Raw genomic sequence first — 569,451 nt, forward strand, 5'->3', positions numbered from 1 at the left:
AGGATGGACCCCAGCTCGGGGATTTCTTCCACAGGAGATGCTTTTTCCCTCTCTCGGAGAGTTTGCCCAAGCAGCGGCCTCCGTGGCCAGGTCAGCAACCAGCTCTTGGGAAATGCAAACACCCCGCTGGGGCTGTGGCTGAAGATCCACACTGGATCTTCAAAAATCATCTGGGGGTGCTTTCGGCCTCTCTTGGTGGGCTAGGCCTTGGAGAAATGGCCTAATTTTGGAACTAGACAAACGTTGGTTTAAAACTCAGCTCCACTATGGGCTTTGTGACTCCAGACAAACTACTTGCCCTCGCTGTGCTCCAACTTCCTCATCTATAAAATGAGGATAATCATTCCTACCTTCTAGGTGGGAGCAGATCCAGGATCTGAGACTTGCATATTTTTAGAGACCCTTTTAAGGAAGAAGAACACAAAGCTTCAAACCCAAAATTAGGAGTGGGGCCTTGAAAGGGCCTTGTGCTAGTGAGGGGCCCCAAGGCTTACATTAAGCTCGCCTCTGCTTCCAGGGTGTCCTGAGGGTTATAGATAAAAGCGTGAAGCTCTAGACAGCCCTGGCTCCTACCGTGTGCTTTACAAGAGGTAAAGCTGTCTGGATGAGGAATCCAACATTTAAGTGTCTACTGAAAGGCACACAGATATTTTTGCAACCCACAGAAAAATGTATGGTAGGGTACATTCCATGGCAGGTCGCTAGCTGTTGCCTTAACATCCATTTTCATTTTCCCTTGTTGCCTCTCCCAACCCCCATGCATATGTTGAAGTCCTAATCCTTAGTATCTAAGAATATGACCTTATTTGGAAATAGGGTCCTTGCAGATGTATTTAATTAAGATAAGGTCATCGGGGGGAGGCATAATACAATATGACCGGTGTCCTTACAAAAAGAGAATATTTAAACACAGACACACAAGGCAGAGAATGTAGTGATGCTTTTACAAACCAAGGAACATCAAAGATTGCCAGCAAATTACCAGTAAAAAGGGGAGAGGCGTGGACTAGATTTTCCTTATATTTCTCAGAAAGACCCAACCCTGCTGACAACTTCAACTGCAGACTTTTGGCTTACAGAACTATGAGACAATAAATAAATTTCTGTTGTGTAAGCCACTCAGTTCGTGGCAGTTTGTTACAGCAGCCCTAGCAAACCCATACAGAAGAGATATGCCCCTCTTCACCAAGTTTCCATCCTGCTGCCTGGAAGGCAGAGAAGAGGGCTGGTCCTCCATTAGCCATCTTGGTCCACGAGGATGAGGTAGAGCAAAGAGCTAAATGGAGCCTGAGACCCTAAAACTTCACAGAACTGCCAGATTAGCCCTGGACTGCCTACCTTTGGGCTTGTTTTCCTGGAAAATAAGTATGCTTGAGTATTTTGTTATTGTTATTGTTTTGTTGGTTTTCTGAAACATAATCTTAACTGATACATAGTTTTGATAAATTAGCTATTCTTTGGGGAAGGATGAGGATTGGAATATCTGGAAAGGGAATTTTAGCTTTATCTGTAATGTTTCAATTTTGATAGCACAATGTATTCATGTATTCTTTTGTAATTAAAAATTTCTATTTTATAATAAATAAATTACAAAGAACAAAAAGAGGATGACAACCTGCCAATTATGAGAGACCTAAGAAATGTATCAACCAATTGCAATGTATGAACCTGATTTGGATCTTGACTTAAACAAAAAATTTTAAAAAATTTATGAGATAACCCAGGATATTTTAATATTAATTGGATAGTTGATATTATGGAATTATTAATTTTTATGCATGCTAATAATACTGTAGTTATATATTTAAAGTGCTCTTACCTTTTAGGCTCTAAAACATTGTTTTTCACCCTTAGCACTATTGACCCAAATTATTTTGGGTCAAATAATTTTTTTTTTTTTTTAGTATAGTTGACATCCAGTGTGACCTAAGTATCAGGTGTATAACAGGAACTGTCAGGTTTATACATCATGCTATGCTCACCACAGGAACAGGTACCATCTGTCACCATACAGTGCTATGCCAGGATTATCTTTTATCCCAGTGACTTATTCATCTCATAACTGGAAGCCTGTACCTCCCACTCGTCACCCATTTTGCCCATCCCCCACCCCCCTTCCTCTGGCCACCATCAGTTTGTTCTGGGCATTTATAGGTCTGATTCTGCTTTTTATTTATTCATGCTGTTGTTCTTGTTTAGATTCCACTTACGAGTGAAATCATATGGTGTTTGTCTTTCTCAGTCTGACTTATTTCACTTAGCATAATACTCACTAGGTCCATCCATGTTGTCTCAAATAATCCTTTGTTGTGGGAAGCTCTCCCACGCATTGTAGGATGTTCAGCCACATCCCTGGATTGTACTCACTACATGCTGAAAGCACACCCCTTCCCTAAGTTATGACAATCAGTAGGATCTCCAGACATAACCAAATGTCTCCTGGAGGCAAAATTGGTCTGGGTTTGGAACTACTGCTCTAAAATTTTGAGAAATTTTAGAGAAAGTTACTGGAATATTTATGGGTGAAATGATCTGATGTTTGGGTTTTGCTTCAAAATAATCCATGTGATGGGAGTGGGTAAAATGTTCCATAATGAAAAGTTTAAAATACATTTTAAAAAATTTGACTCTGTTTGTATTCTCTTTTTGTCAATATGGTGGACTCATTGTGAAATTTCTTCTTACTACAAAATCTGAATATACTGGATAAAAAAAGTAAATATTTACCTTGGTTGGTCCAAGATCTTGTCTCAAGTCTCCTACACTGCTCTTAACACCCAAGGCTCTGGGCCTTTCCAACTGAGGGCAGGGCAGGCCCTCCCTCCCTCATGACTCACTCAGCTCTGGTCTGGTCATTCCCTAGTCAGGGGCTCCACCGGGGCCTGAGGGGCCAGGTAACCTAACTCCTGAATGTCTCCCACCATTTCTCTATGGGCCTCCTTCCCCAGTCCCCAAGCTCCAGTCCAGAGGTGTGTGTGTTTAGAACCAGATTCCTTAGGGCCTTGCCTTGCCCGTCCCTCAAAGAGTCCAGCCCGTTGGCTTTCCGCTGACTGTTTGCAGAAACCTTATGCCCTCGGAGCACCAGGCCAGCCCACTCTGCTTAAACACACACCACACCTGTGCCCATCTCCTCCACCAGCTGCTTCACTTGACCACTTGCTGCCTCCCTCGGCCACCTGCTCAGGATTCTCCACGCCCCCCTGGGCCTCAAGCTTCCCTGGGTGTCTCTGCTGAGACTGACTTTCAGGCCCACCCGAGCCTCCCCAGGCCCCGGGGCCTTCTGCAGCTGGGTCAGGTCTCCCTCGTGACTGGGCTGTGTCATCACCCATGTCCGCCGGGGCCCAGTCGGAGTGTAGACCAGAGGAGGGGCCTCTGAACTGCGGGCGACGGCGGTTGAAAGTTTTGGGCAGAGGGGCCCCGCTGGGAGCGGGGTGGGCTGCAGGTGGGCTCCCGACACGAGGTGAGAGGCAGCCTGCTGGGCTCACGACGCGCCTCCCGGCAGAGCCCAGGGCGGCGGGGCCGCGGGGCAAGCGGCCAGGCCCATGGAGCCCCGCCGGCAGCGGCGGCCCGGACGGACCAGCGCGGAGCCCCGGCAGGCGCAAGGCCCGGCTACTTTTACACGGACGCCATTTGACCACAGCGGGCCGTTTGCAGAGGTGGGTGGTAGCTCTCTGCTGGAAGGATCTTTCAGGTGAGAGGGCGGCAGGAGGCCTGAGCAACCCCCACTTCCTCTGCCTTTCTGAGTGTACCTCATCGACCTCCAGCCCTGGTTCTCCTCCATTTTCTGCCCCTTGCAGAAGGAGGAGAGGTGAAGTTGGCCACCTTCTTGCCCGGGAGGCAGGCACGGCCCCTGGTGCGTTTCCAGTGCACCGAGAGCTGTGGATGGACTTACCCGAGGAGCCCTTCCTAGAAACGGAAAGATGTGTGAGTTCACAGCAGCACTCAGGAGTCGGAGGGCACTGGGTTCAAATCCCGCATCCTCCACTCACCTAGCTGTGGGAAGCCGCAGGCAAGGTGGTCGACCTCTTTGTACTTCACCTTTCCCCTGTGAGATGTGAATGTGCGGAATGAGAATAACCCTGCCTACTTCATAAAGTTATTGTGTGAGCACGAAATGAGATTATATATACATATATATGTAAATATAACACATATTGTGTAGCCATATAATGCAGAAGCAGGACAGGAACGAGTCCTGTGGCCTCTCTCAATTGTTTTCAGGCTCCTATTATTTTTTTTTTTAAGATTTTATTTATTTATTGGAGAGAGAAACAGCATGAGAAGGGAGAGGGTCAGAGGGAGAAGCAGACTCCCCGCTGAGCCAGGAGCCCGATGTGGGACTCGATCCCAGGACTCCGGGATCATGACCCGTTCAGGCTCCTATTATTAATGAACCCTCCTTTTATGTCAGTGAAGTGGGGGATTGTCCTCAGTCTACACGAGTGGCTCTTCCTTTCCCGCCAGCATCTCAGTAGATACCCACCTATGCTATTTTAGGGGTCAATAATCCTGCCTGTGTCTGTGGCTGTAGCTGTCTATAATAAAAGCTTCAGTTTATCAGAAGCTTGCTCATGGAGACGAAGACCTTTTCCCACCATCAGACCTTGTTGTCAAGCAAGTGAAGTAGACCTAGAGAAGGAAGAGACCAGCCTGGCAAGGGAGGGCAATGGGAGCTATTTAAGATGATGGAGCAAGAGCATCATTGAAATAATCAAATATAAACACAAGAGGATTAAAATTTTTTGAGGGTGGAGACTTATGACTACTCAGAGGCATTTGGGGTCAAGGATCCCCAACATGGTGCTCTTAGGCTTTGGCTGTGGACACGTGTTGTTTTCACTGACCCACCGTCCCTCCCCCACCCTCAGCACCAAATGGTCTTTGGGAACCACGCACCATTTACTCTCTTTCCATGTAGTCCAGGTGAGGATGACCTCACATTTCCCCACCTCCGGGTCCAGGGCGGGTCCGTGACCCAGGCTTGGCTCACCAGCCATCGTGATTGGTTGGGGAATAAGGCCTTTGTCCAGGGAGGGTCAGTGAGAGTCAGCACTGGGACTTTTGCTAAAAGAGATACTCTTTGTTCAGTGGAGCTGCGAAGCTGAGAAGGTGTAAGCCAAAAGCGGTGGTGGCCATCTTTCTCCCCACCTGGGCCGAGTCTGTCTGCCTGAGAACAAAGTCAACAGAGAGAAGCAGCAGATCCGAGAGGGGTCAGGCCTCCCTCGTGACTGGGCTGTGTCATCACCCACGTCATGTAGACGTGTAGATTTCCTGTTGCCCTTGCTGAGCATGCGGAACTAGCCATTCCTGAAGATGTAGAGCTTTACAGTAAGAGCTAATATTACCTTTTTATAGGCAGCTTGCATTGAGTTTCTGTTAATGGCAGCCAAAGGGGTTCTGACTAATTCATCTTTCTATTTATTTTTTTATTTTGATGAAAAATTTGGAATTTTTACATTGTGGAATAAAAACAGAACTCTGACATGTTTGACAACATATTTTTGACAGTTCTATTTCTGACAAAGACGTGCTGGGAAGTTGTGGGAACACATCCCCTGTGTCTGCCCCCCTCCTTTGATTCAGAGCGACATCAATGTATGCTAATTATCTTCTGATGACGACAACAGGACTGTGCTCCAAGAAGATTTCAGCAGTCAGGAGTCGGATTAGAGTAGGGAGAGGCAAGAGTAGAAAAGACTTCTCAGGAGGCCGATTTCATGATTCACGTGAGAAGTAATGAGGATCTTCACGAGGTGGGAGCCACAGAAATAGAAAGCGAAGACCCTGCAGGTAAAGGAGTAAAAAAATAAAGTGTTTTCATCTACAAGGTGCTACAGGACCTGACCCCCACTTCCTGCGTTGTTCCTGGTTTCTCTCTTACTACTCTCTCCCTTGCCAGTAAGCCCAGTGGCTCTGGCTTTTGAATTCACTGTGCCCTCTGCTTGGCAGACTCTTACTCCAGACAGTCCCTGGTTCATTTCTCACTTCCCTCAGGCCTCCAATGACATTGCATCAGAAAGGCTTCCCTGGGGGCGCCTGGGTGGCTCAGTCGGTTAAGTGGTTATGCGTCTGCTCTTGGTTGTGGCTCAGGTCATGAACTCATGGGTCTTGAGATGGAGCACATACACACACCCCCTCATCTGGCTCCGCACTTAGTGGGGAGTCTGCTTGAGCTACTTGAGGATTCTCTCCCTTTTCCCCTCTACCCGCCTACCCACATGCACAAGCGTGGGCTCTCTCTCTCTCTCACGTAAATAAATAAATCATTAAAAACAAAAAAAGAAAGAAAAGCTTCCCTGAAGTCCTGCCGAACGGGTCTGTTATTGTGGCCCCCATCCTCAGCATGCCTTACACCTGCGAATCTTTCTCCATAGTACATAACCCCACATTGACAAGGTGTCTATTTCCTTTCTTTCTCCCTTGACTAGGATGCGGGCTCCACGAAGGCCGTGACTTCTGTTCACTGCTGAGTCCCCAGAACCTAGGACAGAATCTGGCACAAAACAGGTACTCAATGAGTGGAAATAAATACATCTTGAACAACTGGGACAATGATGTGGTGCTGACAAGAACAGAAACAGTGAGAGATGAGTGGGGCCAGGGTGGGTGGAGTGGAGGAGTGAGGTAGTGAGTCAGTGCAGACCCCGTGGAACTTCAAGTTAGACATGCAAACAGCAATATCGGACTGGTGGTAGAAGTGCTGTTCTGGGGCTCAGGAGAAGCCAGAGGTGGGGATCTAGGGAGGAATTTTGCTTTGAAGCCTGGCGGATGCCATGGAGTCAGGGAAATCCCTGAGGAAGCCATGAAGAGAGAGATGAGACCTGGGGACAGATGAGGACCGAGGGGACCAAGTAGTCCTGGTTTGCCCAGGAGTTTCCTGTTTTAACAACTAAAAGTCTAGCTTGAGGACCCCCTCAGTCTCAGGCAAACTGCAGTAGTTGGTCACCCTAAGAAGGCCCTTCCATTAAGGTAGAAGGAGGGGAAGGACCAGTTGGAAAAGATAGAGGAAAAGCAGCCTGGAGCTTCCTCACAGAACTCAAGGAGGGGTGGGCTTTAGTAAGGACAAGTCTCCCCCCCACCCACTTCCTCCTCCCAGACCAGTTTGGTTCTACCCTTCTGAGCCCAGGAAGGCTGCATTACCTCTGAACTCCCCCTCACCGCACCCCACTTCTCGGCAGAATTTGATGGCTTCCTGGTAAGCTGGGAATTTGGTTTGGTTCCAGGGCTGGGGCCCCGGCTCCAAGCAACTGGAACAAGTATGACCCTTAAATTCTGGTGTCTGGGGGCTGAAGTGATGCCCTGGGTAAGTAGTTCTAAGTCAGTGATCATTTTCTGCTTGTGCCTGGAGGGAGTTGAAGAGGGTAAACAACTCTGCATTTGCCCAGCCACTGTGGCTAAGGAAACAGGATCCTGCCCTCCCTCTTGTAAACAACACCGGCCAAGATGAGTAGCACTTTAGGGTGCCGCTCTTAGCAGTGGGCACTGAATTGTGCCCAGAATGAACTTGCAAGTGAGGAAAATGGTTGCTGGGTACACAGAAACACAAAAGAACTCCTAAGGGGGCATTTTTAAACCTCTGTCTGAATTTGGTAGTAGAGTGAGCCCGGAACCAGGTGTTTGGAGCCTTGGTTATTCACAATAACCAGGAGCAAATGAGACAATAAATCAGAAAGTACCTTAATCTATGTAATTTAATTAAGCAATTAAAGTTGCATAATTATTTTAAATAATTACACAAATACAAGGTCTTATCACTGGGCCTGGCTTGAAATAAAGGAATCGTCCATAGAAAACATGGTCCCTGTCTTTAGAGAACTTTATGGCTTACCTGCAGAGGAAGAATATATACCAAAGGTATGATAAGAACTTAACTATATTTACGAAGCAGCATATAAGGAAGTGGAAATAAATGTTGCGTCAACTCCCTAACTCCCTCCCCCCTTCCTAGCTCTCTGACAACACACACCTCTACCTTCCTTATGAGCATGGAGAAAAGTGTCCTAGTTCATCCAGGCCAGAGAGAGCACAGTACTGTTTCCAGCCACCTTTCTTTAGCCACAGACCTGCTCTGGGAAGAAAGGGTCACCAATGTGGCAAGCCTGAGCTTAAACACATTGCCTAGAAAGTTAATTCAGTAACTATGTATCGGCCAACTATTGAGGCTAATGCTGCAGGAGGTTTTGTGGAGGTCTAAAAGAAGGCCCCTCCCCCCTTCACTGGCGTGAAAAAACTAAGAGGTCCCCCAAACAACGCTCCATGTTATTAAGTGTCAGTGTTAGTTATAAGTGCGATAAAATTCTAGAAAAGGGAAACATTAATATTTTAAGCAGACTGTATATTTCATGGAGGGTGGGCCATGAGCTGGACAGACCGTCAAGACGGAAGGAAACTTGTGAGTTAGGGTATAAGAGAATGAATGAGAGTGGTGTTTGGAAAAACAGGGGCAAGACTTCCTGCCGAGATACAGCTTCTGAAGGAAGGGGAAATGTTTTATTATGCCTTCAAAATATGGATTGCTTTCGGTAGTAGTAAAAAAAACAGCAACAACCACAAAACATGGTTCTTAGGAAGTTAAAGGACTTGAATGGAGAAACCGCCACACCCTAGGACTTGAATAGAGAACGTGGCGCTTAGGCATGGAAAACCCCAAGTCCTTCTGGACTAGGAAGGTCCACTGTGCTAGGAAGAAGGTAGCTAGGGGCACTGCCTTCTACCTGAAGCCAGTGATGTCACCACTGAGCTCACAGCGCTGAAGCCACCAAGGCTGCCTGTCCCTGAAGCTTCAGGGACTGTTGCCCGTGAGAGTGGTCTTGTGCTCTGCGCTCGGCCACCTCACTAGGCTGTTGCTTCCTAGGATGAGACTCCACCTGCTGAAGCTGCATCTGTGAGCCTAGTCGCCTTGGCTCTGCAAATGGAGTATTCCCTATCTACATTCGCTTCCGCTCCTCCCTGAAGTGCTGTCTGCGTACCCCCAATGTCTTAAGGAAATTTTGTGTGACTGTACCTGCTCAGCTCTTCGCCACCCCAGCCCCCTCTCCTTAGGCCTTGGTCACATCCGTGGGATGCCAGATGGGAACAATCTGGGAGACGTACACCAGCTGTTATGCAAAACCACTCCTTTCCCCAGAAGTCAAGGGCATTATCGTCCTTGGCAGCTTGTGTTCGCCAGTGTCTCCCTTAGAAAGAGACCTTCCTCACTGGCCCCTTGGTCCCTCATACACATAGGTTCCTGAGAGGCCTCCCCACTGGTTCTCTAGATAAGCCTGGACCCGTCTGAGCCCCAGCGTAGGGAAAAAATAGACAGTAAAAGTTAAAAGCAGCACTCTCTTGGGACCTTCAGAACTGAGCAACAGAAAATTAGTGCTCAGATGTCAATAGAAGAACCTCCTGGATGAACATTAGGAAAAAAAAATGGGGGGAGGACAGTGACTGAGAAGATTGGTTAAATGCAGAGGTAGAAAGCCTTAGCCTTTGAGAACAGATGGGCGAAACTGCCCCCAAACCAGTAACCCAAGGAGTTATCTGCAGAGCTGGCCTCTGTGATCTGTGAATGCTGAGCACTCGGGGGACCAGGAGGAGGCCCCCTCGGGGGCTGTTGGATCAAACAAGGGCAATCACAGCGCTAGGGCCCCTGCTGGGAACTTTTCAGTACACTAATCTTCAAACAACCCTGTGTTACTGGGAAAAAACAACCCGCCCACACCCACTCCCTCCCCTACTCAGGCACACAGGGCCTGGGAGCGAATGTAATCCGGGGACCTACAGAGCACAGCGGGCAGTTTTGTAGTGTGGATAGAGCTTGTTCACATGTTAAGGGAGAGTTAAGGCTCTTCCAAGGAGGGACTGGAGAGAGGTGAATTGGGTGCGTAAGATGATAGGAAGAAGCTGTGTCTCCTCTTGAAGGTGGGAGCAGAGAAGAAAGAGGGCAGAAGAGAAAGAAGAAGAGGTCTGTGAGACCAAAGTCAGAAGTGTGGAAGAAGCCTGGGGACCAAGAGACTTGGAGAAATGATATTCATTTTTGAGGACATTTGACGGGATGTAAATCCCTCCATGCTCTGTTCAATGGCCCTGGGTGAGTGAGTTTTTGTCAAATTAAGGGAAGGGCTGAACTCCCCTCCTGGATCCATGTGGCACAGGTCTGGGGCAGCGTTTGCAGCGCATGGTAAACATTTTCAGTGTCATTAGAGTCTCTTTAAAAACCACCTTTTAAAATTTATGTACAGTATGGGTGCTCCTTAATTTTCTTAACTCTATAAAATTGGGCATTCTGGGTGTTTCCAGCCTTGTTTTGCTTGTGCATACATTTTTTTACTGGGCAGCAGTTTAAACCAGCCCCAAATAATATCAGGTATTATTTATAGGATAACTAGGATTCTCAAATTCTTGAGAGACTGACCATGCAAATGAACAATGGCCAGACCATATGTCAAAACTGAACTCTGACCCCCAACTTCTCTAGCAACCAGCCCAGGAAGCTAAAACACAGCCTCTGTAGTAATCCACCGATCATCACCCACTTACCTAAACATTGCCTAAGCTTCCAACTGAGGACCAACCAGAGAAAGCCAAATGTACTCTCCGAACCAAACACACAATGTGCCCTGCTTCTAGAAGGTTAGCCCGCCTCCAGCTCCCCCACGCCAGCAGCCTCCAGCCAGAGCGCACCTGAAGCCTTCTCTTTCACTTGCAGCTTTCCCACTCCCCTACTTGTCTTTGAGCCTCTGCCAAAAGCAAGCGCTGGTGGCTGACCTCATTGCCATAGTGGGCTCTGCATAAATAGCCTCTGCTTGTCACATTTGGGGGGGCTTTGTGCCCACGCTCCTCTCAAGGCTTATGTCAGGCTAACCTGGTAGACACCGGACCCAGAGGAACGTCACAGGCAAAAATGTTCCATCAGAGCTTTTTCCGCCCTGAGCCCCTGGAAAATACCTGGCTATTTCTAGAAGGATGTCTAAGAGAAAAACCCCGCCTCCACACCCACACGTACCGATCAGACAGAGGGCCCCGGGGCCCTGTGTCTTCCTTGACTATGGGTGCCTGTGAGTACACAGCGGCATAAGCTGCCGTGGGAAGCCACAGAAAAGAAGCCAGCTGCTGGGGTCACATCGCTCCAGCCCGTCACACCTGCCACGTCACCGGGCCGTGGCGCCATGCCAATTACCACAGTGAGCACTGAAGTCACTTTTCAAAACGTGGTCAGACAGACTCCAGCAGGGCCAGCCAGGTGTTAAAACACTCAGACACGATTGTCAAAGCAAAGAACTGTGTGCCAGTAAATAGAAGTCTGGGCTCCAGTTAAGCAGTCGCCGGGATGACAGCCTGCAGATGAACCCTCTGCAGGCGGATGGGCCCACCACCACGTCCGTGAAACAGGGCTAAAGAGAGGGCAAGGTGGCATGGGGTGGAGGGCCCGGGGATGGGACTCAGACCGAAACCGGGGTGGTTTTCTGTACTGCCCCTCCCGGGCCACCACCACGGTGGGGGCTGTGAGCGATGCTGTCAACTGGCATTATGTGTAAGGCAAGTGTAGGTGTTTCACATTCTTTCTCGAGCCCTTGGGCAGTGTTCACACCGTCACCCAGAACGACTAGGAAACTGATAAAGGTTTCCTGACACCACCGCAGACGCTTACATTCTGGGCGCCCAGGGAAAATTCTGAAAAGCTCCTTTTTAGCCCAACATTCTGAGGAACGATGCGGCTAAAATTTGAATAGGCCTGTAAAGTCTATTAAGCACCACTTACAAAACCCACTTGGTTTGATCTCTGCAAACCTTCCAAGATGGTATTGTCATTATCATTATCCCTCTTCTGAGGCTCAGAGAGTTTAGCTGACTGGTCCAAGATCACACAGCTAGGAAGGTAGACAGCAAGAGCTCTTCTGACTCCAAGCTCCAAGATGAATACTTCGGCAGTGGGGTGGTGGTGGAATGTCCTGCTCTCACCAGAGCCCGAGCTGTAAGCTTCGTGATAGTGTAGAGGGTGGTGAGCTTGAGGCAGCCGTGGGGTGGGGTTTGCAAAGCTCACAAGGAGGCTCAGGCTGGAAAGAGCCCCAGATAGGGAGTGCCTAAGTGAAAGCACTCTTCTGGTATTTTAATGGAACAAAAAGGAAGAAATACAAGGAACTAGCTGGTTGCTGGAATGGCCCCTAACAGACACTTTAACTATAAGGAACTAGTCATTTCCTGGATGTAAAAGAAAGGTTTAAAAAGAAAAAAGTGACTGAGAAGGCTCCCACTCCCAGCCACCAGCCCAGCCAGCTGCAGAGAAGGAAGCAAATGAGTTTCTTTAGATGGAATCCTTTGTTTCAGTACAGGTTAATTGTGGCTACTCCGTAACCTGGGGCAGCCGGGCAGGGCCGGTGGGGGGGCGGGAGCGGCTCACACCTTGCTGCTGCTTCCCTCAGGGCAGTGCCTCTGGACTCTGGACGGAATCTCTTAGAAGAAAGGTCATAAATCTGGAGAAATTGGTGGATCAAGTCAGATGTTGTGAAGGTTAAGGAGCCTGTGAATCTAGGAAAGACAGGACGTTTTCCTGCAGAGTTTCCCCTCCTTATTCTCTTTTCCTGCCACATTTAGGTAACAAGACCAAGTGATGATAAATTCCACCCCCAGCTGAAGGAGGAACGGCCAGGGTCGCGGTGAGCCTGGGCCCAGTCTGTCCCGGCTGAGTGCAGAGGCGCCCAGGGAGGGGCAGGCCTGCTTCCCTGCTCCTCCTGATGCCAGAACCACTGTCCCCCACGGTGGTGAGTGAGTGCCTCCAGGGGGCTGGGAAGGTGGAGATCCTACCTAGTTCCTCCCTCACAGCCTCTGCACAACGGTCTCCCACCAGCTCCTCACACCGAGGGCGGCCTGTCCCACAAAGAGGTGCCAGCCGGGACAGCACATGCATTTGGATTGATTCCATACCTGCTTTCCTTCTGTCACCCAGAACACACTCCCTCAGGTACCAGCTTCCCTCCTTGCCTGGGAGTAAGAGAGAACAAGGAGCTGGAAGTGGAGCAAGGAATCCTTCTGCTTTTCTCATTCTCCAGTCCTATCCTCTCCTAGTACCCTGGCCAGACTATGCCCCATGAGTGGCACCTTCCTGCGGACCAGCTACCCTTTCTGTGACGCCAGCATAGGGCGCTGGGTGACCCAGGTCGGGGACGATCTCTCTGTGCCATCCTCACACGGCTGGACTATGTGCTTCACAGACTGCTTGGGATGCTTGCGCTGGGACTGAGTTTTGACCTGAAAACTTTTGAAATCTTTGTGAAGAGAATAGAAGACACATGGCAAATCAGCAGTAAACCCAGTTTAAAGAGTCCATACTCGATCCTTGGGTTTTGCAAGAGGCAAGACTCGGATAACGGCTTTAGGGCAGATGGTTACTTAGTTCTGGGAAAACCGATGAAATGGTCCATTTGATTATGCAAACGTAGAGATACAGTAGTTGTAAGGGAAAAATGCTCTGGGTGGTAAAGTGAATGAGTGTTTTATGTTGGCGTCTGATAGAGGTCTCTGTTATGCTTCTTTAGGAAAAACTGGATTTGTTGAGAAAAAACAACTTCCTCATCCAGGCTGATGCCCCAGTGAAGCTTGCCTATGTTTTTGTACAGCTCATCGTAGATGAAGGACCTGCTCTTCCCAGGGCTTTGTGAGTACCCCGGGGACAAGCAACACAGAATCAGGGAGGTTCTATGTGGGGCTTAGTGCCTCAGCCTGCTCTGGTATCCCCAGGGAGAGACCCTGTTGGTCAGGACGCTGGCATCTCATGATGGGCACCATGAGCAATGAGGCCCTTTGGAGGGGGTTCTCTAGAATCAAACATTGACTAGGTGGGGCATAGGAGTTTATCCTAACTTTATGGCCCTCTCAGAGGTCGTGATTAGAATTCAGAGACTTTATGTTTTTGAATGGAAAAAAACACTTTATTTTTACTACTTTTTAATTTTTTTTTTATTTTTACTGACTTCTAAATGAGTTTAGCATTTTCTTCACTAATGATGTAGGCAATCAACTGCAGTTATACTCAAAGAACTTCTGTCTTTGCCACCAGTAGAAATCGTAGATATTTCATACCACTTTACTGTTGTTGCTGTTACCTTGAATATTTCTTAGGCTCATTGCTGCTTCCAAATTACAGTAACTATTAGACCTGCCATTAGAACCTGGCAGGATTAAACTGACCTTCTAGTTCGGATCAGGTAATCAATCATTTGTAGGTGGCTTAAACTGGAGCAGACTGAATCTTGGCTTGGACCATCCCAAAGGGCGTAAGGTACTGAGCTGTTTGGGCAAAGGTGCAAGTGCTGACCCAGTATTCCCAGCCAATGCACCCACCTTGAACACAACTCATTTTGCCAGTGAGAACTAGTATGGAACATTTCATATGCAAATTAACAAGCCCTCTGGTGCTAATGTAGATAAAGATAGTTGAAGTTGTTGTGGAACCCTTTTCTTGTTAGAGTTTTTTGCTTTGAGTTCTGTTTAGAGTCTTTCATAGGTCTTCATCTCTGAAGAGTGAATCTCCTTTAGAGGACACCAAATGTTAATTACCTGTTCCTACGGTGCAGGTGACACATATACCATATTAACTCTACTGAGATTTTAAAGTAAATGATAGCAGTATAACACAAATCAAGGCTGACCCAGAAGTTTGGTAGAAATTGTAGGTTATCTGGCACCCAGTGAATATACGTGTTTCTCTTGGATAGCTAAACATCAAACTTTCCCATGAATTTATAGTTGAAACCACTTGGGGGACAGCACCAGGTACATGGGCTCCCATACTTACCTACTGAGTCCCCTGGTCATGGGTGGATTGCCTCCAGGTCAGGCTTAGCAAACTCTATAATGCCAGGTCACTAGAAAAAAAGTTTCCTGGGGCGCCTGGGTGGCTCGGTCAGTTAAGCATCTGCCTTCGGCTCAGGTCACGATCCCAGGATCCTGGGATCGAGTCCTGCATCGGTCTCCTAGCTCAGTGGGGAGCCTGCTTCTCCCTCTGCCTGCCGCTCCCCCGGCTTATGTTTGTTCTTCTCTCCCTCTCTCTGACAAATAATTAAATAAAATCTTAAAAAAAAAAAAAAGAGTCTCCTAAAAGCAGACAATCATTGCTGCATCCCCTTGCCCTTTCTTTGGAAAGAAGCAACGTATGTCACAGAAAGTCAGCAGGTAAGTGCAGAATGGCTACCTCACCCTGCTCTTAGCTCTGTATTGCAAGTGTCCCATTCCCACAGGTGCTAGATCTAGCTAAATATAGCCGAGGTACTGAATCCAAGAGCAGGGGATGCTAATCTTCATCACCCTTGGTATCATTTTCAAATGTGAAGAGGCTCAGTACCTTTTAGCAAATAGAGCTACAGGATTCAGTTTTCTCCCTTTCAAAATGGAACTACTCTTTGGCCAGAAAGAAAAAGTTATTTAAAGCCTTAGCATTATTAATGCAGGAAGGGACTGCAAAGAGCATTTGGTCCAAGTTCCTCCTTTAACAGATGAGGAAACAAAAGCCAAGAGAGACACCTTAATAGCCACATAGCTGGCATGCTGACCGGTCTGAGACACAAAGATCTAGTCCCTATTGAGATGAGACAGTGGGAGATGATGAAATGCAATCTTCAGAGTAAGCATGTAGTCTATATACTAGCAATAACAACTCCGAGAATGCACTGGGGAAAATATCTCACTTGTAGTAGCAGCAAAAATGATAAAATTCTCTAGGTAGATGTCTTCTTCACATCATCCACAAAAACAAATTCTGGATGGATTAAGGATCTAGACATAAAGAAACAAACAAAACCAACAGTAAGAACATCAAAACCCCCCAAAACAATAAAAGTGCTAGAAGAAAAGAAAGGAGAATATTTTCATGATCTTTGGGTCGGAATGAATCATCTTCCTAAGTAAGACACAGAACCCTAAATCGTAAATGGAAAGATCTATCGATATGACTGAATAAAATTAAAAACCACTGTAAACACTTGGTCAGATCCTGAGGTCTCCAGTTGCGCTCCATCAGGTGGCTCTAGCCCCGCCACACCACAGATCTGGGGCAAGGTGCATAGAACCGAGTATCAGCCGAACAACATCAAACGCAAGCACAAGCACTGCTCGATCTGGCGCTCGAGCCTGCTTTCCGGCATCCGGGGAACCCGCTTTCCGGCATCCGGGGAACCCGCTTTCCGGCATCCGGGGAACCCGCTTTCCGGCATCCGGGGAACCCGCTTTCCGGCATCGAGGGAGCCCCGCTTTCCGGCGTTCCTGGAGCAGCGCTTTCTGGCCTCCCGGGAGCACCAATTTCCGGCATCCGGGGAGCACTGCTTTCCGGAGTCCAGTCGGCCTTCACCGCGAGCATCAAGGCCGCCGGTCACTGAGCCATTGAGGAGTGCGAAGCTGCCAGTGGGACCCCCATTAAAGCATTTCTCCTGGGACCTCTCCTGCTGCTGTTTTTGTGGGGAGCAGGGATGACTCAGACATGAGTGCTCCTCAAATTGTGGGGTTGGCCCAGGGGGAGAAGTCTGGGGCTGGACTGACAGTGGGAGTAGGAAGTCAGGTCTTGCCTTATCCCTTCCTATGATTTTGGATTAGGAAGAATTTGGGACATCTTGCAGCAGTCCAGGGACTCGTACAGGGAACCCTGTGTACCCAATACTCAGCCCTGACCACCAAGTACCCACAACCCACCTGCCCCCTCCTGTGTTTTTTGTATTTCGTTTTGAAGCAAATCTCAGGCTTTGGATTATTTCTTCTGTATTTCAGAACGCATCTCTTCAAGAAAAGGGCTCTTTAAAACATAATCGCAAAACTTTTCACACCTAAAACAGTGGTTAACAATTCCTTAATATCATTAAGTGTCTAATAAGTGTACAAATTAAAAAAAAAAACACTATAAACAAAGGCAAACGAAAAGCAACAGATAAAGAGAAAATGTTCACAGCATACATAACAAGCAAAGGGTTGGTATCCACAATATATAAAAAATTTCGACGAATCAACACACAAGAATACAAATAAGTTAATAGAAAAGCAGACAAAAGATAGGAACTGAACTGGTCAATCACATAAGGAATATAAAACATCACTGAGCATATGAACAGATGGTTTTAGGGAAACAGATTTTAATTGGGTTTTCAGACCACACTCAGTTTCAGAACCGTTCAGACAAGAGTATTAAGTCATAGGCAAGGGATGGTCTTCAGGGAAATGGGCTTTCTAGAAAACTGAAAAGGTGTAGGCAGAGCTATTGTTCAGGTAGACCTGGCCTTGTTAAGTTTATTTCAAAAAACCAAGAAAGCCCATGATTGATATACCTTCCTTTAGACAGAAATATGGCTTGTGTGTATAAAGGTCATAAGAACCCTGATTATAGTAAGGTTAAGGCATAATAAGACTTGAATTTTTCCACATCTGACTTGACTGCCTTTGTAGGCATAGTGTGCCCCACTTCGAGGCCTGGGGGCCAGTTAAAGCTGTGCTGAGACATCCACCTTTGCTCAATGTGGCCACACCACCACTGCTAATATTTTGCATCATTGGCTAATGAAATCCAGGCCTTAATTTATCCTGCATTAGGTGTGTGTGTTTTGTGTGTGTTTTTTTCCCATCCACTGATAACTACTTGAAATGCTGCCATGTTTATCTTAATTTAAAAAACACAAATTAAAACATGATACATCTATTTTTGTCTAACTAATCAGAAAAAAATTAAAATACTTATTACACCCAGTTTGTCAAGAGGTGGGGTAAAGTATATGCCAACAAACGCTTGGTAAGGATATTATTATTATTATTATTTTTTTTTTTTTTAAAGATTTTATTTATTTATTTGAGAGAGAGAGAATGAGAGAGAGCACATGAGAGGGGGGAGGGTCAGAGGGAGAAGCAGACTCCCTGCCGAGCAGGGAGCCCGATGCGGGACTCGATCCAGGGACTCCAGGATCATGACCTGAGCCGAAGGCAGTCGCTTAACCAACTGAGCTACCCAGGTGCCCATGGTAAGGATATTATTAATAAAGCCATTTTGGGGGCCTGTTTAGCATTATCTCTTAAATACCAAAGGCGTGATTCCCTTTAACCTAGCAATTATAACTCAGGAATATGTGCACACGCTTAATCCACATGGATCAATATTCTATTGCAGTGTTATTTTTATTGAAAATCAGAAACAACTTAAATGGTCATTAATAAGAAAATGATTAAATAAACTAGAGCATATTCATGCTATCTTCGTTTATGTTCTTTTGGAAGCAGATCTTGTGACTAGGATTGAGTGCAAGATGTTTGGGAAGTGTAAGTAGAGAAATGGGGAAGTGATGCAGGGAAGCACAGAGAGCCAATAAAGGCTTTGTTGAGAAGCCAGCTATCCTGGGAGTGGCTAGAGTTTAACCTTTCAGGGAAAGTGAATAAACAGTGCAAAGCACATGCCTCCGAAATATTCTAGCCAAGGGGCCAAGGAACTGGGGTATTTATACTCCTACAACTCTTAGGCATTATTAAAGCCTGTTTCCCACAGGGACATTAATTCCCAAGTACTTGCAACCAACTGTCGGAGGGCAAATTGGTTTTCGTGGCCGGAGGGAGCTATCCAAGAAAAATGGAGGCACTGGCCATTGGAAGCCAGGCTCTTCTATGTGGAAGTGATAAGGGTTTCAGAGGGGATGTGAGTAAAGCATAGACAGTGTCTGCTACATATGCTGACAAAAGAAAGAGGGCATTAAAAGGAATAAGACAAATCAAGGAGCAAATAAATATTTATCGTATGCTCCCACTTTTGTAATAAAAACATATGTCACATTGTCCTCAGCGGTTACCTCTAAAGAGAGCAGAGAGGAGGAAGGGATGGATTTTAATTTTTTATTTTATATGTTTTTGCTTTTTGTTTGTTTTACAACAAGCCTATAGAGTACTTTTAAAATTAAAGGAAACAAGGAGAAAAAAATCAGGAAATTCATTCATGAGGAAACAAGAATAAAGCTGAAGAAACTGAAGAAGAGTATATAGGTAGGACCAAACAATACATTTTAATTCAGTCCCTCAACAAATTTTTATCAAATGCTATTAGATACGGGCTAAAGTGGCCAATAAATACTTTGCCAACTGATGTGCTAGACTCACTGATCTAAGTATCACCTGTCAGGAGTTCTTGACATTGGAGGATAATTTGTTACTTTTTTCTTGAAACATCCATGCCATTTCCAAAGCTTCTGAAGCTGAATATTTACGCTTTTGAGGGGTTTCTAGAGGTGGTCCATTTAAAAAAGGGGAAAACACAGAGCTTCAGAATACATGTGGATATGCTTTACAAAGTTAAAAGCACTAATACATAGTAAACTTATTTTTTTGTATGCATCCTGAACAGAGAGGAAGTGTTTATTGACAAACACACAGGGTAGTGGCTCTTTCACCCACCTGAGAATTTTAACTGTATTTCTCCGGTACATGACTCTTGTACTAGATAGTGACACTGTTGGAGTTAGAAACCTTTTTTTTGCAAAAAAGACTGTATCTCCTTTCCCCGAATCCTGAGATACCGACTCTATGGAAAAGAAGAATGTACGGAGAGAGCCAGGCAATCCCTTCCCCCTGAGCAGCAATGCAGGCCTGGGTACCTCTTTCTTCACAGTGGCCCCCTTCATTTCATCCTCCAAGTGAGGTACTGTCATCTCCCTTGTGGGTGACCAGAAAGCCCTCTGTGATCAACACATGTGACCGGGTAAGAGAAGAAACAAACCTTTTCTCATGCGATTTTCAGCTTAGTTGTTCAGAACCAACAAGATCAGAAAACTCTCCAATGTTTTAAGAACCACAGATCAAAGCCTTTGACATTTTCTCCAGGTCATCCTCCAATTATTTCTAAGTGTTTGTTCACACCTGGCAGGAGGGTAGGAGATGGGAGCATGAAAGCCATATATGGAGATTTGCAGCCTTCACTTTGATGACAAATCTTCCCCCTCTGAAGAGCTATTCAGCTATTTCAGGAGCAAGGACATAGATGTTACCTGGCTCAGCTCTGAGTCCCTGTCTAGAGTTCCCAACAATATTGAGAAGAAAGGGAAATAAAAGTCAAAAAGAAAATCTCTCAACGTAGTTCATGAACTTGCCAATGTTTGCTTAGCTTCTTTATAGATCTGCCGTCCACTTGGGGTAGGACAGCAAGGGTCTGGGGTTTGAAGGGACAGAGGATTTCGTTCTGGTCATAGCTTGGCCACATATTAGCTGGGTGACCTTGGGCAAGTCATTAATTCAGCAAGCATTTATTGAGGGCTTTATCCTTGGAAAGTACAAAGATGAAAGACACAGTTTCTGCCCTCAGGGAGCACACAGAACATTGAGTAGAAAATGATATATAAGTAAATAACTGTATCACAGTATAATAAATGTCAAGATAGAGGTCCCATGAGGGGAGCCTGGAGGAGGGGTACTTTGCTGAGCCTGGAGGGGGTGGTCTCCCAACCTCTCTAAGTTTCTGTCCTTCTGCTAGGAAATAGGGAGGTTTTATGTATTTGTGAGGGGAGCTGTTATGTCGGAGGCACCTTGCGTCCCAAGTGAAGCCCCTTTAGTGACCTGCACCTGTCTCTCTGTGTGAGCTGGGAAAGAATGCCCCACTCGTTCCACCAACCCTCACGAGAAAAGCTCTTGCCTCTCCCTGCTTCTGCCTCAGTTTCCCATGCACACTATGTCCTTTCTTGGCGATTCATATGTGACTGTCTGCAAATGTGCTAAATTGAGAGAGATGAGGTGTACTGGATTGGCAGAAACTGGAGCTGCTGAAGGAAAAGAAGTCAAAACTCAGCTGGGGCAAGACCAAGAACAAGGAGACGAGAGATTAGAAGGGAGGGAACCAGAAAAGCTGGAGGCAAATTAAACCAGTTTTCATAAGAATCCCAGGAGCCTGACCTGCGCCCAGACAAGAACAGAAGAAATGCCTTGATGGTTCTAGATGTTCAGGACTGTTTGACTTGTCACGAGGATGAAGAAAAGCCACCAGAACTGTCTCCTTTTAGCAGCCAGATTCGTTTAGCAAAAATTCTATCTTCTAAGAGGGTAAAATCAAGATGATATTAGGAATTGAACACACACTTCTTGTATAATTAGGGAATTTATGCCAGTGCTTGCAAGGGCATAGATGCTTTCCTTGAAAGGCCAATCTAAAACTCTGCATTTCTCATTCATTAATGTCCCCATCATTCATTCACTCGAGCTGGGCACTGAGGGGAATTCAGAATTGCAGAAGACTCAGTTCCTGCCATCAATCTTCTTCTAGCAAATGCTTATTGAGCATCCACTATATGTCAGGCATTGGACTCCATCTTAGAATTCAAAAATAGCACAATTTCTTACCTCAAGGAGCTTATGGTCTAGTTAATTTGGTAATAAAATGTCTTCCCATATTCTAAACATTGACTGGGACAGATATTATATATTTTTCTTTCCTGTGATTTTTAAAAAAGATTTTATTTCGTTATTTATTTGAGATAGCAAGAGTGAGAGAGAGAGAGAGAGGAAGAGAGAGAGAAAGAGCATGCACACACAAGCAGGGAGGAGGGGCAGAAGGAGAGGGAGAAGCAAGCTCTCCAGTGAGCAGGGAGCCCAACTTGGGGCTGGATCCCAGGACCTGAGCCGAAGGCAGATGCTTAACTGACTGAGCCACCCAGGCGCCCTCTTTCCTGTGACTCTGTCAGTTTTCTGGCCCTTCTTGGGAGAATAAATGCTCTGAATTTATTCTTGAAGCTTACCAGTTCAGCTCTGAGCTCACAGTGTTTATGACTGAGAGAGGAAAAAAAATGGTCTGCTTCCCTATCTCTCTCCTACAGGTTTAACAATGTACCTGGCTGGATCAGGAATATCCACTTTGTTCTCCAAATGAAGTGTTACACGCACTGAGTCATTTTTCTGGCTTTCTAAAAAGCTCAATTCAACCTTCCAATTTCCCACGTTTCTCTTCCACCTGCTTTGTTTAATAATTATGCTATTTAATAAATGCTTTTCATGAAGAGGAGGGGGGAGGAAGATAGTGATTGTTAGGGTTTACAAGTCCCTGGGGGAGGACAGCCGCTGCCTCTGCCAGTCATCACGTTCTGGGTTGTTCCCGTTGTTCCCGTTGTTCCCTGGACATTTTGCTGCGTGAAAAGGCCAGAGGCCTGTCCTGTTTCAGGGCCCAGGCTTGACTGACCTGGGGTCATTCTGTCTCCAACAGCCCTGCCAAGGAACCTGGTTTGGCTCCCGTCTCTTAGCCTCCTTGTTGTTCCTGCTCCTAATTTACCTTTCATCTTAGCTGGAGCTTTTACCAACAGCAGATAAACACTGCTTTTCAAGTACATACTGGGTTTGGAAAATCAAGATCAGATTAGTCTGGGAGCAGGTAAGAAACAACTCCAGGCCGGTCTGTGACAACATAGGTGAGTCAGGAGGCCCCACTGGAAAAGCACAGCTCAGTAGGAGGGCACTCCAGCCAGAGAAGTGCGGAGTGCCTCCCCGTAGACAAGAGAGAGGTGGAGGCAGAGAGAGCGGCACAGAGCCAGAGGTGGGGAAAGACAGTGGGGGGTGGGGGGGGTGTACATGGTCTTCGTACAGAGAGGCTACACAGCTTGGGGACAAGAACACTGGTTTTGGAATCATAGAGATGTGGGTTCAGGTTCCAACTCCACTTTATACTAGCTATATGATCTTAGGGCAAGTCACTTAGCCTTCTCTAGCTTCCATTTCCCCATCTATAAAATGGAGCTAATAATACTGTTCTTGCAGTCATTGTGAGAACTAGTAATAAAATCTCAAGTTACATGCTTACAACAGGCACTCAAGAAGTGGTAGCTGTAGTTATTTCTTGAGTGCCTTTTTTTTTTTTTTTTAAAGAGAAACAGTGCACACGCACAGGCAAAGGGGGGTTGGGAGAATCTTAAGCAGTCTCCACACTCAGCTTGGAGCCCGCCTCGGGCCTTGATCTCATGACCCTGACATCATGACCTGAGCAGAAATCAATGCTTAACCACCTAGGTGCCTATTGTGTACTTTTTATGTATTAGGTACTTAGGTAGGTTTGGGGGATATGGGTAGGAAGTATGCTGTGACAAGTAGGCTTGACCAGTGACTGGCCCCAGGGGCTTTCTCTGGGGTTGCCTGGCAATGGGCTAGCTCCCTCTTTCTCCAACAGGAGGGGCTAGCTGTACCCAACCTCAATTTCCTATGGGGCTAGGAGACCTCAAGGCCGTCTACGGCCATACCACCCTGAACGCGCCCGATCTCGTCTGATCTCGGAAGCTAAGCAGGGTCGGGCCTGGTTAGTACTTGGATGGGAGGAGACCTCAGGGCCTTTAGCTGGACATTTCACGTATTTCCCTAAGCAGTGGTTCCCTAAACTCATACTGCTTAGTATCTGAACCCTCAGATACTCCCTCCTCTTGCCCCCTACCCAGCAAAGCTCCTCTCAAGCTGACCTATAAAAAGGAAGAGCGGGGCGCCTGGGTGGCTCAGTTGGTTAAGCGACTGCCTTCGGCTCAGGTCATGATCCTGGAGTCCCGGGATCGAGTCCCGCATCGGGCTCCCTGCTCAGCAGGGAGTCTGCTTCTCCCTCTGACCCTCCCCCCTCTCATGTGCTCTCTGTCTCTCATTCTCTCTCTCTCAAATAAATAAATAAAATCTTTAAAAAAAAAAAAAAAGGAAGAGCAACAAGGGATTCTCCCAGGAGCAGTGCCATATGGTATGTCCAGCTGCACCCCATAGAGTCTCTCTGCCAGAACCAGGGAGAACAGAGACCTGCCTCCCCTTTCTTGAGTTTCACCCGTACCAGTGATGCTACTAGTACTGAGTCCTTTGCCAGAGCAGAAAGGCAGCCTCTTTCTAGAAAACAAAAACTCACATGCTGTGTGATGAGTACTATGGCAGAGTTATTTCACATGGCCTGATTGGGGTGCAGAGGAGAGGTATCTAATCGCCTTTTGGAGAAGGTGCTACTAGAGCTAACTTGGAAGGACTAGTTGGCTTGGCAGATGTTGGGCCATGGGGAGGGACATTCCATTCAAAAAGAATAGTATGTGCAAAGCATGGAGGCAAGAGAGGAAACTCTAAGTTCTGTTTGCTCAGAGTTGCATGAGAAGTGATATGATCGGAGATGATGCTGGGAAGGTAGACAAGTCTTTGAGTGTTGTGTTGAGAATTTGGAATTTATTTTGGAGGTGACAGAGAGTCACCAAAATACTTGAGGCAGATGTGCATTTTGGAAAGACCATTTTGCAGGCTACCTGTAGCCTGGTTTTGGGGAAGCAAGACTAGAGGCAGCTACCACAACCCAGGGAAGAGGTGTTGGTTGTACAAATGCAGGTGGAGTAATGGGAATCCAGGAGGGAACACTTGAGAGAGAGGATTCTAGACATAACGTGTCAAAACTATAACAGAATTTAGTCATCTTTAATTGTTTCTTTCACAGCTGAGGAAACTGAGGACCAAAGAGACTACACAATGTCTGCAAATTGAATCTCCTTGCACCCAACCCTCCTTTATTTTAAGGAATTTCCCAGATGGTTAGGAAGACTGTCTTGTTTTTCGGAGTCCACTCCTCTAGGTATGTTATTCTTGGTCTTTGGAGGTGTATGGGCTGGGGAGGGGCGGGGGACTTCTAGTGAAGATTACATTAGAAAAGGAAAGGGAGCCAACTGTAGGAGACTTTTTCCTTCATCTAGTGGTCCCTCAAAGCATCCTTCATTTTAGAGGGATGTGGGGTTTATTTGCAGAACCTCAACCTCTAGTGTGTTCATTTGTTTGCAGAAGAATTGATGAACACTGCTATTTCCTAGCAAAGAAAACACACCCAATTTATTCATACTTGCGGATGCCACAGGAGTGACCCTACAATGTACACAAAGAGACAGAAATTCAGTCAGATGCTGTGAACATGGGATACCAGCAAAGTCTGATTGGTCACCTGGTGTGCTTCTGAGCTCTGACAAGCAGCAACTCATCATTTCTATAGAGGGAAACTTGAGGTGTGTCCATGAAATAATCCTCTGATATAGGTATTATTGGTTGCATTGAACAGAGAGGGAATCTGAAGCCCAGAGAGCTTACGATCATGCCCGTGGACGCATGTAAATAAGGAGCAATGCTGCTGTCCAAATGCAAAAGGGCCAGACTCGAATACCCTCATCTTCCTGATAGCATTACCTCCCTGGAAATGGGCACAGGACTTGCCATCATTTTCTGTTTTGGCTCTAACATGTGAAAGCCCAAGGCTGTCTGCTAAGCTGGCCAGAGAAAACCTATGTAAAATCTGATGCTTTTGATCCTCTGACTTGGATGTGACTGGACCACCTGTGGGTGAGTTTGAGTTGTTGTCAGTGACAGAAGATATCTTTCTCGGACAACACAGCTCTCATGCTAGCTTAGCAAGCTTGGGTTTGTATAGGGCCAGGGGGACAAAACTACTGGAGTGGGGTCCTTGTCTTCCTGTCAGAGTCCTTCTCTCTTCTAAGGCCTGTCTTCCAAATACAGCACAACCTAGACCTTTACAACACAATAACCACCTTTCTTCCCTTGAGTGAGGGTGAGAAGAAGAAATGCTCACAGTAATTTGCTGTCTTGTTTCTTTTTTCACCCCAGATTATTTATCTATCTATTATTCTATTGACCTACCTACCTATTATTGAGGTATAATTGACATATAACATTATATTAGTTTCAGGTATATAATGTAATGATTTGATATTTGTATACATTGCGGAGTGATCACCACAATAAGCTTTTTTCTTAAATGTACCTTATTATAATGTTTAATTATAAAATATTATGTAAAATGAATATTATAAATATGTAATGAATAACATAAAAATAATGCCCCTTGTAAAATTGTACACAAACATTTGAATATACGTATGTATACATATAATTTGTGTATGTGAGTGTAGATACACAAATAAAGCTCTCTCTATACATATATAGCCATACCCATATTTTTTTTGCATAAACGGGTTCACACTACACAAACTCTCTTGTAATTTTTTTCAGTTACCAAATAAACTGATATTCTTCATAAGATAATACTGATGGGTTTCCTTGACTGCAAGTTCTGGAGAACTTCAGTACATCCACTGTTTTCTGATGGCTCGGGATAGTTGCTCACCTTGATAAGGCTTGTGTACAACCGGATCAAATAAGGTCACGTGTCTGAAAGTGTTTTATAAACTGTAGGGTGCTAATGTTAGTTATCAAAATATCATATGTGCTGAGGACTACATTTATACAGAAGTGGATTGGATGCTTCTCAGAATGTTCTGGCGCAATAGCTAAGGAGACATGTTTGCACTTTGGCTGGGGGAAGAGCAAACACCGTGGTTGACAACGTAGTCAGTCCTCCCTGCTGGCAAGAGCCCACCAAGGAAGGAGCCTGTAAAGCCTCTGGCTGCCTCTATCTGTCTCTGTCCCCCAACTACCGAGTTGATTAATCTGAGGAGATTTTCGAAGCATATCTGTTAAACCACAAGACCATAGTCACAACGGGAGCAGAGAATCCTCCCAGTCTCCCCTGGGTGCCCGGAATCTGAGAGCGGCCTTCACTGCCACACAAGGAGAGTTGACTTGGTGGAGAACATGGGAGCAAAGGTAGCATCTTCATAACTTCTTAAAACATCCCTCGAAAAACTCCAAATCTCCTTTAGGTTCAATTGAACATTTTACTTCTCTTGGCTTCCAGCTGACAGCTTGAAAAAAGCCAAATTGGTGGTTGGCTGGTTGGGTGTTTTTTTTTTTTTAACCTCATGACAAGCCTGGCTTGGAACTATTCAACCATTCTTCAGCCCCCAAAACTGTGTGTCTATAGATAAACAGGCATATATATTAACTACTTTCGTTTACTTCTCCCCAAATGGAAGTCCATTAATTTCCCAATATAGTTTACAGAATGACTTGCCTGTTGCCAGCACCAAGAGGATATATTAATCCTTAGTCCTGACATGTTTGAGTTAGAAAATAATGGGAAACAGAAGAAATAGAAGGACCAAGATGACTCATTTATCTCAGATGTTCACCCTAAACCACTTCGGAAATGCCAACAATGAATTAAAACTAGAATTCTAGAGGAATGACCTAAATCACACTTCACCAGAGAGTCTTTAGTTCCTTAGCAGAAATAGCACTTTGTGTCTAGGATGGAGGAGCTTGATGATGTCTTGAGTCAAGTAGCATGAACTTAGCTCCAACTGGTCTGGGGAATAAAGAATCTATATTGTCTCTCTCGGGGCAGAAACCTCTTTAGTAGATGACAAAAGGAAGCCACAGTCAAGTCTAAGATACTGACACCCTGTGATATGTTAGTGTGGAAGAGAGCTGGCCTGAAAAAAAGAGCAACATCTTTTTTTTTTCTTTTTTTAAGTAGACTCTACGCCCAATGTGGGGCTTGAACTCAAGAGCTGCATGGTCTGCTGATGGAACCAGCCAGGTGCCCCAAGATCTTTTCTTGCTCACTGAATCATAAACTAAATCTGCTCCTCTGCTTCTTCTGTGGTATCTTCCTGCTTTAATTTTCCCGAGGCACAAAGGAAGTGGCCCTACAGGGAGCAATCAACTCCCTTTTCTATAAGGTAACGTGAAGGCCGGGGGGTCCCAGTGTGCAATGGTTGGTAAAGGCTAGGGTTGTGATTGAGGCAAAAATCAGGGGAAAAATAAGACTCAGGTCAAGGAATAGAAAACATCTTTGTTGAAAGTTAATAAAATTTCATATGTAACTAGTTACTGCAGAGAAGCAGCTAATCTTATAACATAATAGATGCTGTTGATAATGTTAATTACCTCCTTAGATACCATCAAGAAGTGGCTTTCAACTTTACACATTTCTTGTCCAAGTTGTAAATTTGGTCTCGGAATGAACAGGTAGGTGATAAAAAGTGAAGAAAGAGAAGGATTTGAGTGAATAAGAGATTATGAGGTGAGAGTAGGACTAAGCCTAACTTTGGGCCAGTTACTCAAGAGGGCGCTCCATGGGCAGCATCATGTTGGTGAAGGTGGTCTTGGAGACAGCGTTGGTCCTCAGCCTTGTGCGTGCACGACCTCCATTTTATCCACCCCCCTAGCAGGAGGCTGACTCTAGTAAGGACAACAGAAAAAATACAGGGCACCCAGTTAAATTTGAATTTTAGAGAAACCATGAATAGGTTTTTTAGTATAAGTATGTCCCATACAATACTTATATTTTTATTTGCTAAATCTGGCAACCCTATCCAGGACACTTCCAGTAATTATCTCCCCAGAGACTTCATACATCAGAATACCAATGTGTGAATTACAGGGCCGGCCACATCTTTCCATGTATCAGAGCCCTTGCCTACTCTCTGTACCACTCTCTTTCAGTGTTTGGAAGACCAAGTTTGTCACTGTTCGGCGAATACCAAATTGTTGCAAAGCAAGTTGAGGAGGCTCTTGAGCTCCGTATCCAGGCTGCAGCAGAACCCGGGAAGCCAGGTGTCTGACGGCGAGGACACCACCTGGAACCTGGAATAACAGCCCGGTCAGACTCCATGTCTCTCCCCACAGACCGTGCGGCAGTGATGCTGGGGTTCAACTCTCTTCTTTCAATATTTAGTTTTCACAATTTTTTTAAGTAACCAAAAACTTATTCTTTATCATTGACGCGCTGCCATTTCCAAGATATCTGCTGATTGAGTCCATTTTAGATGGACTGTTGTGCTACTTTTTAGGGAGTCACAGTAGATATATTTCTGGGGTTTAGGAAACTCTCCAGTTTCCAAGAAATGTGTAAAGTTATCCTAATTAGTATATATTAGTTTTACGAGATAGTTTCAGGTGTGTATCTTGGATTTTCTAAAACAGAACATAATCTTTATCTCACACTCTCATTCTGTTTAATGCGGGAAAATCAATCTGGTAACTACCGGGGAGATGAATTCACACTTACACTTCTTCTCTTGCTCTCCTTTAGATGGAATCCCAGTGGTAGGGGACTGAGCGAGGGGGAACCATATTAACACCATGTGCTCTGAGTTGGTAGCTCCCAAGATGAATAACTGCCCCATCTTGTCTTTGGTCATGGGATCCATCCCCACTAGCCGCCAGAGTTCTCCTCAAAGGCAGCTGCGTGCCCATCTGGTTTGCTCAGCTTATCCATGGTTGTTCCTCCGCGGCGGGACTCCTTTGGGCTGCTGGCTGTCACTATCAGCTAACTAAGTTCTGAGCCCTTTCCAGGTTTTGAGGAGGGTCCAGTTATTCTCCCACACCTCTTTGGGGCCACCGGAAACAAGGCTATCATTTTGTTCATTTCTCCTGTCACCCGTACAACCATCTCTTCTCTGTCGACTCCACCTCACTGTGGCATAAGCACAGCTGTGGGGGTAACTACCCTCCCTAGATGGGAAGTAGACACTAACCTCTGCCTCTCTCAGTTTCCTCAAAGCTTATCTGGTGTTCTACCCCAACTACAGTCCTCTCACTTCTGAGGGGATCCCCCCTGGGGAGATGATGGGGCTATGGCCTTTCTGGGAAACCACACATCCCTACAGTCCAGGTAACACCACCATAGTGCCTGAGGGATGGTTACCTTGGATGGGGAAGGGGAAAGGAGTTCTTTTGGAGCAGTCTTATTTGTCTACTCGTTTGGGCCAAACAGTTGCTGGATGCTCAGAAATACTTTTCTCCCAAGTCTAGGTCTTGTGTTCAGTGATCTCAATTGAATCTTAAAATCTAAGCATCTGACTTTATTTTGCTTGGCATTGCAGCTGTATCCACCCCACTTTTCCCTGGGGCAGGGCATGTCTTGGACTGCAGGGTGGGAGAGGGCAGTGAAGTGTGTGATGTTGATGGTAACAGGGAAGACCCAGTTGAAGTCTCAAAATGTTCTTCTGCTCTACTGTCAATGGGCCGGTCACTGTGCTAAGTGCATTAGATCCATGTCATCCTCAGAACAATTCCCCAAAATACTACCATTCCCGTTTCCAGGTGAAGGAATGGAAGCTTAGAGAGAGGATAGGTAACTTGCTCAGAGATCCCAGTTATAAGTGGTGGAGAAAGAATGAAATCTAGGATCATTGAATTCCAAAGCCTTCATTTTACATCCCAACAGTGGTCTCATTACTTTGGTGAGCAACTGACTCTCCAGGGAGTTTGTTAAAAATAATTTTGATAAAGACCCACCTCAAGAGATCCTAATCCAACTGGTCTGTGATGGGGCCAGGTCATCTGTGTTTTGAAGAGTCTCTGGAGGTAATTTAGATGCCTCCCAAAGTTTGAGAGCCAACTCTGCCACTTGTTAATTGTATGATCTGGAACAGATGACAGTGCCCTGGTTCCTCATTTATTAAATGGGGGATGACGACAGTACCCACGGCATTGAGTTATTGTGGGAATTAAGTGGGTTTAAAATGAAAGCACTAGGAAGAGTACATGGCACATAATAAGTGCTTGATAAGCATTAAAGATGATTACTTTTGCTGCTTCTTAGCAGCAACTTACTTACGAAACATTTATTAGAAGCACTATTTCCTGGACAGATTACATAAAAGGGCAATTGCCTGCATTTACATAAATTTTTGATCGTCTGTGTCTCAGAGAGCAATATTTTTTTAGCCCTTTCCCCCCAATCTAGGTTTAAGCCTAATTTGGATCCTGTGGTCTCTTGTGGTCCTACAACCCCAAGGCCGTGTTATGAAGGTAAATCGAAATGAAGCTGGGGCTATAACACTAATTGCAGGCAAGAGAGAAGATCAATGATTCTCAACCTTGATTGTGCCTTAGAAATATCTGGAGAGCTTTAAACAATGCCCAAGTCACACCCGTATTGTTAATGTCAGAATCTTAGGAGATGAGGCCCAGCTAGCAGTGTATTTTAATTGCCAGGTGATTCCAATGTGTGACCATTAGCCCCTCCCAGGTCTACTGAATAGAAACTCTGGGGGTGGGACCCAGGAATCTGTGTCCTAACACGGTGCTTTCTACAAACTTCAGGACCCTTGGTGTGAACCATTCTGTATCCCCCGCCCCCCCACCATGTCCAGGCCTCTGTTTCTGCTTCTCTGCTCAGTGGGGTGTGATGTGAAGGCAAGAGAGATGTGGTAGCCCTTAGTTCACTTAAGAAGGTGCAAGTAGATCTGAAGTTAAATCAAACTGATACCTATTCCAGCCAGACTTGCCCTAGACTGGGGGAATGAGGATCTTCCAGCCTCAGTGCCTGTTTCTCCTGGGGGGTTGGGGGACGGGCAGATGAGCCAATTAAGAGAGGCCCCCCTCTCTCAGAATGGACACCTGTCAATATTTGCCTAAAATACCCCTTCTCTCCAGTCCTAACTCTGCCCTGGAAGCCTCACGAGGCCAGTCAAACGTAACAAGTTCCAAACCAACCCATCTGCTTTTCATTTCCTGCAGGATGCTAAATCGAGTCTTTCAAGGTTGCTTAAAATATGTGCCTCTCCTCCTGCCCCGCCCCGTGGGGCATTTGCTCTGCGGTGTCCTCAGACCACCTTGCCTCCTGCCTCCTCCACCTGGGGCCCTTCTGCACAGACTTGGCTTCAAACAATGCTCACAGTTATTCCGGGTGTTTGCTTTTTCGGCTTAGCGCACATCCAATGATATCTTTTTCTTCTTTAAAGCACTGTCTTCTGTCTCTTCATTTGTCCCTTTCTCCTTTGGCAAATGTAATGCTACCGACATTTGAAGGTGGTCTGGTTCCCTTGAGTCTGTCTGGTAATTAGCCTTGCTGCTCGAATGAGCGTGAGAGTGCTGGGTGCCGAAGTGAGAGCAGGGGCTAGTGGGACCTCCTCAGACGGCCCTCTTGGGACTTCCACAGTGTACTCGGGAGGTTGGAGTGCCTGGCCGCTCGGGGGTGAGACCTGGAGTAAGTCTGAGTTTCCTTCCTAAATTTGAGCAGTGATTCTAGGTGACCTTAAAGCTTAAACTCTAGGTGACCAGAACCACTCTTGGTTTTGCTCTGCTTCTGTTTAGCATCTGCTGAGTCGAGACCTTTGCCACCAATTAACAAGCGTGAGGCCCTATTCCGTTGCAAAGTACTTCGAGATTGTAAACAAACTTGGAAAGACCAGTTCCAGGGGAAGTCGTGGGGGTTAGGAAATACGCCCTTGTATTCTTCCTTCAGTATCAGAGAGATGCAGCAGCCCTCCTCTTCCTCAAGGAATTATTTGGACCATCTTCTAGGGCAGAATCCCAAGCTCCACACCCTGTCCTGAATGTGCTGCCCTGTCCCATATTTCATCTTTTCAGAGTCCTGCCAAGTACAGGGTAGGTAAAATGATAACAACTGTTATTGCCCTAAGGTGTGTTCCCTCTAAATCTGTCAACAACTGTAAACTTCTGAGCGCCCTCTTTATGCCAGGAATTGTGCAGTAAGACTCAGCTCTGGCCCTGAAGAAGCTGATGCTCCTGCTGAAGAGACAGGCTATGTACACACACGAAGGTATCGGCCTGAGACCACGCCAGAGGCACCAAACAGGTAACAGAGGCTAAAGGAGTGTGTGCGACTAGTACTGTACCCGTATGTTGAACACCTGTTACATGCTATGTTTTGTGGTAAGCACTGAGCCTAAACCGGTGAACAAAACAGATAAAACCCTTGGCTTCATGGATCTTAGGTTCTAATGAGACAAGACGGAGTGTAAATGAGTAAACATATAATTCATCAACTTGTGACAAGTGCTTTGAAGGAAGATGAAGCAGAGTGAGGTGATTTTGTTTTTTTTAGATAGGAGGTCAGGGAAGACCTCTCTGATAAGGTAGCTTTTGAGTCAAAATCTGTAGAAAAAGAAATAGCAAGTCATCCAAATGTCTGGGGGAATTTCCCAAGCAAGCTGAATAGCAAGTGCAAAGGCCATGTGTGCTTAGTGTGGTCTAAGAAGGACATGTGGGCCAGTGTGGCTGGAAGTCAGAGAACAAGAGGGCATGGATAGGCTATAAGGTTACAGAAGTGGTGGGTACGTCAGAGTGTCCTGCGGGCTGTGATGAGAACTTTGGATTTTATTCTGAAGCCCTTGGAGGGTTTTGAGCAGAGTGGTAACATGATCTGACTTATATATTGGAAGATCTCTTTGTGTGAGGACAGACTCTAGGGGTATATGTAGAGAAGCTTGGGGTCACTGAGCAGGCAATAATCCAGGGGTGAAATGATGGTGGCTTGGACCAGGGTAATAGGATTGGGGGTGGTGAGATAAGATTGGATTCAGATAAGAGAGCTAATGTATGGGGTTATGAATAAAGAGAGAAATTAGGAATGACTCCACAAAGTTTTTGGATTGAACCCAAGGTTTTACATTCATAGGAGAGAGTGTCTACTTCTGTTTAAGATAATCAGAGGATTAATGAAAGACCCAAGATTTGAGCTGTACTTTGGAAACCTAGTAGGGTTTTGTGGCTTGTAAACTCTCAGTGGTTTATTCTGAGACCATTTTGTCTTTCCGGACCCCATCCCCCTCACCCCAATCCCACTCTTTGTTGTCTTAACAGCCTCTACTCCAGGGGACCAGGAACTCACGAAGGGTAGCCCAAGGGAAGCTCATCTTGATTCTTTAGGCCCATCATGGACATTCCTAGCTCTTGCCAGTAATTCATTGAGAAGTGGGCTGGATTAGAAGTGAGCGGCATGTACTACAATTCTGGACAATGAAGTATAAAAGGGAACTCTGCAGAAGAGACTTCTGGGAAATCCTATAAGTCTGAGATGCTCTGGAATTGAGATGTACAAGGACATAGTGCTTGAGCTGCTGTCGCCATCTTGCAAACGTAAAGGGGAAGCTTAGGTCAATAGCTGGCATGGTAAGAGTGACAGATGGGAAAGGTTGGAGAGAGCATGGTTCCTTGAGGACATCATTAAGCCACTAAGTTAGGCAACTCTGGAATGGCACCACTTCTGGACTTATTATGTGTGATTAAAAAACCAAAAACCAAAAAACCTCCTAATCATCAAATGCTTTTGAGTCGTGTGGTTTATATTTGAAATGGAAAGTATGTCCTTTTAGATAATTAGAATAAAGATTCTAGATGGGAAGACACAGCAAAAGCAAAGACACTTTGAGGCAAGACGTTCTTTGAGAGAAGAAAACTCAAAGCATATCTGGGGAAGAGTAGGTGGAATAACTTGTCATTCACTCATAGACTCATCAACAAATATTCGTGGAGCCCCGACTATGCACCAGGCACTCTTCTGAGGTCTGGGATGCTGTGGTGAACAAGGTAGACAGGATCCTTCTTCTTATGAAGTTTATTATCTTATGGAGGAAAGATGACTGGTAATGAAGGAAACACAGCAAGAATCATTTCAGGAAGTTGTGAGTGGGATGAAGGAACTAGAATAACTGATGTGATAGAAAGTGACCAGAGGGGCCACTTCAGGTTTGGGAAATGGTATGTTGTGGAGGCTTAGAGAGAGAAAGAGGATGGCCAGACTGAGAAAGTGAAATGAGGCTGGTGTGGCTGGAATCTAGGGAGAGAGGAGAAAGAAGAGGACAGATAGAGAAGCAAGGTCAGGTCTTGTGGGCTTTGTGGCCAAGGCAGGCAGGAAGAAAGAAGAATCATTGGAGCATGGTAAGCAGGAATATGTTATAACCTGTTTACATTGTAGATCTGTGTGGTGGCATCATGGATGGACTCAAGTCGAAGACCCAGTCCTTATAGAGGACTGTAAGTCTGGGAAAGTCTGGGAAAGACTTACACTGCCGGGTAACTTCCTTTCATTTCAACAACCCACTAAACACTGTGGCTCATTTGAGAATTTTAGGCACGGGAATAAGGTCATTAGGACAATAATATTGGCAGAGGCACTTTCCTCTGCTGAGTCATCCACTTAGCCTTCCCTGCTCCTTCTTCTAGAAAAAAAAGCCAGCCTTGCTACAACACTAGATACAAAGAATAGTGTCGATTAGAAATAAGGTGATTCCCCAGGATGCTGGTCACATTAGATTAGGGCAATTCTAGGACAGAGCTGTCCAAAATAGATAGAATGTGAGCCACATAGGTAGTTTAAAATTTTCTAATAGCCACATTAAAAAAGTAAAAGAAAGTAAAAAGATCAAATTAACTTCAATAGCATATTTCATTTGAACCAATATATTCAAAATATTATCAATTCAATATGTAATCAATATAAAAATTATTAATGATCTATTTTTTCTTTTTTTCCTCCCTAAGTCTTTGAAATCTTTACATATATATTTAAAAATTTTTTTTTTCTTTAAGTAGGCTCAATGCCCAGCATGGAGCCCAACACAGGGCTTCAACTCAGGACCCTGAGATCATGACTCCAGCCGAAACCAAGAGTCAGACGCTTAACTGACTGAGCCACCCAGGCACCCCTGAACTAGGAAACTTTTAAGCGCTCAGTAGTCACATGTGCTTAGTGGCAACTATATTGGACAGCACAAGTATAGAAATATGGTCTGGGAAGGGGGGCCATATCAGGATGGAATGCTGGATTTTGCCAATGGCTTGGTGCTTCTGCTGATCTGCTATAGATCCATTCTCTAAAAGAGATATATTGGGGGTACCTGGCTGGGTCAGTTGGTAGAACATGTGACTCTTGATCTTGAGGTTGTGAGTTCTAGCCCTACATTGGGCATAGAACTTACGTAAATAAATAAATAAATAAATAAATAAATAAATAAGAGATGTATTGGTCACAGGGCATAAACATTTTGGGGACTCTTAATTATTTTCCTAATCGATTACATCCATTTATGATTTACTCACCATGAATAAAGATGCCGATATCACCAGCTCCAGATTTGGGAATTTGCATCTTAATTTTGGGGGGTTAATTTAGTAAGAGTTAATTTACTAGTGTTAATTTAGTTAACTTAGTGAAGGAAATACCATACTTCTTTTAACCTGCTTCTCTTTGATAACTAGTAACATTGAATACTTTTCCACATATTTACTAATATTTGTTTTTTTGTGGATTATTTTATTACAAGTCTTTGTTCCAATATTAGCTGAAGTCTTAATAAGATTCTTATCAACCTGGGTGCCTGGGTGGCTCAGTCGGTTAAGCGTCTGCCTTTGGCTCAGGTCATGATCCCAGGGTCCTGGGATAGAGTCCTGCATCAGGCTCCCTGCTCAGCGGGGAGTCTGCTTCTCCCTCTGTTCCCCCCTCCCCCAGCTCATGCTTGCTTTCTCTCTCTCTCTCAAAAATAAATAAAATCTTAAAAAAAGATTCTTATCAACTTGTGTAAATTCTTGTGATAACAATGTTATTAATCTTTTTTGGTCATACTTTTTGTAAATATATCTGCTAGTATGTTATTTGTCCTTTATTTTGGTGATTTTTTTTTAACATGCAAAATTTCTTTTCTGAAATCTTCATGTTGTCAAGTACTTCCATCTTTGCCCTATAGTAATCTTGTACTCATGAAGTTTATCATCTTGTGGAAGAAAGTTAGGTGACAATGAAGGAAACATAACACAAATAATTCCAGGAAGTTGTAAGTGTGATGAAGAAAATAAAATACATTAATGTGATAGAAGGGTCACCAGAAGGGCCTTCCCACTAGCACTATGATAAATATTTAATCCTATTTTTTCTGGACTTTATAGTTTTAAGCACACTTAAGCCTTTAAATAAAATGGAATTCAGGGCACCTGGCTGGCTCAGTCAGTGGAACATGTGACTCTTGCTCTCCAGGTTGTAAGTTCGAGCCCCACATTGGGTGTGGAGATTACTTAATAAATAAATAAAATGGAATTCATTTTGATGTACCATATAAAGGTAGATCTAAATTCTACCCTTCCTCCCAAATTGCTCATCAGTCTCCCTCCACCATTTATGGAAAAAAAAAATCATTGTATTGTGACATCTTCTTAATATACTAAAATTTCTATGAAAATAGGATTCATTGCTGATCTTTCTATTATATTCCAGGAATCTGTCTATTCTTACACCAAGACTTCACTATCTTACTTTTGTTGTTTTATAGGTTTTACTTTTGATAGTAATTCCTCCTTCACTCCCCTCCCCTAACACATTTTCTTTCTTGCCTGTTTAGAATTTTCCTTTCTTTCTGTCATATGTTTAAAAACATCCTTCTAGTTTTTTTTTTTTAAGATTTTATTTATTTATTTGACAGAGAGACACAGCAAGAGAGGGAACACTAGCAGAGGGAGTGGGAGAGGGAGAAGCAGGCTTCCCGCCGAGCAGGGAGCCCGATGAGGAGCTTGATCCCAGGACCCGGTGATCATGACTTGAGCTGAAGGCAGATGCTTAATGACTGAGCCACCCAGGTGCCCCTAGTTTTTTTTTTTTTTAAACAAGATTCTGCTAGATCTATAACTGAAGTTGTAGGAAACAGGTATTTATGTAATATTTTGGCTTCCTATCCAGGAACATCTATTTTTCCATTCATTCACAACTTTTCAGACCACGCAGAAGGTTTTGCAGCTTCCTTTGTAAAGAAATGTGTGTATATATGTAAGCATGTTTGCACACATATATAGTATCTTAGATTGGGTTTCGTAGAAACAGACTCTGAGATGGAGAATTGTCTCGGAAGATTTTCACAGAGAGCACATGTAGCAAACCAGCCTACAGTGCAGTGGCCACTGGGACTTTAGCTGGTTAGGGAGGGTGGGAGGGGAGGGGAGGGGACAGGGGGCCTGACAGAGACACTCCGGAACTGGAATGGGACATTGAAGTTTAGCAATTTACAAATAAAATACAATCTTTGAATGGATCAGGGTGCTCAAGTCAGCCTGACCAATACATTGTCTCTCCTTAGATGGGCCTCAGGGGTGGCCAGATTGTCAGGTGAGGGTTAGTATTACCTAATTGCCTTCCGTAGATGTATACCATGCATAATCCTCTTAAAACCAAAGGTGTGCTTGTTTCCCCTTGACAATATTGGATATTATCAAGCTTTGGGCTCTTTGTCAATATGGCGATGAAAAATGGCATCTCATTTTAGTTTTGAAGTGCATTTCTCTTTAAGAATGAGGTTGAGTTTTGCAGATGTTCAATAGTTATTTGTATCTCATTTTGAAGCTGAAGCTTGTAGGACAGTATGATCTGGACTTTGTATCCAATTGTTGCCTTGCAGAACCCAGAACATGCCTTTTATATCTCCATAGCTTTTGTATCCCTTTAGGTTCATTTTGACTGCCAGTAAGTAACATAAACTCCTGACTCAACTGACTTTAGCAATGAGGAAAATCTTTTACCTTACATGACATCATGTCCTGGGATAGAGTGGTTCTAGAGTTGGCTAATACAGCTACTCACCAAGGCCATTGAGGTCCCTGGTCTTCCTATCTTTTTGATTGACATCCTCTGACTAGATTACCTCCTGCTCACAAGATGGCTGCATCACAGCCAGGCATCCCATCGAGGTAATGCAAGATCCAGTGGAAGAACCACTGTTTCTTACCATGAGCCTCTTTTTAAGAACACGGAAACTTGTCTTGAAGTCCCCTCCTAGAAGATGTGCCCTTGAATCTCATTAGTCAGACTTGGGTTTTATGCCTGTTCCTAAACTAATAACAGGCAAGGAGCCTGGGACCATCATACGTGGCTCATGTTAATCAGGATCTTCCCTTGAATGATAATGAGTAGGAGTGGGCACTCCCTTGCCCCACCCCCACTTCCCAAATAATTAGGGCACTGCTGACAGGAAATGTGGATTTGTTGTAAGGGGACAACCAACTGTGAGTGTCACAAGTTTCCATAATCATATGGAAATATTCTCTTTGCCTGATATAACCCTCCTCTACTTATCCTCCCATCTAACCACCATTCATCTTTCAAGTATAGGCTGGGGTGGCTCGGAGGAAACGTGTTTTGTCTCCTCTAGGGTCTCCAGGGTCTCTAGGGTGGGTGGGGAACTCCCCTCCACTCCCGTGGCAGCCTGTACCACCCTCATCACACACACAGCTGTAATTCTGGCTTCACTTCTCAATTTCCTGCTCCTTGAGGGCAGGGACTGGGTCTGGTTTGTTTCTGTATCTCTAGCCCCTAGGACAGTGCACAGTACAGAACCCTTAACTCATGCTTGTTGAATGAAATCCATTTACTAGTATTTTCGTTTAGAGTGTCAAGTCTAGATTCACAACAGAGACCAATTTATAGTTTTGTGTTTGGGAATGACTTGTCCATTGAGATTTGGAATTAGGATTATCTTTTTCACATAAAGCCAACTGAAGAGTTTCCATAACAAATTATTTAATTTGTGGATTATCAATTCCTTAAAAGTCCAGATGTTCAACAAGTATTTCCTGAACACATATTATGTGTCAGGCACCATCCTACTTGGCTCTTTATACAAGAGTGATATGAGAGCTTGTCTCTGAATCTGGAGTTTATGCTCTAAGGAAGCATTTTTCAAACTGCAGGTCAAGATCTGTCATGGGTAGTGAAATCAATCCTGTGAGTCAAAAACCATCATTAAAAGGGGAAAGAAAAGGGATGCCTGGGTGGCTCAGTCTGTTGGGCGTCTGCCTTCGGCTCGGGTTATGGTCTCAGAGTCCTGGGATGGAGCCCCAGCATTGGGCTCCCTGCTCGGGGCAGGAGCCTGCTTCTCCCTCTCCCTCTGCTGCTCTCCCTGCTTGCGCTCTCTCTCTCTCTGACAAATAAATGAGTAAAATCTTAAAAAAAAAAAACAAAAACAAATAAACAAATAAAAGGGGAAAAAATACAATAGAGTAGAACAAAATGTATCCGAGTGCATCACTCTTGGTAAAACTTTATATGCATATATATATATAATTTGTTTCTATAATGTCCTGGGTCAAGATATAAACTGTGTTCTTTACTCTGGGGGACAAAGCAGTTTAAAGCCAGTGCTCCAAGGGCCAGTATGTTTTCTTCCCTATTTCTCTTTGCAGTATGTGTTTTCTGCTCCTCCTACAGGGCTCCCTGACAGGAGGGAAAGACAAGGCGTAGAGGTTCTGCTTCCCAGCGTGCCCTCCCACCCCAAGCCAGCCCTCCAGCCTTAGATTTGGGTAGCCTGCCACAGACTGGAGAGCCAGGGGCAGAAGGTCAGTCCGATCTGAGCAGCCATGGGCAAGTCACTGCACCTTTCAGAACATCTGCTTCTCTTTTGTGAGGGGAAGATAACAACAGTACTTGCTCCACAGCCAGTTAAGAGGATCGCGCGTGAGTTGTGTGCTGTTAAGGGAACCCCCTTCAGTTCCTCAGGGGAGAAAAGCAGACTTAGCCCGTGGGTTGAAAAATTCTTTCTCCTGAGAAAGGAGGAAAGACATCAAAGAATGGCCCCACAGAAAGTAAGGAGGGGCTCCCAACACCCAGGGTCTGCAGATATTAAGTCAAAAAAGGGGGGAAATCAATGGGAAAAGATCAGGCTCTCCCACTTCTCTAATGAGCAGTCATTTTTTAAAAAAGATTTATTTATTTATTTGAGAGAGAGAGAGAGAGACAGCATGAGGGGGAGGGATACGGAGAGGGAGAGAGAGAATCCCAAGCAGACTCCGCGCTGAGCACGGAGCACAATGCAAGGCTCGATCCCAGGACCCTGAGATCTTGACCAGAACCGAAACCCAGTCCGTCGCTCGATGGACTGTGCCACCCAGGCACCCTGAGTGGCAATATTTTTATTTCTTCATGGAGCACACTGTCAGGGGGTGTCTGGAGGGGCTGAGAGTGTGCTACTATATTCCCTTTTCATAAACATCAGAGAAAGGGCAGTGGACTCTGTCTTCCCTTCACTCCTCGCAGGAGGTGTGCTGGGGCCTGCCCAGCCTGAACATCACTCAGGTTGGGAGGTGTGGTTGGCGGGTGGGGGGGTGGGGGGGTGCAGGGGTGGGGAGGTGGGATGAGGTAAGGATAGGGTGAGGAGGGGGCTCAAAGGCGAGGAAGCCAATTGGAGTGTTTGTTGTATCTTCAGGGTCCTTTCTCACACATCTGAAATTCTCTCTTCTGTGACTGTCTTTGAGCAACTGTCACAGTGGACAAGTTGGGCGCAGGCTGTCCTTCTTGCTCATTTTCTCCAGCTATAAGCGATCCACCTCCCTGGAAAACTCTCTGCAGGCTTCACAGCCCAGTTCTTCTGCTGTCAGCTGTGTGAACAGGAAGCCATAGATGTGCTTCCTTAAATATAAAGTTATTTTTACTTGTTTGTTGTTACTCCTGAACTGTTGAGACTTGGGAGAAAGATTCTGTAGGGGATCGTGCTCCCCCACACCCTAAAATATACACACATAAACACACACACACCCTTGAGAGAAGATAAGCAAGATGGGAAGTTGGTTTGCCTTGGCTGGCTGCTGGGGAAGTAGAAGCTGATACCCTGGCTGGGATTTGTCTTTAACTATCCCAGGGCGATGCAAACAAGAGGAAATGGAATTCCAAGAGTTTTAGGTAAAGACGGGGAATCCCCAAGAACACAGTGGTTCTTTGCTTGTTTGTTTGGTTGGTTTTTTTCCAGTGACTCCATCTTTACGGAGTCCCTTCTAGGATTGGGGCCCATCATTCCCTGTTCTCTGACACATTTCAAACCAGCCTTGGCCCTGAGGGTGCCAGGGTTCACCAGCATGCCCAGTGGAAGGAGGCGAGGAAGCAGGCAGGGGCTGTCATACCCGCTGCCAATTCCAGGGAAGGAGAAAGACCTCAGCATCTGTGAAGAGTTAGAGCTCGCTCCATCTCCCCAGCACCTGGGTGTGTCCATTTGCCCACATTTGTCTCTACTTGTACTTTCAGGAAGGTCACCCATGACCTTGAAGTAACCAAGTTCAGTGGCTTTTTCTCAAGCCTCATCTTCCACCTGACAGCCCCTCTTTCTTAAATGCTCACCGTAGTGAGCTAGTTCTCCCCCTACTTCTTTGATGATTCTTTCCGTTTCTTTTTCTTTTTTTCCTGCATTGCAAATTTATGACTCCCCCAAACCTGTTTTTAACCCTTTTCTTTCTTTACTCTCCCCCTCTCTGGGCAAACTTTGGTTTCTTTTGCGACCAACCAAGTATTACTTTGCTGAGACATGCTTTCTTTCAAGAATAGTAACTAACTTAGGCAAAGGGAAGGTTTACATGATAAAGCGTCTACAAAGCCAAGTGCAGACATGAGTCCTGTCAGGGCTGAACCCAGGACTTAGTAGGCTCCGAGAAAGCCAGGCAGAGTTGGCTGAGGCCCTGGTTTCTGCCTCTCTCCTGTCTGCTCACGTTCTGCTTCCTGGATATCTCTCATCTCTCCCCTCCTCTCCTTTCTTGGGCTATCATCTTACCTGAGGCCTTCATGACCTCTTTAGTGATTTCCTTGCAGCTAGTAATATCCTCCATCCAAATTATTTTATTTCAACAGTATCCCCTCTGCCTTGGGTCCCATGCTTTAGGACGCACCCCCCTCCCCCATCCTGGCCCACTTTAGCTGTATTTCTCCACAGGGTAAGGAATCCACAGGCCAATGAGATGTTCCCACCTAAAGTCCCTGTTCCCCTTCTAGAGCCTATTGGCTGGGCCTGGGCCAGCCTTTTCTCCAGGTACATTGTTCTGAGGACAGACTACACCACTATTGTACTTGCTTCTAGGCCCGAAAGTTGCCCGAGGGATAGTTGTTTATTGGAGAGGGGTAAGATGAAGTGGGAGTGGGAAGGTAGGTGGAGCTTGAACATGGCCATTTAATATGCTCAAGGTCCCTTGCCGTATGGGACAGAGCTTGAACTGAGAATGGGCCAGGGCCCAGTGACCAGCTTTCCCCCTTTCTACCCAACATGGAACTCGGAGAAATTCAATAATTCTATATTTGAGCCTGGCCTTTCATGCTGTAAGGTTTATTTTTAGGTATGGGGGATCGAATGTATTTTATTTAGTACTTTGTTTAATTTATAACTTTTTGACACGTGGCATGTGGGCCTCCATTTGTACTCATACCCTGGGCCCCACAGACCCTAGGGGCAAGTCTGAATTTCATTATGGCCAGTTAAAAAAAAAAAAAATTCCCTAAACAAAGCTCTGATTAAATCATCACCTGCCTCAAAACTTTTGATAATGACTTCTACTGTTTACTAGGGAGTAAATGGTTGTGGTTGTTCATTGTTTTGGGTCAGATGAAGCAGGTAGGCCCTGCCTATCATCAGAAGAATGCTCAGGCCAGGCTCGAGTTGGCAAGCTTGCTGCTCAGAGCTCGCTGGGAAGGCTTAGAGGACAGAAGCCAGGGAAGCCTGACAACTAGCGTTTGGAGTCTCTAGCAGAGATGGTGTAAGTTCATGCAGATAAAGTTTGGAAAATCACAGGCAATTCTAAGGTAAGCTGTTAAGAAGTGGCCAGTGTGAAGTTGTTGAGGAGGGCAGGGAACACACACAGATAAAGGGGATTTGATTCCCAAGGTCACTTTTTGCCTCTGTTCCAGATTTTTCTATAGTTCCCATGTACTAGAACTTGTCCTAGTTTAATCCGTGTACGATGCTTCTAGGAGGTGGGTGTGGACAATAGGAACAAAGCTTAATATTTAGCAGTACTCTGCAATAGTTTCTTCTTTTTTTCTTAAATCTTTATTTTTTTTAAGTGATCTCTACGCCCAGCATGGGGCTTGAACACACCACCCTGAGACCAAGAGTCACATGCTCTACTGACTGAGCCAGCCGGGGGCCCTTCGGCAAGAGCTTCTAATGAGGAACTCAAAACAATTATGAGCACACTCCGTTTATAATCAATCTCCTATTGAATATCTTTAAAGCGATTGAATTTGGGAGACAGTCCCTTTAGACTGGGAGAGGGTAAGTGGGTAGGACTGGAGTCGGGGGAGGCAGACTAGGATGATGTCCTACAACCTTCTCTGCACTTCTGAAGCTGAGTCAGGTGCTTGTGCTGGGAAAGAAGATACGGGACTGAATCCAGGCTAAGGCTTCTGTTGGGCCCAGGACCATCTGCCAAAGCAGTGTAACTTGCGGTATTCTCATTCCAGATGTACAAGGATCAAGAGCTTCACAGAGGAGCTGTTGCTGAGCTTGGGAGAAAATAGGTAATTTTAAAAATAGGGAATATGGAGGAATGTATATTTTAGAAAAAGCCTCGAGTTTAAGACTTAAAAAAAAAAAAAATGTATGCACAGCTTTCCTGGACTTCAAAAACAGGCATTGAGGATAGACTCTCCGAAATCCGTAGACCAGGCTGTACTTTCACAGAGAATTGTTTTATCTCAAACTCATTACTATGGTCCTAATGGAGGGATATCCTTGCACTTCGGAAGGGATACCTTAGTTGTGAGGAGCTTGAAGGGCCCACTTGCCCAATGCTTCTTAAACCAGCATATGCCTCAGAACCACCTGACAGGGCTTGTACAAAATGCATAGTTTATAAGATTCTTTGCCCATTTACCCAGAATTCTCTCTTGAAGGCAACGGTAGTAAGGATCTTCCTTTTCCCAACCAACCACAAATTATTTTCTACATTTAAAAATTCAAATAGGCTACTTTAGCTTTACTAAAGGAAAATTTTACAAAGGGAAAATAAAACCCCACTGGCAGAAGCTTAGGTAAGGGCAAAATTAAGTTAAAATTTTCTCCATATTAATTTAGAAATAGCAATAAAAGCCAAATGTTCTAAAGGTTACATCAGTCAGGGTCCTGGCAGCAGATAGCCTTGGAGTGAGTCATTTGAGAAAAGTGTAATAAAGGCACTATTTACTAAGCATAGGCTGGGCTTAGACAAAGGAAAGGGGATGGTGCCTTTCTCTTGGTTTGGTAAGTGCAGGAAACATTAACACCACAAGGTCTGAAAGGGCAACAGGGGCAGAACCAGGTAAGGGAAACCAGAAAGAAAGCTGATGGGGAGGGCAGGCTCACAGGAAGGAACCAGAGAAATAAATATGCCAACCTCATCAGCCTATCCTCCCAGAGGCTGGAGGGCAAAGGGAGCCCATCAATGCAAGTCCCTGTGGCTCAGCCTCTTGGGACAAAGAGCAGGTGGAGAAGGGTGAAGAGTGGATCTTGAGGGGCAAATGAAGAAAATCCAGCATCCATCAGAGGCAGCTAAGGAACTGAAGTGGCCCTTGTGTATTTTCACTAGGACCGGAGAAAACAGTAAAGCGATTTGCTCTCCTACCATCTTGTTTATATTTCCCTGTAATGTTTATAAGAAACATATTGTCATTAAATATTATGCTCTTGTATCAGGGGAGGGGAACAGGATCCTATGTCCCACACCTACGCCTACAGAATCAAGTCTCACTCCAGAAGGGACCCAGAAATGTGAGCTTTAAGCAAACACTCCAAATGACGCACATCTGGCTTTCAGAAGCATGGAACTACAAAATGAAACGGTGAGCGGTAGCAGTTATCTGGTAAGGAAAGTGGACCACTTATCTGTGCTGAGAAAACAGCTCTACACCAAGTATGGTCGCATGTAGACAAGGAAAGGGCGGGGGGAACAGACAAATGAGAACAATTGATTGGTGGGGTGTTCTGAGTTCTAGAACTTTTTTTTTTTTTTGCTATGAAAATGTTCACATCAGGGCTTATTAAATTCAAAACACTTCTAAGAGAAATTGGAACAGGTAAAACATTAGGTCACTACATGGTCTGACCCGAGTCCTGAGGAGTCCCTGGAACTTAATCACGGGATCTAAATTCTCTTCGCCCCAGTCAGGGCTGCTCAGAATCCCAGAGTCTCCCAAGCCAACTTAGTCCTCAGCAGACATCCAGAGGGAACCTCTGTGGCTTGAAAGGTCAGACCCTGACCTGGCTTCACAGGACCCCACAAGAAGTACAAATGGGCAGGCAGCCACCATTGACGAGGCTTCGCCTTCTCCCTCTCCTGGGCTGAGTAGCTGAACCTTTGGGACTTGGGATGAGAAGGCCCCTTCTATTGGTTTCCTTGTCAGCAGTTCCCAGACAGTGAAAGTTACCTGCCCAAGGTAACCTTATGCTGCAACAGAAATAACCCTTGGGGCTAGACGCCACAATGTTGTACTGGAAGTTTCCAAGGCAGCACAGTGCTTGTCTCTATGGAGACCTGAGTCTGGGCCCTCTGCCTCTCTTTGAAGTCTTCTTTTTTGACCGGTCTTCCAGTGACCTGTAAAGCTCAGGACAGGGTTGGGGGGGGGGTTGTGGAAAGGGGGGCAGTGCAGGGTTAGCCTGGCTTCCCCACTGAGGCCGGTGAGTTGCCTGCAAAAAGGAAGTTCAGTGCGTAGGCCTTGGGATAGGGAGAGAGGCCCTCTCTAACTCCAGAAGTCAGGAAATTCTCATTATATTCTGTGTGAAGAGACCCCCAGTGTTTTCTGGGCTGACATAGAGAAGGACTATTTATTTCTCAGTGATGCTTGTCTGAATTGGCAAGCTTGGGCTGGAGCAGGGAAAAGCAGATCCAAGACAATCATGTGATGGAATTATACCTGCTGAGAGAAAGAACAGTGCTGCTCCCCAAGCAAACATTCTTGCAGACTCTGCATTGCAAACTCTGGCTCAGGAGGCTCTGGGCTAATTTGTCTTTCACCAACTAACGGCAACGGAGGAGGGCAGAGCCTGGCAGCTTTTCCAGACGCCTGGTGACTTGAGGATCACTCAAACCACCCCCCGTCCCCACTGCTGCCTTCCCACTGATGCCTAAATTACAAGTATGAATTTGCTCCACTTCATCAAGGAGCAAATTCTTCTTTTTCCAAATCAACTGAAATCAAGCTCTGAGCCCCACCTTAGCCTGGTTGGTGGGATCCTCGATATTAATTATTATTGAAATTCCCTCTTCCTCTCCCCTGGGCAGTACTAAAACCTAGAGGCCTTCTTGGTAGCAGAAGAATGCAAAAAGGGTCTGAGATAGTAAAACAGCCACCCTTATTAACATTTCTTCTTTTGTTACGAGATGCAACTCTTGGACTAAAAGGTTTCCAATATTAGCGTCTACTCTGCCTGCACACTCTGCCATAGGCCCTTGCCCGTGTTTTCAAGGTCGTATAATTAGAGACTGTCCTTGAGGCATTAGTTATGGGCCAAGCCTGGGATGGGGGGAGGGTGGAAGGAGCTTAGAGAAAACTTTAGAGCTTCCCCAAATAATCTGGGTCAGTGTCTTCCATTCTTCACTATAGATAATTAATATTTGCTATGGATAGAGCCACATAAACAGAACAGCCTCCTCCTCTCCCCAGATTGCTGCCACTAAGACCCTCCTGCAGAGACATTTTGGAGGCCCGACGGCCAGGCACCAACGGCGGCCCCAGGGCCCGGAACCTCCAGAGAATGCACAAGGGGCACGGATGTCCACCATTTGAGGACGCCGCCCCTTTAATGTCCTTCCAGGCTTGCAGAATTCAACTCTGTCCCTCATCCAGGAAGCCTCAGCTTCTCTCCACCCCATCCTCTCAGGCACCTCCATCTGAATTCCTTTTTGGGCTTGGCCCTCGAATTGGAGAAAAGCTATTCGATAACTGCTGCCACCAGCCAAGACAAACCCCGGGGCCGAGATCTCTGAACGCAAAGCCTTGGCTGATTTGTCAGGCTAGATGGCCAGTGAAGAGGAACAGACATTGTTTTTTTCTTTTTAAATCTTTTTTCCTATGGCAGAAAGGAAACTAAGCCTCATTTGATTGTCATGCCTGAAATTGTGCCACCAAAGAGTTACTCCTTTGGGTGGGATATTGTTGTCGGCACGGGATCCTAAGATGTGTCCTCAGGAGAGGTAGCTAGTAGCTTATCGTATGGAGGGGTTCGTTGGACACTGCCGGACAGCGGCAGGTGGGAGAATATAGGAGGTGGGGCCGGGAGAGGGGCAGGCCTAGCTCTGTCCTACTTTGCAGTCGCGTCCAGTGGCTGGCTTTGTGGTTGGTTAGATCAGGTGACGCTGACCAGAAAACCTTCTCTTCTTTCTGTTGAAGATAAGCATGCAAGTTTCCTGTGGTTTGTTAGGGGCGGGGCCCCCACATCCTAGGCAGGTAGCAAGGTGGGGTGATCCGCTCAGATATCAAACCACCTAGGAGTTACTGCTGTTTTGTAAGAAACAAAGACCTTCAAGGCCAAGTTCAGAACGAGGTGGGAATCAGAACACAGGTTCACATAACCGGCAGAGACCTCAACTCACATGGTCAAGGGGCAAGCACTGAGACAAAATTCTCTCCAGGACTGCCGAGAACCACTAGGCGACTCTCGGGTCTCATCGGGATTAACAGAAGCTATGAGCAGACTCTGGATGGAATCAGGTTCCTTTACTTAACAGTCTATGTGACCTTGGGCACTTATGTTCTGTGCCTCAGTTTCTTATCCCCTAAAATGGGGATAATAGCATACCTATTGCACAGGGCTGTTGTGGGGATTTGTTAGTATATTTAGGCACTTAGGAGAGTGCCTGGCACATAGCAAGTATTAGATAAACTTTAACTATTGTAGTTATTGTTGTTGTTAAAGGCCAGGTGGGTCTCAGAGCCAGGAACTTGAGGCAAGCCTCTGCAGCTGCAACTAGAGAGAATTAATTATACCTGCTCCCAGTTCACCTCGGCCTACAGGTGAGATAACAGCTGTCAAACACCCAGAGTTTCCTTGATTGGGGGGGTGGGGGGACAGGGGTGCAAAATACCTAGATTCATCACTAGAACCCGGGTACGGAGGCTTTTACCTTGGGGCATTGAAGCCCAAGTAGACCCGACTCCTCCCTGGTTGAAGTACACCCTTGGGAGCGCCCCGCTGGCTCAGCCAGTGGAGAATGCAACTCTTGATCAAGCCCCATGTTAGGTCTAGAGCTTACCTAAAAAAAAAAAAAAAAAAAAAAAAAGAAGAAGAAGAAGAAGAAAAGAAAGAAATATACCCTTAACGGCCATCGTTTGAGGGGCTTTGAAACGCTTTCTGGTCCCGACACATCTCCATCATGGGCTTGCCTCAATGCCTACAATTGTCTCCAGTACTTGCAGGAGTTCTAAAGTGGTTACTCTGTCTGCAGCCAGACTGACTGCAAATCCTGCCTGTACTCACGAGCTGAGAGTCTTGGAGAAGTTACATCATCTGTGTACCTCAGCTTGCTCATCTGTAAAAGTGAGACTATGAAAGTACCCTCTCTATAGAGTGAGAATTACATGAAATAATGTGTAAAGGGTTAGCAAAGTGCCTGGTACACCCCCAACACTCAGTAACTGGCAGTGTTGGTGGATTTGACCAGAGAAGTTATCCATTAGTGATTTTGTACTTATTAATCCACGAATGCTCAATGTTTACACGTTTTATAATAAATATTATTAAGTATACAAAAATGTTGAAAAAATGATGTAGTGAGCACCTGTATATACACCATTTAGATTCAATAATTGTTTTATTCATGGGCGCCTGGGTGGCTCAGTCGGTTGGGCGACTGCCTTCGGCTCAGGTCATGATCCTGGAGTCCCGGGATCGAGTCCCGCATCGGGCTCCCTGCTCGGCAGGGAGTCTGCTTCTCCCTCTGACCCTCCCCCCTCTCACGTGCTCTCTCTCTCATTCTCTCTCTCTCAAATAAATGGATAAAATCTTAAAAAAAAAAAAAAAAAAAAAAATAATTGTTTTATTCATGACTGCCATTTTTGCTGTTATTTGGGTTTTGTACAGTTCCTTTGCTGTTGTGTGTGTATGTATCTTTTCCCTCAATCATTTGAAAATTGCAAACGTCATGACACTTCACTGCTACTTATTTCAGCATGTAGCTCCTCCAAATGAAGAGATTCTCCTACGTAACCCCGATACCATTACTACGTCTAGAACAATTGACAATAATTTTCAAATATTACCTAATACTGAGTCAATATTTACACCTTTTCTGTTGTTCCCCAAATGACTTTTAGAGTTGGTGTTTCTTTCCAACTAGGAACCAATCATAGCGCATGCATGCATTGTGTTTGATTATGTCTCTTTCAATTTAGAATAACTTCCCCTTCATTCCTTTTTAGGGACACTGACTTTTGAAGAGGCCAGACTGTCTTATATAATGTCCCACATTCTGGATTTGTCTTATTGTTTGCTTGTGGTGCTGTGTTCAGTGAACATTTTGGAAAGGGGTGAAAAAAACCTGGAGCTTGAACTGGAATCCCCAGGCTGTCCCAAGGACACACAACCCTATTGCCCTTGGGAAATGAGGGAAGAAACAAAAAAAACAAGGCACACTCATTCTTTTGTTTGAAACTCGAAACTTGTTGAACACTAACTCCCCATTCTCCCCTTCTCACAGTGCCTAGCGACCACCATTCTACTTTTGGTCTGTATGAATTTCACTACCTAAGAACCTCATCTACCATCGTACGGTATTTGTCCTTTTGTGACGGGCTTATTTCACTGAGCATAGTGTCTTCAGGGTTTATCCATGTTGTAACATGTCAAAATTCCCTTCCTTTTAACAGGCACAGATTATTCCATTGTATGTACGGATACAGCACACGTTGCTTATTCAGTCATCTGCTGATGGACGCTTGGGTTGCTTCCATCTTTTGGCTATTGAATAATGCTACTATGAGCATGGGCGTACGCACACCTGTTCACATCCCTGCAAAGCACACTCGTTTTTACCTTTTGTCCTGGGGCTAGCCCTCATGCGGCTAGTAACTGGTAATTTTAGAAACCATGTTTTGAATCCATTTTCCTTTCTATCATTCTCTTGCTGTTACCAGCATCTAACATAACACGACTTCTGCAGTTTTGCTATTGTCTGGAGCTTATAACCATCTACACCAACAGGAGAAATCTGGACATCACTCAGAGCAAGTATTTCTGTACTGCTTACTGTGGCAAGTATGTTGATTATAATATCAAGGTGTGAGAAGCCAAAAGCTCCGAGCTTTTAAAGCCGCTAAATGTAAAAGGCCAGAGATGCCCTTTCAAATCTCTGTAATGACTTTTTAATCTGCTAGGCTCCCATACTTCAGGGAGTCCCCTTTTTAAAGGTATTTATTCCAAGGCTCCAAATTAACATGGGTGATTTATATCTAGCTACCCATAAACTATGAGAGGAAGCAAGGCAGAGAGGACCAAATGAACTCTGACCTGGCTGATGAGGAGGTGGGATCCAGTATCTGAGCCCTATTGATAACCATGCGACCTGGGACAAAGACTCAATTGTACTTTAAGTGCCTCAGTTTTCTCATCTGCCAAATGGGAGGTTGGCTTATAGCCCTCACCTGCTATGACTGCCTGAGCTACATTTTATTTATTTGCAGAAATCAATAATAAGGGGGCGGGTGCGGAGAAGAGAACGCTCCGAAGTGGAGTCCTGGCTTCTCCACAAATGAGTGGGGAGCCCTTCCGTAGATCCCTTCATTTTATAAGCCTAAACTTTCTCACTTGCAAAACAGGGATGATGACTATAGCAGAGCAGGGGTGAAGATTACAATTAGTGAAGGAGAGTGGCAGGGCTTTGTATTTTTAAGGTACTGTAGGGTCACGTGAGCGTGGTTATATGGAGGATTTTAAGCCATCAAGAGTGCTGCAAATGTAAGGGGTTACTATAGAGTTAAGGACACTGTTCTTAGCGACTCACTTCTACTTCTACAGACTCACGGTATGTTACACTAAAAAATAGATTATGATTCTTGCCATCCCCCTGTGCACAAGAATCCATTCTCCATCGGCCCTGGGTATTTCCTTCAACCATTCTGGATGTTGTGGCAGATCCTCCCCCATCCTTACTTAGAAACTTCCAACAGCTGTTTGAGAAACGCTTTCTTTGTTTTGCTCTGGAACTTGTCGCAGCGTATCTCGTTTCCACAGTCCCAAGCCTGCCCATGGAGCTTCGGGCCAGCCAGTTGCAATGACTCCGAAGCTCTTTGTCAATTCTCTTCAGTCCTGGAACACTTGATCGGCGAGTTGGGTTGCATGTCGCTTTAACCACTGAAGAGCAGGTTCCCAGGCTCTGCTGTGTCTTACAGCCTGCAATTTAATTATGATTGTTTCAACAAGTGTTCTTCACCAGAGCTTCAAACAGGCCTTACCAACGTTCGTTCATGCTTCCCTTTACAACCACCTGATCCTCTCTTCTAAGAAACTCCTTGGGCTTCCAGTTCAAAGGAGACTATTTGAGAAAAAGAATACAGGAATAGATGTGCTCAGAATTGAGCTAATGGCTCAATGGATTGCACACTGGTTTAGAATTATGGATGGTACGTGGGGCTAAATAATTAGTAGGCATAAGAATCGCCTGGAATTCATAATAAAAATGCAGACTTCTGGACTTTGACCCCAGAGCTCTTCTGATTAAGGATTTCTGGGGTGGGTCATTTTAAAGGTGCTCCTCAGTGATTCTGATGCAGGGGTTCCACATTTTAGAAACCTGGTGGAAAGAGAGCACCATTCCCCTACTGTTTTAAGCAAGTTGACTCTAGATAAGCTGCAAACTTACCGAGCTCCGTCTCCCTGCTCATAGATGGCCATGAATACAGGAACTGCCCTTCCAGCCCCACAGGTTTGAAATGAGAGTAAAATAAGATAATGGACCCAAAACCCCTTTGAAAGTAAAGAGCTCACACCAGTGCAAGGCAGTCTCCTCCTCAGCATTCTCTTGCCTCAACAGAGCAGACCCCAGCTGGCCCCACCCCACTAGGCACTTGCACGGATGCACTTGAAGGGAGGGAATCCCCCGACCTACGTTTGTCTACTTGGTTTAGACAGGCTCACCTAGGTTTATGCCCTTCCTAATAGAGTGCTGTAAGGCCCACACACATTTCTGTCTGAAATCTTGCCAAAAAGGCATCTGGGATGACCCTCCTATAGGCCTAAGTGCTCCTTGAAATCTAGGTACATCTGCATCACTAATGATTCCATTAACCTATTTTCTACCATATCACATCAGTCCTGGGCCACACAGGTCTTCTCTGCACCAAGGCTTGCCCCTGAGGGTATGCGGTCCACACCCACCCCTCGTGCTTTGGCCATGTTCCCAGGTACAGTATGTACCTTTTGAAGTTTAGAGTGATCCACTTCACATTAATCTTTTCTTCTTCCCTGTCTTCTAATCCTTTTGGCAAGTACCTTTCCAGGGGACTCGCCCCTTTTTGGCCATACTCAGCTTGGAATAAAGTAATGGGAGTATCATTTCCAGTTGAAGTGCTCTACCCTTCTCTTTCAGATATATGGGGCAGGGCAGCATACCTACAAGGCCCTCAACCACTGTGGCTTTGTTAACTTATTTAGCACGTTCTGAGAATTTGCAGGTACCCTGGCTCCCTACAGAGCAAAGAGGGGCATGACGCCCCTCCTAAGGCCAAATTCTTCCCCCTGGCTCACTCTTGCTCATTACCTCACTTGTTCATTCAAGAGATGATCATTGAGCACCCAGTACGTGCCACACATCAAAGAGATGGCATAAGACAGACAATATTCCTACTCTTCGGGAGTTTATATTCTAGTGAAGTTTATGATTTTTTTTTTTTAAAGATTTTGTTTATTTATTTGACAGAGAGAGACACAGCGAGAGAGGGAACACAAGCAGGGGGAGTGGGAGAGGGAGAAGCAGGCTTCCTGCTGAGCAGGGAGCCTGAGATGCGGGGCTCGATCCTGGGGGTCATGACCTGAGCCCAAGGCAGATGCTTCACAACTGAGCCACCCAGGCGCCCCCGGAGTTTATGTTCTAACATTCTCAGAGTTAATATGAGCAAGAACATTGAAGGCAGTGGTAAACATGACGACAGTCCCCATTGCAGTGTTTACGCAGGGCAAATGGGGCCTGAGAATTGCTACCGGCTACCGTAGACAAGGTAGTCAGGAAGGGCCTCTCTGAGGGAGTGATTTTTGAAGAGAGACTTGAACGAACTGGCCTTAGAAAGATCAGGCCCCAGAAAGCACGAATTTTTCCCCTGATGGTTTTCTGTGTTATTTTGTAGAGAAAAGAAATGCTTAGAAAGTCTTTTCCTCTGATCATGATGACATTATAAAGATTACTGCTAGTATACACTCAACCAGAATGAGAATTCAGGATATGACCTGCCACAGCTCTGTGCCCCTTTGCAAAGGAGCACCCCGGTCGGTGGTGGCAGATAAGCCAAGGGATCCCTCAGAGCGGACTCCTGAAAAGGCCTGCTTTAGCCAGTTAAATTAAGCAGTTTACTAAAGTGTGAAGCTTTTAGAGCCCCGGGAGAGGCTCCTACCCTTCAAAATACCCTGGACTTTCCAACTACGTCCTGGAGACTGTAAGTCTTTCTAACCAGAGGTTCATTCTATAGCCAGTTGAAAGACTTCTGTGCAATGCCCTCTGGAGAAGGAGCAAACTGGCCCCGCCTACACGCTAGGGTTGAAAGAGGATCCAGACTCTTTCTGTAAGGGGAAGAGGGAGAGGAAGAAGCGAGTGCTGGAGAGAGCTAGAAAAGGAAAGTTGGGGGAAAGGGTAGAACTGAAGGAAGGGGAAATCAAATGGAGTAAGGGCTATGTGCCCTTGAGCCATTTATTGGAAGAACTGCAGCTTCTCTAGGCTTCTCCAGAGCTTGAGGAATTTGGACGCACTTGGAATTGGTCAGAGCGGTTGGCTACGGCTGCTGTCTGTTCCTTCCCCTGCCCCTGTCCTGAGGACTTGTTCCTACATTTCAGAAGGTGGATTTCCCCAGGGGAGGGAGCCGTGTGTGTCCGAGACCATTTGCCTCAGAGGAAGTGTAAAGGGAAGGTGTGAATAATTAATGGATGAGGATGGTAGGGAAGTGACATCTCATTAAGCAAATGATTTTTCATCTTTAAGAACAAGCCTAGTGGGTAAGAAAGCCTTAATGGGATGAGACTTCCATTAGAATGTGACCACTGGCACCTGTCAATCCCACAGTACTGCTGTGTGAGGTCTAACAAAGCAAGAGATGGGGTCAGGTGAGGTAGGGGTGGGACTGTAGACGGGTCCTTCCAGCAATGAGCAAGCCACCCTCATGTTACCCCGGGCCCCAGTTGGAAGGGTGGAAAGAATGGGGAAAAGGGATGGGAAAAAAAAAAGTCCTAAAGACTTTTGTGGACTAATTCGATGAATATTTAGAATAATAAAGTAACCCGAATAAATCCTGAGGTTCTCAGGAGGCTCAGTTTCCCACAATCAAAATCAAAGAAGGTAATCCCAGAGCCAAGAAGAAATGAAACCTGCATTCTAATCTTCAGAGCTGCAAATCTCTCAAAGAACGCTAAAGGGAATCTGATTTATAACCCAAAGGACACTTCTTAAATTCCCTTTTCTCTCTTCCTCAATCTGCATCTGATGGAGACTTTTACCATCAAATTGCCCAAACTGTCCTCAATGCCCAGGCCATGTGTTTATGTCCCCTCTTCATTCACCTCTTCTCTTTCCACCCACCTCTCCAACCCCATTTCTCTTCATCTCCCAGCTCTGCACAACAAAAGCGTACAAACTGATTTGGAAAAGACAGGACTGTTCCTTAGAGCAGTGCTGTGCACTGGAAATATAATGTGAGCCACATACATAACTGAAGATTTTCTAGTAGCCGCATTTAAAAGGTAAAAAGAAACAAGTGAAATTAATTTTAATAATATGTTTAACCCAGTATGTCCAAAATATTATTTCAACATGTAAACAATATACAAATTATTGTATATTGAAATCCAGTGTGTATTTTATACTTACGTTTACACTTCATTTAAAAACTATGTCAAGTACTTAATAGGCACACGTGGCTAATGGCCATATTGGACAGTACAGCCTAATAGGTGAGGTCAATGGGCAGGAGAAGGGGAGAGACTGGGCCTCAAATACAGGGACATGGTCTGGTTCATGAAGACATTTTCACAAGTGGGTACAGTAGCAAAATAGCAAGAATAAGAGCAGTGTGCCGAGTTTTCCTTAGAGGCAAATGTATTCGATTTTTAAGTTTTGAGATTGTGTCCCTGCCAAAGTGAGATCAGAAATGATCAATTATGAAATGATAGTAGTAATTGACGGTAGTCTTATTCTTCCTCATGTCATTCTGTGGCTAAATAAAAAGGTGGTGACTATAGTGTTCCCCCTATTAAAAACAGGTTTTACTGGACCACAAAACCCAAATGTCAGGAAACCACTGTTTTATAACACACATTGTCTTTTATATACACTAGCCTGTTTAATTATCCCAACAGCTGCATGATGCATTTATTTTTTTGTTTTGAAATAATCACACACTTTCAGAAAAGTTGCAAGTACAGTGTATAGAACGCTTTCCCCTGGAACCATTGAGAGTGAATTGTTGATTTGATGCTCTGTCATTCTCCAGATTTTATTGTGTATTTCCTACAAACATAGACATAGCCTACAAATCCATAATACAGTCACGAACATCAGGAAGTTATGTTCCTATTGCCTGACACTTAGATCGCATTCAAGTTTGAACAGTTGTTTCAATCATGTTTTCAGTCTGCTTCAGTCTAGAGGAGGTCCTCAGTCTGATTCACACCATCTTGGCACACTGGGAAAGAACAGGCCAGTTATTTCATAATTAATAAGTAGTTAGTGGGGAGTTAATTGAAAACTATACAAATATCCCTTTTCTCATCAAACTTCTAATTTATCACTATGTATTTTGATGCTGCAATTGTCCCCAGTTTCGGCAGTGGGAGTCCCTACAAGTTGTCTTCCGTGTCCTTTTGACACATGCCCATCATTCTTGAGAGCACTTTCTTGCTTTCCAACACAACGTATTGTCCAGGTTCATCTTGTACTTGTCCTGCCTTATGCTGGGGTATCTCCCCTTGGATACCTTCCTCATCTGACACCCCATGCCAGGACTCCTTTATTTATCTTCCAACTCTTACAGTAAATTTTTAATTTCAAAAATCATATTTTCAATTTCCAAGCGTTCTTTCATTTTCTGAACTTTCTTTCTTCTTCACTCCCTTCCTTTCTTCTTTCCTTTTTTAATAGATGGCTGTTCCTGTTTCATGGAAGCGATTTTTCTCTTATCTCTCTGATGGCATTCATTCCCGTTCATTTAGTTCTCTCCTTTTCCTTCATTGTTTCTGTTTCTTCCAGGTGTCCTTGTTGGTTTTGGCCTCTCTGTCTCTCCTGTTGGGGGCCTTTCTCACACATCTGATGGTCCTGAGCCTGTGTTTCTGTATAAGAATGAGGCACTGAGAAATCAACTGGAATTTGGGGTCGGGGACAGAGATGCCAGATAAAATACAGGATGCCCAGTTCAGTTTGGATTTCGGGTACAAAATAAATAACTTTTTAATATAAGCATGCCCCAAATGTTGTATGGGACATAGTTATATGGAGGAATTATCTGTCATTTATCTAAAATTCCAATGTACTTGCGCATTCTGTATTTTTTATTTGTTAAATCTGGTCACCCTAGCTAGGATCTGAGTCAACTAATGGGACCTCAGTTTTTCTTGGGCTGTCCATTTTCTCAGAGAAAGATCCTTCAGTTTGCCCTTTGGGGCTATGAGCCCAGCTGCTGACATGCTATGAGCCAGGTGTGGAAAGCAGGCATGTGTACAGACTATCTTTAGGGCCACCATCCAGCCCTCTTCAAAGTGTCTGGTGTCCCTCTTCTGAACAGAATCCTGGAGGAGTGGGGGAGGGTGGGGAACTAGAAGTGATCTAAATGGGTTTTATTTCAATATTCAACCAATCCCTCTGTTTTCAGGCCTGCCCAGAACTCTGACCCTTGGAGGTATCTGTCATCCCCAGTATCTGAGTCTTTGGGATTCTGCGACTCTGATTTGTTTCTCCAGCTTGTTTAGGTTTCAACTTTCTCTGAATATCCTTTCTTTCTTTCATTTGCTGTGTGTTTGTCTAGTGCTCTTTTAGTCTTTGTGGGTTTATGTCATTAAAAAAAATTTTTGTTTTGCTGAATTTGTTTTGTGAGAATAGAGATAAATGTGAGTGTTCAATCTGCCATGTGTAATTTGGCAACAATTATTTTTTTCATTTATTTTATTGGTCAATATACCTGGAGGAGAAATTGGTTGTGATGTGTTGCATACTCATTTGTCCTGGGAAAAAAGGTATTTGGATAAACTCAGAATTTTTTCTTCTCCCTTTCCTCCCCTGCCCCCCAGTGAAAGACCAAAGGTGACCTTTATGTAGGTTTTTTGGCCTTCTAGACTTTGTACTTTGGCATTGTTGGCTTCCCAAGGAGAGCTGGACTGGCGTGCCTATAAATCTTCAATCTTAACCAACTGTGAGTTTTAAACCTAACTGTTCCCTGCAGGTCTGTGGCTTAGAGCAATGAATTTAGATAAGGGCAAGGTTTATTGTTGTTTGCTTTACAATAAGTGCTGTTTGCTCATGGTAATTGGTTTACAAAAGCGCTTCAGTCGCTAATAAATAAACACCCAGGGTCATTTGTTAAGTTGGAAGGTGAGAGGTCCCAAGGCTCAAAAACTGAGAACCCTGGTCTTTGCCCATTTTCTTGGAAACAACCTCTGAAATGAGCCCAGGAAATTTCAAAAGTAGCCCAATTACTTCCAAAAATGATTTTCTATCAACTACTATCATAATTAAACTAGTTGCTACATGCTGTAAATATGATAGGCAGTAAAGTTCAGGCTGCTAATCACAAGGGCCGGAAGTGAATAGCAAGGATGGGGCAGGAGTGCCAACAACTCTCACTAGACTTGGCCCCATTTTACAGATGATGAAATAGGCTGAGAGAGCCTTGTGGCAAGTAAGTGGTGCCAGTGGATTTAAATTCATGCTTGTCACACACTGACTTGTAGAGAAGGATTTCGGCCCTCTTCGATTTTAAGAATCTGAAAGGGCCTGTGTTCATTCTGGGAAAGCAAAGGGTAAAACCAAAGAACTCTCTGCAAACAGAAATTTCCCATTCCATTTGCCAAACATGGTTTTACACAATGAATCATTTTTCTAGCAGATATTGTAGGGCAGTGGAATTGGGAGGACGGTTGTCAGGAAGGCTTCTGTATTGGTTGTGATATTAGCCAAACCAAATCGGAAAAAATATATGGTGGCAAGAGGCAAGAATGGGAAATCTTTCTTGGTTGAGTCCACAGTTAAAGAACACTGATTTTCTTTTATAGCGGACAAGCTCATCTTCAGGAAAACAAAGAGACCTCTTCCCTCTGACAAGCAAAAAAAGTAACTCCAACCTTGATGGGACTCAGACACGGGCCCATCTGTCACCTCTACGTAGGGAGGTATTAGAGAGAAACATGAGTTCCTGTGAAGAGTTTCATGTGGTGGGGGGGCATGGAGGGAGGAGATGAATTATGTCAGTTATTCTCAGTATTCCAGAAGAATCTGACAATGTTGGATTTTTATGTTCATTTTAATTGTTTTGATGTCTTAACCTAGTAATAAATTGTTAATCACTTTTCTGCGATAATAAAAGATACATAAAATGATAAAATGGTTAGTGCCACATCCTGCTCAGGGTCCCCTCCCGAGCATGGAGTGTTATTGAGATATATTTTATTCAGGTGAGTTGGCAATTTTATCAGAGCATAGAAGAGACTGACAATTACCCCTCATGCTGCAGCAGACAATTTAAAAAAGCCTTCAAGTCCTAATTCGGTTTGGCCACAAGAACGTATCTTACAGAGGGAGCAGCTATGGTGGCCTGGAGAGTTTGGTCACCAGGTCACATTATTTTGATTGTAGAAAAGGCCCATATTCCTGCTTCAGAACTTAGAAGCTGGGGGTCAGTACGTAGGGAGATAAGTGATTAATAAATGTGTTAAAAATGGGTATTCTGTGTTAAATCTAAGTTGCATGAGTTTTTAGATCAAGTTCATATAAGAAGGAATTCATTCTTGAATTCTTTCCAATTACCAGCGAGGTCAGAGTGTCCATGGAAAGCTATCCTGTGCAGACACTGGAAAAACAGTCATTCCCAATATCTGCCATGTGACCCCATATTACCTTGCTGATGTGTTTGAGTTTTAGTCCCTTGGTTTAAGTGGAGAGGAGAACCCCCCTTAGAAGGTTACCATGTAGAAGAGCCTTTGCCAACCTTGATTTTGCAAAAAGCAAGAGCCTTTCTGAAGTTGTTGCAGATTCTCAAGGTATTTCAATTCATTCTGATATGCCCTTCCCACCAAGTGGATGCCATCAGGAGAAGCAGCTGTGAAATTAAATGATGGTGGGGTGATGTAACTCCAAAAAGGTTGGAAATTCTTGATATAATAAGGTCGTAAAGCTAAGAGTCAAGGAAGAAGTGACTTGACTTTATGATGACTAATATGACCATCTCAGCACATCATCTGGTTGCTGTTGCTAAAGGAGGAGGGAGGAGGAAGAAAAGACAGGAAGATGAGGGGCGGAGGGAGAGTTGCCTCAGTTGTGACAGTTTGACTAGACTATAAATTAAGCTAATTATTAGTATCAGCTGTTACTTATTTAATTCAGTAGCTGCACTCTGTAATTCTACAACTGGTAAGTTGGCACAGCATTTTGTAATGGAGCTGTATGAAAGATCCTATATAAAATTAAGTTTATTATTCTTGTTATTATAGTTTAGGAGTCACCTTACCAAGCTGGCATGGTCATGAATTAGGAAGATGAACTGCTAAGGAAGAGGCTGAGAGGAAGCCGATGTTTGGATAAAGGTTAAGTAGGATGAAATCTGCAATGGAGCCAAAGGTGTGGGTTCTATTTCTGATTTTGTCATCATTTTGACCTTTTAGAATGGAAACGAAATGAAAATGTTTGTCTTGTATCTACCCGCCCGGGATGTAATAGAGAACTCTGGGAGACTCTAGGAGAGAAATGGAAACTCCGCTAAAGAAATGCATTAGGTAAATGTCAGGTGATACAACTCTTGATGGTCTTCCAGCTACAACACTTTGAAAAGCTATTTATTCAGGAGAGAGAGGACAGAAAGCCCTGGAGTTTCAGATTAATACTTCTGCAGTGCACCTATGTTAGAACACTTCCAGGACTATAGGTAAAAGAAGTCCATGGGAGTGTTAGGCAAATGTCTTTGTGTCTACATAGTGATTCTTCCTTATAGAAACAAAATTTTTCTTAGACTATTCCATGTAAAGAATTATGAAAAAGTATAGTAGTGCCTTTAAAAAACACTTTACAAGGAAGTTTTTTACAAATAAAAATAATATGTAGAAACACAAGAAAGCAGGATCATATGCGCAAAATTCAAACATTCAATAAATATCTAGTGAGGGCCAACTACCTTATGTGCCAGGCACTGTGCTTAGATCTAAGATCGTAGTGGTGAGTGATGTACACTGGGATCCAGTTTCCATGGAACTTAAAAGTTGCATACTTTCTGGATTTAAGAGAGGGAGGCCTGATCATCCAAAACTTGTTTTTTAAGTAGGCTAGACGTAAGTAATAAATGAGAAACAATTTATAGTGGCTCGGTACTCAAGCTTTGGAGAGCCAAGTAGGGGTGCTACCCTGAGTTCATCCCAGCCCTCTTCAGCCTTATCTCCACCTCTACTCTCACTGGATTTTTGGCAGCTGAAGGATCAGCTGGGGTTCCCCAAGGCTCATTCAGGCAGGTTAGTCAAGTTTCCTGCCTTTCTTTGCAGCTATGCACATTCCCCACCTTGGTTCACTGGGGTATCAAGGAAGGAAACCCTTGGCAGCTACTTCTGAATTTACTGATCCCAATATTGGAAAGTGTTTCTGAGAGAAAAGGACCCCCAACGTCATGAGTTTCCTATCTCGAGGCTCCATCTGCTTCTGGAAAATTGGAAGCCATTTAGCTTACTGGCCTGCTTGCCTGTGCCGTATGGCATGGAGAATAATGCGGGGAGGGGGGGTCTGGCAATGTGGGATGACTCAGTCCTGCGTTGATATCCCCTGAGTGCACACAGTTGCCCAGGCATTCCAGCTAGAGGTGACACAGTCTTAGCCCTTGATGGATTTGTAATCTAAAGTTAACAGTTTTTACATTTAAAAGGAGAACTTAAAAATATACAGGTTAATTCCACTTCCTAAATATTTATTGATTGCCATTAGCTTGGGCCATTAAACACTATCTTTTTAAAGCCCCGTCTTTCTTTGCCCTCGCTAATGGAGCGTTCTCAATAATAGGCTTTTTCTCTTTCTTTAAAATGTTCTTCTACGGCTCTTCTCTTTAAACTAAACTAAGGAAATATTATCATAGCTGAAATCTTTCCCTATTCAGCTAGAAATGAGCATTTAACTTAAAACAGATTGCAGGGTAAGCTTTAAAGGGCCATTAATTAGTAATGATACCACAGGAGCAAGGTGACTGGATGGCTGAAATTGGGCAGAACAGGCCTAATTTTTGCTCTTATGTCATGTGACATTTGTCCTTCAGAAGTACATTAAAAATTACTGGATGAGGTAACTTGGTAGAATTTCAGCATGGTGCCGTGCACGTGGAGAGTTCTCAGTAACTGTTCTCTGCCTTTTCCCCTCTCCTATCCACCTCCCTTGCTCTCACTAGTCACCCATGCCTTCCACCGCATTATGAAAACAATGCCTCAAACTCCCTCAACCTTTCTCAATTTAGAGCTTATCTCTTTGGTATCCCTTGCTTGGTTGACTCTCCTGATAATCTCTGGGCCACCCCCAGCTTTCCCTGTGGCCCTGCTCTTCCAGTCACCCATCCTCCACTGTGTATCTTCTTTCTCTTCCTCTCTGATGTTTCCTTACTTTAGTCAGCTAACATGCTCTATCGTAAAGTCCAACAAAACTTTCTCTCCATCCTTTTCTTCTTAAGTTACTGGCTCTTTTCTCCTACCTACTGGACCAAGCTTATTGGAAAGAGTAGTCTATGCTCCCTCTGGTTCCTCATCTAAAATCTGCTCTTTGCTTCTTGCAATCTGGCTTCTGTAGTTACTGAAATTGCTTTCCCAGAGATCAGTAATAACCTATTTACCAGATGTAGTGACCTCTTCTCATTCCTCTTCCACCTGTCCATGGCATGTGATGTGTTTATCCACTCTCCTGATTAAAATTTTTCTTACTGTTTTTATCTCTATCTGTCACTCTTTATCATGGGTGCTCTTTAACATCTCCCATGGCAGCATCCATTCTTAGCTGCTTCTGTTTTGCTCTTGATTTGGATGCAATAAGAATTAGCTAGGGAGCTGTCAAAAATCCAAACCCAGATTAAATCCAGTGAAATCTGATTAAATATACACCAATTAACTCTGATTTCTGATCCCACCCAGAAATCAGATTTAATTGATCTGGGGGTTGGATCCATTATAAATGCTCCTCAGCCTATTCTCAAGGACCGCTAGGACTAAGAACCATAGCTCTACAATATCTACTTTTATCTCCAGTTCTTACATTATTCCTGTTACATAGACCCAATTTTTTAGCTCTTTGCTGAGCTTTTCAGCCTTAATGCTCCACGGCACTTCACTTTCTAGGTGGTCCAAATCAAACTCATGTTCCCAAGTCTAAGAACCTCTTCCTCTATGTTTATAGGGCTACCATTCTCTCAAGCTGGAGACCTAAAAGCCACCCTTAAAAATTCCCTTGGCTTTCCCCACTCAACTCACTTATTTGCCATGCCCTATAGATTTTATTGGTTTTAATCTATTAAAAAAGACCACTTTTAAATCTGTTCTCACTACCATCATGCAGTGCCCCATTTTAGGACCTTATTGCAATAACTCCTTACCTGGCTTCTCTGCTTTTCAGTCTTGTCCCTCTTCATTCCATCCTCCACCTGCTAGTGGATAGATCTGATTGTATCCACTCAATAACTACTACTGGATTTCTCTTACCCAAGAATAAAGTCCAAATTCCTTACTGAGGCCCTCACAATCTAGCCCCAGTTCTCTAAAACTACTCTCCTCTACCCTAGATTCCCACTCCATGATGTTCCCCATAATGCAGTCATAGTTCCTCAATCATGACATGTGTTCCTTCTTGCCTTTGCTTATACTACTCTAAGACTGGATTCAACTTAGATGGTCCAAATGAAGAGACTATTTAAGAGACACAGTCAAGGCAAAGGGAAACCACAAGAGTGTTTAAGACATCCAGACACTAGCAGAGTGGGAAGCTCTTACCTTCTACAGGCCCAAAGGGCCAAGGGGATGAAATACTGTCACCACAGTCTAGGGAGAGCTGGGGCCATGGGAAAGGGGGCCATGAGTAGGAGCTGTAGGCTGGGAAGGTTGCAGCCACTGCCAAACCACAGTGCTGAACCAGGGAGGGGACAGTGAATAAACACCCCAACCTCTCTCTCCTCCTGCCCTCTAATCTCTGGCATGTGTCTTTGATTGGCCAAACTCAACTAAAAGCCAGCCAACCACCAAGGATGGTCAGATGGTGTGGTCTCTAGATTATAAAGCAGGGCAGAGAGAGGCAGAGAAATGAATGGTGGTGTGTGGGAGGGGGAAATTAAATGGAGAAATTAATGGAATGGAAGTAAATGGAATTAAATGGGAGATTAAATGAACCGCAGAATTCCCCTTTCTATAGAGTAAAATCCCCTGTATCTTACAGGACATGGTTCAAATGTTGCCTTTTATGTCGTCTTCCCTCATTTTCCAACCCCAAGATCCAGTTATTATTTCGTTCCTCTATGCTCCCTTAGCTGTTATGTCTACGTTACTGCAGCTATCAGTCTGACTTAAGATAAAATTATTTATGTGTCTGCATCCATCTTTTGCATCATATTTCATGCTGCTGGAGGAAGGGGATGGTGCTTCATTCGGCACAGTGTCTTGCAGGTAACAGCACTCAATGACTGTTGGTTGAATTTAATTGCATTTTCATGTTATCGCCTTCTCCACCTCTGTCAGGGAGATTCATACATACTTGTAAACCGCGGTCCTCACATTTTTTTTTTTTTTTTTTAAGATTTTATTTATTTATTTGACAGAGAGAGACACAGCGAGAGAGGGAACACAAGCAGGGGGAGTGGGAGAAGGAGAAGCAGGCTTCCCGTGGAGCAGAGAGCCCGATGCGGGGCTCGATCCCAGGACGCTGGGATCACGACCTGAGCCCAAGGCAGACGCTTAACGACTGAGCCACCCAGGCGCCCCTGTCACATTTTTTACATTCCCACTCTTCTTAAGAGCTCCTTTTGGTCTTCTTCAGCTTCTTGCTTAATTTTCTCCTTCTTCTTACCCCATTTCTTAAGTTAGATACTTCAAACCTCAGCTCACCCTCAAACTGGGAATACTGCTGTCACTGACCCTGGCAAGAGTCTCTAGCTTTAGTCCGTCTTAAGTGGCTCATATAAAATGTTTTTTTCTCTAATTGATGCATGCACCAAGCTTAAAAATGAAGTTGCAGAACCCAATTTTTTATTCTTCATTGGACTTGAAACTCTTCTGAATAGAAGTTATGCTTGGCTTCACATGTTTTGCATACAGAAAAGGCTGTGTGCTGCTTCTATTCTTTATAAATACCAATAGCAAGTGCAGCTAACATAGTTTTACTATGCAAACACTATTCCGCATTGATAGTTTTAATGCATATTCGTATGTGGTTTTGAGATTTCTATATGAAAAGGAGTATTTTTAGACCCAATGAAAATATTATTTTATATTTGTGACATTGCTAATGATAGAAATAATGGCAAAAATTATAATTGCATAGAAGTTCTGAGTTTTCATCTCAAATACTGTGTTTTTCATGTTAAGAAGTTCAACTTTGCTCTTTTTTTTTAAACTTGCTTTTTCTTTCCTTAATATGCTCACTCCCACTTTCTTGAACACATGGAACATAGTTATTACAGCTGTTTCAATGTCTTTGTCTACTAATTTTATCACCTGTGTCATATCCTTTTCTTCTTTTTTTTAGGGAGACAATTCTGTTTATTGTTAACCAAGAAACAAAGTGTGGAGGTGCTCTATACGAGTGGTGATAAGATATAAAAGAGAGGTGGGGTGGAGACCCCATAATACACAGCATTATTCTGAGCGAGCTCCAGCTCTTCATTTTAACACTTGAACCAAGGACAGCCATCCTTTTCCACTAAGGCTGCAGAAGAATGGAAACCCAGACTCAGTTTATCAGCTCCTACAGGGCAGGCAGAGCAAGAGGCTATTTTAAGCTGATGGAAGAGGCCACTTGTGGTCTGTTGGGAGCCCCCACACCAGGCACAGAATGGATGATGAAGGTGGTCCACAGCTGCCAATGGGGGCCAGTCTCTGCTCCCTAGTACTCAGCTTCTCTTGATTCTCAATGATAAGCTTGTCAATCAAATACAGTTGGCCTGTGTGGACCTGTCGATGATTTATTCCAAGCTCTCTTTTGGCTTTATTCACTAGGGTTTGAATTTCTACAGGATCCTTTATTATTATCCTCCTGACATCATAAGTTCTTTAATTGTAGGTGCTGAAACGCTTGCTCTCTCTCAGCATTGCCTGTTACAGATCTAACATTTGTGTACTGCTGGAGGTTGCTATTCTGGAAAGAATAAATGAATGACTGAATGAATGAATGAATGAATGGGTCCTCTTCGAGGAGGTCCCAACTTTAACCTAACCCACAAAACTTCAGCCTGTGTAAAACCACAAAAGAAATAAAATAAAGTGCAATCTTGTTAGAGGGGCTCAGTCTTGCTAGAGGGCTGGGCCTCGGTCTCGGAGAGCCCACCTGTGTCAGATCTGTTTCTGTTGATTGACTGATTTGTTTTCCCCATTATGGGTTGTATTTCCTGCTTCAATTTGCATGCCTGGTAAAAAAAAAAAGTATCAATAAAAATATTGGATTCCAGGCATTATGAATTTCACATTATTGGCTGCTTGATTCTTTCTTTCTTTCTTTCGGTATTCCTTTAATATTTTTGAGTTATGTTCTGGGACACAGGTAAGTTACTTCGAAACAGTTTGATCCTTTTGAGGCTTGCCTTTAAATTCTCATAAGAGCAGACCAACCTTTAGAACTAAGGGCTCATTTGGCCTACTAAAGAGGCAATACCTTTCTGATACTCAAGCCAATGCCCAATGTGTTAGAAAGGTTTTCCATTTAGGCTCTTGGGAATGTGAAGTATTTCTAGCCCTGTGTGAATGCCAGTAATTGCTCCTTTCAGGTATTTTTTTTTTTTTTCCTTGGCCTCGGGTAGTTTCCATATACATGTATGTTAATTAAAGACTCAAGGGGGAGCCCCTGCAGATCTCCAGTATTTTCTCTGTATGCAGCTTTCTCCTCTCTGGTCATCTACCCTACAAATTCTAGCTGCCTTAGCCAATCTGAATTCTCACTTCTGTCTCTTCAACTCCGGGAAATTGCCAGGCTTTGTTGGGGTTCCCTTGCCTGTGCCGTAACCTGGAATCTCTCTAGGCAGTAAGCTGGGGGTAATCGTAGGTTCACTTCATTTGTTTCTCTTCTTTCAAAGATCACTGTCCTCTGCTGCATGTTGTCCAATATTTGAAAAGTACTGTTAATAGTTAACTCAATTGTTAACCCAAACCATTGAAATGGTTTTCATTTGTTTAAGGTAAAGGGTAAATCAGATCCCTGTTATTCTATCATGGCCACAAGTGAAAGTTACAGATTTGACTTTTAAATGGGGGATGGAGAGGTATATTGAACCAATTTTGTATCTGAAAAATAAGCTAGAGTATGACCATGGCTCAGTCATTTAACCTCTTCTTAGCTTTACTTTCCTCATCTGTAAAGTGAAGAGGTTGGTCTATATGATCATTAGGTTCTTCCCTGGTTCTTAAATTCTGTAATTATATAATTAAGCATAGGTTTACCTTTGCAGAGAAAATTGATATATCGTCTTCAAAGTGATAGTTTAAAGATCCAGATCTATGAAACTTACTTTGCCATGGTAAAGTAAACTTAGAGGAGAAGATTTGTTTTTAATGGATGAAGAAGGAATCTGGAGTTACAGACTTGGGAGGGACAATACAAATCCTATAGCACACACCTATGAAATGACTAAACAATTTGAAGAGGGTGAAATGTATAAGAATATTCTTAGTTTCATTATTGTTTACAGGGCCTAGATATCATGTATTGGACATAGTGAGTGGTCAATCAATATCTGTTGAATATCTCAGCTGATATTTGGATATATTTTCCTAACAAGGACAAGTAACTGAAAAAGCAATATATAGCAAAAGTTGGAAACAGACAAAAAACCCATCAACTTTGGGATTGATTAATGGTATATCCATATAATAGAATATTATACAATAATAACGATACTGAGGCACAGTGGTATGCATTAATATGGAATGCTTTCAAAAATATGTTGTTAAATAAAAATATGAGATCACTATCTGAATTTTTATACCCTTACTTATATATTTCCCAATAAAAATATTTAAAAAGGAATTGAAAAAGCAATGTGTATAATAGTATATTATTTTATATAATCTATATTATGTATAAATAAAATCTGTTTAAGGGCTATATAATTATACACTCAGAGAATACATCTAGAAAGTATAGAATTGGTGTCACTAGTGCCTTAGGGAAGGAGGACTAGGGGACAGGGTGGAAGAGAGACTCATTTTTCCCTTTATGCCCTTTCATACACCCTTTGCATTTTTTATCATGTGCATATGTTATCTCATTTTAAAAACTGCTGCTACTTGATATGTACATATGTACATATATATTTTCTTTTCTTTTTCTTTTCCAGTAAAGTAACCAAAGTTCTCCAAAAGGGTTAGATTTCCATAAAGCAGTCTGGGAAATATCCCCCATCTCTAGATTACTTGCTTAAAGGAGCCAGGCCATACCCATTCTTTCTATTACTCCAGGGCACCTCCATGGCGTAATTAATTTCTTATTCCTTATAAAAAGAATCATCATGGTAGATACCTAAGTGACTGGCATCTGGAGCATCGTTCTTGTTTGAATATGGGAGAGAAAGCACAAGGCCATTTGTTTCCATGATTCTATATAGTATCTACAGTATTTAATTAACTTTTATACTCTAACCTACCCTTCTTTCTGGCTTCCAGAGGCGCTACCAAAAAAGCACAGGATGTAGGAGCTGAACAGTGAGGCTGTGTGATTCACAAGATGTTAACTTGTGGCCAAGTTGCTCCTTTCCAGTACTGCAGGTAACGTGCAAATAGGTTTGTAAGAGTGGAATGACACCCACAAAGTGGGGATGCTACCTAGTATGTTTTAGGAAGAGGGTTACACTTCTGGAAAGCTATCTTAAAAGAAATACTTTTAGCCATAACCTTTGTGTTCCTACAAGTGTCTGAGGCACCTCACGTAAAACCCAAGTATTTCCTGGAAGACACTGGAAGATATTTGGAAACATATGTGCAAGTCCCAAAGCAAAAATCCAAGGCTGATGCAAGTCAGAAAAAGTGCTAGGGCTTGCTATTATACATGCCTAAGGCATTTTCTTCTGACTGTTATCTGCTTTAGAATCTCTGGCGCTGTTGCTAGTTTTGAATTCTTGAAATGCCAATGTAGCAAGTAGATAGTTAATGCCAGAAAGATGCCTCCTAGATCTCACTAGCCAATGAAAGAATATGAAGAATAAGATTCCTGACTTCAAGAGGCTTATTTTTGTCATATGGAAGATATTATTGTGTAGAAATATTGTGTAAAAATGATTATAATATGTGAATAATAGGAAGGAAAACATTGTTATTGAAGGGGGAAATGTTATTTTGATACAAATATACAATACCGTATGTACATATATATATATGTACAGTGTTTTTGGTGGATTATACATTGGCAGGAAGAGTCCCGCTTTCCTCCCCAACCTAAGCCAAAGATCAAGAATTTAACAAAAGGGAGGACACTACTTATGGTGCCAGATCTAGCAAATAAAAATGCAGGATGCTCAGTTAAATTTGAGTTTCAGATAAACAACAGGTAATTTCTTAGCATAAATACGTCTTATGCAATATTTGGGACATACTTATACTAAAAAATGATTTGTTGTTTATCTGAAAGTCAAATTTAGTTGGATATCCTGTATTTTATCTGCCAATCCTAGATGCTCATAGAGTAGGAGTAGATGCATTTTTTGTTGTTTTTCCCTCACCTCTTGGTTCCCTCATGGTAAGATGAGTTGCTATTGACACCTTCCAAGAATTGGGTGAGAATACAGCTGAATTCTTGCTATGCTGCAGAGCCAGAATGGAGGAACAGGCTATAGATTGACTTGCGTCAAGAACAACTGTGAGACAGCCTCCTCCTCCCCCACAAATAAACCAGATGGAGGTGACTTTATCATGTATAGGATGGAAGTTGAGCTTTTTAATTTGGATATTAAAGGAAAAGGTGACTCCTAAAGGCTGGAGGACTTGAAGAAATTCCATACCATAGAAATTTGTGGAGGGAGTGAGGATGGAGATTTTGTAAGCTGGGTCAGTGAACGCTGGCTATGAGCTGGGGTGCACCTGCTATGTGGAGTCAGGCTGAGGGAGCTCCTGGTTTCATGTCACACTAGCTTCCAGAGATGGAGAACACAGGAGTGAGAAGACAAAAGTAGTGATTGGGACGCATAGGTGGGTTTGTTCAATGAATTGTGGAGGGTCTTGGAGACCACGTTAAAGATTTTGGGCTTAGTCACAAAGCAGTGGGACTCCTCTGGAGGTTTCTGAGCAGGAAATGTCATGATCAGGGTTATGCCTTAGGAATATTAGTCTTGCAGCTCTTTATAGAGGGATTGTGAAGGGGTGAAGGAGTGGAGACCGGGTGATCAATTGAGAGGGGATATGGTCAAGGCTACTGATAGTCCGTATGGCATCTATATGTGAATTACAAAAGGTACACCTCCCCTGAGGGGATGCAGACCAGGGCACTCATTTTGGCAAAAGACTGCCAAGCCACATGGTTTGGTTCTAAACCAGGGGCTAGATTTCAGCCCCCATTATCCTCTCAGTCACCATCATAGTTGGTTAATTAACACTAGTGGCTTAATGCAATGAAGATTTATTCCTTGCTCGTGTCACAGTCTGCTGCTTGTAGGGTGGCTCTTCTCCTAGTGGACACTCAGGCATCCTTGCAACCTACCTCTATCTTATAGTGAGTCCATCTGAAATATCTAGCCTCCAAGATCACCAAGGCAGGGGAAGAAAGAGCTGGAGGTTCTTACAGAGGCACTTAAAACCAGAGTAGGAAGTAACAATATCATTTCTGTCTGCAACCCATTGGCTAGAACATGGTTCCAACTTGACTAGCAAGGAGGCTGGGAAATATGAAGGATGAGAGTAAGTTGTGCTGCTCTGAGTCTAGAAAACATTGGAAGATGATTCTAAGGATATTAGGGGAAATCCGATGTACTTTATTCAACTTTCATTTCAACTATAATAAAAAAAGCAATATGCTTTTTCTTGTACAAGCAATTTATGTACAAGCAATTTTCTTGTACAAGCATAGATGTACAAGCATCTATGTCTAGCAGTTTGGTTTTTCTAGAACTGTGTTTGTGGGAAATTATGAGTCATAAATACAGGAAGTATCTCCAGATATCATATGGTTCATGCTACTCTGTCAGAGTATGACTGACTTAAACCTAAAACCATTAAATATATATATACACACCCAAGTTAGTTTGTGTCTGTAAAAATTTGTCTTACTTCATCCACATGTGATACTGGAGTCTAGATTTGTTGTAATGATTGTAAAATTTATCCCACGTGCTTTGATGAGCAAAGTGGTAAGTGGTAATTGGGAGACAATGAAGAAGGATTAAAAACTCTCTTACACAGAATCAAAATGATCTGTGTGCAACCCTTGTTTACCAGAGCTTCAGTTAGCCTCCCTATTGCTAAGTTAAGCTCACAGAAGACAAAGGTACTCTTCGAATATTCAAAATACTATTGCATGATCTCAGACAATCAAAATAGACCCCTGAACAATCAGAATTTTGTCATATTGGTGAATATCAGCCCTGATATACAACCAAGGACACTTTAAGTACAAGGTCATGAGGAATCATGCAGAGTTTAAATAAATATTTCAGACTCATCCCTGTGGTGTCTATGTGTCTTAGACTTCCAGGAAAATTCAGATATTAAGTACTAGATTTAGTTGTTAGATTTAGTTTCATTCCATTTGGTGAATAAAATATGATCACCACAGTCACATCTATCTGGGAGGAGTCAGTAAATGCTTTCATTGTAAGTTGGAGGGGAGAACTAATTAAGCACATTTTGTCTTAAAGGCACACAGAATATTAAAAGTAAAAGGGCTGCATACGTTCTTTTATTAGGCCCTTATTCTAAAAATGAAAAATACTCCTATAAAAGGAAAGACAAAGTTAATTGGATTTCTTCTATTATTTAGGAATGTGGACATAAGTATGTGGAAGGTTTCTTAGGATACTCTAAAAATAGCTATTAAAAGGTGTTACAACTTCCTTGGAAACCATTTGCAGGATCTAACAACATGTAAAGACAATTTTTTTTAGTCAAATCCTTTCCGTTGACATAAAGTCACTTTCTTCATGCATTCATTCACTCATCCATTCACTTAATGTTCACTGAGCATCTCCCATAGACCAAGCACTATTCTAGACACTGGGGACACCATCTAATTCAATGATCCTTTGCTAGGATTTTGCTTTTTTGTAAATGAAATATTGAGCCTGACAGAATATTGGATTAGGATCAGAAGACCTGAATTCTAAATGTGATTATACTGAACTATGACTTATATTAATGGTATCAAATAAGTAGTCCCCCAAGCCCAAAATCTTATTCATCTTTAGTACTTTTCCACCTAATCCATTATCACGTCCTTCACGATTTCTGAAATTCACCTCCTGCTGTCCATTTCATCTTCTGGTTATCTCATGTTTAAATTACTTTATCCAGAGCTGTGCCACATGGGATTGTGTCAGTCATCTACTGCATGTGGTGGAGATATCAGTGCCCACCAAACATCCATGCGCTCCTTTGTATTTCCCAGTCCCCCTTGTTGTTAATTCAGAGCTATAGGACTTCTTCTTTTTTTAAAAAGATTTATTTATTTTTAGAGGAGGGGTAAGGGGCAGAGGGAGAGAATCTTCACGCAGACTCCCTACCGAGTGTGGAGCCCAACCCGGGGCTGGATCTCACCAACCATGAGATCATGACCTGAGCTGAAACCAAGAGTCAGATGCTTAACCAACTGAGCCACCCAGGTGCCCCAGAGCTATATGCTATTTATATATTAGATATTCATAAACTCTTTATTTCAACACCTGACAGAATTAGCTTTTAATGAAACTTGTCTGTAGATTAGCTTTTAAAATGTCTATCTCTCCTATGTGAAGACAGTTTTGTTCCATTATCATAGGGCTTTCACCTTTTCACTGATTTTAAAAGGAGCCATGAGTGTTGCCTTTATGTAATTCATGATTTCTTCTGAGCTCACTTTGTGACAGCATAAGGGGGGGCTGAGTCATTTTGTTGGTGGTCCGTGTGGAGACAAACTCCAACAGAGTCCACCTGACTTCATAAACTAAACATTTACTGGAAACAATGCATCAGAGAATTTGCAAAGACCAATAGGAAGGCTGAGCTTGAGTCGAATTGCTAAGTACTGGGGACCGAAGGACAGAATGGTAAGATCTATATGTGAATATTAGAAAGATGAGGAGAGTTGTCAAAAGCCAAAGGGGAAATGAGGGAAAGGACTACAGCAGGGGGTCAGGGATGTCAATCCCTGTGTGTAGCCACCTCCTACCTCTGCCACAGGGTTTGCCATGCTCAGGCCCACAGTCCCTGCTGAAGGGGCAGCCACCGCCACCTTGACACAGTAGTTTGGACTGTGAATGAATACCTGACTGAAGGCCGGAACACCCGTGACTTAGTAGAGAAAGATATGAAGACCCGACAAGATTTCCCTCTCTGGAGAATGTGAATCAAGAAACCGAGAAAGTTAAGGTTGTGTCTTATACTATGAAAAAGATAAAATTATACGGGAACAAAAATCATGAGCCCCAGAAACCAAAAGGTAGAATAAAAACCAGAAGTCAGTCGGTACTGAGAGAAGAGCAGGAGAGCGGAGAATGAGTTGGGGAACGTGAGAGGGTTGGAGATGTGGATCAGATCTCCAGTTGCCTTGGTATCTGATGGTGCTTCAGCCATAGGGTCAGTTTCAGTTCATGTATTTTGAACTGAAAACAGTTCAAATCCCCCTTTCCTTGGAGTAACCCAAGTTATCTGGTTTCTTGCACCTTAAAGAGCTCAGGTAAGCTGGATGAGCTTCTCAGCCATTTGGCAGAAGTGCCCAGAAGACAGGGAGTGTATTTTAAACTAAATGATCAGCCTTGAAAGAAATATAAGTTAGCTCCCCTTGACCCAATCTCCCCTTGACCCAAGTAGACTTGTAAACTGTGCCAGCACAGTTTATAGGGGGTTGTTTTTAGAACCTTTACTCTTTGTTTTAAATACCAACACTTGTATTGTAGCATGTACTGCAGAACCGAAATGACATCCAGCCTTCAGTTCAGGAAATCTTGCCAATCACCTATTTCTTTTCTTCCTGAGATTCTGTTTTCATGTTATCTTGACTTTGGACGTAGGTCAGATAATAATAATAGTGTCCACAAACGCTTGCTTTAGCTCAGGGTTTTTGTAGGGCTCTATAAATGGCTAACATTTGTTATGTGCTAAATCTGTGCCAGGTGCTGTTCTCAAGAGCCTTACATGTAATAACTCATTTTACAGTCATGACAACCCAATGAGGTAGATAATATCATCCTTCCCATTTTACATGAATGAACAAAATGACACACAGTTTTAAAAAAGTTTCCCAAGGTTCTCATCGCTAATAAGTGGCAGTGCTTGGATTCAAAGATAGTGAAAATCTACTTTCTGGACCATGACTCCATACTGCCTTGTTCCCATGGAAACTGTAGAAGATCCTGACTAACCAGAGGTTATGAGTTTCTTGATCCCCCTGGCAGGTATGTCGCAATGAAAATTAATTAACTCATTCAGCAAATATGATACATAGTGGTGATCAAGACAGAGAGGCAGGGGCTCTGCCCTCAAGGGACCTTCTGGACTTTCAGACTTTTGTCAGTTTGGTTAGAGTTAGGTTTTCCCCTCAGAATCTAATTTTCCCTCCAGTGAACTCATAAGATAGACTTTTGCCCCTGCAAAGCAGAACCTTAGAACTTTGGTGACTTCAGCAAGGCCCATTCTTACTGGAGCAAATATTTATAACATAGTGACACTGGTAATTTTTTGTCTTTTTTGGCTGGAATTTTTCTTTCTGATTTTTTTTTTTTCTCTTGCACCTATTCCATCCTTCCCCAGGCTGTATCTTTGTTTTTGGTTTAAAATTTTTCAATATAGTAATATGTACTTGTCTTTGTTATATCTCTTTCAAATCTTTTTGGATTTCTCTTTTTATGGAGCATTAAGGATCCAACTTAACAATTTATCAGACCACTATGGCATTGTATCAGGATTAGGTTCAGTGGCATGTAACAGAAAAACCTAGAAAATGGTGGCTTAAATAAGAAAGAAGCTTATTTATTTATTTATTTATTGTTTATTTGTTTGTTTATTCACATGAAAGAATTTCAGAGGTAGCAGCCCAGGACTGGCATGGAGGTGCCACAAAGTTGTCAGGGAGCCAGCTCCTTCCTCGCTATTATGCTATGCCCAGGGTTTGGCTATCTTCCCCATGGTCCAAAATGGCTAAAAGGGCTCCAGTCATCATATTATGGCCCAGGTAATAGGATGCAGAGAATGGATAAGAAGGGTATATTCCCTTTCTTTTTATGACTTTTTTTTTTTTTTAAATAGATGTCCCACACAACATTTCTACTTAGATCTCAACAGCCAGAATTTAGTCATGTGGCCACACCTATGCAATAATGGAGACTGGAAAATACTGGGTTTTAGCTGAGTGGCAATATGACCATCTAAAAATTGGGGGTTGGTTGTTGTGGAAGAATGAAAGAACAGATATAGGGAGGTAATTTGAAGTCTCTGCTTACAGGTACTTTACATATAGTGGATAAAGATTTATTGGTTCATTTTTATAAACTTGATCATATTCTTAGAACTATCATTGAAGTTGTTAATAAAGATAATTAATTTAAGGATTTTCCCTCTTAATTTTTTACTTTATGATAATATAACATACCATTGCATTAATCACAGCTAAAATAAACCCACCTGAAATTAGTTTATGCAAAATAAGGAATATATTAGAAGAATATGGGGGGAAACCTTGGAAGAGGCAACCCAAAGCAGAAGGAAAGGCAGAGATTCTGTCAATAGTCAAGAAAACCTAGAACTGAGATCTCCAGTATAACAAAGACACTTTGTTCACCTCTTCTCCTCCCTTTGTCCATTGACTTTATTCTCTCAATGCAGAATGTGTTTCTCTACTTGGCAAAAACAAAACAAAACAAAAACATGTCCAATGACATCTTTCAGATCATATATCTAGCTGAGACTTGAGATGACCTCCCTTCCAAAGTCTAAAAATCTTGGAGGAATGGCTTCATTGGCTCATCTTGGGTCAGGTGTCCACCTCTTGACCAATTAGCTGTGGCCAATGGCCAATCAGTAGTAACAAGTCTTTTCTTGCTGCCATCACATGGCAGATGTGTGGAAACAGGAGGAACAGTTCCTATAGGAAAGGCAGTCCTGGCTAGGCAATCATATAGGCTACACTATAATTATACATGATGGAAAAACACAGGTCAGTGGTCTGAATTAAATGAAAGATAAAGGAGAAACAGATTTATCCTAATGCAAAAAAATTGATTTAGCTATGAATAAACACCATTTTATAGGTCTGCAATACACAGAATGTTTATTACGTCAGGCATTGTGTTGAGTGCTTTTTACAAGTTGAGTCATTTATTCCTCAACCCTGTGAGCTAGGGATTATTATTCTCTCTTACAGATGGAAAACCAGAGCTCAGGGAGGTTAAGTAACTTGTCCAAGAACATATAGCTAGTAAGTGACATTTGTCTTAACTTCAAAGTTTTTAACTACCACGATAATATACCATCTCATTGCTTCTCTATTTTCAGTTGGAAGCTATGGTCATTTTTGATGAAGCAATTATTAGTTTTTTTTTTCCTTAGTTCTGCCATAACAAAGCTATGTGAATTTGATAAATCTTGAAATGTATCTGGGTCTTAATCCCTTTATCTGTAAAAAAGATTGGGTTGTATTAAATGTTAATGTATTACCTTGTTAACTCAGGTAATATTTTGTTTCTGAAGGCAAGAGCATGAGCTATTATATTTTAAAAAATTTTAATTCACCCAATATTTTTGAGTGCTTCTAGAGCTATATCTGTATTAAGAACTGTGATGAAATTAAAGATATACAAGATGTAATTTCTGCTTATGGTGTTATGGAGAAAAGACCCAGAATTGTTATTTTGCAGTATTGCAAGTCCAGAGAAGAGTAGCCTTCAGGAGTGATATAACCACCAGCTCAAACATATCTTCAAGGGTTTTTCTCTTTGTTTGCCATCTTCAGTGTGTTGACTTCATTTTAAGGTTCATTCTTCTTGAATGGGGTGCCTGGGTGGCTCAGTCGTTAAGCATCTGCCTTCGGCTCAGGTCATGATCCTAGGGTCCTGGGATCGAGCCCCGCATCGGGCTCCCTGCTCAGTGGGAAGCCTGCTTCTCCCCCTGCCCCTCCCCCTGCTTGTGTTCCCTCTCTCGCTGTCTCTCTCTGTCAAATAAATAAATGTCTTAAAAAAAAATTAAAAAAAAAAAAAAGGTTCATTCTTCTTGCGGTTGTTAGATTCCTGTCAGTGGTAATCTCTGTTATGGGCTGACCATTCATAACTGGTAGGAAAGAGAGAATCCTCTCCCCTAAATATGGACTAAAAATCCTTCCCTTCAGCTGGATTGGACCAGTATACCCCAGGACTATAATGGTTTTCAGGTATATTAGACTATACCTAAATTAGAATAGTCTAAGACCTAGCATAACCTAGATTCCAAGTCATACTGCAGTAAAAAACAACCCCAAATCTCAGTGGCTTAAACGATAAAGGTGTATTTTTTTTTTAAGATTTTATTTATTTATTTGACAGAGAGAGACACAGCGAAAGAGGGAACACAAGCAGGGGGAGTGGCAGAGGGAGAGGGAGAGGGAGAAGCAGACTCCCTGCTGAGCAGGGAGCCCAATGTGGGACTCGATCCAGGACCCTGGGATCATGACCTGAGCCGAAGGCAGTTGCTTAATGACTGAGCCACCTGGGTGCCCCTAAAGGTGTATTTTTTATTCATATATCCATCCTGACCTGATGAGGGTGGGAGGTGGGGTGTTCCACATTTTCCTCTTTTAGGGACCTAGGCTAACAAAGACTCTATCATCTTCAATAACACTGGTTTTGAGACTGGAGAAGGGTAAACACTGTGAGAACTTATACTTGCAATTAAATTTTATACCTGGAAGTGACACATAATCACTTCTACCCACAACCCACTATAGACTAGTGGCTATAACTAGTCACGTGGTTCAGCTCAACTGCAAGTGTGGGGTTGAGTGGCAGGGATGTATGCATGAAAATATAATCTCTTTATATGCAAGGAAAGAGAGGGTAAGCAAGTCTCTACCATACTAGGGAATTAATTTACTGATTGATTTAGGCTAACTGAATTGCTCTTCTATAGCTGGAGGTTGGATGGGAGGTTGGATGGTTACCTAAAAAACAAACAGACACACACACACACACAGAGTGAGAGGGAGAGAGAGAGAGAGAGAGAGAACTCTATTAATGAGGAAGGAATAGGAGTGGATGTGAACAGTGTAAACTATATGATGCTTTATCCCAATGAAGAAGACAGAAATTTCAGCCGTGGAGGCAAGTCATAGAAAGGGATAGTTTGGCTAGTTTCATAAGTCTTTAAATCAATCATTTCATTTACTCTTCTAATTGGAAAGATTGGCTCTGCTCTTTGATAAGTGGGTGTAGACTGAATTTCTATTTAAGGAGTTGGCTCAAAAGTGACTTAAAAACATTTACTGGATTTCAAAGTATAGACTGTTTTTCCATATTTCATTGTTGTGGTTGCTGGCAATGGTGTGTCAAGCTGGCTAGATTTGTAGTTTTAGAACTGGCAAACAACTAAAATTTCTCCAGACCATCCCCTTTATTTTACTGATAAGAAAACTAAGGACCAAATGGGTAAAATGATTATCTCAAGGTCACACCGTTTTGCATGTAACAATAACAGTGCTGTCTTCTGAATGATTTCCTGCAAGATGTAATCCCCTAAGTAAATGTACCTAGAGCAATACTTAGAAAATAAGGTCAATTAAAAATTATTAAGAATGTTTTCAGGACTTCTCATAGTACTAACTGTTGAGATTTTGCCACTCTAGTTACATGAGTCGTGCACGTGAAAGGCAGAATGCAGTTCAGTTTTTTAATAAAGTGTTTATTGTTAAAAAAAAAAAAAAAGAATGTTTTCAGGACTGACATTCAGTTGGTCCACTCTGGTAGAAATGGAAACATTTCTAAACTATTTGGTAAGTAGCTGCTGCTGAGAGCCTCTTTAGCTCCTCTCTGTGACCTCTTGGATCCCCCTATTATAACAGGATCCACCTCAAAGGGTTGCTTTGAGAATTAAATGATGGAGGTAAGAGTTTATCATGGTGCCTGGCACTCAGCAATATTACACCTAGGCTATTATTTTTATTTTAGTCATTAATAAAATGGTAGTAGTAAACTTCAAACTAGTCTCTGCATGAATGTTCACAACTTTGGAAATGTGATAATATTTAAGTTCATTAACTTTGATCTAGCTAATCTCTCAATAAAATGGCTACTAGTGTATTCACTTTAACTTTCATTTTCATCTCTTCCATTGTGTAATGGTTGACTCCACCTTGCTCCACCCACAAGACCCCACAGCTCTGGTTGATGACTAAGAATCTGACGTAGGCTGTGCCGAAGAATATAATGTACTGACAAGGTTCTATCAGTTCTTGGTATAATATGACAAAAGAATGTTCTGTACCATCTCTTGCTGAGCAGAACTTATCTGCAAGTTTTCAGATAAGCAAAGATGGGTCTAAAACCTAGTTGGTGAGGGAAGGGTGGAGGAAGTGGTGGAGCACTTCTACTTGCTTAAGCAAATATCAGAAACTAGGAGTGATGAGAGACAGAGGCAGGCAGCTGGGGTGAGAAGAGAGAGTGAGAGGGCCCCAGGAACAGCAGTGGGTGGTGGTGGTGGGGAAGCTAGAACTTGTGGAGAAAACATCGTTTGACAGATATCTTCTGGTGACTAGTAATGTTTAGAACCTTTTGGAGATTTTTTCCTGCTCAGAAACTTAACCTAGCAAGAGAAAGGCAGAGTTTTAGCAACATTCCTCTCTGGAGAGAGTAAAAGAAATGTTTTTTAAAAGCTGGAACTGTTGTGAATTTTTTGGAAATTCATTACTGATCTGGAACTCAGTGTGTAAAGATTTGTTCCCAAAGTCAGTTGTATAACTGATACTTCCAGTTCTGAGGTGACAGCTGAATCCTGGGCATGTCCTGGAAGGGGCCTTGATAACAGTGTTCTGTCACAGGCCGAGAAGCACATTGACTCAACAGAGCAGAGTCGCTAGAGAACTAATTTCTAGAGACACCCAAGTTATTTGGTATTTTAATATGTAATATAATAGCCTATCAAAATGCTAAATTTTGGGCAAATATTCCTAGGACAGATTTTTTTTTTTTTAAAGCAGAAGGAAGTAGAGAAGATGTATTTTATTTAATTTTTTAAAAAGATTTTAAGTAATCCCTGCACCCAACTTAGGGCTCAAACTCACAACCCTGAGATCAAGAATCACATGCTCTACCAACTGAGCCAGCCAGGCACCCCTGAGAAGATATGTATTTTAATTCCTACATTTTTGGAAAGGAAAAATCAAGGCCAGATGGAAAATTGGATGTTTTGAGGCAAAAGTAAAGTAAAGCTTTGAACTTGGAGATCTTAAAGTATTATATAAGGTAAGCTTTAAAGTTAAACATGCTTGCTAAAAAAAATTTTTTTTATGTGCCATACTCTTTAATTTTATTCAAAATCTTACTTAGCTAGTAACTACTCTTGAGAATCACAATCATGTTCTGGAGAATAGGTTAACATTGTAATCACAAAATCTATAACTTAACTCCCAAAACTCAATGACAAAGGTTATATACACAGATCTAACAAGTTGAAGTCTAGAATTTATACAAAATTGGTACAATGTATTGAATAAAGCAAAATGATTTCAAGGAGAGTATTTATCTATCCTATATTCCTCTGATTTACCAATGTAAAAGCTTCAGTGAACAAATTCAGAAGTCTGTTTTTTTTCCCAACAAGAGGACACCTAGACAATCTGTCCTTAAATCAAGGTCAAAGTTGATTGACAATGTTGCTAAAATATTTTTTAAATTTCTGTTTAAACTAAAAAGTAAATATCCATCTCACTTCTGACTTCTAAAAATGATCTAGAGTATGATAAGACGTTAGCCTTTACTTCATCTTATGATGGCATAAACCTAAAATTTCCATTCATTTCCAACAATCAAAGCTTGTGGCCCTTATAGAATTATGTTGTTTGTAAGCTTTGTACAGGAACTTCTTCAGTGGAGGATGGCAACCACGCATTAAATAAATCATTGTTTTATGATGATATACAAGCTCTCCGAGCTAGAACATAATTCTCGCTCTGCCAGTATCTTTTTTGTGTAACTTTAGACAGGTCACTCTACCTTTCCCTCAATTTTCTCCTCTTACAGGGAGATAACAGTCATAAAAACGACTGGAAACTACTTTGCTGAGAGCTTTTTCTTTAAAGGACTGACAATAAATACCAGAGTCACAAGGTCCAGCAAACCTAAGAAGAAGCTGAGCTTCTTGAAGACAGGGAACTTTTTTTCTTCTTTGAGTCATCAGTTATCTTATTTGTTTTTCTGTAATACAGTTCCTTGCCTATAAAAAGGCCTCAATAAATACTGTAAATTTATGAATGTTATTAGGCAGATTGCAGTCTTGGCAGGCCAGTGCCTTGTAAATCTCTTTGCTGTGATCCTTTTCATACTCAGCATCTAAAACGCCGCCGCTATTTGCTCTGGGATAAGTACCCAAGGCATTTATTTAAAAATATCCAAGTCTAGAGAACTAATTTTTCTGTCTTTGGGGCACCATCTCGCTTTCTGCGGTACTGCGCTCCAGGCTTGGGATCTGGGTCCCGAGGCTACAGGGAAGAGTTGGGTCCGGGAAGCTCATCCTCCGGCCGTCGGATTGGTCGGCTCGCACTCCACTCACACGGCTCGAGTCTCTGATTGGCCACCGTGGCACCCCCTCCCTCGGTCCGCGACTACTTTGTGTGCCGAGGCGGCGCGCTTAGGTCCTCCGGCTCAGCTCACGGTGGGGGCCGGTCACAGCTAACTCTTCGGCCCACTGCTCTGCATCGCGGGCGCCAGGAATTTCCCGAGTGCAAGCGGGTAGGAAGCATCCTAGGGAACCCCTCTCCCGCACCCCCAAAGTTTTCTTTGCCGTACTGAATAAACTTCCGCCTCAAAGGGGCTGTCGCAGCCGCGGGTCGGGGGAGAGGCTAGGCATCAAACTCAGGCCCTTGTGGGAGGGCTTTCTGTCGGGGCAAATGTGGAAACAGCTCTCACAAGATAAAACAGGGCTTCGCTAGTTGCATGTGGGTGCGATGCCCAAGCTGCAGCCGAACGGCCAGACCTGGGCTGCAGGGGCTGAGCAGCAGCGATCCCCTCTGAAAAGTAGCAAGGAGCCTGCTTCAAATCTCCAGTACCACTGCTCCTTAGGGCCGCGGAATGAACTGGCTCGGGCCAGTCCGTTCCCCGGCTGTCGAGAATACGACATTCCCTGGAGATGGCGCTCCCGGGAGTGGGGAGTTCGGCTCGAGTCACGCCGCCGTCAGCCTCCGGCCTGCAGGCGGTAGGGGGCGGCCTACGCTCGTGTAGGAAGCAGGCGCCCAAGCGCAGCTGCTGCCCTGCTGGAAGTCTCCCGGTCCCTCTGTGGCCCGCGGCTCTGCCTGGCAGCGGATGCTGCAGTTACGCTATCCACCGGCGCAGCGAGAAGGGGGCGGGAAGCAGCCGTGGCACATGCCAGGGTCGCCGTAGGTGGCAGCGGCCGGCGCATGCGCGCCCTCTCCCAGAAGCCTGTAACGCTGAGGGGCGCGCGCCCCCAGCCGCGCGCGCACGCTTGCGCTAGCCAAGGCTTCCCCGCCTGCGCTCGTTGTCAGAGCCGCTCCGGCGCGTGCGCGCGTTATCTCCGGCCGACCAGAGTAGCCGTGTTCCCTCAGCTCCAGGCCCCCGCCCCACACCGCCCCTTCCCAGCCCCCAGCCAACCGGTCCCCTTCCTCTCCTGGCGGAATGGGGCCGGTGCTGCTCGGGGTCGCGCGCCCGGGACCCGGCTCGCGCTCGGTCTCGCGCTGTCAGCGACTGCCCCGCTCGCGCCGCCTCGCGCTCTCGCTCAGTCAGTGGCGCCGAAGGCTCCGTTAAGCGGCGGCGGCGGCGGCGGCGGCGGTTCCTGTTTCCGTTTCTTCCTCTCCCTTCAGTCGGGAGTAGCATCCTCCACCCAGCCACCCCTCCCACTCCCCAACGGGGCAGCTGCGGCTGAGGGCTGTGGCGGCGGCGGTGGCGGCGGCAACTGGGGACGGCGGAGATCGCCTCTGCTCCCGCCTCGGGTAAGGGGGCGTTTGGGAGCCGGGCCCCGCGCCCCTCGGGGTCTGGGGCTGGGCTAGTGCGGGATTCGTGGAGGCGCCGGGGATGTGATTGGGGGCTGTCGCCGCTCTTTTCCCCCAGGCGTTCCCCGGGCCTGTTGCTGCAACTGCTGCTGCTTACCCAGGGGCTCCGGGAAAAGTGGGGAAGAAGCCCCCGGGACGCTCTGGCGCGGCCCGGGGGCGCGGGCTGGGGGTGAGGGGCGCCTGCAGCCGCGGCTGTCCTCGGCGTCGCGCATCCTTGCTTCGGGCAGGGGCCGAAGCCAAGGAGAGAAGGGATGGGGGCGGGGGTGGGAGGTGTCCCTCTTTTCCCTTCTCCACCTATCTGCCCTTTCGCCAGCAACTCGGTCCCTGTAATCACGGACTGTGGGGAGGAGGATGCTTGTACGTTACGGGCTTTTGTGAGGGGTTCTTGGGCCAGAAATCGGGGGGGTGGTGGACCCGTACAAAGATCCGCTCCCGGCGAGGGGCCAATGCCTGGGCAGTTAAAGGCGTGAGTGCCGCTGCACCCTCCAGCTGATGTGGGAATGATCAGCTGGCGGCTTTTGAGTATCTAAACTTATTTGGGAAGGTTAAACGAGTCCTTATTAATTAGTTAAAGGAGATTTTTTCCTGCAAGAGTGAGTGGGTTGTCGGGTGCAGCACCTGTTCTTTTACTGTGGGCATTGCAATCTTCAGGCACACACAACGTCAGAGACGCAGTGTATATCTTAAGTTAAATGGCAGTGTCTTGGTTAGGGTTTATCCCTGGTGAGCTTTTAGCGTTTTGCCGTGTATTATTAGCCTTTTGATTGAGGCCTTGGAGAAAGGCAGAGAGAGGTATTGTTTCTTCTTTCCATGTTTGAATTAATTTACAGTGGACTTAAGCCAACTCTAGAAGGTGAACCTAGGAAAGGCAGAATCTCCAGTAGATAACCCCAAACTTCAAGGTAACGCAGAACAGATTTCAACAAGTTTTCAGTCAGTTTCGAATTAAGCTCATCAAGGGTAACTGACTGAGCTTTGACTTGGCTCTCTTTAGAAATTGTAGGCAAGGTTTCATTATAGTTTTTTTCCTTCTTGTTACTCCTAGGGTTAAGTGTACATTTACTTTATTAAATTTAAATTTCATGTTTTTATACATAGATCTTTTAAAGGGTGCATTATATATATGAAAACATTTTAGGAGAGAAATTAAGCATAACAGCACTATACTGAAACAATGGAGCAAGTTGTGTTTTCCCTTCTTTAAAATAACCTAAAAAGCAACCTAAAATCCTATGCCAAATGATAAGATCTTGTACATTGCCAGCTTTGTGAAATATACCATAAAATGTGTATAGAAAGTGGCAATTACTTGATTTATAAATACTACAGTAGTAAGGATAAGGTGGGCATTCAAACATTTGTATTTGTGAATTTACAGTTTAGTATATAGAAATGTAGGGAGTTAGAAACGAATAGGCTATAAGGACCATTGAAAGGTGATTTGGGGCATGGATTTTCCTTTTGCTGCTTTTATAAATTGAGAATTGTACTTGAAGAGCTGAACAGCTGGAATGAAACTTGTATAGATTGCAGAAACGTGCAAAAGTGTATCTTTGATCAAGTAGTGAGTTAACATGAGGAGTATACTGTGGTTTATTAGGATAGTGAATCAAAATGATTTCCATAAAATATAGCACCATATAGATCATTTAGGATGTTCTTAATTTAAAGAGTCGCTTGAAGTTGTTTTCCTACAAGTCATCCTATTTGAGATGTATGGAATTGAAAAAAAACAATAATTCTGATTACATTATGCAGTGTTTGGTTTCAATTTTAATTATTTATTTTTAAAGTACTGGAATGTCCTTAAAAGTGGTGAATTTTGAAATTTGCTAGTGGCTTGGAAAAACTTGTGTTGTTTATTTTTTTAAGTGCAGTTATATTAGTAGGTTGGTCTGGAGGGGGAGCTAGTGCCAAAGCAAAGCATAGCTTAATATGTGTTTGAACTTTTAAAATGCCCAAACCCAGGTTTTTATGACCGGAAGGAACATAAATTTTTAATTAAAAGAGTAAGGGAATTGATATGGGCATATATCTGAACATAGTTATTTTTGGAATATATATATATATATATATACGTATATATATATATGTTGTATATTACAAATAACTTAAAAATCTTTTCATGATCTGGAATAATGGAAAGTATATGCTTAAGGCTTATTGAATTTCTCATTTACAATCTCAGAAAAATATGCCCCATAATGTAGAGTGTGTGATAGTAGTTTCTTAACTTTCTTGTGCATTGCATCACAAGGGAAGTAGTCTTAATCCTTTGTGCATGTTGTATGTTCTTAAATTTTTTCTTTATAATAACCTATAGTCCTAAAATTTCAAAAATCAAGTAGAGTCTTATATGGGCAAAGATACTGACTGGGTAGTAAGCTAAGTATTTATCAAGAGTAGAGATACTTTCATTAAGAAATGGACCCTTCAGACATCTGGAAAGCAGGATGCCAAGGTCACTTCTTAACCTCTGTCTCCTGTAATGTAATGCAGTGAGTCTAGCCTGTTTACTAAATTGAACTTGGGCCTTTGAATATAAAGCAATTATTTTTTGGTTTATGGCACTTTAGGTTAGATTTCTCAACTGTAATTAGGTATGCGAATTTACTTCTCACAGTTCATATATTCTTTAAATTCAAGGCTAGAAATTGATAATGTATATATTAAAATAATTAGAATATTTTGTTTTCTGAAGATAGTGGTTGGGCTGTTTGTTCTCTCTTGCTCTCCATTATGTAAACAGAATCTCAGTGCTGATAAAATAAAAAATAGATTCTTTGAAAAGAATGACAATACCTGTGAGATAAAGAGTAGTGAGGTGTTCACCATTTTTAAGGGGTTTATGCTATAAATTAAACAATGTTTTATAAGACATGCCAGAATATTTTTATGTATCTTTTTCAATTTCTTAAATGGTTATTTTTGATTTACTATAAACTGCATTACTAAATCTCTTGTTTTAATTAAACGGTAAATATACCCACTTCATATTATAGGACACTTATAAGAGTTACCATTTTATAATCATAAGAGTAAATATAAACAAAATGTAATTTTTTTTTAACTATAAAACACAACTGGGGCACCTGGCTGGCTCAGTTGGTACAGCATGCGACTCAATCTCAAGGTTGTGAGTTCGAGCCCCGTGTTGGGCGTGGAGGCTACTTAAAAAACAAAACACAGCTAAGATTCTAAACAATGCTGAAGCTAAAAGTATTAGTATTGTAGTACTTTTATACCCTTCGTCAATACTAGTCCTGTTGGTACTACTCAGATGAGGTACCAACTTCCAGGCTTCTGTAGTGAGCAGTAGTGTAGTAGGTGTGACATTTAGAGGACAGTTCAGTTTTTTCTTTGGTTTCCTTCTTAATGAGTCTGTGGCTTATATTTCTGTACTATTTGGTATACGGCTTCTTTTTGGCAGTTGGAATTGTTATTAAATTGTAGTTTGCTATAATGAGACAAATGTTTAAAAGTAAAAGATATTTACAATCAGTTTTTAAAAAAACATTTTAAAATTCCCAACAGAAGATTATTATATAGGGATGTATATGCATTTAAGATATATTTTTTAAGAGATTAGTCTTATGTCTGAACCTTCTTTTCTCTCTACGTTCTGCTCTCCAGCCTACTCTTCTTCAACTTCCCTCCATATCCACAATTTTCTCTTTGGAATAATTAGGGATCAAACCAATAAAATGAACGATATCACTCACCTGGCATAGGTTTTTCTTCCTTGATTAAATAAATGACCTTATTATCAGTCTCTACAATATTCTAAACATATAACCCATATACACTTTATATGATACTATACATTTTACTTTTAATGGAAGAAGAACTTATAGGGCCTATGGGATTATGCTGTGTATTTCAATATTAGTTACTCATATTTGTTACAGAAAGCAGAGCTATATGGTTAATTTCATTTAAGTTTTCTTTTAAAAAGACTTTAATATTTACCAGAACCTAATAGCTCACTCACCTATTACTTTTTAAAAATATCTTTTTGTGATAATTTGTTTTGTTTTTTGTTTTTTTTGTTTTTTGGTCATCAGAAAATGACACGTGAAGAGGGAATATGTTTCGAGTTTTTTAAAAAAACTGTACTGATGTGGCTCAGACTTGCTTTTGCTATTGGTTCTATAGTATAACCTCTTCATTTGAAGCACTGGAATAAACCTTTAAAGATCACTATTGAAATGCTCCCTATTTTTGTTGTATCCTAGAACTTGAGTTTTTCACATTTATTTTAACAGTGGGATAAACTGAAAAAATATGACAGCATACTGATGTTTCGGTTGGATTTAACAGTTCTACTTGTCACAGTCTTGATGACTGGTTAATGTAAATAAAGTTCACATTATAAAATATGTAATAAAATGTTGATATTAATCATATATGTAAATGAGAAATTAAACTACTGTTTATCTTAGAATCTGAGTTATGAGAAATATTACATGATATGAACTTTAAATGCTATAACTTTCTGATTATAAATGAACAAAAGTAACATAAAAATAGGAGATTCTTCAATTTAATTTACTGCAAACCTTTAACTAAAATGAAAATGAACCTGTTTTGTGTTTATGTACATCTTTTTATTCAGTTGACTGTTAATGAACCATGAATGAGTTTCAAATTTTTAATAATTTTGTGGCTGGATTATATCCCTTAAATGAGATATGAAATTCCATTAATACCTAGAGCAAGAATAAATTTGCATGTGGTAAAAACAATATTTCCAAACCATCAAACTATAAAAGCACAGCAATGTTATTAAATGACTTAAGTTATTGTTCCATAAGCTAGTTTTAAAAATAATTTTTATAATTTTAAAAATATAATTGATCATAATATCTTGATTGGTGGTAAAGGCGGGAAAAATATAATTTGTAGCTTCTATATTATATCCATTGTTTTAGACTTCACCAATGTTTGGGGCAGTCAGTGAAGGGAAGGAGATTGAGAGAGGCAGAGGATCTTACTGGTTGATGAGCCTGCTTTGTTTGGAGGTGAGGGAGAGTTCTTTAGTTTTTCTTTGTCCCTCCATTTCTTTCTTTTCCCTGTTTGTCATCCTTACTCTCCCAATTGTAGGAAATGTGGCAGTTGACAATATCCTTATAGGATTTTTTTTCTTAGAGTTCATAGAACATTTCCTGGTAAAACATTAGCTTTTATGTTACAATAGGTTTATTATAATGATTTCATTTCCTCTGAGGCAGTAGGCAAGAGACTAGAAGAACTTCAATTGGGGTAGAGTTTATTATTATTTATTAAAAAATGATTTTTTGTAACCATGTAAAAAGGGATATGGGGTTGTTGGTTCATTAATTGTTAAGGGCGCTGCATCAGTATGCTTAATATTTAATATATCATAATCCCCTCTTCCAATTTCCTGGAATGCATTATCATGTCTCCTTTGTTATTTCTGTCTTCATCTATGGAGTTTCTGTGTAAAAGGAATTGGTTTTTAGAACATCACTTCGCCTTCTTTGTGTACCACATTGCAGTAAGAAAAATGTAAAAAAAAAACAAACCCCAAAACCATACTGTGTCCCTTGAAAAGAACAAACTAAAATGAGCAGCAGTGTTCTCCTTTCGTGGGAATACTGTTAGCAAGTTTAAGCCAGTTATTGTGAAAAGGTCACAAGGAGAAAGTGTATGTTTGATAATTAGGGCCCTAATCATTTGGGATCTGACTGATTCAGTTTCTCTAACACATGGAATTGTACCTGAAAGAGAAATATATTCAGCTGAGATTGTGTTCTATTTTTCCTGTCTTGAATTCTTTGAATAACTGCTTAATTCATTCAGTTACCAAATGTCAAAAGATCGTAATTTTGAGAAACCTACTCTTTAAAATTAGAGTTTAAGCTAGGATAAACATTTCGCTTTCTTTTTATAAGTTTCAGATTTTTCTTTCTCTTTTAGGAAGTTTGGTGAAACTCTGGGGCTTTAGGAAGGTGGTAATTGAAATTTTTGAGGCCAAAAGTTCTTTCGTTAGCCTTGGTAAACTGAGCCTCAGCAGCATGGGAAATGTAGGTTTACTAAGTAATCCTGACTGCTTCCTCTGACATAATTACAGATATCTAGGCCTCCATTAATTAAAACTCTGTTTATTTTTAAGGTTCAAACAGTGGTATTTCTCATAGATGTAAAACATTAACTGTTATGAGAGAGATATAAGTTACTCTTAATTTGTAAGTAAACAAAGAATAGGCTGTCAACGCTGAGTAAACTGAAGAGATGTATACCTAATAAGGATGCACAAACAATAAACTGAAGAAACTTGCTAATATGCAATTAAGAATGGTTCCTCTTAATAAAAAGACTATTAGTGTTTAAATTATAGTGGCACAAAGGTGTCATGAAAATGAAATCACTAAAGAATTCTGTTTTGGAACAGTTTGTCAGACCAGATAACAGATAAAGGAGCACATCCTCTATTCTTTTTTTTTTTTTAAAGATTTTATTTATTTATTGGTCAGAGAGAGAGAGGGCACAAGCAGGGGGAGCTGAAGGCAGAGGGAGAAGCAGGCCCTCCGTTGAGCAAGGAGCCCAATGTGGGACTTGATCCTAGAACCCTGGGATCATGACCTGAGTCGAAGGCAGACACTTAACTGACTGAGCCACCTAGGCATCTGCACCTCCTCTATTCTAAACTGTCTGCAGAGGCTTAGAGCAGTGCAGATCCTATCTAAAAGGAAATAATGATCAATAACCAAAGTGTTTTCAGAGGAATTATGCACATTTCCTATGTGTATATTTGTGCACTTCCTGTTACTTTCTGTATCCATGGAAAATGTAAGGGTGGAAAATAAAGTACCTAACTTTTGGAAATTCTGAAGGGAAAAGGATCTGAAGTTTGCAAAAAAAGCTGTTTTTTTTTTGTGTGTGTGTGTTTTAGTGATACTTTTTTTTAAAGATTTTTAAAAATTATTAGAGAGCTCGAGCAGGGGGTATGGGGGGTTGCAGAGGGAGAGGGAGAAGCAGACTCCCTGCTGAGCAGGGAGACCCACACGGGTCTTGATCCTAGGACCCTGAGATCATGACCTGAGCTGAAGGCAGACGCTTAAAGGACTGAGCCACCCAGGCGCCCCTGGTGATACTTTTTGACATATAATTCCCCAACAGCTTTATGGACTTAAAGACAAAATCTGAGTTCCTTCTTAGTCATTTTTTGAATAGCTTTATTGAAGTATAAATTATATCTCATAAAGTTTGCAGCTTAACTTTTATTTATTTTTTTAAAGACTTATTTATTTTAGAAAGAGCGCACACGGTGGGGAGGGGCAGGGGAGAGGGTAAGAAAGTCTTAAGCAGGGGCGCCTGGGTGGTTCAGTCGGTTAAGTGTCCGCCTTTGGCTCAGGTCATGATCCCAGGGTCCTGGGATCGAGCCCTGCATCGGGCTCCCTGCTCGGCGGGAAGCCTGCTTCTCCCTCTCCCACTCCCCTGCTTGTGTTCCCTCTCTCCCTGTGTCTCTCGCTGCCAAATAAATAAAATCTTAAAAAAAAAAAAAAGGTCTGAAGCAGACTCCCTGTTATGAGCATAACACGGGGCTTGATCTCATGACCCTGAGATCAAGACCGGAGCCGAAACCAAGAGTCAGACTCTTAACCTACTGCACCACTCAGATGCCCCCACAGCTTAAGTTTTAATAAACTTATATATTGTTGTGCAGCCATTATCACAATTTAATTTTAGAAATCTTTAATTCTCCAAAAAGTTCTGTCTTGCCCACTTTCCCAATCCCTGCTCCAACTCCCAGCCCTAGGCAACCACTGATCTCCTTTTTGTTTCTGTAGTTTTGCCATTTCTAGAAATTTGACATTAAGAGAATCATACAATATGTATTCTTTTGTGTCTGGCTCCTTTCATTTAGTATCATCCTGTTTAGTCATTTGAATGAATGGTTAAAGTAGAAAAGCTTTAAACCTGGAATCAGGAGATTGGATACTAGTGTTAGCTTTGCTACCAAGTGTATAAACTTGGGTAAGCCACTTGTTCCCCCTGGGCCTTTGCTTTTTTTCCATAAAATGAATTATTTGGATTTTCTTCTATTCCAGTTTTTACAGCTGTGTAGATATTCACTGACCTTTTCCTAGAATGTATCTTAACTCTTCCCCTTAAATGTAGTCACTTTACTATTATTTTTTGAATCAGAAATGAGGCTTATGGTCTAATTTTTTTTTTTAAGATTTATTTATTTATTTGAGAAAGAGAGGGAGCATGTGTGAGCTTGTGGCGGGGAGGGGCAGAGGGAGAGGGAGAGAGTCTTAAGCAGACTTGACGTCCGACTTGGGGTTTGATTTCACGACCCTGAGATCACTGTCTGAGCTGAAACCAAGAGTCAGGTGCTTAACCGACTGCGCCACCCAGGTGCCCAAAAACGAGGCTTATAGTCTAGTACGTGAGTCAGCTGTGGACAAATATGGGACTGTCTTGAAGAAACAAGATGGTTGATTAAACTTTTTCTTGAACATTTCTTAGTTCGTGTGTATGACTTTGAGAATAGGGACAATCATAAAAGCTGAGTTAATGATTTTTAAAGAGAAGAAAGGCAAAGTTTAATAATTCTCAGAGGTAGAGCTTTAAAAGTGATTGAAGCTTCTTACAAATGTAAGACAAAGACTATGCTTTTAGTTATTTTTTTGTTTTCAGAGTAGAATATGGCATGGAGAGATTTTAGTTAAGTTTAAACCAAGTTGGGTTCAAGGCAGTCGAGTGAGATTAGACTGTTTTTCAAAGAAGAACCAAAGACAATGTATAACTACCATTGGGAAGACTGTCCTAGGGCTCATGTAGAGGCAAAGCTGATAGGTAACATTCAGGTGTCAAACTAAGGAAAATAGACACATATAGGGAGTTAAAAAATAGTGCTGTACATATGTAAATGAATGTGTTTGTAACAGGAGTAGACAACTGTCTGTGTAGGCTGGTATCAGATATGCCAAAGGGTTAATGTGCATTTTCAGTATAGTATAAAAAAAGATAGAGCACTGAATAACAACTAGCTAAATTTAAAAATGAGAGTGCTGTAACTACTTTCAAATATTCAATAATTTGACTCTTAGAAACCATCAGAGCTTCTTACATTGCCTATAATAGTAGGAAGTATGGTATAAGATGATTGAATTTTTATTTTTACCCAACATACTAGAATGTATGAGTGGTAACCCACAGATCAGACACTGTGGAGGAGGGGAATATAGCCATAAATATATTTTAATGATGGAGTCATTATAGCAGCATAAGAAAATTTGTTTCATGCTTTATAGTCCTATTTTTTGTTCTCAAGTGGTATTTCTAATTTAGGTAAACCGCCTTATGATAACCAGAAATTTCCCCAAATGTGAAACCTATATTTAATCAATGAAGATTTGTCACTTTGACAATAATATAATGATTATGTTAAGACTCTAAAGGAGTTCTAAAAGTTGAATCTCATAGCTTTTTATGCAATGGCAGCATTCTAGGAATAAGTATGAGAACTTTCTAAGGTGACTATTTTATGGCAACCATATTCTTTTAAATATATGCCATGCCATATTTATTTTTAAATGTCTCACAGAATTTGTAATACATATATAAAGTATCTAAATATGAATTATGTAATTGGAAAAATTTCAGTGTAAAGGAAAAGAGATACTTTGAAGCTTCAAAATATTAAAGATCTTATTTTCCCAGCGAATTTTTATTTTTAAACATAATAATGGGTACCTGGGTGGCTCAGTTGGTTCAGCGTCTGCCTTCGGCTCAGGTCATGATCCCAGGGTCCTGGGATCGAGCCCTACGTCAGGCTCCTGCTTGGCAGGAAGTTTGCTTCTCCCTCTCCTTCTGCTACTCCCCCTGCTTATACCCTCTCCCTCTCTCTCTCCTGTCAAATAAATAAATAAAATCTTGAAAATTAAAAAAAACCTAATAAGTGAGCAGCTGTCAAAAGATACAGCCATTTTTAAAAAAGATTTTATTTATTTATTTGAGAGTGGGAGAGAGAGCAAGCAAGCATGAGCAGGGGTAGAGGCAGAGGGAGACGGAGAAGCAGACTCCCCACTGAGCAGGGAACCCGACGTGGGGCTGTATTCCAGGGCTCCAAGATCATGACCTGAACCGAAGGCAGATGCTTAACCGACTGAGCCACTTAGGCGCCCCTCCAAAGATACAGCCATTTTTAAGTTTAGAATTCCTATTCTCTGTATAGTTCTCTCACATACTTGACTTTAAGAAAATAGACATTAAGGATTTCTTGAATAATCAAATATACTACTTGGATATTTAAGCAAAGCATCAGAGCAAGACACATTAATGCAGTAAAAATGATTAAAAGTTTTATAACATAGTAAAGAAAAAATGCAGTAATATACAATGGAAAAGAAGACTTACAGAAGGAACATCATTACCTCAAATCAGATATAGGAGGCTGTTTTTATAAAACAATAACAGTCAAATCAAATAGGCTAAAGAATTTGTGCCGTTCTACTAGATAAGTGAAAATGAGATTAATAATTATAAAGAGTGCTCCAAAATACTCACTCACACTGGTTGGCAATTCTTTTGTAATTGATTTCCTGCAGGGGCTATTTCTGACCTTTTCTACTCCCTAGCCCCTGATTCCTGTATACTGTTCCCAGACTTTGTAGGTTTTTTTCAATTACTTTTTTTTTTTTTTTAAGAGTAAGAAGGTTAAGGCCATCAAACAGACATGTCTTCAGCGTTGCTTTTCTTTATCTCTAAATTGTTTAATTTCCCTTCCTCTCTACTATTTGGTGTTAGGGATGTATCATTTTAGGCTTACATGACTATTTCATGGCTGCTACTTTTATCCCTTCTGTTAGACTATATGGGCTTGTTAGTTAACTCTTTTATTATTTTTATTTAAATCTCCCCGAACATCTTCAATGGCCTAAAAAAAAATCCACCCAAAAAACACCTTTTCTTATTCTTTTTTCCTTCTTTCCCCTCCTTTTTTTTTTGTATTATCCAATAGCCCAAAGGAAAAAGCAACGTGTATATTGTTTAAATTTTGCTATCTTCTTTTTCACTAAAGCTATTTTCTCTGTTGTTACCAGTGACCTGAATTGCCAAATAGAGACTTTTTTCAGTTTTAATTCTTGCTTTTAAATTATCCAGATTTGACACAGTGAACCCCTTTTCCTCCTCCCTTCTTATAAGGGAGCTTATAAGCTCTCTCGTATATTCTAGCCACTCTTCGTTCACAAGGTCAACTTGTTTCTTAAGTATTTGCCTTATAGATTTTTCTTAATCTAGCTGCTTTTCCTTGGAGTGTTACCTGGTCCTTTGGCTTCAGTGAGTACCTCTTTCAGATGACTCTTACACTGTAAGTGCCCAAACCTCAGTTTTTAGCTGGAGAGCTCCACCTGTTTGTCATGCCATTAAGTTCAACATGCTCAATTTGAATTTTCTTTCATTTTCTTTCTCCTAAAATGTATTCTTCTTTCTAACTTTCCTTTCTCTATTATTGGCTTATTCCTCCCATTACCCAAACTTGAACTCTGAGTCATCTTTGAATTCCCCATCAAATCTATTCAGTTGTTAAACTGGAAATTCTGTTACTACAGCGTTTCTCTGTTTCATCAGCTCTTTTCTGTTTCATTATTTTTTAAAGATTTTATTTATTTGACAGATTGAGAGAGAGAGAGAGAGAGAGCACAAGCAGGGGGAGCAGCAGAGGGAGAGGGAGAAGCAGGCTCCCCGCTGAGCATGGAGCCCGATGCAGGGCACTATCCCAGGACCTTGGGATCATGACCTGAGCCGAAGGCAGGTGCTTAACCGACTGAGCCACCCAGGTGCCCCTTCTGTTTAATTTATTACTACAGAAATTTTTACAACAGAAATTTTTACTACAGAAGGTTCTCATTACCACTAACATATAAATAATTGTAATTTGGCAATTGCTATGGTAGAGAGGAGGCAGAGAGAGGCAGCAGTACTATTAGGGTCTGATAAGTGGAGAAGGCTGTGTTGAAAGGAGGTGATGTGTAAGCTTAGCATCAAAGAATAAGTAGGGGCATTCCAGGCAGACAAGCTGAAGAAAGACTTATTGGAAGTTTATTATATGTTGTCAATTTATACGACTTTTGCTTTAATCCTTACTGCATGTGTGTGTTTTTTTATATTGGCATATGTAATTGCCTTTCTTCAGATATTGATGAAGATGAGTGAATGAACAAGGTAAAGCCAGAGTGACACAAAGTAGTAATGTATCTTCATTACCTAGGCTTGAATGAGTAGAATGGTAAAATGTCAAGTGGTGAAAAGTGAGCACTACCTGCATTGAAGACTTAAAATCTTAAAATTTACGTTAAAAGCTGTCTTTAAGGTTCCTGGCACTTGGAATGTAAATCTAGTGGACAGCTGTTTTCAGTCTACTTTCTATGGCTTTATCTTTTATTTCTCTTTATACACATATGTTTGCCCTACAGCAGGGCTAGGTAATATCTATATATTAATAACCAGTAATATTGGGAATAAGTTAACTGAAGGCCACAGCAAGTGAAGAGATAATTTACTGTTTTTGCTCCCTTAGAGAAACAATGTTTTGTGCTTTTAAAATGGGAAGCATTAAAACCAACAGTTCCAAATTGGCTTAAAAAGATGACTTACTGTTTTTGTAAATGGGAAGAGCAGAGGTGGAGCAGTCCAGGAGCAAAGAGATCCAGGAATTTAAATGATGTCTTTAGGATACTTTTCACTTCCTGACTGTACTTCTTTCTGTATGTTAGTCTTATTGTCTGCTTACGTTAGAAGTCTTTCATGACAGAGATGCACAGCCTCAGATTGCTGAGAGCTTACAGTGAAGAACTGAGAACTTTCTGAAGGAAGGCCTCTAATGAGGCCCATCCTTCGGCTAATCACTGTGGGGAATTGTCATTGGATTGTCATCAGAACCACATAAAACTGGGGAAGGTCAGTTCCCCAAAGGATGGGAATACTATTAACTAGAGAAGTGGGGGAAGGAATGTGAAGTAGGCGAAAGCAATCTGTAGTCATTGCAGAGGAGGAGGAAAATAAAAGTTGTAGCCACAGGGAAAGAGAAATGTGTACATAGGTGAGAGAAGTGAGTAAAGGGAAGGGGACTAGTGTCAGTTGAGAATGTGGTAAGCCTTGTCTTAAGCATTTTATATTTTATCTCTATGGCTTACTAGAGGCAGCTATATTATCTACAGAGGATAACCATTTCTAGGTATAGTAATTTTTAAAAACCTTTTCTGATTCTTTCATTCTTTTTTTTTTAATTTGGCATATTTTTATTTTTTTATGAATTAAATTTTCTTTTAATTTTTAAATTTACATGCAGTAAAATACATTGTCATATACTATTCTGTGTGTTTTGACAAATGTATAAGACTGTGTATACACTCCCATTAATTATCAAGACATAGAGCTCCTGTTGCCTCTTTGTAATTAGCCTCTCCGCCTCATCTCCAATTCAATGGTAAACACTGACCTGTTCTCCATGGCTATTGTTTTGCTTTTACCAGGATTTATGTAAATGGAATTATAGTTGTGTAGATTTTTGGGTCAGCTTCTTTCACTTCGAAAATGCCTTTGAAATTCATTCATGTTGTTGTGCGTATTAATAGTTTATTCCTTTTCATTGGTAAGTAGTAATCCATAGTATGGATGGACCAGTTTGTTTATTCATTCATCTGTTGAGAGACATTTGGGTTATTTCTAGTTTTTGGCAACTACAGGTAAAACTGCTATAAACATTTGAGAATAGTTTTTTTTATGAATGTAAATTTTCATTTCACTTGGGTAAATACCTAGCAATTATATGGTATGTGTATGTTTGATTTTGTAGGTAACTGCAAAACTTTTCCAAAGTTGCTATACCATTTTGCATTCCCACCAACAATATATGAGAATTCCAGTTGCTCTTCATCCTTGTTAGCACTTGGTATTGTCAGGTTTTTTTGTTTTGTTTTGTTTTTTGTTGTGATTTTAGCTCTTTTAGTAGGTGTATATCACTGTGCTTTTAAATTATACTTTCCTGATGGCTAATGATGCTGGGTATATTTTCATGTGCTTTAAAATACCTTTCTTTAACATTTTGAGAATACTTTTCTGCTTTTTAAAAAATGATTGCAGGGACGCCTGGGTGGCTCAGTCAGTTAAGTGTCTGCCTCCTGCTCTGGTCATGATCCCAGGGCCCTGGGATTGAGTCCCGCATCCAGCTCCTTGCTCAGCGGGGAGGGGGGGGGCTGCTTCTCCTTCTGTCTGCCACCCCCGCTGCTTGTGTGCTCTCTCTGACAAATAAATCGAATCTTTAAAAAAATGATTGCAGTTTTTTTTTGAAAACAGAACAATGGCCTTGACAAGGGTTTTGATAAGCATTTGGGTTATAGCTGGTGCATTGCAAAATCCAGAGGACACCATTCACATTAAAAAAAAAAAAGGGCTCTCTGGAGTTGTGCAATGCAGCAGTGTTGGCTGTATATTTACAGCCATTATCTAGAATTATCGGTGATTAAGTTCCATGGAAAATTTGAGTACTATCAAATGATGCGTTTAAAAATCATTTTGCAGTGTTTCTCTGAAATGAAATTTTGTTCAGGAGCAGATTCTAAAGAAGTGCCCTATAGGCAGTATGTCTAATGGATCAGTCTTGGGAGATAGAAAGGCCTATTTCAGATATTCAACTCCGCCATTTACTGCATGAGTGACCTTGGGCATCTTATCTAGCTTTTTTGAGCCATTTCTTTATCAGCAAAACAGGGTTGATAGAATCTCCGTTTTGTGGCTGTGGTAAGAATTATCAATAATGCATGTAAAATACCTGACACAGAATGGACCTCTTCAAGTTGCAACTGCTTTTACTTCCATTTCTTACTGCTACTTAGTGCTGATTACCCAAAAGCCATACCCAACAAAGGCTTTAGGGTACCAGCAAAGCAGAGGAAAAAGAATTTGAAAAAAGATTGAAAGCACTTAATATTTAAAAAAATTTTATGAAGAAGTAATCTGGAAAGAATTTTATTGTATTAACTTAATCTTTGTGTAGCATTTAATAGGGTAGAGTAGAGGATTATACTATTATATTTTCTGTACTTGGGGCTTCTAAAGGTCTTAATTTGGTCTTACCACCATCACCCACCACAGCTACCCCTGTATCATGCCTGTGGTAAAGAAAGACTCTGAAATGTATCATCTAATGTTTAGGGTCTTAGAAATGCAGTTTCCTTGTTTGAGACAAGATGATATGAATGACTACTAGTTAAGACATCATTAGTTCTGTCCAGTAAAGTGAGAATATTTGAGGTTCCAGGGAATTATTTTTTAAGATTTTCTTAAACTTTATAATTTCTTCACGATTAGTGTTTTAAAAAATTTATTTAAATTCCAGTTAATTTAACGTAATATGAGTTTCAGGTGTACAATTCAATGATTCCATACTTACACACAACACCCGGTGCTCATCACAAGAAGTGCCTTCCTTAATCCCCATCACCCATTTAACCAATCCCCTCACCCACCTGTCCTCATCATGATTATTCTTGTGATTCCAGGTAATTATAGTAAAAGCCTAAAATAGCAAGGAAGGAGAACTAGGAAGATTAGATGTGCTTTATGAATATAAGGAAGAGGTTTACCAAGTAATGGAGTGGGTATGGAGAGGAGTTAGGCTGAATTTCTGGACCTGGAAGTAACTTAACTCTTAACTGAAGAAGAGTGATAGTAGGATTTTGTTTCTTTGTTTGGTTTTAAACTATCTCTCTCTACCTTGGTATTTTCTGTTTGTTAGACACATTGGTTTTATACCTTTGTGTAGTGAAGCGGTTTTGCAACTTTGAACCAAATTAGTTTGATTCACACTTTTATTTCTCAAATGGACTTTTTAAAGGTAATCATATGGAGCAGAGTAAGAAATATTCTAAGAAGTAGAATTAAAGGTCCTTTTCTTTTTTTTGTTAAGTTTTTATTTTAATTCCAGTTGGTTAACATACAGTGTTAATATTTAGTTTCAGGTGTAGAATTTAGTGATTCCACACTTCCATACAACACCCAGTGCTCATTACCACAAGTGTACTTCACCCATTCCCCTATCCTCCTCCCCTCTGGTAATCATCAGTTGTTCTCTATAGTTAATCAAGAGTCTAAAGGTCCTTCTCTTCTTCCATTTCTTCTGTCTCCGGTAAGTAATAATATCAAAAACATTTCATTTTTGCCATTTTGTAGCTTCGGACTAGAGAAAGGAAAGTTTGCATTCACATCTCCTATCTTCATCTAACTTTGTTGCCTTTGACCAACTGTGGCATATTCTCTGTTTTCCTCAAATGAACAAAACCTAGATTTTTAGTGGGCACTGTCTGCGCTTGCTGAAAGACTAAATTTCTGAGGTTCTCTTGCAGTTAGGTATAACCTTGTGAAGAAGTTCTGGTCAATGATATGTAAGTGGAAGTGGGTGATACTTCCAAAATTCTATTTAAAGGGAGAGTTGTATCCTTTTAATCTTTTTCTCTAGCTGCCAACTTAGACCATGAGGATAGGGGCTATATTCCAAAGATAGTGGATTGGAGAGTGGGAGGATACTCTATGTTGATGACATGGTAGAACAGTCCTGGACTGCCTGTTTTCAGATTATTTTATGTCAGAGAGAAGTAAACTTCTATTTTGTTTAAGCTACAGTTAATTTGGGTTTTTCTCTTATCTATAGTTGAATCCACTTACCACCCCCCCCCCCCCCCCACATTCTAGGGCAGCTTCCCTTCTCTTGCTCTGTGGTTGAACTCTTGGTACCATTCACTTTTCCACTTTTTATTTTTTATTCCCTTTTTTGAGGTTTTATTTATTTATTTTTTTAAAGATTTTATTTATTTATTTGAGACAGAATGAGAGAGAGAGAGAGCACATGAGAGGGGTGAGGGTCATAGGGAGAAGCAGGCTCCCTGCCGAGCAGGGAGCCCGATGCGGGACTCCATCCAGGGACTCCAGGATCATGACCTGAGCCGAAGGCAGTCGCTTAACCAACTGAGCCACCCAGGCGCCCTGAGGTTTTATTTTTTTTAAGTAATCTCTACATGTAATGTGGGGTCAAAGTCATGATCCCAAGATCAAGAGTCACATGTTGCACCGACTGAGCCAGTCAGGTGCCCCCACTTTTTCACTTCTAAATCCCTGAAATCTCTGCTCTCAATATTTTCTACAATATTTGTTCATAGGTACAGCATTGTAATTAGAAGCTGCTGTAAGTGCTAGTTACATAGTTTCTGAAATTTTAATAACTTTGAAGAAACTTTTTAGCCAAGAATATAAAAGAATGTGTAAGTGCAGTTACAGATACTTTATTTCATAATAAAAAATATATAATTTCTTTTTGAAAAATATTTATTTGAGAGAAAGTGGGCACACGTGGGAGCCAGGGGAGGGGCAGAGGGACAAGTAGACTCCCCACTGAGCAGGGAGCCTGACTGTGGCTCCATTCCAGGACCCTGAGATCATAATCTGAGCCAAAGTCAGAGGCTTAACCGACTGAGCCACCCAGGCGCCCTGAAAAAGATACAGTTTCTAAAAAATAATGTATAGTTATATAGTTGCTCCCCAGCCCAACCACCCCCACTCCTCAGTGGTGATAGACATAGATTGGTTTGGTTAATTGGCTACCAACAACTCCTCCAGTGATTTGTCTAGATCACTATTAACCCTCTTGTTACCTGCCTCTTTTGGAGCATTCATATTACCCCTACTCTTGTCACAGGGAAATACAATAATATGGGGAAGCTTCCACATCACTTATTGGTGCAAAAATGGTTATGTGAGATGAATAAATACTAGCTCTGTTCTGGGTTTTTTGGAACTGTACGTAGCAGGGAAAGAGATCATCCTCTCTAGTTTTGAGACTGTAAAGATGTGGAAAAACTGGGTTTAGGAGAATCCTACTAATACCCAGAGAGAATCAGAAATAGAGATGGAAGGATACAATCCAGTCTTTTCTTTGGAAAATGGACGTTGTACCTCATCCGGGCTAATTTAGAATCTCTTTTCTAGTAACTTTTGATAATTTGTGATTCAGACATAATTTCAAGTCAGACTGGGTTGGGCACTTGAATTGGAGGGTCAAATGAAGGGACAGAAGTTTCTTTAAAGCCATACTCCTAAATATAAATAAATATAAATAAAAAAATTAAAGGGTGGTAGAAATTATATTCTTTGTTACTTTGAAGGAAGTTCGTATTGGTTTATTAATTTACTAATGTAAGATGTTAATAATAGAGGAAGCTGGGAGAGTGGTATATGGGAACTCTGTACTATCTTCTGAATTTTCCTTAAATGTAAAACTTCTAAAAGAGAAAGCCTATTTTAAGAAAAAGTTAATTTTTAAAAATTCTGAATAATATAAATTGCTTGAGGACAGGGTCATTTGACTTGTTAATATTTGCATACTTAAGGTCTAGTGTGTAGTGCCTAGCACAAAATAAGTAAATGTTGAGGAACATCGTTACACTTAGGTTATTTTGTAGGAGTTTCTGGAAAGATAAAGTTGGAAAAGAAGCTATTAAATTTTCTCAGTTTTTATTAAAAAGCTACGAAAATTCAGTTTAATCAAGTTGAATTTATTTGACTACATTTCCTACTCAGTGCATTGCATAAACTTTCTATGATTGCTTGTGAAGCTAATTTTAAATCCTCAGTGTTGTAAATGATTTTTTTTTTTTAAAGATTTTATTTATTTATTTGACAGAGAGAGACACAGCGAGAGAGGGAACACAAGCAGGGGGAGTGGCAGAGGGAGAAGCAGGCTTCCCGCTTGATCCCAGGACCCTGGGATCATGACCTGAGCTGAAGGCAGACGCTAATGACTGAGCCACCCAGGTGCCCCAGTGTTGTAAATGATTTTGAAAAGACATCAAGCTTAGTTTAGTTGATAAAACTATATCATTTCATTAACGGGTTGAGTGCTGAAATATTAAACAGTCCTTTAATAAGTAGACTTAAATGTAATATTTAAAAAAAAACCTGAGTATATCGATGTCATTAGCGTTAGGGAAATGCAGATTAAAACTACAAAGAGATACCATTACATACCTATTAGAATAGCACAAAATCAAACATTCTGACAGTACCAAACTGGCAAGGATGTGGAGCAACTGGAACTCTTACACATTGCTGATAGCAATGCGAAATTGTCCAGCCACTTTAGATAAATTTTTCAGTTTCTTGTAAAGTTAAACATACACTTAGCCCATGACAGAAATCCTGTGCCTAGGTATTTTCCCAAGAGAAATGAAACTATGTTCTCTCAAAGACTGGTATATGAGTGTTTATAGCAGCTCTGTTCATAATTGTTAGAAACTGGACATGACCCAGATGTCAGTGTGTGAATGGATACACCATGCAGTGGAACACCACTCAGTAATAAAAGGAACCAACTTGGATGAATCTTAAAGCATTACACTGAGTGAAAGCAACTTGTTTCGTGATTCCATTTATATGACCTTGTTAAAAATGCAAAACTATAGTGATGGAAAATAGCGCTGGTTATCGGGTTATGTTACTTATGACTACGTATAACTTAGGACTATAAAGAAAGAATATGGAGTTTTTGTTTGTTTTTTTAAAGATTTTTATTTATTTGACAGAGAGAAAGACAGCCAGAGAGGGAACACAAGCAGGAGGAGTGGGCAGAGGGAGAAGCAGGCTTCCCGTGGAGCAGGGAGCCCGATGCTGGGCTCACGGGGCTCGATCCCAGGACCCTGGGATCATGACCTGAGCTGAAGGCAGACGCTTAACGACTGAGCCACCCAGGCGCCCCCAGTATGAAGTTTTTGGGTGTAATGGAACTGTTATGTATCTGCGTATCGGTGGTGGTTTATATGTTAACATTCATGGAGCTGTATTCCCCTGAAAAAGTCAATTTTACTGTATGTTAATTTAAATAGGAAAACAGAAGACATACAAACCGAATATATGTCTGCTTTATAAAGCTTTTGTAAATAAGCTTAAATAAATAAGCTTATGTAATTACTGTTTGCTGTTTTCTCTATTAGATTTTTTTTAACTTTCAAGAATTTGTATAAGGTAACTGGTATCAGAAAATCTTTTATGTTAAAAGAATTAGTACTGTAATCATTCTGTACAAAGAATTTGGGTGGTCACATTTTTGGATAGGCAATAACTCGTTTATTGAAATAATACTGGTTAGTTATCACTTTGCGGAACATTTTAAACTATATTTTGCTCATAATCATGGCTAAATATTATTTTTCCTATTTTACACATGAGGAAACTGAAGTGTAGGGTATTAGATGTTTTGCCCTAGATCACTCAGTAAGAATGTGATAAAGCTGGAATTTCAGCTGTTACTGTTGTTACTGTGTTTATGTATTTTCAACTAATTATCTAATTATATTTTACTTAATATCAAGGTAAAACCAACTACAATGTGTATATATACTAATTGGTGGGTCAAAGCAGCCCAACAACAGTCTGGGTAACAAAAATTAACTAACTTGGCAGTATAGATTTCCTTTTGCAAATGAATGTAGAGGTAATAGTTGCATGTATTAATAATTTAAACCATAATGTTTGCCAAATTGGCCATTAAGCATTATATTTATAGTTTTTATACACCTCAACTAGAAATAGACAAAAAGGAAAATAAAAATGTGTTTGCTACAGTATGCCAAATTAACTTGTAATACAGTTTGTCTTTGACTTACAAATACTTTAAATTTAAGTCCTCTATAGAATAGAAATTGCCTGGGAAGTGACTGATCTCTATGTAGAGGAACGCTGTCTCTTACCTGATTGTTCATATTTTCCAGCAGGCACCATTAATTAATTTTCTCTTTAACTTTGAGTCTGTTGGTGAACCCCTGCCTCTCTGTAAAGCTGCCATGCTATCATGGGTGTCACGGACATTTCTGGTCTCACTGACAAACAGGGAGGCAATTGAATTCCTGAGATCACAGTTTAGAACTCAGAATATTAATACATCCACCCTCCTCCCCACATACACCTAGACACATGCATGTATATTTTGCTGTATTTATAAATGGTAGCTACATATTGTTGTTAAGTTACAATTTAAATATTGGGTGGCCTGGGAATAGAATGACCATTTTTATTTTATTTTATTTATTTTTTAAAGATTATTTGAGAGAGAGAGTAAGTGAGCACGAGCTGGGAGGAGGGGCAGTGGGTGAGGGAGAAGCAGACTCCCCGCTGAGCAGGGAGCCTGATGAGGGCTGGAAACCAGGACCCTGAGAGCATGACCTGAGCCGAAGGCAGACGCTTACCCAACTGATCCACCCAGGCGCCCCTATTTTATTTTTTAAAGGTTTTATTTATTTTAGAGAGAGAGCAGGGAGGTAGGGGAGAGGGAGAGAGAATCTGAAGCCAACTCCGTGCTGAGTGGGGAGCCCCATGCGGGGCTCGATCTCACGCCTGCAAGATCATGACCTGAGCTGAAACCAAGAGTCAGACACTTAACCGACTGAACCACCCACGCGCCCCTAGAATGAACATTTTTAGCATTGTTTTCATATACAAGGAAAGTGCCTTTTAAATTCTGAATAAGTTTTGGAATAGCATGTTCATTCATGGCAGCCTGCCTGCTTTTAATACATGAGGACCTCATTGCTTGTCAATGCCATGCATGAAATATTTGGTACATTTACTAGCTTATAATCATCAAGGATTATATATCTGAGTTTGGGATTAAACAGTGTACTGCAGGTAATTTACATTGTTGTGTAATTGAGACTGATAGTACTACTGGTATTTTGTTAATGAGTGATAGAAGACTATAAATTTTATTATTTTTTTTAATTTTAATTTTTTTTAAAGATTTTATTTATTTGACAGAGAGAGACACAGTGAGAGAGGGAACACAAGCAGGGGGAGTGGGAGAGAGAGAAGCAGGCTTCCCGCTGAGCAGGGAGCCCGATGCGGGCCTCGATCCCAGGACTCTGCGATCATGACCTGAGCCGAAGGCAGATGCTTAATGACTGAGCCACCCAGATGCTCCAGAAGACTATAAATTTTAATCTCTGTAATTTGGTGGAGTGGAAAAAGCTATGGTTTTGGGGTCAGATCTGAGTTCAAATTCTAACCCTACCATTTACTAACTGAATTTGTTTCTTCAACTGTAAAATGGAGATGGTAATTGCAGGGTGGTTATGAGATTTTAAATGATTTGGCAGTACCCTGTGTAAAGTGCTTATTTAGTCAAGGCATTTGGTACACATTAAACACTCAATAGCATACTATTAGATCTTTAATTCCTTGAAGTTAGTTCTTTAGTAACTTGACATGCATAAAAGTGAGCATTTCACTGAGCTGCAGCATAGAATTATGTTTTAAAAGGTGTAATAGTAAGTAGGTGTGATAGCATATGTTGATATCTCTTTGGCTATGTTAAATATAAGGTGGCTTATTTTAATTTTTCACATTTTAGTAATGCTCATAAAAAGCACTTATTTTAAGTACTTATCTATTAATGAAAGCTCAAGTAGCAAGTAAAAATGAATAAAATAATGCGCTATTTGTTTTTCAAATTATTATTTTGTATAGTAATATTTGCTTTAGCAGGAAGTCTTATTTTATGGAGATATTGGCTCAATTTTTATTTCCCATTATGAAATAGTAAACTTTTGAAATGCATATGTACTTCTGAAATTCAGAGTAGGTTATCAGTGGCCAGTACTGACCTTCAAAGCTATTTCAATGAAAGTGAAGTAGAAACCTTAGAATGTAAATGAATTTGGTAATTGTTCTTATATGAACCTGATGGTAGGAGTATGGAAGTTGAACTAGTGTAATATGTTTGTAGTCTAGTTTCAAGTTAATAAGCTAAGCACAATTAAACAAAAATAATGTTCCTGGCCTTGAACACTCAAAATGGTTTGTGAGGAAGTTTCAGTTAACAAATACTTCATTTAAGCAATGCTGTTTGGCTAGGCCATGGTAAATATCAGATGCCTAGAGAAAATTCGTTGATGAGTATCATGTACTTAAAATGTCTGGCCAGCTTTGTGGAAGGTCTACTTAGGAAGTTATTTACTCTTCTTTGGCTTTTCATCTCCCTTTATTTCCCATTTTCTCACTGCTTTCTCCTTACTTCTTCTCACCTCCTCTTTTTTCCCTCCTTTTTCTTTCCCTTCCTCCCTTTTCCTCCCCTGTTCTTTTCCCATTTCCTTTATTCCAGTAGTCTCTACTGAGATTTTTTTAAGACTAAGAAACATTTCAGACGTATTAAAAAGTACAGTAAATCATATAGCAGACATTATCAACCAGTGAAATTAAGCAGATGTCAACTTTTTTGCAGTCTTTAGTTCAACTCTTATTTTTTTTAAAAGGGCAGGCAGAAGAGCAGGATTCTTGACTCTTGTTTTTTGCAGTATCTTCAGCACTTTGAATAATGCCTGAGTCTTAGTAGCTGTCCAACAGATACTTGTTAAAAAGACCAGCAAATGTATATTCAGAAAAGAACAACAAAAAATCAAGCGTCAAGGCAGGAGTGTTTGAAAGAGAGTCATCCACAATGTCAGAGACAATGAGAGAATTTCAGTAAAAATTGAAAGCAGTCCATTATCATTGATAACCTGGGTAGTCACTGAAAGCATTAGTTTTCACCTTAGCATTTGTCATGAGAGAGGCAGTGTGATATAGTAGTCATTTAAGTTCCAGGTTTTGGAGAAAGAATGCCTGAGTTCAAATCCCATTTTTCCATGTAGCTTTCTTTCTGTGTCACTGGGCAAGTCATGTTTCAGTTTCTTCTATAAAGTAGAGATGAACTTACAGGGTTGTGAAAAGTAACTCATGTAAAGAAAAATGCACTTAGAATAATGCCTGGTACACAGTAAATGCTAAAAAAAAAAAAATTGTGGCCTTTCAATAATTACTACCAAATAACCCAAACACTGTATATCCGGCTCCTCAAATCTTCTGTAGACTCTGTCTCAGTTTGGCAAAAACAAAGCCCCTTCTTCTACACATCCACAATATCTGCTGGTATGAAGTCTCTTCCAATCTCTATAACTAAGCATGTAAACAATCTCATTATTTGTCTTTTTTATCTCAGTTCAGATAGTACTTTAAAATTTCTCTTAGTATTTTACTTGGTAGGCAGTAATTACAATATCCATGAAAATTAAGCAGTGTGAATTTTTTTTTAAAGACAAAAGTGTGTTTTTGATGGTATTTTATTTACATAGCTTCTTATCCTGAAAATCTGATAAACTTTGTTCGCTCATCATAGCTTTATGAACTTTGTTCACTTGTCATAGCTTTATGAGGATCTGAAAGGATGATCTTAACAGCTGCTAAGTAAATGGTTTTGAATTTTAGAATTATTTCTATTCTCAGCAGTACTAATTAGTAATACTGTATGCATTGAATGTCAGTATAAGCAGGGAAAGCTGACTATTTTATTTTCTTCTTTGAGCTTTTAAATGTATTCCATTCCATCCAAAATCATTGGTTTTTCAACATTAATGATACATTGGGAATAGAGAAATTCACAACAAGAAAATACTTAGAAGTTCTAAAATTTCCTTCTGTTATTTGAAAAAAAGTAAGTTTGGTTATTTACTGAGGGAAAATAATATTTTAAGATAAATAGAGGTGTTTAGTTAGTTGTATTTTAAGAACATTTGTTTTACCTGTACTGAATTGAATGGAGCTATGCTGTAATAATGACAATTTTTTCTTCTTATTTTCTAGCAGTTAGAGGAAGTTTTCTGACAAATCAGTCGGTTCTGTAGTAGTGCTTCTCAAACTTGAGTTCTTTAGACCCATTTTACATTCTTAAAATTTATTGAGAGGGACTGTGAGAAACTTGACTTTTTAGATCATATTGATATTTACCACATTAGAAATTAAAACCAGGAAATTTAACATAATTCATTTAAAAATAGCAATAATAAACCCATTATGTTTATGTAAATAGCATTTTTTAATAAATAATTTCCCAAACAAAAAAAGGTAATGAGAAGAATGGCATTGTTTTACATTTTTGTAAATTTCTTTAATGTCTGGCTCAACAGAAGATGTCTGGAATTTTACTTCTGCTCTTGCATTCAGTGTATCGTGATACGTTGTTCCGGTTGAAGTATATGAAGAAAATATGGCCTCACATACATATATATTTGGAAGAGGGGTAATTTTAGCTTTTTAGATGATTGTGGATATCCTATTTGATACTACATCAAAACTTGACACATGGTAGTCTTCTAAATTGTGAAATCTGAAACTATATCAGTTAAATCTAATTTTACTAGTTACATTATTACATTAAAATCCATGGCTATGCTGTGTACATTGATTGGATCTTTAATCCACGCATGATTTTGTAACATTAAGCTTGGGTCATTTGGAAAATATTGGTTCACTGAGTTACGCAGATCTTCCAAATGTTGACATGACACATTTCATTACACAGTATAAAAAAATCACTTGTTAATAGCACCACCAATCTTATTAGAAAGGTAAGATGTTAAGCTCATGACGAATACATATTTCCTCAACTTGAAAGTTTGAATATTATCATTGGAAGCTGTCACTTTAGAAGATTGGCTTACTGGATGCCACAGGAGGACAGGGTGCTGGGTTGACTGTGACGGTGTGCACCGCCTTGCCTCCATCGTCTGCGCTCCAGGCTAGCCAGTGGTGGCTGGGACACGGATTCCCGAGGTCGCTCCGGAGCTCAGTGAGGGGGGGTAGGTCGCACAGCAGGCCAGTGGCTACCTGTGAGCCTCCACGTGACACAGACACCCTCAGGAGGAATGGCCACCACGGGCTGCCTGCTTGGAGCACACGCCCACGGTGTGCAGGAAGGCCAAGTGTCTGCTGCCCTCAGAAGCCAGCTGGACTCCAGGTGTCTTGGTCTGCTTTAGCTGCCCTAACACAATGTCACAGCCTGCTGTGGCAGCACATGTTAGTGGGGCCTGCCCCCTGCATGTTGCCACCTGTGCAGGTCCTCCTGGCAGGCTGACTGCAACAGAGCCTTGCTCATACGTGTGTACCAACAAGCCTACGCACACCTCTGCCAGGTGCTCCTCCACCATCCACATCCCCTATTGGGAGCCACGATGAATGCTTGAGATGCCAGTGCACCCGGATGCCCTGTTCCCACAGGAGAGGTGGGCCTGCTTCCTGAAATGTGAGGCCCAACGCAGAGACACAAAGGAGGAACCAGAGCTCTGTGACAACTTTGAGGTGGAGCAGTACAAGGTGTTTTGGATTAAAAAGTGACCATGCCAGGAAGCTGCCCTGGTGGGGTTCGCTGCAGGCAGGGAGTGTATGTCTTTAAATGGTACGTTCACACACATACACACAAAAAGATAGACTTTGTTCATTTTCAAGAAAATGTCTGCCAAATACCCAAGTCTGGAGAACCGGAGTTCTTTCAAGTAAAAACAGTATCCCATGGAAAGAGGCTCTTTCAGCTTGTAGCTCAAACAGTCCTACAAGTGGTTTTCCTCAAGACAATTATTATTTTTTGGTACACACAGAAATGCTTTATGCATACTTCCATTTCAGTACACAGACTATTAAAAAGATGCATTCTCGGGCACCTGGGTGGCTCAGTCGGTTAAGCGTCTGCCTTCCGCTCAGGTCATGATCCCAGGGTCCTGGGATCGAGACCCACATTGGGCTCCCGGCTCCTCAGGACGTTTGCTTCTCCCTCTGCCTGCCGCTCCCTCTGCTTGTGCTCTCTCTGTCAAATGAATAAATAAAATCTTTTAAAAAGATGCATTCTCAAAGGGTGAGAATTTAAAAAATAAAAATTAAAAAAAAATTTTTTTTATTGTTAATCACCATACATTACATCATTAGTTTTTGATTAGTGTTCCATGATTCATTGTTTGTGCATAACACCCAGTGCTCCATGCAGAACATGCCCTCTTTAATACCCATCACCAGGCTAACCCATCCTCCTACCCCCCTCCCCTCTAGAACCCTCAGTTTGTTTTTCAGAGTCCATCGTCTCTCATGGTTCGTTTCCCCCTCCGATTTCCCCCCCTTCATTCTTCCGCTCCTGCTATCTTCTTTTTTTTTTTTTCCTTAACATATATTGCATTATTTGTTTCAGAGGTACAGGTCTGTGATTCATCAGTCTTACACAATTCACAGCGCTCACCATAGCACATACCCTCCCCAGTGTCCATCACCCAGTCACCCCATCCCTCCCACCCCACCCCCCACTCCAGCAACCCTCAGTTTGTTTCCTGAGATTAAGAATTCCTCATATCAGTGAGGTCATATGATACATGTCTTTCTCTGATTGACTTATTTTGCTCAGCATAACACCCTCCAGTTCCATCCACGTCATTGCAAATGGCAAGCTTTCATTCCTTTTGATGGCTGCATAATATTCCATTGTATATATATACCACATCTTCTTTATCCATTCATCTGTTGATGGACATCTTGGCTCTTTCCACAGTTTGGCTATTGTGGACATTGCTGCTATAAACATCGGGGTGCACGTACCCCTTCAGATCCCTACATTTGTATCTTTGGGGTAAATACCCAGTAGTGCAATTGCTGGATCGTCTGGGAGCTCTATTTTCAACTAAAAAATAAAAATTTTTAAGTTAAACTAGCTCCCCTTTACTGTCCCCCCCTCCCCATTGTGTGTCATTGAAGCATATAATGACTAGTAATATAGTTTGGTGCCAGTGCCTTGATTCATTCTAAGGCACAAGCAGTTTTATCCACCTTTGCATGCAATTGTTAACTGTGAAAAGGCAAATATCATCTGTGTTGTTATGAAAATAGTTTTGGCCTTGCGGATCCCTGAAGGGATTTTTGGATATCCCAGTGGACTTGTACATCATACTTTATATGCAGTAGGCCAGTTTGTGGATATATCTTTTAGTTATTGGGGAGGATTATTATTTACTGATAATTTTTTTGTAAAGATTTTTAATTTATTTATTTGACAGAGAGAGACACAGCGAGAGAGGGAATACAAGCAGGGGGAGTGGGAGAGGGAGAAGCAGGCTTCCCACAGAGCAGGGAGCCCGATGTGGGGCTTGATCCCAGGACCCTGAGATCATGATGAGCCGAAGGCAGACGCTTAACGACTGAGCCACCCAGGTACCCCAATTTACTGATGATTTTTTTTTAAATCTGGATTTTCCTGTTCAACTTCTTGTTTTGAGATAAATTTCTTAACTTTAAGCTGTTGTGTGTTTTAATGGAATCCAGGTAGTTGAAGGTTCGTGAGAAGAACCAATTTTGGATATTGATTATTTAACAGTTCCTAAGGCTTAGAACAGTGAAAAGGAAATAATTTTACCTTGGAGTTGAGTGATTCTTTGGAGCAAGGTTTAGAAAAAGCAAGGAAAAATTTGTATAAGTGGAGGCTGGTATTAGAGCTTCGAAATAAGACTATCTTTCTATCTTTAAATTATCTTCTCAGAAAAAAAATTACCTTCTCAGAGCTTTTGAATCTTAAAAAATTGTTGTTGGAGTCTTGATGCTGGGTGAAGAGAAGTTGAGGGGTTCCAAATCTTCATCAAATCCACATTAAAACTAGAGTGACTTCACTTTGTTTTCCTGCATTGAGGTTCTGTTTAAGATTTTAGTAGAGGAAAAGATTCTGCTGCTAAAATATGTGTAGAAACTTAATTTTTATCTTTAGGACTTATTTCTAAACATCTCAGTTCATTTTCTCATGCAGATTATCATTGTTGGTTGTTATTTATATATTCATCCACTTAACACATGTTTGTTGAGTATGCCTGGTGTGGGAGACACTGGCTGGAACTGGGATTGAGTAAGACCCAAGGCAGACATAGACAGACATGTTTCCAGTCCCTACCCTGCTATACCATACAGTTTTGGACCTTAGAATGTCACAGAATCTTTTCCACCCTTCAGCTGGTCCTGGGTCAGTTCCTTGGAATCTATTTTCAAATCTCAAAATTATTACTCTAGTGACCTTTAAGGTTTTTTCAAGTTTTGTATTTTTAAAATAATTTCAGACTTGCAAAAATGAATGGTATAAGAATAGTATAAAGAATTCTTCTATATCTTTTTTTTTTTTTAAAGATTTTATTTATTTATTTGACAGAGAAAGAGACAGTGAGAGAGGGAGCACAAGCAGGGGGAGTGGGAGAGGGAGAAGCAGGCCCCCCGCTGAGCAGGGAGCCTGATGCAGGGTTCGATCCCAGGACTCCGGGATTATGACCTGAGCCGAAGGCAGACGCTTAACGACTGAGCCACCCAGGTGCCACGAATTCTTCTATATCTTCATCTTGTTCCCCAAGTGTTAATATTTTACAAATTTTGTTAATTTTCTTTTTATTATATATATATTATTTTTTCTGAACTGTTTGAAAGTTGCAGACATGATCCTCTGAAAACTCAGTATATATTTTATGAAATTTCAGGGCAGTTTCCTGAAGTAATTAAGGACATTCTGTATAAACCTTATTCATTTGCTATCTCTATATTTATTAAATATTTAGTCTATGAATTTAAGTTTCACTAATTGACCAAATAATATAGCAAAAGAAAAACATTTCCTCCAGTCCAGGATCAAATTCTGGATGATGAATTGCTTTTAGTTCTCACTTTCTCTCATTTTCTTTATTTGGAAAACGTTTGTGTCTTTCTTTTAAAGATTTATTTATTTATTTATTTACTTATATATTTATTTGAGAGAGAGCGCACACACAAGAGTGGGTGAGGGGCCGAGGGAGAAGCAGGCTGCCTGCTGAGCAGGGAGCCTGATGCGGGGCTCGATCCCATGACTCCAGGATCGTGACCTGAGCTGAAGCCAGACTGAGCCACCCAGGAGCCCTTGTCTTTCTTTTGTAACAATGACTTTTTTGAAGAGTGTAGCCCAATTATTTTGTAGAATGTCCCTCAATTTGTCTAATATTTCATCTTCGTAAATCACATTATGAATTTTTTGCAGGGCTACCGAGTAGTGATGTTGTGTCCTTCTCAGGGTGTTCTACTGGAGATGCACGATGTTGATTTGCCCCATTACTAGTGATGTTAACTTTGATCACTTGCCAGTTTTCTTCACTGTCACAGTCACTATTTTTTTTCCCTTTGCAATTAGTAAGTATATTGTGAGGAAATACTTGAGACTATGTAAATATTTTGTTTCTCATCAGACTTTCTTTCACTACTTTGACATCCCTTTGAGGAGTTTTGATTGAATCAGTATTATTAATATGGTGGTTGCCAAATGGTGATTTCTCCTTTAATTAGTTGACATTCTAACATGTACATACACATAGCTTCTTATTTTTACTTAATGCTATCAAATTACTATCATTTATTTTGATTCTCAGATTGTCATAGATCTGGTCCCTTTAGACCAACTCATGTGTTCTTAAGGCATATTTCCATGATTCTTTGAGCATTTCCTTAGTTTCTGGCACAAGATATTCTGGCCCAGAATATCTATCCCAGCTGCTGAGGTGAAATCAGCAATTTTCCCAAGAAGTCTCAATCCTCTTAGTGGAGAAGAGTATTTAGATAAAAGGTCTGGGTGTTAGTTATTGTGCTCATTGTCACTGGGGTGTCATTGCTTCCAGGCCCTCTAGATAGAGTAAGGAAAATATACATGCTGACACATTCATATCCATTTATATTTCTATATATGTACATTTATAACTGAACTCAAGTTGATAGCTCCATTTTCAATCCAGTACCCCAGGATTCATTCCAAACTTAATTTTTCAAGTATTTCTAATTCCCTTTGCTGACAGCGAGACACCTGCCTCTAATTATTTACGATACATTTGCTTATTCAATTAATCTTAGAATGCATAAAAGATAGCCTTAAAATTGATAACCCATTCCAGTGGTAAAACACACTAATGTTAGTTTTGTTTTCAGCTTGAGAGTATAGACAAAATACCATGCTCAAAAGTTACTTCAGGGAACACCTGGGTGGCTCAGTTGGTTAAGTGTCTGCCTTTGGCTCAGGTCATGCTCAGGGTCCTGGTATTGAGCCCCGAATCAGGCTCCTTACTCGGCAGGGAGCCTGCTTCTCCCTTTACCTGCCACTCCCCCTGCTTGTACTCTCTCTCTCTGACAAATAAATAAATAAAATCTTTAAAAAAAAAAAAAGTCACTTCAGTTCTCTCCAGTGGCCCTATTTTTCTTTCAGTGGTGATGTGTTAATTATTTGAAATACTTTAGGTCTGGTTCCTTCTGTTTATATACTACTTTAAGGGCTAGCCCTTTTCTATACTTGTTGATTTTATGTATTTTTTGGGGTATGTGAAACACTCATATGGTCGAGAACTATAAGAGTTCATTAACGGGAGTCCAGAACTCTATAAAAAAGTATTCCCAAATGTCATTCCCCCATCTCTTCCACTCCATTTTCATACACCCTCTGAAAAATGACCTCCTAAAAGACATGCATGAGACATGCATACACTAATCTCTGGAACCTGTGAATGTTATCTTGTATGAAAACAGGGTCTTTGTAGATGTGATTAAAGTGAGGTAAGGTTTTTGAGATGGAGACATTACCCTGGGTAGGTCCTACATACAGTCACATATATTCTTATAAGAGAAAAGCAGAGGGAGACTTGACATAGAAGAAGAGAAGGCAGTATGATCATAGAGGTAGAGATTATAATGATGTAGGTACAAGCCAAGGAATGTGGGCAGGCACCAGAGGCTGGAAGAGACAAGGAACAGATTCCTTCCTAGAGACTCCTAAGGGAGTGAGGCCCTTTTAAACCTTACTTTCGGCTCAGTGAAACTGATTGTGGATTTCTGGCCTTCAGAACTGTTGAGAGTAAATTTGTTTTAGGCTGCCAGGTTTGTGGTAATTTGTTACAGCAGCCACAGATACTGATATACATTCCTTGCTAGTGACCAGTCTTACAGTTTTCTTGTTTAATCTTTAATTTATTTTATCCTGATCCATGGATATTTTCTTAATTCCCCTTCATACTCAAAAGTTTACATACAATAAATATTCTTTGCTCTTTACTTTTTTTTCTTAATATATCCTGGTAGTCACATATCTTCCTCATCTATCTATAGTTGCATAGTACTTGATTGTATGGATGTAATAGTTTACTCAGCCATGCTCCAATTTAGGATTTTTCGCATTTAAGGTTTCTATTAATTTGATTAAAAGCAATGCTGCAATGAATAACTTTGTGCATATATGCTTGTATACTTTTGGGGGTTTTTTGTAGGGTAAATTTCTAGAAGTGAAATTGCTAAGTCAGAAGTTAAATACCCTATAAGTTTTATAAGATGTTGCTAAATTTTTCTCCATTAGCATTGTACTAGTTTACCTTATCACCAGCAATTTATGAGAGTACCTGTTTTCCTGTAGTTTTGGCAGCAGAATATTATATTTAAAATTTTGGGGGATAGGTAAAAAGTGGCATATCAATGTAATGAGTGAGGTTGAACATTTTTTGTATGTTTAAGGGCAGTTTTAGGGTGTTTTATTATCTGAATTATCTGTTGCCAATTTCTCTATCAGGTTTTGGGTTTCATTTTCTCTCAGCTTTTAAGAATTCTTTCTATGCTAGGGATATTAGATTTTTATCTGTAATGTATGTTGTATATATTTTCTGTCAATTTTTCACCTGTCTTTTGATTTTGCTTATAGCGTCTTTTAAAAAAATATTTAATCTTTTTTGGAGAACTTTTAAGTTTACAGAAAAATTTATCAGAAAGTACAGAGTTCTCTAATTATACCCACTGCTCCCCTGTTCCCTCCATGTTATTTACATCTTAGAGTGACACATTTGTTATAATTGATGAACCAATATTAATGCATTATTACTAACTAAAGTCCATAGTTACATTAGAGTTCATTCTTTGTGTCGTATATTTTATGAAATTTGACAAATTTATAATAACATTTGTCTGCTATTATTCTGTCATACAAAACAGCTTTTCTATATTAAGCATCTTCTCTGACCACATGGTATGAAACTAGAAATCCATTACAAAAAGAAAACTGGAAGATTCAGGTGATGAAATAACATACTACTGAACAACCAGTCAAATAAAAAATTACCTTGAGACAAATGCAAATGGAAATACAGCATACCAAAACCTAAGAGATACAGTAAAAACAGTTCTAAGAGGAAAGTTCATAGCAAGAAACACCACCCTCATTAAGTAAAAAGAGCTCAGGGGCACCTGGGTGGCTCAGTCGTTAAGCGTCTGCCTTCGGCTCAGGGCATGATCCCCAGGGTCCTGGGATTGAGCCCCGCATCGGGCTCCCTGCTCGGCGGGAAGCCTGCTTCTCCCTCTCCCACTCCCCCTGCTTGTGTTCCCTCTTTCGCTGTGTCTCTCTCTGTCACATAAATAAAATCTTAAAAAAAAAAAAAAAAAGAATCGTTTCTCTAATTTCTCTTTCTACAGTTGCATTGTTAGTGTATAAGAAAGCAACTGATTTCTGTGCATTGATTTTGTATCCTGCCACATTACTGAATTGCTGTATGAGTTCTAGTAATTTGGGGGTGGAGTCTTTTGGGTTTTCCACGTAAAGTATCATGTCATCTGTGAAAAGAGAGAGTTTGACTTCTTCTTTGCCAATTTGAATACCTTTTATTTCTTTTTGTTGTCTGATTGCTGTTGCTAGGACTTCTAATACTATGTTGAACAATAGTGGCGAGAGTGGGCATCCTTGACGTGTTCCTGATCTTAAGGGAAAGGCTCTCAGCTTCTCCCCATTGAGGATGATATTCGCTGTGGGTTTTTCATAGATGGATTTTATGAACTTGAGGAATGTTCCCTCTATCCCTATACTCTGAAGAGTTTTAATCAGGAAAGGATGTTGTATTTTGTCAAATGCTTTTTCTGCATCAATTGAGAGGACCATATGGTTCTTCTCCCTCCTCTTATTAATGTGTTCTATCACATTGATTGATTTGCGAATGTTGAACCATCCTTGCATCCCAGGGATAAATCCCGCTTGGTCGAGGTGGATGATCCTTTTAACGTATTGTTGGATCCTATTAGCTAGGATTTTGTTGAGGATTTTGGAATCCATATTCATCAGGGATATTGGTCTGAAATTCTCCTTTTTGATGGGGTCTTTGCCTAGTTTGGGGATTAAGGTAATGCTAGCCTCATAGAATGAGTTTGGAAGTTTTCCTTCTGTTTCTATTTTTTGACACAGCTTCAGTAGAATAGGTATTATTTCTTCTTTGAATGTTTGGTAGAATTCCCCAGGGAATCCATCAGGCCCTGGACTCTTGTTTTTTGGGAGGTTTTTGATCACTGCTTCAATCTCGTTACTGGTTATTGGCCTATTCAGGTTGTCAGTTTCTTCCTGTTTCAGTCTTGGCAGCTTATAGGTTTCCAGGAAGGCCTCCATTTCATCCAGATTGCTCAATTTATTGGCATATAGTTGTTGATAATAATTTCTAATAATTGTTTCTATTTCTTTGGTGTTAGTCGTGATCTCTCCCCTTTCATTCATAATTTTATTAATTTGGGTCCTTTCTCTTCTCTTTTGGGTAAGTCTGGCCAGTGGTTTATCGATCTTATTAATTCTTTCAAAGAACCAACTTCTAGTTTCGTTGATCTGATCTACTGTGTTTCTGGTTTCTAATTCATTGATCTCTGCTCTAATCTTAATTATTTCTCTTCTAATGTGTGGCTTAGGCATCGTTTCTTGCTTTTTCTCTAGTTCTTTAAGGTGTAGAGTTAGTTGGGGAATTAGGGATTTTTCTTTTTTTTTGAGTGAGGCTTGGATGGCTATGTATTTCCCCCTTAGGATGAGAAACAATTCCATTTACAATAAAACCAAAAACCATAAGATACCTCGGAATAAACCTAACCAAAGAGGTAAAGAATCTATACTCTAGGAACTACAAAACACTCATGAAAGAAATTGAAGAAGACACAAAAAGATGGAAAAATATTCCATGCTCATGGATCGGAAGAATAAACATTGTTAAAATGTCTATGCTACCCAGAGCAATCTATACCTTCAGTGCCATCCCAATCAAAATTCCAATGACATTTTTCAAAGTGCTGGAACAAACAATGCTAAAATTTGTATGGAATCAGAAAAGATCCCGAATCACCAAGGAAATGTTGAAAAAGAAAAACAAAGCTGGGGGCATCACGTTGCCTGATTTCAAGCTATATTACAAAGCTGTGATCACCAAGACAGCATGGTACTGGCACAAAAACAGACATATAGACCAATGGAACAGAATAGAGAACCCAGATATGGACCCTCAACTCTATGGTCAAATAATCTTTGACAAAGCAGGAAAAAACATGCAGTGGAAAAAAGACAGTCTCTTCAATAAAAGGTGCTGGGAAAATTGGACAGCCACATGCAGAAGAATGAAATTCGACCATTCTCTAACACCATTCACAAAGATGAACTCAAAGTGGATGAAAGACCTCAATGTGAGACAGGAATCCATCAAAATCCTAGAGGAGAACATAGGCAGTAACCTCTTTGACATCGGCCACAGCAACTTCTTTCGAGATACATCTCCAAAAGCTAGTGAAACAAAAGCAAAAATGAACTTTTGGGACTTCATCAAGATAAAAAGCTTCTGCACAGCAAAGGAAACAGTCAACAAAACAAAGAGGCAACCCACTGAATGGGAGAAAATATTTGCAAATGACACTACAGGTAAAGGGCTGGTATACAAGATCTATAAAGAACTTCTCAAACTCAACACCCAAAAAACAAATAATCAAGTCAAAAAGTGGGCAGAAGATATGAAAAGATACTTCTCTGAAGAAGACATACAAATGGCTAACAGACACATGAAAAAATGTTCATCATCATTAGCCATCAGGGAGATCCAAATCAAAACCACATTGAGATACCACCTTACACCAGTTAGAATGGCAAAAATGGACAGGGAAAGAAACAACAAATGTTGGAGAGGTTGTGGAGAAAGGGGAACCCTCTTACACTGTTGGTGGGAATGCAAGTTGGTACAGCCACTTTGGAAAACAGTGTGGAGGTTCCTCAAAAATTTAAAAATAGAGCTACCTTATGACCCAGCAATTGCACTCCTGGGTATTTACCCCAAAGACACAGATGTAGTGAAAAGAAGGGCCATATGCACCCCAGTGTTCATAGCAGCAATGTCCACAATAGCCAAACTGTGGAAAGAGCCGAGATGCCCTTCAACAGATGAATGGATAAAGAAGATGTGGTCCATATATACAATGGAATATTACTCAGCCATCAGAAAAGATGAATACCCGACTTTTACATCAACATGGATGGGACTGGAGGAGATTATGCTAAGTGAAATAAGTCAAGCAGAGAAAGTAAATTATCATATGGTTTCACTTATTTGTGGAACATAAGGAATAGCATGGAGGACATTAGGAGAAGGAAGGGAAAAATGGGGGGGGGGTAATTGGAGGGAGAGATGAACCATGAGAGACTATGGACTCTGAGAAACAAACAGGATTTTAGAGGGGAGGGGGGAGGGGGGATTGGTTAGCCCGGTGATGGGTATTAAGGAGGGCACGCACTGCATGGAGCACTGGGTGTTATACGAAAACAGTGGATCGTGGATCACCACATCAAAAACCAATGATGTATTGTATGGTGACTAACATAACAATAAAATTTAAAAAAAAGAAAAAAAAAGAAAAACTAATGATGTAATGTATGGTGACTAACATAATAAAATAACATTAAAAAAAAAAAAAAGCTCAAATAAATGACCTAACTTTATACCTCAAGGTACTAGAAAAAAGAAGAACAAACTGAATCCAAAGTTAATAGGGAGAAGGAAATTCTAAAGATCAGAGTAGAAATAAATGAAATAGAGACTAAAAAGACAATAGAAAAGATCAGTGAAACTAAGAACTGTTTTCTTTAAAAAGATAAAATAGACATACCCTTAGCTAGACTCACCAAGGAAAAAAGGGAGAGGATTCAAAATCAGAAATGAAAGAGAAGGTGTTATAACTGGTGCCATGGACATGCAAAGGATCATAAGATGGCTATGAACAATTATATGCCAACAAATCGGACGACTTAGAGAAATGGATAAATTCTCAGAAACATACAACTTACCAAGACTGAATCATGAAAATTGAAAATCTGAACAGACCAATTACTAGTAAGGAGATTTAATCAGTAATCAAAAACCTTTCAACAAATAAAACTCTAGTCCCAGATGGCTTTTCTGGTGAATTCTACCAGATGTTTAAAGAAGAGTTAATATCAATCTTTCTCAAACTCTATAAAAATTCTAAGAGGAAGAAATACTCCTGAACTCATATTGCAAGGCCAGTATTACCCTTATACCAAAGCCAGTCAGGGACAATATAAAGTAAAGAAACCTACACCAGTATTCCTGATGAACGTAGATGTAAAAATCTTTAACAAAATATTATCAAACCAAATTTCAACAATATATTCAAAGGATCATACACTATGATCAAGTGGAATTTACCCCTGGGATGCAAAGATGATTCAACATACACAAGTCAATAAATGTGATACACCAAGTTAATAGAATGAAAGATAAAGATCTTATCATCTCAATAGATGCATTAAAAGTATTTGACAAAACATAACATCCTTTTCATGATAAAAACTGTCAACAAATTGAGTGTAGAAGAAGGAACTTACCTCAACCATGGAATGGGAGAAAATATTTCCAAGTCATATATTTGATAAGGATTTAATATCCAAAATATATGAATAACTAAACTACTCAATCGCAAAAATTTTTTAATCCAGTTATAAAATAGGCAGAGGAACTTAATAGACATTTTTCCATAGAAGACCTACAAATGGCTTAGTTACATGAAAAGATGCTTGACATTACTAATCACTAGGGAAATACAAATCAAAACCACAATGAGATATAACCTCCACCTATTATAATGGCTGTTATCAAAAAGACAAGAGATAACAAGTGTTGGCAAGGCTGTGGAGAAAAGGGAACTCTTGTGAACTATTGGTGGGAATGTAAATTAGACACCCACCATGGAAAACAGTACGGAGTTTCCTCAGAAAGTTAAAAATAGGGCTACCATATGATCCAGCAATCCTACTTCTGGGTATATATCCAAGGAAGTGAAACTGGATCTTGAAGAGATACTTGCACTCCCATGTTCTTTGCAGCATTATTCACAATAGCCAAGATATCTGTTAGTGGACGAATGGATAAAGGGGATGTACATAATATATATACAATGGAATGTTCAGCTATGAGAAAGAAGGAAATCCTATCATTTGTGACAACATGGATGGACATTGAGGGCATTATATGCTAAGTGAAATAAGTCAGAGAGAGACAAGTAACTGTGTATCATACAGTATAGGTACTTGAATTGCATATGTGGAATCTGAAAAAGCTGAACTCCTAGAAACAGTGAAATGGTGGTTACCAGGGGCTGGGGGATGACGGAAATGAGATGTTGGCCAAAGGGTACACACTTCAGTTATAAAAGTTCTGAGAAAGTTGTTTTTATTGATCAAACTTTAGGTTCACTGACTCTTTCCTATATCATTTCCAGTGTGTGCTCCTTATTGTAGATACTCTTTTACTGTTCTAGAATTTCTATTTGGTTGTTTTTCTGTGGATTCTATTTCTTTATGAGCATATTTTCCTTTATTCATTGGGCATAATTGTAAAAGCTCTTTTAAAATCCTTGTTTATTGATACTAACATCTGATTCTATAAGGTTGGTATTTACGTATTTTTTTGTTGTTTGGTCTTATTTTCTTGACCTTTATATGTCAAATAAATTTGGATTGTAGTCTTTACGTTATGAATGTTATGGAATTCCATTATATTCCTCTATAAAAGGGCTGATGCAGGCAATTAATTTGGTTATACTCATACTACAAACTCTGTATGTTAGGAGGCAGTTAAGTTTGGCCATGCCTACTTTAAAAAATAGTTTTTGTTGAATATGTCAGTTAAAAATTGTATCTTTTGCTTTTGGATTTTGAATCACTGCTAGCTAGACTGACTTTTCTCATTCCCAGGTTATACTTGAAATCATTTATGTTTTCTTACAGGACTTTCATGGTTTCAATTTTTATATTTTGATCTCTAATCCATTTGGAATTTATCTTTATGTATTATACAATTTTGTTTTTTTCCATTTCATTCAAAAGTTGTTTAAGATAACAGTTTTTAACCTGCAGGAGTAAGGGCTTTTTGTTATTTTTCATATGTAGTTTTATTGCACTGTGATCAGAAAACATAATTTGTGGTATTTTTACTATTGTGAACTTACTGAGATTTTCTGTATGACCTTATATATGATCAGTTTTTGTGAATAGTCCATGTCCACACGAAAAGAGATTGTTTTCTCTATCAATATACAAAATTCAATATAGCAAGTTCAGTATGTTACAATAATGTACCTTACTGATTACATTGCTTTGGTCTTCTTTAGCTTCACCTACTATTACTCTGTTTTTATTAATTTTTTTGTACAGCTATTGTAGATTTTTGTTTTATAAAGCTTGTGACAGGGTTATTTGGTGCAAAAGTATTTGTAACTGATTTATCTTCCTCATTGTTAATTTGTCCTTTAACATAGAAAAAGCCCTATTTTGTCTTGCTAGGTGTTTTTTGGGCTTGAATTCTACCTTGTCAGTTATTAACATCATAACCTCTGTTTTCTTTTTGATTGTATTTGCCCATTATACCTTTGCTCATATCTTTTTCCTTTCAATGTTTCTTAATGACTTTGTTTTTAGGTGTTCCTTATATAATATACAATTGGATTTTACTTCATGAGCCAATCTAAAATTTTTTTTTCTTTTAGTAGAGGAGTTAAGCTCTTTGCATTTATTATTGACACTGATATGCTAGATTTTTAGCTCTGACAATTATTTATTATATTTACTGTGTGTATTCTGTTTCCTGTTTGGCTTTCATCATGTTGTATTATGTTTTCATTGCTCTTTTTAAGAGTTTGCTTTGAAATTTTTTTTGATATTTAGTATATTTATTTGAATAAAGTATGGAGTTTCATTAGTAATAATATATTAACATTTTTTTCATTAACTGTGACAAGTGTTCAGTAGTAATGCAAAATGTTAACCATAGGGGAATCTGGGTGTGCCGCGTATGGAAACTCTTTGTATGTTGCAACTTGTCTGTAATATAAAAAAAACTATTCTAAAATTTAAAAAAACATTTTTTTTTAAAAATTTATTTATTTGACAGAGAGAGAGACAGTGAGAGAGGGAACACAAGCAGGGGGAGTGGGAGAGGGAGAAGGAGGCTTCCCGCAGAGCAGGGAGGCTGATGCAGGGCTCGATCCCAGGACCCTGGGATCATGACCTGAGCTGAATGACTGAGCCTCCCAGGCGCCCTAAAAAAACATTTTTTTTATGTAGTGGGACTGAAGGTGTCCAAGACTGGTTTGGGAAAGTACATTTTATGTGAGTTTATTGCTGAATTTGGTGAATATAAGCTGTATTTTTCAGTTTCCAGTAAATCAGGGAGGTGTAATCACTGTATTTGATGGTAAAGTTAGAGGAAAACATCTCTGTTTTGTAATAATGAAAAAAAATCAGTTTTTGGACTGGAAAATTTTTAAGCAAAAGATTAAGGAAAACAGTTGCTTCTAGAACTGGTTACTCAAATCATATCTTGTCAAGATGAATTATTTAGAATGTTGTTGGGGAAGAGGGCTTGTTTAGTAGTAAGGCATAAAGATGAATTGGTATATAAACCCAAGAATTTTAATGGCTCCTACAAGGTATAGTTTAGGCTTTTACTCCCAGAATTTTAGAGCTGCAAGAGACTTTTAGAATTTTTTCCAGTTCTTTCATTTGTAGAAGAATAACTAGAAGTCTAGGCAAGTGATATGTTACATCCAAAATCATGTAGTAAATTGATATTCAGAGCTGGGACTAGATTCAAAGACTCTTCTTCATTTCTGTTTTAAGATTCTTTCCTCAATGCCAGAATGTATTCTTGAAAGTCACAATAATCTTGAAAGTCATGACATCCTGAGCTCCTCATATCCTACTTACCATGCAGCTAAGGCAAGGTTACATATTTATACTGGCATTTTAAAAAAAAGGCACAAGTGATTTTTTTATTCAACATTACAGAGATAATGTTAGGTCATAAGCCTCTGCCTTGTTGATTTTTTTCTCTGTATCTTATCCAGTAAGGGAAGGGCCTGGTTGAAGATTGTAGCAAAAAGGCCAGTCATTATGAACTATAGACTGGGAGCTAGAACTGGAGCTGGTGCTGGAAACCATAAAAAATGCCAGATGATGTGGGGGTTGGGATGCTGTTGGGATGATGACTAAGTGGACTCTAGAACCTGTAGAAAAGGGGACAGAGTAAAGGAGGCTGTGGAGCTACCATCAAACTCATGCTAATCATGAGGGCCAGTTCTGCTTTCGTTCCATGGAGCATTCTACTACTTGCCAGCTAAGATTTAGGATAGCCATAGATAATGAAATAAAATTCATCTGACATCTGCAAGACATTTTTATTTTGCAAAGTACTGTCACAAATATTACTCTGTTTGATCCTTGCAATATCCTTGTGAGATGGGTAAAAGGGATATTGGTGAGCAGAAAATGTTAAATACTAATGGGTGTCAAGACGGCAGTGTGTTAGAAACCACTAAAGGATATAAAAATGAATACACATGGTTTTGGCTCTCATGGTGTACACAATCTTGTGGAGATGGGGTAGGGAAAACAGCGAAAGGTAGTGTTAAGGCAAGTTGAAAAAGATTTAGAAATTCAAATTACCATGGGAATTTAAAAGGAATGATGGTATTATAACTGATGGAAATTTTAGTATTTTGCCTTCTGATTTCAGACTAGTTGAAAGAATAACAACTATAAAAGGATCTCTTTACTTTTTTTTTATTGTATGTTACTGTTCTGTTAAATAAGGCATAACATTTCATAAGGCTATTTTGGGACTACAGTCGGTGACCACACAATAGTGGTCCAACTCTCTAAATAACAATACTAGACAAACTGGACACCCTCTCACATATGGACAAATCTGCATGGAAAAGTACTCACGTTTTTGGTGTGGACTTGTGTACTTTAATTTATTTTCCCTTTCTCTAGTATATTAAGAAATGACTTGCACTTCAATTTGCCAAAAGCAATGCTTGCATTCTAGTGGCAACATTACTACTTCTGTTACATAGTACAGTGAATACCAGAACCACAAAGGCAGGAGGTTTAAGTAAATTTTATTAGGAAGGGAAGTTGTCAACTTAAATAGCAGCAAATGATTGAATAAGGAAACTTCTGTTGTGATAGACATACAAGACCTCCATCATATACAGGATACAGGAGGCATTTCTGTTTGTGATATCTGGCCCAGAAATGTCAAATGCTTTTCCATTTAATCTCATACTTCTGGATTCCTACCAAAAAGGAATACATTAAGAGCATGGAAAAGTTGCTTACTAAAAGGAAACCCTCGAAAAAAGTAAGAGAGGGAAAATAGAAATTAAGTTATGTAGAATACTCTTTAAGTGATAATGAACTACATTTTCATATCTTCACAGTAATACAAAACCCAATAACTTGCAGAACTAGTTCAGATTACTTAAATACCAGATACGTTTTTAGTCCTCTACATAAATGTTTAGAAGTTACTTACATTTATATGAAATGAAGCTATTAATACTTTTCTACAGCAGTAACTGCACACCAGGAAGGCCAAGGCAAACACAAATCAAGGAATGGAGTTTTCCCAAAGCTGCAGTGTGAAGAGACTATAAACATTTGATTCCATACACATGAATGGGTTTCTTTGCTATAGGAAATTCAAATGGAATAAGGAATGGAGATGTGTAAAAAGGTTTCTTAAGGGGGAGAAGGATGACAGCCTGTATGCACCTAAGTTTTCTGCCCCTTCTGCAGCATCATATTCTTCTCCTGCACTGTCTGATGTCCATAATGTTAGGTTGTCTCTAAGCAACTGCATGATGAAGGTGCTGTCTTTGGATGAGGCTTCATTCACTGTATCAGGTTCTGAAGTGGCCTCATCAAAAGCCATTTTAGCTAGTGTGTAGGCAAGCTTGGATTACTAAGGATCTTACAGTGAAACAGAAAAGTTAAGAGCCAGCCTCAGGCAGATTGGGTGTGTGGGTTGCATCTCTTTCTTGCTTATATCAAAAGCCTCTTGGTAAGCAACTTGGGAATTACCTATCATTTGTTTTTGATCTTGACCACCTGCAACTTCAGCAACGTGCTGTGGGTAATCTTTCCTCATTTTTAGGTAGAAGACCTTACTCTCTAGATTAATTGCATTGGCTGTTAAATATGCATCCAACAAATAGCTTTTTATTATTTTTGATTACTGGGTCCTGTTTGTTCTTTGTGCTCAGCTGGTCTTTGCCTATTTCACTTTCATGGTTACTGTTCTTTTCTACCACGTATTATGCATTTATTATATGCTTTAGGATAACTTATTAATGTATGAGTGGTGTTAATTGAATACATCTAATTTTTGGAAAATGTCAGCATTCGGTGCTGTCACAAAATTAATCTAGGTCGTAGCTCCCCTTCAAAATAATTAAAATAGTGCTTCCGTCCAAGTTGGACCAATAGGGATTAGTATCCTTCCACCCTAAAAAAACTAACTGGATTAAAGATATGAAACAACAGTTTCTAAGATATTTGCTATCAGGCAGCAAACGACTTTGATCCCTGAGCGACAGGAAATAAATTAAGTGAGACTTAAGAATGCTCTAGCCTGGAGAGAGTTTCTAGGCATGGAGCAGGTCAGTAGAACCCAGGAGGAATCAAGAAATCTTCCTGAGTGGAAGAGAAGGAGCTGGGAGGCTGTGGGGAGCCAAGGCAGCTGGAGTTCACAGGGCAGAATATCAGAGAAGAGAGAGCTGCAAGAGAATTTTCAAGAATTCAGTTGAGTACTAATCAGTGAGGTTCCTTTCAAGAATTCAGTTGAGTACTAATCAGTGCATGCCTGTGAGGAAACTACTTGAGGCTAGGAAGAGCCACTCAAAAGGAATTGAAGGAACAATACAATACTCATAGCTCACATACAATACCAGGAATAGAGCCCCGAATCTATCAGAGTAGAGAATCTTATTCACTGAGGTAAAGCATCTTCAGCATTCTAGTTGTCATTTTTAGATGTTTGGGTTGGGTCTTTTTTTCTGTCTTTACTGGAAATATAGTCAACCTTTTTTCTAGCTTCTAGAACATATGGGATTTATAACAACTTTTAATGTCCTGGTTTCCTAATCCTATCAACTGTGTCATGTCCAGGCTGGTTTTGATTGATATTTTTACTCATTATGGCTGTATTTTCTTTTTCTTAATCTTTTTTTTTTTTTTTTTTAAACCTGCTTGGAAATCAGTTGATGCTTGTCAGGCATGTAAAAGCAGACATTGTAAATTTACCTTGTTGGGTGCGGATATTTTTGTATTCCTATAAATATTCTTGAAACTTTTTCTGGAATGTATTGAAGTTACTTGGAAAGTATTTGATCCTGTAAGGTATTGCTTTTAATCTTTGTTAAGTGGGACCATTTAATCTAATTGCCCCACTACTGAGGCAGAACCTTTTTGAGTACTTTACCTGATGCCCTGTGAATAATGAGGTTTTCCATTTGGCTAATCATCTGGTTACAGATGTTAAATTGAGGATCTGGTTGTTCCTTCAAGGTTTGTTTTTAAGTTCTTTTGGGATCATTAGAGAGTAGTCTTTATTCTAGGACTGATTTTTAGCCATGCTGAGGTCTCTACTTATTGCCCAGAGTATACAAAGTCTTTCTGTACTCTGGTTGGATGGCACCTCCAATGTCTCCAGCTCTGTTTGAACCTTGCATTGTTTTTTTGTGTGTGTGTGTGTGTGGGGGGGGTTTGTTTTGTTTTTTTTAAGCTCCTCAGCAGTTGCTTTTTGCCTGGCCTTGTGGAATTTCACTCTAAGTGTATGTAGGTTAGTATTAAGTTAGAATCAAGTGGACCCCTACCTTGATGTCTAGAGCTTTTTTCTGCATAACCCCTCCTCTCTGGTACATTATTCCGGTAATTCCTGTCACCTATACCTTACTGAACTTATATCTTTGTCTTTTCAAGTTAAGTAGATTGCTGTGCCATCCTTTGAATCTCCCTGCCTACAGTGGTGTTTAGAACATGTCTCTTGGTAGAAAGTCAAGATGTTCATAGGGCTTATCTAGCTTGTTTTCTTCTCTCATGGAATGCAGATCTACACTAATTATTGTCCCATGTCCATAAACTGTTTGTCATATGTTTTGTCTAGTTTTGTAGTTGTTTACTGTCTGAGGGTAAATCTGGTACCAGTTACTCCATAATAGCTAGAAGCGTAAGTCCTAAGCTACTGGATTATTGCGGGAAGTTGGTAAAGACTTTTGGGTGAAGTTACAGGAAGGAATAACGAGCTTTGGCTGATTTTTATAGTTAATGGCCATTTAGGAATTGTTTACGGACCCTTGGAGTAGTTGACTTAGCAGTGGTTTGTCTTTTTCAACTAGATCTAGCAGATGGGATAATGTAAATAGTAAAGCACTATACAAATATGCTTACTATTTTTAGCTTAGAGTAATTTATTGAATGTTCTTATTAATAAGCTGTTCTGCCTCAGAATAGATTTTTTTTTTTGAATTTAAAGTGAAAATAGTTGGATTACCTTTAGGCTGCGGGAGTTGGAGTTGGTGATGATGCCTTCAGTATTATTTCTAATTACCAAAAATTGGTTTCAGTAGGCTTTGATGTCATTGGATAAAGACTGCTTCTCACAATTAGTAATAATGTCAATCCAAAATCTCACGTTGTAACAACAGTAAAGTTGTTGGCAGAAAGAGGTATTTCTGAAGATTGTATTGTGTTGCTATATTATTATTCTTGGGTTTTTGTACTTAGGAACTTGCACATATATATTCAGTGAACATTTGATGTGTGAATCTTTATTAAGACTATTCACGTGTCAACTTTCTATATGTCAAACATGGTAGTAGATACTAGGGAGGCAAAAGAAATAGTAGATAGGGTCCCTTATCAGAAGATCACATGAGATGGCACATGTATAAGGCAACAACATATTCTAGCAAAGATTAATGGAGTACAGAGTGATTATGTCAGCTCTTAGGGAGAAATGGAGGGGCTCGATTTTGAGAAAATTGATGGATATGTGTTGATTCACTAAGAGGATAAGGGAGAAAAAGTCCCTGTTCTAAAAACAAGGAAAGGTGTGTTGCAGGGTGACAGCTGAGAATGACAAAATTGTTCTGTGAAAAACAAGAAATTAAGTTGGCTTTAATGGAATTCTCTGTAGAAGATAGTCAGAAATTAGGTTGTAGAGCTGATTGTGGTGTGAGGGATGTAGAAGATTTTGAGCATTAGTCTGAAAAGAGAGAGAATTCTGATTGCCCCATGTGTTAAAAAGTAGACAAAACTAAAGAATTTTGTGTTCACAAAGTAAGTTTTATAGGTGCTGACTTATTTTAAGATAAACTATGAAGCAAATTAAGACACTAAGTGTTACTGTGTTTGATTACAATAAAGTAAAAACCCATTCTTTATTGGGATTTGAAAAACACTGCTTACAGAAGTGAATATGTAAAAGTTTTACATGGGGGCGCCTGGGTGGCTCAGTCGGTTAAGCATCTGCCTTCGGCTCAGGTCATGATCCCAGGGTCCTGGGAACAAGCCCTGTGTTGGGCTCCATGCCCAGTGGGGAGCTGACTTCTCCCTCTGCCCCTCCCCCTACTCTCTCTCTCTCAAATAAATAAATAAAATCTTTTTTAAAAAGTGAAAGTTTTACATGTTATGACATAAGGGGAAAAAAAGGAATTTTTTAAATGGTATAATAACTGAAGGTACTCTAACTGAACTTTGAGTGGGGCTGAATTTCATTTGTTTGTTTGTTTGTTGTTCCAGGTTGCTGCTTTTGCTAAGAGACCACTCATGACCCAGGTGGTATTTTCATTCAAGATAAAGTGTTCTATTGCCTTTATTGATTAACTGAACAAATTCAGGTTAGTATATTTTGTGGACAGCATTTCCCTGTTCTAATTATAAGTTAATATGTTGAGAAATGGATAATTTTGTGTTTAAAGCTATGTATGTACATGGCAGTGAATTAGAAAGACCAAGTCAGTCTAAACTCTATTGAATTATGTATCAGTTAACAGACATTTTTGCACTACCTACTATGTATAATCTGCAGTGCATAAAATAAAAAAAAATGTTTTACTCCTTGTTTAATAGCTTTGTACTTTAAGAGGCTGGATAAAAACAAGTTGTGGCTGAATATGGTACATTGTACTTTTGGCATTGTTTTGTGACATGTTTGGTGCTGAAAATAAACAACTCATCTTAGAGCTTTTGGACATTTTTGTAGCTGACTTTTAGAGGATTGATTGTTGTCCAGATTTTAGTCATACATTAAAATTATTATTTGTTTTTAGTGTTCAGTCTATGAGTTTTGATAAATATATATTCATCCCCATAATCTTCACTCATGTTGTCTCTTCGTAGTCAGCCTCTCTTTCCTCTCAACTCCTAGCAACCACTGATCTGTTTTTTGTCCCTATAGTCTACCTTTTCTGATATGTCATTTAAATAGAATAATTTAGTATGTAGCTTTTAAAATCTAGCTTCTTTCACTTAGCATAATGCATTTGGATTCATTCATGTTGTGTGTACTAGTAATTTGTTCTTTTTTTTTTTTTTAATTGCTGAGCTGTGTTCTACCATATGGAGATATACCATAGTTGTTTTATCCGTTCACCACTTTATGGACATTTCGGGAGTTTCCAGTTTTGGGTGATTATTTTAGTCATACTTTTTTTCTTTTTTTGGTGATAAAATACTTATATATAACATAATATTTATAACAAAATACATAACATAATATTTACCATCTTAGCCATTTCTTTAAAGAATTTATTTATGAGAGAGAGAGATTGAGAGAGAGCACCAGAGAGGGGAGGGTCAGAGGGAGAAGCAGATTCCCTGCTGAGCAGGGATCCTGACTTGGGGCTCTATCCCAGGACCCTGGGATCATGACCTGAGCCGAAGGCAGATGTTTAACCGACTGAGCCACCCAGGTGCCCCCCGCCCCATCTTAGCCATTTTTAAGTGTACAGTTCAGTGGTATTAAGTACATTCACTTTGCTATGCAGTCATCACACCATCCATTCCCATAACTCTTTTCATCTTGTAAAATTGAAACTATATACCTATTAAACAATAACTCCCCATTCTCTGTTCCCTCCAGCTCCTGGAAAGTGGTATTGTACTTTCTGTCTTTGTGAATTTGACTCTAAGTAATTCATATGAGGAGAGTCATATATAGCATTTGTCTTTTTGTGGCTGGCTTATTTCACTTAGCATAATGTCCTTGAGGTTCATCTGTGTTGTAGCATAGCACAGAATTTCTCTTCTTTTTAAAGCTGAATAATATTCCATTGTATGTATATACTTCATTTTGCTTACCTACTTATTGGTTGTTGGACATGGGTTGCTTCCACATTTTAGCTATTGTAAATAATGTGGCTATGAACATGAGTGTACAAATATTTCTTCAAGACCCTGTTTTTAGTTCTTTTGGGTATATATATATATTCAGAAATGGAATTGCTAGATCATATGGTAATTCTATTTTTATTTTATTTTTTTATTTTTATTTTTTTTAAAGATTTTATTTATTCATTTAATTGACAGGGAGAGAGAGAGAGAGACAGCGTGAGAGGGAACACAAGCAGGGGGAGTGGGAGAGGGAGAAGCAGGCTTCTGGCTGAGCAGAGAGCCCGATGCGGGGCTCGATCCCAGGACCCTGGGATCATGACCTGAGCTGAAGGCAGTCGCTTAACCAACTGAGCCACCCAGGCGCCCCTGTAATTCTATTTTTAATTTTTTGAGGAACCACCATACTTTTTTCTACAGCAGCTTTACCATTTTACATTCTAATCAGCAGTGCACAAAGGTTTTAGTTTCTCTACCTCCTTGCCAACAATTGTTATTTTCTGTTTTTTGATAGTAACCATCTTAATGGGTGTGAAATTGTAGGGTTTTTTTTGTGTGTGTGTATGGTTTTGATTTGCATTTCCCTAATGAACATCTTTTTATGGGCTGATTGGCCATTTGTATATCTTCTTTGGGACAATGTCTATTCATGTCTTTTTTCTAATTTTGAATTGGGTTGTTTGTTTTTTGTTGTTGAGGCTTAGGAGTTCTCTATATATTCTGGATAGTAATCCCTTATCAGATACAGGTTACAAGTATTTTCTCCAGCCTGTAGGTTGCCTTTTTACTTCATGGATGTTATCTTTTGATGCACAAAAGTTTTAGTTTTCTTGAAGTCCAGCTTGTCTATTTTTCCTTTCTTTCTTTCCCCCTATGCCTTTAGTGTCATATCCAAGAAATCATTGGTAAATTCAATATCATGAAGCTTTTGTCCTATGTTTTCTTCTAAGAGTTTTATTATTTTAGGTCCTACACTTAGGTACTTGATACATTTTGAGTTAATTTTTGTGTATATGTTAGGTAGGGGTCCAGCTTCATTCTTTTGCATGTGGATATTCAGTTTTCCCAGCACCATTTATTGAAAAGACTGTTCTTTTTCCCCCATTGACTGTTATTGGCACTCTTGTCAAAAATCATTTGACCATATATGTGAGGGTTTATTTCTAGGCTCTCTATTCCATTGGTCCATATGTCTGTTTTTGTGGCAGCACTATACTGTTTTTGTTGTTGTTGTTTTTTAAAGTTTTTATTCATTTATTTGAGAGAGAGAGAGAGAGAGAGAGAAAACACAAGCGGGGGGAGGGGCAGGGGGAGAGGGAGAAGCGGACTCCCAGCTGAGCAGGAAGCCCAACACAGGGCTGGATCCCAGGACCCTGGGATCATGACCTGAGCTGAAGGCAGATGCTTAACTGACTGAGCCACCCAGGTGCCCCAACACCACACTGTTTTGATTACTGTAGCTTTATAGTAAAATTTGAAATCAGGAAATGTGAGTCCTCCAGTTTTTCTGTTCTTTTTCAAGATTGTTTTGGCTCTTTGGGATCCCTTGAGATTTCATACGAATTTTAGTGTGGGTTTTTCTATATCAGAAAAAAATGTGATTGGGGTTTTGATCAGTGTTGCATGGAATCTGTTGATTTCTTTGGTTAGTGTGACATTTTAACAATATTAAGTCTTCAATGTTACTAACATGGGATGTGTTTCCATTTATGTCTTCTTTAATTTCTTTCATCAATGTTTTGTAGTTTTCATTGTACAAGTCTTTTGCCTCCTTGGTTAAGTTAATTCGTAAGTATTTTATTCTTTTTGATGCTGTTAATGGAATTCTTTTTGTAATTGTCTTTTCAGATGGTTCATAGTGTGTAGAAATGTTTGTTTTTGTATGTTGATTTTGTATCCTATTTTGATGAATTCATTTATTAGTTGTAAGAGCTTTTTTGTGGAGTCTTTAGGGTTTTTTTTTAACATATAAGATCATATTATCTGCAAATAAATAATTTTACTTTGTCCATTTCAATTTGGATGCCTTGAATTTTTTTTTTTTTTCTTGCCAAATTGCTCTGGCTAGAGCTACCAGTACTATATTGAATAGAAGTGGGGAAAGTGGACTTCCTTTTCCTTGTTCCTGATCTTAGAGGAATAGCTTTCAGTCTTTCAACATTGAGTATGATGATTGCTGTGGGTTTTTCATATATGGCTTATATTATGTTGAGGTAGTTTCCTTCTGTTGCTTTTTTCTTGAGTGTTTTCATCAGGAGAGGGTATTGAATTTTATCAAATGCTTTTTTTTTTTTTTTTTTTTACATCAATTGAGATGATCATGTGGGTTTTTCTTTCATTTTGTTGATGTAGCGTATTACATTGATCAATTTTCATATGTTGAACAATCCTTGCATTCCAGGAATAAATCCCACTTGGTGATGGTGTGTAAATCCTTTTAATATGAAGTTATACATTTTAAAAATAAAAATGTCATTGTATTAATAGAATGTTTATTAGTAGAATTATTAATAGAATGTTTTATTAATAGAATTTATTAATAGAATGTTATTTGTTGTTGTTAAAGAAACCATGATGATTTTACTATTGCTTTTTTTGGGCTGGGGTTGCATTTCTTTTAAAAAGCATTAAAGCATAACCAAATAATTTTTTTTTTAACAGATCTTGTGGGTAGGGGAAGAGACCTGCAATTTATGATTACTTTGAGTATATAAAGAGAGGGGATGCAAAATTGTTAGAAATGGGGTATATTGGATCTTGTGGTGTTTCTTGACTATTGAAAAATCATGTTGCTTTCTTAGATCAGAAATGTACAGATAGGCTTGTATAGTTAACCCTCATATAGGTTAGGTATAGGAGGGTAGCTCCGAAACCTATCTGTTTAGAAAAGTCAAGTAAATTTTAAGAATTTTCTTATATTAAAAATTGTACTTATTCTTTTTTTTTTTTTTAGATGGCAAAGGCTGGGCATGAAAAGTCAGTTTAAACTTTCTTGAATGAATATCTGGGTTGAAAGTGATGGAAACTGTCCTGCCTTGGGGAAATCAGTAATATAAAAATTAGCTATGGGATGATCTCAAAAGGGTTTTGATTATTTATAAGGATTATCTGGTTCATTATGTGCTACAGAAATAAAAATATCTTGAGCAAAATATTATGCTCTGACTCAGAATATTGCTTTAAATTCCAGCGCTCAGCCTGGAGATTAAGAGTCACTGCAACTTTGAACTGTTCTCTTGTTTCTGAATATTTTAGATAAATTATATGACTTGCATAGTGTCTCTATAGATAAAATAATATGTTATATTGTGTTCACAGGGAACATTTCCAAAATAGGTAAAACATTTTAGGCAGAGTCAGAGCATTATAGAGATGTTCCTGAGAGAGCAATTATTTGGTCATTGGGTAAATGTGACACAGAGTCAAAGACTATGCTCAGAAGTCATGATTTCTTCAGACTTGAGCTATTCTTTTCATGTCATGTTAATTATATAAGTTATCTGGCATAACTTTTTAATACAGCATCAAAGACATTATAACTGAAAGCCAAATATTAGGAAAGGGATGGACAACTAGCATGTAGGAACACAGATTCCATTTGTCAAAGAGCATAGTAAAAAAAAAATTTTAAGTTTTTTTCTCCTTTTCTTTCTTTCTTTCTTTTTTTTTTTTTTGAGAGAGAGAGAGAGAGTGCGTGCTTGCAAGCAGTGGGTATGGGGCAGAGGGAGAGGTAAAGAAAGAATCTTAAGCAGGCTTAGTGTGGAGCCCGACTCGGGGCTTGATCTCATGACCCTGAGATCATGACCTGAGCCAAAATCAAGAGTTGGACACTTAACTGACTGAGCCACCCAGGCACCCTGAGCATAGTATAAATTTTTAAGGCAAATACCATATATTTCCCAAAATTTATTAGGATTTTGGGTACATACATACCTTTGAGCTCTCAAATAGATGACTGAGCTTTTTTAAAAATATTTTTTAATTTTTAATTTAAATATAGTTGACATATTAATTTTAGGTGTAGAACATAGTGATTCAACAATTATATATGTTATGAAATGCTCACCTTTCACCATACAAATGTATTACAATATTATTGACTGCATTCCCCATCCTGTGACTTATTTATTTTATAACTGGAAGTTTGTACCTCTTAATCCCTTTCATCTATTTTGTCTATACCCCCACCTCTCTGGCAGCTATAAGTTTGTTCTCTGTGTTCATGAGTCTGTTTCTTTTGTTTGTTTTGTTTTTTAGATTCTATATCTAAATTAAATCATGCAGTGTTTGTCTTTTTCTGTCTGAATTATTTCACTTAGCATAGTACCCTGCATCCATGTTTCATGAATGTCAAAATTTCATTATTTTTTATGGCTGAGTAATATTCATTGCGTATATATATCCCGTCTTTATCCATTCATCTGTCAGCGGACACTTAACATTGCTTCCATATCTTGGCTATTGTAAATAATGCTGCAGTAAACATATGGGTGCATATATCTTTTTGAATTAGTGTGTTTGTTTTCTGTAGATAAATACCCAGAAGTGGAATTGCTGTGTTGTATGGTGTTTCTATTTTTAATTTTTTGAGAAACCTCCATATTGTTTCCCATAGTGGCTGCACTGGTTTACAATCCCACCAACAGTGTACAAGGTTCCCTTTCCTCCATATCCTCATCAACACCTGTTTTTTCTTGTTTTTTTGATACTAGCCATTCTGACTGCTATAAGGTGATATCTCACTGTGGTTTTGATTTGCATTTCTCTGATGACTAGTGATATTCATGTTTCTGTTGATTGTATATTTTCTTTCAGGTGGTCTGCCCATTTTTAATTGGATTGTTTGTTTTTTTTGGTGTTGAGTTGTATGAGTTCTTCATACATTTTGGATATTAGTCCCTTATTAGATTTATCATTTGCAAGTATCTGCTTCCATTCTGGCTTTTCATTTTGTTGATAGTTTTTTTTTTGTTTGTTTTTTTTGCTGTGCAAAAGTTTTTTGATTTGATGTAATCCCAATTGTTTATTTTCACTTTTGTTTTCCTTGCCTGGGGAGATATCCAGAAAAATATTGCTAAGGCCAATGTCCAAGAGATCATTGTCTGTTTTTTTTTTTTTTCTCTTAAGTTTTATGGTTTCAGGTATTACATTGAGACCTTTAATCCATTTTGAGTTTATTTTTGTATATGGTATAAGAAAGTGATACAGTTTCATTTTTTTGCATGCAGCTGTCTAGTTTTCCCAACACCACTTATTGAAGAGATTGTCTTTTCCCCATTGTGTAGTCTTGCCTCCTTTGTCATAGATTAATTGACCATTTAAGTGCGTGTTTATTTCTGGGCTCTCCATTCTTTTCCATTGATTGATGTATCTCTTTTTGGGCTGTTTGATTACTGTTTTGATTACTGCAGCTTTGTAGTACAGTTTGAAATCTGGGATTGTGATACCTCCAGCTTGCTTGCTTGCTTACTTTCTTTCTTTCTCTCTCTCTCTTTCTCTCTTTCTCTCTTTCCCTCCCTCCCTCCTCCCCCTCTCCTCCCCCCTTCCCCTCCCTCCTCTTCCTTCCCCTCCCTCCCTCCCTCCTTCTCTCTCTTTCTCCCTCCCTTCCTTCCTTTTTTATTTTTTTAAAGATTTTTTTATTTTTAAGTAATCTCTACACCCAACATGGGGCTCAAATTTACAACCCCCCAGATCAAGAGTCTCATGCTCCACCGACTGAGCCAGCCAGGCACCCTTCCTCTAGCTTTGTTCTTTCTCAAGATCATTTTGGGTTAGATGATTGAGCTTCTTGTCAGCAGTGATTGTTTTAGATTTTGGTGTTTTCTGAAGGAAGTATTCCTATAGCAAGTATTACTGAATGAATTAGTCTCACCCATCCATGGGCTACTTAGAGTTCATTAGAGTACCATGCATCTGTGGTGGATTCTCCAAGATCGACAGGGCAAGAAGTAGGAAGTGAGTTTTCTGAAAGCCTGAGAAAATGGAACCCAACAGAATGGTAAAAACTGGTACTTCTCACAGAATTTTTACACAAAATGGACCTTGAGGAACATTTAGTCCAATGCCTGTAGTTTTTTTGTAAATGGGAAAATGGAGCCCTGGAGAGATGGGGTGATATGCTTTTAGTCACATAGCTAGCTGGAGACTAGTAGTGTAGTTGCTCATTTTACTCATTACCCTGCCTTTCTTGATCCTGGGATTGTTACTTGACGTAAGGGTAGGGATAAAGTTAAATTGCTCAATTTAAAATTGTTTACAAAATTCAGTTTTAATTTTTTTCAGTTGACTTTAAGTTAGAACAGGTCACTATTGAAATGGTATGAGATACAATCTTAATTTCCAAACAGATGCAGAAAAATATGCTGATGTTCAGATATATCTAGAGAAATCTAACAAATTATTTTTAACTACCTCAAAACATTTTTATGTAGATTAATTTAAAAGTATAAAATTTAAATGACACCTCTATTTTCATAAATACTTTAGATAAATATGGACCTTAGATTTTTTTGGTTTTAACTTTAAGCATCTTAAAATAATGGGTTATACTCTGCTCTGGAGGATTTCACTAATAAACATGTTTACAGGTATAATTAGCAAAGTTCAGAACTACCAGTTTCCTTTTTCTCATGAGCACTACCAAGCCTAGAAAATTAGCAAAAAAAAACCCAAAACAAAACAAACAACAACAACAACAACAAAAAACTTGTTCAAGATACTATTTTAGAAATGGAACATTTTAAAATAAAGTAACATTTAAGTATTTATTTTTAGATATTTGATATATGGGCATATTAAGAGATTGTGACTCAGTTGAAGTGGTTTTAGTTATACAGAAAGTATACCTCTTTGCTCTAATTTTTTTCTCCTGTATCATCTTCTATTCATTATATTATACTAATTTCATTCTGATTTACTAAGAATTTCTAGCCCTTTAGAACAAAGGAGACACCTATTTGGAGACAATTCTGCATGAGTCTTTTGCATTTCTGCCCATATACTGAGCAGAAGCATTGACAGCTTTTGTTGGGGGCTGTCTTTTCAAGGAAATTTGTATAGCAAACATCCTAGAAAGATAGGAATAGTGTTTTCCGACAGGTTACAGATTTCTTTGCTGTCCAGGATAATCAAGATAATCCCTTTGGGGAAAAAATGGGGCACATTTGCTTGTAAACCCCTTGAAAGAGTGGGGTTTCATAAGCTCATCTTTCTTTTCCTGTAATGCAAACTACTGTGTGTGCAGGCATCATTGGCTCACCTTGTGTTGCCTTTTAAGAATTACGGCTTGGGGAACCAGTGCAAATGATGATACTCTGGCTACTGCTGCTGTTTTGAGTAGTAAGCTGTTCTTTGTCTCTGACCCAGGAGTGTCAGATCTTCTGCCAGGATTATCTGATGCTGAGTTGCCAAATATCATTAACACAACCTATTGATAAAATCAAGCTGAGTTTATTGCTTATTGCCGTGAAGGAGAATACCACCTTCAGAGAGCTTTAGTGATATCTTAGAGGGGCAAAGCCAAGGTCAAAATGTGACAATTTGAAGTTCAGTTTTAGTCTTTAGTGGTGGTGATGGGGCTTGATTAGGATTGAGTATCATAATAGTATAGAATCGGTAGAAACAGCAAGGAAAGGATTTGAAAATTGTTGATGCTTCTTATTGAAGAGATGATCGGTCTTTCCCGAAGCTTCTGTAATGAACAATCAAGTTATATTCATGCAAGAGTCTCCTGCAATACTAGAGTTATGCTAATGAGGACATTGGACTAATAAAGTCTCGTTAATATACACCGGAAGATGTGCATGTAGATATATTAACTTCTTAGGGCTGTTATAATAAATTACCACACACTTATGGCTTAAAACAATAGGCTCTAGGGAAGAATTCTTTGTCTTCTAACTCTTGGTATTTATAAGCAATCCTTAGTGTTTTTTGGTTTCTGGCACCATAACTCTAATCTTTACCCCCATCTTCACACGGTGGTCTTCCCTCTGTATCTGTATCCCAAGTTTCCCTCTTCTTAAAAGGACTCCAGTCACTGGATTAGGGCCCACCTTAATCCACTATAACCTCATGTTACCTTGATTGTATCTGCAAAGACCCTATTTCCAAATAAGGTCACATTGACAATGAATGAATTTTGCGGGGGGACACTGTTCAACCCAGTACAAAGATACAAGGGAGTATGTGGTTTCAGTCCTCAGTATCTAGTGTGGCTAGATGATTTTGTTTCTCAGTATCCATGACACTGTGGCAGGCTGACTGCTTAGCTTGCATGTAGGCTAAAATCTCAGACTCTTCAGAGTTCTTGACAACAGGATGATATAGTGGAAAGAATACCAGTATGGAAATTAAGTTGCTTTGGTTCTAGTTTGTACCCTGCTATAACTAGCTTGAGAAAGTTACTGTCTTCTCCAGCTATTAGTTTCTCAATGGGTAAAATGGGGAGGTCTGGAAGAAAAGAGGAATGGACCAAATGATCTGTATGGACCTTTGTAGGTCTCAGATTCTGAAGTTTGGTAATTGTTGAGTGTCTGCTATATACAATATTGATAGTAGTTTTGTTAGAGTGACAAAATTAAAAAAGGAAAATAGGGTATGATAGATTCTGACTTGTGAATGTGGCCTCATTTATGTTTTGTTTACTTGGGTGAAGATCATTCATGAAGATATTAGGTAAACATGGGGTTAGTCCTGATCTCTCTGACTTAACCATATTTTGTTTTTCAATTTGAATAGTATATTTGGAATGGAGACATTTTTGAAGTCAGTTAATTCACTTGAAGTTAGAAAAATGTGTTGTTGCTACACTATCTCAGCTGAGTTCAGAAAATGAAATAACCTTTTCTGAAGTGAGCATGAGAGTGTCGATCTCCCTTCATTGCCCACATTGCTCTATCATAATATTCCTGCAGTCAAGGGATCTGAGAAACATTCTTACTAGAGAATGTTTACTTACTAGAGAACAGTCTAGTGAGGTGGAGGCTGGTGCTGGAGTTCTAGGTGTAAGAGAGTCTTCTTCCATTGGATTTTTCTTACGTTTTGAATAGCTCACTGCAGTATTGTTTGAATTCTTTCTTTGAATAATGTTGAAAATACATAATAATTACTTCATTGACATATTGTGGATACTTAGGAAATTTTTTGGTAATACTAAAACCACCTGTGGTTGTGTCTGTGCTTGTTCTTTTCAAGGTACAAATTAATAATGTCTATGTATTGGTGGTAAGTATAAATACAGGTTGAACCAACATCTTTGGATTTGCATTAAAAGTGACTGAAGTGGAAGAAAATGGATTTTTGATTCATCCCATACAGTAGAATTTCAAACCCATCTTCCAGGAAACCCTGGAAATCTCTCAACACTTGAACTTCAAGGATCTTCCAGCATATGGCTCTTTAATTACCGACAAATTTTCCCAGGCCCCTGTTTTCAGGGTGGGTATTTGGATGATTCAGAGATGATCACCAGAGACTGCAACAATGGTGATTTCTTTTCTTTCTTTTTTTTTTTTTAAATTTTAGAAGACCTATTAGAATATAAAATTTGCAATAACACTGTAACAATACTTGAAATAAAATACGTTAAAAAAAAGGGTGCCTCAGTGGCTTAGTTGGTTAAGCATCTGATTCTTGATTTCAGCTCAGGTTATGATCTCAGGGTCTTGAAATCAAGGCAGCCTCCCTGCCTGCTGTTGGGCTCCATGCTCAGTAGGGAGTCTGCTTGAGATTCTCTCCCTCTCCCTCTGACCCACTCCCCTGCTTGCATACACACACGTGCTCTCTCTCTCAAATAAATAAATCTTTAAAAAATGTTAAAATGATCATAATGTAAAAACTAATATAAATAGATGCTATAATTATGGTAATAAAAATACATACCTTCTTAATCATATTTTCTGTTCACATTTCCATCCTTCAATGAAAACAGTAGGAGAATGTTGTTACTGTATTTTTTTTAATGTGCTGTCCACATCAGTGAAAATAACTTGACCTTTAAAAAGCCAAGATTTTTTTTGACTTGTGGGCCATTCTGATGAATCCTGGAAGGCTTTTTTGGGGCGGGGGGTGTGGGGTGGATATGGTGGATGATGATTCAGATTTGTATTAAACTCTGGTTGCAATTTTTCTTCCTCATTTTAGACCTTGAAGTTGGTCTACTAATATTTAACAAGATAAAGTTTCTTCTACTTGTAAGAAATACTTTCTAGTTTCAGAGAATTTTGAATTGGCAAAGATTAGAAAGTAGAGTATGGATATGTTTGATTTATTTTATGGTTTGGAATCTTCACTTTATATGTAGTGTTCATTTTTGTTGGATTCACATATGCTTGAGAAATTAGAGGAATCTCCTTCCCCCACCCCTCAACCAGCTACTTCTGCAGCTTCATAGGAAAAAAAAAAAAAAAGGAAGAAGGAAAATCATGATCATGTTAAATACAGTTTTCTTTTTTCTCTCCTTGAACACCTATTGTGAATTAATAGATTACTGTGCTAGCTGTTTGGTTGAAGGTTTTTTTATTGATTGATTGATTTGTCAGAGAGAGAGAGAGAGAGGGAGAGAGGAGAGCACAAGCAGGGGGAGCGGCAGGCAGAGGGAGAAGCAGGCTCCCCACTGAGCAAGGAGCCCGATGTGGGACTTGATCACAGGATCCCGGGATCATGACCTGAGGTAAAGGCAGATGCTTAACTAACTGAGCCACCCAGGCGTCCTTTTTTTTTTTTTTTTTTTTAATAGATTTTATTTTTTAGAGTAATTTTATCTTTAGAGAAAAATGCAACACAAAGTACAGAGTTCCCTTATATCCTGCAGTCTTTCTATAATTGCTTATTACTACCAGGGTTTTTTTCCCCTTATAGTTCCTTGGGGCTTTTTATGTAGATCATACCATCTGTGAACAAAGACAGTTATTTTTTCCTTCCTACTTTGTATATCATTTATATCCTTTTTTTTGTCTTACTGCATTAGTTAGGATGTCCAGTATGATATGAATAGGAATGGTGAGAGGGAAAGTCTTAGAGGGAAAGTATCTAGTTTCTTACTATTAAGAATGATATTTGCTGTGGGTTTTTTAGATTTTCTTTATCAGCTTGAGGAAGTTCCTTTGTACTCCTATTTTGCTGAGTTTTTATCATAAATGGGTGTTGGATTTTGTCAAATTCTTTTTCTGTGTGTATCAATATCACATGATTTTTCTTGTATAGCATGTTGATGTGTGATGGATTACATTAAAAATTTGATTTTCAAACATTGAACTTGATTTATATACTTGGAATAAATCCTATTTGGTTGTGGTGTATAATTTGACTTGCTGATATTTTTTGAGGATTTTTTGCGTCTCTCTCCATGAGAGATACTTGCTTGTAGTTTTCCTTTCTTGTAATGTTGTCTGGGTTTAGTATTAGGGTAATGCTGGACTCAGAACGATTTAATAAGTGCTTCCTCTTCTTTCTGGAACAGACTGCAGAGAATTGGTATTTCTTGTTTCTTAAATGTTTGATAGAATTCACCCAAGAAACTATCTGGGTATGGAGCTTTCTGCTTTGGAAGACTGGTAATTATTTACTCAATTTTTTTGATCAGTATAGACTTTTTGGGTGATCTGTTTCTTCCTTGTGTGAGCTTTGGTAGATTGTCTTTCAAAGAATTGTTCCATTTCATCTAAGTTGTCAAATGTATGGGCCTAGAATTATTTATAATATTCCTTTATTATCCTATCACTAGTGATGCGCCCTCTTTCATTTCTGATATTACTAATCTGTTTCTTCTCTCCTTTTTTCCTGACTAGGGGTTTATCCATTTTATTGATCTTTTCAAAAAACCAGCTTTTACTTTGTTGCCTTTTCTCTTTTGTTTACGTATTTTCAATTTCATTGATTTCTGCTCCAATTTTTATTCTTTTCTTGTATTTTATTTGCCTTTTTCTCACTTTCCTATGGCAGAAGCTTGGGTGATTAATTTTAGCTCCTTTTATTTTAATATATGACTCCAATGCTATAAAAATTTTCTCAGAAAGAGAAAATGCAGTAGTACATTTACTGCATTCCACAGATTCTTTTATTTTCATTTTTAAAGTATTTCTTGGGACTTTTTCTTTGACTCATGTTATTATTGTGTGTTGTTAATTTCCAAATATTTGGGTATTTTCTAATTATCTTTTTGTTACTAATTTTTAGTTTAATTCCATTGTAGTCTGAAAGCATACTTTGTATGATTAAGGTGTGTTTTCTGGGCCAGAATGTTGTTTATCTTGATAAATATTCTCTTTGAGCTTGAGAAGAATGTGTATACTGCAGTTGTTGGATAATATAGTCTATAAATGTCAATTAGATCCAGTTGATTGATGATGCTATTCAGTTTTACAATATTCTTACTGATTTTCTATGTACTGGTTCTGTCAATTACTGGTTAGAAGGACGTTGAAATATCCAAATATAATAGTGAATTCATGTGTTTCTCTTTGTAGTTCTACTAGTTTTTACATCATATATTTTGATGCACAGTTGTTAGGTGCATACATATAAGGGAAGTTACATCTTCTTGGAGAACTGACCCTCTGTCATTGTGTAATGCCCACCCCTTATCATAGGCTGGCAGTCTCTGTCTTTTAGTTGATGTATTTAGACCATTGATGTTTAAAGTAATTATTTGTATGCTTGGATTAGTATCTACCGTATTTTTAAACTGCTTTCTATTCCTTGCCCCTGCTGTTTCTTTTTTTGTCTTCTACTCTGTTTCTGCTTTCTCTTGTTTCATTTGAACATTTTATATGATTTTTTTATCATATCTTAGTATATCATTATACTTTATTTTATTTATTTATTTATTTTTTTGATGTAGTGTTCCATGATTCATTGTTTGTGTGTAACACCCAGTGCTCCATTCAGTACATGCCCTCTTTAATACCCATCACCAGGGTAACCCATCCCCCCAACCCCCCCCCAGAACCCTCAGTTTGTTTCTCAGAGTCCATAGTCTCTCATGGTTCGTCTCCCCCTCCGATTCCCCCCCTTCATTTTTCCCTTCTTGCTATCTTCTTCTTCTTTGTTTTTTTTTTTTTTTAACATATAATGTATTATTTGTTTCAGAGGTACAGGTCTGTGATTCGACAGTCTTACACAGTTCACAGTGCTCACCATAGCACATACCCTCCCCAATGTCTGTCACCCAGCCACCCCATCCCTCCCACCCCCCACCACTCCAGCAACCCTCAGTTTGTTTCCTCATGAAGAATTCCTCATATCAGTGAGATCATATGATACATGTCTTTCTCTGATTGACTTATTTCACTCAGCATAATACCCTCCAGTTCCATCCACGTTGTTGCAAATGGCAAGCTTTCATTCCTTTTGATGGCTGCATAATATTCCAGTCATTATACTTATTTTAAAATTTTTAGTGGTTGCCACAGAGTTTGTAATTATACATTTACAACTAATCTTGGTTCACTTTCAAATAATATACCACTTCATGGGTAGTGCAGGTACCTTATTATCATAGAGTATTCCCAGTTCCTTTCTCCCATCCCTTATAACATTGCTGTCATTCATTTCATTTATCTATAAGCTGTGATCACTGAATATATTGTGCTATTGTTATTTTTAACAAGTTGTTATTTGTTAGATCAATTAAGAATAAGAAAAATAAGATTTAATTTTATCTTTATTGCTTCTCTAAAGCTTTTCATTTTTTTAATGTAATCCACCTTTTCTGACCCTTTGTAATTTGTCCAAAATTACAATGCTTTGTAATTTTCCTTCCCTCTGAAGAACTTTTATTTTTATTATTTATTTATTTTTTAAAAGATTTTATTTGAGAAACAGAGAGAGATTGAGAGAGAGAGAGAGCATAAGCAGGGGGGAGGGGGAGAGGGAGAGGGAGAAGCAGAGTCCCCACGAGTAGGGAGCCCGAGATGTGGGGCTCAATCCCAGGACCCTGGGATCATGACCTAAGCCAAAGGCAGACACTTAACTGACTGAGCCACCCAGGCATCCCTGAAGAACACCTTTTAAGCATTTCTTGCAAGGAAGGTGAGTAGGCCTTCAGTTCCCTCAATTTTTGTTTGTCATATAAAGCCTTTACTTCCTTTTCACTTTTGAAAGATAATTTTGATAGGTACAGAATTCTGGATTGGTGGATTTTCTTTTAATACTTTAAATTTTTCACTCTGCTCACTTTGCTTGCATGGTTTCTGAAGAGGAAGTTTGATGGAATTCTTATTTTTCTCCTGTCTAGGTAAGGTTTTTTCTTCTTTTTTTTCCTCTTGATTCTGTCCAGATTTTCTCATCTGTTTTTCTGCAGTTTTATTATGATATGCCTAAGTGCAAATATTATAGTATTTATCCTGTGTGGTGTGTTCTGAGCTTCATGGATCTGGTTTATTGTTTATCACCAAAGACATACTTTTTCTGTTACAGTGTTGTTGATTTGTAGCATTTCCTTTTGATTTTTTTCTTATCCATATCTCTGCTTACACTACCCACCTGTTCTTGCATGTTGTTTACTTTTTCCACTAGTGCCATTAGTAAGTTTATCATAGCTCTTTTTAAACTCAGTGATAATTCTACAACCTCTGTTATACCTGAGTCCGGTTTTGAGGCTTGCTTTGTGTCTTCAGATAGTACTTTTTGCTTTTACAATGCTTTGTAATTTTTTGTTGATAGCTAGACATGTTATATTAGGTAAAACAAACTGAAGTAAATAGGCCTTTAGTGTGAGGTTTTATGTTTATTTGACCAGGAGTTAGGCTGTTTGCTATATTCCATAGCAGTGGTGTCAGAGGCTAAAATTTGTAGGGTTTTTGTTTTTGTCTGCCCTGTTGTTTTTGGGTTTTGTAGAGAATTCTTTAATAGGGTCTGAGGCTTGCAGTTCTTTTACTTACATATATATATTTATTTATTTATCTATCTATCTTAATTTTTTTTTTTGAGAGAGAGAGAGAGCATGAGCAGCGGGAGGGACAGAGGGAGAAACAGACTCCCTACTGAGCAGGGAGCCTGATGTGGGGCTCTGTCCCAGGACCCTGAGACCATGACCCGAGCCAAAGGCAGCTGCTTAACCAACTGGGCTACCCAGGTGCCCCTAAAATCAAGAGTTGGATGCTTAACTGACTGAGCCACCCAGTTGCCCCACAGTTCTTTTAGTTAGAATGATGTGGTGTGGTGGCAAGGGATGGCATTAGGTCCCAGTGTTTTAGTGAGCCTGATTTGGTTATCTTCGACCCCATGTTGAAGGATAGAGGGGTTGGAGTTGGATATTTCCTTTCCCCCAGGTTGGTTAGATTCTGTAAAACCCTGGTTGGTTAGGCTCTATAAAATTCTAGTTTGTTAGACTTCATTAAATAGTTTTCTTTTCAGGCAGGCCTTTTAAAGAGTAACAGAGCATTCTGGGCATATTTTTAAGATGGTTACTTTTCCCCTCCCCCTTTTGGAAACAAGAAATTTTTCTCAGATCCTCCCAGTGAGAACCTGATAGGGGTTCTTGGAGGTAAAAAGTCAGGAATGCATGGGGACCTTTCAAAGACTGGGTTCCCTCTCCATTTTTCACTTCAAGCTAGTCGACACAGAGCCTCCAGCAAATTGTCAATTATTGTTAAAATATTCCTATTGATCCTGGCTCCAACTGAGGGCTTATTATGTTCCTAGGCTTCTGCAGCTCCCACACTGTGATTTTCTGTATCTGCCTGTCTGTGTCTCTAGTTTTCAGGGTAGCAGATTGCCCTCGGAGTTCAATTCTCTGATGGATCTAAGAAGAATTGTTGATTTTCTTTTTTTTACCCCCAGGTTGGTCAGTTGGTCTTTCTTTTTCTTTCTTTCTTTCTTTCTTTCTTTCTTTTTTTCTTTCTTTCTTTCTTTCTTTCTTTCTTTCTTTCTTTCTTTCTTTCTTTCTTTCTTTCTTTCTTTCTTCATCTTTCTTTTCAGTAATGAGAACAGGAGTGATGAATTACAAGCTCTTTACATGTTGGACCTGATTGAAGATTATTTTTGATTCTTTTTGGCAATTTTGTATTGGTAAAACTTGGTATGATATCTTCTGTCTGATTTGGCAGTATTTTGGAAGTTTATTTCCTTCTGGCATTAGGTCTGCACAGTTTGAGGTAATGTATTCTAATTTGCAAGAATGAGTATAGAACTTTTTCAGAGGGAAATTGATCTTAGGACTGATTCTTGTTATTGGTGAAATGACTCATTCTTAGCCCAGTTACTGTTCTTCTGTTTGCAAGAGTAGTTTTGGGACAATGGCAACCTTTCCTTTGTTTCCTATGTTAATAGTCAGAGCTTCATTTTTATACTCTTGAACTAAACAAAAAATAAATTTTATTTTTACAGCCTTTTTGGGTGTAGGGTCATGTCAAGTTTCACTAATTTGCACTTATGGTAACTATACTGATGATTCTGGGAATGGTTATTAAAACCTTGTGCTGGGGTGCCTGGGTGGCTCAGTTGGTTAAGCATCTGCTTTCGGCTCAGGTCATGATACCAGGGTCCTGGGATCGAGTCCCGCATCGGCCTCCCTGCTCAGTGAGGAGCCTTCTTCTCCTCTCTCTCTCTGCTGTTCCCCCTACTTGTGCTTTCTCTCGCTCTCTCTCTCCTGCTCTCTGTCAAATAAATAAATAAAATCTTAAATTTATAAAAACAAAACAAAACCTTGTGCTGATGCTTTGGATATGGAATTAATTGGATGGCTAATTCAGACTGGGTGTCATAATTTAATTAGTACATTGTTCACTAATTATTTTTATGAGCAGAGAATAGAGTAATAATGTTAATCCTTATATTTTCTGTGATGTGGTAAAAAAAAAACCTTAATGTACATCATTAATTTAATGCTTAGATATCTTGAATTTAGTGCTTCAGTATCTTGGTGGAAGTATGAAAAGAGAAATTGGTTCTATATTATATGTAAAATGTAGTTTATTTTCTTTTGAAAAAAAGTTACATTAAAAAAATCACTTATGTTACAGGTATTTCAGGCAACTGTTTTATTAAAATAAGAGAATCATCCTTTATCCTGTAGTTTAACATGACAATAGTTACCATGTGTGAGTATATGGGTCTTTTAGTTCTTTTTCTTTTCTTTTTTTTAAAAAAAAATTTTATTTATTTGACAGAGAGAGAGATAGTGAGGGCAGGAACACAAGCAGGGGGAGTGGGAGAGGAAGAAGCAGGCTTCCTGCCGAGCAGGGAGCCCGATGTGGGGTTCGATCCCAGGACCCTGGGATCATGACCTGAGCCGAAGGTAGATGCTTAACGACTGAGCCACCCAGGCGCCCCAGTTCTTTTTCATATATAGATTTTTTTTACATAGTTGTGATCATAATTTCTTTTTAAATTTGTGCTTTTGGTAGTGTGTTTTCTCATTCTGTATCACTGTGTTTTTAATAGTAATGTTTTTTCATTGAGTGAGGTACTGTTAGGTTGGTCAGACTGACAGTTTATTCTCTTATCACTGTGATGAACCATGTGTGCATTTAGCTTTTCCATTTCTTTTGATTTAGCTTTTTTTAAAATTTTTAAAAATTTTATTATTTTTTTAAATTAGATAGGTTCTGTGCCCTGTGTGGGCTTGAACTCATGACCCTGAGATCAAAAGTTGAATGATTTACTGACTGAGTCAGCCAGGCGCCCCCTGATTTAGCTTTTCTATGTTTGTGCCATTTCCTTGCCTGGATTTTCACGTTTCAGTCTCTCTTTCTTTTAAGGGATATTTTATGTTTTCTTCCCCAAGGCTAATTAACTTTTATTGGATCTTGAAAATAAAATTTTTTTCTTAATATGATTAGAAAACAATGCTTTAGGACTTATATTGCCGCAGTGATTCACATTGTTCTTTTCTAAAAATTGAAATTTGTAACTAGGTGATAAAAATGATCTCCTAGACGTGTCAAACTTGGTATTCTAGACTCTCATACTTAGGTTATAAATTATCTATAAAATAATTTAATATTTTATGTTGTACTTACAAATTGAATTTTTCCTTACTGATTTATATTTGTGGGTTTAATTTGATGTCTTTGTCAGGATTCCTTATTAGATTTCTCAGCATTCTTCTGACTTTTCCTCTACCCTATCACTTGTGTTTAGGCCTGAATTGGGTCTAGCCTTTTGAGTGGAAAGTCAGTAGTAATAGAAACTTCTAGAAACATGTAGTGAGTCTGATGATCCTGAACCCACTTCCTCACCCATAAAAGCTAGCAAAGGTTTGTTTAGGACCTTCTATACTGCATATTCTCTTCTGGCTTTCTAAGTTGACATTTTATAAAGTATTTAGCTTTTTTTACTCTTGTCATCTTCAAGATATTTTACCATGATTAAAAAAAAAAAATCATGTTTCTACTGAGACATAGGTGAACCCAAGGGAAGGAAAAGATCATGCAGAATTGTTGGGTTCATTTCATTTAAAAGCAGTAAAATTCCATAATTGGAATTTGTTCTTATTCTTTGCAATTTTTTCAGGAAAGATAGGATTTAAAAAAATATGTATCACTTAGGAATATCTGTATTGGTGTGGGATTTAAAGTGATGTATACAAGGATGCTCATCATATTTCTTTCTGTCCTTACTCCTTTCTTTTTCCTAGTCTTGCCCTTTCTCCAACAAATTTAATGAACAACTACTATGATTTTGGGCACAAAATGATTAAGACCCTGCCTTTAGAAAGCTGATAATTTAATAGGTGAGCTGGAAATGTAAGTCAATAGTTGCAGTGTAGGAAGTCCCCTAATTTCCTATATAATAATATGTTCCCCAAAATGTGTTTGAAAATAAATATTCACATGGCAGAGAGGTGGGAGGTGTTTGGGTATTTCTATGGGGAGTTATTCCATGAAGCCAAAATGTGTCATTATAAAACATCTAATTCTAGGTGCACCTGGGTGGCTCAGTTGGTTAAGTATCCAACTCTTGATCTCAGCTCAGGTCTTGATCTCAGGGTCTTGAGTTTAAGCTCAGTGTGAAGCCTACATAAAACAAAAACAAAAACATCTAATTCTAGTTCCTGGGCATGTTATCTCCCTTGGGACCAGGAATCCTATCTGGTTCACAACATCAAATGTATCTGAGTGGGATTGCTAGCTGTGCTTGAGCTGAGCAAATAGATCTTGGGCCCAACCTTCTTGTAGAGAGGGGTGCAGCCTCTGGGATTTGAGCTCTGTTACTGGGATGGTAGGTATATGAAGCTGAGGGGAAGAGGATCCTTCTCACCCTGCTGTGACAATATGAGCTGGGTACATAAAGGATGTCTCCCACTTACATATTTGATTACCTGGGATATCTTTTTGCAACCCAGCAATACCTATCGCTCTGCACTGTCCGAAGGGAGAAATCAAGGACTGTTGGAGATAGGCCTGGGGAAGAGTTAGGCTGGACAAGAGGACACCTGTCCTGCAGGATTTTAAAATGATAGCTTCAGTCACCCCTTCATCCTTACCCATCCCAACTTTTGTGTATATGTGGCCAAGGCTTTGTCTGTAGAAGGACTGGGAAATGAGGTAGGAAGAGTTAATTGTTTTTTTCCATCATAGGCCAGGACAATAACAAATGTTTATTTCAATTTCAGGGAGGCCTGGCTTCACACTTCTTCCACTCCTTAGCATTGTGAGCTCTCAGAGCTTCATGCGTTACCTCATAATCATTAATAAGATGATGTCTAGGAGACTGAATTTGGTGTCCTAAAGGTAGTTTAAGGGTATCAGTCTGTAGTGTATGAAATGTGTTGAGTTGTGTGAAATTTAGGCCTGGTCTGCTTCGTGTGGTAAGTATAGTTGGTGTATCTGTAAAACTCAGTAGTAGCACATAGGGAGGAATAATAAATTGTGCCTAGAAGGTAATGAAAGGGCTTACATAGGAGGGAATACTCAGACTCTTTAGTAAATGGGTGGCTTTAAAAGAAGATCTAATACTGAAAATTTCTGCCTGATAATACTGGTAATCTTAAGACCTTACTCAAATCAGATGGGGCTGTGGTCCAGAATACATTATTTGGGACTGAGCTCTCTTGAATATCTTTATACCTTAATTCTTTATACACAAAATTCAGTAACTTCTAAGATGCCTTTAGTAAATTTTCACTGTGAATTATACATTAGATGATTAAATGTTTTTTTAAGTAGAACAGTTGTTCTATTTGAACTTTTATTATGATTCAGGTACTGTGTTGAATGCCTGAGACAGCTACAACATACGACATGAATTAAATCTTAAGAGGCAAAAGTCCAGAGCAAAGACAGAAATCTCTAAAATTGTGACAAATAGGGAATTGTGCTCTTACAAAATGTGCTTTGCAAGAGTAGGGAGGGAGTGATGATATTCTCAGAGTGGAGAATTAGAGAGTTTGAGAATGGTGCTTGATAGAGATGACAGTTGAGTTGATAGCAGAGATACTTTTAAAGCTAAACTTCCAGTACCTGGTCTCTAAGTTTTCTTTAACTCTAGACTTAATTGGTTAAGTTACAGTCTCCCATAGCATTTAGTTACATATGTGTACAAGGAGAATTACTGCTTTTAATAAGGACTGTCAGATTTTGCATGGTTTGGGATCAATAAAGCAAAATTATATTTTCCTTGGTATATTATATTTACTAGTAATATAACTAATAAATACTACTATACTACCACTACTGTTCCTGTAACTACTTGTATCAGTACTATGATTACTGTTATTAGTACAGTGTTCTAATGCTCTTACCCCTTCTCCTCCTCTTTCCACTCCTACTACTACACTACTACTACTGGGTAATGCTTGTTTTTACTAGGAACCACTTTTAAGTTCTTTTTTTAAAAAAATTATTTTTTATTTTAAATAATCTCTACATCTGATGTGGAGCTTGAACTCACAACCCTGAGATTAAGAGTCACATGCTTTACTGACTGAACTAGCCAGGACCACCTACTTTAAGTTCTTTATAGGTTTTCTTTTTTTTTAAGTTCTTTACAGTTTTAAGATGGGAGATTATATCAATTTTTAGAAGGGTTTTCAAGAGTATTAATTAAAAAAAAGTGACTATTTCACAGAAACTTAGTAAAATTATCCCCATTTTCAAAAAAGTATTCTGATAATTCAAGTTCTAGTTATGAGGGGTTAGCCTATGTTTTTCTTTGTTTCTTGATAAGTATTATTATATGTATGGTAGTATGATTGAATTTTTATGATTAGATTTATTCCAAATAAAAATTAATCCTAAATATAAAGCTTTTTTCTACGTAAGTATATGTTTTTTTGTTACTCTTGATATTTTTTCTGGACATTCAGGTCAATCAGCGTGTTTAGAATTTCTCTAAAGAGCATAAGCTATGGAGTAAGGCAGATGTGGTCTGATTCTTAACTTGGATACTAGCTGTGCTTGAGTAGTTAATTTTAGATACTAAATTTCTACATCTGTAAAATGGAAATAAATAATAAATGCGAAGTCTTTAGCACAGTGCCTGGCATAAAGTAATGGTTCAGTAAATGTTAACTACTACTGTTAACTGAGTTAGGAGTTAGGTCTCTGGCCTTAAATGTGGACCTTGGAGACTGGGAATACCTTGGGGCCACCTTGAGAGCCCCTAAGTGGAGAAGACTGCCTATAAGATGACCTATTCTGGACATGCCTTTCTGACCTGAAACTAATCAAATGCTTATGGGCTTTGCTGAAAAATTTTTAAAGAACTGTAATATTGCAAAAACTAAGAAGAAACTCTTAGTATACATCTAAATTTTGGCATAGGATGAGGCCACAGGTTGGCTAGGTTTCACTATGATGTAAGCGTAATCATGGAGCAAGAGTTGATGAGAGAACCTTTTTCACAGCCTCTGGTCTGGGTAAGTTTGGCTTACTGGGGATAAGGTAGAGGAATCTGAACTATAGAGTCAGTAGTGCCAAACAGTAGGGAGAGGTGTCCTTTTTTTTTTTTTTTTAAAGATTTTATTTATTTATTTGACAGAGAGAGACACAGCGAGAGAGGGAACACAAGCAGGGGGAGTGGGAGAGGGAGAAGCAGGCCTCCTGCGGAGCAGGGAGCCCGATGCGGGGCTCGATCCCAGGACCCTGAGATCATGACCCGAGCTGAAGGCAGACGCTTAACGACTGAGCCACCCAGGCGCCCCTCCTTTTTTTTTTTTTTAAGAAGTTCTAGATTTTTAAAAAAAAGCACCTTGTTTTAGATGTTATCAGGCATCAGAGGTAACTGATGAAGGTAGCAGAAAAGTCAGAGACAAGTGTAGCTAAATCTAGGTTGTAGCTCCTATAATCTTTTTAGTTAGAGAACCAGGTCTGTAAATTGTTGAGAACCCTCTAAGGGGACTCCATGATGGGTAAATACTTGAGAGCTCTGATTTTACCTTGTCTTTTTTTTTGGACGGTGGAGGTTAGAAGTGCATTCACAGTCATAGAAACCTTTGTATATATGGTTACCATTCTGAAAAGAGACATTCTGTCTTCCACTCCAGATAGTTATCTTAGATACTTAGATTTTTAGAACAATAATGTCACTATGGTTTAGGTTCTGAGTTAGTGGCTTGAGGAAATTTGATACAGGCCATTACAGAATAGAAGATAAATCTCATTTTAAAAATATTATTTACTGTGCCACCAGTTAGTAGTGCCTTGTAATATGGAAACATTCTTAAAAATCCTAGGAGAGTTGTACTTTCATGATAGTTTAATTTATTATGTGTACTTTGCATTTTGGGGGTTTAAAAAAAGTGCTACATGGGGAAGGGGATGGCTTAAAAACAAATTGGGTTCTTTTACACACCAGTAAGTTGACAGTTTGACTAATTGTAAATGAAAGTGGAGTTATTACTATTTATTTATTTTTTTAAATTAAGTAGGCTACACACCCAACGTGGGGCTTGAACTCCACAACCTGGAGATCAAGAGTCACATGCTCTACCAAATGAGCCAGCCATATGCCCCAAAAGTAGAATTTTTAATTGATTTAGTTCTAGATTCTAAAGGATGCTTTACAAAACACCTAGTCTATCAATCAGTAGGTTGGTATTTTTCATACATATTGTTAAGTTAAAAACTGGAATTTGTAGTGATAGTATTATACATGACACTTTATCAAAGAGATTAGTTGACAGCCTCATACAAACTCTTCCTGATCACTCAGTCTAAAATAAATATCTATTTTTTATCATTTCGTCTTATGTATGACACGATTGTGTGTGTGTGTGTGCATGTGTTTGTATTTGTTTATTGACTATTTTCTTACCAGAATGAAATTCCATGAGTTCTTTTTCTTTTTTCATCAAAACATTTATTAAATGGTTAACTGCATGTGGCCTGAGCTGTGACTAGGCTTTGTTAAAGACTTAAGTGCCTGGCTAAAACCAGGAAAACTGCTGCCTCCTTTTCATGTTCATAGAGCAGCTACTGCTCATACTTGGGCCAGTCCTGTGGCCTGCAAAGGAGGGGGATACATATACCAGAGCAGGATTCTGCTAAATGGAATGGGGCTAGGGGTAAGGACACTAAGCCAACCCGTCCAGCCAACCCTTCAGGAGATATCCTGAGCAACTAAAATAGTACGTGACACGAAGTAGGTGGTCAACGGATATTTGATGAATGGAGGATTTTCTCTTTTCTTTCTTCCTTTCTCTCTCTCTCTCTCTTTTTTTTTGAGGGGAGGAGTGTCAAGGTTCAGATTTGAATGACATATAAGTAACTTTAAGTTATTCATTTTCATAAAGATGATGCTGGGAAAGTATATTTGCATAATAAAGGGATACATTTCAACATTTAAAAAATGAAGAATTAAGAACTCATTAGTTTTAAGACTTGCTAGTGTTCATCATTGTAATCTGTTAAAGGAAAATATCAATTGTGATAATTAAATTGAAAATACAAGAGAAATTTTGATTGGTAAAGTGATAATGTTTGTAATAAAAATTATAAATATAGTTAAAATTTTAGAAAAGCTTGAATACCATGAGATCTCCAAAAGTTAAAAAGTCAAAGCAGAGTGACGCAATCCCTGGCAGAAGTCCCTCCATCTGCGGTGTTGTGCTGTGGGAAAGAGAGATGGATTTGTAAATCCCAGAGTGTGAGGTTCTGCCTACCCAAAGCCACTACTGTGCAGAGACCCTGGGTGAAGCCACCTTCATCATGTCTGACCAGGAGGCAAAACTGTCAACTGAGGACTTGGGGGTAAGAAGGCAGGAGAATATATTAAACTCAAAGTCATTGGACAGGATAGCATTGAGATTTGCTTCAAAGTGAAAATGACAACATATCTTAAGAAACTCAAAGAATTGTGCTGTCAAAGACAGGGAGTTCCAATGAATTCACTCAGGTTTCTTTCTGAAGGTCAGAGAATTGCTGATAATCACATTGCAAAAGAACTGGGAATGGAAGAAGATGTGATTGAAGTTTATCATGAATAAACAGGGGGTCATTCAACGATTTAGATACTCTTTTTATTTTCTTTACTCTTAATCCTTTTTTATTTTTAAAAATAGTTCTTTTGTAATGTGATGTTCAAAATGGAATTGAAAACCTGCACTCCATCTCTTTAAAACATCTGGTAATTTGAATTCTAGTGCCTGTTACTCATTATCACTTGTTTTCATTATGCTGAGTTTTAGTGATCAAACCTCAGCCCCCTTCATATTGCCCTCTCCCTTTAAAAAATTACATGTGTGCACAGAGAGGCCACCTTTTTCAGCATTGCTTTCACAGGCAATGTGAGTATTCATAATGACTTTCTAGTTGGCCCTAAAGTTCTAGCATATTATTGCTTCAGTCCTGGACTATGATTTTCAGTGGGAAATGGAGGTTTTTCAGAGAACTGAACTTGGAAAAATGACCTTTCCTTAACCTGAAGCTACTTTTAAAATTTGCGGGTCTGGACCAGAAGAAGAGAAGTATCAGGCTGGAGTCAAGATGACAGAGATGGTGAGAGTAATGACTGACTCCAAAGATGGCTTCACTGAGGAGAAAGCATATTAAGATAAAAGAAGTCTTGTCAGAAGATCCAGAGAAGTTCTAATTTTATTAGCAGTTAATAAAGTTATTCATGCAGTTGTGTATATAACAGAACACTGCTCTTTTTAATTTTGTTTGTACTTTTTGGCCTGGGATATGGGTTTTAAATGGACATTGTACCAGCTTCATTAAAATAAACAAAGTATTTGTAAAAACCATTAGAAAAAAAAAGTCAAAGCAGAATCTCTGAAGTAGATGTTTATTCTAGAATCTGAAAGAGAAAAAGAATAAAATTAGGTTATAAGTAGGCTAGGTATTGACAAAGCAGGCCAATCTGAGGCTAAATGTTGTCAGCCAAGAACAGATGTTAGATGGAGGAACCCAGAAGTACTACCTTCAACCTACTGTTGAATTAGACTACATTGGACCTATCATAGACTCTCTCCTTAAGAACAGTGATTAAGTTCACGTTGTTCAGGGCTATCCCCAGTGCTCAGTATAGTTCCTGGCAATTTGTATGCTCTGCATAAAATTTTTTCTTGAAAAAAAGTGAATTAATCTGTAGGTAGTAAATTCTGGAGCGCTGACTTCAGACATTTTTAGGGGTGTCGTTGCCATGGGTTTTCAGCCATAGCTGCTCCTGTATCATTTTTCTTCGAGTTTCTCTTAACCTTTTGGGGTGAAGGATCAGAATTTGTGCCTTTGGCCCTTGTTAATAATATGCTTTGAATTATTTTCTGCATTATTCTTATCTATAGCTGGACCCTTTTTTTCATAAAAGACAGGGCAAGCTTCTCTTAAGTTCTGGTAGCTGAAATTTGAGTCTATGTCCAGTGTACTAATAGAAAGTCTTGTATTTATTTTCTTTTTTTTTTAAAAGATTTTATTTATTTATTTGAGACAGAATGAGAGAGAGAGAGAGAGAGAGCACATGAGAGAGGGGAGGGTCAGAGGGAGAAGCAGGCTCCCCGCCGAGCAGGGAGCCCGATGCGGGACTCCATCCAGGGACTCCAGGATCATGACCTGAGCCGAAGGCAGTCGCTTAACCAACTGAGCCACCCAGGCGCCCTTGTATTTATTTTCTTAGTGAAGTTACTTTAAATAAAATTCCAAAGGGTTTAATTGTCCTGCTAAATAAATCTGTATTACTTAGTTATGTGAAGTTAATAATGATTGATTTAAGGGATTAGGAATGAGTCATCAATGCTTTTCTCTTGCAGTTAGTGATTTCAAACCTTTTTTGTGCTGATATCGATGAAAAATTACTTAGTCCTTGCTGGACATGAAGAAATTCAGAGTTGTTTTTGCTTGTATCTTCATGGAATGAAAGAGGTGGATTAAATTGCCCTTTTACTAATGTAAATATGAAAAGAACTTAGTCTAGATTTTCTTCTAGGCTTTTATTTCACTTACACTTTTTTTTCCCCCAAAGATACATTCCTCTCATTTTAATGCATGTTAAAATTGGATGAGTAAGCTTAAATATGTTAGTGTGCCTCCCCTTCAGTCTCACTAGCCCTATTTTAAGTGCTCTGTAGCCACATATGGCTGGTGGTTATTATATTGGGCAGTGTAGGTATAGAACATTTCCTTCTTGCAGATATACCTGATATAGACATTTTCTCTTATAGAGTCTAATGATCCAGGTAATTGTAATTTTTAAGGTGAGATTCTCAGTATTTTTGGTAAGACATTTGTATTATGAAATTTATTTTGATTATTCTGTTATATCATGGATACGCCACTAATTTTTATTACTCGGTTTTAAAATGTCATTTTTATCTAATTTTGAGACTAGCTTCCATTTTGTAATATAATATAATGGGAAATTTTGATATAGTAACTAGAAATTGCCCTTACAGGTAACACAGAACATTAATCTTGTTAAGTGAGGTAATGAATATAACTGCGTGAAAAATCCTTTTAAGGCTTTTACTGTCAGCATTTTAGGAATGTAGAGCTTCCAAAACAGGCCTTTGACTCCTAATGTGTTTTGGTTAAATATGATAATGATTTTGTCAGTATAGTGCTGGGCTTACAAAAGTTGCTGATTAGATGTTAGTTCTTTTAGTACATAGATTTCATTTTCTAGAGCATGGTTCCCCAAACCAGATGATCATAAGAATTCCCTGAGGAGGGGCACCTGGGTGGCTCATTCGGTTAAGCGCTTAAGCATATGCCTTAGGCTCAGGTCATGATCCCAGGGTTCTGGGATGGAGCCCCACATCCGGCTCCCTGCTCAGCGGGAAGCCTGCTTCTCCCTCTACCTCTGCCTGCTTCCCTGGCTTGTGCTTTCTCTCTCTCTGTCAAATAAATAAATAGAATCTTAAAAAAAAAATTCCCTGAGAAGCTTTTTAAAGATACAGATATCCAAAGCGGATGTATTATATAGCATATGTATTAATAAAAGCCTTTGTGTACATTCCTTAGTATTATAAACTCCTTGAGATAGAATTGTTGGCTCAAAAGATTGAACTATTTTTTGGATTTTTGATTTACAGGAACAAATTTCCTTCAGAAAGTTTGCACCAATTTATAAACTTTTCCTCACATTTTCTCTACACTGGGTATTATTGAACTTTTAATATTTCTCAGTTAATTAAAAAGATCTCTTATTTTAGCTTGTATTTCTTTAATTATGAGTGAGAGTCAGCATTTTTCAAAAAATTTTTTTTAAATTTTATTTTATTATGTTAATCACCATACATTACATCATTAGTTTTTGATATAGTGTTCCATGATTCATTGTTTGTGTATAACACCCAGTGCTCCATTCAATACGTGCCCTCTTTAATACTCATCACCAGGCTAACCCATCCCCCGAACCCCCTCCCCTCTAGAACCCTCAGTTTGTTTCTCAGAGTCCATAGTCTCTCATGGTTCATCTCCCTTCCGATTTCCCCCCCTTCATTATTCCCTTCCTGCTATCTTTTCTTTTTTTAATTTTTAATTTATTTATTTTTTAATTTTTAATTTTAATTTTTTAAAGATTTTATTTATTTATTTGACAGAGAGAGACACAGCGAGAGAGGGAACACAAGCAGGGGGTGTGGGAGAGGGAGAAGCAGGCTTTCCGTGGAGCAGGGAGCCCAATGCGGGGCTCAATCCCAGGATCCTGGGATCATGACCTGAGCCAAAGGCAGATGCTTAACCGACTGAGCCACCCAGGCGCCCCCCCCTCCTTTTTTAACATATAGTGTATTATTTGTTTCAGAGGTACAGGTCTGTGATTCATCGGTCTTACACAATTCTTTTGATAATGCATTTTTTTCTCCTCCCTCTTTTTCTTTCTTTCTTTCTTTCTTTCTTTCTTTCTTTCTTTCTTTCTTTCTTTCTTTCTTTCTTTCTTTCTTTTCTTTCTTTCTTTTCTTTCTTTTCTTTCTTTCCTTTCTTTCTTTCTTTTCTTTCTTTCTTTTCTTTCTTTTCTTTCTTTCAAATTGCCTGTTTTTGATATCTCTTCTTTCACATACCTAGGGTTCTTCATTTTTATTAGCAATAAGTTGAACGATAGGGCTAGAAGGCAATGACTAAAAACAAGAATTGGTGTTCAGAAGGGCGGGGTGATTTTGGTTATTGAGCCTGGTACAGATATGGGCAAAATGTTAAATCTATCACAGATCTGCAAGATTCTTTGTACATAATTTCCATCTATTCTCTCATAAATGGTATCTTTTAGGAATGGTCCTTTTCAGTTTTTGACAGTGGAGGAATTGGATTTAAAATTTTCTTATGAAGAAAGGAAGTATTTTGCTACTATCATTTGGAAACTGATCATTATATTTGGTTCTGGTTGTTATTGGAATCAGTTTGAAATAATGCCATTAATAATGCCATCTAACACAACTATTTATTTTTGATTTCTTGCCTATGTATAAATATGATAGAACAGAAATCCCTTAATTATGGGGACCTTTTATCTTTGTGTCTCTAGTGCTTTATAGTATCTGGCCCTGTAAAAGAAAGCTCATTTCCTGTACTCACAACACTTCTGACACCAGATGTGTGGGTTTTCCATACCAAGCAATTCTTTAATTCTCAGAGGATACCAACCGAATAGTTAGCATAGACCCCAGAGGTTAAGGCCCAGTCCTACAAGACTACCCTCCACTTCACATGTCAGTTGGGAGTAGTGGGTACCCAGGTTACCCAGCAGTAGGGGATCCCATGACTTCCTCCTCAGGTTTGATAATTAGCTATTATGGCTCACAGAACTCAGAAACACTTAACGTTTATCATCTTATTACAAAGGATATAATTAAAGATAATGATGAACAGCAAGATGAAGAGGTACATAGGATGAGGTCCAGAAGGATCCTGAGCACACAGAGTGGAGTGCGCCACTCTCCTGGCACATGGATGTGCTTATCAACTTGGATGGCCTCCAGGACCCATAGTTTAGGGATTTTTAACGGAGGCTGTATCACATAAGCATGATTGGTTATTAAGTCAATGTCCAACCCCTCTCTTGTCCCTGCAGGATAGGGCATGGGGCTGAAAGTTCCAATCTTATGATCTGGGTTTGGTCTTTCTGGTGACCAGCCCCTGTGTTGAAGCTATCCGGGAACCCACCAAGAGGAGCCTCATTAAAATGAAAGATGTTACTATCAAGAAATTCCAAGGGATTTAGGAACTCTGCATGAGGGATGTGTGCCCATCTGGGCCACAGACAACTGTGTTCAGTCTGAATGGGGGCTCACAGAGGGAGTGGGGGTGCTGGCACCAGCAAGAGTCCTTGAGAGTGTCTAGGGGCTCAGGTTTCCATGTGCAGAGGGAGTTGACAGCTTGTTACCAGGCTGAGGCTTTAAGGTTGCACAGGAGGATTGTGTTCTGTCTAAGTGACTGGGACAGCACTCCACTAGAAGTCCTCACCCACATGTCCAACACCACTTCCTACCAAGTCCCTACTGTAAACTGGTGGAGAGCCTCTTTCTACTTCAGTGTCCCTTGAGTGCCCTCTACTGAAAAAGCTTAGCATAGTGCTCATGTTAAATTAGAATAGTTAAAGGAATTTTGTTGTTTATCACAAAACATATATTGAAAGATTCCTTCAGAGATGGGGTCTCTGCATATGTGTCCATAACTGACACATATGGATAATACCTAAGTTTGTTAATCCAGTCACCTGTTGATGGACAGTTTTGGTTCTTTCTAGTTATTGGTTCCTACAAGTAAAGCTGCCATGAACATTAATATACAAGTTTTTGCATGGATATATATTTTGATTTCTCTTAGGTAAATACCTAAATGTGGAATAACTGGATCGTACATTAGTGTGTGTAAATTTTTAGGAAATTGCCAGATAGTTTTCCAAAGTGGCTATACCATTTTTTGTTCTTGCTGGCAGTTCCTCTATATCTTACTAATATTTGGTATGGGTTATTCCTTTTAATTTTAGCCATTCTAATAGGTGTATGGTATTATCTCCTTGTGTTTTAATTTCCATTTCTCTAATGACTAATGATATTGAGTATCATTTCTTGTGTTTATTTACCATTTGTATATTTTCTTTGGTAAAATGCTCAAATCTTTTACTTTTTTTTTAATTGGGTTGTTTTCTGATTATTGAGTTTTGGATGCCTTTTTTTTTTTTTTTTTTGAGTTTTGAATCCTCCTTCTATATTTTTGATTCCATACTTTGCCGAGTTTTTTTCCTGGATTGTGGCTTCTCTTTTCATTCTTTTAACAGTATCTTTTGAGGAATAATAATTTTTAATTTTGATGAAAGTTCAGGCTATCAATTTATTCTTATATCCATCATGTTTTTGTATCTAAGATATTTTTGCTTAATGCAAGGTGATAAAGGCTTTCTCCTAGGATAGCTTCTGGAAGTTTTATGGTTTTAGTTTTGTTTTGTTTTTTGTTTTGGAAAGTTTTTTTTTTTTTTTAAGATTTATTTATTTATTTTAGAGAGAGCACGAGCATGGGGAGGGGCAGAGAGAGACAAGCAGACTCCCTGCTGAGCAGGGAGCCTGACAAGGGGCTCAGTCCCCTGGATCCTGAGATCATGACCTGAGCCAAAATCAAGAGTCAGATGCTCAACCCACTGAGTCACCAAGGTGCCCCATAGTTTTAGGTTTTATGATTAGTACCATGTTGCATTTTTGGTTTTTTTGTTTGTTTTGTTTTTTAATTTATTTGTCAGAGAGAGAGAGCACAGCTGGGGGAGTGGGAGAGGGAGAAGCAGGCTTCCCGCTGAGCAGGGAGCCTGACTCAGGGCTCGATCCCAGGACCCTGAGATCATGACCTGAGCCGAAGGCAGACGCTTAACCAACTGAGCCACCCAGGCGCCCCTGAAGTATCACCTTTTATTTAGATTTTCAGTTTCTTTTTTTTAAGATTTTATTTATTTGTTTATTTGAGAGAGAGAGAGTGCTTTCATGCGTGGGAGGACAGGCAGAGGGGGAGCGAGAGGGAAAGAATCTTTGTTTTTTGTTTTGTTAAAGATTTTATTTATTTATTAGAGAGAGAGAGAGTGCACATAAGCATGGGGAGTGGCAGGCAGAGTGAGAAGCAGGCTCCCCACCCGGCAAGGAGCCCATTGGGGGACCCTATCCCAGGACCCTGGGATCATGACCTGAGCCGAAGGCAGATGCTTAACTGACTGAGCCACCCAGGCGTCCCGAGGGAAACTATCTTAGGCAGACTCCACGCTGAGAGTGGAGCCTGTTGTGGGCTTGATCTCATGACCCTGAGTTTATGACCTGAGCTGAAACCAAGAGTTGGACATTCAACCAACTGAGCCACCCAGTTGCCTCTAGAATTTCAGTCTCTTTTAGCAGTGTTATTTTTTTTTATGCAGATCTTTCCCAGATTTTGCCACATTTATCCCGAAGTGTGTTATATTTTTTATGCTCTTATAAATAGCATTATTTTTTTTAATTCCACTTTTCACTTGTTCATTGCTAATATATAAAAATGCAGTTGATTTTTATATCCTGTAATCTTGCTAAATTCACTTTTTAGTTCTGGTTGTTTTTTTTGGGGGGGTGTTTTTTGTGGGTTTTTTTTTTTTTTTTTGGTAGGTTCCACTGGATTTTCTACACAGTCATGTCTTCTGTGAATGAAGAGAGTTTTACTCCTTTCATTCCAATTTATGTTCCTTTTATTTCTTTTTCTTGCCTGACTTCTTTGGCTAGACCCTCTAGTATAATGTTGAATGGAAATGGTGAGAGAGGACATTCTAGTCTTGCTTCTAATTTTAGCGGGAAGGCATCCATTCTTTCATAATTAAGTATGATGTTAATTGTAGATTTTTCATAGATACCCTTTATTAGATTGATTAAATTCATTTCTATTTCTAGTTTGCAGAGATTTTTCAAATCAGGAATGGATATTGGATTTTGTCAAATGCTTTTGAGTGTGTGTCTATTGAGATGAGAGTTACTATTTATTTATGTTTTAGCTCTAGGTAATGCAAGTGTCTGTTGTTATGTACAATTTTGTTCGCCTTTTTTTTCCCCTGAAAATGACCTCCTCCCCTAAAAAAAAGTCAATTAATCTGCATGTATAATACCTGGGTTTTAAAAATATTTTATGTGCAGTATCATCTCTAATTGGTTAAAATATGAATTATAATAATGCTAATGGAGTCTAATTATTGAGCTGTGATGTGAAAAAATAGAGAAAAATCTGAGAATTATCCATAAAATACATATCTACTAAAGAAATTTTGATTGAGTACAATTGTTTTAACTCTAAATTTATATTTAGCATTACTGAAGGGAGACAGCTATAGGATACGGATACTTAATCGTCTTTGGTAAGTGTTTAGGAAGAAGTGAAAAGAGTAGATGAATTATGTGAAGAAAAATTTAAAGCATAGAGGCTTACTTAAAGATTGAAAAAAGCAAGTACACTTAACAGAAAACAAAGGAGTCAGAAAGAATGCAGTGTTTCTTATAGACAATAATTGGAGTTAAGGCAATGTAGCTGGTGGCTTTGGTGAAGTGGAAAGGATTGCCCTGGGATAATTGGGTTTAAATCCTGTATTTCCCACTTGCTAACTCAGTAAGTGTCTTAAACTAAGTTTCTGATTTCTCATCTATGGAATGAACATAAGAATATTTATCCCAAGGGTTGTAATGAAGATTAAATAGAATCAGTTACATAAAAGTGCATAGCAGTATAGTTAGGTGCTTAATAAATGTTTGTCTTTATTATTTTTTTTAAATGACCAATAGAAGCATTACTTTTCTGTTGCCTATTTCCCTGGTGATTATATATAGACACAGAAGTAGTGCCCACAGTTACCCTGAAACCCATTGAGAAAATAAAAACCGAAGCCAATTCCTGCTGTGTTGACGTCCTAGAACTTCTGATAGTTTGAAAGAAAATTAACCAGAGCACAGTGAGCATAAGATTATATTAGAAAATGTTCTGAAGGAGAGTTCTAACTTGAGGAAGGAGGGCAGAATTTATAGGGCATTAGCAAGAGGGGTTAGGCATAGTTCAACTAGTTTGGGGAATAGTTGGTCAAAGATGGCTCTCAGAGAATTGGTCTTGTAGATTAGTAGTCATTGGGCAGATTTTTTCAAGAATTTTGAGGAGAAGCAGCTGTGGGGGTCAGTCAAGGATATGAGAGGATCAATGCAAAATTCTCAGGTTTTTAGTGTCTGCACAGTAGATTTTTCAATCATTGGCTCTTCCAGTCTTTTCCTCCTGCACCCCCACCACTAGTATAAGGGCCCTTTATTCTGGTCATGATTTTAGACCTTTGAGGCTCTTGATCTCAGAGGTAATATCTTTATGAAATTATAAAGAACAAGGAATTAAGTATTTTGTAGAACTAGAAAGTTCTCTTAGTCTTTGCTTCCTGCCTTCTTTGTATTGTGTTTTGGATTCTATTATGTCGGTGCTCTGCAGTAGAGGAAATGGTAATGTATGATAACGAAAAGCTTCAAAGTAGACATATGGCTGGTAGGGAGATTCAAATAGGGTTTTACAGCAGCTATTTTAGATGATGACACATCTTCAGCTTAAATTGCAATTGATTTTTTTTTTTTTATTTTGCCTTATCTTTCTGTGATGATTCTAGTAGAAATCAAATGAAATTATTTTTGACAGCTGGTTTGTGAACATTGGTATTTGCAGCTAACCTTCCAAAGCCTACCTGTGCTTTCGGGGAGCTCAGCTTGTGACTAAATGGATCATCTCTTCTCTTTTATCTATTTAATGCCTTACTGGTTTCTAGCAGCTGGTACTTAGCATTGTTCTTTCTTGAGTTTGGTGTTTCAAGTGATTTCTTTGCCTTTATGAGGTACTTTCTGACTATAGGTGAATCCATTCTCCTGTAAATATAATCTGTGCTTTGAAATTAAATGATCCTTGTCCTCTTTGAATACATAAATCCTTTTATTATCTGATAGTTTGCCTCTTGATTTGTGGCTTCCTGTGTTCCTTTTGTAATGCTTACTTAGCTTTTAATTTAAATACAAGGTTGCCTTAGTTAGCATCCAAGGAAGACTTTGGCCTATTCAGACATTGAGAAAGTATGAATATTTGGCCACCATATTTAGGATTATTGGGGCATTTCATAGAAGGGGAGGCAAATTTCTTATTTTTTCCTAATCAGGCTCACCATAGACCTTGTACTTTTCAAAATAGCTTGAGTGGGAAAAAAATATATGAAGGATGGCATATCTGCTATTTCTACATGGATGTACTTACCATAACTGTGAAAAATATATTTGATTTACTGTGAAGCGCTCAGGGTAAATGTGTCAGATATAATCAATATTTTAGTATTGTCATGTATAGTTAAGCACTTTCCCGTAAATTATAAGAAAGTTATTTATGTTTTTTTGTTTGCAGAATATCACAAATATTTCCAAAATGTAGCTTTCTTTTTTTGATATTCAGAGGAAGTTAGAGATAAGATTTATCTACAACTAAATAGTAAGTCACTGGTGAGAATTTTTTCTACCTCGTATATTACTATGCTTCTTAAGTCTCATTCTTCTCCATTTTTAACATTTGGTGATATGATACAAATGTCACTGTCATAGCTTTCTTTAATTTCCTGGGAAGTATCTTTTATAGCCTTCATATCTTTCAATCTTAGGAACTCTGAAAGGCTTCTTTATCCTTTATTTCTTCTAAAGAAAATATCCTCATTTGCTCTTTAAAAAAAAAAAGTTTTTTTTTTTTATTTATTTGAGAGAGAGAGAGAGCACAAGCAGGAGGGGCAGAGGGAGAAGCAGACTCCCTGCCAAGCAGGGAGCCCAAAGCGGGGCTCCATCCCAGGACCCTGACATCATGACCTGAGCCAAAGTCAGAGGCTTAACAGACTGACCCACTCAGGTGCCCCTCTTTATTTTCTCTTGATGTTTTTGTAGAGATTCCTGCTACCCATGGAGAGAAATAAAAACATGCAATGTAAAATCTCAGTCATTTAGGACATTTTAAATATTAACAAATCAGTTATTTAAAAAGTTCCATGGATTTGTAATTTTTTTTTAGTTGTTTTCAGCTTTATTGAGATATAATAGACAAATATCATAAAATATTTAAAGTATACATAACTTCATATATTCTTTCTTAGTAATTATATAGTGCAGTGTTATCAACTATAGTAACCATGCTTTACATTAGATTCTCACACTTTGTACATCTGATAGCTGGAAGTCTATACTCCTTTATCAACTTCTCCCTATTTCCTGCACCACCCAGTCCCTGGCAGCCACTTTTCTACCTTCTGTTAGTATGAGTTGGAATTTTTTTTTTTTTTTTTGTAGATTCCACGTATAAGTGATACCATACAGTATTTTCTCTGTCTTATTTCACTTAGTATAATGCTCTTAAGATTTATTCATATTGTTGGAAATGGCAGGATTTCTTTTTTTCTCATGGCTGAATAATATTGCATATATACAAATATATATGTATATGCATACATACACACACATACACATACACACCCCACATCTTTATCCTTTCATCTCTGGGTGGATACTTAGGTTGTTTCCATATTTTGGCTATTGTGAATAATACTGCAGTAAACATGGGAGTGCACTGATCCTGTTTCCATTTCCTTAGGGTATATACTGAGAAGAGGGATGTCTGGATCATTTGGGTAATTCTGTTTTTGATTTTTTTGAGGAAACCTCCATACATTCTCCATAGTATGCTGCATCAGTTTACATTGCCACCAGCAGTGAACAAGGGTTCTCCTTTGTCCACATCCTCACCAACACTTGTTAAATTACATTTCTTTTTTTGTGATAGCCATTCTAACAGGTGTGAGGTGATATCTCATTGTAGTTTTGATTTGCATTTGGTGATGACTAGTGATGCTGAGCCACCTTCTCACATACCTGATAGCCATTTATAGGTCTTCTATGGAAAAATATTGTTTTTAAATCAGATTTATTTAACGATTGATTGATTGATTGCTATTCAGTAGTATGAGTTCTTTGTATATTTTGGATATTAACCCCTTATCAGGTATGTAGTTTGAAAATATTTTTTTCCCATTCTGTAGGTTTTCTCTTCATTTTGTTGATGATTTCCCTTGCTGTACAGAACCTTTTTTTTTTTTTGGCAAAATGGTGGTTTTATTGAAGGAAGAGCTGCTGCTGCTCCCTGCTGCCCAGAACCTTTTTTAGTTTGACATTGTCCCATTTATTTATTGTGTTTTTGTCACCTTTACTTTTTGTGTTTTGAAATTGAAAAAATCCTTGTCAAGACTGATGTCAAGGAGCTTACCTCCTATGTTATCTTCTAGAAGTTTTACAGTTTCAGGTCATTTTGAGGTGATTTTTGTCTGTGTTGTTTCATTCTTTTGGCTGTGGCTGTCCAGTTTTCCCAGCACCTTTTCTTGAAGAGACTATCCTTTTCCCATAGTATATTCTTGGCTTGTCAAATATTAATTGACCATATATGCAAGAGTTTATTAATTAACCATATATGCATGAGTTTATTTCTGAGCTTTCTGTTTTGTTTCATTGATTTGTGTATCTATTTTAATGCCAGTATTGTACTGTTTTGATTACCATATATAGTAATTTGTAGTATAATTTGAAATTAGGAAGTGTGAGGCCTCTAGCTTTGTTCTTTCTCGAGATTACTTTGGCTATTTGGAGTCTTTTGTGGTTCAATACAAATTTGAGTATTGTTGGTTCTAGTTCTGAGAAAAATGCCATTGGAATTTTGATAGGGATTGCATTGAATTTGTAGATTGCATTAGGGTGTTTGCACATTTTAACAATATTCTAATCTGTGAGCACAGATTTATTTGTGATTTCCATTTATTTGTGTCTTCTTCAGTTTCTTACATCAGTGTCTTATAGTTTTCATGTACAAATCTTTTACCTCCTTTGCTGAATTTATTCCTAAGTATTTTTTTGATGCAATTGTGAGTGGGATTTTCTTAATTATTCTTTCTGCTAGTTTGTTGTTAGTGTATATAAACACAACTGGTATTTGTGTATTGATTTTGTATCATGCATTTTTACTGAATCTGTTAATTGGTTCTACCAGTTTTTTGGTGGAGTCTTAGTATTTTCTTTATATAATATGTCATCTGCAAATAATGAGTTTTACTAACTCCTATCCAATTTAGATGTCTTATTTCTTTTTCTTGCCTAATGGCTCTGGCTAGGATTTCCAGTACTGTGTTGAATGACAGTGGTGAGAGTCAGCATCCTTGTCTTGTTCCTGATCTTAGAGGAAAAACTTCCAGCTTTTCACTGTTGAGTATGATGTTAGCTGTGGGCTTGTCATATGTGGCCTTTTTATGTTGAGGTATGTTCTCACTATATTCACTTTGTTGAGAGTTTTTAATCATGAAAGAATGTTGAATTTTGTTAAATGTTTTCTTCATCTGTTGAGATGATAATATGATTTTCTGGGGGGGAGGGCAGGATGGGGAGGGGCAGGGGGAGAGAGAGAATCTTACGTAGGCTTCATGCCTGGTGTAAGAGCTTGATGTGGGCTTGATCTCACAACCCTGAGATCATGACCTGAGCCAAAATCAGGAGTTGGATGCTCAACTGAGCACCCAGGTGCCCCAATATGACTTTCATCCGTTGTTTTGTGTGTGGTAATACATTTACAGATTTACCTGTATTGAACCATCCTTGCATCCCAGGGATAAAACCCATGGTGTATGATCCTTTTAATGTGTTGTTGAATTCTGCTTACTAATATTTTATTGAGAATTTTTGCATTCATATTCATCAGGGATATTGCCCTGGAGGCTTCCTTTTTGTAGTGTCCTTGTTTGGTTTTGATTATAAGGATAATGCTGGCTTCATAAAATGAATTTGGAAATGTTCCCTTCTCTTCAGGTTTTTGGAAGTTTGAAAAGGATTGATAATAATTCTTCTTTAAATGTTTGGTAGAATTTACCAGTGAAGCCATCTGGTCCTGTGGGAAGGTTTTTGATTACTGATTAAATCTTCTTACTAGTAATTGGTCTGTTGAGATTTTCTCTTTCTTCATAATTCAGTCTTGGTAGGTTCCTAGGTTTCTAGGAATTTGTCACTTTCTTAGGATGTCCAATTTGTTGTATGTAATTGTAGTAGTCTCTTATGATTCTTTATATATGTGTGATACCATTTGTAATGTCTCCTCATTCATTTATAATTTTGAGTTCTTTCACATTTTCTTGGTTAGTCTAGCTAAATGTTGTCTATTTTGTTTATCTTTTCAAAAAACCAGTTCTTAGTTTCATTATTTTTTCTATTGTCTTTTTAGTTTCTGTTTCATTTATTTCCGCTCTAATTTGTGGTCTTTTTTTTTTTTTTAAACTAACTTTGGGCTTAGTTTGTTATTATTTTTCTAGTTCTTTTTAAAATTCTTCTTTAGTTCCTTGATGAGTAAATTTAGGTTGTTTATTTGAGCTTTTCCTTTTTTTCTTAATGTGGGTATTTATTGCTATGAACTTACCTCTTAGAACTGCTTTTCCTGTAGCCCTTAACCTTTTATATTGTGTATTTCCACATTAATTTGCCCATAGATATTTTTTTATTTCTTCTTGGACCCATTTGTTAGCATTAGTAACATGTTGTTTAATCTTCATGTGTTTGTGAATTTTTCAGGTTTCTTCTTGTAACTGATTTCTAGTTTGATATTATAGAAAAGATGCTTGATATGATTTATTTTTCTTGAATTTATTAAGACTTGTTTTGTGGCCTAACATGATGTATCCTGGAGAGTGTTCCATGGGTAATTAAGTATTCTGCTGCTGTTGAGTGGAATGTTCTGTAAATTTCTCTTGAGGCCATACGGTCAAATGTGTAGTTTAAGTCCAGTGTTTCCATATTGATATTCTTTCTAGATGATCTATCCATTGTTGAAAGTGGGGTGTTGAAGTTTCTACAATTGTTGTGTTGCTTTCTATTTCTCCCTTCAGATCTATTATTATTTGCTTTATAATTTTAGGTGCTTCTGTGTTGGGTAGATAAATATTTAAAAATGTTACAACCACTTGTTGGATTGACCCCTTTATCCTTATATAATGACCTTCTTTGTCTCCTCCTGCAGCCTTTTGCTTTGAAGGCCATTTTGTCTGATATAAGTGTAACTGTTCTTGCTCCCTTTTGGTTTCCATTTGCCTAGAATATCTTTTTCCATTCCTTTACTTTCAGTCTGTATATATCCTTAAGATATATAAGAGAACTTAGTTCACTTAACATTTAAAGTAATTATTGATAGATGTGGATTTATTATTGTCATTTTGTTAATTGTTTTCTGGCTGTATTGTAATTCCTTTGTTCCTTTTATCTCTTTCTTTGTCATTTGATGATTTTCTGTAGTGGTATGCTTAGATTTCTTTATCTTTTGTGTATCTGTTACAGGTTTTTACTTTGTGGTTACCATGAGGCTTATATAAAAGATTTTATATTTGTAGCAGTCTATTTTAAGTTGGTAGCAACTTATGTCAAATGTATACTAATGCTCTCTATTTTTACTCTACCCCATTCATTTTGTTTTTGATGTCATAATTTACATCATTTTACCTTGTATATCCATTAACAAATTATGTATCCAATTATGTATACATTAACAAATTGTTATTTTTACTAGTTTTATCTTTGAGCTTTCATACTAGATTCACAAGTGATTTACCCACCTTCATTACAAATTACATTAATCTGAATTTAACTATGTATTTACTTTTACCAGGGAGATTTGTTGTTTAATTTGTTGTTGCTAATAAGCATCCTTTTGTTTGCAGCTTGAAGAAGTTGTCTTAACATTTATTATAAAGCTGGCCTAGTATCGATGAACTCCTTAAGCTTTTACTTTCCTGGAAAACTCTTTCTCTCTCCTACAACTCTGAAGGACAACTTTGCTGGGGAGAATATATTGGATTGGTAGTTTTTTCTTTCATGACTTTCATTCCACTTCCTTCTCACCTGCAAAAAATTTTCAGATTCTGCTGAAAAATTTCCTGATAATCTTATGGTGATTCCCTTTTATGTAACATAAGTTTTTCTTTTGCTACTTTTAAGATTCTGTCCTTGTCTTTAACTTTTGACAATTTAATTATAATGTGTGTTGGTTTAGATTTATCTTGTTTGAAATTTTGTAGGATGTTTGTTTCTTTTCCTGTGTTAGGCAAGTTTTCAGCCATTATTTATTCAAATAGGCTTTCAGCCCCTTTCTCTTTTGCTTTGCCTTCTGGGGCCACATAATACATATATTGGTATATTTGATGGCATCCCATAATTCTCTGAAGCTACGTTCACTCTTTTTCATTTTTTTTCCTCTTTACTTCTCTAATTGGGTGAATTGCGCTGTCCTGTCTTCAAGTTTGCTGATTCTTTCTTCCACTGATCTAATCTGCTGTTAAATCCCTTTATTGAATTTTTCAGTTCACTTATTTAATTATTCAGCTCTTTGATTTGTTTAGTACTTGCCTATATTTTTAATCTCTTTGTTGAAATTCTCATTTAATTCATGCATTATTCTCCTGATCTTGGTGAGCGTCTTTTTGATCATTATTTTGTACTCTTGATCAGGTAAATCACTTATTTCCCTTTTATTAAGGTCTGTTTTGAGTTTTGTCTTGTTTATTTGTTTGTAACATATTTCTCTGTTTCTTCATTTTCCTTAACTCTCTGTGTTGGCTTCTGTGCATTAGATAAAACAGTCACATCTCCCAGTCTTGATGGAATGGTCTCCTGTAGATGATGAATCTTATCATTCAGCCTGGCCCTAGCTCTTGGTTGTCTCTCAAACCTTTGTGATTGTCCAACCTGCCTTCTTCATGGCTCCCAATAGCTGAGAGTATGCCAAGATCTTTGTGTCCCCAAGTGGAGGATCAGTCATCGACCTGTGTGCAGGCTGAATGAAAGCTGGACCCTCAGGTAGCAGCTTTTAAAGTATGCAAGTAGATGTGTTCTAGGGAAAAACTGGGATCTGGGTGTTTCTGTCTCCTCTGTCTGTTCTGAGCCCTGGGGGTTAGCCAGTTAAGAACTGTTTCTTTTTTGCTACTGTCTTGTGGGACCTGTGAATGCAATCCCTGCAGGCTGTCAGAACCAACCAATCAAGGAGTGCATCCCCTGGGTGGTAGCCATAGTACTCATAGTACCAGAAGTGTGTATAAGCTCCTTCCAGGAAGCTATTTGTGATTTGTAGTCATCTACTGGGAGAATGCAGAGATGGTGTCTGCTGGCTTCCCAGTTTTCATGGAGGATTGACATCTGTCTGCACATCTGTGCTAAATTAGAAGCCTCATCCTCTGACAGCAGCTTTTAAAGTATGTAAATAGGTCTCTTACTGGGAATGACTGGGAGATGGGTGTTTCTGTCTGCTCCCTGTGCATTGAGCCCTGGGGAGATAGCCACTTGAGAAGTATTTATTTGTTTGCTACAATCCTATTGAGTCTGCTAATGCAAGCCCCACTGGCCACCAGAGTTAGGCTATCAAGGGGTATGTTCTTTGGGCAGCAGTTGCAAAAGCCAGGCACTGGATGTGTACACAGATTCCTTTCAGGAAGATACCAGTGAGTGGGAGCTGGGCAGAGAGAGAATGCAAAGATGGTGCCCACTGGCCTCCCTGGTTTCTGGGGAGGATTTCAGTTTGTCCCTAGATGTGTGTTAAATGAGAAGCCTGGCCCTCAGGCTGCACAATTTAAGATATGCATATAGGTGGGTTTCAGGAGAGAATGGTACGTGGGCATTTTTGTCTGTTGCCTCTGTGCTGAGCCTTGGGGGCATAGTCATAGTGAGTCCGTGGCGCCCACCAAGAACTATTTCTTTGTTTGCTATAGTTTCTAGGTCTTGTGGACACAAGCCCCATTAGCTTTCAGAGCTAGATGTTTTGGGGGCCCATCCCTGAGTTGGACGTCTTAAAAGTGGCATTAGATGTTGGGTCGAAACCCTTTAGTCTTTTTTTTTTTCTTAAGATTTTATTTATTTATTTGAGAGAGAATGTACACAAGTGCTCACACCAGCAGGGGAGGGGAGGGGGAAGGGAGAGGGAGAGAGAAAGAATCTCAGCATGGAGCCCCACAGGGGGCTCCATCTCACGACCCTGAGATCATGACCTGAGCTGAAACCAGGAGTTGGATGCTTAACCAACTGAGCCACCCAGGTGCCCCAGAAAATCTTTACTCTCCCAGTTGTGTGTTGCTGTGCTGGGAGTGGGGTTTATGGAAAGAGTGTTTCTCAGCTTTTCCTACCCATTCAGTGTATGTTTTTTATCTGTCCTATGTGTAGTAGTCACACAGCTAGTTTCTAGATTTCTTTCAGAGGGACTTATTTCATGTTTAGATGTAGGTTCACTATGTCTCTGGGAGGAGATGAGTTCAGGATCTTGTCATCATCTTCAACTGGAATCAGAGTTGTGATTTTCACATGTTATCTTTTTGAATGAATAATTATTCCAGGGAATTAACAGAGACGCCAGTCATATCTAAAATACAATACAAAGATAGTCTTAAAAGGTATATAACTTCATTTGTATCGCTGCATGATATAACTCTTTTCAGTAAATATACCACTAGAGAATACAGTAGTTCCCCTTATCCACAGTTTTCCTTTTCACAGTTTCAGTTATCCACAGTCAACCATAGTCCAGAAGCAGATGGTCCTCCTTCTGATGTCAGAAGGTCAGTAAGTAGCCTAATGCTATGTCACAATGCCTATGTCATTCACTTCACTTTATCTCATCATGTAGGCATTGTATCATCTCACATCCTTACAGGAAGAGGGGTGATAAGATATTTTCAGAAAGAGAAACCACATTAATGGTATTTTTATTATAGCATATTATTATTATTCTATTTTATTTTTAGTTATTGTTGCTAATTTCTTACTGTGTCTAATTTATAAATTAAACTTTATCATAGGTATACATGTATAGGAACAAAAATAGTATATAGAGGGCTTGGTGCCGTCTGTGATTTCAATCCACTGGGGGTCTTGAAATGTATATATACCCTGTGGAAAAGTAGGGGGGACTACAGTATGTTTAGAATGATAGCAAAAGGCTTGTGTTGTTTATTGATATCATACATATATGTAATTTGTGTCATAGACTGGTCTCATAGTTATATAAAATAGGTGGCATGGGGAAGGAGAAGAAACATAAAATGAGAGTTTCTGCAAAATTACAAAAGGAAAGAAGTGCAGTCTACTTTCTAATGTACTTTTTAATGTTAAAAAATTAAAAATTCCAAAACCCAAGGAAACTGAGAAAGCTTCTTGGACTTACATAACAATTTTTATCTATTAGTTGCAGAGCAAAAACAATAGGAAATTAATTTTATATAAAAAATAGCTTTTAACTATGAAGTCCTCCTATCATTGTTCAGTTCATTAGGCCTACTTTTGGTTGTTATTACTTAAAAAACATGTAATTAGGCAGTTCCAAGAAAGCTTCAGAACAGCTGTAATTACAGCTGCAGATTTAGTCAAAATAGGGGTTTTTAAAGGCTCCACTCCCTTTTTGCATCTCTTTCCCTCACCCCAAGTAACCCAAATTTAGTTGTAAAAGTTTTGGTGAGCTCAGGATTCCCGAAACTGGAGTGCCATATGTTTAACTGCATGCAGATGTGATGATTATATGTGACTCTTCGTTAAGGTTTTCGGAACCTTTTTAGTTTTACTGCTCTATGCACAGTTAAATGATTTTTATCAGCTTGTTTCTGTATTTAATTTTATAGATATATGTGTATTCCAAACATAGTTTATTGATTTTTATCAAGGCTCAGGCATCTGCTAAAACTCCTTAGGGGGATAATAGTTTTTAAGTTTAAATTTGAGCTAATGCTGCTATTATTACAAGTTGACTGGAAATCTGTAAAACCTTACATCTATGTTTTTCTTGAAATTTTACTTCAAATTTTTTTCAAAAATATTTCTTCAAATTTTACTCTAATAGGAAATTGACTTTAACCTTGTCTAAAAACAAATTTGATACAGCTCTTAATTATTGGAGAAAGTTCTATTATGATAAATCAGAAGTTAAATATACATCCTTGTTAGTGCTCCTCTCACTCTTCCTTCCTATAGCTTTATGATCTAGGGATATGGATGTCATTCTGAGGTCTGGTTTTCAGTTAGTCAGGGATTGGCTATAAGGGTTATGAAAAACTATGGCTAAGAGCAAGGTTTGGGGCCAAACTCCTTATCTCAATTAATTGCCATCTCCTTTGCAGATGTTAGTTATGCTGAATGTCAGTCATGGGCTACAATAACTTAACTTGGATTCTAACCATAATTTTGCAGTGTTGTATTCTCAGAATTTGTTTAAAAATTGTAGTAATTTATGGTTGAATCACACATAGAGATATTCAAGAAGTCTTCTGCCAAAGTTAACAATTTAACAGTTGTAGGCAGAAGAGCAAATGAAACCTATCTATATGTATATACTACCATGTTCAAAGGGATAAGGTTACAAAGATATATGGTTCTTACCTTCAAGTACAGTGGGTAGAAAAGATACAAATATGTGCATTAGTTTAAGAAATCAACTTTTAGAAGTGCCTGGGTGGCTCAGTCAGTTAAGCGTCTGTGCCTTCAGCTCAGGTCATGATCCCAGGGTCCTGGAATCGAGCCCCGCGTTGGGCTCCGTGCTCAACAGTGAGTCTGTTTCTCTCTTCTGTTGCCCCTCTGCCTGCTTGTGCTCTCTCTCTCTTCTCTCTCTCTCTCAAATAAAATCTTAAAAAAAAAAAAAAAAAGGCGAGAAATCAACTTTTAGAGGGTAAATAAACTTGGCTTTAAATCTCCAGACTCAGGAACTCTTTAGATCTTAAAGAAATTCCAAAGCTCTAGACCAATTTTCTTCTACATGAGGAAACAGATTCAAAGAAGTTGAGTGAATTACATTAAGTCAATGATTAAATAGGAGATTTATAGGACATTCTACAAATGAACTCAGGAGCAAGTTAACTTTGCTCTTAGAATCTTGGATGTCAGCTAATGTCGATTGATTGCTCATTGTAGGTACTTTTAGAGAGAAACTGCTGGTTCTTTCCTCACATGAGTCTTAAGTGGGAGTATCAGCAGAATGTGGACTTATATAGTAGGTTATTTTTAGAGGGATAAAATTGAACAAAACCCATTTCAGAGAATACTGCTGAATTCAAATGAATAGTTAAATACATTCATTAAGATAGAATAAAGAACTGTATTTACAAAATTACATAACTTAAAACATAGATTGGCTTATTTGAGATTGAGTATAATTTTGATGATGAAGATACAACTAACTATGTGAAAATAAAGGAAGAAACTTAACAGAAACTATTAGGAGGGAAAATAAAACTGAAGCTTTAAAAAGATAGGAAAAATGAAATGTGAAAAGCAGTTTAATTTTATTTAGGGACTGGCTATCTATTTATCTTATTACCAGAACTTAATGTTGTCACTGTCTCTTCTTTCGTCTTCCTCCTTCCTCTGCTGGTTCCCTCTGAAAAAGGCGCTAGTGTAGTGTGGTGTGGTGTGGTGTGGTGTGATACAGTTCAGTGCAGTTCTGGGTTTGTCACCAATGACCAGCATAGTCTTGGATTTAAAGTTTGTGTATTTAAGACATACAAAAGTGAATAATTTTGAATTACTTTGACTTCTGAGCTTCAGTTAAGGTACTTCATGAAAAATGAGATTAGGTCTTGGTTGTGACTATAAGATTGTTGGGACAATCAAATGAAATCACATGAAAATGTTTTAATAACTGAAGACTTCACAAAGGTAAATAATGTATTTTTTGTAACTATAGATTCAATCCAGCTTGACAAATACTTGAGTGTCCAATAGGTCAGAAACAGGGTTGTAGACTTTTGAATTCACGAAGATAGAGTCCTTGCCTTTAAGATACTTTCTGTGTAATTTGGGGAAGAAACAAAATATATAATGCAAATGTCTGTAGTGTATGACAGAATATGAAAAGGGTAATGAGAGGTTCAACTGACCCAGATTGTGGCTTAAGTTAAAGAGCTACCCCCCTGAATCTGCTCGAACGAAGTGCATGAGAGGCGGTATGCCACAAGTGACAGAGTATTTTGACCTTTTCTTATATATCTTCTGCTTTTTGAGCCTTTAAGTAAGAGTGGGCAGATTTTTAACTTGCATTACAGTGTGGTGAAAGTCTAAACTTGGACTCTTTAATATTTGCAGATGGGAGCTTACTGGTTTTTTAGGTGTACAGATATGAATCCGTAGCTGAGTCAAAGTATCACAAAGAATGTATAATTTTAGATTTGATGAGTATTGTCAATGGGATAGGTTCTAGATTTTAACATCTGGGTTGGATCCCTTGACAGGGACATAGAGAACGATTAAAGGGAAGCTTGAGGAACATCTGTCCAGCCTCCTTGAAGATAACTTTTACAGGGTCCCAGAATTAGCTTGACTGTTTCTCATAGTGAGGAATCTTTCTGTTATGTGATGAAGTACACTTTCTTATGTGTTGTTGTGTTTGGAATTCTTTGTTTTTGTCAGACCAAATGACCTCCTGCTCCATCTGCTGTTCTGTGTTTTTTTTACATTTTATTAGATATGCTACAGGCTTGAATAAGGAGAGAACGTATTGATGGGGCAACCAGAAATAGAAGAGGAGAATGATAGGTTCAGGAAGCAAGTCAAAAAAGGAAATAATAATGATAGTAACTAATACTTATTAACATTGAAGTTCCAGGTCCTGTTCTAAATGCTTTTCTTTTATTACCTTACAACAACATATGGTATTGATATTTTAATAGTAAATATTAATTAAATGAAATATTAATTTAATGTTAAATGGTAATATTTATCCTTGTTACAGACAAGGGAGCTGAGCTATAGTGCTTTGCACAACGAGAGGCAGGGTTCATACTAGGCGTATTTGATTCTATATACCAAACTAACACTACCACATACTGCTTGTTAGAGATAATCTGGAGGTCCTTTTAGGAAAAATTCTCAGCCTCCTCTTCTCTAAGTACGGTACTCATTAAAGTTAAAAGATGAATATTTTAAGGCAAGTAACTTGGTTGGCAGAGGTGGGGTAGAGGAGGTGAAATATTATAGAATTTATTCAACATTTTAAGACTGAATGAAGGTATCAGAAAGGAAGGAACCTGAATACGAATATAATCTACTTTGCAAATCAGGGAGAAAGGGAATTTTGGTTAGGCTATTGTAATGACTAGACTTTATGATGCTAGATAGTCATGAAAGGTTGACGTAGAAATAGTTTCATAAGAGCTTATGATTGATCACTAGTTTGTAGACCAGCATCATCCAATAGAAATATAATGTGAACCATGCATGTAATTTTAAATTTTCTGGTAGCCACATTAAATAAGGTAAAAAGAAACGGGTGAAAGTAGTTTTAATAATATATTTTATTTAACCTAATATATTAAAAATATTACCTCGACTACCAATTAATATAAAAATATCAATGAAATATTTTGCATTCTTCCTAGTAAGTATGAAATGAGTGTGTATTTTACACTTAGAGTTTCTCAGTTCAAATTAGCCATATTTCACATGCTGAATGGCCACATTTGCTACTGACTACCTTACTCGACGGTGCATTTATGTACCATTAAAAGATAAAAGATTGGTTTCTCTTGTTATGTTCATAAAACATTTCTGATTGAATTACAGATAGATGGTTTATTCTCCCTCTGTGTATAGCACACAAAGAGTGGAGGTTGATCTGGGGCCAAAAAGACATCACTCACTATACAGTTGTGTCTAGAGAATCTGCTCAGGAGGGGAATATATTTTTAATATTTAGTAAGAAGGGATGGGGAAAGATTTACCAAATGTTTAGGCTTCCTGCTGTTTGAGGTTCTGTGGGTGTTACATAGTTAGAGGGACTTCCAGGGGACTCCAGAGAATTTCTGCTACGTCATAAGTGCTGGGCTCTGGTTTTATATAAAGACTACAGTGCTTTTTCTGTAGACAGAGCTGTGGAGGAGAAGCACACAGTTCTTACTCTTAAAACATGGTGTTTGTTAGTGACTTTGTGCCTCTGCCTGGAACCCTTCACAACCTCACTAATTTGCTTTTTGTGGGATTTAATGTTTAAGGTTACATTCCTCAGGCAGGAATTTCTAAATCTGCCTTTTCCTCCCAAAAAAAAAAAGGCTATATCTAATTAAATTTACCACTTAAAAATGACAAAATCATAATTGGGACACCTGGGTGGCTTGGTCTGTTAAGCATCTACCTTCGGCTCAGGTCATGATCCCAGAGTGCTGGAATCGAGCCCCACATCACAGGGGCTTGCTTCTCCCTCTCCTCCCCGCTTGTGCTCTCTTTCACTATCTCTGCTCTCTCTCAAATAAGTAAATAAAATGTTAAAAAAATAAATAAATCTTTCATAATTGTAAAAGTGTAATATGCATTCTTTGTAAAAGTTTAGATAGTAGAGATACCTACTTTTATGTGTTTTAATCAATGGATCTCCAGCAGAAGGAAGCATTATCGCTTTGGTTCCTTCCTGTAGTGCTGGGGTTCCTTGAGCTCTGTAGCGTTCCAGTGAATCAGAACCTCTTTGTATGGGAGAGGTATTCTCTCCTTAAAGGAGAGGATGAGCAAATGGGATATATCTGTTCTCCCCGGCTGAGTTATATTTGTATATTGTTCTATATTATGTATCATATTTTATATTTAGCTAAGAGCTTAATTTTAATGCATTTAATTTCAAAACTTTCTAGAGAGTTACCTACAAATTGTAAGGTTTATAAAACTAAATAACAGCCACAAGACTTATATTAACTTGTTGAGAGTTACCAGGTTAAAATATAAGTTCTGCTCTGTGCAATTTTAACAGAATAGAATATGCTTTTATCATTAGTAATTTCCATTTTCTGAATTTGTAGTTTTGGTGGTTATGTAGTTTGGTGGAGGTTATCACTGTATACATATCTTTTTTTGCATGACTAATTGTATTTGTTGTGAATGTGGTTCAAGTGGGGGAGGTTTGTGGAAACCATTGCTTACCATTTTTAGAGGTAGCTGGTTGGAACAGGCAAGCTAGAAATGTACTTGGGAGAAAGAAAATGGTGGCCATTTGGGAGGCACTGAGATGAGGGGAAAACAGATGCTTTGAGAAGAGGTCCAGAATATTTTAAAAAATAAATGATTCATACAGAAAACTTAATCATTAGGAACATAAGCAGATTTTACGAAATTTGAGTAGAAAGCATCATGAAGGAGAACTTTGAATTGCATATTTATTATGTTCATATTTTGTGTGGATGAAATATAGAAGTCTCTGGTTGTTTTGAATTCATCCCCTTGTAGCTTCTTATACTCTTAACTAAGGATTATAGCCCTTAGATGTGGGAAGTCACGAGACTGAATTTGTAATGTTTTTGAGTTAAACAGCTTTATGACTTAGACTGGATTTTGTTTACCTGCCTATATTCATATTGTCTGCTGGAATGTTAACAGTCATACTGACCCGCATTGTGGAGTTATTGCTAATTTGTAATTTTAAAGTGCTGTGAAAACATTAAATGCTCTTTAAATATTAAGTATTATATTTATTAGTAGAACATTCCGTAATATAAAGTAGTTCACTCGTTAACCTGTACATAATTTTGCTTATTATAATTACCTATCGTTAGCCACCCATCATAGTATATACTTTTCAGTTCTTAGTCATATAGGAACATTTGTGAGACATGCTTAGGCCATGGTTGACCCAGGGATGATTCAGGAAAATTCTTCTAAAGTGTAGTTATGACTATGGAATGGTTTTATACCTACTGTTGTTGTCCTGCTGTTTCTGGAAGCTAGCCTAAGTTAAAGTAAAGAGTTCAGGTTTTGGAGTCACAGGTATCATCTTGAATCCTTTCTCTGCTCCTTAACTATCTCTGGGCAAATTACTTGCCCAGACAAGTTATTAACCTTAATTTCCTCAACTGCAACTTGGAAATAAGTAACAACCATGTCTTAGGGTCATTATGATGACCCCCACAAAATAATCTCTTACTAGGGATAATAGTAGCTTACTGTTTCCTTCTTCTTTTTAAAATGTATTTATTTATTTTTAAGATTTTTTAATTTATTCATTTGAGAGAGAAAGTGCGAGTGAGTGAGAGCATGAGCTGGAAGGAGGGAGAGAGGCAGAGGGAGAAGCAGACTCCCCGCTGAGCAGGGAGCCCGACACTGGGCATGATCCCAGGACCCTGCAGGGATCATGACCTGAGCCAAAGGCAGACGCTTAACGACTGAGCCACCCAGGCGCCCCTCTTGCGCCCCTCTTCTTTTTTTTTAATAAAAAACTTTAAATAAAGTTTTTTTAGAACAGTTTTATGTTCACAGCAAAATCGAGAGGAAGTTATAGAAATTTGTCTTATATCCCCTGCCCCTACACATGCATAGACTCTTCCATTATCAACATTCCCCACCAGAGTGGTACATTTGTTGTAATTGATGAACCTACATTGACATATAATAATCACCCAAATCCATAGTTCACCTTAGGCTTCATTCTTGGTGTTGTACATTCTGTGGATTTGGACAAATGTATAACATGTATCCATCATTATAATCAAGAGTATTTTCACAGCCCTAAAAATCCTTTCTCCTTTCTACCTATTCATCTCCCCTGCTCTTTCCCAAACTTCTACCTGTGGACAGCCCCTGATTTTTTTTTTTTTATACTGTTCGCATAGTTTTGCCTTTTCTAATATGTCATATAGTTGGAATCACACAGTGTGTAGCCTTCTCACATTGGTTTCCTCCATGTCTTTTCATGGCTTCATAGCTCATTCCTTTTTTAGTGCTGAATAATATTTCATATGTATCAAAGTTTACTTTCTCATTTACCTTTACTAAAGGACATTTTGGTTGCTTCCAAGTTTGTCAGTTATGAATAAAACTGCCACAAACATCCATATGCAGAGTTTTTGTGTGGATATTAGTTTCAGCTAGCAGCTAGTTTAATAAGCATTTATTTATCTTAGAAACTGTTATAGACTTTACATGCAATATATCATTTAATTCTTTTATCTGTAATAGATTATGTAAAGTTCATGGCCCATAGTAATATATGTCCAACAACTGGTTGCTATTATTTCTTCTCTGTGTTAGTTCCAAGCATGTAGTTTAATCAGAAGTCGAAGCTGTTAAGATGAGGGATAGGAGTGGGTAGTCTGATCAGACCTAAAGGACTTATAGGGAAGTTGAGAGTGGTTTGAAGATGAAGTATATATGAAAGTGTAATTTAAGGATAATCTGCATCATAATTACTTAGGAAGTTTGTTAAAATATATAGTTTTGGGTTCATCCTCAGAAACTCAGACTTTATGATTCAGAATCTCTGGTCATGGGCCTGTGAGTCTACAATTTTATGAGCTTAATATGTAATTCTGACTGACATTGAAGTTGAGAATCATCTTTTTAAGTTTATTTTTCCTGATGAAAAAATGATTTGAGTGATTTTTAAATAGTTATTTTTCTTTGATACAATAGGTTTTCTATTTTATTAGTGATGGAGGTAGTAAATTTTTTTCATTTAAATTTTTACACATGATGCATAATAAATACGATTTTGCTGTGTTATGAGGGTTGGAGGAGTAGTGATTAGTCATTTGACTCATTTAGTAAACATAACTTATTTGAGGTATATTTTATTTTGTCATAAATAGATCATATTTTACTTTATTATTCAAATAATGTCTTTTGGAATAGGGTAGCAAAGGAAGGTAGACTGAGAACACATACTATTACGAAGATAGGTGGACAGAGGAAGAGAGTGGTTTTCTGGTTTTAACTAGAAGGAAAAAATAACTACAAATAATTTACCTAACTAATATGGATAATTAAAACCTGATGGAAATTTTCAAGGAGTTTTGGTATGGGTTGAGTTTTTTGTGTGGGTTGAGTTTTTTGGTATGGGGAATTTTCAAGGAGTTTTGGTATGAGTTTTGTTAGTCATATTAGTTAATGAAAAGAGTCATATCAAGAATACTCCGCTTCTGGGGCGCCTGGGTGGCTCAGACGGTTAAGTGTCTGCCTTCGACTCAGGTCGTGATCCCGGGGTCCTGGGATCGAGCCCCACATCGGGCTCCCTGCTGAGCAGGGAGACTGCTTCTCCCTCTCCCTCTGCCTGCTGCTCCCCATGCTTGTACTCTCTCTGTCTTAAAAAAAAAAAAATCTAAAAAAAAAAAAAAGAATACTCCGCTTTGTGTTTTTTGACACTTGCTTTGCCTTCTAAAAACATGCTTCTTTTGGGTTTTGTCAGTGTTGGCTTCCTGAGACTCTTACTCCATTCGTTGGGAAATCAGGTTGCATCCTACTGTGCTACACTTGGACATTAGCTTTCTTCCTTTTTTCTCTCTCTCTCTTTTTTTTTTTCTTGAGAGAGGGGAGGGGAGGGTGGTGCAGAGGGAGAGGGAGAGAATCTTAATCAGGCTCCATGCCCAGTACAGTACTGAATCTCATGACCCCAAGATCATGACCTGAGCTGAAATCAAGAGTTGGACACTTAACTGACTGAGCCCTCAGGCTCCCTGAACCTCAGCTTTCTTAGATTCTTCAGGTAAAACCTTACCCAAATGAATCAATGAATTGCTTCAAGTCATAGTTTTACACTTAGGTGTTTAGAAGAGTGTATTTCAGTGAGTCTTTGCTTTGGTATTTTTAGTCCTCAAATCTTTCTGGCTCCAGCATCCACTTTAATAGCTCTTATGGGTTAAGCAACTCTATTTTTTTAATACCTATAATTTTGTTCATTCTCAGCAACTAGGTCACTAGAACTCTGCATTGTTAATGAAAAAGGTACTGTATACTTTTTTTTTTTTTTAGGAGTATGTTTGGACTGAATGAAGTTAAGGCATCTTAGAAATTGTTGCTTTGCTTTAAATACTCAGGATATAATTTTGCATATTTTAAATTCAATCTGTTTGCTGGTACAATTACATTATTTACCTTTGAGAACTTTGGGTATTCTATCATGCTATTAGTCATGCTATTTAGAATTCACATGAATTATTACAACTTATTAGTAATAAAGTAAGTCAGAGCCTCTGACTTCTTTAAAAGTTGTCTTCGATATTTTCAAAAGTAACATTTGGGTCTTACTGGGACTGAAATTTTTACTTCTGTTATGACAGAAGCAGAGAATGGACCTTTTGAGAAGTTAGGAGCGGTGGAGTACAGAAGAGGAGAAAAATCAGACTAAATTTATGTCATGCCTGTTTCATTGTAAAAATAATCACAGCCTTTTAAATACTTTACTTTTCTGAGGGTGGTGGCGATGGTGGCAGTAGGAGCAATTGTAGGGGTAAATTAAGGAGGCATTGAGGAGAACATACCTCCTAATAGGAGCTTTCAGTTATTTCCCAAATGTAGATAACTAAATGATTATTACCAAAAATTTTTCTTCCATGGGGTAGTCTCACATGCAGTATTTTATCCTACAGTGTTGACAGTGCTGGCATTATAAGCAACCTCTGGAGTTTGTGTCTTCTCTGTCATGTTCCTCTCTGTTTTAAGTGGGGGCCACAGACTTATAACGGTGTTGATGTAATTAGATCACTATTACAACTCTGTTGATCTTTTTTTTTTTAAACCAGAGAAAAGCACACTGATTTTTTTCTTTTACTCTCATAGTGTTCTTACTACCAATAATTATACTTTTCTCCTGAATGTTTTGGGATGGTATTGGTAAACACAGTATTATTTTGTGGTTAAGTTTAAGCTAAGACTATTTGGGTTCAATTCTCAGCCTTGCCACTTACTAATTGTGTGACCTGAGGAAAGCTATTTTATATAACTCTTGCCTGAGTTTTCTTATCTGTAAAACAGGAATTATAAAATTACTTTATAGCCATATGTTGAGGATTAAATCATTTTGTAAAGAACAATGCCTACAAATTGTATAGGCTGAATAAATATTAGTTATTAAATATTATTAAAAGTTATCCACTTACTAAAGTTGTATTCTTAGAAAACTCTAGCAGACTTTAAAAGTAAAAATATTTAGGGGTGCCTGACTGGCTCAGTTGGTGGAGCATGTGTGAGTTCAAGCCCCACGTTGGGTGTAGAGATTACTTAAAAAAAAAAAAAAGTAAAACTGTTTAAGACAAAAAAAATTCAACTTAGTTATTTTTAGGTTGGAGTTTGAACACACAAACTCTCAAACCCTTTTCATACTGTTACAGAATGATGTTTTATTTTTTCAAACTTTAATGTGCATACAGATTACTCAGGGATCTTGTTAGATTCTTGGTAAGACCCGAGAAGCTACCTGTCTAGTAAGCTCCACTGGTAATCTGGATGTAGCTAAGTCCTTTGGCCATACCTTGAGTATTAAAGTTATAGAATGTTCCAGTAAGTGGTTCTCAGTCCCTCTGTCAGTACTTTATAAAACACTTGAGTGGTTTTTTTTTTTAAGATTTTATTTTTAAGTTATCTCTACACCCAATGTAGGATTCAGCTCACAACGCCGAGAGCAAGAGTCACACACTCTACTGACTGAGCCAGCCAGGTGCCCCTGTTTTGTTTTGTTTTAATATGCTTAGGCTCCATCTCAGACTGGTTAAATCAGATCTCTGGCATTGTGTTCTGAGCATCATCATCATTATTACTATTTTATTATTTTTGTAAAAAATACTCTAATTCATTCTCATGTGTAAACAGCATTTAACCGATTGAACTACCCAGGTGCCCCCAATATATTACTTCCTTAAGTTGTGTTTCCATACTTCTTGCATCCATTTCCCATATTGCACCAATTTTGAGGGAGAGGCAGTAAATATTTTCTCATAGACTATCATGTTTTCAGAAAATAGTTTCCAAAGTGATCAAGATCATACTGGATTTTATTCTATCTAGCCACGATGTATCAGTTAGAATCTGGACAGGGAAGCAATCTACACTAGATCTTTCTGCCAAGAAAATTTAATATAGTGAATGGATTATACAGGTGTTGGAGGTTGAAAAAACAAAAGGGAAATACTAGAGTAACACAGGGAAAATAATTGCAGAAAGCCACAACCATCAGTACTGGGAGAACAAAAAAGGGCTTAGGAGTAGAGTTGGGGCTCACAACTTATGGCGGGAGTACCGCCTGGCTGCTGCTGATACTTCTGAGAGTGCTGTAAAAATTGGTGGCTGTCACCAACTGCTGCTGCTGGAGTGGAGGGCCTATGCTAGGGCAGCCCTGACTGGAAAAAGCAAGTTTCTCCTTCTAGTGCCCTTATTGGCAGCATGAAGAAGTAGTTTCCAGAGTCGATTTTCAGCATCACTGTGCTGAGTATTAAAGGGTGGATTTGGAGCTAAAAGACAGTAGCTGAATAATGAGCACATACAGCTTTCTCCTCTTCTGGTTACATGACGGCATGGGCTTTTGGTCTCCTGGTCTCTTTCTTAGCTACTGAGACTGCTGCATGCTCTTAGAGTCTAGGATTTGGAATGAAAGGAGTTGTTATTAAATTAACTCATCTAGGGGCACCTGGGTGGCTCAGTCTGTTAAGCATCTGCCTTCGGCTCAGGTCATGATCCCGGAGTCCTGGGATTGAGCCCCAAGTCAGGCTCTCTGCTCAGCGAGGAGCCTGCTTCTCCCTCTCCATTTGCCTGCCATTCTGCCTACTTCTGCTCTCTCTCTCTGTCAAGTAAATAAATAAAATCTTTAAAAAAATAAATTAACTCATCTAGTTCATGTGATTCAGGGACATGTGATGGGACTACCTGCTCTAAGTTAACTCTGTCACAGCCTTTCTTGGGATCTGAGATTTAATCATTAGATACTAATTCCTTTGGCTCTCAAGGGGTTTCTATTTTTCAAGATCCCTTATTTAAAATACAAAAATTGGGGCATCTGGGTGACTCAGTAGGTTAAACATCTAACTTTAAAAGTAAAAATATTTAGTGGTGCCTGACTGGCTCAGTTGGGATCAAGCTCTGTGTTAGGCTCCCTGCTCAGCGGGAAGTCTGCTTGTCCCTCTGCCCCTTCCCCTGTTCATACTCTCTCTCTCTCAAATAAATAAATAAAATCTTGAATAAAATAAAATACAAAGATTGTGGGAGGAATAATGATGCTTTTAAACCAGAGGTTAAAAATTGATTGCTTATTGGCCAAACAATGGCCTGCAGTAAGAACCAGTCTTTGAACAGATTATACCTTCTCTCTCATTCTAATATTCTTCTTCCTGCAGAATTCTCAAATATTAATATGTCTGTGAATTATTTGGGGATTGTTAAAATGCAGATTCAGATTCAGTCTGTCCCTGGATAGGGCCTGAGATTCTGCATTTCTAACAAGCTCCAATGGGAGGCTAAAGCTACTGGTCCCTAGATTAGACTTTTCTTCTCCCTTTGCTGCTTTGAAAACCACTGGTCTGGCTTGCATCTGCTGTTGGACCTGGGTTTGAGTAGTTGAATGGTGAGTGATCATAAAGGAAGAGTTTCTTGCAAGCTTAACTTTCTAGAAATATTTTGAGCAATCTTAATAGAGATTTATAACTGTTTCTTTACAGGTGGAATCAGAAGGGCATATGCCTCTGAATAGGTTGAATTTTTGTCCATGATTTTGTTTGACTGCATTGTCTGTTCTGGATGCAGAGGCATGTCTATCACTTGTAGTTTTCCTGGGTTCTTTTCAGTAATTGCATACATGTTTAAGGGGAACTGACTAATGGGAGATAGGATAGGAAGACAATTAATAAATTCATGCATGAGATATCTTGCCTTCATTAGAGCGATTATTCTTGATTAAATAGAGCTACCTCTGGATTTCAAAAATTGCCTTTGGTTTGAATTTCATACTAATTGCATTCCGCCACTTTTGACACTTTCATATACTTAAACTTGTCATCAAAGCATAGGGTTTTGCCTTGAGCCAAATAAATGGTAGTCTTTTTATTTTTTAAAGGATTTTATTTACTTATTTGAGAGAGACAGAGACAGAGAGTGAGTGCGGAGGGGCGAGGGAGAGGGAGAGAGAAACTCAAGCGGACTCAGTGTTAAGTTGGGAGCCGGATCCCACACCCCTGAGATCAGGACCTGAGCTGAAACAGAGAGTCGGATGCTCAACAGACAGCGCCGCCCGGGTGCACCAAATAAATGGTAGTCTATCTTAATGGAACTTTGAAGGCAGCCCAAATTTATGAAGTTGTTAATTGCTCTTTACATTTGGATTTTACTTTAGCAAGCCATACCTAGTCACATGTGTAAAACATTAATCTTTTAGTCAGTCGCTATCCTTCAAGATTCTCTCTCTGCAGCTGCCTCATCCCCATTCCTGGATCTTTCCTTTTTTCTCTACAGACTTAGATTTTCAAAGATTCTAGGTACTTTCTTTTTGTCTGATATGAATATTATCCTTAAATTTTAAATTCAGGCTATGAATAGAGAAATAATTGGCCCCTTTATCAGCTGAGGTGAAAGAGTTAAAATGAAAGTTAAGGATTTAGGGGATTCCTACGAAAAGAAGGGTGAAAACTCAGTTTTGGGATCCTAAACAAAGCATTTTGATTGGCATATAGAGACCCTTGTATGTACATAAACGCCCATATTTGAATATTTATAGAAGATAATCTGTCAAAATTACTGTTATTTTAATTTGCCAAGCTTGGCTGATTGCTGCAGTTGGATGTTAGTTGAATTCTAGATGAGGAACTGTAAATATGATCTAGTGTGAAACATGTTTTTTGTCCTTGAAGCGGTTTGAATATCCGCCCCCCCCCCCCGTTTGTGTGTGTGTGTGTGTGTGTGTGTGTGTGAGCCTTTTTGTATAGCTGAACTTCCATGTTCTTTGTTAGGGGAAAAAAAATTAAAGTGGTGTGAGAACAGTAAATATTAAAAAAATTTTTTTAGTTGGAAAAAAATTTATTCACATTTAGTGATCAGGAATTATTTAAATAAACTATTTTTTCAGTCTTCAAAGGAGCTATCTCTAGAGATTTCAAACCTAAGGACATGTATCTCATTTGAATGGCCTGTGAGATTTTAATGTGAGATATGTTTCATGTTAACAACAAAGAAAATGTATAATTGTAGATAATTAATGTTACCCCTTTCTTTTCTCATTTTGAACAGTGATAATTTTACTGACCCAGATTCAAGCAATAATATCTTCCTTTGGAAATACCATGTGGTTTTGTCAGCTTATGTTCTAGTGGAAGGAAGGTAAGCCATTTTTCACAGTTAATATTGAAATAACTTTATTAATAAATCAAATTTTTCTCTTTAAAAGTTAAGAAATCCTTTTCTCTTTAGGTAGGTAGTGTTCCTTCACCCAGAAAGCACTATATTATTTATTGATGCTGTATCACTTTCCTTAAAAGATTCCACTGATACTACATTATTTCAGCTCTGGAGATAACCAGTGACTTTCTAAAAATCATGTGACATTTTTTGGAGCAGGAGTACATTCTGTGCTCTATCTGCTAGACTATCTTGTCTCTTAGCCATTTTCACCTTGATAGTTTATTTTTACATATATATAACCACTTTTCAGTATGAGAGAGTCTTAATTTTTGTTTTTTTTTTGCTTTTGATGTTTTATCCCTTGTGAACTGACATAATTGGCTCCATTTTTATTGGTTATTACTTTAGCTAGAAACTATGCCAATTACTGAGTCTTAGTTTTAGTTAGATTCTGACTTTGTTTTAGGATTGCAGGAATGTGGGCTCTCAAGAATATATTTTATGTTTAGCAAATTAAGAATGGAGCTTTTAGAGCATTCTTTTCTTTCACAAGTGTTCATCTTCATTCTCATTTGACAACCTCTTTTTGGGTCGATTAATCTTTTTTCTAGGAGCTTATGTGTGTGTGTGTGTGTGTGTGTGTGTGTGTGTGTGTTACTGTAGTCACTTTTCCCAATGCTTTTGTGACCATCCACAAATCATTTCCTATGTATTTCACCCTAATTCCTCATTATCCTCGTAGGAAAAGTATTTGTCCAGCATTGTAGCTCTCCTCTGGCTGAAGAGCAAGATTATTAATAATTATTTAAGATGTTACCCTTGTTCCTAATTTTGTAAGGGTTCACCATCTGTTCAATATATTAAGGGCTCAGGAATGTCTGTTGTACCTAATACATCACAGATGTGGAAATAATAATAATAAAGTTACATTTATGTGAAGTGAAGATACTGCTAATATGTTCCCTTAGGTTTGGTTATTCTGACATTCTTGTTACGTTTGGGGACTTCTTTGCAACATGCTTTCAAATTTCTTAAGGTGAATTCAGTATTTTCATCTTATTTAACCAGCATGCCTTTGATTAAGTATGTTAAAACTCAGTTGAATAAAATTTAAGTCAATAATATAAAGAGTAATGAGCTGTTTTACAGTGTAATTTGGAAAAAAAATTAGCTGTATTTCTTGTTATAAGAACAGCAGACAGCACTATACAGTGGACTATGATTTTCTAAGTAAATTAATTTTGATAAAGGTTAATTCCACAATAGCAAATGCTGGGAATTGGCATCCAAATGTCAAATTTCACATACAAATTTTAGTTTTTTACTGATTTTTTTTCCTCCAGAGGAAGAATATGAAAACTTGAGTTTGTTTAGAAGGTATTATCATTCCATTTTAGGAATTAAGAAATAGGCTTTATTTTTCTGCAAATTGAGCAGCAAAGATACCAGTGAATTGCAGTTTTTACTGATAGATTTTTTAAAAAGCTCCTATGGAAATCTAATATTTAGGTCTTTATTTAGGAGCTGTTTTAGTTTGTAATAATTCAGGATCTAAATGATCCCTATAATTTTTGATTATGTGTTTTCATTGCTTCAGAAAGAAAGGATGGAGTGTATTGTTTAATAATTTGCATTTTGGTATTACTTATAGGGTGAACTGTATGATCAGTCGTATTTTAGGTAATTTATGTGCTGTTGAGACAAATTCAGATCTGTTTTCTCTCTCTCCTTAATAGCATAAGAGTGTTATATATCACTTTATCAATTAGTAAAATGTGAAGGTAAAAATTGAAAATGGAGATTTTTCAGTGGTTTTTGGTCTGGCATATAAGTTATCACTCTATCCTGACAGTAAGTAAGAAACTGAACAAACTGAAAAATCTTTCAACTTTCTTAGATCTTTCATAGAGGTGAGGTCACAGGGCAAGCTACTATCCCCAAACTGGAGAGACAGACAGGCAAATACGGAGAATGACAACTTACTCTAGCAGAGCATAGGAGCAGAGACCTCTAAGGGAATGCAGTACTGGGTAGAAAAAAACCTAAAATGTAATTAACTAGTTGCCAGAGGCTCAATATGGACAAGTCTGAGGTAGAAACTCCGGGGAGGCCCGAGCATAGGAATCCCACACTTTCATGGTTTTACTCCAGTTCTATCATATCTTCACAGTGAGTATTAGAGAAAAATGCCCTGGTACTTCCTACAGGGAAAGGGGAAAGCAATAATTTCGAAATATGCCAAGGCATTCTGTTTTTCTTAACAAGATTTACCCTAAAGAAAAGTTATTTTATCAGTGTCTAACCTATTAAGGTATTTTCAGAGTCTAACTGACCTGGAGGAAGGGGAATACCCAACTCGAGCCTGCTTTAGCCTTCCATGTAGGGGAAGATAAGTGTCCAGTTCCAGCCATCCTGTTCCTCCTCTAGCCGTCCTCTTCGACCTAAGGGGTGTGTGTGTGTGTGTGTTTGTGTGTGTGTGTGTGTGTGGCTGGGTGGGGAGCGGGGGGTAGGTGCAGGAGGACTGAGAAGAACTTGTGAAGGTCATAACTTGGGAGCACAGACTCACTAAAAGATTAAGACCTAATCATAGGACTATAGAACACTTCTCCTACCCCACATTACTAAATGCCTGTTTGCCACAGTTCCTTTTATCCAGTGCATCATGTCTGGCTTCCAACAAAAAAATTATAAGGCATGTTAAAAAGCAGAAAGCACAGTTTACAGAGACAGAGCAAGCATCAGAATCAGACTCAAACATAGCAGGGATATTGGAATGATCAGACCAGGAATTTAAAACAATTATGACTAATATGCCAAGGGCTCTAATGAAGAAAATAGGCAACATGAAAGAACAGATGGATAATGTAAGTAGAAAGATGAAATTCTGAGAAAGAAAAAGAAATGCTAGAAATAAAACAATACTGTAATAGAAATGAAGAATGCCTTTGATGGGCTTATTAGAAGACCAAACATGGCTGAGAAAAGATTCTCTCTGAGCTTGAGGATATGTCAGTAGAAACTTCTAAAATTAAAAAGTAACAAGGGGCACCTGGGTGGCTCAGTTGGTTGAGTATCCAACTCTTGGTTTCGGCTCAGGTCGTGATCTTGGGGTCGTGGGATCAGGCCCTGTGTTGGGCTCTGTGCTCAGTGTGGAGTCTGCTTGAGGCTCTCTCTCTCTCTCTGCCCCTCCCCACCACTCTCTCTCACTAAAATAAAAGAAGAATTAATACATATTCTTCTGAACTGTTCCAAAAAATAGAATGGAAGGAAAACTTCCAAACTCATTTTATGAGGCCAGCATTACCTTGATCAAAACCAGACAAAGAACCCATCAAAAAGGAGAACTTCAGATCAATATCCCTGATGAACATGGATGCAAAAATTCTCACCTAAATACTAGCCAATAGGATCCAACAGTATATTAAAAGATTATTCATCATGACCAATTGGGATTTATTCCTGAGCTGCAGGGTTGGTTCAACATCCACAAATCAATCAATGTGATACAATATATTAATAAGAGAAAGAACAAGAACCATATGATCCTCTCAATAGATGCAGAAAAAGCATTTGACAAAGTACAGCATCCTTTCTTGATTAAAACTCTTCACAGTGTAGGGATAGAGGGTACATACCTCAATATCATAAAAGCCATCTGTGAAAAACCCACAGCGAATATCATTCTCAATGGGGAAAAACTGAGAGCTTTCCCCCTAAGGTCAGGAACACGGCAGGGATGTCCACTATCACCACTGCTATTCAACATAGTATTGGAAGTCTAGCCTCAGCAATCAGACAACAAAAGAAATAAAAGGCATCCAAATCAGCAAAGAAGAGGTCAAATTCTCACTCTTTGCAGATGATATGATACTTTATGTGGAAAACCCAAAAGACTCCACCCAAAAACTGCTAGAACTCATACAGGAATTCAGTAAAGTGGCAGGATATAAAATTAATGCACAGAACTCAGTTGCATTTCTATATAGCAACAACAAGACAGAAGAAAGAGAAATTAAGGAGTCGATCCCATTTTAAATTGCACCCAAAACCGTAAGATACCTAGGAATAAATCTAACCAAAGAGGCAAAGAATCTGTACTCAGAGAACTATAAAATACTCACGAAAGAAATTGAGGAAGACACAAAGAAATGGAAGAACATTCTATGCTCATGGATTGGAAGAACAAATACTGTGAAAATGTCTGTGCTACCTAGAGCAATCTACACATTTAATGCAATCCTTATCAAAATACCATCAAGTCTTTTCAAAGAAATGGAACAAATAATCCTAAAATTTGTATGGAACCAGAAAAGACCCCGAATAGCCAGAAGAATGTTGAAAAAGAAAAGCAAAGCTGGTGGCATCACAATTCTGGACTTCAAGGTCTATTACAAAGCTGTCATCATCAAGGCAGTATGGTACTGGCACAAAAACAGACACATAGATCAATGGAACAGAATAGAGAGCCCAGAAATGGACCCTCAACTCTGTGGTCTTCGACAAAGCAGGAAAGAATGTCCAATGGAACAAAGACAGTCTCTTCAACAAATGGTGTTGGGAAAATTGGACAGCCACGTGTAGAAGAATGAAACTGGACCATTTCCTTACACCACACACAAAAATAGACTCCAAATGGTTGAAAGACCTAAATGTGAGACAGTAATCCTCAACCTCTTCGACCTCAGCTGCAGCAACTTCTTTGTAGAAACATCGCCAAAGGCAAGGGAAGCAAGGGCAAAAATGAACTATTGGGACTTCATCAAGATAAAAAGCTTTTGCACAGCAAAAGAAACAGTCAGCAAAACCAAAAGACAACCGACAGAATGGGAGAAGATATTTGCAAATGACATATCAGATGAAGGGTACTTAGTATCCAAAATCTATAAAGAACTTATCAAACTCAACATCTAAAGAACAAATAATCCAATCAAGAAATGGGCAGAAGACATGAACAGACATTTCTGCAAAGAAGACATCCAAATGGCCAACAGACACATGAAAAAGTGCTCAACATCACTTGGCATCAGGGAAATCCAAATTAAAACCTCAATGAGATACCACCTCACACCAGTCAGAATGGCTAAAATTAACAAGTCAGGAAATGACAGATGTTGGCAAGGATGAGGAAAAAGGGGAACCCTCCTACACTGTTGGTGGAAATGCAAGCTGGTGCAGCCACTCTGGGAAACAGTATGGAGGTTCCTCAAAAAGTTGAAAATAAAACTACCCTATGACCCAGCAGTTGCACTACTGGGTATTTACCCCAAAGATACAAATGTAGTGATCCGAAGGGGCATGTGCACCCCAATGTTTATAGCAGCAATGTCCACAATAGCCAAACTATGGAAAGAGCCTAGATGTCCATCGACAGATGAATGGATAAAGAAGATGTGATACACACACACACACACACACACATACACACACACACACACACACACACACACACACACACACACTGGAATATTATGCAGCCATCAAAAAATGAAATCTTGCCATTTGCAATGACGTGGATGGAACTAGAGGGTATTATGCTAAGGAAAATAAGTCAGTCAGAGAAAAGTATCATATGATCTCACTGATATGAGGAATTTGAGAAACAAGACAGAGGATCATAGGGGAAGGGAGGGAAAAATGAAACAAGACTAAACCAGAGAGAGAGACAAACCATAAAAGAGACTCTTAATCTCAGGAAACGAACTGAGGATTGCTGGAGTGGAGGGGGGTGGGAGGGATGGTGTGGCTGGGTGATGGACATTGGGGAGGGTATGTGCTATGGTGAGTGCTGTGAATTGTGTAAGACTGATGAATCACAGACCTGTACCCCTGAAACAAATAATACATTATATGTTAATAAAATAATCAAATGCATATCTAGAACAAAATAAAATAAATGGATAAATTTTAAAAAAAGAAAAAAAAGATTTAAAAAGAAAGGAGAAAAAAGCCTGAAAAAAATTAAAAAATAACCAAGGACTGTGGGACAATTTCAGAAGGTATAATATATGCATAATGGGGATTCTAGAAGGAAAGGAAGGAGAAGAAGGAAGAGGAAATATTTGAAGCAATAATGATGGCGTATTTCACCAAATTAATGTCAGGGTCCAAACCACAGATCCAGGAAGTTTGGAGAACACCAGGCAAGGTAAGTCCCCAAACTTCACCTAGGCATATCATAATCAAACTGCAAAAAATCAAACAGGAAGTAATCTTGAAAGAAGCCAGAAGGGAAAAAACACCTTATCTATAGAGGAGCAAAGGTAAGAATTACATCTGACTTCTATTCAGAAATCATGCAAGCAAGAAAAGAGTGGAGTGGAATACTTAAAGTGTTGGGAGAAAAATTGAACAATCTAGAATTCTGTATCCTGCTAAATTATCCTTAAAAAAGAAGGAAAATAAAGACTTTCTCAGATAACAAAAATGTAGAAAATTCTTGCTAGTGGGCTTGCCTTTTAAGACATATTAAAAGTTCTTCAGAGAAGGAAAATTGTACAGGCCAGAAACTTGGATCTACATTAAAAAAGGGAAGACCATTAGAGAAAGATTAGGTGAAGGGAAATAACTTTAAAATAACTTTTGAATAACTTTAAAATAACTTTTATTTTTCTTAATTGACTAACAGATAACATAATTTGTTTAAAATAATAACAATGTATTCAATGAGTGTATCTTAAATATAAGTGAAATGAGTGACAGCAATGATACAGGGGTTGGGAAGGAGGAATTAAGAATATTCTGTTATAAGGTACTTGTATTTCACTACCCATGAAGTGGACTTGGATTAGTTGTAAATGTATAATGTGAACTCCAGGGAAACAAAGAAAGTGAAAAAAGAGGTATAATTGACATGCTAAGAAGGGAGAGAAAATGGAATCTCATAAAATCCTCAGTTAAAACCACAAAAGAAAAAGAGTGGAAGATATAAATAGGAACAAAGAACAAGGGTAATGAATAGAAAACAGTAACAAATAGGGTAGATATCAGTCCAGGTATATCAGTAATTAGTTTACATGCCAGTGGTCTAAATATACTCAGTTAAAAGAGACCATCAGAGTGGATCAAAGGATAAGACTCAACTATATGTTGTCAACAGAAACCCACTTCAAATGTGAAGACACATACAGAATAAAAATAAAAGGTTGGAGAAGTGTATACCATACTAACACTAATCAAAAGAAAGCTGGAATAGCTCTATTAACTTCGGACAGAGCAGGCTTCAGAGCAAGGAAAATCTTCAAGTGTAAACAGGAGCATTATATAATGACAATGGGGTCAATTCTTTAGGAAGACATAATCCTTAAAGTGTGTGCATCAAAATATGTGAGGCAAAAACTGAAAGAATTGCAAAAAGAAAAATAGATGAATCCACGATTATAGTTGGGTATCTCAACACTCTTGTCTTAAAAATGGACAGATCTAGCAGGCAGAAAATCAGGACATACTTGAACTCAATGGCACCATCAATCAACCAGACATAATTGACATTTGTAGATTACTTCATCCAATAACAGCAGAATACACATTCATCTCAGGAATGAAAATGGGGCGCTTGGGTGGCTTAGTAAGTTAAGTGTCCTCCTCTTGGTTTTGGCACAGGTCATGATCTCAGGGTCATGAGATCAAGACCCGTCTCGGGCTCTGTGCTCAGTGGGAAGTTTGCTTGAGATTCTTTCCCTCTCCCGCTCCTTCCCCCGTGCTCCTCCCCCTGTTCATGCGCGCACTCACTCTCTTAAAATCTTAAAAAAAAAAAAAAATGAATGAAAATGGTATTATTCAGAAACTTCAGAGTTCATTTTAGACTTTAATTTGTTTCCTGTAGGATTTGCATCATAAACAAGATCAGAGAAAAGAAAGATGAGGACTCATTTTAAAAAATACAACAAATTATCACCTGCCTCCCCTCTACCTCTTACATATTCTAGGGTAAGAATTTTAGAACTTTGATTTTATTGTGATACTTATACATTTTTCTGGCCTCGAGTTTGGTATAATGAATGAGTGTATGTGAGTTATATACTTTTATAAATGAAACCTACCTGGCACTCTCTCATTCATTAGCTACTAAGAATATTTCATACAACTCTTTGGTCCCGTGTAGCAAAATTTGAAAATTACTCTGAAATATGAATCCTTCATGCCTTGGCCAGTATTTGATAATTATTGACCTTTGCTCCTGAATAATAGAGCTCTAGATGTCTGACTGCTTTATTAATTTTTGAGTAGATTTTGAGTAAGAACAGAGGCAGATGAGAAAGGACAGGTGAGAATTTGTAAAGGAAGAGAATATTTTAACTGGATTTCAGACGGTTTTATAGGCTAGTAGAAGACAGATACTTTGAGTGATACATTGCCGAACTTCCTTAAGGAGAGATGAAAATGACTTAGATTTGATTTTATATTTGAAATGGTGGTGTTTCTTTCCCATTCTGAGACCAGCCTTTTCTCCCTGCTCTTGCTGTCCTGTAGAGCTATGCTAGTGGGGAGCAGGATCATAGGTTTGCATTAGTGGAATGTAGGAGTATTGGGTAGAATGGGGAGTAGTATTTCACCTTCTTTCTCTAAACTTTAATTCTCTTTCTTTGTTGCTCAAAGTAGTGTTTCAAGAATTGGCACCTGGTTCAAGAGGGTCTGATTCTTAGCAAAACTATTCTAATGACAAAAGGCATTCAGTGTTTTCCTATTGGATTATTGGATTCATATTGGGTTGACATCTATTTGCATGCTAAATGCTGTATCATTGTTATCTTTTGTCTGCCTGGTAGACTCATGATAGTGACCTTACAGGGATTACCAGCAGAGATACCATTCTCTAAAGGAATTAGAAATCTTATTAAAATGGATTTGGTAAAATTTGTTCCCTTTTCTATAGAAAAACAAAGAAATAAAACTGAAAACAGGGGTGCCTGGGTGGCTTAGTTGGTTAAGCATCTGACTCTTGGTTTTGGTTCAGGTCATGATCTCAGGCTCGTGAGATCGAGCCCTGTGCTGGGCATGGAGCCTGCTTGAGATTCTCTCCCTTTGCCCCTCCCCCCCACATACTCTCTCTCTTAAAAAAAAAAAAAAAACCCTGAAAACAAAAATAAAATGATACATCAAATAAACTTCCCTCCTTGGATCACAATCATGGTTTGAGGACAGATCTATCAATGTATAATTCCAGGGTTTCTGTCCTGTCTTAGCTGCCTATTTTCTGTACAAACCTTGATCAAGTCAAATCACTTCTTACCTCAGTTTCTTCATCTTCAAAATGGAGATTGTGCCTATCTTATAAAGCAGTTGTAAGAATTAAATGACAAAATATGTGCCAAGTGCCTGGGTCATGTCTGACACAGAACAAGTGTTACTTCTCTTCCTCCTTCCTTTTGCCATCAAGATTATCTGGGTTCCACCTCTTGAATTCACTAGTTACTGATTGTGAGATCAAATTATTTTGTTTTTCTGAGCCTCATTTTCCTTTAACATGAGATCATTAACACCCATTTTATAAAGTTGTGGTTGGAATTCAGTTCCTAGTGTAGTCTTAAGAAATTTTTGTTGAATCTGAATGTGAATGTTAAGGTGCTAAAAACTTACATAAATATGTGAGTTTTGCTGGATAGATCTTTTGGACACAGATCCACAATATATTTTTAGGAATATATACTAAGAAGAACATAATAAGGAAAAACACATCTCTAGTTTTTGTTTTTGTTTTTTTTTTTGATGGGAGGACTCTACAATAGTTTACTTAATTTTTGCTTAATGTAATTCATTGGGAAAGTAGGGAAATTATGGATCAAAGGATTTATTGTCACTTGAAATAGCTACCTCTAGAAGGAATACGCGTAGGGTACTAAGGAAGTCAAACACTTGAATATACCTCTTTGCTTTTATTCTTTTTATCTTAGGTAACTTCATTTTTAGTGAGATTTCATTATACAATAATAGTTTTGTGGGCAGATCTTGGAAAATTAATCAGTACTGAAAACTTCCTAGTTTGGTAATTACCAGAGAAATAATTAATTAACCAATATTAAAATTTAGTTGGTAAATTAAGGTCGAGTCTCATAAATGAATCATGTTAAATGAGTTACAAATTATATCAATATTATTGAATTTAACTGTATTAAATCAATATAATTTCTTTGACATCATAGAATAGAAATTGATGTATGTGTGGTATATTGTATTGAACTAGGGAGTTTGTATTTTTAAGAATGTTATATAGTTTCATGAATTTCAGTTAGATTTGTTTGAATGTGAATCATTTTTATAATTAGCAAAAATATCATTGCCTTTGTGTCTTGTAGCAGTTGTGTTAGCTTTTGTATATGTTGAGATGAATGTAAATTTTAACTTATTTTCTTAAACATTTCCCAAAGGCTAGGAAATAATTTACCATACAGAATGTTAATCACTTTCAAGAATTCCCAGTTTGTCATTTATATGACATGCTCTATTTCTTATTAGATTGTTTGTTAACTGCCTTGAAAATGTTGAAGAAAGTAGGGAGTAGTCTTTGCATGCCTAGTTTTTACCTGCAAGGAAAAAGATAAAAGAAAATAGAATCAAAACTGAATTGCAAAAACATTTAAGTGCAGACAAGCTTCTGCTGAGAAAGTGGAGATGAAATTATGTGTGAATGTTAAAACATATGGATATGTTGATTATCACTATGTTTAAGTATTTTTGTTGTAAGGCAAAGGATTTGCAAAGTTAGAATAAATGCATGCATTATTGGTATTGCTGAAGTCAAAATAACTTTGTTTCTTCAAGGTTTTTTGTTTTGTTTTGTTTTTACTTGTTTTTTTAGAAACCAGATACGTATAGAACTGGATGTTTATTTTTTAACTCCTTTTTTTCTTAATAATTTAATGTTAAGAGCTATTAGAATTCTGTGATTGTACATTTATGAAATATTATTTGGGCAAGTCATTCATAAAGGAATATAATATTTTGTCCTTTTTATTGTGGTAAAGTATATATAAAATAAAAATTACCATTTAACCATTTTAAGTATGTAAATAGGTGTATATACTTACTTACACTGTAATTCAGTGTAAGTACATTTACATTGTTGTGCAGCCATCACCACTATCTCCAGAACTTTTTCAGCATCCCAAACTACTGCACTCATGAAACATTAACTCCACATTCCTTCTTACTTCCAGCCCCTGTAACCATTGTTTTATTTTGTCTTTATGAATTTGACTATTCTAGGTTCTTCTTATGAGTTGAATCATATTTGTTCTTATGCGACTGTCTTCTTTCACTTAACGTAGTGTCTTTAGGGTTCATCCATGTTATACCATGTATCAGAATTTCATTCTTTTTAAGAATGAGTAATATTTTATTTTATGGATGTGCCACATTTTGTTTATCCATTCATCTGTCAGTGGACATTTGGGTTGTTGTGAATAATGCCGCTATGAACATTGGTGTGTAAGTTATCTGTTCAAGTGTGGTAATATGTTTTTCTAGATATTTTAATATTGAAAAATTTTTGTGGTAATGAAATTCTATTTAAATGGACTAGATAAATATCTATATTTTCAGCGATATCAGTGAATATTAAATACCTGGTGTGTATTCTAAGTAGTGGGGATATAAGGAGCCATAAAATCATGATATACTGTTTTGAACTTACAATCTAATAATAATAGGGTGTGTTTATAAAAATACACTGGTGGGTAGCATATGCTTTTGTTGAAGAGGTATTCACAATCTAATACAAACCAGCATCCTCTTTCACTAAATTTTTGCATGTTGTCCTCACCAATTAGGAGGCAAAATACTTGATCATAATCAACTTGGATATTCCATTCAAGCATATGTATTTAACATATGCATTTAACATTCAAGCATAAATTCTAGAGAGATCATACTAAAATGGAAGTTGGATCATGACATTCCTCTAAACAGTTTTCTCTAATGAAAACATTCTTAGAGTGATTTAACATTTCTTTTCCCAGACTTACACCTTAACTTTTATCACATCTCTTATCCCTGGGTGAGCTGGGTAATTCTTTGTTGTTGATACATTTCTTATGCAGGTAAACTGGCTTAAGTGTACATGAGTAAAAGGCAGAAGGTTGAGCTTCATATGTCTCAATGTTCTTCCCAGATTCGTGATTCTAATTTAATCTCTACAGTACCTGTATTTTCCAAATGAGAGAAAACAGAATAGGCATGTATAACCTCTAAGTAAGGTTTCTCAACAGATCTATGGTAATTTTAAAAGCTAAAATTTGATCAGAATATAAACATTTTGTTATGTTTTGGTATTTCAGTGGTCTTTTTCTCTCTCTCAAAGTATTTTTCCTGGAAAAGCAATATAAATCTTTTATGAATTCAATAATAATTTTGCAGTTTAATTGGATTTTTAAGGTTTCTCTGTGTGTGCCAGTTGGACCTTTTGGAGAGTGTTACTACTCTTTTTCCATTGAAATGTTATACCAAAGGAAAACATTCAGCTAGCTGTTAGATTCACATTTCCTATGCATGATGTTTTGAGCTCAAAAGGAACTTTGAACATTTTAAACACAACTGAGAAGAGGTTCCAAAAGGCAATGCTGTAGTACTGTTTTTGTTTCCATATTCATCTACTTGACTCCCAGTAGTGAGCCTGAATTGTGAGTGATAAAGACACTTACAGGCTCATTACTCTGCAGAGTGGGAAAAAAAAAATGAAAACCGAACTAATTTCGAAGTCAACACTTAAAAAAGTGAAGGGATGAATGAAATCCATTCATTCAACACATACATGATAGTCCACTATGTACCAGACAATCCACTAAACACAGGAAATAAAGCAGTGACTAAAATAGAATCAGTCCCTACACTGTTGGAACTTGGATTGCCTAGAACAGTGAGTGGAACATAATAACCACTTAAAAATATTTGAATAAATGAGTTCTGTTTTGTGGAGAAGGTATTGGAGTAAGAGGCATTGTATTGAAGAAGTGTGGAGTGTCCTGATCATTGTATTATAGATATAATGAAAAAATGAAAAAATGAAAAAAAACCCCAAATATCTATTAATAGGGAAAATGGTTAAGTAAGTTATGGTAATACATTGAATGTAATATACACTGGGGCCTTTAAAAATAATGACATGCGAAGATATATACTGGCTGACATGAAAGATGTTCTTTACCTAGTGAATTAAGCAAAGTAGGCTATAGAATAGGATGTATGCAATGAGTCCTTTAATGTAAGATGGTTTATCTTTAAGTAAAATGTCTTGAGAGATGGTGCAGAAATGGTAACCCATGAGTTATTCTTTCAGAAGATAAATTTCCTATGATCTTTTCTTTATCCTTTATGCATTTCTGCGATTCTTTTGTTTTACAACGACCATGTGCCATTATTTAAAAATAATTAAGCTAATTTAAAATGTTTTCAGATAAATTGATTTTTAAACTTAGTATCTGTATCAGTAGACATTGTTACTAGTTGATGGTCCATTGTCCTGTAAATGTCCTTTCTTCTGGAAGAAAGTTAACCAGAGGGAAATACTTACCTTTAACATTTAATATTTATCTTTAATATTCACAGGGTATATTTTTAAAATGAATAGTAATATTTTTAAATGTGTGTAATAGTAGGAAACTTTTATAGTAATTTTAATTTTTATAGATACTTTGAGGAATGTTCACATAATTAAAAGATGGACAACTGAGACCCATTCTTTAGCTTTTTTCTGTGTTTGAAAACTTAATTTGGGGGTGCCTGGGTGGCTCAGTTGTTAAGCGTCTGCCTTTGGCTCAGGTCAGCCCCGCATCGGGCTCTCTGCTTGGTGGGAAGCCTGCTTCTCCCTCTCCCACTTCCCCTGCTTGTATTCCCTCTCTCACTGTCTCTCTCTCTGTCAAATACATAAAATCTTAAAAAAAAAACTTAATATGGATGTAGATATTAATAGATATTAGATTGAACTGTATTTTTTATCTGAAGATTTGTTTTTGCTTTCTTCTTTGCTTAGTATGATTACTGATTTTTTTTTTTAAGATTTATTTATTTGAGATAGAGCAAGCAAGAGAGCATGAGCGGGGGTTGAGGGAAAGGGAGAGGGAGAAGCAGGCTCCCCACTGAGCAGGGAGTCCAAAGCGGGACTTGATTTCAGGACCTTGGGATCCTGACCTGAGCCAACGGCAGACGCTTAACCGACTGAGCCACCCAGGCGCCCCTACCCCTGATTTTCTTAATTAGGGGAGAGAATACATGTGTTTTGGGAGTCCTGGTTATAGTTGGTTAATATTCTTATGTTTTCACAGTATAGTAGGGCAGATCATATTAAATTATTTCTTCATGAGTGTTTTCTTCCAAATTCCTTGTAATAAGTTGTATTTTTATCAGGACAAATTAGAGGACTCATGTAAAATTCCATTGTACACATAGATTATTCATAACAAACTCATTTTATTAGAAATAGTATAGCATCTTCACTTCAGATCATATTGACTGATTATTGGAGTTTCAGAGAGATGATTGAATTTGAAAACTGTATCTCAAGGTCTGTTTATCTTTTTAAATGATTTTAAAATGATTATTGTTAAATACTTGTTTAAATGATAGGTTAACATTGCTTAGGTATAAATAAAAATATCATTCTTCAAAACAAGAGTTTTGTCAGGCCACATAGTCCTTTGGACTGTGATACACCAAATTTGAGACAATTTTTTTTTCTAGATGTTTGGCTATAAGTGCCATAATTGTATAAAATCTTCACACGCTGAGCATATGAAGCAAAGAAATCAAGCTATAAACCTTAGAAGGTGATTTTAGGTCCTGTTCTCTCTCTCTCTTTATTTTTAGTTTTTCATTTCTGAAAAATAAGATGCTTGTTCTAGTGTAATGAGTATGATAATATCATCTCATATTGTCTTCATTTTTTAAGGTGAGATAGTTGATTGAGTGGAGAATAAATCATTTTGTTAGATGTTGACTCCCTTCTAGAATAAAAATGGGAACCTCTTTATCAGTAAATCATTGTTATATATACTTTAAATGTTTAAAAATATAAGAAAGGAATTATAGAAAAACTGAAAATGCTTAAATTAATACCATATACATGAATGATAGATAGCATTTATAATTGGTATTTTAATTATTACATGATATGTATATAAGTAATAACATTGTGATTGTTAGTCTAAATGAAATTAATGGTTTCTTCTTTTATACACTGTCACTATACTTGGACTTTCCTTCATTGCACTCATTTATTCATTAGTCAACAATATTCATTGTCTGCTATAGGCACTGTTCTAGACTTTGAGTGATACTAATCAATAATATAGACAGAAACTATTGATCTCCTGGAGCTTTTATTCTAGTGGGAATACAGATACTAAACAAGTAAGTATGTTTGATGGTAATAAGTATTCTAGAGAAAAGTAAGTACATCAGGGAAGGTAATAGAGAATGTTGGAGTGGGAAGTATACCATTTTTATATAGAATCGTCAGGGCAGGTTTTATTGAGAAGGTGATAGTTGAGTGATGATGACCTGAATTTGATGAGGAAAGAACTATGGTGGATATTTGGACAAGTGTGTTTCAGACAACAAGTTCAAAATCCTTGTATTGGGGGTAGGCTCAGAATATTTTAGAAAACTAAGAAAGTAATTGTGTAATTATTTGTTTCATATTTGCTTTCCCAGTAGATTCTGTTATCCACTAAAATGGATATTATCTCTGTTTTGTCATCATTGCATTCTTGGCACTTAGTTTAGTGCCAAACACATGGTAGGCAGTGGGGCAGTGGATAAATATGGATGAATTCATGAATGATGAGGGGGCGTTTTGAAGGAATCACCTGCCCGATCCCCCTTTCTAAAGTTCTGTTTCAAACTGCAAAGGTCTTTATAGATCATAAAAAAACAAGAGAGTTCTTTAGGTAGAATGATTCTTCCAAAAGTCATTGTTGATTAGTAGTATTCTTGGGATGGCAAAGATTTTATTTCTTATCCTATTGATAGGGATGCTTTTGTTTCAGATGTTTGGTCTAGATTGGGAAGATCCTTGGCTGTGAAAGATATCCTTGCGGTAGAATCTGAAATCAGGTTGCTGGGTTAAAATTTCTGTTTGATACTTGCTAGCTATGTGACACCGTTCCTACCCCCATTTAATTCACCTTTAAATGCCTTGGTTTTCTTATCTGTAAGGTAGATATTGTTTTCTCTGTTCCAGTATTCTTTACACCGTAAACATTTTCTTTTGCATAATAGGATTTTCTCATTAATCTTCCAGTACACTATCATATAGACATTTTTCCCCTTTTTTATTTTTTATTTTTTTTAAAAGATTTTATTTGTCAGAGAGAGAGCAAGCACAAGAAGGGGGAGCGGCAGGCAGAGGGAGAAGCAGACTCCCTCCTGAGCAAGGAGCCTGATGTGGGGCTCCATCCCAGGATGCTGGGATCATGACCTGAGTTGACTGAGCCACCCAGGCATCCCATTTCCCCCCCCTTTTTAAAAACGGAGCTATGATTAAGAACATAGGACTTTGGAATTAAATGTACTTGGGTTCTATAAAAGCTTAGCTCTTAAAGTTACTTGTTAACATGTATCAAAGTTTTTATTTAACTAATGAGAGATCAATCAAGAAGACAGAAGAACTGCTTCCAAGAGTATTTGAGCATAAGGAGTTCACCTATTCATTAAGGAAAGGGATGCCATGATAAAATGACTAAGCTACATAGAAGTCTGATAACTTTTTTTTTTTTTTTTAAGATTTATTTATTTTAGAGAGGGGGGGAGGGGCTGAGAGAGAACCTCAAGTAGACTCCTTGCCAAGTGCGGAGACTGATGCGGGGCTCGATTCCATGACCCTGACATCATGATCTGAGCTGAAACCAAGAGTCGGCCACTCAACCGACTGAGCCTCCCAGGCACCCCAGAAGTCTGGTTAACTTTTAAAGGACAGGGAAGCCATATCTCCTTTGGGATTTAATCCTCAGAAAATTTGGAATGTGAAACATTGAGTTCAATTTAAATATCATCATGGTCTTTATCATCATCTCTAATATCATCAAACTGGATTTCATCATCATTTCCATCACCAAATGTATATCATTGATTTTAGCAGGCTTTGGAAGCTTGCCACATGCTCTCAGATTTATACCTTCATCTGCATTGTAGTTTAAAATTACATCAGTTCTGTTATCCTCATAGTCTGTCAGACCAATATAATGTATGAGGTATTTATTCAAGCCATTTTTCTCAGTTTTCCTTTCATATGACATAATCTCTTCACACCATCAAGACACATTACTTCTGATTATACATTTCCCAATATTTTGATTACTTGGTTATACTCTTATTCATCCTGTTTACACACCAGCTTTTTTCAGGTTCATTTTCACTCCTACCCCTGCACCTGTTTTTACCTCCTTTACCTTTTTTCTTGGTCATTACAATACCTCATGGCATCTTAGTCTCCTTTCCTGTGGTGGTGGTGGCAGCTGTTCTTCCAAAAGGCACATGGGATTACCTAGCATGTTATGCAAAATGGCACTCTGCAGGTGCGGGAGAGTTTTGAGACTGAGCTTTTCTGAGCCAGCCTCAGTGGCAGCAAATTTATATCCCTCCCTCTTCCCTTTCCATGTGTGTTAATGTGTTTAAGGTTTTCTAGGGCAGGTCTAGAGGAAACCTTTATTCTTGTGCTCTCTTAGCCTCATTACTAAGGTGGACCTCTCTTTGGGACTTTACTGAATGTCGCAAGGATTCAGTGAGGGCTCTCTATCTTGTTTGTAAGAAGTCTAATGATTCCTGGCCCTCTGTGAGCTCTAGTATCATCAAATAATTTTACTCAGCTTTAGCTACCTGGTAATTTTTCTTTCCCAGAACTTGGCTTTGCTTAACCTTATGTGTTTTCACCCTATGCATATATAGGTTGTCATTCAGGTAATTTAAGGGGATCTCTCTCTCTCTCTCTCTGTCTTTTTTAAAATTTAAAAAATAGGTCTTTGCATAGCTCTCTCACTTCAGGGACTTTTCCCCCCAAATAATTGTTTTGTTTTGTTTTGTTTTTGTGGTCTGACTTCTGCCTTTTCAACTTAGCAATGCACTAGATTCTTTTTGGGTTTCCCCTTCAACATACTGTAATCTCAAAAGTGCTTTCAGAAAGAATCCCAGGTAATTATAGTTCTTCCCTGTTCCCTTTCTTCTTCTTCTTCATCTTCGTTGTCTTCTCCTCCTCCTTCTCCTCCTCCTCCCTTCCTCCCTGGAATCAGTTTTGTGTTGCCTGTTGTCCAAAATCAGATACATAGTTTATTCCATTTTCTAGTTGTTTACATTTGGAAGTTAATTCTGGATCTTATTACTCCCTTGTGGTAAAAGTAGAGATCTCTTAACACTTTCAAAATGAGGAATGATATTCTTAGCAAGTGATATGTCCTGCCCATTTCAAATTGTGTTCAAGTACCATTATGTGTAAAAATTCACTTTTAAATGTTGCTTAAATTAAATTGATCTTAGTAACAACATTTCTGTTATTATTCCACACATAGCTATAAATAAAAGCTGCTTTGGCTGCTTTTCATCTAATATTAGCTCCCAGTCAACTGATGCATTAAATTAAAGTTGGTGTAACGCTAATGATTTATAATAGCTGATTCTTTTTGGTACTTTTATGCCTCACTGAGGATCACTGGCTGTTTTTTGATACTTTTCTTTCTTTCTTTTTTTTTTTAAACAGGAATCAGTATAACTAAAAAAAAAAACCTTAAAATAATTCTTACTTAGTATAGTAACTTTTTAAAAAAGATTTTATTTAAATATGAAAGAGAGAGCACATGAGTGAGGAGGGGGGAAAAGGAGAGGCAGAAGCAGACTCCCCGCCAAGCAGGGAGCCTGATGTGGGGCTCAATCCCAGGACCCCTAGATAATGACCTGAGCCGAAGGCAGATGCTTAACCAACTGAGCCACCCAGGCACCCCAGTATAGTAACTTTTTACTAATAAAAATATGTTTTATGTTTCATCCATTGAGGATCCAGTGAAATATAGTGTAAGTTTAGTACTGCTCAATTCTTTAAAATTCCTCCAATTAGTTTAGAAACATTGATAATTGGAAGTAGAGTATAAACATGAACTGGTATGAACTTAACTGAGAATGTCTCATTAAGTTTGGAATTAGGGAAAAAGGATGTGTTTGATGAAGAACAACATACTGAGCTGAATTTTTTTTTTTTTTTTTATAGGATATGAGGTGTTCATGAAAGTGAATGATTCTCATGGTTGATTCTATTGGTGACATGACCTTCATTCATCATTAATGCTTACAGTATTTCAAGTTACCGTATTAGGTGCAAGATTCTTCTTCTAATAGTCATTATGTGTCTATGCTGTTCTTGGAAGAGAGACTTCAAATTCTTAGGAGAGTGTTTGAAAATGAACCAGTAGTAGCACTGTGATTTGTATGTTGTGTACTCAGGCTCAACATAGGCTTATTTATTTATTTATTTATTTGAGTGGGAGAAGGGGGGATTTTCATTATATTTATTTTTTTAGAGAGGGAGGACACAGGCATTTTTGACTCTGGGATTAGAATTGTACATTGTTAATCTTAGGAAAAAATACTAAAGAAATTTATAGCCATAATATACGTATCTCTCAAAGGATGAGGGTCAGGGTTGTAATTATAGGTGAAAGAACTATAAATTTGTTAGTTCTTACAGATGGCAACAAAATGTCTGATTCTGTTACTTTTTCTTTTTTTTTTTTTTAAAGATTTTATTTATTTATTTGACAGAGAGAGACACAGTGAGAGCAGGAACACAAGCAGGGGGAGTGGGAGAGGGAGAAGCAGGCTTCCTGCCAAGCAGGGACCCCGATGTGGAGCTCGATCTCAGGACCCTGGGATCGTGACCTGAGTCGAAGGCAGACACTTAACGACTGAGCCACTCAGGTGGCCCATGTTACTTTTTATTATTTCTTAAAATATTTTTCCTGGGGCGCCTAGGTGGCTCAGTTGGTTAAGCGACTGCCTTCGGCTCAGGTCATGATCCTGGAGTCCCGGGATCGAGTCCCACATCGGACTCCCTGCTCAGCAGGGAGTCTGCTTCTCCCTCTGATCCTTCCCCCTCTCATGCTCTCTCTCTCTCTGTCTCATTCTCTCTCAAATAAATAAATAAAATCTTTAAAACTACTGCTTCTAGATATATCCATTGAGTGTGGTGTGGCAAAAAACTGTTTACTCTTTAATTTTTTGACAGCAGATGTAAAATGCAGACATCTATTCAAGATCTTTTAGATACTAATGATTATTCAAACTAATGTATGACAGTCACTAGATACCTTTGCCAAAGCTGCTTTGGGTTTATCTGTTACTAAAAGAGGTAGGTCTACCTGTAGTGCTGCCTAGGCAGCATGGATGCACTGCATTTCATCCTCCTCAGTTGCTTATCATTGAAATTTATGGATTATGTTTGTTATTTTGATAGTGTTGTTTTCTTGTAACTCTGCCCCTGAAGAGTAATAGTCCCTTGGTCAGTCAAACCATACTGCTTTGATTCATTTGGAGTCAAGACAATAGATCTAGCTGTGAATTTTGGCTCCTGGTTTTGTGACCTTAGGTGAGTTACTTAACCTCTGCTGGTTTATTATTATAGTATGGTAGTTAATTGAGTAGACTCTAGAGTGTTTGTGAGGATTTGCATCCTGGCTGTGCTACCTTTTTTTTTTTTTTTTTTTAAGAGAGAGAGCTAGCAAGCGTGTACACTCATGCATGCACACGTGTGTGTGGGGGTGGGCAGAGGGAGAGAATCCCAAGCAGACTCCACTGGGGGGCGGGGAGGGAGGGGCCAATCTCAGGACCCTGGGATCATGACCAGAGCCGAAATCAAGAGTTGGATGCTTAACTGACTGAGCTACCCAGGCTCCCCATGGCTCTGCTACTTACAAGCTATGTGACTTTGGGCAAGTTACTAACTTTTCTGCCTTCTCATCTGTAAATTAGGGATAAAAATAGTATTTTTCTATAAAATACTTTAGTAAGCCGGGCACATACTAAGCACTCAATAAATGTTTGCTATTATTATTTTCTATAAAATGAGGACAAAAATAACATAATAGGGTTATTATGAGGCCTGAATGAATAAATAGATCACTTTGCACAGGAACCTACTACATGTTCAGTAAATGAGGTACTATAATGGGATTGATGATAATTATGATCATGTAGCAGATGTGTCTATGGAATAAGATCCAAGATTTGTAACAAAAGAGAGCACACTGGAGTGCCATTGATTTGCTAATTGGTCAAGACACACAGAGTGAGTTGCAGTGTTCTCTTAGGTCACTTGTACAAAACAAATCAACTTTTGTATCCCAGTTGGTACACAAGATGTGATAGATGAAAACTCCTATCCAATAAGACTTCAGAATTGTAATCTTATTATACTTGTTGTGGTATCAGTACAGTTTAGGATTGGTCACACTCCACAAACAGCCAAAGAAGTAAAAGTATATATTGGGGAAAGCTTTTATATTAGCTCTGTTGATTAAAGATATGATATAAAATTTCTGCCAGTATCAAGCGTTACTCAGAATCTGTGAAAAATGGATAGGAACTTGTGATGCAGGCTGCTGGAATACTACCCAACCTTAAATCTGTTTTTCTCTTCTATATTAATTGATCCTCTTTTTTTTTTTTTAGGTAGGTACATTGACACCTTGGAGAAAAGACTGTATTTTGTAGATAAGTGACTAAGTTATGGCAATAAAGATAAAGCAGAAATAGTATGTGTTTGTGTGCTTGTAAAGGTCAGTGACTCCTCTGGAAGAGATCCCATTTTGCCATTCAGTTTCTCCTTTTTGACCTTTATTGAAGACATAGTAACTACAACTTTAGCAAACATTTTGGACTATAAGGTGATCTTGACAATGGAAGCCAGTCACAGAGAATGGTGAAGAGAAAGTTAGAAACTTGGGTCCCTGAGGGTCTCTGAGGATACTATGCAACCACCCTCTCTACATGGCCTTTCTCTAGATGACTTTTACAAAAGAAAAAATAAACCTTAATCTTGTTTAAGCCAAGCTGCTCTTGTGTTGGGGTATTCTGTAATGTGCAGAACCATATCCTTATACTGAGGGGAAGCAGTATAAATAATAAAGCACTATTGAGATTTAATGGTTTGTGTGGGAGGAGTGAAGATTTAAGGAGAATTGGAGGCTAACACTAAATGACTAAGGGAGGGATGCCCAGTCCTTAAGCGTCTGCTTTTGGCTCAGGTCATGATCCCAGGGTCCTGGGATCGAGCCCCGCATCGGGCTCCCTGCTCAGCGGGAAGCCTGCTTCTCCCTCTCCCACTCCTCTTGCTTGTGTTCCCTCTCTCGTTGTCTCTCTCTGTGTCAAATAAATAAATAAGGTCTTTAAAAAAGAAAAATGACTAAGGGGTTGTGGGTCTACTTTGATCATACTGGTGAAATTTTATTAGATTAATAGGAAATAGGAAACTTATTGTACATAGAATTGTACATTGATTCATGTACCTGTTGGCCATTTGTATATCATCTTTGGGAAAATGTATTGAGATCCTCTGCCCATTTTTTAAATGGATTGTTTGGCTTTTTTCTATTGACTTGTATGAGTTCTTTATATATTTTGGATATTAATCCCTTATCAGATATATATCTTACAAACATTTTATCCCATTCCATAGGTTGTCTTTTCATTTTATTGATGGTTTCCTTTGTTGTACAGAAGTTTTTTTAGTTTGATGTAGTCCCATTTGTTTATTTTTGCTCTCGTTGCATTTGCTTTGGTATCAAAGTCAAAAAAATAATTTCCAAGACTGATGTAAAGGAAGTTACAAGATCTTGTGGTTCAGAGTCTATGGGAATAAAGAAAGGCTTAACCCATAGACCTTTATTTACTAATAAATTATCATAGCTTTCATTTAGCAAGCCCATACTACATACTAGTCACCATGACTAGCACTTCACACAAATACCTCAGTTCAAAATTACTATAAGTATTCATTTAAAGTAGTAAAGTAAAAAAGGGTTAATAGTCTCACTCAATCAAAATATTAAAATAAAAGCTATAATAATTATAGCCAATATGTTCTAACTCTACTTGGTTTGAAATGAGTGTTATTAACTAATTTACAAAGAGGTTAAATACTATGGTCACAGTCACAGCTAGAAAGTAGATGAAATGGGCAAACACAGTTGACTATAAACCTCCCTCACTGTTAAATTTCTAATGATTATATTGCTAAATGTTACTGAGTATATCTCTTTGTATAGATTTTTTTAGTAGTTGCTTTAAGTATTACCTGAAAGATACATAACTTATCACAGTCTACTCACATTGATGTCTTACGAGTTTGAGTGAAATGTAGAAACTTTACCTCTCTGAAGTACCATTACTCTCTCTCACTTACAATATAATTGTCTTAATTTTGCTCTACATGTATTTAAAACCATAACAGGCATTATCAAAACATAATGTAGAAAAGTCAAGAAGAGAAAGGAAATTCTTTTATATTTACCCATGCTTTTGCTCTTTCTGTTGTTCTTTTTTCCTTCTGGGATATATGAAGCAAAAAGAAAACTCAGAACTCACTGCTATGTTACCGCTTTAGTCCCTAAATTATTAGCAGCTCTGCCTTTTCTATCTTTCACAGTCCTCTTGTATTTGTTTTATATAGAGTGTCCAGGGTTTTTAGCTGTTCTTAGTGGGAGGGATAGGAAGAAGTCTGTCTTTACCATCTTGGAATGGAACCAAAAGTCACTTCACTATTTTAAATGTAAAAAAATTAAGTCAAATGGAATTTGTTTTATCTAGTTTTCCTAACTGTGTGCTATTTGGGAGGAAAAGTTTGAGGCCTTTCAATCTCTGAATTAAATTATACTTGAAATGATCTAGTGATATAGCTGCTTGTCCTTGAGTTAAAAGGTATGTGTGGAAGGAGATTTTCTAGCCTCCCTTGTAATTCTTAAAGTCAGCAGGCTATTCTTAACAGTAACAAAAAAATAGCTATCATTGGTTTTGGTTCTGCCGCTTACTGACTTTACAACCTTGGGAAAATTATTTAATCTCAATGTGCCTTAATTTCGTCCACTGTAAAATAGGGATAATAGTACTTACATCAGGAGGTTGTTGAGAAGATTAAATAGTATTATAATTGTGAAGTACTGCGAAAAATACCTTGCATTCAGGAAGCACTACATAAATGTAGCTGTTATCATCATTACACTTAGAATGATAGGCCCCCTATGATAGCAATTATTATAATCATTTCAAGGATAAAAAATTCAGGCTCAGTCTGCCTTCAGCTCAGGTCATGATCCTGGAGTCCTGGGATTGAGCCCCACATCAGGCTCCCTGCTCAGTGGAGAGTCTGCTTCTCCCTCTGCCCATCACCCTGCTCATGCTCTCTCAAATAAATGATAAAATCTTTAAAAAAAAATTCAGGCTCAGAGAAGGTAAGATGCCCTATTTAATTCCTTGCTGGCCCAATTCTATATTGGTATGGCCAGGATTTAGACCTGTTCTGTCTGACCTTAGAACTTAGAGTTTCCAAGGCATCATGCTATGTACCTATCAACATTAAATCCTTCTGCATCCCGCATTTTCACCTAATATTATATTGTGTGTATTTGTCTTCATTAAGCTGAGCCATGGTAGCTCACCAGTGGTTATCCCATAACTTATTTAAACTTCTCTTTTTAGGATATATAAATTATCTCTCTGTCACCCATCTGGCTCACATATTAGTGAATTATTAGCCAATAATATCATCATAATATTCTGCATACATGCAGTAGCAAAGATTAGCCTTTAAAGGGCTTTCATGCCTCTTAGATGAAGATTGAAATGTGTGTGTATTTTTAAATATATCCCACTAAATTTTCCTGTAGCATAAAATGTTTATTACACTTTTGAAACTCTCTTGTTCTTTAGAAACAGTTTTAAGTCTGTTTGAATCTGAATTTTTAATGTGTTTTTTTAGAAAGTTTTCTAGAAAGATTGTTACTCTCTATTCATTACTTGTATCTGACTTAGAATTTTTCAATGCATTTGTCTGTCCTTCTTAGCTATGAAATGTGATGTTTTTTAAGTTTTTAATTTTAATTCCAGTATATAGTGTTATAATTAGTTTCAGGTGTACAATCTAATGATTCAATAGTTCTGTAGAACTGTATACATCATTACTCAGTGCCCATCATGAGAAGTGTACTCTTAATCCCCTTCACCTATTTTACCCATTTCCCCCAAACAACTCCCCCCGATATGCTTTATTTTAAATGAGTACCCTCAGTTAAAGTTACTACTTTTTCTTCAACAAGAGCATTTTTTACTTGAAGCATATTTCAGAGTACATGGTTCTAAAAAATATATATAAAACATTCCATCCAAGAAAAGTAGAGTATATATTTTCCTCAGATGTACACAGAAGAATCCCCTGGTTAAATCACATAAAAAGAGACATAACAAATATTACAAATTTAAGAAGACTGAAATCATACCAAATATATTTTCCAGCCACAATGATATAAAACTAAAGATCAACAATAAAAGAAAGCTGGAAAAATCTACAATACAAATATTAAATATTTAATATGTGAATATTAACACACTACTGCATAGGCAGTGGGCCAAATAAAAAATCAAACAGCAAATCAAAATATGTGTCAAAACTAAAGAAAAAGAAAACACAATATTCTAAAACCTACGAGCTGCAGCAAAAGCAGATGTTAGAATGAAATTTATGTTCTGGGGCGCCTGGGTGGCTCAGTCGTTAAGCGTCTGCCTTCGGCTCAGGTCATGATCCCAGGGTCCTGGGATCGAGCCCCGCATCGGGCTCTCTGCTCTGTGGGAAGCCTGCTTCTCCCTCTCCCACTCACCCTGCTTGTGTTCCCTCTCTCACTGTGTCTCTCTCTGTCAAATAAATAAATAAAATCTTAAAAAAAAAAAAAGAAAAAAAAGAATGAAATTTATGTTCTGATGCTTGTATTAAGAAAGTTCAAATAAACATTACACCACAAGGAACCAGGAAAAGAAGAAACTTAGCTGAAATTTAGTAGAGGAAGGAAATAACAAAGAAAAATCAGAAGTAAATAAAATAGAGACCAGAATAAAAAAATAACATAACATTGAAAGTAATGATCATTAAAAAAAAAAGAACAAACACAAAATTGGCAATGCTTTAATTACATTAACTAAGAAAAAAAGATTCAAAAACCAAAATGAGAAATGGAAGTGAAAACAATATAACAGTAACCACAGAAATACATAGTGTGATAACAGATTACTATAAACAATAATATAATAAACCCAAATAATTTCTAAAAATGTACAAGTTACCACAATCTAATCATCAATCTTGAATCCAAGAAATAGGAAATCTTAGACCAATAATATGAATGAAAGTTGAATTAGGAATCAAAAAACTCCCAGCACATGGTTTCATCGGTGAATTCTACCAAACATTTAAAAATATAATGACAGTCTTTATCAAAATCTTACAAATAATGGAATATAGGGAGCACATTCAAAATCATTCCATGAGGCCGGTACTACCCTGATACCAAAGCAGGGTTAAAAATAATACAAGAACAAAAAAATCTAGTTTGATTTAAGTTTGCTACTCCAACTTTCTTTTGACATCCATTTGTGTGATAAATGTTTCTCCACCATCTCACTTTCAGTTTGCAAGTGTCTTAAGCTCTAAAATGAGTCCCTTGTAGGCAGCATATAGGTGGGTCTTGTTTTTTTATCCATTCTGACACTCTGTGTCTTTTGATTGGAGCATTTAGTCCATTTATATTCAAAGTAATTATTATTATTATTATTATTTTAAGATTTTATTTGTTTATTTGATAGAGAGACAGCGAGAGAGGGAACACAAGCAGGGGAAGTAGGAGAGGGAGAAGCAGGCTTCTTGCTGAGCAGGGAGCCCGACGCGGGGCTTGATCCCAGGACCCCGGGATCATGACCTGAGCCGAAAGCAGACACTTAACGACTGAGCCACCCAGGCGCCCCAGTAATTATTATTTTTTAAAAGATATTTATTCAGAGAGTGTGCGTGGGGGGAGGGGCAGGGGGAGGAGAGAGAGAACTCAAGTAGACTCTGCTCTAAGCATGGAGCCCAGCATGATCTCATGACCCTGATATCATGACCTGAGCCAAAATCTTGAGTTGGATGCTTAACTGACTGAGCCATCCAGGTGCCCCCAAAGCAATTATTCATAGATATGTATTTATTGCCATTTTGTTATTTGTTTTGTTGTTGTTTTTGGAGATTTTCTATGATCCTTTCTTGTCTTTGATACTTTTGGTTTCTCCTTTACAAAGAGTCCCCTTTAATATTTCTTGCAGGGCTGGTTTAGTAGTCATGAACTCCTTCAGTTATTATTTGTGTGGGAAACTCTTTATCCTCTCCTATTCTGAATGATAACCTTGCTGGATAGAGTATTCTTGGCTGCAGATTTTTCCCATTCAGCACTTTGAATATATCATGCCACTCCCTTCTGGCTTGTTAGGTTTCTGTTGAGAAATCTCCAGCTAGCATTATGGGTTTTCCCTTGTATGTTATGGATTTCTTCTGTCTTGCTGCTTTTAAGATTTTTTTCTTTATCACTATATTTTGCAAGTTTAATTATAATATATCTTGGTGTTGGCCTGCTTTTGTTGATTTTGATGGGAGTTCTCTGTGCCTCCTGGATCTGTATGTCTGTTCCCTTCCCCAGATTAGGGAAGTTTTCTGCTATTATTTCTTCAAATAAATTTTTGGCCCCCTTCTCTCTCTCTTCTTCTGGGACTCCTATAATACAAATGTTATTGCGTTTGATGTAATCACTGAGTTCTCTAAGCCTATTTTTGTGTTGCATAATTCTCTCTCTTGTTCAGCTTCATTATTTTCCATTATTTTGTTTTCTGGGCTCTGCAACTTATCATGAGTTGGCTTGAATGCAAGTGTTTGGTTTGAAATTATTTTTGGATATATTTCTTTCTGAACATCTAGTTTGGACACTTCCTATATATAAAAATAAATGAATAAACATATGAAAATGACTTTGAATCTTAGTTTTAATTCTTCTAAGGCTTGATTTTAATTTTATTTTGCCTAGGATTTTAACTATAGGTATTAAATAAATATATGCACACTTGGGTAATATTCATGCATTCAGGTTTTCATTCAATAAATACTTTATAAATAATAAAGGGCTTGCTCTGTTTTAGGCACTGTGCTCTAAGTCCTTGTTCTACTACTTCATACCTTTTAGTATTGGAAATAAATAAGTCAGTAAGTGTTGTGATAGAGAATAATAGAGGATGGTGAGTGCTTTTTAAAAAAGATAAGGTGTTGTAGCATTTAGGGTCCCAGTTTTGTTCTGGAACCTACCCTTAGGGTTAAATCCTGATTAGTCTAAGCCATAATGGTAATCCCATCCCACTTGTCAGTGATTGATTTTGTGAGGCACAGGTGAGTCAGTCCTGCATAATAAGATGTGCAGATCTTCTAGGGGATACTTCTGTCAGTAGTTTCTTCTTCCTTAAATTGAGATGGACTAAAGGTGATTTCCAATTGTTCTTTGGTAATGTGTGTACCATAATTACATGTAGCTGGGATTGAGGCAGCCAACTTGTTCATGAAGAATGCTAGCCTTAGGACAGAAGCTGACATGCCAAGGGGATAGAATAGAAAGATGAAAATAGATTTTTGGAGTGATTAAATAAACTAACTTTTTGTCTACTGAGAAAATTTCCTTATTTTTAAAGCTATTTTGAGTTAGAGCTTCTCTAACTTGTATCCTAACATGTCATAATCGATACAGTTTATCAGGGACTATCTCTGAAAAGAGGTGACATTTATTTAAGTAGAGATATGAATTATAAGAATGAGCCAAAGGAATTATAGTTCAGGTAGAAGGAACAGGAAGAATGACGGTGCCATGATAGGTAAGAACTTGGCAGAAGGCTAGCATACCTACTTTCTGATGACCAAGGGAAAAATAGTAGTAACTAATGCAAATCACCACTACATATATTATTTCATGTAATCTTTACAATTATGTGAGGATGTACTGTTATTCTCATTTTATAGTTGGGTAAACTGCCTATATATTTATAGCCAGTCATTAATTTGAAATGGTTGCTGTTTCTACTCTATCATGCTGCCAATCAAGTATATATTATGTAATACTGGATAATCAGATAAAATGGTAAGGTATACATTTTATTTGAAGTTTTTAGTATTACTACTTTTCAGCAGTTTTAATCTATTCAGGCCAAAGGTACAGATGCCAAGGCCAGATTTCTGGACCCATTTGAATAGTACAAATTAATTGCATCAGTAAACACAGCCTGGTGTGTTATCTTGAATTAAGCTGAGTGAGATACTCCTGATGGAAACCTCATAAATGTGATTATTTGTTTGCACTTCAAAATGAGGAAGATTAATTTCTAAGATATTGGCTGGTTTCAGTGAATTTAAATAGAGTATTTTGTGCTTAGGTATTCAGGATGGCTAGCATTTTAAATTCATATGTGCATATACTGTGACCTTACTGATAAGCAGTGTGAAAGTATGATCGATGACTCTGGAAGTCATGAATGAAAATTGAATTTTATAGTCTTGGTAGGGGCTATATGAAAATTTCCTTTTCTGTCCTCTCCTATTCTCCCCCTTCCCCTCCACTGCCTTCTTGCCTCCCATTCTACTTTCTTCCTCCCTGCCTTTATTCTACATTTCAGTTTAGTTGGTTACATCAGTGCTTTTTACCATAATAAAAGTTGATTTCAACTAGCATTAAAGGGCCATATTTATGATACTTTTTTTTCCTTGTTTTTTTCTACTTTCTTAAATTAATAAACACATAATTTTATAAACTTCCCTTTTCCATAGGGAGGCTAGACAGTAAGTGGTAGTTTAAATAAATTATATATAACAGTACTTAATTTAAAAATGAATTTAGATCAAATGGGAAGATATTTAAAGTCTTGGGTATATGTTAATCTAGAATTGAATTCTGTATGTACAGGGCTTTTAAAATATTTGTACTTTTTTTTTCTTTTTTTCCCCCCAAGATTTTATTTATTTATTTGAGAGAGAGAGTACATGAGAGAGAGAGAGAGAGCATTTTGGGGGGGGGTAGAGGCAGAGGGAGAAGCAGAATCCCTGCCAAGCAGGGAGCCTGACTCAGGGCTCTATCCCAGCACCCTGAGATCATGACCTGAACCAAAGGCAGACACTTAACCAACTGAGCCACTCAGGTGCCCCCCCCCCAAAAAATATTTGCACATTGTAATTGATAACTAGCTTTTCTCCAGAAGTTTTATTTATATTTCCCTTTATCAACCTGATACATTTAAAATGCAATAGTTACACTTAACTTCTGCTACATTATAGTAGTTATTAATTAAACTTGTTAAATAAATGATTTTCTTTTCTGTTAAATTTTTCATTTCATTACAGTGAATTACTTCAAGAAGTAGTCTGTAATAATGATTTGGTTTTTCCACTTTCCAGTTAAGAAAGTAAATTCTTCTAAAGATGATAACTCTCTGAACTATATATTTTATAATGATAATAACTAGTATATATTTATTATAATTTAGGGAATCATTTGAATATTTGTGATTATTTCTTTTGTTCTGAGAGAAGGTTAGGCTACTAAGAAAACTGAACACAGTTTATGGTTTGTTAATTATATTACTAGTTATTTGAGTTGATTCTTACTGTTTTTGAAATGTGTGCAAAATACAATTTTCACATTAACATTTGGATTGAAGTTGATTATATCTATAGAATAATTACCTTTGGAATTTTTTCATTAAAAAAAAAGAATGTACAGTGATTTTGCTGAAAAAACTCTTCCATTGAAACTCAAGATGCAAGCACATAATTTAGCCATTTAATGACTTAGCAGCCTCCAATTATTGACATTGCCAATTACATTCACAAAATGGAGATAGTTTAAACTTTCTCTTAAAATGTTTGTCAACTGTATTGAAACATAATTTACATCAATAAAATATACCCATATTAAGTGTACAGTTAGATGATTTTTCTCAAATATATACCTTCATGTAGCTGTCATTCCCCTTTTTAGTCAGTCACCTGCTTGCTCCCTGGCCCTTTGTATTAGTTTCTTTGTTCTAGAATTTCATATCAGGGTGAATTTTTTTATCCCTGGTATCTTTAGCCAGACATGTTACTGAGATTCATCCATGTTATATATATTAATAGTTCGTTCCTTTTTACTGTTGAATAATATTCTAGTATATGAATAAGTCACAATTTGTTTATCCATTCATGTGTTAGTAGATACTTGGATTTTTGTGAAATTTTGGCTCTTATAAATCAGCTGTGAACATTCTTGTACAAGTCTTTGTATGAACATATGTTTTCATTTCCCTTGTAAATACTTAAGAATGGAATTGTTGAGTTATATGGCAAATAAACATTTAGCTTTTATGAGACTGTCAAACTTTTTTTCCTTTTTTCTTTTCTAGAAAAATTTATGTAAAATCGCTGTTACATCTTCTATAAATATGTTTGGTAGAATTCACACATAAAGTCATATGGGCCTGGAGTTTTCTTTTTGGGAAAATTTATAAATACGAATTCAACATCTTTAATGGTTATGAGCCTATACAGCTATTCAGATTGTCTACTTCTTCTTGATTGAGCTTTGGTTATTTCTTTTAAGGAATTTGCCAGTTTCAGGTCTGGCTTTGTACTTGTTGACACAAAGTTGTTTACAGTATACCCTTATTATCTTTTTGTAGCATCTGTAGTGATGCTCCCTCTTTCATTCCTAATATTAGCAACTTATGTCTTCTTCCCCCCCCCCATTAGTTCAGCTGAAATATTATCAATTTTATAGGTCTATTCAAGGGGCTTGTTTTTGGTTTCATTGTGTTTTTTTCTATTGCTTATCTGTTTTATATTTCATTGATAGAGTTTACATTTTGAATCCTTTACCTATTTCACCAAACTTTCAAATACTGTCATACCTCTTAAAAGATAATGTAGGAACTTTAAAATAATACCATTCCCTTTTCTGCCTGTCATCCTTTATTATTGTCATACACTTTATGACATTGTTACATGTCCCATAATACTTTGTCATTACTTTAGTTTTAAAGATTCAAATTTATTTTAGAAGAAATTAAAATGAGGTTTCATTTATACTTACCATCCATTTTAATATGTCTGTTTAGATCCATTGTTTATATTCACATTTCCATCTACAATCAGCCTGATAAGCACCCTTTTACATATATCTTGTGGTATCTGCTGCCAACAAGTTCTTTCAGCTTTTGGTTACTGAAAATATACTTGTTTTGCCTTTATCTTAAAAAAAAAACACAACTTTTTATTTGGAATAATTTTAGAATTACAGAAAATTTGCAAAGAAAGTACAGAGAGTTTCCATATACTCTTTGCCAGGTTTCCCATCTTACACAGCCGTGGTAATTTGTCAAAACTAATAAATTAACATTGGTACAATATTATTAACTAAATATTATTACAGATCATAATGGATTTCACCAGTTTTCTTCTGGTGATATTGTAGATCCAATCCAGGATACCATGTTGCATATAGTCATTATATCTCCTTGGTCTTCTCAAATCTTTGACAGTTTCTTGGTTGTTTCATGTTTTTCTTATGACCTTGATAGTTTTGAAGAGTACATTCAGGTCAGTTGGGGTTTGTCTAGTATCTTTCTCATTATTAAAATGGATTACGGGTTTACAGATAAATACCATAAAGATGATGTACCCTTCTTCATTACCATTTAGAATTGTTCCATCACTGTAAAAATTTCCCCTGCAGCCCCTTTGTAATCTGCCTCTCCTTGCATCTTCAATTCTTAGCTACTGCTGATCCATTTTTCATCCTACTTTTCCATCTTTCATAATGTTAAATAAATGAATCACAATGTGCAGCTTTTGATTCTTGCTTCTTTCACTTAGCAAAATATATTAGAGATTCATCCATTTTATTGTGTGGGTCAATAGCTCGTTCCTTTTTATTGCTGAGTAGTATTCCATTGTTTTTGACATATCAGAGTTAAATTCATTCACCTGTTAAAGGCTACCTCAATTTTTTTTCCAGTTTTTGCCTATTATATGTAAAGCTGCTATAAACATTTAGTATCAGTTTTTATGAGAACATAAGCTTTCATTTCTCTTGGGTTGATACCTAAGAGTGGCAGTCTTGGGTAAGTGTAGTTTTAACTTTGAATCCTAAAACTAAAACTTCTTTAAGAAAACATAGGAGAAAATATATGGGACCTTGGATTTGGGATTGAATTTTTAGGTATAATACCAAAACCACAATTATGAAAAAAAAAAAAAGAATAAATCGTATTTCATCAAAAAATTTAAAATTTTCTTGTGTGCAAGACAGTGTTAAAAGAATGAAAAGGTAAGTCACAGACTGGGAGAAAGTATTTGAAAAATCACTTATCTGGTGAAAGATTTGTATCTAGGATATGTAAAGAACTCTTAAATCTCAACAGTAAACAAATAATCTAAAATAAAAATGGCAAAAGATCACAGTAGACACTTCACCAAAGAAGATATATGGATGGCAAATAAGCACAAGAAAAGAAAATCACTTGCTTAATGTCATTTGTTATTAGGGAAACTGAGTGCAAATTGAAACTACATCAAGATACCACTCTACAGCTATTTTAATTGCTTTTAAAAATTAACAATATCAAATGCTAGAGAGATTGTGGAGTAACAGGAATTCTCATTCTTTGCTGGTGATAACTCAGAATGAGCATCCACTTTGGAGTACAATGTGGCCTTTTTTTTTTTTTTTTAATAAATATACATTTTCCTTAGGACACAGTAGTCCCGCTTGTAGGTATTTACTCAAGTTAAGTGAAAACTTAAGTTCATAGAAAACTGCTTTTATTTTTGAAAATATTTTCACTGGATAGCAAAGTGTAGTTTTACCATTTTTTAAAAAATTTTAGCAACTTTAAAAGATGTTCCATTGTCCACTAGCTTGTACTTTTTTCTGAGCCCCCTGAAATTATTTTTACCATGTATGTATTTTTTTCATGACTATTTTTCCCTTCTAAATTGTGATTTTATTTTTATTTTACAATACATTGGAAATTCTGCATATGCCTAAGACTCAGCTTATTTTCAGTGTACATTACTTTAAGTTTGATGACAGGTTTTGTTCTGAGAAGTCCTTTTTCAAACTGAATGTCAAAATGGGGAAATGCTGATAGATTCTAACTGGCCCTGAAGCTAATGATGTAAATTGCTTTCTTGCTAATGATGATAGTTACTCTATGGTGATACAGCTGTGGGGAAAGCTGTAAAATACCATAATATCTAAAGATAAGTGCATTTGTCACCATATATAGTTATAATTTTCTTTTTCTTGTGATGAGGGTATTTTTTTATTGGTCTGTCTTCAAGTCCATTGTACTTTTCCTCTGTAGTATCAAATCTGCTCTTTAATCCTTTCCAGAGAATTTAAAAAACTTTCAGATTTTTTTTACTTATAGAAGTTGCATTTTTGTTGTAGTTTTTATTTTTTCAGTACAGTGATTTTTTAATTTAAATCTTAGTATATATTTTTAGTAGTTGTTTTAGTTTTCTTGTGTTCCTTCATCATCTCTGTCTTAGGGGTTTGTTTTAAATTGACTGATTTTCTTCTTGGTTCTGAGTCACATTTTTCTCCTTTTTGACATCATGGTAAAAACACGGTTTTGGGGGGGGTAAAAATAATTCATAAGTTATTAAACCATATTTCTTTTGGTGGGCAATTGTGGTTTTTTCCAGTTTGGAGCTATTGCAAAAAATGTTGTAATGAGTAGCCTTGTAAAATGCATTTTGTTCATATGTTAAGACACATCTTAGTATAAATTACTGCTAGTGGAATTTCTCATCAAAGGAATGTTTTTACAGAAATACTTGATGTATAATGCCATATTTCCCTTTGCATAGTGTATAAGTTTATACATACTTGTATTGGTTAAATAAGTGCTGAATTATTTTTGAGTTTTAGAAGACCACCCTCTTATGAACTTGGTTCATAGTGGAACAAGTCTTTGTTCTGACTTAGTTAGTTCTATAGAATATTTTTATATACTCATCTTTTGCCCTTAGCATTGAAGTGAAGCCACTTGAATGTGATTCTTGGAAACATCATTTGCACATAGTCAGATGCTAAAGGAAGTCGGTATTGGTCATTTTCTTATTGTTAGATATAAGAGCAGTCAATTTGACAGTGTTATAAATGGTACTGCATTTGTTGTTGTTTTTCACAGAATGATTAAACTAGTTCTGTTTTTAAGAAATTAGTTGGTATAGTTTATAGTCAGTTTCTCACTGTATCACTCAGTATGTTAGTTGCTGCAAGAAGAGGCTTTTTTGAGGTTGTTTCTGTGGAATTACTTCCCTTTGCAATTAGAATCCACTGGAATATTACCTCTTGAGGGCAGAGCTTCTCATTTGTCTTATTCACTGCTACAACTCCAGTGCCTAGGACAGTGTCTTTTATATGATAGGGACTTATTAAGTATTTTTCGAATGAATGAGTGATTGAATCATGGTGCTTTATAGAATTAGGTAAAATACATGGTAAATTTGTTCCACTTGTTCTCCATTTCAAATGTTGATTAGAACCATGCTATATATTTTAAAATAAATAATGTGTAAATGGCTACACTGAGTGAAGTAACTTATTTAGAAGGTAAACTACTCATGCCATCTCTCAAATGTGCTCCCTTCTCTACCGCAGCTGTGAAATTTTCCCGTCTTCTCAAGATACTAAATTCTCTCCTCTCAGAAATCCCAGAGTAGTCATTTATATCAGATATCTTTTGTTCATCCTTTCTGTTTTGTATTTTGAATTACAATTTCATTTTTGTCCTATTTTATCTCCACTATTGGATTTTTTATACTTATTTTTATTTTCTAAATTATGTGTTGCTCTGGGGAAATGTTGGCTGACACTTAATGAGTTGATGGAAATGTTCTATATCTGCACCATTCATAATGGTAGCCATAGGCAAAAGTGGCTATTGAACATTTGAAATGTGGCTACTGTGACTGAGGATAAATTTTTAATGTTAATTCTAGTTTAAGTAGTTGCATGTGGCTAGTGACTATTGAAGCAGACAGGGCAGCTCTAGGGCTTACAATTTACATTTTTAAGTTACCAGTCTAATGTGCAGTGAGAACTTTATGACAGTGTTCTTCCATTTCCTCCCTCCTCTCCTTTTGTGTTTTGTCATCAGATATTCTACAGATATATAAACCTAGTGATACATCATTGCTATTTTTGAGTTAGACATTATTAAGTTAAGGGAAAATATGTCTTTATTTTCTTTAGATTTTTACCATTTCTGGTGCCGTTTCTTTGTGTAGATCCAAATTTCTATGTAGTATCATACTTCAGCTTGAAGGATTTTATTTAACTTTTTTTTGTAGTGCAGTTTTGCTGGCACAGACCATTTTTCAGCCCTTTTTTTTTTCCTGGAAACTATTTTTGAAAGATATTTTCACTGGTTATAAGTTGACGTTCTCCCCACTCCCGTCCCCCCCACCCAAAAAGTTGTTGCTTCATTGTCTTCTGGCTAACATTGTTTCTGATAAGAAATGTGTTCTCATTCTTTGTTTACTTGTATGTAGTTTTTCCCCCAGCTACCTGTAAGATTTTCTATCTTTGTTTTCAGCAGCTTTGTCTACATTTTAAATTTATCCTTCTAGCAGTTCTCTGCATTTCTTGGATTTGTGTTTTATCATTCATTGATTTTAGAAAATATATTTTTTGCGTCATTATCTCTCCTCTTTTTCTGTAACTCCAGTTACATATGTGTTAGATCATTTGATAATCAATGCTCCCACAGATTTTAAATTTCTTCTTTTTTTCTTCTTTGGGTTTTATTTTGGATGATATCTAACGACCTCTTGTCATGTTTGCTGATTAATTTTAACTTTTGTCCAGTTTTCTGATAAGCCTGTTGAAGGTCCTCTGATATTTTCTTTTTGTTAATTTGGTATTTTATCTGCTGAATCCTCCATCTATTCATATATGTTGTCCATACTTACCTTAGATTTTTTAATATATTAGTTATAATTATTCTGAATTTTCTGTCTGATAGTTCTAACATCTAGTTCCTTTATGGGTCTGGTTCTGGTGTTTGCTTTATCTCTTGAAAATGGTTTGTTATATCTTGCTTTTTTTATGTGTCTCATGATTTTTTGTTGCATGCCAGACACAAGTACAGAGCTGTAAAGACTGAGGTCAATAGTATTTATGCCCGGAAATAGGTATTTTTCCTTTTGAGGCTGTTTGTTTATGTATGGATGGGGAGTGAGTCATTCCAGTCAGTGATTAAGTTGGGTTTGTTTTGTTGTTGTTTTTGTAGTTGTTACCTTCGCTGAGTCAGAGACTTAAAATTTTTGGAGTAGTGGAATGCTCTTACCTCATTCTTAGTGTGGGGCCTGGAGTGCTAAGATTGCTCAATATTCTAGTCCATCCTTACTAACCCTTTCCATGTCTTTGGATGGCTGCATCACAAGATAATCTCTCTCAATGTTCTTTGTAATTTTTGATTAGTTGTTGGAGAGTGTGATGTTTATTTTGTTGTCTTTCTTGAAAGAATGTTGAGTTTTGTTTTGATAGGCATTTAGTTTACTTTTAGATCACCTTGATCCTTTTGTAGCTTGTTTTTAAGTTTTGTTATAGCTTTTGTAAGCCTTTTCTTAATTCTATGGCTAGAGTCATTAAACTCTGGCTTATGAGCTATCTATAGCCTATTTTTATATAGCTTTTGAGCTAAGAATGGATTTTACATTTTTAAAGGGCTGTAAAGAAACAAAAATAAAAACAAAAAATATGTGATAGAGGCTGTATGTGTCTCACATAGCTTATGGTATTTATTATCCTGCTCTCTAGAGAAAATTTTCTGATCCCTGACCTAGGGCTTACTTAACCCTAACTTCTTTTTTTTCTTGATTAATTTATTTTATTTTTTAAAATTATTAATATATAATCTATTATTTGTTTCAGGGGTACAGGTCTGTGATTCATCAGTCTTACACAACACACAACACTCACCACAACACATACCTTCCCCAATCTCCATCACCCAGCCACCCCATCTCCCCACCCCCAACCCCTCCAGCAACCCTCAGTTTGTTTCCTAAGATTAAGAGTCTCTTATGGCTTGTCTCCCTCTCTGGTTTTGTCTTGTTTCATTTTTTTCCTCTTTTCCCCTATAGTCCTCTGCCTTGTTTCTTAAATTGTGCATATCAGTGAGAACATATGATAATTGTCTTTCTCTGATTGACTTATTTCTCTTAGCATAATACTCTCTAGTTCCATCCACATTGTTGCAAATGGCAAGATTTCAATATTTGATGGCTGTGTAATATTCCATTGTGTGTGTGTGTGTATGTATATATATATACACACACATAAACCCTAACTTCTAACTTCTAAGATGTTTTATTTCTTGGCTTCGTACTGAATGCACCAGGTTTTCTATGTGGCATTGTTTCATTGTTTTTGGTTGGAACTCATAGGTTTTCCCCTTTATAGAATCTCTGAGAGATACTCACTTTTCAGTTACCTAGTATTTAATTTATCTTTTCTTGATAATTGTTCTTTGCCAGCCTCATAAAGTCTTATGCATGCAGAGCTTAGTATCCTATACACATTTTTGGATCCTTTTCTCTGGGCAGCTCCCTTCCCTTCAGTATACTGACTTGTAGATTCTCTCCCCCTTAAACTTCTTAAACTTCAGTCTCTAACTTATCACTTCAGGAAGACAGCTGTGCTTTGCCTGGGTTCTCCACTTTTGTGTGGGTGTTCAGTAAATTTTAGGCAGAAAGCTAGAGTGATTATAGGACTTAACCTTTGATTGTTAACCTTATCCCAGACATCACAATCTTGTCTGGCTATTGTCCAATCTCTGAAAACAGGTTTTCTAAATATTTAAGTTTTCTAGTTGTTTATATCTGAGGGCAAGTCTAGTACCAGTTATTCTGTCGTGGTTAAAAGTAGAACTCTGGTCAGCAAACATTAATAAAAATGCCTTTAGACTTCCAATATAGCATTAATCTAATATTTATTGAATTGCTTATTTGCTCTAAATTGAGTTTAGTTTTTATAGTATTTGTAAGATGTGTTAGCAGGATGTATAAGAAAACATGATTAAGATTAAATTCTGTCTGGTATCTTGAATGCCGGCTCTGTGCCTTAGACTTTGTACAACTTGCTGGGGACAGAAAGAATAACACATGAACTGAAGACGAGGCACTCAGCCCCAGTAGGAAGTAGGCATGTATACTAATTATTGTTACCTAACAAATCACCCTAAGACTAAGTGATTTAAAACAATTATCTGTTGGTCAAGAATCTGGGCATGGCTTAGCTAGATCTTCTGGCTATGGTCTTTCAAGAGCCTGAAATCAAAATGTGGACCAAGTTTCAGTCACATTCAAGGCTTGACTGGTGCAGAATCCATTTCCAAACTTACTCACATGGTTGTTGGCAGATTCTGCTCCATTCCTCATGGGCCTTTTCATATGGCAGTATCAGAGTAACAAGAGGAGAGAATGGGAGCAAGATAGAAATATGTGTTTTGTAAACTTATCTCAGAAGTGAAATCATATCACTTTTGCTGTATTCTATTTACAAAGCAAGTCACTAGGTCCAGCCCACACTCAGGAGGAGTAGATTACACAGGGCATGAGTACAGGACACAGCGATCATTGGCAGCCATTTTAGAAACTGCCTATAATAATATGTGGTATATAAATTATACAAAATATTATAAATGGATCTATAAAATAACATAACAGCATTAATATATGTAGCATAATAACAATTTGCTAGTGATATGCTAACTGCTTCCAATAGATTATTTTATCTAAGCTTTTTCTAGTATTCTGTGGGAGAGGTAGTATGTATTATATCCATTTTACAGATAAAGAAATTGAACTTCAGTAAGGTTACTTTGCTATGATGTAGTAGAAAGAAGATTCTAGTCCAGGCTTTGCCTATTCTACTACCCATATTTTTAATCTCTATATCTTATCACCATTAAAATACTATTACCTTTTATTGAGCACCTCTTATGTGCCAAGCATTATAGTAAGTACATTATATATTAACATCATTTAAGCCTCACAGTAACTTTATTAAAGCTCTGTTTTGCTGATTATATACTTTAGCTTTCAGATTCAAGAAATTACTTTGAAAAATTACATATATTTTTTTGTTTCAGAGACATTAAGCAAATACAACCCAAAGAATCTCTGTAAATACAAAAAAAAAAAATCATTTAAATACCTACTACCTTAAAAAAAAAAGTGGTATTCACTAATTAAATAAATTTGTGGAAGGAAGCCTGACACATTTCAATCCTTATAATATTCTGCAGTATATATATATACATACATATATATATGTACATATATATTCTGCAGGTGAAAGGTGGTATGTGAATCTCAAACAGGAATGAATTTATAAATACTTAAAAAGAAAACAACCCACTCCTAGAAGAAATCTCAACAAACACTACTATATAAATTTTAGTTAGAAATTAGCTCATTGTAGTTAATGTTGAAATATTTTTACTAATGAATTTGAAATATTTTCACTAATAAATTCTTTCACAAATTGAGTGGCTTTCATATCAAGATCTGTACATATTTTCTTCAGTCATCCCATTGTCTTTGAGATATGAATCTTTTAGATGAGGAAAATAAGACAAAGTAAAGAGAAATTATTTTCTCATGTTTGAAAGGTACCATAAGTAGATGTTATGGTCTTTTAGACCAGTTTATTTTAATTATTTGAGGGTGTCTTGTAAGGTATATGTTGACAATAGTAAATCCTAAAGCTTATGGATGACTATTTTTGAACCATTTTCCTTATAATAATAGAACTGTCTTACTTTCTACATTCAGATTTGCTTTCGTAAGTGGGGCAAAAATGCAGTTGAAGCTGATGTGCATGAATTATGTCATATGTCATACTAGCATATGTCATGTGTGACATCCTTCACTCATTCATTCACTTATTTATTTATTTATTAAAAAATGTTATTAGTACCTACTAAGTGCCAAGCACTGCTCTAAGTACTTGGGATACATCAGTGAACAAAATGGATAAAAATCATGGAGTTTACATTTTGACAGACATGGTTCAGACAATAGGCTGATGCTATTAATTAAGAAAATGACCATGTTTTGCTCCTACAATAATTTTTAATGTATTTTTACAACTCATGTAATATGTAGTAATTTAATATTTTGGTATTTAATATTTTGGTTATTTTTGATAGTAGTTTATGAGAATTTAAAGTATTTTATGTAACAAAATTTATGATTCTGTAGACTTTTATTTCTGTTTAAGTTATATTATACTTTTGCTGGCTTTGAGTATTATAATTTTTGTTGTAATTTTAATAAACTGTTACAGCACATCTTTTTATTATTTAAATGATTCGTGTTTAGAAAGCTATCTTTACTTTTGTTTATCACAGTTATCTTTCTTTTTTTTTTTTTCATCACAGTTATCTTTCTAAGTTAACTTTTGCTATGAAGGGAAAGATTAAAAAATTTAAAACCTTGGGGCACCTGGGTGGCTTAGTCGGTTGAGTGTCCGGCTCTTGGTTTCAGCTCAGGTCATGATCTCAGGGTCCTGAGATCAAGCCCTTCATGGGTCTGTGCTCAGCATTGAGTCTGCTTGGGATTCTCTCTCCCTCTCCCTCCTCCTCCCACCCTCCACTCCCGTGTGTGTGCTCTCTCTCTCTCTCTCTCTCAAATAAATAAATAAAATTTCTCTTTACTTTGTCTTATTTTCCTCATCTAAAAGATTCATATTGCAATTCATATCTTATTGGTATAGCTTGGAATTAACTAGACTATATTATAGGTTGGCATATGTTATAACAGCAATTTACAGTGTTGCATATGTTGTCACAAACAGTATTATTAACTCAAATGTTAATAGTTAAGCTTCTTTTGCTGACTTACTGAATTAAATCCATCCCTTAGACCATCAGAGTGGATTCATTTTTTTTTTTAATTTACTTTTTAACCAGGAAGCCCTGAATATCTGCATTTTTTCCACATATGAAAAGTAGACATCTTATGACTGATCTTTGACCTGAAAGGTTGAGTAGTCCTTCATCATTCTTATGTTTTAGTGAATAGATGGGGGTACCTGAGATTAGAGGAACAGGGTTTTGGGAAAGGATTTTGAGGGAGACAAGAATGAACAGTGGCGTCACTAACAAGAATGTTCTCAATAGGCTTAAGCATAGTTATTAAAGCAACAGACAAAATGCCAAGTTTTCTTTTGGATTATTGCTTTTTTAGTTGGTTTTCAAACAATTCTCAGTACAGTTCTTTTCATTGTGTGTTTTAACTAGTGTAAACTGGTAACAATGAAGAAAACAGTGTAGGGATAGGAAGGAAGTAGAACACTTGTTTGAAGAGATTTGCTTTTCTTTGAATACTTGGCCACTTAAAAACAGCTGAGATTTGAGGTTCAAAAGTAGGAAAATAGCAGCTCTGTGCTAATTTTTGAGGCCTTTTCTCCAACTTTTCTGTCTAGTTTTTAATAACTGCTTAATTAATGCTCAAGTGCCCATCACATTCAGTCTTCAATATAGAAACTATTTCTTGTCTTTTCTCTTTTTTACAAGGAACTCTGTGCCTAGAGATACAACTTCTCTTATAAAGCTCTGAAATTATCAAATGGTGTTAAAGTTATATCTTTGCGCCTACAATTTTTTTCCTTAGGGAAAAAGCTGTTTTGCTTCTAAAGGGTATTCTAAGCCTGCTGATGAAGTGACAAATGAAACCCACAGCCAAGCCTGAGAAAGCATGTGCATGTGTAACTTAAGATGCACAGTGACTATATAACTGATAGAGACTTATATTGCAGTTATTGGTATTTTTTAATAAATTCAAGGAAGGGAAAATCTAGCCTAATCTATATGAACCTTTGCTTGTGATATTTGGAGTGGTTACCAGCTGCTTAATGGCTGTGATAACCTTTGCTTAGTTAATATGCATGTCACTTTTAGAATTTATCAGTGACAATTTGCCTGTCACTTGCAGAGCTAAGTAGTGTAATGGCAGCTGAGCAGTGAGATGGAGGGAGATGGAGTCGAGATCTTATAGGAATGAGAACATGTTTCTGTTGAGATAATGGAAACATTGGGCCGAAATATGTAGTTGAATATATTTTGTTTGGTTTTGATTGCTTATTCAAAGATACAGTCTTTTGATCTCCATGTATTATCTATTGCACAATGATGTAAGAAGGAAAAGTGATGATGGCACTTAGAGGACTTTCAAGTTTAGAGCTAATTAATTTATCTGGTAGAGCCCTGGTATACATGAGTGATTTAATACGCAGACGTAAAAGCTTTTGCTTTTTACTTATTATTAGGCTGTTAGATTATTTGCCAGCCTGTTGACCAGTCAACACCAGTGTGTTTCCTTTAACTCCATGAATATCAGCATATGGTATTTTGCATATCCTAAATAATTTAAATACATTTCTTACTCTTTCCACAGCATGTAGAGTCCATGAAGCACAGGACAATAAAGCTTCCTACTCATACCACCAGGAGGATCTCTTTGAAAGATTCACTACAGGACTACCAGAGACACCAATTTGTCTGAAGCATCATGTGTTGAAACAACAGAAGGCAACTACTTTTGCACTAGCTAGAAACAGAGTTATGATGTTTTCATTTCTTTGAGCTCCAGGAAGCCAGGGGAGTGAGTTGAAAATCTGAAAATGCGGCCATGGACTGGTTCCTGGCGTTGGATTATGCTCATTCTTTTTGCCTGGGGGACCTTGCTATTTTATATAGGTGGTCACTTGGTACGAGATAATGACCATCCTGATCACTCTAGCCGAGAACTGTCCAAGATTCTGGCAAAGCTTGAACGCTTAAAACAGCAAAATGAAGACTTGAGACGAATGGCTGAATCTCTCCGGTAGGTTCTAAAAAATTGAAGGAAGAGTGATGAAGTACTGTACTTTGTTTATAGTTGCAGGGCTTCATTCAACTATTAAAAAATACTTAATGATTTCTATAAACTGCTATTTTTGCAAAAACTTAAATATTTTATTGAGATACTTCTTATACCAATGATATCTCTATATATTTAACATAGAGAATTTTTCCAGGGTGTCAAATCTTATTTTATATATTATATATTAATACATATTAATTTCTATATTAAAATCTGAATTTTAATATAGAAAAACCATGCCATTTAATTTGCTTTTATATTTCATTTATAGTTATCTTCAGCATTTTGATAATTTTGATACTAAACATTAAAAACAAACTTTGTATGATTTAAATTAGTGCATATTAAAATTTTTATTGTATGGACAATAACAAAGACATTTATAATAATTGAGAGGCTGAGTGAGTCTATAACTTATTAAAATGAAGAAACAAAAATTCATTGCTAAATAAAACAACTGGATCTGGAATCTAGGGAATTGTTACTGTTGCTACTTCTAGTCTGTTAAAAAATGTGACATATATGTTAGAAGCTGTTTGGAAAAATAAAATCTTATATTTTCAGGGAACAAATAATTCCTAAATTCTAATTCCTCTGCTTTATATATGAAGGTGATTATCTATTTAGTGCTTGCTGTTTCTCAAGCTAGAGTTTGAAGATTTGAGATAAAGAGTTGTCATTACTCTAGAGGTGGTAATTGACCCTAAGGGAAGTAGTGTAGAGAAAAAGAGCACAGAGTTCATTTCTTTTTGAGAAAGAAGAGAGGAAGAGTGCTGGATTGTGGAAGCTGAGGAGCATTCTGTGAAGGAAGAATATAGTTGGCAGTGTCACGTACTCTAAGGCTTTAGAGAAGACTTCTTTGGTTCTCCCATTCCCTCACCTCCCCGCCACCACTGCCCTTGCACTCTTTTAGAACTTACTTTTTTCTCTCAACTTTTTTCTTCACCATTATACTATTTTTGGCCCTTTTATGTTCTATGGAGGACAACACCAGGTGTTAAGAATTTTACACAATGAAGGAAAAATTATTCCTGTCATTTGTAGTAGTACCATGTGGTAAAATATAAAGTAACCAGGGATTAGAAAGTGGACAGATAACTTCTTGAATTTATATATCATTTTGTTTCCTTTTGGGTGGGAGCCTGGGAGTATCATGGAGAAAGTAGAGTCTCACTTGATGATTTGTTACGAGATTCAAAGATTGCTAATTTAGAGGTAATAGTAGCTATCACTGATGGAGAGTTTTATCATGTGCCAGGTATGCGCCAAGGGCTTTGCATGGATTATCTCATTGAATTTCATAAATTTCCTTATGAGATGCTGGTACTGTTTTCATAACCATTTTACAGATGAGGAATCAAAGGAATATTAAAGAATTTAATTTTTCTTGAGGTTATACTTTCACAAGTGGTGGAGCTTCCTTTGCATCCTGGCAGTATGACTCAAAAGCCTGGGCTGTGATGAGGTGTATTGCCTCTGTGAAGAGAAACCAGAGAGAAGTCAATGATTCAGAAATCTCAACTAAAAGTCTCATGTAGGAGATCACCAAGAGCAGCTGCTGCACTAGTTGATTTTGGAGTATGCTTTGATTATAGTAAAATCTTGTTCTACATCCTGGGATTATTGCTTCTTGGTAAAGATTCTGCTTCTTAACAATTTAGGCTCATATAAATAATTGATTATTTTTCTCCTCATTTCAACTTCAATACTGATACTTCATTTGGCTTATTTCTGACTGCCAAGTGTCTTGTTTTTATTGTTTGAAAGAAAGCTTGCCTTTAATAATAGTTGTTTCTTCTGCAGAATAATCTTTGGGTCTCTTAAGTCAATTCTTTTTATCCTTTTGTGTTGAAATTAAATTCTCAACTACTACATTCAAATATAGAGACAACTTGTAAGAGCTGAGACAGTATGTCATGCTGTAATACTGTAAATACAATCTGAAAACAGACTGAGTCCATTTTTATATATAGATAGATAATTTTAGGAAAATAAATAAGTAATTCTTTTCCCTCATTAGGGAAGAAAACCTCCTCAGGCCCTTCCATCAACTTTACGGGTAGGGCCATTTGTGTTTCAGCCAAAAGGATTGCATTTTAGAGGCCCTAGCATAAAAGTAGAGGTGTTACTGACATTGGTGATTTTTCCCTCTCATTTTAACATTTTGTACCCAATTTGCTATGTCTTTTTCTCAGAAGAAAATGTGTTCGTAAGCTAGACTAAAAAGGAGTAATTCATATGTCTGTAAAACTAGGTCAATTCTTTGGGATGAGGCATATGGATTGGATTTGGAAAGAGGCTTGAAATTACAGTGTTTAAGAGTTAGGACAATAGTTTTAAGAGCAATTAACCAATCCACCAGCTAGAATTTGCTAATTTTGTTGATTGTACTGCACATTTAGAAAAATAATCATTATTCTAGGGGATGCAGATGTTTAAGTACAATATTTGGGAGGTTCTATGTGTGTGTGTCTGTCTGTGTCTGTTTAATTCTGACTTATTGATGAATAATTTCTGTACAGTAAAATTCATTTTTTTCAGCATGTAGGTCTATGAATTTTGGCAAATGCTTATAGTCGTGTAACTATCACCACAGTCAAATTATGGAAGAATTCTGCCTCCCACCAGAATTCTGTTGTGCCCTTTTGTAGTCAGATTCTAGCCTTACCTTCTGTCCCTGGTACTGATTTGTTTTCTGTCCTATATTTTATTGTGTTCTAAAACATCATATAAATAGAATAATGTAGTATATAGCCTTTTGAGTCCAGCTTTTTTCATTTATAATGTACTTGAGACTCATTAACGCTGTTGTGTGGATTGGTAGTTTTTTTCTTTGTGTATTATTTTAATTCCTTTTTAATACTGAGTAGTATTCCATAGTATGGACATATCACAGTGTTGTCTTTTTTTTTTTTTTCTTTTTTAAACGCATTGACCCTTGAAGGTTGTTAGGGTTGTTTCTGTTTTTTGGCAATTACCAACAAAGCTGTTACAGCATTTGCTCTGTAGGTTTTTATATGAACATAAGTTTTTATTTCTCTTGGGTAAATATCTAGGAGTGGGATTGCTGGGTCATTTTAGTGTATGTTTAATTTTTTTAAGAAGTTGCCCAAAGGTTTTCCAGTGTTCGTATATCATTTTGCATTCCCACCAGCAAAGCTTGAGAGTTCCAGTTGCTCTCACTCTTGCTAGTATTTGCTATTGTAAGTTATTTTTATTTTAGCTGTTTTAACAGATATGTAGTATTATCTCACTGTAGTTTCAATTTGCATTTCCATAATGAATAATGATGTTGAACATACTTGTTCATGTGCTTATTTGCCACTCTTTAGTGAGGCATCTGTTCACATTTGTTACCTATTTTATTATTTTTTATTTATTTGAGAGAGAGTGAGAGAGAGAGAGCATGAGCATGAGCAAGGGGAGGGGCAGAGGGAGAAAGAGAAACTAACTCCCTGCAGAGCAGAATGCAGGGCTAGATCCCAGGACCCCAGGATCATGACCTGAGCTGAAGGCAGATGCTTAACCAGCTGAGCCACCCAGGTGCCCCTGTTACCTATTTAAAAAAATTGAGTTTTCTTACTAAAATTTGTTTTCTTATGATTGCATCTTTTTAAAAATTGGGTTTAGATTTAAAATTTTAAATATATATGCATATATGATAAAGTAAAAACTCTGTGGCTTAAAACAATTTTTTTTTTCTTGATTATTTAATTTGCATTGTCCTCAGTGGAGTTGTTTTTCTAGTTTGGGGTCACTCTTGTGGCTGCTGCATTGTGGTAAGACAGTCCAGATGACTTCACTCGCATGTTTGATGATTAGTTGGGACCATCATTTGGTTCCCTTCCATGTGGCTTCTCCAGCAGTATAGCCCAGGTTTCTTATGTAGTAGTGTTCTAAGAGGGCAAGAGCAGAAACTGCAGGTCCTTTTGAGGCCAAGTATCAAAAGTCACACAGTGTCACTTCTGCCACATTTTGTTAGTATATGCAAGAGAAAGGGACACTCTGTATTCAGGGAAGAGAGGGAAGAACTGCATAGAATTTGTAGCCATATTTAACCCACCATTCTCATCTCCAGAAGTAATCACTTAGGTCAAATCATTGTGGTCCTGACAGCTGGAGTTTAGTTTAGACTTTGTTGATAGGTAATAGGGAGCTATAGTTGGGCTTATAGCAGAGGAATGACACATTGAAAATGGTTGAGTAAGATACAGATTTTCAGGTGGATTGCCTCACTGGACTGAAATTAACTAGGAAACATAGTATTAATCTAGACATGAGGTGATGCTCACCTAGATTAAATTAATGGTTGAATTTGTTGGCTCGGGAACCAAGGTACATCTGCTTATTTCCCCATGTTTTCTGTATGCTCTTATTTGGTATTCCCCAGACATCCCTTTCTTACTTGTTAATTGCCAGCACATTAGGTGAACATGTGGTAGGCTTTCTTTTAAAAACTTAGAGATAATCACTTTCGCAGCCTGCCACCCTACCGGAGTGCCTTTCCATGCTTCATGTTTGTTTTATCTCAACCTTTAATAATGTGAAGTTACTGTCAGTTCACAGAATCTTTGCTTCTTGGAATTTGAATCTGCCACTTTGCCTCTCAGTCAGGGCTGACATTTAGCAGAAAATACCTAGAAAATTATTGAAACTTGTTCAGAAATCCCTTGAGCAGTGAACCTTAAGTGGGCCAGATGTCAGAACTGGATAGAACTTGTAAAATCTAAAGAGTACTTAATTGGCAGTGTTCCTTTTAACTTAAATCCTTTTTGTTCTAGGTTCATTTATTTTTGAGAGTACAACTTTAAAAAATTCAAACGTAACTTTGTCACCAATTAATAAGGTTGTTTGTTTGGTCCAGGAAAACCAAAGACATTTCTTCTGGAATTTAGACGCTAGCTAAATTTACAAACCACAAAGAATATATAATTAATTAATGGCTTATCTGTTTTTCTGAGCTACGTAGTAATTTTCCCAGATGGATTAGAGCCAAAGCATGACTCTTCTGATGGAAAAATTTGACTGAGGCAACAGAAGCATGGAACGCTGGCATAGGTAGAAAGGAAACTGATGTAATGTTTCACAGGTCATATTTTACTTCTTCTATTTGAGAAACTGGTATTAGAAAGTGGGGGGGGGGATGCCTTTGTTCCTATTGGTTGATTGGAAAATTTGCTCTAGGCTGTCTTCTCTGTAACTGCTCATCTGTCATGTAGAGAGTGTACTTATATTCCTAGAGCAAGTGAATGGATTGGAATGTATAGGGCACCTGCCGTCTACCTATAACCTTCCCTTATATATGTGGCTTTTATTTTTGCAACCCTGCATCCTTTATTCCTTATGCTATTAAGAGTGTCTAATTTTTCCTTAGGGACAATACTGCTTCCCTATGTGAGAATATCTTTTTTTAAAATTTTATTTATTTTATTGTGTTAGTCACCATACTAACTAGTCATCATTAGTTTTTTTTTAGTTTTATTGCCTTAAACTATTTTAAAAATTTTTTATTGTTATGCTAATCACCATACATTACATCATTAGTTTTTGATTAGTGTTCCATGATGCATTGTTTGTGTATAACACCCAGTGCTCCATGCAGAACGTGCCCTCTTTAATACCCATCACCAGGCTAACCCATCCTCCCACCCCCCTCCCCTCTAGAACCCTCAGTTTGTTTTTCAGAGTCCATCGTCTCTCATGGTTCGTCTCCCCCTCCGATTTCCCCCCCTTCATTCTTCCCCTCCTGCTACCTTCTTTTTTTTTTTTTTTTTAACATATATTGTATTATTTGTTTCAGAGGTACAGATCTGTGATTCAACAGTCTTGCACAATTCACAGCGCTCACCATAGCACATACCCTCCCCAATGTCTATCATGCAGCCACCCCATCCCTCCCACCCGACCCCCCACTCCAGCAACCCTCAGTTTGTTTCCTGAGATTAAGAATTCCTCATATCAGTGAGGTCATATGATACATGTCTTTCTCTGATTGACTTATTTCGCTCAGCATAACACCCTCCAGTTCCATCCACGTTGTTGCAAATGGCAAGATCTCATTCCTTTTGATGGCTGCATAATATTCCATTGTATATATATACCACCTCTTCTTTACCCATTCATCTGTCGATGGATATCTTGGCTCTTTCCACAGTTTGGCTGTTGTGGACATTGCTGCTGTAAACATCGGGGTGCATATACCCCTTCGGATCCCTACATTTGTATCTTTGGGGTAAATACCCAGTAGTGCAATTGCTGGATCATATGGTAGCTCTATTTTCAACTTTTTGAGGAACCTCCATACTGTTTTCCAGAGTGGCTGCACCAGCTTGCATTCCCACCAACATTCCCTTTCTCCCCATCCCTGCCAACATCTGTCGTTTTCTGACTTGTTAATTTTAGCCATTCTGACTGGTGTGAGGTGATATCTCATTGAGGTTTTGATTTGGATTTCCCTGATGCCGAGCGATGTTGAGCACTTTTTCATGTGTCTGTTGACCATTTGGATGTCTTCTTTGCAGAAATGTCTGTTCATGTCTTCTGCCCATTTCTTAATTGGATCATTTGTTCTTTGGGTGTTGAGTTTAAGAAGTTCTTTATAGATTTTAGATAATAGCCCTTTATCTGATATGTCATTTGCAAATATCTTCTCCCATTCTGTCGGTTGTGTTTTGGTTTTGCTGACTGTTTCTTTTGCTGTGCAAAAACTTTTTATCTTGATGAAGTCCCAGTAGTTCATTTTGCCCTTGCTTCCCTTGCCTTTGGCGATGTTTCTAGGAAGAAGTTGCTGTGGCTGAGGTCGAAGATGTTGCTGCCTGTGTTCTCCTTTAGGATTTTGATGGAATCCTGTCTCACATTTAGGTCTTTCAACCATTTGGAGTCTTTATTTTTGTGTGTGGTGTAAGGAAATGGTCCAGTTTCATTCTTCTGCATGTGGCTGTCCAATTTTCCCAACACCATTTGTTGAAGAGACTGTCTTTTTTCTATTGGACATTCTTTCCTGCTTTGTCAAAGATTAGTTGATAGAGTTGAGGGTCCATTTCTGGGCTCTCTATTCTGTTCCACTGATCTATGTGTCTGTTTTTGTGCCAGTACCATACTGTCTTGATGATGACAGCTTTGTAATACAGCTTGAAGTCCGGAATTGTGATGCCACCAGCTTTGCTTTTCTTTTTCAACATTCTTCTGGCTATTTGGGGTCTTTTCTGGTTCCATACAAATTTTAGGATTCTTTGTTCCATTTCTTTGAAAAAAGTTGATGGTATTTTGATGGGGATTGCATTGAATGTGTAGATTGCTCTAGGTAGCATTGACATCTTCACAATATTTGTTCTTCCAATCCATGAGCATGGAACATTTTTCCATTTCTTTGTGTCTTCCTCAATTTCTTTCATGAGTATTTTATAATTTTCTGAGTACAGATCCTTTGCCTCTTTGGTTAGATTTATTCCTAGGTATCTTATGGTTTTTGGTGCAATTGTAAATGGGATCGACTCCTTAATTTCTCTTTCTTCTGTCTTGTTGTTGGTGTATAGGAATGCCACTGAGTTCTGTGCATTGATTTTATATCCTGCCACTTGACTGAATTCCTGTATGAGTTCTAGCAGTTTGGGGGTGGAGTCTTTTGGGTTTTCCACATAAAGTATCATATCATCTGCAAAGAGTGAGAGTTTGACTTCTTCTTTGCCGATTTGGATGCCTTTTATTTCTTTTTGTTGTCTGATTGCTGTGGCTAGGACTTCTAATACTATGTTGAATAGCAGTGGTGATAGTGGACATCCTGCCGTGTTCCTGACCTTAGGGGGAAAGCTCTCAGTTTTTCCCCATTGAGAATGATATTCGCTGTAGGTTTTTCACAGATGGCTTTTATGATATTGAGGTATGTACCCTCTATCCCTATACTCTGAAGAGTTTTGATCAAGTATGGATGCTGTACTTTGTCAAATGCTTTTTCTGCATCTATTGAGAGGATCACATGATTCTTGTTCTTTCTTTTGTTAATGTATTGTATCATGTTGATTGATTTGCGGATGTTGAACCAACCTTGCAGCCCAGGGTTAAATCCCATTTGGTCATGGTGAATAATCCTTTTAATGTACTGTTGGATCCTATTGGCTAGTATTTTGGTGAGAATTTTTGCATCCACGTTCATCAAGGATATTGGTCTGTAATTCTCCTTTTTGATGGGGTCTTTGGTTTGGGGATCAAGGTAATGGTGGCCTCATAGAACGAGTTTGGAAGTTTTCCTTCCATTTCTATTTTTTGGAACAGTTTCAGAAGAATACGTATTAATTCTTCTTTAAATGTTTGGTAGAATTCCCCTGGGAAGCCATCTGGCCCTGGGCTTTTGTTTGTTGGGAGATTTTTGATGACTGCTTCAATTTCCTTAGTGGTTATAGGTCTGTTCAGGTTTTCTATTTCTTCCTGGTTCAGTTTTGGTAGTTGATACATCTCTAGGAATGCATCCATTTCTTCCAGGTTATCTAATTTGCTGGCATAGAGTTGCTCATAATATGTTCTTATAATTGTTTGTATTTCTTTGGTGTTGGTTGTGATCTCTCCTCTTTCATTCATGATTTTGTTGATTTGGGTCCTTTCTCTCTTCTTTTTGATAAGTCTGGCCAGGGGTTGATCAATCTTGTTAATTCTTTCAAAGAACTAGCTCCTAGTTTCGTTGATCTGCTGTACTGTTCTTTTGGTTTCTGTTTCATTGATTTCTCCTCTGATCTTTATTATTTCTTTTCTCCTGCTATGTTTAGGCTTTATTTGCTGTTCTTTCTCCAGCTCCTTTAGGTGTAGGGTTAGGTTGTGTACTTGAGACCTTTCTTGTTTCTTGAGAAAGGCTTGTATTGCTATATACTTTCCTCTTAGGACTGCCTTTCCTGTATCCCAAAGATTTTGAACAGTTGTGTTTTCATTTTCATTTGTTTCCATGAATTTTTTTAATTCTTCTTTAATTTCCTGGTTGACCCATTCATTCTTTAGTAGGATGCTTTTTAGCCTCCATGTATTTGAGTTCTTTTCGACTTTCCTCTTGTGATTGAGTTCTAGTTTCAAAGCATTGTGGTCTGAAAATATGCAGGGAATGATCCCAATCTTTTGGTACCGGTTGAGACCCAATTTGTGACCTAGGATGTGATCTTTTCTGGAGAATGGTCCATGGGCACTAGAGAAGAATGTGTATTCTATTGCTTTGGGGTGGAATGTTCTGAATAGATCTGTGAAGTCCATTTGGTCCAGTGTGTCATTTAAAGTCTTTATTTCCTTGTTGATCTTTTGCTTAGATGATCTGTCCATTTCAGTGAGGGGGGTGTTAAAGTCCCCCACTATTATTGTATTGTTGTCGATGTGTTTCTTTGCTTTTGTTATTAATTGCCTTATATAATTGGCTGCTCCCATGTTAGGGGCATAGATATTTACAGTTGTTAGATCTTCTTGTTAGATAGACCCTTTAAGTAGGATATAGTGTCCTTCCTCATCTCTTATTACAGTCTTTGGTTTAAAATCTAATTTGTCTGATCTAAGGATTGCCACCCCAGCTTTCTTTTGGTGTCCATTAGCATGGTAAATGGTTTTCCACCCCCTCACTTTCAGTCTGGGGATGTCTTTGGGTCTAAAATGAGTCTCTTGCAGACAGCATATCGATTGGTCTTATTTTTTTTTATCCAATCTGATAGCCTGTGTCTTTTGATTGGGGCATTTAGCCCATTTACATTTAGGGTAACTATTGAAAGATATGAATTTAATGCCATTGTATTGCCAGTAAGGTGACTTTACTGTATACTGTCTGTGTTCCTTTCTGGTCTGTGTTGCTTTTAGGCTCTCTCTTTGCTTAGAGGACCCCTTTCAAGATTTCTTGTAGGGCTGGTTTCATGTTTGCAAATTCCTTTAGTTTTTGTTTGTCCTGGAAGCTTTTTATCTCTCCTTCTATTTTCAATGATAGCCTAGCTGGATATAGTATTCTTGGCTGCATATTTTTCTCGTTTAGTGCTCTGAATATATCATGCCAGTCCTTTCTGGCCTGCCAGGTCTCTGTGGGTAGATCTGTTGCCAATCTAATGTTTCTACCATTGTAGGTTACATATCTCTTGTCCCAAGCTGCTTTCAAGATTTTCTCTTTGTCTCTGAGACTCGTAAGTTTTACTATTAGATGTCGCGGTGTTGACCTATTTTTATTGATTTTGAGAGGGGTTCTTTGTGCCTCCTGGATTTTGATGCCTGTTTCCTTCCCCAAATTAGGGAAGTTCTCTGCTATAATTTGCTCCAATATACCTTCTGCCCCTCTCTCTCTTTCTTCTTCTGGGATCCCAATTATTCTAATGTTGTTTCGTCTTATGGTATCGCTTATCTCTCAGATTCTGCCCTCGTGATCCAATAGTTGTTTATCTCTCTTTTTCTCAGCTTCTTTATTTTCCATCATTTGGTCTTCTATATCACTGATTCTCTCTTCTGCCTCATTTATCTTAGCAGTTAGCACCCCCATTTTTTATTGCACCTCATTAATAGCCTTTTTGATTTTGACTTGGTTAGATTTTAGTTCTTTTATTTCTCCAGAAAGGGTTTCTCTAATAACTTCCATGCTTTTTTCAAGCCCAGCTAGTATCTTTAAATCATCATTCTGAACTCTACTAATGTCTGTATTGAGTAGGTCCCTGGCAGTCGGTACTGCCTCTTGTTCTTTTTGTTGAGGTGATTTTTTCCATCTTGTCATTTTGTCCAGAGGAGAATAGGTGAATGAGAGAACAAAATGCTAACAGGGTAACAACGTCCCCAGAAAATATACTCTAAACAAATCAGAAAAGACCTGAAACCAGGGGAAAAGAAAGGGAAAGAAAGAAAAAAGAAAAAAAAAAAAAAAAGAGAAAGATAAAAACAAACAAAAACAGAACAAAACAAAAAAAAACAGAATATGATCAAATATGATCATGCTGGTGCATAGATCAGTGCCACACACTAGATTTTGGGTGTATTTTGGTCTGTTAGAAGAAAATGCCTCCCAAAATTTTAAAGAAAAAAAACATATATGTACAAAAATAAGGGTTAATACGATGAAGGGATGGAATATGACTGTAAAGATGAAAAGTATAAAAAATTTTATAAAAGGAATTGATAAGAAGTTGTTTGAAAAGAGAAAGAAGAGGATTTAAAAAAAAAAAGGAAAAAAAAGGGAGAGAATGTGATCAGGCAGGAGACTAGAACAAAGCCATACACTAGAGATTTAGGGTATATTTAGGGTATATTTTGTTAGAAGAAACTGTATCTCAAAATTTTAAAGAGAGAACAACTTATATATATATGCCAAAAATAAGGGTAACTATTATGAAGGGATAGAATATGACTCTAAAAATGAAAAATAAAAATGTTTTTTAAAAAAGGGATTGATAAGATGTTGGTTGAAAAAGGGAAAAAGAAAAATTAAAAAAAAAAACACAGGTTAAAAAAAAAATTAACTTTGAAAGACTAAAGAATCATAGTAAAAAAGCCATGAATTCTATGTGCAGTATTGCCCTAACGCTGGACTTCTGCCGTTCTATTGATCGGTAAACTTGGTCTTGGCTGGCTGTTCTTGCTGATCTTCTGGGGGAGGGGCCTGTTGCCGTGGTTCCCAAATGTCTTTGCTGGAGGCAGAATTGCCCCGCCCTTGCCCAGTCTGGGCTAAGTAATCTGCTCGGGTTTGCTCTCAGGAGCTTTTGTTCCCTGCAAGCGTTCCCTACAGCTTTGGAGGCCGAGAGTGAAAATGGCGGCCTCCCAGTCTCCGCCCTGGAGGAGCTGAAAACTCGGGGCCTGACTCCTCAGTGAGCCCCCAGAGAAAAACAGTCAGTCACTCCCGTCTCCCCGCTCTCTGGCCGCACTCTGTGCTCATCCGGCCTGTGACCGAGCGTTTCTATCTCTGGCACACGACCCCAGGTGGAGTCTCCAATCCCAGCAGATCCCTGCGGTGCGCTCCTGCGCCACTCCTCCCAGGGTGGAAGGGGAGTCTCCCCGGATCTGCCACTTGTTGGGTCCCTGCTGGAAGAGCGGTGGCCCAACTGTGCCACGGATCACAGTTTATGCCAACCCCGAGCTGAGAGCCCACTCCTCGGCTCCGTCTCTGCAGCCGGCTTCCATGCTCCGATACCTGGGAGCTCTGCCGCACTCAGGCACCCCCGGTCTTTCTGTGACCCCGAGGGTCCTGAGACCACACTGTCCCACGAGGGTTCCACCCCCTGTTTAGCCACTGGAGTGATGTCCCTCAGCGGAGCTGACTTCTAAAAGTTCCGATTTTGTGCTCTGCTGCTCTATCACTTGCCAGAATCGGCTGATGAAAGCCCCCTCCCCTGCCGTCTATCCTCCCGAATATCGCCTCGGATTCACTTCTCCGCACGTCCTACCTTCCAGAAAGTGGTCGCTTTTCTGTTGAGAGAGTTGTTGCTATTCTTTTCTTCGATCTCCTGTTGAGTTCGTAGGTGTTCAGAATGGTTTGATCCCTATCCAGCTGAATTCCTGGGACCAGACGAAATCCAGGTCTCCTACTCCTCCGCCATCTTGCTCTGCCAAATCATTAGTTTTTGATGTAGTGATCCACGATTCATTGTTTTCATATCTTAGTGAGATTTGTAGTCAAGATTCCTAGCCTTCCCAGTCTGACAAACAGATGCTATCTCCCTGAAAATTTTACTAACTTTTTAATATATTGCTGGATTAAATTTGTCAGTGTTTTTTTCTATGTTAACAAGACATGTTTACCTGTAATTTTTTCTTCTTATGATGTCTTTTCAGTTTTGGAGCAAGGTTATACAGGCCAATTCTATTCTCTAGAAGGGTTTGTATAAAATTGGTACTCATTCTATCTTAAATCTTTGTTAGAATTCTTAGCAGTGAAGCCATTTGGCTCTAGAGTCTTTTGGGGAAGGTGCAGGGTTTGAGTTGGGGAGTGAAAGGGGGCATGTGGGAAGGTTTTAAATTCTGGATTTGATCTTTTTAATAGAAATTGGCCCATTCAGATTTTCTCTTTTTTTCTTATATCAGTTTTATAATGGTTTTTTTAAGGAATGTTTCCATTTTATCAACATTGTCAAATGTATAAACATAAAGTTGTTCATTATGCCTTTCTAATTTTCTTCTCCATACCTGTAATACCTGTAGTAATGTCCCCTTTTTCATTCCTGATACTGATTGTGTTTTCTCCTTTTATCTTGATAAGAGTTTTATCAGTTTCATTTACCTTCTCAAAGAACTAGTCTGGTTGTTTTTTTGTTTTGTTTTGTTTTATTTGTTTTTTCTCTAATCATATGTCTGTTTGTATTTTATTGATTTCTATTCTTGGTTTGATAATTTCTTATAGTCTCTTTCGTGAGTGTTTTTTGTTTTGTTTTGTTTTTTTGCTGTGATTTTTAAACCTTTTTCAGAAAAAAATTTGTATCATTGATTTTAAACCTCGCTTCTTTTCTAATACATGCCTGGTGAACTTCAGATTTCTCTCTAAGCACAGTTTTAAGTTGCATCCCACAAGTTTTGACAATATCCTATTTTAATTTAATTAAAATGATTAAAAATTTAAAAATATTTTCAAATTTCTATTGTTATTTTTTTCTTTGACCCATAGGTTATTTAGGAGTGTGTTGCTTAATTTCTAAGTAGGACACTTTCTTCCTTCTCTCCAACTGGAGTGATTGAATATGGTAAGAGTAAGGTGATAAAACTTTACATTAGTGTACTCGGGCACTATTTTGAATTTGCCTTTATTTTATGTAGTGTTGTGTTTTTCCTGTAATTATATGTATACATATGTAATCTTTCAAACATGGGCATTCACTTTGTAAGTGTAAATGTACAAAGTTCCCATTGTGGATGGTTTATCCTTTTGTTCATGTAATGACAAGTTATAACTGTTGATTTGGAAGCAGGTATTTTTGATGAATACTTTTTAATTGAATTTTCAAAATATAGATAAAACTGTAATCAGAATTAGTCAACAGTTCAACACAAACAAGTAAGTATAGCTTTCATATAAATAATCAGAGACTATTCAAGTGTGAATTAAATTTGGCTATCATTTTACCAGGGATCCTTATAATAGCCCACTTGCTGAAGATGGTTGGATCTCTGGGGTTTTTGTGTGTGCTTGGCTTTAATGTGTGTTTGGCTTTAAATGGCAAACTATGGCTGCTGGGACAAATCCAGCCCTCCCTTGTTTCTTTTGTTTTTGTTTTTGTTTTTTAATGGCTCCCAAAGAAAGAATGGTTTTACATTTTTAAATGGTTGGAGAAGAAATAAATTCCAAGGAGAACATGCAACAGAGGCTATATGGAGCCACAAAGCCTGAACAGTTCCCTATCTGGCCCTTTATACAAAGTTTGCTGACCAAAAGTTTGTATGAATCAGGATGTACTCATTTTTAGCTCGTTTCTTTCTCTTAATCTCTAAATTGTTATGCATATTGCATGTGAGTATTGACATGCTCTGGAAGTAAGTCAGAGTCCAATTATTGATATTATTCTTATGTTTTTGCTTATTTTACTATAAATATATACTTTGATTTCTTCTTGCTTTATGCTTTTACTACTATTCCATGTTTTCATCGGTCTGCCTCCTTGAAACAGCTTATATTTAGAGCTGAAAGGGGACTTATGGGTAAGAGATTGGGTATGTTTAGAAAGGAACAGTCTGGTGAAATGAAAGGAGTGTGAGTTTTTCAGATTTGAATTTGGATCTCAAGTATACTACTTACTAAATGATCTTGAAAAAGATTTACAATCTTTCTGATCTTCAGGTTTTTCACTTGTAAAATGGCAAGAATAATCTATTTTGCAATATTGTTAAGTTTTAACAAAAGACTTAAAAGCTTATTGAGAAGACATCCTTTGTATTAGTAGTTCATCAATAAATAGTAATTTTAGCTAATGGTAGTTGATAATCTAGTTTTAGCTAATGGTAGGTAGGTAGTAATCTAAAAAGCACATGGCCTTAAATACTTTTCATAGAATTCAGAATACTTATTTCCTTTGTTTCTAATAGAAAGAACTCTCTTATGTCAGATGTTTAGCACAGTTGGATTAGAATTCAAAAACCTATGTATTCTTTAGAGTAACTCCTTACCTTGACAAAATTACTTAAGCTCTGTGGGCCTAGAATCAAAACTGAAGAAAGTCAATTGGGATAGGTGATCACATTTGATAGATCTGTATGTTTTTGCAAACAGAATAGTTCAATAATACACTAGGTTGAATTGGAGCATAGAATTGGCTTTACTCCTTATAATTTGGTTCTCATGACTAAATTGTTTTTTTTAGCTGATTGATGCTTTTAGGTATAGGAATTATAATTCCCCATCCTAAGTTTTATTTAAAATATAAGAATTTTAATTATTAATTATCACTACCCAGAAAGGTCTCTAGGGAAGAATGGATTGTTCTTTGACAAAGGTGTCACACAATAAAAATACTAAAATCTTAAATAACTCGTTTGAAAAAATCTAAACTTTGTGTTTTAATTATTTTCCACATATAAATGCCATAGAGACAAAGTGAATTTGCATTAAATATTTTAAAATGTATGAATATTTGCGTTTAGGAGCTGGATTAAACATTTTTTATGTAATATCCTTTATTCTTTTATCCTGGTATTATGGAGCTGATAATAGCTCTAAACACTTGATAATTGAAGGTAATAATAACAGGAAATATGGCTATAGTCATCAATTTCAGTGTTACCTGATTTATCGATGGTACATAATCTAATAGTTGTTTAGAAAACAACTTTTCTGACTATTTCTCATATTTCTTTTAGGCAGACTTTTATTTCACTATGAAGATGTTTGTTTTGTTTTTGCAGTTCTCACATTGACAGTTTATAATTCATTCAGTTAAAATGATGAAAGAAATGGTTATTTAGTTTCAGAGATCAGTATTCTAGACAAAGCTGTCTGGAGGAGAATAAATATAAAAAGATTTCAAAATATTATAGTTAGCCTGTGAATTACAATGGCTAGAAGGAAGTATAGTATAAAATAGCACACTGTGCTTTTCTTGTTGTTGTTGCTGGTTCAAATAAAATAAGTTTGATTTTAATCCAGTCCTTTTGTTCTTTTAAACTGTATGCAAAAGGTGTTGCTTGGCAGAGATGTTTTACATCAGAAATACATAAGAGATTCTAGTAAGGTTTGGAGAGAAACTGAGGTTCCCCTAATAAATGCAGATGCTAAATCTGCAAATAAATAAAGACAAAAGGGACATTCAGAAGTATAGTTTAATATTAATTCTAATTTGTATTCAGTGGCACGTCAAAAATATCTCTTACCACATGATATGTACGGAAGCTAAGTGACTTAGTCATTTTTCTGCAAGTCAGTGGCAGAAACAGAAATAGAATCTTCCAAGGAATTATAAAGCTGTATCTAATTTTCAGTACACTGCCAACACTGTCATTTTTTATACCTTTTCAAGTTCCTCTTCCCTTAAGTATTTACTCAGGACAGTATGTTTTACTAGCCTACAAATAATGACCAAAATATCCTATAATTACTTCTGCAATTGTTACATGTGATCAGAGGCTCCATATACCAATATTAGAATGGTGATTTGAATCATTACAACTTTAAATTATACAGATACACCTGTATAAGCATATAGGGGCTATGTTTAATATTTACTGAACTTAATTATAGTAACAGCTTATAATCTGTATTAATAAATACAAATGGCACATTTGACACAAGTTTGCTATGATCAGTACTTGTAGCATTTCATGTGGGTCATGGATCTATAGGAAGAAACCATATGCTATAAGATTAGATTATTTGGTCAATCGTACATAAGCTTATTAGAAGTGGTGTGGCCACGTGGAGTAGGAATATATGTAGTATGTCCAAATGTAGCTTCCATTGGCCCTTTGGAGTATCATAAACTGCCTGTGCAATTGTCCACACGAGGTATTGTCTTGCCAGCTCTAAAGTCATTTGCGGTTATACTATAATCTTTTTATACCTGGAACTAATGTCAGCTTTTTGGAAGAATGTTCGCAGTCTATGCATTTCCATTTATGGGAATGTATACCAGCTTTGGGGTCTATAAGTTCTTGAGCCAGACCCAACACCAGTAAAGCCCTATTCTGATCCTTAAGAAGAAAGCAAAATTCAAGATATCTCAATAATAACCAACTGGGGGGTTTTTTTTTTTTTTTTTTAAAGATTTTATTTATTTATTTGAGAGAGAGAATGAGACAGAGAGAGCATGAGAGCGGGGAGGGTCAGAGGGAGAAGCAGACTCCCTGCTGAGCAGGGAGCCCGATGTGGGACTCGATCCCAGGACTCCAGGATCATGACCTGAGCCGAAGGCAGACGCTTAACCAACTGAGCCACCCAGGTGCCCCAAGATATCTCAATAATAAATATGCCTCTAGCTTCCCAGCATTTTGGAGAGTATCTCTCTCCACAATACTATTAGTGTTATATCCTCTACACACACACACACACACACACACACACACACGGAAGATTGGTTGCAAACTAACCTACACCAGTTGATCGTTATTATTTGACTACTTTTGATAGCTATTGGTAGCTATATTGGTAGCTTCCCCAAACTAGAGGTCAGTGAGGAAGACAGGCCTCCTCCCTCATAATTTTGCCAACATTTAATATGTTACAGTGAGCAAGGCTTGGATTGAATTCTGCCACATATAGAAACATAATAAGCAGGTGCAAAAACAGTCACGCAATATATTCTGTAACTCTGAAGTCCACACCCTCTATCCTTTTAAGTGTTCTTGCAATACCTTCTGTAAAAGGTTCTCTTAAGGCAGTTGTGGCATTATTCTAACTACTGGATTTGGTCAATCTTCTGTTCAGGTATCTGAGAATATTTGAATCAGTCCCTGGACATTATGGTTTTGGAACCTAAGCCTAATGCACCATCCCAAAGATTATAGACTACTGTGTTTACTAGATTCTTACATGCTGTTCATAAAGTACTTCTGTAACATTTCTAGATATTTCACATTTTCATGTATATTGAATTAATTATAACAAGGAAATAATATTTCTAGAGTCTTCTTAGCTAATAAACTGCCTTTTATTGGAAATAAAGCTGGCTGAAGAGCTTAATATTACTGTTTCCTTTGGGATATTGTCTTTTTCCCCCAGATTTATTGAGATATAATTGACACATAACATTATGTAAGTTTAAGTTGTGAAGTGTGATGATTCGGTATTTGTATATATTAGGAAATGTTTACCACAGTAAGGTTAGTTACTTAATTACATGTGTGTGTGTGGTAAGAACTTTTAAGATCTACTGTTATTAGCAACTTCCAAGTATACAGTGCAGTATTATTAACCATAGTCACCATGCTGTACATTAGATCCCCACAGCTTTTAACTAGAAGTTTGTGTCCTTTGATCACTTTCACCCATTTTCCCCATCCCTCCATCTCTCCACCCCCCGGCTACAGCCAATCTACTCTTTGTTACTTGGAGTTTGATTTTTTTAGATTCTAAGTTATAAGTAAGATTATACAGTGTTTGTCATACTCTAATTTATTTTGCTTAGCATAATGTTCTCAGGGTTCATCCATGTTGTTGCAAGTGTCAGGATTTCCATCTTTCTCATGGCTGAATAATATTCAGTTGTATATGTATGCACATATTCTTTATCCATTCATCCATTGACAGACACTTGAGTTGTTTCCATGTCTGACTTTTATGAATAATGCTGCAATGAACGTGGGAGTGCATACCTCTTTGAAATACTGATTTTATTTCCTTTGGATATATATTCAAAAGTGAAATTGCTAAATCATACGATAGTTCTATTTTTAATTTTTTTGGCAACCTCCATACCGTTTTCCATAGTGGCTGTACTAATTAACATTCCCTCCATCAATGCACAAAGGTTCCCTATTCTCCACAGCCTTGCCAACACTTCTTATATCTTGTCTTTCTGGTAATAGCCATTCTAACAAATGTGAGGTGATATTTTATTGTGATTTTGATATGCATTTCCATGATAGTGATGTCAGGCACCTTTTCATGTGCCTGTTGGCAATTTGTTTGTATTCTTTCAAAAAATGTCTATTTAGTTCTGCCCCCCATTTTTAAACCAGCTTTCCTTCCTGTGCAGAGCTTTTTTTTTTTTTTTTAGTTTGATGTAGTCCCACTTACTAATTTTCCTTTTGTTGCTTGTGCTTTTGGCAAAAATCATTGCCAAGACTGACATAAATGGGCTTTTCCCCTGTATTTTCTCTCAGGAGTTTTATGGTTTCAGTTCTTAAGTCCTTAGACCATTTTGAGTTAATTTTGTTAGTGATGTAAGATAAGGGTCCAATTTCATTCTTTTGCATGTGATGATCCACTTTTCCCAGCACCATTTATTGAAGAGACTATCTTTTTCCCTTTGAGTATTCTTGGCTCCCTTATCAAATATCAGTTGACTAAATATGTGGGGGTTTATTTCTGGGCTCTTGGTTCTTTTCCACTGGTCTATGTGTCTTTTATGCAAATACTGTACTGTTTTGATTACTATAGTTTGAAATCAGGAAGTGTGATGCTCCAATTTTGTTCTTTCTTCTTGAGATAGTTTTGGCTATTCAGCATCTTTTGTGATTCCATACTAATTTTAGGGTTGTTTTTTCTATTTCTGTGAAAAATGCCATTGGAATTTTGGTGGGGATTGCATTGAATCTGTAGAGGGCTTTGGGTAGTATGGACATTTTAATAATATTAATTCTCATCTGTGAACATGGGATATCTTTCCATTTGTGTCTTCTTCGGTGTACAGATCTTTCACCTCCTTGGTTAAATTTATTCCTAGTATTTTACTGTTTTGATGCTATTGTGAATGGAGTTTTTAAAAATTTTTCAGATGTTTTGTTCTTAGTATATAGAAACAACTGATTATTGTATGTTGATTTTGTATCCTGCTACTGTACTGAATTTGTTGATTAGTTTTAACAGGTTTTTGTGGTGGAGTCTAGGATTTTCTATATGAAAGATGGTATCATTTCCAACAAAAACAAGTTTACTTCTTCCTTTCTGATTTGGATGCCTTAATTTATTTTTCTTACCTAATTGCTCTGGCTAAGACTTCCTCTACTATGTGGAACAGGAGTGGTGAGAGTGGGCATCCCTTTCTTCTTCCTGATCTTAGAGGAAAAGCTTTCAACCTTTCACCACTGAGTGTGATATTTGCTGTGAGTTTTTCATTGTAGCTTTTAATATGTTGATACATGTTTCTTATGCACCCAATTTGTTGGGTTTTTTTATATGCAAGGATGTTATATTTTGTCAAATGCTTTTCTGGATTTATTGAGATAATCATGATTTTTATCTTTCATTCTGTTAATATGGTGTATCACACTTAGTGATTTGCATATGTTGAAGTATCTTTGCATCCCAGGATATCCTACTTGATCATGGTTGTGATCCTTTTAATGTACTCTTGGATTAGATTTGCTCATATTTTGCTGAGAAATTTTTCATCCATATTCATTGGACATATGGGTCTGTAGTTTTCTTCTTGTAGAGTCCTTTCCTGGTGTTGGTCTCAGGGCACTGCCTAATAAAATGATTTTGGGAGTATTCTCTCCTCTATTTTTTGAAAGAGTTTAAGAAAGATTGGCATTAATTCTTCTTTAAATGTTTGGTTGAACTCATGAAACAGTCTGGTCCTGGGCTTTTTTTTGTTGTGAGATTACTGATCCAGTCTCCTTACTTGTTACTGGTCTGTTCAGATTTTCTGTTTCTTCATTATTAAGTCTTAGTAGGTTGTATGTTAGTTGGAATTTATCTATTCTAGGTTATTCTGTAGTCTTAAACTCCTTTGAGTTTCTATGGTACCAGCTGTAATTTCTTTTTTTTCATTTATAATTTTATTTATTTGATCCTCTCTCTATCTTAGTCTAGCTAAAGATTTGTTAACTTTATCTTCTTAAAATACCAGCTTTCATTAATATTTTCTGTAGTTTTCCTGATCTCTATTACATTGATTTCTGCTCTGTTATTTCCTTTTTTTCTGCTAACTTTGGTCTTTGTTCTTTTTCTATTTCCTTGAGGTGTAAAGTTAGGTTGTTTATATGAGATGTTTCTTTCTTCTTAATGTAGGTGTATATTGCTATAATGTTCCCTCTTAGAACTGATATTGCAGCATCCTGTAGGTTTTGATAAGTTACGTTTAATTTATTGTTTAATTTCTACATATTTGTTCTTTTCATAGCTTTTCTCCCTGTTACTGATTTCTAGTTTCATGTCATTGTGGTCAGAAAAGACACTTAGTGTGAGTTCAGTGTTTTTGTGACTTGTCATGATGATCTACTCTGGAGAATGTTTCATGTGCACTTGAAAAAAATGTGTGTTTTGCTGCTGTTGGATGTAATATTCTGTATATGTCTGTTTGGTCCTTTTTGTGTAAAATGTGGTTCATGTCCAGTGTTCTTTCCTTATTGATTTTCTGAAGGAATGCTTTGCTCATTGTTCAAATTAAGGTATTAAAGTATTCTGTTACTGTGTTGTTGCCTGTTTCTTCTTCATTTCTGTTAGTATTTGCTTAATGTATTTTGGTGCTCTGATGTTGGGTGCCTGTATATTTACAGTTATTATATCTTGTTAATGAATTGATCCCTTTATCATTTGTAATTACCTCCTTTGTCTCTTTTTAAAGGCTTTGGATTATAATCTATTTTGTCTGATAGAGATATAGCTATCCTTGCTCTCTTTTGGTTTCCATTTATATGGAATTGCTTTTTTTCCATCCCTTCACTTTGAGCCTCTGTGTGTCCTTAAAGCTGAAATGAGTCTCTTGTAGACTGGGTATGTAGCTGGGTTTTGTTTTTTTTATCCATCTGGCCACTCTTTATCTTTTGATTGGAGAATTTAGTACCTTAACACATAGAGTAATTATTGCTATTTGGAGAGTTACTGATGCCATCTTATTAATTGTATGGGCCAAAACATTAAGGAGGAGGGAACACTTTCAAACTTAATTTATGAGGCCAGCATTACTCTGATACCAAAACCAGGGAAAGACTCTACGAAAAAGAAAACTAGAGAATATCCCTGATGAATATGCAAAAATTCTCAACAACAAAATATAAGCGAGTCTTAAAGGGCTTATTCCCTAATAAAATATTTTGTTACTCCTTGAGTGTAGATTTAGAACACACATACACCAATACACACAAATGCATTCACCACATACACCATTTGCTAGATATTTTAAAGTTAATTACTGACATTGTAGTATAGTTATATAGAGACTGACTATTTATCATCCTTTAAGGGAAATTACATTTGATTTTCATCTTATTTTTGTTTCTGTTATATTTCCAATAACATTTGTATACAGAGAACCACTGCTTCAGAGCAGATGTCATGCCTGATCTGCTTCATTTAAAGGAAATCAGGTTTCGTGGAAATCATAAATTATGTAAATGGTTCTTTTAATGACCTTTTGTCTTAACTGTGGTATACAATATATCAATAGAACAGTCATCCTTAAAGTGATAATCTGTAGTCAGGTAAGAAATCTTAAGTTAGATGAGCAATTAGTATAGTCTAGTAAGTGAAAATAAGCATGCATATGCTACCTGAATTGTATTAATGTTCAAAGATACAACAGACTTAATTTAAATATATGAGACTTCTGTGTTTAGAGAACCAAGCAAATAAAAAATTGCATCATGCTTTCAAAGCTTAAACCCCCGAGAGAATGCTGTTTCTGGTATGCCTCTATGCATGTATAAATGTGTGTATATTCATACTCTCCTCCCTTCCCCTGAGTTTTCTCTGTCCATTGAGGTTCTGTCCATTTTCCAATAAGCTTCTTCCTAAAGACTTTCCTCAGTTTCCTTCTTGCATAAAATTATCTATTGTAGTACTTGTTTTTACCAGACTTGTATTAAAAACATTTATGGACTTGGGGTGCCTGGGTGGCTCAGTCGGTTGGGCATCCGACTCCTGATTTCGGCTCAGGTCATGATCTCAGGGTCCTGGGATTGAGCCCTGTGTCTAGCTTCCCCACTCAGCAGGGAGTCTGCTTGTTCCTCTGCTGCCCCACTCCCAGCTTGTGTGCTTTCTCTCTCTCTCTCTCTCTCTCAAATAAATGTTAAAAAAAAAATTTGTGGACTTGTTTTTCTTAACCTCTTTAGTGCTAACTACCTTGAAAGTAGGGGCTATTTAATTCATCTTTGTATCCTCCACAGTATTAAACATAGCGCCTTCTACAGAGTAAGTTTTGAGTATGTTTTTAGGAATGCATTTACTTAGAGTTTTAATACCAAAATATTCCAGAGAAATTCATTTTAAGGATGTTTCTTTTTTCATCCTAATTGATCAATCTGACTGGTTTTTATTTACCTGTTTTTTGTTGTTGAATCCAACTGCTTCAAGGGAAGGTTCTTGGAATTAATTTGGGAAGCACCCTGACATATTTGGATTTTAAGGAAGAAAATTATATCCATATCTCTACATCAAAGTGTAAAAATTGGTAAGAACCAGTGGTAATTATAGGAGGATAGATATTTAAAGAGCATGCCATGTAGGTTGCTATTGCGCCCCTCTACTGAATTCCCATTTCCCCCTCCCCAAATATCCAATCACTAGGAAAGAAGTAGGCTAGGAAACGTTTCTTTGACTAACTGCTAAGGTTATTAATGATGTTTAAAAACTTTGTAAGATGATGATTTGCTCTTGTAGTTGATGAGTGTTTTTTTGTAACTTTATAAATGAGAAACAGGATGGTTTACATGTTATGTTTAGTGTAAAGGAGAACTTGAAAATAATTTTATACTCTGTATTCTTTATCTGAGCAAATTTTTTCTTTTTGATATAAAAAATTGGAAGAATGATGCTATAATGGTTTATATAACTAGACTTCTGTTTTCATGGAACTATCCCAAAGCAGTGGTTTTCAAATTGTGGTTGTCTTTTTTTTTATTATTTATTTTTTAAATTCAAGCATAATTAAAATGCAGTGTTGTATTATTTTAAAGTGTATAGTATAGTTATTCAGCAATTCTATACATTACTCAGTGCTCATCAGGATAAGTGTTCTCTTAATCCCCTTCACCTATTTCACCCATTCCTCCCCACCCCCACCCGTCTGGCAAAGTGTGGTCATTTGACAGTAGCATAAACATTACCTGGGAACTTATTACAAATCCAGATGCTCAAGCCCCACTCCCAGGCCTGTTGAATCATAAACTCTGGAAATGTGGCTCAGTAATTTATTTTAACAAACTGTCTAGATGGATCTGATGTGTACTTTTAATAGGTACAGTTAATAAGATGGCATTAGTAAGTCCTTACTTACTAATCATTACTCTCAGTGTAAATGTATTGAATTCTCCAATCAAAAGATGGAGTGACTAGATGGATAAAAAAACAAAACCCAACTATATACAAGAGACCACTTCAGCTTTAAGGATACATGTAGGCTCAAAGTGGAGGGATGGAAAAGATTAAGAACCACTGCCCTAATAGGTATAAAAATTTGATATTTAAAGTCCTGATAGAGAAAATTCATAACAGAAAAAGAAATAGTTAACTACCAGTAAATCATCTTTGGAAGTTTATCATGATGCAGTTAGTCTCAGAAACCTGGTAGTGTTTACTAATGAAATAAATATTCACATCTTGTTTCCTGTTAAGTGTAAAACTTCATGCAATATGATGGAAGTGAAGTTTATATTAGTTCAAAAGCACTTATTGGGAACCTTCTATTTATTCATTTTAGGAAGATAGCTGCTTTTGCAAGATTTATATTGACTCATTTATGCAGCCAAAGCTTCTATTAACAGCAAAAGCCTTGAAAGGAGAATGTGAATAAAATATTGCCATACTTGTTTGTGTCAAAGAATATAAACCAACATGTGTAAATTTCAGTTTATTCTGGCTTTGTTTTCCAATTAAAACCTATGAGGATTGCTTTTCATAATTTGTCTATGTGTGATATGTGAGTTGGTATATATTACTCTTAATAGATGTCAATCATTTTTATCTTTTTTGTTCTACCCATTTTTCCTTCCTTGAATGTTGCCATTATTGCCAAATCAACAAGGAGATATTTATGAGTTCTTTGTTTTCTAACAGGACTTTTGCATATTTACAGAAAAATTTGGTTACAGAAAGGAAGGTATTGACATTTGGACAGATGTTTATTTTCTCAATCTTGGGAGGAAACAGTTTATTTTGTCCATGACGTCTGGCTGAGATCATTAGAATCTCATTGTGATAACTAAAAGTCATGGTATTGAATTTGCCTTTGAGGTATTGGAAATAGAATGATGTACTTGAGTGCACTTTGTTCCACAAAGGCATAGCTTGAAAGGAGCATAATATGAGAATGGTCAGTTTAACCAGATTTTTTTTTTCTTCCATCCAATTAAAGTAATATTTAAAGTCATAAATACCCATTTTGGTTGTATATCCATATTTTATTCATGATGAACGCATATGATTTCTTTTATTCTATATTTATGTGTTCCCCCCCCCCCCGGAAATTTTATGCTATTCTGAAGTATTTTGATACAAAATGTACTTCATTATTTTTAGATAGATTTATAGTGATGTTGGTATTTCATGATCTCTGCTTACTTCAGTAACCTTTATTTTCAGTATTCCTAATTTGCATTCTAAACTTCTGCTTTATTGAGCAGTTTATAGTTCTTCAAGAGCGCTATGCTTCCTGCCTCTGTTCCCTTTGCACATTTTACTATTTTGCTGATTCAACCCCCATGCCCATCTTTCCTACGCATTTTTAGTGGGTCCTACTGGTGCTTTAGGACTCAACCCAAACCTATCCTCTGAGAATCCTTTTCTGATCCCGCTCATCTGGATTCAGTGCTCTTTCTGTGTTTCAGCGTGTTCTAGCACCTGTGGCTAACACCAGTCATTTTACTTAACCACAGTGTAATAACTTTTTATACAGTTGTCTCTTTTACTGAGTTTTAAGTATCTCGACTTAAGGAGTGAGCCATATCTTATTCATCTTTATATTAAGTACCTTGTTCAGAGGTTGGTATCTAATAAAATGTCCGACAAATGAATAAATGAATGAACAAATGAATGAACCTGATTGATTTGGGGAGCATTTGTATCTGACTGAAAATAATTCCTGTATTCTCAGCTGATAACTGTCATCTTAGACATGCTGATGCATGCCTGTTATATCTTTGATACCCTATATTACTTAGGATGATATTTCCTATAAATCATACAATAGACATATTTATTTACAGATTTAGTAATTTTATGATTGAAGGTTAGATGCCATCTTTTTTTTTTTTTTTTTTAAAGATTTTGTTGATCTGCCTTTTACCCCATTGGTCAAAATATTCCTTTTGCATATTTGGGCCCCATTTTGGGTTGTGGGTTCCATTGTATTGTGGATTTTTGTTTGTGTGTGTGTGTGTGTGATCTAGATATAGAATTCTTATCAGCAATTATATAGTCATTGTTCCGAAATTGAGTATTCTCATGTTATTGTGAAAGATATTAGCCATAATATTTTTTGTAGGTCAGGTAACTATGATAGTCATCATTGTGATAAAATATAAAAACATACACTGCTATTCATAACCAACAGGAAGACCTAACAAAGCTCTGACAAATGACTTATAGGCTCTAAACAACAATATTGAATTTATTTGGATTGCTGAACATCATAAGCATAAAAAGAGAAAGTAGAACTCTGAGTCAAATATAATGCATTCAGCATCTACAATAATTTGGTTTTAAATGTTTAATCAGCATATAGAGATCATTTGTGCTTTCCAGCCCCTTGTTTAGATGCTGAGGATCTCATCTTTGTTGTATAGAATAGGAGGGTATTTAAGAAAACAGTGTTTCACATTTATTTTCTTTAAGCTTTTTGAATTAGATCTGAATTAGGCAGCTAAGAATCTTTGTTTATTTTTTAATACCAAACCTTAAAACTCCTTGTTCAAAAGATTAACGAAAGTAAATTGCTATCTATCATGGTTGCTATTTGCTTATTAGGAACATTAAAAAGTGGAACAAAGATGTAAAGATGATAGGTTGAGGTGGTAACAATTAAAGAGGTAGAGGAAGTAAGTCAAGAGATTGAAGACCTGTAAGTTTGGGCCCAAGTTCTAGTATCTTGATGGATCCTGTACCCAGGATCTAGGTTCTTTCACATATATTACCTTTAATTTCAGGTGAAAAATTATAGTTTATTTTGCTTTAGGCTCTTCTTTTACTTACATCTTCTCAACACTTAATTCTTTAGTTTGTATATGTTTGCATTTGGCATACTTGTTTGTCAAACTTCATTCAGTGATTCATTCATGCATTCAGTCAGGCTTTGTAGTCTGAGAAATCTGAAATTATGTTCCATCTCTGTTATTTAATTATTAGCTAGGTGAGTTACTTATCCTTTCTGACCATTAGTTTCTTCATTTATAAACCAGGAAATTAAACTTCCTGGTCAGAGTTTATTTTTTGTTTTATTTCAGTTCATAGAAACAAACTTAACCATAAGACAGAATTATTTTGTAAGAATACATGGATATCCTTTGGAATCCAAGGGCAGGATGCAAATCAAGACCTTATAAGAGCCTAGAAACAGAATTAGAAAGCTGGTAGAAACCCAGACCTTTAATCTCTGTTTCTCTCTTGCTCTTAGCTTTTGTCTCTCTGTCTCATCTGTCTGTGTCATCTCTGTCTGTCTTCTTTATTTGTACTTTCTTTCTCTCTCATCTCATTTCTGATTCTTTTTGTATATCTACCTCATTCTTCTCTCTCCCTCTTTCTGCAGGTCACCTTTCATTACTTTAGTGTGCACATGGCCAAACACAGGAGCCCCACAACTCCTCGATTTCCATAACTTCAGTTTGAGTGACCAGCTGAGACTACGTAGTAGCTCTCAGTTTATATTCTAAATTTCCAGGAGAAGGAAACCAATTGACTCAGCTTGTCTCAGTTGTGTGCATCCTGCCCAATCAACTATGGAGGGAGGAGGGAGGGTTACATAATACAAGCATGGCTACTCTTTAGGTAGTGGCAGGGGTTAGTGCTAAAAGAAGGTTGCTGGTGGCTGTCCACTTAATGCCTTTCTCATTAGGGCTGCTGTGATCATTATATTAAATAACACATGAATATCTGTGACTTCCTAGTAGGCAGTGGAGCTGAATTAGTAGAGAATACTATATATCACCATAAAGTGGATGCCTCTCAAATATTAATTGTTTCATTTAATCTTACTGGGCAAAAGGAGCAGTTATGATTCACACTTTATAGGTGGTCACAGAAATGTTAAGCAACCTGCCTACTATCACAAAGTGAAGTAGTTTTAGACTTAGAATGTAGGCATGTGAGTTATCTCTTTCTCTTTATCAAAATGCACTTATTAAATTCCTAATACCATATGAGGCTATGCCAAGAAAATTACTTTGGCCTTCCCCTGGTCATGAGAAGCATATAATTAAAACATGCATTAGACGTTGCAGATAGCCAATAAGAGATATTAGTCAGGTATGAAAGGGCTAGTGATGCATTTAATGCAATTTTAGGGTACATAAATATGGGTCAGAATGTAGTAGTCACATTACGGACAATATTGGGATAGATACCCTACTCAGGTGAGATGTGTAATTCCCAAGGCCATACTTCAATTCAGTATCTAGAATTGAAGTATGGCCTTGGGAATTACACATCTCACCTGAGTAGGGTAAGGAGTGTCATTGATACCGTATACCCTGGGCTGTAGTGTGAAACCTTCTTTAATATTATTATTAAATATATATACATACATGTGTGTAAATATGTATCAGATTGAAAACTTGAGTGATTGTTTAAAATTGTAAAAACCTATGTTAGTTAACAATTAAGGACTGTAGAATTTCTGAACTATCTCATTGCCAGGCAGTCTTTGAAAGGAAGGAAAGAACAAGAGATGGGCCTGCAGGGGTATTAATTGCATTGGCACATGCTGTCCTTGTCTGCTATATCTATATGAAAGTAGAATAGTAAACTCATTGAGTTAATTATAGGTCACATGTAGGTACTGTCATTGATTCCTATTGGTCATTAAGACAGTTGTTGCTTACACTGTATATATTTGTTACATAAGTTAATGTATAAACTGGTAGAGGCCTAACTTAGACGGTCTTTTCTCTTGGCATTTGCTATCGTAGAGAATAAATTATCAGTTATACTCAAACATGCATGCAACACTGGAATAAAATTCCTTTAAGGACTTTTCCAGCACACTAAAAAAAGATTGATTAGAGACTATTTTTAAGATGTAAGAGGGAGTATTATCCTTTGTTCAGAAATACTAAGAAAATAACAGCAAATGGTGATTTCTTTAATAAGATGGCAAGTTGAAAAGAGACCTTGATGACTGAATTCATTAAAATGGTGTGGTATGGTTAAGTATTATGAAACAGTTTTCAGATTTGCTGTAGCGGGTCTGAAAGTGACAAAATTACAGAACAAGGAGGAAATTATTTCATTAGCTTATATGTTGCGATTGATTGTATGTGCAGTGATTCTAAGGAAAATTTGCGGAAAGGTATGTGGGTCCCATTCCTGGAAGGAATAAAGCCTAGAGTAAGTAAAGTTTTCTATTGAAGATCAATCATTTTATACAAGACTTTAAAAGAGAGCCTGTAGGTCAGAATAAAGTTAAGTAATGTCTAAGTTTTAGGTGTGATTAAAATAGAAGATAAGTAGCATGTTAAGGCAGTGGAAAAAGAGATAATGGTTCATTATCCAAAGTTTACATTTACAGTTTTAGAAAATTTTTTCTTATGTTTTTGAATAGATTATCAATCACAGATATATATATTTTTTCAGTTAGATGGTATTTTGGGACCCTTGGAATATTACATACCTTTAAAATATTAGTAACCTAATACATGCATATGTGTATGTGACCATATTCAAGTTTATTGAGGAAAGAATTAATATCAAAATGGCTGTCAAATAAAAGATTTGTTAATTGGAAATTTGTATAAAGGAAATCTGAATACATAAGGAAAATGGGAATATGGAGGCTGGAATAAAAATGCTATTATAGCACTTTTTCTTCTCTATTGAAGCTCAAAAAATTTAGTTGGTTTGTGAATGACAGGCATTTACCTTCTGCATGAAGAGCCAGTGTAATTCCACCAAGTTTATAACATAGGCAGCCCTGCCTGAAGTTAAAGGCAGACTTGTGGTTTTAGGGATCATACAGTTAACTACAAATCAGTCAACTGCAATAGTATGAGCAAAGTGACTATGTGACTATTCCTCTGGCTGGTAAAGACATTAGTGTTTACAAAATACAGCAGCAACATCAGTTAGTTGAAGGTTATGGCTCAAGTGCAATATATCACTTTATAGGGAATATCCTTTTAAACCTTTTATTTTTTTCATTCTTTTAAAAATTTTATTTATTTGACAGAGAGAGAGAGAGAACAAGCAGGGGCAGAGGGAGAGGGAGAAACAGGCTCCCCACTGAGCAGGGAGCCCAATGTGGGGCTTGATCCCAGGGCCCTGGGATCATGACCTGAGCCGAAGGCAGACGCTTAACCAAGTGAGCCACCCAGGTGCCCCCCCCAAACCTTTATTATCAAATCTCCTTAGCTTTGAAATGAGGAGAGGCTTTAAGGCACTCTTTTTTTTTTTTTCCCCATCAGAGAAGACAAATGAAAAATACCTTGCTGACTGATCTTTAGAATTTGTTAAATCACAGATCTCTGCCCCAAATGATTTCCATCATTTGAGGTGTTAAGTGTCTTTCTTGACAGATTTTTTTTTTTTTTTAAGTAGGTTCCACACCCAGCGTGGGGCCAAATGCAGGGCTTGAACTCACAACTATGAGATCAAGACCTAAGCTGAAATCAAGAGCTGGACACTTAATCAGCTGAGCCACCCAGGCGACCCTTTCTTGACAGATTCTATAAACTACATTCAGGTATTTAGTTCAGTCTCATATAAATACATTGTAACTTTCAGAATATAAAACAACCTAATACCATTTCCTACATAAATTACTACTAAAGTTTACCTCTCAAGCAACTGTTAGAATGACACATATTTAATTCAATCTATCTATAATACTAGAGTTTGAGTCAGTTAGCTTAGATGATGTCAGAAGGCATGATGTTAAGGAAAAGGTCATGAATTGGTCCACACCCCAAACTGTTATATTTGTATGGAGAAAAATTCTATTTTGTAGTTAGAGATGGGCATTCTTATATACATATCAGTACTTGTCTTACTGATTCCTTACTCCTTCTTTGAACGGTGCCCATTTGAGAAGAGGGCTAAATTTTGTAGGAAATAAAAGAAGTTACTCAAAACATATTGTTCCATTGTCTTAATTAGTTATCTGTTTCTGTGTAGCAGATTATTGCCTTAGAATTATTCTTGGGTGTTTAATGACATGACATCTGGCTGCTGCCAGAACAAGTGATTCAAGAAAGTCAGAAGCTGCAAGGTCTTATTTGACCTAGCATCCAAAGTCATACTTGATCATTGGCAACATCATATGAGTTACTACATAGGTCATCTCTAGTCACTGCGGGAAGTAACTACACAAGAGAGTGCATACCAGGAGGTGAGAATCTTTCTGGGCCATTTTGTAGGCTTGCTGCTATACCTAGTATAATAAATTACTTACATGTTCATAGAATTTGAAAACTGTAAAGGATTTTAAGGGTTATGTGTATTAACTCTCTCATTTTTACAGCTGAGGAATGGAATATTAGATGGCTTATTATTTGCCCCAAGGTGATATGGCTAGTTTACGGCAGAGCCCAAACTAGAACCTTGGCTTCTGAACTTTAGGACAACTTTGTTCTTTTAGACCTTATATTGTCACCATTGGCTCTACTAACATATTACAATTTGGGAATATATGTAAACTAAATATTTAATGGTTCTAATAGATACTCTTGTCTATACCTATCTTGGTTAATTCGTTTATAAATACTTCTATTTTATTTGCCTCCCAACTCATCTCTTAGGATATTCTCTCTCTGTCCCCTACTCCCTCCCTCTCCTGTCTCTCTCAATTTTATGGTTCTCTACCCTGAATAATGATTTATTTGAAATGATATCTGGGGTAAAGTTCTGGCCATATGTAATATGAAGTAATAGGAAATAACATTAACATGTACTTGTAAAAATATGGATTTTTTAAAGCTGCTCCTCTTTTGACACATGTATCGATTACATGTATTTTTTATAATTTTAGACAAGGAGCAAAAAAAGTATAAAGTGATTTTTCTTACATTGTTACACAATAGGGAAGATTAAGAAGTGGCATGTCTAGTTACTGTAGTTTCCTTCAGAGATAATGGCTTTAGATTTCCTCCAAGGTGGCAGAACTCAGCATATGGAAGTCAGGTTGCCTTGCCTTAGAAAGATACTTGCTGTGTAGTACCTGGAAGCCTAATTACTGGAATAATAAATAAAGTAGAAATAGCAAGGGATAAAAACAATAGATAAAAATTAAATTACTAACATTGAAGAAAGGCATGACATAATCACAGATAACGCAGGTGAAAAAATGGGAAATAAAAACACAGAGAATATATTAGATATGGAGAATCAGCAGAGATACAGCATTAAGATAATTGCATGATGTAGAGAGTGGAAAATGTGGAAGAGAAAAATTATTCAAAGATATAATGAAGAAATTTTCTCTGAAAAGAATAAACAGTCATCAAGTCAAAATAATATTTTGTGTCCTAGGGATTTTGATTGCTTGACATATCTAGGTTAAATGATAGAATTTTGCTTTTTCTCCGGGTATCCAGAAAAAAGGGCATATCATTTCAAAGGGAGGAAAATCAAGCTCTTAGTAAATGTCTTCCCAGGAGCAGTCAATGCTGAAGACCATTTTAGCAATCTCTGTATACTTCTGAAATAAAGAAAATGTCGTTCAGGAATGTTATTCCTAGCTAAGATACCATGCAAGTGTAAATTCAGTAGTCAGATATTCCCAAATACCCATGGGTACTGTTTGAGAAAATATCACTTAACTATGAAATCCAGCCATCTTTATTTAAAAGATAAAACAAATTGATAACAAAATTGGCAGTGACTCCATTTAAAATGCAATACTAGACATTTATGCAATTTATGATTATGGAATTTAATATATTTGTTAGAAAGTTGGACAGTGTGGATAATAGCATGCCCACAAAATTTGGAGTTGGAAATGTGAATATTGTTATGTTTCAGTTAATAACATGTGAAATTAAAAATGTACTTATAAAGACATGACTATTGCAGTCTGTTAATATTTTTTCACAATTTTTTAACCTTAATCTTTTAGAAAATATCAGTTTGAAATTGAGAAGTTCATGTATTTTCATTGAGGTTGTGCTTCCATTAAATTAAGTGTATTATATTTAAAAAGCACAAACAATATCAATTGGATGCAATTTATATAAAAACTTTATTTCTGCATATGCATTGAAGTGGCTAGAATTATGTTAATGTAAATGATAGCTATTTTTGTGTGGTGATATTTGAGGGCTTTTTTTTTCTACATTTAAAAATCCCTTTAATCCTTTCAGATAAGTCCTAACACACAAAAATTAGTAAAAATATTTATACATTTTGGGACAAGTTATTTACTATATTTTCATATATTTAGGAAAAAGTCATGACTCTTACACGTGAAAAAAAAGTGAGTCCCAGAAATGACATGTTTGATTCTTTGTCTACTGCTCTTTTTACTCTCTTACATGAGTAGTAACACATGGAATTAAGATGTTTCCAGGGTAGTGGTAGAGAGAGCCGCAGTGTTACAAGGAAAACAAATAATAGGCTCTGTGGGTGTATGTATGCACATATAAAATAGGCTGAAAATTTTTGGTAAAGCAAACTTACCTACTTAGTACATGTACTGTTAATATTTTGTGAATAAAATTATACTGTTTAGGTAACATTTAGAGAACTTTACAAAGTAGGCTTAAAAGGTGTCAGCATAGTCTTAACACTGAGCCTCATGGATTCTTGGACTTCAAATACTGCTGAATATGAATATCACTGGGGCTTGGATTTGCACAACTAGTTTGTATGTATGCATGCCTGATTTTATAAAGGTGTAGTTACACGTTACCTATTTGTTGAGGGAAGATAATCAATCTGAATTAATGACAACTGTGAATCATATAGCATTTCGTGATAAATACCAGCTATACTGCTTTCAAGTTCATGTAATCCAAAATAAGTGCAACAAACTATCTGCAAGGAGAGAGTCCACTGGACCTGATATAATCAATAGGTAATGGTAATGGATTAATAGTACTATCTGTTTATACACCAGTAATTAGTATATTTGTGTTCTGAAAAAATTGTTTTTGTCAGTGAAAAATATTGCTACCAAACCTCACCCCAGTAAGTATGTACACAATTTATTTTTAAAACAAATAATTCTACGGTTTAAGAAACTGACTGTTTCCACTGTTTTAGCTTATTCTCCTCCTACTCCTCCCCTCACCTTAACCTCCCTTTTCAGTTTTACTTTCTGGTCTCCTATGCTCCAGCCATGTGAAATTATACTCGTGTTTCCTGAATGCAGTGTGCTCTTTCATACTGCTGTTCCTTTGCTCATGCTCTTCCTTCTTGAAATGTTCTTCCCTTCCTCTATCACCCAACAAATTCTTCCTTAATTTTTAGGATAGCTTAGATGTGACTGCCTTTTTATAGCTCCTTAGCTACACCAGACATTATTTGCCTCTTCTTGGTCTAGTCCAAACCCTCATATCCAATCATGACTGTTAGTGTAATTCGTATTTCATAATTCATGCCTGACTTTTTCCACCAGGTTGTGAATTCCTTAGGATAGTAACTGTTTCTGATTCATGTTTGTGTCCTTAAGTACCTGGTGTGTAACAGGCACTTGGCAAATAGTTTTTTTGTTTTGGGGGAGGTTTTTTGAGTGAATTGTGATTCTTAGTTCTGCAGAGATCTTTTTATCAATTTTCTTTTCTTTCTCCTTCCTTTTCGTCCTCATTCTTCTTTATGTCTCCATCCCTTTTTTCACTTCCTGCCTTCCCCTCCTCCCTCCTTCTCAGTTTTGTTCTTTTCTTCAGATTCCTTCTTAAATATCAAAGTCTGTTCACAGCTTTATTTAACTGTATGCACATAATAAAAAAGGAATAATGGGCTTATGCAAACTTAAAGGTAAGAATTTGTCAGAGACTTATAATTCTACAGAGAACACTATGGTACCTCCCATGAGGTACCATGCTTTGACATTTACCCTTTGCTTGTCAAGGGCCTTGCCTTCAAGGTGTTGATTCAAAGTTGTTCACCTTCACTCGGGCACCTGGGTGGCTCAGTCGGTTAAGCATCTCCCTTTGGTTCAGGTCATGATCCCAGGGTCCTAGGATCAAGCCCAGCTTCGGGCTCCCTGCTTAGCGGGGAGTCTGCTTCTCTGCCCCTCCCCTGGCTCAAGCTCATGCTCTGTCTTTCCCTCTCTTTCTCTCAAATAAATAAAATATTTTTTTTAAAAAAGTTGTTCACCTTCACTCATTCAGTATGAAGACCTCTTTCTTCATTTTCTTTCCCTTCCTCTCACAGTAATAAAGGTATATGTAATTTACTTTAATAATTTTTGACACAACAAGGAAATCCAATTTTTTAAAAGGTGATCCGTAGACATGGGAAAACATTCAATTGGTATAAAAGGGTATACAGTGGCAACTAATTTCCCCCACTAACCCATTCTTCAACCCTTCATTTCCTCTTCCCATAAGCAGTTGCCTCTATCACAATCTTGTGCATCCTTTCAAAGATATCCTCCCTGTCTATGAGGGAAAGAGCCAAAATATGGCATACTAATGGATCCCCTCACCTGTTGGAGTAGTCTTCTAGCTATGTGTTCAGAGCTCTGCCTACTTGATTTTGTTCTTATAAATTCAATTTGTTGTCTTATAACTATACAAAAATAAGAATCACTTACTGATCATGAGTGTATGGGCAGAAAATTTAGTATTTTAATAGCCACTTAAAAAGAAAAACACTGGGGCACCTGGGTAGCTCAGTTGGTTAAGTTGCTGACTTCGCTCGGGTCATGATCTCAGGGTCCTGGGATCCGGCCCTGTGTGAGCCTCCATGCTCAGGGGAGTCTGCTTCTCCCTCTCCCACTGCCCCTCCGCCTGCTCATGCTCTCTGTCTCTCTGTCCCTTTCCCTCTCCCTCTCCCTCTGTTTCTCTGTCTCTCTCAAATAAAAAAATCTTTCTAAAAAAATGAAAAACATTAATTCTAGGTCTTTGTAATTGGAAATGACTTTGCAATGAATCTGTTTTCAAACCAGCATAACCAGTTCATTTGTCACGTGGGATTAAAAAAAATAGAGGAAAGGAGTTGAGATTATGCTTTTGCTGAAAGCTGAACATCTCCACTTAACCTGCAGAATTGTTTTTACATCTTTGCATCATGGGGCCAAAGAATAGATACTATGGGGAAAATCCTTTGAGAGGTCTCTTTCTCTTTCTCCCTTCTTTAGCAAACAGTGGGGAATAATAATAATGGAAAAGGTTTTATTGCCTAGATGGCAGCATGATGGAACCTAATGTGTCATTATTCATTTCCTGTAAGTGGATTAGTGTCTAGAAGACATTTATGTGGAAGAACTGCAGTTCTTTTGTGAAGTAGGAATACAGTAAAAACCTGTGATTCTTAACTCCAGACAAAAGGTTTCAAGACACTACCAGTGTTCAGTACCTCAGTAAAACCCTACTTAAAACAATGTTTTAACAGTCTCTTGGTATTTGTTAGAAATAGCTTTCATACTTCAGGCTGGAGTCATATGCCTGAGGGCAAAGGATAGTAATGTTCTTGCACCTCCTTCTGCCACTCCATCTGTCTTGATAAAAATCTCTGTGGGGAGAAGAAGTGGTGTTAGTGCTATATTTTGGGGAATTTTACACCTTCGTCATTTCATTGTAGGGGAAAAACAAACAGAAGCATTTCAGTATTTACTTGGGAAAATGTTACATCCTGAAGTTTGGGTTCTTTTATCTGCATTTTGTTAAGGCACACAGACAAATATAACATAGAGTGCTGGGCCGTGATGGAAGAAAATAGAAAGTACTTTGTTGATACTTTGGAAACAAAGTATCAACAAAAGCCCAGTCTTTTGGGGGAAATGTTTCCTCATAAGAATTGTTATGTGGATGTTTGTTACTTAAATAGGGAGTTCTATGTGGTTTTCTCTTGGCCTGTATTTGTTACTGTTTTCAATGAAAAGCAAAGAAAAAAAAAAGTTGTTATTTAGTTCAGGTTTAGATTTAACTATTTAAGAACATGAAAGGGACATAAAATTCCGCTTCTGAACTTGAACGTCCTTGTTCTGACAAGTGTGTTATACCTCGGCCAGGCAGCAAGATGATACATAAGTAAAATCCAAGTCTTTCTTGGAAAGGATTAACCCTCAGTTGTTGATAATGCTTACGTCACTGGGGTTTTGTATAGCTTAATGAGCATGGCAAAGCAGCTTGATAGCACTGGATTAAATGAAGTTAAGTTATTAAAGGTTAGGTAGTGCTTTTATGATTGTGGTTTTGCAAACCAATGATCATTTTTTCATTTGTGACTGGAGGGGAGGCTGAGGAGAATCTTTATCTTGGTCTTAATCTCTAGGACAGTGTAGTTTGATGCTAGAGGGCTTTGTGAAGTGGGTCCCATTGTTAATATCTTAGCTGAAAATTAGTTGTTGTCTTTCCCTTCAACAATTCTGGTATAATGTACCAAGGGAAATGTGCACTGTTAAAGTAGGCTTTTGTGCTATGTGTGTGAAAGAGAGAGTTTTATAACCTAGTAGCAGCTTAGTTTACTGATACGGTTAACACTGCAGGCAAGTCACAGATTGATCATAACAATTCTTTGCATGACTTGGTTGTGACTAAAAGGGTGTAAAATTTATTACAAGATAATAAAAAAAATTTTAACTGGAAATAAACAAAAGGTCATTGCTTCTAGATCTCACCTCCTAGTTCTTCAGGAAGTTTCTAGTTGCGTTAACACAGGGATTAATTATGAAGGCTTTTCTGCATCCTTGTGCGTTTGCAGCCGTATGTGCAGTTGGTTTTTTGCCAGCTCCATTTTTAAAACAGGCACTGAATGCCTGTGGATATATCTGAGAATTTTTTTACTTTGTTTTTGTTTTTGTTTTAAGATTTTATTTATTTGACAGAGAAATAGCAAGAGCAGGAACACAATCAGGGGGAGTGGGAAAGGGAGAAGCAGGCTTCCCGCCCGACGAGCAGGACGCTGGGATCATGACCTGAGCCCAAGGCAGACGCTTAATGACTGAGCCACCCGGGTGCCCCTTTACTTTGGTTTTGTATCATAATTGTTTCTCTGCTAGAAAGTAGTTCACCAAAAATGATTGTGAGTGTAACTTGAAATATAAGTATACATTTCTAATTCATGCACAAAAGCATGAGCATGTTTGGTGGGGGAGAGGGAGTGACCTCTACCTATTTTTTTCCTTTATTCAAGCATTGCCTTTTTATAGGGGATGTAATTGTGTTGTCTTAGAGAATGAAAATTCGTAAGGCTTGAAGTCTTCCTTAATTATAAAAGATATAAGAGATTGTTCAAACCTCAACCTTTGGTGGAAAGCAAAAGAGGATGTTAGATGGGCTTCCATTTAAGGAATGTCATTCATGCAAATAGCCTAGTTCTATCTAATAATGATACTAATGGACATTTCAGTTTGTCATAGGATAGTTTATCCTCCAGGATATAACCTCAGAAGTTTTCAGGCTTACTCAATCACCTTTTCCCCTAAAATAATCCTTATGAATCTGCTATCAGTTGGTTTATTGTAACTTTGTTTGAAACTGAGTGGGTTGTCAGCATTGGGAACAATGCATTTCATGTATTTCTATCTTTTATGGAAAATATTACTCTCTTTTACTTGTTGGGAAACTATCTCTAGTCATTCTTTAATGCATCAATCATTTGATAGGAATTTCCTGAGTACTTACTATGTGCCAGTACTTGGGCTGGGACATGCCATGTTCATAGAATTGAATAAGACAAGGTAGCTGCTCTCCAAGTGGAAAATTATTATTTGTGGATATATTGGGCGTTTTGCCCTCCCTCCCTTCCTTCTTCTTTTTCTCCCTTCTTCTCTCCTTCCCTTCCTTCCTTTATTTTCAAGTAACAAATAAAATTTACAGTTATATTACCTTTCACATGATGCTGTAGCATATCTTCACTGAGTCTTCCAGAAATTCCTTAGCAATGGTAAGATGGTTATTGTTTATAAAGTGCTTTTTGTTTTTAAATGCAAGTCAATCATGTTCCACAAATTATATTTCTTTTTAACTGAATAAGACTAATGAGAAATCAAAAACATAAAATTTCCATTGAGTAGTTTTAGGATACCTTTTTTGCTCTTAAAAGTAAATATTCACTGTTACAACTAGTGATTGGATCCATTCTACCAACACCATTTTTCTCCTTCTAGTGGGTAGATTGCCCTTTTGTCCATTTTCCCTGTCTTATTGGTAGTTACCAAATAGGTTCCAGTGCTGAGACTTGATATCCACCTTACTACTTAGAAGATTGTTTGGCTCACTTCATTGCTCTCAGCTGAGTTCCAAATAGGTCAGGCATTATGAACTACCAGTATATGGTGTAATTAATTTAGAAGTATGATATTAACCTATACTTTTTTTTTTTTTTAGCATTCTTTCATGTTAGATTCAGAATCATTTTAAAATATGGCTGATCATCAGAATTACCAGAGATGGTATTACTATTATCCTGAAGTTCTCTGAAGCATTCTGAGGCCATATTAAGGCTATTAGTCAATGAAGACCACCTGTAGGTTATATCATAAAGCAGAGCGATTGGCTTAAATGAATGGGGTGTTCTCTGGGATTCCAGAATCTTGACAGTGCCAAATATAATATAAACGACCCCCTTTTAGGAAAGGTACATTCCTGTAAATGCTAGCATTGATTAAATCAGTACTGCAAAGGGCTGTAAAACCATAGTCTCCAAAGAGTAAGTTCTGTGCATGGTATTTTGGTAGTTTCTTAACCATTTTCTTCACATATGATGGATCTGCATAGTTTCTTGCAACTAGTTCAGGCAATTGATCAGTCCTTCCAGGCTTCAGTAATATTTATAATCCCCACCATAATTCCATAGGATTTTCAACCTAATCCTATATTGCTTGTTGATCTCTACCATATATTTTTCTTGAATCATTTACTTGAATCACTGTAAAACAGTCACCTGCACGCCACTCCTTTGTATGTGCCAATGCTATAGACCTTATACTTACCTTTTTTAAGTGAAAAAGTAGAGTAAGGAAAATATCCACTATTTTAAATAAAGAATAATATAACTTAACTAAAATGAATCTTGAAGTGGGGAATCTACTATTACCTTTGTTTTGAAAGAGGGATAATAATTGTTCCTTTAGCAAACAAACCAGATTTTTTTTTGTTTTTGAAATGTTCAAATTTTTATCATGAGCACTGTAGATTCTGTATGTCACAGAGTGGAGATACAGACTAAACTTGGCTGCCTAAAATATCTGTGTAAAGGAATGTTATATTAAAACAAATTAAAATAGTTGTGAGATGATGTGCTTTTCTAAAATGCACTTTTATAATGAATTTTACAGTGCCAGTTTGACTTCTAAGAAATCTCTATTAAAAGTAATTAGAGGGGCCCCTGGGTGGCTCAGCTGGTTGAGCGTCTAGCTTTGGTTCAGGTCATGATCTCAGTGTCCTGGGATTTACCTGTCTTGCCCCCTGCCGCCCAGTCAGGCTCCGCATTCAGTGGGGAGTCTGCTTTTCCCTCTCCCCGTCCCCCTGCTAATGCTCTCTCTCCCTCTTACTCGCTCGCTCTCTCTCAAATAAATAAAATCTTTTTTAAAAAAGTAATTAGAAAATAAAATGAAAAATCGCTTTTAAATGTGAATTCTTAAAATATATATACTATTTAACCTTTGTTAATGACATTTATCTAGCATGTTATGTTTACTATGTTTATTAATTAATAATCCTTAAATCTCTCATTAAGTATCAGAGCATCATTAACATGAATGGATTTAATAAACTACAATTTCATTAGCCACATTTCAAAAGTATTTAGATAGGGACTTATCTTGAACTATCTTATGTCTATTTGACCATTATGAACTGAAAATATTAGAATTTCTTTTTTGAGGCGGAATGATAAGGGAAATTTGTTTCCAGGGTTCACTTCTTTCTGAAAATAAAGTATTGGTTTTTTTTTCTCATTTCCACAGTATTCTTCAGTCTGGTTTGAAACTTTCAGTTTAAAACCAGTTACCTGATTTTGAGAAGAGAGGTCACTTTGAATTAAGTAGAATTTGACATATATTCTTTATCAAAGAATTTGGTGAGAGTCAACTGTTTATCTTCTACAGCATTTTCTTCTATCATTTCTACTGTAAAACATTACTGCTGGAGCTGATAATTATTCTGGTTTCTTAAAGTATGAGCATAAATCACATTATCTGGGCTAGAAAATGCAAACTTCTAACAATGGAAAGGAAGCTTATAAATGACCTCACAAACTGGTGATCTGGAATCTAAAACCTTTTCAGTTGAATTGAAATTAATTTTTGGCCCCTTTAAATTCTGTTAATTTTTTAATTTTTTTTATCTTAGGAATGATTATTTATCTTAACTGGGTTAAATAAATGTACACAGAAATGATCACATGCACATATATATGCAAAATGGAAAGTTATAATTTTGATGTGTTATGATTTTAACTGTAGATATATAATAAAAACCACATTTTTTACTTGGATGTGAGTATGCATAGTTTGAAGATTAAATGTACTATTAATCATTGCTTTGACAGCAGCAGTGTTCAGTTAAAATTCTTGATATTGTCATATAATTTATATAGTATTCTTTCCAAAGCTGTTAATTCACTTATAGCAGTTATCGTGACTATTGTTCTGGAGAAGGATTATCTTTCTTTCTTATATGGTAAGCTATTCTAATGTTACTGAAATTTTTAAAAGCAATCCTTCTTTCATGTTCCTTCAAATTTTCCTAGCAGACTATGGTGTGGGTGTGCAGAATAGCTAGGGAAGTTACTAAATTATTTATTCTTTTGATAGTTTTCAGCTAACATCTCCAAGATGCCATAATAAGAAAACAGAGAAGAAAATACATAATTCTTTGATGACCCAAGAGATTCTTTTGTTTAAAAAAAAATTGTAGAGGTGCCTGGGTGGCTCAGTCAGTTAACTGTCTGCCTTCAGCTCAGGTAATGATCTCGGGGTCCTGGGATCGAGCCCTGCACTGGGCTCCCTGCTTGGCAGGGAGCCTGCTTCTCCCACTCTCCCAAACAAACAAATAAATAGATAAGTAAAATTTTTTAAAAATAAATAAAATTTTTTTTTAAATAAATAATTGTAGCTTAATATTTATGATTATTTTCTCTCGTAGGACTTAGTATATTCTAGTATATTAAGTCTTCCAAGCGTGGTCCTATGTAAACACTTACTTCGATATGTAGATTTTATTAAATTTTTTGTAGACCAGTCATCCTAGTTAGCTCAGCAGCATAATTCATAAAAAGAAGGTGTAATCATATTCTTTATAATCCTTATAAAATTTTAGGGATGTACCATAAAGATATTCCAGTGTTCTGTGCTATTCTTTTTTTTTTTTTTTAACATATAATGTATTATTTGTTTCAGGGGTGCAGGTCTGTGATTCATCAGTCTTACACAATTCAGTGTTCACCATAGCACATACCCTCCCCAGTGTCCATCACCCAGCCACCCCATCCCTCTCACCCCCCTCCACTCCAGCAACCCTCAATTTGTTTCCTAAGATTAAGAGTCTCTTATGGTTTGTCTCTCTCTCCGGTTTTGTCTTGTTTCATTTTTCCCTCCCTTCCCCTATGATCCTCTGCCTTTTTTCTCAAAATCCTCATTATCAGTGAGATCATATGATACTTGTCTTTCTCTGATTGACTTATTTCGCTTAGCATAATACCCTCTAGTTCCATCCATGTCGTTGCAAATGGCAAGATTTCATTTTTTGATGGTTGCATAATATTCCATTGTATATATGCACCACATCTTTTTTTATTATCATTTTTTATTATGTTATGTTAATCACCATACATTACATCATTAGTTTTTGATGTAGTGTTCCATGATTCATTGTTTGCATATAACACCCAGTGCTCCATGCAGTATGTGCTCTCTTTAATACCCATCACCAGGCTAACCCATCCCCCTAGCCCCCTCCCCTCTAGAACCCTCAGTTTGTTTCTCAGAGTTCATAGTCTCTCATGGTTCATCTCCCTCTCCGATATCCCCCCCTTCATATTTCCCTTCCTGCTATCTTCTTCTTTTTTTTCTTTTTTTTTAACATATAATGTATTATTTGTTTCAGAGGTACAGGTCTGTGAGTCAACAGTCTTACACAATTCACAGTGCTCACCATAGCACATACCCTCCCCAGTGTCTATCACCCAGCCACCCCATCCCTCACACCCCCCACCACTCCAACAACCCTCAGTTTGTTTCCTGAGATTAAGAATTCCTCGTATCAGGGAGGTCATATGATACATGTCTTTCTCTGATTGACTTATTTCGCTCAGCATAACACCCTCCAGTTCCATCCACGTTGTTGCAAATGGCAAGATCTCATTCCTTTTGATGGCTGCATAATATTCCATTGTATATATATACCACCTCTTCTTTACCCATTCATCTGTTGATGGACATCTTGGCTCTTTCCACAGTTTGGCTATTGTGGACATTGCTGCTATAAACATTGGGGTGCACGTACCCCTTCGGATCACTACATCTGTTATCTTTGGGGTAAATACCCAGTAGTGCAATTGCTGGATCATATGGTAGCTCTATTTTCAACTTTTTGAGGAACCTCCATCCTGTTTTCCAGAGTGGCTGCACCAGCTTTCATTCCCACCAACAGTGTAGGAGGGTTTCCCTTTCTCCGCATCCCCGCAAAACATCTGACTTGTTAATTTTAGCCATTCTGACTGGTGTGAGGTGGTATCTCATTGAGGTTTTGATTTGGATTTCCCTGATGCCGAGCGATGTTGAGCACTTTTTCATGTGTCTGTTGACCATTTGGATGTCTTCTTTGGAAAAAATGTCTGTTCATGTCTTCTGCCCATTTCTTGATTGGATTATTCGTTCTTTGGGTGTTGAGTTTGTTCTGTGCTGTTCTACAATAGAACACAGTACAAATGTTAGTAGGTAACATTTATTGAGCCCCTACTGTTTTGGAGCATTTAGTCCTCAAAATGAATCTTTGTGGTACTATTGTTTTTGTTTGTTTATTTGTTTGTTTTCTTAAAGCCTTTACTTTGAGACATGATGGAAAAAATCTTACAGGTACACATGGAAAAGTAAGACGTGATCACAGTTTGTGGTACTATTGTTATTTTCATGGTACAGATAAGGAAACAGGGGCTTAGGTTAAGTAACTTCAGAGTCACACAGCTAGTAGGACCCTGATCAAGGTCTGTCTTACTCTAAAACTACTGTAATGCACCTAACCATATGTGGAACATAAGAAACAGGGCAGAGGACCTTAGGGGAAGGGAGGGAAAACAGAATGGAAGGCATCAGAGAGGGAGAAAAGCCATGAGAGACTCTTAACTCTAGGGAACAAACTGAGGGTTGCTGGAGGGGAAGTGGGTGGGGGTAAGGGGTAACTGGGTGATGGACATTAAGGAGGGCACGTGATGTGATGAGCACTGGGTGTTATACGAAACTGATAAAAAAATCAAGATCACTGTGATAAAAAAATAAAATAAAACCACCATAGTGTACCTAACCAGCAGTTAAAAAGGCACTGATTTAAATGATCTTTACAGTGATGGTAGTGATTAATTCATCTAATTTATCCATCCTTACTAGAATGATGTATATCCCAGAGTAGTTTGGCTTTGGATAAAGGGCATGGTAATGTAACAAGTTTTCTCTGGAGACCTAGAAACTCTTTATACCTGTCTTAAAACAGCTGAGGATATTTGGCTCTAGATCACTGGCCAATACGGATAACTAAATCATGCCCCCTCATAGTAAATTTGTTCTTAATAGGTTTTATTTTATTCTGTTAACTAACAGAAAGGAAGAATAATAAAAGCCTGGACTCCCAATTCTGGCTGCAATGCTCATTAGCTTTGGAACTTTGAACAAAGTGCTTAACCTCTCTGAACTTCCATTTCCTTGTCTGTAAGAATACCTCCTTTTTCATGATTATTGTGAGTTGTAAATGAAATAGTTCTGTTAAATGGTAAACGCAGTGCCTTGAAGATAATGGGAGTAACATATATGATAATAGCTGTTTATAACCATATTGTCATTTTCATTATTCATGTTAGAACAAACAAGAGTAGGGAATGAATTTTTTTAAAAACTTGTTTTGCAAACTTGAGTCCTTTGGAAATAAGCAGCTTGGTGATAAGCATTCAGACAGACTAATGTGCCCTACCCTTACATGAGAAACATCATAGTCATAGCAATCAGCCAGTTTGTTTTAATTTCAAAGAGTTCTATTATGAATATAAGGGTACATGTTTCTACTTTTAGATATGTCTGTGTACATACAACTATACTTTTTGGGGAGAAGAGAGTATGTGTATGCATCTATTAAATCTATACTAATTTAGCTTTTAGTGTTTTTGTTTGGTAGAAGTCTTATCCTCATTTCTTAGTTTATTGTCATCGTTGAATTGTGGAAGAAAATAATGTTATGTTTCCGTAATAGTACACTTATTTATTTCAAAGACTAAACTATTGTTGCAATTTTTTACAAGCCACTGAACATAAAACTTAATTTTGCTTGAGCTGTTTTTCACCTCGTAAATGAGAAATAAGCAAAAACACAAGCAGTCATCAGCACTAGTAAACAGAAAACATGATTTTCAGAATATGCTGCCCACTCTAATATCAGGCATATAAATAAGAAAATCATTTTTATAAAAAGAAATTGAAGAGCGGGCGAAACTCATTGAGAAAACTTGCAGTTTCCTCCTTTCCACGCATGCTTTTAACAGCATTTCTTTTGAGCATTTTGTAAAAACTGAAGGTGTGCCTGAAAGGTGACAAAAAGTACCCTTTTAGAAATTTATTTTCCAAAACATAATTTTATTTACTTTTTTAAATTTTTATTTTTATTTTAAGATTTTATTTATTTATCTGACAGAGAGCACAAGCAGAGGGAGAAGGGAGGCAGAGGGAAAAGGGAGCATTAGGCTCCCCCATTGAGCAGAGAGCCGGATGAAGTGGGGCTTGAAATGGGGCTCGATCCCAGGACCCTGGGATCATGACCCGAGCCGAAGGCAGACACTTAACTGATTGAGCCACCCAGGTGCCCCTAATTTTATTTACTTTAATATATTCTTAGTTTGGTATGAGTATTTTCTGAAATGTTCTAAGTTCTTACTAATGCTAGGGAATGGCCGGTACAGGGTTGTAAGCAAGCTACTCAAGTTTGGGCCTATGTCATATAAAGGCCTAACCCACTACCTCGTAGGAAGTCTATGTTTAGAAGAATTTGAGGATACATTTCTGGGCCAGACATCCAGAGATACTCAGGTTTGCAAGGTTTCCAAGTCTCTTTTCAGCATTTTATCCTAGGGGTTCTGCTTCACTTAGTAAACTAGTAATTGTTGTAGTGTTACCATTTTATTCTACCTTCAAACCTTGCATCTAAAAGATCCGTAGTAGCATGATTTGGCAGGCAGTCAAGGTCTTTCCATTTCTTAATAAGGCCATTCACTACTTTCTTAATTTGTAAGAAAAGATTTCCAATAATAGTTTCTCAAGTCTACTTAGTATATAAGCTTTGACAAAAATTCAGTAGTCTGTAAATCCTCTGCCCAGAAGATATTCTCACCAAAGATTCTTGCCGCTTGAGTACATGATGAAAATTAGCTGTTACTATTGAGAATGTTGGAATGGAGAAATTTCTCCAAAAAACAATAGATGTTAACAGTAGAATAACTTGATAGTAACGCCAGGATTAGACACTTATTTTAACCAAAAAACCTAGAATAAAATGTCCAAAATTTTTTTTTTTAAAGATTTTATTTATTTATTTGACAGAGAGAGACACGAGAGAGGGAACACAAGCAGTGGGAGTGGGAGAGGGAGAAGCAGGCTTCCCGTGGAGCAGGGAGCCTGATGCGGGGCTCGATCCCAGGGCCCTGGGATCATGACCTGAGCCGAAGGCAGCCGCTTAACAACTGAGCCACCCAGGCGCCCCTAAAATGTCCAAAATTTTTACAAAAACCTGTATTTTGAGCATTTTCTTATATTAAAAGTGTTCGTTCTTAATGAAAAACATGAATTTGGAAAAACAAAAAAACAAAAACAAATGCGGCAATTTGATTTTTGAAAAAGTAATTGTATTTTCCATTTACTCATATTTCAATTTCATAAGTGCTTTATTTTTCACCTCTCACTGATCTTTCACTTCTCACTGTAGCTGGCTACAAACAGAGCTTTGTTGTTTTCCCTTCCCTTTACCACCTTCTTTTTTTTCCCCTTGGCTCTGATAAATAGTGATTTGTTTGTTTATTTATTCAAAAAATATTTATGAAGCAATTACGGTGTGTCAGAGAATGTGTCAGATGCTAGATATAAAATAGTGCCCTCACAGATTTGAATGTAGCAGAGAGGAGAAACAAGCTTTTACCTTAAATATGTGGTTATAGAAACAACCAAAATCACCATCAGTAGGGGATGGGTTAAATAGATTATGATGTTTGTGTAAAATGAATGTTTTATAGCTCTGTGTGTGTGTGTAACATTTTTAGAAAAATGGCTAAGACACTGCCAACAGTGATTGCCTCTACTGAGGGTCCATGGGGACTGGACTTGTTATTCATTATATATAATCTTGTACCTTAAAAAAGAAATAAACCTCTAGTCATATATTATATTTTCTTTTTTTTTTTTAAAGATTTTATTTATTTATTTGAGAGAGAGAATGAGACAGCATGAGAGAGGGGAGGGTCAGAGGGAGAAGCAGACTCCCTGCTGAGCAGGGATCCCGATGCGGGACTCGATCCCGGGACTCCAGGACCATGACCTGAGCCGAAGGCAGCCGCTTAACTGACTGAGCCTCCCAGGCGCCCCATATACTAATATTTTCAAAGAAACTTTATGTAAATAAGATTTCAGAAAAATTCGCGGTACAATGAATAAGCAAATAAGCAATTACACTTTTGTCAAAAAAAAATCTGGAGGTAAAACCTTCAATTTTTAAAACAATCACTCATTACCTTAATTTGTATGTTTTGTCCAAAATGCCTTCTTTTAACAGGGGTGCTGTTGTCACGTTTGAAGTAAGCAGAGACAACTATCAGTCTAGATTGTTCTGTTTTAGGCTGTTGGATGATGAAAGAATGGTCTAATTTACACTTTCTATTTCACTTGTCAAAATAAACTTGGTCACAGATTTCCTTGGAGAATTGAGCCTGAGACCTCTATTTAATGTTGATATTATAGTATCACAGAGCTGGATTTGGATACAGATTATCCCATGTGATTATTCTGTTAAAACTGATGTGGTTGCTTGACCCTTCTATTTCTTCTTGGGTTCCATTTCTAATTTCTGCACATTAGGTAAAATGGGTAGGTATAATGACAAGAAGCAGTTCATTTGAATAAAATGGTATTTTCTCTCAAAAGAGAGAAGGCCCAGCTCTTCCATCTAATTTGACAGACCCTTGGCAAAGCTTGACATTTGAATAAATGTAATTTTTTTGCGCTTTTGCTGGGAATATTTTAGTCCCATGAAATTCTAACTGAAAAAATATTGAGCATCTATGAGTTATTGAATATAATGCCAATTTTCAGCCAGTTTAGTTCATATTTATAAATGGTCCAAATTTATGTTAGTCTTAGTGGTTTATTGATAGGGTGCCACTATTACAGATTCTCTTTATAAACTGTATTCTTTCTTTTTTTGTTTTTAATTCTTTTTATGGTAGGAGCTCTTGTCCCATAACCAAAGTTTAGGTAGATGATGAGTAACTATGTTGGTTAATCTCTTTTAAATAAAGGACAGCCCACTTGATATTTTTATAGCAGTATTGTAATATGCAGTGTTGCCTGATGCCAGAAGTTGAGAGTTAAATAGCATTAATGATGAGCATCTACCCAATTTTTATCTAGTTTTTTAAGAGATGTCTCTGTAATTAATTAAAGAGTATTTTTAATACATACATGAAGCACAGAAAATAATGTAATTCCATGTCCCTGTCACTCCTATTGAATAAGTGTTGAGATTTTGCTTCAGATTGTTAGAAAAAATACAGATATTACTCCCTTCCTCAGTCCCATTTTCATTCCTCCCTTCCCAGAGGTAATCACTATTCTGAGTGTCATATATACCTTCTGTCCATACTTTTATTCTTATATTATGTATGTGTGTATGAAAGCATGCTGTTTTATGTGTTTTAAAGATTTATATGAATGTGTCATACTACATATGTATGTATTCTGTGACTTCTTTCATTCAACATTGTGATACTTGTGCAGGATTTTGCATAAGTCGTACTTGGAGATAGACCCATTACTCTATTGATAAATAGAAAATATCTCCTTGTGCTAAAGTCTCTCTAAGGTGATTTCCTGGAAGGACATATGCTCAGTCTTAATATATGGGCATCCTTGACTTTGAAGTAATTTCATGGCTATTTTATAAATGGATTGTTCTACATTTACCTCTCTACCTTATATTATATGTTATAGGCTGAATTGTGTCTCCCCTGGCCTTTATATTTGTATGTTGAAGCCCTATCCCCCAGTAGCTCAGAACGTGATTATATTTAGAGTAGGGCTTTTAAAGAGGTTATTAGTTAAAATGAAGCCATGAGGAATGTCCCTAAAACAATCTAACTGGTGTCCTTATAAGAAGAGGAGGATGCTTGGATACACAAAAGAGACCTCAGGGAGTCACTCACACAGAAGAAAGACCATGTGAACACACATGAGAAGGTGGCTATCTACAAGCCAAAGAGAAAGGCCTCAGAGGAAACCAAACCTTGATTTTGGACTTTAACCTTCATAACTGTGGGAAAATAAGTTTCTATTGTTTAAGCCACCAGTTCATGGTATTTTGTTATGGCAGCCCTAGCAAACTAACAGAGTAGTTCCAAATACTGCCCTATATCCTCACCACCATTCAGTATCGTACTTTTTAATTGTTGTCAGTCTAATAGGTGAGAAATGGTATCTCTGTTTTAATTTGAATATCCTAGTTAGTAAAATTTTAGAGTTGATCATTTCTCAGGAGTATTAATCAGTAAAGTCCTTTTCTATGAAGTGCTAGTTCATATACTTTGCACATTTTTCTATTAGTTTTTTTCTTTATATAATCTAGATTAATAATTAGCTATTTTCCATTCTCTTATGTACATCTATGACTTGCATATAAACTGTATTGCATAGAAATTCCTATTCAGGGCAGTCAGATTTATCAGTTTCTCTTTTTATTTATGGTTTGGACTTTTAAAATCTTCCGGGTTTTTTTTTAAGATTTTATTTATTAGAGAGAGAGAGAGAGTGAGCTCGTGTGTGTGCATGGGGGGGGGCGGGAGTGGCAGAGGCAGAGGGAGAGGAAGAAGCAAACTCCCCGCTGAGCAGGGATTTCCCCAGGTGGGGCTCATCCCAGGACCCTGGGATCATGACCTGAACCTGAACCGAAGGTAGACGCTTAACCGACTGAGCCATCCAGGTGCCCCTGGACTTTTAAAATCTTATTTTTTAAATTCTTCTCTTTCCCAATATCTTGAAGAATGTAAAATTTCTTCTAAAATTTAGAAGTTTTAATTGTCAGATTATTTTTCACATTTTCCAAGTAGGAAGCCAGATATCTCAGTGATCGTTTATTGAATAATTTATCTTTTCCCCAGTAATTTAGAATGATAACTCTGTCATACATGTGGGATCTGTTTCTAGGTACTTTATTCTGTTCCATTAGTCTGTTTATCTGACCTAATGCCAATACCACACTGTTTTAATGTATTAATTATTATTTTGCAAAATTATCTAGTCTATTTGAGGCCTTTGGTTTTTCATATGAATTTTAGGATCACCTTGTCAAATTCAATTAAAATTTTTTGGTAATTTTTTATTAGAATTGCATCTAATATATAGGTCAATTTGGGGAACAATTACTTCTTCAGAAAATACATGGGTTTTTTGCCCTCATACAAATCATGTTGCTCTTTTGTTAGATTTATTCCTTAGTACTTGATTATTTTTTAGTTACTATTTTAAATGTGATATTTTTTAAAGATACATTTTGCAATTTGTGCTTATTGTTGTTTAGGAACATTAAACTAATTTTTATACCTTAATATTGTATCTAGCAATTCCCCTAAACTCTTTTAGTATAATTAATTTGTAGATTATTTTGAATTTTCTACATTAAAGATCATATCATCTGTGAATAACACACCGGTTTCTTCCTTTTCTCTGCTTGTCTTCCTTCTTACTACATTGGCTAAGACTTCAGCACAGTGGTAAATAGAAGCAGGGAAGGGCAGACATTCCTTCTTTTGTTCTTAACTTTAAAAGGAATACTTTTGATTATTTGATCCATGGAATGTGATATTTACTATGAATTTATGATAGATACACCTTATCAAGTTAAGGAATTTGCCTACCATTCCTTGTTGTTAAGAATTTTATAATGATGCGTATTTTTTTTTAAAGATTTTATTTATTTGACAGAGAGAGACAGAGAGAGAGAGAGGGAACACAAGCAGGAGAAGCAGGAGAGGGAGAAGCAGACTTCCTGCTGAGCAGGGAGCCCGATGGGGGGGGGGGGGGGGCTTGATCCCAGGACTCTGGGATCATGACCTGAGCTGAAGGCAGACGCTTAACAACTGAGCCACCCAGGTGCCCCTAAAATGATGGGTATTAAGGAGGGCACGTTTTATAATGAGCACTGGGTATTATGTGCAAACAATGAATCATGGAACACTACATCAAAAACTAATGATGTACTGTATGGTGACTAACATAACAATAAAAAAAAAAGAATTTTATAATGAGTAAATTTTAAAATTTGTCAAACGATTTTTTTCCTGTTTCTATTGAGCTTGTAATTTTATTTCTTTAATTTGTTAATGCAATGAATTTACATGAATAGCTTTTCTAATGATAAATCAATCTGTTATTCTTGGATAAAGTATGGGTAGTCATGATGTAATTTTAAATACATTGCTGTATTTGTTAATATAACACTTCAGATTTTGAAAATAAGATTTAAATTGAATTGGCTTTTTTATTTTCCTTTTCTTGATCTTTATACTCCTTTTATATCAACCTCATACTAATTTCAGGAATGGAATTTTAGAGGATCCTCTCTTAATATAATCCATAGAAAACTTCATTTCAGATTAACTGTTTTATGAAGATTTTTATAACTCGTATATAAAAATGCCTAGGGGTGCCTGGGTGGCTCAGTAGGTTAAGTGTCTGCCTTTGGCTCAGGTTGTGATCCCAGCATCCTGGGATCAAGTGTGGCATCAGGCTCCCTGCTCTGCGGGGAACCTGCTTCTCCCTCTGCCTTTGCCTCTCTCTCTGTCTCTCATAAATAAATAAATAAAATCTTTAAAATAAATAAATAAATAAAAATGCCTGGACCTAGAATTTTTTTCATTCAATAGATTTTGACTAGTGATTCAATTTGTTTCTTTTTAAATACATTTGGTAATTTAATTTTTTCTAGAAATTATTTACTTTTTCCATGTTTTTAAGTTAAGTGCCTGAATATGTTTATAGTATTTTGTGATGAATTTTAACATTCCTGGTCTGTGTTTATAATTTTCTTTTCATTCCTAATATTATTTGTGCCTAGGTTCTTTCTCTTAATTCAGATCTTTATTGTTCCAACATTCATGGCATAATTGTTGAAAGTGTTTAAGAAAGGCAACCTGTTTTAAATATTGAATATATTTCTGATGATAAAAGTTTAATTTTTCTGAGAGCGCTGTATAATCATCCCACTTAGGCTACAAATTCACTGTTTTTTCATATTCTGACTAGAAAGTAAGAATGTACTGGTTTTCATATTTTTGGACAGATCCACTGAATTCCTTGAAGAGTGGGGCTTATGTTTGGGTATTAGTAGGGCAACTTCATGTTTTTTGTTTTTTTTTTTTTAAGATTTTATTTATTTGACAGAGAGAGACGCAGCGAGAGAGGGAACACAAGCAAGTGGAGTGGGAGAGGAAGAAGCAGGCTTCCTGCGGAGCAGGGAGCCCGATGCGGGGCTCGATCCCAGGACCCTGGGATCATGACCTGAGCCGAAGGCAGCCGCCCAACCGACTGAGCCACCCAGGCGCCCCGGGCAACTTCATGTTTTAATAAAGATTTTTGTCAAATGTTTTATTCAGGAGAATTTTAAAACTTTTGAAGTATACAACAAATCTCAGAAAAACCTAACCTGTAGGCATTTTTACTTTTTTTCCCCAAGTTTTTATTAAATTCCAGTTAGTTAACATACAATATAATATTAGTTTCAGAAGAATTTAGTGATTCAACACTTATATACAAAACCCATTGCTCCTCATGATAAGTGCACTCCTTAATCCCCATCACCTACTTCACCCATCCCCCACCCCGCTCCCCTCTGGTAACCATCAGTTTGTTCTCTATATAGGTAAGAGTCTGTTTCTAGGCATTTTTAAAGGCACTTTAAATATGGAATGAGGATCATCTGCAGGAAGCCCAGTTTCATATTTAGGACGTCAGCTATAAGCAGTGAACCAGGATAGCACACAGTCTATCAGCCAAGTCCAATTTCAGCAAAGTCCAATTTATCCATTTTTTTTTCTTTTACAAATCTTGCTTTTGTGTCATATCTAAGAAAACTTTGCCTAACTGAGGATCACAAAGGAATTTCTTATTTTCTTCCAGAAGTTTCATTGTTGTAAAAGCTGTCCTTTTTCCAGTAGATTGTCTTTGTGACTTTGAAAAATCACCTTTACATGTACATGTAAACCTCTTCCTGGACTCTCTTCTGTTTCATTGGATCTCTTTGTCTATCTTTATTGCTAGCAAATCACTGTCTTGATTATTGTAGCTTTACAGTAGTAGATCTTGATATCAGATGGTGTTAGTCTTTCATTTTCTTAGTCTTGTTTAGATGTGTTTAGGTTATTTTAGGTTTTTGCATTTTCAGTTTTTTCTAAAGAACCAGCTTTTAGTTTCATTGATTTTTCTCTGTTGTTTTTTCTTATTCCCATTTCATTGATTTCCTCTCTGATCTTTATTATTTTCCCTTTTCTACTTAATTTGGGTTTCATTTGCTCTTTTTCCCTAAGTCCTTAAGGTAGAAGCTACAATATATAATCTGCAATAAATCCCATTCGTTGTATTTTTCAGTTTAGGCATTTTAATTTTCATTTCTCAAAGTTCAACTTGGATCTTTTTTATGTTTAATATGTTTTTTATCTCTTCCTTCTCTCTGTTTAACTTTTGAACAGATGAAATGTGGTCATAATAACTGTTCCTTATCTGCTAGTTCTAACATCTATGTCAGTCCTGAGTTGGTTTTGCTTGATTGATCCCCCTTATTTTGGATTATATTTTCCTGTTTCTTTGCATGTCTAATAATTTTTTGTTGGATTTCAGACATCATTACCTTTACCCTGTTGCTAACTAGATACATTTGTGTTTTTCCAAATATTCTTTTTTTTTTTCTTTTAAAGATTTTATTTATTTATTTGACCTAGAGACACAGCAAGAGAGGGAACACAGGCAGGGGTAGTGGAAGAGGGAGAAGCAGGCTTCCCGTGGAGCAGAGAGCCCAATGCGGGGCTCTATCCCAGGACCCTGGGATCATGACCTGAGCCGAAGGCAGATGCTTAAGGACTGAGCCACCCAGGTGCCCCCCCAAATATTCTTAAGCTTTATTCTGGGATGCAGTTGAGTTACTTGATAATAGTTTGAGCCTTTGGGGTCTTCCCTTTAAGAAATGTTAGGCAAGACCCAAGTAGTGTTTGGTCTGTGGCTAATTCCCCCACTGATACCAAATCCTCTGAACATTATACCCAATGCCCCATGAATTATGAGGTTTTCCAGTTTAGCTGGTAAGATCAGGAAATGTTCCCAACCCTGTATGAATGCCAGGCACTGATTTCATTAATTCTTTTAGAGAATTATTTTATCAGCCTTCAGCAGTTTCTTTACATACATGTGCTGATTGTCAAGTGGTACCTATGCATATCTCTGGAGTTTTCTCCCTGTTCAGCTCTCTGTTCTATGGTACTTTGGTCATCCAAACTCTAGCTGTCTCAGTTTTTTAGACACAGTTTCATCATTTCAGAAAATTTATCAGGATCCACCTGAATTCTCCTTCTCTGTAGTCAGGAATTTCTCTCAAGGCAGTAAACTGGGGCAATAGAAGGGGTGTCATCATTTGTATTTCTTCTCTGGGGGTCACTGCCCTTTGTTGTCTGATTCCAGTGTTTTTTCACTTTATTGGGATATAATTGATAAATAACATTGTGTAAGGTTAGGGTTACAACATGGTTTGATACATATCTATATTATGAAATGATTACCACTAAAAGATTAGTTAACACAACCACCTCAACTCTTTGAAATTTTCAAGTATACAATACAGTATTGTTAACTGTAGTCACTATGCTGTACATTAAATTCCCCAGAATTTATTCATCTTAGAATCATAAGTTTATACCGTTGACCAACATCTCCCCATTTTCTCCACCCCTCAGCCCTTGGCAACTACCAGTCTACTCTCCATTTCTGTGAGTTTTGATTTTTATGTTTCACATAAAAGTGAGGCTGTACAGCATTTGTCTTTTTCTTTCTTACTTAGTTCATTTAGCATAACGCCTTCAAGGTTCATGTGTATTGTTGCAAATGGCAGTATTTCCACCTTTGTTAGGGCTGAATAAGATACCAGTGTGTGTGTGTGTGTGTGTGTGTGTACACCCAATGCCAAGACACACACACACCATATATACCATATATTCTTTATCTGTTCATCCTTCAGCAGACACTTAGGTTTTTCCCATGCCTTGGGTATTGTGAATAATGATGCATTGAACATGGAAATGAACATGTTTCTTTGAGATACTGATTTTATTTCCTTTGGATATATACCCACTAGGATTACTGGATCATATGGTAGTCCTATTTTTAAATTTGTAAGGAATGTCCATACTGTTTTCCATAGAGACTGAATCAATTTACATTCCTGTCAACAGTGTGAAAGTTTCCCTTTTCTCCACATCCTTACTAGCACTTGTTATTTCTTGTCCATTTGATGACAACCATTCTAACAGGTGTGAGGTGGTATCTCGTTGTGGTTTTCATTTGCATTTTCGTAATGATTAGTGGTGTTGATCATCTTGCATGTACCTTTGCAAATGTTAGCCATTTATATGTTGACTTTGGAAAAATGTATATTCTAATCCTTTACTAATTTTTTAATCAGATGATGATTTTTTTTTTCAGTTTTCAGTTTTTGCTACTGAGTGACATGAGTATTTTATAGATATTTGATATTAGCCCCTTATCAGATATATGGTTTGCAAATATTTTCTCCCATTCAATAGATTCCTTTTTCATTCTGTTGATCATTTTGTTTGCTGTGCAAAAGCTTTTTAATTTGACGTAGTCCAAGTTGTTGGTTTTTGCTTTTGTTGCTTATGCTTTTGCTATCATATCCAAAAAATCATTGCTAAGACCAGTATCAAGTTTTAACTTTTGTTTCCTTCTAGAGTTTTATGGTTTCGGGTCTTTTACTTAAGTTTTTAATCCATTTTGAGTTAAATTTTATGAGTGGTGGTAAGATAGGGGTCCAATTTCATTCTTTTGCATATGGTTATCCAGTTTTCCCAGCATCATTTCTTGAGAACTATCCTTTCCCCATTGAGTATTCCTGGCTCCCTTGTTGATTATTAGCTGACTGCATGTGCAAGGCTTTATTCCTGAGCTCTTGATTCTGTTCCATTGGTCTGTATATCTGTTGTTGTTTGGGGTTTTTTTTTTAAGATTTTATTTATTTATTTGATACAGAGAGAGAGACAGACAGACAGAGAGCAAGCACAAGTAGGGGGAATGGCAGGCAGGGGAGAAGCAGGCTCCCCACTGAGCAAGAAGCCCGATGTGGGGCTCGATCCCAGGACCCTGGGATCATGACCTGAGCCGAAGACAACTGCTTAACTGACTGAGCCACCCAGGTGCCCCTGCGTATCTGTTTTTTTATGCCATGCCATACTGCTTTATATTCTACAGCTTTGTAATAGTGTTTGAAATGAGGAAGTGTGATGCCTCCAACTTTGTTCTTTCTTAGTATTGCTTTGTCAGAATAGTGTCTTTTGTGTTTCCATACAAATTTTAGGATTTTTTTTTTATTTCTCTGAAAAATGTCATTAGAATTATGGCAGGGATTGTGTTGAATCTATAGATAGCTTGGGTAGTATGGATATTTTACAATGTTAATTTTTCTGATTTAAGAACATGAGTATTTTTCTATTTAGATCTTCTTTCATCAAAGTCTTATAGTTTTCAGTGTACAAATCTTTCACCCCCCTTTTATTTCTAAGTATTTTATTTTTTTTGGTGCTATTGTGAATGGATTTTTTAAAATTTCTTTTTCAGATGTTTCATTATTAGTGTATAGAAATGTAATTGATTTTTATGTTTCTTTTGTATCCTGCTACTTCACTGAATTTATTGATTAGTTCTAACAGTTTTTTTGGTGGACTCTTCAGGATGTTTTATATACAAGGTTATATCATCTGCAAACAAAGACAGTTTTACTTTTTCCTTTCTGAATTGGGTGCTTTTTATTTTATTTTTTTGCCTGATTGTTCTGGCTGTGAGTTCCAGTACTGTGTTTAACAGGAGTAGTGAGAGTGGACTCTTTTGTGTTGTTCCTGATCTTAAGAGGAAAAGCTTTCAACCTGTTACCATTGAGTATGTTAGCTGAAGGCTTGTCATATATGGCCTCTTAATGTAGAGGTACATTCCTTCTATACCCACTTTGTTGAGAAATCTTACCATGAAAGAATGTTGAATTTTATCAAATGCTTTTTCAGAATCCATTGAGATAATTACATGATTATTATAGTTTGGCCTATTAATGTGATGTATCAGATTTAATCACATATATTGAACCGTCCTTGCATCCTAGGAATGAATCCCACTTGATCATGGTATATGATCCTTTTAATGTGCTGTTTTGGTGTGCTAGTATTTTGCTGAGAATTTTTTTATCTGTATACTTTAGGGATATTGGCTTGTAGTTTTCTTTCCTTGTAGTGTCCTTATCTGGCTCTGGTAGCAGGATAATGCTGACCTTGCAAAATGAATTTGGAAGTGTTCCCTTCAGTTTTCTGGAACAGTTTGAAAAGGATTGGCATTAATTTTTTTTTTTTTTAATGTTTTGTAGAATTTGCCCTTAAAGCCATCTGGTACTGAACTTTTCTTTGTTGGGAGATTTTTGGTTGCTTGCTCAATCTTCTTATTCATTATTAGTGTATTCAGATTTTTTTTATTTCTTGATAGATTGTATGTTTTTAGGAATTTACTCATTTCTCCTAGGCAGTCCAATTTGTTGGCATATAATTATTCCTAAAGTCTCTTACAATTCTTTGAATTTCTGTGGTACCAGTTGTAATGTCTTCTCTTTCATCTCTAATTGTTTTTAAGGTTTCAAATGTACTTTATTTCTTCAATCATGCCATATTTTAATGGGTCCACAGTACTTTTACTTGGCATCAATTATGAGTTGGTTTTGAAGCAATTCAGTATTACACCAGCTGGGATGATTACTGATCTCTCCATTCCTTTGGGTTGACTCTGCCAACAGGAGACAGGTTCCATTCTATTCCAATTTGTGTTGCTGTATATGCCCATACAGCAACACAGAAAATGGCTCTACTAGCTAATACAGCATTGCTATATTTGTCAGGGAAATCAGGTGTCCCTTTCTGGTGGCTCTATCTTGCCATTGTTTGCTGAATGCTTTGAACTTGGAGACAACTTAGAGCATTTTTGGCCATGGGAAACATCATGAAGCTGAAGACAAAACGGTGGCAACTGCAGCTATTGGTTAGCTACAATTTCGTGCCAAGTCCCCTTGCAAAGAGCCCTGAAAAACCTCTAATTTTTTTTTTGTCTTTTTTTTCTTGGTAAATCTAGCTAAAGGTTTGTCAGTTTTGCTTATCTTTTCAAAAAACCAACTTTTAGTTTCATTAAGCTGTCTTATTGTTTTCCTCTTCTCCATTTCATTTTCTTTCTGCTCATATTTTTGTTATTTCCTTCCTTCTGCTTATTTGGAATTAGTTTGTTCTTTTTCCATTTCCTTAAAATATAAATTTAGATTGTTTATTTGAATGTCTCATTTCTTAATATAAGTATTATCACTATCAACTTCTGTCTTAGATCTGCTTTTCTGTATCCCCTATGTTTTGGTATGTTGGTTTTCCATTTTCATTTGTTTCAAGATATTTTTTTATTTCCTTTTTGATTTTTTTCTTTGGCCCATTTTTTCCTCAGGAGTGTGGTTTTTTATTTCTACATATTTGTGGATTTTCCATTTTTTTCTCCTGTTACCTAGTTCTAGTTTCATACCATTTGGTCAGGAAAGATACTTGGAATGATTTCAATCTTCTAAATTTGCTAAGACATTTCTTGTGACCTAAAATATGATCTGTCCTGGAGAATGTTCCATATGTGCTTGAATGTGTATTCTGCTGCTGTTGGTTGGAATGTTCTGTATGTGCCTATGAGGTCAATTTTGTCTAAAGTATAGTTTAAATACAGTATTTCCTTATTAATTTTATGTTTGATCAATCCATTGTTGGAGGTGGGGTCCCCACAGTAGTAGTAGAACCTGCTATTATTGTTGTCTGTTTCTCCCTTCAGATCTGATAATAGCTGCTTAATATATTTAAGTGCTCTAATGTTAGGTACATATATGTTTACAATTGATATATACTCTTGGATGACTGATGTCTTTATCATTCTATAATGAACTTCTTTGTCTTTTGTTACAGTTTTTTGACCTAAAGTCTATTTTTTTCTGGTAGTATAGTTACTCCTGCTCTCTTTTGGTTACCATTTTCATGGAATATCATTTTTCATTCTTTCACTGGAAGCCTATATGTGTCCTTAAAGCTGATGTAAATATTACCAGCAGCATATACTTAGATTTTTTTTTTTAATCCATTCAGCCACTCTATTCCTTTTGATTGGAGAATTTAATCCATTTACATTTAAAGTACTTATTGATAGGTAAACACTAATGCCATCATATTAATTATTTTCTGGATGTTTTGTAGTTTTTCCCCTTTCTTCCTCACTTGCTATCTTCCTTTGTGATTGATGATTTTACTTGGTAGTATTCTTTGATTGTATTCTCTTTATCTTTTGTGCATCTACTGTTGGTTTTTGTTTTGTGGTTACGATGAGAGTTACATGAAACATCTTATAGCTATAATAGTCTATTTTAAGCTGATTACAACCTAACTTTGATCATCCAAAAAAACCTCTACCATTTTACTCTCTCCCGACATTTTATGTTTGGATGTCACAATTATATCTTTTTATATTGTATAGGGGTTAACAAATAATTGTAATTATAGTCTGTCTTTTAATTTTTATACCAGAATGAAATGATTAAAACACTACCATATTACAGTATTGTAGTATTCTGAATTTAGTTATATACTTTCCTTTACTATGGGTTTTATATTTTTATATGTTTTCATGTTACTAATTAGCATCTTTTCATTTCAACTTAAAGAACTTTTAGCATTTCTTATAAGGCTGGTCTGGTGGTGATGACCTCCCTCAACTTTTGTTGCTCTTGGAAATTCCTTATCTCTACTTCATTTTTGAAGGACAGCTTTGTCAGATGAAGTGTTCTTTGTTAGTAGTATTTTTCTTACAGCACTTTGAGTATATTATCCCACTCTCTCCTGACCTGTAAGGTTTCTGCTGAGAAAGCCACTGATAGCCTCATGGAGGTTCCCTTGTATGTAAAGATTTTTTTTTCTCTTGCTGCTTTTAAAATTTTCTGTCTTTGATTTTAGATAGTTTTATTATAATGTGCCTTAGAGAAGATTTTTTTGGGTTGAAACTTTAAAGGGGCTTTCAGGCTGCATGAACTTAGATGTCCAAATCTCTCACCAGATTTGGGAAATTGTAACTTTAAATAAGCTTTCTGCCCCTTTCTCCTTCTCTTTTCCTTCTGGGACTCCAATAATTATAGATTGTTTCTCTTATGGAACCCCATAATTCATACAGTCTTTTTCATTTTCTAAATTTTTTTCTTCTTGCTCCTTTAACTGGATAATTTCAAATGACTGCTTCAGATTCACAAATTTTTTCTGCTGCTTGGTCAGATCTATTGTTGAAGCTCTCTATTGAATTATTCAGTTCTGTTATTGTATTTTCCAGCCCTAGAATTGCTTTTTTGTTTTATTTTTTTTATGGTTTCTGTTTTTTTGTTGAACCTTCCATTTTGTTCATGTATTGTTTTCCTAATTTTGTTTAGTTGCCTATCTGTATTATCTTGTAGTTACCAAATTCCTTTAAAAGGATTGTTCTAAATTCTTTTTTATATAGTTAATAGATCCTTTTTTAAATTTTTAATTATTTATTTTTTTAGATCTTTATTCCTTTAAGGTTAGTTATTAGAGCTTTATTAGTTTCTTTTGGTGGTGTCATGTTTACTTGATTCTTCCTGATCCTCATAATCTTATGTTGGTATTTGCTCATTTGAGGAAACAGTTTCTTTTCCAGCCATTGTAGGTTTGCTTTGGCAGGGAAAGACCTTCACCATTCAGCTCAGCTGAGGGTTCTGCAGGCAGCTGCTAGCAGCTTCTGGCAAGCAGTGTGTGCCATCAGGGTCTCTAGTTAGGTGGGACCAATGTCTGTGCCTCTGAGGTTGGTGGGGGGGAACTGCCACTGTTCTGCAGTCAGGTGGGTCTGATGGCTGGGCTCTGCATTCAAGCATAACTGCTGGCTTGTGTCTGTGTTCAGGCAGAGCTACTTGCTGGGCTTTGCAATCACATATGGTTGGACAGGTTGCAGGTTATGTTTCCTGGCAGGGTGGTATTGCTGGTTGCCCTCTGTGATTGGGCAAGGCCACATGCTGAACTCCGAATTTGCCTCTAGTCAATTGAGTCCCCAAGCTGTGCCCCCTGGCTTGATGGTGCCACTGGCTGGACTCTACATTCAATTAAGGCCATACACAGGGCTTTGCAACCAGATGGGAACTCAGGCTGTGCTCCTTGATCAGATGGGGCTGTAGGCTGTACCCCAAGTTGGATGGGGCTGCAGGCTAGGCTCTACAATTGAGCAGGCTACTGGCTGTGCTCTGCTGTTTGACAGTGTCTCTTGCTGGGCTTCCTGGTTGGGAATGACTAGCAGCTGTACCCCACAGTTGGATGGGACTGGAGGCTGTGCTCCATGGTCAGGCAGGGTTACCTTCTGGGCTCATTGGTCTGGTGGAGCCACAGGCTATGCTTTGTGATTAGGTGGGGTGACTGGCTCTGTATTCTGTCTGGGTCAGTCTGCAAGCTATGCCCAGCAATTGGATGGGGCTGTAGGCTGTCTGTGCTGTTGGATAGAGCTGTCAGGTTGAGCTCCAGAGCTGGAAGCTATGCTCAACAGTAGGGTGGTGCTGCTGGGGTTGGCTCCCTACCTGAATGGAACTGTAGAATGGGCTGTGTGGCTGCCTGGGATCCCTGGCCAGGATTCCCAGTCAGGAGCTGCTGGAGGCTATGGAGGCTATTACTTAGACGTTTGATGGGGCTACTGACTTGCTTCACTGCCTAGGCAGGCCATAGGATGTATCGTATGCTGCCCATGGCTGCCTGGCATCTTTGGTCAGTCTTCTCTGTTGGGTGGGACTGGAGACTAGGCCCAGCAGTTAGGTGTGGCCAGTGACTTGTTTCTCTGCTTTAGTGGGCCATAGGATGTGCTGCATAGGCCCAGCAGCTTAGGGCAGGCTTCCTGCTTAAGTGGGGCTGGAGGCTATGCTCAGCATTTGATCAGGGCTGCTGACTTGCTTCTTGTGTAGGTGGGGCTCCTCACCAAGGTATCCCTTTGGCTGGGGACCCAAACCAAGAAGAACTGCCATTTAAGCTCCCTGGCCAGTTGGAGGCACTAGCTCAGCTCTGCAAATGATCAGAGCCAGGGTCTGGGATCTCTACCCAGGCCCCACAACTAACAGGAATGCTGTTGGCCAAGATCTGCACGCTTGTTGCTATGGGTCCCTTTCCCCTTCTCTAACTGTAGCTGATTCTCCCAGTAGTCTCTGTGAGGCATTGCTTAAGTGGAGCTCCCAGGAGGCATCAGGGATGCTAGGGAAGCTTGATGTCCACCTTGCACTCTTCCTTTTCTCACTGGAGAAACTGTAGTGAGCACTGCACTGACCTGGGGGAGGAACAATGCAGTCATAGTGAAACTGCTCCTCTTACCTTATTCTAATGAGGTTTTTCTCGGGTTTGTGGCCCAAGTGGATGCTTCAGCCTCACCACCATATTCTGGGAACTCAAATCCCAAATATACAGATAATGTCCTTGCAGATTGACTCTTTTCTGGATGGGTTTTGGAAAGAATAGTCCTTATTGTGTACTTTTTTTACACTGGCTTCTCCATTACTTTTATCTACAGTTTATCCACAGTTGGATTAGATTATTGTATATTATAATGTAATATAAATTACTAATTCATGTATGTTTTATTAAAATTATATTGGATTTAGTACTTAATGGAAATCTGCTGAAATGATTTTATGCTGTTTTTTCTTACCTATTTTACACTAATGTTTTTCCATCAATATATGAAGAAATGAGATAAAAAGGAGAAGAACCTAGACATATCTTTGTATTGTCTGAAATTTTCTATCGTTAAGGTATGTTCTGGAAAAGGACATTCTTGTCCTATGGCATATTGCTGTCAAAATAAATTCCAAGAGGTAGTAGTTTTATTCTGTTTTCAAATTATTTCCTAGAAATCAGCCATCTAATTCAGAAAGAGATTAAAAGCCAAATTTTAAAAATTATATACCAGGAAATGCCTCATTTATGAATGTATGCACATTTGAGCTTATAAATTGGGTAATTGTGCACCTAACAACTCTATATATTTTATCATTATTCACTTTATATGTATACAAATGAAGGCTTTGTAATTCAAATTTTGTAGCCTGGGATACTCATGATTAGAGAATCGTTATTTTTCATGCTGCTGTTCAATATTAATGCATACAATTACAGAATACCTCATTTACTCTGGTAGAGCTATACCAAGAGCTTCTTTACTAAACATGTATTCTGAAGTGGTATAGGTAAGTAAGAGTTAATTTGGCTTCCTCTGCTATATAAAAAAGTGTTCGAAAAGGAATAAGAAATCTGTATTGGAGTCTTTGCATCAAATGACTGAGTTGACATCTGAATTTAAGTTCTGCCAAGTATATTTTAAAAATTGTTTCCTTAAAATGATTGTGATAAGGATACCCCAGATATTTTGAGATTACAGCTCATCTCTAAAATGATTGAGCCCAGATACAATAGTCCTGAAAGTTTATTGCCAAATACTGTGCTAAGTACTTTTATAGATTTTGGAAGAAAAATCAGCCATTATTTAATCTTCACAATAATTATGCAAATGTATATATACAGATGGATGTATGGATGTATATGTGTACGTGTGTTAGTTTTCTATTGCTGCTGTAACAGATACCACAGCCTTTGTGGCTCAAAACAATAGAAATTTATTCTCTTACAGTGTGGGAGCTGGAAGTCTGAAGTGAGTTTTACTGGGCCAAAACCAAAGTGTCAGCAGGGCCATATTTCCTCTGGGAAACTCTAGGGGAGAATCTGTTCCCTTGCTTTTCCGGGCTTCTAAAGTTGCATTCCTCATATTTGTTGCTCATGACCCCACCCTCCATCTTTAAAGCTAATAGCCACACCATCTTCTCCTCTTTTACAGTAAAATCTCCCTCTTATAAGAACCTTTGTGATTACAGTTAGGGCCCACCTGGATAATCCAGGACGATATCTTACCCCCCATCTCAAGATCCTTAACTTAATTAATCACATATTTAAAGTTTCTTTTGCCATATAACATAGCATTTATAGGTTCCAGGATTGGGATGTAGATGTCTTTTATGGCTAAAATGGAGTACAGAATATTGCCAAAGTCATATAAAAACAAAACATGTTAAGAACAAGTCCTGTTTGTAAGTTGTACAGATAGGTTGATAATATAAACAAGAGATCCTGGAGTTCCTCTGCTATGTTCCAACATTTTATGTTGTTGACTGGTATTTTTCATTTCTGATGGAAACAAACAGGACATTAATCTTCAGGTTTTTTTCCTGATATACTTCATCTCCTAGTCTTGTCTTACCCTTCTATAAAACCAGTACTTAGTAATCTAAGGTCATGAGTTCATGAATTGGAGCACAGATTTACATAGCCTGATACTGTGGTTAATTCAGAAATAATTTGTATTTGCTATTTAAGCACAGGAACATGTTCAGATACATGCTTTCTTATTTCCCTTAAGCCTTTTTGTCACCCTCTCCTTCACCTTTGTTGCTCTTGACACTAATGAAGAATTGACCTCTTTGCTACTGATGGTGTTTTTCTAAGTAATATGATGAGAGTTTTTAGGACACAGTTCTAAAGATTCCTTTATTCCTAGAAGATCATAGATTTCTGAGCTAGATTATTTTTTCTGTTTTTGTTCAGTATCATTCCATTGTTTATGCTTTATCCTACACCTTTGGAGAGAAAATTTTATTTTGTACTTCTAATATATGGTTTGTGACTTCTAGAGTTACCGAGAAATATGTTGTAGCAAAGTAAACTTTAATTTTGTTGCATAATTTATAAGCTAAATGTTTACATTTTCTTTTTTGAACTACAGGATACCAGAAGGTCCCATTGATCAGGGGCCAGCTTCAGGAAGGGTTCGTGCTTTAGAAGAACAGCTTTTGAAGGCCAAAGAACAGATTGAAAATTATAAGAAACAAACTAGAAATGGTAGGTGATTATGCAGTGTTTTGCCTCTTTAATATGTTGATATTACCACAAATAATTAAAGACTTTCTTTCATCAAAATGTTGGGAATATTGATACTATTTATTCTTTGACTGCAGGTCTGGGGAAGGATCATGAAATCCTAAGGAGGAGGATTGAAAATGGAGCTAAAGAGCTCTGGTTTTTTCTACAAAGTGAATTGAAGAAATTAAAGAATTTAGAAGGAAATGTACTCCAAAGACATGCAGATGAATTTCTGTCAGATTTGGGACATCATGAAAGGTGCTATTCTTTTTTTACATTTCACTTGGGCTTTGGTAAAGATTATAATCTAAGAATATAAACTGGAACTTCTGTTAATTTCCCTGCTGAATGGTAAGTGATACCTACCATATTTAGGAGAAGAGTACCTGAGGTTTCAAGGACAGTAATTCCCAAACGTAGTTCATCAACTAAAACATATCACTGGAAAATATTATTTAAAATGTATTTCTAGGGGCACCTGGGTGGCTCAGTCGGTTAAGCAGCTGCCTTTGGCTCAGGTCATGATCCCAGGGTCCTGGGATCGAGGCCCACATCGGGCTCCTTGCTCAGCAGGGAGCCTGCTTCTCCCTCTGCCTGCTGCTCCTCCTGCTTGTGCTCTCTCCCTCTCTCTGCTCTCTCTCTGACAAATAAATAAATAAAATCTTAAAAAAATTTTTTTAAATAAAAATAAAATGTATTTCTAGAAATCTTTTATTGTTATGTTAATCACCATACATTACATCATTAGTTTTTGATGTAGTGTTCCATGATTCATTGTTTGTGCATAACACCCAGTGCTCCATGCAGAACGTGCCCTCTTTAATACCCATCACTAGGCTAACCCATCCTCCCACCCCCCTCCCCTCTAGAACCCTCAGTTTGTTTTTCAGAGTCCATCGTCTCTCATGGTTCGTCTCCCCCTCCGATTCCCCCCCTTCATTCTTCCCCTCCAGCTATCTTCTTCTTCTTTTTTTTTTTTTCTTAACATATATTGCTTTATTTGTTTCAGAGGTACAGGTCTGTGATTCAACAGTCTTGCACAATTCACAGCGCTTACCATAGCACATACCCTCCCCAATGTCTACCACCCAGCCACCCCATCCCTCCCACCCGACCCCCCACTCCAGCAACCCTCAGTTTGTTTCCTGAGATTAAGAATTCCTCATATCAGTGAGGTCATATGATACATGTCTTTCTCTGATTGACTTATTTCGCTCAGCATAACACCCTCCAGTTCCATCCACGTTGTTGCAAATGGCAAGATCTCATTCCTTTTGATGGCTGCATAATATTCCATTGTATATATATACCACCTCTTCTTTATCTATTCATCTGTCGATGGATATCTTGGCTCTTTCCACAGTTTGTCTATTGTGGACATTGCTGCTGTAAACATCGGGGTGCACATACCCCTTTGGATCCCTACATTTGTATCTTTGGGGTAAATACCCAGTAGTGCAATTGCTGGATCGTATGGTAGCTCTGTTTTCAACTTTTTGAGGAACCTCCATCCTGTTTTCCAGAGTGGCTGCACCAGCTTGCATTTCCACCAACAGTGTAGGAGGGTTCCCCTTTCTCCGCATCCCCGCCAACATCTGTCGTTTTCTGACTTGTTAATTTTAGCCATTCTGACTGGTGTGAGGTGGTATCTCATTGAGGTTTTGATTTGGATAGAAATCTTTTTTTTTTTTTTTTTTTTAAAGATTTTTTTTTTTTTTTAAAGATTTTATTTATTTATTTGAGACAGAGAGAATGAGAGAGAGAGAGAGAGCACATGAGAGGGGTGAGGGTCATAGGGAGAAGCAGGCTCCCTGCCGAGCAGGGAGCCCGATGCGGGACTCGATCCAGGGACTCCAGGATCATGACCTGAGCCGAAGGCAGTCGCTTAACCAACTGAGCCACCCAGGCGCCCTGGATAGAAATCTTTATATAATAAGCCCTAAGTAAACTCTGAAGGTAGTGATGTCAGCCAGTAATACATTAAAATATCTTCCTGTAAATTTCCTTCATATACAATCAATAATTGGAGTATGCAGTTTTTACATTACAGTACATTGGAAGTCATACTGAGGCTGGCAGTTATGTTTCTAATTCAGACATTAAAAACTTTAAAATAGCACCTTTTTAGGATTTCTAATTAAAGGTTAACAGTTTTTTGATGAAAGGGTGCATTCTTTTAATTATTTTTCTACTTAGTTGCTAGAAATAAGAATCTGAAATCTCCTGTTAAGTTTATTTCTCCTGTTTACACATTCCTGAAAATATGCAGTTTATCTTCCATAGAAAGGAAAACCTTTTGGTACTGGTGTATTCATGCAGAACACAGTGTATCTGAGAATCATTATAAATAAAATGAAACCTGTCCTTATGCCTATTATATATACAAGTCTATATTCCCGGTAGGATTCTGATGGCAATTACTGTCTCATTAGTGAACAGTAAAAGAAAAATTGTTGTATTAACACAACCTACCACTGTGAAGAAGAAAAGAATTACTCCACAACCAAGAGATTCATGTATATTAACATCATTAGCAATATTGTACAGATTTTGAAATATTGTTGTGCTATTTTAAGTGAAATTATAAATAAAATCCATCAGTTTATTGGAATCATCTTAGCATTAATCTACAGAAGTAAGCATAAATTTCAAGAGGCATTCAGCCCTCCCTTTGAAAGTTTTAGCCGTACTTAGATCATCAGACCAAATGCTGACTATATCCTTATTGCTTCTCTACCCTAAAGCTAATTCTGGGCATCATGATTCTGCTAATTGGAGCTGTGTGCTTGTGTGCTTTGCTTATCGAAGCTTTATAGGAAAATGTAGATCTGAAGAGGATTTGAGTTGGGTAGACTAGGCGGCATTTAAAGGAGAATTTTGGCTATTGAATTCTTAGTGTTTAATTTTAAATTTTGAGTGATTTAATTAAAGTACTTGAGAATTTAACTTTCAGGTCTTTTCTAAATTAAAATTATTATTTAAAGAATTATTTTGTGCATATATTTTGTGACTGTATGTAGAAATGGAAAAATACGTACAAATGTAAAAAGTGGGCCCTAAAGTTGATGTAAATCAATGTTAAATTTTTTGTAAGTTGAATTTTGTTTTAAATATATTATGATTCCTGACACTACCTTTTAGTATATGTTAAATAATACTATTTTACTGAAAACAAAAATGGAAAGGTACCCAAGGTACCCCAGTCAATTTCTTTTGCTATCTAAAGCAGAAATTCTAAGGAACTTGGGATGTAACTTCACAGGGTAGTAATTTAACTTGAGGCAGCTGTATCAGAATGCAGTGAGACAATAATGAGCAAAGCATAGCCAGACACTAGAGAAATAACCCTAAAGTTACGAATGTACAAGTAGAGAGGATTTGTATGTATGCGGAATATGCCATCTTACTGATAATATTCAAGATTTTTAAGTATAAGAATTAAAATTAAAACAGACTTTTGTGTTTGCCTCTGGTGATTTTTACATTACACAAAAATCCTCATTGCATTTTTACACTTGCCCAAATATAGTGTATAGGTTGTCTCTGGACTAAAAGTCTGTGTTCTCTGAGAAATCAGTTAGAGGTTGAGTTGATCAATGTTTTTGTTCAGCTTTCCCTATGAATCACTTTTGTCAATTTTTAGTTCAGAAAGACATCAATTATAGGTAACAAATTTATGGGCTTTTGTTTTTTCGAAAGGGTTTTTTTTTTCTTTCTTAAAACTTTGTTCTGATAGAAACACTGATCCTCTTTTTTTCCCCCTTTCTAAATCAGTTTTATTGTGACATAATTTAAATACAATAAAATGTATGTATTTTAGTCTATATTTCTATGAGTTTTGACAAATGCTTGCAGTTTTGTTACCACCACCACAATCAAGATACAGAACATTGCTACTACCCTGACAAATTTCCTCATGCTCCTTTGTAGTCAGCACCTTCCCAACCCCAGTCCTTGGCGGTCATTAGGTCTGTTTCCTGTACCTATAATTTTGCCTTTTCCAGAATTTTGTGTAAATGCAATCATTATATTATGCAGCTTTTTGAGTGGTTTCTTTCACTTGGCGTAATGCATCTGAGATTCACCATGTTGTTCTGTGTATTGGTAGTTCATTCTTTTTATTGCTAAGTAATATCTCACTGTATGGATATACCACCGATAGTTTATCCATTCACCAGTTGAAGGACATTTGGGTTGTTTACTTGTTTTGGTGATTATGCGTAAAGCCACTACAAACATTAACATGCATGTTTTTGCAGAAACATGTTTTCATTGCTTTTGGATTAAATATCTAGAGCGGGATTTGTGGGTCATGTGTTGAGTGTCTCTTTAATTTATAAGACACTGCCAAACTAGATTTTCAAGTGATGATTTCATTCTAGCAATTGCATATTACCATACTTCATAGTAATACAGTCAAATTTACCTGCTGCTTTTGACATCATTGATCATGAGTTGACTGTGGCCTCTTTCAAATAGAGGAAAATTAACAGTTTAGAGTGATGATTTTTGTCATTGTGATTTTATTATTTGTGTAGTAGTATGGGTTCAGTGCTTGGATTTATAACTATACATATCTGTCCCTCAACCTCTGCGGATATCATGGAAAATTCTGCCTTATCACCATCTTAGGTTGCCCAGAGACATATTTAACTTAATCACTGTTGCTTTGGTTCTTTTTGCATTTCTTATATTGCCAGACACCAATGTTTATGAAGTAATTCCTGGAGCTACTTCTTTTCTGATTTTAAATTATAGCAATTATTAAACTTCAGACTGAAGGACAGGAGGGCTTACAGGGCTGATGAACTATTTCTCAATTTAGTTGACTGAAATTACTGAGAAATTATCTGGTGAAGCAGCACACCTCATTGCTCTGGCCTGGTCTGCATCGTCCCATTATCAGTAATATATAAAACGCTTTGGTAAGACTGAGGTGAGATATTTCCCAAGTGATAAATGATACTTATGGCTAATTATGCTGATTGACTGTTTGATACTGTGTATAGGGGATTACGTAGCAAAGGAAAGGACTTCGACTCAGATAAGGAGTGCAATATCTGGTTATAGGGAAGATTAGTAGCTTAATAGCTTATAGATTTATTTGATCAGAATTGCTGATCATAGCTATTATAGCACAGTAGCTTGTGTTTTTACTCTCTTTATAAGGTAGATGCTACTAGACTGTCTTTGAAAGGTCAAAGAGTTGATATTTCCATTCTTGAAAAGTTAAGTTTTGTGAACCTTCAAAGCTGTTCTTGTTTTTTATTTCATACACACACACAGAGGAGGGAATGAAGGAAGACCTTAAGTTCTTTGAGATGTGACCCGATTGAGAATTACATTAAACTGGAATGTAGATCACTCTTTCTTCAGTTTTTAATTCCTTTAGACAAAATGTTTGTGTATGATTGTCTTTCTCCTAAGGAATCCAGGCTTATTTTTAAGTGGTACTAGAACATTCCTCCCAATATCCATGGACAGAGGGAACATTGTCATATGAAATTGTCCTTATTCTTCTTATCACTTAGTCTCTATCAGCCAGATCATGATCCTCCATCTTCAGTAGGAAAACATCCTCCTCTAAAATAAAGTTTGCACTGGAAGGAGAATCTAAATGTAGAAAAGGTGTCTCATCTAATTGCTCTGATTCTGCTTTGCCTGCCCCCAACCTTACATCTCCTTGGGTGTGGTTGATTTGACACTCTCAAATAAATAAATAAATAAACCTTAAAAAAAAACCTGAGAAAATAAACTTCCAGCTGAGCCCTGTAACACCATTATAGTCTTAAGATTTCTCATGTGTTTCCATGATCAGCTCACACAATATCATATGGGTGGTGACATTTCCCCTAGTAAAAGTAAAACTATAAAAGAGTACTGTAGGCTACATAATAATCTATAGGGGCCTCAGTTTTATTATCTGAAAAAAACTTAAAAGTTGAACCTCTGTCTGTTGTGTAAGACTGTAAGTTAATTTCTCAAGGAGGCAGTAAGTTGTAGGTTTGGTTTTTCCAACTACAGTTACTCTTTTTCATAAAATATTTTGAAAATGTTTTGACTCTTAAGTTAGAATAATAGAAAAATAAAACATCACATAATCAACTGTTGCCCTGTTTAAAGAGGGCAAACATGGCAACAGTCAAGGTGCAAAGTGTTCTGTGCACTAATGTTGACACATTAAGCAAACGCCTAAAATCCTTCACAGATGACCCACTGTTGGATGAATATTTTAAATTATGGCTATTATTTTTAACTTTTATTTGTACATGAATAGTTTTGCTTTATTCAAAGATGCTAGCTATTATTAGATACTCTCTGCTAATTATGTGTAGTTTTAATGGTTTTCTATGATAATAAATAAGACTTTAGTTTTTCCTGTGGGGGTGCCATTGGTTTGTTATTAAATGGTTTAGCAACTAGTAACAGAGAATTGAGACTATGCCTTGTACTCCTAGGTGAATCACAATTGTTAAAGGCTGGTTTCATTATCTCTTAAATGAGTTCTCACTAATTAATCCCCTTCTTCAGAGTGCTATAAGGCACAGGACATTGGATCATTTTTCTGACTGGCCTTCAGTACCATGTATTACTTTCACCCACACCCAATGGATATTTTCTCTTAGTTGTAGAATTATTAGTAGGTACTCTTCATATACAAGGTAAAAGCTCTGAGACAACTCTGAGGCATTGGAGTATAAATAGCAATGTGTAGTCCGTTCAGGCTACTATAACAAAAATACCAAAAACTGTGTAACTTATAAACAACAGAAACATTTCTCACAGTTCTGGAGCCAGGGAAGTCCAAGATCAAGTCCAGATTTGGTGTCTGGTGAGGACCTGCTTTCTTGTTCATGGACAGCACCTTCTCACTGTGTCCTCACATGGTGGAAGGGGCTAAGGAGTTCTGTGGAGTCTTTTATAAGAGCACTAATCCCATTCATAAGGGTTCTACCCTCATGACCTAATAAGCGCCTCCCAAAGATCCAACTTTGGGCCATATCCTGTTTTTGTGAATAAAGTTTTATTGGAAAACAGGCACATGCATGCATTTACTTACTGTCTTTGGCAGCTTTCCTGCTACAAAAGCAAAAGAGGCCCGCAAAGCCTGGAATATTTACTATCAGGCCCCTTATAGAAAAATATTTGCTGAACCTTGGTTTGGAAATTATTTAAGAGTTATGTCAGAATTTTCCTCTCATCTTTTATTCCAACCACTCAGAGTGTTTATGTATGAAGAGATAAGTTAAGAGGGGTAAAGAAATGACAGAACAAAAATGTAGTATTCAAGTACTGGCACCAACTTATTTCTCTCCGTTATGTTAATTTACCTATTTCTTTGCTATGGGTTTCTACTTCCCCTGATACCTGTAGTTCTCTGTGTTGGGAAATAAGTGCAGCTGACTGGCCTGGGGGAAAACAGTATATTTTTCTCAATGGTGGAAATTTACTGTAGGAACGAATCTTGGATGTTAGGGACTAATTGTTGAATTTCACAGTCTTAATAGAAAATAAAGAATGAGAACCAGCATCAGTGAGCATCAATCTTTATGAAGAATTTGATTCTCTTCTTATGATTTTGTGTAATCCTATGATGAAGTACAAGTAAGTTAAACTTCCAAATGTTGTTTGTTTTATAGGTCTATAATGACGGATCTATACTACCTCAGTCAAACAGATGGAGCGGGTGATTGGCGGGAAAAAGAGGCCAAAGATCTGACAGAGCTGGTCCAGCGGAGAATAACATATCTTCAGGTAAGAAAACTAGGTAAAGAAATAAACATAAATGAAAAAAGAAGGAAAATCATAATAAGACTAAGAGTTGCTGTTGGTTTTTAGTCTTCCTAGCCCTTTTTTTTTTTAAGTATTTACTCATTTTACATATTTGTTCAGAAAGATGCTATATTATGTCTTCAGTGCAATACAAAGATGTCTAAAACAAAGCCTCTGCCTTAAAGGAGCTACTTCTTACACACACACACACACACACACACACACACACACAACAATGCAAAGTAGGAAGGGGTACATTTTACGTGAGACATACAGATGAAATGCTCATTGAAGGAAGAAATGTCAGGGATAGCTTTGTGGAAAAGGTTTTTGAATTGAGCTGAAAAGGACAATTGCATAGGATTTAGACACACCGAAATGGAAAAGAGTGTACTAGTTGGAGCCTGTGATATGAATAATGGTCCATAGTTGGGAAAGAGCAGGACAGGAACCCATTGAGTAATGGGACATTTTAATTTGTCTAGAGTTTTGGGTTGTGTAAGCAGGTGGGGTGTAAAATAAGCTGGAAAAGGTAGGTTTGGGAGCCAGATTGCAGAGGTCCTTGGGTGCAGGTTAAGCTTTATGGTGCATAAGCAGCAAGTGGTTGCTAAAAGATTTTGTTTCATAAACATCATTATAACAGCGAACAGCCACAAGTCCCAGGCCCTTTTACATTTATTCTCGTCTTTTTTTTGTGTTTTCTTCTAACTCTTATTAATATGCATACTCAATCTTACATATTTGTAAGAACAGAATTGATTTACTTTTTAAATTCTGGTTTTTTGCTTAATATGTCATAAGCTTTTTTCTATTTTGGAGCCACATCCCACTTTTGAAAGATTTTTACACCCAAGAGCAGCATGATGAGGGTGGTACTATTAATCTGTATTATTTTGGCTGAACTGGATTAGTATTGGAAGAGACTAGAAGCAAGGAAACCATTTAGAAGGTGAGGACCACCCTGCAGGTGAGAAATATGGAGGTATGTGGCAGTTTGCATTGGAAGTGAAGAGACAAAGTTGAGAGAGACTGGGAAGGTGGAACTGATATGCCCTTCCAAGTGGGTGAAACAGCTCAAGTGACCAGGATGATAGGTGCATTGTTATCTGACAGGGAACTTAAAGAAAGAATAGTCTTGGGGTAAACAATGAATTAGAAGTAACTTCATTCAAAATGCTGGAAGTTGAAAACCACGCCCATCCTTTTCTAATATTATTAATGGTATATTTTCTGTGTACAATCACTCTGTTTTCCTTCTAAGGTTAAAGTGTCTTGTAAAATTAAAATAGTAACAGTGACCTAATTCTCTATATTTCAAGGTGCACATTTTCCTACACTTAAATAGGAAAAAAATAGAAAATGAAGTGTTTAAAGAGATCATTAAAAACCAAACTGATTTTGGCATGCTATCTTGGTCTCATACTCCCATGACCATTCATCAGAGGTGTCTGCAGAATGAGAAACACTTGCCTCCTATAGGGAAGAGGTAATTATCTCCTATCAACTAGAACCTCATTCAATGGACTATAAACAGCTGGTGGTGCAGAACTATCATCCTCATTTAAAATGGAAATAACTATGGTTTCTGAGTTTCTTCCATTTCCACATATTCATTAGATTTTTATTCAACAAAAGTTATATTTAAACTATGATTTGGTCATAGTTCAGCTCCACGTACTGTAACAAGTACCTGGCACCTGCTTTAGTTTATTTTTTCTTCTTGGCCAAGTGCTTTTACTTATAGTGCAAATTTGATCCTCTATGTGCTGATTTTTCTGGTTCTGTGTTAGAGAATTTCACTTGTAAATCATGCTAATGATTTAAAACCATGTTGGCTTTTTTAATCTTTTAGACCATAGCAAAACAGCATTTCAGTTGGACCTTACTTTCAGTTTCAAATATTGCTATTTAACAGATGCTTACTTCCATGCTTTGCTTTTTTTTTCCCACTGAAAAAGAAAAAGTGGTTTTTAATATTCAAGGAGATGAGCAAAATCTCAGTAGGAAAAAACATATTTCAGAAAAATATTTTCTTTAATTATTTAATGTATTCATGATCATTTTTGCCATCTAGTCCAAAAGTTCTTTGAAGTCAGGAACTATATTTTTAACATATTATTTGTTAGAGATTAACAATGGCAGTCACTCACTCTTTACCTTCTTTGGATAGAGGTGAATAAGAGTCCTTTCTCCCATTGCAACAAAATTAAACACATACAGGTAAGGAATGCTTTCTCTGACTGGAGCTTTTATTCCCAGCTTAGAAAAGCACAACAGCTACTTTAAAAAGAATGATTTGTTATCGGTTTAACTAAATGGATTAGAGAGTTTAATCAGATGAGGTGAGCTATTTATACACATTTTTAAGAGTGATTACATTTTTTCCTGTTTTAACTTTTCTTGGTATTCAAATGTATTGGTGTTCCCAAATCATTACTTTAAGTGAAATATTGTAAAAAGGCTATTTAATTAACTTAAATTCTGAGAGACTTCAACAGGCTTAGAAACTGAGTAGTATACTAGAAAATAAATCTGTAAAGGGAGATAAGGAAAAAAATCTTTGACCTTTAATAACTGTATTCTACATAAAAATAAGCAGTTCATATAACTTAATGGAGATTTTAGAAGGCTCTCCTTGTTTGGCCTATCAGGCAGCAGTTATATAAAGAATGATAATAATTTGTAGCTAACTAGGAAATAATAGGGAAAAGATACAATAAAAGAAAATGCTTTTAATAGTTTAAATCTGTTCAGGAGATTTTAATGATTTAAATACCTTATTGTGTTCCCAATAAATAATTCAGATGATTTTATAATTACTTTAGTGATTGGTTTGGACAGTTGAAAACATTTTCAGTTTTACTAGATTTTTACTCATTCTGATGAAATTTATTATCAGTTCTTATTATCACCAACAAGCAGTTTTCTAAACTCTAATTTATTTAAGGTATAATGCAAGACCTGGTCAAAGAAAACAACCTAGATTAAACCCTTGTCTTAATCCATAATCGGTTTCATTTTAAATCTAAGCCTTTTTGCAACTCTCCAATGCTTTGAATTGAGCAAATATCATTATGTCTCATGAAAATCCTGCTTGACTTAGTCATATAGTTCAGTCAAGTTTAGCCTCAATGTTAGATATTCATTCATTTATTCTATACCATGGTTTTACTTGGGAGAAGCAATTTCATAAAAGTTACTAGAAAGTAAAAAAATACATATGCCAACTAGACTTCAGTGAGACAAAGTTCCATGGTTGTCTTAGTTAAAATTATTTTCTCTTTAGAGTTGAAGGAGTTATGGAGTGGTATAAAAAGGCTAAACTGACTAAAAGATTATAATAATCTTATTGAAGACAACCTTGGGTATCCTGTTAGGCTCAAGTAGAATGGAGCAAGTAATTCTCTTAAGGTCTTAGTCTTCTCTCTGTTTACCTGAAAAGTTCTGTATCCATAAAGTAAACGTAATATTGGGTTGTTTTAAATACCATTTTGTGCTGGTCTTTACTAGTGTGCTATGTAAATCATAACAAATTGAGAAAGTGCTGTTTTTTATATTTTGAAATCTAGTTTCGGATATCAACTCCAGGCTCGTTTTAAAAACTACACATTGCTGATATTTTCATCACGAGTCCACATTTTGCCATAATATAAGTCATTTTTCTAGACTTTTGATTGACATGGAAGAGATTCTGTTTTCATTACTGTTATTATAATTTACTTTGTGGCTTCTAATCAGCTCATATTAAATTCTAATCAGCTCATATTAAACAAACAATGGAAGAGATCACAAATGCCTTAGTTTCTTGTTTGGAACAGTTTGAAGTTGGCAACCACAGTGGTGAGAGCTGCTAGTTAGGGCATATAGCTTATGGCAAAAGGCATTTCCCAGTTTACTTGAAATTATCTGTCTTCTGGTTCAGGATAATTTTTTTTCTACCTAGACCCAAAGTTGACTATTTAAGCAATATTGAGCCCATTTTCAGTGTAATCTAAGTAAAGCATATAAAAAATAACAATAGTAAAAGATGTTTTTGGGGGGCATTGCTTGTTTATGTTGTGAGTAGGACTTTACTAACCTACCAGTTTCCAGTAAATTTTCCTTGTTTTCATAGAAAAGTAAAAGATGTGCAAATGGGGAACAAGTATTTTACTTTTTAAAGGAAGATAGAGATTTGTTTTTTCCATTCAAAAACAACAGGCTGGCTAGAGATACAGCGATTTCTCTTTTCCTGTGTGGATTCCAGCAACTGTAGGTGGTCTATAAAATGGAAAGTGTCCAGGTCACACTAGGAATGCATTGTTGAGGCTATTAAACATGTATTTTAGATTGTGAAGAGACCCTAACTCCAACACAGGATGTAGACACATTTTTCTTTGACAGGACAAATTCTTTAAAATAGATTTAAGGCTAGAATATAACTATAAACTTCATTTGTCTGCTGGTGTACTGATCATGAGATCAAACCCATCATGAGGTGTCCTCAGAGTTGTGAAGTGTGTTCTAATGAGTGATTCAGACAATAATTACATTTCTGCCCAACAAGGATGAAAACCAAAATAAAGTCAGAGGTAGTAATACTTGTAACTCATTAGGCAAAGTCATTAGCTTAGCTGTATTAAGATGTTAATTAAATATGTAAAACAACTGGAGTAGGGACAAACTTTTAGGACCTTTCCCTGTTTGAAAGAAATTATTAGTTTGAGAAGAGATCAAATAGAGAAAAGTAGACAGTTTCTTAGAACTAAGACTTATGAGTATACTGAGAAGGAGAATATCTTCCTCAAGAACAAAAATATAAACAGTTTTGATGAGGAAAGAACAAGAAGTGGTAAGTAGATATAGTGTCAGGAGTAGCTTTCATAAAATGAAAGAGGGGATTGTTATACTAGAAGTTGATGAAGGACAAAGGTGGTGATAAGAAAAAAAAGAAAATTTATTAAAGGTAGTTTTCTAGGGCGCCTGGGTGGCTCAGTTGGTTAAGCAACTGCCTTCGGCTCAGGTCATGATCCTGGAGTCCCGGGATCGAGTCCCGCATCGGGCTCCCTGCTCTGCAGGGAGTCTGCTCCTCCCTCTGACCCTCCCCCCTCTCATGTGCTCTCTCTCTCATTCTCTCTCTCTCAAATAAATAAATAAAATCTTTAAAAAAAAAAAAAAAAAGGTAGTTTTCTAAGCATTATTAAAAACCACATTATCTTGAATTCTTATAGATTTTACAGAGCCCTTGCATGTGGGAGCATAGGTGTGATTGAATTGTTTGTTTTGTTCGCTTATTCAACGAGTATTTGTACGTACTGGACATTAGGTATGTTACTAAGGATTTAATGGTGAACAAACAGATATGGTATGTTGTCTGCCCTCAGAAAGCTTAGAGTTTAGTAACATTCTCAGAGTATCTCTGAATTAATTATCCTCAAATACATACAACTGCATAGACACACAATTTTTTTAAATTCCTGTAGTTTTTTGTTTTGATGTTTATATTTTTGTCTCATTATTTGGATCTTTTTACTAATTCCCCTATCTCTGTTACACTAATATTTGCTACAGGCTTTTTTTTTTTTTTTTAAAGATTTTATTTATTTGTCAGAGAGAGAGAGAGCGTGCATAAGCGGGGGGTGGGGGGTGGCAGGCAGAGGGAGAAGCAGGCTCCCCGCTGAGCAAGGAGCCCGATGTGGCACTCCATCCCAGTGTTGTTATAGAAACAGTTTTCCAAATCTTAAAGCAGATCTGGTTTCCACATAGGAATAGTGTTATAATTGGGGATTTTGACCCCAACTACCAACTCCCAGGCCAGAGGTTCATCTTCCAGAATCCTGGTCTCAATTCCAGCAAGGCAAGAACTGGGGAGTGGCAAAGTTCCCATGAAAGGAAGAGGAAGGCTACCGACCAGAGGTGGATTCAGATTTGGGGGCTGGACTTGAAACCTCTACAGTTTTAGACACTCTCTTTTAGAAAAAGGAATACAAATACAGAATTAAATATTAAAGTAAACAGTCGATTCTCACTATTAGCATCAATTATATTCTATAAAGTCACCAAAAACACTGAATTAGTGAACCTCTGCTCCTGGGTTCCTATGAATCTCTGGTCACAACTTTTTTTTTTTAATGTTCAGTTAGCCACTGTATAGTACATAATTAGTTTTTGGTGTAATGTAAAGATTCATTAGTTAAGTATAACACCCAGTGCTCATCATAGCATGTGCCTTCCTCAGTTTTTGTCAACCAATTAATATATGACCTTGTGTTATGTATGTTTCTGTTTAAAAACATTTTGTATAATACATATTGTTGATTCATTAACATTTAACTCATAGTTTATAGCACTGCAAGTCATACTTGAATGAAACTTATGTAACACACGTATTTTTTCAGTAAGGCATATCACAGCTTTCCTGTGCTTAGGAACACTAGACAGCACTTCAGCACTATGCTTAGGGGCGATTTTAAACAGTGAAGTAGTCAACAAATGCACAAAAATGCAAAAAACATGGCATTGTATAGATTGCAAAAGGATGCTTGTTCATAGTATGACAGCTAAAACAAGAAGGCAAAAATGCTACCTTGTTTGACCTCAGCTGAGAACTGTGTGCTTCGGGCAGCTCATATTTTCACTGTATTGCATGTGCCCACAAGTGATCCTGAGAGCACCTCAAGTACTGATTTTGAGATTGCAAGTAAATTTTAGCTAGTATGCAAATTTGCAAATATGGAACCTATGACTAGTGAGGATCAGTTATTTATAATGAAAAAAAGAAATACCAACAAATTAAAATTTTACAAAGTTGACATATACCATAACACAATATTCCAGAAAAATTGAAAGTCTTATTAACTGCCTGACACTCTTTATAATACTGTTTTCCCCATATTTCTTAGCTTCATACTTTATTATTTATAGGATTTTCTATAAAGTGAATTTACAGTGATTTCATAATATTTTCTATAAAGAGAAAGGAAAGATTGAATCAGATCTTTCTCTAACATGGTTGATGAAAAAAGTTGTTTTTTATTTTTTATTTTTTTAAAATATTTATTTATTTATTTATTTGAGAGAGAGAGAGACAGAGATAGTGGGAGAGAGCACGAGTGGGGAGGAGAGGGAGAAGCAGGCTTCCCGCTGAGCAGGGAGCCTGATGCAGGGCTCCATCCCAGGATCGTGACGTGAGCCAGAGATGCTTAACCGACTGAGTCACCCAGGTGCCCAATATTAATGACAGAAGAGAACTTCTGTGTTGACTAGGCGTTATTGAGAACTGACTCCCAATTCTCTGATTACCTGCAGTGGGATCCATTGACATTGTAGTATAACCCATTGCCCTGTATCTATGTCACAAAAATAGCTGCACAAAAGTAATCCTGAACCACATAAATATATCCCTGTAGATCTAAACTAAATGAATCCCCAGCTTAATTTTCCCATAACAGGATCCCAGAAATGCTAAAGGCCACTTCATTGCCACCCAAAACTGATACCAACACCAGGAAAATGAGATGGGAGGGAATTCCAAGTGGGACAAGGCAGCCGTCTTAACTCATTGTGGTCAAAGTTTACAATTTTTGCAAAAATATATGACCAGATGAACACATTACATAAACCCTCCTCCTCCTGGGGCCTTTGAAGGTCACAACTTCACAACCTGTTTAAATGAGCGTCCCTTCAGCTTACATTTCAGTAAACCCACTCTGCCCCTAAGGAAGCCCTTCTCACTGAACTAGGAGGGAATCTTATGTCCCTTAGACATAAGATTACATAAGATTCCCTAAGAACCACTGTAATTAAGAAGTCTAAAAGAGAGAAAGACATATGGCAAAATTAGATGAAAAGTAATAGATGCTGATGATTTAAGATTGAGTGGGTTCTGTCTCAAGGACACAGATAACAAAGAAAAACTAGGTTGCCTCCAGTTAAAATTTCACTTTATTTATTTTTAAAGATTTTTATTTATTTATTTATTTATTTATTTATTTATTTATTTGAGAGAGAGAGAGAGCACGAGGGGAGGAGGGTTGGAGGGAGAAGCAGACTCCCCACTGAGCAGGGAGTCTGACGAGGGACTTGATCCCGGGACTGCAGGATCATGACCTGAGCTGAAGGTGGTCGTTCAACCGACTGAGCCACCCAGGCGCCCCAAAATTTCACTTTATTTATAAAGCAGCTTTCTGACTAGGACTTTCACTGTCCTTCAATCCCTAGAGTATGCAGCACTTTCTCAAATTGACCAGCCCACAATTGATTATCAGCTCTTGTTCACTGACTGCCCACAACCTTCGTGTAAAACTGCCATGCTTTAGGTGTAAGTCCTGGTTACTGTAGACAATAACCATGCCTGTTCCATAAGCTTCACTACCCACTCTTCCTGTGCTCCCACCCCCTGAGTGTTTAACTCAGGACTCTGCCATTTACTAGGCAAGTTACACCAACTTCTCCAAGCCTCAGTTTATTCTGCTACATATTGAATATAACAACACCTTGAGATTGCAAGTAAATTTTAGCTAGTATGCAAATTTGCAAATATGGAACCTATGACTAGTGAGGATCAGTTATTTATAATGAAAAAAAGAAATACCAACAAATTAAAATTTTACAAAGTTGACATATACCATAACACAATATTCCAGAAAAATTGAAAGTCTTATTAACTGCCTGACACTCAAAACATAAGAGTTTTGCTTACTACCTAGCAATAGAGAAAGTGTATAGAAGGGGCGGCAGACAGACATTATTCATCCTCACAACTTCCTTTAATGTAGCAGAAGATTAAGAAGAAATATCTCTTCCCTTTCACCTTTCAATTAAAGGACTTTAATGAGACCTTGAGATATTTGGATGTTTTATCATCTATTTTCAACCTTGAACCCAGTATAACAGAAATGTAATGACTTGAATGTCTCAATTTTCCTTTGAAAAAATAGATTCAGTACTAGCCTTTCTCAGATGGGTTTTTGAAGTGATATGAGCTGTGCAAATCATACATACCACCCCCTGATAAATATTTATCATAACTGGCATTTTTGGCTTAGGCAGGTCAAATATATGATGGCATTCTATACAGACCATCCAAGCACTTTTTAGAATAGCTACTACAGTACTATAAGCAATATGAGAACTATCACGCCCTTTTCTAGTGTCAGAGCATATCTGTGTATTTTAATTTATTGCATAGACATGTAGTTGTATGCTTTTATGACTTATCACTGACTCACATCTAAGACTTACTTGATCTTAGATTTTTAGTCAGTACTCTGTCTTAACTGCAAGTTGTGATATTCACCATTAACAAGTGCTTTGAGGAGCCAGTATTTTGTTTGTTTTTGTTTTGTTTGTTTTATTTTCCTGGTGCTTTGTTGAAGGTGACTAACTGAATATAAGCTTTAGGGCTGCTTTTAATATTGGCTGGTGAAGCCACATCCTGTTTTGCATCTGCCCAACATTAGCAACATAAGACCTTGCCACAGAAACCTTAAACAGTTAGATTTCTCATGTACTTCATTAATAGAGGAAATTGAAGTATAACTTTTAAATAACTAAATGAGTAGAACCATAAAATATGAAGTTTCTAGGAGTGGCTTTTGCCTATATATATTGTTTCTACCTCCTAAGATGATTTCTTTATCATTATAAGAGATTATCAATTGTGAAAACACTTAGAAATTTGCAAAAGTCAGTAGAGAATATAGACTTTTTTTTCGGGTAATGAACAAGTCTGAAGAAAAAAAGAGATACGGTAATATTATAATAGGGAAATCCTATGGGAAGTATGTTCAAAAAGTCATTATCTTTGCCTTTAATCATAACAGTAGTCATGAGAAGTGATTTTCTTCAGATTATAAAAAGTTTAACTTAATGGTGGTAGAATATAGAATGGTGTGCTAAGTAGATTAAAATTCAGATAGAGGTGTGAGTAGAAAGCCTGATTTTTCACAGAAGAAATGTTAAACATATCCTGACTTCCCCATTATATCTATCAAAACATCTTTCTTTCCAGGTGGTAAGAAATGAATATTACTTGTTCCTATCCAGTTTTCAGTGTTGTTTCATACACAGTAGAGGTATCCTTCCAGTATATCTATGGACGAGATAAATGTCCGGTTCAGAAAGAGGAGTCAAAATTTTAGCAACTGAGACATTAGGAAAATACTACTAGCGTTGTAAGTAGAAAGTAATGTGGGCATTGGATTCTAGGTTTATTGAAGAACTAAATCTATGTATCTCATTAATAGTAAAAGATCTTAGAACTTGTATCAAATCAGAATACAAAACAGAATAAGATATACGTTTCCATATTCTTAAGGAACATGTATTCCTACCCATCTTGTCTAATGTTGTCTTTCCTTTTGCCAACCTGTTTTTACAGACTTTATTGGTCTAGACCAGAAGTCAACAAACTACCACCCTCAGGCCAAATCCAGCTCAGCTATTTTTGTAAATAAAGTTTTATTGGAACAAAGCCATGCATATTTCTTTAACTATCATCTATGACTGTTTTCAGGCTACAGTGACAAACTTAAATAATTGTGACAGAATATCTGGCCTGCAAAGCCAGAGATATTTACTGTGTATGGTCCTTTACAGGAAAAGTTTGTTAACTGTGGCCTAGACAGTAATAGAAATAATTCTTGAATATTTTTGCCTTCTATTTTCTTTTGCTTCCTCCTCCTATTCCTTCAGCTCAAGATTCAAATTATTGAAAAAAGGTTGGTTTATCATTTTTAAAAGAAACTTATATGAGCAAATGCTTCTGGAAACACAAAGTCGTTAGTTTTCCAGTAAATAAATAGCATTATAGATGTGAGTTAAATGTGCATTAAATGAGACTATGTTGGGCTAAAATATAGGCTTCTGTTTCTGGATAAGATGTAGTAAACACATTATATCCTATTCTTCCTGCTAAGTACCAAAAAAAATCCTGTACAACATGGATCTTCTATGTTTGTTTATTTGCTTGTTTTATTCTTATATATCCCAGTTGGAGGTGCTAGAGAACCCTTCTACCTAAAAATACTAATGGATGGAGCCAAAAAAAGGCCTCATTTTTATTACATCTAACCTGTTCCAGGCAAACGTCATGAAAAAAGCTGCCCCTGCCCTTCCTGGTACCATCGCTATGGAGCTTGAGCACGTAGCCCTTTCCACCATACCTGCCTACCTGCCCTGCAGTAATGAGGGCACCCCTACGTCTCCCAGCTGGTGTTACAACCTCAGAGGCTTTGGACAAAACCCGTCCACGATCACCACACTGCAATAATGAGGCAGTTCCCGTTCTCACCACCACTAGAGTGGAGGGAGGGTTATAGAGAAAAGAAAGTTAGAGAACAGGATTTTTCAAATCTGTATTTGAAATCCTGGGCAGACCTCTGAACATCACATGCATGTAACTAATAAGAACTGATGCAGAAAAAGGTTTGAGAACTGAATTCTGCTATGATATACCACCTAGGCTTCACACTGGCTCTTGGTTAGCCCACAAGTGGGGCAGAACAAAATAATACTGAAAAAGCTTTAACAATTAAATTGACATTTGAGCCACAGCCAATAAAAGTGAGCTAGGAATCTGTGTAGTTTGCTTCCTACCAAAATAGATCATTTAATAAAAAGCAGAGTCTCATAATATTCACCATATACCAAGAATCAGGAAAATCTTAACTCAAATGACAAAAGGTAATCAGCAGCAGCTAGTACACTGAGATGACACAGATGTTGGAATTACCTGATAAGGATTTTAAAGAAGATATAATAATAAAAATGCTCCATTAAGCAATTACAGACTTGAAACAAATGAAAAAATAGAAAGCCTGGGCAAAGGAATAGATGATATAAGGAAAAAACAAATGAAAATTTTAGAATGGAAAAATACAATAACCTAAGTAAAAAGCTGGCTTATGATAGAATAGTTGTAACAGAGGAAAGAATCAGTACACTTGAACTTAGATCAATGGTAATTATCCAGTCTGACAACAGAGAGAATAAAGATTGAAAAAAAAGTAAACAGAGCCTCAGGGACCTATGGGACAATAACAACAGCAACAAAAATTTATGTTTGTTATCTTTGAAGTCCAAGAAGGAGAGAAGTGTAAGAGTAAGGGATTGAAGAAATGACTGAAAACTTCCTAAATTTGGCAAGCCAACAAGTTCAAGAAGTTGAGCAAATTCCCAACAGGAAAACCCCAAAGTAATCCATTTCCAGACACTTTATAAGTAATTTGCTGAAAACTAAAGACAAAGAAAAAAATTCCTTAAAGCAGCTAGAGAGAAGCAATATATTACATAGAGAGGAACAATTTGAATGACAGTGAATTTCTCATTGGAAAACATGGAGGCCAGAAAGAAGTAGTAAGATATTTTTTTAAGTGCCAAAAGAAAAGAACTGGCAACCTAGAATTCTTCATCCAGTGAAAATATAATGAGGTGAAATAAAAACATTTTCAGATGAAGGAAAACTGGAAGAATTCATTTCCAGAAGACTTGGTCTAAAAAAAGGAAATTTTTTTCAGATGGCAAGAAAATGATGACAGAAGGAAACTTGGAATGTCAGGAATGAAGAAAATGCAAATGAAAGAGTAGATACAGAGTAATTGATTAGTCTTCTCCACTTAAATTTTAAAAAATTTTTAGTGGTAGAAAGCAAAATTTATAACATTATCTGATACAGTTTTCAATGTATATAAAGGTAATCTTTAAGACAACTATATTTTAAAAGGGGAGAGAGTAAAGGTAGTGAAGTTTCTACATCCCACTTGAAATAATAAAATGTTGATATGAGTGGACTGATAAATTACATGTGTGTATGTATATATAGATGAATCAAAATTGAATACTGAAAGTTCAAATTATGCACAGGAAAGCAGGAACGGGTGTTGGATTTGTCAAAACTTTTGCTTTATGAATTGGTATAATCATGTAGATTTTCTTCTTTAAACTGTTAATGTGATTACATTGAATGAATTTTGAATACTTAACCAGCTTTGCATTCCTTGAATAAACCCCACTTGGTCATGATATATATACAAAATATATATTCACATATATGTATATATCATAAAATAGGTTGAAAATGATAATAAAATATATTGATAAGATGATAAAAAAAAGGTCAACATGATAAAAAAAAATGTTGACAAAATCCAACACCCATTTATGATAAACACTCAGCAAACTAAGAAAAAACGGGACATTCTTCAATCTGATAAAAAAAAAAAAAGAATTTACAAACAACCTACAGGTATCATCACACTTAATGGTGAAAGACTAACTGAAATACTTTGCCCCTAAAATTGGAAATGAAGTAGTCATATCCTCTCTCACCTATTCTCTCGCTCCTATTCATAGTAATGGAAGTTCTAAGCCATCCAGTAAGGCAAGACAAAGAAATAAATGGCATACATACTAGAAAGAAAGAGAACTATCCCTATTTCCAGGTGACATGATTGTCTACATAGTAAAATTGCAAGTAATCTACCAAACAATAACAATAACCACACAGCAATAAAACTCCTAGAGTAAGTGAATTTAGCAGAGTTGTGAGATATGTGATCATCACACAAAAATTAATCATATTTCTATATCCTAGCAAGAAATAATTAGAAACCAGAATTTTAAGATATACTATCATTTACAGTTGCTCCAAAAATTGAAAATGAAATACTTAGGTAAAAAAAAAAATAAAATGCTGATGAAAGAAATTAAAAATCTAATGAGTAAATTAATATGTTGGAAGACTCAACATAGAAAAAATGTCAGTTCTTCCCAGACTGATCCATAAGCTTAAGATAATTCCTATTAAAATCCCAGCAAGTCCTTTTTTCTTTTTGTATAAATAGACAAATTGATTCCAAAATTTATATGAAAAGGCAAAGGAACTAAAATAGCTAAAGCTAATTTTAAAAAAGAAGAATAAAGTTGGAGTAATCATACTTTACAGTTTTAAGACTTGACAACTATAGCAACGGTAATCAAAACAATGTATGGTATTGGAGGAGGGGTAGACCTATAAATCAATGAAACAAAATAGAGTCCAAAATAGACCCATATGGGTATGCTAACTTTTCATTGAGGTGAAAATTCATGAAACCATTTAAAATGGACAGTTCAGTGCTATTTAGTGCATTTACAAGGTCATGCAACCACTACCTTTATCTAGTTGCACAGCATTTCATCAGCTTAAGAGAAAATCTCATAGCCATTAAGCAGTTGCTCTCATTCCCCCATTCCTTCTTCCCATAGCCCCTGGAAACCACCAATCTGCATTCTCTATGGATTTGCCTATTCTGAATGTTTCGTATAAATGGAATCATACAATATGTGATCTTTTCTTTCTGGCTTCTTTGACTTAGAATAATGTTTTCAAGTTTCATCCATGTTGTAGCATATATGAGCACTCCATTCCTATTTATGGCTGAATAATATTCCATTGTGTGAGTATATCAAAATGTGCTCATCCATTCATTTGTGGATGGACATTTGGATTGTTTATAACTTTTGGTATTTCCAAATAGCATTGCTGTTAACATGTCTCTACATGTATTTGAGTAACAGGTTTCACGTCTTTTGAATATATACCTACGAATGGGCAATTGATTTTTGAGAAAGGTACAAAAGCAGTTCGGTGGAGGAAGGACATCTCACAGGGGAAAAAATGAACCTTGACCTAAACCTCACATTTTACCTACAATAACTCAAAATGGATAGTAAATCTGACAGATAAATGTAACATGTAAAACTACAAACTTTTAGAGGAAAATGTTGGAATAAATCTTAAAAGTTCTTAAACATGACACCAAAAGAAGAGCTTATAAAAGGAAAAAAAAATCAATAAATTGAACTTTATCAAATTAAGAGCTTTTGTCCTGTGAATGACCCTGTTAAAGAGGATGTAAAGACAAGCCATAGACAGGGAGAAAATCTTCACAAATCACATATCCAACAAAGGTCTTGTATCCAGAATGTATTAAGAACTCTTTAATGTCAAAAGTAAGAAATAATCCAATTGGAAAATGGATAGAAGTTTTGAGCAGACAACTTCACCAAGGAGGATATATGGATGACAAATACACACATGAAAAGATGTACAAAATCATTAACTATTAGGGAAATGTAACCTAAAAACATGATGAGATCCCACCACACACCCATCAGAATGGCTAACATAAAAAATACTAAGAATTTGGAGCCACCAGCTCTCTCACTTATTCCTTATGGAAATGTAAAATGGTACGGCCACTCTGGGAAACAGTTTGGCACTTTGATTCAGTAATTATGCTCTTGTATATTTATCTTAGAGAAATAAAAATTCACGTGCACACAGAAATCTGTACATTTGCATGCATGGCAACTTATTTGTAATACCCTAAACCTGAAAACAGGCCAGATGCCCTTCAGTAGGAGCATAGGCTGCGGCACAATCCACATAACAGACTAATAAAAAGGAATGAACTGTTGATACACAGTAACTTGCATCGATCTCAAGAGCATTATGCTAAGTGATTTAAAAAAAAAGAGCCAGTCTCAAAAGGCTACATACTGTCTGATTTCATTTATAACACTCTCAAAGTTACTAAATTATTGTCATGGAGAACAGATCAGTAGTTGCCAGAGATTAACATTTGGGGAAGGGTGTGACACTTAAAGGGAGTGGTGTTAAGAGAATTTCTTTGTTCTGATCTGTTTATTTTAGATCAGTTTATTTCCTTACAAGGTCTACTGTTCTATTTATTTAGAACAGTTTATTTCCTGATTGTAGTACTAGTTACATGAGTCTATACATGTTATAAAATTGGATATACCAGAGGCCCCCCCCACCAAAAAAGAGTGCTGTGTATAAAACCTGGTGAAATCCAAAGAAGGTCTATGTATTAGTTAATTATGTTATGTAATGTCAATTTCCTGATAATGATAATGAATTGTGGTTAAGTAAGATGGTCTCATTGGGGAAAGCTCTGTGGAAGGTATACATGGTAACTCTCTACTGTTTTTGTAATTTATTGTGGGCCTTAAATTATTTAAAAATAAATAGCAAAAAATGCAGTGTTAAAGATTTCAAAAAGTAAATAACCTGATTCGGTTAGATGATTGTTAAACTGACACAGTGAGAAAAATGGTCTTAAGAATGTTTTATTTTTAATTAAAAGTAATAGTAATAACTGTAAATTTCAAAGAAATTTAAGCCCAGCTAACAGTGGATTCTCTGTGCATGGATAACTGCATGGAGAAATGGAACAATGCCTCTGTCCAGAGAAGAGGCAGCAGGATTTGACGTCTGGTTTAGTTATTGTTGATGGTTTGATTTAAAAGCCGATGAGTAGACAGACAAGTGCTGTAAGTCCCATTGCTCCTGGGACGAAGGGCACTCTGCAGAATGGAAGAGCTGGCTAAACATTTGCAGCAGCCTTTGCACAAGAACAGAGTTTCAACTAGTGTTTCTCTTTTGTATCTGCTATCCACTCTTTTTTTTTTTTTTCTACTTCACCTTTTGATCTGGGCTAACCATTCCCAAACTTGCTTTTACTTTTCTCCTTCTTCACCCTTCTGTCTCTTCTTCTTTCCCTGTTCCCCTCTCTTTCCAACACTTCTTCCCTTTTCCTCCTTTCCTCCTTCTTCTCTCTTCCCTCGTTCTTCCCTTTCCCTCTGTCCTTGCCCCATTCTATTCCCTTCTTCCTCTTTTTTTTTTTTTTTTTAAGATTTTATTTATTTTTTGACAGAGAGAGACACAGCGAGAGAGGGAACACAGGCAGGGGGAATGGGAGAGGGAGAAGCAGGCTCCCGGCCGAGCAGGGAGCCCGATGCGGGGCTCAATCCCAGGACCCTGCCGAAGGCAGACACTTAACGACTGAGCCACCCAGGCGCCCCTTTTTTTCTTTTTTAAAGAGTACCTGCCATGTCCTCTCTGAATTTCATTTTTGAGGAAAGAAAGCCTAGTGAGTTCTGTTAAGTAAAATAGTGGAGGACATTTCTGAAATTCAACCTTAATTTTGAAACTATCTTATTTTTAAACTGAGCAGTTAGCTGGTTCTGACACTTAGAAATCAGACATAAACCTCTGGAGAAAAAATTAAAGGTGCGTGAGGTTATACATTTTCTGTACATTTGTATAGGATTGGCGGAATCTGGCTTCTTGGGTAACTTAGCTTTTCTTCCTTAGCCTTATTTATGTTAGATTCTTGAATGAGAAAAGTTAGACTTGGATGCATCTCTTCTTTCTCTGCCTTTCCTTTGTGGCTTTATAGTAGCCGAATATATTACCAAGGTTGCTCTAGTGTACTCATCTCTTGAACCTCAAGTAGAGATTTTGTAGAGATCACCTGGACTATCCAGAGATGATAGACTACTGTCTCAAAGACCCTCGGTAGAAGAAATGCCCCATGATGTTTGTTGCTTTCCACTGGATTTGTAGAATTTTCATCTTTTTAAAAAATGGCTTTAGAACATTCAATAGAGACTTTTTGGCAAAGAGCAAAAATTTTATTTATTTATTTATTTTTTTTTTAAGATTTTATTTATTTGTCAGAGAGAGAGAGAGCATGAGCAGGGGGAGCGGCAGGCAGAGGGAGAAGCAGGCTCCCCGCTGAGCAGGGAGCCCGATGCGGGACTTGATCCCAGGACCCTGAGATCATGACCTGAGCCGAAGGCAGATGCTTAACCGACTGAGCCACCCAGGCGTCCCAAGAGCAAAAATTTTAAAAATGCATTTAAAGTAAGCCAATTGTTGCTTTACTTACCAAGATCTTTCCTCTTCTATAACTGTATAGTGACCATCTGCCTTTGCTTCAGTGTGTATGTATCTTGATATCTTTTCTCCATTAAGTTTCCATACTTAAAATTTTATAAAATACCTAAAGGGAAATTGATTTACTGCAGCATTTGGTAACCTACTTGTGCCTCAGCTATTGTGTTGTTCTTAAACTACTCGCAACAAATTGTTCTTTGCTGGAGGGTTAGAAAGGACAACTTCATACTATCTTAACTTTGCTATGAAAATGTTCCTGTTTAATGCATTAAAAGACAATAATTTCCAGTCCTGGCTTTTAAAAATGAGAATGCTTTTTAACTTTCTCTTTCATGGTTATTAGCTATGCCCAGAGTTTTCATTTTAATTACCACAATGCAGTACTCCAGTTCTCTTATTTGCTTCATTACCTTTTCTGCTTTGGTTCTGAAAATAATTTTAGAGAAATAAAATCAGACTCTTTCCAATACAATGAAATGCTTTCATCACACTATTAATGAATCTTTTCTTCATTAATGCCAACACAAAGCTAGATGTTGCAGATCTTTTTAAACAAACAAATTAAAAACTATTTAGTCTTGTGATTAGAGCAAAGAGTACAATAAAATTTAGCTTACCTGGCTCATTCCTTTGGTTTTTCTGACCTCTCTTCATTGGAAATAGGAGCTGTCTATGGCTTAACTCCTCCCTAGAGAAGAAATGTTGTTGGAGAGTTGCTGGAAGGATCCTCAGTGTTCTGAGTCTTAATCTTAAGTGTAAGACCTGAAACCATGAAAGTACTAGAAGAAAACTTAGAGGAAAAGCTCCTTGGACATTGTTCTTAACAATGAATTTTTGGATATGACACCAAAAGCACAGTCAACAAAAGTAAAAATCAGCAAGTGACTGTAGCAAATGAAAAGGCTTCTGCACAGCAAATGAAATGATGAACAAAATGAGAAGGCAACCTGCAGAATGGGAGAAAATATTTGCAAACCAGAGTTAACATCCAAAATGTATAGGGAATTCAACTCAATAGCAAAAAACAAATAACATAATTAAAATATAGACTAAGGATCTGAATTGACATTTCTCAAAAGAAGACATATGAATGGTGACGAGATCACTAATCAGGGAAAACAGTGAGATATCACCTCTTACCTGTTAGACTGGCTGTTATCATAAAGATGAAAAATAACAGGTTTTGTTAAGGATATGGAGAAAAGGGAACCCTTGTTCACCATTGGTGGGAATGTAAATTGGTATAGCCATTATGGAAAACAGTATAGAGATGCCTCAAAAAGTTAAAAATAGAACTACTATATGATACAACAATCCCACTTCTTGGTAGTATATATCTGAAGGAAATGAAACCTATCTCAAAGAGATACCATACCCCCTTCATTGCAGCATTATTCACAATAGTCAAAATATGGAAACAACCTATATGTCTGCCAATGGATAAATGGATAATACACGTGTGTGTGTGTGTGTGTGTACATATATATACATATATATGTAAAATGGAATGTTATTCAGCCACAAAAATAAGAAAACCTGCTTTTGCAAGATGGATGAACCTGAAGGACATTATGCTGAGTGAATAAGACGTAGACAAATATTGCATGATCTCATATGTGCAATCTAAAAATGTCAAATTCATAAAAGCAGAGAGTAGTACAGTAATAACCAGGAGCAAGGAGATGGGGGAAATGGGGAGATGTTGATCAAAGGTTCACTTATGTGGGATGAGTAAGTTCTAGAGATCTAATGTACAGCATGGTGACTATAACTAATAATACTGGCATTATATACTTGAAATTTGCTAAGAGAGTTGATCTCAAGTGTTCTCACCACCAAAAAGTAAATTGTAATAATATGAAGTGATGGATATGTTAGCTTGATTGTGGTAATCATTATACAGTGTGTATGTGTATATATATGTATATATATCAACATGTTGTACGCTTTAACTATATAAAGTATATTGTCAAGTATGCATATGTCTATAAAGCTGGAAGAGTGACCAGATAAGTGCTCTCAGCCTGCACTTCTTGTTGAATCTTGGATTAAAGACCTCATGGGAGGATGGAAAAGAGTATTGAACAATAGATTAAGAGAGCTGAAATCCAAATTCTGGCTTGTCACCAATTAATTTATTTTTGTCACTGTCCGCTTGACATCACCTTTGTCTCCCTACTTGCAATTCAATTGGACTAATGGTTATTGAGCATTTACTCTTTACAAGAATTGCCTGGAGATATTATGTCCAGTTTATATTGACTAAATTTTTTGTTTGTTGTTAATTTAGCCTTTTAATGCAATGTTTTTGGTCCTTAGTAAATCTAGGCAGATCAGTGAGGAAAATTACATGGTGGCTGGAAAATTTTCCTCTGAAGAGGCTTTTACTTGTGTATATTGGAAATCTAAATTGTTGTGGCAAAAGGTTTTATTTTTGATTTAATTTAAAAGCCATGGAATCAGTACTGTTTTATAATGTTACATCATTAATTCACAATTACTACTAATTTACTAAATGAAGGCAGTGGAAACTTCTAAATCTTAGCAGTCCCTACGTAATACAAGAATAATTCTGGTTTACTAGTTAATTCAAAATTACTCTTTTTTAGCAAAGTAGAAATTAAGCTGGCTTCCTAATTTGAAATATGTTCAATAGTAACTATTTTCACATTTTAACCAAAGTGAAAAGGACTAAAGTATTTCAACGTTATGATGGTGCCTTAGTGAATTAGTAATCATTTAAGTTTAAGAGATGCTGCTTCTCTTAATGTACCATCTTAGAGGCATATTGATTTAAATATACTTCTCAGTTTTTATTTATAGGATAATGAGAACAAATAAAGCTTTTGGTTCTATTGATCTAGGGTCATTCTTGGAAACTAGCAGTGTCAGAACAAATGCCTCAGATAGTGTTTTTAAAAAATGGAAGAAAAGGAAACTGAATACAGAAGAACCCTGTTTTATCTCAAGTCCTTATTTCTTGATTTATATGTACTATAGTGAGAGCTTTGCTGCAGAATTATACCTGTAAAAATGTTACATAACATTGTTAGTTTATAAAGGTCCATAATTGGGCTACCTTGTAGCACTAAATGCAAAAAATATTGCATTTATCCAGTGTTCTATATTGTGATTCTTTCGATTTTTCTCCTTTCTCTCCTTTTATGACACTCTCCACTCATCACACCCCGCCCCCTCCCCACATGTGTGCGCTTGGAATACAATACACTCCCAGTAGAAGTCCTACTAGGAGGTGCTTCTCATCTGAGAGTAGAAGATGGGGAAATACAGATTGAAAATACACCCCTTCAAGTCCCCTGGGAGAGGGTCTCATCTCTTTCTGCCTTGAGTATCACTCACTGACCAAATATAGGTGAACTTTTGTTCATTAAATATGTATTTATTAAGCACTTAGTATATACAGCAAAACTCAGGAGATGACAATCTAATAGAATAAGAAATTATACATAAATAATAATAAGACAACTTAAATGTAATAAGATTGCGATAAACAAATTGTGGAATAGAAGAGGGAGAAAAATCACTTTTAGCTGGACTGGAAAGGGTTATAAATAAAATTATATTTAAGCTAAACCTTAAAAGATAAAATTTATTGTGTTTATGAAAGGCTATTTTTCATTAGTAAATAGGAGTCCATACTGTAAAGAACAATAGTTAACAACAAAGTAAAATTATAAACTCTCTAAATTATACTTATAATGTGGGATTTTTATATATAGGGTCTTCTTGAAGTCAAAGGCATTAATAGGCACATACATTCTTCTTCCTTGCAATGATGATGATTATTCAAGTTTTAGAAACAGGAGGTAATTTTGTCAAAATTACTTGAGACAACATGCTCTAGTTAAAGAACTTTGCATAGAGAAGCTTACGATACGATTTTGTTCTAATTCCGGCTCTGTTATGAATTAAATTGTATGATTTTGTTTCATTTTCTTTGTTTAAAATTGTGACAAAAATTACCTCCCTCCACTACCTCTTTCTGCTTACCCATCCTTCCTTCTCAGAGATACTATGAAGCTAAGTGACATGGTATATGCTCAGAGCTAATTCAAACATACTATCTCATTTATCCTCATAATCTCAAGCAATATGCCTGCATTCTTGCATAGCTGATAGAGAAATATAGAAGAAAATGCATCAGGCACACTATAGAAGCTATTGAAAAACAGGTTTTATTATCAGAAATAGCTACCCTGTTAAAGTATTAGCATAATTAAAGCTTCTTTTAGTAATGAGGCCCTTGTATATTATATGCTTTGTTATGAATGAGACATACTGGCAAGCCTTTTGCAGACAGAAAGTATAAAACCAGGATCAGTGGCAATTGACAAAGGCTATTTGGTAAGAAAATTGAAGATTATGCATACGTACACACACACACACATACACACACACACGTGTGTAACAAAGGCTCTGTTTTCCCTTTATAGATTTCTATAAATCTCTGTTGTTGCTAATCCGTAACAATGGTGGATAACAAAGACTTAGGTCAGGTAAAGGGTTTCCCATAAGGTTCTTTTCCATCTGAATAAATCCCTGCCCATCTCAGAATTGTTGCTTTGTTTACCTTATAAATATCTGCTTGTTTTTTCTAGATATTTATTCTGGTGAGCCTGATCTTGTGTTAGATACACACACATTTTTTTTTTTCTATTTCTCACTGTCTCTCTGCCTTTTTATGAACAAGATGTTTTGAAATTTTCAGACTTTTAAATATTTTTGTGAAAAAATTGGGCTGTGGCTCTGAGCTTCTTCAGTGCTTTATTTATTGTTCTCATTCTAGTCATTTATTTTCTCTTCTCTTACTGCTAGCCTCTGCCTTGGAATCTTACATTGGTTACCCTGTGTATATGTAGACCTTTTTCATTCCAGAACCAAACATAATGGATTTTTTTCATTTCTCCATGTTACCTATGACTTAACAGAAAGATTTAAATATTCTCGATTTAGCTTGGTTTGAGGAGCACTAAAACTCTTGAATTAAGCTTCATCTCATAAATTGTCCATTTCTTTCTCTTAGGACTCAATTCTTGTGCTCAAAGCATTGCATTCTAATTAAACGCAGGAAACACAATAGATGTGCCCGTCTTACATGCAGATGTGTCTTCTTTTCATTTAAAAAAAAAAAAAAAACCTGTGGTTCCAAATGTTTAATTATTATGTTCCCTCACTCTTTTTTCCCTTAAAAAAAAATGAAGATTAATGTAAGACTATGTAATAGGGGAAACTGGATGTGAGGTATATAGGATCTCTGTACTATCTTTGCAATAATTTCTATATATCTAAAAACTGTTCTAAAAGAAAAAGTCTATTGAAAAATATATAAAGAACATTTTCTTTTCCATTCATATGAATTTGAGATATTCAAGTGCTAGATTTCTTACAAATTGTGAAAAACCTGACAAATGTCAGTGTTCTTTATTTGCCATTTTGTTAAACTATTGAGTTAATAATAAAGCTTTGGATCAGTTGGAGAATGTTACTTATTCCCAGGATTCTTACATTATATTGGATAGAAAAATGATATTGGTCTTCCAATAACACATCACATACCCTTCTGTTCCTCTCAAATCTTTTGCGGCTAAACCAACTAGAGTTCAAAGTCTCAAAATGAAAAGAATCAGCAACTCTAGTACTTGATTGGGGAAACAGTATTGACCAAATCTTGCTGAATTTTATCTGGATTCTCTCAGATTCATAAGGACTCTTAACTTTTCAGAAGGCTCTTGATGGGGGCGCCTGGGTGGCTCAGTCGGTTGTGTCTGCCTTATGCTCAGGTCATGATCCCAGAGTCCTGGGATGGAGCCGCCCACGCCCCCCCCCCACCAAAATCAGGCTCCCTGCTCAGTGGGGAGTCTGCTTCTCCTTCCCCCTGCTCTTGTGCTCTGCTTGCTCTCTCTCCCTCTCAAATAAATAAATAAAATCTTTTTTTTTTTTTTTAAAGAAGGCTCTTGATGGTATTGGGTTCAGCTTTGATCTAAAAAGACCAGCCCCTCTGTGTCACATTTGAATGTAAAAGATACCCTTCTGAAAGTAACTGTGTTGTATTTTCCCTTCTCAGCTTTTCCTTCACGATCATTTTATACCTTCACCTTCCTAGCTTTTGTTTCTAGGGCTCTGCTTGACCAAATAGATGATATTCCTGGAAAATAGTTGTAGATTGTGGTTTGGCAACTGCTTTTTCTCAAGGCTCATATAAATTGAGAGCTGGTTACTTTGCTTCTCACTTTGTGGGAGAAAAGATTCTGTTACTGACGGCATCCATCCTTTCTTTTAACCTTGCAGACAAAACAGCTTAAAACTTCCTAGGCTGAGTCCCTGTCAAAACAGATTTTTATTTGAAGAGCTAAGATGCCTAGGGATATTTAGCAATAGCCCATATGAATTATAGCAGAGTCAAAGCTTTAGAATAAAAAAGACATCTCTCATTAACTAACCCTGTTGCACCCACAGTTAGATAATACTGTTATAACCACTTGCTGCTCATCTTATAGCAGGGTATACAAATAGAAAAATGGACCTCCTGATTAAAAATTGGCATAACAGTGGGTGGGCAGATGGGTGAAATAGATAAAGGGGATTAAGAGGTGCAAACTTCCAGTTATAAAATAGTCACGGAGATGAAAAGTACAGCATAGGGAATACAATCAATAATATTGTTACAATGTTTGGTGACAGATGGTGACTACACTTTCATGATGAGCACTGAGTAATGTATAGGATCGTTGAATCATTATGTTATACACCTAAAACTAACATAACACTGTGTTAATTATACTTCAATGACTAAAAAATTGGCATAACACAGAACATATTCTGCATTTTATTGTGAAAATTACTAGTAGCTATCCAGATTAGTTTTTTTTAAAAAAAGTCCTGAACTCATTTTTTTTTTTTATTCAGTGGTTTCACTTCCATAATGAAAAAATATATTTTGTTTGTGACATCTAGAACTCTGGAGATAGATGGAATTGATAGGTAAATTATAGTTTTTCATTTAAGATGATTTGAGTTTCAGCTGGAAAGGTAAGCACAGCATGCTGAAGTACAGCTGGAATAAATAAACGGTTTTACTTCTTTCATGAAGATCTCAGTGTATGCAACTTTGAGTTCAGAGATGATCATACTTGCATGTTCTGAGTGATAGAGAAGTGAAAGTATTTTTTTCAATGTAATGCTTCATTTCATATTTTTTCAGTGATGTTTCCAAAGCAACTCTTCTTTTCACTGCCATCTCTTTAAAATAAACTTTCAGTGGATTCTTTGAAATTCAATCCTTAAAGCTGGATTCTTTATTTAGTAAAATACACTGGATCAGTCCTGGCTAATTATATGATTTTTGACACTTGTCACTTATAAAGAGAAGATAACCACTCTTCACCTTTGTTTGTCTTTCTCCCTGACAGAATCCCAAGGACTGCAGCAAAGCCAAGAAGCTGGTATGTAATATCAACAAAGGCTGTGGCTATGGCTGTCAACTCCATCACGTGGTCTACTGCTTCATGATTGCATATGGTACTCAGCGAACACTCATCTTGGAATCTCAGAATTGGCGCTATGCTACTGGTGGATGGGAAACTGTGTTTAGACCTGTAAGTGAGACATGTACAGACAGATCTGGCACCTCCACTGGACACTGGTCAGGTAAGAAGCCTGTGCAGTATTTCACATTTCTGGGTTGAACTGCCACATTCTACATTATCAGATTTCTAGGCTCAGCGTTATGGTTATGGGCATCTTTTTCCCGGGATCCATGACTGTTCTACATTGCCAAGGTAAAATCTAGAATGATATTTTCTTTTAAAAGTGTTTTATAACCTATTTCATTTCTAATGTTCATTTTTATCTTGATTTAGCAAAACCACTAAGTTTTTTTTAAGGAATGTAATTTAGTCTTTTAATGATAATACATGATTCACTTTTTAGGGTACTTTCACATTATTGAACTCATTTGATACTCATAATCATCTAAGAAAGTAGACTGATACATGAGAATCTTCCCCATGCGTGAGAATCAGCTAGAAGGCTTGTTAAAACACTGGCTTCTGATTCAGTAGGTTTGGGGGGGGGGAGGTGCTGAGAATTTGTATTTCTAACAAATTTTCCAGATCCAGGGATGACACTTTGAGAATTACTGAGGCAGACCATGCAGGTACCTTTACCTCCATTTTACAGTTGAGGACAATGAAACCTAATTTGCTTGTGCAATTTTAATTTTATTCAGGAAACATTTGAAGAGGAAAAATATGAGTAAGGTACTATGCTAGACATTATCTCCAAGAATTTAGTGATAAATGAAATAAAATATTGAGTTTCTTACTGCTAATCTATTGTTCTTTCTACATGATCTTTAAACAAGATCTAAAGTTGAGATACCTCTGTGAAAATCCTGGCTTTATCAGTTTGTAATCTTGGGCAAGTTACTTAACGTAGACCTTAGTTCTCTTATCAGTAAAATGAGAAGTAATAATTTACTTACTTCTTTGAGTTGTTGGTAGGATTAAGTAGAATAATATATGTAATGGACTTAGCACAGTACTTGATACATGAACTCTAGTAATTATTAGCTGTCATTAGTAGCTTTATTCATTGGGTAGATATACAGTGAGAACCTACAGTGTGGCAGATACTGAACTGATTAGGTGAAATGCTAAGCAAGACAATACACCATCTGTTAATATAATTTCTCATGGAGCGGAGCATCTTTTTTCACAAGTTTGAAACACTAGATATGGACTTAAGAAGCTCTGTCATTGGCAAAGTGAGTAACTTTAGTTCCTTTGTTTCTTTTTACCTCCTTTGGAAAATATCAGATAATACTGACTCTTCACAGAAGTGACAGAAAAGTTAATTGGGTAATTTTTATAAAATGCTTTAAGTTGTTCTATAAAAGGTTCTATATGGATTTATTTTTTATTTTTTAAAGATTTTATTTATTTACTTGAGAGAGAGCACGAGCTGGGGGAGGGGCAGAGGGAGCTGGAGAAGCAGACTCCCCGCTGGGCAGGGAGCTGATACATGGGCCTCCATCCCAGGACCCTGGGATCATGGACTGAGCCACTCGGCTGTCCCGGTTCTATATGGATTTAAAATATTATTTTGTGATGTGAGTTTTGTCTTCCTTAGGATGATTTTGGAGCCTTATTGTATATATCAACATATTTTTTCCTTGTCACTCCAAGTTTTAAAGGAACCTCTTAATCTAGAACCTTAGCTGAGCTTTAATTTTGAGGTTACATCTCCCATTGATCTGGTCTATGGCTTACAGCTGGGGCAAACAGACTAGGTGTCAAGGTTAGGAAGTTACAGGAAAAGCAGTTCTTGAATCAGACTCATTGTGGCTAACTTTTTCATTTTGTGAACTTAGTTTAGTTTCAAGCCTCTTTGCTTGTGAGGTACATAGCCAGAGTAGGGCAAGGTTCTTGTGTTAATAGAAAAGTAAAAAGTTGGCCTCACTAGACTTAACCAAATTTAGTATATAGTTTGGCCTTGCCTAAAAGCCACAACTAGTTATTTGGTTTGATTTTTAGTGCTTGCTCATACATTTTGTAGTCTGTAGTGACAACTACAAGATATGAAGGCTGAACAGGCTTGAATTTGAAACATGCAGAATTTCTTAATGTTATAGTTAAACAGGTTCTAGAAATCATCCTTCTTTTATGTGGATTCTAAGGCCTAGTAGATACCAGGTGATTTATTCAGGATTATGCATCTTATAAATGGCAGAACTGTGGTTGGCACATTGACTTTCACCTGCCTTTAGTCTACATCATTCCCAGTCAGCTCATGCCAAACACCTTACTCATTAGAACAATGACAGGCATAGAGACTGTCCTGAATGTCTAGGAACTAAATAATTACTAATTTATTTCCTCCCCCTGCCCTGTAACTTTTTCCAAACCTTCCATATAATTTCCACTGAAGAGTTATCAGTGATATTTTCTTCTCAGTCATTTGCAGTCCCTGCTTAAAGAAGTCATTTTATCCTGGTAGCACAGAATTATGATTTTAATTTATAGATCTTTCCTTTATCACTACAGGTATTGTATAAAATCATATATTTTTCTTTGTGCTAATGAAATAAACTGTGCCTGTTGAACACCTTTAATTAATTAAACTAGTGATTATTTTCAGTATGCTTGCAGAACTCATTGTAACTAAAGTAATTTAGATGCTAATCATTTATCTAAAAGAAGGAAGAGGGGCGCCTGGGTGGCTCAGTCAGTTAAGCGTCTGCCTTCGGCTCAGGTCATGATCCCAGGGTCCTGGGATCGAGCCCCACATTGGGCTCCTTGCTAAGAGGGCAGCCTGCTTCTCCCCTGCCTGCCATTCCCCCTGCTTGTGCTTGCTCTCTGTCTCTATCTCTCTCGTTCTCTCTGTGTCAAATAAATAAATAAATAATCTTTAAAAAATAAATAAAAGAAGGAAGAGATTTATGTTTTGAGCTTAGAATATTTTATTTCTTTGAAAGCTATGGTAGCCATCCACTTCTGTTTCTGTTTATATACATTATCTGTATATGTACCTTTTGGAGAAACTAACCTATTTCTAGAATTAGAAGAAACAGAATGAATTTTAATAAGCTCTTTAACATTAATTCTTTAGTTAGCCATAAATCAACTACTACATCTGTTACTGTACTGACTTGTCTAAAGAATCTTGGGATATTTCCCCTGGCACCACTGCCATGAAATTATTATTGTTTATACATACTTGACATGATGTGCCTGCAGGTGGAATTTAGTGATTTCTATTGAAATCTGTCACCAGTACAGGAATTAGTATGCACATCTGATCATTTCAGTAGCTAAATCATACCTTGTTGTGGGTTGAGTTCTGTTTTTCTCCTTCATTATTTATAAAACCATATCCTATGTAATAAATAATTTCATTAAGTGAAGCAAAATACTTAAAATTATGCTTCCAGTTAAAATCATCATCATCATCATCATCTTTCCCATCACCTATAGATGTCATGTCTATTCTAAAGTTGCTGATAAGATGGTCAATTTATTTTTCTATATATACAATTTATTTTTCTGTATATACAAGCTATTTCCTAAACCTGAACTAACTACATTTAATAAGACTCATTCTTTCAAATATATTCCTTATGATAATTCAGAATAGAATCTTGGTGTTTAATACTTTGAAATATCTTTCAACAATTATTGATTTGATTTTTAATATATATTAACTGTTGGGCTATTATGTTGACCAGCTTCCAAAATGCTTATCTAGTTGATATAAGTAGTCTTGAATAGACAATTAGCAACAAAGAACCTCAACCATTTAAACTCAGTTCTCCACTCTAATTCAATTCAATTTTTCCATTCTAAAAATTGAACATTTATTCAGATTAGCAGTTAAGCCACTTTGTTTTGTATTTCCTTCTCTTGTCTTTTCCCACTGTCTTATTAAATAAATTGAATTGACTTAATTTGATAGGTCTAATTGGAAAACTTTCTTTTAAATGAAGATAATGACTAGTAACAAAAAGTGTTTCTAAATATGGTAAAATTTAATGCCCTAGAGGTGCCGGATTTAAATACATCTTTAGGTAAATTGACATTTGCTATATTTAGTTATCTAAATTGGATGGTTACCTTCTCTCCATACCTCATTTCAAAAAGGTTTTGGTCAGAGTTTTATTTGCCATCCTTATATGGAGGCAATCTTAAAATAAAAGTAATTTAATAGAAGCACCTGCTCTGTGCCAGGCACCATGCTGGACTGTACGAAGAAGACAGACACAGTCCCTGCCCTGTCAGGGGCAGCCTAGGGGGAAAGGCAGACAACTGAACGGACATTAAAGTATATTGTGATATGGGTAAGTTGATAGGACTCTGAAGCACATATCTAACACATATTTGGGATTCTTCTGGAAGAAGTGATTTTTAAGCTGAGGCCCAAGGTATGGGTAGGAGTCAGCCAGGCAGAGATGTGGTAGAAGGATTTTCTGTCATTGGGCACAACATGTGAAAAGAGAGGCAAGAGAGCATGGAGTCACTGGGGGAACTAGAAGTAGTTCCCTGTAGAGTTTGATTATTGAGAGAGTAAAGTTTTATTCTGAAAATATTTGTCATTTATCGGGTCTGTTTGGATGGTTGTATGATTTTGTTCCTCCCTAAAACCAACAGGTTTTAATTCAAGATTCAAAGCCCTTTGTTTTGTTTTTGCTTCAGAGAGGGCAAAGTTAGAAATTAATTGGCTTTCCTCTGGCTCTTGGTGTCATCTAGGAACCCTTAAACTTTTTTTAATTAAATTTTTGTTTCATTTTTAATATCTTTTAGAGTTTACTCTTGGTAAATTTTTAAAAGCTGACAAATACCACAAACTAAAATTCAGAAAAAAACAACGTATTTTTGTTAATTGTCTAAAACAATTCTATAATGCTATTTTCCCTGCATTTTAAAATTGGATAATTTCTATATGACAACAATTTGCATTATCATTTTGTATGGAAAGAATAGATAGGTAATTCAGTCTTCTAGCTTGATCAAATTATTTTTCCAGTTTTATTGAGATATAATTATCATATAACATTGTTATTAGTTTAAAGTGTACAATGTAATGATTTGACGTAGGTATATTGTGACAAGATTACTGCAGTAAATTTAGTTAACATCCATCACTTACTTTACAAATTTTTTTATTACGTTAAGGACTTTTAAGATTTACTCTTTTAGCAACTCTCAGATATTACAGTATAGCATTGTTAACTATAGTTATTATGGTACATTATAGCTCCCAGAACTAATTTATCTCTTAACTAAAAGTTGGTACCATTTGACCACCTTCACCTTTTTCCTCTACTCCACCCTTTCCCAGCCAGTCTGTTCTCTGTTTCTAATTCAGTTTTTTTTTTAGATTCCACATACAAATGAGATCATACAGTATTTGTCTTTCTCTGACTTATTTCACTTAGCATAATGTCTTCAAGGTCCATCGGTATTGTCACAAATGCTGGGATTTCCTTCCTTCTCATGGCTGAATAATACTCCTCTGTGTGTGTGTATTTTCTTTATCCATTCATCCATCACTGGACATGTAGGTTGTTTCTGTGGCTTGGCTATTGTGAATAATGCTGCAGTGAAAATGAGGGTACAGATAACCTCTCTGAGGCAGTGACTTTGTTTCCTTTGGATATATACCCTGGGATTGCTGGGTCACATGGTAGTTCTACCACTAAACTCCTTAACCACATATCTGTCACTTAGGTCAAAAGGAAAATCTTTAGGGGTGCCTGGATGGCTCAGGCGTTAAGCATCTGCCTTTGGCTCAGGTCATGATCCCAGGTTCCTGGGATCAAGCCCTGCAGTGGGCTCCATGCTCCTATGGGAGTCTGCTTCTCCCTCTCCCACTCCCCCTGCTTGTGTTCCTGCTCTCGCTATCTCTCTCTCTGTCAAATAAATAAATAAAATCTTTAAAAAAAAAGGAAAATCTTTAGCAAACAAAACACAAATTAAATTATACTTCAAATTTTCCTGTGAAATTAGTATTTTTAACATTTACAGAATTACTAAGAAGTCTGTTAGAATCATCCAAATGGTCCCAGCTAGCTTGTATCTTAATAATGGCTGAACTCACATAGACTGGTTGATAAAGTAATGAAGTGATTAAGAATCTATAGGAGTACCTATTAGGATAGGCTATGGATATGCTATGTAGCACTTTTACAGTAATATTTTCAACCTTTGGTTATTGATTAATAGAAACTTGAAACAAATGCATATAATATTTTGGATCCTTCTTGCTGTGAAAACATCTTGATTTCTCTGTTTAGGTAATGTTAGAGAAAAAAATATGGGCTCTGGGTTTGACCCTATCTGATCTCACTTCTGTTGTTTTTATCTTTCTGGATTTCAGCAATTAATTATAGCTTCTGAACCTTAGTTTAGCTATACAAAAAGCTCATGATACTCAATACCTACCTCCCTGTCCACTTTTATAGGGCTGTAATCACAAGGAAAAATTATTAAGAACTATAACAGGTATTAAGATGATTTTCACATACAGTTTTTTTCATCATGTATGTTTGGTCCCCAGATTTTAAAATATAAACATGATAATGGAATATATTATTAGATTATAATCTGCAACAACAGAAAACTTACCTTTTTATTCTTAGATGAAAATTGAGCTTTTATAAGAGTGTCATATAGTTTTTCCTTTTAAAATTTTAGAGTTAAATGAAAAAATTGAAAGAGATCCAGAGAGGAAAAATAACTAATGAGAATAACTTCTAGACATTAAAATATCTCTGTGTTTAATAAACCCACAATTGAATCGTAATAAAATTCTGGACCAAAGAGTCTCCCCTATAGCTACCTTAAGCCTCCATCTCAATATTTTTTCTATACCAACACATCTGAGAAAGAAGATTTACTCCCACCCATAACAGTGGCTCACTGTAGTTAATGGTTTTTAAACTGGCTGAGTTTGGGGGCAAGAGGTGGTGGTACAGGGCTTGGAGAGTGAGTTGGTGCCATACATAGTTGAAAAGGAAGCTGTCCGTGCTTCAAGATTCCAATGGGTCTCTCTGCCCTCCCTATACCCACCCCTCTGAGAGTTACTGACCTAGGCAAGTATCATTGCCGATACATAAGGACTTTTGTTTCAACCTATATGCCTTTTGTTCTGCTATTCATGGTTCATAAAAGAAAGAAAGACCTTTGTTTCAGGAATGTAAAATACCAGATTATAAGTATATCTCAAAAGAGCTCAAACTACTTTTCACTATGACATTTCCTTTATCTTCAGCTTCCCATTTAAGGACATAAAAAGAAGCCTTTGATATCTCATTTATAGTTATGAAATACAGTATTAGGAAGCTGAAGCTTTGTCCACACAACAGCCTTGCCCAGAGTGAGCCCACATAGATGCTTATTTCCAAATTCATTCCTACAGGTGCTTCTCAAATTGAAATACAAATAAACCTGGGAAAGTGAGTCAGAGGCTTACAAACTGCCAGGATAAACATGGTACATTTTCTTGGACTACTAATTTTATTTGCTGGTATGTAAGTTAAATCATTTTCAAATAATAAAACAAACAGGATATTACAATGGTGTAAAATGAAAAATTCGATGAAACAGCAAACTTCAGCCCATTGGTTTAGACTAAGCTTCATAAGTAGTATAAGTTTACCCTCCTCTGCTATTAGGAGCATTTTGGTGGAAAACTTTAAGAAGCACCATTCTATATTTGAATTTTTAGTTTATTTCATCTTCAAGGGGAAACTCCAGAGGGCAATAGGGCCTAGGTCTTCTGGGTTATTTACACAATGCCAAGCGCTTGATCAGAACACAATAAATGCAACAAAAGAAACAAATCAAATCTACCTCTCCTGCAACCTGGTCCAAATCTCAAACTGTTACCCTGCAAAGCTATATGAAGCACTTTTACCAAATTGTAGATTTTGTTTTTTAAAAAAATAGTTTATCACTAAGAATGAATCTTTTTAGCAATATATTCTGGCCTTTTTAGACAAGGTTCTGGCAGAATGAGTTCAGAGATAAAAAGAGGTATGATTTAGGAAGTAGCAATACATAATAAGCATTAAAGTCATTGTGGAGTAGAAACAATTTCATCGGAAAAGTTTTTGAAAAAGTTCTCTTACATCTAGTTAGAACCTATCCAAGGTTGCTAGAGCTAGAAGTAGAATCAAGGTACTCTTATTCCCTGTGCAATGTCTGGGCCACATAGCCATGATACTGGTCTCAGAAATTATCAGTGGTTTTGTAAATACAGGTATCTTTTTATGTTACAAGTGTGTTTCTTAAAGATTTGCTTAGGGGCACCTGGGTGGCTCAGTCGGTTGGGCATCTGCCTTCGGCTCAGGTCATAATCCCGGGGTCCTGGGATCGAGTCCCATGGCAGGCTCCCTGCTCAGTGGGGAGCCTGCTTCTCCCTCTCCCTCTGCCACTCCGCCTGCTTGTGCTCTCTCTCTCTCTCAAATAAATAAGTAAAATCTTTAAAAAAAAAAAAAAAAGATTTGCTATAAATGGAATTATTATAAATCAAGTCATGTTTTAAACATTTTAGTGGAACTATGTAAAGGATTCCCAAAGGAAATCCTTTCCTAAAATAAAGAATCTTTCTTCTAATATGATCTAGTAGTCCCCGGATTCATCAGTTGTTTTTCCTTCCTTCCTTCCTTCCTTTCTTCTCTCCTTCCTTCCTTCCTTCCTTCCTACACCTACCTTTTTCAAATGTTTGGATTTTTCTGTTTTCCTGAGGCACGTCTATGTAAGTCTTTGAGGCTCAGTCATATTTAGCTTTTGATTCAAACATCAAAGTATATAAAAGAAAGAATGCAGTCTTTCAGTAGCATTTTGATAAGAGTTCTGTTTGTTTAAAACATGTAGATCACATTCAAGTTTAGAAATGATTCTACAAATAAGATAACTGTTGAAATGATAAAGAAAGTTAATGCCTCCTAGCTCTTTTTTTTTTAAGATTTTTTTATTTATTCATTCGAGACACAGAGATACAGAGAGAGAGAGCACGAGCAGGGAGAGAAGCGGTGGGGAGGGGAGAAGCAGACCCCCGCTGAGCAGGGAGCCTGACGTGGGGCTCTATCGCAGGATCCCGGGATCATGACCTGAGCCGAAGGCAGATGCTTAACCATCTGAGCCACCCAGGCTCCCCTGCCTCCTAGTTCTTTGGTTAGTTTTATATGCAAGAGTTCTGGGTATGATATAAATCTAGAATTTCCTTATCTTTCTTCCTCAAGTTTATATAAATTATAGGCTAATTCCATGGAATGGGAAAAGATAATAGTCCATGGTCTTTAGTGGAATTATACATACCTTTTTTTCCTTCCAAAAGTATGTTGCCAAGTAAGAAGGCTCAGTAGAGATTTATACATTCGGTAACAGTATAAAATATATTTTATATATGTAATTTAGATAATAGACTTTTCTTCTCACACATTTTCCTTGCCTTTAGAAGGTAGATTACAGAATTATAACCATCCCTAGCTGATACTTTAGGGTTCAGTATTCTTTCTCCTGTTTTGTTTCCCAGAAAGCTAGGAATAAAAATAATTCCTGACAGTATTGAAAAGGATTAGACCTGAGTTCCCTACCTTTGCAAAAAGAGGTACTCCTTTTCATTCAATTAAAGTTTAATCTACTAATGTAAGTAGCTTTTAAACAATGCAGATTGTATTCCCTAGAATCAAGAAATTGCAGATAGTAATGCTATAAGTCAAATGGATTTTGCCAAAAGACATAATATTATAATTAGGATTATTATAATTCTTGTTCAGAAATTGTACGTCCGGGGCAACTGGCTGGCTTAGTCGGTAGAGCTTATGACTCTTGATCTTGGGGTTGTAAATTCAAGCCCCACATTGGGTGTAGAGATTACTTTAAAACAAACAAACAAACAAAAACAACTGAAGGGGCGCCTGGGTTGAGTGTCTGAGTCTTGATTTCTACTCAGGTCATGATCTCAGGGTTGAGAGATCGAACCCAGTGTAGGGCTCTGTGCTGGGCATGGAATCTGCTTGAGATTCTCTCTCTCCATCTTAAGTTTTTTCAGGGTACAACTGCCACACAAATACTGTATATTTATTTAGGTGTAAATATAAGTGGGCACATTTATATTTTTAATATTTTTTTATAATGAAGTTTCTAAGAATGTGGATCACCCTCATAAACAGGGTAGTGCACTAGACATCAAGTAAAACTTCTGAGTGTTTCTAGATGCTGTAGGGGATATAAAGATTAATAAGACCCAGTCCCTGCCCTTCAGGAATTTGCACTGAGTATGATAAGATCCATAAATCTGTAAATGTAACAAAGATAGGATATGATAAGTGTTATAAGAGAGGTATAAAGTTCTGTGGGCGTTTCTGGCTGAAGGAGTTAAAGACATCACCAGGAGCACAAGCTAGGCCTATACAGAATGAGGAAAGGCAGGACAGGTCAATGTCATCGATTTGGAATCAGGAGTTATTAGCCGTGTGATTTTAATGTCCCACAACCTTTCTTAATATCTGTTCTATGTACCTTACAGAGTTATGAGGTTTCAAAGTGATAATGTATTTGACAATGCTTTATATATTTTAAACATATAAATGTTTTTATTAGCACTTTAGCTTTATGGGAACAAAGCAAAATAATAAAATAACATAATTAGGTCATGGGATTTTAGCAAGGGCTTCTTTAGAGAAACTTTAACAACCAACATTAATGAAACTTAGAAATACTCAATGGCTTTTTGTGAAACTCATTCAGAAATGTAAACGAAAACAGAATAGGTAAGTTATGCTAGAGAGACAAAGATAACCACCCCCTTTGCTCATCCTCCCATGGAAGGCCAGGTTTAGTTCCCCAGCCCACCTGAGGATCATTGTCTACTTCTCTTGGGTTTTACTTGGAATGCCCAGTAAAATCCCCATGTCTACACTGATTCCAGCAGTATCCTGTCAAGGAAACCTGACCAATCCCTCCTAGTTCTGGGGACTAAGTTGCCTTCTTAGCTAGAGCACTGGCCCCAATTAGAAAACCTTCCTGCCAAAGCAGTTAGTCTTTAGTTAGTTCTTTAGCTGTCTAGGCTGATAGAATGATGATCTTGAGAGGTAAGAGGGGGACTTGGAATAAAACGTACTGTCTTGGAGCTCTAATATATAGGTAATACTAAAAGAAACAAGATTTCTGTGAAGGTTCTACTCTCTGGAAGCTGTGTCAAAATTAATGCTTAGGAAACTGTGAACATATTCAAGGTGTTAATTTTCAAGTAACTTGCCTAAAAGTAGAGTTATGCTTTGGCAAAGAGGTTTTTTCAAAACACTAGCAATGGAATTGAGCAAATCATAAGGATCTGAATATTGGAAATACATAGCAGTAAGGGTCTTGGATTGACTATCCATCTGTTACCGGTCTATTGACTAGATGGAACGAGATGTGCTGGACCAGCAGAGATTATGTTTAGGTAAACAACCCAAAACATAGTACTGAAGCATGGTAGCATGCTCCTGTCCTCTCTAGTTTTGGAGTATTAAATACTATATTTGAAGCTATTTTTATTCTGGGAGGGTAAAGTGGACTTCCCTAAAACACTCCAATGGGATTTTTTTTTTTTTTTAAGATTTTATTTATTTATTTGACAGAGAGAGAACAGGAGAGTACAGGCAGGGGGAGCAGGAGAAGCAGGCCCCCTGCTGACCAGGGACCCAGATGTGGGGCTCGATGCCAGGACCCTGGGATCATGACCTGAGCCGAAGGCAGTCACTTAACCGACTGAGCCACCCAGGTGCCCCTCCAATGGGATTTTAAGGCATGATGAAAAAAGCAGTCGATAAATGGGTTAATTACCAGTATTTTCCTTTCTCTGTTGCCACTGCCTACCTGGCTGTGTCCACTGAAATTGAACAGTGGGACAAATGGAATTGGGGAGTAGGCTGGTTTAGTAGCTCCTTCTGCTGCTACCTCTGGCCAGTATTGATCCATGCAGTCCAGAATATCCAATAATATGATTGACAAAGGTCAATATTACATTCTTTGTCCCTTTTTTTTTTTTTTGATTATGTCCAATACCAACCATGGGTCCACCCAGATGGAGATTTTAAAATCTATAGAGCAGTCCATGTGCATCTTTTGGAAACATCTAGCAATTAGTACCTGGATTGAATTCAGAGATTAAGATAGCCTTTGAAGAATATGATATCTACATTTTAAAAGTAATGTGGTATTTCTATTTCAGAGGAAAGATTATCTTATGGTAGAAACAAGTGTTAGTGAGGATGTGGAGAAGAAGGAATCCTCTTGCACTGTTGTGGGAATGCAAACTAGTGCAGCCACTGTGGAAATCAGTATGGGGGTTCCTCAAAAAGTTAAAAATAGAACTACCCTACAATCCAGTAATCACACTACTGGGAATTTATCCAAAAGATACAAAAACACTAATTTACAAGGATACATATACCCTATGTTTATTGTAGCATTGTTTACAATAGTCAAATTATGGAAGCAGCTCAAGGGTCCATTGACAGAGGAATGGATAAAGAAGATATGGTGTGTGTATAATGGAATATTATTCAGCCATAAAAAGAACGAAATTTTGCCATTTGCAGCAACATGGATAGAGCTAGAGAGTATAATGCTAAGCCAAATAAGTCAGTGAGAGAAAGACAAATACCATATGGTTTCACTCGTATGTGAAATTTAAGAAACAAAACAAATGAGCAAAGGGAAAAAGAGAGAAACCAAGAAACAGACTCTTAACTATAGAGAACAAACATGGTTACCAGAGGGGAGGTTGGGGGGGCAGGTTAAATAGGTGATGGGGATTAAGGAGTGCACTCATCATGAGCACTGGGTGATGTACGGAATTGTTGAATCACTATTTTACACCTGAAACTAATATAACACTGTATGTTAACTCTACTGGAATTTTTAAAAAAGATTACCTTGTGTCTTGCCATGAGTGACCATCTTAGAGGCACCCATTTGTATTATACACGTGTTAATAGGTGAACATTTATTTTTTATTATATTGTATACATGTATCATGATTTGTGTATTCCCTCATTGATGGATGTTTAAATTATTTCAAGTTTGCATGTCTCCTTGTGCATATGTGTTAGTTTCTCTAGGGCGGTGCTTATCAAAGTTTTTCACATCTTAACCATATGTTAAAATATGTTTTTACTGCCCATATTATCACCTGGGAGGTGGTGGTATATGGTAAAGCCACAAAGATCTCTATGGCAGTGTGTTACAAATAAAATCTTATGCTCTACTAAAGGGCTAGGCAAACTCAGCTCCCCACTATTTTGGTAGTTTTACTAGAACACACCCATGCCCGTTTGTTAACATGGTGTCTATGGCTGCTTTCGTACTATGGTGGCAGAGTTGAGTAGTTGCAACAGAGACCATATGGCCTGCAAAGCTAAAATATTTACCATCTGGCTTTTTACAAAAAAAGTTTGCTGACTCCTACTCTAAAATAATAATTACCAAACAAATACGGTTTCGACCATTGTAAATTTGTGAATAATTTCTTTAAAATTTGATCTTTTTCGTGTACTTATTAATGTGAGGTAAAAGTAATTTCTGGTGAAATAAACAGATCTTACTTGTATAATTCAATGAGTTTTGATAATGTAACTCACACCCCTATCCAAGTCTTAAATTAGTTTTTAAAATTGGGTTGTTTATCTTTTTATTTTTAATTTAAAGGAGGAGTGTGTGTGTGTGTGTGTGTGTGTGTTTCTGGATACAAGTTTTTATTATAAACATGATTTGTAAGTATTTTCTCTCAGTCTGTGGCTTGTCTTTTCATTTTCTTAACAGTGTGTTTTGAAGATCAAAAATTTTTTGTTGAAGTCCAGTTTATCAAGTTTTTGTTCTAGTACTATAGAAGTTAGTGCTTTTTATGTCCTAAGAAATCTTTGCCTATCCTAAGATCATAAAGACATTATTTTATGTTTTCTTCTAAAAGCCTTATTGGTTTGACTTTTATATTTATGTCTGTGATCTCACTGATGTTTTTTGTGTACAGTATGAGGTAAACCTGGGTTGAAGTTCATTGTTTTCCATAGGTTTATCCAGTCAGTCCAGCTTTATCTGCTGAAAAGTTTGCCTGTCCCTGTTGAATTGCCTTGGTGCTTTTGTCAACAATCAGTTGACAATATATGGGCCTATTTCTGGTCTCCATTCTGTTCAACTGCTTCATTTATGTCTGTCCTTACATCTTAAATTTTTACCTGCCATCAAATTTTTTGTAGCATGTTGATTGGAAAGCTGTACATATGCCTAGAAGTGTAGTAAATTGCTAGGTCCTAGTAGACTGTACATACCTTTATCTTGTCCACATATACCTGATCTCTCTGTGGGACAACTACTTCAGTAGTCTCCTCACTGTCCCTCTTGCTTTCAGAAGCTATCTCCTTTTAATCCATTCTCTACACTGCCATCAGAATGATATTTCCAAAATCAAATATGATTTTGTTTCTTAAAATCTTCCATGGCTGCTCAGTGTCTAGAGAGGTATGTATAAACACCTTACTTAGCATATAGGAAATAAGCTACTTCTCAAAATGTGTGCAGTACTCCTGATCTCACCAGTCCAGCTACTGATTTATTTCTTGAAAGTTATGTACACTTTTATTTCTATGCTGGGAACATGTTATTTCTTTCTAGAATGTCTTTCCTACGTTTCATCACATGAAATCCTATTTATCTTTTAGTATCATTTCTTTTGTGATATTTCTCTCCAATTGACCCCATGTTCTCACTTATAAATATACTATATTTAAATAGTTTGTTTTTCTTTGAGAAGCTTGTCTGATTTATTTTGTCTCCTTTTTTGCCCAATAATACTGATCAGTACTTGTTACTCCGTTGTTAGTTATTTTTTGTTTGTTTTTTTATTATTATGTTATGTTAATCCCCATACATTACATCATTAGTTTTAGATGTAGTGTTCCATGATTCATTGTTTGTGCATAACACCCAGTGCTCCATGCAGAACGTGCCCTCCTCAATACCCATCACCAGGCTAACCCATCCTCCCACCACCCTCCGCTCTAGAACCCTCAGTTTGTTTTTCAGAGTCCATAGTCTGTCATGGTTCATCTCCCCCTCCGATTTCCCCCCCTTCATTCTTCCTCTCCTGCTATCTTCTTCTTTTTTTTTTTTAACATATAATGTATTATTTCAGAGGTACAGATCTGTGATTCAACAGTCTTGCACAATAAAAATATGGAACGCTTCACGAATTTGCGTGTCATCCTTGCACAGGGGCCATGCTAATCTTCTCTGTATCGTTCCAATTTTAGTATATGTGCTGCCGAAGCAAGCACTGTTTGTTTGTTTTTTAATTAAATTGCCTCTAAGCAAAATGATCCCTAAAAATTTTAGGCTCCTTTTCCAAATCTACCAAATAAAGGAAATGTAGCCTAATCTATGTGATTCACAGGTTTCTGATGAGGGGTAAGTGAGGCAACAGGTGTGGAAAAAGGTTAGTTTGTTTTTTTGTTAAAGAACATGATTTCATGATTTCTACTAAGGCATGGAAATATTTGAAAAATGCTTTAAAAATATGGCCTTATTGTTGCTTATAACAAAATTCCAATAGAATTTAACCCTCTTGGTGTCTTACAAATTTTATTGTGATAGAATTTCACCTTCACATATTTGTATTAGTGAAAGTAATCCTAATATTAAGACTATTTTAAAATTTTTATTCCTAATATTTTTAGTAAAACATAAAAATATGTTCAGTAAAAGAGTAAAACTGAAAATAACTAAGAAAATACTTAACACTGAAAAATACTAAGTTAAAAAATAGCTAAGTTTAAATGTACTTTATGGACTAAAGATGACATTTTCCTGTACAAAGTCTCAGCTATGTATGTGTATGTCTGTCTCTTTGGATATCTTCGGCTCAGTAAACATTTATTGAATACTTTTCAGTTTAGGCACTATGAAAGTAATACTATATATAGTGATAGCTAACATTTAGTGAATCTTACTATGTAACAGTGCTTCAAACTTTACATATGTTATTTCATTTAATATTCACAATTAACCTATATGGTAGGTACTATCATTACCGTATTTTATGTAGATGAGTAATTTCCTAGAAGTAATAAGAAATCCTCAGTTTGCCAATCGCATTATAGATGATTAAGACAGAGTCCCTGTTCTCAAGAAGCTCCCAATTAAATAGTAGATTAACACAAATATTTAAAAAATCGATCTCATGAGACAAAAAATAGTTCACGATGTTATAAAGATATAAACAAGGCCCTAAGGGATTGGGAAGTATTGTCATTCTAGCCAGAAAAATGAGAAGGAAGTAGCTTTTGAACTGGTTTTTAAAAAGTTGTAAAATGACCAGAAATCTTAGATACAGAATTCTGCAGATTGGATTGCTTTTCAGATGATGATAAAAATGCTTATGTGCCTGTCATACCTTACTTAGAATAATGCCAAAGTATCAGAACTCCTGGGCATTATTTTTCCTTTTGCCTGTCCTTTGCTGAATTATGTGGAAGAGAGCATTAAACCGTCTGCTCAGTTTATCCTTTAGGAGAATGTGACTAAAAAATCGACCTGATAGCACTTACATTGCATTTCTCAAGGGACACCAGAACAAATCTGATAGAGGATACTTAGGTACAAGTATTTTCTCAGCTGTAAAAGTATGAAAATGATAGTGCTTTAGTTAAATAAACCTTGCATTTTGTATTCATTAACAGTCATTGAATAGGCAAAACTGAAAACCAGTGTTTACATTCACAGTAATTGCAATTTTTGTGATAGGTTTCTTATATATAGGAATTCAACATGTAATTTTATAACATTAACAATCATTTTTGAAAAACAGTAAATTAATGCAGCTATGCTTTTGAAGAATATCAGCAAAAGCAGTCAAGTTAATACAGAATTGCTTCTTAGGAAATTTTTTAAATTGAGGAAATGACAGGATTGGCATTATTATTATTACTCAGACCTTTGTTGTAAACCATGGCAAGGATGTAAACAATGAATGTTACTCTGAAAGATTTGTGTGCTTTCTAAATTAAGCACACAAGAAAGTATTATACTATATCAGGAGATGCATTTTCTGCTAGCATAATTTATAATATGACAGTTAAATAATTAATCAAATGGTTGGATACAGAGGGATTTTTCTCAAAAAGAGAGAAAAGGATAAATTACCCCATGCCAATTGAACAATATTCCAAACACAAAAAATAAAGTCAGGGGGAGACATAAAGATCTTTAATTTTGTAGTTTGTATAGACTGCCATCCATTATATGAGTAATAAATGTTATGTCCATATTCATGACATTTAAAAAAATCTGACACTACTTCAAGCTACTTTTTCTGAATATTATTAATGTTAATATGTAATTATTGAACTAATTAATGTATATATGGACAAGTCACTGTTCCCTAGTCTGTTGTGGATATGTAATTTAAATGTTTCTCATTTGATTAAATGAAATCTCTTTTTTGAAAATTTTGCTTAGCCTGAAAAGAAATATATATTAGTGATAAGTAGCAATTTTGGTTTCTGTATTCTATTGTTGGTGCAGATATCTTGTTTGGCATTAATTTTATATAAAAATGTATATTTGATGGCATATTTAGTTTAACAAAAGACTGATACATGTTTTACTATAACAACTGTTAGCATGCCCTTCACTACTTATTTATACATATTCCTCTCTATTCTAGTAGTGGAATTATCTATGTAATTGAGTAAAAACAGGAGTGGCCACAGATGCATAAGAAAACTCTTCAGCAAATTATTGAATTTGCCAAACCTCTTCTTAAAGACCATTTTTGCAGTTCTGTCCCATTGAAATGAATTGCCTGGGTCTTTAGAGTATGCTGAGAAGATTAAAGTAAAAGAGAGGAAAAAGAATCATTTGGAGAAGGTTTGAATGAAGTCTTTGCATTCTGGCTAAAAAATAGTCTGAACTCTCTATCTAGCCCCTAAATATAAACAGAGGAGGGAAAGAAATGGTTCCATAGCTGTATGTTGATGGAATGAATTGCTTGTTTTCAAGGGCAAACTAGCATTTTAAAGCTATTGCTTTTTTAGTAAAATATAGTATGTTGTTATCCAGTTTTATGTTTAATCAGTTTAGTTTAATAAAATGCTATTTTGTATCAGGGACCGCAGATAAGAAATACTTACAGAAAAAGACTGTTCGATCTGTGGATTTTTAAAAAGATTGTGTTTTCTCCTGTCCTTCCTCTTTATGTTTATGTTAGTGACTACCAGAAATAAGGAAAAGGTAAAAGCTCAGACTTTTTTCCCCTTGCTTGACATTTTACAATCTCTTTCGTCGTTGGAATGTGAGACAACACATTTTTGCAATCCACCAGTTTCCCAGTTCAAAAAAGAGATTTGGACACATTTTTTCCTAGCAGTACTCCATGGAAGAATTTACTTTCCTTCAGTGGCCGTTACATAAAACAGTAAGAATGATGCAGTCAGCTCTCTCCTAAATTAACGAAATGAGATATAAATAGTAGATCATTTAAAACAGTATAGTCAGAAAGTCATTTTTCCTTCATTTTGAATAGTTTTATGCCATGCTGGGGTAACTTAACACCAGGGTACAGAAATGATATGTAGAGGCCAGACAGAGTCCACGATGCGGATAAGACATACCTCAAGAAATAGAAAGCTTTTGTGTTTTTGTTGCATGATGGTGAACAGCTGTAATCATCAGCTAGCTTGCCCTTTTTGGCAGCTGGCTGTTTTTAGCATTTAAAAAAATTGCATGCTATTTGCCTCTGGTGCCTGGCGTTCTTCAATTAAAATTTTAAATGTATTCTTATCATCCCCTAACACAAGGCTCAGTTATGCAGTCCCCAATCTAGCCTGAGACACCTGTTCTTGAATCCTCTTTTTTTTTTTTTAATTCAGAAAAGTTCAGTGTGAAATAAATCTCTGTGCTGTGTCATGATAGAATAAAGAAACCATACATTATTATAATGGAACCAGATCAAGCTACTTAGATGGGCTTAAGTGAATGGTTGAGGCCTGTTAATGGATATGAGATATGATTACACCAAAGCCATTTCAGTAAAGGATTAATGTTGTTAATTTTAAGAGTTGTTTTGTTTTTGTTTTGTTAACAACAGTCTGGAGACAATAAATAGGGAAAGGGGCTTGATTATATATCGCTTTGATTTCTTGTAAGCCTTAAAATTCCATTAATTAGGAAAGAGTAAGAAACTATATGTATGGACAAATTTTATGTAGCTGTTTGCCATAAAAGAAAGAGGACTTTGGAAGCACTGAATTTCCATTTATCTCAAATTATAGTCTTCAGATCAATATTGACCAGAAAATTCCTACATTTGTGAACTTGAAAACATCTACACTGAAGTAGAAATTAAATACATTCAGTAGAACAAGTTTCTTCCCAGGGCAGAGGTTTCAGTTAAACCATGACTCATACTTTATTGAATTTAAGCTGTTCCTCCATATAGCCTTACAGTTGGACTGAGAAAGCCTTTGATTTAATAGAATGCTCTCTTTGTATTTCTAATTTGTGATAAATTTAGCCTTTGTTAGTTGGTTAGAGGTTTCATTGAAATCATTCCAGGACTGCCTCCCTCTTCAATCAAAGAAAACACCTTATCTTTTCCTATAATTAATCATTTTTAGCACTTTCTTTGATATCCTTTTTTTTATTATTTTTAAAGAGCTTTCCTCATTTTGTCTCCCCAGAAAACAACTCTAAGGGGAGATAGCATGATTTTTAATTAATACATGAAAAGAAAAAGAAGGATTAGAGATTATGTTAACTGGACAACAGTGTCAGAGATCAGAATTTTTTGGATTTAATTTCATCTGGATCAGATTGTTGTTCTGTTTTAATGGCGAATTTATTCATTCCATTTGGCGTATTTTAAAATAAATTTTTAAAATATAAAGCAATGAACACCCATTGTTGAAAAACCCAGAAGGTATAGAAAATGTAACAAAGAAAATAAAAATACATAAATTATGTATGTATATTCTTTTAGTCTTTTTTGAATGCATGTTTTTTTTAAATTAATAGACTTTGTTTCTTATAGCAATTACATGTTTACAGAAAAATTTGTTAGAAAGTACAAAGTTCCTATATACTCCCTCCTTTTTTTTTTTCTTATTCCTTCTGTCCCCCTCCATGGCCCTGTTTCCCTATTGTTAACATTTACCTTGGTGTAGTCCACTTAATACAGTCAATGAACCAGTATTGATACATTATTTTTGAAGTTCACAGTTTAGTGTTCAGTCTTTGTGTTGTATAGTTCTATGGGTTTTGCCAAATGCATAATGTTATGTATCCACCATTACATAATCACACACAGTACTTTCACTGGCCTAAAAAACTCCTGTGCTCCACCAATTCACCCCCATTCCCTTCCTCCAACCTCTGGCAAGTATGATTTTTTTCTGTCTCTGTAATTTCACCTTCTCTAGATTATCATATAATATAGTTGGAATCATACATTAGGAAGTCTTTTCTGACTGACTGCTTTTTTAAAAAGTTTCTGTGTATCTTTTTGTAGCTTGACAGCTCATTTCTTTCTGAACAATATGGAATTGTATGGATGCACTACAGTTTTTGTATTCACCTATTGAGGGACATCTTGGTTGCTTCCAATTTGGGGCATCCAATTAATGAATAAAGCTGGTATAAACACTCGTGTAGGTTTTTGTGTGGGCATAAGTTTTCAAATTATTTGGGTAAATACTTAAGAGAGTGCTTGCTTCGGGGCGCCTGGGTGGCTCAGTTGGTTAAGCGACTGCCTTCGGCTCAGGTCATGATCCTGGAGTCCCGGGATCGAGTCCCGCATCGGGCTCCCTGCTCGGCAGGGAGTCTGCTTCTCCCTCTGACCCTCCCCCCTCTCATGTGCTCTTTCTCATTCTCTCTCTCTCAAATAAATAAATAAAATCTTTAAAAATAAAAAAATAAAAAAAAAAAGAGAGTGCTTGCTTCGTCATATGGTCAGACTATGTTTAGCTTTATAAGAAACTGCAAAAACTATCTTCCAAATGGCTGTCTTAGTCTGCTTGAGCTGCTGTAACAAAATACCACAGACTGGGTGGCTTAAACAACAGACATTATTTTTCATAGTTCTAGAGGCTGGGAAATCCAAATTCAGAGTGCCAGAAAATTGGTTCTTGCTGAGAGCCCTCTTCCTGGCTTGCAGGGAGCTACCTTCTTGCTGTATTCTCACATGATAAGAGTGAAGAAACTCTGGTGACTCTTCCTCTTTTTATACGGGCATTAATCCCATCTTGGGGGCCCCACCCTCATGGCCTCATCTAAGCCTAAGTACCTCCCAAAGGCCCCTACCTCCTAATACCATCACATTGGGGGTTAAGACTTCAACACATGAATTTGGGGAGGACACAAACATCCGGTCTTTAACAGTAGCTATAGCAATTTTGCATTCTCACCAGCAGTGAATGAAAGTTTTTGTTGCTCCACATCCTCTCCTGCATTTGGTGTTGTCACTGTTAGATTTTAGCCATCCTAATAGGCATGTAGTGGTATCCTGTTTTAATTTACAATTGCTAATGATCTATAATGTTGCGCATCATTTCATGTGCTTATTCTCCATCTGTAAGTCTTCTTTGGTGAGATGTCTGTTCACATCTTTTGCCCATTTTTTGATAGAGTTGTTTGTCTTCTTGTTGAGTTTTAGGAGCTCTTTGTATATTTTGGATTAAGTCTGTTAATAGATATTTTCTCCCTTCTGTGGCTTTTCATTTAATTCTTTTAACAATGTCTTTCACAGAGCAGAATTTTTCCGTTTTAATGAAGTACAACTTTTCAATTTTTCTTTTATGGATTGTGCTTTTGGTGCTGTATGTAAAAACTAAGTGCCAACCCAAGGCCACCTATATTTTCTCCTGTATTTATTTTCTAAAATAGTTTTGAGTTTTACATTTAGGTCTGTGGTCCATGTTGAGACAATTTTTGTGGAAGATATAAGGTCAGTGTCTAGATTCTTTTTTCTTTTATTTTTCTCTCTCTTTTCTCTCTTCTCTCTCTTTTGCATGTGGACATGCAGTTGTTCTAGCACCATTTGTTAAAAGATGCTTCTTCTTTCTCTATTGGATTGACTTTGCTTCTTTGTCAAAGATCAGTTGACTATATTTGTGTGTGTTTATTTCTGGACTTTCTGTCCTGTTCCATTGATCTATTTGTCTATTCTTTCACCAATATCACAGTCTTGATTACTGTTGCTTTTCAGTAAGTCTAGAAGTCAGGTAGTTTCAGTCCTCTGAATGTGTCCTTTTTCTTCAATATGGTAATGGCTATTAGTCTTTTACCTCTCCATATAAACTTTAGAATCATTTTGTTGATATTCATGAAGTTATTTGCTGGGATTTTCATTGAGATTGTATTGAATCTATAGATCAAGTTGTGAAAAATTGACATCTTAACAATGTTGGGTCTTCCTGTCTATGAATTTGAACTCTCTCTCCATTTATTTACATCTTCTTTGATTTATTCAGAGTTTTACAGGTTTTTATACATATTATCATATAGATATCTCATACATATTTTGATTTAAATGTCTTTCTCACTCTTTCTTTTTTGGTTCTAATATAAGTGATTGTATGTTTTTAATTTTTTTTTCAAATTTAAATCTGTATGTTTTTAATTTTAAATTCCAATTGCTCATTGGTGGTATATAGGAAAGTCATTGACTTTTATATATTAGCCTTGTTTCCTGCAACTTCGATGTAATTACTTATTAGCGCCATCAGTTCTTATGTCAATTCCGTGGGATTTTCTACACAGATGATCGTGTCATCTGGGAACAAAGATAATGATAGTTTTATGTCTTTTTTTCCAATCTGTATACCTTTTATTTCCTTTTCTTGTCTTAATGAATTAGCCAGGACTTCCAGTACAATGTTGCATGGAAGTGGTGAGAGGGGACATCCTTGCCTTGTTCCTAATCTTAGGGAAAAGATACCAGGTTTCTTACAATTATATATGCCATTAGCTGTAGGGTTTTCTAGATGATCTTTATGAAATTGAGGAAATTCACCCTCCTGAGAGTTTCTGTTATGAATGGATTTTGGATTTTGGATGTAAATTTTTCTGTATCTATTGATATTATAGGATTTTTCCTCTTTAGCCTGTTGATGTGAGGGATTACATTAATTGATTTTCAAATGTTGAACCAGCCTTGAATAACCTAGAATAGATCCTACCTGGTCATGGTATATAATTCTTTTTATACATTATTAGTTTTGATTTGCTAATGTTTTCTTGAGGGTTTTGCATTTATATTAATGAAAAATATTAGTCTGTTTCCTTTCTTGTAATGTCTTTGTATAGTTTTGGAATTAGTGTAATGGCCTCATAGAATAAGTTAGGAAGTGCTCCCTCTGCTTCTATTTTCTGGAACAGATCATAGAGAATTGATGTCATTTTCCCCTTAAGTATTTGGTAGAATTCATTAGTGAAACTATTTGGGTGTGGTGCTTTTTGTTTTGGAAAGTTATTAATTATTTATTCAGTTCCTTTGATTAATATAAACCTAACCAAATGATCTATTTCTCCTTGTGTGAGTTTTGGTAGATTGTGTTTCAAGGACTTAGTCCATTTCATCTAAGTTATCAAATTTGTGGGCATAGATTTGTCCATAATGTTCATTTATTCTTTCAATGTCCCTGGCATCAGCTGTGATGGTACCTCTTTCATTTCTGATACTAATAATTTGTGTCTTCTCTTTTCTTGGTTAGCCTGACTAGGGGCTTATCTATTTTATTAATCTTTTCAAAGAACCAACTTTTGGTTTTGTTGATTTTTCTCTATTTTTTCCTGCTTTCCATTTTATTGACCTTTTTCTGCTTATTTTGGATTTAATTTGCTCTTTTTTCCCCCCTATTTTCCTAAGTTAGAATATTGGTGTTATCTTTTTCTTTTTTCAATATGTGCATACAGTTCTATACTGTTCCTCTAACTACTACTCTTGCTGTATCCCACAAATGTTTTTTAAATTCTCATTTAATTCAAAAGTTTTTCAGTTTCTTAAGATTTCTTTAATTCTTGTGTTATTTTTAAGTGTGTTGTTTAATCTCCAAATATTTTGGGATTTTCTAGCTATTTTTGTGTTAATATTTTTTCATTTAATTCCTTTGTGGTCAAAGAGCGTACTTTGTATGATGTCTGTTCTTTTAAATTTGTTAAGGTATGTTTTTTGGACCAGAATATGGTTTATTTTGGTGAATATTCCCTGTGAGCTTGAGAATATACATTCTTCTGTTGTTGGATAAATATGCAAGACAAGTAATGTAAGCAAAGAGATGGAAACTCTAAGAAAGAATGAAAAGTAAATGTTAGAAATCAAAAACATTGTAACAGAAATGAAGAATGTCTTTGATGGGCTCATCAGTAGACTGGACATGACCAAGGAAAGAATCAGTGACTGTGACAATATGGCAATATAAACTGAAAAAACTGACTGGAAAGAGAAAAAGGAGTGAAAAGGATGAAACATAATATCCAAAAACTACAAGACAGTTACAAAAGGTGAATATACATATAATGGGAATACCAGAGGAAAAAGAGAGGAACAGAAGAAATATCTGAAGTAATAATGCCTGAGAATTTTCCAAAATTAATGACAGGCACCAAACCGTAGATATATAAAGTTCAGACAGCACCAAGCAGGATAAATACTTTTAAAAAATCTATATTTAGGAATATTATAATCAAACTGCAGAAAATCAAAGACAAAATCTTGAAAGAAGTCAGGTAGATGGGGGTGGGGATCTTACCACTAGAGGAAATAGGATAAGAATCACATCAACCTTCTCTTCGGAAGCCATGTAAGCAGGAAGAGGGTAGAGTGAAATACTTCAAAAGTTTTGAAAAAATACAGCCATCTACTTAGAATTCTGTATTCAGTAAAATTATCCTTCAAAAGTGAAGAAGAAATAGACTTTCTCAGACAAACAAAAATTGGGGGAATGTGTTGCCAGCTTCAGAGAGAATGAAAATGATATAGGTTAGAAACACTATATATGAGTCTTAGAAAAGGAATAAATAAAAGGAAAATAAAATCTTGTCTTTTTCTTATTCTTAATCTAACAGATAACAGTTTGTTCAAAGTAATAATAGCAACAAAATATTTGGTGATCATATCTTATGGATAAGTGAAATAAATGACAACAGTGCTATAAGGGATGGGAGGGAGGACTTGGGATTATTCTTTTATAAGGTGCTTGCAGTTCCCATGAAGTGATATAGTGTTACTTGAAAGTAGACTTGTATTATTTGTAAATGTGTATTACAAACTCTCAGGCAACCACTTAAAAAAAAAGTTGTAATTTCTATGCTAAGACAGAAGAGAAAATGGGATATACAGTGATAATTAAAACCAGAGAAGGCAGAAGAATAGAGGAAGATAAAGAATGAACAAGGCCAACGAATAGAAAACAGTGACAAATATGGTTTACTTTCATCCAACTATATCAATACTCACTTTACATGTAAGTGGTCTAAAATATACTAATTAGTAGACAGGGACTGTTAGAGTGGATGAAAAAAAGCAAGACAACTCCATGGTATTTACAAGAAACCCACTTTAAATATGAAAACACAGGTAGATTAAAAGTAAAGGGATGAGAAAAATACATCATGCTAACACTAATCAAAAGAGAGCTGGAGTAGCTCTATGAATTTCAGACAAAGCAGATTTCAGAGCAAGGAAAATTATTAGCAATAAAGAGAGGCATTATATTATGATAGGTCAATTTGCCAAGAAGCCGTAACTATCCTTAATATGCATGAACCTAACAACAGAGCATAAAAATACATGAGGTAAAAACTAATAGAATTACAAGGATAAGTATAGAGAGTATAGTTGGAGACTTCAACACTATCAGAAAGTGACAGAACCAGCAGTCAGAAAATCAGTAAAGATATAGTTGAACAGGACAATATCATCAATCAACTGTATCTAAGTGACATGCATAATGTTTATAAGCATTATGTACAGTACCCAACACATGGTCTCAGTAAATGTTAGTATTATTACAAGACAAAGACTCTAGCTTATCTGAGGGTGAAAGACTAAGTTGTTAAATTCTATAGACTGAGGCTGATGTCTACAAGATGGGCCCTGAGCAAGAGTGGAATCAGGTGGCAAAAAGGAGGGTGTTGCTGACCCAAACAGACCCTCCTGTGGCCACAAAGACATGGTATGAATTGCAAGTTTCCCACCTCCTGACATACAGTTGTACTTCCTGCTTTTATTCTTGGCAAATTCCCTTGTATTCTTTTGGTAATTTCCTTTTTATTTGAGCTAATTTGACTAGGTTTCTATTCTTTGCAACCAGTGATCCTTGGCTAAAACAGTTCTCAATAAGTATTTTTTGGTTGCTTGATATTGGTGAGAGGAAATAGTCATGTACAAGATTTGTTCTAACAAAACAACTATGATGTACTAGCTTCAGAACTCCAATATCCTTTATATTGTGAATTTTATATTCTACTCTAACCAAGCAAGCCATCATCAGGCAGAAGTAATATTCTATTCTTCCTCTTATCCTTTTCTGTTTTTATGGTATATCTACCTCTTATCTCCATACTGCAAGGAAAAGAAATAATGGTTTCGTGGTACACAAAGAAAAAGCATCCTTCAGAGCCAAAATGTAACATAGTCTTATTATCTGATATATGTAATTTCCTGTGCATTGAAGCCTAAGAAGGGCATTTGGGGGTCATAACACTGATTAATCCAGTTAAGTACTCTGATTTACAGTAGTTCTCAATGACATTTTATAGGAAATATAGTTGTCATCCATGGTGTCATGGTATGAACATTCATATTTTACCTCAAAAATCATTTCTGGCTTAAGTTATCTTCTCTTGAGATAGTGAGTTCTGTAAGAATTCTACCTTTTGTGTAAAATTAGACTTTATTTTATTTATTCTTAAACTGCTTCTTTCAAACACCAATGAAAGATCCCTAATTCTAAGATTTGGTGAACACATTCTTGAACACCTTGTTTAAATCTTCTATAATTTTATATGCTTGGAACATATAACTCTCAGTTCTCCTCTTTTAGGATAGACAAGAATCATCCTGTTGTCATTTGGAAGATCTCCATCCCTCTGAATATTATTTCTCTTTGTTCTTGAGATGTAGTAGTTTAACTGAATGAATTTATTAGTGTATAAACACAGTTATGATTGTCCCCTTTCATTTATGTTCAACTAAATGATCTATTGAATTGACTTAAAAATTACTTTGTATCACCTCTTAAAGTCCTTTCTCTGATCTTTTTTAATCTTTTAGAAATTCCACTGACATGAATAAAGTTCATTATTATAATAAGGCTGAAATTTGTTACTGAAAATATAAAATATTTGTATTTATTTTGTGATTCATTTTGGATAGCATCTGTTATTATATCCCGAATTTTGGATAATATCATCAGAAGTAGAAACTTCAATTTATAAGGTCTTCAGGAGCAAATTGAAATTTGTTCATTTTTACTTATCTATTAATATACCATTTAAGAAATTAAAGGTGGAAATATTTTTTAAAAACACATATTTTAGACTGCAAAATATTTTTGCTTTAATGTTTAATAGTTGAAAATAAGTATGTAGATGAGAGTGGTTTACATGTTTAATAAATCTCTTTATGATAACTTTGCTTTTTAGATTCTTTGTTCTGAAGTAGGCTGTTTCTCTTTCATGGAAGGGCTATTATATAATTATTAGGAAATAAGACTGTCATAGGTTGGCTAATTCATATTCTCTTTACAATCAAATTATGAAGGTATTATTAACTCTTAACCATGAGCTTTAAGTTGACTCAGAAGCACCCTAATTGTTTCATACAAATTATTTAAATTTGAGATAATCTGTCTTTAGCCATTATTTTTGTTTCTTCAGGGATCTCAGTATGAACCCAAAATGACAGTGAATTAAGTTGTTTTGTTTAGCCACAATCTAATTGCTTTGTATGTATATGTGATCAGTGTTTGAAGTTTATGTCCTTTACTTAATATTAAATTCCTTGATCTAGTGCCTGCTGTAGAGAGAGATGTGGACCTTACCCATTGGTGTTACCTTACTCGTACCTGGAGCCCCACCCCTCCCTCCTTTTTAAAAAATTCCATGTAGAGTCATTTTTTTTTTTATGTTATGTTAATCGCCATACATTTACATCATTAGTTTTTGATGTAGTGTTCCATGATTCATTGTTTGCGTATAACACCCACTGCTCCATGCAGTACGTGCCCTCTTTAATACTCATCACCAGGCTAACCCATCCCCCCACCCCTCTCCCCTCTGGAACCCTCAGTTTGTTTCTCAGAGTCCATAGTCTCTCATGGTTTGTTTCCCCCTCTGTTTTCCCCCCTTCATTCTCCCCTTCCTGCTATCTTCTTTTTTTTTTTTTTTTTTAACATATAATGTATTATTTGTTTCAGAGGTACAGGTCTGTGATTCAACAGTCTTTATAGAGTCATTCTGCTTTCTGTGAAACTTTAAGGTAATGGAGTAAGGTGGTATAAAACTTCAAATTCTGGAGTCAGAAGGATGTCTGGGTTCAACTCCTGTTTCTGACTCCTAGCTGGGTGACCTTGAACAAGTTACTTAAATTCATCTGTAAAATGGGGATAAGAGAGTACTCACCTCATAAAGACTTCGTGGATTAATTGGGATAATGTATGGAAAAGATTTAGTGTATTACCTGGCATGTAGTTGGTGCTCAATAAGTGTCAGCCTTTAATTAAAGTTGCTGACAGGGAGCTGAGGCAGGGAGGCGATGGATGCAGGGGCTATTTTAGAAATGGCTTATAGCATGCATGGGTCATTGAAGAGGAGTAAAGTATATGAAAAGAACAGACTCAGGACCCTCATCCCTGCCAAAATCTTTATGATTTGGAATAAAGATATGATTATGGTAAAATAGTAGCTTCTGATTTAGAGATTTTACAGGTAAGACTTTGGGGCCTATTGATAGATAACTCTCTGCAGGTTGAAAAATATGTTGCAGATGATGAGAAACCATAGCTAACTGTGGGAGGGGAGTGACAGAAGTATTCCTTGGCAAATTCTGGTCCAGGTTCTCAAGAGGGTTGTGGTGGTGCTGTCCCTGATTTAAGTATAAATGATTAATGTCATAGGAACCATAGTGTGAAGTATCAAATCTGTACAAAGTATAGTCTTTTGTAAGCAGTAACAAGCAAAAGACTACTTCTCTCCATCTCAGACATCTCCTTGCCCTATTTGTCTTTTATCTTCCTCCTTCCGCCCCTTTCCATGCTCTGTTAGTTAAGGTTTCATGCCTTTTGCCTCAGAGTTCTTTCTCTTCCTGTATGGATATCCCCTGCTCTTCCCCCAATTAAACCAAAAAGAGTAAAATATAGCCACTCCTTGAGTAATGTCTTTACAGTATTTACCTCAGCTATGCCACCAGAAACTATAGATTGTAAAGTGTTAGCTCTCTTCACTCTAGAGACGTAACACAACCCAGAAAAGGAGAGAAGGGGAGGGTCAGCTGACTTGGACCAGACTGGTGGCTGCAGTGACAACAGGAGCTGCGGCGTGACACACAGCGCTGTGCCCCGTCCCCCATCTCTTCTTCCGCATTGGAAGCTGAGGCAGCTGGGAGAGAAGACAGATTCTGTAGTCTGAGATGGCAGCACGCTAAAGGTGGAAATGGTGGCAGGGCAACTTTTGGAGCTGCTGGTACTTTATAGGTTGGGTTGGCATACACAACGAGGGAGAGAATCACAGACCTGTACCCCTGAAACAAAACAAAACAAAACAAAAAAAACCAAGGGAGATTTGCTACCCCAATCCTTAGTTTAGTAGGCAAGATGTTTGTTTGGTCAGCAATTTGTGGAGTGCTTTAGCATGGTGATACTGCACTCGATTTGGTTGTCTTCTCTCCTCATAGCTCACAAAAGTCTTAACTGTTAGGATTTTCTTCTTCCAACATGACTATATTTTCATTTTCTTCTCTCATGGGGTAGCCAGAATTTCGAGTTATAATTCTTATGTTTTTAGGGTATTGGGATTGACCTATACCCTATTATCAGGAAACTCAAATTAGGCCTTCCTGATTTAACATTTGAATGATAATTTAGCAGAAAAATCACAAGGAACTGTAAGTCCAACATGAAACTTTATATTCTTAACTCCAGCCAAGTGCTAATCACAAAGGCTGCTATAAAATTCCCCCAAAGCAAAAGGGAACACAGCATGCCAACTGACAGCTCTATCCTGTGAGATCTTGGTGGCCACCAATAGACTCAGTCATCTCTTTCAGGAATCCTCAGGCGATAAAAGGTCCTTCCTCCTTCCTATTTCTTTCAAGGAGAGTGACTTGTGGTGAAGGAGTAAGAGGAATACGAAAGTGGAATTGTGATTTTTTTTTTTTTTGTAATGAGAATGGGGGAAAGAGAGTTTGGGTTTGGCTCTTTAATAATTTGATATCAAGAAATTAAGCCTTATCTTTCTTTCTGCTGCTTTTCATTCCTCTATTTTCTTGTTTTTTCCCCATGAGAAAAGCTATTCTAAAATTCTTTGGGATCCCTTGGATTAGAAGGAGTTTCTAAGTTAGGGAAAAGTACTAAATTATTAAAAAAAAAAACCAAAAAACAAAAACCAGAACACTCTTCCAAATCTCTACATGGAGTTATAGGGCCTATGCAATGTGAGTCATCAGAGAAACTGTTGACACTGTCCCATTTATGAGCAAGCTGTCTATGGACTGTCTGGAATCTTGGCAAAGTAACATATATGTATATAAAAGTTAAATGACTAAATTTGTTTCAGAAACATGCAGAATGACTGCAGGGAGCCTTCTGTTCAGTGGCATGAAGCAAAAAATCTCTTCGGTCTTTTTTCTTTTGACACTGTCCTGCCTGCCTTACCCTGAACTATGTAACTCACTGAGATATTACATATTTTCCATTAGCCGTTCTTTTAGTCCCATATCCAGTCTGTCAGAATAACATTGAGGTCGGTGAACCATGAGTCTGGTTGCTTTTGCAAGGCATTTCTGTACTAGTAAAAGCAGAAAATACCTCATAAGAATGCTGCACAATCATTCCCATAGTGTGATATGCTAATTCTTAAGAATGTTGCTAACACTGCACTTTGTTTCATATGATTGAATTTAGAACTTTTACTCAATTGGTTGAAGGCTTCAAACTGGCAGTAATAACAGTCTTTTGAGTTGTTGCTTAAGTAGAGCAGTGATGGAATTCTTATGGCAGGCGACAGTTGCTCATTCAAGTTCAAGAAGAAATCTCTATCAGCCGCAGTGGTTGAAAAACAAAAGGAAAGTAGCCCAGCTGTTCACTTTTAATAGTGTATCTTTCCTCCATATTTTAAATGAGAACAGAGCTCAGTCATTAAATGAAGATATAAATATTAATGTCATCATTGTTAAAAATCCTGAAGAATAGACCTCACACATTTATGTGACCTTTTTTTTTATGTCCCATCTTACTGTGTCCAAGTAAAAATCAAGAAAGATCCCCCAGTGCCTCTAGAGGTCTCACCACGGCTAGTTGGCTTTCAGTCTTGATCTCCTTTTACTTGTACCTCCCATACCAAGTCTCAGAGAGTTTAGTAAGAATTTAAGCAGTCATATTTGGCCACACAGTGTTAAAGTATGTAAATCCCAGAAGTCCAGCAAGTCTTTGTAGATCTAATTTAAGCATACAAATTCTTTGCTGTAATACATATTACTAGTTTAGACAACTTACTGTCATTCTATGCTTTCAGTGTAGAACAGAATTTTGGTCAAGTCAATTTAGTGATGATAGGATAGCCAGAGTCACTACCCTTCAGTATGAACATTTGTTGATTATTTTGAAAAGATAAAAGCTGCCCATTATTCTATTGCCTATGGTAAACAGTATGAATAAGATTTACTTGGGGTGTGTATCTTCTGTACTCCTTTGGGAGTATATCTTTGGCTCACTGAAATTGGGAACTTTGATTATTTTTCAAAGAATATGATGTTTTGGCATATAATCTCTTCCTTGACCAAACTCTAGCTAGCTTCTTAAGAATTGTTCAGCAGAATTGATCCCAGGGTAAAGAACTAACATATTTTGAGAATTACTACGTGTCAGGCATTGTGCTTAGCTTTCTCCATGTAATATCTCATCCTTAAAATAACTCGATGAATAAGATACTATAATTAATCCCATTTTACAGATGAAAAAGGTGCTGTTATCAATGCCATTTTCCAGATGAAGAAACTGGGGTGAAATTAAATATAACTTACCCAAAGTCACGCAACTGTTACGTGATAGAGTATTTGAACATGAGTTTTTGTCATTCCAAAGCCCATACTTGTAATCACTATGCACTGTAGTCACGATGCTGTGTGAATAGGCATTTGCCTTACCATATTTGTTTGATGTCTCTCCCTTGGTCCAGCCTCATGTAGGGCCGTGAGTCTCAGCAGTGGGCACACTCTTTGGAAAGGCTCTTGGATATGATGGCATTTACCAGCTCTAACCATTCAAGGAAACCCTTAGGGAATTAAAATCTCGTTCTACACATCTGTACCTATTTGAGGGAAGTCGACATAATGTGGATATTGAAGGAAATCTCCTTAGGAATCTTGAGACCAGAAAGCAGATAGCTTTTTTGGTTCAGAATTACCAAAGTGTTGCTTATAATTCCCTCCTCCTCCCAAGTGAAATTTAAGTTGCAGATAGTGATGTTTTATTGGAGATTTTTCCCAACTGGCAACCCTATTCCAGACCTCTTTATTTTGACCATTCTGGCTATATGAATTCTGTCTTCAGGAGATTTTCTCCTCTTAAGTTCTGTTTCTCTCACAAGTCAGAGTGATACAGTCACTGAGTGGCAACTGAAGAAAGAAGATAGTAAATGCAGAAGAAATCTCATGGACTGGGACCCCACATCTTTTCCGCCCTTGAAACATTTTTCATCATAGCAGAACCTATTCATTCATGGTAGATGTTAAGACCTTTCTGTTGAATCTACTAATGATTAATAATTCTAATTGACTAATTCCTGGGCTAGTGTCTCCGTCTTATGGCACATGGAATGATAACAGAATAATGCTTTAAAAAATGGGGTTGCTATGAATTGAGCAGCAGGGAAAAGGGCTTCTCTAGAGATACTTGCCTGCAGCTGTGGAGATCCTCCCTGTCAAAGAGCTAACTATGCTACTGGCAGAGGGCTGTAAGTATACTAACAAGCCTATTGAGTCCTCCCTGCCTTTAGCAAAGAGAATGACCTTACAAAACAGAATTAGCAACAGGAAGAGGTAGTCTTGAAAATGAGTCTGAAATAATTAATAATGACCATATCAATATCAGTTCAAGTTGAAGTAGGCAGTCAATTGTGTAATACCTAGGCTAGTTTGCTCTGATTCTTTCCAAATGCATAGTGCTGACTTTTGTATGACTTATACATATAAAACATTCTCTTGCTGGAAGGTTGATGCAGTGGTACTTTTTTTTTTTTTTTCAACACTAAATAAAGTCTTAATAGAATGGCAGGGCACTCTTGATTGATCAAAAGGGGACATACTTAAATGCTTGAAATACATAGGTTCCAGAAAGCAGAATGTAATATAAGTAATGCAGTAAACACTAGATAGAGTCTAATCCTGGCCCTTTATTAGCCTTATTACCTTTGAAAAATTTACTTAACCTCTCTAGTTTATTTCCTCTGTAAAATGAGGGAGTTTAAGTAAATCTGTGTTTCCCAAACTCTGAACCTACCACAGATTACTAGAGATTAATTTAAGTGGCATATGAGACAATTTCAGACAATTTCCTGATAAAAGATTAAAATAAACATTGAATCGCATAGTTGAGAAAGTTACTTCTTTTTCAGTCTTTCTAATTATGTCAGGCAAATTCTCAATTTGATATCAAGATATCTTTAATAGTTCTTTAACACTGGATAATTGTTTGGGGGTAGAGATGGGTAGGAATAGGTACTGGGAATCCTCTATTCCTCAAGAGTTTTTTTTTTTTTTTAATTTTATTTTATTATGTTATGTTAGTCACCATACAGTACATCATTAGTTTTTGATGTAGTGTTCCATGATTCATTGCGTTTAACACCCAGTGCTCCATTCAATATGTGGTGGGGGGTGGGAGGGATGGGGTATCTGGGTGATGGACATTGGGGAGGGTATGTGCTAAGGTGAGCACTGTGAATTGTGTAACACTGTTGAATCACAGTCCTCAAGAGTTTCTATAGAAGAGAAATGAATTCCATTCCTTCAAGGGGAAAGTACTGAAGTGCTTTTTTGCTTCTTTCTGTCTACCATTTCCCTTCCACTTGGAAGGAAAGTAGTATACAACTGGTGAGTTTAGGAGGAGGAACCAAACGTGTGAGGCACAGCCCTTTCTGGCTTCTCTCATGGTACAGCCCCCTCTCAGAAGGCATGCTCCTCCTCCTCCCCTGTGTAGTAGGCCATGGTTGACAAACTCTGCCTAGGGCTGGGTGGGAACTATTAGGAAACCCATAAGGCCAAAAATCCAAAATAAAGAACCACATTCTGTAGTTTATCCTTATAGTAATCAAGCTGATACTTTGATTGCCATTTTATTCTTCTCTGTTTCTCATTTGGTTTTAAACTCCTAGGAGATGTAAGGGAAAAAGCAGTTATACCCCTTTAACGTCGCTGATAATCTTTTTAAATAGAAATCTGGCTTGGGCTCAGAACCCTTCACAGGGAATAGTATCTATATAGAATTTAATAATATGGTTTTGTTTTCAGTGAAGTTACTTAGTTGCCATCTTTAAAATAAATTCATGCAAGTTTTAAAATGAATTTTTAAAACATTAAACAGTACAGATAGTGCATAGATATGGTAAAAATTATAAAGTTCGTACATAAATGACTAAAGTTTAGAAAACACTGAACAAAATTATCTCTAGGATCTGTTCCAGATTCAAATTCTTTTGAATATGTAGACCAGTGGAATAAAAAATGTTAGGTGGTAAACCAAGTTAAAAAAGGAACCTTCTTACATAACATATGTACTATGTTATTTTCATTTATTTTGAAATATATTATTATTGAGGAAGCTAAACTTTTATTTTTTATATAAATGAAAATGATAAATTTGTAATATTTTACTAGGCAGTTGAGTATTGATATCTTTTTGATAGCATGTTTTTTGGTGATGATATTTTGTTTTATTTTGTTTATTTTTCTTTCACTGAAAGCAGTTCTGGGAGAGGTTTTTGAACTAGAAATCTTGGAATGCAAGAACCATGTTATCATTGTATACTCTGCCTCATACAGTGTTTGGAATATAGCAGCGTTCAATAAATATTTGAACTGAATGAATGAATGAACAAAGAATCAACAAAAATAAACCGAATTCTCTGTCTTGAAGGTATAGGCATAGTTTTCATTTATATCTGAAAGCTGTCAATAGGACTAGCTGTAAGAAAGCTGAGGCCTTGGAGCAATCAGAAAGGGTAATACTTCTATATAAGTGAAAGAGGGAGCTAGTTACACAGAGCATTTAGAATAACCTTGTTAGGAAGAAATCACAAAAGGAAGGTAGCCCTATTAATTTTGCTTTTGTTTATGGTCATATAGGAGAGGCTAGATTTTTTCCTTTCTTTCTCTCTTTTTTATAAAAAAACTGTTTTCCCTTCCTTTTTTTCTCTCTCATTCATGTACTACATCTCTTATCATGTCCATATCAGAGAAAGCACCCCAGTTTCCTTTGCCTTAGGGAGATTATTAGAGCTTAATTTAAAATGTAGCTCACTCTTTCCCCATACACTCTTAATTAGTTTCTCATCTGATAGAGGTGCCCGCCCCTTTCTTTCTTTCTTTCTTCCTTTTTTTTTTTTTTTTTTTGGTGCCCACCTCTTAACTGGCACCCTAGATGAACTGCAATCTGGTAAATTTTTTTATTGCCATTTATTCGTGCAACAAATGTCATGTTTCAAGGGCTTTGTTCTAAGAATACTGAAATGAATCTTACATATCAGAGAGAATATTAACCAGACATTTTTAATTTTTAGTTAGGCCAACTGACTTTCTTTTTTTTTTTTTTTTTTTTTTAAGATTTTATTTATTCATTTATTTGAGAGAGAGAGAGAAAGAGAGCACATGAGAGGGTGGAGGGTCAGAGGGAGAAGCAGACTCCCTGCCGAGCAGGGAGCCCGATGCGGGACTCGATCCAGGGACTCCAGGATCATGACCTGAGCCGAAGGCAGTCGCCCAACCAACTGAGCCACCCAGGCGCCCTAGGCCAACTGACTTTCTAATAATCATGCAGTTGGTTTGAGTGATTACTTTCCCAGGTCATGTAATTTACCTTAAAACATTTTGCATATATGCAAAAAAAAAAAAAACAAAAACAACAATTTGAGGACTGTGTTCCATTCTGGTAAATACATTTTAAATGTATTCTAGGTTTATTCTCTACAAATGCATCCTTTTTTTAATGGTCCAGTGATAAACTGTGATTCTAATTCATTATGCACAATGACAACATCTTAAGTGGAGTCATTTTGTATGTTCGGGTTCATATTTTCTGTTATTGAAATTTAAATCAGTACATTTTATATTTGTGAAATTTCTGTGCCTGATGTCTTTGTGTCTTCTAGTTATTACTATGTGGTCTTCAATACATAAACTCTAAAGTCACTGGCTTATCCCATTTTGGGATGTTCATCTCATTGCCTTATAAAATTGATAGAACAGCAATAACATTAATGATATAGAAGTTGGTTCTGAAACTAATCATCATCTACAAAAATTAGTATCTAATCTCTGTTCTAACCTTAAATTAATATCCAGGTAAACAGTCAACATAGATTATATTATTATCATAATTGAAAATATAATAGATAATTTGGCCAAGAAAAAAGAAGACTTTAGAATTATCTGTGTTTTTTTTTCTTTAAAAGATATAACTGCTTGGTTTATAATTATAATCTTTAGGTATCTCTAGTATCATTCTGCTCTGTCATGAAAGTAATGCAAAAGCCATTGGCTATAATGACAATCTGGAAGTTTTGAGAACGCTTTATTGTCTAGTTCACAAACAATTAAAAAAACAGAACTTTGCCTCGCTGGCTGTGTTCACTAGCAATACGGTTATTCTCTGATTAGATACTTTGAGTGCTGGATACATCCTTATCTGGGGTATGAGGTGTTGATATGGCAGCTATGTTATGACAGGAAAAAAAGAAAAAACGCCATGGGCTTGAGAGGCAGACCAACCTAAATGTGAAATTTAGCTCTGTCACTTCTGTGCTAGTACCTTAGGCAAGTGACTTAACTGCCTCTGTAAAGTGAGAGTTATAATACTGCTTTAGAGTTGCTCTGAGGATGAAAGCATCCAGAGTAGTTCTTCTTAAATGGTAACTGTATGAGGAAAGCAGTATGGTGATGATACGTTTTGATATTCTCGCAGGTGAAGTAAAGGACAAAAATGTTCAGGTGGTTGAGCTCCCCATTGTAGACAGTCTTCATCCTCGTCCACCATATTTACCCCTGGCGGTACCAGAAGACCTTGCAGATCGGCTCGTACGAGTCCACGGTGATCCTGCAGTGTGGTGGGTGTCCCAGTTTGTCAAATACTTGATCCGCCCACAACCTTGGCTGGAAAAGGAAATAGAAGAGGCTACCAAGAAGCTTGGCTTCAAACATCCAGTTATTGGGTAAGAATCTGATATATTCCTCATAAAGTGATATGTAGTAGCAGAGATATGTATAGTTTACAATATACTGTAAACTTTATGATACATAGTTTAATTTGCAGAGCCCCACCCAAAAACAGATGTTCCAGTTTACCTTAGGTCACAGGGAGATCATTTTTCCTTTGTTCACTTAGAACAGCTGAGTCATATACTTTGTTACCTTCATTCACTTATTTATTCATTCAACAAATATATTAAACCCATATTTCTGAATTAAACCCTGTCTCCTGGGGAAGCTAGCAAAATTTTATTTTATTGAGAGTATTTTGGATGTTATACATGACTCCTGTCTTATCCTAACAAGGCCATGAGATGAAGCTGTCGCATTTATAGCTTTTCTATTGTACTTTTTTTAGGCGTCATTAATTACCACTGGTGATTATTTTGCATTTTTTGATGTTCTGTTTTCTTTTCTGTCCTGGAAGCTATTTTTGAGAATAAGAGGACTATTTATAGTGTAAGATAATGTTAAAATTATTATTTAAAATTATCTCTTGGCCCACTTGGGAATTATCATGTACATATGCAATGAGTCTCATGCTTATGTTCAGGGAGATGTATCAGGAAATCCTATGACCAAGAAGAATCCAAAGAAGCATCTTTGCTCCTAAGTATGTGCTCCTGTACACATACATAAAAAAGTTATGGGAAGAGGAATTTTCCTGAGTCCCAGTGCCAGATTTCATACCTTGGGAAAATTTTCTTTGCCTAATGGAAAGAATACTGGACTGAGACTTAAGTGACCTGGCCAGTATCCCTGGCTTTTTCCTAATTCTGGACCAAGTAACTTATTAATGGTATTGGGCTTTGATTTTTCCATTTGTAAAATAGGGAAGGTAATACCTGCCCTAAAAGTGATGATGTGATAAGGAGGATAAAAAGATTTTAGTTCAGTGGGAAAAAAAAGTACTGTAAAATATTACTACCTTTCAGAGAAACTGATGCTAAAATAATTCCTGAAAATAAACTTGTAAGCTAGGCTGTGGCATTCTGTAGCTTATACTGTTTGTAATAAAGTCAGCTATTGAGTAATATTAATACATGTGTTGATTCATTCACTTATTTGCAGAACATTTATTGAATACCTACTACTGTGAGGGACAGAGATTTTTTTTTCTTAATGGCTTCTTCTAGCTTATTATAGTCTATTGGAAAAGAGACATGCACAGCTAACATTATATGGGTAGAATGTGATAAATACCCTGAGAGGTATTTATGAGAGGTCAGGGAAGAAGAAATTGTACTTCCGTCTGGATCAGGAAAGTCTTCATAGATTCAGTGTTTGAACAGGATCTTGAAAGATAACAGTATAGTAATTAAATTACCAAAATACCTTCAACTACATTATCTCATTGATCCTATAACACAGTTCTGTGAAGTGGGCAGAGGTAATCATTTCACAGGTAAGGAAATTAAAGGAAAGAAAATTTCTGCCCAAAGTTCCAGAGTTAATAAAGGCAAAACCAGGACTTAGACCATCTTAACTTTGCTTGGAAGCTTTCCTGCAGACCAGAAAGCTACCCTAATTGTCCATGGACCATCCATCATATTAAGAGTTGGCCAAATATAGAAAATTGAAGTACCACAGATAATTATTTGTACATTGAGGTAGTGTGCTGTAATGAAAGAGAAGGACACTAGAATTCAAGAATCTGGGGGTACCATCTAACTTCTACCACTAACAAATTATGTGACTTTGGGTAATGTACTTGATCATTCTGGGTCTTCATTGATTGCCACTCTTTCCTTGTTTAAAACTGAAAAAACTAAGTTAGATGGTATCTAAGGTTTCTATTCACATATTACTAAACAATTAGATTTTTGTGTCCACCCAACATTCATTCATTTATTCATTGTATTTGGTGCTGTTGGAAATAAATAAAATCAGATTCCCCACCCCGAAAGAGCTTGATATCTAATACAGATGACCATTGAACAATGCAGGGTTAGGACTGCTCACCCCCCATGCAGTTGAAAATCCATGTATAACTTTTGACTCCTCCAAAACTTAACTACTAATAAATAGCCTTCTGTTGGCTGGAAGCCTTACCAATAACATAAATAGTCGATTAACACTTATTTTTTATGCTATATGTATTATATACTGTATTCTTACAATAAAGTAAGCTAGAGAAAAGAAGGTGTTATTAGAAAATCATAAGGAAGAGAAAATACATTTACAGTACCATACTATAAAAAGTCTGTGTACAAGTGGACCCACACCGTTCACACCTACGTTGTTGAAGGGGCAGCTGTAGTGAAAGGCAAGTATACAACTTTTACTTTGGTGACAACTAGGTTGAAATGTATGTGAGAGAAACCAGCTTCCCTTTGCCTTATGTTTTCTTTATATGTCTTCATATTTTTCACTGATAATGTCTTCAGAAGCATCAGTTTCCTTAACTATCTGATGAAAGACTTACATTAAATTAAAATGACTTCTAATACCTTTCACAGGCCTGATATCCTGATTCTTCCATAAAGACCATCATGCTCCTCTCTCAAATTCTTGATTCAGGCCTAATTTCAGGAGTACTTGGAGAATTGAGAAAATTGATGAGTAGTACTCTGCCACTACCTCAGATGCTCCTCTTGCTTTGATTCTTCCTCTGTTATTACAGCTCTTATTTGTTTTTATTTTCATTTTCATTTTCATATGTCCCACCCCACATCTTCCCTTGTCTTAGTCTTCATATGTATAGAAGTTACTGATCCCCATTTTATTTATTTTTAAAGATTCTATTTATTTGAGAGAGACTGCATGAGCGGGGAGGGAAGGGCAGAGGGAGAGGGAAAGCAGACTCGACAAGGACCCTGGGATCATGACCTGAGCCACCCAGGCACCCCTGATCCCTATTTTAAATGCTAGAGCTAAAGAAAGTACATGGTGAAATTATGAGTAACAAATAGTGCTTCTTCTCATGAAGCTTTTCATTGAAATTCAGTGGAATTGTTCTTTCTATCCCACTTCATCTCTATGGAGCACAGTGAACAATTCCAATTTCATGACAGAAGCAGTGATTAAGAAGGATGTGGGAAGGGGGGGCGGGGCAAGATGGCGGAGGAGTAGGAGACCTGGATTTCGTCTGGTCCCAGGAATTCAGCTGGATAGGGATCAAACCATTCTGAACACCTACGAACTCAACAGGAGATCGAAGAAAAGAATAGCAACAACTCTCTCAACAGAAAAGCGACCACTTTCTGGAAGGTAGGACGTGCGGAGAAGTGAATCCGAGGTGATATTCGGGAGGATGGACGGCGGGGGAGGGGGCCTCCAACTGCCGCTTCTGGCAAGTGATAGAGCAGCGGAGCACAAAATCGGAACTTTTAGAAGTTGACTCCGCTGAGGGACATCACTCCAGTGGCTAAACGGGGTGGAACCCTCGTGGGACAGTGTGGTTTCAGGATCCTCGGGGTCACAGAAAGACCGGGGGTCCCTGAGTGCAGCAGAGCTCCCAGGTATCGGAGCAGGGAAGCCGGCTGCAGAGATGGAGCCGAGGCGTGGGCTCTCAGCTCGGGGTTGCCATAAACTGTGATCCCTGGCACTGTTGGGCCACCGCTCTTCCAGGAGGGACCCAACAAGCAACAGATCCGGGGAGACTCCCCTTCCTCCCCCGGGAGGAGCGGTGTGGGAGCGCACCGCAGGGATCTGCTGGGTTTGGAGACACCACACCGAGTTGGGTGCCAGAGATAGAAACGCTTGGTCACAGGCCGGGTGAGTCCGGAGTCCGGCCGGAGACTGGGAGACGGGAGTGATTGACTGCTTTTCTCTGGGGTCTCACTGAGGAGCGGGGCCCCAAGTTCTCGGCTCCTCCGGGGCAGAGATTCAAGGCCGCCATTTTCACTCTCAGCCTCCAAAGCTGTACAGAAAGCTTGCAGGGGACAAAAGCTCCCGAGAGCAAACCCGAGCAGATTACTCAGCCCAGACCAGGCAAGGGTGGGGCAATTCCACCTCCAGCAAAGACATTTGGGAACCACAGCAACAGGCCCCTCCCCCAGAAGATCAGCGAGAACAGCCAGCCAAGACCAAGTTTACCAATCAATGAGAACGGCAGAACTCCAGCGCTAGGGGAATAATGCACATAGAATCCATGGCTTTTTTACCATGATTGTTTAGTCTTTCAGAGTTAATTTTTTTTTTTAACCGTCTTTTTTTTTTTTAATTTTTCTTTTTCCCTTTTTCAACCAACGTCTTATCAATCCCTTTTTTAAAAAACATTTTTATTTTTCATTTTTAGAGTCATATTCTATCCCTTCATAATAGTTACCCTTATTTTTGGCATATATATATAAGTTCTCTCTTTAAAATTTTGAGATACAGTTTCTTCTAACAAAATATACCCTAAATATACCCTAAATCTCTAGTGTATGGCTTTGTTCTAGTCTCCTGCCTGATCACATTCTCTCCCTTTTTTTTCCTTTTTTTTTTTAAATCCTCTTCTTTCTCTTTTCAAACAACTTCTTATCAATTCCTTTTATAAAATTTTTTGTAATTTTCATCTTTACAGTCATATTCCATCCCTTCATCATATCAACCCTTATTTTTGTACATATGTAAGTTTTTCTTTCTTTAAAATTTTGGGAGGCACTTTCTTCTAACAGACCAAAATACACCCAAAATCTAGTGTGTGGCACTGATCTATGCACCAGCCTGATCATGTTTGATCATATTCTGTTTTTTTTTTGTTTTGTTCTGTTTTTGTTTGTTTTTATCTTTTTCTTTTTCTTTTCTTTTTTTTTTTTCTTTTTCTCTTTTCTTTCTTTCCCTTTCTTTCCCCCTGGTTTCAGGTCTTTTCTGATTTGTTTAGAGTATATTTTCTGGGGACGTTGTTACCCTGTTAGCATTTTGTTCTCTCATTCACCTATTCTCCTCTGGACAAAATGACAAGATGGAAAAAATCACCTCAACAAAAAGAACAAGAGGTAGTACCGACTGCCAGGGACCTACTCAATTCGGACATTAGTACGATGTCGGGTCTAGAGTTCAGAATCATCACTTTAAAGATACTAGCTAGGCTTGAAAAAAGCATGGAAGTTATTAGAGAAACCCTTTCTGGAGAAATAAAAGAACTAAAATCTAACCAAGTCGAAATCAAAAAGGCTATTAATGAGGTGCAATAAAAAATGGGGGCACTAACTGCTAGGATAAATGAGGCAGAAGAGAGAATCAGTGATATAGAAGACCAAATGATGGAAAATAAAGAAGCTGAGAAAAAGAGAGAGAAACAACTACTGGTTCACGAGGGCAGAATTTGAGAGATAAGCGATACCATAAGACAAAACAACATTAGAATAATTGGGATCCCAGAAGAAGAAGAAAGAGAGAGAGGGGCAGAAGGTATATTGGAGCAAATTATAGCAGAGAACTTCCCTAATTTGGGGAAGGAAACAGGCATCAAACCCAGGAAGCACAGAGAACCCCTCTCAAAATCAATAAACATAGGTCAACACCCCAACATCTAATAGTAAAACTTACGAGTCTCAGAGACAAAGAGAAAATCTTGAAAGCAGCTTGGGACAAGAGATATGTAACCTACAATGGTAGAAACATTAGATTGGCAACAGACCTATCCACAGAGACCTGGCAGGCCAGAAAGGACTGGCATGATATATTCAGAGCACTAAATGAGAAAAATATGCAGCCAAGAATACTATATCCAGCTAGGCTGTCATTGAAAATAGAAGGAGAGATAAAAAGCTTCCAGGACAAACAAAAACTAAAGTAATTTGCAAACACGAAACCAGCCCTACAAGAAATATTGAAAGGGGTCCTCTAAGCAAAGAGAGAGCCTAAAAGCAACATAGACTAGAAAGGAACACAGACAATATACAGTAACAGTCACCTTACAGGCAATACAATGGCACTAAATTCATATCTTTCAATAGTTACCCTGAATGTACATGGGCTAAATGCCCCAATCAAAAGACACGGGCTATCAGATTGGGTTAAAAAACAAGACCCATTGATATGCTGTCTGCAAGAGACTCATTTTAGACCCAAAGACACCCCCAGACTGAAAGTGAGGGGGTGGAAAACCATTTACCATGCTAATGGACACCAAAAGAAAGCTGGGGTGGCAATCCTTAGATCAGACAAATTAGATTTTAAACCAAAGACTGTAATAAGAGATGAGGAAGGACACTATATCCTACTTAAAGGGTCTATCCAACAAGAAGATCTAACAACTGTAAATATCTATGCCCCTAACATGGGAGCAGCCAATTATATAAGGCAATTAATAACAAAAGCAAAGAAACACATTGACAATAATACAGTAATAGTGGGGGAGTGTAACAGTCCCTTCACTGAAATGGACAGATCATCTAAGCAAAAGATCAACAAGGAAATAAAGACTTTAAATGACACACTGGACCAAATGGACTTCACAGACATATTCAGAACATTCCCTCCCAAAGCAACAGAATACACATTCTTCTCTAGTGCCCATGGAACATTCTCCAGAATCAATCACATCCTAGGTCATAAATCAGGTCTCAACCAGTACCAAAAGATTGAGATCATTCCCTGCCTATTTTCAGACCACAATGCTTTGAAACTAGAACTCAATCACAAGAGGAAAGTCAGAAAGAACTCAAATACATGGAGGCTAAAGAGCATCCTACTAAAGAATGAATGGGTCAACCAGGAAATTAAAGAAGAATTTAAAAAATTCATGGAAACCAATGAAAATGAAAACACAACTATTCAAAATCTTTGGGATGCAGCAAAGGCAGTCCTAAGAGGAAAGTACATAGCAATACTAGCCTTTCTTAAGAAATAAGAAAGGTCTCAACACAAGCTAACCCTACACCTAAAGGAGCTGGAGAAAGAACAGCAAATAAAGCCTAAACCCAGCAGGAGAAAACAAACAATAAAGATCAGAGCAGAAATCAATGAAAGAGAAACTAAAAGAACAGTAGAACAGATCAACGAAACTAGGAGCTGGTTCTTTGAAAGAATTAACAAGATTGATAAACCCCTGGCCAGACTTATCAAAAAGAAAAGAGAAGTGACCCAAATCAACAAAATCATTAATGAAAGAGGACAGATCACAACCAACACCAAAGAAATACAATTATAAGAACATATTATGAGCAACTCTATGCCCGCAAATTAGATAACCTGGAAGAAATGGATGCATTCTTAGAGATGTATCAACTACCAAAACTGAACCAGGAAGAAATAGAAAACCTGAACAGACCTGTAACCACTAAGGAAATAGAAGCAGTCATCAAAAATCTCCCAACAAACAAAAGCCCAGGGCCAGATGGCTTCCCAGGGGAATTCTACCAAACATTTAAAGAAGAATTAATACATATTCTTCTGAAACTGTTCCAAAAAATAGAAATGGAAGGAAAACTTCCAAACTCATTTTATGAGGCCACCATCACCTTGATCCCCAAACCAGACAAAGACCCCATCAAAAAGGAGAATTACAGACCAATATCCTTGATGAACGTGGATGCAAAAATTCTCACCAAAATACTAGTCAATAGGGTACAACAGTACATTAAAAGGATTATTCACCACAACCAAGTGGGATTTATCCCTGGGCTGCAAGGTTGGTTCAACATCCGCAAATCAATCAACATGATACAATACATTAACAAAAGAAAGAACAAGAATCATGTGATCCTCTCAATAGATGCAGAAAAAGCATTTGACAAAGTACAGCATCCGTACTTGATCAAAACTCTTCAGAGTATAGGGATAGAGGGTACATACCTCAATATCATAAAAGCCATCTATGAAAAACCTACAGTGAATATCATTCTCAATATGGAAAAACTGAGAGCTTTCCCCCTAAGGTCAGGAATGCAGCAGGGATGTCCACTATCACCACTGCTATTCAACATAGTACTAGAAGTTCTAACCACAGCAATCAGACAACAAAAAGAAATAAAAGGCATCCAAATCGGCAAAGAAGAAGTCAAACTCTCACTCTTTGCAGATGATATGATACTTTATGTGGAAAACCCAAAAGACTCTACCCCAAAACTGCTAGAACTCATACAGGAATTCAGTCAAGTGGCAGGATATAAAATCAATGCACAGAACTCAGTGGCATTCCTATACACCAACAACAAGACAGAAGAAAGAGAAATTAAGGAGTCGATTCCATTTACAGTTGCACCCAAAACCATAAGATACCTAGGAATAAATCTAACCAAAGAGGCAAAGGATCTGTACTCAGAAAACTATAAAATACTCATGAAAGAAATTGAGGAAGGCACAAAGAAATGGAAAAACGTTCCATGCTCATGGATTGGAAGAACAAATATTGTGAAGATGTCAATGCTACCTAGAGCAATCTACACATCCAATGCAATCCCCATCAAAATACCATCCACTTTTTTTCAAAGAAATGGAACAAAGAATCCTAAAATTTGTATGGAACCAGAAAAGACCCCAAATAGCCAGAGGAATGTTGAAAAAGAAAAGCAAAGCTGGTGGCATCACAATTCCGGACTTCCAGCTCTATTACAAAGCTGTCATCATCAAGACAGTATGGTACTGGCACAAAAACAGACACATAGATCAGTGGAACAGAATAGAGAGCCCAGAAATGGACCCTCAACTCTATGGTCAACTAATCTTTGACAAAGCAGGAAAGAATGTCCAATGGAAAAAAGACAGTCTCTTCAACAGATGGTGTTGGGAAAATTGGACAGCCACATGCAGAAGAATGAAACTGGACCATTTCCTTACACCACACACAAAAATAGACTCCAAATGGTTGAAAGACCTAAATGTGAGACAGGAGTCCATCAAAATCCTAAAGGAGAACACAGGCAGCAACATCTTCGACCTCAGCCACAGCAACTTGTTCCTAGAAACATCGCCAAAGGCAAGGGAAGCAAGGGCAAAAATGAACTATTGGGACTTCATCAAGATAAAAAGCTTTTGCACAGCAAAGGGAACAGTCAACAAAACCAAAAGACAACTGACAGAATGGGAGGAGATATTTGCAAATGACATATCAGATAAAGGGCTAGTATCCAAAATCTATAAAGAACTCATCAAACTCAACACCCAAAGAACAAAGAATCCAATCAAGAAATGGGCAGAAGACATGAACAGACATTTCTGCAAAGAAGACATCCAAATGGTCAACAGACACATGAAAAAGTGCTCAACATCGCTCGGCATCAGGGAAATCCAAATCAAAACCTCAATGAGATACCACCTCACACCAGTCAGAATGGCTAAAATTAACAAGTCAGGAAACGACAGATGTTTTGCGGGGATGCAGAGAAAGGGGAACCCTCCTACACCGTTGGTGGGAAGGCAAGCTGGTGCAACCACTCTGGAAAACAGTATGGAGGTTCTTCAAAATGTTGAAAATAGAGCTACCATACGATCCAGCAATTGCACTACTGGGTATTTACCCCAAAGATACAAATGTAGGGATCCGAAGGGGTACGTGCACCCTGATGTTTATAGCAGCAATGTCCACAATAGCCAAACTATGGAAAGAGCCAAGATGTCCATCAACAGATGAATGGATAAAGAAGAGGTGGTATATATATATATATATACAATGGAATATTATGCAGCCATCAAAAGGAATGAGATCTTGCCATTTGCAACGACGTGGATGGAACTGGAGGGTGTTATGCTGAGCAAAATAAGTCAATCAGAGAAAGACATGTATCATATGACCTCACTGATATGAGGAATTCTTAATCTCAGGAAACAAACTGAGGGTTGCTGGAGTGGGGGGTGGGGTGGGAGGGATGGGGTGGCTGGGTGATAGACACTGGGGAGGGTATGTGCTATGGTGAACGCTGTGAATTGTCCAAGACTGTTGAATCGCAGATCTGTACCTCTGAAACAAATAATGCAATATATGTTAAGAAAAAAAAAAGAAGATAGCAGGAGGGGAAGAATGAAGGGGGGAAATCGGAGGGGGAGACGAACTATGAGAGACGATGGACTCTGAAAAACAAACTGAGGGTTCTAGAGGGGAGGGGGGTGGGAGGATGGATTAGCCTGGTGATAGGTATTAAAGAGGGCAACTTCTGCATGGAGCACTGGGTATTATGCACAAACAATGAATCATGGAACACTACATCAAAAACTAATGATGTAATATATGGTGATTAACATAACAATAAAAAATTAAAAAAAAAACATCAGAAAATAATGAATAGGAAAAACAGCTCCCTATTTGGTCCTATAGCATTCAAATAAAACATGCATATTGAAAAAAAAAAAAAGGATGTGGGAAGAAAAAGATGATAGAATAGGTGTTCATACGATGGTATTCACATCTGTAACTATAGTCTGGAATGCAAAGGAAAGAATACCTGCAGAGATACCAGATTAACTACAGTGAAAATAGACCCTCTCTCCAGATTCATAATGAAAAGCTGGCCTTCGGCTTGACCTAAGGCCTGCCCATATACTGTGACCTAAGGGGAAACAAATCTACCTTTTTCTTTTTCCCATACATGAATAGTGTTTTAGTAATTTGGTAGGGGGGATGCAGGAAGGGCAAATTTAAGGAGAGTTTTAATTTATGAAAATAAACTCTGACCATTATTATTTTCACTACAGTTACTTTGAAAGCACTAAGATGGGAGGAGAGTACTGTGGAAGTCAGCACATATTCAGTGCAGGACAATGTAAATCTTTGTCCCCAATTTTACAGTTTTAGAGCTTTTTTTAAAATAGGACAGATGAGATCAATATCTGCTTGTGTTTGACAGAGTGAAAAACAGCAAAAGGAAATTCATTATGCATACAACAAAGGGCTGGAACGTCTCCATGAACTTAAAATAGTAAGAATTCTTAAAAGGTTTGCCTGCCTTGATTGTGCTATAGGAAGAATCCGTGCAGGTCTGTGTTTTCCTCAGACAACTTTCAATTCTACAAGCTGGCAGTTACAGTAGCTATACAGGGTATCATGAAGAAAAAGAAAAGTTGGCATCAAAATGTTGCAAAAAATATATTCAATATTCTGTAATAACAACTGTGAATCTTGGTATCATTTGTTGTCAAAAATCTTAAAAAGTTATATCCAGTTTTTATGGAAGGCTTGTTGGTATTTTGCTCCCTATATGGAGTATAACTCTGGAATCTTCCATTTATTTTACCGTTATTCTTGGATATGCCAATTACCTTACAAGAAAGCATTCTTCAAAAGCTTATTTTTTAATTCTCCTTGTATTGTGTTAACATACAAATATATTTAGAATATATTTGTTTGAACTTTTTAATATTTTTTTCTAACGGCAAAATGAAAGAAAAATTCGTTTAAAATGTCTATGACGCCACCATGAATAACGGTATAAAGTTGAATACCCTATCAGCAGAATCTTTCTCCTTCTGCCCCCCAGAGTCCATGTCAGACGCACAGACAAAGTGGGAACAGAAGCAGCCTTCCATCCCATTGAGGAATACATGGTACATGTTGAAGAACATTTTCAGCTTCTTGCTCGAAGAATGCAAGTGGATAAAAGAAGAGTATATTTGGCCACGGACGACCCTTCTTTATTAAAGGAGGCAAAAACAAAGTGAGTTAAATGAGACTGGGATTCTTTTCAATTGAAAGGAATCCTTAATTCCCATGACTTGTGATTCTTGTTATAATATTACTACTGATTATTGGCAGTTTTTTAATTCAAACAACTGTGTACTTGTGTGACTGTTAATATAATCAAAGCATATTTGAGGTGCCAGCAAGGTGTATGTTTCATTCTGAAGTCTCCTCTCTTGGTGTGTAGGCCACTGCCATCCTGCTGTGTACTCACATGACCTCTTTGTGTGTTTGGAAGAGAGAGAGCAAACTTTCTGGTGTCTCTTCCTGTAAAGGCATTAATTCCGTCAGGAGCACCCCATTCTCATACCCTTATTTAATCCTCATCATCTCCCAAAGGCCCCATCTCCAAATACCATCACATTGGGGGTCACAGCTCAAACAGGAATTCTAGGGGGACACACACATTCAGTCCACAACACTAACCAACTGCTAGAAATAAAACACACCAGGGGCTTACCTTTTTGCATTCACTATCTTCACTAGCAATTGTGGGCAACTGAAACATATGTAAAATATAAGTTTTCATCTCATAAGAAATTTCTGGAACTTGGAAATTATATTAAAGAAAAGTAAAGAATCAGAAGACAAGTTTTATAAGTGGAACAATAAGAGCTTCTAGTATGTATTGAACAGTAATCATCATTTATGGAACATGCCTGTATTTCAGGCACCGTGGTAGGTGCTGGGGATTCCATGATATGCAAGATACTCTGCTTTCAAGGAATTCCTAATCTAGTAGGAGGACAATATGAGTAGTGCTGCTGTAGAGTTAATGTAGGGTGTTTGGAAAATACATAAAGCACACTGATCCTAATTGGGAATTTATCACAGGATCTAGGTTAACCTAGAATTGGCCTTTATTTACAATTAACAAATAAAGGATGTATTAAATGTGTGAAAGTAGGAAATGAAGGAGAAGAATCTGTAGTCTCAGTTCTGCTCAGACACCATTTACTCCAGAAATCATCCCTGAATCCCTAAGTGTCCCTCCTCTGTGCACTCCCCTGACTTAGTGTTTAGCACTTGCTTACCTCTGTCTTCCTCACTGGATTATAAGCACGTTAGACCCAGTACCTAGCTCTAGTAAGTGCCCAGTAGTTATTGAATTATGTTTATTTCAATCCCATCGGTTTGGAAACATTTCATTAGCTGTTAATCATTTAAGCTATTTGACTATTTATTTATTTCTTGGTCCATTTTTTATGTCACAAATAGGAGTTGGGAAGAAAAACATATTTAAAGTGAAGACTGTAATGTGGGTGTTTATCCAAATCATTGGGTAATAATTTAAATCCTATTTCTCCCTCCTAAGAATCCAAATTAACCTGATATAAATTGCGTGTTTTTTTTAAGTCTCCCTCTATCAAATACTCTCTCTCTCACACTGTCACACTCTCACACACACATACACACAAAGGACCATGAAATTCATCAGCCAAGCATAAGCCAAGTTATATGCTTATAGTTAGGGATTAAATGAACATTTGGGCACAAAACACAATACAAAATCTTCACAGATACTTTTCCAGTTTGATATCCAGACCGATTAGAAACAAAGTAGAAATAGTTCACCATGCTCCTTCATTTTAAAATATCTGACTAAATTTGTAGCTTGGTTGAAAAAATAATAAAATTAATTTTATCTACTCTTTTACTTGTTCTTGAAGCATCACAAGCTTTTTCCTGTCTTTCTTATTTCCCTGATTAGCAAAATAATTCATGCTCATTAAAAGATATGGAAGTTGGTAAGTATACAGGCAAGGAAAAAATGTTACCCACAATCCTATTACTCAGTGGCAACAATTACTTAAATGTTGACTTATTCCCTTTAGTCATTTATATAGTTACCCATTTTAGTAGTTGATCATATTGTATATAATAATTTGAATTCTTTTTTACTTAATACAGCAATGGATCCATTTTCTCAGGTCCCTAAAAATTTAGTCATCATAAATGTACCTTTTAATGACTATATATCTCCTATATCGATGTGCAGTTGCTTGCTTGCTCATTTGCCTAATATTGTACAGTTAGGTTATTTCCAGTTTTTTACTCTTATAAATAATGCTATGATGTATTCTTAAAATTGTCCACATTATTTCCTTAAGCTAGATTTTTGGACTTGGAAATATTAGATAAAAGGATATGAACATCTTACAACTTTGATCCATAGTGCAGCATGATATTTTTACAACAAGCAACCCTTATAGTACAGTTGGCAGCAGGGAATAGTACAGTTTGAATTTCCTTTTTGTGGTCAGCAGCTAGTAACTCCTCTCCCCATGGTAGTCCAGGAGGCAGGGTTTTTTTTCATATTCTGTTATAAACATAGCAGCAGCATTTTATGCACTTTTTTCCCCCCTCTGGAAAGCCTTTAATTTTAATTTTCTGAGTCATTTTTTTAAAGATTTATTTATTTATTTTAGAGAGAGAAAGCACAAGCAGGAGGGGCAGAGGGAGAGGAAGAGAGAATCTCAAGCAGGCTCTGCACTCACACACAGATTATGACCTGAGCCAAAATCAAGAGTCGGATGCTTAACCGACTGCACATCCAGGCACCCCAATTTTATGAGTCATTTTGAAAATTTTCTCAGGAACTTAAATGCTGTTTCTCTCCTTCATTATTTTACTTAGATGTTTTTCTACTCTGAATCAACTCTGGTTTAGACCTGTCAGGATTAGTTTTGATACCTAAGCAAACCATAAAACCTCTGCCATTTAAGTTTTAGGAGACCAAAAACATGAATTAATCTCTCATCAAGGTGTATAGTGTCCAGGGTGATTATGAGACTTCTGTGCTTCAAGAGGGTGAAGAGCTGAAGAATTAAATGATGCATAGAATTCACACAGTCAGGGAAGAATCCATTTTCTGGGTAGCTTATCTTTTGTAAAAAGCAGTCAAGATTAACTTTATATATGTGATTTCTGTGTGAAAATGAGCAGTTAATGCTTTGCTGCTTGGTATTACACCTCAAGTTTCTCTCGGTTAAGACTGAGTTTGTCCCTGAGATTTTGGCACCTGCACTGACTGTGGCAGCCCATTGCTAATGTGGAGATACCTCTCTTAGGTAATTCACTGTTAGAGTGCTTAAATCACAGAATCATTGGCAAAGAAATAAAAACTGTTAAAGCTGTCAATCCAATATTGTAGTCTGAGACGTGGAGATTGAGGACAGGGGTGAAACAGGAGAAGAAACAAGTCTTTAAAAATCTCCCAGAATAAATATTTACATATTTAGTGTGCTCTTTATCAAAAATGCTGGATGAGCCCTCCTAAAATTAGTTCCGTTTAAATGAATAGAGGCAAGAAAAATGTATTTAAAAGTTTTTGTAAAGGGTTTGGTTGCCTTGTGAAATGAAGACTCAGCAATAAAGGGTGGTGATTTTTTTCACTATTTTATTGAAATGTAATATGCTAGACACAGTTACAGGACACTAGAAATACAAAGAGAAATAGAATATAATATGTGGCTCCTTATTTCAAGGAGTATCCGGCTGGTAGGCATATACATGTAACAAGTTATTGAAGTATAGTTAGATGAATGTACTGTAGGAGTTGTATACCAGGACCAGTAAAAGTAATGCCTCTGCTGATGTACTTGTGGTCAGAAGACAAGAAAGAAGCATGTTTGTGTAGAAATTTCCATACTTTTTATTGGAGATGCAAAATCTCCCTTTTCCATTATTTACTTTGTTTCTGTTTGTTTTTTCCAAACTCCGTATCCTTCATCAAGCAGTCTCAGATAAGGCCTGAGGAACTTAGGTGTTCTTTGGTTTGATTCCAGGGAGGGGTCTTTAAGTTAGGAAGGGCATTAATGTTAGTGTCACATCTCAGCAAAAGGATCACTCTTTTCTTTTCACTGGGCACCCAAACCATGCTGACAGAGTTAGTCTATTCGAGGATAAAACCTGTACTGGTGTGTTTTAACGATTCCCTCGGTCCTCTATCCTCCAGCCTTTTCATATTTATTTGTTGCGGTTTCTGCCCCATGCCTGGGTATGCAGCTTCACAAGAATCACATTAAAAGTCTTTTTGGTTGTTTTCTTTTTAAAACAAATGTGACATTTCCTTTGTCTCCCTGATTTGGGGCTGAAGAGGGCAAAATGTCAAAAATAATGAGGCCAAATGGATCGGAACACTGAATACCAGTCTGAAACAGTGCTCAGAGACTTGGCTGTCACAGTCATTATTAGAGGCAATGAGAAAAAGCTCCTTGGTGGCTGTGAAATGAAGAGAATCTGAAGCAGCTTTTAGGGGATTAGGAAAAAGTCCCAGACGTAGGTAGCACTCACTTACTCATGTATTTACTCACACAGCATTGTGTGGGGTACTAGGTGCTGTGAAGCAAAGAAAAATAAAGTCTAGTCCCAACCTTTGGGGAATACTGTGTGGGAGACAGACATGTAAACGGACTTCTGATGGTTCAGGGTTTACAAATAGGAACTATTGCCCTCTCAACAAATATTTATCAATCCTTTATTCCAGATTCTCTTCTAAGTACTAAGAATAATACAGTGAACAAAGCAGATGAAATGCCTCTTTATAAAGAGCTTACATTCCACTTAGGGATGATGAAGGTGGGGAATGGATACAGGCAGTAAATAACAGTCAATATATATTATATGTCCAATGATAATAAAAGTCATGAAGTTAATCAGGTAAAAAAAGATAGAAATTGCTGAAGTCCTCATTAATAAGGCTATATTTGAGCGGAGATCTAAAGGAAGTAAGGAATAAAACCAAGTGGATATCTGCAAAAGAATGTTTAACAATCACGGCTAATATTTATTGAGCATTTAGTACATGTCAGGTGCTCTTCTAAGCACATTACATTGCTTAATGTATTTAATTCCCACAGAATTATATAAAGCAGGTACAATTATTATCCCATTTTGATTTAACTCCCTAAGTTTGCAACTTAACTCTGAAGATCTACCTCATGCCTAAGAAAATTTATTCACTCTGTACTAGAGTATAATTAAAACCTCTTAATTCACAGTAGAATCATTTGAGCATATGGTAGACTTTCTGGTAAGATACTACCTCCCGATAGAGTACTGTGATTTCAGTGACTATGTACAAATTTATTTCTTTTTTTTACAGGTACCCCACTTACGAATTTATTAGTGATAACTCTATCTCTTGGTCTGCTGGGCTACACAATCGATACACAGAAAATTCACTTCGGGGTGTGATCCTGGATATACACTTTCTCTCCCAGGCAGACTTCCTAGTGTGTACTTTTTCATCCCAGGTAAGTGATAGTAGGGCATGTTTAAATGGCCAATATTTTTTTGGTCATACTGAGTTCAGGAAGTTCTTGGTTGTTTTGTTTTGTGTATGTATGTATGTGTGTTTAATGTTATCATGACTCAGGTGCAATTTTCCTAATATTTGGGAATGATCTCTTTTGTGAAAGAATGGGAAGATTCCATACCCTCCCCTCCAAAAAAAACAGGTATTCAAGTATTTAGTTGCTTACAAGCAATTGTTGACTACATCTCCACTGAAGCCAGCTATTGGAGTTGTTTAAAGTACTGGCATGTTCACAGCATTTAACCAAAATAGCAAGTAAGTAAGCTTACTTAATACTTTCTGATTTTGCAGGGGTGCCTGGGTGGGTCAGTCAGTTAAGCTTCCAACTCTTGGTTTCGACTCAGGTCATGATCTCAGGGTCATGAGATCAAGCCCCATGTAGGGTTCCGTGCTCAGTGCATGATCTACTCAGGATTCTCTCTCCCTCCCTCTCTGCCCCTCCTCCTGCTGGTGCGCACTCGCTTGCTCTCTCTCAAATAAATAAATAAAATCTTTTTTCAAAAAATACTTTGATTTTGTATAGTCAGTATGCAACCAGAATCCATCCACTTCTACACATTGATGCACTGATACTGAGAGGCTTAAACACCAAGCATTGTGTCTCACTCAATTACTTTATAGGAAATAAAGTGTAAATGTAATTCTTTTTCAAGTCCTGTTACATTTCTACCAAGCAAGAGACTGTATATTAAGTTTAGGCAATACCATATTACAATCGTTCTTTGAGTTTAATTGTTGCAGATAATTATATGTTATGGGCTTGGTGTTTTTGTTTTTATGAGTGGTCCAATCAGCCTTGTATACACAGTGGAATACCAGCATAGAAATATTTATTGTTGGTTCTATCCTGCTCTCATTTATGTGCATATTATGGGTTAGTTCATTCAACAAGCTGTTAAATGACTTATTTGTGCTCAGAATTATATTAGGTGTGGAGAGGATTTCTAGGGTGATTGAAGCTACAACAGATCTTACCCTGGTCCAGAATCTAGTGAGCGAAATACTCACATGAAGTAACTGGAGAGTAATTACCAAGAAATATAGATCATGTAAGATAAATCTTTACCTAAAAGCTTAGAAGAAGCAGAGAAAAGAAAATGTGAGAAGGAAGGCCACACCATTTTCATGGGAATATACTTCAGAGAGTATAAAGAAATGGACAGTTTTTTTATTTTGTGACAATGCACATTGTCACAATGGGGTGGTGATATGATTATTGGAAAGATACCTACCCCAGCAAAGGCTATGAGTTTCTTCAATATGAAATAAGAATACAACTTTCCACCCAGAGCAGAAGTCACATAGCAATAGTCCTAGTCAGAAAACTTCCTTGGCCTTCAAGTTCCCATGTCGGCATCCACTGCTGACGTTTTTTTCCTGACGGGGATAAGGATCCTCTCATTGAGAAGCTCCCTTTTCTAGTCTCTTGGTGGGTAGATGGGAGGAGTTATAACTACTTGGTCTCTCTCAAATGTTATTGAGAATCTGGCTATAGGCCCACCTGATCAACAGGTACAAATGATTAGTAACAACCTCTACACATTTTTGAATGCTTATTGTTTGAATGATGAAGCAAGAGTCATTTTCCCAGATATACCACCACCTCTGTAGGCCTAGATTTTAGGCCTGTCTAAAGTCTATTCCTGTAGTCCAGGGTTGCTCAGCCTAGGCACTTTTAGCATTATAGGCAGGTACTTTGTTGTGAGGTACTGTTCTGTGCCTTGTAGGATACTCAGCAGCATCCCTGGCCAGTAGCATACTACCTCAAGTTGGGACAACTGAAAATGTCTTCAGATATTGCCAAATACCCCACAGCAGTGGGGAGGACAAAGTCACCTTTGTTTAGAATCACTGCTGTAGTCATAAAGCTTGAAAATTAAATAAATATATACATGTCTGAACACTTAGCAGCCTTACATGTGGGCAGACACTGAGACAGGCATGTGCTCTATTTTGCTTTCCTTCTTCCAGCCCTCCTTAATAATACCATTAGGCTAGGGCGCCTGGGTGGCTCAGTTGGTTAAGCGACTGCCTTCGGCTCAGGTCATGATCCTGGAGTCCCTGGATCGAGTCCCGCATCGGGCTCCCTGCTCGGCAGGGAGTCTGCTTCTCCCTCTGACCCTCCCCCCTCTCATGTGCTTGCTCTCTCTCATTCTCTCTCTCTCAAATAAATAAATAAAAAATCTTTAAAAAAAAAAAAAAATACCATTAGGCTCATTCCAGAAAGAAAATCCTTTAATTTTTTTCTTTTCAAGGATGTACTATAGAATTTTTGATTCTTATAACCTCATGACTCTAATTTTGACCCAGAAATCGGGACCTCTATTACTTTATGATAGTAGAAATCTGTCCAAGCTTGAGGGGCATATTGTTCATACTACTTTGTTCTATTTTATGCATAATATCAACCTCAGGGTGTTCTCCAGACCTCAGGTTCAGAGAAGTCATTCACATGAAGAAAGAGTGGTGCTGAAAGAACTTCTTGTCTCCAAAGGAATGAGATTTGTGCTTATATATTATATTGTTCCTAAAAACTCTTGATAAGTTAGAAAAAGTTCATCCAAAATAACTTTTGTTCATTTGAACCAAAGCAAAACTCAAACCAATATCTTATATACCAAAATAGACTTGAATACCTCAAAAAATTTTATGTGAGGGTTCAGAATAAAAGTTTAACAGTAAAAATACCTTACATTTATATACTGAGTAGCAGTTTGCTAAATGTGATCACTGCCATTATCACAAACCTTTCTTGCTGACTATCAGCTGTAGCATTTGAAATTATGGAATAATTCCACATTCACTGATAAATCTTTGGGCTTACTTGTATTCCAGCATTTTTTGCAAATATTTTTAGGAAAAAAATGGGTTTAGTACAGTTCAATATTTTTGCACTGTGAATGAAATTGGTTGCTTGATTGTAGAGGTTCTCTTGCCATAAACCAAAATTGGAACTGTTTGAAATTTTCCCAGAAATGTCTCATCATCATCACCAGTGGAGTGTGAGAAAAAGTCACTGATAGCATCAGAATGCCAAGCCATTGACTCCCAGGCAGAGAACAAAAATGAGGCAACATGGACTTTGGAATCAGACTGGGTTTAAATCTAACTTTGATCACTTAGTATCTGGGTGGCATTTGAACAAATTACTTAGCCTATCACTGACCTTTTTTTCCCCAGCCTGTAAAATAGTAGTAGGACCTACTGCATAGAGTTTTTGTGATGATTAAAAGTTATATGTAGGGGCGCCTGGGTGGCTCAGTTGTTAAGTGTCTGCCTTCGGCTCAGATCATGATCCCAGGGTCCTGGGATCGAGCCCCACATCGGGCTCCCTGCTCGGCAGGAAGCCTGCTTCTCCCTCTCCCATTCCCCCTGCTTGTGTTCCCTCTCTCACTGTGTCTCTCTCTGTCAAATAAATAAAATCTTAAAAAAAAAAAAAGTTATATATAGGAGCGCCTGGGTGGCTCAGTCAGTTAAGCGTCTGCCTTCGGCTCAGGTCATGATCTCAGGGTCCTGGGGTCGAGTCCCGCATCGGGCTCCCTGCTCAGTGGGAGTCTGCTTCTTCCTCTGCCCCTCCCCACCGCTTGTGCTCTCTCTCTGTCAAATAAATTAAAAAAAAATCTTTAAAAAAAAATAAAAGTTATATGTAAAGCACTGAGAACAGTACTTAGCAATATATTAAATACAATGTTAGCCGCTGTTGTTATTTATAAAGGGAAAAGTATAGGAGTACCTTTGTGTGTTAGACTCTACAGTATTTATTTGAGCAATCTTTTTTCACATGGCCCCATTTCAGACCACATACTCCCATGTTTTAGGAGGAGCATGAAACATGCTGTTCAAGGACTCTGTTACTCCTGCTTGTGGTCATGGGTAATGCTTCGGTTCCACTGAATAATCATGTACATTGTACGGGTATAACAATTCTTTGTAAAGAGGAGCAGCCAGAGAGCGCCTGGATGGCTCAGTCAGTTAAGCATCTGACTCTTGATTTCTGCTCAAGTCATGGTCTCAGGATCATGAGATCAAGCCCTATGTTGGGCTTGGAGCACAGCAGGAAGTCTGCTTGAGAGTCTTTCTCTCCCTCTCCCTCTGCCCCTTCCCCGGCTCACACTTTCTCATGCTCTCTCCCTCACTCTAAAATAAATAAATAAATCTTTAAAAAAAAAAAGAAGAAGAAGAGTAGCCAGTAAATTCAGCATTTCAATTTCTCTGTGCCAACGTACCTCAACTCTTTTATTTAGCTTATTGAAAGAGAACATCACCATATAATATAAATTTTCAGAAACAAAAGCTCTTCATTCCCAAAGGGTGAATGATAAGTAATAGTCTTTGCTTTAACAAATGCAAGTAAAATTGTGTATGTGTTGACTTTAGGGAAATTAATCTGCAGAACATTCTTACATATGCCATAGGCATGCTGGGAAATGGAAAAGGACTAAAGTGTTACATCCAGAAGGGTGACAAAAGAATAAAACATCGAGAACCAAATCTCAGCCCAGAATAAAACATGGACAACTAACTCTCAAACTTTCTTCAATGATAATATCATAGTCCAAGAGATTATTAGAAAGTGACAAAGAGGTTAATATCTTCTTCATAATGCTTTAACAACTCTGCAGTTTTGTCTCCTATGTCCAATCCTTTGAGGACTATTACACTATAAGACAATAGTGAGAAAGAGTTTATCTGTTGACCATGAGCTGTTGTAGGCAATACTGGAAGAATGAAATGCCATGCAAGACTTGGTTAATGTTTGAGAAACCGCAGGCACCAATACCATGGCACCTTGATCGGGATTCCTCATCACATTTTGGACCCATCCGCCTCAGTCTCAGGATTTCTAATCTTTCTTGGTTTTATATCTATAAGTGAGATCTGGGAATTCTCTCTCCTTAAAGGAAAAGTTTTTTTAAGCCAGTAATATGACTTTACTCTCTAATTTTGTTACTATTGTTGCTCTTAGTTTTCTGAATCCCTTCATCAGAGCTGTTTCTCAAAGCCAAGTTTGTCCTAAAAGCCTCATAAATTGAAGAGAACAATCCTCAGGATTTAATCTGAAAATTAGAGGCAATATTAACATTTTCAAAGAACATCATGTAAGTTTTGAAAGCTATGCAATCACATTCCAAACTATTCTTGCCTATACCCGAAGCGTCTACTTTGTCACTTATTTTCCTATTTAATAAAACCATCTTAAATATGAAACACAGAAATTATAGTTGGTGAAATAGCAGTAGTTATTCAGTTGTACTTAGTTGTAAATAGGCAAAATATCAGAAAGGTTTTTTTAAAAAAAAAAATACTACTTACCCGGTTTTGGAATCAGTTTTTATTACTCTGGAATCTAATTTACAGAAATTGTTGTAGATGCTCACTTTAAAGGCTTTGGGTAATCAGCATTTTTAAAGGAGCAATCAACATTGTTCAGTAGTTTTAACCATTAAAATAACAATAGGACAAAATTACTTTTTTTTCCCTTGTGACACTTTCCTTTTTCACACTTAATACAACATTCTCATGGTACTCTTTGTTGTCTGGTTCCAAATCCACACACAATACACCTGGCCTCCTTACCTTCTGAATCAGATTTTGGAAAGCCCAAAGGGAAAAATCATATACTACATTCATTTTATTCTAGACAGATGACTCTGGATAGGAATTTCCAGTGAGGTAAGGCCCATGAAACAATAGTAGATACTGTTCTCTCGTTGAATAGCAGAACAAAGTAGTTTACAGGAAAAGTGCATACATCTCTCAGCATCACCCAGGGAGACAAGAACTTACTTCCAACTTCTCACACTAGGAGATCCTCCTGGCCCCATCTATTTTGACAGAAAAACAAGATCCCATCTGCTCTGAGAAGGCTTTGGAGGCTCATATAAACTCAGCTGGTTGTTTCTCAGGGATAAAATTCAGGTTAATGGAACTTTCTCTCCTTTTTAATTTTTTTTTTATACAGTTGCATCTGTATTTTATCCTTTGGCAACATTTTTGCTCTTACTCATCACTGTGTGCTTAGTCGTGTTCTAAATGATACACTGACATGAAATAAATGAAATAAAGCTTACTACATATAGCCAGCCACTGCTTTCAAACCAAAAGGTTTGCCTCTCTCAGTCATGCTACCTGTCCAGTATCAAACTTAGTATTGATATCAGCTGAAAGCCTTCCTTTACCTGCCACACAGTTTGGATTGGTAAAGCCCAGAGAGGAAGGCTAAGGTAATTAAATGCAAACATTAACACTATAGTCATCTTTCTAGCCCTTTGCAGTAAGGTGCATGTACCATGTACCATGGTAAATATAGAGAAATCTTTTTAACTACTAAGAATGTTATATGTGGATCTTAGAGATTAAATATCACTCATGGACCTGCATTTCTACTGCTAGGCTGGTATTATGCATGAAGCAGTATTCATTCAACAGGTACTCCTGAGCACCTACTATGTGGGCACAGTACTCGGTACTTATTCTAAGACAGTTTAGTGTATAGTGGAGAGCCAGAAAGTATTCTCATTGTAGCTCTACCATTTACTAGCTCCTTCCCCTACCCCCACTTTTTTTTTTTTTTTTTTTTTTTTTTTTGGAAATTCACTTAATCTTTCTGGGGCTTATTTCTTCAGCTGTAAAATATGAATAATAACAGCACCCACCAGTATTATGAGAAAGATAAAGGGCCTTATATCAGCCCACCTCAGTGTCTGAAATTTCTACCATTCATTTTTCTTTGGCTTAAGAAAATACATATGTTATCCACAGGCTAACACTTTATGGATACCAAAATATAAACTGATTATTAGGATTATCCTCCAAAAGAAAGTAGATCCCTAAGGGTGTGGGACTGCAGGCAATGTTTTTATGAGGGTGAGACATTAATAGTGGAGAGGAGGAAATACATCAGAGCTCATTGCCACAGTGTGGTCATCCCAAGGGCAATGCAAGTTCCTGCATTCCTGGCTAGAGATAATTGAAGAGTGGGTAAAGGGGCACTGAAGAAAAAAAAAAAAAACCTGTCAAGTTTGCCCAAGGCTTGCCTTGGCCTTATGTTTGTTCTTTCTGATGTTACAATCCAAATATGGAGACCAGGATATACAAGAGAAAATATGCTTAGGAGTTAACAAGCATACACAAACTGCCTAGGTTCAAAACTGGAATCTACCACTTAATAATAGTGTAACCTTGGGCAAATTCCTTAACTGACCTTTGACATCTGTAAAATGAGCATGATAGAATTTTATGGGGCTACTTAGAGGATTAAATTCAGTAATACCTAAAAACAATGTCTGACAGCAAAAACTCCAAAAATACCAGCCTCTATCATTGTCACTATACTTTGCTATTATTGGAGCTGCTTTGTTTTAATTGTTTAGTTTCTTCCTCTCCAGAGTCTCCACTTGATTTTGCTTGTCCCCTATGGGCCTTCGGCTGACTTTGGAGTTCCCGTTCCAAAACTTTTTGACCCTTATTTTGTTACAATCTCAGTATTCTACCAGTGATCTCAATCGTACCATGACATCCCCACATCCCCAATGTAAAATTAGTTTGTTGATGGAGTAGCAAACTTGCAAGCAAAGTCATTGTCTTGGTTCTATGACTAGTTGAAATTCTAGCACTAGAATTTGGGCCGATCACTTACTCTCCTCATATTTTAGTCCATATTTGCAAAACTTAAAATATTTTCTAAACTTAGTTTCATTTGCAGATTACATACAGCATTTGAAAAGCACCCCTGCAGTTCCTGAAATTCAGATTCTTTAAGAAGTTAAGGTGATGCTTAACCTAATCAGATTTCATTTGCTCATAATAGTTAAGGATGAGCGGCTCCATTTAGTTTTTGATCTCATAAATACCAGAGTTTTAAAGGACTAGTGGGTAATCCTGATTTTGCTCCACTGAGCGGGTTAACAATTACTGTTAGTATTATCATTTTAAATAAATGCAAAAGTATTGGCATAGTGACAATAAAGCTTCATTAACTAAGACAACTACAACTGAGATTTGGGAAAATTTGACTTGAGTTCTCTGTTCACAATGATTTATAATGGAAGAATTTTCTAAGTAAAATGGTAGTGTTCTCTCTTCTGTCTTCACCTATTCTTAGAAAAGTTCCTGAAACCCATTTACTCTATAAAGAATGTATTTATTAATTGCTTAAAATGTTATACCCCCATGAAAGTAGTTATTGTTTAATTTTATCACCAAGCTGCAGGCTCAGTGTACAAAGTTCATATTGTGGAATTTCAGCGGCCATCCAGTGGGCATAGTAGGTATTCTTTGGACAGAGGAATCTTTTAAGTAGCCTTAAATGCATCAGGTAGATGCATCTTCACCAAAGGCTAGGCCATCTTATTTTAGTTCTAGAATGCTAATATCTACTCAGGGCTCTTAAAACTCTTTAGAACAGAAATGACAGATATGTTTTAGCTCACCTGCCAGTGCTAGTTGTCAATAATTACATGAATTTCTATTGAGAAGAGTTCTGAGATCAAGTCCAACCTAGCAGAAAAGAGTATGTGATTGACTGAAACTGAATGGAGGGGAAGGGAGTAGCAGCATATGTGTTAAGTATTTATAATCCTAATGCTCAACCTTAAATTCTTCAAGGGCACAAACGATGTCTTACTCATTTTTCTGTCACCAGTGCCCAACACAAGGTATACTGTGTGACTCTTAATAAATGTTCATTAAAATTAACTGATTCATATTCTTAAAGTACTTTGCATTGTATATATATATATTTTTTCTCCCAGAGACTTTAGTTGTAGTAATCTTTTATGTTTAAAAAAAAAAAGAAACAATTGTGCACAAAGATGAAGAATGACTTGTGCCATATCTGAGAGCAAATGGACTGAAAACCTGTGACTAGAATCTACTACTTCTCATCTTCTCAGTCCTAGTCCTGGTCTAGTCGTAGTCTGTTTGTCCAAGGGCCTTCAGATTGCGATGAAGGAGATTTTATGTATACTAACATTTTTTTTTCATTCTTTCCCAAGGTCTGTCGAGTTGCTTACGAAATCATGCAAACACTTCATCCTGATGCTTCTGCAAACTTCCATTCTTTGGATGACATCTACTATTTTGGGGGCCAAAATGCCCACAACCAGATTGCCATTTACCCTCACCAACCTCGAACTGCAGATGAAATCCCCATGGAACCTGGAGATATCATTGGTGTGGCTGGAAATCATTGGGATGGCTATTCTAAAGGTGTCAACAGGAAACTGGGAAGGACGGGCCTATATCCCTCCTACAAAGTCCGAGAGAAGATAGAAACGGTCAAGTACCCCACATATCCTGAGGCTGAGAAATAAAACTTCGATGGAAGAGAAGGACAACTAAACTCAGTTCAAATCATTTGAGCCAAACAGTAGATGAAGAAGGCCCTGACCTTACAACACATGGTGAAATGAGTAGACAACTTTAAGCACCAGGAGCAACTGGAAATGACAGATGCTTCACTGGTGGAATTACTCTTTAACGAGGGCTACAACGCCCTTAAACTCATGCACAGTCCAGTAATGTACTCACATATAACATACAAACAGGTTGTTTTCTACTGTGCCCCTTCTTTCAAGATTATGTCCCCATGAACAAACACTGCCACATTGTGTAATTTAAGTGACACGGACATTTTGTGTGAGACTTCAAACATGGTGCCTATATCTGAGAGACCTTCGTGACCTAATGAGAAGACCCGAAAAGCTCCCTACTATGGGGAGGTTGATTCTTAGCCAGTGGTGCTATTGTAACCACTGAATTCACTCCAATCAGCAGATTCAGAATGAGAATGGATGTTTTTGTCTGGATTTTTTTTTTTTTTTAAGTAATTGCATCAGTTCCTCCACTTCATCATTAATAAGTGAAGGATACATCAGAAAATAAAATATTCACACTCCATTAGGAACTTTTGTAAAACAATGCCATGAACGGATCTTTAGTACTCAGTGTTTCTGGACATTCTCTTTGATAACAAAAAATAAATTTTAAAAGGAGGAATTTTGTAAAGTTTCTAGAATTTTCCATCATTGGATGATGTGGTGGTCAGCTTTATAGTAGAAAATCTATGATAAAAAGAGGAGTTTTCTAGTTTTTCTGCTTAATTTTTTTTGTTTGTTTCTGATTGAGTGACTACTCAGTTCTTAGGTCAAAGAGTCATTAGTCCATTTTAACAGAGTCATTAGTCCATTTTAACACTGAAAACTGAATTTAGTTGATACACATTACAGAGTTGCGAAGATATTCTCTGAGCGCTTTTATTTTCTTATTTTGGGCATTGTATTTTTTTAATTGAATTAATCATACTTCTTGTCCCAGAGGAACTGTCACCTCCATTTCCAAAACGAACAATTTCAGGCTTGTTGGTAACCTTTCTTATTGCGGCCATTGTCATTTTTTTGTGAGTTGAGTCCTATTGTTTTACCCAGGAACCAATATGTGTCTTTTCTTATGTCCTGCTTTTGAGAGCACCAGGAACCTTTGGGGTTGAGAAGCTGGCTCTGTTTCTCAAGTACATATCTCACAGTATGTAGAATTTGCTGAATAAAGGAGAGTGGAACCAGTGTGAGACCCAAGATGGGCTTGGGATTATCTCTTCCAAATACTTCTTTTAGTAATTCCATGAGAGAATCACTTCAGAAGATAAGACTTTGATGCCCTCTATGCTTTCTCTCTGAGCATCACTTTTCTCCTTGTAGAAACATTTCCTACTTTCAGTAGCCTGCCTCCTTCAGATGCATGGCAAGCATATTTCATAGCATGTGTTCTACATTCTAAAGGAAGAATTTGATCCATTAAGAACCAGTAGCAGGCCTGGTGTTGAATACCAGGAATGCCAAACAGAAAAGCTGTCTTTGACATCCTCACTAAATGAAAATACCTATATGTAAAATCTCCCCACCAAACTTCCCTAAATTCTTTCTACCTGTCATGTCAAGTCTCCCAAAGAGCAAAAACTAATTACCTATAGTGTCAGCAAGCAACTTTCAGTTTAGTTTTAGTACAAATAAAAGTCATTTGAAATAAAAATCTCCCACTGAGCAGAGGTACTTTTGAATGAGTTATTTTCTTTTTTTCCTTTTTTTCTTTTTTTTTTAAGTAGGCCCCATGCCCAATGTGGAGCTTAAACTCACAACCCTGAGATTAAGGGTCACAGGCTCTACTGACTGAGCCAGCCAGGTGCCCCTGAATATGAGTTATTTCCTAATTCCCATCTCACTTGTCATCAGAACATCAGTAACCATGGGTTACTAATGATAGTATATCTTCCTCTGCTGTTAATTTCTCTGCTGAGATTTCCTGTTTTTATTCATTACAAGCATTTTACTTTCTCTATAGAACATAGCTATAACTACTTTAAAATTCTTTTCTAGTAAATCCAATATCTGAATCATCTCAGAGTTGGTCTCCGCTGTTGGTCTTTTCTCCAGAGAAGGAGGCATATTTTTCAGGTTCTTCAAATGCTGAGTAATTTTAGATTGTTTTGCAACTGAATGTTGTAAATGTTTGTGTTGTGGATTCTGTTATATTCCTCTGAACAGAGTACTGATTTTTTTGTTTGTTTGTTTGTGTTAGCAGGCATTTTAGCTTCATTGGACTCAAACTATCAATTGTGTTTTGGGCCACAGCTCAAATCTCAGTTCAGTTCTTTTATCTTTAGATGGAGTTTACCCTGCACTTGTGTGGTTCAGGGGCCCGCCAGAGATCTGCATAGAGTTCATACATAGAATTTGAGTTTCTCTTTTCTTTGGTTCTTTTCTTCTGAGATTTTCCCCCTCACTTTCTAGCAGCTGTGGTTGCCCTGATTCTGTGGTTTCCTCTTGATTCTTCAACTGTAGTTTTCAGTCAGCTAAAAGCCATAAAAATGGGAACTCACCTTGTGCCATTTCCTTCTTCTAAGTTTCAACCTGTCTCCAGAGTTTGCCTGCTTTTTTTGTTCATTCTCTAATGCCTTTGGGTGGTTTTTTTGTATTTTGTCAGGTTTACAGTTGTTCTCCATTGGAAGATCTGTTCAGTAGGTGCTTAAACTCCACCATACCAGAAGTGAAACTCTGAGGCAGAGACTTAAAATGAAAAAGCAAGGTGTGGGAGGAGGGAACAGAGTCTTACGACAGCCTGTTTAGACTCTAACCTTAATAGCTAAGCAGCCAGTAGCTTCAGGCAGTAAGGAAGATGAAGAACTAACCTAATTATTAAACCTGCAGGTGTGAAGGGCTAATGAATACTGCTTACCACATCTTCCTGAAAAGTTTTTCTGAGCCACTTTTTTGCAAATCATGTAAATGATGTTGATTCCTCTTTTACTCACTGTCTTGTGGGGAGGGCTGGCATTTCCTCCCCACTGGTGTACTTTCTCCATGAGGACATGGTACTTAAAAACTGCATGATTTTGAATTGAGTGACCAGTGCTAGATTAGGAAGGTTTGGGTCTTTTCCTTTTATAAGACCCATTTCTGAAGGAGCCTTACTTAGAACCAAATTACTAGCCTGGGCTGATTGAATGCAGGCACCAAAATCCTGCATATTAATGACTAAGGGGTTATAAAAGGTCTAACCAAGGTTCTCCTGGTCTTACCACTGAAGTCTGAGTGAGTTGGTACTGAGCTGGCATTTTGTGCCTGCTGTGAAAGGGCTCCCAGCCCTAATCCAGGGTTTCTTGGTGTCCCAGGTGAGGGACAGACCAGTTGTTTCCCTCTCTCGAGCTTTAGTTTTTCCTATTATATAGAGCCCAGCCTATCTCCTGGGTTCCCTCTTAAATCAAGAACATGAACTGAGCTTCTGAGAGGGTTGAGTGTTAAAAGAGAAAAAGCACACTTAAAAACAATCTCATGAAATATTGGTGTATTTAGTTCTGAGGGATTACAATTACCGAATATTCAAAAAGCAGGAAAGGTATTAGTCTAAATGGTGCACTAGAAAAATCTCTGCCTCAGTAAGAAATCTCTCTTAGTTGAGGAGCAATAGACAAGTCCTCTTTGATCATAGCCAACTGCCTGATACTTCATTTGTGCTCCCAGGAAGGCTGTGCAATAGCCAGGATCAATAGACCTATATAGAACAGATGTGTGGCTTAGGAATTGATGAATTTGGGAACTTGGTTATGACACCCAAATATATGCCAGATATAGACCCTAGGGAATTTTTAAATGCGGTGTCCCCTGGGAAGCACAAAGGAGAGTTTGCCTCTGTTCTTACTGGTTCCTGGCAGCATTCTCCCTTATGGAAATAGGGAGGAGCTAGTCCAGGATCCTTGGCAGGGCAGAGGGAAGCCTTGGTAAGTTCTTGGCTTCAGCTGTCCTTGATATTATACGTGTTTGATCCTTGCCTTTGACAGTGGATTCATTTTTGGTTCTTTATGCAGGTCAGAATTTCTGACTCTGGGTACCTGCTCAGCTATTCAGCCTTGACATCACCAGTCCAGTTCAGTTGCCACCTGCTTTCTCCTTATCCTTAAATTAGACAATCTTGATTTTGTTTCCTACTACCTTTACAGAGAATGATCTCATGTGTTGCTCTTGTTACTGTTCCATTCCCTATGCAGTTCCTATCCTAATTACTAACGCTATAGTTTTGTCATTGACATCTCCAAGATATGGAGGGAATATAAAGGAAACCAAATATTCCCCTGGACAGTTTTAGGTAAGATATTCCTGGATCTGAGGTATAATGAAGCTATGATACTCTGTATTTGTGTCTATTTAAGCTAAAGATTTCAAATATTTTCATAAATCAGTGTTACTACACTGAAGCAGAGCATGGCCAGGACGTCCTTTGTGTAACACTATGTCCATCTGGACAGAGCCTGCACTTTTTTAAAAGCAATGTATCAAAGACCATGGCCATAATCATTTGGTGCTTGGGAAGAGAGCCAGGAGGAGAGTTCCAAGCTTCTGCTGACCTCCTGTCATCTGTAAGTGTTCTCTGTGACCTGTCCTCCAACATCAGTGTCCCACAGAGGCTCTTGTTCCCTAACTGCCTGTGTGGGTAGAGAAAAGGCCATTAACAAAGGAAAAAGCAGTATGTTTGTTCATAACCCAGCTGCATATGGGAGCATCTGTGGAGGCTGGGAATGTGCAGTGCTTTGTATAGAAAGCACAGATAGTTTAGACTGTGGGTGTGGTCAGCAGTCTGAGGAATGCTGGGACTTTGAGTTTCTGACTTGTCTTAACTTCCCTACTGGATTGCAGCCCCTAAGAATTTCTGACCCAACAAAAGAAATGGAGCAAAGGCAAAAGTTCTCAGTTTTATTTCTTTATCATAGTGCCTACAGGCAGGTAATGTACATGTATCTCAGATCCTCCAGGGGAAAGAGCAACAGTACTGTTGGCCCTTGAACGGTGTAGGTCCACTTATACGTGGGCTTTTTTTTTTTTTTTTTGGATAAATACAGTATGGTACTGTAAATGTATTTTCTCTTCATTATGATTTTCTTAATAGCATCTTTTCTCCAGCTTACTTTACTGTAAGAATACAGTATATAATACATACAACATACAAAATATGTGTTAGTCAATTGTTTATGTTATTGGTAAGGCCCCTGGTCAAGTAGGCTATTAGTAGTTAAGTTCAGAGGGAGTCAAAAGTTATATATGGATTTTCAACTGCATGGGCGGGGGGTGCTGCCCCAACTCCCACATTGTTCAAGGGTCAGCTGTACTCACTGAAAATCACTGAACTGGAATTCAGAACACTTAGCCTTGTGATTTTGACTCTGCTATTAGATGTGAACAGGTCAAATAGTTTTTCAGCGTTCTATTTTCTTCATTTTTGGAATGAATTGCTTGGATTTAATCAGGTTCTAAAAGTGTTTATTGTCTGGTTGGGTTCCACATGTCTAAAGAAGATAGCTACTACTCAGCCTGAGCTGATTATTGTCCCAAGGACAGAATATGGCCAGATCTTTGTTTTTCAAGACCAGCAAAATCTATTTGTTATGCACCATCTTCAAATCTGTAAATATTAACAGCTAATTCAAAAAATACATAAAACACTAAGGGGAGCAAATAACACATCTGTAGCTACTTTTCGCCCATGGTCCATTAGTTTACAATCTCTAGATCTAGAAGGTTCTTTCCTAACTTCAAGATTCTATCTCTGGAAAGGATTGGTAATATGGGTAACAGCCATATAATGCTTTCAGGTTCAGTTGCCACACATGTCCTAAGTCTTTGGAAATACCTGCTTGGTTGGCTCTTATCCTGGGCTCAGAAGTAACTTAGTATGCTGAAGGACAGCTGTGCTGTGATAGCTCATACCCTGGGCCCCTCTCAGACTTACCTTAAGGATCCAAAGTTGGTTCTGTTTCAACTGCCTTGACCACCAACCTTGATTTCCTACACTAAGGCTTACGGACTGCCTGTGACTCAAGAGGCACAAACTGAGGTGCCACCTTAGGGAGTTCCTGTTATTTTTCTCCATTATACCCAAATATTAAGATACCAGAGTACGCTTCAAGTCTCTAGTCCTCAGTGTAGAGAGAGATAACAGGGCCCTTGGTAGTCTTTAAGGAGACATGGTGAACTAGGAGATACTGAATGGATTGAAGATGAGCTGATATTTCTGTTTCTAAAAATGAGAAGATAGATTACCAACATATAGATGGGTACATTTGACAAGTCATGAGTGAGGTTTTGGACTAGATTATTAAAAAGGTAACAGTGGTAACTATGCAAGAACCAGACATACCAGACTAATCTTATTTCTTGTTTTCATACAGCTTTACAGTAACAAGAATGACCATAACAGTTAGCACTTAGCACTTTCTATGTACCTGGGGTTTTTCTAAGTACTTTACTGGGTTGACATAATCACCATCATCATAAGGTAGGTACTATCATTACTTTTCTTTATTGACTAGGAAACTGAAGCACAGAAGTCTTAAGTAAATTGCCCATGATGATAAAGTTAGAGGGCAATAGAGCCAAGATGCTACTGTAGACGGGATGGCTTTTAACCACTCCAGGGAATACCGTGTCTGTGCACACTGCTTTACTAATATTTCAGCACAGCATCAGTCATTTTACTGTAGGGAAGACAGAACAACTGAGGCTGCCTGGCATAAGCAGTTGTATTAAGAACTAGCTGTATTTATTGAGAAGGTTTTGTTAACTCAAGTCTCTGCTAGTTTGCCATAGAGCTCTATCCTGACTTGTTCACACAGTTTATTAATCCTTCGAAAAAGGACATTGATGGGAACAATATGATGTAGTAGTTAGAAATCTGAGTTCTCTTGTCAGTCTGCTTGGGTTCAAATCCTGGGTCTTCTACCTATTGGCACTGTGATCCTGAGCAAGTAACTTAACCTTTCTGTACCTTCTCTTACCCATCAACTAAATGAAAATAATAAGAGTAACTACTTCATAAGGTTTTTATGAGGATTAGATAAATTAACATGAAAATCTCTTAGCCCAGTGCCTGGTATAAAGTTCAACAAATTGAGCTATCATCACTATTCTTAGTTCCTTGTTGTCAAATTTTTTTTAGTGACTAAAAGCTGAGATAATAGCAAATTATACCATTTGAGAGAATCAGGATCCCTAAAAGTTGCTTAAAAATTGAAAGGGTAAATCTAGCATATTGTCAGGGCTAAGAATCACTGTATTAGATAATCAATACTGGAGTGTTTGACCTCTGCACAGCTTACAAGTGTAGTTTATTCTTAGATCCAAAGGCCGGTCGTGCCTCAGTTCAGGCCACAGGAGCTGTAACTAAAGACCTAGAGAACTGAGTTGCCTGTAAACTCAGTATTGCCATTAGTGTGCTGTGACTTCCCCTCCTACCTTCCCCTACCCCTCACAAACAGAAGTCTCCTGACAGGGAAGGTACTGAACTCTTGAATCTCACCTTGAATCCTGTGCTTGGTTCACGATAGCCGGTTCAGGTATTGGTGCGCCTGCTGTGGGAAGAAGTAAACAGGGTTGTTTTATGTGTCTGCAGTGTGCAGAAGCAGCAGTGATGAGAGTAAGCTTAACCCAACGCATGAAAGAACTTCCTAATAAATTAAGTTGTTGAGAATAACACAAGCTAATTTAGGTGGCAGCTTTCTGTTCTTGCAGGGATGTCCAAGCAGAACGGGATGCCCAAGGGAACCTCAAGCATCTAACTGGGGTTAGATAACCTACAAGTTCCACTCCAGCCCTAAATTTCTAGAAAGGTCATGGATTTGTGGTCATGCTGTAGAGACTGAAATTCCAGTAAGGTCATAAGTGGTGCCAACCTGAAGCCGCCTGGACTAGAAGCCTGGACAGCTTGATCTGGTAGCAAGAGAAACCAAGGCCTGTTTACTAGGCTAGATGACTATGTCTTTTCCTAGACATCAGTTATAACTGAGTAACTTAATTTCTTACCTAAGGTAACAGGCTTTGTGAACCTTTGTTTAAGTCTGAAGACTCCTCTTTTGTTTTCTTTCCCCTCTTTGTTCCTGGTAAAGTTTCTTTCATGGAATCACAGCTTTTTTCCTATCTAAACTAAGGGAAGAGACAAAGGCCAAGAGAACTGAGAAGTCAGGGTCTCTGGAGGGCAAGGGTTGGGATGACATCACCCGCTGGACGAGATCTGACTTTTCCTTCCCACTCAAGAAATCGAAACAAGTGTGAGTCCCTTCTGATCTATTTCATTATTTTTAAATATCCATAAACACAAAATTGTGTGTAAACATACCTCACAATTAATCCCTGCATACTGGGGGTTCTCCTTGCCAAGAATGAGAACATCTGATGTGGGTTAAGGCTAAAGCACAAGATGTTTGAAATCAGTTAGCTCTAGTTTCTAGTTTTGGGTTCACAGCTGTTGAGTATCAACAGGTTTAGTCTGAGGTAGTGTTCTTTGAAGAAATTCTTATTGACAATTCAGACAGCCAGAATTCTCTAAGTCAGTAATTGGCATGCTCTAGCCCACTGCCTTTTTGTTGTGGAGCAGGGTTTTATTGGAACACAGGACACCCACTTCAGTTACACACGGTCTGTGGCTGCCTTCAGGCTATAACAGTGCAGCTGAGTAGTTGTAAAAAAGACGGACTGTTACAGCCCAAAAGGCCTAAAATATTCACGGTCTGGCCTTTTATAGAAAATGTACTGACCCTTGCTATAAGTAATCCTACCTTCTAGATTCAAACGGATAACCCCAAGGGGCTCAACGTCCCAAAATACTGCTTGAATCGTCAAAGAAAACTTCAGTTGTAGCGTGGTAGGGCGTCCACTAATCTATGTGGGGCCTCCGTGCAAACTGGGGAAAGGTGCTCCTTTGGGCAATTATTGTAATATGCTTATTTTTATAAGAAAACTCTTACTGCCGTCTGTCAGAAAATTACTTCCTAAATATACTAATAATCTGCAGTGTCTACAATATGAATTACACTCCCCTGTAAACCTGCATGCAGCTGCCTCAGTATAGTTATGCGATCTGGTGGAAAGAACACTCTACTTGGAGTACTAGACGTGGATTCTACCTGCAGCTCTGAAACGAAGCCGCTCGAGTCTTGGGCAAGCCATGTAATCTGTCTAGGCCTCGGTTTTCTTACCGTTAGCAGGGAGGGAGCCTATAGTAGCTGTTGTAAGAGATTAAATAAGATGATAGACATAAGATTGCTTTGTAAAGGCTTACAGCTCTGTAAAATCCGTCTCCAGTCATGTTTTGGGCAGCTGCTATAGTTAGTTCATTTATAGTGTAACTGGAAAGTTGGACACATATGAACTGCACTGGAAAGTTACAATCTAACATAAAAAGTTATGTAGAGGGTGCACCTGGGGGGCTCGGTCGGTTAAGCCTCTGCCTTCAGCTCAGGTCATGATCCTCGGGTCCTGGGATTGAACCTCGCATCGGGCTCCCTGTTCGACGGGGAGTCTGCTTCTCCCTACCCCTCTACTTACCACTCCCCCTGCTTGTGCTATCTCTCTCGCTCGCTCTCTGTCAAATAAATAAAATATATTTTTTTAAAGTTATGTATATTTAAACTAATTATCCTTTTTTATTATTATTATGTTATGTTAATCACCATACATTACATCATTAGTTTTTGATGTAGTGCTCCATGATTCATTGTTTGCGTATAACACCCAGTGCTCCATTCAATACGTGCCCTCTTTAATACCCATCACCAGGCTAACCCATGCCCCCGCCCCCTCCCCTCTAGAACCCTCAGTTTGCTTCTCAGAGTCCATAGTCTCTCATGGTTCGTCTCCCCCTCCGATTTCCCCTTTAGCTAAGGGACTTCTTCCACCTTCAGCTCTCCGCACCCTGAAGACGGGGTATGAAATACTGGTTCACATTTATTGACCTCCTACTATATGCCAGACATTGTATTAAGCTCTTAACATGCTTTATTTCGCATGTGTAATCCACATCAGCCATGTGAGGTAGGCATTATTATCCCCATCTTTACAGATAAGGAAAAATAATAACTGGCCTCTATTTATTTATTTACTATGTTCCAGACACTATTCTAAGTGCTTTACATATTTTAACTCATTTCATCTTCACAATGCCCTTTGAGACATGTATGGTTATTATTTCTACTTTTCACATGAGGAAATTTATTCAGAGATTAAATCAGTGCTTTCCAAACTTTCTCACATCATGGCACACAGAAGATTCTAATTTTTTTGGCATTGTGGATAAATTTAAGGGTTTGGGAGCAACTATATGGGGCTAGGCAAAAAATTCAGTACATCTGTATTGATAATTTGAGTAGCTGAGAGGATTCAGTGTGAGATCAGGAAAGGTCCATGTGATGTAGTCAGCTCAGACTGCTGTCTGGCAATGGGTACTAGCAATAAAATAACAATTATGATAGTCAAGAAATCTCACAAAGTGCCATACAAATAGTGTTCAAGTGTAACTTCTGTCATAAAATGTTGAATAGTTACAAAAATTACTTTAAATCCTTTATCCTAAAAATAAAGTTCACAACCAACAGTATTTTGTGGTGCACCAGTAAGCCATCTGTGCTTGGCAAGTTCTGAGATGAATTAGCTGCAAGGCAAATAGCTAATAGGTGGTTGAGTAGAATCAAGACTTGAATCCAGGGCTGTCTGACTGGTAAGTCTGTTCTTCAAGCCTCTATACAATCTTGCGCCTCTGCAGTGAAAAGCCAGACTATGTGAGCCATGCTCCATTTATCCTTAGAGTATTTGATCACTTGAGGTTTGATCATCCAGACTCACTATAAGGTAAATTTGTGATCAACCATGGTCTTCAGTTAACCTTGTTCCCCTCCTCCATTCTCCCAATAATTTTAGAACTAGTATTCCATACTTCTTTCTATTCACTCTCTACCCATATCCATAACAGGAAATAGAAAAGCAGGTGAGACAAGTGAAGATTCTGTGAGTTGAAAGGCAGTAAACGTCCCCCGTGCTCTGGAGATACCTGCTTGGGCTCACTCTCCCTTCTCTGCTTGCCTGCATCCACTGGGAGGTGAGTCCTAGCAGAGTATGCCTTCCCGGCTCAGCCTGCTGTGCTCACACAGAGATGCGAGGGTATAATAGATGGCTACTTAAGCTATCAAGTACCCAGCCCCTAAATGCAGGAGATATATATATATGTATGAAGGCACATTACTTTAATATGAAGCTTGATATTGCCTGTGTATTTTACTTGATGATGGCTTGTCAAGTTCCAAGCCTCTTTGCATTTGAATTTCATATTCCATCTTCGGGGTGGGGAGAGCTGAAGATAGAAGACGCAGACAGCATTTTATTCCTGGCTCTGTCTGGCATGCCAAGTGACTGGTGTGTAGGCTGTGATATGTGCCTGGACATCTGGGGCAAGGTTAGCGACCCATTAAGGTGTCCTGAGCTCCGATTAGACAGAAGTTGGAGCCAGCAGAGCTGTCAACACTCAGTTTCTTTTTGATTAAGATTCTGCCTCTTAACCCCTGGAGGCCACTTATCCTTCCCACCTCTAAAAAAAGACAGAGTTAAAGCCTGAGGTCATTGCTTGGTAGAAGCCCTGGAGCTGACTGGGCGGGAAAGGGCCTCTCTTAGCCTCTCTGAGCAGCCTTCCATTATCAGGCACCAATACTGACAGGTGAGCTCATGGCCTGTGATATACAGAGCTCCTAAGCTAAAATGGCTCTCAGAGGAGCAGCTTCTCAAGGAAGTGAAAATGCTTATGCAAACCTGCTGGTTTAGGGAGATCAGGGGAAAATAAGGTTATTAGTTATTGTGGGGTTTTTGTTTTTGCTTTAGTCCATGTTGGAGGACAGGTCATGATTTCAGGGTCCCCTCACGTCAGGCTCCCTGCTCAGCGGGGAGCCTGCTTCTTCTCCCTCTCCCTCTGCTCCTCCTGCTCGTGCTCACATACACACACACACACACTCTCTCTCTCTCTTAAACAAACAAACAAATAAATAAATAGAACACCAAACTTCTGGGCAATGATGAAGCCTAGGTGAATAAGCCTAGACCTCTGAATTACTTCATGGAGCAGAACCACCTCCCACACTCTGCTGATGAAGAGATAAGTCTTTGTTGTATAAAAACAAACAAACAATACAATATTGAATTGACCATAATCTGGCAAATGAGGTTTTGAGCCTACCTATTTTAGATATGGGAGGAGGCTTAGTAGCTATTTGACCTTTTAGGATATCCAGAGCTATAATTAAGTACCTCTGAAGATGATAAAAAAACAACCAACTATCATTTATTGAGTAATCACTATATACCAGGTACTGTTTTACGTGCTTTATATGTACTGACTCGTTTATTCTTTACAAGAATCCTATGAGGGAGAATCTGGTGGTGTTCCCATTTTGTGAAGGAGGGAACTGAAAGAATGATTTCTGAGGTCAAACAAATTCTAAGTGCCAGAGCCAAGATTAAAATTCAGGTCTGACTCCCAGGCTCTGTCTCTTCACTAGCCTGTAATATTGCCTCAATATTTTGTACTTTGCCATGGGGGATGGCATGAAATAATATCTGGGCAGCATGAGGTATCACCTATAAAGTAGGGCTGGACCCCCATTCTGGGGAGGAGTACACAGAACTGGAAAAGGTACAAAGTCTGCTCTTCCCCTGCCCTTGTAAAGGGTGTCCTAGTGAGCACAATTTAATGATGGCGTCCTTAGTCATCTGGGATAAAAACAAGGGTGAGGGCTTCATTTACTCTGAATTTCTCTGATTTAATTCTATCTCCAGTCAACCTTGGCCTATCTTGTATTTACCACAGGAGCAAATGTCTATCATCTGCCCCACTCACATCTCCTATGCCCCCACACCCCACACTTGGCCCACGCTTTGTGAACCCCCTCTCCTTCATCCCACCCCAGAACCTATGTCTCTCCTCCCTCCTGGGCAACACAGAGCACATATTAGGGCAGAGAGTTATGTCAATGCCCATTAAACCTCCAAATGCTAGCAGTTACTGAGAACTTCCCTCCTCCTGACCTCACTTGCCTGCCACAGATACTGCCAACCCTCGACTCTGCTGGCTGTTGAGCCGCCATCAAGCTTTTTACCAGTTTCTATCTGGGACGGGAGTTTCAAACCGCATCCTGTGGAGAGGCTTCGGGAGCCACCTGAGAGGATGGGAGAGGGTACGGACAGTGTTAAGTGAGTGGGGCCACAAATCCCCACTCTCACAGCAATGCCACTTGATCTGTTCCACGTAAGATTGCATTCGGAGAATTGTCCCACTCTTGAAATAGAGAAGAAAAAAAGCCCTTGCTTTGGAAAATCCAAACCTTCCACCATTGCTGCCCACCAGGAACAGAGGTGGGAAAAGCCAGCTGACTGTCCCAACTCCTAATATCCCACTCTCTAGGCTCTGGAGCCAAGGAAAATTACAGCAGAACAGAGCTTGTGCATAGAGCAAGGACTGTGGGTTGCTGCGCCCCTACAGTTCCCACAGTTCTGAGTCTTCCCATGGCCTGACGTGGAGCAGGCACTAGATGAACATGGCATGAATAAATGAGTGATTCGATCTCTGTTGGTCTGGGTGTAGTTCCAGTGGGGGGAAAACCTGGCCTTGGTCACAGAATGGCCACAATATTTATTATTTAAGATTCACAGAGGCAATTTGGCACTGACATTAAGAATGTGGAACCTAGAATAAGAACCTCTGGCTTCAAATCCTGACAATGCCGCTTTCAAACTGTGACCTTAGCCTTGCAAAATATGAATAATAGTTCCCTCATAAGGCTGTTGCGAGGATTGAGTGAATTAATATGTGTAAAGCTCTTGGCGCTTGCCGTGTTAGTGCTCAGTAAACACCAATAAACACTAGCTCTCACCATTGTTCAAATGCTCCCTTCTGGCACTGCAAAGCAGAACTCGTTGTCCTCTGCACTCTCAAAGCACTTTGCTCAGACCTCCGAGGAAATTGTGAGGACTTTTCTTTCTACCCCAAATCAAGTTAGATGACGGGGACAATAAAGCAGATTCTTTGAAATCAAGGTACATAGATGTCATAAGTAAAGCCCTACTCCCTCCATAGCTTTTATGGTTATGTGTCTGTCTCTCCCTCTCAACCTCTGGCTCCATTAGGGCAGGTTCCACTTTTATTCATCTTTGCATCCCGAGGGCATGGTGTGCCGTAAGCGCTCACTGCAGTTTGGTTGCATGGGTGAGCTGCATTGGCCCTGTCTGGAGTCGGAAATAACCCTGACCATTGCCTCCCGGCCTTCCTGTCTGCCTAACTCCCTAGATGCTAGCTCCTTTCTTTGCCCCAAGATGACGAGGACGTTGAGAGGCTGGGCTAGGGCCAGGGTCCCTCTTCAGGGCTTGGCTGTGTGGCTGTGGGAATTCAGAGCATACAGAGGAGAAGAACATTTGCTGATCAGCTACCATGTTCCTAGAACTGTTCTGGGCTCTTTACAACACGTAATTCTCACAGCAACTTAGTAGAGATATATTCCTGTTAGTCCCATTTTTCTAGATGAGGAAACTGAGTTTAAGCAACCTTTTTAAGGTCACATAGCTGTTATGTCTGAGGCAGAATTCAAAGCCGGGTCTGACGACAAAGCTTGTGCTCTCTCCACTGTCCTTGCGGGCTCCCACTGAAGCACCCATCCCATTCTTCCTCTCCTCTCTACCTCAGTCTTTTCTTCATTTTCCCCTATTATCCTCCCTGAATTATTTTTCTTCTTGAGTTGGCTTATTTATCAGTTGGCCATGTCTCCTTATTAATATAACCAGAACTTAAACAATATGCATCCCCACTGCCTCATTTGCCAGCATGGTGCTGAGTGCTTACGAGCTTGGCAATTAGACTGAGCTCAAAGGGGCCATAACATCTGCATCTTCAGCTGCTTTCATAGGGAAATGGGGTGGAGAGGAAAGAATGTGAGATGGGTCAATGCAAGGCAGAGCACAGTGTATACATATAGAGGAGGGACCAAGGAGGGGAATCAGATGATGACACCACCAAGCATTTCTCTTGTAGTGTACTTGGCCTTAACTCTGACCTGCTTGTGGCCTAGGGCTGTCAGCCTCCAGGAAGCCCCTAGGTCATTTCTGCCCAACAGCCTTCTTCTATCTTATTCCTATGCCTGGCGTCAACAGCAGTGGCAGGCAACACTCACTTATTGAGTACCTACTGTATGCTTTACACACATCCCATTTGACCCATACAACAATCCCATGAGCTAGGTATTAATCTATTGCCTTATTTAGATGAGGAAGCTAGAGCTCAGACAGTGTAAGCAATTTGTTCAAACTCATATACCTAGCAAGTGGCAGAATAAGGAAAGGGGTGAAAAGACCTGAAAATTAAGGAATAAAGAGTGAGGTGTAGAGTAGGCCTTTCAAAGCTTCCCTTGTTTGGGCATCTGCCCAAGTGAGCTGACAGAGTACAGAAGCAGCTGAATGCTCCTATCAGCTCGCCTCATGGCCTTCCTGGGGAAGAAGGATTTCTGAGCCCCAAAGGTTGATGATCTGATTTTTTTCCTGACTTTCCAAGAAGAAAGAGTTTGTCCAGGGACCAGGAGGACTTTTTCCTCCAAAGCCCATCATTCTTCATGCTTCTTGGACCAAGACACTTTACATTTCCAATGGATACCTCAAGAGCCCTCCTAAAAAGATGTCTGCCCAGCTGATTGATTGTTCTGCCCCAAGACTGCTCTTTTCTGGTGGCTCTTCCCCAACTCTTTTACTTCTTTAGTCCCTTACCCCAACCTCATGATTTCCTGGGCCTAAGACTTCCAAGCCCAGTTGGAGCCCTTCCAACAGGTATCCTAAGACAGTTCCCTCTGAGTCATAACACAAAACCAATTCTTAAGAAAAGCAGGATACCTGAAATTTTATCAGTTACCCTGGAGTTGGCCCTACCCTCCAGAGGTCTCTTAGAACCCAGCACTGGTCCAATTCACAGATCTAGGCTATGGCACGTAACCCAGGAAAACTAACCCCAAGCATCTTTGTGGAAACAGCTACCAACAAAAAGTAACAAACTTTAATGGAATAACTGGCTTTTTTTTAATTCTTAAAATATATTATTAATAGACAGGTATGATTAATAATGCAGGACCAAGTATTAATAAGGCAGATCTTAGTAGTTCTAGTTGAAGCTGGCTGTGCTTCATGCCTCCTCATGCCTCACGCCACCTTCCCTGTGCTCCCCTTTCCTCATCCCCCATCTTCCCATACAAGTGTTATAGTTGGCAATTCCCACTGCCAGCGTGTGTGGCCAGTGGGCAGCAAAGTCATGCTCACTGGTTTATTTAAATGTGATATTACCAGGAGCATGGGAGTAGTTGGAAGGACCTTGGAAACTATGCATTGAACAAATATTTATTGAGTACCTACTATGTGCCAGACACTATGCTAAGCCTTAGAGATAGAGCAGAAGACAGAAAAAAGATTTCCACACTCCTGGAGCTTACTATTAAGGAGGGAGACAGATAATAAATAAGTACATGGAACTTATAGTATGTCAAATGTTAAGAAGTATGACAAAGACAAAATAGAGAAAGGGTATGAAGATTGCTATGGTAGGAGATGGAAGGTTATCCTTTTAATAGTGGGCGGTTAGAGGCGGCCTCATTTGAGCAAACAGCTGAAGGAGGTAAGGGAGTGAAGAGTGCGGCTGACTAGGGAGGAGCATTTCTGCAGAAGGAACAGCAAATGCAAAACCTCTGAGGCAGGAGCATGCCTGGCCTCTTCAAAGAAGAGCAGGGCAGCTAGTGGGACTGGAAAGGAGACTGACAGAGAAAGAGGTGAAAGAGGTCATGGAAAACTGGATGGTGTGGGACCTTGCAGACCAGCGTAAGGACTTAGCCTAAATGAAATGAAAAGTTTTTGAAGGGTTTTGAAAAGTGGAATGATATGATCTGATTTATGTAATAAAAGCAATTACTCAGGTAGCTCCCTGTGGGTGGTGATAGAGATAGAAGCAAGGAGACCATTTAGGACATAGGGCAATCTTCTACATGGGTGATAGAGCTTAGGTCGTAAGAATGAGTCTCTGGAGCCAGACTGGCTGAGTTCAAATCCCAGCAATGCCACCTACTAGCTGCATGACCTGGGGCAGACCATGTAATCTCTCTGTGTCTCAGTTTCCTCATCTATAGAATGGGGATAATAATGGTACCTACCTCATAGGGGTTTTGTAAGGATTAAATGAGTTATTAAATGTGAAACACTTAGAACATAGAGTTGTATGAGGATTAAGTGAGTTAAAACACCTGTTACAGCACATAGCAAATGCTGTTTCTGTGTTTGAGTTCTTGTTATCATTATTATCTTCTGAGTGAGAGATGATTGCGGCTCAGGCCAAAGTGGTTGTAGTGAAAGAAAAATGGTCATTTGGAGGGAGTGTTTTCAAGGTAGAGCCAACAGAATTTGGTGACATATTGGATGTGTGGAATGCAAAGATAGAGGAGTCTCCTCTCTCCTCTTTAGGAGGATGAGACTCCTCCACCACCCTCCTATTACAGATGAAGAAACTGAGAACAGCTGAGGCCACCATTGTTAATACCAATTTTTTTTTTTTTATTAAGTAGGCTCCACGTCTCAGGCTTGAACTTATGACCCTGAAATTAGGAGTCACATGCTCCACCAACTGAGCCTTAAAAGAGCCTTGTTGCTAAATAGTTTAACATTAACAGAAATCAAAATTAAAGAACAAGTTCACTCTAACATAAAAATCCCAATGTAATAAGCTATTTTAATTTTTATCTATTCCCTTCAATTCTTAACATTATACATGCATGATTCTCAAATAATTATGATAATTTCATTAATATAACTTTATATTCAAAAAAAGAGAGGTAGGAGACACTTCATGATTCTAGCAAGGGTTCATTGGTCAAACATTAAGGAAATCAATGTGCTCCACACCATTTATACTTCAGGATATGTACAGGGCACAGCACTCCCATTTTAAGATGAAACAACATACAGTCCTGAATTAGCTGCTAAAAGAGAGCTGTGGGAAGCAGAGAGTCATTCTTTCATTTATTTTCTCAGCGAACTTTTAAGTGAGTCTCTATACAGCTACTAGATAAGTTGATTGATAAGTAGATCACACTTTTTTATTTCAAGGAGTTAAGTCAGGTGGGGACAAGAGCACATTGCTATAATTGGTTTTTATATCTAAGAACTATACACATACATAGAGGTATGTGTATGCAAGTTACCTTGGAAGCACCACGGAGGATACACTTAATTCTGCTTGTAAAGGTAGGGAGGCTTCCAAAGAGATGACATCTGGAAACTATAGTCTTTCAATAGGGCACAGAAGAGACCTCGTCCGCTGACTCGCGTTGTTGGCTGCTCTGACCACCTTTCCCGCTAGGCTACGTGTGTATCTCTCATCCCTGGCATTGTCCAGATGCCTGACACATGGTCACTGACCTTTTACTGTCTGTTGAAAAACACACAGCATATCTTTAAAAAGTGACCAAAACAGCGGCAAATGAAGAAATCACATAAGTACAATAGCTTTATAAGTCTTTGGCGGGAGGCTGGGGGAAGGGGAGGTTGTCAAAAAAAATTCTTCCTGACTTCCACAAGGACCACATCTTTCACCTGAAGTCTTGCTTAATGGGTGGTCAGGGGACAGAAGCTACTCCTGGTACTCCAGGTAGGAAGGGTTTAGTACAGGGAATTAGAGACTTGCACAAACATTAGATAAGCTGGAGGCGAGAAGGCTCAGGGAAGCCACTGTTAGAGGCTATAAAAGCAAAATATGCTGGGATCTCAAAGAAGCCACCGCACTCCCAACTGCTTGTACTACCAAAGCAGGTGATTTGCAGAAGCTTGCCCAGAAATCACTGCAAACCTTGGTTCTGTCATCTGCTAATATATTTGCGCCCAGTTGCCGCCGGAGAAAAATTACTTCTCTCCTGCCTTCAATCTTTCACAAGTGCTTCTCATTAGCAGAATATAACCCAGAACCATCTAGGAAGAAAGATGCCCCAAAATTCCAGACTTCTCTCCTGCAATGCAGAGATTTTAGGAAAGGGCAGTGCTTATGCTGAATCGACAACAGGCAGCTCAGCATAAATGGCTTCCCCAAGATGAAGACGATTTCTTCATCTCTGAGCAGGGAGCTGTACACAGCTCTGGTAACGTCTCATTCTACTTTCCCTACCCCTAGGAAGCTGCCGTGTTCAGTCCAAACATCTTCCTGATGGAGCATATGGTACCTATAACATTTCGATACAACCAAATCATGAAAATCTGCTATTTAGTAAGCAGATCCAGGCAGTGTCACGGGTCAGAAAGAACTCCAATTTTGGAGGCGGACACACTCTTGAGTGCTGATCTCAGCTCTGCTGTTGTTAGCTGTGTCAAACTAAGCCATTGAACTCTTCTAAAAAAGGTGGAGAGTATAACATAATCAGAGCTCTATAAAAAATACACATATAAGAATGTTTATAACAGTATTTTTAAATAGACAATTTATTATATGAGTTATGATACCTCCCTATTAAATAATCTCATGCATCCACTTAAAATTATCTTATAGAAGAAAAAGGTTGACATGGGAAAATGCTCATGATACGGCGAGAAAAGCGAGTATGAGCACTGTGATTCCATTTTTATAAAAACAACTATATAACTGAAAGCCTATTTATACCAAAATTTTAACAGCAATTACCTCCAAGGGTACTTAGGATTACAGCTGGGGTTTTCTCCGATGTTCAGCATTGAGTGTGTATTACGTTTTTAAGCTTAAAAAATCATATAAAAATAAAAAGTAGGACTCAATAAAATTGAGAGAAGTAAATCAGACAATATATGCAAAGTTCCTGATACATTTTCAATCAATGATAGTTCCCTGTTCATTTAGAAATGATTTTACTTTATTTTATATTCTGAATAAATAATAGTCACATTCAAACATAAAGGTAAGGAAATGAGAATTATCACTCCTACCTCAGGCCTCCAGACACTCCCTTCCTTTTCCTACATTCATCAATGTTATTGGTTTCTTACATATCCTTTAGGGAAAATATGCACATACAAGCAAATATATAAAGTTATGTGTTATTTTCACTCATTTTTTCCACAAATGGTAGCATATTCTACTACCTTTATGACCCTTTATACTCTTATTTCATGCTCCTCCTATTGGTAATCTTTCCATATCGGTATAGACAGATATTACAATAATTTGTAGCATTTATTTAACCAGTCCTCTACTGGTGGACATTCAAACCAGTGATACCTTCTGAAGGAGGCCCCAGACACAAGGGATGCAAGGGCGGCCTGCACTTTAGGAATGACCTCCCCACCCCATCCTGGTCTCTTCTGGGCTTGCAAGCATCGTCTGCTCCATGGGCTCCAGTCCTATCTTTGCCTCGGCTTCTGAGACTGAGGGGCTTCAAGAGACCTCATACTGCTTCCAGCTCAAACCCATACTGGTTACAGTCTTTTTACCTATTTCTTTGCCTTTTTTTTTTTTGGCAGTGACCCGGGTCTGGCATGATTCTGAAGACATTCTAGTCTAGGATCTAAGAGCTGATAAGCCATGTGCCATGTATTTAATAATCTGTCCCCTCCATGGGGCTCTCTTTCTGTGTCACTTTTTACTTCTGCGCTGTCTTCCAACCTCAGTGTTTTCTCGGGAGAGGTCAGTGGCCCATGTATCCCAGAGCTCCCTCTCTCTCTTCCCTCATCCTCCTTACCATCTTGGAGGATCTGGAAATAGGACTGGGGTGTTATTCCCTAACACCCCGGGTGACAAGGGTAGTGATAATGAGGAGCCAGGCCCAGGGTGCAGTGTTGACACAAGGGGGTGGCAGCTGGATCTACTGGCCCCTGCCAGATAATCAGGAATGTAGACGTGCAGAGTTAAGTGAGACGTGCTTGGCCTGTGGTAAGTCTTCTGGATGAGAATCCCTGGTGGTAGTCTGGGGGAGGTAGTTAGGATCTAAGCCAATAAGAATGGCCTAATCCTTATCCTTATATAAAGCCTATAAAGAGAAGCCTTTGGGTCATTTATTAATTTCATAACTGAACTGATACCGATACTGATTCAATACATTCCATGCAAAGCACTCCATTAGGTGGTTCTGCAGTCTGTGTGTTATCATTTTACGCATTTTGTTTTGCCTTTCTTGCTGGGGTCACTAAGTCACACAATCTCTTTCATTGTTTTTGCTTCAAACTTTTGTGGTCTTTCAAGGCCTGCAAGTTTTTTTCCTGGGGCTCAACCTATAGACCAGAGTCCAAGTCCCTGAAAGTCACAGTTTAAATCAGGGCAGTCACAGACACAGACATCTCATCAGGCTGGCACATAGACAAGCTGAATCAATGTTGTCTACACTGAACTGATGCGGGTCAATGAAAGCTTCTTGAACTGCACAGGCTACCACATGCCCTCGCCCTCGTTCACTTGAGATAATGGCCTTAGGGACAATTATCAGCCTAATTTCTTTCTACATCAATGTAGATTTGATGTCCAGTAATACATGTGCTGTACCTTTAATGGCCTTTTAATGATGAAGAGTATCAAAAGCATTTTAGATGTGAACCTGCACCATTAGTTTCCATTCCAGAAATCCACTGTCATTACCGCCGCTGCCTCTCCAAGCCCGACGAGAGCACCGAGTTGCTGTGCACGTAGCTGCGCAGTTAATCACCATCAGTGAGGAGCCGTGTCTGATGCAGCTCCGGAAGGTGGTTACTGAAGGTGGAGGACGGGGTGTGGTCCAGGAGGGAGCGGAACAGAACAGAGTGAAGGGCCGAGTCGATTCAGGGCCTGGAGTGTCAAGATCCCTCAGAACAGGGGTTCTCCCAGCCCTGGTCTTCTCTCCTCATGTCATATTGAAAAAATCTACGGGTTCTTGGTAATTCTCCATTCTCCCCCATCCCATTTATGAAGATCCGGCAGGGGCAGGGGAGTGTGTGGGGCAGAGGATGCAGGGTGCCCAGCTGAGTGAATGTGAATAGGCAGAATGTGGGGGAGAGGGCATCGAGAGAAGGATCTAAGGGAGAGTGATTCTTCCCAGGGAAGGGCGGTGTTCCGAAGGAATTCATAGTGAGCTGTTTATTCTTTTGAATCCCTATCCTCAAGATCCATTGTCTGCTGTTTCCTGTGCCCTGGGAGTCTGACCACTGGGGACCTCATCACCCAGGCTTTCTTGCCCCCTGGCTTCCAATGGGCTTTGGCCATAGGAGGGCACTGGCAGGAGACGTGAGGGTCTAAGGAGCCAGGGGTCAGGGCATGTTTTCCTCCATCCCCTTCCTGCATAGGCATTGCAGTTCTGGCCCTGGTTGCATCCCTCCACAACTATAGCTTCCGTCAGGAAGCTCTTCTTCCATGGCACCAGCTCCAATAACATGTTTTCACTCCTTGCCCTTGGACTAGGGGTGGTATAAGCTACCTGTTTTTGCTAGCTAGTGGATACTTCAAAATCCCATACAGATTCCCTTAACCCCATTCACACCTCTGTAAATAGTACCCTCATTAAATTCAAAACCTCAGCTGAGTGTGCCATCTGTTTCCTGCAAGAACCCTGATTGATACAATGGGTGTGTCAGAAATCAACTCATGTTTACCCATCCTGTTTCCTTTTCCTGGACACACAGGAAGACTACATTTTCCATTCTCCCTTGCATTTAGATTGAGGTTCTGAGACTGGGTTCTGGCCAGTGGGATGAAGTATGACTTCCAAGCCTGGCCATAAAACACCTTTTGCAATTGTCCCCACTCTCTTCATTTTCCAAGGTAACATTGGGAGTTATATATTTAAGGTTACAATGTCTCAAGCTGGAAGAAGTTTGGATCCCTGAGTCACTGCTTGGAGGAGAATTGCCCAACTGTATTCAATTATGATATGAGTGAGAAATAGCCTTTATTGTGTTGTGCCACTGCGATCCTGAGAGTGGTTTGTTACCACAATGAGGGTTAATTACTTTGACTACTTCGGTTGAGGTTTTAAATGAAGAGGCCACCTAGACCAAAGGAGTATTCAAGGTATAAAGATAAGGAAGCGTATGATTTTCTAACTTGAGTGATGCTGCACTGAGAGTTAACAGAGTGTTAGCATTATTGCTTTGTGAAAAGAACAGGGATTTGGCCGTCAGAGATGAGTTTAAATCTAGGCTTCACCACTTCTAGTGATGTGATCTTGGGCTAGTAACTTCACTTTTTTAAGTTTTCCTGTATGTAGTTTTAAGTTTTCCTTCGCCTTTTTAAGTTTTCCTATCTGTAGAATATCTATCTCATGAGGCTCTTTTGTGGATAGATGACTTATGTCTATAATAGTTGGTACTCAATAAAAGTTCCCTCTTTTTCCTCTTTCAGCTGTGAATTATAAACTCTGTGCCACTAGTAATTGGTAAATAATTTCAGCTTGTGAGGCATCTGTTTCTTAATCTCTAATGGCAGAGAACAATTCACACTACGCTGAGCATCCCGGTATGGAAGTAGCTTGAATATTGACCAGGAAAAAGGGATTTCCTTTAGGTCTTGGACTTAGGCATTAACTCTTTCACTTCTCTGCCCTCCAGGCCCCATCTTGAAATTTGCAGGCCACCTAATGCACGTGTCAAGTCAAGCAAAATTGAGTCCCAGTGCCATTTCTTACTTCATGAATGAGTTTAGATCCTGGGACTAACATGTCTTTTGGAAAAGTAAAGAGAAAGGACTCTCCATGGAACCTTTTTCATGATCAAGAGGGCTTATTTGTCCATCCATCCATCCATCCATCCACAAATCCAGAAAATAATCATTTAGTGCCTAGCATATGTGAAAACATTTCTAGGCCCTGTAGTAGATACAAAGATGGATTAGACACATCTGCCCTGAACAGCTTACATTCTTGCCGAAGAGAAGATAATTTAACTTCACAAATAACTGCAAGACAGACCAAGTTGTGGTAAGCATGGAAGACCACATACAAAGTGCTATGGAATTCAGAGGAAGGGAAACCCCTTCTGGCTGAAGACACCAGGGAGCATTTGAGTACATCTTAAAGGTAAGGCAGGATTTGGACATATGGAGATGAGGGAAGAGACCCTTGGGGAAACAGAGGCTGATAGTTTGGCCAGAACACAGCTGCCAAGAGGGGGGTTGAGGGAAACAGTTTTAGAAATGTCACCTAAGAGCAGATTGTGCAGAGCCTGAATTCTAGGCTAAAATGCCTTAGAGGAGGGCAGAGACAGGTCGTCAAAGGTTTCTGAGCATTGGGTTGGCGTGTGCCTTGGGAAGGGTAGTAGGGAAGCTGTGTTCAGCAACTTTGGAGGCAGCAGGAGGTGGGGATAAAGAGCCCAACTAGAAGACCTGCAGCCATCTAGGTAAACTTTAATGTGGGACTAAACTAGGATAGAATGTATGGACTGTAAAGAATGTTGGGAAGAATCATTCAACATGTATTTATTCTGTATCTATTCTCCTTCTGTCATTCACTATAGGGGATGAAAACTAAGCAACACAACTCTTGCCTCCTTGGTGCTTAGCATATGACTAGAGGGATGAATCAGTCAAGGGAAGTTGGTCCCTTCTAAACTCTTTCCCTTGATGGCCCACACAGCATAAGTGTAAGCTGGTTTACTGTCCCACTTGCACCCCGTCAAAAGCATCCTGTCTCCACCCCAACAGAATCAAAGAGAAGATCGGGAATAACGTTTTAAGTTATGGTCTGCTGTCCAAGCTTATTTAACATCCTATAGTACTGATTATATGCTCTATATATCTTATGATATACTCTATTTTAAGAGCTTTATAAATACTACATTATTTATTTTCATAATAATCCTATGAGGTAGGCACTATTATCATTCCCATTTTATAAAGGAGGGCACTGAGGCACAGAGAGATTAAATAATTTTCCCAAAGTCATACAGCTAGTAAGCTGCAGATCTAGAGTTTAGAACCCAAGGAATTTGGCTCCAGAATCTTACACTTAACCTTTACATTGTACTGCCTCCTGGCAACACTGCTTGCCCTCTGCCCACCTGCAATGAATCATAGCCAAAAAGGAATTACTCTTGGACCTTATGGGTCCCCACTGAATCAGTTCTCTCTTCTTGGCTTGTGATGCTGTCCGAGGTCACAGTGAGCTAAAATCTGCTCAATGATCTCTGGTACAGTCATAGTTACAGTCAATGCTGAATTTGACTGCCCCACCCTGTTGGGTAACCAGCCAAGAAGCGGGGTGGGGCTGAGGGACAGCCATCTTATGAAACGTGGTCCTTTAACTCTTTGTTCAGAGTGGTCAAGTTAATGCTGTTACCCACATACTGTTCTGGAAGAGGCAGACATAATGGCGATGCCCACAGCATGGGCTCTGATATTTACTATCCAAGAACCCGTGGACTAAGTATCAGTTTCCCTATCCCCAAAATGGGGGTATTACATAGGAGTTTCCTCATAAAATTGTAGTAAAGAGTGAATGAGACACTTTCTGTAAAATGCTAAGCTTAGTGCCCAACATGCAGCTGGTACTCAGAAAGTGTTAGCTGTTGTCATGTTGCTGAGGTAAGAACAGACTCTTCACCTGATCCATGACACCAGACTCAGAGGTACTCAGAAGCCCCAGGTTGGCTCTTTAGGCCCTCATTCAAGAAAAAGACTAAAATATCCCAATAGCTTTTTGGAGTGGAGGAACAAGTGATTTTGGGCCTTGCCATACAGAGCTGTATATTGTTCTTATTGCATTGCATTGTGCGTTGTGTTCAAGGCTGTATGGAATCATAGTGGAACCACTAGCCTGGATTTAAATCTCAGCTCTGCCATTTACCAGCTGGGTGACCTTGGGAAAATTCACATTTTTGAGCCTCAGTTTCATCGTCTGCACAATGAGGTGATGATGATATCCTCCTCATAGGGTTGTTGGAGGATAAAGTGAGTTAATTATGTAAAGTCTTCACAGCGGGACTCCACGCACTGTAGATATGTAAAGATTAGCTAATATTGTTGCGTTCCTTTGTATTAAACTAGTAAATTCCTTTTCTTCTAAAAAAAAGGAGACTAGTGCAGACTTTTCTTCTTTTGTGGGGAGAGATAACCCACAAAATCCAGGAAAGGAGATAAGCCAGACCTTGATGGTGGGAGTTTTTCCCTCTCCTACAAATAGGAGATGGAGGACGAACCCATGCCTTCCAAGACTGTGGGTGTGAAACATAAACCAGGCACAAAGACTGGGACTGACTCCAGGCAGCCACAGTGAGATGGCAGCTCCCTACAAGGAAGAGGTGAACCAGGGTGAAAAGGAAAGTAACCCTTTTATCTGAGGCTTTTCAGGGCATCAGTGAATAAGGCTGCCATACCTTGGGCTTTTTTGGAGACAACACAGAGGCTCTAAGCTTCTGGCATTCCCTTCACCTCCACACTGAGAATGGGGGAGCTGATCACATAAGCCTTTCAGCTCAGGCAAATAGGGGCTTCTTTTGCCCCCTCAAAGACCCCCGAACAAGACAAAGCAGATGAGGCATGCATGAAAAGGCCACTGATAATCCGTGGCAGTAAATGCTACACAACAAAGAGGGACTGCAGGATAGGGTTCCCGGGGGTCTGCCAGTAACTAGCTGCTAAGCCTTAGGCCAGCCACTTCACCTTGCTGAGCATCCGTTTCCACACCTGGGAAATCCTCTCATCCCAACCCTCGATGTGCCGGGTGATCTCTAAGTAACATCCTCCCAGCTCTGTGATCCTGTAAGTGTTGGGACAGTAATTCCATTAGGAGTTCAAAGGAGGGACAGATCAATGGGGGTTGGAGTGGTCAGAGAGGGTTTCATGGAATTGATGAACTTGGGAGGGTTTGCATAGGCAGGAGGGAGGAAGTGCTGTTCTTGTTCCCTTGGCCTTCAAACCTCACCCTGACAGCTGGCAACCTTTCTGGACCCATTCATCAGGCCAGAAGAATTTCTCTCCAAGGAGTCCCTGCTCCCTTTCTCACTCCAGGATGTCATCCAACCACACCAAGAGAACCAGCAAAACCCCAAACCAAGGTCATAAACTGACTAAAATATCACCTGCCTTGAGGCCACTTGGAACAGTCTCCTTTCTAGTCAGGGGGATTGCATTCCATCTGTCTCTCAACAGCTAAGCATGCCCTGATCAACGGGAATGAATGTCCCCTAGGCTGGAGAGACTGTCTTGAAACAAGACGAGGGCTGGATCCCACTGTTCTCTCTAAAAGAGAAGGATGATGTTCATTTATGAGTAGGGTTGTGGGTGGAGTGGGTTCACTGAACTTGGCATCTCCCCCCCTTCCTATCATCATCTCCAGGAGGGCCCACCAAGGAAGCTTTCCTGGACACCTGCTTAGAAGGAAACCTATTCCTTTACATCCCACACCCTTAAGTGGCTCAAACTGTCAAGCGCTGCTGGCCTCCCTGCCAAATCTAATCCAATGACACAAAAGGCCGTGGCTGTCCTTCCAAGCTAATTAGAGGCCCAAGAAAGGATGCAAGGAAGGGAGAGATCAGCCCCTGAGAAAATGGTACTTGTGAGAGCATCGCGGAAAGCCAATGGGGATTAAACTTCCTGCTGTGTGCCTTTGCTCTGACCTCCATTTTTTATTCTCAGCTCTCTTTGGGGGCCCTTGTCTACCTCCTTGAAAAGCTGTACAGTAAGGTCATTCTCTATAGCAGGGGCCATCTGCCTATCGCCTGTGTTAGAAAGGTGACGGATTTTCCTTTTCTCCTAAAGGTCAAGCTAATTTACTCCCATGTGAGAGAGTCCAGTGTGCTTGTCATGAGTGAGAGCTGGGCTGTGATGGATGTCAAGTGGTCCCAGTAGCTCCAAGTCAGGAACCTGCCTCTTCCAGGAACCAAACCCCCTGGCTGCTTCTGGCTGAGAGATTGAGTCCAAGTGAAAGTACAGAGGCCCATGGTAACAGCTGCCCCTCCATAGGCCCTCCTGGTTATCAGTTTTCTGCAGTTCCATCCTTCCAGTCCTCAGTTCTGTCATTGACCTCTAGAGTCAGGGGAGTAGCTCAGCTTCATTAACTGCAGTTCTCTCAGGCTCCAGACCCTGAAACTGCCTTCAGCTTTTTCTGGCTAGTGACATGGAGGGTTATCATTTCAGATGTGACATCCAGAGGATTTTTCAGCATCTTTCCTTCCACTGCTACCAGAATAGACTGCAGAGGTCTCTGTCTGGGTTTGTTTGTTTTTAATTACACTTCAGAGTTAGGATCTCATATTATTTTCTAAAAATGAGAGGTGATTAATGCTGACAAAACATTGTACTTCAGCAAATGAGTAATGATGCCCTCTTTCTACAATAAGAAGACTTGTTCCTCACAGAAAAAAGCCCACAGTCACAGAATGACACAGCTGGAAGGAAGCTTAGAAATCATTCAGTGCAGCCCCTCAATTTCTAGATGAGGGAATGAGATTTGGAGGAGTGAAATGACTTGGATGCTCAGAAAATATGGCCTTAAAATATGGTTCCCAGTGACCCTGCTTCTCCTCCTTAGTGGCCTGGGAAGTTAGATGTTCTTCATGTTCCTACTTTTGGGGTCTGACTCTCATCTTGGAAAAACATAGAAAACAGAAATGATGTGAGAAAGAGAGTAATGTTTCTACTTCAGATAAGAAAACCCTATCCCCTCACCAGCTCCACAAACTCTCTGCCCCTAGATCCTTAGGCCTTCTAGGTATCTATTTCCACATAGACTGGATCCTGGCTGGCTATACTGGGCATATGTGGTTTTGCTTCTCTCCCCACCCTGATTGTCATGAGTGATTGAGACTCCAGATGATTGGAGTAGAGAGAGACACCTGACCCTGAGGATCCTCATTCATAGACCAATCATCTGCCAATGACATGGCCTGGTTCCAAATGTTGAAATTGTAGTTAGGTGACATAAGGCCCTGGACCTGGAAGGCCATGCAGATCCCGGTACTAGGCGACCATGTGGGACTTTGTGCAGAAACAGTAAGCGGAAAGGGCGGGTTTGTTAAAAGAAGCAAGAGGATAGAATCATTATAGAGACACATGGGCATAAGTGACCATGTTCCCCAGAAAGAGGAAAGAGGACTGTGGCTCTTGGTAATTTCTAGTGTCATGAGGTTCTGCTTTACTTCATTTCCCACCCTTGACTGGCATGGATTTTCACAATCTCCTATCCTCTGTCCTTTATTTGTATTGGCCTTGGTCCTCACACCTACAACATCTCTAATCAGAACATTATCTTGTACTATCCATGTCTGTAAGTCTTGTTCCTCAAACCAGGAACAAGCTCTCAAAGGCCAGAGGTTTATGTCTTAGCCTTTTGAAAAATCTTTCCAAGTAACTTGTACATATGACAAGTTGAAATGTTGGGCTGAAAGGCTTTCTGGAAATTCAGTTTTATAAGCCCTTTTAAACATTTACATCAGTTGGCCCCAAGGAAGCCTTGTTGAGCTTTCCAACATAAAGCTGCTCAGTATTAACTGTCACTATACAGTTGACTTTGAACAATGAGAGTGTTAGGGATGCAATCGGAAATTCGAGTATAACTTTTGATCCCCCCCAAACTTAATTACTAATAGTCTATGTTGATTGGATAAGCAGTCAGTTAACACATATTTTTTATGTTGTATGTATTATATACTGTATTCTTTTTTTTTTTTTTAAGAGGGAAAGAAACGGGGAGGGGCAGTGGGAGAAGGAGACCCTCAAGCAGACTCCATGCCTGACATGGAGCCCAACGCAGGGCTCCATCTCACAACCCTGAGATCGTGACCTGAGCCAAAATCAAGAGTCAGACGCTTAACTGACTGAGCCACCCAAGCTCCCCTATATACCGTATTATCATAATAAAGTAAACTAGAGAAAAGAAAACGTTATTAAGAAAATCATAAGGAAGAGAAAATACATTTATGGTAGTGTACTATATCAAAAAAATTTGCATATAAGTGGACCTGTGCAGTTCAAACCTGTATTTGTTTAAGAGTCAACTATAATTTTAAGGGAAACAAATGAATTCCAATGTGTCGTATATAGTCCTAATTTCCCCAAGCCTCTTCAACTAGAAGGTTCAAATGGGATTACAGGGATTTTAATAACACAGAAATCACTGGCTCGTGTAGCACCTCAACCCCTGAAAATGCCCCTCTTCTACTTTTGTGGGTTCCAGGGGAATGTCTCACTTGGGTGCCTGGAGAGATTTGCTCCTCCAGGGGCCGCTAATGGTCGACTATCTCCCATTTATCTTTATCTTCTTACTTCCCCCTCCAGCTCTTCTTCCACACTGCCAACAGAGCTGTCTTCCAAATGTAAATCTTATCACGTGATTCTCCTGCTTAACACCCATCTGTGGCCGGTACTATTAGTTGCTGTTCCTCAGTCATTCCCAATACTGTTCTTCCTTGTTGGGAGCGCTGGTTTCCTATGGGAGATGCCCAAAGTCCCAAATATTCGCCCTCCTAGATTCCCATGCAGCTGTGGCATAGGAATATGCCCTAGCCAACTGGACTTGAAGGGAAGACTTCTGAAGATTTCTGGGAAATAAGTTCCTCCTTAATATAAAAGACACAAGTGAGAGGAATTCCCTTTTTCTTGCTTTGGGATTTTGTGTGTTGAAGCTGTGCTGCTTGGACCTGGACTCCCATATTGTGTTGGTGGAAGGAAGCTGACCCAGAGCCCTACAGTGATGAGCTCCTGCAGCTTTCTACTGCTGGACTTTTTATTATATGAGAAAATTAAATGTCCTTACAATTAAAGCCACTTTTAGATGGGTCTTCTTTTGTTACTTACAGGCAAAAGCAACCTAAAACATTGTCCACAGATCCCTACAGGAGAAAATCCAAATTCCTTAGCATGGGTCCATCAGGCCTTAGCAAGTTTGCTCTGTATCCTGCTCCAGCATCATTTATTGCTAAACCCACCTTGCATTCCCATTCTGTAGCCACACCAAGCTATTTGCCAAATGGGCCAAGCTTTTAGAAACCTCAGCCTGGAGTGTCCTTCCCTGCCCTGGTTACACTCATATATAAGACTCAAATCAAGCTTTTCTTGACCCTTCACATCTTTTGTGTGGAATGTTCCCATCTTTGTGCCTCTCTGTACCTGCAAATACTTCCATAGTAGTACCTGTAACAGCTCTTCTTCTTTGGCTATTTCCATGTCTGACTCTCCTTCTAGCTTCTTTTGGGGCAAGGCCATATGTTTTTGGGGCAAGGCCATATATTTTTGGGGTAAGGCCATATATTTTTTTTTCAGCTTTGTATGTCCAGTGCTGATGGTCAATAAATAAGCTTTTTAAATTAACAGATAAATAGATGAGTGATTACATTAATTAGTTGACCCCAATTCTCAACTTCCCTTATTAACACAATCATTCTAGGATTTTGTTTTTGTTTGTTTTTAAGTGTGCGAGTCTGTCAGCCTGTTTTAGACCAGTGCATTACCACTCACCTGGGTTTCTTGTTAGCATGCAGATTATGACACAGGAGGTCTGAATGGAGCCCCGGGGACTCTGCATTTCCAACAAGCTCCCAGGTGATGCTGATGATGCTGGTCCAAGGAACATAGCAGAGTCATCAGGACAGCAGGGTCGTCGGGGGGCAGGGGTTGCACCTATCTGTGAGTGGATGAAGCTCTAAAAACAAGTGGAGACTTATTGACGATGACATTCAGATGACAAGGAGCACACTTTGTATCCATCATTTCCATCCAGGAGCTTTGGTCTCCTTCTCTGGAATTCATCTTCTTCAGTGATGAGCTGAGCTTTTCTGGGGCTCTTATTTCTCATTTTCTCCGGTTAGAGTCCAGCATAGGCCAGAAAATGTTGTTCCCTCCATACCTTTGAGATTGTTGTCGGGGGCTCAGCTGAGCTGGAAGAGAGAGCACTGAGCCAGCTCCCAGGTGTCAGAGTAGCTGATTAAAGCAACAAGCCACAAATGAAAGAGTTAAAACATAAATCACTGACTTCAGTGGTATAAGCAAGTCTAAAACTGGAAAAGATAATGACTGGCCCTGTTCCATTTCCCCTGTGGAAATGGGAAATGAAGCACAGCTTCAACACACAAAATCCCAAATGGCACATGAGTCAGGGGCAGATGGATCAGTTGTAGATGTGAGGGTTGTCTCGCTCTTGAGGAAGCCCCTGAAGAAAAGGCAGTTTTAGGGCCCCCGAGGTGGGAGGAGAGGGAGGGGGGAAGGGCTCAGAGTGGAAAAGTCCCGGGGACTGAGACGGTGGGGAGAGTGTCTTCATGGTTTCCTCCCCTACCTGCACTCCCCCTCGAAGGAGGCCTCGGCAGAGATGGGCACCTGAAGAGGGCCACTGTCCGAGCCTCAGACAGAGACAGGAATGCGGGTGCCTCCCAGCGAGGAATGCAGGCGTGCGAAGCGCACGACCAGCGAGGGGGCCCCAGTGCAGTGACTGCACCTCCCTCCAGATGCCATCCGTGGGCTGTGCCCCAAGGCTGCTGAGCGCAGGGCGCCTTCCCCGGGCCCGCCGGGCGAAGCCTCTGTAACTGCCTACAGGTCCGGCCTTGAACATCACACACAGGTTTTTAAACAGGAGCTAGTTTCCTCAATAGTTTTTCTCACCAAAGCGTCCACTAGAAATTCACTCCTATCCATTCCCCTTCTCTTTGTCTCTCTCTGCCCCTTTCCCCCTTCACCTCCTTCCCCCTCACACTTTGCATCCCCTGCAATGCCACTCATCCTTCACAGCTGTATTAATTACTGATTCATCACAAATTACCCCAAGACTTAGTGGCTACAAACAACAAACATTTATTATCCCAGTTTCTAGGAGTCACAAGTCAAGGTGTGGCTTCGGTAGGTGCCTCTGGTTCAAGTTCTCTCGTAAGGTTAAAAACCATCAGCCAGGGCTACAGTCTCATTGGATGAGGGGGATCACGTCCAAGCTCACTCACTCGGTCATTGGCAGTGTTCAGTTCCTTGCTGGCTACTGGCAGGAGGACCACCTCAGCTTCTTGCCATGGGAACCTCTCCTGAGGGCATCTTACAACATGGCAACTAGTTTCCTCAGGGCAAGCGAGCAAGTGAGAGAGCGCATGAGAGGGAATATCCAAGATGGAAGGCACAGTCCTTTTATAACCTAATGTCACAAGTGGCATCCCATTACTTCTGCTGTATCTGGTATCCTGTTTGTAAGAACCAAGTCTTACGTCCAGCCCACATTGGGGGTATAATCAAGGGCTTGATTACCGGAGGTGGGGATGTTGGGGGCCTTCTTAAGGGCTGCCTATCACAAAGGTCCAGACAGCATTTTCCCTGTCCCTTAACTGTTCCTTTAGTGCACTATAGAGTCTGTTCTCCAAACTATAACCAAGCTTTTGATTTCATTCTGTCCTGGACAGTTGTTTTATTACCCCAAGTGTCTGAAGCTCCTCTTCTTAATGGAATTCCAGCTCCCTTAGGAGCAAAGACAACGAGGTCTGGAGGTCTTGTCCCTCACTTCTCTTCGAGCCCTCACTGTACCCATCCCAGGAAGAGAGCTATGATAAATATTTGTTGATTAGGGTCAACTCTCAACTTAAACTTGTTTAAACTTTTTCCCTTTTAGTCTAGCTTTCTGGGGCTAGGGATTTCTGTGAGAGCCTTTGTATTCAGAGCCTTTTCCTGCTGAGCCAACAGACCTCCTCCCGGTTGATAATCCTTGCTGGGAGGGTGAGGCAGGGTTATTGTTTACACTACAGAGCTGTCTTCTAATGCCTTTAACATTGGAATTTAGCTATTGAAAGGAGCAGGAATGGTTTGGAGCCCTTTAGAACAAAGAAAAGATGAAAGGCAAGAGAACTGGCACTTGGTGTTGAGTTTCTCATTTTATCCTCCCAACAAACATGAGGTGGAGTTTATCATCCTCACTTTGCAAATATAGAGTTTGGGACCCCACAATTAACAAGGAGCAGAGCCAGAACCTGAGCCCAGACCCCAGAGTCTTTCCTTCACCCCTGCCTTACGCTTCTAGGTGTGATTTCCAGAGTGATTTACCCTCACATCAGGCTCCTTCCTCCTGGGGCTATTTGCAGTATCAATCTCTGTGATTCCTGTGGTCCATTCCTGAGATGCCCAGTAAACACCTGATGAATGAACTCTTCCTCCTCTGGAGTGGGGGGTGGCCAGGGGCTTCCACACTCACTCCCAAAGGCCAAGCAGAACATTAGACCCACCTAGCCAGTGAACCTGATTCCAGGAGTGGAGTTGTGGAGTGAGGCAGGGAGAAGCTGGGTTGGGTGAAGTATGGCAAAGAGATCTTGTCAGAAGCTCTGACACCACAGGAAGAAAAGGTCACTTGAAATGTAAGCATATATAAATGTATGGCTTTGCCAAGCAGACTTGTCTGGCCCTTTCAGAGGGGCCTCAGCAGTGGCCTCAATCCCCTGAGTGGGACACTTGGTGGAGGTTAGTGTTTCAGGGGACATTGAGCAGACCCAGAAATGAATGCAGAAAGAATGACCCTAGCAGGCCTGACACGGCTGTGTTTTGAGGGGCCAGCTTGCAAGGTTGGCCTCTGGGAACTTGCCATCCAGGAAGGTTCCCATCACCCCAACTGATAAGTTGCTCACTATGCCTATACTGTTTGTACAAACAATGTGGTTTATGTTCAACAACCACTCTCCTTCTGGGAGTCCAGAATTTGGGGGCATGCTAGGCAGACAGTGCCTACACGACTAGCCCCCCGTAAAAAGCCTGGGCACTGAGTCACTATTGAGCTTCCCTGGTAACATCTCATAGTTAGGATTTGTTGCTGGGGGGATTGAATGTGTCCTGTCTGACTTCACAGAGATAGGACTCTTGAAAGCTCATGCCTGGTTTCCCTGGGCTGATTTGGCTTTGTAGCCTTTCACTGTAATAAATCTTAGCCTTGAGTATGACTAAATACTGAATCATGTGAGTCCTTCTGGCAAAACATGGACCCTGATGTGGTCTTGTAGACACCTGACATACTAGGGAAGGAGGAATGGGGGGCAGGTATGGGGGCAAGAGCTTTCTCTGGCTAAATGTCTGTAAATCCTCTTAACTCCACAACTGTCCAAACTTCTCCCTCCTGATCTTCCTCTTTCCCCTCTCAGGGTATCTAATTTTCTTCTTTCCCTCATTGAATAGTCTCATTATTCAAAATAAATGCTTGAGGGTGTCCTCCTGTGATTGAACCTCATCTGAGCTCTGATATGGGAAAATGAGACCAGGGCTTGGTGATATGAAAAATTCTTGAACCTTTAGCTAGTAAGTATGATGTAGTTTTTGAATACAAGTGAGGTTTGGTAGTGTGAGGTCTGGAGCCAACAATCAAGAAGGAATTCTTGAGACGTCTTTGGTGCAAAATGGTTTTATTGAAGCACAGGGATGGGACCTTGGGCAGAAAGAGCTGCTGCCCCAGGTTTGTGAGGGATGACTGATTATATACTTGGGAGTTGGGGGAGGTATGGAAGAGGGAGGTTTCAAAAGGATTTTCATATGTTAAAGAGGACCTACAAGATACTGGAGGCCTTGCCATTGTCAAGTTAAGGTTGTTTTTCCCTCTTACTAGACATGAAGACGGGAGCTTCCTGGAGGAACATTATACTCTGCCTGCCTCAAGTATTTGGGCTGCAAGTTGTACGGACATTTAATTTTATCTACATTTCCTTCTGGAAGTTAGGTTATTGGTAAGAATGCTTTTTTTCTAATAAATCACTAAGACATTTGTAAACTGAGGGAGACTCTCTTCTTGCAGGACTGTGATCTCTATAAATTAACCATTTGTTCTTCCTTCCCTTCACTTTAGGGCAGCCAGGAGTGCCTGAGGAATGTCACAGATCCCACCTGGGAGTTGGGGGCTGGTGGGTTGTGGGGTGTCAGCTGATGCTTTGTCCTCCACTTGCTTCCTGCTCCCCCATCAAGTACACTGATAATAAAATGCCTAGAGGTTCTCCGCTTAAAATTCTTTTCTCTGTTAAAAGATCTGAAATGGTGTTCTTCTCTGAAAATGTAGGTGGGTGTCACCTGGAGGGCTGTCACGGAACAGCAAGAGTGTCATTTGGCATGGACACAGGAGTCAGAGTGCCAGCAACCCTTTAAGGCGGTTGAGCAGATGTGAGGGTTTTCTTCCCCCCAAAATCTGAGAGAGGACAAAGGTGGGAGCAGGGCCAGATCCCGTGGGTAGCAGAAGCCTTTTTTACAACTTTGAATTTCAAGTCAGGTGCAAGGGGAGGGGGAGTCCCTGGACAGTTTTCAACAGAGGACCGAGATCTTGAATATCTTTTCTAGTTCAAAGACTTTATATATGAATACCCGAATGTCTCAGACCATTTCTGAGGAAGTACAGAGCCATTTTGGAGAAATTGGTTCTGTAATTTTATGTCCTTTTATTGCAATTTCCTGGAGCCATTGAGCCATCATCAGGGATCCTGCTTGGTTTGACACTTATTTCCTTCCCTTCCTCCTTGCTTTTTCTTTAAGAAATAGAGGCCTAGTCTGTGATGAAAACCCAGAGTCCTCATTTTCTTCTCTACATTATTGTCATTCAAATTATTTAATTTAGTGAATGGGCCTATGATTTGCATTTAGAAGAAAATTGCCATTTACATTTTTAACCCAAACAGTGGGGTGATAAATCAAAAGGAGCTCATTATACCCATTTCCCAGTGGGGTGGGACTCCTGACCCAGCCACACAGCTGGGAAGCTAACCCCACCAACTACAGGCGCCTTCCCTACTCAGACGCAGACCTTTGCCTGTGGTTAGGCCACATTTGCCCTCTGAGCAGAGGTCTAAAATTCGTTGATCAACCATGCTATTGTGACATACCAACACCATGAAGGCAATTAGAAAACGGTGTAATAAAAATCTTTCGAGAGTTGAAAGCTAAACCCAACATTTGTAATAGAGTCTTTCTGGTATTTCTATAAGAGAGTTTCTGGATGATATTAATGTTTGAATTGGTAGACTGAATAAAGTAGATTGCCCTCCCCAACATGGGCGGGTTTCATCTAATCTGTGGAAGGCCTGAATAGAATAAAGGTTGAGTAAGGAAGAATTCTCTTTATCTGCCTATCCCTGAGCTGGAACATCAGTCTTCTCCTGCCTTGGACTCAGACTAGAGCTTACACCATTGGCTCTCCTGAGTCTCCAGTTTACTGATTCCAGAACTAGGGACTTTTCAATCTCTGTAATCACGTGAGCCAATTTCTTAGAGTATATCCATCAACCACTCTCTCTTTTTCTCTCTTCCTCTCTCTCCCTCCTTCTCTTTCTCTCTTTGAATAAGATCTCTCTCTCTCTGAGAAAAAAAAAATGTCCTATTGGTTCTATTTCTCTGGAGAACTCAGACTAACACACCCCATTTCATGGAAGTAGAATCTAAAGCACAGAGCCAAGATTAACATGGCTATGGTAAGAGGATCCAAACTGTCTGATTTCAGAGTTCACAGCAGATAGTCCAGCTCACCAAATAGTAAAGAAATACAAATAACAATGAGGGTTTGATTCCTTTGCCTCTCAAATTAGCAAATATGAAAGACAGTGGGGGGGAGGAAAAGCTATATTGACGAGAGATGGGAAAATGGGTACACCTGTGCAGTGTTGGGGGCACTACCAACTAGTACAATCTTCCCAGAAGGCAGCTTGAGGATCCCACGGTGCAAAGTGTATAGACCCTGTCAATAGCTGGCTCCTCAAATATCACCAATGCAACCTGTTGCTAAGACAAAACTGAGCTTACTGCTTTCCGCCACGAAGGAGACCACCATCTTGAAGATCTTTGGCAATGTCTCAGAAAAGGAAAGGGAAAGCCAGAATTTATTGAGAATGGAAGTTTGGTTTCAGGCTGGTCTTTCCGTGGAGGTTAGGAGGAGGATGACATTTGCTTAGGATTGGGTAAGAATATCCAGAGTTGGTAGAAACAGCAAGGCGAGGATTTTGAGGGGAGGGATTCAAAGAACCTTACGACACCCTCTGTCTATTGATATATATATATAGATAGATAGATAGATAGATAGATAGATAGATAGATAGATATTTTTTTTTTTTAAAGAGTGGATGCACCTTTGGGAAGTTCCTGTAACGAGCAATCAAACCATTTGCTTATGCAGCACAGTGAAACCAAGTCAGAGCTCTTGATCAACAGGGCCGAGGTGGGGTTTGTTGTTCATTTTGGTAAAAATTATAATGAAGTTAAAGTAGATTTTTAAAGGTTGATGAAAAATAAAGATGTTTCAGGTGGTTAATCTGAATACATCACATGAACTACTGCTTCAAACTTCTTTAAAGGATCACCACAGCACCATTAATTGTAAACAACCCAAGTGTTCAACAATAGGCAAACAGGCTCAATAGTGTGTAACACATCAGCAGTGGGGTTTGGCCATCTGGCCACTAAGAAAATGATCGTAGAGAAACATACAATCTCTACTAGTATGAACCACCTCCCAGCCTACGTGTCTTTTTTTCATCTTGTAGTCGTCCAGGCTGGCACTGCAGGAAAGCGATCTCCAGGATAACTAGAAAGGGGCAGGTTTGCTGTGGATGGGCTTCGTTCCTACAGACAGTTGGTTTAAATGAAGAGAAATGCCAATTTTCCGGGGTGCGGGTGATCTAAAGCCCTAGTGTTGGCAGGCACGGACTCCGACCCCACACAGCTCCTGGGCAGTGACAGAGTGCTCCCAGCCCCTCCCTGAGCATCTCCTGAGCAGTCTTCCCCGCTCCAGGACCGCTGTCTTAGCTCAGTGTCCCCCGTGTCAGGATTACGTTCCTCTCTCCTCTGGAGTTCCTCTTTTGGTTAGTTAACTTCTACTCAGCATTCTTGGAGCTTACATGCTCTTTGCATCTATCTATTCTCTGTCCTAGTACTTATCATACCACAGTATGGTGTCTCCGCTCCTCCATCTCCCATCACTTTGTGAGCGACTCGAGAACAGGCTCCGTGCTTTGTTCCGCATGTCTAGTCCCCGGCATATAGCAGGCATTCAGTGTATTTTGTTAAATAAAGGGATAAAAAAATATCTCTCATTAAATCATTTGAAGAGTTATCTTTTCCTTTTACGAATAGGTCAAAAGACTATTTCTCAAGTGCATTTTGTGTCTGATTTTTCCTTCACCCAGAGGCTATAAAAAAGGGAAATCCTTCTGATAACACCTTCCCAGCTGATCCCCTATAAAAAAATCATCCAAATGGCCCAGCTATCAGGCTTTCCACTCTTAGGTCCCAAGGTAGCAAGGTTTCTTTGTCTAAAGCACAAGGACCGTGTTTGATATAAGGTATGAAAAGATTTTCCCTTAGGTCTGAGATGGGTGCAGAGAAGTAGATTTGGGCAGGTGCTCTGGGTCTTCCCTGGTTTCTCTCAGAACCTGGGGTCAGAGAGGAGGCAACAAATCTGGGGGGAAGAAAAGTTTCCTGAAGAATCTACACATCTTTAGAGAGAAAAAAAAGCCCTTAAAGAAAGTTGAAGAACTTTGGAGAAACCAGAAAGTGACAAGAAACCTAGAGAGAGAATGGAAGTCTGATTCCCCTTAGAGGGGTGATTCAGGGAGGAAGTAGGTGCTTGGATCCCCCATTTTCCTTGCCCTTGGAGGGAATGACCCCTACCTTTGAATGAACTAGGGGTCCAGGGTCCCGGAGGTAGAACAGAGAGAACAGAACAAGGTGCCAACACCACTGGGGGACACAATACAGTGAAAGTGGTTTGGAAAACTCAGTCTTGTAAATCTTCCATTGTTGTGTTTGGGGGTTGGATGCATCCTTGTTGCCTCTTCAGTTTCCTTCTTTGGGGAAAAAGTCTCAAAGGAACAGCAGAATGAGTTGTTGGGACTGAGGCTTATCATATACAAAAGAAAAGGGGAATCAGGGTCCCATTTCTCTCTTCCTGATGGTGTCCGTTAGGAGCTGTGCTTATGGAAGAGGCCTTTCTTCCATGCCTGCAGAGAACTGTAGGGCTGACTACTTTATCATTCTCCTACACCAGCTTTCCCAGCTCTCCTCCTCTCCTCCCTGTCAAAACGGTTTGGTCAGAAGACACTGAGATACTGCTCTCTTTGTCGTCACATGCAGCAGAATTTCTGAAGCTCCAAGAAAATCCTAACCTAGCCAATTTTTAGAAACAGCAGAAAGGATGCATGGAGCATCACTGGGCCCAGCCACATGATTTAAATTAGATAACTCTGAGTTTATGATTTTCAAGAAGTAGGCTTTCATTGGCTTTGGTGTCTGCTTCTCCCTGTACATTGGCATTTTGAGAAAGAGTAAGAAATGAGAGGGCCTATTTCAATGAGGAGAGCATCCAACCTTCAGTGAAAGAAAAATCTGACTACATGGTTTAAATAAATAGGGATTGTTTTTCTCTCAAAAAGGAAGTCTGGAGCTAGGTCCCTGCTGGTGTTGAGTCAGAGGTTTGATGATGCCAGGACTATGGCCCCGGGATCCTTTTGGCAAGTCCCTCATGGTTGTCACAAGGCTGTTCAGGCCATCTTGTCTTCATTCAAGAAAGGAAGAAGGCGGAAGGAACAAAAAGGTGGTACAATAGTTTCCCCACCCCTTACCTGCAGTTTTGCTTTTGGCATTTCAGTTACCCGTGGTCGACCGCAGTCTGGAAGCAGATGTTTCTCCTTCTGATGGATTCTATCATCTTTCATCAACACAAGACACAACAGAAGGGTGACTACAGCATAATAAGATATTTTGAGAGAGAGAGGCCACATTCACATAACTTTTATTCCAGTATAATGTTATAATTGTTCTATTTTAGTATTAGTTATTGTTGTTAATCTCTTATTGTGCCTAATTTATAAAGTAAACTTTGTGATAGGTATGTAGGTACGGGGAAAAAAACAACACAGTATATATAAGTTTCGGTATTATCCACAGTTTCAGGAACCCACTGGAGGTCTTGGAACGTATGCCCTGTGGGTAAGGGTGGGGGGTACTCCTGTACTTTTTTACTGGGAAAAACAATAACCTTCCAGAAGGCCCTAGCAGACATCGTTGGCTGGAATGATGTCACATGGCCATTCCTACATTCAAGGAAGGCTGGGAAAAAGAGACTTTTGCCTTCCAGACTTTGTAGGAGAGCCAGTCAAGAGAAGAGGACTGGGAATGTGCATTGGCTCCGCCCACCTGCAGTTTCCCATGGTGGCCCACAGCCCGGGTTTGAGACATTCTCTGTCCCCCTTCTGTTTGCGCTTCATTGTTCTCCTTGCCAGTTCATGTTAGTCGGCACAAACTAGTTGGCTCAGTGTTTAGACCCTGTAAATACTACCTAATGGATGTAACGAACCTTTATCAAAATGAGAAAAGCACACAGTTTTAGGGGACGGGGTGGGCGAAGCAGGCTGGGCAAGTACAAGAAGAAAAAGCTTTGGAGGAGAACGTCCTCAGAGTGCAGTTAGACTTTGAACCCTGTCTGTCTGAAGTACGCTGTTATCACTTCCCAAACAGGGGGAAGGCAGTCCCAGTGGGAACCAGACTCAGAAGCTTCTAGCTTTGGGGCACATTAGGAAAGGCAGACCCCTGGGGATCCGACAGAGGAGAAATTGGTCTCCTCTTCAAATCAGCTGAACTCAAAACCCTCGGAGGCATATTGTTCACTCCTTTAGCGTATCATCGTAGGGCCCATTAAAGGATAATGAAAGGACTCGCCAGAGCCCCAGAACATGCTGGAGGTTGTGAGAAGGGCCAGGTAATGTTTAAAGTGAGTGCGGAGAGGCTGACTTCCCATCCGAAAGGCTTTGCAGGAGTGCGGAGAGTGGGCTGAGCGAGCCAGGCATTTTCTCAAATGGGGAGGCACTCTCTGAACCCATCCGTCCACAACTCTGTAACTCATCGCTTTCCCCAGCACCGGTGGCTCCCGCAACCCCAGCATCAGAATTGCTCATCGCCATAGCAACCTCGAGAATGGCTTCAAGTGAGGTCTCTTAGATCCTGGAGGATGGCATGTGCGCTCTTCTTTCCTTTCCCTCTCTCTCTTTCCCTCTTCCTTTCCTACCCTTTCCTTTCCTTCCCTCTCTCTCTCCCTCTCCCTCTTTTTCTCCTTCTTCCTTCTCCAGGAGGCAGGGTCGGGCACTGGTGGAAGAGTGATAAAAGATAGGGCTGAAATTAGCTGTTGAAGTTGCCACTCCAACAAGAAATGGCACAGGCCTCGAGGCAGAAGATGAACAGATGGTGTGTAACTTGTACTTTCAGCCTCTTGAAGCATCTGCCCTCACACAGATTCTCGGATAATCTCCGAAGGAAAAGGGGATTGGCATTATGGCTACAGGAAATGAGAGAAATGGGATTGCTCTCCTAGGTAGAATTTTGATACATAAACAAGAAAATAAGAAGAACGTTTTTCTCTTATTGCCCTCTCTTGTGCTTACTTGTTTTTCAGAAGCAGTCTGGTTTATGTGGAAGGATTCGACAATTCAATAAATACAGCAAATTTTATGGAGTGTCTTCTCTTTTATCATTTTCTCATTTATATCTCACCTCTTCCAACAGGAATTCCAGGCAGTTTACACTAAAGGACATAAAAGACTAGACTAATAAAATAGAAATCAGGACCAAAAAAAAAAAAGCAAATATTCTAACCACTAGGGTTAACATAGTGGTAGCTGAGGATTAAAATTTAATTTGAGAATCCTAAACACAGAGACAAAAAAAAAATTCATATTCTCATCATCTTTCTCTTAGAGAAAACAATTTTTCCCCTACTAAATTCCAAAAGACAGTTCTCTTGGGGAATTTGGATTTAGTTGACATTGTGTAACATACCCTTCTTCTTCCTCCTCTTCATCATAAATCATCAGTGACATTTATTGAGAGTTATTTACTAAGTGACATTTATTTGTTGACACTTATTGAATATGCTAGATACTGTTCCAAGCACTTAATTCTTTTTAAAGATCTTATTTATTTGAGAGAGAGAGAGAGCCTGAGTCGGGGGGAGAGGCAGAGGATGAAGGAGAGGGAGAAGGAGAAGAAGAGGGAGCAGGGAGCCTGACACTGAGCTTGATCCCAGGACCCTGGATCATGACCTGAGCTGAAGGCAGACGCTTAACCGACTGAGCCACCCAGGTGCCCCAAGGCACTTTAGATATACTACTATCTCGTCCTTGATATAATCCTAAGAGGTACGTGCTATTATCATCCTCATTGTCTAGGAGGGAAAACTGAAGCACAGGTGAATTCTTCCACATAACAGACTTGGTTCCTGGGCTACTGTTCCTGCCAAGGAGACGTGTTCATCTGCTGAGCCTAACACTAAAGGTGTCCTTAAGGACCAGGACTGGCTTGTGCCAGGGATCCCTCAGCCCATTCACCTGCCCCAGGAGAGCCACGTGCTTTCTTAGGTGGAAGAACAGGGAGCTCTGCCTCAGTCAAGATGCCCTTGACCTTAGCTGATGAAGCTAATATTCTGGTTCCACTGCCAAAGTTGTTCTTATTGTAGAAGGGTATGCAGAAGGTTGATTCTGGCCAAGGTCTAATATGTCCTTTTTGAAGGTTGATTCTGGCCAAGATCTAATATGTCCTTTTTGAAGTAAGAACTGAGAAATCAAGGCACTTTTGAGACATATGGTCCCACTTCATGGAAACTTATCATCCCATGATCTGCTCAAACCACTGACGTCTGAACCTTCTTCAAGCGCTTTCAGGTTCTCTCTAGTGAATCGCCTGCCTCGCTTATAGACTAGGGGGCAATAGATGCTTTCCATTCCAGAAAATCCTCTGACATGAGGACTTGTAGACGTCCAGCTCCAAACATACAAGGCAGCATGATCTGGTACAGAGAGCAGCCTCCCAGGATGAGCTCCAGAAGGCAGAGGGGGCTGGTAGCCCTGAGTGGAGAAATCTGCCCCAAATATTTTTGGTTTCGTCAAGATGCCACGCAGATACTGTGGCACCACTGAGGGGCTGGAGTGTTCTGAGCAACTAATCACAGGTTCTTTCTCTCTCTCACTTTTACACAATTAGAGTCGCCTCCACGGGTCTTACAGTTATGTCCTTCAAAGAATTCGGCAGCCTGTATCTCTAACTCGACTGAAATGGTACTTTCGTCTAAGTCAATACCCATCTTTCTTTTGCACTGTCCACGATTTGTGGACTGCCGACTGCCGTAGTCCATCACAACTAGTGATGCTTTGCTCTTGGCCTCCAGATTCTCCCTCCCCCGCCCTCCACCCTGCCATGAATTGCACGGGCATATTTGAAATTTTGCACATTCCTCTTCACAATAATCATTACTGTTTCTCAAATGCTTATTATGTAGCAGGCGTGGAACTAAGAGGGTCCCATAAATTAACTCATTTAAGCCTCCACTCTACAGGGTGGGGATGATTATTATCATTTTACACAAGACAAGCCTGAGGTTCAGAGAGGTCCCATTACCGCCCAGGGTCTCATAACTGGTAAGTGGCAGAACTGGTGTTTTACCCCAGGACACTGACTCCAAAGCCTGGATTTCCACCACTCCCTGACCGCCTTCCCCTTCCACCATTCATTGCGCTGCTGTGATGACAGGTTTTCACAAGATGGAGCACGGGGGCTATTTTGCATATACCACTACGTGTTGCTTACAAACACCAAAAAGGCAGTTTTAAAAATCAATATTTTACTCAATTTTAATTATGAATATTAGGTTGTATTTACATATGTTGTCTTTTAACTGTTTATGAACGGATAGCTACTCCAGAAAATAAATCTCTTAGGACCCAATGTGAAAAAATTCCTTGTTGAATATTTCGTTAAAAACCATTTAGTGTTGCTGCCAAAGCAACAGAAAATAATTAAATTCCTTTGCATTTTATGATATAATTTACATAAGTCGTCGTGCTCTTCCTATCTGTGAGCGTCAAGCGTCCTAGCCTGGGCCCCCTAGGGTAACCTGTGTCCGTGTCATTATGATTTCAACGTTGTGAGCCAAGGTTGAGGGGCAGCTTTGCAGTTCATGCCACACACAGGAGGCTCTGACTAATTCTTGGAAATGGACAGCGTAGACCGGAACCAGGGAAAAGTTCTGCAGCCCTAAGAGCCTTGAGAAAATGCAAAGCAAAGCAGGTTTCCAGGCCAGCTGTCGCTGCTGTCCCCCGGTCACTGACGGCTCTGCGGACTGGCCCGAGCCCCATCACTGTCGCTAGCGCCACCTACAGTGCGTTCTGGGGACCTCCAGTGACCTTTTCGTACTCGGTCCCTGACTCCCAAATGTGACCTTGCGTGATCTTATCTTCTATCCATGCCTAGGTTTTTCTATTTCTATAAATGGCTCTCCCACCTCTATTGAGGAATAGGCTTTTGTACTCATTGAGGGAGGGAGGTCTTCAAATAAAAAACACAGCATCCATATCCGTATTTTTCTTTAGTGTTAGAGACAGCAGAAAGTTAGGCTTTCTACTCTGTGTTCTAGGGAGTTTGTGGGTGGGTGTGGGGAGTAGGCGTGAGTAAAGGGAACAAGCTCCCAATGGCCCAAGGACGAATAAAGCGTTTCCTGTTTCCTCCTGCAGTGCGGGCAATCCAGCAAACCCGTCTGTCTTTGGGCCTTCTGCAGGGGCACGGGGTCAGCCACATAGGCTTGTATGGTTTTCATGACCTTCATCGACTACACTGAAGTTAGTTATTCTAATCAACACCTCACTGGTATGTAGTGGGAGCTGGGTTTTTTAAGTGTTCTGAAAATTTCGCCAAGCCAGCTGGTGAAGGCTTGGATGCTGGGGTCAGAGGTCACCATAAACACAGAATCTACTAGCAGGATGCTGGGGGGCGGTGGTTAACTACCTTTATCTACTGGGAGACCCATGCAGCATCCTCGCGGCTCTTAAATCACATGGAAGAAAATTTTGTGACTTGGGAAGAAGACAATGCAAGCACTCCAAACCCACCGCTTCCTATTAGGAAGGAAATGATCGGGAACTCAGGAGCCACAGGGAAGGGTCAGTCCCAGCCCCATAAACCATGAGGGTTCCGCAGGAGGAGAAACAATTTCTCTGGCTCCAGACCCAGGAGGAATGGAGAGAACAATGAAGGGAAAGGGATCTAAAGACAATCGTAAAAACAGAAGGAAAATTGGGAAAGAGAAGTCCCCTGGGTAATTCATTAAAGAGGGGAATTAATTTCAGGTCAGACTAAGCTGCTTCGGGTCTTCCCTACTGAAGTAAGGTGGCTGCTCGGGGCCCCCACCCCATTTCTGCACAGAACTCCGGGGAGTACCTCCATCCTGAGGTGGTCTCAGAGATCCCAGGCTCTCTGGACTCAGTCCCCCTAGCCATACCTTCCGGGTACAGAGAGGTGCAGGGGCTGAAGAGGCATTCATAGGGACAGGAAGTTCCTGCAGACCCACAGAGGCACCCAAGGGTACCGAGACCTCCACAACACTTGTGGGAGTCTGTTGCATTCTAATAGTGACCCACCCTCAGCTCCATTCCCTAATTTTGCTGATGGCTTAGTCAGCAACTTATGGGTCACAGAATCAATCAATCAATCAATCAATCAAACCCACAGAAACCAAACTCCCTAAAACAGCAAGGGAAGCAAGCCAGAGTGAGACTGGGGCAGGTAATTCCTTAGACTGCTTTTCTGTTCTGCACACTGTGAGGACCAGAGACCAACTACCATTTGTAATCGGAGTCTATGAAACCCTTTCTGAGGGGGCCTGGACTCTCAGGCCATTGTGCTGCTTGGAATTTCCTCGACAGTTGAGGAGATTTCTACTTTCTCTTCTCTTTCTCTCAAAGGGTGCCAGGATGGGCCTAGCCTGGGGAGATGAGCCGGAGGAGAGCATTCTAAAGCGGGGGTGCCTTCATTTGAAGATGCAGGAAAAATTCACTTGGTTTAGTTTTTCTTCCCCAGAGAGTAATCCATGATGGTTTCTTAACTCATAGACAAGTTACAATGAGTTTAAATGACTTACAATATATTAAAGGATGTGCGAGGGTGTTTAAACACATCCGAATATCCCAAGGCCACACAGCATATAGCAAAAGCGAGATGTCTAATAAGATACAATTAAGGCAATAGAAAAAGAATGGCTATTACAGAGCAAATAAAGGAATATTTGAATAATCTGAACCCATGTAAACAAATCAATCATCTTGCATCCTTGGGTGATAATAAAATTAGATAATAAACTGTAAGATTGGAAAATTTCTTTGATTGCACAGGACTAAGGGAGGAAAAAGGCTAGCTTGGTTTTGATCTTCATAAATGTTATTAGTGATGCTTAAAATCACAACTGAAGAACTCTACTATACGCGATTAGGTAAAACAAGTAAAACCAGGAAGTGGAAAAAAAGGCCTGATACAGAATTTCCCAAAGACTGTGCATAAGCCTTACATACTGTGGGTGTCTGAGACGCTGACGGGCCTTGGTGGCATGCTGGGGCGGGCCGTGCAAGATTGGAAAGCGTCGTCAACGGCACTACCCAAAGCAGAGAAACTTCTGACTCGCCCACTCCCCTGATACTAGGTCCAGAATTGATTTCTTCATAGATTGGCTCATTCTACTGATATTCGTGGGCATTGATGTTAAGCAGGCTTCACTCTGGGCCCGGGAGACATCACGGAGAATAAGACAAACAAGGTCTTTACTATCATGAGGCTTAAATTCTGTGGGGGAGTATATTGAAAATAAACAAGTAAGCCCATAAACAGACAAGATAAAACCAGATAGCGATAATTGCTGTGAAGAAAGGACAACCAGTGACAGGAGAGAGTGTGACTGGAGTGGTAACAGGAGAAGGATAAGATAAGGATGGGAGATTGGGGAGGATCTCTCTGGGGAGCCGAGAGGCATTTGAGCAGAGATCTGAATAGTGAGAAAGACACGGTCATATGGAAATCTTGGGGAAAGACCTCGCAGACGGCAGGAATGATGTGGGCAAAAGTGCTGGGAAGGCCACAAATCTGCTGTGCCCAAGAAACTGAAAGAAGCAGCATGTCTGGCGAGGCCCAGGGAGCCTGGGAAAGGTCTGAGATGCAGGGGGTGGGGGGTGGGGGGTGCTAGATCTGGGAGGGCCTTGTCAACAAGAGTAACAAAGATGGACCTTAATCTCGGTGCTGGGAACCCAGGGAGAGTAGGGAGGGATGCGTTCTGGCCCACGTTGAAAGTCTAGGTCCCAAACTTACACTGGGTACTTGTGGGAGTCTCCCCAGAGGAAGAAGGAGTTGGGAAAGGGGAAGAGATAGTCTTGGGCGTGGGTCAGGCTGCCACATGGCCATGAGGGTAGGCTTGGAAAAACCTCCAGACTGGTCGGCAAGCTGTGTTTTCCACCTTGTAGACGGGACAGCGGGAAAAGCCGAGCAGAGAGAATAGTAATAGCAAGCTGACCTCCACACGCTGGGCGCTCCTCTGTGCCATGAGGACACTTTACATATATTCTCTCATTCTACCCTAACAACCACCCTATTCCCATCCCTGTTTCAGAGGAGGAAACTGAGGCACGGGGATGTTAAGTAAGTTGCCCCAAACCTGCAAATGAGGCAGGTGTGCAGAGCGAAGAGCTCGCGCGCGCGTCTCCCTGAATTCCCTGCAGCCACCTCCAGACCTTGGCTTTCCAGCCATCTTGAGATGCTTGCCTTTGTTCTGGAAGATGCTCCTCCTTCCGTTTACCGACTCTCCCCTTTCTGCCAACGCCGCCTTGAGTAGATTTCTGTTATGTGTGACTAAGAGTCCTAGCTACCACATATTTAAACCCCTGGTTGTGGGGAAAGAACGAGTTTCTACCTGACAACACAGGCCACTCAGCTGGTGTCTCAGGGAAAAAGGGACGCTCCCATCCCTTCCACAGACAATTATACTGACAACATTGCTAATCACAGACAGCATTTGTAACACACGATGTATCAGGCGCTGTTCTGAGTCCTTCCTGTATACTAACTTATCCAGTCCTCACAAACACCCTAGGAGGAGTGTGGTATTATTCTCTTCCTGTAGGGGAAACAGAGGCACAGAGATAGTTATGAGTTGAATTGTGTCCTACCCCAAAATATTTTGAAGTCCTAACCCCTTCATACATCAGTATGTGACCTTACTTGGAAAAAGGGTTGTTTCAGTTATGATGAGGTCTTACCAGAGTAGGGTTGGCCCTCAATCCAATATGACTGCTGTCTCTACAAGAAGAGAGAGAGAGAACACCATATAAAGATGGAGGGAGAGAGTAGAGTGATGACCCACCTACGAGTCAAGGAACACCGAGGATTTTGGATAGCCACCAGAAGTTTAGAGAGAGAGACAAACAGATTCTTTCTTAGAGCCTCCAGAAGGAACCACGCCCACCAACACCTTGATTTCTGATTTCTAGCCTCCAGAACTGTGAGAGAATAAATTTCTGTTTTAAGCTACCCAGTTGGCAGTACTTTGTTCTGGTAGGCCTCAGCAATGAAATCAGAGAAGTTAAGCCATTTGCGCACGGTCACACAGCTGATGAAGTGGTAGAGTGTAAGCCGGGGTATGCATCTCAGACCTTCTTCTCTGCAGTAACGCCCTCCATAGCAGTGCTGGATGTTGCGTTGGAAGGGACCCCTAAGCAGATGGCCAGCTTGAGCTGCTGGAGAATCAGGGTGTGCCTTTTTCTCTCCGCTCCTCCTCGCTGTGGGGCTAAGGCAGAGAGGGGAAAGAGTTCATGAGTGTGCCGGAAAATCTGGAGGGGGCGACTCGGCTGGAGTGAAGGCGAGCCAGCTACACCATCCCTGACAGGGGGCCTCCCGGCATCTCTCTCAAGACCTGCCTGTTCTCGGTGCCCTGGGCGCATGTGCGGGAGGGCAGCAGGCACCGGACTTGGAATCCTGCTTGGCCTCCCATCGGCTGGGTGACCTTGGCCCAGGTGCCCGATTTCCCGGCGCCTCAGTTTCCTCAAGTAGAAAAGGAGGGCAAGTCCGACCCCTCCTCTCCCCAGTGCTGTTGTGGCAAATGTGGCAGTGAAAGTAAGCGTGTCTGGGCCCAGAGCGGGACCTTAGAGATGAGACAATAAGCAGGCATCCTCTGTTCTGTCTTTCCCAAGCCACGAGGTGCCACAAGTAAAAGCCACCGGGCGCCCCTCTTTCCTTCCCTCTCCTTGGCTTTGTCTACGCTGGGCCAACTGTGGCTTCTCAAGTTTGGCTCTTAGTATGCATGGCTCTTCCCCAAGCTTCCAAGTGGGATGATCTACATGAAAAATTAATTGTGTATTTTTTTTCCTCCTTTTTTTTTTCAAATGGAGAAATTATTTAGGGCTTTGGGGAAGATGGGGCAGCCATTTGCTATGCAGTGGCTCATCCCCTTAGCCATCACCCCTGCCATGTTCAGCAAATGATTCCTCTATTCTCTTCCTGGCAGGTGGTCTCGCAGCTACATGTGTTCTGCGTATCCAGCAGGGTGCTCCGGGGAACGCGACGTGGTGATGACTTCTGTTTCTAATTACTGCCATATCAGGAGGCAAAGGAAAGCAACTTGGCCGGCCTGCTGGGCTGCTGTGGAGCACTGACATTCTTGGTTATCGGGTTCCTGGGGACAGCGGGGCCTGGCCACCTGACTGGTCACTTGAGTCTGGACTTGCCTTTCCCCAGACAAACCCAGCAGCTCAGTGACTGACAGGGACATAGGAATCGATACGCCCTTATTTACTGAACACCTAGTATGCCCCTGGTTTTGGGTCGAGCACTGGGGCTGGGGGAGAGACAAGCAGTCACAGACTGCTTGTCTGTGGTAAGTCCTTCGGGGGACTTACCATATAGCTGGGGACAAGGACAAAAGAAATAAAGAGAAAAAGTTGTTCCATTTGTCCATCCAACAGCATTTAGTCCGAGTTGCCCTGTGGAGTTCATAGTCTAGTGGGGCAAAGAGAGCAATCAAATACCATCCCCAAAACTCCGGAGCGAACCATGGTCAATGCTTTGAAAGCAAAGTACAGAGGCTGGTAGGGCATAGAGGGGGACCCGACGTCTCTGGGGTTAGAGGACTCCTGGATGAACTGCTATGGGATCGAATCAAGGACATGGACAAGCAAGGTTCCTTTAGGAAGTGTTTAGGAAGAACGAACAAGAATTAACAAGCTGTTAGGTGTAGTGGGGAGGAAATTGTTAACTAGGACTTCCAAGTTTCTAACTAGAATAGCTGGAAATCAAAGGTGCTCTTGTCAGGGCCCTTGGGATGGGGAGGGATTTCTGCAGGGCAAGCAGCACAGAACAGGACACGTGCGGAGGATGGGGCGGCGTGACTGGAAGTGTTGGGCGAGGTGGGCCGGCAGGTGGCCCGGAGCCCGGGGTTTGGGGCTGTGAGAGGCGGAGCCTTCCCAGGGAACCCTAAGGGCAAGTGAAGGCAGGGGTGGGGGGCAAGTCTCAAGCTGGGGAGCTGCTCTAGCTAAGGCTTCCGAGGGGAGGCAGGGGCCTCACACTAAGGGACACCCTGACACTGCCGTGCCGTGGGGTCATTAGGCAGCCAGACTCAGAAACTCGCTCCAGGTCATTTCAGTAAAGTGTGTGCGCGCGGATGCACGGATGCGCGGTGTGTGGTGTGTATATGTGTGTGGTGTGTATGTGTGTGTGTGTGGTGCTATAACCCAGGGCAGGAAATAGCTGGACCACCTGGGAGGGGACCTTGGAAGTCATTTAGGGCAGCCTGTCCTTCCGTCTTTCTGGGGACACACCGGCTCTCATCTCTGCCTTCCTCTGTGTACCTGTTCCATGTTCCTGCCTCTCTCTGCCGGCCTTTGAGTGCTGCCGTGAGTGACTGCTCCTTGCTTCTTCGTGGCCGTACTATGGCTTTTTAGTTCGAGAATCCAATATTATCCATCTATTCATTCATTCAGTAAAACTTATTGAATACCTACTGTGTGTCAAGCAGTATTTTTAGGCAGTATTTTTAGCAGATATCAAAGCAAAGCCTCTTATTCCTAGTAGGGAAAACATTAAACAAATAAAGATATAATATTTCAGGTGGCCATATGCTGTGAAGAACAATAAAGCCGAGGGAGGGTCTGGAAAGTGTGTTTGGGGGATGGGGCGGAGTGCCATTTTTATAACTGCTGTCTGGAGAGGCCTCGCTCGGATCCAGCGACATTAGAGCAGAGACTTGAGGAAATGAGTGAGTGATCCATGCAGGTAGCTGAGGTCAGAGTGTTTCCAGCAGAGGGGAAAGATGGGTGAAGACCCTGAGACGGGGCATTGCTCGAGACCTTCGAAGGCGAGCAGACAAGTGTGGCTTGCGGGGAGTGGGGTGGGGAGCCCCTGTGGAGACGGGCCCCGCAGGGGAGGAGACCGCACTTGGGAGGCCCAGAGTAGAGGAGGAAGCGACGTGACCTCCACTGCAGCAGGTGCATTGCGGGCACGAGCGGGCGTGGGGGGTGGGGTGGGACACAGACTGTGGGCATGCGCGCAGGCCGAGCGCGAGCGGCCAGCAGGCTCAGCTTGATCCGGCTGAGATACCACGGTGATCTGGGCTGGGGCAGAGCCGGGGAGCCGACCAGAGGACGTCACCGTCTGGATAGGTTTGAAGGTTGAACAGTTGCCAGTGGATCTAACTGATTTTGTTTCTGGATCTTTCAGTTTAGCTTGTTGAGAGAATCTCATGGGCCCAGAGCAGCCTGTGGATGAACTAACCAGAGAGGGAGAAGGATAGGGTCAAGTTCAAAGCAGCAGCACTCCCCGCGAGTGAGGGAGGAAGGACTCAGGTGTCCCATGGTTGGCCTGTTTCCTTCACTCGTGCCCCGCTCGTGAATGGTGTGTGGTGTCCGCAACAGCCTGAGACGGAGACGGAGGTGCTCTCGGTCCAGTCTGCTGTTTCAAAGGCGGGGGCTCAGCGAGGATGAGTAACTCTCCCTCGGCCACACAGCCGGTGGAAGGAAGAGCCTGGATCCCACCTTTTGGATTCCGTCGGCTTCCAAAGCCTGCGCTGTCACCCCGGAGTCAGGCCGCCTCCGGGGGGAGGAAGAGAACAGCGGAGGGAGGAGACGGGGGCCGCGCGGGCACAGGTGCAGGTCTGGGGGGCCCCCGAAGGAGCGTCTGGAAGCGGGAAAGCGCTGACGGTGCCCGCGCCGCGGAGAAGCCGCCAGGGTGAGCTGGGAGCCGCGGCCTCCGCGCTGGCCTCCGCGCTGGACTGACGCCCCGGCTGCTGACTCGGCGGCGCTGCCCGGAGAGCCGGGAGCCCGAGACAGGTCAGTGGCCCAGGCGGGCTGTAGGCCGGCAGAGCGGGGGCCGCGGCTGGGAGGACTGCGCCCCCTGCTGGCGGGGCCCCGGGGGGCCCTTACCGCCTTCCGGCCTCCCTTCTGCTCCGGCTGGGCCGTGTGAAAGTGCCCCCCAGGAGTTTCCGTCGGTTTCCCGTTCTGGGTTCAGTGTGGACTGATCTCTGCGCTGCTGCTGCAGGTCCTGTTCCCTCTGGCCCAGGCTGACAAAGCAGCCCCTTGTCTGGGGCCTTGCCAGTTCAGTGACGGGGGGGGGGGGGGGGGGGAGGGAAGGAGAGAGGAAAGGATGGGACGGAGGGAGAGACACGGAGAGACTGACGGAGGGAGGGAGGGAGATAGGATAGAGAGGGAGAGAGGAAGGGAGGGAGGGAGGGAGGAGAGAGAGGGAGGGAGGGAGGCAGGCGGTAAGGGCCCCCGGGGGCCCCGCCAGCAGGGGAAGGGAGAGAGGAAGGGAGAGAGAGAGAGAAGGAGGGAGGGAGGAAGGAAGGAAGGGAGGGAGTAGAGAGAAGGAGGGAGGGAGGGAGGAGAGAGAGGGAGGGAGGAAGGGAGGGAGGGGGGAGAGAGAGGGAGGGAGGAAGGGAAGAATGGAGGGAGGGGAAGAGAGGGAAGGAGGGAGAGGAAGAGAGGGAGGAGGGAGAGAAGATGGGAGGGAGGGAGGAGAGAGAGAGAGAGAGTATCACCGCTCATAGTCCAAGTGAACGGGAGAGGAGCGCATAACCCCCCAGGGAAGGGACAGAACTATCTGGAGGACAACACGACCTTCCCCAGCGCCTGCCTCCCGGGCGGTCAGAAGCTCTCAGGGCAGCACCTTGGCACAGGGTGAGAGCTCAGAAATGGTACCTGTGGCTCTTGCTAACGGGCTGGCACCGGCACCCGGGAAGGCAGTCTGCCCCCCCCCCCCCATGCCTAGGGAGGCTCCCCTTGCTCTCATTCGCGTGTTTGTCACCAGGAGGAGAACAGCGGTGGTACCTGGCCCGGAGGCTGTCATGGAAATCTGTCGGGACACCCACAGGCCTGCTTCCCGACACTGAGCGCCGGCCCCCCCTCTGCTCCCCACACCCCTCACGCTCCCACCTCAGCTACCCCTCCTCCAGGCTCTCCTGGCTCTTCTTCTTAATATTGTTTTGTTAAAAAAAAAAAAAACAACCCAAAAAACAAAAAAAAACCCCAAAACAGAAATGTGAGTGGAAATCATTTTTAGTTACAGATTTTGGTCGGGATCCCTAGCTAATCAAGTTGCACTAGAGTGATGATTCCTTACTTTCAAGACTGCAGAGTGAGGAAAATGTTGCCTCCAGCTTGATTTCTAATCGGAAAAAAGAAAAAGTGAAAGCTGAAGCCAGCTCAGTTATAGACCCGGGGCGTCGCGGGAGGGGGTGTCCCCCTGCAACGGGGCCCTCATCATCTCTCCCAGTAGCACTGAGGACGTGCCCACAGGCTGTTGCTTACTGTATACATGTTCATAAAGAAAAAAAGTGGGACGGACACAGCCTAACTAGAAATTCACATTTTCAGAGAACGACTCTAGGGACACTTAGTACGGACACTTACGTACCCTCGGGAGTGCATTTTATCCAGATCTGGAATGGTGGCTGAGAAGGCCAATCATACTTACAGGGGCTGCAGCAAACTTGGGGAGGAGGGGGAAGTGGGAAGACCTGTTAAGTCAGGGAAGAAGAACCGGTGAGGAGAACGGAGTGCCTATGATGAGCTTGAATTTTTGTCCAGGCCACAGATGTTATGATCCGCAAGGCATTTTTTTTTTTGAATTTGATTTTCTAATTTTGGCCTCACAGCAACCTTGAGAAGTAGAGAGAGCTGGTATGTTTATCTGTATTTTCCTACGTAAGATCAACAAAGCTCAGGAGAGATTAAGTGAGCTGAGGACACAGCCAGTAAATGAGAGGGGCCAAATATTTTGACTCTTTGCTACCTGTTATTTTTATTACTACAAGTAGCCTCTAGAAGGTGAACATAGGTTTCATAAAATGTTCGTGTAACCATTATTCCTTTCTTCATTAGGAATTTGGGTATGCCCAAGTGGTTCTGTTGGGGAATGAGCAAAAGCAGTAGAGAGCAGATTTAATGAAGGCTAACTTTTGACCTGAGTTACAGCCAACTACTTCAGTTAAGTGTAGGTTCATTGGTCCAAGGCTACAGCCCTCTTCTCACAGGTGGAGATGGTGACAAGATTCGTTTCAGGTGTCTGCTGGTGTTCTTGGGTTGCAAGCAACAGAAATCAGGTTGGATAAGTTAAGCAGACGATTGTGTTGGGAAGATTTCAGGCAGCTCTCAGGGTCCACGGGAAGACTGAAGAACTGGCCATGGACAGAAGCAGTGGCCCGGGCAGTGGGGGGGCTGATAAGGTAGGAACCAGTTGGGGGCAGCATTGGGCCAGTGCTGTCAGAATGAAGGGCAGAATGTCTGGCTCGCTTCCCCTGAATCATTTGATGTCCTCTTGGCCAGGACCCACTTGACAGTCTCAGTGAAGTGACCTGTCGTCAGAAAAGGAAAACAGAATTTTCAGTTACTGAACGAGGGGGAGCTGGGAAGACAATACCCACCCTTTACGTGGACCCCTCCAACCCCGTGCCATCTTCTGGTAAGTAAAAGAGAGTTTTGCTAGCCCCAGTCCAGGATCTTCTGTGATGTGGACAGTGGGGATAAGTGAGGAGGGCTGGCGGGGGTGATGAAAGGATTCAGTCAGTCAACACAGAGAGTGAGTAGGGAGGAGAGGGGAGGAAGGTATACATGCCTTGCTTGATGCTGGGACTGAGACAGGTCTGGAGTTTAGAGTATCTCCCAGGTAACATCACAAAGAGCAAAGACAAGGTGCTCCTGAGATGTGTTGTGGTGAGTTATGAATTGAGTCAGGATTTTTTGTTGTTGTTGTTAAAGATTTTATTTATTTATTTGAGAGAGAGAGAGAGAGTCCGCACGAGCCTGGAGGAGGGACAGAGGCAGAGGGAGAGAGAGAGAATCCCAAGCAGACTCCATGCTGAGCGCAGAGCCTGACACTGGGCTTGATCCTGACCTGAGCAGAAGTCAAGAATCTGATGCTTAACCAACTGAGCCACCAGGCGCCCCTGAGTTGAGTCAGTTTTAATGTACTTCGTGAGATGCAAGAAAAAATTAGCAATTCTGTTTTAATGACATGTGGGTCCTGGGTCATGTGACTTTGAGTGTGACTTTGTGCACAGACTGGATAGGGCTCTGGATTTTCTTAGGGTCACAGTGATATTTAGTGTTTGTCATCAAAATTCTTGGAAAGTGAGTGGCCTATGGCTTGCAGGGCAGGAAGATGAATGTGACTGAATTGATCCATTCCCTTCTTTTTGTCCTTGTTCTAGAATTACTCATTTTAGTTTTTCGATGAGGAAAATTTTAAATCTGCTTAAAATTTCCTTAAGGAAGTAAAATCTGTGATGGCTTTATTTTCCAGAAAGTGAGCATATTTCTGGTCAGGGTTTAGGATGTACTTGGATGGGTCCTGCATTTCCATCATTATTGTTCCCTTATAAACAGCTTATCATTTTTATTATAAATAAGACCTTGAGTGCATAATTATATATATATATAAATAGAATCACATGATCTAACTCATAAAAGTTTAATTTGTTAGTCTGTAATGTCACTTGGAAGCCAACATTATTATCATCATAAGAACTAACTTCCAGAGTAAGAATTTCACGTGCGTAGTAACCCTAGGAGGTTAATCTACTCTTATCTCCACTGTACAGATGTAAACTGTATATAAACAGATATAAACATTGTACAGTATAAACAAACTCATTTGTTTACAGTCACACAGTTAATAGGAAAGAATGTCACGAACCGGCCCATCTGCATGGTTGCATCACTGATTAGTTCGACCTACCAGTGTGGCTCATTCACCACAATGCTCGAACATTCCGAACCCAATCTATTATATTAGCATCATTAAGAGAACTAAAAAAAAAAAAAGGCCATTGGTAGGTTAATGAATCAATTTTGGCTTAATTAGTGTTTGCTAATTAATTAATTTAAACTCTTTTTGGGGGCATTTACTATGTGCTAGGCCCTGTGGACACAGTGGCGAGCTAAGATAAAATACCTGTCTTCAAGGATCTTAGAGCCTGGTGGAAATGTCAGATGATAATCAAATAATTGCAAAAAATAAACATAATTATAAATTCTGATAGGGATACGTTCTTCGAGAGTGAATGACAGTAGTAGTGATAGGTGGAGAGAAGACAGGAATGAAAGGGAAGCAATTAGATATGTCCACCTGTCATCCACCGCATTTCTCACGTCCTGTACGACTGCATCAGTTGTGATGGACGGAACAACGATGAACAAGATGTGGTCCTTGCTCTCAACAGGAAGTCAAGGGAGAGAACACGTGTACATAAAGAACCAGAACCATATGCCATAAAAACATGAGTTAAGATGACAGGATGGCGGGGTTAGGGTATGACAGCTAACATTCCTCCGGCTGGAGGAATCAGGAGAAACTTCCTGGAGGAGTGGGTATTTGATGTGGGCCTTGAAGGATGGGGAGAACTCTGCAGGCAGAGACTGGGGCTGTTGGCCCAGATGGTGGCACGCACCAAGGCCACGTTCGTGGCGAATGTGCTGGGCTGGGTACGGATCTCCCTGGGAACTGTGCAGGCCAGTGGTTCCTATACCTGGAAAACTTTTTACACATTCAGATTCCTGGGATCCACCCCAAGACTCTCCTTAAGTGGATTAGGGAACACCCATTTTTACAAAGCACCCTGCGTGAATCCGATGTATAGGACGGTATGGCGAGATGGGGTGTGGCCAGATTCTGCATGGCCTGCGGCTTGGGGCCTAGGAGTTTGCTTTATTTGGTGGGACATAGCTGAGAGAAGGCATCACCTGAGCCAGGCTCCAGGAAAGTCAGTCTGATTCAGGATGCTGGGCTCCTCCAGAGCCTGAAGGCAAGGAGACTAGTAGAGACTAGTTAATCGCACCTGCCAGAAGTTCATGGCCTGGGATGGGGCAGTGCGAGTGGCCAGAGCATTCAAATGAGTCCCGGGGCCAGAGTCAGCAGGACCTGGGACCCAGATGGATGGGGAGGGGATGGAGAGCAGCTGGGCAGTGCCACTGCAGGGCCACATCTGGAGCTCCACAAAGGACAATGAGGGAGGGCGGCTGGCCGGAGGCCTGAGCCTCTTACGACACGGGTGCCTGGCCTGAGGCTTTCTCTCCTCATTATGTCTGCCCGGGAGAGGCGTGGAAGAGAGAAGCCTCTTGGAAGCCCAGGTAACATTCCAAAAGTCCTTCTGGCTGAAAGGACGGGTTCTTTTATAGAATCGGAAAGGAAGCCGGATGCAGGAACAATGACATCGAGACCAAGGCTGAGGAAAGACCTACTGGTTGAGTAGATCGGTCTTGGCTCAGAGACAGAACAGTTTCAGCCAAATAATAGTATCAGTGATTGTAACGCTAACAGCTATTGGGCACTAAGAGGGGGATAACCATGTGTTAGAAGCTTTGTCAGAGTCATCTCTTTTAACCCGGGCAATAGCCCTGAGGAATGGCACTTTTAGCTCCAGTAGGCAGACGACGAAACCGAGGCCCGAGGCCCTCCAGCTCCTGCAGGGCAGAGCCGAGATGCTGTTCGAGCCCTCCGTGGGACTAAGTACCTGCAGCGGCACGGGACTCGAGGGGGGCGCGGGGGGAGATGGGGGGAGAGCCCCAGGCCTGGAACCGGAATCCCCAGGGCCAAATCCCAGCTCTGTCTCTCCCCAAAGCCTCAAACCCAGGCCCAGATCTGGCCCTTGTAAAGTGTCCCCAGTTGCACTCGCTGGCGCAGCCTCGCTGCGTGGTTGTGAGGCTGGAGCAAACAGAGAAGGTTGCAGTAACACCACACGGCTTGCTCTGCCGACAGCCTGTGCAGGGAGGACCCGCTCTGCTCTCATGTACTCATTTAAAGGGCAAAGTCTCAGGGGAGGTTGTAAGAGACCGTTCCTCTCAACTCCATTCAGCACAACAAACCCTGAGGGCCAACTCTGTGCCCGGGGCAGGCACTGGAAGTTTCCTGATGATTGATCCTCATGTGAAGGGGCAGGGGAAGGACATGAAAGATGAAAGCCAGCACTCCTACCCTGCAGCACAAGGAGCAGTGGGAAGGAACAAGACATTGGAGACGTCCTTTTCCCATGAACTTCAAAACCTGGGAGATGACTGGATCAATAGACTGTAATTTTGAAAGCAACTAAAGGGGCGCCTGGGTGGCTCAGTTGGTTAAGCGACTGCCTTCGGCTCAGGTCATGATCCTGGAGTCCCTGGATCGAGTCCCGCATCGGGCTCCCTGCTCGGCGGGGAGTCTGCTTCTCCCTCTGACCCTCCCCCCTCTCATGTGCTCTCTCTCTCTCTCTCTCAAATAAATGAATAAATAAAATCTTTAAAAAAAAAAAAAAAAGAAAGCAACTAAAGGACGGGAATATGATGATAATCAGTGGGGTGCATGGGTTTGTGAGCTACAACTCCTATAACACTGAAACATTGCTTTCCATCACAAGATAACTGGCTTTGGCTCGGGGCCAACAAAAAGTAGATTTAGGGGAATATTGAGGTTCAATGAAGAAATCACTCTCACTTGAGCTTTCTCTGAATCCTAACTTGGGGAAGCAACAGCAAATGCACTAGTTCTTCTAAATTGGGGGGGGGTGGTGGGGAAAAAAAGGAATGAGAAACTGCAGTTTGCTCATCTTGAGACTGTGGCTGAGTTCACTTCCTTTCCACCCAAGGTGAAATTCTTCCACTGAGGCAGGGTTGTCCCGGGGCTGCAAAGCTGTAGAGGGAGAATGTTTATTGATTGAGTTCATGCATTTTACAAGGAAAGAGATGCCCTGGATTGCTCTGAATCTGTTTTATGGTATAACTGTTTCTTAGAGCAAAGTATTTATTTTTAAGCATCAGCTGCACATAGTCTGGTGGTCCTCAGTTGCCTCAGGCAAGTATTTTGTTTTCCGAACTAGAAACCAAGAAAATTTAAGGCAGATGTGCAACCTTCCTCCTCTGCAAGCTCCCTCCCCCCGGCCCAAGCCCAGTCCCGATCCAGGGTGAGACCGTGAGGAACACTCTGGGGCTGGGGGGAAAGCCCTCTCACCCAGCCTCTTGGTCCCAGTTGTAGCGTGGCCTCTGGGGCACTGCGGGTGTGTGCGGGGTTGACTGTTGAATCTTGTGCCGTCTGATATATGAGCGGGAGGCTCTGTCAGATGGGGTTTATCTTGCCTCACCAATAAATGCAATAAAGCCTCTGCATGTCATGGTTTGTAGCACTCGAGGTTGATAAAACGTCGACAAGCCTGTAGGATCTGATCTGCCCATATGGTACTTACATGATTATTTATGGTTTATGCGTGAGTCTTGTCACTCATTCCTCCATCCAACATTTATTGAGCACCGACCATGTGCCAGGCACCGTGCTAGAAGCTGCTGATATAAAAATAATTGAAAGACAGCCCCAGCTGGTTTTTTTTGACGTCCCTAGCTCTTAAAAGCCCAGAGAGAGAGTGTGACACATACACACAGAGTTGTGGTTCAGCGTGATGAACACAAGGATAGAGAGATGTCACAGGAGAAAGTAGATGACTTTTGAGGGTTTTTAGAAGAGGCTCTCTGGAGGAGGAAGGAGATAGCTTATCTGGGTCTTAAAGGACTCAATAAGTGCTTCTCAGACAGTCTAGGTTGGAAAGCCCTTGGAGGCTGAACCGCACGGACAGAGAGTTGGGGGCACTTGAGATAAATCAGGGTGCTAGTGCTGGAAGAAAGGGAACTGGATGCCAGGCAGCAGAAAAGATAGCAGAGTTGCCTTTTGAATTCCTAATATGACCTAAGTACCTTGAGCTGGAAACCTGGATCACAGATTTGTCTTGACCTCCATGGCAAGTGGGGACCCACCATAATCACGTGCTGCAGAATCAGCTTGGCTCCCCAGCTGCAGTGTGGGGCCACTTGGGAAGCATCTGTCAACACAAACTTGCCTGGGAAGGGGCTGGGTCCCTTGAGATCCACTCTCCTTTTTCCTTCCATCGGGCTCTCCCTTTCTGCCCCAAGAACAGCAAGCACTTTGTACCTTCCCACCAGGGGGCGCCCTCACTGTCTCGATGTTTGGCAGCTGTCCCTGGAGCCGCAGCCAGGTCCACTTCCTGATTAGTCCTTGATCCTCATAGGCTTCTCCAGCCAACAGGGCCATGTAGGGCTGCATGCCAATTCCCCTCACATAGAGCTAAAACGTCCTCCAGTATATGGGAATTGCTGCTATAGGGAGCTTCAGACACATACTGTCATAAATTGAAGTGACAGGAAGCTACTTAGCCCTTAGCTGGAAATGGTCTCTAGCAGATGATTAGGGTAGTCAGGGTTTTCACACTTCATGGCTCCAGGCAGACTGGGAGGGAAAGGAGGCTGGGATGGGAGCAGAGACAACCCCTGAGCAGGGAGGCCTCTGGGAGCAGGGCCAAGGTCAGATCCAATGTCACAGATGGCCCAGTTTCTTTGGTACCACTTCTACTGGCTCCTTGGCCAAGGGAGAGAGCCTGCAGCTGAGGAGAAAGAGCCGCAGAGCAGGATGGGGAAACTGGAAGTCTGGGCCCAGCTCTGCTTTGAATTGGCTGAGTCACTCAGGACAAGGGGCTTTCTGTGTCTGTTCCCTCATCTGTGAAATGGGGGGTGGCCCACCCATGAAGAGTGTTGTGAGGGTCACAGGATATTAGGTGCTCTGAACTTCATCTGCTTCCTCATTTGTAAATGAGAGAATTTGGCTCTCTCACTAGGCCCTTTACAGCACTAAAATCCAATAGCTACTTTGAAAAATGAAAAACTATAATGCAAATACTTGGTGTTATTTTTTGTTGATTATTATTCCCAAGTGGCAAATGAAAGATCCCACTAAGGTACTGAATAACCTCCTATTCTCCACTGGCCAGTTCTTAGCAAAAGGGAGCAGGGCAGCTCAGAGCTTATGACTGACCAGATGCTTCTCTGTGGAACAAGATCATGATGGCCTGCTTGCAGAGGAGACTTCATTGCAAAAGAAGAATAAAGGAAATTGCAGCATCTCTCCCTGACAAGTTATTGAAGCTTATTTAATAGCAAAAAGGATATTTCTGGTAAGGAATGGGTATTATGGTAAAAAAAATAATCTGACTTCGGCTAGATCAAAAACAAAACAAAACAAAAACATCCTTTAAGTGGGGACCCATGCAGGGTTACAGAGAGAAGCACAAGATCCCTCGCTGTCATGCTAGGGAAGCAGGACGTCTGAGCATGAAGCATATAATAAAGGTAAGTTAGATGAGAATATATGGAGAGTGCCCAAGATCCACAGAGCATTCCTTGGTTATTTGGTGAATGAATGGCAGAGAGTGGCCTGTGAGGGTGGGAAGAGATGCTGTGGGAGCCACGTGCATGATGCTTGAGGTTTAAGAGCTCACAAGGAACAGCCAACATGGGAGCCTCGCTGGTCCCCCCAGAAGCAGAGGTCCAGGGGCCAAAGGGGAGGGGAGGTGGCATGGGCTTCATTAAATCCAGAGTAGTCATTTCCTTCTGTATTGACACCCTCCTACACCTTCTGCTTCCCTAGATTCACTCTGGGACCTGGCAGACTTTGAGGTCTCCTACAGGAAGTCTCTCAAGAAAGAGGCTTCTGGCTTAGGAAACTGTGTGTCAGTTATGGGAAAATCACTTGTTTATACCTTGCAGGCTTTCTCCGGGAAGCAAGAATGGATGGGAAGTACCATGGGGAAAAAACTGAACTCGGAGGCCAGCTGGCCCCAGATTTGGATCTCATCCAAGTCACTTAAACTCTCAGGGTCTCAGTTTTCTTGTTTGTAAAATGGGGTTCATTCTCACAGCTGCCTGTGAGTCTGAGTCAAAAAGAAATATTCGATGTGGAAGAGCTTTGTCAACACTAAAGTTATTATCGAAAACTGAACAATGCTGTCTGGTGTGGCTCTCCACGTTCTAGTTCTCTGAGCCCCATTTCCTCATGTGTAAAATGCAGATTATAACAGCACCTGCCATGCAAGATCATCCTGAGGAGGAACCCAGGCAACACGTGCAGAGTGTTTAATTTAGGGCCCGCTCATGGGGCATGTGGAATCCCTGTTCGTTCCTCTTCTTCTAGTGGTTCAAAGCTCGGTCATGAGGAAAGCTTGAAGCTGGCAAAAGACTCCATTATAAACACCCTGGTGACTGTCACCTCTGGAGAGGGTCGAAGGATTAAACCAGCCTTAGGTCACCTGTCCAGTCCAGCAATTCACAAGCAGATAGATATCTTTAAAGAGATAGCTCTTTAGCAAACTGTAGCTCAGACAGCAGCCTATCTTGATCTTTCCTCCCTCCTTTCTGGGCCTCTGATCTGGGCAGGTGAGGAGCAGCTGACAAATGGTGTGAGGCCAGCAGAGAGGACCCTCAGGGACTTGCCTCCCACAAGTGGAGCAGCCCACCTGTGCAAACCAAGGGGGCCCCTCTATGGCCGAGGAGCCACACCACTGAGGACCAGAGGTGACGCTGAGCAGTCCTGCCTGCCCGAGTTCCATGGTGACCAGGGTAACTGAGTGCTATGAGTTCTGGGCCATGAAGGCCATGAATCCTGGTTTGTTAGGTCTGCCTCGGCACTAAGTAGTGCCTTGCACTGGCTCAGGGAAGCTCAGATTGTCCAGCATCGAAGCTTGATTTATCTCTCTTGGACACTTGCTTGGAGTCTTTGAGGCTTTTCTCTGCGTTGTGATGGATATTCCTGGTCCCATTTGCTTCTACATCACTCAACTGTGTGGCCTGCACTTGGTGTTCTACCCACAGACCTTTCTCTTCTCCTCTTGTGGTCCCTGGGCAACACCGCCCACTGCCTTGGCTTTCACCATCACATCATGCTGATGCCGTTGGAATTTCCATCTCGAGTCCCACCTCTCTCCTGAGCTACATGCCCATATCTCCAGCTGCCGCCTAGACAGGTTCACTTGCATGGCCCATGTGAACCTTGAACCCCAAACATCCCAGACCTAACTCACAGCTTCTCCTACATTTTGGGCTCCATTTGGGAGCCAGATTATACGCTTCCTGGGGTGGCACTTCATCCAAGACTGTAGGATGACTTGGATGACTAGAGCTCAGTGTGTGGGCAGGACACATATTCCTGGAGCCTCCATTTTTATGGAAGGTAGGCAAAATACTATAGAATAGAATGCAAAGTCTATATTAGAAATTAAAGCAGAGGGCGCCTGGGTGGCTCAGTCGTTAAGCGTCTGCCTTTGGCTCAGGTCATGGTCCCAGAGTTCTGGGATTGAGCCCCGCATCCGGCTCCCTGCTCTGTGGGGAGCCTGCTTCTCCCTCTCCCACTCCCCCTGCTTGTGTTCCCTCTCTCGCTGTGTCTCTCTCTGTCAAACAAATAAAATCTTAAAAAAAAAGAAATTAAAGCAGAACTTAAGGTTTTATTTTTTAATTTTATTTATTTATTTATTTAAAGATTTTATTTATTGATTTGACAGAGATAGACACAGCAAGAGAGGGAACACAAGCAGGGGGAGTGGGAGAGGGAGAAGCAGGCTTCCCAAGGAGCAGGGAGCCCGATGCGGGACTCGATCCCAGGCCCCTGAGATCATGACCTGAGCTGAAGGCAGACGCTTAACGACTGAGCCACCCAGGCGCCCCAGAACTTAAGATTTTAAACAAAATGTGTCTGCAGGAGTTCCCTCAGACTGTGCCCCCAGTTCTCAATGGGGGACAAGTTTGTTCTTCCCATAAAGGACTCAAGTTACATGGGGTTAGAGCATAAATATGCAGTCATCTGCAGGAAAGAGAACGGAGAATTCCCAACCAGCAGGTGTTGGTTGTAACTGACTGAATGTGTGAGCAGGGGCTGGTCAGCAGAGGAGCCATAAAAGAAGGAGTGTGTTTTTGTGCACTAGCCAGGGAAGGGGCAGTCGTGCCGGTAGACATGCAGACCTATTGACAACAGTATGTGTAATGGGAAGACTGGGTGCATAATAAGCCAACTGTGAGTGTTCCAACACCATTGACAAGAGCATGTAATAGTAAGTTGTAGGCTGTGGGGGAAATTCTTTATTTCTTTCTTCTACTCTTTGCTCATCCCATTTTCATTTATAGCCCTCATTAATGTTTGAGATTCACCCTCCCTCATTCCAAGGCCACATGATTTAGGCACGGTCCTACCCCAACTTAGGGGTGGAGCACAGGATGGGCCTAGGCTAATCAGCAAACTTCATTCCTCCTGATTACAATGTGAATCTTAGGACTTTTGCAGGTCTACTAGAAAAGAGGCTGTGTCCTTAACTAGTTTTAGAGTTGTGAATGTGAGGCTGGAGCTGCTGGAGCCACTTTGTCACCATGCAGGGAGACTTTGTCTGAAAATGGCATCAGCCAAGAGGAGGCAGAGACAAGAGGTGGAGAGAGAGAAACTGAATCCCTTGGAGCTCTTACGTTAAGTCATGCCTGGGGTCAGTTCTACTTCCGGCTTTCTCAGTTGTATGAACCAGTAGATCCCCTTTGTGCTCAAGCCAGTGGGTTGGGTTTTCTGTCACTTGCAACCATGAGAATTCTAATGGCCTCTAGTTCATTAGGTCATGTAACCTGATGGCAACTGCATATTTGTTTCTTCTCACTTTTTCTTGATTTCATGTCCTTATTTCATTCATTATTACTCATTTTATTATATCATTATTATTTTTGGTCAGTGTTGATTTTCCAAGTGGCTCTTGCCAGGGAGAGTGAATGTACTGATTACATATGTGCATAGATTTTCCCCCTCCAAATAACAGGGTTTTTTTGTTTTTTTTAATTATAAGGAAGTAAATGGGTTTTCTGATATTATAATTTGGTCACTGTAAGCCCAGTTCCTTAGAGAAGGTGCAAATTGGGTTTCTGTCTTCAAAAGATGGAGGGTCGAGTTCTGGATTGTGGAAAATTGACCAGAGTAGTAAATGTAGCCTCTAGGCCTTTTCCCTGGAGGAACAAGCTGATATCAACGTGTAGCTGTGAGTATCGGAAACCTTTTACCTCCTCGTCCTTCAAGAACCATCTGAAATGTCTCCTCCTCCTCTTTTCCCATTCATTCAATGATTATTTACCAAGCACTGGGTATGCATAGTGGAGAAAACTGACAATAACCCCCACTTTTATTGAGCTTATATTCTTGTGAGGGAAGGCAGACAATACACAAGGTAAATATGTAATATAGATAGTAACACACAATTGGGGGGATTGAGATGTTTTAGACAGGGTGATTGGAGGAGCAACTCTTCACCAAAGACCCAAGGAGAGTGAGGGAAGCATCTGAACAGTCATCCGAGAAGGGCCCCCAGTAGAGGGAATGGCCAGTGCCAAGGCCTGAGGCGGTAGCTGACTGGGCAGTTTGGGTGAGGGGTGACCAGCAAGAGATGGAGTTGGAGAGAAGGAGGCCCAGGGTGTGCAGACACACAGGGGTCAGAGTGAGGGTGTGGGAGGTGGGAGCGTTGGAGGGCTTTGAGCAGACAGTGACAGGATTCAACTCATATTTGGGCAAGATCCCTCTGGCTGCCATGTTGAAGATGGATGACAGAGGGACCATGGGCAGAAGCAGGAGAAAAGCTGGGAGGTGATGGTGGCCTGGCCAAGAATAGAGGCCGACTGGATTTTCTTATCAACTGCATCGATAGCAAAGATTGAACGATGGCACTGAAGTTTATTTTATTTTATTTCATTTTATTTTATTTCATTTCATTTCAATTCATTTCATCTTATTTTATTTTATTTTTTATCCTAAGGACTAATGTGTCAACTTTGGCTATGCTATAAAGGACACTTACAAATAGAAGTGTTCCTTCTCCTGGGCTGTGGCTGCTTTAGGGTAGGGTGCTTTTATTTCTCCATCTTTGTCTCCCCCCAAGTCTGTGTAGGAGACACTCGTACAGGGAGAAGATGGTGTGACAAAATGGAAAGCACCACACGACTGGGAGCCTGAGCACCTCTCCTTTGGGAATGCCTTTGAAAGTGCCGAGCAAGGAAAGGGAGTGGTTTCCTGACTGGCACAGGCAAGCAGCACAGTTGTGGAGGTAAAGCTCAGGACCAGTGTTGGGTGGACTAGACTCTGGGATTTTTAGAGGTCAAGGGGGATCAGGGCTCTGGAGTAGGTGGACTGGGCATAGTGTCTGGAGTGTCAGTGGTCTTGAACCGTGGCAGGGGTCCTGCAGTAGCATGATGCGGAGCAGAGACTAGGCTTCTGGAGGCAACTGGCCATGGCAGTGGCCATGAAGGACATCCAGATCAGAGGCTTGGTAGAGTCAGGTACACCACGAGTGTGCCACTAACTAAGGCCAGCAGAGTGACAACAAACAGAAGTGGTGCAGAGAAGTGGACAGATACTGGAACAGGGAAGAGACTCTGATTATAAATGGAAATATATAATTAAAAGTCTCTCCATCCTTTCAGAGATTCTCAAGGAGATACAAGAAGGCAGAGGACTAAGCTCATGCAACTTGGTACGTGGGTGAAATTGATCTAGAGGTCATACTACAAACTATTAAAGTGACCTTGCCCAGGGTAGGACCTAGGGGATATTTTGATTTGTAAGTGTTGTCTCTATAGGACAGTTCTGTTGATGGCTCTCAATGTTCTCGGTTCTCCAGGGGTATTAGCAGTGCTAAAGTGGTTCCCTTCTGGGTCTAAACCTCCTCTTCATTTGTCTTCTCTTTATCTCTGTTGTTTGTTGATGTCCCATACTGACCCATATCCCTTACTGGCCCCTTCTGGTCAACACTATTTTGGTTGCTCCCCTATATCATAGCTTGTAGAAGGATTGTTGTGTCCTCTCCGTCTCTGTCTGCAACTGTTTGTAAAGATTAGGCTTTAATATACACAGACTTCTGTCTCAATTGTATAGCCTTAATCAATTTGGCTCTCTTTATTTCTTTTTTATAAGATCTATTGTCTTCTGATTACAAAAGAAATACATGCCCATTGTAGAACTCAATTGATTTTCTAGAGCTTTTATTTTAAATTTGCATTCCCTGTGAATGCCCATCTGGGCAATTTGGGAGATGCTGGAGGGGCAGCTCTCCCTGAATGCAAATGCATCCTGTGCAGCCTTTGCTGGTGAAAGGGTGTCTGGGAAACAAGGATTCACAGCGGAGTGCTGCCTGGACAACCTTCTTCATTGTGCAAACATTCTTCCCCTAGAGTTGTTATTGCCCCCCACTTTCAAACATGCTTTTAGCAACAGCAGCTGGAATTAAAGGCATTCACTTACCAGAAAATATGGCCTTGCAGGGGCTTTGTTGCTTCTTATTTCATGCTCTTCACTTGGACAGTTCACATGCGATTTGAAAGGGCTTTGTGCAAAATTCTGTAGTTTATCTGTGTGCTGATTTTCTTGGGTACACGCTTTGACTTCTGAGTGTGCAAGGGTATTAGGCCTACAGTCTTTGGTCAGAGTAAGAAAAATCAGATAGTTAACCAAGCCTAGTTACTATCGCATGGTACACATTTTCTTGTACCTTTTTCTTCCTCCTGAATTCATTAAATGCTATGGGATCATATATGAAAATTACCCATCTTCATAATCACCAGGGAGAAAAGAATAATCCTTCCGGAGCATCCAGTTTGTGTCACTCACCTATCATCTCTGACTCATAATCCTCACCATGACTCTTTGAGGAAGTATTGTCCCTACTTTACAGGTGTCACTGGAAGATGGATGAAGAAATTGGCACTCAGAGAGGTTAAGTACCTGCCCAAGAATTTTGAGTCTGGCCACCAGATTTGCTGTGACCTTGGGTAAGTTCTTAAATGCTATTTCAGGGCTAGGGCCAGAAAATTGCAACTTGAGGAGAACAAATTAAATTGTTTAATTGTTAAATTGCAAAGACCAAAGGTGCTGATTTTCTGTCCAGATTATTTTTTTCAGCTCTATCTCAGCCCTATTTTCTCCTCTTAAACAACCCAACCAGCCAGTTATCCAGGGATTGATATATGGCTGGGAGCAGACTTGTGTGAGCGTAGGCAGGAGAGCCCAAGGAAAACCTACTGGCTTGGCTGATGGGGGTGACAGCTTGGTAATGGACCAATGAGAGTGTATATATGAATTAAGCACCTTTCATTTCCTTTGCTGCAAAAACATCAATTAAGCTTGAATAATCCATGGGTTTTCCCCACTTTCAGACAGAAGAAAATCAGCACAAATTGGCTGGAGTGTTTTTTCCTCTAGGTTTTGATCATCAATCGTCTTCGGCTCCTTTCTGCCCTCCTCCCCCCAAAAAAAAACAGCCACACACTGCCATTCCTGGCACCCACCGCGAACACTTACTAGGCAATTTGTTCAGTCTTGAGTATAATGAAGATATGCACTCAATATTCTGAAGGCTGATTCTATGGAGAGGGTGCCAGGCTATTCGCTGAATGTTGGTGAAGGTTTGTTCAGAGCCCTTTTTGCAGGTTGGCCAAGTTGATTGGCTTTGACATCACAGTCTGATCCCTGGCTGGTCCTGCCCTGCACTTGAGCCAAACAGATGTGTCTCCGCAGGCTTCTCCATCTCACACCAGCCAGAGAAAGCCTCATTTGTCTTTGAAAGGCCTCCCTCAACCCATACTTTCTTTGAAATGAGGCTGGAAACGCCACGCTGCAAGAATCGATAGGAGCAGGGACCTTTCCCTCCTTCAGGAGCCCAGTATTCCAGTGTTTTGGGTGACTCCGTCCCCCCCCCCCCCCCCCCCCCGCCATAGCATCCCAGCTCCCTTGGATAAGCAGACTCCCGGATGTCATCTAGCTGCCCGTTTGCTCCTAGGTGGGATAAACCTGCACCTGCCAACCATCGCCTGTCCTTCTCACAAGGGCAACAGTTTATTAAGAGCCAAAGGAGTGGCACTTTCTGTTTGGTCCTTCCCACAGCTCTGCGGGGAATGTCAGAGGGAGCCCGCAAAACCAAGACGTGCAGCTACTTTGTCAATTCAGTTCAATAGGTTTTATCAGCCCCATTTTCCAGATGAAGAAAATGAGGCTCAGAGATGTTCCTTTTTTTTTTTTAGTAGTCGTAAAAGTCAGGCTTCCTACTCAGAGTTGACTGGTTACAGATCCCATTTCCTAAAGTTTTTTTTTTTTTTTTTAAGTTGTGAAACACGTTAGTCACATACAGAAGCAGGTATACGTAAACCTCATATTCACATGTAATTGGAAAAAAGCACAGTACTCTTATTTTAAATAGAAGTTTGTGATATTGTATTGTTTTGTTTTTTAACTATTGTTTGATTAAATTTGGTGTTTATTTAATAATGGTGGAAATAGCTCACATAATTTTCACATAATTTTCATATAATTTTCACTTTTTGGGTGTGAATAAAAATTCGGGGTTCTTCTCCATCTGCCCAGAGAGGTCCGCCCTGCAGACTATGGTGAGTGGCTCCCCCATGGATGACTCACACTTTCACCCCACGTAAGCCTACCATGAACATGTGACTGCCATGTTTTGCATTTTTATGTTCTACTTAATTGATATCAGATTGTGATTTGCTGTTCTTTTTTCCTTTTGTGACTTGTTTTTTACTCAATTTTTGTGTGTTAGATATCTATCTGTGTTGTTAAAAGTAATTGTAGTTCATTCATTATAACTGCTACATAATATTTTATCATTTGGTAAGCCATAATTTTTTATTCATTTTCAAGTTAATGTACACTCTGGTTATTTCCAATTTTCCAAACAATATTGTTTGGAGATTACAAAATGACAATATTACAAACAGTGCTGCAATGAATGTTCTTTTTTAAAAAATTTAATTTTATTTTATTTAAATTCAATTAACATATAGTGTATTATTAATTTCAGAGGTAGAGTTCAGTGATTCATCAGTTGCATATAACACCCAGCGCTCATTACATCATGTGCCCTCCTTAATGTCCATCACTCACTTACCCCATCTCTCCTCCCCCCTCCCCTCCAGCAACCCTCAGTTTGTTTCCTGTGGTTAAGAGTCTCTTATAGTTTGTTTCCCTCTCTGGTTTCTTCTTATTTTATTTTTCCCTCCCTTCCCCTATGATCCTCTGTTTTGTTTCTTAAATTCCACATACGAATGAAATCATATGATAATTGTCTTTCCCTGATTGACTTATTTTGCTTAGTATAATACCATCTAGTTCCCTCTACATCATTGCAAATGGCAAGATTTCTTTTTTTATGGCTGCATAATATTCTATTGTATATATATATATATATATATATATATATATATATACCACATCTTCTTTATCCATTCATCTGTCGATGGACATCTCAGCTCTTTCCATAGTTTAGCTATTGTGGACATTGCTACTATAAACATTGGGGTGCTGGTGCCCCTTCAGATCACTATATTTGTGTCTTTGGGGTAACTACCCAGTAGTGCAATTGCTGGGTCATGGGGTAGCTCTATTTTTAACTTTTTCAGGAACCTCCATACTGTTTTCCAGAGTGGCTGTACCAGCTTGCATTCCCACCAACAGTGTAGGAGGGTTCCCCTTTCTCTGCATCCTCGCCAACATTTGTCGTTTCCTGACTTGTTGGTTTTAGCCATTCTGACTGGTGTGAGGTGGTATCTCTTTGTGGTTTAGATTTGTATTTCCCTGATGCCAAGTGACATTGAGCATTTTTTTATGTGTCTGTTGGCCATTTGGATGTCTTCTTTGGAGAAATGTTCTGTTCATGTCTTCTGCCCATTTCTTGATTGGATTCTTTGTTTTTTGGGTGTTGAGTTTGGTAAGTTCTTTATAGATCTTGGATACTAGCCCTTTATCTGATAAAACATTTGCAAATATCTTCTCCCCTTCTCTAGGTTGCCTTTTAGTTTTGTCGACTGTTTCCTTTGCTGTGCAAAAGTTTTGTATCTTGATGAAGTCCCAGTAGTTCATTTTTGCTTTTGTTTCCCTTGCCTTTGGAAATGTGTCTAGCAAGAAGTTGCTATTGGCTGAGGTGCAATGAACATTCTTACATACATCTCTTTGTATATACATTTGAGAATTTTTCTAAGAGTGGATTGATTGATTGATTGATCGATTTTCTCTAAGAGTGGATTTAGGGCACCCATTTCCTTGGTTACTTCTGAATTGCAAGCCGACATGGTCACATCAATCCACACTCCTGTTAGCCACGTATGAAAATTTCTTTTCTCCACATGCTTGTCGATGCATGGTACAGTTAGATGTTTCTGTTGTGCTGATATGATGGTGTAAAATGGAATCTCACTGTTGTTTTCCCAATCCCCGCCAAATGTGCTGCAATGCCTGTCACCTGGGCCTTGTCTGGGGGAGACTATGTCCCCACAGTCAAGATGGCTCCAGGGTCTCTGGGGCCTAATAACAACCTCGTGGCAGAACCAGAGAGAATCTCACTGAAGATTTGCTGCAGTTGATGGATGCCTTGCCCTTCACACATTGTGTCTCTTCCAAAGCCTCCTGCTGAACCTCAGACATTGTGTTTGGAGTAAGTTAATGGAACCAGGGTATCATTGGCTTTTCAACTGTGAGAGACCCAAGGTCAAATGGCCTCAGTGAATCTGTCCAACATCTGGTAGCTGTCTTTGTCTTGATGGCCATTCTGTCTCTAATCCCTTTATTTCACTGTAACCTCTCCCCTTGTTACCCTTTCCCGTAAATCCTCCATCTACATGCTCTTTGGGCTAGTGTTTCAAGACCACTGGTTCATGAGTAAGTATGAGCAAACATACTGCATTGTGTCCAGGTCCTCCTCCAACCCACTCCTTGAAGACAGTCGTTTTGAGCTGTCTCTCTTCTCTTTCTCTTTTGTCCATCTTTGTTCACTGTTAAGGTCCAGAATAGAGAACTAAGATTGTTTACTGGCTGCCAGAAAAAGTAGGATTGTAAGACCCAGCTCTGGTTCCCTCCTCTTAGATCCATTCCCACAGTTGTATCCTGATACTGGAACAAATTTAATGGGTAGAGAGAACTTTGGGGAAAAGGAACAGGAAAGGCAAAGAAATACTGACTAAACCCACTGAAGTTGTAGTTTCCCCAAACTGTTATATGGTATATTGCCTGAGATCATGAAAAGTGCGTGTGCTTTTTGGAGTATCCAGGCCTATTTGATCCCAGTTATTCCACTTACTGGCTATGTGACCTTGAGTAAGTCACCAAGCCTTCTCCTCTCTGAGACTCGAATTCCAGGTTTGTAAGCAACACTTGTGGAGTTGTGCAGTTTGGAGATAATGGATGTGAATCACTCAAAGATCAGGCACAGCTCTTAGCAAAGCCAGGTCAGGGCCTGACTGAGCATTGTCCATTCCTGGCTCACTGCCCTGCCTGACACACACACACACCAGACACACCACACACACATACATAGAACATATACACACATGCCATAGACATACCACACACACAAAACATACACATATACACACTAAACACATAGGAACCACCCTCACATACCCCACATACACACATATACATATACCTTCTCCCCCATATACACCCCACTGGGATTGATTTCACTGGGAGAGAAAAGAATGCAACTTCGTCACTTTACCTGAGGCGTACAAGAAAGTAAATAGAGGGAAAGAACAAAGTCACAATCCAGGGAAGAGGTTAAAAAAAAAAAAAGCCTAATAAACTGCCCTTTGCTGTTTGGTTGTAGTTCCAGCAGAAAGGTCTTGGGGAAGAGCAGGTCAAAACTATTGTCTAAAAATGTAAGGGTTTTGGATGATGATTTGTCTCCTCTTTTCACTGGGAAGTTGGCTCCTTCTTTCCTCAGAGGGGCTCTCTGGAAGAGATAAGAACCAAGGTAGTAACATCACCTTAAAACCATAAATAGTGTTCTATCCTTCAGAATGCCTCAAATGTATGTTAGGTGATTGTGGAGCAACTTTTGGGATGTGTCACAGCTGACAGCCATCTGCCCTTGTCAAGCCCCATGAGCTGTGGCCAAACAGCAACTCGCTTAGATTCACATTGGATCACGGTTTTGGGTCCCAGTTTCTAGCCAGACAAAGTGAAAAACATACACCATCAATTTTCAGGTGTATTTTGTGTTACTATGATATTTGGGGAACACCCTTTTTCCACAGGAGGAATTTAATTTCTTGAGCACTACTGGGCTCAGCCCTGACACGAAGTCTCTCACAACATCCACATGAGGTGTGTGTGTGGGGGGGTGCTGCTATTCTCCCCATTTTACAGATGACAAAACCGAGTCCAGTAACCTGCTCAGGGTAACATTACTAATCAGTGGCTGAGCCAGGAGTCACACGGAGCAGCCCAGCTCCAGAACCTGAGCTCCCTCCTGCACTCTGTATAGATGTCATCCCGTGCAGTGCTGCTGGGGTTCACTGTCACCGGGGCCAAGGTCAAACTCAGGTTATCAGGAGAGTAAGCCCTGCCTCATAGGAGACTAGCTGATGTTTCCACAAGAAAAATGACCATTCAACTACATGCTGGCTTCGTAGGCAGACCAGTGAGAAGATCAGCTGGCAAGAGCCTGGGGTCTGGTTTTCCTCTCGGCTCGCCTCTCCCTCGAGTGACTCTTCTGGGAATTCTCGGCATTTGGGATGGGACAAGGGTGTCCTGACCATCCCTGCTTGTGCAGCGTCCCTGGCCCTGAGGCACTGGATGCCAAATAGGGTGCGCAGCCACTGGGGCTGACCCAAAAGCCCCTCCCCATTTCCCAGTCCTCCCACCTCGCTGAAGAGCAATGGGAGGACATCTTGCTGACAGCTGAGGTGCTAGTCTGAAGGGCTGCGGGAGGGTCTGAGGGGACAGCACCTCCTCCTGTGGGGGAGGGGTGCAGTTGCCGCAGTGAAGGGGAGGGACTGGGGACCTGGAGGAGTGGGCTGCATGGAAGGGGCGGGATGGAGAAGAGAAGTGAGACCGAGATCTGGGGAAAAAGGCCTTCTTGAACAATCCAGCTTGTGAAGGCTGTTCTTCATAAGCTGAAATGACCACATCGCTTTCCCACCGCATGCTGCTATCTGAGACTATAGTCTGCTCTGGGCTTGACCTGCAGAAGGTTGAATAAGTAGAGCTCAAAAGAAAAAAAGAAAAAAGGGAAAGGGCCACAGGTGCTTCCACACCATCTTGCAGTGGCTCCAGCCAAGAAGAAGCAAGCAAACCCCCTTCCCCTCATGGCGGCATCATCTCTCAAGAGATCTGGGGTCCTGCTGTGGCACAGAAGACCCCTCTGAGAGCCAGGTGGGTTGTAGATAGAGCTGTCACATTGACCCAGAGGATTTCAGGGTGCTGCCCCCTTTGGGATGGAAAGTCCCATAAAGCATTGAATCATGTGTTCTTTTCAGGCTAATCACAACCCAGTTCCCAGCATGATGCTATTAAGATACAAATCAGACCATGTCACTTCTCTGCTCAAGACCCTCCAATGGCTCCCCAATTCACTCAAAGTAAAAACCAAAGTCCTCACAATGACATCAAATGCTCTATACGTTTTGGTGATTATTACTTCTATGACCTCCCCTCCTTCTACTGTCCCCCTCATTCACTCTGCTCCTGCCACATTCCTATCCCCGGACCACGCTGGGGCTGCCTCAGGGCCTTGGTACCGGTTACTCCTCTGCCTGGAATGCTCTTCCTCTACATGCCTGCATGGCTCTCTGCCCCCCTTTTAAACATCTTTACTGAAATGTCACCTTTTTAGTGAGGTTCCCCGACCACCCTTTTCAAACTGCAAACACTTCTTCCCTGGCTCCAACCCTTCTAATCCTTCTCATCTTACTTTACTTTTCCCACAACAACTGCCACCAGAATCCAGTGTACTCGATCGTGTATTTATGGAATATAGTTAGACTCTTTCCCCTCACAAGGACAGAAGCTCCACGAGAGCAGGGATTTTTGTTTGACTTGTTCATGGATGTATCTCTAGTGCCTCGAACAGTGCCAGTAGAAGCTTAATACGAATTGTTGAATGAACTATTTCCCATAAATTGGCATTCCTCTGGAGACTAGGGCTCTGGGGATCTAACTGAGATGCCTTCCAAAGCTTTCATCTTCGTACTCGCTAGTCCTTCTGTCGGTGTGGATGCTGTCAACTTAATCCTTACCCAGCCGCAGCACCTGAGATTCTAGATGCTCTCTGCACGACCCTGCCTTGTCTGTGCTTCTCAGATTGGGTTGCACTGACCTGGGGAACGGCCCGTTGGAATCCCCCACACCATGCTCTGGGGTACCTTGGATTGGCCTCTTCCAGCCTGGGCTCTCTGGTTTCCTGGGCCTCCTGCCCAAGCCTTGACCTGATGGTCCATGAAACGCAGCCCTTCCCATCCCTGGGCTGGCCTCCTGGATGCATGTTCCTGGCTCTCCCAGAGTCTGTCTCTGTTTTATTTTTTTTCCCTTGAGTCAGAAGTTTGGGAACTGAAAGCTGCAGACTTGGATGAGAAGCAGGGCGGGCATCTGCCCACTCCCAGACAAGGGAGTTAAAGGATTTCTTCCAGGCTGGGGATGAGAATTGCTTTGTGTTAATTTAATGAAAATGACATAGTGGAGCCTGAGTTAAGACCAAAAATGATTTAGAAATTCTAAAAGTTATAGAATGGATCAGCAGGTTGAGAACTCTTTAAAATTCTAATGAGCTTTTTAGCATTTGTGCTATTTGCTGGGCTTAAAGAAACACACACACACACAAAATAAAGAACAAGAACTGCCTTTTAGGTAGGACAATGATGTCTAATGCATTTATTTCCCTCGATGTGTTCAGTTTCCATTTCATTCCGAGATCCTACTAAACTCAGGAGGTTGCCTTTGGCTTTTCAGCACTGCAGGGGATGATCTAAATCTAAATAATAATAAAAAGCCACTGCTTTTATTGGAATTTTATTTTATAAGTTGATGGAAACATTTCATATACACATTAGGTTTTGTAACCCAATCGTGGTACTTGCTGAGTCCCGGAGGGGCAGTTTCACTACTTGGGAGTTCCCTGGCGTTTGCGTTACTCCTCCAAGGCAGAAGGAGAAAATGTTTTCAGTGAAGGCAGAATAATGTTTTTATTTGAAAGTATTCATGTGTAAGCCAGGACACGCACATTCATAGGTATACACACACACACACCCTTATACATTCTTTCTCTCTTACACAGGCTATATCATAAAATTATAGAGTTTTAGAATTGAAAGGACCTTAGAGATGATCTGTTCTCACGCTGACATCTTACATATGAGGACGCTGCTGTCCAGATAGATGAAGTACCTCACCAAGGTCACCGGCATTGAGGAAAAGAGCCCAGACTACAATTCAGGGTCCCCGACTCACATCTAATTTTCTTTCTGCTACACCACATTGACTCCCAAATAAGATAATGTATATGAAATCATTTTGAAAGCTGGAATGCATTATGCAAGTATTGGGTGGGGAGAGGGAGCATGAGAAGGAGTTTTCTTTTTTCAGAGACAAGCCCGATATGTTCAGGTCTCTTTCCAAATGAAGTGAATATATGTGATGTGAGTCACACATCATACTTCTAATTAGGTTCCTGGGTATGGCCTCCAGTAAATGAGCATCAAAGGGATCAAACCAAAATACATTCTTCATTCAAATTCAACATCTATATATCCCATCTTTTTCCCTTCCTTCTCACCCTCTCTGTCTACCTCCCTCTAGTACCCACATTTAGTCATTGCGTCTACGCCAATGCAGCATACGCACGTTACGAAATGTTCATGTATTCTTTATTAAAATTATCTGGCCTATTTTTTATATCAGCAGCTGTTATCAAGAGAATGTTAGAGTGTTTTTCACATCAACAGGAATAATTGGCTGATACAAAGACTTGGATATTGTTAAGACAAGTCTTTAAAATAGTTTGTGATTAGAATGAGGACATATTTAAAGTTTGGTGGTTAAATTGTTTTCAATACACTTGAATCACATAAAAAGTCCTTATAAATAATTGAGACATTTTAATGGCAAAGAGATATAAATGTTTTAAGGTAGAAGGCCAACTAAGTGAACTAACACATGATTCATCAAACGAATTACTACTTTAACTATATGGAATACTGGCAGTTACTAAATATTATCACAGATGACTTGAGAGATTGAAATTTTATTTTGGTACTATTAATAGATGAATTCACTAAGTCATATAGTAACTACAGATAATTTTTCAGTGGTCTTATGTTAACCTCTCTGATATGTGTATTTCAGCCCTGATCCATTATACATTCTGTGTTCCCTTAAAAGGAGTGTATCTGACTTTTCAATATTCTAGCCAGGTCCCTTGTTATAAAATATTGGCAAGAACATCCAAAACTCATTGGAAGAAGATTCTTTGGTAGTCTTGCCTAAAAGCTCTGGATCGAGTAAGACAAATAGGTTGCTAGCAAACTCTATAAACTCTGGACTCCATCTCCTGACCTTAAAAAAATCTGTCCAAAAATCTGAGTGATATTTACAAACAAGAGCCTTCCACCACGTTCCCAGCTCTCGTCGGACTGTGACAAATAGTTCAGCGTACACAGTGAGAAGTGGCTCTGTGCGCCTTTCCCCGCTACCTGCCTTGATCTACCAGCCCTCAGCTGTCCTTCCACGCCCCTCCTTGTCTAGAAACACACACGGCACCGCGCACCTGTTGCACACTGGTCCCCACATTTGCACACCTGCATTCTGAAGGCCGGAAGGGGGGAAATCGTCATGGTGGACGTGGTGCGGGTGTTGGAGGAAGGGCGGGCACGGGCTGCGCCTCTCCAGGCTGCGGGCTTACCGGGCACAGGTCAGCAGGAGACCGTGGTCTGAGGACACCCTGATTGTCTCACCCTCTCTTGAAGAAAACTGTCAAATAACAGAGAATGAAAATGAGGCTGCAAAATAAACATTTTTAAGGTTTTAGAATATAACGTGACACACCCTACTTTAACACTCTAAGCGCCATCCAAAAATTCAATCACATAAATTGTGGGGGAGCTTGCTTGCCAGGTTAATGCAATGACCAGCGTGGCCAGTGGCCCAGGGCCGAGCTGACTGCCAGGTGCGGGATATCTGCGTGGGCTTTAGCAGGAATGCTTTAGGGAGAGGTTTTAGTACTCCTGAGGGAGGAAGTCGAGGTGGCTACCGTACTTTTTCCACCTTCTCCTAGTGACAGACTTCCTCTCTCTGCCTGTAGGGGAGTGAGTGACCCAGGAGAGGCTGGCCACAGCCCCTCCTCCCCGGCTGCAGACCTGGGTCCGAGGACAGACACAAGGCAGAGCCATCAGAGTCCTTCCCTGAGACTGTTCTGTCTTCACGAGGCTGTAAGGGCCTACGTCCAGGGGACCTTGGTGGATATGCAGAGAAGCAGAGAGAGCCATCTAAGAGAGAAAGTTCCAGTGCCCTTGTCCCTAAGGCCAGTTGTACCCACTCACGTCCCTTCTTGCAGTTTAGAATTTCCTCCCCTTTTTGGCCTAAGTTAACTTGAGTTTCTGTTACTTGCAACTGGAAGACCCTTGAAAAATAGAAATGTCTCCACGGGTCTGGAATCTGAAGGCGCATTAGTGAGACAGTGGTCACAAGTGACGAAATCCCATCTTCAGTTAGCTTCAGCAAGAACGAGACGTGTTGGCTCATGGAACCAGACTGTCCAGGAGAGGCTCTCGTTTTACTCAAATGCTATCTTCAGGATCCCACTTTTCCTCCGACCCTCTCCTCCCCCTTCCTCAGTCTTGGTTTTATTCTCAGTGTGGCTCTCGCTGCCTGTGAAAAATAGCCCCTGCCTCCCAGCCTACCCCTCTCCGGAGCTTCGGGCTCGCAAGATCCTTAGCTCTCACAACGCGGAAAGAAAGTGATCTGCCCCCTCCCCACACCGGGTTATCCCCGAGAGAACCAATCCCTGTGTCCGGAGGAATGGGAGCTCTCAGCGGTCAGGGCTGCTCTGTGCCCCCGAGTAGGATGCACCGAGCCACCTGCTCACTGCATGGGCAGGGGCAATGCAGTCGACCGGGGAGAGGGACGCTCCCGCACTTTGGTAGACAGTGGAGGGACTAGAGCTGGAACGGATTGAGCCCAGAATACAAGGAAGAGGAAATGCAGGATAGAAACTATGAAGAGGCAACAGATGTGGCAGAGAAGTGACATTCAGGCAGCCAACCTGGTGGAGAAGTCCTCTGGCTTCCCCCAGGAGGGCGGGACCCCTGCCGCACGCTCATGCAGACGCCCCAGCAATGCACGCTTCCAGTGGTGAGCAATCTTCTGGAAGGAAGTCATTGCTTGGGAGAGCAGGCTGTCGGTGGGGTGGGGGAGAGGGAAGGGAATGCAAAGAAAAGGACAGGCCAACAGCCTCAGCCCGCGGTCCTGCACACACGAGGCTCAGGCTAGGGCATCCAGTGGATGGGCGAGAAATCTGCCTCTGGGGACTTTTCTTTTTGTTTAATTGACAGCTTTTCTCTCCCTTTGGCTTGACCATCGTGACGAGGAAGGCAGGGCTGACTTAGTTGTAGAAAGCAGACACGTTTGCTAGAGACTGGGGTGTGTGGTGGCTACAAGGCGTCACCCAGGATTTACTGCCATAAATGGGTCAGGTGTAAAAAAACAACCATTAGTGAATGCTGATGATCTCAGACGACATCAGGTAAGCCCTGAGCTGCTCAGCATGGGATGTGCTAGTAGATTCCAGGATGTCAAATTACTGAAATCCTTTGTCAGCCAGTGTCTTCCCTGGGATGCATCTGAAGTGCCCTGAAATCTTTGTCGAGTGTGGTGTCTTTCTAAGCTCCCCCTGTCCTTTCTCCAGCACATGGTGTTTGAAAAAAATGGGTTGGCAAGAAATTCCAGGCTGAGAATTGAGTCAAAGGGAAGGCGCTGCGTGGCTTCAGAGGACAACTGTGGTTTGGGGGCAAAGCAGATCATCTCATCGCCTTCCCAGGAAGGGCCTGGCCCCTGGGGGAACTCCAAAGCAGAAAAGGGTTCAAAAGCTCGGCCATTTTCCTGCGCAAGTCCTTGGCAGGGCCATAAATCCATCCCAGCTGAGAAAACTCTTTACTTACAGCACCAAACCAAGCAAGTCAGACTCAAGCTGGTTGGCTGCTTCCATTCTTGAATTTGGCTCTGCCCACAAATTACTGATTTAAGGCACTTGATTTCCTGCACTCCTCTCCACCCTGAATGAGGAGGTGGTGTGACCTTGATTTTAGGCAGGAAAGGCAAAGGGAACGAGGGGCCAGGCAGGCAGGGAGGGTTTAGTTCTAAGCTCCAGAGTCCATCCTCTTGGCGTGGAGGCCGTTATGGTGCGCATAGAAGGCTCGGGCTTCAGAGATGGACACCTGCATGTAGCCTGGCATCAGCTGCAGATGTCAGTGGGGTAGAAGGCAGGCATGGTTCTTGCCCTTCTAGAACATAGAATCCACTAACAAACTGATGAACCCTATAAAAAATACCTAGAAATGTTCCTATTAACTGACATGAGAGAAACTATAAATTACTGCAGCCTGGTCATTCCCACAAAGGACTCTGGGTGGGACTAGATGGTGCAAGAGAGAGAAGGGGGGCTCATGGGGGCCAGATTTCTGGCGGGCACAAGAGGAGCTTGGCTTAGGTTTTAAAGATGGAAACAGAAAAAAACTGAATAATTCATTGCTTACAACACCCACTGAGAGCCCTCTGTGGCGGGGACATGGCAGGGAGGATGAGGGGAAGAGTGAAGCCAGAATGCTCCCCCATCTCTTTAATTCCAGGGTGTCTCCAGCTACCCTCCCACCAGGCCCACCCACGTGGGCAAGAGGGAGAGAGGACGGAGGAAAGACAGCCAGGTTCGAGAGGGTAGAGTCTGATTTTCACCTGCCACACAGGACCGGGTTGTAACTAATGAGACCTAGGAGCTGGCCCTGCGTCACCGTGTGATAGGACACGCTGGCTGTTCTCAGGTCTCCACGGGTGGGTGAAGTGAAATATCACATCTCTCCTAATTTCTCCGCCACATTCGGGGATAATGACTGTCACACTGCTTTATTTGTTCTGCAGAAAATCAGATCTGCCTCTGAGCTCCCACTTACCAGTAGTAAGACGTCAAGATTGGTTACAGATTAGCCTCACCGCTCCCGTGTGATCTCGTGGAACTCTCAGAGGACCCAGGCAGAGCTTGATCTTCTGGGGCAGGGCCTCTGGTCTCCACAGTCTTAGTGTCACTGCTGAGGAAAGGGCTAGAGGAACGGGGTGGCCCACTGCTTCTGGACCAAGGTGGTCCAAGCTGCCAGGCCTGACGTCCATCCCCTGGGCACCCACACCATGGCACCTCCTCAGAGAGAGATCCAACCACCTCTGGGTGTCGTGTGGCAGTGAGGGGCACAGTAGATACTCTCATCCTTTCCTTCCTTTTTGGCCTTGAAGAAATCACCCATTTCTCTTCCTGGAATAGGTACAGTTCCTGCTGTGCCCCCTTTCTTAATTGGCTTAATCTTCCAAACCAGGTACTTCTGTGCGGAGGGGAGGAAACGATGCCCGCACGCACGTGCGTGGCTATCTCCTGGACATTGACAACCGGGGAAACTCCGCCCAAACTAGGGAGCCCAGCTGTGCGACAAGAGGCCTCTTGGGATGGGAGAGGTAAAAATGCTCTTCATTTTCGACTCCCGCTGAAGCAAGACCAACACAAATTAATCTCTTAGTAGGTTATTCTGTACAATCTTGTTTGCATTTGGGGCTTGGTAGGATTTCCTCTAACTGTATTTACCTAGTTATATAGGGGCAGAGACTCTTGGGAGAGAAGAGATCAGGGCCCCCAGAGTGCTCTTCTTGTTCTCACCACCATCATCATCACCACACACACACACACACATGTGCATGCGTGTGAGCTCAAGTGCACAGACAGAAAGCCAGGTCTGACAGTTCGGGCTGCCTTCAACCAGGGAATGACCACCGAGCCCCTCAGAGGAAATCTCCCAAAGGAGGGGGTGGTGCCTCCCAAGGCTGGGCCTTGGGAATTGTGATATGTTCTCTGGTAGGTTTAGCAGGTGGCCCAGAATCTATGGTAACCAGCATGTGGTGAGGGAAAGCCCCTTCCCCACCTGATAGATTGAGTGTCCAGTGACTGGAGTGTGTCCCAGGTAAAATGGCTGCAGGTGTGTGAATGGAAAAAGCTGTACCCTGAGAGGTACTCATTCTGAGCCCTAAGTACTGACTTGGCAGCCTGGAGTGCAGGGAGTGAGCCGCATCCACGTGAACAGGGATGTTGAATGCTGTTCCTGTCTCCATAATCCCCGGCTCCATTCTTGCTGGGTGGCAGTGTGCCTGAGTCACTGAGGAGGAGCTGGTGGGGGCAGGGCTGGGGCTGTGCAGCTTTAAGGGGCCCCTCTGGAGCTTTGGCTTGCCAGCAGGCTGCAGTAAAGGGAGGGACCCTCAGAAACTAGGCATCCAGGGTCCTGGGGACCCGGCCAGGAAATGGGGTGGAGGTTAGAGCTGCTGGGCTTTGGGGAGCTCATACCGTTGCTTATTTGTAAAGGGTGCCACGGAATACCACGCAGATCTGGTGCATCTCATTGTCAGTGGCACTGAGTCCCTGACAATTCCTCACCTCCCTGGATAAGGTACGGTTGCATGTTCTGTTAGATCCTGACAATTGTGTCTCCAGAGGATTTCCTTCTAAATTATAGGCTGTCATCTGAAGTATGGGGCACATTTGGTATTGGGTTTAGCAGGTGATCCAAATGATGTGCTCACTGAGCCCACGGAGAAAAAGAAAATCCAAATAAAAAGCATGGAGGAACATCTTCCCAGCATGAAACTGCCAAGTATTAACTGCTCACCAACGGCTTTCTTCTACCAACTTGTTAAGCTGGTTGCAAGCATTTATTTAAAAACTACAATAAGCTCCTCTCCTTATTTGTACGGTCTGGGTTTGCGGTTGCTATTGTCATAGCGTTATCACAGCCGTCCATCACATCAGAGAGCAGAGTTAGTAAGGAACCTTTCAGGGCATTTCTGGTCTGTCCCTAGAGGACAATTGTTCTTTCTAGTGTGTTCTCCTGGGCTTTGCGAGGGCTAGTTTTAAAAGGACCCAGAAATGAAGTCCTGTCACTTCCTCAGGGAAAGACTATTTTAAAGTCAGATCTTATCACAAAGACAAGTTTCCCCTTGTGATTCTTTCCTAACTTTCTGTTCTAAATGTCATCCTCGCAATCATTAATCACAATGAATAGGAAGTTATAATTAATAGAGGCCCAAACCATTCAAGTGGAAGATTACTCTTTTGAATTCTTGTATTTTTCTTGGAAGATGTCCTTGAGTTAATTATTTAGTATTTGGGAACTTTTTTTTTTTTTTTTTGCCACAATCTTGTTTCCAGAAAGAACAAATTGATCACAGTAATGTGGGAGGTGGGGTGAGGGGATTCTGTATAATGTATGCAGGAGACAGATGTTAAAAATACAAACAAGGCTCTGGGGGCTGCTCCCCCTGCTGGCTTTTTAGAAAGGAGAAAGAGGGGCTGCCTTGACCCAGAGGGGCACGGACCCTGAGGATGTTCTTAGGGTACCCATGAAGTACAAAACCCAGATGGACGTGCCCATTGTCAGGTTCCCTCAGAGGCCAGTGGCAAGAATGGTGCTGGGCTGGGTGTAGCAGGTGCGGAGGAGAGGAGAGGAAGGTTTCACTCGTACGTGAGGGTTTGGTGGCCGCAGGTTCCCCGAGCCTGCCATCTTATGCCCTGAGCAGTCCCGGTTTTTTGATGGACGCATCCTGCACTCCCAGGATTAACAGTCTCGGTCACACTGGGAACGTGGGACATTTAAGTCCTAAACTGGATTCTGGAGGCAACTATTTGACAAGGAGACATGGAGAGTGCAAATTAAAAACCATACAGCTGTAGTCTCTGGGTCTGTGGCTGAGAGGGAGGGGCAGAGGATGTGGAAGCCTCTCGATGGTTCTCCCACAGCCTCTCTGTTTCCTGGCTTGCTGGCCTGGCCTTTGCAGCTCGGCTTCCCTCTTGGGGCGAGCACTAGGATCACGTTCCCAGGTACATTCTGTATTTATGTCCTATGTTCCCTTGCCGGTCTCATTGGTGCCGCTTGTTTTTGAAAAGGACATCATTGTGTCTGTATTCTCCAGGCTCAGCAACTTCTGGGACTACAAAGCCCCAGGGAGGAGCCCGAGCACTGCCAGGCTCCTGGGCACTCGGCCGCATCTCTGGTGTTGGGTTACAAGGCCTGGCCTGCAGTCCTGCCGACCTCACTTCACCCTGCAGGCCTTGAGAAAGCCCTGGATCCTGATGGAATTCCGTGACAGAGAAATGGAGCAGCTAGGGCATGGTGACTGGAATCCCAAATGATACAAGGGTGGGGATGGAGCCGTGTGCTTAAATCCGAGCCTGATGGAGGGACTACAATTCTCTCACTCGCTCATCTGCCACTGACATAATCAGAGATTCATCCTAATAATGGCAATAGTGAGTTCATGCAGCCTTAAAAAAATTGTTTCCAGCATTGAATCTTGGGGGTAAATAGTTGGCAAAGATGACCCCAATTCTTCCCCTCCCTATATCCACTTAAAAAAAAAATGTGGCTTTGCAGCTTTCTCCTCGAAGAGAAAGAATCTCGTTCTCCTGCCCTGCAAACTGGGCTGCTCCTAGACACCTGTTGACCAGTGGAACGTGGCAGAGTGACCCCATGCCAGGTCAGGGCCTGGGCCTCAGGAAGCCTTGAACACTTCTACGCCCTTTCTCTCTCTGTCCTTCTCATTCTCAGAACCTTGTCACCAGGAGGACAAGCCCAGGACGGTGGTGTTCCCTGTCCGCAGAATAGAGGCCACATGGGAAGATGGCCAGTTGTCCCTGCTTGAGGACAGCATAGACCATCTTACCACCTGCTGACCCCCAGACACCTGTGAGAGCCCAGCCAAGACCAGGTGAGCCGCCTACTCTGCCAGGGTGTGAGTAAGCCCAGCTGAGGCTAGAGACTTCCCAGCCAACACATAGGCTTGTAACCAATCCTCAATGCCACTAGGTTTCGGGATATTTTGTTACACAGCAGTAACTAAGACACACACACACACACACATACACACAGCAGCTGGTTCCAGCTGGGGTAGACTTCTAGAAGGGGTGGAGCATTGCTATAACAACCAGCAGCCCTTCATGCTGCCCAAGGCTGTCTCTGGCCAGGCATCCATCAGCCACACCTTCAGTCCTATTGGTAGTGTCCTCCCTGCAATCCCTCACTGCCCGCCCCTGAGGTCTGCAGACTGCTCCCGTAGCAGAATGAGGGGTAGCCGCCTGTAAGGAGGGTTTGTAAACCCTGGTGGAAAGGAGCTCTGGTCTCCAGTGCTTTAGGACCACTGAGGCCTGCCAGGAGGCCTTGGAGCTGCAGGTGGGGTGGCTCCTACTTTTACAGGAGCTCCTTGCCCCTCAGGATTGAAAGGGCTCAGGGAAGCACCACAGGGTCATGGCCCTCACAGAAGGGGATGCTCTTGTTCCCACGCCTGCTGCTGGGATTGGGGCTCTACAGGCCTAGGCAGCAAAGAAACAGGGCCCTACACTTTGGGATGCCTGGTGAGCCACAAGCTTCCTGCTTTCTCAGAATCCTGCCTTAGGCTTGCTCTTCTCTCCCTCAAGTCTGGAATTCCCACCATTGGAGTCATAAGTTGGCTTTTTAAATGACGATAGTGCTGGGGCACCTGGCTGGCTCAGTTGATAGAGCATGCAACTTTTGATCTTGGGGCTGTGAGTTTCAGCCCCATGATGGGGGTAGAGTTTACTTAAAAAAAAATGATGATAGTATGTGTATTATCTCCTTTGTATTTTTCTCACCAATGTGAGGTAAGTGACTTTATTCCCACTTTTGAGGAGGAAATCAAGGTAAATGCAAGTTGACTAACAGCCCGAGGCCATGCTGTCCCTAAAGGACAGAGCTGGGATCGAATCTGTGTTGCCTGGTTTGAAGGGCCCAGCTCTCACCCACTGTGCAACAGCAGCATAGACAACAGAGAGAAGAGGCTGCCTTCAAAGGGCCACTGTGAGCCCTAACCGGACAGAGGGGGTGGGAGCTCAGAGTTGTATCAAGTGGTTTAAGTAGTGTCCCCTCATAGTGAGGGGAGATGGGGCCCAGGACCTCTCAGTTGTCCAGGACAGGGGGTGCAAGCACGGGGTGGTTCTGACACTGGTCACATAGGCCCCCTCAGCACCCACAACCCTGTGCATACCTCCACATTAGCAGACCCTGCGGCACCCCCACTCGTGGCTTCCTTGCCTCCTCTGGGAGACCCCTTTGAGCATCCTGAGATGAGCGCTCACGGAATATTGCTTGCCCATGGCAAGGAGGACTCTGTGACTGCAGCGGGCCTGGGTCAGGGTGGGCCATGGCAGAGCAGCTGGGCATATCAGGCAAGATGGGCCAGGTTTTGCCTAACATGGTCCCCGAGACTGGCTGGCTGAATCCTCATCATTATTTAGGTGATGCAACGTCTCTAAGAGGATGAGAGATCATTCTCAGGGATTTCAAGGGGAGGCCACTTTTGGTGGTGGTATAGAGAGAAGGCCATGTAAGCGTAGAACATTGATCTGGGCTTCAAGAGAGGGGGAAATGCCGTTATTTATCCCTTACAGCCTTGTCATCACCACCTTCGTGGGGAGGCCTGTTGATGAGAGTGTCAGGGAGACTAGCTGCTAGTCCAAGTTCTTCTCCTTTTAGGCAAAGACATTCTGACACATCTCAGATTGAAGGCTCGCCATGCAGCTGGAGGCAGTGGGGGTGGAGAAACCAAGGCATTGTAGCTATTTCTGTTGATCTTGGCGGGTCAGTTAGCAAGGCTCCTCTGTGTGCTAAAGCAGTGTGATGGGCCATGTGGGGCCATCCCTTAAGGCTCACAGAGCTGGCATGGCACATCCCCAAAGCTAGGCTTGGACTCAAATATATAGCAGGGAATCCCTTCATGTGGTTCTCAGCTCACCCTCATTAGGTTCTCATGGAGGGCTTTTAGACATGCAAATTCCTGGGTCCCCAAAACCTACTGCCTCAGAATGAGGGGGGCTGGCCCTGGGAATCTACTTGTTTAGCAGTGTCTCCTGGTGATGCTTCTAGCACACTTAATTGGTGAACTACTGACCAGAGGAGACCTGACCCAGTCCCACAGGACCAGCAGGGAGCCTCAGGTATGGCTCCAAGGCCAAGTGGGCAAGCACAGAGCTCTCTCAGTCTTTACAATGATCCTATTCTCCACACATTCCCTCCTCTATTCTATTGGCTTCCAAACATATCTGCACACCAGAATTGCCTGGAAAGATTTTTCTAGAATATGTATTTCAAGTCCTCATCCTAGACCAACTAAAATAAGATCTCATAGGATGGGAAATCACCTCTCCTTTTTAGAAGAAAAATCTCCCCAGTAGACCTTGATACTCAATCACGTGAGGGGACCATTGGGCTCTACCCACTCTGGCTCATATACAGGTGACCCATTCTTAAATCAGGGCTCAAGGATCCAACTCCACCACCATCCTCTTAATGTATTTACTCAGGGTATGTATTTTTTTCCGTTTAATTTGGGGGCGCTCTGAGTCAACTAATTTTTGAGTCTTTGAAAACCAGAGAGAGAACAATGAACATGGACTCGTAGGAGGCAAACTGAAACAACATGCCATCTGTGATAAAATCAGCATAAATTCCCCAAATGGCCTCACACTGCCAAGATAATTCTCCAAGGCTTCTCTGTCTGCCTCAGTAGAGCACGAGCCCTGGAGAGGTTCAATTATCCTCCACACATGTGCTCTTGGGGACCCGGCAAGAGGAGGGACTGGAATGTTCAATAATAAAGTTCCCCGGGTTTTAGAATAAAGGGAAGGGCAGGTAAGTCAGAACCCGGCTTGCATTTCTGTTACAGCTTTGATTACTAGTAATTAGCCAATAATTCAATTGTGATCACTTGCATGATTCACCTAATTGGAAAATAACCGATGGACAGCGTCATTATTAGGGACTCATGTCACATTTGAATATCCATTCATTCATTTAACAAATCTTTGTCTACCATGTGCAAAATACTGGACAAGCCACATGGCTTCTGCTGTCCAGTTGCTTATGGAAAGGAGGGTGTGATATTATAGAGAGACTACAAATTAAGAGGTTTATGGGAGATACTGTTCAGCTCAGGGAAAATAAGGATGTTTTTAGGGAGGAGATGGAATTTGCACAGGGCCTCGAGTAATAGGTTGGATTGACAGACGTGTGCATGAAAAACGCACAGAGGTAGGTGGGTATATAAGAGGTGTCGGACACAGGGCAGTGTTCTGCTTTTCTAGCAAGAAATTGGAGAGCTGTGATGGTAAAAAGATGCTGATGGTGGGTCAAATGATGGCCTGGAAGTGGGGTGGCCCATAGAGGGCATGGGTGTCCCATTGCATTCTTTTAGGGATCATGAAAGACATGACCCACTCTGCTCCTGGGAATCTCTTCCATTAACTCTGGATACAGCCTCAGAGTCCTTTTCCACACTGTATGTAATTCTTCCTGAGTTCACCAGTCAGAGTTGGCTCAGGAGGGAAAACTCATTCCATGCCCCTCTTTGCCCTTTTGAAGCCCAAGGAATTAGCATTTTATTCTGGAGACAGTAACTGGAGGACAGTCTCCCCCACCCCATCACCACCACTGAAGAGGTGACATCATCACACACATGATTTTTTGGATGATTAACCTGGCAGCAGAGCCTGGAAAGGACTGGGATGGGGCAAGTAGTTGAGGCTGGGAGACCAGGTAGGTGGCTGTTGAAACAGCTCAGGAAGAAGCAACGACAGCCACAATTAGGGACGTGGCAGTGATGATGGGAGCACAAAGGACAGGACAGAAGCAAGACACCTTTTCAGGGTAGAATCGGCAGAATTCAGAGGCTTACAGGATGTCGGGGGCTGGGATGGGGAGACATCTAAGCACTCAGCTTCAGAGCTGGGAAGAGAGTTCCTGCAGAGGAAGGTGGCTCCAAAGGAGACCAGGTTTCAGAGGAGTGGGTGGGGAATTTAGCTCTGGACTGTGTGAGAAGCTGGCCCCACATTCGGGGGGGAGATGCTCAGGAGAAGTTTGGACATGTGGAATCGAGATCAGGAAAGAAGAGGAGATGGAAATATGTACCCGAGAGTCATATCTGCAGATGGTGGTTGAAGACATAGGAGTTGATGAGAGCGTCAGGGGAAAAAACAGGGAAGAAGCAAGAGGGGGGGAGAGCAGGGAGAAGGCGGGAGACAACAGACTCTGGCTCACTGAAGCTATTACAGAACAAGCTGCTTATATTTATCCTCCCAAGTCTGATGGTTCCCAGCCTATTGGAAAATATCCACGGTCATGTACTAAGAGCCTCTGGTAAATGTAGCACCCCACACCACTCCTCATCAGTTGGGCTCAAGAAAGACGTAAACCCCAGACATGAGCTGATAGACCTCATGGCTGTTCCTTGTGGACACTCAGGTTTTTGTTGCTATGCAGACACCCAGACACGTAAACATATAGGAGGGGTACGAATGAAACCCCAGTTGTAGCCCGGGGCTTTTGCCTCAAAATGTACCCCCGATGCAGCCCTGTGGTCTGGGTGCAGAGCAGGGAGGTTGCCCAGGGGTGGCCCAGCCCAGGCTTCACGGCCAGAGCGCCACTGTTGGCCAGGCTATCTGCTGACTGCCAGCCCCTGGCAGATGGTCAGGTGGCTTTGTGGGCCCACAGCAGAGTGTCCAGGACAGTACTCTGCCACAAGGGGCTTGCTGACCCCTTACTAGAGTGTCCTCCTTGGCCTAAAGACTGGAATGGGGGCCCCCATCAGGCCTACCCTGAAACCTGCAGGTCCCAGACCATAGATGCAGAATGTTTGGGACCCTGTTTGTATGTGCTCAGGGACCCCTTAACCCTCCCCCAGTATTTACCTGGTTTAAGCGCTTGGATGGATCCCAAAGCAGGCTGCTAAAGCTAATTTAAAAAAAAAAAAAAATTCTGGGGATGCCTGAAAGGCTTAGCTGGTTGAGCGTCCAGCTCTTGATTTCGGCTCAGGTCATGATTTCAGGATGGGATCCAGCCCCACGCTCAGCGGGGAGTTTGCTGGAGATTCTCTCTCTCTCCCTCTGCCCCTCCCTCCTCTAAAATAAATAAATAAAAAATTTGCAGAGATGTATTGTGGGAAAAAATGCTTTAATAAACGAGGTAACAGTGTAAATTCACAGACAAAGGTAAACTCCTATATCGATTGCCTGAATTTTCTTTATGTTCTTGGCCATCTTTGTTTTTTTTTTTTTTTTTTAAAGACTGATTTATTTATTTTAGAGAGAGAGAGAGGGAGAGAGAGAGAGTGCACACACACGCATGAGTGGGGGTGGGTGGGGAGGGGCAGAGGGAGAGAGAGAGAGACTCCCAAGCAGACTTCCTGCTGAGCTTGGGGCTGGATCCCACCCTGAGATTATGACCTGAGCCAAAATCCAGTCTGGCACTTAACCGACCGAGCCAGCCAGGCGCCCCTTGGCCGTCTTTTCCTAGCCCTCACTCTTGTCCTCTGTCTTGTGGGAATTCTCCCAGCAGGAAAGCCCGTCCCTCTGGCCCCAGGCCTCTGCAGCTGCCCCATCCCTACTTGTCCTCCCCCGGGTCACTGTTGTTGCCCCTTCCTCCTCGAGCTCCTGTCTCCGGGGCATGCCTGGCCTTCCTCACCACCACCATCTTCTTGGCTGCCCTCGGGATCCCTTGTGGCCAGGAGGGACTTCTCTGCCTGCCATGGCTTGAGTCCCATTTCTTGGCGGATGACATTGCTGCCCTCCTGTGGAGGGTCACAGCTGCTTTCTTGCCAGAGGTGTTAACTACGCTTATTTTGGCTGGTGAGGGCATTGTCTTTGTCTTTTAAATAGCCAAGGCTTTGTTTGCCCTTCTTCCAGAGACAACAGCTCCTTCACTCCTCCCAGATGTCACCCTAAAATGTCCATAGCGATCATCATTTTCATGATAATAGTAGTAGTAAAAACTAACAGACTGCACTTACCATTCTAAGATCCACCCAAGGAGAGCTCATTTCATCCTTACAATGATCCTATAAAGTTGAGATAAACACTATTATTATCCCCATTTCACAGACGGGGAAACTGAGGCTCAGAGACATTAAATAATGCGCTCCAGGTCCACGTGAAGCCCTGAATGCCTGAAGCTTGGTAAGCCCTAGCTGCCGTATTACTTCTATTACTAATTCATGTCTGCCTCTGACTGGCTATGATCTGGGGAAACGCACCCTGTCTTTCTTAGTCTTAGTTTCCTCATCTGTAAAGTACAAATCATCTGTAAGCTCCTTTCCAATTGTAATCTTCGTGCTCTTTGGTCATCTTGTTCCTGCTTTTCCACAGAATGAGTCCTGTTTTCCTAGGAAATCTATCTTTCCAGCTTTTCCTGGACTTTGCAATGAAATAATTGCTTGACTGCTCTGGAGGCTTCCAGAAAACAACTTGAAACAATGCTCAGGGGGGTCCCCTTTCTGTCAGAGGGCTTTGGAGTCATAGCTACCTCAGTTGTCTCCAAAAGCCTTCATCAAACCAGCGTTGTGAATAATAAATCAATGTGTTCCAGTCTGAATTCCCTCTGGGAGAGGCAAGAGAAGAGATGTGAGAGGTCAGGTCAGTCCTCAATCACACTTCCTTTCTGGTCAGATCTTCTGTCTCCACTGCATTAAGCTGACGAGACTCCACCACCCTGGGATTTGGCCACAGCAGAGGTTAGAATCAAGGGCTCCCCCTTGGCCATCAAAAGGTTTCCTTCTCTTGGAAGAACCACAGTGATGAGGGGTGCATTGGTTTTGCTTCTTGATCTGTTGCCATTTATAGGAGATTGAAGTTTGAGCCCCTAGCCCCCCAGAGTGATGGGCAGGTCCATGGGCTGGTGGCCTGGGCTGAAGACAACTGTGCAGGCAGGAAGTCCTCTGATCCCGTCTTGTAGGGTCTAATAGAATGACATCCCAGGGGCTCTGAAGTCTCTGGTCAGAGTGCTGAGAGACAGAACAATAAGAGGGGAAAACTGTCTTTGAGTCCTGCAAAGCACAGGACGGTGTCCTTGCCAAACCAACACAGTGGAAGCCTGCTGGTTATTAATAGCAACGGCTAACATTTATGGAGCGCTTACAACGTACCATCTGCTGTGCTGAGCACCATTTAATCCTCACGATGACCCTCTGAAGTAGGTCTTATTATTATTATTGCCGCCAACACTTTGTAGATGAGGACACAGACTAAGAGAGGCTGAACTACTTGCCCCGGGCACACAACAGTGCCCCGCTCCGATGCAAAAGCCCACACCCCATCCACTGCACTCTACTGCCGTCCTCTGGGGTCCTTGGGGCTAAAGACACCCCAGTGCATGAGGGGACCCAAGGACAGCAGCTGAAATCTTGCTTTGGCCCCACCTTTGGGTTGGGTTTGCACCTCATGGGACCTTCAGTCCCAGGTCTGGGTCTTGGTGCTGTGGATTAAAAGCCTGCTATTGGTTATTTAGGGAAATTGAGACTGAGGGAAAGAATTTCTACTGATCTCAAAGAGAACTCAGGACACCAGCATGCAGATGCTAGCATACAGGGTGACCCACCCCAGCCATCTGTACAGTAATCCTTCCTGGCGGATGGTCTGCTCAGGAGACCACCTGGCGGACAGGCACATGGCTCAAGAGATATTTCTACCAGTGAATAACTGTTCTGTTCTCTAGGGATCTTCCTGCCTGGCTTATTGGTACCGGTTTTTGGAATTCAGAGTATTTTCTTTTTTGATCTGTATCAGTGATATTCCAATATATTCTTACTCTCCAGTTTTTATTTTCCAACATTCCCCCTTAAGACCCCAAACCTTCTGTCATTGCAACACTGCTTTAAAGGGTGCCTGGCTGGCTCAGTTGGTTGAACATGTGACTCTTGATCTCGGGGTTGTGAGTTCGAGCCCCACATAGGGTGTAGAGGTTACTTAAAAATAAAAAAAATCTGTAAAAAAAACCCCACACTGCTTTAAGAAAACCATGATAGAATTTCTGAGATTCATTTTATTTTATACCAAGACCTTAAAATTCCTGTCTTCCAAAGAAGAAATGGAAAGAGAAGTGGATTATGAGGCAGGAAAACTGAATGTCAGATCCAGCTCAGCTCCCACGGAGCTGTGTGGTCCTGGGCAAAGTCAACCCAAGGAGTGAGTGGACTAGACTCTAGTGGACTCACTAGTGTGGACTAGTGAGTGGAACAGTGAGTCCAATCCATCTATTTTACTTCTTGGCCTGGAGGAAGCTCAGCACATACTCCTGCCAGCAGCTGGGATGGAGAGGTAATTGAGACTCCTGGCTAGAGAGTGTGGGAGGAAGGAGGGTGTCAGGGCTGATGGCCAGGAGGGGAGATCCAACAGTTCCCGACGATGGAAGGGTACGTGTCCTGGCTACTTCGTAATGAAGAGCTCCAAACAGCTGAGTGGTCACCACTGAGACCCCCTCAGAGGAAACTTCCCTGGCTGACTGATACAGGGGGCTGGACTGTGAAGCACTTGGGAAGTAAGAATGGGACCCAAGATGAACATCGTTGACGCAGACTTGTCTTCAGGTCATCTTCACGTCACTTCCGAGCATCATGTTTGCATCAGGCGTAAAGGTAGTCAAGGCAATTTTTTTTTTTAACCTTTCTGCTGTTGACAGATGGGTATTATAAATTACCTTCTAGAAAAGTGATTGCTGACCTAGAGATCTGGACTTCCAGGTCACATCAGGGATATTTGCTATTTTTCTGTATTTTCAGTATTTCAGAAATTCTCTCAGAAATTGTACATTTACACAGATAATCATGTCTATGCTAACAAAAATGTCAAGTCTCTTTGCCTTTTGGCTAGGATTATATCATTAGCTTGGCATGGTACCACTGGTTATCTCATGCTAATATGAAAAGTTGGTTGGCAGCGATCTCTATTTTGAATAACTAATAAGTAGGGAAAAGACACTTGCATGCATTTGTCATTTACACCCTGCACTGTTACACAGCAGTGTGGGGGTAGCTGAATTACTGCTCCATTTTTTGTTTTTTTTTAATTGTAGAACATCTTTTACAACATTGGGTCTTTGTAGGAAAAACCTCATGAAGGAAGTACGAGGGCATGAAGGGTTGGAGGGCTCTTTGTGGTTCATTATCTCTCACCTAAAAGGGAGGTGGGGGTTGAGGGTCAGCAGAGGACACCTAGAGGCCCTTTAGTAGGGGTAGTACTTGGGTTCAGCTTCTTAGACACCCCTCCAACTTAAGGGTGCAGGGATTTTTTTCTACTCACTGGCAAAGCCATCCAGATGGTTTATGTTCCCCTGGGCTCTTTAACTGACCAGTTCTTTAAATTCTTAAGGACTGACTTCACTCCCAACCTCTCTCTCTAAAACCGTATCTTGTAGACCCGTTATCCCTGGCTTCTCTGAACGACTGTGGCCCTTTGTTCTCCACCCCACTTAGCAGGTAATTAGGCGCTGCCTTGGTGTCTTCACTAGATGCTCCTGCGTTATCCATCTCTGCCGAGGCCTCATTGTAAGCTCCTTCCACGTCTTGGTAGCAGAAGGTTTGATACAATGCTATAAATACCTTATCATTTTACATTTACTATTCCAAAGTGCTTTAGTGGTCATCACCGCACATGATCCTCACATCAGTTAGGTGAGGTAAGGGGGAGGATGTTAATATCCTCATGCTGCAGATAAGGAACAAAGACTCAGCGAGGTTAAGGGCACACCTGGAGTCACCCAACGGGCAGGTGGTGGATCTGGAATGCGTGCCTTCCTGATGTCTCATTTTCTTCTTATTGTGCTACATGCTATCTATGTTGGTAGCCAAGGGCAGTGGCTTTTAAATTATATCGCCTTACTTGATAGGACTACAACAACTATTTCTCAGAGGGTGTGAGTGAGTTCTTACTATCCCCATTGAGTGGGTACGGGGCTAAGCTTGGAGGTGGCAAAAGTCACAGTATAGGTTTCTTTGCCTAGCAGGCTTCTTTATTTTTCCATTTGATACCTGGGCCAGCCAAGGACTGGGGAGCCCCCCTATGGCCCTACATTCCTGTTCTGCCAAGAGGATTTGCAAAAATAAAGCCACCCAAGGAAAACGAAGTTGCCCAGTACCCAGGGAGAACTGAGAGCCATTGTCTAAAAAACAGTCTACTTTTGCCTTGTCGATCCAAGCTGCTTGCTGATGGGAGTTTTGCTGGTTTGTTGGTCTCTGTGCCATTTACTTTCAAGTCTTTTTGGTCCCTCACTGCTCATGTTAAGCTCTAGTTCTGGGTTCACTAGGGCAGTCAGTTTCTACCCAAAGCCTCACTTCCCTTCTCAGCCAGGACACAGGGCAAACCTGGAAGGTGAAGATTGACTTGTGCCCCTCAAAGCCTGCAAATCCAAGCTCTGCCATCCCCAAGGCAGAAGCCCACTCTGCTAACCAAAAGGAAGATTTTAGCTGTTCCTTTAAGTTGGCTGCCAAGTCTCAATCCCAGACCCCCGACATACTAGTATGCACCCTCCTGGGAGACGGAGAAAGGAATTGCTTCATTTCAAGGCAGCCAAGTGGATAGATGGTGGGAAGTATCTGTTTTGGAAATGCATTTCTCACAGCAAATAACATTTGCATGATTGTGCCTGCAAATATCACTGTGGCATTTGCTAAGTTAAACACGGTGCCTTTGTCTTGCCTGACCTTCACCTTGCTTCAGACCCAGATGCTCCTGGGGTCTGGGAGCTCCACCTTGGGGAGGGACTCTCCCCTCAGCTCTGTCCTCTGAGGGTAGGACATTTCCTCGTCAACCTGGGAGGACACATCTCTTGTACACACAGAATCCAGGTTTTAAGTGAATTTTGATCCTGGTGGTCCAAGACATGGAGGCAATGACGTGACCTCTTATAGTTTCTATTTTCTGCCTTTCATGAGCCTATAACACATAAGATGGATGATAGGCCTTTTCTACATATATTTTCACTATATATCAATAGTGCTGTACCACCTGTGTAAACTTTCCTCCCCTGCCTTGTGTTGATGTTTTCATATATGTGCATTGTGTCCTCCAAAAGATGGTAAGCTCCTGGCCGAGAGAGACTCTATCTTTTACCATGCTGAGCATAAAAGGGTGTAAGATCATATGAGCATAAAAGGATGTAAGATCATATGAGCATAAAAGGGTGTAAGATCATATGAGCATAAAAGGGTGTAAGATCATATGAGCATATGGGAGGGTACATAATAGGTTGTTAACACGGATTATCTGGGCAAAGGGTGGCTACTATGGATGGAAGGAAGAGGAAAGTGGGAGTGGGTGGTTAAACAAAGAAAAGGATAAAAAAAGACCACATTAAAAAAAATTCTTGGCACATCAGTTCAACTTTGTGGGGGGGCAGAGGGGAGAAAGCCAAGATGGTGAATCAGCAGACCATATTTACCCATCTATGTAAAATTTTATGTATGTTTATGTGCCAAGAAATTAACATAGAGTACAATTAAGGAAGAGAAAAGAAGTTTTATGCACATAACATTCAATAAATATCTGGTGAATGAATGAATGCTGAATAGTATGTGATATGTGATAATTTTATAGATTTGGATTTTCAAGGAGCTATTTAGTTGCTAATGTTACTATGACATGTGCAATGCTTGCAGTGTATTCTCATAATCAGAATCACTAATGCCCTCTGTTTCATGGGTAGGATAGACTCCCTGGGAGAATCCTAGTTTACTTTATGGTCATCCTGTTCACTGACCAACTGCATTAGAATTAGCTGGTGTGGTGGCCAGAAGTGGAAATGACAGGGTCCCAACCCTGGTATACTGATTAACATCTGGTGTGGGGAGAAGGGGGGTGCAGGGACTGGGGCGAGGGGAGGGAATAGGGAATCTACATTTTAATAAGCACTCTAGGTGATTTTTATGCTCATTAAAGTTTCAGAGCTATTGCTCCCGGCATGGCTAGCTGCCAAAGTGGTGCACTGCTTTTATAATTAAGTATTCTTCAAACAAAACAAAGATTTATTATTTACTATATTTAAAAAATCATGCCTCATTGTCTGACCTTTCTTTGTTTTATTGCCGGTATTTAAAAGACCTAATTCATGTGAACTTTCTAACATGTAGATCAAACTTCAAATGGATCCATCTAACTTGGGGGAGCCACATTCCCTGAGCTGAAAATGTCTCGGCATTTTCTCCTGTACCAGCTTTGTGTAGTGGTGACCTGCCCTAGTGAAAACAATCTTAGGTTTTTAGTCACCCTAAAACAAATTTCTGGGAAAAAAATGCAATGTATTGAACATAAAAAAGACTCGAAAGTAAATGGCACAGAGACCAACAAACCAGCAAAACTCCCATGCTTTTTTTTCGATATACATATATTTTAATATAAGATCCATACTCTTACCACCCAGCTTTGTCCAGTCTTAACATTTTCCTATGCTTTCCTCAAATATGTGTTTTCATAAGTAAAACATGGTAGAAAAGTTGTCTAGCCCTCCCTGATCCATCCTTTTTCCCCTCTGCAAAGGTAGCTACTGTACTGAATTTAGAGATTTTCTTCCTATAAATATTCGTATATTTTTTACTATATGATGTATTCATACACAATTTGGTTTGACATATTTTAAACTTTATGTAAATGGTATCGTATGGGATGCATTTCGCTGCAAATAGATTTGTTTTGTTCAGCGATTTGCCTTGTTGACATATACAGTTCCAGCTCATTTACCCGCTCTGTAGTATGGCCCAGTGTGCCGCGATGTTGTGTAGTAGAGAATGGTAGGATAGGATCACTAACGGGGCCACAATACTGTGCTGTAGCAGCTCTGATTTTATGTAGTCTTTTTTTTTTTTGATGTACATTTATGTTGGTATCTTTTTTTTTAACGATGATGGGTGATGTCGAAGTGCATTTTTCGTTGAATCTCTCCTGCTTGTGTGAGGATGTTAGGTCTCTCGCAATGGACTTGTGGGCCGTAGCATATGTGAGTCTTCAAGCTTTAACAGATACTGCTAGATTGTTCCAGAAAGGAATCGCACCAGTTCCCATAACCACTTCTTGACTATTCCAGCAAGTTTTTCCTCTCGTGGCCTCAACTTTGAAAGCAGAAAGCAGAAAACAGATATATAAGCCAAAGAAAGAAAAAAGCTTTGAGAACGCGTTTAATTATCAGTGGAACTTACCTCAGACTGTTCATTGTCCGATCTGAAGGCGTTTCTCCCATGTGACCACCTCCCTTCAGCTCTGGTGTGGAGGCATTTGGGAGTGGGGCTACAAAGGCGTACATTTGAAAGGACTTCTCTGAGAGTTTAAGAACTGGGCAGCTAAGACATACACTATAGATAAAAGTTAATTATTTAAATAACACTTTAGCAGAAAGAGAGAAGAGATATCACTGGATAGTGCTGATTCATCATTGAATGAGTTGCGCCTATATTAATTCTATAGGAGTTCTCAGGACGGGGAAGTCAGAGCCTGGGTGATTCCAATTTGCCGTAGAATGGTTTCCTAGCAACCATCACTAGATGAGAATCGGCTAACTCTGCTTTTTGAAGCAGACTTTAGTCCCTTAGAAAAAAAGGAGTCAAATAAATGCCAGCTTAAAGTAGAATTTGACCACGTAAAAATATATTTGAAATATATGACTTTTGAACAAAGATCTAAAGTGGTTTCCTTTCCCAGAACCTAACAAAGGGGGAAGTGTGGAAGTGGAAGGGGCACCAGACTGAGGGACCCAGGCATCTGACTTTCCCAGGAATTGGGGTTGGACACTGATGGCCAAGAGAGCAGACCAACTGGGGGTGGGGCAACAAAGCCACAGGCTTGGATTATGGAAGCGAGCAATTTCCTCAGCACACCTGGCCCAGGAAGCCTTAGAGACAGCTAAAAGGTGGGGAAATTAGTCATTTGGGCATGAGCCCTAGAGACTTGCTCTACTTTGTCCCCAGAGGTTAGCTCCAAGGGACTAACATCATGTATCTCCTGACATAAAAAAAACAGCATTAACTGGATAGTCCATTTCTATTTCTCTTACCACGTCTTATGACCTCTGATGGTGACTGGTTGGAAAAGGGAAGATCTCGTGGGCATTCCCAGGAAGAAAGCCCATGAGGGGCCTGTTTCTGTAGTTCAAGCTTACTATGGGCTTGTGGCCCCGGCACCCAAGAGAACCTGCCAGAGGAAACGGTCATCACTGAAGGACAGAGTTTCCAAAGCAAACTCTCAGCTAGGACCACATCAAGGAGAACATTTCTGGGGCTTTCAAATTGAAATGGAGACTCACGGAGTTCTAGATTTGGAAGAGACTTTTATATATCGAATATACAGTATATAAAAGAAACTAATCCTGCCTTGCTGTTTGGAGTTATAATTGTACCCAACTTCGCCTGAAGAGGAAACTGCCTCTTTACCTTTCTCCTTCGTACAAAACAAATGCTATTAGATACTCTCAGAGATACCTATAAGAAAAGGCAGAGTTTTTTTCTTTAAAGCTTAGTCAGTAAAACTGAAAATAAAATATAAATGAAGAAATCCTGAAAAAATTCTTATTATTCTTAAAATTGTGTAAGGTTTTTAAGATAAGATAAATCTAGAGTTGATAGAATTCTATTAATGATAGATCACCTTGGTGCAATTTTCCAGCACTATAATTTCTGCTGCATATCAAATGTCATTGAAAGTCTTTAGAAATCAATGCTGTGCCAATTTGGGAAATTTATGGACAAGTATTTTTTTCAAGATGGTGGACTAAGTCATACAATTACCCTTGAGGTGTTCCTTGATGTCATTTTTTGATATACCCATTCTTATTAAAAGTAGTTAACTTCTTTGAATGTAACTATGGTAACAGATACATAAAAATGTAAGTTTCCAGCCCCCACCAAAGCTGGTGGGTCTTCTGGTTTCTGACATCTGAATTTAGCCTATTCTGGTGGATACAGTGGTATGTTGGGGCTGGCTCTCTTCCCAACTCGTGTTCAGTGATATATTGGCATCTTGGAATCAGCCACAGTGCAAGTATTTATACCGCTAAAAGTGGCAAACACAACAAATCAGGGCTTTTATTGGAGAGCCAGTTGTTAGAGATTTATCATCACATCCCTGGGCAGATATCACCTCTGTCATCACAGTGAATAGTGAACCCTAGGCAGACATTCCTTCCATTGCCATTTGTGTCCAGCTCACATGTGCCCAGGGCATAGACTTAATTTTCCTATTGTCCAAGCAAAATACAAAGGGAATCTACAATCACTTCTTCAAAATCAGAAAAGCAACCTACAATCACTTCTTCAAAAAACATGTTTTTTAATTTAAAAAATCTCAAAAAGCCTCATAGAATCCATTCTGGGATTGACTATTGGGTATAATATTTTGTTCTGTGTGATTATCTACACAAGTAGACACCTCTGCTTCCATGGATTATGGAGACATCTCTGGAAAGCCAATTCAATCTTCTTGAATATTCCTTATTTATCTTTCACAGCGGGCCCAGCCTGATGACTGGTCTGCCTGTTGGGGAGCAGCTTTGATGCAACAGCCCTTCACAGACCTCCAGAGGACCAGAGAGTCAGAAGTGCCTTTGATTCATGCTGCTTATTAGGAGCTTAGCTCCTTTAGTGCTAAGCATACTCCCTCCTGCTGGTTAAATCCCTTGTTTTTTCCTCTTGGTTGCCCTAAGTATTCATCACATATGGGCAGTGTGCTAGGTACTGGTCTGCTGGGAAAACAGGAAGTGGTTTTTTTCACCAAAGTTAGGAGCCAATCCACCATTATAAGGATTTAATGAGAGGTTAGAAAGAGCCCTGGTGACAGTTGTATGAGGAGAAACCTGTACCCGGTCCCACTGGAAGGTCAGAAGTGGCTGATACTGAGAGACCTGCACAAGGCCCAGTGTTCTTGTTACGTTTTTGCTGCTGATATATTCTTTAAAAAAATAGCAATGAAAAATGTGCTGTCCCTTAGACTTTGGGATTAAGTCCCTTTAGGCAAAATAGATATCTATCCATCCATCTATCTATCTATCCATCTATCCATCCGTCCATCCCAGGATAATTTATTAAACATTACAAAATCCTAGGATCAAGTCTACTCAGGCTCTATGGGAACCCCTTGCCTATGGGTAGACAGGGATCTGGGGGTTAGGGGTTGTAAAAGAGGGGGAGAATTCACCTACTATCTGCTTATTCCTCCAGGGTGCTGGTTGTTGTGGAAGAACAAGAGGTCTTTTCCCATGAGAAGTTTATTATGGAGGGGGAGCCGCCGTGTCATCTGTGGTGACAGGGTGGAGGTGTTGATTTTATACTTTTTGCACATTCCACTCTCTCTAGGCTTTAAATAAGGTGACTTAAATAAGAAAACAAAAATTCAGAAGGTATTAAAGGAACCACTGATGGCAACTTATAAGCCCTTCTTAGATCTTCATTCCCAGCTTCATACTGATCAGTTGTCTCTTTTTCTCAGGGAGGGGGGCGGAAATGACCTCAGCAGAACCACAGTCTCCTGCACAGCTTGCCCCTCATACCTGCTGACCTACCACGTTCTGGGGGCGCAGGGCTACCCCAGCCTCTCCATCCTTCTGCAGTTGTATCAGTCTTTGTACTATGCTTACTGACTCAGAAAAACCCAAGCAGAAATAGTAATTTGGTGGAGGATCACGTTCCACGAGTTGAGTCTCATGCTGTGTTGGTCCCATAGATGCAATTAGTTACCCAACATCAGAAAGCTTGTTCTGTTGTTGGCAGGTACCTTGGCACATTACCCATAGAACAGATGGCTACTGGTTCCACAAATTAGATTTCCAGATGATTGTATAATAGTGTGTCAACCAGCCACTCCTGCCTTGCCCTTCCTGCCTCCCAGATAAATGGGAGTGAGTCTATGTAAATGCACTGACTTCCTACCAATTAACCATTTCTGTGGGTGGGAACACAGTTGAGACAGGGTCAGAGGGAGGGCAAGGGAGTCTGCTCTTTCAAAACAATTAATTAATCCTCAATGTGTTTGTCTTCTTGCCCTTTCTCTCTAGTCCCCATTCCAGCTTTCCCAAATGTTCTATGCACTGACCTGATGGCGCCTGGTCTCCCTTCAATCTGCTTTGATGACCAGGTTGGGAGGGATTCCCTTGCCCCAGGTCTGCGCTTCTGATTCATAGTGATGCAGATAAGGATCTTTCCCTATTACTAAGGGGTGGAACAGGAGGGGCTTTTGCAGCAGACCTGCTCATTAGTCCTCCCCTGCCTCCATACTTCCTTCTTTTTTTTTTAAAGATTTTATTTATTTATTTGACAGAGAGAGAGCGAGAGAGGGAACACAAGCGGGGATTGGGAGAGGGAGAAGCAGGCTTCCCGCCGAGCCGGGAGCCCGATGCGGAGCTCGATCTCAGGACCCTGGGATCAGGACCTGAGCCGAAGGCAGACGCTTAACGACTGAGCCACCCAGGCGCCCCTCCATACTTCCTTCTTAGAGGTAGTTCTTCTGCTGTGTGTTCTCCCTCCCACCCCAATGGTGGTTGACTAGGAAACCAATCCCATCTCCTCTCTTGAAAAATGAAGAGGGAGGGGTCAGGAAGCAGAATAGTGTCAATGCACTGGCACTACGGTGGAGGTCTAGGCAGTCCTGCAGAGGGCCTCAGGAAGGTGCTGGCTCCAGAGTCTAGTTGGTCACCTCCTCTTTGGATTCTACTCAATCTGAGTTTTTTGAGTAAATTTCCCTTTACATTTGCATAAATAGTTTCTCTGCAGCCAAATGATTCCTCTCTGGAACGTCCCCCTACTCCATTTCCTTTCCCAAAGGAAAATCACGGAAACCACGTCACTGGCTTGGCTATGACTTATCTCCCAAGCCCTGAAGAGTCAGATGACCACCCCTGTACCAAGCAAAACATTCCTGAGCCAGAACCATAATCAAGTTCAATTATGAAAAAGTGGGACCTCATCTGAAGGCCTTTCACCTGTGCTCTATCTACTAGAGCAGCTACATAGCCCATGACTTGGAACCATGACACCAGTGTTCTTTCTTCCAATGGCCAAAGTGACAGTGAGGAAGGGGTGGCACTTCTCTGTCTTGGGCTTGCCTACTCAGTGGTGTTTGGATCATCACACTAATGGGATAAGGTACGAATCATACCCCTTGATTTCCTTCTTTTCATAAGAAAGTGGGTTTAGAGTAGACAGAAGAAGTGTCTCTCATGACAGAAGTCATTTGGGACGTGGCCATTCCTCCAACAAGGATGCAGCTGGGCTCAGGCTTGAGGCCTGGCTTTGGTGGAGAAGAGTACCTGGAGGCGGGGCTGGAGAAGAGGTTTGTCCTTTTGGTTTTGATTATTTTGTTAGATTGCTTTTGCTTATTTGTTTCCTCACATTTTTAACAAACCTGTCTGGCAAGTTATGTGCCAGGAGCCCATTGGACTCAGTCTTCCTAAAGGGGATGCTTGGCATTGTGAATAGGATGAAAGTGACCTTCCAAACTCCCTACATATGATGGGACGGAGAGCAGAAGCATCACTCACATTCTTCTACCAGGCTCTAGACTTGGATCTTTGAGGCCAAGCCCTGGTCAACTCAACCAGTGGCTACCATCTGTTAACTGTTCAGAGACAGTCCTGATATGAACCGCTGGGGAGCTGCTAGTCAGCCTGTAGAGGGACTTGGGGTAAAGCAATCTCTGTTGTCATACTGTATTTGGCCAAAGGTACACTAAAAGGGTAGTGACTTTGGGTGATGAGCCTGTCTCCCCCTGTATGGAGCATGTTCTTTCTGTGTGTTTGGTGACCAGCTAGTTACAAGTGATGTCATTGTCAGGGATGTGCTAGGCCACGTAAATAATCCCCTTTGGCCAGAAATGTGTGAGTTTGTGGTTTATATGAGGCAAGGCAGTGAGGTCTGGTCCTAGGGAAGAAGCCAAGCAAACTGCAAAATGATCATTTCCAGATGTGTCCTGTTTCAGCATAGAGTCTGCTACCTCATGCAATCAGGCTCGTGCCCCCACGACAAAAGGCTCGCTGAGTCTTCAGCGGGCATTGGCTGTTGTTCTCCTGGCCTATGTTCATTTATCTGCTTTAACTTCAAGCTGACCTGTTGTTCTCTTCCTTGAAATCCCTAGGAGTTTATAAGCAGATAATTATGAAATTTAAATAAGCATACAGTTGCAAAATAGGGGAAAAAAAGGACCAAGACTCAGACCTTAGGCCAGGCTGTAGGTTGCCACAGATCAAAAACAGGCTTCTCCGTACTACACACAGTGGGACTGTGTCTGATTGGGGGCAAGTGGCTTGCCCTGTTCTGTTTTGTGGTTGAGCAACCACACTTGACCTTTTCTGGCATAGAAGTGCCTTTTGGCCTCAAACTCACGACTCTTTGGAACGCTAGCAATTTAGAAAGTGTTATCTCTTCAACTCACTACCTGAAGGAGGAACAAAATCCTAATGGCATGATTAAAAAACATACAGATAAGGCAAAAATGCATCAAAGGATGAATAAATCCTAAGGTGTGCAGTAAGTTCAGGACGAGATGGTTTTATAGCGAAATGTCCAAGGCCCAGCCACTCTTGCCAGATGTTTTCATGTAGCACCATGCAATTTAAGGATGGGCATCTTGTTGCTAGGCCATTTGGGCAGGCAGTGTCTATTGGGTGTTTGCTTTATGAAAGGCATGGGATTAAGAGCTGAGTGGGGAGAGACAGAAAGGAATCTAAAGATCCCGTTCTTGTACTCACCGAGTTTGCAATCTCATTGGGAGCTATCCTGCAGGTCAAACCGTTTAAAGGTAGTTCTCTGAAATCTTAAACTACAAAGTACTAGTAGTACCAGGGGTTGTCATGGAGGAGAGGGACCGAGACAATGAAAATCGATCCATCTTGTCTGGGACATTTCTTAAACATATTCTGTGTGAAGATGCATCCAACTTAACTCTAGGAAACAAACTGAGGGTTGCTGGAGGGGGTGGGGGTTAGGGGGAAGGGGTAATTGGGTGATGGACATTAGGGAAGGCATGTGATGTAATGAGCATTAGGTGTTATATGCAACTGATGAATCACGAAACTTTACATCTGAAACTAATAATACACTGTATGTTAATTAATTAAATTTAAAAAAAGATACACGTCCAACTAAGTCCAGGATCTAGCTGCATGGATGTGAATGTCACATGAGGGGCTCTGATCTGCTTAGCTGCTCAAACACCAATGGTGTGTTGTGAGATGTTCCATCATCATCACCTGGGGACTTTCACTGATGAGGCTATTAACCAAGAGCTCCATGTTACCAACTTCTTTTCTCTTTGAAGTCTTGTGAGGGGAGAGTCTATTCCTCGCCTCATTGTGATTAGATGACATCATTATACACCAATAAGCTGTTGTCACCCTTTTACCAAGAATGTGTGGGAGGTTAGTGTTCTTGTTGGGCATAAGGGTAATCATATATCTGAACATATGTGCTTGGGAGAGAGTATATGTGTATATGGTAAAGGGTGTGGATTTGAACACTTATGTACATTTCCTGTGACAGGATAAATGGCCCCAATAAAATGTGAGTATTTTAATTTTCAACACTAGTTCCCATGTGGCTTTCTAGTTCTTCCTGTGTTCTTGGCTGGCAATTTAAGGTAACTGGCACATATGGGCCTTGGCCTGTTGATTCTGGCCTCGTGAGCCAAGCAGCTAGGCTCCCAGGAGGTTCTGTTGATTTAACCAAGTGAATAACATGCTTTGCCTCTTATTTTTTAAAGTACTCTTTCATTAAAACAGCTAATCACATGCATTTTCTAAAACTTTATTGCCGACTCTTAAAGATGGCTGAATTTTAGAGCAGTAATTAAGAAAACAATTAAGAACCTATGGGGTATTATGCTAAGTGAAATAATTCGACAGAGGAAAACAAATACCGTGTGATTTCACTTATATATGGAATCCGAGAAACAAAACAAACAAACAAACAAACAAAACTCATAGAGAGAGACCAGATTGGTGGTTGCCAGAGGGGAGGGAGGTGGGGGGTGGGAGACATGGGTGAGGGGCATCAAGAGGTACAAACTTCTGATTATAAAATAAGTCAGGGAGATGTACAACATGGTATCTATAGTCAATAATATTTCCCTGCATATTTGAGAGCTGCTAAAAAAGTAGATCTTGAAAGTTCTCATCACAAGAGAAAAAATGTGTAATTATGTATGGTGATGGATGGTAACTAGACTTATTTTGGTGATCCTTTCCCAATGTATACAACTAAGAAGTCATGTTGTACATTTGAAATTAACATAATGTTATATATCAGTTATACTTTAATAATAATAATAAAAAAAGAACATCATGACAGATCAGAGTAAACTTTAAGAAACAGTAAGGAAAAGAAAAAAAGAATGTATGGACCAAGTGGTGAATCCATTTAACAAATGTTGGCATATTGGTAGGGGATATTCCATGAAACTGGAAAGACAAATCTATGTATATGGAGTTTGTTACCCAGAGGAGATAGAATAGGCCAAAATGAGAATAAATTAAAGTTTGAATTGGTTCTTGGTTTGCAGATTGATAGGATATTGAGGAAAATGAAGATCGGACATATATGACTGCAACATTTTTAAACAAGAAAGGCGCTAAGGTTTCTGTACCACTCCCCCAGAAAAAATATTCCTTAGGATCAAGTTGGGAGAAAGAATGAAGGACTGACCTAATTCAATATAGGAGGACCTTTGTATGGGGCAGACAGCAGCTCTCTTCATCAAGGTCTGTGTAATATTACCGTGACTTTGTGAAGACAACTGACCTCCAGTCAACAGAATAACTCTTACCCCGCTTACTTCCAGCTCAGTGAGGACCCACAGTGGGGAAGGCCTGCCAAGTCTGTGTGACTGAAGTGGCAGTGAGAAAAGCCTAGAGACTGGAATAAGGGAGAGGAAAGCCCCGTCACATCGTCTTCTTAACAGACCACTTCTGGAAGGATCTTTCTAGAAAGGCAAGTTGGAGTGCCAGTGATGTTACAACTTTGAGAAATAATGCCCAAATATTTATATATCCTTTGTCCATGTTCTAGAATTCTCCAAGTGGCTACATTTGTTATCTCACTGAGCCTCAATACAAAGCTATAATGTAACATTATCCCCATATTACAGGTAAGAAAACTGAGGCCCAGGGAGGGTAACAGGCAAGCCAGGAGGTGGAGCTTCCAGAACTTAAATATGCGCTCTCTGGTTCCGGGATAGACAATTTTCTGCTATATCATGAACTGAACTGCAACAAGCCCAGAGGCAGGGGGCCAGGCCTGAGGATTCGGGAAGCCACATTCCAGGAGGAGCTTTTGAAGAAACCAGAGATGCTTGGCCTGAAAGAGAGAGGCTTTTAGAGGGCCCGAGACAGCTGTTGTCAAATATTTTGAAACCTGTCTTACGGAAGAGGGAGGAGACTTCCTTACAGCTCTAGAAGGCAGATCTAGGACTAATGGATTGAAAACATGTAAAAAGCCAGAGGGTGAATATTAACCCATGTCTGAAACAGTGACAAGGGTTGAGCCACAGCGTTGTGTCCAGCTAGGTCAATGAAACAATGATCCCAGAGCACCCGGGAGCCATCCCAGTGGTCGAAGTAGGAGGCACGGCTGGGGCGTCTGCACATGTGTCTGCAGGGGGAGTTTCACCTGCTTTTGTGGGCCGGCTCTCCGTCTAAAGCACCAGTCCTGCTCAGCTTTGATTCCATTTCCAGTGCTTTCCACTGATGTGGGGGCTTGTCCTGTGGGGGAGCCCTGGCCGGTCAGTCTGGAAAGTTCAGAGTTCACAGCTGACGGCAGACCGCTCCCACTGCTCGACAGGATGGGACAAGGCCCCTCCTAGGACAGGCCACTGTTCTTGACAGGCTCTCCCCTTTTAGCTATTTGGGGTTTTCCTGTTCTAGGTCTGTAGATGCCCTGTGGCTTCCCTCTGCTTTCTCGCAGGTGGTGGTTGATCACAACCTCCTTGCATTTGGGGTTCTTGGGAATATCTCACCGCCTAGTTTTATGGCCGGTGCTGTCCACAGCCAGGTTTCTTGGTTTTGCTGGTCAGTAGCTCTGTCTGTCTGTGGGGATTTAAGAAGGTCCAAAGCCTGTGCTGCCCCATCCCAGCCCTCCTGCTGGGACTCTCAGGCCTGTTACGGTCACTTCAAGCTCCTCCTGCTTCGGCTCTTGGGCGAGGTAGCTGCTAATTTAATTACAACCAGCTGTCTTAGAAACCATCCTCAGCCTGTAATAAAACAACACTTCTATGAAGGGGCTTGGAGTTACAAAATAAGTTAAGCTCTGCTGGAACATAGCTTTAAAAGAAACTCAAGATTTAAAAACAAATACAGGGGATTTTTTCATAGTGAGTTATGGTCCTGGGCTGGGTAAGATATGTCATTTATCCACATTTTGCATTCTTCACCCCTGTAGAGAACAATTCTCACAGTTGGATGTCCGACTCCGTAATCTGTCGGTTTTGCCTGACTAAAGTCACATCATTGATTGATGCCAAATCTTGCTCAATTAAAGGTTCATTTTTCTTTTGGCCGTTGGCAAATGCAACATTGATTATGGGTTATTAGCATCCACGCCCTCAGATTTCGAATGTACGAGGAGTGTTTGTCTGCATACCGACGATAGCAGCAGCAACAGGGCTCCCCCCGCCTTTCCGTTCTGGACCACGGACACCTGCCGTGTGTCTGAGCGGGGAGGGGAGGGCGAGGTGGCATGCTCAGTCAGGGCCTTCCCAGGCAGATTAGAAAAAAGGGATCTTTTCCCAGCCTCCAATTCCCCACCAGCCAGCACCGACCCCCCTCCCCGCCCCCCGCAACTTTCAGGCTAAGAAAAATGGTGCTATTTTGTGATAATATTTGGGTTCTTTAACTTGTCTATTTATTCACTCACTTGTTTGTTTTATTCATTCGGTAAGTATTCTTGAGGACTGGCTTGTGGAGCAAATGAAAACCATAGAGAGGCTATAGAAAGACGAGACTGGGTGAACCCTGTGGGAATGTAGACTCAGTCGCAAAAGTTGCCGAGCAGGATATGGAAACTGAGCCACACCTTCCTGTCAAGCCCTTCCTCTGAGGTTTTCTGAGGAGGGAGGAGACATCGGGCTTCGTCTGCCAAAGGACTTTACGTGTTTTCACTCACCATCTCCTGCTTTGGGATGGCCCCCTGACCCCTCCACGTGCTCTGGCCTTGCGCTGTGCCTCGATCCATACCACAGCTTTACGAGGAGGAAAAGCAGCTTCTCTTCCCCACAGGCTGAGGCCCCCATGTGGAGAATGCTGCCAGGATGGTGTCCGTGTCCCAGGGCTGCCCCCGCAGAGGTTCCTCACCCCCAGTCCGGAGGGGGCCCATGGGTCTCCACCATGACCCAGGGCATTTGTTTGCTGGGGCTGCTGGAACAAATGACCACAAACTTATATAAAATGCCACAAATGTATTACTTACAGTTCTGGAGGTCAGAAGTCTCACTGGTCTAGGGTCGAGGGGCTGGCACGGGGAGATCCTTCTAGAAGCCCTAGGGGAGGATCTGTTTCCCTACCTTTTCCAGCTTCTAGAGGCCGTCTGTGTTCCTTGACTCCTGACTGCCTTCCTTTCTCCTCAAGGCCAGCACGGTAGTGTCCTCTCTCCTCTGTGACTTCTGCGTTTGTCTTCACACCCCCTTCTCTGGCTCTGAATCTCCTGCCTCTCTCTTACGTGAGGACCCCCGTGACTTAATTCACCTGTGTGATCCGGGATACTCTCCCCTTCTCCAGGTTCTTAAATGAATCACATCTGCAGAGCCCCTTTGGTTATATAAGGTAACATTCACAGGTCCTAGAGATTAAGAAGGGGAGACCATTTTTGGGGAGACCATTATTCTATCTGTCATACTCAGCTCCTTTGTTTTAATCCTTTTTATTTTGATTTTTCTCAATTTTTTTATTGTGGTGAAATACACATGAAATTGACCATCTTAACCCCTTTTAAGCATACAGTTTAATGGTCTTAAATACATTCATAATATTATGCAACTGTCTCTGCCATCCACGTCCAGAACTCTTTTCGTCTCGTGGAATGGAAAGCCTCTACCCAGCTCCTTTGATCCCCACTAAGTCAATTAACTCCCCTGGCCTGGAATTGTCAAAATGATAACAATGAGCACTAACATTTAATGAACGCTTGCCACAAAAATCCCAGGCCGCATAAGAGCTGTAGATACATTTTCTCATTTAATTCCTCGCCAACATCTTAGGTAGTTGAGAAACCTGAAACACGAGAGGTTAAGCCGCTCGCTCAATATAACCCAACCAGGGGCCATTGGAAGCAAGCGATGGCTCCGGATACACGCGGCTTCCCCAAGGTCTGATGGGGACACCAGGGGCCCCACAGATAAAGACTTGTTCCCAAATGGTGCCCACAGCCGGGGAACTTGAAGGATCTCACATGAAAGGCAGAAGATAAAACTTCTCAGAAGCTTTTGTGGCCAGTGTCAATTAAACACCATTGCTCTAGGAGGTTGCTAATCAGACACTTCCGTCTCAAACATAATGCTGCCGAAGTAAGCAGGACCTCTCTACAAGTTACAGAATCACTGTCAAGCTTGTTAGTGGAAAGTCCCCCCAGCTCTTCCCCATGTGGCTTGCTGTGGACGCTGCTGCAAAAAAATGCCTCTGACTGCTTTTTCCAGCCACAGTTTCTAGACGGGTCTCTCATCTCACTGCTTGCTGTTAGCGGTGATGGTCCTGCGGGTTTTCAGGAGTCCAATTTTCTTTCTGGAGGAGAACTAGCAAATCTTCACCAGAACTTGGCAGCCCTGTAATCCAGCTGACTGCTGTGTGAAAGATCGGCCAAGAGATCAGAGTTTAGGGGAATGAAAAGGGCTCGCAGCCACTCGCCCTGAAGAACACGAGCCCGTGGAGAATCCAGGAAATGAAAATAAAATGCCCAGTTTGAATAGGGAGCCAACGAGACAAATCTTGTCCCTGGTTCGGTGTTAAATGATGCCCTTAATCCCCAGCTCTTGGGACCTGGTATCTCCGTTGAACTTTGATCAGCCTTGGCTCAGAGTCTTCGCCTTCCCTGCACTGATGTTCAGGGCTGTTTGCAGGCACAGTAAATATTTGTCCTGTCAAACGGCATTTGGCTCTTCACACGTCTTGTTTAAGAGATAAATGTCAGGGATTTCTCTTTTTCTTTTTCTCTTTTTCTTTGGTGGGAACCGCAAGCAGATGTACATACATTAATATCATTCCTACTTCCCTCCCAACTGTGAAGCCACAGATAAAGACTTCTATCTTCAGGGTTCTCATCTCCTGATTGACTTTGTGTCAAGTCAAAGTGAAGTCACCCCCACCTCCGTGATATACGTGTCATCAAGAGCACAGCCTGTTCCAGACCAGAAGCAATTTCTGTTCTGACATGTCTCTGTTATTAAAAAGTTAAGGAAAGTAGAGAAGGGAATACAAAGATTAGATCTTTCAAAGATGAAACTATAAAGTTAATGGCACTGAGCCACCTGGAGAGGCAAGGAAATCTGCAGTGACTTTACCCAGCAGGAGATATGGGGACTCCACAAGAAGGCTCGACCAAGAGGAGGAAAAAGAAGGGGAAAAAAAAAAAAGAACACTTTTGCCCTATAGATATTATGTAAAGACTACAGGGATAAAGGGTAATAATCAAGTAGAAGGGAGCAAGCATTGCGGTAACGGAAAACCATCCCCTTGATCACTGCTGCAAATTAAAAGAACAGAATTGGAAATGATGACTTCATACTTTCCTAACTATACATTCATAAATGGCAAGTGATGCATGGGGAAGTAGGCAAGGGGTCCTTTTGTGTATGCTTATAGGCAACCGGGGCAATGATTCTGATTGGTTTTGGGGAGCTTTTTTTAGGCTGGGGTAGGGGATGTGGTGAAAAGCAGTGAGGAAACATCCTGATCTTGGAGGAGGGGGTTATGTGCTTGCAATAGTCATACTATGCTCACTGCCACTGGGGCAAGTCACCTAATGGTAATCATCACTCTTGTGAAACTGATGTGCCCTCACCCTAGAGCTAGTCCCCTCATTAAACTGCCTTTAATCGCCCTCTTGGAGTGTGCTATTTCCTTTTAGGATCCTGACCCATACCAAAGGCTATGCTGAGGAAGTGATTTTTAATTGGAAATTAACCAAGGGAAGGAATTGTTGGTGGGGAGGAGAGGGTACTAGGTAGAGAGAACATGTTCAAATTCTGTTGGCTAGAGTGAGCCAGAACACATTTCAGAAATAAGAATGAGGCTGGAGAGATAGGTCAGGCCCCAGGGCCTGGTGTACAGCTGTGTAGGCTGTGTACTGCACAACTTCAAGGGGAGTCTTCACCCAGACTATGATGTGAATGGTGGTCTCTGAAGTTGGGCATCGTGGTAGCCCAGCCAGGGCCTGATCTTGCTGGATCTTATAGACCAAAATAAATAATTAAATTAAGGATTTGGATCTGGAGTCTAAGAGCAAAGGAAAACATTGAAGAGCTTTAAACAGGGTGAGCGTGTGTGTTTATGCATGTTTTCTTATATTTATGTGTGTGTGGAGGATCATATTTGCACTTTAGAACATATCATTAGGCTTTCATTTTTCAAATATTATTCAGTAGTCACTCAGGGCAAAAGTATGTGTGGGGAAGACTGATGAAGAGGTCAATATTGTTGACCAAGTGAAAGATGATGGTGGCTCAGAATGATGGCAGGAGGATGGAAGGAAATGGACACACTTAGGACATACATAACAGATAAGCTCAGGAGTACTTGGTGGGTTAGATGTAGAGGGCAGGAGAGGAGGGAGGAGGTGTTGTGAATGGATCCAGATTAATTCTGGCTGCTACAACTGGTTGGATGGTGGTCCCACTCCTGAGCTTGGGAGCACCAGATCAGGACCCACTGAGGGGCTAGGCAGAGAGGTCAGCTGACTTGAGACATCCAAGGGAGTCTCCGAAGTATGAACTGCTACTCAGAGCTGACATGAGATGAGAATGGAAAACTGTCCACTGTGGTTAGCAACTTGGAAATCATTACTAGGCTTTGTGTGCGTTGTTTGGGTGGAGGAAAGAACCAGATCTGGGGTGCCTGAGGAGAGTGAGAGGTGATCAAAGGCAGCCAGCTCTCCAGACCTTTAGCTTTGCCAGGGAGGAGAGAGGGAGGGTGTTAGCTGGAGGAGGAAGAAGGCGTTGAGTGAGACCTTGTTTTTTTAATGGGAGAGCACTTAGGGGAAATCCATTGGAATACAGAGATTGCATGTATGAAAGAGAGAAGGAATCACTGAAACCTAAAATTAAGTCACCCTGATGGTCAGTGGCAGAGCTGGGTTTGAACCCAGGGTCTTGTGGATAGCACACAAAGCCCCGGCCCCTCCTTTAGGCCACACTGCATCTGCCAGGGCGAGTCTCAGCTGCAGGTTGTGAGATCTGGTGTGTCTGGGGGACCTCACTGGAGGTTGTGGTAAATAGTCCCCTTCTTGTACCTGTAGGATGACATCTCTCCCCTCCCTCCCTCTCTGTCTCTCTCTGTCTCACAAACCCTCTCTGCACAGTCTCAAACTCCTCAGATGCCATTATCAAGTACCGCAAGACCAGCCCTCAGACAAGCCTGGGCATGGTCCTACTCACTCGGTGATGAGTTAAGCCCCGCCCCCTTCTATGCCCGTCCCACTTCAGCCCGGTTTGCCGTCCTGGGACGAGCAACTCAAGTCACAGTGACTACTTTTGCTGAGCTTTCCTTTCCTTTGTCCACAATAGAGACAGGCTCATTTTTCACCAACACAAGTTTTACTTCTTTTACTCCCTCTGCTGACAAGTAATTTCCTTGGGAACAGAAATTGGGACCCAGACTTGACTATTTGGCTTGGTGTAGGTCGGGTCCTCGAATGCCCCGTGATCTCTGCTTCTCCCATTTTCCAGTCACTGCTAAGCCTGGGGAAGGATTCATGTTCCGCCCAATAGGAGTTAAGGCCAGATTTGGAGCCTGGTTGGCTCAGGGCCTCTGGGATTTTGACCCATCAAGGCTGGGCTCCTCCTGTTTCCTTTTGTAATCTGCCTTGCAACTTTCCAATTTGAATTTGTTTAATTTGTTACTAGATTGTACAGCCTTGCTTCAAAAGACTTTTTCCATTGTGAAATAAAAAGAGTTTTTAAACTATGTAAATGCTTATGCAAAATGTGTCTTCCCACCCCCAATTCCTCCTTCCTACCCCAATCCCTGCCGCTCAGACTGCTGTGGTTCAGAGGACAGATGAGGTCACAGAGGAGCAAGAATCTGGGGCAAATGTTACCATGACTACCACTTACTGAGCACTTACTCTGTGCCAGGAACCATGCCAAGCCCATTACATGCATTATCTCATTTTCCTTCACAAAACTCTTAGGCTTAGATTATTATTAACATTTTTATTTTCACAGGGGGATTGAGGAACTTGTTCGAGAACACACAGCTTCTGGCAGGGCCAGCTAGCAGCACTGAAATCCAATGCCCAGGAGCACTGTGCTTTCCCGTCAGATGTCTCCTTAGCCAAGTATAAGGATGATGGGGCTGGAGGGCGGAAGACCCAATAGGGGAAGGTTTGAATCATCTGGATGAGATTCTCTTAGGAGAGCAGGCCTGAGACCTACTACCATATCCTGGGCAGTGGGAAGGCAGGCTCTGAGGTCAGGAACCTGGGTTCAAATGTTGCTCTGGCCCTTGGGACTGGGCATTCAACCTCAGCCTGTTCCTCACCTATCAGATGGGAAGAACAATAATAATATCCAACAAATCCCTCTACCTAATCTGCTTCTCATGTTCGATTCCTTATTTCTAGGATACATATGAGTGTGTGGCACATAAGAAATGCCACCGAAATGGTAGATATTATTTTCGATTTATACATTTAGCAAACATTTATTGACTACTCAGTTATTTTATTTTACCCCACAAGCACAGTGCATAGGGCTTAAGAGCTTTTCAAGAATGTTTGATGCCTAAAATACAATTATTAGCTCCAAGACAGGAAACAAAATTAATAAATGTTGACATTGAGTGTGTCTACTAAACTAACATTCCATCAGCCAGTTGACTGTTGACAATTAAACTCTTTTCCAAACACATGTATAAATAATAAATATAATCATTTACACCACAAGAACAAAGCGAAGAATTTAACATGTTAAAGGATAATTTTTTAAAGATAAAACCGTGACAGTCATATAAATATACAAAGTGAATATATGTCAAATATTTTATTTAATTTATTAACTAATGAGGAAATCTACAAGATGTTACAACTGCTTCAAAGGAGAATTCAAAGAGCAGAGACATATGTGGGTCATGAAATGAACCCACAGATACAAGCAAAATTGCCTTTTTCCAAGGGCGCCTGGGTGGCTCAGTCGGTTAAACATCTGCCTTGGGCACAGGTTGTGAACTCAGCGTCTTCAGATTGAACCCCCTCCCCATTGGGCTCCCTGCTCAGTGGGGAGCCTTCTTCTCCCTCTCCCTCTGCAACCCCTCCAACCTCAGCTCATGCTCTCTCTCTTTCTTTTTCTCTCTCAAATAAATAAATAAAATCTTAAAAAAAAAATCTGGCTTTTTCCATACTGGTGGGGTGGGAAGAGATCAATTGTTCCTCCATCAGATAGAATTAATTTGCATGTTTATAGATAACAATTATTTGCCTCGTTATCATTTTAAAAAATAACAGAATTGTAAAATCGTTCTAAGATGATGAAAGGTTTAAATTACATAGAATCAGATAAACCAAAATGGTGTGCTCTAGATTATACATAGTTTGCCAACCAATACAGCCAGCAATTTTTTGGGTACTCTTTTGGTACATTTCTCTTTTTCCTTTTTTTTTCCTTTTAAAGATTTATTTATTTATTTGAGAGAGAGAGAGAATGGGGAAAGGAGGAGTGGCAGAGGGCAAGGGAGAGAAAGTCGCAAGCAGACTCCCCGCTGAGTTCAGAGTCTGACTTGGGGCTCAATCTCACCACCCTGAGATCACGACCTGAACCAAAACCAAAAGTTGGATGCTAAACCGACTGGGTCACCCAGGCCCCCCTCTTTGGTACATTTCAAAGTCTGTCATAATTTTTTAGATAGTCTCTCCCCCATTCCTCGTGATTATGGAATCTCAAGAAAAGATTATTCTTTTTTTTTTTTTTAAGATTTTATTTATTTATTTGACAGAGAGAGAGACAGCCAGAGACAAGCAGGGGGAGTGGGAAAGGGAGAAGCAGGCTTCCAGCCGAGCGGGGAGCCTGACGCAGGGCTTGATCCCAAGACCCTGGGATCATGACCTGAACCGAAGGCAGACGCTTAACAACTGAGCCACCCAGGCACCCCAAGGAAAGATTATTCTTGACCATAAAATAAGATTAATTTCTTTTTCATTCTTTTTTAAATTTATTTTGAGAGAGAGAGAGAGAGTGCGAGCAGGGGAGGGGCAGTGGGAGAAGGAGAGAGAATCCCAAGCAGACTCCACGCGGAACTTGATATCAGGACGCTGAGATCATGACCTGAGCCGAAATCAAGAGTCCCATGCTTAACCAACTGAGCCACCCAGGTGTCCCAAGATTGATTTCAATTAGGTTTCGCTTGACTGGCTTGATTCTTTACATAAAAGCAGCAAGGGTATGCATAAACATATAGACTTCCTTAAGTTTGCTTTGCAAATCTTGAGCCATATAGTATTGAACAACTGCTGATGTCATAAAATTAACTTCTGTCTGGGAATTTTCAAAAGGAATCTCAGATGGATTTAAAAGCCTGCACTATTTACTGTCTTGAGACTAGGAAACCAATTCTAAAAAACGGTCTCCACCAAATTTCACTGCCATACCTATGAATTTAGGTGAATTCTCTCTTCTTAAGTTCCCTAAATACCCTCTGGTTCCTGGTCGGCTAGGAAGTGGCCTTCCTAACCACCTGAAAAGCCTGGGACACTGCCAGCCAGGAACCAGGCCACCTTTCCTGAGAAGGTTTTGTAGACCTTCGTTCCATAAGTACAGCCAACCTTTGTTTCATAAGACGAAGTGGTGGGCCTGTCTGACTACATGGGCACCATTGTCAGAGATGGCGCTTCAGAGAAGGTCCATGTTGCACACTCAACTTGCCCAATTATATCCTGGTAGTAGGAGGAATTATATCCTGGCCTAGAAGCCTCTAGATTCAACTTAAAGGAGGACTGCCAGCCATGCAAAGAACCTTACTGCTCTGAAAAGTGAGGAGACTCTTTAGTGTTTCTTGAGTTCTGGGGACCCAGTGAGAATCAGATATCACTTAAAATCTATTTCTGTTTCCAAAAGCAGAACTTACTAAACTGTTGTGTGTTATAGAAGTATAAAAGGAAAGAGAAATGGCTTTCTTATAGATCCAGAAAATAGAACCTTAGAAAAGATGAGCAGTATTCCAGATAACCATACTAAAATTTTCCTTTTCCAAGTATTTAGTCCTATAGTTAATTCTTGTTCTACTGGATCTTGGGTTAGCAGTCCTGCGAAGCCATCTGATTCGCAACTGAAAAGAGTTCTGGAAATCTTGACTCGGGTCACTGGTACAGTCTGAAAGTTGTCTAATGGATGTGGCTTCATAAGACTGTACCTAAGAGTCTATCGTTTGAAATAATCAATTGAAGTACCCGGTAAAGTCCTTTTCAATGAGATTCTGAGACTGTCCTTTGTTCAAGACATGAAGTCTGGCTCTTCCCTTATCTTATCACCTCAGGGAAGCTTTGGTTTAAAACAAAAACCGTTTATAGATAACAAAGATTTAGACTGGCTGTGGTTAATTTATCACTGATAATTTTGAAATGAAAAAGGTCTCATGACTTGCAAAACAAAGATAATAAAATCAGTAAAAAAATTTAGACAAACATCTCTAAAGATGTAGGCTAAACTTCTTTCCAAAGAAGCCAGTGAATGCTGCATTTGGTTTATCAGAATGTATGAATGTAATTTTTATAAAGGAAGATAATTTTGAGGTATAGCATATAATGATCCTGAGACATAATATACACAATATACCAAGAGTGCACCAAGAATATCAAGTAAAGAGAGTCAATAAATCTGGATCTTATTTTTATAAAAAATATAAATGGGCATTTACATTGCCATTTATATGCCCATATTCCATGGGTAAGATTCCATGATGTATATTTCCAATTGAGAACCAATGGCCTAGAAGCCTCTAGATTCAACTTAAAGGAGTAAGGTTTGACTAAGTATTTCAAATAATAACTAAATTTATGACTGATAACACCACAGTGCTGTGGCCTAATATATTAAGCAAAGCATCTGCAGGACACTAATATATATAGGAAAACTTGAAAGGAACTATTTCTTGAGTTTTTTTTTTTTTTTTTTTTAAAGATTTTATTTATTTATTTGAGAGAGAGACACACAGCGAGAGAGGGAACACAAGCAGGGGGAGTGGGAGAGGGAGAAGCAGGCTTCCCGCGGAGCAGGGAGCCCGATGCGGGGCTCGATCCCAGGACCCCGGGATCATGACCTGAGCGGAAGGCAGACGCTTAACAACTGAGCTACCCAGGCACCCCTATTCTTGAGTTTTGATCAGTGTTTCCCCTGAGGTGAAAACATAGAAAGCCAGAACACTGACAAATTTCCAGGGATGTCCCACAAAGCATACACTTTCTGAAGTATTTATTTTAGTACCATTTTATTTATACAAATTTAACCCAGGGCAGGCTGAGCGTTTCTGCTGACAGTTCTTCCCACAAAACTCTCACCATAGTCACTTATCAAACCTAATTTTTTCTAGGACTTTTCTTTTTATAAAGTAAAAGAAAAAATAACTTTGTGAGTTTTTCTAGGGGTTTTCTGGAAACTCTCAAAGATGGTTTTAAGTATAGAAAACATCCTGACAGTTTTGGGTGTTTTCTACACTTAGGATCTCATTTTGGGAAGGCACAATTTACAAAAGTTGTCAGAGGAGTTTGGACAATTGATTAAAATAGGCTCACAGATGTCTGAGAAACAATATTTGGTTACCTATTTAATCAAAGTGACAGTAAAATATTTTTAAAAATCCACATGGATGGCAATGCAATTGGAAAGAAACTTACCTCTTTCATAAAAGGAAATTTAGTTTTTTTTTCTCTTTAAATAATCAAAAACATAATAAAATCCACATAAAACACAGAAAATTATTCCAGTAAGATACAGAATCTTATCTCACTAGGCAATTTACACAGAAAGGAAAAAAAAAAATCACCATTCATATTGTAAACAAAGTCATTCTCAATAAACCAGATAAACAAACGCATCAAAACAGAGTGAAATTTGCTAAGATTTTAACACATTTCATAACTTCTTTTCAGACTCAGGTATTATTAGCAAAGCTAAATAAAATTCACATTCTGAGTTTTTCCTTTCATTATCTTCTTTCATATTCTGGAAGAAATTGACACTTTGCATTAGTATAGATCTCAGGGGATCAAAACAAAAATTTTTATAATTCCGAGATGTCATTTATGTAAACATGCAATTTGTTCATTACTACCATCCTCAAATTAAATAATAGACCAATATTCTTAAAATTCTCGGGTTTTTTTTTTTAAAGATTTTATTTATTTATTTGACAGAGAGAGACACAGCGAGAGCAGGAACACAAGCAGGGGGAGTGGGAGAGGGAGAAGCAGGCTCCTCGCTGAGCAGGATGCCCAATGCGGGGCTCTATCCCAGGACCCTGGGATCATGACCCGAGCCAAAGGCAGCCGCTTAACGACTGAGCCACCCAGGTGCCCCAAAATTCTCAGTTTTAATTGCTAATATGACATTGATAGTTATAACCCACATATGCAGAAGCCCTTTGGGGTCTGGAGACCAAGAACACTGAGGACTGATGCTTTAGGATAAAACTACTCTTTTTCTTTGAAAAAGCAAAACATTTGTGCAGTTGGATTTTTCTGTCACTATTGCTCCTAAGTGTAATTGCAACCACTCATATTAATTATAACTTTTAACCAAAGCCACTAACTTCTCATTCATAGAGAAAAGTGTGTGAGGGGTGATAACTGAGAACTCTCTGCCATATACCAGCATGACAGCAGACTAGAAAATCTCATGAATAAATATACTTTTGTGTAGCCATGATTTCTCTTTTACATGTTCTTAAAGTAGCAAAAATAAATATGTGCACTAACATGACCCATAGATAGCCCCTCTAGAGCATATAATTAATTAATTTTGTGTTTCAGTATTCTATCTTATTTAGGAATTATCTTAGATAGTCAATGACTATCCATTAATTAACTCAATTTAATACCAGCTCAAGGTTTTAAGCTACCTAGGAATCTTGGAAGTCATCTTCAAACCACCATGCTACAAAACAATTTTTCTTGAAATAAAATTATGAAAATCGTAATTCAATTTTGTTGAACACAAATTTACATTTTATAAGAGTATTGTTAGATTATTTAAACAGTAACCTGTATAACCACAGGAAAAAGTACACCCAAGTAGAATAAAATGTATGTTTTTATTATGCTCAACACTGATAAACCAAAGAAGGTATAACAGTTCTATTAAACCACACATATTGAATTAAATTTGTTTGCTAAAGGTTTACCTTAATTATATGAACTTGTATTTTCAAAATGTCTCTGAGTTAGTTTCTGTAAGGATTTTTTAGTGTAGCACATTTAAAGAATTAGAAATTCAATCCCCTTGTATTAAAATTTTAGGAATATTTGATTTATATAAGCACATTTTTCTCAAGTCAATTAGAGTAGAGATTTTTAAGATAATTGATAATTTATAAAGACTGTCTCAAGGTAGGAATATTTCACACTTACATTACAAGAGTTAAAAGCCTGAATTATGAACACATAGACATACAGACACAAAGTGAGCTTAGAGTTTCAAGTCTACCGTTTTTGCCACAGGTTGAGACATATGGGGCATAGAAACACAAACACTCACTGGTCCAGATATCAAAAAGCTCTTTTCCTTCTTGGTGGGTGCAAAATTCTTTGAGCTCAAAATAGACAAATCGACAAATAAGACTAAGCAACCCAGATTCTCTATTATCTCTTTACAAAACAGAAAATATATTTCTATAATTTATTAATCCATTTACAGAGATCATTAAATGATCAGACTATAAAGTCAAATTCCCAGTCATTGCTTCCACCATTGGGAAATAACTTCTCAGCCATAAATAAAACACATAAATGAAAGAAAACAAAACAATACCCAAAACTGGTAGAGAAGAAAATAAAAACTGGAGAGACTGAGTCAACAGAGTTCTATCGCTACTTCAGGTTCACCTCTGGGAGTCAAGAAGTGACATACCTGGGCTTCAGCTGCCCATAGGATGCACTTCTCTGACAATATGATTTCTCTTGCTCTGTCAGGTGAATCCACTGGGCACATTGGTGGTAGATCTCTAAAGCTGATAAAGAATAACTTTTTTAAAAAGATACGATCATGACTTTCAAACAATTATAAAATGAACACATGTCAATAATTTTATTTAATTCAATAATTAATAAGGTAACAGGTAAGATGTTATGACAGATTCAAAAGAATTTTCAGAGACCAGAGACACATATAGATGTTTATATGAGTTTACAAATAAACACAGAGAGGGAGGGGAAATGAACTGTCCCTCTACCAAAGTATATTTTCATGTTAATAGACCAGAATAATTTGTATTGTTATCAGTTGTCCAAAATTTACAGACTTGTAAAATAACTCAAAGACCATGAGAGGTATAAAATCTATAAATCAGATAATCTAGAAGGTATGTTTTGTTACTCAACTTATAGATTTCCATTGAAGATATACCATAATTTCTTTTTTCTTTGGTTTATTTCAAAGTCTTTCAAGAACAAAGCTCAAAAGCATAAAAACTACAAAGGTCATACAAATACTCAAAAAAATTTTACAGCAAAACAGTTCCATTAAATGTGGGCTATAAGCACATTTTAACACATTTGACTCAATGTGAAGTGGAATGGGGTCTCCCAAAGTGAAAGTGCCTGGGATCTATGAAACTCTCCTTGGTGTTGATTGGGTACTAGTACTGTGTGAAGTATGGAAGCTTATTGAGAAGAAAGGAGATGTGGACCAAGCCTTCAAGGAACACTCCATCATGGTGTACAAAAACCAAGGAGATAAGCATGTAAATTAATTTTAGATATCGACACGCACAAGAAAATGAATTGAGTTCAGTAAAAGACGATGGTGCAGAGGGACTGTGACTCACTAAATACAGTGGTGTGGCCGACATTGGTGCTTGCTGACCGAGCAGCCATATATCCATCTCTTTCTTGAGATTAGCTCCCCAATTTTTTTTTCAGGTATCAAGTCTCAAGGCGTGTAGGGAAAGTAGGCTCCTCCCTCAGTCAGGCCCTGGTCAAAGCCATTCACGATAATTCCATGACCACAGACGTTACTCTAATTGGGGCATGATTTGCTCCCTTTTAGATCGTTGCCTACCTTTAGTGGTGCCGTTTTCCAAATCACTTTTTTTCTTTCTTTTTATGAACCTGTTTTAAATTGTGAAAACACACACACACGCACACACCCCACACACTGAAAAATACACAAAACAAAAAAGTGAAGAATAGCTTTTTCTAAAATGAACATCCATATAACCATGACTAATAAAACCATAGCTAATAAAATATTGCTAGCAGTGCCCAGTCCTTCTATATGTCTTTGGCTGCTGGCATCCCTCCTTACTGTCAGAGGAAATCACTGTCCCAATTTTGCGTCATCCCATCTAGCTTTTTCTTTAGAGTTTTACCACCAGTGTAGGCACCACGTTGCTGGCAAACTGTAATTTGCTAACTGTCATTGCTACATAGCAGAGCTTCTCAATGCATTTTGGTCTCAGGACCCCTTTACACCAGTAGAAATTACTGAGGACCCCAAATACCTTTTGTTTATGTGGGTTATACCTATCCATGTTTACTGCAGTAGACATTAAAGTGGGAATTTAAAAATATTTGTATTCTCATTCATAAATAACTCATCCTGAATAATTCATCAAAGAGCTAAACATAGAATTACCATATGACCCAATAATTCTACTCCTGGGTATATATGCAAAAGAATTGAAATCAGAGATTCAAACAGCTACTTATATACCAATGCTCACTGCAGCATTTTTTGCAATAGCCAAAAGGTGGAAACAACCCAAATGTCCATCAATAAGTGAATGGATAAACATAATGTGCTAGATGCTCACAATGGAATATTATTCAGCCCTAAAAACGAATGAAGTTTGATACATGCTATGACAAGGATGAACCTGCAAAACATGTTAAGTGAAAGAAGCCAGACACCAAAGAACAAATATTGTGTAATTCCATTATACGACATATCTGGAAAAGGCAAATTCATAGAGACAGAAAGCAGGAGGGCACCTGTCACCAAAGGCTAAGGGAGGAGGGGAATGGGGAGTTACTGCTTAATGGGTACAGAGTTTCTGTTTGGAGTGACATCATTAGTGTCACAAAATTGCACACTTAAAAATCGTTCAAATGGTAAATTCTGTGTTAATACATGTGTTAGCACAGTAACAAACAGGAAATAATAATAAAACCATTACATGTTAACATAAGTAAAATATTTTCTTGAAAAAATAACTATTTTTAAAAATTTGAAAAATTATGAGAAGAGTGATATTGTTTTACATGTCTGTAATAACTGGTTTAAAAGAAAGCAGTTAAATTCTCACATCTGCTCCTTCATTTAATCTGTTGTGGTATCTTGGCTTGGTTGAAGTATATGAAGAAAAGCTGGCTTCACACAAAAATGTAGTTGGAAAAAAGAGGAGTAGTTTAATAGCTTTTGCAGATAATTGTGGATATTCTTTGATATTACACCAGAACTTGACAAATGAGAGTTTCTTAAAGGTTATTTGCAATGTGGAATCTGAAATTACATTTTTGGGTCTATCTTGCTCTTTGAGTGGATCTCTTACCTATGCATGATTTCATAACAGAATGCATTGATCATTTAGAATACGTTGGTTCACAGAGTCATGCAGCTCCTCCAAATGATATATTTCATTATGCAGTATCAAAAATCACATCAGTAAATATCACACAAATCTCATCCAAAAATCTTTAAGTTTTGGGAAACATATAGTGATGGTTATAAGCTTTCAAAAATTCTAACTTTTGCTTGAAACCTTGGATTTCATTATTGGTAACAAGTACTGTCATTTTCTCCCCTAAGCTCACTTTGTTAATGCTTGAGAAAATATCTGCCAAGTTCTCAAGTCTGAATAACCATTTTTGCATGTTGCCTGGTTGTTTTTGTTTTTTTTTTTCCAAATAAAAACTGGTGTTTTATGAGAAAAAAATGTATAGTTAAGCTCACAATTTAAATATTTGCACAAGGGCTTTTCTACAAGGCAACCATTATACTTGGCATGCAGCAAAAGTGCTTTTTGTGCATGCCTCCCATTTTGTCATACAGAATATTAAAAAAAAATTAACCCTTTTGGAGGGAAATTTGGCAACACCTAATAATAACATATGTGCTTACTTTTGGTTCAACAATCCTATTTCTGAAGACATACCTCAACAATAAAAAAATGCATATGAACAAGTTTATTTATTATAGCATTGTTTATAATTGTAAAAAATATAGAAACAACCTAAAGGCCTCTACAGAGAATAGTGGTTGAATAAGCTATGGCACATCTCCAAAATGGAGTACTATACAGCTGTCTAAAAGAATGAAGAAGCTGTATTAGAACTGATTTACAGGATATACTGTTAAGAGAAAAAAACAAAGAGCAAAAGAGTATCTGTAGTATGCTACTCTTTGTGAGAAAGTAAGGATACAAGAACACACATAATAAACTTAACTGTTTAAAAATGGAAAACACTGAACAGGAAGGGGAAGAAGAAAATCCACCCGCACAATTCTAGAAAGCAGTGACGCCAGCTGGATTTGTTAAGGCCAAAGACAAAAGGAACAGCATGCAGTTACTGTATTCTAGCTAGTAAATCTGTTTCTCATGGGGGTATGTTAGCAATTCTGCAGCTACTTTATGTTTCTACTAGGATTGAATAAATAAGTGTAGATAATGAGAATCAGATTTTTCACTGTTGGAGAAAGAAGTTGCAAATAAGGAATGCAGAAATACTGGAATAAGCCTTGTAGTTATTTTGGGCTGGAATCAGAAGTATTGCTAGGAACTCATGATTTTTTAAACATAAATACAGATAGAAAGATATAGATATGAATATAGATGTGTCTTTAAGTGTGGTTTCATCCTAATTCTCTATGTTGAGAGGGCCCCAATAATAATGAGTGCATTTAGTTTCCAGATTTTTGTTTCTCTAATAAAAGAAACCAGTGTTATGTGGGAATAATGGTAGATCACAGGATTTGGGCATAGGAAATGCAAAATGAGCTTGGAACATTTTGTGGTACCAGAAAAAAAGGGTGTGCATGAAAAGGGATAGGGATATATCAAAAATATACAGGAACCCACCTGAAGGAACAACCAATGGCCAAATTTGGAACAATTTGAGCAACAAAATAAATAACGATAAAATAAATAAATAAATAAGAACAAACAGCTTTTTTCTTTTTCTTTCCTTTTTAAGATTTTATTTATTTATTTGCCAGAGAGAGAGAGAGCACAAGCAGGGGGATCGGCAGGCAGAGGGAGAAGCAGGCTCCCCGCTGACTAAGGAGCCCAATGCAGGACTCCATCCCAGGACCCTGGGATCATGACCTGAGCCGAAGGCAGACACTTAAATGACTGAGCCACCCGTGTGCCCCTGAACAGCTTTTTCTTACAGAACAACCCTATACCATTGAAGGAGGTAGAAAGAAGGAGAAGAAAAGCATTCTTGAGAAACTAGGCATGGCAGGCAGAGAAATCACCCCCCAGTGATGTTCATATTCATGTCCTTGCCTCCAGAGTTTGCAAATATATTACCTTACATGGCAAAGAGACTTTATAGATGTGATTAAATTAAGGACTTTGAGTTGGGAAGACTATCCTGTTTTGTCTGTATGGGCCCAAGGTAATCACAAGGATCTTGGAATTAATGTTGCATCTATAAGGAACTTCCTAAAAAATAGAGTAACAGGTTATAAAACTAATGAATTAGTGGGAGGGTCTATTGAGAGGGTAAAAAACAAACAAAAATCTTGATTAATCTTAAGAGAGCAAAAAGAACATGGAACAGATAGGACAACTAGAAAACATAGCAAAACGGTTGTTTTAAATCCAAGGCATGGAATGAACTGAAAAAAGCAAGATCCTGAACTATATGCATCTATTAAGGAATTTTTTATAGGCTTGTCAACTCTGTGAATGCTTCTGGAAGAATACATAGGGTTTCACAGATGGTCTCAAATGAAAGGAAGGCTTCTCTTTCATTATTTACCTCTACTTGAAATGTCTGACCATGCGAATGAACTACATTTCCAATTTTTAAAATGTTAATTAAAATAAATATTTATTGAAGGAATACACTGGATATGAAAATTCCTTGAACAGACATCTTTTTGGTTTAAATTTAGATTTTCTCTTCCCTCTCCCCTGACCCAATCCTCTCTCCCCTTCTTCTCCCTTTCTTCTTTTAATATATTGTGCCCACAAGGGGATTAAGGTGGCTTAATTAAAATATTGCAATTTAAAAAGAACACATTGTACTCTACCCTTTGAGAACTTTATTTCAGGAGCTGATTCTTGGTGGGTTGGCACAGGATTCTGCCTCACCAAGGAATGGGCTATCTCTGAGCTGGCAGGCAACAGTTTCCTTCTTAGGATAAGCTTGAAATTGTCCTGATTTTGGGGGGGAGAGGAAGAGATTGGTTTCTAGTGACCTTTACCACCAAATTTAAATGTTTGCATGTATTATTATTATTTTTTCATTCAGCAAGCCTTTATTGAATGCATACTGTCAGCCATGGACATGTCAGTGTTTGAGGAGGTAAAAGAGAGTTTTATAACCTTAGCTTTTCACCAGTAGGCAATCTTACAGACTGAGACATGTGATATGGCAGTAAGACAACCAGCATTCCCAGAATTCGTCACTTTCATCTCTCCTTCATGAGACGAGTGGCTATAAAACAGGGTCAGCTAATGACAGCTCATGGCTAAAGTAGACTCAGGGCCAAATCCAGTTCATGGCCAAGTCAGCCCACTGTCTCTTTTTGTAAATAAAGATTTATTGAAATGCAGCCACATCCATTTGTTTATATATTGTCTATGGTTGCTTTCACACTAAAACAGCAGAGCTGAATAGTTATGACAGCAAGTATATGACTCTCAAAACCTGAACTACTTATTCTCTGGCCCTTTACAGAAAAAGTTTGGTGACCCCTGTTATGAACTCACACAGAACAAAGAAGAGTCCAGTGTGTCATCTGGAGATACATCCAGAACGAAACCTATCTTAGTAGGGATTGAGAGACAGAAGAAATTTAGGGTCATGTAGTCTGGTGGTTGTTTGAGGATTGAGCCTTGGCGTACTTCAGTGTGCACTCTTTCTGGGAGAGCTCAGACCTTATGACAGTACACACGGGCAGAATAATGGAGTTGGGCAACGATTAAAGCCAGAGCAGGTCCCACCCACAATTGTTTTTCTTGGCCAGTGGTAAGTGTGAGAGAAGACAGTTAAATGTCATAAGTCTACACCCATGGGTGCAGCAGCTAGAAGTATTGGATTTGATGAGCACCTAGCTGCATGAACAAATCATAAAAACATATCATCTGAATAAAGTAGTGCTTATGTCAGAACTGCTTATGTCAAAAAAAGATGCATACACATCAACAATTTACATCTTATTATATCACTTATAAGCAAAAGATCTGCATTAAACACATTGCCTTGTGGGGAGAGGACAAAGGGAGTGGCTGCAGGAATAAGAATGAATCAATCACCTCATAAGACAAGGGGGAGACCTCCCATGGACAGATGATGACCATGTGCGGTGGGCGGAGGAGTTTAACCAACTCAGTCCTCAGCACCTGAGGTCTGGGGACAACAACATAGCAACGAAACAGAAGGAAGGGAGGAGGGAGAGAGAGAGAGAGGGAGAGGAGGGAAGGAGAGAAGAAGACAAGGAAGGAGAGAAAGAAGGAAGAGAGGGAGGGAGGGAAGAAGGGAGGAAGGAGCAAGACTGAAAGAACCTGGAGATGTATTCTGATTTTGTCATAGCTCTGGCAACTAAATAGACTTGTGACCTTGTGACAGCCGTCAAGACTCAGCTTCCAAACAAGCCAGAGTCTGAACGTTGGATGGTGATGGTATGTTGTGTGGTGATGGTCATGTGGTGTGTGTGTGTGTGTGTGAGAGAGAGAGAGAGAGAGAGGTAGGTAAGGAGCGGTCAGAGCTACGGGGACTCCATCCCAAATGAGGTCCAGTTTAGTCTTCAGGGAATGGAGCCCGTCTAAGGTAGGCAGGCTATAAGAGTCTTAGGAAAGTTGGGGCTCAGGCCCCAGTTGGGATCCACAGCCCAGCTGAGAACCTGCTGCTCTCTCACACGGTGTGGGTCAGGGGAGAACACTCTGGCTCTTTAGACACTCACCTCAGGCATTTTAGGTCATAAACTTAGTCCATTCTGGGGAGTGGGTTCTGAATACAATACTACTACATTCCTATTGACTCAGACTGAGCAGAACTTGGGCAACAATGGGTTTAAGGTCTTTAGAGGCAATCTTTGGATTCTTTGGGCAAATGTCGTCATCCTTCTGTACTTAATTTCCACAATTTGGGATTATAATACCTGTTCTGACTACCTCATTGGACTGTTTTGCTGATCAAATGAGATGACATATATGGAAAAACCCTGGAAAAATAAAGCACCCCACACCTTAGTTACTAATATATTTAAGCATCTTCTTAGAAAATAATTCCTCCTTCTTATCTACTCCATCAGCTCAGTTTGCTGGAAAGAAAGAAAAAAGGGAGCTGGTAAAATCTCCTAACAGCCAATTTACTCTGAAAGGCTTGAGAGGAAACATAACAGCTTTTGTTATTTTGGTAATTTACTTCAAAAGGAACATGTATTATTACACATAATTTCCTCCTTAAATTCACAAACATTAAATCAGTCCTTTCCCATAGTTTTCAAATATTTCTGAGCTGTAGCTCAGGACCGCCCGGTTTACAGCTGGCTCCCAGCAGGCTACCCGCTCTGCGGACCCCGGAGCTTTGTCCCGTGGTAACCGGTCAGCCTCGCAAACAGGAGAGATGGGCCTGACACTGAAGTTCACGAGTCAGTGGGCTTCATGGGTAAGGAAAGACATACTAAGATCATAGTTTTCAAAGAATACAATAAATATGCTGGTATCATTTTCTATTATCAAATAATTTAATACATTTATAAAATACACTGATAATTTGAAAATTATAGCAAGGCCTACCTAGAGAGTAAAATTCACTTGTAATCCAGCTAACATTTGGGACACACACACATGCACATATATGTTATATATATTATATTCAGCTTTGCAACATCAGGTTCAAACTAGATGTACAATTCCATCATCTGCTCTTTTCACATACACTATTTCATCACCAGTACCTTTTTATGTTACTAAATTTTCCTCAATAACATGAGTTTTAAGTACCAAATATAATTCTGTCATATAAATGTATCACAGTTGATTGACCTTTCCTATAGTTAGGTTACTTACAATATTTTTTTTTTACCAGGGCGTCTGGGTGGCTCAGTTGGTTAAGCGACTGCCTTCGGCTCAGGTCATGATCCTGGAGTCCTAGGATTGAGTCCCGCATCGGGCTCCCTGCTCAGGAGGGAGTCTGCTTCTCCCTCTAACCTTCCCCCCATCTTGTGCTCTCTCTCACTCTCTCTCTCTCTCTCAAATAAATAAATAAAATATAAAAAAATATTTTTTTACCATGAAAAGTAACATTTTCATGAATATTCTTTCATGTACATCTTTAATAACACTGCTGATTATTTCCTAGGATAGATTCATGAAATTTGAATCACTGGGACAAAGTATGCTAAGATTTTTAAGTCTCTTGATACATAGTTCCAAATTGTTTTTCAGAACCACTTTAAGATTATATTCCAATCAGTACCAGCATTGAGTCTCATCTTTAAAAACAAAAGCAAAAACAAAAACAAAAAACAAAACAACCCTTGCCTATTTGAGGAGTGCAGAGAACAAAATGTGAAGAGTGCAGAGAACAAATAGGAGTGTTCTTCCCAGCATCCCTTTGGGGAGCATTCCTGCCCCTATTCCATAATCATTCAGATCAGACCCTAGAAGCATAAACAGTATTCAGCGACGACACGGATATTGTATGCCTCCATGGGACGGCACCATATATTTTCTTCCTGAAATTGGCTTTGCATCATAAAAAAGGAAAGCTCTCACAATTCATCTTGATGATTTTAGAAGATGTCTTATGCAAACAGCATCTTGCATTCATATTACTCTTCTAGAGGAATCTGGGCTTCATTGAGTCAGGGCTTCCCTCTCAGTGAGAAAAAGCTCTCCAAAGTACACTTTCTTTTTGGATTTGTGGCTCCACACAGGGTCAGCCCCGGGGTATCCTATGCAAATGATGGTATTTCTAACTCAGTGTGTGATAACTTAGGGAAGGAAATCCCGTAGAAAGGCTTGGCTGGACACCCGGTGTGAGCTAGGGAGAGGTGTGATGGGAAACATCGTGTGAGCCCACCAAAAACATGCAGGAGGCAGAGGTAAAAAAAGTGTGTGGAATGAAACAAAACAGCAGGAGGACTGTGTTGTTCAGAGTTTGAGATGTAGTTTCCTTTTAAACAAAAGCAGGTCCTGACATGAAAGACACATTGATTTTCACTGGCTTTGATGGAGGAGAGAGGCAGGGGTGAACTAGAGAAAAAAAACCCAGAAACCTCTGGGAGAGCAGGATGAAGAACCTACATGCAAAAAAGCCTGGACTCGGGGATTTGGGTTCCAGAAACTTCCAGTGAAGACTTGGTATCTGGTACTGGATGAGGAGGGTGGGCTCCATCTAAGAGCTACCTGTCATTCACCTGCTCACACATTGCTCCTGTTCTAAGGGTCATCATCAGTAGAGTTAAATAGCATTTTTTTCATTATTGAGTACAAAAGTTAAATACCCATGATGGTTGTTTTACTAAAGAGTTATGATGTAGGGGGGGGAAAGCACACTTCAGTTTGGAGAAGAGTGTTTGAATCTCTCTCGGATAGCTATTCCTGGAAAAAAAAAATAGCTTATTCGTAACTCAAGGCTCCATGTCCCTTTGGCAGCTCCTGGAATTGTTTGCATCAAGGCCGGATGGAAACAGCTGGTCTCTAGAGGATTTGTCTGGCAAACTTTACAGAAGAGCTTCTCTGCGTCACCACTGGGAAGAGATGCTGAAGGGGAAAGAAAAAGGCACAAATTAACACTTACAGGCTAACAGAAATACCCCAATTAACTTTCTGTTTTAGCAAAAGTTAAACGTGTGCGCTCCCTAACCACCCCTATAATGAGCTGTCCCAGCTATTAAGCTATCGTTTCTCCATCCTAACCCACTTTTCTGTATAATATTTAGTGATACTCTGCAGAACACATCTGTGCTTTGCCGGGAGGCTCACTGTTAGGCTGCTCAGTAGGGGGCGCTATAGGGAGACAGCGATGCTGGAGAAGGCAGACCCATCATCCCAGCCAGCGAGGCACCTGGATGCAGTGGGCTGTTTTCTGCAGTGGGCCACCTCTGTGATACCATAGGATTCTCTTAGTGTTCTTTCAGATGCCTAGATAACAACTTTCTATCTAGCTAACAGTTCTTCTTCTTTTTTTTTTTTTAAGATTTTATTTTATTTATTTGCCAGAGAGAGAGAGAGAGAAAGAGAAGCAGGCTCCCCGCTGAGCAGGGAGCCCGATGCGGGACTCAATCCCAGGACCCTGGGATCATGACCTGAGCCGAAGGCAGACGCTTAACCATCTGAGCCACCCAGGCGCCCCTAGGTAACAGTTCTTTATATTAAATTTACTCTGTATAAATAGCTGGTGTGGGGTCTGACTTCTGAGTGACCCTGAGCCTACATAGATCTTCATACACAATGAGACAAGTGGCCGGGAAAGGTTCAATCATCTCTCTGTTTGATACAGTGTGGTAGCTTGTTTGTCACTGATATGAAAGGACGACCAAAATGTGGTATGTCTACACAATGGAGTAGAATATGATTTGGACATCAAAAACAATAAAGTATTGATACAGCCTATAACATGGATGGATCCTAAAAACATGATGTTAAGTGAAAGAAACCAGCCACAAAAGGTTACATATTATACAATTCCAATTACATGAAATTTCCAAAATAAGCAAATACGTAGAGATAGAAAGTAAATTAGTGGTTACTTTGGATGGGGGTGGGAAGAGGGGGAGGAGATGGACAAGGGAGGGAAATGGGGATTGATTGTTAATGGGATTTTTTTTTAAGATTTTATTTATTTGAGAGAGAGAGAGAGAGAGAGAGAGAGAGAGAGCATGAGCGGGGGATGGGAGGAGTGGGGGGAGTGGGCAGGCAGAGGGAGAGGGAGAAGGAGGCTCCCTACCAGGCAGGGAGCCCAACACAGAACTCGATTCCAGGACCCTGGGATCATGACCTGAGCCGAAGGCAGATGCTTAACAGACTGAGCCACCCAGGTGCCCCATTAATGGGATTTTTTATGCTAGATAAAAATGTTCTAAAATTAGATTGTGCTGATGGGTGCACAACCCTGTGAATACACTAATAAGTATTGAATTGTACATTGTAAATGCATGAATTGTATGGTATGTGGATTATATATCAAAAAAACTGTTAAAAATGGCAGGACCAGCCTCTGGAGGCCTATGATTTCTAATACTCGACTTATGTTCTTAGCTGCTCTGTAAATATTTATTGAGACCTAGCGTGTGTTAGAAACTGCGCTAAGTATTGGGGATATAAAGATTAGTTGGGCACAGTTCTCATCCTCAAGAAGTTTATAATCTGTTAACAAAAACAGGTGTAGCCAAATAATCCATGCCAAGTGATACGGCATATAATGGTGCATGTTTCTAGTAGAAAGAAGAGCTATTTCAACTTTTCTTTGATGGCTGGACGTTGAGGGAGTGCTGATCAGAGAAAGTGGTAGAGCAGTGAGTCCTAAGGGGTTGTGTAGGAGTCTTCCAGGTGCGCAGAGGGAAAGGGCATTGCAGACCGAGAAGCGAGCGCAAAGCGTGGAGGTCTGAGTCAGCACCGTGCATCTGGGAAACTAAGTGGTTCCACAGGCAGAAAGCCAAAGCCGGGGGAGGATGGCAATGGAAGGACAGCTGCGCTGGAACCTGGGCCCCTAGTTGTTGTGTTTTTTTTTAATCTCAACAATCCTGCTGCTCTTTTCCCTCAAGCTACTGCCTCTCCTTTGCCCCCAGTTCCCATGTAAACGTCCTTCTCTGTCCTCAGTCTCTCTTGCCAGCCAGCCACGTTTTCTCTTTTACTTCTTAGTATCTTCCTTGTTTCTCCACCATGATGGTTTCAATAAACATATTGTCTGTTTGCTATTCTTCAGCAAATCTTTGGTTACCTTCTGTTAAGTCTTTCCCACTGTTACCACCAGTTTGGCCAAGTGTTCTGGCTCGTCTCTCTGATCTGTGAGACTTCTTAAAGGTTTTGGTAGCTAAAAATCCAGAGGTCAGTGTTATGCTAAGGTCGCTTTCTGTACTTGACCAAGGACAAGCACTTATTAGTATTCAAAAATGATACATTCTTGTATTTTCTCCCTGATGTTTTTCTCACAACAGGAAGACAGAGCTCAGGGGTCCCGTGACTGGGGCATCCATTAGACATGACTATCATCTTGTGGTTCCTGGAATCTCCCAGGGTCGTGTCTTCTGCTTGGAGACCAGATTTGTCAAATGAATAACGTGGTCCTCCTGCCCAAAGCACTTTTTAGATTTTACCCACAATGACACTGGCACTTCATGATTTCAGACACAGGAAACCACATGCCTTGGCTCTGGAGTTGTGACATTAACACATCTGGCCCTGATATTCTCTCCGCTAAGGTGTAGTCTCAACCAGGTAGTGACCAAATGTAAGAATATGTCGTGGAGTTAGGCTTGAGGAAGGGGAGAAGTGACAGGTGGCAGAGAGGGGAAAAAGCAAGCCAAGATGATCTGGAAGAAAAGGAGCAGGGTGGGGGCAGTGTGGTGGGGGTGGGTAGGGGACAGTTAGGGATCACAGTCAAACCAGTTTATGCCAAGAGTGAGTTATCTACAGCGGGAGAAAGTTTGCTATTGCCTCAAATGTGCCCCTGATTCCTAAAGCCAGTCATACAAATTCTTGGAAAAATAAGAAAAATGCGGTTGATATGTGGGGGGGTACTAACTGGGGTGGCATGTGGGCAACAGTGTCAGCTGATGGGACAGTTCAGTGGATCCCAGGGCCGGAAGGCCAGCCAAGCTGACCCCAGGCAGCCCACATGGGCACCTCAGCGAGGGCGGGGGTGACGCTGCTGGTCAGGGAGGCCTGTTGGACTCTCTTAAAAGAGGCCACTTGAGGAATTTGCGTTTAATAGTTTGCCAGTATTTCTTTTTAATTTTATTTTCAATAAATATTCATATCACAGTGACTATCAAAGATTAGTCATAGAAATTAAAGTTTCTTTTTATTTGCGTCCCCAATGTACCTCGTCAGCATTATGAAAATGAATGTTTTCTTGAAAATGGATTTTGGGAGGGCAGGAAATGTCTCCGGGGAGGGAGTGGTGAAGTATCTCTTCAGCCTGCACTGCTGTGCAGTGAAAGCTGGCCTCCTGGGCCTCCCCGCCTCCCGGCCTCCCCTCCTCCAGCTCCCCAGCGGCACTCAAGGGCCCACCCTGCTTCTCCCTGCTCTCTGTCCTTTCTTTTCTTTCTGCAAAAACATGACTCTGGGAATCTCAAATATCCCTTGGCCTGCCAGGTTTGTATTATGTTGGAAAGTCAAAGATTCTGAGCAGAAAGAGATATCAAGCCTTCCCCTGGGCTTCCTTTTCCTTTCTACTCCTCTGCTCTCTCTCCCCACCCCAACCCCACCCTTCCCCAAGAACAGGACAACAAAGCCCTCAATGACCAAACACCTGCTAAATGGGTTCAAATAGCTCCCTGAGCTGGGGGACTGTCGACATCAGCAGGGTCTGAACTCCTGGTTCAACCAGCCAAGTGTTCTGCTCTACTTACCATCTCTGACTTCACTTTGCGTCAACCTATATCGTGAAATAAACCAGCTGGCGACGAACCAGCTGGTCAGGCCGCAAACACAGTGTCAGAGCAGGGCATCAGTTCCCCTCACCGGGGGAGGCTCCATGTCTCCCTGAGGCCTTGCCTCTTTTCCCAGGGAATCATTGATACAGATTTTTTTCAGTGTGCCTTTAAGGGCTGAAGCCCAGTGTGGTCCCACTGGGAAGGGAAACATCTTATTCTTGAATTTTTAATTAATATTCCTCCTCACCGTCGAGGGGTCTTCCTCTGGGACAACCCGTCCAGTCTTGGTTCAAGTGCGGTTGACCTCACTATGCCAACACTGCCCTGAAATGCTGAGATCCCAGAACTGACATTGGTCAAGTTTGGTGATAAGCAGCATCACATAAAGTGCTGAATTATTCAGGAAGCTTCCCTACTGCCCTGCAGAGGAAACTGAGGAGACCATGGGGAACCAATGAAAGGAAGCAAAGACAATTTGGGAAGCTAGGTTTATTTTATGTGAGGCTCCCCCATCGTGGGCTCTCTGGAAATGCCTGCAATTAAGTTCCCTGCCCTGCCCCCTCCCCAGCACGAAGGCCTCACTGGGCAGCTGTGGTTTTATGAGTCTTTCTCATGTGAACCTCATTAAACTTCGGATTCCTCAGGGTAAAAAGCAAATGGGGAATGAGAGTTGCCTGCCTGGGAGATACTGAGGTTAAACACTGAGCAATAAAGCCACTCACTGATTTCAAACTTCTCTTTGTTGTTTCTTTGGCTTTCCCTCAAGACTTCTATCTGCCCAGTGCTAGACAGTGGAATGTGGGGACACGGGGCTGTGAGGACAGGGGGCTGTGGGGATGCAGGGCTTTAGAGTTGGTGGTGGTGGTGTGTGTGTGTGTGTGTGTGTGTGGAGGTCGAGGAAGGTCATACAGGGTGGGAGAATTCAGCAGGTCCTGGCTTCTCTTTGTGACAACCCCAGGAGCATTTGAAGCATGTCACAAGGAACCATGGGTACACAGCCCTTCCCCGTCGGTCCTCCAGAGTCTCTCTGCGGCGGGCTTTCAACGTTGGCCTGCACGTAGCTGGTCAGAGGGAGCAGAGCAACCCTGTTACGCTGTGGCTGGATGTCAGGCTGACTCCCGCCAGCATCATCAGCTCTGCAGGATGAGGGCTGGAGTATCTTATCCCGGACCGGAAGCCGCTTCCCAATGTCTAAGGCAGTGATTCATGGACGTATCAAGATCCACACCTGCGAAGGGGTATGGCAAGAAATTTCTTACTTATAACACTTACGGTGAAATCTGCTGAAGGCTTACTTAGAAAAGGAAAATGTTTTCCCATATTATCCCTAGAGTGTTGTCCCTGACGTTGCCCCCCACTTGGATATGCTTTCTTGTGTCGCAATGAGAATGGGTGAGTTACAACTACCATACTCGGTATCTGATGAGAGCATCATCCGGTGGGTGGTGGGGGCTGCTGACCCAAGGCCAGCATTTCACCATCCCCCATGGAGGAGACTAAAAATGAGAAGCAACACCAGTAACAACAAATACTACCAGGCAGACAAAGCTGAACGTGTCTGTGGGATTGTCTCTCTTATACCAATCCCCACTGGTAGAGGCCGTGTGAGGGGAGGGATGCGGGGCTGTGGGGGGGGCTCTTTTGGCGCTGTCTGCTATGGTGAGAATGATGGTCTCCATCGTGTATTTGACACACACAAATGCTCAGATGGACTTCCATAACCCACTCTATTTCCACTCTCCCTAGTCCCTTTTCATACACCCCTTCCCCAGGAAGAAGAGAACAGAGTGAGACTCACAAATGTCCATTGCTCTTCCCAGCAGCCTAGAGGAAGACTCTCCATGCAGTTTTGTCCTTTCTGCCTGTTGGCAAGTCTGACAAGTACCTCCTAGGCCGCTGGGCGAGTCCTTGGTATTTCTCCCTCCCACCTCCCTCCTACCTCCCATGGGCACGTAGTAGTACTTTTGTTGTGATTAAACCTTGGAAACAGGTGTATTTTCTATTGAATTAAAAAAATCCTGGAGAAATCTCAGTGGTGACACTGGGAACAGTCATATACCGAGTTTTGGAAAGCCATTTTGGTTTTTATTTATATCACACACAGATTGTATGTTCATATTTTAGCTCCAGACTTTGCTAAATGCCCAGAGAGAGAATTGGCCAGGGGTGATGGATTGCTTCAAATACTCAAGAACCTCCAAATCTTTCACAAGATAAAAAGCAAATGAAGGATCCTTGACAGGTTAAAATCAAGCATTTGGGGTTTCTCCACTGGAACAAATGAATTTCCACTTTAATAACTTTCTTAGAATTCCCCTGCTACTCTATGCTGTGATCCTTTCAACTACTGAGCTTATTCCTGGTGTGTGTCATGAGTTTTAAATCTGACAATGGCTTTTAATTAAATTCTTGTTTATCATTCAGTTAATGGACTAAGACTAATGATGAAAGGAAAAACAGGCTTTCAATGATTTTCTCACCCATCATATGATACTTGAGAAAAATAATAAAGTGATTTACTCAAGGGTGGGTTGGTATAAATGCCATTTCCCCTATTTGTTTTCTTATATGATTTCTGGAATGATTTGGGACAGCCACTCTGCTTGGGTACATGCAGAAATGACTATAAATCTGTCCAGAGGAGCTCGGAGACATCCAACGTCTCCCTTAAGCCAGGAGCTGCTGCTAGGTCTGGGCACGTGGCCATGTGCAGTGTGATCCTTGAAATTTGAAATGACAGATCTTCAGGGTCACCTTTCTTTCTTTTCTCTTTTTCAAGTGTTTACACTGGGAACTTTAAGCACATTCCTATTAAATGCACACCAGTTGGCCTGATTTCCCTGGCCTCATTTCCTTTGTGCCTGTCTTCTCCACCCCTCCACCTCAAATTTCTAAATAAGGAGTAGGGTTTGAAAGTTAGGAGTCCTGAATTCTCTTCTCTCCAGTGAAATACATGACCTTGGGGTAGTTCCTCAATCACTTTGTACCTCATTTTTTCTGCCTAAAGAGCAGGGATAATCACACTATCCTCTGAGCTACCAAAATGAGATATTATGAGTATCGGTTATGGAAGTGAAGGTTTAAAATGAAAACAAAAGAAGAAACCAAGAGCCTCTGACTATCCGAGGATATACTTGGACGTACTTCCCAGAGCCCTGGGTGGGAAGGTGGCACATGGATACAAGATGGATGGTTGGGATGCTCATGGTCATTATCATGGGGTACATAGAAAATTCAATGACTTCAGGCACTGTGGTAGGAACACCCATAAAAGTTGAGCTTGCAAGTTGACCATCATGGCCATGAAAATGTCTCTAATTCTCCTTGCTTAATCCAAGCCAGCAATCTCAAATTTCCTCCTTTGGTCTTGTAGGAGGAAGGTTAGAGATAAGATTTTGATGCATCCTACAAGTAGACCATTTGCTTGCATTGGAAAGGAGGATTCAGTCTGAGTATTTTGAAACCCCCAGATTGAGAAGTCCTAAGTGGGTGGTCCTAGAGATTCCATGGATAGAATTCAAAGCTTCTGTGATGGGGAAAAAAATGACATCTTTATTTTCCCCAAACTTTATCTGAAATTAAGTATTTTTGTCAACTATAACTGTGGGCAATAAACCATAACAGTATTGGCAATACCTGTGTCTTTGTTACTATCAGAAATTAAAGATATTTTCATATGATATTGCTACTGTTGCACCTTAAAATATAATTTACACTGATCACTGCTTTGAAATTGCAAACATTATTAGATCAGCTGTTAGCACTGGATGAGTTAATAAAGAAGCACTTGTATAACACTATATTGCACGTTTGATTAAAAATATTTTTCTATTTCAGTATAATTGGATTTCTTTGAAACTCTATGTATTTGACTTCGTGTATTTAAAAACATTATTCTGTGAAGGGGTCATTATTATTCTGTGAAGGTTAAGACCACCTGCCCCAGAGTCTGCCTGGTGCCTCCCAGAGCCTGAGACAGCAGTTCTGAGCAGGCGGCAGAGCCTAGGTCTCCCTTCTGAATTATAGTCAGAAAGCCTAGGGCTGAGCCCTGGATTCACCTCTGTCTAGCCGTGGGGTCACTTAGCTCCTCAGAGCTTCCATTTCCTCCCCATAAAAAGGAAATAATCATAACTCCCCATATGTTTTATGGGGAGAGCACATGAAATCAAAAGTATCAGGATGCTTTGTAAACTGTGAAGTGCTGTACAAATGTTAGGTATTAATATTCGGCGGTGCCTGACGTTTCTTTCCTTTAGCATTTCCACTTCTTTTACTTAGCATCAAATCAGTGATGAAGGGGAAAATGAAAGAAAATAATCAGGGGGCCAGATGTTTTGTGTGCAAGACACTGGAGAAAAAAAGTACACGTGTGGCTTGAATTATGGAACATCTACGCGTATGGTTAAGAATATAATGGAATCAGATAAATCTGGGTAAAAATCCCTGCTCTGCCACATACTAGCTGAGTGTCTTTGGAAAATTATTCACACTCTCTGAGTCTCAGATTGCTCATTTGAAAAATGGGGACTGTAGCTACTTACCAGGGTGACGGTAAAGATTAAATAAATGTATTCCTGTGCCAGGATGTAGGGCCCAGGGTTTGTGTTTGCATATGCTTTTGCAGACACATTGTTTCTTAACCAGATAGGGCACATGAGAGAAATAGCCAGGGGCACAGAACTGTCTATTGAATTTCCTCATGAGTTGCAACTCCAGGAGCTTATTTTCCACAATGTGTTTTAGATGAGTCTTGCCAAGGAAATTTGCAGTGTGCGTGTCGATGAGCTTGACCTTCCTTCTGGTGGGCTGCAGGGGGCAGAGAGCTCCCTCGGGGCCACAGGCAACCTCGCCGCACTCTAATCCATGCTGCTGTCTAGTATGTGGTTATTTAATTTTGAATTAAAATGAAGCAAACTTAAAAATTCTATTCTTTAGTTGCACTAGTCGCATTTCAAGTGTTCAGGAGTCACGCGTGGCTAGCGGCTGCCACAGAATTGTAGAACACTGCCGTCTTCGTCCGGACTCTGTTGGAGAGCGCTGTGACTGCGGATGAAGAGCGAAGTCTTTGCTAACAGCATAGCCTAAACTAGGTAGGGTAATGTATGTCAAATATGGCAACAAACAGCCTGGTGTAGACCCTCCCAACCCCCTACTCCCTCCCCATCTGAATCTTAGCAGGCTCCAGATACTGGGATGGAAGGTACCCACTAAAGACTTGTTTGCACGGAGCACCAGGCATCCCCAGTGCCCACCGCACGGTGCTCTGGACCTCACCGCAATCAATAAGGGATGGTCTGTGCGAGACAAAGGAACATTCTTTCTGTCCACCTCTGTTCTTCCTCTTCGCTCTTCGACTCCCTCCACCCCATTTCTTGTAAAGTCTCTGATTATTCTGGCAAGGAGCCCTGGCCCTATCCTCTCTGATCTCACCCACCTCCACATTTACCTAATTAGAATTCAAATTGGGAAAGGATTGTAGGAAAAGTGGTGATTCCGGTACAGCTTTCTCTTTGTCTGTATCACAAACGAAGGGAGCCTCATACCCACTTCCTTTGATATGGTAATATCACTAATCTTACTTGCAAAAGCTGATTCAACCAGTGGAATGGGAGTCACAAAACCAGCAGCCCCGATCTGATGGATTTCTCAGCAAAGTTAAGCATTCATTCTGCCTCAGTTTCTCCTTTATAGCATGGGGATGTCACTTCTCACCACTCACCACCTTCCAAGCTTACTGGGGGGAGTCATAAAAAGGAAGTGGTTTAGAAAATCACTCTTACCAACTAAGAAGCTTATTTACCATCTCTTTCAAGATTCTTTCTACCTGCCTCTCTTATCTCAACATACTCTTGGAAGGACTAACCTTCTCTACCAGTAGCTTGTCTGTTTTCCAAAACCAATGGAGCTAGCTTCTATTTACTAAGGAGGCATCTTTGTGGATTCAACAAATGGGTCACTGGAAAGGAGGGGGCAATTATAACCTAGGAAAATTTGTCGCTGTCACCTCATACACAAAAAGATGCTTTAGTTAAGGTAACGCTAGCTGCTGTAAAAGACAAACCCCAAAATAGCAGTGGTTTAACATGATAGAAGCTATTCCTCACTCACCTAAAGTCCCACCTCGTGTTTCATTAGAGGCTTTCCATGGTGAGTTTTGCAGACACAAAAGCACCTTCCTTAGTGTCTCTACCTGCTGGATCTTCCAAAATCCGCCGGTGGATCAGGCAGTGAGAGCAGACACTGGAGAAGTTTGACGTGGGTCAGGCTGCATGCCGCGCACTGCACCTGCTTTGCTGAACGTAGTTTGCGGTCTGATCTACTGCACGAGGGCTTTGGACTGGCAATGACCAAGGCTGCCTTGGACCCACAGTTTTCCTCTTTTGCCAACACCAGGGACGGAAGGGCTTGTTAAGCCACCGCCGACCTCAGCGTCTGTTGCTTATCCAGAGCAGAGCTCCACGTTGCAGCTGGGCCGGGTTGGTCCAGGATTGGTGGCGTGGCTCCCACCCCCACCAGCAAATCCCAGCCACAGAGGGTGCCAAGGGGGCCCTCATCCTTGGCCTAGCACAGAGACCACCGCCCAGATCTCCATTTCTCTGTTGATAGACTAATCACGGGGACATGCGGGTCTAGAGAGACCTGTTCTCAGAGAGCTGCAATGATGTCCCCCCTGAAAACCGATGAGTGACATCTTTGCTATTCCGGAAGAGTGAGGGGGTGGGGCCATCAGTGAGCTCTCGGCTCCTCGAGGCAGGTCCTCAGAGACTGTCCTCCTGATAGAACCTCAGCAGCAGATGTTTCAGATCAGATAAGCTTCCCCTCCCCCTAGGATTCTCTCCAACCGTCTCTCCACACAAGTTGGTGTCAGCTGGGGCAAGGCAAACTAATTTTAATCCAAGGGCAAGTAAAAACACAATTTAGGAGGTAAATCCGTGTAAAAACACAATTTAGGAGGTAAGAGGATCCCACAGTTCTCTGTTCACTGTGCATTTTTTTAAGCATCTGTAAAGACAAAAGACATGCATTTGTCAATACAGAGACAGCTGCTCATTTGTTTGTGGAGTTTGCAATTAAATACCCAGCCTCTGCTGCCCAGTGCGATCTATTTTAGAGGGCAGGAGAGAAAAGAGGAATTTTAACTCAAAGCATTGAGCAGAGAGGGAAGCAAAACCTTGAACAGGCCCCGAATTCTCTTTGAATAGAAATGTTGGCACGAAAGACTTAGGCACTAAATTGTCCCCCAGGGTGGGGCTGCGCTTTGCTTGATGTTATCTTAGCGCCTTCCCATTCCCCTGAAAAAGCCAACAGATCAAGATGGATGAGCTTTTCCAGTTGCCTAAATATTTAAAGCCATAGGCGGGCTGCTGCCTTTCCTGCAGGCTCCAGTTTAACTCCTGGGCTGCAGCTGGGCCAACTGTCGTATAGACCAGGGGCAGTGAAATAGCAGGGCTCGGTGCCCAGAACGCAGGGGACTTGTCTGCCCACCTCCCTCTCCTGGAGGCCAGGAAGCTCTTTAGTATGCCCTACTTCGCTTACAGCTCAGAGAAGCTCGCTCTTTTCCCAAGAAGGCACTCAGTCATAATAGATATGGTTAGAATGATAGCCCAGAGGCTGTGGGTTAGGAAAACACATTTATTGGAGAAGGCTGGAGACCGCAATAATTAAGTGACACAAATGAATGCAAGTTAATGCAATCTCACTGTACGTGCCCCCCACTTCCCTCCACCTCTCCAATGCAGCAGCCCAGGCCCGAGAAAGCATGGATGGGGAAGGAGGGTTCTGGAAGGTGGGGTCTCCCCCGAGTCCCTCCTGGAAAGTTAGTCTTGAAGGTGGGGGCAGGACCTGGATCTGCCGTGCTTTGTCCCCAGACTTAGCTGGCAGCTTTTTGTGTAACTTTGGATCGGCCTTTCTATTCTTCAGTTTCAAGGCTTGCCAGGCCAGAAACCTTCTCCCTAATACATTTTGAAGAGCACAAAGTGATTCTTAAAAAAGTATTAAAAAAAAAAATAGCACTAAAGATGACTGCAATGATATACTTACAATTTGATCATCCATTTGTTCTTTTTATTTTTAAAAATATTTTGGGGGCGCCTGAGTGGCTCAGTCGGTTAAGCATCTGCCTTCGGCTCAGGTCATGATCCCAGGGTCCTGGGATCGAGCCCCGCATTGGGCTCCCTGCTCGGCGGGAAGCCTGCTTCTCCCTCTGCCCCTCCCCCTGCTTGTGCTCTCTTGCTCTCTCTCTCTCTCAAATAAATAAAATCTTTAAAAAAAATACATTTTGGAGTATAGTTGACACACAACGTTACACTAGTTTCAGGTGTACAACATGGTGATTAGACAAGTGTATGTGTCATCTGTACTCGTGTTCACCACAAGTGTAGCTGCCATCTGTCGCCGTACAATTTTATTACAACTGCGTTGATTATATTCCCTCTGCCGTGCCTTTTCTTCCCGTGACTAACTCAGTCCATAACCGGAAGCTCGGATCCCCACTTCCCTTCACCCGTTTTGCCCATCCTGCCAGTACCCTGTGCTCTGGCCACCATCAGTTTATACTCTGTATTTATAGCTCTTTTTCTGCTTTTTGTTTGTTTATTCATTTGTTTTGGTTTTTAGATCCCACATATGAGTGCAACTGCATGGTATTTGTCTTTCTCTGTCTGACTGATTTCACTTAGCATAATACCCTTTTTTATGGCTGAGTAATATCCCACTGTGTGTGTGTATAAATATATATTATATATGTACACACCACGTCTTCTTTATCCATTCATCAGTCAATGGAGACTTGGACTGTTTCCATAATTTGACTATTGTAGATAATGCGCAACAAACTTAGATTAGGGGCACATATATCTTTTCAAATTAGTGGTTTTTTTTCCTTTGGGTAAAGACCCATTAAATGAATATTGGCTCATTTGATATTTCTATTTTTCATTTTTTGAGGAACTGCCATACTATGTTCCACCCATTCATTCTTTTAATAAAAATGTATTGACTGCTAGCACGCGTCAGGCAAGCAGACTATGGCCGTAGGTGACAAGAATGACGAGGATGCCGACACCATCAAAAACTAACTCGTGCTATTTTTCAGGCACCGTTCCAAGTGTACCCTCTTCACAGTAACTCAGTGCTACACAGGCCAGAGAGAGCGTGGAGTGGGTGAGGCAAGACCTCTGCCGGCTGAGGGCACATGGGGGGCATGGGCAGCCCAGGGAACCAGGGAAGGCTTCTGGAAGGAGCACTGGCTAAGCCCATCACCAGCCGTGGCTGAGGTGGGAGGAAGAAATGGCCTGGAGCAGGGGACCGTGTTTGAGGGGACTGCAAGGACAAGAGTTCTGCTGGCTGGATTTGGGGGTCTTGGTGAGGGATGTTGGGGTGGAGGAGAGGGTAAGAATACTTTCTAAAGGAGGCAACAAGTGATGTCCCCAGAGACAGGAAGGGTGCATGGGAGCTGGCCAGGCAGGGGGGTGGGGCATGGTTAAGGTCCTAGAGGGTCTAAGGAGAGGGTAGATACTGGGGTGGTCAGGCGCGGGCACCTGTGTGTGGGTGGGGGGACACGAGGGGAGGCTGAAGAGTGGGTGGGACAAGGGTTCTCTGCTGTATTCAGGAGGCTATATTCAGCAGGTGGCATGTAATTCTGAGGGCACAGTCAGATTTCCCACATGCTGGCTGCAGTATGGAGTGTAAATAAAAGAAGACATAGGGCGGGGGGAGGCAGGGAGGCCCCTAGGAGTCTAGGTGAGCCATGTGGTAAGTGCTGAGGGCCATGGCGGGGGCATGGAGGCAAGAAGGAGATAGATTTAAGAGATCACCAGGAAGTAGGGTGGGAGAGAGGGTGGGACCCAGGATGAGTCCTGGGAACCCCACATTTATGCGGGGCTGAAGAAGGAGACCCAGTGAGGTCCGTTCCTGCCACAGCTCAGCTCCACTCTGACCTCCACCCCCACCCGGGGTCACAGTGGAAGTCTTCCCCACAAAGGGGTTTGGCTGCTATACCCTGTTTCCCTCTTGCCCCCTCTGCCCTGTCTGTACCCCACTGCCCACCTAGGTCCTTAGGGTCCAGTGCACACCGTTGGTTAAAGTGCCCACATAGCTCTACACCCACAGGCCACTTGTGAATGCAAGCTACACGGCAGGGACTGAGCAGCTACTCACAGGGCTTCCTCAGGAACCCAGTGGCCCTGGCTAAGCACTGGGGCATGATGCATTTGTTTCCAGATCTTTTCTGACATCAAGCCCTGTCAGTCTGCAGGCTTTTCTTTCTCCTACGAGAGATTCTTAATCTGAGGTTAGCTTCCTTCAGGATCTATGAATGGGCTTCATGGGATCCAGGGTCATTCTGGAATTCCATGAAGAGCATTATGTGCATGTGAAGTTTTTCTGGGAAGACTGCATGTAGCTATCAGATTCTCTGAGGGATTTATGATCCCAAAAGCTTAAGACTCATTGGTTTGGGCTTTGATTTCAAGGTTAAATTTTTTCTGGCCATTTTTCCCTCTCATTATCCCCATCACCTCCCAATGCTAATGTCCTTGGATAGAATTTGCCTTGTCTCTTCACAGTCTTGCCAGGAATTCAAAGTAAGCATTTGCCTGTTAAAGCTTGTCCCCATCTTGCCCTGAAAAGCCTCCATTACCCTACATTAAATATTTGAAAATAGTCCCCTCACATATTTATATTTTATGGAGGGAAAAAAAATCGTTATCTGTGGTCCCTCTTCCCACAGGTCCCTGTCACTTTTGAAGAGGGAGCAAGCTCGCTGCGTACTTGCCTGATTGTTGGGAACTTACTAGATGTCAGGCTTTGTGCTAAGTACTTTACTGGTATTATCCTGTTTAAAACTCTTACCTGTGCTGTGAGACAGACACTAGACTTACCTCAATTTTGAAATGAGGAAACTGAGGCATAGAATAATAGCCAGGTAGGAAGTAGCAGACCCAGGAATCACACTCAGCAGAATTCGAGAGGCTTTGTCTTCACTTCCCACTAAGCTCTGTCTTTCCTTCATCTGTTTCCTGCTCCACCTGAGGAGGTCCCTATTCTGACTTGCCTCCTAGCTTAGACTCAGTTCTATCCAGAGTCACATTCTAACCCTTTTTACTGAAGTCCCTTTTGGAACTGTGGACGAGAGCTCTTCCGCAGAGGAAGCGGTGGCTTTTTAATAATAGGAGTAGCCAGAATCAGCTTCTCTCACCACGGGATGATTTGAAAGGCCAAGAAAGTTTCTGCTACTTCTCAGTATTTCTCTAACTTAGAATTCCAGCGTCCAAAATTGGAACAGTAGGGATTTACTCCTTTGGATTGGTTTTCCCCCACTCCACTTTAGCCTCTTAAAAAAATAGGAATAACCCTGGGGATATGAATGAGGGAGTCCCATAAGCTATAGTGTTAGCCCGGAAAGCTGTGAGGGCAGAGGGGTTTCAAAGAGGGAAGAGAGTACATACGAGGGTTGCCAAGGACCAGCCATGTCCGTGGCCCCTACCTTGTCACTGTGTTGCAAGGAGTTTTGTGAACTCGACTCATCACTGGATCTCCAACCCTAAACTCGCTCGTGTCCTGGCTGGTCCCTCCATAGCTGGGAGAGTCTGAGGGAGGACAGTCCTGTGCTGTCCAAAGCTGTTGAGGTTTCCCTTGTGTTTCCCCTTTGGGAGGAGGTTAAGGAGTAAGTGATCTGTCACCTCTGAGAAGTCAGCCGGTGGCCTGACATTACCTGATATCAGAGGAATCAACCCTGGTTTCCAGGAAAGGTGGTCCTACAGTTATCAAAGGGACAGCATTACTCACCAGGAGGCCAGAAGGCAAGTGACCAGCTAATGGCTGAGAACAGCCTCCAAGATCCCTCCCCTTGGTTCCAGCGTCAGATATCAGGCTTTCCTTTGTCCTTGGAGGCCACTGGACTATTATCTGGGAAAGGTTCTACTCTGGGCTTAACTGTTTCTCCCTCAAATCCATACTGAAGCTCTAACCCCCAGTTCCTTTGAGTGTGATTATATTTGGACCGAGGACCTTTACAGAGGTGATTAAGTTAAAATGAGGCTGTTAGGATGGGGCTCTAATCTGATCTGACTGGTGTCCTTATAAAAAGAGGTCATTTGGACCCACGGAGGGAGCAGAGGTGTGCGTGCACAGTGGGACCACAATGTGAAGAGGCAGCAAGAAGGCAGACATCGGCCGCCACGGAGAAAGACCTCAGGGGAAACCACCCAGGCGCCCTGAAGGAGGAAAACCTTAAAACATTTATGTCTACTGATTTTTATCTGATTCTGTTAATTTCAATTTCTTATATATGTTTTATTTATTTATTTTTTTAAGGATTTTATTTATTTATTTGACAGAGAGAGACACAGCGAGAGAGGGAACACAAGCAGGGGGAGTGGGAGAGAGAGAAGCAGGCTTCCCGCGGAGCAGGCAGCCCAATGCGGGGCTCAATCCCAGGACCCTGGGATCATGACCTGAGCCTAAGGCAGACGCTTAACGACTGAGCCACCCAGGCACCCCTCTTATATATGTTTTAAAATGGTTGTGATAGATGGGTATGGTAGGACATAATATAATATGTAACATACTGGGAATGTATGCTTAAAAAATTTACAGATGGGGGCACGTGGGTGGCTCAGTTGGTTAGGTGTCTGCCTTCGGCTCAGGTCAGGATCCCAAGGTCCTGGGATCGAGCCCCACACTGGGCTCCTGCTTGAGGAGAGCCTGCTTCTCCCTCTCCTCCCTGCTCGTGTTCTCTCTCTCGCTATCTCTTTCTCTCTCTCTCAAATAAATAAATAAAAATCTTAAAAAAAATTTACAGATGAGATAAATAATCAAAGTTTGGAGACCACCGAGCCAAGATGGTGGCTCTCTATGTATCTCTAACTCCTAAAGGCACATAAGAGTAATTTCTCTTCTCATAATTGCAAGTGCCCTGAAGAGTTCGTCATTTGTTCCCTACTCTTTCCCCAGCTTCCTAAAGATGTCCAGGCAGCTACTCCTTGCTTATATCAGGGAGATTTATGTTGTCATTACTATAATTGTTGTCTATGAGTGATTGTGAGTAATAGCTCATAGAAATGTGTTCTATTGAACAGACTAGGAAGCAACAGAAAATCAATCTGTTAAAAACCATGCTTCTCTTAAACTTCTCCATTTGGTCCCCCACCCCCTTTTTCCATTCTGCTCTTGATGAAGAGCAGCATTTTAGAATGCTGAAGTTGCCAAGATTACTAAGCGCTAATAGCATGAGGGAAGGGTGTTTGGCAGATCTCTGCTGCTCTTCCAGTCCCTGCCGGTCACAGCCAGCCCCAATTCTGGTCTCAGATCAGACTCTGAAAGCCTGGCCAGACTCAGGGAAGTGGGTCTCCTCAACCCCTACCTATCTCCAATTTAGGGACTCTTCTCGTCACCCCTTGAAAAACTGTCAATAAAGTGGTTTAGTTTACACACGCCTAAATTAAAAAAAAAAAAAAGGAATTGTTGATCAGAGACTCTGGAACTCAAAGAGAAAGCCAGCCAGGCCTTATGATCCTCGCACGGAGGGCCAGGGATGACCCACCTCGGTCCTGATGGCATCTTGGCCACATTCATCCTTTGCTTTGTGGTTGGGCAAGAATCATTTATCTCCATTTAAAGAGGGAAAGATGCCCTACCCGATTCCAAAGTGGGCCAGTCTGGCCTGGCTCTGTGAGGTGCAGACTCACTCAATGGTCTTGCAACTAGACAGGACCTGGAAAGCTCCTGGAAGTGACTTCCCCTGGCAGACACTGCCCAAGATTGAGAAAGAATATTTCTGGTACGCACATTGACCCTGCATTGAATTATGCCAGCAGAATATCTGAAGTGGAAAAAGTCAATGCTATGGTGGTGACATTAAAAATGTCTCTTTGGCAGAGTGGTTAATCTCCTTTCATTGTTTAAATGTGCCTGCGGGGCCCAGGAGAGTCACAAATCTACCTGAAAGGGAACTGGCTCTCAGAATTGGCTGGCAGATCTATAGTTTTCCTGACAACTGGTGAGGAGACCACGTAGCCTGTGCATTACTTCTGCCATCAGCACTTGGGAGTCACCATGACCCATGTCCTAAGTAAGTGTCCCTTTGGCAGGAGCATAAGCAGAACTGGCCTCCAGGGCAGGGCCCTCTGAGACCGATCAGGCTGTCTCTGGTTCGGCAGCTCCACGGTGACATAACGAGACATAATGTCATTTGGGGGCAATGCCGGTCACACTCAGAGCCACGTAGAAGGCCTTATAGCCTTGCTCAGACCCCACATAGTTAGGTTTGGGTCTCAGCTTTCTGGACTAAGTGCAATGTAATGGTATCATGACAACAGGAGGTGCTCTGCAGGCAGACAGATCCGGTGAGGGATACTTTCTTTTTTATGAGGGTGAGATTGTGGATGAGAAATAGATTTTCTCTAGCTCGCAGTGTTCCCATCTCTAAAATGGGGATAAGACCTATTCTGCAGGTATTACTGTGGTGAGGGCTGTATGCAGTCATGTAGGCAAAACCAGCTGTGCCCACAAAGTTGTGTCAGCTTCCTCCGTCCCTTCCCAGCCAGCAGAGATGAGGTGTCGCCCACCAGGTCGTCTCTGTTTGTGCTTCCCTTTGTGTCCGGCCCAACGTCACCAAGGCTTGCTTTGGCGTTTTTTTTTTAAGAGTATTAATTCATTCTTGTATTCAGTCACTCGGCACAAATGTATGTTTCTGGTGCTGGGTGGGTGCTGGGGACACAGTGTTGAGCAAATTAGACAGAATGCCTGCCCTCGCATAGCTTCTGGCTCACAGCCAAGGTAGACAAAGACCCACGGGCCTGTCTGAGCAGGTGGTTAGAGGAGGCCTCCCCCAGGAAGGGATGTTTAGTGAGATCTGAAGGAAATGTGCAATACAGCCATGTTCCCTCCTCTGTTGACTCATGCTCAATGATGGACGTTTATAAATTAGCTGGAAAGGAGTACTCAGGGCTTATCAGGCAGAGAGCAAATCCACAGCCCTGGCTTTGTTATTTCTGTTCTCTAACCAGCTCAGCTGGCCAGCCACGTCCTCAGTCTCAAGTTTGAAGTGGAATTAGAAAGTGGGACTCAACAAAGCAGAGTTTGGCAACTGATGATACACAAATTTGGCATTGGTATTTTGCACGCTGCTTGACTCGGAAATTCCACTTCTGGAAATTTACACTAAAGAACTAAGAACTTACTTACACAAATATTTGACTACAAGGATGTTGTTTGCCAAATTATCTTCGCACAACATTTGAAACAATCTAGACCCTCCAAAATAGTGGATTGGGTAAATAAATCCTGGTAAATGTATTTGGAGAAATAATAAGCAGCCATGAAAATGGTTTATAGAAAATAGGTATTAACATGGAAAGATGTTCACAATGTGTATTAAATGAGAAAGGGGGAGTTGTAAAATAGTACATATGACATTATTTTTATAATCTTTCTCAGAAAAAATATGTAGAAAAGTTTTATTAATAATTATTTCTAGGTTATAAAATTAAGAATGATTTTTATTGCCTTTCTGGTTTTTTTAGTTTATTTTTTCCCCCCAGTTACTTATATATTCTCTGTCTATTAAGGAAAAGTTAACATAAAAAAACAGAGCTTTCACCGGAAAACATGGTCAACATCATTAGTCGTTAGGAAAATGCAAATCGAAACCACAATGAAATACCACTTTACACCAAGTAGGATTGCTATTATCAAAAAGGTGGATCCTGTGAGGATGTGGAGAAATTGGAAGCCCTATACATTGCTGGTGCAGCCACTTTGGCACAAATGTTCACAGCAGCATTATTCATAATGGCCAAAAAGCAGAAACAACCCAAGTGTCCATCCCTGATGCATGGATCAACAAATATGGTCTATCCATACGATGGGATGTTAGTAAGCCATAAAAAGGAATACTGACACACACTACAACATGGATGAATCTTGAAAACATTATGCTAAGTGAAAGAAATCAGATACAGAGGCCATATGTTATATGATTTCATTTATATAAAAGGTCCAGAATAGGCAAATCCATAGAAATAGAAAGTAGATTAGTGGTTGCCAGGGCCTGGGGGGAGTGACTGGTAATGGGGTACAGTGTTTCTTTTGGGTGGTGATGAAAATATTTTTGAATTAGATAGGGGTGATGGTTACACAAATTGTGAATATACTAAAAACTATTGAATTGTATTCTTACAAAAAAATAAACAAAACAAAAAAGTAGGGCTCACCGCCCTGCCATTAACCCTTTTGTACAATGAAGAGTCACTGTCAAGGTCCCCCCAACATACATAAGACCAACACTCCTCTAGCCCTTCCTCTGTGTTTCAAAACAACAGGAAGTACAGCTTTGGCATTCATGCATTAACGATGACTTTTTTTTTTTTTTTAATTTTTTTTGTATTTTGATGCTTTGACATCTTGGAGCCTTGCTGATCCAGGAGGGATCATCCCTCCAGGACTAGCCAGTTCCTAGAGATAATAAACAATTTGCCTATGAGTGTGCCTTCCATATTCAAACCAAACAATACAGAGCCCATACCCTGAACCATGGTGCTTATTGGGCTCTCACACCCAGGACCACTATTTCCCTGCCATAATCACCCCAGGGTCAGGTGCCAACCAACTAGGGACAGCCCCTATACCGTGGAGCTTAGCAAAATTATCTAAACCAGACAATCCTAAACATGCTTGCTCTGCCTAGCCTGTTCCTCCCTTAGGAAACTGTGATAAAGGCTCGTGCCCACATTTTCCCCTTGCTCATGCTTCCTGACTGACCCTGGTGTTTCCCTTGTGGTCCCCTGTAGGGTATGCCATGCTTCCCGTTCCTAGAGATCTGTGAGTAAAAAAACCTTCTCCCTCCACGACAGTCATTTGCATGTCTATGTCTTACCATACCTGATTAAAGCAAATCTTGGGTACCCTTAAAACAATATACATACGGACAACTGTCAAACCCTGGCCTGACATATTGGCAGAAATCACAGGATGAACAAAGAAATCAGTGCTTCTATGAGGTAACCAGCAGAAGGGACAATATTGATATTGTCAGAATCTCTCTCCAGGACTCCTGAATGTCTCTCCTGGACAGATTTTTCAAAACCACTTTTCCCACACATAGCCAACATCCATTTCTACCCTATTATGGGTTACCCATGGATACCCGGGTCTTAATATCCCTAGGGTCTCACCTGCCATATAAACACATGTGATGTGTGTGTGTGTTTGTGTGTGAGTGTTTGTAATTGCATTTTTGGCCCATCAAGCATGGATATCCCAGGTAGTAGGAACTGAGTGATTAGGGTTTGCTCTTCATTACAATGCCTAACTGACAAAAATTAAGGTAATCTATTTTTTATCCTCTTGCTTCTCGAAGTCTGACTGGCCGTCTCAGACGTAAAATGGGACCAACTTTTAGGGGATTAGAGGCAATCCCATGATTTAGGTGTTAGTTACCACACATAGAAGAACTAATCTCCCCTTCCCTCAGACAGCAAAAGGATTTGAATTTTTATTGAATACTATTACATGAATAAAAACCAAACGACTGAATTTGTGGAGCACGGAAGAGGTAGAAGTGCCCCCAAGGTCTTGAATAAGTAGGTGCAGGATTGTGCATCCCCAGGAGAGACAGGAGAGGAGACAATAGGCTCTGAGGGAGATGGCAGGACCAGCTGGGATGAGAGAAAGCTATTTCAGGCTGTTTGTTGTCTGACTTCAGCTGACCACACTTGAGTACCTTCACATCTTGCCCATTTTCCCATTGCCTTTAGAGAATCATCCTGACTTGACCAGACCCACCGAACAGGAATCTAAACCAACTAAACCAGATGCAACACCAAATTTGAACAAGTCTCTATTGCCTTTGACTGAGATCTTTCGTCTCAGACTCACCAAATGGCTCAGAGTTGATGGAACCAGAAACAGTAATTACGAGTCTCAAAGAATACTTGGCTTTAGGTCACTGTCTACCTTTGGAGAATGAGATTCTTCATCTGTAAAATAAGGGCAAAAACAATAGCTATTGCATAGAAATGTTGTGAATATTAACAAGATAATGCATAGAAAAACTTGACATGTACTGAAGGAAGGAAAGATAATGTCTCAGGCTCGTGAGACCTTGTTAGGAATTTGAGATTCTATTTCATTTATTTTCCTTTAAAAGAAATAAAGGAAGAAGAAGGTACAATCTATTTCAAAGGATTAGTCTAGTCATATCATTTTCCTTCTAAATAACGTTTCTCCTTCTGGTTGTATTTTGGATCCACTGTTAATGTGCATTAGCTTCCAATTTCCCTTCAGCCACTCTCCAGAAGCGCAATATTGGTTCTTTGTCTTAGGGATATTTCATTTCCTCAATCATGTTAAATCAAACAAACTTCCCATACCAGCAAACAGAAAGGAGCAGCTCTGGGCCTCTGAACTAATTTGCGCTGGCAAAACTGATCGGGCCTCCTCCAGTGTCTTAATTAGGAGCCTTAATCCCTTTGATTTAAAACCAGAAGAAATACAGGACATGGTAGGAAACTCTGAGCATATTTATTTAATACAGACAAATAGGGTTTAGAAAGTTCATTTAATATACAGTGTCAAAAGAAATGTATGGCCCTTTCTTCCTAATAATTCTTCCAGGATAAAGTATGGCTCACGCTCAGATTGGAGCAATCGTTTTCATGGTCTCTTTCATTTAAAGAGACAGTTATTCCCAACCCACTCTATGTTTCCGGAGACTTTTGACTGGTTTGCTTTAATTTCTCCTGTGACATAAGGAAAGAGTGACTCAGAAAATATATGCAATATTGTTCACGTTGAATTTTAAAAAATGTGATGAATGGGTGGTGGTGGAAGGAGGTTGAACATGGGAAAATGAAAACAGAATATCGACGAGTACGAACAATCTCTGCAGACTTCCTGAACAGATGCTAGAATGCTTTGGGGATTCGGTATCAGGAGGGTTCTTCTCGAAACCAAGGTGGTTTTGTTCTTGAGGAGACAAAAGGACAATGTCAAGGTGCACTGATGTGGTGCTTAACAAGGGGCTCAGATCAGCACTGGGTGGCGTCACCCATTGGTATGATCAGTGTGGGCTGCTCGGCAGCTTGCCTTTGACAGGACCACAAGCATGTGGATATTGATTAAAAACTAGGTGACTGTGTTGATGACTGATGTGAACCCCAGACACCTCCGAAAGGATTAGAAAGAGATCATGTAGCTGAGTGGGCCCAATGCCCCATGGAGTCTTCAGGCATTCTCCTACGGAACAATGACTAGGGCCTCAGAAACTTTCAGCCTCTCAAGAGGAGCACTCATGATTTTGGATGTTTCTCAGCACTGATTCCAGGGGGCAGTTATTCACAACATCATGCATCGGATGCTTGAGAGGGGTCTCAACGCCTTCGATCTACTGTCGTGTCTTAGAATTCGTAAATAATAATCAGTGTAATTGGTGTGAGTTACCTGGGTTTGGGCTTACACAGGAAACAGTGATGTTATGTTCCCTTTCATGTAAAAAGACAATCTTTGTAGATCTAATTTTTCAAAAATTGGAACAGAACCAAATTTAGTCTGTGTTGAGTCTTAAAAAATTAGTTTGATCACTTTCAAGAGCACAGAAAAAGCCTAAGTAGGCAAAATGTGAAAAAAAAAGTAATCACAGGTGTTTAAAATACTTTCTTTTTATGTGTAAAACAATTAACTGACATAGTATTTTTATACTTAAAAGTCACTGTCATCTCTTTTATTTCATTTGTTTTTATAGTACCCCTGTGAAGTTGAAAAGTCATATTCCTATTTTACAGAAAAATAAAACAATACAAAGCCAGCTAAGAAAGAAAGCCAAGAAACCTGTCTAGAGAAATACAGAGGCAGGATTGGAGTTTGATCTCTCGACTGTTAGACCCTAGAAGGATCTGGAATGAATAAATTGGCTGTTGGTATGTGACCGGGCACTGATAAAGACTGACAGGTGATGTTGAAAAAAGTTCATCCCCTGAAATATCTTCAACGTCCCGCCACCCTGAAGTATTATTTACAACATCAAGTTGCACTATCCTCTAGGAAGAGATCTTCTTGAGAAATAATCCACATCCCATCCAAATTATCAGTAATTCCAAAATTAGTGAAATCTAAGCGAATAAGATTTGATTGTTACTTTTCCTCAGCACATAACCATCATCCACAATCTAAAGCCTGATACCGCATGATCATCCTATAAAGTGGGCCTTTCTTCTGGTGTCCCCAAAGTGCTGCTTGGCTGCCTCAGGTGGGTATAAATAAGAAAATAAAGAGCCCCATCTAACTGTGGCTAACGTCTCCCCTGGAGAAATGGGGAGGCCTGAGAGGGTTTAGATGCAGGCAAGTCCATTCCCCAGTCTCCCCAAAGATGCTATCAATCAATGTGCAGCAGCCCCCAATCGTGGGAATAGATAAGCCACATAAGCATATGAAACAATTACACATCAGCACACCCAGCCATCAGCAGAAAAACCGCAAGCGCCGCTGAATAATTATGGCTTGGGCTATTGATTGGGACCACGGAAGAGTTTCCAAATGCTTTTAATTTGCCAAACAGGGGCAAGTGAGCTGCAGTGAGGTTGCTTCCAGTAACGGCATTTCTCCCTCTGCTAATTAAGGGGAGAGCTTAACAAGGTGGAGAGGATTGTTTTAAAATCCTGCCAAGTAAAATCTATGGCCATTTGAAAGGTGGCGAATGGCAGATGAAGGGCTCGTCATAAGAAATGCTTAACACGGGGCGCCTGGGTGGCTCAGTCGTTAAGCGTCTGCCTTCGGCTCAGGTCATGATTCCAGGTCCTGGGATCGAGCCCCGCATCGGGCTCCCTGCTCGGCGGGAAGCCTGCTTCTCCCTCTCCCACTCCCCCTGCTTGTATTCCCTCTCTCGCTGTGTCTCTCTCTGTCAAATAAATAAATAAAATCTTTAAAAAAAAAAAAAGAAATGCTTAACACAATTGGCCTGGGATGGGTTTGGGTTCCGTAGGAGACCCCAGTCTGGTCCAGGACCCATGACTTCCACTGGCCAGAGGGCTCATGCCATGATCCTCTGAGAGAAGCTGGTCTACGGCTGAGGTGTCAGCTGGAGGCCAAGCAGGGCTGAGGTCTGCTCTTTGGGGTCATGCACACTTGCCACCCTCCTGTGGCCTCAGTACGTATCTTTACTTCCACCCTTGGGTTTGCCTCCTTGATGAGGAATGACACTATTATCTAATTGGAACTGATGAGTGATTTAAAAAAAAAACGTCATTATTAACGCAAGTCCTAGTTTTTTCAGATTTCCTTAGTTTTTAACCTAATGTCATTTTCCTGTTCCAGGATCTATCCAAGATCCTGCGTTACCTTTAGTCATCACATCTCCTAGGCTCCTCTTGGTTGTGACAGTTTCTCAGACCTCCTTTGTTTTTGATGACTTTGATAGGTGTGAGAAGTCGTGGTCAGGTATATTGCAGGATGCTCCTTTGTTGGAAGGCGTCTGATGAGACAAAAAGCACAGGATAACGGCCCAATCAAGGTGAGGAGGCAAAATCAACCATGTACAGCAAACGTATGCAAAATTCACCCTTCTCAAACATCACAGAGACACATACACATGGACTTCGCATCTTCCAAAGTGTCTAGCCCTGGTCCCCAACAGCAATAATGTAAGTAGCTGGATGGATGAACAGAGTGATGGATGGAAAAACATGTTCTCACCTGCCACATCCCTACTATCCTCATGTAACTTTATGTTATTATCGTGCTAAGTCTCTCAAAGGACATTCAACCACTTTTTTTTTTAAGATTTTATTTATTTATTTGACAGAGAAAGACACAGAGAGAGAGGGAACACAAGCAGGGGCAGTGGGAGAGGGAGAAGCAGGCTTCCCGCCGAGGAGGGAGCCCGATGCAGGGCTCGATCCCAGGACCCTGGGATCACGACCCAAGCTGAAGGCAGATGCCCAATGACTGAGCCACCCAGGCGCCCCACATTCAACCACTTTTTAATCACACCACAATAAAATTCATATTGACAATATGTGTCTTCACTCTTGTTTTAAGTGTATGTCATGTGACCCTATGGGCTTAAATTGGCCAGTTATTTTTAGACCCCCAGTAATGAAATCTTAAGATTTGTGCAAACTCTTCTCAGAGGTTACAACATACTAAGCCCCCAAGACAACCCCACCCATTTGTACCCACCAAGAATAGTTCTTGATCTTCAAAACTGTCAGATACTTTGTAAGATGAAGTGCTCATCATAAAAAGAATAAAAAATGAGTTGGAGTTGTTTAACCTGGAGAAAAAAAAGACCATGGATGACTTCATTACAATCTTCTAGGATTGTGGAAGAGTGAAAAGAGTCAATCAGACTTGGGTCACAAACAAGCTGTGTGGCCATGGGCGAGTTACTTGATCTCTCTGTGCTTCAGTTTCCTATCTGTAAAATGAATAAAATAATGCTTTTCTGGCAGAGCCACGGTACGCATACAGGGAGAGACTGTATGTCATGTTCTTAGCACAGTTCCTGGCACAGACTGGTTATTCAACAAAATGTAGTTTCTGTCTCACCTGCTACATGATCTACATATAAAAAGAAAACCACTTCTTATTTTTATGAGTCTTTGCAGCTTAGAAAGCATTTTCTCATAGTTTCAGGTGATAAAACCATTGTTGTCCTTGTCCTTCAAATGCTAAATAAAAAAATGGATTTTAATTGAAGTAATACTGATTTCGGTTGGAGAAAGCTCATTTTTGGCCATGGAGATAATAAAACTCAGAACAAGTTATCTGGGGGCACTGTGAACTCTGTCCTTTGGGAGCTTCAGAGCAGAGTGGGCAGCGTGGGACAGACAGCCTTGACCTCACCACCCACCCCTCCCCGGCCAGCCATCAAGTCTTGGCTGATGGGAGCAACACACTGCAGTTCTGGGAGGCGTGGGAGGCGTTGGACTCCCTGTTTATCCTCGGAACACTCTAATCCCACCTCCTGCCTTTGGGAATGTTCCCAAGTTCTGCCTCCAGAACTCAGTTTCCTGGAGCTAAACTTCGTGGGTGGAAGTAAGTCTTAGGGTAAAACCCAATGTGCAAGAAATATATTATTTCTATACACTTAAAAAAAATCACTTTAAACCCACTTCTGAACTTCTCAGCGGGGCTTATGAGAAACTCAGTTTCAGTCATTTAGGGGCCGCTCTCCAGGGTCGTGCCAAAGTTCTGGGGTCTCAACCTGGCACAAAAGCCCGGGAAAACTCTGGTCCTGCTGGGACCTCCAGGTGCATTAGGGACCCCTGGGCTTAACAGTCCTGGCCCTGACCTCCTACAGTGCCCTTGCCCCACAGGTGCCTGTCACCCCTTCTAAAGAATCAGCAGCCCGAGGACAGGACCTGTGTCCTTATCACCGTCTCTCTGGAACTGGCGCATTTTCCAGTCTGAGCAGAGGCATGATGAACATGTGTTAATGAAAAAACAAATGTTTCCTTGATATCATGAAGCCCATTAGATGGTATTTTTTCTCCCCCCACGACTGATGAGGAAAAGGATGGTAATTTTGCCTCTACTTCCTCATTGCTTACAGGCCCTAATAAATGTTCCTTGAGTAAATGATCGAACGGTGCTGCTTTCTCGTGCATGCGTTATGCGGGTTTGTCTGTGTGGTCTCCGTGGGCAGGGCTCAGAATTGGTCATTGTGACAGAGACTGCCAATTGTCCCCACATCTGTTTTCTCCCTCATAAAGCCTCCGAGTTTTAGCTGGGCACATGGCTGCCTGAATAATAATGTTTTCCCCCTTTCCTGACGGGCGACTATGATCCGACTGCAGAGACACCAGCTCTGAGCCCGGCCCAGCTCTGCCCTTCCCGTTCCTTCCTCCCCCCGGGCTGGAGTGTAGACGGGATGGCAAGCCATCTTCACTCCGAGGGTGAGGGGAACACCCTAGGAGCAGTGGAACCACGGGAGGGAGGAGGCTGGGCCCCCACCACTGGCCCCAGACTGCTGGGGGTGAGAGAAGTAACTTCTGTTTTGTTCTAGCCACTGTACTTTGTGAGAGCAGCTGAGCCTTTATCCCCACGAATACACTCAGCTTGGTACCCTCGCTGGCTGTGGCCCAGTGGCTGGCAGGAGCAGGCCACCCTCCGAGGGGGGGGGCCTTCCGGTGCTGTCGGTCTCTGGGTTTTCATCCCGCCCCGTGCAGCTCCCAAAGGCCAGGAGGCAGGGCTCCTTCGCTCCTTCTTTGCAGCCCAGCCTGAGTCAGCAGATGTTTTCAGTTTAATGAGATGAGTCTAACAATAGTGCCTCCCTGCAAGGAGTGGGCCTGTCCTCCCTGGAGAAGTATGGAAGGTCCTGGCACTTCTATCCTTGCTGAGCTTGGAGGTCAAGGCGAACAGAGGTCTCAGAAAGGGGCAGGGAGGTGATGGACCTACAGAACATGCATTTGCCGCTCCAGAACCAAGTCTGGACTTCACCGAAAGGGGAGAAAACACCACCTGGGGCAGCTTCACGCTGGCAGGTGCCACCGAAAATGCCCCCTTTACATCCACTGGGTTTGCCAGGTCAAGCCTCCCAGGACCCCTGGAAAGTGCTGGGTGCTTAGCCTCTTTGATTCTCACCAGCTCTCTCAGGTATGGAATAGTCCATGGGCCCACTGCAGCCCAGGTTTGTCAGGTGGCATGAACTGTGGCTCATTCTGTCATCTCTCCCACTGTGGGTTCCTTTGGGGCTCTACTCCTTGGACCCTTGTCCCACAGACTCCTGCCCTCTAGATCCCTGCTCCTCAGCCTCTGCCCAATCAGTGTGAACGTCTGCTCCTCAAACCCCTGCTCCATGGACCTCTGCCCATTCCTTAGCCACATTGCATTAACTCAATCCATGATTCTCCCTGGGGTTCTGGGTCCTTCTTCTGAACTCGGGTGTCTAGGACCAAAAAAGCACCATTACTCTAAACATTTTTATTTTGTATTTTGGGGGATATGGGTGGTAAGCATCCATTTCTCATCCATGACAGTCAGTAGGGTCTTGAGGGTTGAATTTCTTATTTTATCTAACATTTGTTGAGTGCTTACTGTGGGTCAGGTACTTTGCTAAGCACTTATATGTAGATTCACTTACAGGGAATTCTCTCTGCAATCTTATGACACTGGTGCTATTATGATCCCCATGTTACAAATGAAGAAGCCAGGGCTTAGGGAGGCTCAGTAACTCACTGTGGTAATCTGGCTCACAACAGATAAATCCCAGAGCCAGGAGTCACACCCAGGGAAGCGGGCCCAGACACCTGCCCTTCCAGCTAGTTCAGCTGTGTTCCTCGTATTCTAAAGCATATGGTCTGGAACACAAATGCAAATTACCTTTAATGAGGGGAGAAAAAGGGCAAGACCTGATGAGCAGTATCAAGGGTCAGACCCCCTGGACGAGAGTAAAGCCAGATACATACAGAGCATGCGGGTCAGAGGTCATGTTCCGAGATGACCAAGAACAGGTGAGACTAGTGGAGCACGAGGTGGGTGGGGCAGAATGGTGCAGGGTGTAGGCTGAGATGAAGACCAAAGGCCAGGAGCTCCCTGCTATTGGCTGTTGGCCACTTGGGTCAGGGAGAGGCCACCTGGCTTGCAGGTGCTGGTAGGGGCTTGGGATGGGGAGCGGTAAGTCTGGTGTTAGCAGCTCTCCCTTATAGTGAAGTTAGCTGCTTCCTGCAGCTCCTGTCCTTGCAAACCTGTCCTGTAGGTTCCAGGAAGAAGCAGGAGAAGGTCCTGGAATATATATATATATATATATCCCTGACCCAGGTGGTCAACAGCCAATAGCAGTGTGTAAACACACACACACACACACACACAAGCATCTCCCCCAGCAAGGAGGGAGGAGACCCAAGGGGTGGGCCATAACTTCTCTGACACAAAGCTTTCCCTCTCCAGCCTTGTCTTTCTACAGCTCCCTCCCGGCTACAGGGCTGAACAGTGAGGAGCAGTCCTTGCCAAACCAGCCATCCTCTGCCACAAACCTCCTCCATTTATTTTCAGATTTTATGTGCTTTAAAATAGCCTTGCTGGTAGGTGCCCAAACCCAGCAGACCCGAAAAATGCTTACCAGGCTGGAAGACCTGAAAGGACACTGGCTTCTCCGACCAGACTCAGTGCTGCTCCCGCCCGGCCTCTCCCAAAATACATCTCTAGGTGCACAGACCCCCAAAACTTTCCCCAATAACCTCAATTCTAGTGAACACGCGCAGAAAGCTGGTAGGAAGCAAGAGTCCTAATGACCTGGCAGGAAAGAAAACTCCATTTTCATCCTCCAGATGCTGACATGGACCAGGTGCTCCTGGGTCAGATTTAATGAATTTGGATTCACACTGCAGTTTGGAGACAGGACGAGAGGAGAATCAGGAGGGAGGCAGGAGGGCAGCCTGGCGTCCATTTTCGTGGCCTCTCTGCTCCGTTCCTTTTCCCCACTGGCCCCTCGGAAGCTTAAAGGGCCCAGGGGAGGCTGTGTGAGGGTGTTCACCCCAGGGGCGGTGTCGCTGCACGAGTCACCACCTGGGCTGGCTGCTTTAACGGTGCACGTGACCAACAAGCTGTTTCAGACACTGTGCTGTGCCTCGCTAAATAAAACATGGTCTCCACCCTCAAGGAGAGGCAAGAAAACACAAGGTACCCTGGGTGCACACAGTAGGGGAACCTAAAACCTTTGGAGGTTGGGGAAGGCTCTCTGGAGAAAGTGGCCTTGAGGCTGGGACTGGGAGGAAGACCAGGGGCTAGGAGTCAAGTAGCAGCACGATGAGTCGGGAAAGGATGCTCCATGCAGAGGGAAGGGCACGTGCAGGGTTCCCAGACGTGAGCCAGAGCCAGCTGTGAGTGTGAGACCACAGTCCCTTCAGCATGAGCAGAGTGGAAAATGCCAGGGCGCGGCGGGCGCCCACGGGCCGGGAAGCACGGGGGGCCTGGAGGCTGGCGAGCCTCTATGTGGGGCTTACAGAGCCTGGGCGTCACGGGGGCAAGGTCTGCTTGGGTCACTGCTGTATCCCCGGCAGCTAGATGGGTGACCGGCACAGAGTGGATGCTCGTCCGTATTTGTGGCTGAGTAAGTGGTGAGCACGGGGAGATTGAAGCAGGGACAAGATCTGACGAGTTCTGCATTTTGGAATCACCACCAGGCTGCAGGGCAGAGACGGATTCCAGGGCAGTGAGGCTGAGGCGGGCGGCGGGGAAATGACAGGGGCCCTCACCACACATGGCAGTGGCGGTGGAGGCGAGGGGATGGTAAAATCCACAGGACTTGATGGTAGGGCAGTGGGCAGGGGTGGGAAGAAGGAGCCCAGATGAAGGCATCAGTTGCAACATCCTCAGAGATGAGCCCTGGGCAAGGTACGGACCACAGCCCCGAGGTAGGGCAGCCCCCCTCGGGCCATGGGAGTCTCGGCTTCATTGTGATGTTCGGTCCTCTCAGCTGAAAAATGGAGATACCGCTCTTCGCCTTGCAGGGAGAGAGATCTGAGATATGCAAAGCGCATAGCACAGTGCCTGACATGCGGTGAGGCTCAGTGTAAAGCCTCTGGCTCACCTGAGCTGGACTTTGAAGGACTGTGGGAGATGGGGTCAGGGGAGGACACCCAGGTGGTGGGACTGGAGAGCACAAGATGTCTGTAGGAAAGCGCGAGAAGCCGTGAGTCATTCAGCTTGACTGAAGTGTGGGCAAGTGTGTGAGAGCCGAGAGAACAAGGAGGGTCTGAGATGCCCTCCGCTCCTCCAGACCCGCGGTGCTTCCCTCGTGCAGCCTCCTCCGGGTCGCCCATCTCCCCGCCTCCTGCCTTTTGCCTTGCACTCCAGTCTCCACACCGCCCTGGGGGTTTGCCCACAGCGTGGGCCTAACTCAGCAGCCACGGAGGGTTTGGGGCAGCGGAATGACCAGGCGGGCACTGTGCGTTAGGTGCGTGGCCCACCCAGGTATGGGGTGAGGGTCGCACTGCAGCCTAAGCAGTGTATCCACCTCGTCTAGGCAGGCCACCCGGACTCTCCACCACCTACAAAGACAGCCCAAGCTCACGTCCCGTCTGCCCCCAGTTGGCCTCACACCACCTCCGAGCCCCACAGTGTGTGGACACCGGGCTTCCCCTCCTTTCCTCCAGAGTACCCCGAATGACAGAGGCAAAGACACGAAGACCCCAGGATCCATGTCTGTTGCAGAAGACCAGCCCCCACACGCATACTATTTCCTTGAGGGCTAATGCTTCATTTAAAAAATTCACACCAATTTTGCCTTCTATTGCATAACATTCATGCTTATTTTAATTTTAAAAATGCCTTTAATCTCTATTTAATAGCTTATCTTACCCAAATACTCAAGCAAAATGAACACCCTTGGAAGATACACCATACATATTCTGTGGCTTGGAGCGCGCCTTGACCCACAGCACTGGGCTCCCGAGCATGGGGGTACCCCGTTTGGGAGGCACGGCCTTACACTTCAGCTGTGTCCTTGTGCTCAAACTTTCTTCCTGCTTGGGGTGCCTCCCCTTTTAGTAGAACAAACATAGCCTTCGTTTGCATTTCCATATACTTCGTGATATCGCCATCATCGTGCGTATCTCCTCATGTTAGGAAGTAGTTCTAGTGTATGTGCTGCCGAAGCGAGCACGTAGGAAGTAGTTCCGACGACGGTCGGTTTGCCTGCCCTGCCAGGGCGGTGACGGCAAAAGCCAAAGAGGAGGTTGGTCCCGTTCGCCCCTTTGAGGCTAGTGCACTGACTGGCCACAGGGGGCGCTCTGTTCAACAAGGACGCAGCAGCCGTGCAGGTCTGTGAATGGCGGGTGAAGTCGGATGCCAAGGGCGGCGGGATTCCCTGGGACCACTGCGACCCTTCTGCAGGGTCACAGGATGGCTTGAGGGACGCGCCCCCGTCCGCTTTCACCGCGGCCCGCCGAGTGTGTTCACACGAGGCAGCTGGGTCTTCCTATAATCCTAGTTAAACGTGCCTTTGCTGCCAGATAGCCGCCCAAAGCCGGACGCTCGGAGCGAGGAGGCATCTTTAAAGGGCCTTAGAGCAGTACGTGATTGAGATGCTGTCCCCATTGCAGGGGCCACCTGGGGCTTTCTGGCAATTTCACAGCCTCCAGACCACCCCAGTCAGTGCGCACCCCTCCATGATCAGCCCAGGGACACCCCCCCCCCGCCCCCGCCCAGGTCTGGCCTCCTTTGCCCTTTCTCACAGGAGTTTCCCAAATCTGGGATCTCAAGGCCTCCGGAGAGCCCCCTCCCGGCCCCCCAAACCGAGGAAGCCTGCGGCAGGCAGTGGCAGATAAAGGGCTTTTGATTCTGCCACGTCGTCAAGGTCTGGGTTTTGACCTTGATGGGATTTATTGACTCGGCTATCCAAACATGGATTTCTAGACTATAGGATTTTTCTGAGGGGCAGTGCGACCCAAACCCCCTACCTCCTGCCCCTGACTATTTATAAAGCACCAGCTCCAGTTTCTGACGGCTCCGACCCGGGGGCTGGCCGTGGCGGTCCTTTCTGTCCCTTCTGTCCCTTCTATTCACCTGTCTGGGCAGCTGCAGGAGACAACGAGCAGACTCCCTGCCTACAAGCAGGCCCGGGAGACTCAGGAGCACAGAGGAGCTATTTTAGCCAGAGCTGATAAATTCTAGGAATTCTTGTTCGGAAAAGAAGAACTTTATCAATGTTTGCTTTAAGGAATAAAGACCAAACTTCTCCGGAAAAAACAAAATGTGATTTTCAAATTATCAAAGCTGGCTTTAGTAATCACAGAAGGAACTAAATGCCCTGAAGCTGTTAACTGCGTGCCTGCTGGTCTCCTTGCGGCTTCAGTCCCAGGTCACGTTCATTACTGATGCCCGCATTCTGCTCCTTCCGGGCTGACCCCAGAGACTTGCCTCTGTCCCCATCTCCAGCCTTTCCCGTTGCATCCGCCACTGTATTATCATTCATCTGTGGATAAGGTGGGGAGAATCGCAGGAAACAATGAAGCCTCCTTCCAAGACATATGCCATTTCTTGCTCCAACCGTTAAAATAGGCTTCTAGCCCACCTCCCTGGCTCTAATTTTGTTCCCCCTTCATCCTCCACACAGCTGCTGCTCCCGATGTCTAAAATGTAAAATTGACACTGCCCAATGCTGGCCACTCCAAGTGTCCTCGTTGTCCCGTGCAAGGTCTCCAGGATGCAGCCCCACCTCTTCCTCCTGTGATTAAATCCACCACCAAAAAGTACGGCATGACCAGCCCTTCCTCCAGAAACCCAGGTTCCTAACACCATGCCTGTCTCAATGCTTCCTCCGACTGGGTCTTCCAGAAGAGCTAAGATCTGAGTCAAAAAGTAAATAAAGGAGAAGCGAAAGGAGAAAATCTACTAAGAAGGGATGTGCAACGAGAGGTAACGGAAGGTGAGAAAAATTTTCTTTCCCTTCTCGACTTCCCAAGCTGCCCTGTGTTGGATGACGCCAGCAGAGGCCGCAGAATCAGGAATGCTGGTGAAATGGGCTGCTGCTTCTTTTTTTGGCTTGAAAATGTCTTTATGGAAGTATAAAATACCTTCAGAAACATGGATAAATCACAAGCGTACAGCTCAAAAGGATGCTCATAAGCTGAACACACTTAGCAGGCAGCACCCGGATGAAGAGACAGAACTTGGCCAGCCCCCAGGACTGTTCCTCATAGTCAGCACACTTGCAAGGGTCACCATATTGGCTTCTGTCGCCCGACAGTAGTTTTGCCCATTTTTGAACTTTAATGTAAACCTACATTTTGTGTTCAGCTTCTTCTGCTAAACATTATGCTGATAAGACTTAACCATGTCCTGATATTTATTCATTCTCATTGCTGTATAATATTCAATTGTGTGAATATACTTCTTTTTTTTCAAGATTTGTTTATTTTAGAGAGAGAGCACAAGCAGGGGAGAGGCAGAGAGAGAGAGAGAAATCCTCAAGCAGACTCCTTGTTGAGTGGGGAATTGGATATGCCCAACTTTGGCAGGAGCTATCAAATGGTTTTCCAACGTGTATGATTTGAACCAGTTAATAGAGTGTGAGACTTCTGGGAGCTCCACATCCCCTGGTGTGGTCAGTCGCCTTCATTTTGGCCATTCTAATAGGTGGGTGGCATCTCAGGTGGTTTTAAGCAGCATTTCCTTGAAACTACTGATGTTGAGCACCTATTCATATGCTTTTTGGTCATTCAGATATTCTGTTTTGTGAAGCGACTGTTCGGGCATTTTGCCTGTTTTTGCATGAGTTGTCTGTCTGTTTCTTATGGATTTATAGAAACTGTGTCTTTTTAAGTAATCACATATTCACCACCTTCTCCCTCTTAAAGCCATTTGGAGTAATTTAGTTTAGCAAGCCTTAATTGCGTGCAGTTGGCATGACTGTATTAGGTGCATGGGATCAAAGAGGAGTGATGTCCAAAGCTTACTCTTTGTCCTCAAGTTTGAGGCCTTGGCTTCTTCCTCTCACTCCCCTTGACCGCCCCACCCACACCGAAGCTTGGCCTGGTGGGTGGAAGTTAGGCTGAATTTCTGAAGTTGAGTAGTTAACTTTTCTGCAGATTTCCATAAAAGAAACAGGAGGAGAGGATCAAGTAATTTGAGGCAGATGAGGGATTACTGACTGTGCCCGACTTCGCAGATCTGCTAGGAGCCACACTGCAGAGGGGTCTGGCTGTGGCCCCCCATGCGAGGAGTGGACAGAATAGTCAGGGGCAACACATTGATATTGATGCTGCCTTACTTCGTGCCTTCCAATAATAGCCAGTACTTCGTTTGGTTTGAAAAATGTGAGCTTTCCGCATGACACGTGCTTCAGAACTCCATTGCCATGTCTTAACCCATGGCTTCCATTTCTAGAGACTCCTACAGAACACAGATATGTAACAGCCATAGGAATCTCTAACTGCTGGGCAGAAATTCTTTAATACTTTATGGATTCACTCAGGCCTTGTGTTGATCTCGTTTTGTGACCTGATACTGTTCTGGACGATGATGTGCTGTGTTCAGCAGGCCTGGGTCCTTGACCAGCACCTGACCAAGTTGCTGTGTGACCTTAGGCAAGTTGCTTGATATCTCTGAGCCTTTTTCTCCCTCTGTTCATCTGCCAAATGGGAATCCTATTCTCTGCCTTGCCTACCTTGCCAGGTTTCTGGAAAATTAACATAAGGTGATATATATGAGAAAGCATTTTGAAAAATTTTAAGTTCTGTATAAAGGTTAAGTACTACCTACCACACACCAGATTGTGTTCCCACAGAGCAATCCATGTCTCAGGTCTTTTTTTAATCACCAATTTCCATTTTGTTTGTTTTAGCTGGTCCTCAGACCTGTGAGTCACCCTTGGGTTAGAGTTCTTCTATGTAAAGGGTACCTCTTTGGTCTAGATAAGCTCTTGTACTTTGGCATTTCACCACATGGCTACTTCCTCCGTGACCTTTTCCTTCCTTTGTTTCTTTCCAGGGTCTAGCAGACCTTTTGTCACCTGAACAGGATCCATGCAGGCAGGCTCCAAGCCACATCAAGGGATTTTAATTTCCTCATGGCTTTGTTAGCATTTCACATTGTTACAGGTCAAAACACAAGGTTATTTACTAGGAAAGAGAAATGTCACTAATATTAATTATGGGAGCCCCATGATTTCCCTCCAGGTATTCAGAACAACACACAGCACCCATCATCCTGGTGAGCATAGCATGGGTCCTGACCTCCCCGGGCTTCTGAGTGCAGTGGGCTTGACTGAGGTCCGATGGGAGGACAACCATCCCAGGCTGGGAAATGCCAACACATGTTAGGTTTGTTCAAGGAGCCTCTTCCTACTGGCTGCCATTTTGTTCAAGGAAATTCTGAAAGGTTCAAAATCAATTTCCTAACCAATAAGGGAGGGGAATGAAGATATGTATTCATTCATTTGAAAGTCACCCACTTGTCTTCGTACTCCTTCAATGGTGAGCTCCTGTTGTGCAAACAGTAATGGGAGAGAATGTATGTAGTGGTTTATGTTTTATCTTCCCGTCTGCTTCCTCTTTCTATCACCATAAATATAGCAAAGAGCTGGGGTAGAGGAGGCCATGATAAGGGAGGGAACCACAGTTCTAAAGGGAAAAAGTTGCTTTCGGTAACTGTCAGAAATAGGACTTTTTGAAATCTCCCTTCTTCCAGCTTCTACGGCACCTGGTTTTTCTCCTTTTCTGTCTCCTTTTCTTCTGAGCATTGGCGTGCCTCTTGGATCTGTCCCAGGCCCCTTCCTCTTTTTACCAAGAAGGTCTCAGCGATTCCGGAAGCTACAAAGGCCTCCTATGAGCCACCCCTTCCACGGCCAGCCCGGGCCTCTCTTCTGAGCTGCAGGCGAGTGTACCCACCCGCTCACTTGATATGTCCACTTGGAAGAATCAAAGCGTCTCCCACTTTGCCAACGGTAGAGACGTCTACTTTCATTCCACGCCTGCGCCTCCTCCACATTTCCTCACCTGGGCAAAACGGGAAACCCAGGAGGCCGTCTTGGTGCTCCCCTCCCGCTTGCCCCCACTGCCCCACCCCTTGCGCTCACCTCTCCAAGCCCTGCAGGTCTCACTCTCTTTCCAGAGCCCTGCCCAGGCCTCCTCACGGAGCCTCCCCTCTCTGCCTCCGGCCCCACCACTCCGCAGGAAGAAATGACCAGTGGGAGCTTTTATTTATTTTTTTAATATTTTATTTATTTATTTGACAGAGAGAGACACAGCGAGAGAGGGAACACAAGCAGGGGGAGTGGGAGAGGGAGAAGCAGGCTTCCCGCTGAGCAGGGAGCCTGATGTGGGGCTCGATCCCAGGAGTCTGGGATCATGACCTGAGCCGAAGGCGCCCCCAGTGGGAGCTTTTAAACAGGAGAATTAGCCCACGCTCCCTCCCCGTCTGAAAGCCTGTGGGCCTCCCGAGGCACTCTAAATGAATGCAAGCTGCTCACAGGCCTCACAAAGCAAAGCCTGGCCTTCTGGCCCGCCCCCCCCCCCACCGCTGCTCTCCTCCTTCCGTGCACCCTCACTCCACCTCAGCCCCTCTGGCCTCTCTCAGGTGCCCACACAGGGTCCTTACTCAGGCACTTCCCTCGGCCTGGAATCTGCTTCCTTCCTATCTCAGACCAAATGTCACTTCCCCAACATGCCTTACTTTGCCTCCCCATTTCTTCATCTCCCTTGTTATTCTTATCTTACCAATTTATAATTATTAATTTATTATATGTGAATTGCTATAATGCCTGCCCCCTCTATAAGCCCCACGAAGACAGGGAGCATGCCCCCCACTTTTTTTGCCCGTAGCAGGAACTCGATAAACAAACATTTGTTTAATTAATGTCCAAACTACACAAAACCAGCTATTTGAAGTGCAAAACATACACATTATATCTATTCTTTGAGAGCGTAAAGATTGTCATTGAAGAATACTGCCCTTAGACCTGGGATAGCAGGACCTAGGGCCTGCGCTTTAGGGGTACGCTCTGGCCTCCCTCCAGCTGTGGCCCTTCCTGGGGGTAAGGAGTCCAAAGGGTCAATGGGAAAGTCCCAGGCAGAGCTCCTGCCTCAGCCAACATGGCCAGACTTAACAAATAAAAATACATGATGCACAGTTAAATTTGAATTTCAGATAAACAACCGCTTATTTTTTTTTTAGTGTAAGTATGTCCCTTGCAATATTTGAGACATACTTACACTAAAAAAATAAATAAATAAATAAATAAATCACTGTTTATCTGGAATTCAAATTTGGCTAGATGTCCTGTATTTTACTGGCAACCCTTGCCCTAGCTTCTAGACTAAATGTCCACAAACTATGGCCTGTGGACCAAATCCGACTTGCTGCCAATTTTTGTAAATTAAGTTTTGTTGGAGTACAACTACCCCATTCATTTGTGAATTGTCTATGACTGCTTTTGAGATACAGTGACAAAATGGAATAGTTTTGATAGAGACCATATTGCTCATAAATGGCTAAAATATTTACTCTTTAACCCTTTAAAGAAAAGTCAATTGACCTCTGTTCTAGACCATGCTATGGGTATCTAGTACCGCACAAGTGCCTACCCAACACTCCTGAGCCTACTTCCAGAGCAAACAGAGGTCTGGCCTCTGAGGGTGAGGGACACAGGGTGTGGATGGAGTGTGCAGGATGGAGCTGACCCTCCACAGAGGGAGGCTGGATGCTGACCTTCCCCGAAACTCACTGTTCCTGCCCAGAACTCTGAGGATCTCAGAATTCTATATTTGCACCTGGCCTTCCATTTCATTAGGAAGATATATTTTTCAAGATAGGTAGCATATTTTATTTACTTTGTGTGTTACATTGATTTAACTTTTAAACAATTAAACATGTGGCATGCGGACCTCCCTTTGTGCCCTTGATCTGGGCTCCTCAAATGTCAAGTCTTGTTTTAAACGATCAAGGCACAGAAATGTCATCAATACTGCCATCTTGTGGTGAGATCTACTATTACCATTTCCAAGCTGCCAAGCTCCCTAAACACTGTGGTGGTCCACGGGTTCATGAGCCTAGCAGATCTGCCTATGACAACAAGCACAGTTCAAAATCGTACCGCTGAGCCATTGGGAGGTTCTGAAATGCTTTATGAGACATTAAAGAGATACTAAATTATATTCAGCATCGTTTTCTTCAAAATTAGTAATTTTGGGTGGTCCACAATAATTTCTCATATTTGTACAGTGCTTTACAGTTTATAAAGCATGTTCACACACAGCTTCATAGCTGAACCTCACAGCCACGCTTTGGGTCCCACTGAAAGTGGAAACTCTTAATGTCCATGACTTGCCCCAGCCTGTCCAGCCAGTCAAGGGCTGGTCTCATCATATTAGACACATCTCGCTCTTTTTTTTTTTTTTTAATGGGGGTTAGGCAGAAAATCAATTTCCTTAACCATGAAAAGAACAGAGAGGTTCAATTTCAGCAAACTGGAACCTTGGGGATGACTTTTTCTTAGTGCTCCTAGGCCTAGATAAGGGAGAAGTGGTTTCTGAAAATGTATTCTAATCCTTCAATAGCAGAGATTTGTGACAATTTTTTTTTTTTATTATTCACAACAAAGCGTATTTAGCAAGAGTTGACTCTCTGACATTTCTATTATTTCTCAAACAATTCCTTTTCGGCTCTGCAAGCAGCAGGCCATAGGAGATACCACAAAGATGCGGCCTTGAATCTGGGCCTGAGGGGTTAACCTTCAGGAGGCCTTCGCTGCAGCGGAGCCCAGGGGGGAGGGAGGGGGGTGCATCTGAGCTGCTTGGAGGACTTTTAATTCCAATCT

At 39.8% G+C, this 569,451-nt stretch overlaps 1 protein-coding gene, 1 long non-coding RNA gene, 1 other non-coding gene and 4 pseudogenes across 11 annotated transcripts; 3 read left to right on the forward strand and 4 right to left on the reverse strand.

The window, feature by feature from the left end:
* Positions 1-65,637: 65,637 nt before the first annotated feature.
* LOC144378902 (LYR motif-containing protein 4 pseudogene) lies at positions 65,638-68,395 on the reverse strand (annotated as a pseudogene).
* Positions 68,396-81,893: 13,498 nt separating this feature from the next.
* Positions 81,894-406,725, forward strand: FUT8 (fucosyltransferase 8). Of its 8 annotated transcripts, XM_036120190.2 has the most exons (13): positions 82,716-83,223; positions 130,109-130,206; positions 190,047-190,136; positions 197,980-198,083; positions 233,683-234,111; positions 300,048-300,163; positions 300,280-300,442; positions 307,825-307,939; positions 333,113-333,350; positions 370,639-370,885; positions 382,268-382,444; positions 387,575-387,725; positions 396,784-406,725. In XM_036120190.2, the coding sequence occupies exons 5-13, from the start codon at positions 233,909-233,911 to the stop codon at positions 397,099-397,101; spliced, it is 1,728 nt and encodes a 575-aa protein (XP_035976083.1). In that variant the 5' UTR covers positions 82,716-83,223; positions 130,109-130,206; positions 190,047-190,136; positions 197,980-198,083; positions 233,683-233,908; the 3' UTR covers positions 397,102-406,725. The 8 variants fall into 8 exon arrangements, with proteins under 8 accessions (XP_035976087.1, XP_035976083.1, XP_035976084.1 ...); XM_036120194.2 differs by lacking the exons at positions 82,716-83,223; positions 197,980-198,083 and adding an exon at positions 81,894-82,009; XM_036120191.2 differs by lacking the exon at positions 197,980-198,083.
* Positions 155,791-156,092, forward strand: LOC144382790 (small ubiquitin-related modifier 1 pseudogene; annotated as a pseudogene).
* LOC118553219 (eukaryotic translation initiation factor 1A, X-chromosomal-like) lies at positions 207,129-207,551 on the reverse strand (annotated as a pseudogene).
* LOC118553222 (cytochrome c oxidase subunit 7B, mitochondrial-like) lies at positions 292,807-293,173 on the reverse strand (annotated as a pseudogene).
* LOC118553247 (U6 spliceosomal RNA) lies at positions 348,419-348,525 on the reverse strand. Its single transcript, XR_004925905.1, has one exon. It is a non-coding gene; the product is annotated as a U6 spliceosomal RNA (small nuclear RNA).
* A 42,205-nt stretch (positions 406,726-448,930) lies between the features above and the next one.
* Positions 448,931-467,759, forward strand: LOC144382791 (uncharacterized). Of its 2 annotated transcripts, none has more exons than XR_013450191.1 (4): positions 448,931-450,156; positions 452,650-452,785; positions 465,873-465,969; positions 467,558-467,759. It is a non-coding gene; the product is annotated as an uncharacterized LOC144382791 (long non-coding RNA). The 2 variants fall into 2 exon arrangements; XR_013450192.1 differs by having other exon boundaries at positions 448,931-450,055.
* Positions 467,760-569,451: the final 101,692 nt, after the last annotated feature.

This window comes from Halichoerus grypus, chromosome 8 (genome assembly GCF_964656455.1).
Source record: "Halichoerus grypus chromosome 8, mHalGry1.hap1.1, whole genome shotgun sequence".
Lineage (NCBI taxonomy): Eukaryota > Metazoa > Chordata > Mammalia > Carnivora > Phocidae > Halichoerus > Halichoerus grypus.

Excerpts from the sequence above, each read along its gene's own strand:
- FUT8 (XM_036120194.2), top strand. The coding sequence starts at position 233,909 with ATGCGGCCATGGACTGGTTCCTGGCGTTGGATTATGCTCATTCTTTTT. Across the intron at positions 307,940-333,112 it reads GGAGAATAACATATCTTCAG|AATCCCAAGGACTGCAGCAA; the intron begins GTAAGAAAACTA and ends TCTCCCTGACAG. Across the intron at positions 370,886-382,267 it reads TTCAAACATCCAGTTATTGG|AGTCCATGTCAGACGCACAG; the intron begins GTAAGAATCTGA and ends TCTGCCCCCCAG.